This window comes from Carettochelys insculpta, chromosome 3, assembly GCF_033958435.1.
Source record: "Carettochelys insculpta isolate YL-2023 chromosome 3, ASM3395843v1, whole genome shotgun sequence".
Lineage (NCBI taxonomy): Eukaryota > Metazoa > Chordata > Testudines > Carettochelyidae > Carettochelys > Carettochelys insculpta.
In genome coordinates this window covers 20,815,930-21,392,645 of record NC_134139.1, presented here as the reverse complement: position 1 = coordinate 21,392,645, position 576,716 = coordinate 20,815,930, and the positions used below count along the sequence as shown (strand labels likewise).

At 45.3% G+C, this 576,716-nt stretch overlaps 4 protein-coding genes across 4 annotated transcripts in view; 3 read left to right on the top strand and 1 right to left on the bottom strand.

Moving 5' to 3' along the window:
- SNRPB2 (small nuclear ribonucleoprotein polypeptide B2) overlaps positions 1-7,220 on the top strand; it is a 15,682-nt gene extending 8,462 nt beyond the window's left edge. Inside the window, exons 5-7 of the mRNA XM_074989446.1 lie at positions 4,200-4,253; positions 5,639-5,727; positions 6,836-7,220. Coding sequence (XP_074845547.1) covers positions 4,200-4,253; positions 5,639-5,727; positions 6,836-6,995 — 303 coding nt within the window. The 3' untranslated portion in view covers positions 6,996-7,220. The remainder of the gene's footprint in view (positions 1-4,199; positions 4,254-5,638; positions 5,728-6,835) is intronic.
- A 4,030-nt stretch (positions 7,221-11,250) lies between these two features.
- On the top strand, positions 11,251-16,258 carry OTOR (otoraplin). The gene is made up of 4 exons (XM_074989447.1): positions 11,251-11,428; positions 11,880-12,019; positions 12,658-12,768; positions 15,826-16,258. Exons 1-4 carry the CDS (start codon positions 11,305-11,307, stop codon positions 15,847-15,849), a joined length of 399 nt encoding a protein of 132 aa, XP_074845548.1. The 5' UTR covers positions 11,251-11,304; the 3' UTR covers positions 15,850-16,258.
- A 211,503-nt stretch (positions 16,259-227,761) lies between these two features.
- On the top strand, positions 227,762-432,004 carry PCSK2 (proprotein convertase subtilisin/kexin type 2). The gene is made up of 12 exons (XM_074989445.1): positions 227,762-228,418; positions 284,181-284,285; positions 347,487-347,600; positions 350,751-350,859; positions 353,778-353,815; positions 382,199-382,275; positions 390,816-390,904; positions 395,098-395,273; positions 419,690-419,905; positions 421,892-421,992; positions 423,619-423,846; positions 429,599-432,004. Exons 1-12 carry the CDS (start codon positions 228,242-228,244, stop codon positions 430,083-430,085), a joined length of 1,917 nt encoding a protein of 638 aa, XP_074845546.1. The 5' UTR covers positions 227,762-228,241; the 3' UTR covers positions 430,086-432,004.
- A 6,175-nt stretch (positions 432,005-438,179) lies between these two features.
- On the bottom strand, positions 438,180-508,293 carry BFSP1 (beaded filament structural protein 1). Its single transcript, XM_074988491.1, has 8 exons — positions 507,923-508,293; positions 488,385-488,445; positions 469,808-469,903; positions 468,310-468,402; positions 467,414-467,521; positions 455,826-456,046; positions 451,193-451,278; positions 438,180-439,105 (listed from the first exon to the last, which is right to left on the bottom strand). The coding sequence occupies exons 1-8, from the start codon at positions 508,291-508,293 to the stop codon at positions 438,180-438,182; spliced, it is 1,962 nt and encodes a 653-aa protein (XP_074844592.1).
- Between the last annotated feature and the right edge of the window lie 68,423 nt (positions 508,294-576,716).

Below are 576,716 nucleotides of genomic sequence, written 5' to 3'. Positions count from 1 at the left end.
GAATTTCTTCATTCTGCTTATTTTATGTAGTGGATGAAGTCGATATTTGTCACTGTCTGCTATTCTTTTTCTCTTTTCAGCAAAGGATATTATCTATTATTTTTTCCACCCTACAAATGTTACGGTATTCATTGAGAATTTTCATCGTTTGAACTTTCCTTTTTTGGAAAGTATTGTAAGCTCTTTCTAGTTTGGTGACTATCCATTGGTTATTCCCTGGAAACCCTGAAAAGAATCCTTAAATTGCAAATATTTTTGATCAATTAACAAGTTTTTAATATTTTACAGTCTCAAACAATTTTAAGGATAACGATTGTCATTGTTTTTGGTGTGCAACATAGAATTTGTATTGACAAATGTCTAGAGAGTACTCTAACAGAAAAGCACTATGAGTGCTTGCTCATGTCCATTCCTTGTTAGGTGTGTGTAGTTGCTGGAAATTTTTTCCCTCAGTGATATCCATTGGACTTGCTGTAGTGCCCTCTGATGTTTCAAACTCATGTGCCTGTTTAAGAGGCCTGTGCAGCCGCTTGCCTTCTGTTTGTTTTTTCTTTATCACTGGTGTTGATGCTGGAAAATCTCCTTTTGCTTCAGCAAGGTGCTCATCTAGTGATGCTGTTACTCCCTCCTTTCTTTGCAAGTTTGTTCTCAATTTCTTTTAGTAGTGGTATATAAAGGAGGGCCTCCACAGCTGTTCAGAAGGACATCCTCTGCTTCTGGGACCAGGTGTGCCCGTCTCTAGGCTTTAAACCCAGTGCCTCTTGTAGCAAACACATGCTGATGAGTGATCTGCATTCCAAATGTTTGAAATGTCTGGGGGAGGCTTTCCTGTGAGAGGGCTGCCATGTCTGCTGCCAGTTCAAGCCTTATCCAAAAAAAAAAAAACCCAAACAGAAAAACAGGGAGGCCAGGCTAAGGGCCATCGTGATGAAAGCAGCACTTGAACTCAACACTGAGTGCCTGGGCATTGACACTGAACGCTCCTCCGCTTGCATGTCTCTTGGGACTATTCCAGTTCACTATTGCTGTGGAGGAAGCACAAGAAGCAGCAGTCCAAGAAGGAATGCTCCTTGGAGCGGAGGAAGAAGAGAGTGCAATGAAGTGTGACCTGCATCAGGCTATTTGTCTATCTGCGCTGAGCAAGCTGCACCATCAACTCTGGCCTGCCCACAGGTTCCAATGAGTCCAATGCAGGGCTGTTCACCAATACTTGGGGGACTGGGTGACACCAGGGGGACTGTGGTGCTGTCCACCACAGAGGTCTTTCCAGTGGTTAGAGTACTGATTACTCACTGGTTAGCACTGCCAACCCCAGTGGGGCAAGTTTGACATCAGTGAGATCTTGCAGAAGGGAGAATGTTGCCTTGGGCTCCTATCTGGCACTAGGCCCTGTTTTATTGGACAGAGGGAAACCAATCCTGCTGTTTGGTGAAGACTTCTCCTCTCTGGCACCAATCCATAGACTCTTGGCACTGGCTGGTGGAAGCAAGGGGAACCCCCGCACCCATGGTCTCACCAAGCTGACTCATCATTGATGTTAAACCCAACCACGGAACTGTTACCTGAGTTCAACTGATATTCTCTTTGGAGCTCAGTGTAGCCGTCTGACCTGGAGATCAGTGGTATATGTGGATCTAACAGAATCTGTGGGTTTTCCCCAAGTACTGGGACTATTTTTCAGCCGTTTGTACTCAATGGTGTCTAAGGAGCCCTCCACTGAGCCATCATGCACCTGACCCAGATTCTGGTACCTAGGCCTGAATGACATGGTCAGTGCAGAAGAGGAAGGCCAAAGGACTTAAAGAAGTGGGACTACTTTTGTAGAAAGACACATTCTACAGGTGGGTTAAAGCTCTGCATTTTCAAACGGCAGGCCTTGTTTGGGAGATATGACAACTTCTGGGACTGCAAGTCAGAATTCAAGAAGCTGCTGCTCCAGGAGTCCAGACGTGCGTTGTCTGTTCTGGGGAATGAAGGGAAGACTAGAGCTGGGGTCTCCATCTAGGCTGCTCTAAACACAACTGACACAGAAGCCAAAATAATGACATCAGTGTAGGGTTGCACCGAAGGTTCAGCATTCCACTCATGGCCTTCTCTTTGAGGGAACTTCCCTCTACGCCGAACAGATGGATGCAACACTCCATGCCCTGAAAGATTTCAAAATTACCCTCACATCTTTGTACCTCTATTTCCGGTTGCCTTCAGTAAAGCACTTTTGACATCACCAATTGGTCTGCTTCTCAGATCTGCCACCTCATCAATACCTGTTGCAGAAAGAGGGCAGGCGTTATAAGAGTAAGCAACTGCTCTCTTTCATCTCAGCTTCATTGCAGAGATAACTGTGATGCCCCAAACAGAATAGTTCTTGTACTGGATCCTGTTCCCCCCCACTTTCTCTTTTTTTAGTTTTCAGACTGATTCTCCTATTTCAGCTTGGGATGGTCCCTTATCACCTTGGTCTTTTCGGTACTGAGTAGGAGGGAGGAAGTATCCTTTCACCCCTTTCTTTCCCATCTGTCCCCCTCTGCAAGGATACTTCTTGTAAGCAACATCTATTCCAGGAGGTGCAAGTAATCCTGTGGATGGGGGCTTTAGAGGAGGTGGCTCAGAACTTGAGAGGGGAAGGATTTTACTCTTGCAGTTTTCTTATCCCAAAGTCCAAAGATGTTTTTTGACCCATCCTAGACCTGCAGTGCCTCAACAATTCTCTCCAGAAGCTGAGGTTCTGCTTGGTTTCTCTAGCCTCTGTTAGTCCTTCCCTGGAAACAGTGCACTGCCCTTATTTGGGGGGAAAAAAAAGTTTGTCCACAACTCCATTTTCTAGGACCACAGAAGGTTTCTCATCTTCTTCACAAACCAGACTACCAATTCACTGTCCTTCCATTTGGCCTGTTGGCACCTCCTAGGGTTTTCAGAAAAAGTGTGGTGGTGACGGTGGCCTTCAGAAGGCAAGACTGCACATGGGGCGTGCACACCTTACATGTAATGGATATTAGCAACACATCTCAAAGAATAACAGTGAAAATTTATAACTATACTATCCATTTGTTTTCTAGCCAGATCAAAAATGCAGCAATCAAAATTCTTTTCTGATATAGAAAACAAGTAATTTCTTGCCAACCACCCCAAAATTTGGCCCATCTCAGTTTCTGTAAACATGTCTAGATGATAATGATGGTCCCTTCTGGACTTCAAGGTCTGAATTTTATAAGCAATAGTTGAAGATAGCTGCACTCAAAACATGGTCTGTGGACTGCTAGTGATGTGTGGAAAAGTGGCTGGTGACATGGTGCTGCTCATTTCCAGCAGAGGGAAACTGAAAGGAAGGAAAACAAAATGAGAGAGTGTGATTAATGTTTTTCAGGTACTGCTTGTTGTTGTCCTTCAGTGTTAAATAAAAATACACAAATATTTTCAGAGTATAACTTTTCAGGGCATAATTGATGTAGCTGCTACGTAAGAATTATGCAGTAACAGGCAGAAGGGGAGCTGCTTCGTGCAATTATGGGTGGAAATGGAGTTGGCCCATAAGATAGTGTTTTTCCAATAAGAGTCTGTAGCAGAGAAGTTTACTAACCCTTGTACATTAGAAAACACTAACATTCATAATGGGTAAAGTCTGTAGATAAAAGTTGTGGCTGGTATTGTAGAACTATTGTTTTGATTTCAGAATGGTTGCAAAGCTTTTGAAAGAGCTTAAACTGATTTTGAATTTGTGCTGGAGGAGTCTATGGATTTAGACATACCTTGGTCAGAAAGCATGTAGTGCTGCCTTTGACAGAGCCATGTTTAGAAGCACTTCTAAAAATACTTTTTTTCCCCCTATCTGTGGACTCCATCTTTTCCAGAGGCAGATGGAACACAATAATTCGCTACATCTACTTCTTCATCTTCAAAATTAATTGGCACTTAATGGCTGTATCCTCACTAGGAGTCTGGGGGTGGGGTGTGAAGGGGAGGGGTTTAAAACCAAGCAACTGTTGTGCAAACTATGGATGGTCCATCGACCCACAGTGTAGGAAACAGTGTCTTAAAATTGAAGAGCTGTTTAGAACTAAGAAGCTCTCTGATTCGAAGACAACCAAATTGTTGCGGAAATATTTTTTCAAATTGAAAACTATACAAAAGTTTTCATTGTTGTGTGTTTTTTTTTTTTTTTTTTTTGTAAAATGTGTTTCTAACAATGTTTTATCTCCCAGGGAACAACACAGAATTCTTTGAATGCCCAAGGGACTTCATCACAGAATCCACAGGTAATTCTTATTAGTTTGTTTGTTCCTGCTATCTCTTTCTCCATTTAGAGAATTAGCTGGAAGAAGAAATACTAAACACAATTAATCCATTAGTATTTTGTTATACAGTAGAATACCAATATTTAAAAAAGCACATTTGTGTAGTTTCAAATTGTTTTCAAATTTGCTTTGGGGAACTTCTGCAGTACATTGGACAAAGTGTTTGTTTTTTTGTTTTGGTTCTGGGATTTTTTACACATGCTCTGAATCTTGTTTTATCGGTTTCCTTCCCCAAAACCTGGCCACTGTTGTACCCCGTCCCATTTTTCCCCTTAACTGGTATGTGTGGAGAGACAGTTGTTATTAAAAACTTCAGTTGTTTTTTTTTTTTTTTTAAAGCTCTTGCCCTGCTTCTCTATTTCACAGTTCCAGTGGCATAAAGGGGACAAAGCCTTTGGAGAATACCCCAGTATATGCAATTTTATTGGGTGCAATAAAATTGTCCTGAATAGCCCTCTAACGTGAAAAGTGTATTGGAGAATAAAGAGGTGTGGCCAATGCACCCCTCATGATTTTGAGACAGCTGTGTGTGTTTTGAGCTGCCTCGGGTGTGCTGCCACTTGATTTGGGAACTGTGTGCCTCTTAACATGGCCAAGACTTCAGAGGCCCCTCTCCCCCCCCCAAAAAAAAGCTGTCTTTGTGCTCTTCACTCCCCCTCTTGGTTCTGGTGTCAGTTGCAGGGATCAGGACTTGGACCCAGTGTCTTTGTGGGAACAAACCCACAGCTGCCTGAGGTCTTCTAATAGTGATCTGCCAGCTGAGAACAGCTGGTGCACCACATACTCCGGATCCACTGTCTCTCTGGGAATTGTCTCTTCTTTGCTGTTGAGGAATTTTTGATATACATTTTTATAAGAAACATGTCAAGAAAATTGTAACTGATAATGCTGAATATTTAGGTTCTTGTACAGCAGGGATGGGGAACCTATGGGCTGCATCCAGCTCCCAGCTTGCTTTGATCTGGACTGTGGTGAGACATGGGGCTTTGCCATGCAGCGAGGCCAGCTGGCACTGCAGCCCTGCAACAAGTGTCTGAGCCTTGGCATCCTCCCACCCCCACACTGCTGGCTCTGTCAGGGATGTGGGGCTGTCAGGGTTGGGGTATATGAAGCTGGGAGAATGATAGTGTAGGGAAATTCCACTCCCATTGATGGTGGTTTCCCCCTCACTTCCGTGACTGAAAGATACAGTTTAGCCAATAAATGGCTGAAATCTATACCAGTCTTATGGGAAACAATAATGGAATGTTCACTTACTGCCAGTAGTTTGTTGAAGTACAAGGAAGTAGATGAGTGCTACTTATATTTTGCCAGATCTACTGAATTTTGTTCTTCTATTGTTATAGGTGCCTGATAATCCACCAAACTATATCCTCTTCCTAAATAATTTGCCTGAAGAAACAAATGAGATGATGCTGTCTATGCTATTTAACCAGTAAGTTGTGTATATAACAATATTTTCCATTTATACCTCATTATACCTGCGGACAAATCTTCCTCAGCCCTGGCCTGTGGGGAAGATATCTAAATATAAGATTTCAGTTGAAGGCCCATTTTACTCCTTGGCCTGATTGCTAAATATTACAGCCATGTAAATTATGGTCAGTCTTCAGTGTGGACACCTGTCTATTAGGAACTAGAGACACAACGTGGATGAGATAATGGCCGTGTCTACTCTTAGAGAAAACTTTGAAATAGCCATACTAATGGCCATTTTGAAGAATTCTTATGAGGTGCTGAAATACATATCTGCTGATAGGAATAAGGGGATTTCGAAGTTGGCAGGGTCCTTTTCCAAAGGACCCCCGTCTGGACAAGCCATGCAGGAGTGAAAAGTGGCAATTTCGAAGTGCTGCAGCTGGTGGCATGCTAATGAGGCACTGAACATGCATTTCAGTGCCTCGTTAGTAGTCTCTGAAATGGCCATTAGCATGGCTATTTCAAAGTTTTCTCTAAGTGTAGACGTAGCCAATAGCTTTTACTGCACCAGCTTCTCTTGGTGAGAGAGACCAGTTTCAAGTTCAGATGTAAAGAAGAAAACTGAGCTCGAAAGATTGTGTCTCTTGTGGGCTGGCCTGTGCTGCTGCTTGCAACTGTTGGCCAGGAATGGCGAACCATGGTCACCAGGAGCTGTGAGTAGGCATACTTGCGAATATGCGGGTAAACAAAGTGTCTGGCGGCCCACCAGTGACGAATTCTAGTGAACTGCATCCAGCTCATGGGCGGTGTATTGTGCACCCCTGCTCTAATGGCTCACACATAATGGAGCAATAACCACATAACCTAATGCTTCTGAAAATACGACTGTTGCAATGTGGGGAATGTCTTGTTGCAGAGATGATCATAGCTTCATTTACTAGTCAAGTAGCTAATCTCTATGTTGCAGATGACAACTATGGTGCTACTTTTAAATGTGGTATTAGTAGTGCCTGACTGCTATAGTATGGGGTCCTCATGGTAAACCTTAACAGCTGCTTGAAAGGTTTACCATAGTATATAATCAGTGTCATCTTTGTATGATTGACTTCTCATTTGTTTTAAAGATTCCCTGGCTTCAAAGAAGTACGTTTAGTGCCTGGGAGACATGACATTGCATTTGTGGAGTTTGAAAACGAAGGACAAGCAGGAGCTGCTCGTGATGCTCTCCAAGGATTCAAGATTACTCCATCCCATGCAATGAAAATCACTTACGCTAAGAAATAAACATGGGTACTCTCTGAAAGGACAGTTTTGTATAACATGATGCCACCATTTTGGCCAACTAAAATTGTTTTCATTCTTTTTGAAGAAGATTAATGAGACATTTTTGTGTAAAACTGTAAGTTAAGTGGGACAACAGTAGGATTTCCACATCTGGTGAAGAGTAACTTGTGCTGAAATCTTAAATGTTTGTAAAAATAAATGCTGTTTTTTATTTTGTTCAAACAATGGGATTGCTCCATTCTATTTTATTGGAATTCTTGCTTTGCAGTGATGTTTCACCATCTCAGAAAAAATTGTTCACTTAAAAAATAGCATTATCCCAGAAAAATGGTGGAGAGTGGCATACCAATATAATAAGAGTAAAAACAGTTTTGGTTTTCAGTTTGGTTGAAAAACAAAACTGTGTTTCTTTGACAAATGGCTCAGGCTTTTGTACCCAAAGGAAGCAAGGGGTAGTGGCAATTCTCTGGTCTCTCATAGCAGAAGAGTAGAAAGCAAAGGATGTCACTGGTGGCTTCATTTTCTGGAACTCTGATATGTACAGAAAAGGAAATTATGGGGTGTGGGGAGTGAGGGGATGGTGTGCAGGTGATAATTTTGGTCTCTTGCTCATTTTTCCCATTCTTCTAATTCCTAGCTTGTTTCTAAAGATCCTGGAGTTTTTAACGACAAGGTGGTTTTAGGGACTTTTCCGGTGCCCTGCAAATATGCTACAGGTTAACCTGATGTGTGCAGTTTCATCTCCTGTTAAGTAGGATTTTCTGAATCCCATTTTATTTCAAACAATTGTGTCTAAAGAACTTGGATTTTTTTTTTAAATATGCCATCTATACACCACCACATCTAACCATGCAGTTCATTTAAATGCCAAGCTGGGACTTGGACACCCAAGTTCAATAAGTTGATTCGTCACAGACTTTGACCCATGAGCAAGTCATTTAGCCTTTTATGCCTCCTGTGCCTCACAGATATGTTGTCAGGGTAAATACATTGTAGACTCAGGTGTGTTAGATAGTATTAATGGGATTCACATGGGGTAAACCATTCATTTTTCATCCAAAAAGCTGAATCATTTTTTTAGAACAACTGAATAAAGAAACCCAATTAAAAATACACATTTATGCCGTGGATGAAAGTTGCACTGGAACTTAGGGAATAGTATTGCAGGCTCTCCTGGATATTCAGACTTTAGTCTATATAGATGTGGATGAACAGGTGTCAGGCTTGTCTCCAACTCTCCCCATGCTTTTCAGTTCTGGACCTCTTGGGCCACTAAAATACGTTGGATACAAGTTAGGTGTGGTTGAGTGACTCTGTGGGGTTTTTGTGGGGAGGGAGAAAGGGAAAGCCCAGGTCTCTCTCTCCTTCTAAGCCAGGCATCGGCTACTCAAGGGACTATGTTTTAACGACCACAATTAACGGTAGTTTTAGTACCTATTTCCAAAGCAAAATGCACCATAATTGCTAGTTTGACCAAAGCTTTAGCATCTTGAGGAGAGCATGAAGCCACTTTACAAAAAAGACACATTCACTCTAGATAGGGGACTGTTCCCTATTTCATTAGGGTGGGCAGCAATTTTTGTTGGGGGGCCGCTCTGAGATTTTGGTAAGGGGTTGAGAGTTGCACTTCTCTGTGGATGAGATGTGGGGTCTGGGATGGAGGTTGGGTGCAGAAGGGAGCTTGCGTAAGGGATTGGTGTGCAGGAGAGAGTGGGGGATCTGAGAGGGAGTCAGGGTAAAGGTGGGGGCTATGACCTGGGGCAGCATATTTGGAAGTAGTGTCTGAGGGGGGGTGGTATGGGTGTAGGAGATGGTTCTGGCCTGGGGGAGGGATAGAGGATGGTGTGCAGGATCTGGGAGGGAGTTGGGGTCCAGGGCCAGAGGCTGGCTGTGGCAGGGAACCACTTACCTAAGCAGCTCCTGGTGAGCAGCACTCTCGGACAGGCTTCCCTGTCTGCCAGCAGCCTCGCCCGTGTGGGGTTTTTTCCATGTGGCTTTTTTGCTGGCATGGGAGAGCTTCACATACTGCCCCCACCCCATCAAATCTCTCAGCTCCTGTTAATGGAAATCAAGAGTTGAGAATTTGTGCTGCACTCCTACTACCCCCAGCAAAATCTCTGCTCCCATTGGCTGGCTTTGCTGGGGAACGGGTTAGCACTGGAAGACCCCCCCCCCCCCCCGCAATGGTGGAGCCATTTGTGGTCTGGATTAAAGGCTCAGTGGGCTGGATCCAGCCCTCCAGACTTATCTTCCCCCACCCCACTGCCCGAACAAAAGGAATCAGTATGTAAAATCTTTTTTTTTTTTTTTTTAAAGGAGACTCCAATGGTGAGGACTGCTCACCTTTCACCCCAAAGTAAATTTGTAAAATTCTTCTAATAGTTCCAGTCACATTTCACATATCTTTTGTCTTAATTTACTTGCATGTATACCAATGAAAGTTCCGTTTTGCAATCACTGCCCTCCCAGACAACTGCTTGGCTGCGTATTTGCCAGAAATATCTGAACAACTTTTGTTGTTACCTCACCCAGCTTGTCTAACGCTATGCCCTGGTAATAGTCTGAGGTTAATTACATTCTTCTTCATCTTCCTAGACCATTCCCTTGTTTTCCACCTCAACACAAAGTTGCCATTTAGCTGTTCTTTATACCTCAGCATACCTCTTCCTAAATTATATACAATCAATTGGTCCAAAGACTAAAACATAGGGAAGACTACATGCATCAGTTTGAAGGTGGTGGAATTGCTAGTTCAGAATTTATGCACCTACAAAAATGTGCTTCCATCCTCATGAACACTAAACTCAAAGTTTTTGTTTGTTTGTTTGTTTTTTTTGATCAATCTCTTGGTGAGAATGAGAAGATTTTGTGTGTGGTTCAAAAGTTCTGTGTCTCACTAACACAAGCTGGTCCAATAAAAGACATTACCACACCCACCTTGCATCTCTAATACTGACACAGATACACTCCCACTACAAGGAGACCATACTGAAACTCCTACTTTCTGAAGAATCCCATACAGTGTGTAAAAAGCAGCTGACAGTCACTGCAAGTTTGCTCCTTAAAATGTCACGTTTATCAGCATGCATCTCCCCCACCTCAGGCATTGATTCAGTACAGTACTGGTTCTCACAAGAATGACGTGTAATCACTTGTCAAACTGTTGGATGTACTTAGGTTCGTAATATCGCTGCAAGTCCTGAACTGCCTCAGCCTTCCATTATTTGTGGGAATGGTGGGGATCATCCAAGTCGGTGGTATAACTGAAGGCCACGGTTTCTTTATCATCACCTTTTTCTTTCTGACCCTTTAAAATGAGCGCTTCAAGGAGTAGACATACTTACAAATTAGCCTGTTACAACATATGCAGTTCAGTGCTATGAGTGCATGACTTCTCCAGTGAGTGTCCAGTTATGGAACAGTGTGTTGTGATATTGTCAGTGTGCAATTTAATTTACACTTGCGTGCAAGATGTGACCTCGTGGTGGTTGCACAGTTATGCTGTGATGAGGATGCTGTTGCATGTTTGGGAGCTAGCTGGAATCACTGAGTAGGTCAGGAAGAGGGGCTGAGCGTTTACACATTCTTATAAAAATAATTATGGGATGTGCATTGCATACATAGGTGGTGCACCACTGCAGTTATGTAAATTGGGATGAAATGAAGGGTTGTTTTGGCATATGCTGTTAAATATACTTATTTTTAACTGGAGTACCCAAATAAATTCAAGCTTTGCCTACACTCAATGTGCAATACCTAAATTTCAAATGTAATTTGCTGATGCACAGAGATTCAATTACCTATAACATCAGCTGCGTTTGTTTATATTTGCAGTAGTGCCCAAGGGCCTGTAGAAACATAACACAGGCAGTCTGCTCCAGAAAGCTCTGATTTTATTATCGTTGTACATTTCATGAGACTTCAAGATTTATGGACATTAAAGAATGTTATTTCTCTTTCTGCTGAACGGGAACTGATTTTTCTTTTTTTTCATCTTCAGGCAAATTTTAATGTTAAGAATATTGCACTTCATGGAAGCGTACAGGAAAGTATAGAATGTCTCTGTAGTACAGCAGTTTTATCAAAGGAATGGTACAAAAAAGCTTTGGAAAGGGATTGTATTTGATAAATAAAACCTGAGGGTCCCCTGGAGCCCTGTGGTTCCTCTTGAAGTAGTGGAATGTTACCTAATCTCTTCCCATTGGCCAGGGATGTCTGTCCAGATGTCTAGCTTTCCATAAAAGGTAAGTATTACCAGACTTAACGTGCATTTGAGAGAGAAGTCTTAGCAAAGAACACTGATAGAAAAATGATACTAAGTACTGATTTGGTTTTACTGCTTTTATGCCTTGGAGTTACTTATCCTGGTGTGACTGGAATTTTTATGGACAAGCTTGCCAGCAAAAAGCTCTGTGCTGACAAGGAGTGTGTTTGTAAGTATTTTTGTTTAACCCTTAGTACAGCATATGATCTAAAGTAAATGTGTTCTTTGTACAAAAGTGTCTGGTTTTGAAAAGGAAAAATAAGCTTCATGTTAGTTTGCTGTATTAAATTGATCTGTTTGTGCCTGTAAAAATATTTAATGTGTCAAAGTATGTAAAATTAGTTTATATTTCACATACTGCTTTTAAAGGATTTTGTTTCATAATTGATTATAAGCAAGGGGATATGTAGTTAGAAATATTTTTTCTAAGAAAACCATTGCAACTAATTTTTTTTTATAGAGTGATTGTCTGATTTTACTTTGCTTAGTACAGACTGCAAGTTGTACAAGATGAAATCTGGCAGGCTCTTCTTTGATTACTCTGAACCTTGTCTGGTTGCATCTGCAGAGATAGTATGATGTATACTCTTACCCACCTCTTTTTTTTTTTTTTTTTGCAGTTGCCATTTCTCTTGCCAGAGCAGAAGATGATTACAACGCACCAGATTGCAGGTTTATTAATCTTAAAAAAGGGCAGTTGATTTATATTTATTCAAAACTAGTGAAAGAGAGAGATGCTGGAGAGTTCTGGGCTGGAAGTGTAAGATGATATTCTTTTACAAGATGATCTTCTTCTTCTTTCTTCTTTTACCTTGTCAATAAGCCCTTTTAAAAAGCAGATTTTAACAGAAAAAATAAATCCTGTTGCTTTTTCAAAGATTACATCTGAGGTTTTTAAAGAAGTGATTAAACAAAACTCTCAAATCCAAACTTCACAAGCATTGATCAGAATCTTACACTGAGAAAAGGTATAATATTATACTATTATCTATATTTTAATGGAACTACATGCTCTGTAGCAATCAAAATAAAATTCAGTACTCTTCTGTTGCTGCTCTTTATTGAAAATCAGGTATGAACATTTTACAGCAACCTAAATCTGAGAAAGAGACATTTTGATGACAATGGATCATTAAATCTTAACTCCAACCTTTTGTTTAAAGGAAAATGAAACCTCCACTCTACTTTTAAATGGAAGATCTTACAAATAATGTATCCTATATATATATAAAATAGGGTATAATATTGTCCTGGTTAATCAAGTATCATGAAAAGCTGAAGACCACAAGACGGAAATGAGAGAGAACATCATCGCTGCTTTTCACAAAAAACTTGAACTAGTTTAAACTGGATGTGGGCTTCTTTGCTGTGGCTAATTATAGCTTTTCCTACTCAAAGGTGTATGGTGAGCAGTATGAAGACCAGATGGGAACTGTTGGCTACTTTCCTAGCAGTTTAGTCTCAGAGCAGCAGGTTTATCAAGAAGCTAATAAGACAATCCCTACAACGGTAAGGAATCTGCAAGGGCTAGGGGATTATATAAATATATTTAACTGTAATGCTAATTTGCTATAAAAATAGACCATAACTATGCACTACACCATCCCAAGGGCCTGTTGACTGCTGAGCCTGGGGCCTGATCCTGTGTCCCTTGCTTTGGCAAGGAACCTCACTGAATTCATAATTTAGGCCTTTATTTTGTTAACATTTAAGCACTGCTGAGAGGTGCCTATGATCCTGCTCCCATGTGAGCTGAAAAATTCTTATTGACTTAAATGGTGTAGATTTAAGCCCATCATGCACTGCACATAAGATTCTATTTGCAGCGTATAGCAAATTTTATTCGTCCTACAAAGCTGGAGAATCATGCTGCATATTTGAGAGCAGCCCATACTGCCATTTCTTCCATTAAACATTTGCGTAACAAATAGAAATTTGTCTCCTTTTATAGAGAATTCCTGTAATGAGCACATGCTTCACTTTGCATGCGCTAGGAGCCTGACTGATTTCTGCTTTTTACTCCAGTGGCAGCAGGAAAAGACAACAACTCCAAGGCTGCGTCTACATTAGCAAGTTCTTTTGAAAGATTTTTTCGAAAGAAGAGGGCTCTTTCGAAAGATCCCACAGAGCATCTACACACAAAAAGTGTTCTTTTGAAAATAAATCGAAAGAAAGTGGTGCTCCTTTCGAAAACACTCTTCCTTTCCTATTTCAGGAAGAGCTCCCTCTTTTGAAAGCTTCTTTTGAAAGAAAATGTGTGTAGACACTCTGCAGTCCCTTTTTTCCGAAAGAGCAGTCATCATGGGGCCTGATATTTTTGATCCCTGGCCTGTTTTTCTGAAAGAGTGGAGGCTGTGTGGATGTTCTCTTTCAAAAGAGCAGATCACTCTTTTGATCCGCTTGTGTGTGTGTGTGTGTGTGTTGATCTGCTTGTGTGTGTGTGTGTGTGTGGACACCCTCTTTTGAAAGAAGAGCTTCTCTTGAGAGAGCTCTGGTAGTGTAGATGTAGCCCAAGTGAAAATTCACTCACTCATAGTTCAGTGTGATCGTAGACAAAGCATTCCAGGGTATCTTTTAACATTGAGAGTGTTTTTTCTCATGCCACTCAATTTTATTTTGGTTTTAAAATACAAACTCCTCAGTTTACTAAAAAAATGAAATGGAAAATTTTAGCAAATTTTAAAGGCACTTTGTGTAAGCCATGTGCCCCTCTGCAGTGTGTGTGAAAAGTTGCTTACTTATATAAGGAGGAAGAGTCAATATACAAAATTAAAGTGACTGGAACTATGTTCAGGATTTATTCTGAAACAAGCAGGCCGTTTTATTTTAAAACACATCTTTCTATTGCAGTATATCAGACTACTGTAGTTCCTCAAGCCTTCTGTAGCCCCATTCAGTTTTCAATTTTATTGAAGACTAGTAATATATTCACATAAACCCCTCCCCTACTTCTGTGAAGTACATGTTTGGTTTCTCAGAAATTAGTGTGTTTGCACAGAGACTCAGGTTTCTTGGTAACTTGTCTCTTTAAAACCACTTTCATGAAACCTCAAAGCACCTTTCATTGAATGGATTTCTGGTAACAACCTTCATTAATACGGAACAGTAAACTAGGTTCTGTTCAAATGTATGACTCCCTTCAAACAGGGAAGCATTTGAAAAATCCTCTTCAAGCTATAGATGTGTTTTGTCATTGTTTTTATATTGAGAAGTATTTTATTGTCAGGTGTTAGTCCAGGAAAACTGCATAGACTTGCAAAGCATTGGCCCCTTTATGTAGGACATGTACATTTCCATGAGCAGGAAGTATTTCATCACAAGCAACACTTCTCCTCCTGTGTACACAGTCTGTGCTCTGGCTTGTACTGAATGGGAAAACAAATTTGCTTCAGCAATAGTGTGTCGTTTAAGTACTATCTGATTTTTCGTTCTCATCCACAGAACCATACTGAGGTCTACAGAGGGGGAAGGTGACTTTTCATTTACATTTGAAAGTGATCACAGAAAGTCAGAGAAGTATTTAGCGTAGCTTCAGTAGAAGCAATTCCATAGGCGAGCAGTTCTCAAACTGTGGGTCAAGACCCCAAAGTGGATTGCGAACCCATTTTAATGGAGCCATTGTAGCTTTAGATGTGCTCGGGCTGAGTACTGAAGCCTGAGCCTTGCTACCCAGGGCCAAAGCGAAAGCCCCAGGGCTTCCACCTGGGCAGCAGGGCTCAAGTTACATGCCCATTGCCTGGTACTAAAGTCCTGGGGCTTTGGCTTTAGCCCCCTCATCTCAGGTCGTTGGGACTTGGACTTTGGCTTTGACTCTTCAGGGCAACAGAGCTTGAGCAGGCTCAGGTTTCAATACTCTTCCTGGGGTCGTGTAGTGATTTTCCTTTTCAGTAGGGGGTCGAGGTGTGATGATCAGAACCTCTGCCCTAGATTTATAGAAAGGAGTTCAGCTTTCAAATGAAATCATGCTATTTGTTTTCCAAAGACAAGAAGTGGTTTTCTCTATTACAGAGTAACCAAGTTTTCTTGACCCATTGGGAATAGCCATTTCAGGTGTCAGTGGTGACAATTTCTGCAACAAAGATCATGTGGTTACATAGGACAGTGTAGTATTTTCACATGTGAATGTGCAGAATACAGACCAAAACAGAGGTTGAGGGGGACCTGATCATTAAAGTCAGTGTTTTTAACTCAAGGACCCCATTTACATCTTAGTGTGTCCTGGACCCATTTAATTTCTAGTTCTACCAGACTGTTGTTACTGCCTTAGTAATTTTTAAAATCAGAGCTTTGGGGCAAGTCACTCCAAATATACTAGTGCTGTGTTTAACCCAGATAGACATGTGGTCAGCAGTGAAGGAGAAAAGATCTCCAAATAACTGTACTCTGAGGAGAGTTCTGTGATTTTATACAGTAGAAATTTAAGGTGGTAGGTAGCTGACATTTGCTTCTCCTTGCTTCCCTTTCTAATGTATTTTGCACCTTGATTCAATTTGCATCCAGTTCTTATGTGGTATGACAATGTCCAAGAGCCTCTTTGAATTTTTTTGAAATTACTGTGTCTTTTAGGCCATTGACTTCTTCTGTGAATAGTATTCATACGTGGCTGGGTCATCATCAGGCGGATACCAAGAGAATCTGGTGGATGTAAACCTGAAAACACATGACTGACTACTCCAAATTTTCTTTTTTTTCTCTTTCTTTCATTCTTTTAGATGTTTGTAAAGTAACATCTTTATTTCTAAATATGAATTTGTTGAAAGGAAGTGATTCCTGGGGGGGGCGGGAGTTAAAAAGCTTAAATATAAACCCCATAGCATGTGGTTTGGAGGTCTTTCTATCTGTAATTACATTTATGTTCATTATAAGTTAGCATCCTTTAAACTACCGTGTTGTTATATTCAAAGTTATCTAATATTTGAGCTAAGATTTGCAATGTCTTGTGTTTCATTTATTTTCTCATTATACATGCACATTTTATCTTCCTAAGTAAAAATGAAGAGGAAAAATTATTCATAAACTGCTGCATGAATAATTATAATGGCGAAAAACCCATTCTTCAAAGAGAGAAATCTTTGGTAATCTTTAAAACTCTACACAGATCATAACCGTGTTTTGTGAAACAATTTAATACCCACTAAGTGTACCATATGTCTACTATCATTTAGTCACCTGGGGCACCTCAAGAGTGGAAATGTGATTTTAACCCACAACCTACATTGGCAAGAGTGCACAAAAAAGGGATCAATGCCAAGGCCATCTTTTTCTATTTCATACTACCAACCCACACCTTCCCAACTCTGCCACTCAGTAGAGGGCAAGGTAATTGATTTAGCCTTGATCTATCTAGTTTTTGACATGAACTACCAGTTTTTCTGAGATTCCTTTATGTCGGTTATACCTGAAAATATCTTACAGACACAACGTTGCTCACTCATGCCTGATGTTGTGAACTTTGATGTTTTACTTGAAGCTCCAGTTCCTGGAAGCAAGTCATTAAGTGAGAATCTCAGATGTAATTAAAAAAGGAAATTTCCAAGACCCTATGGTTTCAGAGAAAAGCTTGACATTGTGCCCCAAGTGCATGCTGGCTTTGAAACCATAAGGCAAATTAAAGGAACCCAAAATGTATTTTCATTTTTTGTATGAAATCTCATGATTTTTAAACCATTATCACTATTTGGAAATGTTTGGGATTGATAATGCTTCTGACTGCCCAAAACGTCTCCAGACAGTCCGATCACTCTCACATTTGCCTGTTCCTTTCAGTTTGAAAGCATTAGTTACCTTCTAACCAGTGCTGCTATGACTAAAATCATTTAAAAATCAGGTAATTTCATAATAGAGAATAGCTTGAATGTCAAAGTTAGGCACATACAACTGCATGCATGCGTTTTAAGAGGCCTCACTTTTGTTCACACATATCAAGTGGGCACTGGCAAATCATGTACCTAGGCAGACACATAGACTATTAAATGACTTGCTGGCCATGTACACATGCAAGTACTTGAAGTGTGTACATATCAGGTGCTTGCATGGTTAAATTAAACATTTGGAAACATTGGTGTGTAATTGCCCAAGGCGGATTTGAACCTGAGGCCTTTGGAACTTAGTGCAGAGGCCTCTACAGTTTGAGCTAAACGCTAGCTCTAGTGCTACAAAGGCTGTAGAGCAGACTCCTTCTTTCTCTCTGTAAGTGGTCCAGGCACTACTACATGGGGTAGTGAACACACGCCTAGAGCTGCATCTATACTAGTAAGCTCTTTCAGAAAATCTGGCCCTCTTCCGAATGAACGCATGGAGCAGCCACACACAAAATGCGCTCTTTCAATATGAAATTGAAAGAACGTGGCTTTTCTTCTGGAAGCCCTCTTCTGCTCTTGGATTAGGAGGAGAGACTCCTTTTGCAAGCTTCTTTTGAAAAAAAGCACGTGTAGATGCTCCACAGGCCCCTGTTTTTGAAAGAGCAGTCCTCATTGGCACCAGATTTTTTGACGCTGGGCCTGTTCTTTTGAAAGAACAGGCGCTGCGTGGATGCTCTCTATCAAAAGAGCAGACTGATCCTTCCAGAAGCTATCTTCTAGAAGATCACCTTTCAAAAGCTCCCCATAGTGTAGACGTTGCTGAGGTGTGTGGGTTACACATGCAGCTAGCTGGGAAACTGGCTGAGATTACAGGAAAAATGCACAAAGCTGTGTGTGAAACAAGAGCAAGGAAATTTATGGTGTATGGGGAAAAATGTGTAGTCCAACGCTGCTAGAACAGAGTACCCTCTCGCAGCCCTCAGCAAGCAGGTTAGTTTGTCTACCTTTATACAATGGCTAAAGAAAAGATTGTTTGGATCCTTCATACAGTTCCACACAAGACACCCCCAAATCTCTATGCGCCTGAAGCCTGATTCAGCATTTAACAACCTGAGTTTTATGATGGTGTAAACTGAGATGAGCTGTGGCATTTGTATTCTCAAATTTCAGAGATGGAGGCCGTAGCTGCAGATTCACCACGCTGCCTGTGTGGGGCTAGAGAAGAACAATCACCACCTGGAGGAGAATTCCTGCTGTGTAGCATTTGGATAGGCCAGTGGACATGGCTCTAGAGCGTTTCTCTTTGCAGCTTTCACTGGGGGCAGGACAACGAGTGTTCAGACAGTGGTGAGCTGGAGTCCACCAGCAAATGTAGGAAGTGTGGGGGAAGCTGGGCAACCAAACTCCGCCATCCTAGAAATATGTCTTTGTGTATGTCCTAGCACAAAATCTAACCAGAGCCCTCAAAGAATGACTCTGCTGCCAGAAAATCTAATTCTGGAGAAAAATAAAGTTAGGATTTCACCCTGTAGTTATATTTGGCATTTCCAGAGAACATCTGGTGACGAGGAACAATGACATCAGGCAGCAGTGGAGAAGCGGTATTTGTCTGCTGGTGTGGAACATGGTATCTGTTTGCCAGCTGTGTCATTTGTTGCATGGCTCTTTCCCAACCCATCTTTAGAAAGCTCATCAAAAAGTTCCAGATGTAAATATGGTGGCTGTGGAAGCACGCCTGGTTTCATTATCCCTAGGGGCCTATGCAGGAGCTGAATTTAGGTGAGAGAGGCTGCGTGCATTAATAGCAGCTTCCCTTCGATAGTTTATATGATCCGCTTTCATATGCGGTGCACAGGAGAACTGTAACTGCATTACCTACTACATTGTCCGCTGAATGTTGCTTACAGAGACAAGGCAAGTGGAGGCACATGATGCAATAAATGGAAAGATTCTTGACCTGAGTGGCCAGGCTTCCTTGAAAGCATGCCTAGGCTTTACTGCCCAAATACAGCGTTCCTGAAACTTAACTGTGCAGAGCGACTTTGCCTGGGACAGGGAGGGACGCTTTCTGCGCCAGTGAGGGCCTGAGCACTGGAGTGGTAGTTCACATAACAGGAAATGAATGTAGTAATATCTGCCATCATCATGGTGGGGAAGGTGGTTTACTGAATCAGTTGAGCACTGAGCACCACTGCTGCCAACAACTGTATCATGAATCTTGTCATAATTAGTCTTTTTCTTAATGTTGAGCCTGCTGGAATCAGGTTAGTCCCAGAGAATCTCATCTTTCACTAAAAATGAGTTTGTAGCCCTTGTGGTTGCAGAGGAAACCTTGAAAACAAGAATCCTAAACGTGCCAGTACTAAAGACAAATAAAAAGAGCCTAGTCATAAAATTTTATGATATTTTGGGGTCGGAGTCATGGTTTTTGAACACTTGAATTTGGCTGTACCGCTAGTTAATAGTCAGCTGAGAGTAATAGTAATAGCTGTGACATTAAATATAGTGCAACAAAGTGCATAGAAACTGTTTCTATGTTTCTGGGGTGCTCAGGGCTTTTAGATCAGTGGTTCTCAACCTTCAGCTATAAAGAGCTATTTGAGGGGGATACATCAACTCCTCTACATACTTTCCTGGTTTTACAATAGACTGCATTTAAAAATGCACTAGTGAAGTCACTACTAACTAAAATTTCATTGATGGTTTATTTGTATTGCTCTGTAGATGATGCACTGAAATGTAAGTGCAATATTTATATTCCAATTGCTTTATTTTATTATCTGGTAAAAATAGAAAGATACAATTCCTCAGTCATAGTATGCTGCAACTTTTGTATTTTTTAGGTCTGATTTATTTATTGTAAATTTTTAAGTGAGGTGAAACCTGGGGATACACAAGACAAATCAGACTCCAGAAAGTGGCACAGTAGTTTGGCAAGGTTCAGAACCACTGCACAGGCCTGTAGTCTGGTTGTATGGCTAGAAGACTGGTCAGTGTGTTTCTATGGGCTTTCCACTGACCCCGTGGTGGAGTCCTCAGACACTGTCAGGGTGCTTGGTTGAGAGTCAATGACATAGAATAGGCATGGGGTTCCCCTTCTTCCTGCAGCTGCCCCACCCCTGGGGTGGCATTCTTCCCAGCTTACGTGAGGTGGCCTGGTGTTTGTCTATTGTCTGCCAGAGCCAGGACATCAGACTGTCTGGTACTCAGCTTACTGAGGGCCTGAGCCCTTACACTGTTGGCTGCTCCTTCCTCTGCCTACCTGAGGTTCTAGATTGTTGGTGCTCTGCTCTGCCCGAGGCCAGACCCCACGATCACTTGGCCCAGCCTAGAGGGCCAGGGCCTTAGAGGCTGCTAATTCACCAATAATTAGGGCCCCACTAAATTCATGGCCATAAAAAACACATCATGGCCTATGAAATCTGGTCTTTTGTGTGTTTTCACACTAGAATGTACAGATTTCACAACGAGATAGTGGCTGCAGTTTTCCTTTCCCAGCCAACAGGAGCTACGAGGGGGTTGCACCTATGGAACAGGGCCAGATTAGCACACGCTGAGGCCCTAGGATGTGTCTGGTTTAAGAGCTCCCATAATATAACCATAAAATGTTATTTTAACAGAATGGGCAATAAAAATAGAAATAAGTGTTATATTTGCAAAAATATATTGGAACATAGGTGAGGATACAACTAAAATGTAGTAATTTTTTGTATTGAGAGACCCCTCAGTCTGAGGCCCTAAACTGCAGCTGACTTAGCTTGTGTGTAAATCTGCGTGGATGTTCAACATAAACCGTCTCATGGCCTGCCGGCTGATTGCCTTGATAGGCTATGTGCCAAAGGTTGCCTCGTTTTTGTGTTCAGTGACTGGGGCTGGTAACCCACCCATTTTGAAGGCTTAAACTAATCAAGGGCTGATAGTCCACCATAGCCTTCCCACAATTCCCCTTTTGCTGGGAGCAACAGGCTGGTCCTCCTACTGCCAAAGAATCAGAGAAGCTCAGAACCACAGGATGTATACCCAGCACCTGATACAACCAGTATGGATGGTGTGACACATACAAGCAACACAACTTTTCACTGTGGGCTGCCTCCATGCAGCAATGTGTAACTACATGTGTCAGTGAAAATGTCTGGCAGTGGGGAGGCAGTTGAGAAAGGCTCTGTTTCAGCCTTATTCTGCTGTCTCTGTAGTCCAGGAGTCTGTCATTGCGGCAGAGAGGCCCCACACCAGTGGGAAGATGGTAAAATGTTTTTCACTCCTTGGCCTGCCAGCCAGGGCCTTTCCTTGATGTGGGGAAAGACATGGGCAGAGGGTAAAGGTGCAGGTAAGGAAGGCCAGCTCCATCCCTTCAATAACCTGTCCCCAAGACATTCCTGACCCCAGCCCTCAGCAGCCAGGGAGTAGGGCAGCCCCAGCCCTCCCCAGATACTGCAGTCATGCGTCAGCCCTACCCAGCTGCCAAGGTCCCAGCCCTTTCTTTGTGGCCGAGGTCACACCTCTCCCTGGCAGCTGGGGAGCTGCACTGCCTGCTCCGTGGGCCAAGCCTTCCAGCATAGACAATGTTGGGAAGGCAATGCCTTCCCTTGCCCACATTACCCGCCACTCATGGGGAAAGGGACCATAGGAGGAAGCTGCCCTAACCCTTCCCTTCAGTCTCCCTATTGCTAGGACCTCTCCATGCTGAGGCAGAGTTTTGGTGAGGCAGGGAAAGGGCTACAGTGGCTGGGGCCAGTGGGACAGTCACTGATGAAAACAACTGTGTAGACTGGGTGGCACAGCTTGGGCAAGTATGGATCATGTATCAAATATTCACACCTAGACCCTCCAGGCATGTCTTTGCTTGCCTAAGATGTCTAACAGCTACACTGCTATGTCTCCCCAGTGCTGGGGTAGGGACTACATAGGTATGTATTCTTCACCCGACCGATAGAGGCCTGCTACATGCACCCTTAGAGAGACATGTGGGCAAATGCCACACCAGTGGGGTACAGCTATTTGGGGGTATGGCTTTGCAGTGTGGCTGCTGGCATAGGTATCACCCAAGTTAATACCAGGCTAGGTTGTGAGGCTGGAGAAAACTAGTTGGTGGTTCGGGTCTCTTACTCTGTCTGCAGGTGGGGACTGAAAGGGGACAGTACCATCTCAGGGCAGGGAGGATGGAGAAGATAACATTTATATTTTGTGAAGTGCTCAGGCTCTGATTAGGGAGTTCCTGCTAAATTCTCCACGTCTGCACCCAGCACACTGCACTTCAGGCATGCAGCTGAATCACTTTAGCTGACACAATCAACAGAGTGTAGACCCCCCATGTGGTTGACAAGATGATTGTGAATAAAACAAGAGGATGAGCAGACTGGGTAGAAGGCAATATATATTTTTTCCAATTTATCTTAATTTTAAAGCTTTTTACTATGCCCATTTGTAGACTGTAGCTTCAAGTTGCTGCTGTGGCAGATGGCTGCAAACTCTGCACCAGCTTTGAAAAATGGATCTCCTATTTTTATGTGTATATGGGAGTTTCCAGGAGCCAACTGTTTGAGCAGCAAGGATGACAGATTTGGGACTCTAGCCAGCTTTTGTCAACCAGTAAAAATGATAAATAAACAGAGGAATGTCCTGGGACATTCAGTAACTTATTTAATGTGTTTTGTGACTACAATTACAGGGACCAGTACGTTCTAGGGAGAGACCCATGGTAACTTGCCTGAAATTTATTCTCCACAATGTGCAGTTACATAAAAAGGTGGTATCCATTTTGGATATGAAAAATCTCAGCAGGATCAGATTTATGTAGTAATTTCTTACACCACTAGATGGCCTCATTGTCCAAGCTAGGAGGCTATCAAAATAAACACCGCAGGTCTCCATACTGGGGTGAACCTCAGGGGACTCCTGGGGGCTAGTTGTATAAAAACATCAGTAATTTGGTTGGATTGGGAATCTATCCACATTGTTACTCTTAATTTGGTAGGTTTTTGGTTCCCTCCTATTTCAAACTGGGTTGGAAATAGCCTGAGATCAGGCTTTCTTATCAGCATTCAGCTGTTTAGGGCAGTGCTTTCACTGTCTCTTGGCTGAAGGCTTACAGCAGTGTTGCAAAAATATACAGTCTGGGAAGGTTGAGATTGACTCTTATTAGGCAGAAGGAAAAAGGAGAGGGGTAAAGACAAAAGAAGGTGGAGAAAAGAGGACCCAGGGCGAGGAAACAAGGCACATTATCCCATCTTTAAGTAGTGGGATTTAGCCAGCCCTGGTGGAGGAGATGATGTCATCTGGTCCTTCTCTGGCCTGCTGTGGTCTGATATCTTCTAGGAGTATTACAAAATAAGTGCAATGTTCTCCTGATGGACACCAGGGTTAAAGGAGATGACTGGGGATAGCAGCCAGGATGGTGAAGCTCTTTTGTTCCAGGGTCTGTCTTTCAGTGAGCCAGTATCCCCTAACAGCCTTCCAAAAGCCCTTTTTTGAGGACCCCAAACAGGAATGATGGGTGTAACAGCCAATTTCCTCCTTGTTCAACAGTTGAACTCTCTTGTCCATTGATTTCCAGTCCCACAAAACTTGGTGTTCGAGTCTCATTTCCCAGATCTGGTCTTCGACACTCTCTAGAGGCTTCCAGGGTTATGAGGCACCTTACCACCAGCTGTCCTTACAATGAGGCAGCCTTATGTGTGCCTATTATGGGTTAGCTCCTTGAAACCACCAGCCCTTGGCCACACAACCCACTACCTTGCAGTGCTCCACAGACCTCACTCTCTCTCTGTACAGGCACACACCAACAACTGACTACACAGAGCATTCTGTGCAGAGTCCAGCCCCTTACCCACTAAACAATCATGAAATAAGGTCTGCTATTCCCAAAGGAACAGTGCACATCAGCTTGTAGATTCTAGTCTGATCCATCACTTAGGTATAGTTATAATGCAAAAAGAACAAGATTTTAAAAGAGAGACTTGGAGGGTAGTGAGTAAAAACATTGGCAGGAGCTTGGACTCTGGCAAAACCCAGGCAGAGAGGAGAGTCAGCAGGGCCCGCCACCAATTCTTTAAATTTCCCATGGCTGAAAACAAATAATTACATATAAAACTGAATCATAACATATTTTATGGAGACTAAACATAACTAACAGCTTAACTCACTGTCTAAAGAAGCTTAGTTCACCCAATCTTTTCTCTAGCTCTTTCAATGAATCATGGATGCGACACTTTCACCATCCACTTTCAGGCTGTCTGCACTACAGCATAAATTTGAATCTAAGGCACTTAGCTTGATTTTTAAATTGTGACTGTTCGCACAAATACCATTGTTTTGAACTTAGGGGGTTCTATGGCCGATATTCTTACTCCAGCAACCTGAGTGGGATTAACAGGGAGATCAGTGTAAACGTTCGGATTGCAGTAAACCCCATCTCAGGTTAACGCAACTGCTGCCCCTGACAGGAGCGGGAAATTGCTGCTGTCAGGGGTGGCCCACAAGAGTCAGGCTGACTCAAAATACCTAGCTGTAGGCACTCTGCTAATCAGCTGGGAAGCATCTGATTGTCTCTGGAGGAGCTGGACAAGTGTATAATTTACAGAGAACACTTGTGCTCAGGTGCCTCTGTGTCCCAAATAGTCAAGCCAACCTTTGAAGAGCATCTCAAGAGGCTTTATTCCCTGACTGTATTTTTGCACTGTTAGTTTCTTTCTGAAGTTCTTACAAGCAACATTTTGGATTTAATTCAGACAGGTGGTAAGGAGGCCTGTTGTGGCTGAGACAGTACTCAACTCAAAAACAGCTAGCCATTTCTTGCGTGATTGACAGCCTGTTTTCACCTTTCTGGGTGACTGAGTCCCCAGCACATCCTGGGCTCTATCCAAGCAGATTTGGAATCTTGTAGTGCTATAGTCCCAGCCAAGACACCATCCACAAGAGCTCTGTCTGGAGGTTTGGCTGACTGCACTGATGGGTTCAGCTATGCCCTTTAAGCCAGGGGGAGGAACAGGAAGCTTGAGCAACTGAGGTGATTTCCTATTGTGGCAGTGCAGCCCACATACCTCGGGGTATGTATCACTGTCCTATGTAGTGGCATCTAGACCACTTACACACAGAGAATCAGTTTTCTCTACAGCCTTAGCTGAGAGCCAGCTGGTCTTTAGCTCATGCTGTAGAGGCTCATGCACAAAGCTCCACAGGTCCCAAATTTGAGTCTGCCTGGGGGCATTTACAGCTGCATCGGGCCCTACTTGTGCCTGCTTCTTGCACCCAGCCTTGTTCCTGAATCTTGCTCTGCTCCTGCCTCATCCTTTCCTTTGCTCCTCTTCCCACTGTGCTTCTGCTCTGTGCATGTCCTTGTCTTTCCTCTGTCCATTTGGAAGAGTTGGCAATCCTATTCTTCCAGCACTTACAACTTGTCTCTAATCCTCAGTGACCAGTCCTGCCTCCATCCTGAGCCTCTGATTTCTGACCTTGACTCCAGTTTACCACTTGGCTCTGATATGTGATATCTGACCTTAACTCAGCCTCTTAGTGTCATTTCCTGGTTCTGACTCTGGCATCTGGCTGCAGAATCTGGTCCTGATCTTGCCTTTGTTTCCCACTTAGGATGTCTCCTCCCGTTACACCATCTACCTTTCCCATCCAGAACCACATCTAACTCATTAAGTCAGGACCCGTGGATAAGATACTGGATTGTATGCACAGGGGTCTGTTCCCTGTCTGTCTCTAAATGATTAGTTGATCTGTGAAAAGCCATTTACCTAGTTGTGAGGGATTCCCTTGCTGCCCTTTGTCTTGTCTAAGATTGTAAAGTGTTAGGGGCAGGAATGGTATCTCCCTGTGTTTGCCTACCACAATGGTCCCAATGTACAATTGAAAGAGGAATCTCAAGGCACTATTGCAATACAATAGTGTCCATTCATTGCCACCAGAGAATTTTACTCACTACTTTTTGCCTATAGTGGAGCTCAACTACTCTCCTTTGCCGGACTGAGTGTTGCTGGTCTGAGGTGAGCAAACAAGGCAGGCTTCCAAAATTGCTCAGTCAGAACTTGTTATCCCATCTATTTCTGGAAATGGAGAGGAGACACGTGAGAAATCAGTCCTGAAGGGTAAAAACAAAAACCAGGCAAGCGCCCCCTTGTAATCAAATTGTCAGTCAAGCAGGAGAAAAAATCCCAGTCTTATAATTACTATTTAATCCTCCCAAATTGAGAGGCATCTCTGAGGAAAATATTTCCTAAGAGTTGGTTATAGTGCACTGGCTTTCAAAGGTCTGAAACAACTCCTCTTGCTATATCAAACAAGCACATTTTAATTGTCAGGGCTGTTTACATAAGACTGCACAAGCTGTCATAGCTTATTGCAGCTGGATGGAAAGCATGTAGCCACCCACTCACATTTGCATTGCTGGAATATCTGGTATTTGCTCCTCCAACAAACCTTGGTAGTGCTGGAGGGACAAGTGCTTTACTTTTCCCCCAGAGGAAAGAAGCAGCTTGAGCACATAGCTCTCAGCTAGAAACCAGCAAACCAATTTCTGGAAACAGCAAGCTTTAACTTTCCGTTATCCCAGTCTCTCACGTTTGTCTGGAAGAGCCAGCTATGTAGCTGATGTAATCAGTGTAGCCCCACTGACTTCAGAGCTCTGTCTGTCTTACCAGCTGCAGACCTGGGCCTTGAATGTTTGATTCTGAGTTACGCAGAGGAGTGGGAGAAGTCTGTCAGGATTAACTTCATGAAGCAGGGAGATTCTGCCCAAACATTGCAACCCAAATTCCCAGCCCCCGCCACCAGCCTTTGAAATAAGCTTCTAGGAACATTAGTTTATTTTGAACCAGTCCAGCAAACAGTTCTTAGACCCTTCATTTCAGCTCTCAGAGGAGCTGTCAACTTTAAAAGTTAACCAAAAGCGATCAAAGCACAAAACTGACATAGGGAAAACTTCAGGGAGCACATCCTAAGACAGCTGCACCAACACAGTATTAAACCTGGCATAGCCACAAAAATGAAACCTGAGTACAGTAAACTCTCAGCTATCCAGCATCCATGGGACAATCAGGTTGCTGGATAATCAAATACTCTGTAGAATAGAGTTCAGTACTCACGCTGGGTGGGAGTGCAGAGGAGCCTGCTGGCTGCACTCACGCAGCACCGAGTGGGAAGTCCTCCCACCCTGCCCCAGCTGCCTACCAAGCGGTGGAGCATTGCTTGTGTGCTCATTTGTAGGATGACCATGGGCCTGGGCAGGAGGAGGTAGGTTTACAGCTGCCTTCTCCCACCCCCAGGGCTCTGCAAAGGCCTCCAAAGTGGAGCACCACAGCACAGGAGAGGGGGGGCACCCCAGGGGCAGCTGTGTCTGGCTCTGGGGGAGGGGGTGGCACCATAGGTGGGAGCTGGCTGTCTGGTGGGGGTGGTGCATTTCAGGGAGAAATGGTGTCCAGCTCTGGGGGGGAGAAGGAAGTGTGGCACTGCACGGGGAGCTGTTTGGCTGCAGTGGGGGGGTGTGGGTGGCACCATGCGCCCCCCCCCACCAGCTGCCAGCTTTTCCTTTATAAGCAGGCCGCTTGCTGCAGAGCCCATGCTAGAAGCAGCTGCTCCACCAGGGATGGGGACAGAGCAGAGGAGCCTCCGTGCTCCTGACCCATGTCCCCTGACCAGAGCTACTGAGCTCTGAGTAATGCTCGTTATTGGAGAGTGCAGGTCACTTAAATACCGGTTAAACAAGAGTTTACTGTACTAGCAAGCTGATAGGAAAGCTTGTGCAAGCATAAATTGGAACACATCAATCCCAGGCCTCACAGGATGGCCTCAATGGAGTTTTGCCAGGGACGAATTTGCAAAGTGACATGGCAAGTGCGTCCTCCTCCATATTCCCTCTTTATTTGGATACCCACTGACAGTAAGTTGTCTACTTCTGTATTGTCCTATTGTTGGATCTAGAACACTTCTGATACATTCCATTTTTTTGCCTCTTACATTAAATTCTGACCTCTATAGGACTTTACTGGGTCATGCTCAGATTGGTGACAATGGTAAGCAAGTTTAGAATAAATTGCACCATCCGATCTAAATTCAAAATTGTTTTGATTACTGGGTCTATGCACTCTGCATAGGCTCTGGCCTAGTTTAGCCAACAGTGGCAACTAATTAGCTTGGTGGTAAGTGCAAACCAAAATAAGGAACATTTTTTTTTTCAAAGACCATACCATCATGCAGGAGACTGGGCCTTAGAAAGTGAAGTGACTTACGTATTTTTCATAAAGCATGCAAGATAGGAAACACAGTGCAATAACAGACCAGATTAATTGACCAGTCGTGGGACCCAACCTTGTCATGATACCTACAACAATTCCTACTCTAAGAGCACAGGCACCTAGAACTTGAGCCAAAGAAGACCAGTCAGTGTACTCCACAGAAGGCTTGTGATACCCTGTTAACTGTTCCAGTTCCATCAAACGCACCACACTAACCAGTTCACTACACTGCATCCATCCCTTCTGTGATGAGCAAAAATGCCAAAACCACCTTTATGTTGTTGTAAAATAACACATTCAGCTTATGTATTAAGCAAAGAAATATCTCACTTCCAGGCAACCACAAATTGGAAGTTTCTTGCACCTCCCCTGCCACACCCACACACCCAGAGAGTAAAGGGGTTGTTGTAATGGAGCTAAGGTGAAGCTAACAGACACACCACTCTGAATCAGGCAGAAGGAAGGAGGAGGAATGCTGGAAGTAGAACCCTAGCACTTCAAACTTTAAAATCCCTGGCACCTACAACTTACTTCCCAGCTCTTCCCAAGAAGAAAGGGTTGTTTAGGACAAAACAATTATAGAACATTTACATAAACATAAAACCTACATGTTAATAAGCTTACTGACCCCTCCCCACAACTCCACCATGGCTTATGACCTTTGATCCACCAAGGGGATCTTCTGCCATGACAAGTCCATAACTGCTGTTAGCTGAGCACAAGCACCCTCAACTCTGAGTGACCGCTTTTTTTCCAGTTTGGGTCTTGAAGAGACCTTGCATATAATCACCCAGATAGTTGGTTTCTCCTCCAGAGAGATGGATCCAGAAGTGGGTAGGTTTCAGTCCCCTCCTATGTATTTTCTAGGAATCCCATTTAACTGGTTATCTAGTACCTTGTGCCAAAATAGTGGCACCTGATTGACTGTGTCATCAGTCACAGGCAGGACATTCAAGACTTTGAAATCACCAGGGCCACGCGGGGAGCTGAGTGCTGGACTGATCATAGACTTGTCAGATCAGTCCTTACGCTGCACATGACACCACTGCACCGCAAGAAGCTCAAGGCTGTCAGACCCTCCTTCAACATCGGGAAGCTGCAACATACTGGTCATCATGAGAAATTTGCAGCCTGCCTTGACGAAGTGCTGATGTTCCATGGACCTCTGACTGGAGACCCAACACAAAAGTGGGACCAGTTCAAAACCCTGGTGACTGAGTCAGCCAAGTCAACACTAGGACTGAAAAAGAGAGTTCACCAAGACTGGTGTGATAAAAATGACGAAGCCATCATGAAGATCTGAGAGGAAAAACAGAATGCATTTCTACTATGGCAAAATGATCAGTCCTCAATCTCCAAATGTGATCATTTCAAACACCATCAGAGCCAGGCGCAAACGGCACTTTGCAAAATGCAAGGTGAGTGGTGGGAGAGTAAAGCTGATGAAGTCCAATACTACACTGACATCAAGAACTCCAAGATATTCTTCAGAGCTATCAAAGCTATATATGGACCTTCAAAGCCAAGTACTACACCTCTCATGCCATCTTCAGACAGGACCCTTCTGAGGGAGAAGAACAGCACCAACAACAGGTGGAGAGAGCACTTCAGCAACCTTCTCAACAGGCCCTCCATTGTCGACCCTGCGGCCCTAGACCAGGTCCCTCAGAAACCCACAATAGACAGTCTTGACCTGCCCCCTACAGTGGATGAGGTCAAAAAGGCAATCAGCCAGACCAGCTCTGGAAAAGCTCCTGGGATGGACGGTATCCCTGCTGAAATTTTCAAAGTGGCAGGACCAGTGTCACTTGAAGCCTTTCACATCATCTTGATCAGCATCTGGGAAGAAGACATTCCCAAAGACTTTAAGGATGCCACAATCATCTCACTCTTCAAGAAAAAGGGCAACAAAGCTAACTGTGGAAATTACTGGGGCATCTCCCTTCTCTGTACTGCTGGGAAGATCTTGGCTCGAGTCATCCTCAACTGTCTGATCACCAGCATCTCATAGAAGAACCTACCAGAGGCACCGTGTGGTTTTTGCCCAGCCTGAAGCACCATTGACATGATCTTTGCTGTTCGTCAGGTCCAGGAAAAATGCAGAGAGCAGAACTTGGATCTGTACGATGTCTTTATAGACCTGACCAAGGTATTTACACTGTCCACAGAGAAGCCCTGTGGATTATCCTATCAAAACTTGGCTGCCCAAGAAGATTCGTTAACCTCATACGCCTGTTCCATGATGATATGACTGGCTTTGTTCTTTCAAAGGGCGAGTCCTCAGATCCATTTGAGATATCCAATGGTATAAAGCAAGGGTGTGAGCTGGCTCCAGTGGTGTTCAACCTCTTTCCCACGTGCATTGTTGGCCATGCAGTTAGGGACCTGGACCATGGAGTCTACATAAAATACAGACTTGATGGGTCACTTTTTGACCTTCGTCTGAATGCTAAAACCAAGACGGCTGAGAGGCTCATCCTTGAAGCCCTTTTTTGCTGATGACTGTGCACGTATGGCACACAAAAATTCTGATCTCCAGCTTATCGTCAACAAGTTTGCTGAAGCCACTCGCCTCTTTGGTTTGACCATCAGCCTAGGAAAGACCGAGGTACTGTTTCAACCTGCTCCAGGATCTGCTGTTCTCCCTGCTTCAATCTTCATTGAAGGAACAGAGTTAAAAGCAGTAGAGGAGCTCAAGTACCTTGGCAGTGTGATAGCCAAGGATGGCTCCCTTGACAAAGAAATTAATGCCAGAAACTGCCAGCCCAGCCGGGCACTAGGATGTCTGAGAGTGCAAGTGTTGAATCAGCAGAATAACCAACAGTCCTCTAAACTGAAGATATACAAGGCTGTAGTCCTGACCAGTTTCCTATATGGCTGTGAAACCTGGACCTTGTACAGAAAACATATAAAACTGCTGGAGTGCTTCCATATACGCAGCCCGAGGTCAATACTGCACATTCGATGGCAGGACAGGTTACAAACCTGGAAGTCCTGGACAGAGCAGGAACCACGAGCATTGAAGCCACAATTCTGAAAGCCCAGCTTCGCTGGACAGGGCACATCATACGAATGGAGAAGTCAAGAACCCCTAAGCAACTCCTCTACACTGAACTCTCCCAGGGCAAAAGGAATCAAGGTAGGCCTCAAGAGGTATAAAGACTGCGTGAAGGCCAACATTGCTCATACTGGTTTAAAACCAGAACAGCTGAAGCAGCATGCAAAAGACCGAACAGGCTGGCGTGCTCTCATACGACACGCGTATGACAGCTTTGAAGAGCAGTGACACATATGCCTCATTGATGCTTGAGAGGAAGAAAGCAACAGCAGCAGCTGCACCAACAGAGCCAGGACAATTCCCTTGCCCCCACTGTCGATGCCCATGCCGTTCGAGCTCAACCACATGCGAGTCCACAACCAACGAGCTTGTGCAAGCTCAAGACATCATCATTGGACACAATGGACTACCTAATATATGTTCCAAAGAATCTTAAACTCCTAACACTCAGATTAATGTCTCTTCCTTCAAGAAGTTACCTACCATATATATAAACATTTACATTCTTAATACAATTAATACTTTTACATTCTTCATACAATTAACTCCTCAGACACTTAATCTTAACTCTGTAAGGTTTGTCCAGGCTGTTCTAAGACACGGCCAACTCTGACACAGGACCCTTTTGTAACACATAAACAGCATCCTAGATATTTTACTATAGCTGCCTCGAGATTCCCCTCCCATACAGATCAAGCAGTGTTTAGGCTGGGGGTCTGCAACCAAAATAGTGAAGAGCCAGTTTTTCAAATTCAGTTACTAAAGCAATATTTCAAGAGCTGCAGAGCACGTGAATGAGTCTTTAATAAATGTTGAACTACTTTTTGTAACCCCTATTTTAAGAACAGCGCAGACACAATGGTTTATACCAGTTAGTTTGTTACTTTCACCCCTGCATTGGAGAGCAAAGGAAGGCAAGGAAGACGCTGTGCCTGGGGATAGGCTCTTAAGCAGAAAGGAATGACATTTGCATCAACCCTCTGCACTGAGGAGGAACTGGGCAACAGATTCCCTGCAAGTGGCACTCAATGTGACACCCGCTTTCCTGTTCAGAGCCAAAGCACTGGCCCCAGTTGGTGTCCCCAGAACTGACACTGCTGCTGGTTTGAGGCAGCTCAAGTCCCCACACACCTAGGAGCAGCAGTGTGTGGATAGAGCTGCTACACTGCATGCGGTGGCAGCAGCGTGCCCTGTCTCATCCCTGTCCTGTGCACTTCTGGCAGAGTGGGGAGCTCACATGAGGCAAGCTCTGCAGTCAGCCCTTGCTTTTTGGGGGGTGGTGCTTGTCACCCATGGCAGAGGGGCCAATTCTCCCTCCAGCTCCTCACACCCATTCCACCTTCCCCTCTACTCTCAGCCCCCAGATCTGCTGACCTGCACTAGGCAGAGGGAGGGAGGGAGCCAGTAGGAGCCAGCCAGTGTGGAAGATGGCTGGGCAGGTAAGATGTAGAACCACCCTCTCTAGTTCTCCCTCCTCTGCGGCTAGACGGCTCTTTACTGGGGCTCAAATGGAGTCATTGCTGGATGCTGCTGCTGCTGTCTTGGGGTATGTTAGAGTAGTAGCAGGAAGAGCAAAATCCCACATTCCTTCTCTGTAGGGTGGCCATTCCACCACGATGGGAACAAAGACTGAAATAATTCAAACCTTTGAAAGAAAATGGATACCTTGAATGAAAAAAACCTCAGCACCCATAGGAGCTAACCCACCCTCCCATTCCCAGGCTCTACCCTCCCCAACCCCCTATCCCCAACCTAACCATGCCTGGACAAACTCTGCTTGACTTAGCTCCTCCCCATTACCTCACCCAACACAGTGGATGAACCTACCTTAGCCAGCACTGCTCCTCTGACTCTAGTCCCAAGGGCCTGATTTAATTGGCCACCGTATGGCAATATGAGAGGCCTGTCATGGTCAAAGAAAGGCAAGGATGATGCTGGAACTTCAGGACATATCTAGATTCCCTTCTGGATTGCCAATGGCTCCCCTTGCCCTGCTCCCACTGCATACACACCAGCTACTTTGCACATATGCAGCCACTTGAACACGTCCAATCCTCTCCTAGCTTATGATCTACGGTAGGTTCAAACCCCACCTCCTGCCCAGCAAGGTGTGGTTGTTGATGGTACCTGTGGTGCTGGCTGGGGAGCCCACATCCCAGCAGAAAGAAGGCTTGCATGGAGGCGTTCCACTGACAGGCAAGAGCTGAGCCATACCCACTGGAGGGGTGTGGCTACTCTGTGGCCCTCTGTCCTACTGCCACTGAAATCATGGAACTAAATTCAGTAGCTCTAATGCCTGAATTGTTCCTGTGGCCATTTAAGCCAATTAAACTTAGTTCTACTGTTGCTGCAGCAGCAGGGCAGGGAGCCATAGAGGAGTCAGTAGCAGCAGGAGCTGCAAATGACTCCTTAAAGGGCCACATGCAGATCTGGAGCTGCAGGCTACTGACCTCTGCTTTAGACAGACAGCTTTTGTAAGACACTATCCTGACAGGGACAGCCCTCTTCTGATTAAAACCACCACAAAACCCATCCATTATGCAAAGAGTGAAGGAAGCTGCCAGTAGCTTCCCATCGGAGTCCAAAGGAAAAGTAACGGCTGTTGGTGGCAATAGTTACAGGAGCTGTACCTCCAAAGCAGTCAGACAAAATGTAACTGGTGTGTGCAAGAGTTTTTTTCCCAAAGACTTGCTGTACATGATGAAAAAATATACAATTCCTCCAAGGTCTAACTGCCTACTCACCTTGATAAATAGAACTTATAAGACTCTGATTACTGGAAGCTGTTACATGAAATGTTCACAGCTTCACACTGCTTTAACAAAAAAAGCAAACCTTTAAAAAAAAATCCACCCCCCCATACCAAATCATGCCCTGTCTTTCAAAAAATGCTTTCTGTAGTTGTTGTCAAGGCTGTTTGGCACTCTGAGTGCAGAAGGTGGGGGCCCCAACAGACTTAAAATACCTTGCCACTAAAGGCTTCTCTTTAAAAACTCCTCAAGGTCAGAGATCCCCTGGCCTTGGCTTGGCTGACATCATCCAAATGAATCAGGAGGGCATGTTTGGGCATCCCTTCCAGTGGCGTCCCCTCAAGCCCTTTAACCATCCCTCTGGAGACAACTTGAAAACCTGCAATTTTTCTTAACAGTTGGCCTTGCACACGCACACAGAACATTCTACCTTCTAGGGTACAGGAATTGGATCACTGTCTTAAAAAGATGTGTGTTTTTTGTTTTCTTTTTGATTAACGAAAGAAAACATACTTGATGAAGCACTGCTTGGTTGCTAGGTGTTACTGAGCAACTGAAAGATTAAAACAGAGTGACTTCCCTGGGATTCAGTTTGGAGAGCTACAGCGTAAGGGGAATAATTACATGGGATCGTGTTGGACTAAACATTCCCTGTTCTACTCAGACCTATTTATTGTTCTACGTTTGTCCTTCCCAAGGCATGGCTGTCCCTGAACCCTCCATGCCAGCGTTCCTGGCTTAACTCACATTTCCTAGGCTCTCCTCTGGTCACACAAAGGCTGGAACAGGAAGGTCACAGGTCTCAATTCCAAAGTCCTCACTTTCCATTGCCTCTTCTCGTTTCCTACCAACTTTTTGATTCCCTAACATTCCTGGAGCCTCTCTAGAACCTGCTGTCTGTACTTTTAACCTTTTATGGCCAAGACAATTAGGATAAGGTTTCCAGAATTAACCACCGTGAAAAGACAAATGGCTGAAATGTCCAGAGATGGGTGGTACCCCTGTGTAACCAGGCAAGTCTCACTGCAGTGGTGCCTCATGCTGGCCAAGTGGGAATTAGCTCTTCCAACCCGGAGCACCTACTTCTGCCAGTGTTTCATGCACCGTTGCCTCTGTTCGTTTGCCACCTTATATCCAGACCCACATCCCTCCCTGACCACTGACCTCTTCCCTCAGGCTACTGCAGTTCCCCACACTCTGGAGTTCTCCCCTCCCAGGGAGCCCCATACCTCTATACCCATCTTGTCTCAGTGACCCACTGCCAATCTTCATCTAGCCCCTCACCTTACAGGTGAACTGTGTCTGACATGGCCTCTCCTCATTGGCAAGGGACTGGACCTGCTGCCTTCTGCTGCTTTGGTTGCTTCTCTGCTACCCAAGGAACCTCAGGTCCTGCAGCCTGGGGCCTGGCTGGCCAGAGCTCCCTGGGCCGACCCTAACTTCCCCAGCACTATGTCTGTGGTACCCAACTCTAGCAGATAGCTATGTCCCTCTCCCTCCAGTACTGGAGCAAGTGTACTCACTCTGGCCAGACATCTTTTATAAAGCCCTCCTGGGTTTTGATTGGCTCCCAGGACAGGACAGCCTTCTCCTGTTTTAGTCCTTTCTGTAACAGCGCGTGGCAACTGCTCCATCACACATCCATTCATCACAGTTGTTTTCCTTTCCTAATATTTTCTGTGCTTTGTCATCACAATACTCTGGCCCTGGGAATTCACTTCATTTGTTCCACCACCTCTTTCTCCCCACCCTCAACCCAGCTTCTGCTTTTCCTCCTTTGTTTTCTTCCTGCCAGCATTATCCAACTGAATATGCATTGAGGATATTATGATACCAAATGCATTTTATTCATTATCACTCCAGTATATTTGGAGCGGAAAGACTGGTTTCTAAAAAGACACAAATCATTCAATAACTGTAGTTGGTAAGTGATATTACATGAAATTTTAATTGTTGTCTTCAAATACAGCCAAAGCAAGGATTGAGTGTGTACACCATCATATGTATATATAAATAATTCTTCTTTGCTGAGCTTTAAACAGGAGGGAAGCAATTTGTAACGTATGACTTCAGCAATTTTTTCTCATCCACTTTGTCTCTCTGACTACGTCTACACGTGCCCCAAACTTCGAAATGGCCACGCAAATGGCCATTTCGAAGTTTACTAATGAAGCGCTGAAATGCACATTCAGCGCTTCATTAGCATGTGCGCGGCAGCGGCGCTTCGAAATTGACGAATTCCCAGCTGATGGGAATAAGGGGACTTCGAAGTAGGCGGTGTCCTTTCGAAAAGGAGCCCCGTCTGGATGCGCCGCGCGGTGGCAAGGCGCGTCAATTTCGAAGCACCGCTGCCGCCCGCATGCTAATGAAGCGCTGAATATGCATTTCAGCGCTTCATTAGTAAACTTCGAAATGGCCATTTGCGTGGCCATTTCGAAGTTTGGGGCATGTGTAGACACGGCCTCTGAGGATCCACAATCAATCTGTTTGGAAAAGTAATTTTCATCTTCATGTTACATTGAAAAATCAAGTTACATATGTTTGCAGAATACTGATACGTACAGCAAATAGATAATGGGAAAATAAGAGGGTCACAGACTCTGATTAACAATGTCAAATAGAAATCTGTTCAAAGATTAAGCATTGTACTGTGCAAAACAAAATGCAGTGGATTCAATCTCAGGGGATACCTTCTGAGCTGTGAAGATTGAAGCTGCCACAGTCAATCTTCCGGAGTTCTATTTAACATGTCTGGTAGGGATGCGCTAAATTGAACTCTCAGGGCTGGTAATCCTGCTTCTCACAAGCAGTAAGGGAAGGCAACGAGAGTGTTTGCTCACCTTGACCTCCTGCAGGGGAGATGATGTGGAAGCTTGAATTAAGGTTCATTGACTCAAGCGACACAATTAACATAGCTGGAGTTGCATATCTCAGTTGGACCTTCCCTGTTAGTGTAGACCTGGCCTCACTGATCACTCACTCTAGTGACCATTCTGCTATGTTGTTCAATCCTTCCCTGCCAAAAGCCATGAGTGGGGTTTATCCCTGATGTAAATCCAGTGACTGCATTTGATGTTGCCCCAGGGATGAATCTGGGCCACACTTCCATTGCTTCTGATGTTTTTGCCCTGCACTCATACCAATCAGATTGAAAATGGTCGTAGGACAAGATGATGAATGAATCTCGTGTTTTTTAATGCCACTGGGTAGCAGATTAGAAGATTAGAACAGCTCATGGGCATGCTGAACGATGCTAGTTAAATATCCTAGGCCTGCTTTGGCATTCCTGTTAGAATTCAAGCTGCTCTTACAAGATGGTGATTTTGTTTGTATGCGTGTGGAGCATGGTAAGCTGCCCAAATGCTTCTATTTCACATAACTGCAAAATGTGATCAGACAGATGAGAATGATCAAAGGGGCAAATGTGAACACAAGTTGGAAATGCAATGAAGTTGAAAAACAAATAAAAACCAACCAAACAAAACCCCCCTAGTATCACACACATTCCCTTTTCAGCCTTTGCATATATGGCTTGCATTTCATCCCTTTCATCATCTTTGCTCATTTCTTGATCCTCTCCAGGCTCTTCACAGCCTTTTTATATATTGGTGATCAGAACTGGACACAGGACTTGGGCTGTGGCCTTACCAGTGCCGAGTAGAGAGGTACTAACACCTCCCACAACTTGTGCAGTATGCCTCTTCTGAAGTAACTGAAAATTGCCTTTTTTTTCTCTTTGCTGACTCATATTGAGGTTGTGATTTGCCACAACTCTCAGGTCTTTCTCCACAGGGCTGCTGTGAACCAATTACCCCCCCTTTCTGTATTTGCGTAACCCCTTTTCTCTGCTCCTTGGGTTACTCGGGAGCAGGCAGCGCTCAAGTATGTGTCTGTGTGCCTGATGGGTTCAATATTAAAGAAGATCCTGAGTGTCACAGTGGTGATGTTGGATAGTCAGGAATCCCCTTTGCACCCCGATTTCTAAAGCTCTACAAAATCAAGGTGCCCCAATACACACTTAATGGCGTGCCTTTTGGAAACCTCCAGCAATCTTATTCCAGTTATTATCTGGATTTTAACTCCCAAACAAATTATAAATAGTATGTCTAATAGACCATGTTAGAATCAACACACACCCTTACTTAACAACTTAAGGAGACAGGGTTACAGACTAAACATGAACAAAATCAAGTAACAATATATATATATATAGAAATAAACATAACTGGCACGTGCACTGCCATCACTTCTCCCACCCCAGAATGTACACTCTTTAGTTTTCAAAGTTCCAGTTGCTTGAGTTGGCATGCAGCTGTTGGTCACTGGATTGCAGACAGCTTGGTGAGGGCTCTGTGTGTCAGTCTAGGCCAGGCAACAAGCTGACCAGCCCCTTGACACCGGAGCTGGCCCCTGCAGCACTTTAACAGACACAATAAAGTTCCTTCCCTGCAGGGTCTCTCATTAGTAGGCTGCAGCTCCCCAAAGCAGTTCCTGGCTGGGGGAACTTCACGCTTTCCTTGAAGTGTTCTGTTCCGTCAGCCTTAATGCTCTAACAGGAGACCACCACCACCTTTTTCCAGTCTAACCAAAGAGCCCCCTTTCTTTCCCAAAGCCTCATAGGAGTTGTAGTCTCTAGCTCCAGATTGCAGCACACAGTAACAGTCAGATTTCTATATACAGAAGGTCTGACATGCCCATTTGGGTTTTCTTCAGTAAGTGTAGTACTTTACAGTTGTCTTCATTGAATTTCATTTTGTTCTCTGTAGCCCAGTTCCCTAGTTTATCAAAATCCCTGAATTTTAGTTCTCCTCCCAATATATTTGGAACCCCCTCCCAGTTGTGTTATCCACAAACTTGATCACTATGCTCCGTGTATCTTTTGGGTCATTAATAAAGATGTTAACAACACTAGACCCAGAACAGATCTCTGTGGAATCTGCTTGAGACCTCCCTTCAACCTGACATCATTCCATTAATAGCTTTGTTTGCAGTTTAACCAATTATTTATCCCCTTAAATGATAGTTCTGTCTAACCCACACTTCACCAGATTATGTAGCAGAATGTCATGTGGACCTATGTCAAAAGTCTTTCTAAAGTCAGGGGTAAATGTCCTCCACATTCACACTATCCACCAAAGCAGTTATCCTATAAATGAAAGACATAACTGTTTTGGCATGATTTGTTCTCAATAACTCCATGCTGCCTACTAGTGATTCACCAGTCACGCTTCAGGTACTCACACACTGAATATTTTAAACCTTGCTCTAGTACCTTTTTGTATATTGAAGACTGGTCTATAGCTTCCTGTCTCCTTTGCCCATCTTTAAAAAGATAATACATTAGCCCTTCTCCGGCCTTCCAGAACCTTTCCTATCATCCAGGAGTTTATAAATATTATTGCCAGTGGCTCAGATTTATTCAGTTAATCACTTAGGTGAATAGCTTCAGGGCTGGCTGATTTTAATTAATTCAAATTAGTCAGTCTAGAGGAGGAGAGTTTGGGCTGATGTACCCAGAGAAGGAGGAGGTCAAGAGGGGTAGGAAGGAATCCAGGTGAAACAGTCTTGGTGCAACCAGGCCATAATTGCTGGACAGAGGGTACCTGGCCTTAGTGTCCCTTGCCAGCCATTGGGGAAGCAGGATAGACAGGTGAGCAAGGGAACTTTGATACCCTGGAGTTGGAAGGTGAGTCATGAGCGAGGGGTACTCCGAGTCCCAGTGATAGAGGACTCATGCTGCAAGGAAGAGTTATTGGATGCGGAAGGAGCTAATCCCCCTAAGCAGCAGCCAAGATCAGGTACCCTAGCGATGAATGAATCCCATTACAAGGGTATTAAAGTGTGATAAATGTAATTTGAAGCTACATAATAACTGCCTTTTGTTGTCAGTGTGGCGGAAAGGCACCTTTGTGTAAATTAGAATCAGGTGAATTAGATAAAAAGTAGAAGTTAAATACAAGCTACTCACTGATGGTATCATGTGTTCATATGTCTGTGAAAGAAACAGTTGTCCAGTAATACAGGTTTCCAGCTTCAGCACACATACATCAGTTGAAAGCACTGGAAGATACTGCTTGCATCAGAAGAATATTCGTTGACACACTTCTATCGCCTCTGACAATTATCTTAGACTCTCTTCTGATGTAAGTAGTGCATGAGAAGTTCCTGTAAACACATTGCCCAAATTTACAGGCTTATTAACATATATGACAAGAGGTACAGGACATGCCCTTGAGATTTTTACTGTGAGAGCTTGATAGAACTTCTTACTCAAAGGTTGGTGACCCTGTGGGTAAGGTCCCTGGAGGTAGGGCTATGGTTCCTATGTGTAGGGCTCCCAGCCCTAGAGTTAGGTGATAAGTTGCTTCAGGAGTCATGTCACCCTAACACAGAAGTTATAGAAGCCGAGCATGCTCAGTGCAAAAGCAGGGGGTGGAGTGGGCATCAGTTAGGAAACAACATCAAATTGGGAGACCACCTAGGTAAAAAGTCAGGTGAAAGGGTGTAGGCAAAAAACCCCAGGTAGGGTAAGGTCAAATGAGGTACCCATAACTTTGATTGTGGTGAGCAAGTGTAGAATATTGGCATGCATCCAGGAGTGACTGTATAAAAGGAGGACAGAATGACACAAAAAAGTGAGACAGAGAAAGCAGGAGATGGAGAAAGAATGTAGAAAGAGAAGCAAGGCAGAGCAAAGATTAGAATACAGATGACGTGCAACAGTGATCACAGACAACATAGTTGAAGACAAGAAAACAAATAACCCCATCAATTATACTTAAAATATCAGTATAGTACAGTGCACAGTAGTATAAAATTCTGTTAATTGCAAAATACCTATTTAAACAGACTAAATTTCACATTCTGCTCAGTCATCTATAAGTTTATTGACCATCTATTACAGAACACAGGACTTAAATGATTTTAAGTTGTACATTAGTGCAGTTTAAGTGCTCTTGATTTAACTTGCAGTAAAAAGATTTATATCTGAGTTCATATAAAATTCTAAATTAAAAAACTGCATTAGGGATTATTAGTTACATCGATCAAGATATTTTGTTCTGGAAAGAACGTTGCCTATGTAAATCACTTAAGGGTTTTATCTGTGTCCTACAAATGTTTCTTTGACTACCCTAGAAATCCATACCCCAGGAAGCGCAGATTAAAGTTGTTCTACAGGTTCTCCAAAGCTTAAATGTTGGGTAATAAGATTTTGTAGGGGCAGGTTCCATAGTGTTTCACATTCCTATGGGTAGAACTCACCACCCTTACATACTTCTGGTAAGTGTTGCTCTGTGAATGGCTCCCTGACCTATGGGTAGGGTAACTGACACTCCTATTAAAATTCCTATGGGAAGGGATTTCTATCCCAGTGTTAGGGTTCCTATGGATAGGACAGGTCCCAAACAGAATATGCCAGGACTTCTGCACCAGGCGGCTTCAGCCTCCCAATCCCTCAGGCTTCTAGTTGGCCATGGGGCTCCAGACCCTGATCCTGTGCGCCTGGGGCTGCCGTAGGGCTTTGGCAAATGAGGGCTCTGGCCCCAGTTCCATTCTTTGGTGGGGCAGGCCAGAAGAAGCTAATGCTTTAAGAAGTGCTGGCCCCAGCCCCTGCCCTGTGGAAGCAGGTCCAGCCCTCGCTCTGGGTCTCTGGTCCTGCAACATCCATGTTCCTGCTGGACCATAGATGTAGTTAGAGGAGTACCAGATTTAAGAGGTTTATCCTGTATTTTAAATCCTTCAACACTAGGCTCATGTATTAAAATGAGAGCGAAGGCCCTCAGAGAACACTAATACTAGGCTATGTAACCTTAACACTTGTGGGCTGGAAGCACTGCCTGTTCTGTTTCTGTAGAGCAATAAACTGAGCTGTTGAAATTGCTTCCCCGAGAGAACCTAGCAACTCACTGTCTGAACTTGGAACAGAAAGCAGGAATCCTCACTGTGAACGTCAAAGTCACAAAACTCCGTTCTGACTGTAGTCTGTGCTTTGTTGGATTTCTCCACCTGTACCACCACTAACAGCACATTCTGGAGCTAGTTGGACTGCAGTGTGTATATGCACAAGTTTGCATATCTGTTACGCAGGGTTTTCACTTGCACTTTTTTAGCTTGGTGGAGGCAGGCAGATTTTCAGGGGGAGTACATTGACATTTGTTGCACTGAAAAAAAATGCCCCTCCGTTAGTCATCTCTTCTGCCTGCTTACTGAACTCTCTCCTCCTCAGAAGTAAGGAGCCAATGTTTTATGATGCTTTCAGGGGGTCACCTTTTAAGACAGTGACTTATTCTAACCAGTTTACAGCCACCAAGTGTATGGACTGGATGTAAGAGTCTGGCAAGTCTGTGTGGAGTGTAAGTTGGCGAAATACACGCCAAGGTGGCTCATAGCTAACCTCCACACTGTCCCTGTTCTGTGGCTGCTCTGTGCAGGCTTATTCTGCATCCTATTAGAGCAGCCTGAAAGATGCTCTAACATACAGCAAATGCAACAACCTGAGACTGTGCAGACCACAGTCAGTGTAGTGCAAAGGCAGCTGAAAATGGTGTGATCCCTTTCCTCTGTCAGACTGGCAAGTGTACATCACAACTCAGCAGTTCTCCAACTGTGGGCTGGGAGCCAAAAGTGGGTTGAACCCTTTTTAATGGGGTCGTGAGGGCTGACATTAGACTAGCTGGGGCCCAGGGCTGACGCTCAAGCCATCTGTCCAGGGTTGGGGTCAAAGCCTGAGCCCCTCAAGCCTGGAGTCAGGGTCGAAGTCCAAGAGTTTCTACCCTGGTTGGTGGGGCTTACAGGCTCCCTGCCGAGGGCTGAAACCCTTGGACTTTGGCCCATCTAGGGCAGAGGGAGTTAGGCAGGCCAGGGCTTCTGTCTGCCCACTTGGGGTCATGTAGTAAATTTTGTTGTTAGAGTGGGGTAGGGGTGCAATCAGGCGTGAGAACTCCTGCATCATTAGTAGTTACAGTTCTTACACCCCCACAGAAAACTCCCTTGCATTTCTAACATATAAAGGAACCCAATATGCACACCATACTTCTCCTGACTACAGTAATGCAGCCATCTCTGGACTCCTGCACCAGCTGCTGAGTTGAATGACCTTCTTGTAATAGTTTGAATATGAACTGAGATTAACAATTGGGCTCAAGGCAGGTCAGAGTCTATATTGCTCATTCAAGTCTGGGTAAGCTTTTTATTTTTGTTTATTTATTTATTTATTTTGGGCCAGGCCAAATTCTGTTTGGTACCTATTTAGAGGGTGCCCTTTACTCCATTCTTGAAGAACATCTTAAAACTGATTATTAATGGGTCGTGAAGTATTGGTAACACAACCCTTTAACTGCTCAACATTAACAAGATTTGGGGTTTGGTTTATGGAGACTTTAGCCTGCTTAGCAGCATGGCAAATGCACTAATAAAAACTTTTCACTAATGATGCAAAAGAATGAAAAAAAAAAGAAAACAGTTAAAAAATTTAAAGTGCCAGTATTAAATATGCTTTTATTTCAAGCATAACTCTTCCTTTCCTCTGTAGCTGGAGAGCTTTAGAAAGGTTTGTCAGTAGATGGTATTTAAAGATAACCGTTCTTTTAGGTGAATAGAGGAGAAATTAGATGGGACTGAGGAACTACTGATGTTGAATAAGATTCCATTTCCTAAAAAATGGAACAAGACAAACCCATGCATGAGGGGAAAGAAAAAACCAGAACATGCAACATCTTCTGGTGTTAAGCTTTCACTTGCAAGGCTCTGCTAGGAAAACAGAGAATCAGCACATGGTATTATCAGAGACCTGACAAACTTGTACCAGAGCTGTTTAGGGCTTTCCATTTATCTGCCTTGATGGTCTTAACAACAGTGTTGTCTTGGCTGGGTGTACTAGAGTCTTATTAGAAGGAGAAAAGAGAAGAAATAAGGGAGGGAAGGAAAAAGACAATGGGGTGGCAGGGAGGGACTTGAGAGGTAGCATAGACCTACTCATTGTGTAAGCAGAGCTGCTGATATTGATGGCTCTCCTGCAACAGATGCCCTGAATGTTTCCTTATGCTGCTTTTCGTAACTTGCCAAATGTCTAAGCTTCATGCCCATATGTGCAGGTTTAGTGTGTGAAGAGGAGCAGTTGGATAGAGACTCTAACATCCCAGTTTAATTCTGGAATGGTTGCAGAGAAAATGAGCAGCATTAATGACTTCAGCCCAGATGTCTGCAAATACAGTGTTATCTATAAGATGGGAAGAATGGGAGTCCTTGTATTCTCCAGATACCATAACCAGCCAGATGGGAACTTCAGTTTTGTGTTCCCAGAGGCTTTACTTCTAAAAAAACAAAAGGCACTTCCAGTACTGACACTGAAGAATGGCGAGGTGGGGGAGGGGCAGGAGTATGATGATGTAATGGCAATGGGGGGTTGTCAGCGGCCATATCCTTAGTAAGGAAAGGAAAATGAGTATTTTTAATCAAAGATTACTGACAAATGCTCAATTGAAAGAGCAAATGTCCTGGCCTCATTACACCCAACGACAAAATTGACAAACATGGCCAGGATTCGTCCCAGTGTAGTCAAGGAGGTTGTAACACATGAAGCTGGAGGAGGAACCCTAGCATATCCTGCAGGGTTTATTGTGAAGAGCTGAAGTGTTAAAATTGCCTTGTCTATAGTAGGATTTTAACACCTTACCTGGTTGTTAGTTCTGTTAAAACCAGAAGGTGGGGGAAAAGGTGTAAGTGGAGAAAATGTGCATGAGATGTACTTTGGAAGGAGACATGTTCCTGGGAGTGCTAGTGAATGATGGTGATTGTAATGAAGCTATTTATCAGGGTAATAAGGGTTTAGATGAATAGGGGATGAATAGGGAAATCAAGATTTGTTTCCAGAAATGATAGACAGAAGCATCTCTTTAGGTAAAGCTTAGCTGGAGTTCCAATTACAACCTTTGTCTGAGACTGGGACCTGTGTAGTAGTGGGCCAGGCTGAAATCTTGTCTTGGAACACACTGAAGCTTTGAGCCACTAAAAATAGGATCCACATCTGAATTTTGCAGTTTGCTGCTGGCTCTAGTTAGTAGGTTTGTTCCTATCCCTAGCAAGTGTCTGGATTGAGCCTGGCTGCTACCCTTCCTTTTCTGCTTCAGCACAGACTGCAATGCCCAAGCCACCAAAACCCCAGTACATGAATGATAAATTTCTAAAATAGAAATGCTGCCTGCCACTGCAGACAAATGGCCTGCAAAGGAAGCCTATAGCAGCACACAAACTACAATCTGAATGTGGTATCTCATTGGGGCTCACACACAACACCCAGTATTCAAAGTCAAATATGAAGAACTTAATGCCAAGAGTTTTCCTCTTTTGGGGTGGTGTGTATGTTAGTTGTTTAAATGGGTGCATACCAAGGAGGTAACATTTTCATGTTTATGCAGTGGTAGACTCCTCATTTGTGTCCGGGAGCAGGGCTTCTGCAAAGTGCTAGAATGTATGAACTTTGCCCAGCTCAATCTACTGAGGAACCATGATGTCAACAGTGCAGTACTGTTAAAGGGCCCCTGGGTGGCAGAGAGAAACCCTGCTGCAGTGTATTAAGCTGTGCGTGAAACAACCCTCCCAGCAATAGCTACTGAACAGCCAAACATGCCTCACATGAGCTGCTATAAATACCGGAGCTCTTCATGAGCAATTTTTCCTGGATTCCACGATAATCTGGGGCTGGTGGTGGGTTTGAAGGAAACAGTGAACCAAATTCAGCCCTGATATAACCAGCCTGGCTACAGAGCAGTTACAAGAAGGCTCCGTGCATAGATAGAACAGGCTGGGGAAGAGGGCGTTTGTGTCTAAAAGTAGTGTATTGATGTTAAAGGTTTTTTTTAAAATGACTGCCTCCTTCACCTTTTCTTCGCTGCTCATCAATGTGCCACTCAGTTTTTTAATGATTGCCTAGTTTCCTTCTCCTACATATTAAAAATCCATAAATATTTGGTTATTTTCCTTTCCATAGCGTGAGGCAATGTTCCCTCTAGTTTTTCCATCCCTGCGCAGAATGTGCACCAAGGCATGTGCATCATCAACAGACCCACATGTGGTACTCTGTGGGTCTGCTAATCAGCTGAGTGGCACCTGAATCTCTCCAGTGTGGCTGCCCAAGTGCTCAGCTTACAGGGAACACTGTTTATGATTAAGAAACATGATTCCCGGTACATATATTTTTAATAAATAATACTCCATTCTTCCTCTCTTAAGCTACAATAGGCACCTGCATCATAAAGAGGTATTCCCTCTGCTCACCGCAAATCCTCTGAGTTACTCATTCCTCCAATACCTTGCTCTACATGTATAGATTCATTGTGAACTTCAGGAATACAGTTTAGAAAAACAGCCGATCAGAACATTTTGTCACTGCCTACTGTCCCATGGTGTCCTCTAGCCTATGCCTCAGCAGCTCACTGCAGTGTTGGGCCAGAAGTGAGCAAGCCAGGCGCAAGATGCCAGAAAAAGGCAAATTATATATGCCCTCAGGAAGGAGCAACTAGGAAACAACCATCTGGAAAAAGTCCCAAATGTGCTCTTTGGAGTGGACCTTGGGCAGTAATTAAGAAATGAAACAGCTTATCCTTGCTGATAGACAAAACAAGAGCTTGTCCTGACTGTCAGAATAGCCTCTCAAGGATACGGAAGGTACGCAAAACTTAAAGCGGCCCTGAAGCTCTCTGCTCCAGCTCTCTAATTGGTGCTGACCACAAATCAATGCAGCTTGGATGTATGCCAAGTATTGCTTAAAGTGATCCCCTAATCTTAAAATCTTATCTTTAGCAGATCAGTGAAGATTTAACTTCCCAGTGGAATAGAATTTAGAATGAGAGTGCTTTTATCATTGGCAAGAATATGGCCCAGTTATTGCCTTCCTATTATAGGTTTAAAGAAACGCTCATGCCATTCAAGGGCTTCATTAGGAGGCTAAAACTACTGTGCACAAGAGATTACCGGCTTACAACTGGTTCACAATGGCTGGCTGAGGCCATTCAGGATGTGGCAGGTCTAACATTTTATTTTTTATAACCCATGGCTACCATGATAACAAAATAAGCAAATCCAAATATCTGGCATATGACACAGTGCTTTAGCTACTGACAGGGTGGGTCTTGCCAAGGAGCTACTTGGCTGTTTTGTGTGTGAAAAATATTTCCAGGTTTGCCTTTAGTTTTGAAGCATGTCATGGATTCAGGGTGCGTAAGCTGATTTGCGCTTGGGTGCTTTCTCTGCTCAAGAGTGAGCCCAGGATGTACTCAACAATCTTGTTGAAAAACATAATTTATGGATGAGCCAGTTCTGTCTTTCGCAAGGAATATAGAAACCATTCATTTAGGGCCTGAATGCTTTGCCACGTGATTCCTTTCATGTCTACAGTAAAGCTTATTAGCTGTTTGCTCACTCTTCTCTTCATACGGCAAATTAAAATTAGCAAACAAAAAGCCAGCTTGTAGACTTTCCACTGGCATTGCACTGAAGTACAAACAGGCATGGCAAACATCAAAGCTCCTTTTTCTTATGCATTCAAACATTACAAATGACGCTGAGCATGCTGGAGAATGAAATGTGGAAAGTAAAGGGACCTAGATAGCAGAGACAACCTGGCAGGGTATGCATGACAAGTTATGAGAGTGAGTGTTAACCCTATTACTCTGGTTCCTGCTTCCAGTGCCTCAAGCAAACAAGGGACTTTGCTGTAGCAAAGATGAAGATTATTTGTACAGCCAGCGAAATGAACTGCCTGGCTCAGCAAACAGACTCAAGAGACATTTCTTGGAAGCTATTTTTATTTGCACCCAATCTGTCACATTTCATCCCTGCTACTGCTTGTGTTGGGATTTTTTTCAGTGGTCCCAAGGTATATATGGCCACATGGGGGATATGGAGTGGGGTGAGTGTTAATATTTGGGTCAGATACCACGAAGGAATATGTAGATGCTGCAGAAAGCAAAGAAAATAGTGGATTATCAATTATTATTGTGTTATTCAGTAGGCTACAAGCTGGGAAAAAATATGCTATTTGCCTGGCCATGAGTAGGCTTCAGAATTCAGTTGTCTCTCAGGAAAACCCAGTTGTCCCTGGTTATGAGCCGTGGAAGTCATCTCCGACATAAAAGAAGATGAAAAACAGTTGTCGAAAGGCGTTTATCTTCATTTTGTTTGATATGTTTTGGGCTCTTGTGATTTTTTTTTGTAAGTTTTCTGGGTTTTAGGGTTCAGTTGGCCTTATGGGCTTGCTCCTCTGGTGTGCCAAGATGAACAGGGTAGGAAACTTTTTTTCTGTCCCAGGAAAAGGTGATGAGATGTCAATTTTTTTCCCCCTCATGCTCTGAGAGGAAACTGAGCAGTAGAACTCTTTCCGGACAGAATTGTTATTGACCTGCTCATATGAAAACTTTGGATTTAAACAAATTGTCATTTTCCAATGACAACCAATTTTGTCTGAATTCCTCACTAACTTCAGTGCTGAGCTCTCGGTCCATGCAGCAACAGCGACTGCCCCCTTCGTCAGGGATTAAAATGACCATTTGACTAAATTAGAGTAGCCACAGGGCTGCCTGAATGTTCTTGGAACAGCCCCTCCGGCCCCACATGGCATTGTTCTGGCAGTTCAGGTTTGTTTGAGATCAGGGTGATGTTGTCTTAGGCCTCCACCATTCACTATCTGTACCTTGCTGCAGAGTGAGGGTAGAAGCAGGTGGGATAAAGCTGGCTACAGCCACAGTGGGGAATGCACCTAAATCAGGGGAATCCCATGGTGCTAATAGGAAAGCTTTACACTGCTGGAGTGGTACAAAGGTAACTTAGTTTGCACCATGGATCTACACTTTCATATACATGATGCAGATGCTCCCCAAAGACTAGAAACTTGGCAATTATAAAATCTTTGCCTCTGAAATACTCTCAAAATTATAGAACCTTCATCAATTAGGATAAATTACAAAGGGATTCCTCAGGTTTACCACAGATTGGGATTAAGAAGTAAATTTCCCTTAGGAAATGGGGTTTACACTTTCCTTAAAAGCACCTAACATTGACCTCTCAGGCAGTGCTGGTGAGCCAGTTCTAATGTGGCAATTTTTGTGGGTTTCTTCTGTATTGCTACAAGGACACAAAAGTAGGGTTTTTTGTTTATAGTGTGAGGATTATTTTAGCAGGCATCCCTGTACACCCAGAGGCCCTTCACAGAATAGTTTAGCAGCAGAATGAAGAAACTAGAAACGGGTCCAACCCAAGCTCACAGATCTGGACCAGAAATTTATGAAGTGCTAACTATTGGCTGAACTTTACAGCTGATGTTTGTCTTGTTTGGGCTGAGCCAAAATAGAGTAGTTACGTTGGCTGTGTCACACTAAATAGAACATGAATTCCTCTTTTTATCATGCTTAAGGTTCACTTGCCTTTATAGTCCAGTCTATAAACTATCACAAGAATGGACGCCATACACAAATCCTGTATCATGCTTTAAATAGCTTACGTCACATTCCACATTTTCCATTTTCTGCCGGTATTAAAGGTAGCCAAGGACCCACAAGTAATTCTGGTGAAGAGGAGTTCTTATCATATTTGTACTTTATGTTAAATAAGTCGTATAAGCAGCCTGTGGGTAAGCTAGTGTTTGTTCAATGGAGACAAAGTGTTTATGCATCCTGTAGTTTCTACTTTTGTTAAATGAGTCAGCCACAAAAACGTATGAAACCGATTCTCCAGAATCCCGCAACAAGTTTCATTCGCTATGGGAGAGATTAAAAATTAAATGACTAGTAATGTCTCAAAACTATGAAGTTCAGAACAATTTGGGTGTGTACTTGATCAAATTGTCATCTCTTGAAGTGCGCCTAGAAATATAGCATAATTTAAGTGCTTCCTTTCCAAAAGGAGAGAACGCAGCTCTGAAGTTGGATCCACAGAGGGCAACCACCCATCCTGCATTTTAAAGGACATCATTTATGTAGTTTGTAATGTCCCATGCCACAAAAGGAGGTACTGAGAAGCATTTAATCAGACAAAAATTAAAGACCATATCCTCAAGTGCTGAAATCATCATAGTTCAATTAAAATCAGTGGAGTTCTTCTAATTTACACCAGCTGAGAACGTGGCACTATATTTTCAATCAATAGATGTGTAAAAGATGACACACTGGGAGACGGTGTGAGATATTACGCAGGTTGAAGTCCTGCCCTTAGAATAAGCTTTGTCAGGTGTTCTTCCCTCCCACAAAACAGTTTTTCATTACCTTAAAATGTAGGCCCTCACCCTAGAGGCAGGAATTTAATTTGGCTCCATCTCCACAAGCAATACAATAATTTAGATGTGGGGTAATTGTACTGCCATAAATATAAATGGATCACCAGAGCTATGTAGAAATTCTTTGCTTCCTGACAGCCATACAAAACAAAATGATATTAGCACCCCTTGTCTATAGTTGGTTTCATTAGAAGTCCCTGAGATCCCAGTAAGGGCTCTATAGACCACCAGCGGCCAGTGTATGTGAAAAGCATGATAAGCATTTTGCAGATGTAAAAGAATGAAGCTCCCATGTTGCCACAGGCTTTGAAAGGGACAAAGGTGGGCTGTGTGCCACAATTTTTGAATTAGTAGATTGATAGTAATGAAGCATGAGCACTTGATTGAGGACCTAATTATGGTAGGTATTACTCACACAAGTAGTCCCACTGACATTTAAAAATCCAATGGTAAAATCAAGTTCTTGGTTATGTTAGGAGATGCTTCAGTATACCAGTCCTTCCTAAAATCATCCGCATAGTATGTATCTGTTCTCCTGTTAGCATGACTCACGATAAAGCAAAGTCTCGATGACACGAATGATTTTTGATTATTTGTTTAGCCCTAGTTCTGCAAAATATTTAAGTGAAATGAAAAGTTTAATCTAAAACTTAAATCTCTGCAAGAATCTGATGATTAGTCCTGAAGGCTGACCATTTTAGTATATGGTAACTAACTGTAATCTTGGAGAAATGCATGAGTATTGTGTAATGTCAGAAATAATGTTTCTGCACTTAGACTTGTAAGGAAGGTGGCTGTAATTTACACTGATGTGCTGAATTTCCATTGGAAATAAACACAACTGGGATGGACATTGTGAAAGAAGTGATGATAGGAGGTTAGGTTTTACTTATTTACATGATGAATGACTTTCTTGCTTGGGTTAGTGAGGGCATTTGGTGCATGCTCCAGAAACTGATGTACTAGTTTCTGTACTGTCTCTGTTGTCATTTACACATCTTAAATAGGTGCACTGGAAACTAATGAAGGCACAATAATTCTGCCTCAGGTTGGTGAACTCTGAAATTGAACTTCCAAAGTGAACCAGAATAAACAGATGCAATTACACAGACAGGAGACATTATATTAGGCTAGAATGTGGCTGTGGACCTATGCAAGTACAGATCCCAATGGAACCTGCACTTAGAGCTCCATGTCTATGAAGCATCATTTGAACACTGAGCTTGAGCCCTCACTTTTCAGTGACTGGTGTTCCCCTGGAGTTACCTGTGCCCAACTCCTTCCCCTGGAAGCACAATTTGTGACCTTACATATAACTGGGAAGTGAGTGGGCAGTGAGAAGCCGGTGGCATTCCCCTGATGGTTTTGTACTATGGGAAAGCTCTCCCCAGCTTTCTAAGAGCCAGGCAGCAATAAGGGAACTGAGCAGTGGTTAAGGTACTCACCTAGGGTATAGAACATCCAAGTTTGAATCCCTATTGCTGAAAGAGAAAATTAAACTTAAGTCTCTTGCATGCAAAGATTAATGTCCTAAACTATTAGGCTATGGTATGTCCTGGGGTAGGGCTTCTTCTTTCCACTGCTGAAGCTGTTCCTCTTTGTATAACTCATTTAATATCTATTGGGGCAGGAGCTTGGTGTCCTCCCAGTTGGTAGAGTTACTCTTTGTCTGGCCCAATGAATATTTAACACAACAGTTGTGATTCAGAGTATTGTCAAATGCCTGATATCCAGTGGTTAGGGAGGGGGTTCTACCTGTCTCCAGTAGCCCCTGTGAGTGCCTGAACTACTCAGCTGTTAGAGGTAAAGGTGCTTTAGGAAAACCACATCCCCCAAATTTTTTGACCAGAACAATTTGTCAGATTTGTATATTGTCTGTTCTAGCACCCAAGGAGTAAGTATGTCATGGAAAAGAGCATGTACCTACTGTCAGCCAGCAGAGAATAACATAAGCCAGGTTTGGTCATTGCTTCAGTTATGACCAATATTCCCTCTAATATTTTCCATCCATGTGTGGATTAATTTTCCATCTGTGTGCAGAATAAATGTGTGTGCCCTGAGGCATGTGTGAATGTGCTCCACCAGTGGAAGAACCTAGCTGTGGGTGCTCTGCTAGTCATCTGGGCAGCATCTGAATGTATCTTGAGCGGCCACACAGGTGCCCAGCTTACAGGGAACACTGGCTATGACTGAGTGAGAAAGAAGTGGTGAAGTGTGTGACAGAGAGCCAAGCAAAAATGGCTGTGTCAGAGCTCTGGTCACTGCAGCCCTAATTAAACATGGCATTAACCATTGTTAAGAAGAGAGGTGGCTAGCTGGTATGTGGAGAGAGGTAGAGGCTAGCTAAGCCATTAAGCGGCGAATACAAAGACCTAGGAAGATGGGAAAGCAGGCAATGAGGGGGAGGGAAAGGTGGTTCTGCTCTGCCTGTTGCAGGAGCAGTGGACTACCAAAGACTGTAGGAGTATGGTTCCCACCACCTCGTACAATATGCAGTCAATATGACTATATGGCACCTGGCATTTTACCAGCAAAAAAGCTGAGTGGTTTGTGGACTTGAGCAGAGGCCCAGCCACTGAATGGATGAGAAGAATTTATCAATCTAGAAACATGTAGGAGAACTTTCTGTCTAGTCTGACAGTACTTTAATTCCAGAAGGGTAGTATCTGGATGCACAAGAGGTTAGCTCAAATTTCTGTTATTAATGTAACTTGAGTACAGATCCTGTACCACTGCCGAATTTTGCCTAAATAAACAGCGTGCACTCAAATTCCTTCTCCCCAGAGAACTGGGCTGCAGTGCTGCTAGCTGCCACCAGCGTCAATGGAGTTGGCAAAACCCAACTTGAACATAGCAGACACAGAGAGAAGGAGCCAGGCCCACTGGTGCTGGGCACAAAGAGGGCAACTGCACCAAGGCCAAGTGTTTCAAATGGGCCCGGAGTTCTGCCCACTACCACTGCTACAATGGCAGCATTGGCAGATGGTGCTCTGAGCCCCTTTCAAATGCTGTGGCAGCACTGCTCTGTGACTCTTTGAGGGAGGAGCACCTATCGCCAAGTGGCCTTGGAGGTGGGCACCTTTCCTATCCTGCCACAGGGCCCATGGTGGCTGTTTGTCCTGCTGGTGGTAACTAGAAGGTTCCTGGCAGTGGCATTTCCATGCCCTGAGGGAAGGCAAGGGTGATGCCCACGAAACATCTGTGCCAGCCTGGGACTGAGCATCAGGCTGTTCCTCCCCCACCCCCTTGAAAAAAGGTGCCTGGGCAAGGGGTGGGCCTGTAGCTGAACCTTGGGGAGCAGAATGAAGGTATCCAGGCTGCAGTTGGGTTCTGGGTGGGAGAGGTTGTGGGTGTCTGTCCCCTGTCATCAGACCGGGCACTGGACAGAGTGAAGTGAAGGCAGGAACTGGGGTGTTATATGGTTTTTAAAAACTCTACTCCTGGGGAAATGTTTGTGTCTGTATTGTTATGGCCATGCTTGCTGAGAGGTGTTTTCAAATCAACTACCAAAATAATAGAATTGGGCATTATTATAAATTTGCAGAATTTTAAAATACGATGTTCAGAATCTATGACTTTTGGTGCAGAAATCCTCTGTCAAGAGCAGAGATCTTATGTAAAATTGTATCATTCACATTCAAGATGGGTGTGCCAGGCATAGGGATTTAGCCGTGTTTCAGTTGCCTTGAGTTATTAATGAGTAGAACTGATCCAGTAGATATCCAGTTCAGTTTGTCATGTGATCCCGGAGCAGATCACATAATCATTCTCAAATTGTCTGCGCTTTGATGTTTTTAATCTTCCTCTTTCTCATTCCCTCACCACTTAGCTATGACAAGTTGGCATGATGTGAAATATCCTCTGGGCGGCATCAAATTATCCTACAGTGCAGACCATCTAGCAGCAGCTCCTCTTCACATTACACGTTCTACAGGGGTTGCCTTCGCACTCTTTTCAGATCTTCCAGGAGGCTTAGTTCAGGGCGCTTTGATCTGAGTCATTATTAAATCTCGTGGCACTGTATGATACTTTAAAATAGCTAATAGGCCTGTCTTTGCTACTTCAAGAGAGAAATGTCACCATTAGTTAGAACTAATGGTATGTTCTCCAGGCACATTACAGACATTTATTGAATCCCCACTATCACATTTGCCTATCCCCTCTGTCATCAGGACTAGCCAGAATGGCAGATTATGTGCTGTTGAGTACCTGAAAACCAACAAAAAAACAATACCCAATTTATTTTAGCAGTCTGAAGATCAACTTTCACAGCCTGCAATACGTTGCATATTGACATGGGCAGAATGTTCTGACAAAATGAAAATTTCATAAGAGCTTTTTGCTTCTGAGAGAGGCTGGGGTTTAAGGTTGTGTGGACTGCAAGCTTTAGGCAAATTTAAATTTGGAAATGGGCAACATTTAGGGTCAGGATTCAGTTGGCCAAACTTCTAAAATAACAGAAATGTTGTTGGAGTTGGTCTGGAACAGCCAGTATCAGAGTGGTTGGTTGGAGAAAAAGCAGAGCACCTTTAACTTCACAAGTGCAGATAGTAGATGGAACAAGGCTTCTGGGCATGCTTATGGACTTAACACCATAGTCACACCTTGAGGCAGGGATATACGACTCCAGAATCTCAAAGGAGCTTGATGAGGGTCAGCAATGACCCTTGGAATTCTGAGTAGACTGTTACCTGCATATCACAAGTATCAGAGAGGTAGCTGTGTTAGTCTGTAGTTTCAAGAACATCAGAGGCTCCTTTACCTGCACGTCTACTAATATAATATATGCCATCGTGCCAGCAATACCCCACTGCAATTTATATTGGCCAGACTGGACAGTCTCTCCATAAAAGAATAAATGGACATGAATCAGACATCAAGAACGGTAATGTACAGAAGCCTGTGGGAGAATACTTCAACCTCCCTGGACAGTCAGTGGCAGATTTAAGGGTGACAGTCCTGAAACAAAAACATTTCAAAAATCAAATGGAGAGAGAGATCTCTGAGCTGCAATTTATATGCACATTTGACTCTATTAACCATGGATTAAACAGAGACTGGGAGTGGCTCGCAGTTTACAATGACAGTTTCTCTGCTGTGGGTGCTAATATCTCTCCATTAGACTCTGACAAAGGCTCACATTCCCCTGTCTGATCTGACTTGTTTTTTTCCTCTTTTTTGATAAGTACTGTTGGTACTGGGCCATTTCCACCTTGCTGAATAGACCTTGTCAGCTCTGGCCCTCCCTCTTACTGGGACCCCACTCTTTAAATACCCCTCTGAAACGCCCCCCCCCACTCATGCATCTGATGGAGAGTGTCTTTGACCACGAAAGCGTACACTCCAAAATATCTGTTAGTCTATAAGGTGCCACAAGACTTCTTGTTCTACATATCACAGTTTCCTGTCTGCCTGAGGACAGGAAAGATTTCTAGTGTATGGAATGCAAGTTGGTTGTCATACTGCAGGAGAAGAGATCTACTTTGAAAGCACAGGAAACAGCATTGTGTAGTGTTGGAGAAAACAAAAACTTTTTGGACAACCTGATTCAGAAATCTTTGTCAGAGATGCCGCAAAAAGGAAGGACTAATTACAATGGAACTGGAGACAGTAGAAACTGGAGAAGATGACTGAGCATTTGTGATCAGGAGACATTCAACTAGGCTAGATATATTGAATTAATTATTCAGCTATCAGGAACCTTCCTCTGGAGGAATGGAATAGAAAGCTACAGAAGACACAACTGATGGACAATGTGGTAGGAAGCAAGAAACTACCAAGAAACGTTCTTCAAACAATCTAAGAAGGCAAGTACTGATGATCAGCACCTCCCATATTATGAATAGTGGGCAGAGAATTTAGTGAATGACAAAGGCAGCAGAATGTTGTGCTTTGTCTCCTGAAGCGGATAGATAAACTGTAACTGCAAGACAGGACAGGATTATCAGGTCACCTGATGCTGATACATATGAGATCTATAAATATGGCATCACATAGGATTACACAAGTTTCAAAGACCTTGGAAGAAAGTGGAGGAACAGAAAGGTCTAAGTGATCTTCCTGGAGATCCTTCCTGTCCTGGAGGTAACAAGCTAGCTATTCAACTGGCATGGAAACAAAGGTTTTGGTTTTGAGGAACATTTGTCCATATTGCAGTGGGAGGGAGGCAGGGCTGTTAAACTCAGTGATGCCTCAGGCAAGAAGTATCTTTAGGGCACGCCTTCCATTTATTAAACTTTTGAATACCCTATTTTATTGTGTTTGTAGCTGAGGAGCTGACTTGTTCTCAGCAAAGTTGGGGGCGTGGGGGTGGAGAGAGCCAGCTCCATGGCCCACAGAATCCCTTGCCTTCTCTCACTGTCCTCAGTCACCCAGAGCACACTTGTAGTGCTCCAGCATTGATTTAAAGGGCCCAGGACTCTGGATGTCACCACTGCTGCAGCAGAGGCAGCAGCAGCCAGCAGCCCTGGGCCCTTTTAAACCTCTGGGCCTCTTGGCAACTGCCCCCTTGACCCGTTCCAATTGGTGGGCCTATTTGTAGCCCATTTCATTACTTTGGTGCACTATTTATATGGAGTGATGAAAAATCATCTGGTTTTCCTGGTGGCATAGTGGAGAATGATGATGAGGAAGAATGTGGTCACCTGGAAAGAAGAAGAATGTCAAAGAAAAATCTGGCTGACATAAAAAGGTGAGAAACGATAAAGAAGAATCAGCCTTGCAGGATGACAGAAATGGCAGTTAGAAAAATTGTGCACAACCATTGACGCAAACAAAGGATTCACCAAAAGGCTGGCTGTTGTCAGTGGGGGAAGAGGTGATAGGTTGGTGAGTGTGTTGCTAATGGGACCATTTTTGGACGGCAGGAAGGGATAGGGGGACTCGCAGTGATGTGTACCAACCATATTGGCTCTTCTTCCCTGCCTCTTCACCCCCATCCCTACACAGAGGGAGAGAGGGCAAAGTACTCTGCTTGTGTGCATTCCCCTCACTGCTGGCTGGTGAATGGATGAGGTAGAGGGGTAAATGATGGAAGCTGTGTACTTTACCCTTGCTCCCTGATCATGAGAGGAAGGGTCAAAAGAGCAAGCAGCACGCCGGCAGACGTGACTGTAGCTCTCGCTGCCCTCCTGAAATGGCACCTTTGTGTGCTCCTTCTTTTAAATCTTTAACCCCATGGTTAGTTAATCAGTTGGGTGTGGGACAGTTGTATTCATTTCCCCTCTCTGCTAATGTGGAGAAGGGGTGTGAATGAACTTGGGCTCCCTCCTAACATGGGGGACACTCTAACCACTGGCTAAAGCTCATAAGGGATTATTGCCTCCAGCCACTCTGTATATCCTCTGCCTGTTTTGGACAAAGTTTCAGTGAAATTTTCTATATCGTAATGAAACACTGGCTTCCAACAGGACCAGAATGCCTTGAGTTTTTCAGTTTGGTCAAAATTATTTCAAAGACTTGACACAAAGTCATGTAGTTTTGGTCACTCCAAAACTGCATTTTTTGTTATACAAAGTATTAGGCTGAAAATCTGATCAGCAATAATTGCGGTATTCAACTGTGGCCAGCTTTGCCAAGAGCCAGCCAGGGCTGGAAGTGTGTCTTCTTGTCTGTCAGTGACCCTCCTCAGGCATGTTAAGGAAAGTTCCCTCTCCCAACCTTCCTTCCCTCTTTACAAGTCTCTGGGGCCTCTAGTATGCACCCCTACCTTGCCCAGGAAGCAAAACCAAAGATCACCTTTGCATCTGGAGTGTAAGAATAGCTCAGCAATTTATTCCAGGAATTGCTGGGTTCAGGTGCGACCATGAATAAAGAACCAGGGAAGGTCTTCTGACTGGCAGGCTCCTGTGGTACAGCATCCAAAAAGCAGATCCCAGGATGATTCTGTAGCCTGCACAGACCAGAGGTCAAAACTAAAAAATAGGACATGTATCTGTGGAAATATTTTTTAGAGTCCCGGAAAAGTCCGACAGAAATCTGCTTTTACAAAGGAATTCTTGTACATAAGAACAGCTATACTGGATCATACTTGAGGTTCACCTAGTCCAGCATGCTGTCTCCAACAGTGTGAGATGCTTTGCAGAAGGTATAAGAACCACACAGTAGGTAGATGCAACGAAGGGTCCTGTGGCACCTTATAGACTAACAGAAAAGTTTAGAGCATGAGCTTTCGTGAGTTAACTCACTTCTTCAGATGCTGGTCTGAAGAAGCATCTGAAGAAGTGAGTTAACTCACGAAAGCTCATGCTCTAAACTTTTCTTTTAGTCTATAAGGTGCCACAGGACCCTTCGTTGCTGCTACAGATCCAGACTAACACGGCTACCCCTCTGATACTTGACAGTAGGTAGATGTGGGCGAATTAGTACTCCACACTAACGCTCATCCTGCCTTCTAATAATTGAATGTTTTGTTTTCATTATTACGACAGTTTGCTGCATTTTGTTTTACTAAATTTTTACACTCAATGATATCCTGGGGCAGTGAGTTCCACAGCCTAATTATACATTATATGACACTTGTCCCCTTTTTTGTGGTCTTGCTACTGCCAGCGTTTGACTCAGCAGCAACAGCAGTTTGTTCCCTGAATTGGTGTTATGAATGCACTTACCATGGACCACAAAGCGTTGCTAGGACTTGCTTTAAACCACTGACAGTCTTTGATGCCTACAGCCATTTGACTTTCAGTATATTTCAAATAGAATACTCATTCTTTTAGACTGCTTGTTCCTGGGAAATGAAGAGCAAATTCTACTGAAGGCAGTGATATCATGTAAATTTTTTGGAGCTGTAACCAACCAGGCTTGGGCTCCCCGGAAACGAGGCTGCACCCAGAAGGCGAGTGCTATATTTGGTTTATTAAAAGTGCATGACACCCGCGACGGGAGCCCCGGAGACGCCGCAGTCACCAGTGGGGAAAAACCCGATGCATCGGATCTTTGCTTGGGGAGAGGCTCTGTAACAGGCCTCCTAACACTAGCTGATAAAGCTGAACTCATTAACATAAGATTGCCTAAAATTGCCTATGCATTTCTTATCACTATCTCTTGTGCCCTACTGCCAGCGTAGCCTTGAAGTCTTGGCAAGCGCGCCTTGTTCTGCAGTAGTTCCCATGGCAGTTATTTTGCAGCTTTTCACCTTGCACAGACTGGTCTATTTAGATTCTCCTGAGGATTCACAAAGGGGTTGGACTGCACTCTCGACCGTTACAATGTCTTCTTGCACCCTACAGGAGCTATAAAACAATCCAACCTCTCTGATTAAATGAAAAACTGAATGTCCACAATGAAGTTCCGTAGTCATCAGATGAAAAAATAAAGAAAGCCCCAATAAAACTTAGACACATGGTCACTTTAGATTAATAACTAGTGCATGATAAAATGAGGTAAATACGCAATACCAGTAAATTTGGGTCAAAACTGAGGAAGACTGTCATGAAGAGCAGCTGAGAATTATGATTCAGACAGCTCCTTGTGTGGAAATTTTTTTTCCGATGGCTTAAAATTTTCAAAATTGACTAGTAGAGCTTGTTGGAAACTGAATTTGTGTGGAAAATTCAGTTACTTAATACAATACAGCTGTGTCTACACTACAGCATTCTGTCAACAGAAGTCACCGTTGACAGATATTTCTTGACAAAACTGTCAACAGAATGTGTCCACACCTAATAGAGGCTCCCCAAGTCGGCACCCTGTGTCAACAGGGAGAGATGCCAGACTGCCCAGCCCTCTGTCAACAGAACAGCCACTAGGAAGCTCTGCAAACAGGGCTGCCTAGCGAACTGGAAGCCCTCTCTGTCGACAGAGGGCCCCCAGGGCACCTACCTTACTTACTTATCGACAGAATCCATCTACAGAGGCGCTATGGCTTGTACGGTCACAACAGAAGTCCACCAGGAAAAGTGCTGTGTTCTGTCAACAGGTTGTTGATTAAAATGCATTTGTAGCGTGGCTGCTCCCTGTTTTTGTCGACAGAAGGCCTGTCGACAAAACTGTAGTGTAGACCCAGCCTACTTGTTTTCATTCTAAATTGGAAAGAAACCCAGGAATTTCTATTTTTTTTAAATGAAAATTCCCCTAAAATTCAGTTCTGAGTTATTGAAACAAAATGTTTCAAGAGAAAATGTTTTTCAAATGTCAAAATATTTAAATGTAATAGAACTCAAATTGAAACCAATCTATGAAGCTGAATGAGAACATTTTTACCTTATGCTAAAAAACTGACAGTCAAAATGATTCATTTTGTTTTTCCCCAACGAAAATTTCATTGAAACCATCACACTCCTACAAAAATATTTGTTCTGACAAACTTCATTTTCTTATGGAAACTGTTCCATGGGAAGTAGTCCCACTAGCTTTAAGCCCAGAACTCCCATAAGTAAGGCACTTAACTCACTCCAACCCCATGGATTTCAAAGGGAGTCATGCACTCACATTTTTTGAGAATTTGTCTAGTAATTTTTAGATGCACCAATGAAACATCTTTAAGAGGCCTGATTTTCAGTAGCTTGGTAGTTAAGACTTTCTGAAAATCCAGTTCTGATCCCTTCTGAAAAATTAGGACAAAATGCTCCAAGTGTCAAGGTACAAGCACTCAGTGTAGCTAAGGATAACATACAGTTAGGATGCTCAAAACCTTGTCAGTTTAACCGAAGATAAACATACAGGGTAACTTGTCACTGCAGTATTCCTTGAACTCTTCTATGTTTGCTATAGGGAATACCCTGAATGCAGCAAATACTTATTAGTTATTTAATACAACTGGCAAGTTTAAATGCAAGCATTTTACTGTCCACACATCCATTTTTTGCCTTGTTGTTTTATTATTCAGCCATTGCCACAATACTGAGAACAGATTAGCTTTAATAACGTTTTCCAATGTTTCAAATAGCTTACAAGATACAAGTTAAAAAGGAAGACTGCAAATCTGGGATCAAGCTTGAGTTATGGGAAGCTACAAATATCAGTTTATACGGTTAACAAAATGGGTTACGGTACTGCATGATGTTAGCAAAAAGGCCTCTTTAAAGAAACTGATCTAACATCTGTAAAACTAGGTCTAACCTAAATGTCATGTAGCTCCTGCTTCAAAGTGTTTAATAAACCCTTAATGTATTTTCAAGCAGTTTTTGTATTGTGCTTTAAATGACTAGAAACATTTCAGTTACACCTGCAGTGAACATTTTCATTTCCTGAAAATGTTATCATAGTTATGACTAGAGCTAGGCAAATAATGCAAAAAAAGTGTTCATGGATTTCCCACCATTTATATACACAGCCCCTCTATGTAGACTTCTGCCATGAAGCCACTGAGAGCTCCATGCCAGTCCCAAGCCTGGATGAAGGAGGAGGGTTGGTCAGATGTGTGTCGATGCGCTGACTGTCAAACAACAATAAGAATGAAATCTGATGCCAGTACAACCAAATGTTAAAAGATGCTGGCTTGGACGTTGCCCGGATAAACAAGGTCTGCGATACCAATCAAGCAATTGGGGTTGGGTCGATAAGTTGGCTACAGAAAGAAAATTACACTTAACACATATGCTATCCATCGGAACATGGAACGTCCGAATACTGTGGGCAACAGGATTCAGCATAATGGATGGCTTGAATAGGAGAGGCAGACCCCACAGAGAATGAGTAGATGATATAGTAGATTGGTGTGGAGCTAGTCTACAGAAACTAAGCCACTCTGCACTGGACAGGGAAAGATGGAAGGAAATAGTGAGAGGGGCATCAGACACCAACGGGCGCTGAGCCCACGTTTATTGATGATGATGATGATGATGATGACCTCTATGTAGAGAACAATACCTATTCAGAGCTTCATGTGCATATGACTTTTTAAAAACACAACCTAAAATGTTGCAACCAGCAGCCTCCTACTCCCAAGCACCAAAAATTGCAATCTGGAAAATAATAATCAGAGCCATATAATCCATTTTATGCCAAATTCCATCCCACTTCATCAGTTCTTCTCTTAGGCTGCGGCTACCCTACATTCCCCTTTCAGAAGAGGAATGCAAATGTGACTGATTGTAAATCAGCACTTCCTTTGTATTTCCACGTCACATGCCTCACTTGCATAATGGTGGCCACATTCGCTGTTCTGGAAATGCTGCTTTCAGGAAAAAAAAGCAAGCAGAGTAGATGAGATTCCTTTGAAAACAAACCGCACTTTCAAATGCGCCCTTCTTCCTCATTTTTCAGGAAGGGTGCTTTTGAAAATGGGGTTTATTTTTTTGAAGGAACCCCATCTACACTGTTTGCTTTTTTCTGAAAATAGCACTTCCAGAACAGCAAGGAGCCACTATTATGCAAATGAGGCACATGATATGCAAATCAGTGCTATATTTGCATTTCCAATCAGCCATCTTTGCATTCCCCTTCTGAAATGGGAATGTAGTGTAGCCACAACCTTACTGACTGATCTAAAGCCCATTGAAGTCAATGTGATCTTCCTTTGACTTCATTAACATTGTAACAGGCCCTTAAAAACCCAGAAAAATAAATGGGTTTTCAGTGTACCTTAGATGACATGTGAAGTGTTTTTAAATGACAGAGTTGTTTGACAAAAACTGAGACCTAAATGATCAGTAATTCTTATTGGCAACATGGCTGAAAAATTCTCCCTACTAGAAACAACTTGTTATTTTTATCGGGAAAAACCTGCTTTACAAATCCACTTTAGGTACAGGTTGCACCTCCCTGATCTAGCATGGTCAGGACCTGACTGGTCCCAAACAAGAGAATTTGCTAGACCACGGGAGGTCCCATGCATGGGCCAATAGCAGACATCCTGCCTTGCCCCTCCACACTGGGCTGCTCACATTGCTGCTGTGGCTGCCAGGGATCACTGGCCCCTCTCTCCCTGTGTGGCTGCCAGGGGACACTGGATCACCCAGCCCCACACAGCTGATGGGGCTGGCCAGCTCTGGCTTGTTCTCCTGCCCTGTCTGGTCCAGGAACATCCATGGTCCTGCTGGATGAAGAATGTTGCCAGACTAGAGAGTGCCAGTTGTAGGAGGTACAACCTGTAAGGCCCTATTTAATTTGCGATATTGCAAATCCTGCAATATTAGGCTTCCATTGCAACTTTGTTAGACACCTGAGGCTGACAGTGACCAGAGCTCCTGCTTGTCTGCCGCTGGTGGATGGGATTCCTGCTTGTCACCCCTGAATATTAATGATCATAATACAGTTGCAGGAAAATGTCTGGTTATCAAAAAAAGACAGTGGATATAATATGAGTACTCACACTGTGCCAGCAATTTTTTTCTTGATCAAAGTCTTCTCTGGCTTTTTCAAACTACATCAATTAATAAATGTTCATTATTGTGTAAGGAATGTGCTGAAGGCTTTGGGGAAGGTGTGCTTTAGAGATCAAGTGCATGAAAATACAAAGGTGTGCATATGTAATGCCTTGTAAACAAAGCCTGATAGGAGCAGGTGAAGCAATAAGGTCTTGTTTATTGTAAACAGGATGTTATTGTAAAGTCACAATTCATGCTTTCACCCAGTGTAAGAATTGTAAAGTCTCATCAATGCTTGAAGTTGCTGTGTGGGTACAGGACAGTCATCGCTGCTGTGTAAGATATGGATGGCACAGGGCATCCCTCCATCTAAGCATTGTGAAGTAAAAGAGGGGACGGTTAGTGGTTGAACCAGCTGGCTGGAAGCCTTTTGGCTATACAGCTGTAAGACTGGTTTGACTAGTTCTTCCCCCAACTATTCAAAGGTAGATAGCTATTCTGTGAGAATCCACCTTGGTGGATACTGAGGTTCTGTGTCTAGGCCCAGAGCTGAATGCCATTCTGAGCTGAAGTCACTGACAGCTGAAACCACAGAGAGCAGGGACCACAAGGTTTTGCCTACAGCAAAACCCACAAGACAGCAGACAGACAGCTGGTGAGAGAAGTGGCTGGCAGATGCGACTGGCGGGCGGCTGGTAGGAGAAGCAGCAGGCAGCTGTCAGGCGGCCAATAGGAGAAGCAGCAAGCGGCCAGCTGGGTGGCTGACAGTGGCACATGGAAAGCCAGATGAGGACAAAGGTGGCATTGTCTCAGGTTCAGTGGGGGAATGCATCAGGGTGATATGTTAGGGCCTGCGTGGACTGGACAGAGTTGTAAGTGGGGCATTTGAAGGGTGGTACGGAGAAAGTTTGGGTGTGTGGATTGGATCTTTCCAGTATTGGACTGGTGAACCTGAGAGGCAAAGACACTGCTCAATCCATTTGAGCTAGGACAGTTAATTGAGGGTTGGTTATGAACTCTGGGTGTGGTATTTTCCCAATCTTATGCCATATGGCTTTTCTGCCTCTTTCATTAAAAGTTTCTTTTCTACACTCAGACTCTGTGCTTGTGAGTGGGGAAGCATTGCCTCTCTGAGGTGCCCAGGGGTGTGTGAATTTCCCAGGCTGCGGGTTGGGGGCTTGAGCTGGTTCTATGTGAGATGGAAGAAAAGGAACTCCTCGATGTTGAACCCCAGCCCTGGTTGCTGCCAGGCAAAAGGGTTACAATTGGTTTTCCTTGTCTTGTCTAAAACTCGGCAGCAATTATTTGACAATAACACCACAATTCAAGTAGGGCCTTGATTATAGGGAATTTTATAAACTACCTGCATGAAATGAAAATGACTTGGTCTCAATTAGTTTCAGTATTCTGAGCATATAAAGCAGAACAAATAGCCAGATGCTCAGAGCCCCATCTGGTCTGGATTCATTGACCGAGGAAAGGTAAGACAGGTGGTACAATTTTTTCGATTCATCACATATAAAGAGCATAATTTGTTCCAAGAATCTGCTTAATATTTCTTCCAAAACATTTTTTCTCATTCTGCTGAAACCTTATTGTTGAGCTTGACATCGTGTAGCGTGTCATCACCACAACTTTACCATGGTAACCCATTTTCCTACAGAGCCTTGTAAAGTACAGATGAATATAGTACTGTCCCTATGCATGCAAAGTTTTAATTTAGGGTGATTCAGGTCTTTTAAATGACAAAGTGCAGTCACAAACTGATCCTGACATGTGGCATGGAGAAAACTGTCTTGTTTGTTCTCTGAATGACAAGGCCCTTTGGGATAGCAAAGTAGGTGATGTTCTGTGCCCAGATGTTGGAGAACATTGATCATACATTTCATTCTAACTCTGATTTACCTGTCCTCCTTTAAAGTTATAATAACCTTGTAATGTAGTTGTCTGAGCATGAGCTTGGTCAAAGGATGCAGAAACAAAGACTTCATTGCAACAGTGTCTGCATTTTCTGTAGTGCTCAGCACCCATTCAGGCACCTAAATAAAGGCTAAACTTGGAGCTGCTGAGTGAACTTTTCTGAAAATCTGCCAGTGTCACTTAAGACAGGAGTAGTCTTCATGATCTCACCTGGTGTGTCAGGTTTAATCTGTGGACTAAAATGTATCTCAGCAGCATAAAATGGAAGTAAAGTCTCTGTAAAGGGTTTTGACTCCATGAACAATAGTAGAGGGATGGAATCCAGCCCAGCTTTGCCTGTGGGAATGGTTACAGCTAGTAGTACAAGCCATGGGGAAGAGTGACAGGCATGGTCAATTCTCTTCTGGATAGGCTTCTGTGCCTTTGTTTTTGCACATTGGACTGTTGCGGAGAGCTGAGATTCATCTTGTTCTCTTCTCACTGACTGCTAGCTCCTCTTAACACTTGCCATTCATGAAGGCTCAGCTGTAGACTCTCATTTCTTAGCTGTGTGCTGGTAGATACCATATACATCAACTGTGAAAGAAATTGTATGCTACAAGTAGTATTCATCCCATGAGAAAGGCAGGAGGGAGATTCCGCCCCCCCCAACTATGGTTGATACGAGCTGAGAGAGAATGCAACACTGACTGATGTATGCACAATGAGAGTATATGATATACAACAGACCTGGGTCTGGTCTCATTTACCAATTTTAGGCCAGTGTAATTCCTTTGGCTTCTATAGGGTTACTGCTTAATCCATACCCGTGAAAGACAAGAATGTAGCCAGTGATATATATCCTAGGTGCTTAATCCTGACATGGGCCAAGTCAGGCTCAGCCAAAGAGTTTGTGTGGCCCCAAGTGGCATGCTGACAACTGGGCTTGAGTGGTGGGAGGTGGATGCTATAGACAGTTGGGCCCCATGCCTTCAGGTCTCCATGCTCCAAGGCAATTGCCTTGCCCTAAGGCTGGGCCTGGGCCAGGTTCATGCCTGGTACTGATTTAGAGGATAGGAAATAGCTAAACATGGTGTTAAATTGTTTTGCCCTCATTGATCATGGGGGGAAGATGGGACTGAATCCTTCAATAGCCTTAACTTTCATAGAATCACAGGGTTAGAGTGGTTATCTGGTCTAACCCCCTGCCTGATACAGGATTTCTTCTGGTTAACCCTGCAAGACAAATGGCTACCAGCCTCCTTTTGAAAGCCACCAGTGAAAGAGCTTCAACAGCCTTCCAAGGACTGTGTTCCATTACCCTACTGTTCTGGCAGTTAGGAATCTTTTTCCCCTCTGTGATTTAATCTAAAGCTTCTGTGCTCTAGTGTTGCTTCTTGTCCTGCCATCTCTGGCAAAAGAGAACAACTTATCTCCACCTTTTATGTGTCAGCCTTCAAATATTTGAAGACAGCTACCGGTCCCCCATTAATCTCCTCTTATCCACACTTAATAAACCCAGTTCTTTCAGCATTTACTCCTCCGGCTTGCATTCCAGCCCTTTGTTCCTCCTTGTCACTTGCCTCAGGATCCCTTCCAGGGTCTTTACATCCTTTCTACAAAACAGTGACAAAAATTGTACACAGCACCCCCCTGAGGCCTAACTAGTGCCAAGTAGAAAGGTACTGTCACCTCCCATGACTTGCATCCTATGCCTCTGTTAAAGGAACTGAAAATCGCTTTGACTTTTTTTTTTTTTTTGCGACAGTATTGCACTGTTGGCTTATGTTGAGGTAGTGTTCCACCATAACTTCCAGATCCTTCTCAGAAGTGTGGCTGCCAAGCTGGTTATCTTCCATTCTGTATGTGTGCATTTGTCTGTTTGTTCCCCAAAGTGTAGCACCTTCCATTTGTGCTTCTTGAACGTCTCTTTGTTGCCTCTAGCCCAGGTCTCCAATGTATTGAGTCTTCTGTATTTTAGCTTTATTGTCCAAAGTGTTGACAGCTTTCCCCAGCATTTTGGCATTTGCAGATTTGACTGTGCTCTGTTCCTACATCTAGGTCATGATAGAAATGTTAAATAACAGACCCAGAACAGATCCTTGTGACCACTCCACTTGAGACCCCTGTCCCAACTGGCATGATTCTATCAACAATTACTCCTTGTGATTGTTTAACCAATTATATATTCATTTAATGGTAGTTCTGAAAGTCCACATTTCTCTAGCTTATATACCAGAATGTCATGTAGAACTGCAACAAAAGCTTTGCTGAAGTTCAAGCGTATTACATCCATCACACTCTCCCATCCAACAAACCAGTTACCCTATCAAGAAATCCTGTAATATTGGAGCTGGTTTGGTATGATTTGTTCTTGATAAATCCATGCTGTCTGACAGTGACTATACCCACCCATCCTCTGGGTGTTTGCAAATTGAATATTTTAGAGCTTGCTCTAGTGTTTTCCTTGATATAGTTCTGTGGCTCCTCATTTTTCCCTTGTTTAAAGATGAATCCTGTGTTGCCCCCACCATCTTCTAGGACAGCTCCAGTCATCTATAAGTTTGCCAACATTATGGCCTGTATTGTCTATTGTCAAGTAGATGTAGCCTAAGATACTGAAGGATCAACTGAAGAAATATCAGAGCTATTTTGGGATATCCTAAATAGATACTCCATATCTTTGACCTGTGTCTGTCGTCATTTTGAAATAGTTTTCCAAAAAATGGAAGTGCTATTTCAGCATCCCTGTCCTCATTGTAGGAGGAGTATAGGATACATTGAAATACTGCACTATTTCAGCAACAGCACCAAATGCTGAAATAACCTGTTTTAAATTATACTCCAAATAAGCTATACAGTTTGCATAGTGCAAACTGCATAGCTTCTTTTGCATTTAGGCTGCAGTGTAGACATAGCCTTAGTGTGAATATAATCAGGCCAGCTGATTTGAAATTGTTCAAATTGATCAGAAGATCTTAGATGTTTTCTTCACTCATTCTGATTTGCAGCCTTTTCCTTGATTGCCTATAGTAACTTTGCAAGTCATCCAGTCATGTCAGTCTCTTTGAGAAGAATGAAGCAAAGCAGGCATTGAGAAGCTTTGCCTCCTCCACTGAGCAGTGGACCCACAGCATTCTTGATATTTTTTTCTTTTTTTGTCTGACATTTAAAGAATTCCTCCTTGTTGTCTCTAGCATTCCTTACTCGCTGTAACTCATTCTTTGCTTTGGCTTTCCTGATTGACTTCTACTGGACCAGTACTCTGGCAAGAATTAGGTGCAGTACATTGTTCTGGGGTTCTGCATAGTAACAATATCTGACATCCCTGACCAATCTCTGTGACAAGAAGGAGTAGGTGATGTAGGACTGGATATGCTCATTTTCTGCTATCTAGGATTCCCACTATGCGCTGAGCACATTTCCAGCTGCTTTGCACTGCAAATATTACAGGATTAAATTTCCACAGAAAACCAACATGTCTAACTTCAAAAAGCAGCCTAATTCAGGGATAACACCAGCAGGCTCAGAGGCCAGATTCTGCTCTCCATAATGTGGGTGTAACTGACTGCAGATTAACTGCATAGGTTTACACTGGTATCAGTGAGTACAATTTGGCCCTAGAAAATTACAAGGTACTGTAAGCACAAGAAATATTTGTGGTCATCAACAGTGATCAGCAATAGATTTTTTTTTTAAAAAAGGACATTATTTCTAGCCACTGGTTACTTTACTTTTCACTAACTTGACTGCCTGCTATAGTAGGCTCAAATTATAAGCCTGCAGGGGGTGGTGGAGAGAAAAAAACTGCCTCCTGTCCAGCAAACTTATATCACTCAGCTGAGAGAAATGGCTTCAGGTTTCTTTTTAACATGTTATATTATGTTCTCAGAGTCACTATGGCTTATTATATTGGTATTATTTCCATCCATCCATGTTTTCTAACATTCTGATAGTGCCCATAACTTCTGAAGTTCTTGCAAAATGAATATGGCTCGCACCAAATGTGTTAACAGTGAGACAAATATCACATTAAAAATACATGCCTGACTGCAGTGTGGTTGCCTCTTCTCAAATTCCCCCTTAAGCACTAGGGCTGCAGTGGCATTATTTCTATAAAAATGAAAAGTCCTGTGGCACATTATAGGCTAACAGATATACTGGAGCATAAGCTTTCGTGAGCAAAGACCCACTTCATTTATAAGGTGCCACAGGACTTCTTATTGGTTTTGCGGATACAGACTAACAGGGCCACCCCTCTGATATTATTTATATAAATCCCTGTACAACCACATGATTTATGCATGTTTCTATAAGCAGACACCTGCTTTAATATTTTCTTTGTGGAACAGAATGTTTGGGATGGAAATCGGTGAAGTCTGAAAGTAGGCAAGCAATAATAACATGTAAAGTAGTGTTCAGAGTAAATTTACAACATTAGGCAAACCATTGTATCTGACACAAAATATGGTAGGAGTTGCCTTTAAAAATAGGTATGTTACTAGTATATGTGTGATTATGTTAATACCTAGCAGAGCAGCACTGGGTCTGTGACATGCCACAGCATTTAAACAGTCCCTTTATCATAGGGTTGGAAGGGACCTCAGGAGGGAGGTCATCTAGTCCAGCCCCCTGCTTCAAGCAGGATCAACCCCAACTAAGTCATCCTAGCCAGCACCTTGTCAAGCTGGGACTTAAAAATCGCTAGGGATGGAGAATCCACTACCTCTCTAGGCAACGCATTCCAGTGCTTCACCATCCTCCTGGTGAAGTAGTTTTTCCTAATATCCAAACTACTCCTCTCCTTCTGTAACTTCCCTTGGACTGAGGTAGCTGTGTTAGTCTCTGTTTCCTGGGATTGAGAGTAATCCTTTAGTGTCAGACCCTCTGGGGATCCAAGTTTATCCTTAAGGATAAGCCATGGGGTCTTAAGATCTCTGAAACTGAGCTTCTGAGCTCCAGCACTTGTGCACCTCAATGTGAGGTCTGCTCAGTGGTCTGCTCTCCAGCAGAGAGACTCCAGAGGCTTTCACTCTGTTGAGGGATCCACACACTTCAGTGAGTATTTGTAGTGACACCAGGCAGACTTTTCAAAACAAAGCCACAATTTATTTGTTACCTGGCATACATATTCTGAAAGTGTCCTGGCTAGCTCACTGCCACTGGAACTGGGGTGGGGAATCCATGGGGTTACATTGTCCCTCTTTTGTTGTCTGCAAACTGCCCAGCTTTGGGCAGGTGTGGAGCAGTGCATGCAGGGATTTCACTTTGCAGTGGGCGAGCTGAGCCCACCTGGGACTCCTTACTATGAGGCTGCACCCCTTTCTCTTCCTCTCCCCCAGCCCCCCAGGCTTGCTGAGTTATACTGCTGTCCCGCCCCTCACAGACCAGCTCTTAACTTAGCCACCACCTTTGTTCTTCAGCTCAGACCTTTGGCTCTGATTCCAGGGTAGGGTAGGGGTAGGGTAGGGTGTGTGTGTGTGTGTGTCTCCTTTCTCTTGGGCGTTGGTTACCAGGTGTGAATGTCCCAGCCAATGGGGTGGTTCTTTGTTTTTCCAGATCCTTCTTTGATACGACTCCCACTTTGCCCCAAGAGCATTTTAGCCCTTCTGCAACAACCAGGCAGCAATCTGTCGTCAAGGAAGTCACTAGTGTGCATATAATTCATTAAATATTACAGAAGATTCCAGTTTTCTCACACCTCCATATAAAAGTCTGAGCATCTCTGGGCTATGTCTACACGGTGGACAGTATTTCAGGATACAAAAGTACAGGCAGTCCCTGACTTACGAACACGTCAACTTACGACCAACCTCACATTAACCCCATATTATTGTGCTGTATAATATTATCAAGTTGAGAGCCACGTACGTTTAGGTTTTTGGACAGCGTGGTGTGAGAATTACAGCTCGGTCATGGTGGCAGCCAACATGTTGTGTCCCCTCTGCCTCCCTGTTTTGTTTTGGTTTCCAGTAGCCCATTGTGTTTGCATGTCTGCAGTTGGGCAGCTTGTTTGTTTCATTCCCTCCTATATGTTGCCCTTCCAGTATTTTCTGTTTTTGCTTGTGGCCATCATGGCAAGTAACAGGAAAAGTGCTAGTGATAAGGGTGGTGAGAAAAAGAAAAAATAACCTATTGACTGAGAACAGTCAATAGCGATAGTGAGGCAATATGAAAGGGGTCAAACAGTGTCTTTCATGGCACATTGTTGTTTTGTAGGCGCTTTGTTACATTTAGGCTACGTCTACACGTGAAGCCAACATCGAAATAGACTATTTCGATGAATAACGTCTACACGTCCTCCAGGGCTGGCAATGTCGATGTTCAACTTCGACGTTGCGCGGCACCACATCGAAATAGGCGCTGCGAGGGTACGTCTACACGCCAAAGCAGCACACATCGAAATAAGGGTGCCAGGCACAGCTGCAGACAGGGTCACAGGGTGGACTCAACAGCAAGCCGCTCCCTTAAAGGGCCCCTCCCAGACACAGTTGCACTAAACAACACAAGACACACAGAGCTGACAACTGGTTGCAGACCCTGTGCCTGCAGCATAGATCCCCAGCTGCCGCAGAAGCAGCCAGAAGCCCTGGGCTAAGGGCTGCTGCCCACGGTGACCATAGAGCCCCGCAGGGGCTGGAGAGAGAGCATCTCTCAACCCCCCAGCTGATGGCCGCCATGGAGGACCCAGCACTTTCGACGTTGCGGGACGCGGATCGTCTACACAGTCCCTACTTCGACGTTGAACGTCGAAGTAGGGCGCTATTCCGATCCCCTCATGAGGTTAGCGACTTCGACGTCTCGCCGCCTAAATTCGAAGTTAACTTTGAAATAGCGCCCGACGCGTGTAGCCGCGACGGGCGCTATTTCGAAGTTGGTGCCACTACCTCGAAGTAGCGTGCACGTGTAGACACACCTTTAGAGTGCTAGTGAATTAATATTATAAACGTTACTGGTGGTGGGCAGTTGATAGCTAACCGTATAAGGGTATTTCCAACTTACGACCAAACTGAGCTACGACCAGGTGTTCAGGGACTATCCGTATCCTGAAATAGCTGCCCATGTCTCTGCAACATGCTCTTTGTCTCCAAACAGTTTTCTAGGTAACGGATGCCTGATTTTGGCATCCCTGTAAACTGCATTGCAGGAGTACAGGGATGCCTTGAAATAGCACTTTATTTCAGAAGGTGGCACCATCTAGACAGAGCCACATGCTGAAATAGCATATGTCAAGGTTAGGGTACCAACTAGACCTACTCTGAACTAGGTATTTCTAGAAGCCAGAACAGTCTCCAAATGAGCGGGGTGTTCTTGCAGGGTGTGTCTATTTAAACTACCACCATACGAATTCTGTTGTCTCTTCTGACAAAGCAGACTCCTGACCACTTGCTACAAAAATTAAAGGCTGGATGGTCTTCTGCCTAGCATAACCAATTGCACCTCTGCATAGTGAGCATAAAATACAGGACTGATTCATAGGGTAAAGTACTGACCCCATTGACATGAATGGCAAAACCCCATTGACTTCAACCTCAGTCATTCTGAATTAGGGGCAAAGATGGTGAGCTAAAGACGTCTTTGAACTCCCTGTGTTCTGAGACTGTTCAATGGTCTGCCTGTGCCTCAGACTAAATTGTTCCAGCTCAGCCAACTGGAATGGCGTTCAGGGGTCCCCAAGCACTGCACCTCATCTGCAGCCAGAAGTGACCTTCACTCAGCAGCTAGAACAGGAAATTTATTAGTCAACAGACACAGCGTAGTGCAGAGGTGTCATTACAGAAAGCAGAGACAGTCATTACAATCCATCTTGGGGAGAGGAGGCCCAAGGGGTGTCCCATCTAGGGACTAGCCCCCTTCTTTTTCCCTTTCCCCCCCTCAGCACAGGGTAACTGCCCTTCAGTTCTCCCCTCACCTTCCAACTGCCAGCCTCTGATTCAAAACCAGCCGGGCTCCTCCATGATTTTTGTTCAGGGACAGAGGTGTTACGGGCCAGCTTAGGTTACAGACAGCAGGGGGTCATCCCCAGCCTGTTTGAGCTACTCAGCCTGTTGCTCACCCACAGCCCTCACTGTATCACACAAACTTTTGCCCTTTCCTTATGTCGTACCCAGAGGCACTGAGATCTCATCTGGGGTGAGTGAAGTCTCTGCTCTACAGCCTCGGCTGAGACCAGCTGGCTCTCAGCTGAGGCTGTAGAGCAGAGACTTCACTCACCCCAGATGAGGTCTCAGTGCCTCTGGGTACTACATTTGTATTGTTTCTCTTTTGTGTTTCCTGGAGGCCCAACACCGAGGCAAACTGTGGTTGCAATGCTAATGCTATAGAAGATAGTTTATATTAAATCTTCTCTGGCTGAAGCAGACCTAGAAAAGAGCTTCAGTTGCCCTTAAACAATTCTGATGTGATGCACCTATTGAAGTTGAGATTTATTTCTAAGCAAACAGAAGTTTGTTATTTTAAAATGAGTCACGGATTCCCAACCGAGACTGCATTGTAGAAGAGTAGTTTTGCCAGAGCTGTCTATCAAAAGAAATGCAAAGTGATTGCCAGCCAGTGTAAATTCCAGCAGTGGAGGGAGGCCCCAGAGTTTCTTACTGCAGGGAGTCCCAAATGTTTGCAGCTCAGTGTCATGTTGCCTTGGCAGAAAAGTTACTGATGCCTGTGAGCCAGCAATAAGTCTGGCTTCTGCACTTACTCAGAAAGAAACTGCCTCACAGTTCTTTGTGAAACCTCTAGTGGTGTGTCTGTGGACACGTGTCTGACATTTGTGTGCTAATCACTGAGAAGCAACTGCTTCCTCCTGACTGTGACAATTCTCTTTTCGTCTAAGCATAAAGAAACCCTCGCAAAATTACACAGAAAATTTACCAGCCCAGGCACAAAACCTACTTGCCTGTTCAGACCAAGAAGAGTGGTTTGGAAGAAAATGGGTATTTTACTGCCTTATCTAAAAATGCTGTTAAGTGGAATTTAAGACTGTAACAAGGAGTATTAGGCCATCAAGCAACCAGATGGCGTTTTTCTGGTACAAGGACCAACCGAGCTTAACAGCACATAATATTGCAAACCTCTGTCTGTTCAAAAATCAGGTCTGATCCCCCAAAATACTGTCACTTCATATTAACCCCTTCACCTCAAAACACTCTCTCTCTCTCTCTCTCTCATGATTCTTTCACCTGTGCCAGTTTGCATGGGATCATCAAAATTCAGTCTTAAATATACATACATGCAAACACTGGCCTCCTTATTCACTACATGCAGGGACTCTTCCCCTTTCTTGCCCTCTCCTTCTAAAAACTCTTCATCATCTTCTCCCTCTTTGCAATACCTATTCCCTGCCCAGCCTGTCTGCTTCCTGCATCCCTCATCCACTAACACCGTATTTTTTCATGCCCAGTTCCCTAACATACTGACTGATTCATCCACAGTCTCACTTCCTGAATGTCCACACTTGCCTCTTCCATTCTTGTCCTATGTAATGTGGTTCAGGGGTTAACATCTTCCTTTAAGCCAAGGTTGGCTTCCAGAAACAAGGGGACATGGCATAAGCTCTGCTGGGCATAGCCTTGTTTTAATCTTAAAGTTGAAGAGTCATTACTGAGGGCAGGTTGTGGCTTTAGTTCTGTTGGTAATCATTGAAATAGTCACCATTTTGGTTAATGACAAAACATCAGATGACTGAAAGCAGAATATGTTGAAAACACTTAAAAACAAATATTGTGAGATTCTTGATCAAATAGTGAGAGATGTCAACACAGAGCATATGAATGGTCCCAGAGGAAATATATAGGCTGTGCCCCTTGCGTGTGTTCTCTGTGAATGTTTGAATGATTGATTTCACCACACAAATGCTTGTGGAGGATCAATTTGGCACACTTAAGTAGTCACACACCTCTTGCCAGAAAATATTCTTCCCCCAATGCCATGTCAATCTGAGGAACATGCATGCGGGGAGGGGAGAGGCAACCAGGATACCAGGAATTTTGGTATCATCTACGTTGACTGTCATTTGTGCTCTTCACAACCTTTTATTTCTAAATAAGGCCTAATACCTGGAAGTAAAGTCTAGTGATTTCTTTCCTCTCCTCCCACTTTACAAATAAAATAATTGAGAAGACATGTCACCACAGCTGGCAGAGGTGGAGAATACAACTTGCCTCCATTTGGCAGTCTTGATGTTAATATTCATAGGAGGCTGAGACTGGGTCTATGTTTTCAAGTTAGTATAGCTATGGCACTCAGGGTATAAAAACTCTCCTCCCTGAGCACCATAACTATGCCACCTTAGTCCCTGGTGTAGACATGGCTAGCCTGAAGGAAGAATTAGTGCATCAGACTAAGTATCTTCACTCAGAGGTGGATGCCTACAGTGAGGAGAAAAAAACCGTCCCCTCCTAGCAGGATATGCCCACACTCTTGTGCTATACATAGCAGCTGCAGTGCCACAGCTGAACTGCTATGGTGTAGACATAGCCTTAGGGCAGCAAAGGCTACATTGCACTGTGGACTAGGCTTTCTACCTGTTCTGGAAAAGAGAGTGCAATAATCCACTGAGTTACATGTTCGCCCTTTGTCCTTCCATTTTACCTTGCTGCCTTTTGCCATTGTGTTGAGACAGTCAATGCCAAAGGAGTCTCATGCTCACTGAAACACTTCATTTCATCACGTTCATCAATGCCTATTGAGGAGAAAAAGGGTCTCTGTTTGTCTTTATAGGCCTCTTTTTCTCTGCAACAGTGAACATGCTGGACTGGGGCACATAAGCTGTGTCTACACGTGCACACTACTTCGAAGTAGCGGCACTAACTTCGAAATAGCGCCCGTCGCGGCTACACGCGTCGGGCACTATTTCGAAGTTAACTTCGACGTTAGGCGGCGAGACGTCGAAGTCGCTAACCTCATGAGGGGATCGGAATAACGCCCTACTTCGACGTTCAACGTCGAAGTAGGGACCGTGTAGACGATCCGCGTCCCGCAACGTCGAAATTGCCGGGTCCTCCATGGCGGCCATCAGCTGGGGGGTTGAGAGATGCTCTCTCTCCAGCCCCTGCGGGGCTCTATGGTCACCGTGGGCAGCAGCCCTTAGCCCAGGGCTTCTGGCTGTTGCTGCGGCAGCTGGGGATCCATGCTGCATGCACAGGGTCTGCAACCAGTTGTCGGCTCTGTGGATCTTGTGTTGTTTAGTGCAACTGTGTCTGGGAGGGGCCCTTTAAGGGAGCGGCTTGCTGTTGAGTCTGCCCTGTGACCCTGTCTGCAGCTGTGCCTGGCACCCTTATTTCGATGTGTGCTACTTTGGCGTGTAGACGTTCCCTTGCAGCGCCTATTTCGATGTGGTGCTGCGCAATGTCGAAGTTGAACATTGACGTTGCCAGCCCTGGAGGACGTGTAGACGTTATTCATCGAAATAGCCTATTTCGATGTTGCTACATCGAAATAGGCTATTTCGATGTTGGCTTCACGTGTAGACGTAGCCATAGCTTTAAAGTGCTCAACACGATGTCAAAAATGCAGAAATACCTGCACAAATCACTTTAATCAATCAAAGCAAATAGATTGCAGAACAGCACTGCCTGAATCCAGCATTTTACAACTGTACGCCAGTGTTCACTGAGTGTTTAAAGCCATGCATTTAAAAATTATTGAAGGTTTAATATTTCACTTTAAAAGGCAGGGTGAATTAAATGTGCAATGCTGCCATGGCTTTGTTATCTAAGTGCTTCTTGGACTGCTAAGACTGTCTGTTGTAGAATGAAACACTTCTTTCATTTGCTTTCAAGTTTTGATAGAAGCTCCTCAAGGTCAAGAATAGAGGATGAAGATTAATGATGCTGGTCGCTGGTGTTTTATGAAAACCTCCAGAGAAGTGGAAATGCCTCACGAGTGTTTTTTTGTGTTTAAGACCTACAGACCAAAGCTGCCAGACTTTATCCTGCTTGACATGTTTTTTGGTATGTATGGCATTTTTAACTCACACCCTGGGTAGTCTTCTAAAACAGACTTCTCAGTACTGGACAGATAAAATGCTTACTTGACCTGGCCAAGTATTAATTTAATTCTCCCTACCATTAAAAGATAAGGGAGAGCAAATCAAATTAGTAAGAGTTACTGTCTGTGATGGACTCCTGGTGGGTGTTTATCCTTCCCATATCAGAACAACTCTAATCTTACTATCTAATTAAAAGAGAAAAATGAGTAAAACTTTTTATGAGATGTGTTTGTTAGTGGAGTAATAAGTGAAGGGTTGAACTGCACCCTCGAAACGTCTTCATTCTTCTTTATTCTTAACTATTACTGTAACCCATCATCGTACTATATAGTTAACAGGCACATGGGAATGATGCTCTGCAGAAAGCAAGACATTACTCTGGAATTCTGACAGTCCAGTGCCTGGAGATGTAAGGGCAGGGTCGAGTTGCTAGAGCTCTGTGTGGTGTGACAAGTCCTATGTTAACCCTTTAAGGGTTCTGCACTTCTTGGTAGATTTCATTGGGCACCTCAGACTCACAGTGGCCTTTCCACTGCCTTGGGTCTTTCCAGAGACAATGGTCTCCACTAATCAAGCTGTTCTCATCTTAGGCAAGTCACAAGAGTGGGAGACAGCCCCCTTCAGAATGTTCAGCTGCCCTTGCCCTTCCACGAGGACAGCTCTCCAGGGGAAGGATGGAGGAAGCCCAGGCCTGCTCACTACTCTAGGCTCCAGCCCAGAGACCCTAGATGCTTGGCAGCTGATGGGGCTTTTCCCCTGTCCCAAACACAGCAGCCTTTCCCCTGTACCTGGCTGAGCCACTTCTCTCTTCCAAAACTTCAGTCCTCTAGCCTCTCTTCCTGGTCCACACCTTATCTCCTTCCCCGCTTCTGCTTAGGGAGAACCTTTTATAATGAACTGGAAGTACATAACTGGCAGCAGGTGTCTGATTTGCATTAAGACAGATTCTTAATGAGCTCCAGTTGCCTGCTTTGGCTGCTGGGACACAATCTGTGAGTAGGGAACAAAAAGGCACTGACCCAGCTCCCAGTATATTTGCTATCCACTAGGCTCTTGGAGTTTGCTGTCTGTGATCTGCCACAGTGGATACGAAATTTGGACCTGCATCTGCAGAAATGAACGCAGATATCCACATCTACATCTACATCTGCAGACACAGACGTTCATAGAAACAAAATTTGTATCCATATCCACATCGGTATCCACAAAAATGAGCTGGGATATCTACATCCTCATCCATGGATGTGGATACCTGTGTACGTAAAGTAGATATCTGCAAATGGCTGCGTCTACACGTGCACGCTACTTCGAAGTAGCGGCGCCAACTTCGAAATAGCACCCGTCACGGCTACACGTGTTGGGTGCTATTTTGAAGTTGAAATCAACATTAGGCGGTGAGACATCGAAGTCGCTAACTCCATGAACATCGAAGTAGGGCACGAGTAGACGATCCGCGTCCTGCAACATCGAAATAGCGGGGTCCGCCATGGCGGCCATCAGCTGAGGGGTTGAGAGACGCTCTCTCTCCAGCCCCTGTGGGGCTCTATGGTCACCGTGTGCAGCAGCCCTTAGCCCAGGGCTTCTGGCTGCTGCTGCTGCAGCTGGGGATCCATGCTGCATGCACAGGGTCTGCAACCAGTTGTCGGCTCTGTGGATCTTGTGTTGTTTAGTGCGACTGTGTCTGGGAGGGGCCCTTTAAGGGAGCGGCTTGCTGTTGAGTCCGCCCTGTGACCCTGTCTGCAGCAGTTCCTGGCACCCTTATTGTGATGTGTGCTACTATGGTGTGTAGACGTTCCCTCGCAGCACCTATTTTGATGTGGTGCTGCCCAACGTTGAAGTTGAACATCAACGTTGCCAGCCCTGGAGGACGTGTAGACGTTATTCATCGAAATAGACTATGTTGCTACATCGAAATAAGCTATTTCAATGTAGTGTGCACGTGTAGACGTAGCCAATGTGGCAGTATTTTAAAGAAGTCTTACTGAAGGCAGAGGGACAAACCATCCCGATGCCTAGTAAGAAATGCAAACATGGTAGGCAACCAGCTTGGCTTAATGGGGAAATCCTTAGTCAGCTTAAATTCAAAACGGATGCATACAAGAAATGGAAACATGGACAGCTGACTAAGGAGGAGCATAAACATACAGCTGGAGAATGCCGGGCAGTAACCAGGAAAGCAAAAGCACAATTGGAACTGCAGCTGGCAAGGGATGTGAAGAGTAACAAGAAGGGTTTCTACAGGCATGTTAACAATAAACAGGTTATCAGAGAAGGTGTGGGGCCGTTACTGGATGAAGGAGGTAACCTAGTGACAGATGATGTAGGAAAAGCTGAAGTACTCAATGCTTTTTTTGCCTCAGTCTTCACGGACAAAGTCAACTTCCACATGATGGTCCTAGACAATGCAGTACGGGAAGGTGGAAGGCAGCCATCTATGGGGAAGGAACAAGTTCTGAGCTATTTAGAAAAACTAGATGTACACAAGTCCATGGGTCTGGAATTAATGAACCCCAGGGTACTAAGGGAGTTGGCAGAGGTCATTGCTGAACCTTTGGCCATTATCCTTGAAGACTCTTGGAGGTCAGGGGAGATACCGGATGACTGAAAAAAGGCAAACATAGTGCCCATCTCTAAAAAAGGAAAGAAGGACAATCCAGGGAACTATAGACCCGTCAGCCTTACCTCAATCCCTGGGAAAATACTGGAGGGAATCCTCAAGGAATCCATTTTGGAGTACTTGGAAGAGGGGAAAGTGATCAAAAGTAGCCACCATGGATTCACTAGGGGCAAGTCCTGCTTGACCAATCTGATTAGCTTCTGTGATGAGGTAACAAGCTCTGTGGACATGGGGAAGTCAGTGGATGTGATATGCCTTGACTTCAGCAAGGCTTTTGATACGGTCTCTCACAACATTCTTGTCCATAAATTAAGGAAATATGGATTGGATCCTTGGACTATACGATGGATAGAAAGCTAGCTTGATGGTCGGGCCCAACGGGTAGTGGTCAATGGCTCAATATCTGGATGGCAGTCTGTTTCAAGTGGAGTGCCGCAAGGCTTGGTTCTGGGGCCAGTGTTATTCAACATCTTTATTAATGACCTGGATGAGGGACTGGATTGCACCCTCAGCAAGTTTGCGGATGACACAAAACTAGGCGGAGAGGTAGATTCGCTGGAGGGTAGAGAGAGAGTCCAGAGGGACTTGGATAAACTGGAGGACTGAGCCAAAAGAAATCTGATGCGGTTCAATAAGGAGCAGTGTAGAGTCCTGCACCTGGGGTGGAAGAATCCCAAGCATTATTACAGGCTGGGAACCAACTGGCTCAGCGGCAGGACGATGGAAAGGGACCTTGGGGTTATGGTGGATGAAAGGCTGGCTATGAGTAAACAGTGTGCCCTTGTAGCCAAGAAGGCTAACAGCATACTAGGGTGCATTGGGAGGAGCATTTTGAGCAGATCTAGAGAAGTAGTTATTCCCCTCTATTCGGCACTGGTGAGGCCACATCTTGACTATTGAGTCCAGTTTTGGGCCCCCCAGTATAAAAGGATGTGGATTTGGTGGAGCATGTTCAGCGGAGGGCAACAAAAATGATTACGGGGCTGGAGCACAAGACCTAGGACGATAAGATGAGGGATTTGGGCTTGTTTAGTTTATAGAAGAGAAGACTTAGAGGTGATTTAATAGCAGCCTTCAACTTCCTGAAGGGGAGCTCTAAAGAAGAGGGTGAGAAACTGTTCTCAGTGGCGTCAGATGGCAGAACAAGAAGTAATGGTCTGAAGGTGAAGAGGGAGAGGTGTAGGTTAGATATTAGGAAAAACTACTTCACCAGGCGGGTGGTGAGGCATTGGAATGCGTTGCCTAGAGAGGTGGTGGATTCTCCATCTCTCGAGGTTTTTAAGTCCTGGTTGGGATGACTTAGTGGGGGTTGATCCTGCTTGAAGCAGGGGGCTGGACTAGATCTCCTGAGGTCCCTTCCAGCCCTATGATTCTAGGTCTAAGGAATCACGTGATTCCTATCTAGATTTGGGCTGCTGAAAAGCTTCAGAGTGGTTGTCACCAAATGCTCCAATATTGACCCTACTCTAGTAACCTTTCATCTGCATATCCCTTTCTTCTGCTTGCCATCACATTTGTGATGGTTCTATCCCAAGCAGCAGAAATCCCACTTGCATCCAGTGATCATTCCCCAAAAACATTTGCTGCTGACTGAATGGCTTATTTGCTATCTTGACTGACCACTCCCTCTTCTCACAATATTTATCTCACTTAAAAGAATTGGGAGAAGGAAGGATTCTCTTGCCACAGATGCATCCTTGAAAATGGGATGTAGGTGATCATAAGAAATTGGACTAGTATACTGCAAACCAGCATCTCCATCTCCAGCTTTCTGCTTACAACACAAAATCTCTCAGACTCCAGTCAACTGAGCTGCTGAGGCCTGATTTCTCTAGACCCAATTACCATGTATCTTCACTGCAAAGGTTTGTCATTTTGGCCTGTTTTTTTTTCCCTGACTTCTGCAGCTCTGGAAATGCAGCAAAGAGAGGAGGGGTCTCAGGTGGCTCCAACAAGGGGTAAGGGTGGTCCTGGAAGACGAGGCAGGAGCTGAAGTTGCATGGAGATATGTGGTGAATACATTAAATAAAGGTGCCAGCACTGAGCCTTGTGGGAATCCATTCTTCTGGAATCTCCCATTGCTGTTTTTGCAGCTCAGAGCTACTTGAAAAGTCTACTTCTGAGCCTCAGCCCAGTTGCCATGACAACCTTTTAGGAACAACTCTTGACATCTTGTACAGCAGACCACCGTGCTGGCATCTAAAAAAGACTTCTTTTCAGATCCATTCTCAGCATATGTAATACACGCTAACACCTGGTCACAGGTACTTTGGTTTGGTTGGAAACTGGTCTGATCACTAATCAAAAATTGTTCTGTCATGGGTGCCATTCTCTGTAGGATCTGTCACTCCAGGGTCTGTAGCCACAACTCAGGAGTGATAGTAGGTGATAGCTAGCAGCTAAAGAGTGAGCTGACTTGCTTTGGTAAAGTTATGGCAGAAAGCTGAGGACATGTATTTTGGTAAATCCTGAATCTGATGTTATGAGGGGCGTAGACTATATATTGATCAATGATCTTAGTGTAGTTGTCCCCATTTGCTTTTCTGTACTTCCAGTGTAGCTTTGGGGCAATGTTCGGCTTAGGTATGGTAACCCCTATTTGGATGAGGATGGGGCAAAATTGGTTGTGGATGGAATCTTCTAGGACCTTGTCATTGTTGGTAGAGGGTGGTTTCTAGCAGAAAGGATCCAGCTGAAGTCAGGGGAAGATCTCCAGTTCAGTAGGCAGAGTGAAAAGCTGCTGGTTGTTTATGGTCGTGGAGAAGGTAGAATTCACTGAGGGGGGAACTCCGTTTGCAAGGGCAATCCTACTTTGACCAGATTCTCCATAGCCCCACATGGTATAGTGGCTATTAACATCTTCAACATATAGCAGCATGCTGGAGAGATGATAGAGACGAAGCAGGCCATAATTAAGTAGGGAAGTTGTACATGTTAGGGAGGAGCTCAGGTTAAGGGCTTTCCCCAGGCCAGATGAGGGTTCAGTGTGTGGAAGGGGGCTGCTGGAGAGCAAGCGTCAGGTCTGGGTGGGACGGTGCAGGAGCAGACTGGGGGTGGATGTCTGAGGTCTGGATGGGAGAGAGCGTGCAGGAGCAGGCTGGGTTGGGTGGGAGGGAGGTTGCAGGAACAGGCCGAGGGGGTCTGGGCAGGAGGGGGTAGAGAAGCAGGCAGGAGCTGAGTGGTAGATGAGGGGGGCACTTAGTTCTGCACGCCAACACTGCTGTCACCTCCTCGCCTCAGTTGGGGGAACAGCAGCAAGGAAGAAAGTGCCCTGGAGGGGCTTTTCTCCTGCACTCCCAGGCACCATCCCCTTGCTCTCCACTGCTCTGATTGGCTGGCTGAATTCTAGCCTATCAGAGCAGGCGGGAAGCCTCTCTCCAGGCAGTGCTGTGTTGCCATTTTCCCTGGCCAGGGGAGGGTGAAGAGAAGCAGAGGCAGCAGAGCCACTTCCTGCCCCTGCCAGGCAGAGCGTCTGGGCTGGATCTGGCCCCAGCTTGCCTGGACCAGACCTGCGAGGCATGGGGCTCCACAGCCTCACTCCACGGTGGGCTGGATAGTGGGCAGGGGAACCTCGGGCTTTGGGGTCTCCCACCTCTGCATTAGCCACTTTAAACTGAACAATCCTTATGATGCCACAGTAGTCAGATGTGACAGCAGATTCTCCACATCAGCTATACTGGATATCACATATTTTTCATGTAAACAGTAATTGGAACTTGAAACCAGAGATGATAAAACAACTGATAAGGGCATGAACAGGGGTTTCCTGAAGGCAGATAGCATGGATGGTGTAAAATAACAGAGCACTCTCTGGCTGCTAGTCCATCAACTTTCAATAGTAGCACCTTGAGGGAAAGGCAAGCATCTATAGCGCTGTCTTGTCCTTGTCTAGATTTACAATAACTAGATTATTTGCTGGCTTTAACTTTGATTTTTTTTCCCCCAAAGGATAATCAGAGTACACAATGAACACATTGCCTCATTGTACCCTCTGTTTTATGAAATGGTGCATAATAAACTGTTCCCATGTACACTACCGTGCTAGCCAGTGCCTTCGGATTTTCCTTCTGGACACTGGATGTGTTCTTCCTATACAGCTGCATAAACAGAGGAAGCATTTCAAAGCTGAAAATAAGTGACCCAGGACAGTATGGACCTGATCCAAAGCTGTCTGAAGTCAACAAATTCTCATTGACTTCACTTGACCTCCATCAGGTTCTGTGTGTCCAAATTAAGAGGGAAATCACCTCTCCATTTTGTGACTTGCATACACACATTTTATAATTTAAATCTGTCCTGCACTCTAGCCACAGAAATTATTTATTAATATTTCCCCAACAATTTTTCATTTTTCTATACTCAGTCTGATCAGTAGTGACCCTTTTGCTGAAGGTCAAGGTTGGGACAAAAGGGAAGGTACAGATTGAAAGTTACAGCTTATAAATAAACTGGAACCTTTCTTCGTCATAGGATTCGCTGAAACATGAAGGGCATCTTTTGGAGCATAAGCTTTCATGGGCAAAGATGATGCATTTGATGAAGCAGGTCTTTGCTCATGAAAGATTATGCTCCAAAATATCTGTTAGTCTATGGCTTCGTCTACACTAGCACAAATCTTCGAAATGGCCATACAAATGGCCATTTCAAAGATTACTAATGAGGTGCTGAAATGCATATTCAGCACCTCCTTAGCATGCCCCCGGCCGCCGCTCTTTGAAATTGCTGTGTTTCGCTTCCATGTGGCTCGTCCAGACAGGGGTCCTTTTCGAAAGGACACTGGGAACTTCGAAATCCCCTTTTCCCCAAAGGACCAAAGCAGATAGGAATAAGGGGATTTCAAAGTTCCCGGGGTCCTTTCAAAAAGGACCCCCGTCTGGATGAGCCGAATGGGAGCGAAACACAGCAATTTCAAAGAGCGGTGGCTGGGGGCATGCTAATGAGGTGCTGAATATGCATTTCAGCACCTCATTAGTAGTCTTTGAAATGGCCATTTCCATGGCCATTTCGAAGTTCCCGGGGTCCTTTCGAAAAGGACCTCCGTCTGGACAAGCCGTGCACGAGCAAAAGGCAGTAATTTCAAAGAGCTGCAGCTGGCAGCATGCTTATGAGGCACTGCATATGCATTTCAGCAGCTCATTAATAGTCTTCAAAATGGCCATTTGCATGGCCATTTTGAAGATTTGTGCTCGTATAGACACGGCCTATAAGATGCCACAGGACTTGTTTTTGAAGACACAGGCTAACTTGGCTACCCCTCTGACAATTATGGGCATCTATTTTTCCTGGAGCGCTCATATTTTTATTCTCCAAAATTACTTGCAATTTGTGATAGTACACAGGATGTTTTATCTTTCCTCAGAGCTGAAGGACTTTTATGAGAATTAGATATTGTTACAGAGGGGAAATGAGTTTTCCATGTGGGTCATCGCAGCCGTTTTCTATATTTTTGTTTTCTGTACCCAAAATCTTTTCTCTGCTTAATGATGAAGACTGTGTCATTAGCAATAAGAATAATATGAACTTCTGGTTTTCTGTTCTGAAATACAGATGCCTCTTACCTTTTCTGTTTTCAGTTCCAGATTGAATTTATTTCATAAGAGTTTTCTTTTGTTCTCTAATGTTAAAATAAACTATGTTTGGCAGAGCAAACAGATACTGAAAAGAAAATTGTATGACTTTGTATTTCATCAAGTGTGGCTGCTAGGAGATAGCTGATGAAAGTCTCATGTCCTGTTTTGATAAATGTGTGTTTGCTCTCTTAATGGACTGGGAGCGGAGATGGGTACATGTGGTAGTAGTCTGGGCTATTTTGTAGTTATCCAACTGTGGAGAAAATGTTCTTAAGAAAAATGCTGATATGTGTGTAGCTAAAATTAAATGTGGCAGGGGATGAAAGAGGGAAAAACGATCAAATATAATTGACAAGGCTGCAGATTTTTTCAAAGGAACTAGTCCCTTAAAAGACCTCAGCTAGTTAGGCTGAAAATAACAGAAATAATGGAAATCCGGTGTAACATAAATTCATGCCCAAAATTCATGTACCCAGAATAGATATATTCTTCCTATATTTTATTTACTGATAGACCTGTGTCCTCAGCTGGTGTAAACAAGTGCAACACCTTGATTTCGGTAGAACTGTACCAAATTGGATCTGTTGAGATTTGGCCACAAATAGTGTCGCTTTAAGTTTAAGAAAAAAATTGATATTCATTTAATTTTTGAATGCTCCTACAAAGTTCCTTTAGAGTATATTCATAAAACAGATTTTTCTTTTTATCAAAAGTTGTGCAAAGTTATGCTTTAAAGTAACATAAAGCATAAACTGGTCTGCTCTGTGCAATGACAGGAGATCCTTTGAAGATCTAGCCACTGGATGGGATGCTATAAAGTAGTCGTTGCTAGCTTATATACATGCATGTTATTTTTATTGTTTTTTCTTTCTTTCCCCTTCTTTTCTATTTGCTAGGCTCATGTCATGCCTGATTTTAAATTGATCCCTGACCCTGCAAACACTTGCTCATGGATGGAACCTTAAATGAGTAGTTGCCAGGGTAATGCTGAAGAATTCAAAAGCAAAGCATAGGGCTTCAATGGCACTAGTAATGTGTATTAGAGCTACTTTTGCATGCAGATGTTTGCAAAAGCAGGCCTGAAACTGTAAGGTCCCTGTTATGATCAGCACCGTATCAGGAAAACTTGCTCAAATAGTTTTCCAAAAACACCTGAATCCAGTCTAGCACTTACACAATTGCAATTGCTTACTACACCCTGACACAAGGGCTGATTATTTTTTTTATCATCAACAGGGGCTCAAAGTTTCTTAGACAAGTCTGATCCTATATCCTTCCACTATTGCTGATCTTCTGATTTCTATTTTCTTCCCAGACAGTCATTCTAGAACTGATGTTCATAGAGTAGCTTTCAAGGCTCAGAAGTTCCACTGTTAAAACGCTCCACTGTTTACCTTAATATTCCTCTTCCCTCATCCCCATCTATCCATCTGCAGGATTTACTTGAGGTAAACATTTCCAAATGTCCAACGTCTCTGGCAGGATCAACAGATCTCTTTCTCAAAAGCTTTAAATGTCTGGGCCATGTTCTGCCTTCAGTTTCATGAACATGCTGCATGGCTTGGTAGATGTCACATCTGCTCTCTTAAGGAGGCCCTTGGCTTGTACTTCTTCTCTCCTTTTTTGTGTGCCAAAGTTAAAAAAAATCATTAAGAAGTGATTACAGCACTGGTTCAGCATCACCAGCATATCTGGAACCCCGACCTCCACCCCGGCTGTTTCCCAGTTCCTCCCTTTGCCTAGCTGAATGCAATGAAATGGTGGTAGAAGAAGCAGTAACTTGCACACAGCCATCCCCTCAGAGATCTGCCACTTCTGAAAATGATTGCCTTGAGTTATGGTTTCTCCTAAACACCTTTTTCTCTCAGCCTGGACATCACTCCCGGCCCATGAGGTCTCACGGACTCCCTGATCTATGGATTTGGAGTGGAGGGCCCTGAGGCAGGGCAGTAGCATTGGAGATGCTCCCAAGCTGAGTGAAGATGAAAGCTGTGTGTTAGTTCCCCTCCCGTTATAGACTTAAACTGCTTTATGTGGAAGAGTCACAGGGATGCATCAACCCTATTTGTGCCTATGGAAACTTTCTTCTTAGAGATATGGTCCAGTGAGCCGCACCGATGGCTTTTCCTTAGACCCAAGGTGAGGTGCATCTAATGTAATGAGGAGAGAGAGAGAGAGACAGAGAGAGAGAGAGAGAGAGAGAGTGAGAGAGACACACACACACCATACAAAATTATTTTCAGTTAACTTTCTGATTAAGGCTAGGCTGTGCCTTTAGATACACCCCTGTGTGAGGGGTGGTACATGAGCACACCATCTGCAGGAGGAGTTCTGAGGAGACACTGGAACACACGTGTATGGCAATTCCTGCCTCTTATGTCTGGGATGGTGGGGATTTCCATCTGGCCTATATCAGCAACAAATTGTTATCCTCCCATCCACACCCTTCCCACTTGCGTTTCCTTGCTGGCTCAGGCCAGTGAGTAGGGAGTGGCACTCAATCAGTCTGGATATCCTGGGTAGGGGTATACTGCAGATTCTCAAAGTCTCTCACAATCTGTCCGCGAACAAGGAAGCCAATGAAATATATAGAAAAATGTCTAGGAATTTGCTCACATTTTACAAGTCCCATAACGCTGGTCGATGTGCACCCTAACACCTGGTTACACTAGAATACACAGGAATGAGGATATTTTTAATTGACAGATTAAATTTTGCAGACTGTCAGTGTAATGAAACGATCATGTCAACACAACAGTAATGACCATCTTGTGGATTATTGCAGTTTTTTTCAGAATACTGAATGTGATCTTTCCAGTGGCCCTAAAGGCGGTAAATACATTCTGACTGGGTGTCAGATTGTTCAGCCACAGCTTTTTGCTCCTTTTGTTTCCCTCTAGTTGAGCTTGAATAACCTTTATTAAGTCCAGTTGCTCATTTTCTAAACAGCCTCCTCAAGCAAGTAATTACCTGTAAGAACAGCCATATGATCCATCTCATCCACTATCCTGTCTTTCGACAGTGTCCAATGCTAGATGTTTTCATGACAATGAACAGAGCAGGGCAATCATCAAGTAAGTCATCTCCTGTTATCTAGTCCTAGCTTCTGGTGGCTGTAAACAAACTTCAGAGGACCACGGGAGACTTGGCCACACACGTGATAAGCGATCACCCGGCTAACTAAAATCATGCCAGATTACACATGTTGCTGGGTGAGAGTGCTGGACTAGAGAGATTCAAGCTGTAGGAGTGAGACACGTAGGGCCCAGAGCATGGTGTTGCATCCCTGTTCATCTTAGCTAATAGCCATTGATAGACCTGTCTTCCATAAAATTATCTGATTCTTTCATGACTCCATTTATAGTTTGGGCCTTCACAACAACCTTTGTCAATGGCTTCCATGTGACTGCACAACATATGAAGAGGTTCTTCCTTTTGTTTGTTTTGAGGCTGCTGCCTATTTCTTCAAGAGCCCTCTTGTTCGTGTGTTGTGTGAAGCGGAATATGACATATTCTATACACTAGTCACAATTTTAGACACCTCTATAGATCCTCAGTCATCTCTTTTGTAACATGGACAAACTGTCTTTTAAATCTCTCCTCATATGGAAGCTCTGCCAAACCCATAATCATTTTTGTTTCCCTCTTTTGTACCTTTTCCATCTCTTAATACCTTTTTGAGCTGTGACGAGCAGATCTGCACACAGTATGGATGCTGTATGGATTTATATAGTGGCATTATATTTCCTGTCTTATTATCTCTTTCTTTTTTAATGGTTCTTAACATCCCATTAGCTTTCACTGCAGCAGCACAGTGAGTGGATGTTTTCAGAGGAAAAGCCACAATGGCTCCCCAGTGGCCTTCACAAGAGTGTCTTGGGCAGCTGCCCCATGACAGAGCCTGGCACACAGCAAAGCAAACGGCATGCCAAGAATTGCCTTTAGAGGATCATAGCAGCAACCAAATATCGTTTGAATTTGCTTAATAGAATGTCATTATTTTTCTCTTTTTTTTTTTCTTTGCTTAGCCAGACAATCGGCCATAGCAATCCTCCATTTCTGGGCAACCTCAGCCCCTCCCCTTCCACCCTGTAGCCCCATCCCTACTACAACCTTCTCTCCTGCCCCCACCCCCCCATGGAGCCAAGACACACCCAACCCCAGCCCTCTTGGGTGGCCAGAGAGCCAGGCTGCCCTACTGTTTCCCCAGCCTCTCCTGGCAGCCAGGGAGTGCAGGCAATTTTGGGAAAGCAATGCCTTCCCTTGTCTACCCTTACCTGCTGCCTATAGCTGGACTGTTGGGAATGACACTTTCAGGCTATGTCTACATGTGAAGCCTACTTCGAAGTAGCTTATTTCAATATAGTGACATCGAAATAGGCTATTTCGATGAATAACGTCTACATGTCCTCCAGGGCTGGCAACGTCGATGTTCAACTTTGACATTGCGCAGCACCACATCGAAATAGGCGCAGCGAGGGAATGTCTACACGCCAAAGTAGCACACATCGAAATAAGGGTACCAGGCACAGCTGCAGACAGGGTCACAGGGCGGACTCAACAGCAAGCCGCTCCCTTAAAGGGCCCCTCCCAGACACAGTCGCACTAAACAACACAAGATCCACAGAGCCGACAACTGGTTGCAGACCCTGTGCATGCAGCATGGATCCCCAGCTGCGGCAGCAGCAGCCAGAAGCCCTGGGCTAAGGGCTGCTGCACACGATGACCATAGAGCCCCACAGGGGCTGGAGAGAGGGCGTCTCTCAACCCCTCAGCTGATGGCCGCCATGGCGGACCCCGCAATTTCGATGTTGCGGGACGCGCAACGACTACACAGTCCCTACTTCGACGTTGAATGTCGAAGTAGGGCGCTATTCCTATCCCCTCATGGGGTTAGCGGCTTCGACGTCTCGCCGCCTAACGTTGATGTTAACTTCGAAATAGCGCCCGACACGTGGAGCCGTGACGGGCGCTATTTCGAAGTTAGTGCCGCTACTTCGAAGTAGCGTGCACGTGTAGACACGGCTTCAATGTATCAGAGGCTCCAGTCAAAGCAATAAAACCTGTGCAAACACCTTCTCTGGAATGTGGAGCCTGCAGCTGTTACATTCACCGTGCAGTCCCTTGCCCTAATAGAATGAACTCACAATACTGCTCTTCTAGGCAATTGTCAGGGTTCCATTTCTACACACCAGATGAAAGATGGCCAGAAGTGACTCTGCCATGGAATCAGGGGCACTTTTTAGCAGCGCTGACAGGATTCCATCTACAATCAGCTGCACGTCCAGAAGCAGAGAATGAGATTCCTGGATGGAAATGATGACCATCTGGTTTTCTTGTCATACAACCTACATGTGAAGTCTGAGTTGCCCCTGGGTAAGTGACCAGAATGTCCGCCCCCACCTCCCACCTGTTGAGCTTTCATCTCTTTAATGGCTCATTTTGTTGAACGATTCACGCATATCTCTGGAGGTTCCATGCTGTCTTCCACTCACAGGTACTCTCCCCATTGGTACCTGGGCAGGAACAGGGCAGCGTGTGGCCTGAGTGCTCATTTCACTGTGCTGCCAACATACTTGGTACATGTTGGCGTAAAAGATAAATGCCAGGCAATATGGGGCAGCAGGGAGGAGGTGGCTTGTAGGGAAGAGCACATGGCAAGCGCTTTCATGAGGATTGTTGCCATGGTAACCAGTTCCTTTTTCTCTTTGCGTACAGAATGTTGGACTCGACCTCTTAAACTGTGGCTCATCTCATAAATTTGTGTGCACGAAGAGAGGAGGAAATGCCTTGGAGATGCGTAGGGCAAGATTCTCAGTCTGTGAGCTGGCATTGCTATGGTGGAACTGTGCCAATTTACTTCAGGGGATCTATCCTGTAGTTTAATATTCTAAACAGCATTTTCATGACTTCTGTAGCTCTTTAAGGGAGGGAGATTGGAGGATTTGTGTCTTTCATCTAACTTCTAAGACGATAGACAGCAAAACACGTCTGTTTGTTATGTGAGGAAGAAGGAAAATGATGTAGTGGTTAGGCCTGTGGGTCAAGGAACTGGGGCTCTTAAGTTTCCAATCCTGACCCTACAACTTGCTCCTTATGTCTGGTCATCTTTGGGAAGTGAACAGACCAGGGGAGGAATGGGTGGATCAGGGCACTTATTGCCCCCTCTGCACTCAATGGATTTTCCAGTGAAATACTAACACAGCCCCAGGCAACGTTAAGCTTTCTGTCTTGCCCCTTTCAGGCCAGGGAAGTTCTGGGGCAGTTGCTTCCTAGAGAAGTCCTGGTAGGGCTGGTGTTGGGAGCAAGTAGCTGGGGCATAAAACTAACAAAAAGGCACTTAGGCCTCTGTATAGATCCCAGATACCTGCAAGGTTTGTTGCCTACTTGTTGGGGGTGGCAAATTCCCACCCCCAGGTGTAACTGGTATCAGCCTGGTTCATCTGTGTCTGAATATTATGTACAGGCCTGTATGCGGGAATTTCGGGAGGGTGCGTGTGCTTCTTTGTAAATGTGGACCATTCCCACCGCACAGTGGTCTCTGGTCGTTTTTCCCAATCATGGCTCTCCAAATGTCCTCACCCTCCACCCCCTCTACAGCTGGTCCTGCCTCTCTCCCCCAGACTCCCAGCTGTCACTGGCCATGCCCATGGGCACCAGAACTCCTGCTAGCCTACTCCTCTCCCTCCCTTACCTGCCCTGCATTCTGGGGTCCTGGCTGCCGTGCATTCAGGGGTCTCCTAGCTGCCCTCAGCCCTGCACATACACTGGGGCTCTCTTGATGGAGTGCAGGGCATGGGAGCAGTGTTGCCTCTAAGATTTTTGCATCGTTGGCCGGGTTGAATTTTCTTTTGGGTGGTTAAAATTTCCTATGTGCAACACCAGCACAAGTAGCGTGGGGCTGTACACCCCCAGTATAAACAAAAGCTAGATAGAGGTATATAGGTGTGGAAGAAACTATATTAAAATAAGGGATAATTAACAAGGAGCAATGCTTACAATGTTTGTTTAATATGAAATCAAATAAAAAGAAAATGAGCACTACTCTTGGAGTACCTGTATTACCCTCCTTTCTAACAACTCAAGCTAGTGAACACACTAAAATGCATATGATCCACATGCAGCTCAGCTTTAAGCTGCTGAACAAATCTGCGAGTTAGTTAGAAACACTCCAAAAGAAATTCTGGGAAGGAATGTGGGAGGCTCAGGGCAGTGGGCTGGGGATGTGGGGATGCAAGAGTCTGTGTTGGGGTGCTCAGTGTATGGGGCTGGCATGCATAGGGGGTGCAGGAGTTAGGGCAGGGTGCTGGGGATGTGGACGTGCAGGACTCAGGGTTAGGGTGTATGAGGGGCTCAGGGCAGGGGGTTGCAGAATTTAGGGTAGGGTGCTCAAGTCATCCACAGAAGTGGGGCTCAGCAGGCCAGGAGGGCATGATGGATGGAGCGCTGCCTGGTGAGTGCAGGGAGGGAGGCTTCAGGGAGGTGATCTTCTGCAGCTGCTGCTGCTGTTCACCACCCACCCTCTGACCCAGGTAATCACTGGTCAGGCTGGTCGGGGAGGAAGCCAGAGGCCAGGATGGAGGCAGAATGAGGAAGAGGTAGAGCCTGTGTGTGTGGGGGGGGGGGTTGCCCTAGTCCCCCCCCTTGGGACAGCCCTGCATGTGGCCCATTGGGGGCATGCGAACACACCCCTCTCACTCCATCATATGGGCCTGACATAGCTGCCAAGTTTCATAGTACCTGCATATTTGCCCTCCCTCTCTTCTTTTGCTTACCCTCACTGCTCCCCAGAACTGCGGGAATCTTATGCAGCCAGAAGGGCTGCAATCGCAGTTCTCTGCACAGTGTTCTCCATGACACCAGGGGACACTGGGTCCAGAAGCAGGTAAGCTGCCTCTCCTCCTCACGCCAGCCTCCAGGAAGAGAGTTAGGATACTGCTGTATTGGCCCTGGTATCAGCCCCTAGACTGAGTGTTACTAGCAGACTCACGTCTCTGACCAACATGCATCCCACAGAGATGTGTTAATGAGACTGAGGAGCAGCTTCAGGGGACAATTCTATCTGCCATGTGCTCCAGTATTCCACTTCTGGGAAAACCAGTCTGTCTTCCAGTGATTCCCCTGAAGGTTCCCCTGTGTGGACCTATGTTTCCCATTCACTGCTACTTCTGCTGCAGCAGGGAGAGTGCAGTTGGTCTGTGCATTTGGACCCTCTCTACCTCACTGCTAGCTGTTGTTAGGAAAGGTGGAGGATGTCAGTGTCCTTTTGTGTCTCTCCTGAACTCCTACTCCTGTTGTGGGGAAGAAGGACAGGAAACTTTGGATCCTGCATACCCCTCTGACCACACATCCTGCAGCTACTGTGTGTAGGACAGAAGTGTCTTCCCTCTTGTCAGTGAGGTGCTGAACGAAGAGTTGCATGACACTTGGTGCTAAGCACATACTTTGCAATTCTAGGGCATTAGGTACATGGTGTCAATACACAACCTTGGTGAATCTGCAAACCAAATACCTGTTTGTATCTATCTTATTCCAGTATGTTGTTGTGAGCCATATCCCTCTTGTCAGAGAAGCTATTCTGGTCTGTGCTTGAAGGAATTTAGCACTGTGGCTTACACACACTCTCAGGTTCTCTTTTGCTTGATTCTTTGGGAACTGTGTTCTGAGAGTGAGTTTTCAACCATGCTGTGAAGATGGAGAGGATAAGCAAGACTCTTCCTTATCTCCTCAACTAGATAGTGTTACAAAGCCATGTTTACAGTTCAGACAGCTGTTCTGGAAGCTGTCTCTTACATCTAAACTCTGTCAGATGGAGCATGCTATGTTGTGTTGTTGCATCTATGAGTCTAAGAAGTAGAGATGAGGCATTAGCTGCCCTGGGCCTATTCTGCTAAGGGATTTACAGGTCAGCATCTAAACTTTGAACTGGATCCAGCACTGAATTGAGAATCAGGACGGGTAGCGGAACACTGTATAATATATTCTTGTCATCTCATCCCACGCAGAAGACCAACTGCTATATTTTGCGCCGACTGTATGGGAGAGGTTGTGGGTGTTTTCACTAGACAAAGGTTGAGTGAACTATAGTAGCAATGCACTGAGATGATAAATGCATGGAATTTTACAGACAGGTCATTATCAGAAAGAAGAAAGGTGTATTCTTGCTATTCGGAACTGGAGGAAGCTGCTGCCTATGGTGACTGCTGCTGTTTCAATGTTTAGTGCTACCAGAAAGTTCTGTCTGACCTGAGGACTTCAAACTGTCTGAGCTTCCAAAGAGCAGATTGCTTCTACATAGTCTCATACCTCATAACCCCTGAGTGGAAATGCTTCTTTTGGTATTTAGGATCATTTTAGAGGAAAATCCTTTCTTCTGTGACATATCTGTGAAATCTTGTAATGGTTATATAGGCTAATGCTCGCTTTGCAAAGTATGACTGTCTCCCTCTTGCTTCTGTTTCACAAAACCTTTAGGAGATGACTAGGGGATTTCAAACTATTCAAAATTGTTTCATTTGTCTTCCCTTTGGAGGTAGCCAGTAGTTCCCTTTTTGTTCCCAGGTTCCTTGTCATGTTGGGTCTCTCCATGAATTAAGCATCTTGGGCTTTAACAAGCTATGTTTTTATTTTAAACTGTAGTTCAATGTTGTATTTCTGTTTGGAAAATGCTAGGTTTTCATTTCTATCATGTAGAATACTGACTACCCTGGGGTTTTTGGCTTTTGTTTTTCTCACCTAAGTCAGGCATAAGTTTAAAATGTAATTGTATTGTGTTCTGAAAAATAACGCTGTAAAAGGGTGTGATTGTCTGTTTGTTTTTTCACAATAGATTGCAGGTCCTATATGCTTTGTTCATAAGCAAAGGGGGATTTCGTTATTTATTTAGAGTTCTGCAAACTCACCCTGGGATTGGTAATTTAATCTGGGTTCTTTCTGGCTTGAGCAGCATTAGCAGTAATAAAGATTTTTGATATTGAATGAGCTCAGACAGATTGCCTCTCTTCCATAGGCACTGCAGTACTAACAGGAATAAAATGTAGCAGAGTAAGCAAATATTGGTTGGCGTATAAGCAGCAAGCAGATCTACTCAGGAAGAAGGTCTCATTTTTACACAGGTGGCTCCCTGACCATAAATGAACTTTTTTATTTTGCAAGCTTTGCACCTACAGTGTATATTAGCAATAAGTGTATTGTTTTAGAGCATTTCTACATAAGAACATAAGAACATAAGAATGGCCATACTGGGTCAGACCAAAGGTCCATCCAGCCCAGTATCCCATCTGCTGACAGTGGCCAATGCCAGGTGCCCCAGAGAAGGAGAACAGAAGACAATGATCAAGTGATTTATCTCCTGCCATCCATCTCCTGCCCTTGTTCTGAAGGCCAGGGCACCATACTTTATCCCTGGCTAATAGCCATTTATGGACCTAACCTGCAAAAATTTATCAGGCTCTTTTTTAAACCCTAATAGAGTCCTGGCCTTCACAGCCTCCTCGGGCAAGGAGTTCCACAGGTTGACTGTGCGCTGTGTGAAGAAAAATTTCCTTTTATTAGTTTTGAACCTACTACCCATCAATTTCATTTGGTGTCCCCTAGTTCTTGTATTATGGGAAAAGGTAAATAATTTTTCTATATTCACTTTCTCCACACCATTCATGATTTTATATACCTCTATCATATCGCCCTTCAATCGCCTCTTTTCCAAACTGAAAAGTCCCAGTCTCTCTAGCCTCTCCCCATATGGGACCCGTTCCAAGCCCCTAATCATCTTAGTCGCCCTTTTCTGAACCTTTTCTAATGCCAATATATCTTTTTTGAGGTGAGGAGACCGCATCTGCACGCAGTACTCAAGATGTGGGCGTACCATAGTTTTATATAGGGGAAGTATGATATCTTTTGTCTTATTATCGATCCCTTTTTTAATAATTCCTAACATCCTATTTGCTTTACTAACTGTCGCTGCACACTGCGTGGATGTCTTCAGAGAACTATCCACTATAACTCCAAGATCCCTTTCCTGATCTGTCGTAGCTAAATTTGACCCCATCATGTAGTACGTGTAATTTGGGTTATTTTTTTCCAACATGCATTACTTTACACTTACCCACGTTAAATTTCATTTGCCATTTTGCTTCCCAATCACTCAGTTTGCTGAGATCTTTTTGTAGTTCTTCACAATCCCTTTTGGTTTTGACTGTCCTGAACAACTTGGTGTCATCTGCAAACTTTGCCACCTCACTGCTCACCTCATTTTCTAGATCATTGATGAACAAGTTGAACAGGATCGGTCCCAGGACTGACCCTTGGGGAACACCACTAGTTACCCTCCTCCATTGTGAAAATTTACCATTTATTCCAACCCTTTGTTTTCTGTCTTTTAACCAATTCCCGATCCATGAAAGGGATCTTCTATAAGGGAGCACCCAAGTGCTGTTAAACAACTTCATTGAAATGCTGCTGCAGGTGCTCAAAGATACAAAACCACCTACTGGCTTTCTGATACTGGATTGCACATCATTTGAACGAGTCCAAAGCAGGTATAAAATGCTATCAATTCAGACGAACAATGTTTTACTCTAATTTTTCACAATGTGCAACCTTGCAATGTTTTATGGTTTTCTTAAGCACCATTCACTGGAGTTAAGTGATTACCTCCAGAATCTCAACCTCCACTTTTCTTTGGGCAAATGTTTTAAAATATAAGCTGACTGCATCCTACAGGCTTAGAAATGGAAGGTAAAAATTCTACTTTATTTTGTATCATGATTTTTGAGACAGTTTGTGATTTTTTAAGCCTGATTTATGTGATAAAGGTGCCTGGGGATGAAAATAGAGAAAAGAATCAGGCCCTGTGAGTTATGACCGATGATTTCCTATGTGAATAGGGTGCAGTAATGAAGGGAATTAGAAAAGTGGGTTGTATGGTATAGTGCTTCCTATATTCCCATATATGTAGTTTTTCTAGTCTTGTTTTATTTTTGAGTAAGGAAAAACACACTGAACAGCTAAATGCAATAGACAAATGGAGGGGAAATCAGTGTCTTCCTCACATTTGGAAGATCATCCCTCTTGAATCTCCTCACAGCACTGCCCCTAAGCACACACACTGACAGTCAGGTGGTGCCTTATTGGCTTCCTGCACCAGTTTTATACCAAATCTTAATTTACATTGGTATAAATGATGAGACAGTCAGGCCTGTTATATGTACTCTAATCATGCAGCACCCAAACAGAATAATCAGAACTACATACAGAAGAAAGAAGCAGTCATATAGCACTTTAAAGACTAAGAAAATAATTTATTAGGTGATGAGCTTTTGTTGGGCAGACCCACTTCAAATCATAGCCATACCAGAACAGACTCAATATATAAAGTACAGAGGTCCAAAAATTGCTATCAGGGTCAGCAAATCAGAAGAGCAGAGGGGTGGCAGGAGGGTGGTGTGGGGTGGGGAAGTTAAAAGTTACATAAAACAAAGTATGTTAAAGAGTCCTTGTAATGGGCCAGGTAATTGCTGTCCTGGTTCAAGCCACGTGTTAATCTGTTGAATTTGAATATAAATGACAGTTCTGAGCATTCCCCCGTAGACGGTTGTTAAAGTTCCTCTACATACAGAAGAGGTAAACATGAGGGAAACTATGTTGGAAGATATACGCACAACATCAGACAGCACCGTAAGACCATGCTTCTCATCAGAATTACCATTCCCCAATCCCTCAGAATCCCTTAAAAGCAACACAGGGGTTGGTTTTGACACCAGTGAATGGTCTTTGCAGGATGGCAGCCAGAGAGTCAGGATTATATATGTGGTCTGATTAATGCTTGCAGTTGCCGACTGTAGCACAGTAGAAAAAGTGACCTGATATTCTGAAAAACGGAGCTTACTTTTAGTATATTAATAATGAAAAGATTAACCACAGAAGGAAAAGCTCAGACTTTGCCGGGAAAGGGTCAGCTCAATACTGCTGCCGAGGCATCAAAGCAAAAATAGTAAGAGAAAGCAAAGGAAAGGAACTGACTCTATATAGTCTTGGCCATGATAATGTCAGTTGCAATCATGCTATATAAAATAATGAAGAGCTGTTGTCATAAGTAAGATGTGCTTGACCAGGAGAAGTGTATCAACCAGTAAATCCTTCAAGAGCAAACAAAGTCCTGTGTTTGCAGAAAAATACACTATGCATGCCTGCGTATTCTTCCCGAAAAGCCACCTCCTACCCACTGCCCCATATTCCCTGGTATTTATCTTTTACTCAAAATGTACTGAGCATGGCAACAACACAGTGAAATGAGTACTTTGGGTACATTTCTGTCCTGTGCTCACCCGAATATCAGTGGGGATCATTCAAGTGGGTGGGAGGCAGCATGGAAGGAAGATTTCCTACCCACAACAGCAAAAACAAGAGCTAATAAAATGTGATTGACCTTGATAAATGGTGGGATTTTTTTTCTCCACCTTTTAGGCCTGCAAAGAGGAACATAATTGTACGTTTCTTAGGAACCTGAATTTCAAAAGAACTCAGCTCCGATTTACCACCTAACTCAAGTGATCAGATATTCCTGGGTGCAGAGCACTGCCCAGCTCCCACTGAGGATGCCAACTTTATAATACCAGGAAACTGAACGTCCCTGCACCTTTTCCCAAAACCACTTTTCTGACCCACCCATTTCGCAATGCCTCACCCCCACCCCGACTTACTCCTTCCCTCCCCTTTCTTGCTCCCCAACGAGACTGAAGCATGGGTTTGGGATGTGTGAGGATCTTGACTTGCAGGAATTAGTTACAGCAAACAAGTTCCCCCCTGGGCTAGGAGACCCGGTCCCCATAGCCCCCTTCTGCATGCAGCTTTTTGTGTAGAGATCCCCATGTGGTGTCTGAGGTTCAGTTAGGCCTCTGGCTTAGTAGGAAGAGGTGAATATGATTCTGCTTTAACTAGCAGTCATCTGTACCACAGTACTTCTCACAGCCTCTGGGAGCTGACACTGAGGACAGCATTCCAACTTTGGGTCCTTTCTTAGAGGGAGCACTTTGCAATCAATCCATCAATGAAAGGAGGCCTGTGTATTTTGCCCCATTCACCACGGCTGCTTGGAAGTCCTAGTGCACGTAAGACTTTTTCACACACAGCTCTCCACTTTCTGATTTGATCAGGGACTGCCAAGTAAACAGAGTGTTAAAAATCTAACCACCACCTGGGTATCTGACTAACCCAACTCAGCAAATATGAGAATTCTTATGGAGGAAAACCCTAGACTTCTGAAATTTCCAGTCAGATATTTATCTGGCACCTATCACCCCAATATCCCAATTCTTTGATATATTTATCCTCCCGGCACCTCTTTGTGGTAGGGCAGTATCATTATTTCCATTTTATACATCAGATATTAAGGCAAGAAGAGATTAAGTGCCTTAACCAAGGCCACAAAGGAAGCTGTGGTGGGAGCAGCCAGTTGAACCAAGCTCTAGGTTAGCACCCTAACCACTTGACAATCCTTCTTCTTGTGAAGAGCATGAATAGGTTTAGCTAGAGATACAGGGCTAGATACTTAGCTATGCTGATATTTGCCAGCCAAGGAGCTGGAACATGGACTTTATAGTGCTAATTTCAGGTATCCCAAACCATCAATCCTCTTGCAATGTATTCATCACTAGTAAATTCACACACGTTTTGAAGCAAAGTCTCATTTACACTTGCTTTAAAACACTGCAAGCTCCATTGACACTGTGTACCTTTTAAAATGTGTAAATATACAAGTTTTACAGGAAAAATCTGGGTGTGTAGCAAACCTCCTACGTGTTTGCAGAGCTCCCATGGGGCCTCAATTTAGCACCTCCTCTCCTAACTAGTGAACCCGACTCCATTCAAAAAAAACAAAAAACCACCAGCCCTTTCTCCCAAGATCACATCTCATTCTAGCCTTTCTTCCTCATCGCTGCCGGAGGGTGGGGAAAGACTACCTTTAATTAACATTCTGCTTCACAGATAGCCTTTCTTTCATCAAATGCTGTTAATGGTTCAGCAATAGTTTCCGCACTTCATTAGTCAGTGGTGAGCCTGTTCGCTTTCTGCCTGTTGGACCAAATTAATTAAATGCACATAAGGACATGAGGAAAATCTAATAACCAGAACAGGTTGATTTAAAAAAAAAAAAAGATTTGGCGAATTCAGGGAATTGAGCAGAGATGTTCTTAGCAACTGACATTTGCAGCAAGCGCCAGTGCTCTTTGTTCAGTGTAGGTGTGCATGAAGGAGGCGTAGCAAATGTGAAATAATTTGGCCTGTTGGTATCCTTCAATTAGCAATGTGAACACATAAAATTTTCCAGACTGGTTTTAGATTAGAAAATGATAATATTTATGCAAATAGAAAATGTATGTGTAATAAGCCAGAAATTTTAGAAGTAGTATGTTTCTTTAGTGGACATCATCTTATTTATGTGTCACCCATGGGAAGAACATGAGCTAGTAATTGCCTACTGCGTTTTATGACAATATCTAAGGAGGAGATTGCATATTTACGATATGCAAGACATGTCACTGTAGGAAATCAGTCAGTCATAAAGTTAGCATTCAAAATGGATTCACGGCAGACAGGCTATGAAACTATAATTAGGTTGAGAAAAATTAGTTGTGGTGATAAGGGAGGAGATGGGGACTTCAGTCACTGCTTCCAGAAGCTGGGTTGGCTTCTTTTGTTCTGGGAAAAAATAAAGCTTTGCAAGAGCTGACACTAATACCAAGGTTTTCGTTGTCAGGGCAGAGATAAGGATGTTGGATACAAGCGAAGATGCAAAGGAGTGGAATCAGTTAGCTAGTATGTTACTGTTGTGCGGTACAGAGAGGCATATTTTAATAAGGGAAGTGGGAAGCCATCAGTTTATCAATGTGCTTCTTGTTGGTAATTGTGATGGATTGGGCAGTACAGGAAAAATGGTGCTGTAAAACAGTGTAAAGGGGATGGGGACTCATTGGTCAGGGATTGGGGGTCAGAACAAGGAGCATTGTTCACATTATTTTTATTACCATTGTACCTAGGAGCCCTAGTGGCGGACAAGGCCCCTGTAGTTAGTAGTCACACACAGACTATGAACATGGTGAGTGATGCTCTGTCCAGCATTTGGTGAGCTGATCTAGGTCTGAATGGAAGGAATTATCTGTCTGGAAAATCTTAGTAGGTGTAAGAAAAGCAGGGAAAAATAGTATCAGAGGGGAGCAGAGTTAGTCTGTGTCTTCAAAAACAACAAGAAGTCTTGTGGCACCTTATAGACTAACAGATATTTTGCCGCATAATCCTTCATGGGCAAAGATCCGCTTCGTGGAAATAATTTTGCTCTTTTCAAAAATTTGGTTCCTAATGTGATGGATTAAATATTGATGGGCCAAAAAGGCTTCCACATTTGGGGCCAAAAAGGCAGATATATAGGCTAAAAATGTTTTTGAATTGCTTCCTCTGTGCCTGGAGTTAAGTTACTTTATAAAAATAAAGTTTTATAACTTCAGGGACAGGAGAGAATTAAAATAGTTTTGCCCCTTCTTCTGAAACCAATGTTCCCCCCTTCTGAACTGTGCAAGATGCCCAAGGCCTTCTGGGTTAGCCTCCCAGTGGTTCAGGTTTTCCAATAAGAGCATACTGGGCTCATTACGAAAATACAGTATACCCCTACTGTACCTGCATTTTACAAATAGGCTGTACATTTAAGTCCTTAGAACAGGGAGCTAAGAGTCAGACACTCCATTGACTGTGGCATTCACTTGTTCTATGACCATGAGCAGATTTCTACATGCCTCTCTAACTGAAGGGGAGATCTAAGTATCTTTGTCAGAAGAGTTGTATGAGCAATTGTCTGTAAGCCTTGCTGTATTCCTGCAAGTAGGAAAATAATTAAAGAATGTTACATATTAAAAAAATCTAATTTCAGCAAAATTATGTATTGCATTCCAGAAAATGCCACCTGTTCAGAGATTGGGTCAGACAAGTTAATGACCTGACAGAGACAGGGAGGTTAATGACTAGCTTCCATTTGCAGGGGAAAGCATTCAGATCAAGGACTTCTTGGAATCCCTCTGACTCAAGAACAGTTTTAAGAGAGACTAAGTGCCTTTTTGTTAGCTTCTCATTATCCAGAACTTTGACCTATATACATAATCTTGTGCAGAAACTATATGCTTACAGCAGATTTTCTGTGTTGTTGTTTTCTTTCGGGGGGGTGGTGGTGGGAAGGAGATCCCCACCTTAGGCAGGAAGAGGTTAAAAAGTTCCTCGAGGCACAATTAGTATCAGTCAATGTACGTGTGAGGCTTGTGAAGCCTGGAGAGGGGTGAGTTTTTAAAACGGAGGATCCCTGTCACTAGGCAATTGAGTACCCTAAGTAGGCAAGCCAATTTGTGCCCCTGGAAGGTTTTTGTAGATGAGTTAGGATATTATAGAGCAATAATAATGCATTTATTTTCCTCTATCCGTATAGTAGGTAGGCAATAAAAGCCACTATATGATTCCTTTAGGTGCCATATTGTTTTTCATACAATCCTTTAAAATCCCTATAGTATCCTCTGATGTAAACTTTAAGCAAACTCATTAAGAGATGCTGAAAAATACATGGATTGAAAATAATAAATGAGTATGGATGCTGCAAGGACTTACTGTGATGAAAGATTATAATAGCATTTCTGGTTATGACAAAAGTGAAACCGATGGTTTTCCATCACCTCACAGTGAGACTGTGGCTAAAATAAACAGCCGCCTCCCTCAATGACGCATCAGAGATTAAAAGGGATTTGCACCTAACCAAAGAATGATATCACAGAGCTGGATTATCTAGCAACAACATAGCATCTGACTCTGTGTAAACAGAAGTCACTTTTTCTCTGCCCTTTGTATGAGGGAGACAGCCATTTTGGGGAGATGAGGTCTTTGGCAGGGTGTGGGCTCTGTGTCAGGGGGCACTGGCCTGGGGGATGAGGCCAGGAGGTTGTGTGTGAGAGGAGTTGTCAGGCTGGAGCAGGAGGTTGGGGTGCAGGAGGAGGGTTGAGGTGCGGGGCTCTGGGGTAGATCCAGGGAGAAAAGGTGTATGAGAGGGCTTCAGGCTGGGGCAGGGGTACAGGAGGGAGTTTATGCTCTGGGAACAAGTTTGTGTGGGAGGGGCTTTAGGGCTGGGTATAGAAGTGCAGGAGGAGGTTTGTGTGCTGGGAGGACTCAGGGCTGGGGTAGGGGGCAGGGATGTGGGAGGGGTGAGGGCTCTGGGCTGCATTCACCTCAGGTGGCTCTCCATATACAGCAACATGTCCCTCCACTCCTTTGTGGAGGCACAGCCAGACAGCTCCCATTGGCGGCAATTCCTGGACAATGGTAACTGTGGAGCTGGAGCGCGAGGGAGTGTGGGGAAACACTTAGAGCCCCAGTGGTCATTCCTGTGCCTAGGAGCTGAAGGACATCTTGGCAATTCTGGGGAGTTTTACAGAGCCAGGTATGGAGTCTGCCTGCCCACAAACTGGACTGTTAATGACCCGGTCAGCAGTGTTGACTGGAGTTACCAGAGTCCCTTTTCAAGCTGGTGCTCCAGTTGAAAACCAGACACCTGGCAATCCTAGCTCTGACCAGATGCTGTTGTGTCCAATCCTGTGGTGGGGGAGGAGCAGATCCTGCCCAGCACCCCATTTTGGTGCTCTCAGAGGCTTTCTACCCTGCTTTCCCATTCTTATTATGACCCTTTAACTATGAGCCAGGGATTTTCCTCTAAGGAGGGTATACGCACCCCCCCCCCCCCCCCCCGGCTTAATTTTCTCTCAACTCACCCGTCAACTAGGACATCACTGTGTTGCCCAAGTGATCAATTTTGGCTGCTGTTGGGGTACAAATCACTTGACTTCCTTAGTAATGAACGGTTGTTACTCTTTATTGTATGAGGAAAGGGCAGCAGAGCTGTGCTTAGCCTGTCCTCGTTAAGGGTGTCTCCTTTAATTGAAATGCATGGGGTAAGCAGGGGGTTCTGATGCCAGAGCCCAGTGAAGAGAGAGAGAGAGTGGGGATAGGTGATTTGCCTGTCGGTCTGTCCAAAAGTCACAGGCACTATTTGACTTGCCCCTCTCCACTGTTTAAAGACGGCTGATTAGGCTCCATAGAGAGTGTTTTGTTTTGTTAAGTGACCACTAGAGTTAAAATAGTTGATAATTGAGTCTAAGTGCTTAAACCTGCTGCCTTTTTCTGGAAGAAACAGCCTAGCCTGCATCAGCAGTGAGGGTGCTTCATTGAGAGTTGGAAATTCAAGAGATCAACTTTCAGAGCTCACAGTAGGAGCTGGCAGCAGAGGTGGTGGCACAGGAAAATTGGTAGCAGAATGAACAGTAGCCAGAGCAAGTGGTGAGAGGCTGAAGGACTAAGCAAGGTGCCTTCTCTGCATGCCCCATCTGGGAGGTGACTTCTCATGAAAGCACCTCTAAACTCTTGACTCTCCACTGCCCAAGGAAAATAGTGTGTGGGTTGTGGGCGAGGGAAAAGAGATTGGCACATTGAAGGAACATTTGTTTGGTGGACTATATTTTAATGACTTGTTAAATGCTGAATTTTAGAATGCTAAATTTGTGACCGGGAAATATGTAAATACGTGACCTTGTCAGCCAAGATTTTTAAAATGTATTATTTGCCAAGGTTGTTCTCTCACATTGTTGCTGTCTTGGCATGCTTCTGTACTAAACAGGTTTATTAGAATTAATTTTGACATAAACATGTCCATACTGGGTCAGGCCAGTGGTCCATCAGGTCCAATATGCTGTCTTCCAAAAGTGGCCAGTACAATGTGCTTTGGGGTAAGGGGAATAAATGGGACAGGAAATGATCAAGTGATTGATTCCCTGTCATCCAATCCAAGCTTCTGGCAAACAGATATAGACTCCCACAATATCCTTGTCATTAAACTAAAGAAATATGGCTTGGATAAAAGGACTGTAAGGTGGATAGAAAGCTGGCTAAATCATTGGATTCAACAGGTGGTCATCAATGGCTCTGTCTGGTCAGTGGAGGGTATCAGCAGAGTACCTCAGTGGTCAGTTCTGGTGCTGGTTTTATTCAATATCTTTATTAATGATCTGGATAAGGGGATGGATTGCACCCTCACCAAATTTGCAGATGACACTGAACTAGGGGGAGAGGTTGATATGCTGGAGGGTAGGGATGGGGTCTGGGGAGACCTAGACCTAGACAAATTGCAGGACTGGGACAAAACCCCAAAACAAAAATCACCAGAACAACATCGATTTGGACCAGGAATGTGTGTGTGAGAATTTGTCTGAATAATTTAAACTTTTTGCAATGACCTCATAATAGCTAGTGGACTTATTTTTTCCATTCACTATTATTCCATTAGCATGTTAACAAATGCTGCTCTGAAAACTGCAATGGGCATGTGCTCTAAAAATGATATAAAAGGACAATACATTTTCTGTTGAAATATTTAAATTTGATTTTGTCAGTACAGCTAATTTAATACTGTTTTTTAAAATTTTTACTTGTTTTTATCTTGGGATGGTTTTAGGCAGACAACTTGCATGGAATGTAGCAAATTCAATTTTCTTTTGTTGCCTTCTATTAAGTGACTTTTTGGTTCAATATCCTCTTGGAATATTTGGTGAATAGAGTTCTGGGGAAGCTCAGGTACCTTTCTCCCTCCAGCATGTCTAGTTCAAATAATCTGACAGACTCAGGCCTTATTTTTCTAATTTGTGCCTAGACTCTGAATTGCCAAAGCTGGAAATGTCACAGCCTCATTACCTTGTTGGAAGAAGGGTCAGGCACACTTTGGCTGTGTCTACACTAGAGTTTTGTTGATAGTGGGGGCCTTCTGTCAACATAACTCAGGGAGCATCTACATGCGCAAAGCATTCTGTTGCCAGAGTCTCGAGAGAACTCTGTATTTGTCTCAACAGTGTTATCCCTTGAAAATTTGAGGAATAAGGCTTGTGTTGACAGAAGTGCAGTGTAGATACTTCTGTTGACAGAGAGGGCTTTCCAGTTCACTGAGCAGCCTGGTTAGCTGTTCTGCTGACAGACGGCAGGGCAGTTGGGCTGCTCTCTCTCAACAGAGTGGATTCCTCTGTCAATCTGCTTTTGGGTGTAGAAGCAATCAGTCAACAGTTTCTGTCCACACAACTCTGACAGATGTTACTGTCGACAGATGCTTCTAGTGTAAATGTAGCCTTTGTGACCTGGGCAAGACTTCAGAATGAGAAAGTAGTGTTTTCTGCTAAGTTAAGCTTATTGCCAGTTTGGTTTGCATTCCTTCTTAAACATCATGATTAATGGTATAGCTAGGAAGCCCTGGCCAGAATTCAGTGTTCGTCCAGTCGGGTCCCAGAAGGCCCTCCTTGATGTAACTTGTTTTGTTATTTCTCCTGCTCAGCTGGTAACTGCCATGTGAGTGCAGGGTGATGGGGACACTAGCTCCAGGGTCAATACCTGTGGGGTCAGTTATGAAGTTACTTCAAGACTAGATTTGGCCTCTTTGTTGCTTGAAGGAAAAATAATTGCAGTGAACAACTGCATTGAACTATGTTCGCTTACGCTTTCTCCTGATCCGAATCCTTACTTTAGGTATTTGTTAAAGCAAATAGCAGCATTTTCTTAATATTGCACTCTCAGTAACCAGACACAATGACCTTTAAATGTAATTTTATCATACAAGAACTATTTTTAAAGAGTACAATTATTTTGCTGTGGCAGTTGACCTTATTGCTGATATCCCTCCTAGAGCCGTCTTACGGCTGCTTCTGCTGCACACTTGGGCCGTGTCTACACTAGCCCCAAACTTCGAAATGGCCACACATATGGCCATTTCAAAGTTTACTAATGAAGCGCTGAAATGCATATTCAGCGCTTCATTAGCACGTGGGCGGCTGCGGCACTTCGAAAATGACGCACCTCGCCGCTGTGCGGCTCGTCCCGACGGGGCTCCTTTTCAAAAGGACCCCGCCTACTTCATAGTCCCCTTATTCCCATCAGCTCATGGGAATAAGGGGACTTTGAAGTAGGCGGGGTCCTTTTGAAAAGGAGCCCTGTCGGGACGAGACATGCGGCGGCAAGGCGCGTCAATTTCGAAGTGCTGCGGCCGCCTGCATGCTAATGAAGTACTGAATATTTATTTCAGCGCTTCGTTAGTAAACTTCGAAATGGCCATTTCTGTGGCCATTTCGAAGTTTGGGGCTAGTGTAGACGTAGCCATGGTGTTAAGCAAGAGAAGTTTTAGCAGGCTGTCACAAGACTGAATGGTTGCTGTGGTTTTTCTTCTCTGAAGTGTTGGCCTAGAGCAGTAATACTCTGTTTCTGACTTCCAACCTGAATGTGGCTCTTTGTAGCCTCGTGTGTGGCTCTCTGTTCACAAGTCATATCAGAATGATGAAAGCTTGTCTCTTTCACCAGTGGAAGTTGAACCAGAAAGAGATTACCTCATCCGCCATGTCTCAAACAAAATGGCAGCTCAAACAAAAATATAGGTGTAGACTGACAAAGCAATCCATATGGGTGTCAGTGACCATTGACGGAGCACATAATAATCTAAACTTCTGCAAATTTTAATTGTTAAAATAAGACTACATAATCATGCTAGTTTTAGTCATTTTGGCAATTAATTTCAAAATGCTTCTCAGCAAACATATTTATGCAGATATGCACAAAATTTTTTCCGGGAGTAAAGAGTGAAATCTCAATGAGAATCCTGTTTCTCTACCCTCTTCTTGCACTTACAGAGCCCAGTCAGGGGGCCAAACACCCACAACCCCTCCTCCCCCAGAGCCCATCTGTGAGCCTCTCCCCAGAAAATACACCCAAAACCCTCCTCCTCAGAGCCAACCACAGGCTTCCTCAGCCCAGATACTCCCCTCAACACACACCCCTTCTCCCCATGATTGCAGCTGTGCCCCACCTTGCTGAGACACTCTTCCCTCCCCTTAGAGCCCAGGGTTCCAGAGAGAGAAACAGCCTGATGCTTAATCTCAGGTTTGCACTGTTCCTGCACATCTTCTCCTTCCTTCAGGACATGCTGAGAATTGCATTTGCCAGGAACCCTCTAGTTCCTTTTCCTGTCCTTAGCAGTGTTTTCTATGTACAAGCTGGGCTCTGCCAAGTCCACTGGCCCTACATGCAGCTAGCAGCCCAGCCCAGTTCTACGGGGGTAAAGGAAATTCTGTATGCACAATTATAATTTCTGGAAAGTTCAGCATTGTGTAATGGCACAGAATTCCCCCTGGAGTTTAAGGATAGATTTGAAGGAGGATAATTAGTTAGTTTTACAGATGTTTATGGTGAGTTTCTCCCTAAGGTGAGGCACACCATGTCAGGAAGCAAAAACATTCTTATTTGAAAAAGTAGTAAGTGGACAACAGAGAATGTCATCATGAGCCTTGAGTTTTCTTTGTCTCAATTCATCCATACTTGCTAATGTCTTAAAGCTTTTTAATTTTTTTTATGTACACACAAGGTTATGAACTAAAATTTCAATTATGATGCATATTTTAAACAGTTTTAGTAAGGTAGCTACCCAACCCTTTTATTTCACACTCATTAAAATTAGTAACCTAACACTTACTTAAATTATAGAAAGACATTAATTTTCTATTTTAAGGTCCACAGTCTGATTAAAGAAAAAAGTTGGGTAGTGGTTCTTACATTTTTCTAAAATTAATTCAAGCAGACCATCCATTTGCCTCCTTTGCCTTCTGGTATGCCTGCCTGAGTTCTTTGATATTGACATGGCACTGCTGATGTCCCGGGTATATCCTTTTCCCACTATGCCCTGTGCGATCTTGGCATAGATATCAGCATTTCTTTTTGTAAGGAATGTGCCAGCAGGAACTCAATGCTGCTGAAGGGTGGGAGGAATGTGTCTCCCAGAGATCATTTGCATGAGAATGCAAAGGTGTGCATATGTGATACCTTGCAAACCAAGACTGATGGGTAGGAAGGAAGCAATGAGATTGTGTCTATCGTAAACACGTTGTTGTAAAATCACAATTTATGCTAACACTCAGTATAAGAACTGTGAAATCTCACCAATGCTCCAAGTCATTGTGGGGGACAGGGCAGTCGTCATAACTGCATAAGACATTGATTACACAGGGCTCTCTGGTTTGAAGCATTGTAAAGAAGGGGAGGGATATGGGTTGAGTTAGTTAACTAAGCGTCTTGGTGTTGTCTAAGCCTTAGCCATATAGCTATATGCCTGGTTTAACTAGCCCTCCTTACCTGCTAAAAGATAGAGTAGAATACTAGTGGTTTTTATGAGACTCCACTTTGGTAGATATTAGCTGTGTCTACACGTGCACGCTACTTCGAAGTAGCGGCACTAACTTCGAAATAGCGCCCGTCGTGGCTACACGCGTCGGGTGCTATTTCGAAGTTAACTTCGATGTTAGGCGGCGAGACATCGAAGTCGCTAACCTCATGAGGGGATCGGAATAGCGCCCTACTTCGACGTTCAACGTCGAAGTAGGGACCATGTAGACAATCTGCGTCTCACAACGTCGAAATTGCCGGGTCCTCCATGGCGGCCATCAGCTGGGGGGTTGAGAGATGCTCTCTCTCCAGCCCCTGCGGGGCTCTATGGTCACCGTGGGCAGCAGCTCTTAGCCCAGGGCTTCTGGCTGCTGCTGCGGCAGCTGGGGATCCATGCTGCAGGCACAGGGTCTTCAACCAGTTGTCAGCTCTGTGTATCTTGTGTTGTTTAGTGCAACTGTGTCTGGGAGGGGCCCTTTAAGGGAGTGGCTTGCTGTTGAGTCCGCCCTGTGACCCTGTCTGCAGCTGTGCCTGGCACCCTTATTTCGATGTGTGCTACTTTGGCGTGTAGACGTACCCTCGCAGCGCCTATTTCGATGTGGTGCCGTGCAACGTCGAAGTTGAACATCGACGTTGCCAGCCCTGGAGGACGTGTAGACGTTATTCATCGAAATAGCCTATTTCGATGTTGGCTTCACGTGTAGACGTAGCCATTAAGAGCTGAAATCAGAGGGTCTTTGCTCTGACTAAACCCACAGTGGATGGCATGACTGGGAGACAGCTGGTAGGAGGACCAGTGGTGGATGGATGGCATGACTGGCAGACAGCTGGTAGGAGGACCAGTGGCGGATGGATGGCATGACCGGCGGCCTGCCGGTAAGAGGAGCAGCGGACGGTGAACGGTCGGTGCGACCGGTGGCCAGCTGGTAGGAGGAGCAGCGGAGGGCGTGACTGGCAGATGGCTGGTAGAAGCAAGCAGAACACTGGACCAGCACAAAGGTGCAATTGTCTCAGGCTCCATGAGGGAGTGCATCAGCGTGAGGTGTCAGGGCCCGTACAGACTGGACCAAGTTGTAAGTGGGGCATTTGAATTGGGGGTGTGGAGAAAGTTGGGTGTGTGGATTGGCTATTTACTGTATTGGACTGGTGAGTCTGAGAGGCCAAGGACATTGCTCAATGCATTTGAGCTGGGACAGTTACTTGAGGACGGGTTATGAACTCTGGGTGTGGTGTTTTCCCAAGCTTATGCTAATTGACCTTTCTGCCTCTTATTAAATGTTCTTTTTTACACCCCAACTCTGTGCTTGCGATTGGGGAAGCATTGCCTCTCGGAGGCGCCCAGGGGTGTGTGAATTTCCCAGGCTACTGGGTGGGGGCTTGAGCCAGTTCTGTGTGAGATGGATGAAAAGGAACCCCTAGAGATGTTGAACCCGGCCCTGGTTGCTGCCAGCTCCTTCCGGCAGAAGGGTTACATTTTGATGCTTCAGAGTTCTGCTTGTACTGATTTCTCTCCCTCCGCAGCAATCAAGTCCATGATTTCTTGAATGCTCCATGCTGGAGCTTGACCACAACCCTTGGTATTCATGGTCAGATGTGCTGCCTGCTCTGCTTGCCCTGCTGTGTGCAGTAGTGAAGGGTCAGGCTCTGAGATGGAGTGTTTCATTTTCAAACCGGAAATGAAATTCAAACTTCCCTCGGGCTTTCTCTGTGCACCTGGAGAGCAGTAGAGTTGAAAGTGCTGGTCAGAATGCTCAGATGGGGGCACTGTGGGAAAACTCCTGGAGGCCAAAAATGTCAATTTTCACAGTGCTGCATCAGCATTACCCTAAATCGATCATGAAAGGTCAAATTTAGCCTTGTGAAAAACAGGAGTATCGAACTTGACCTTAACAAAACTTAAAGTTGGTGAAATGGGCTTGGTGGCATGACTCATGGTTAAGAACATCAACCTAATTCGGCTAAGTTTGACCCAAACTCAGAGTGTAGACCAGGCCCCAGATGCCATCCCAGAGCTTGCGCCCCAGACTCTCTCTCCCACATGCCCTCCTATACCATGCATCCCCTCCTGCATTCCAATCCGCTGCCCCAGCTCAGAGCCTGCACTCAGCACCCAAACTCCCTCACAGAGCCTGACCCTTCACTACTGCACACAAACTCCCTCCCACAGCCTTAGGCAGGTAGGAGGAGGGACTTTGAATGGGGTGGGGTGCAGGGTCTGGGCAGTCTGGGTACCACAAAAATTTCCACAAACCTGCCCACCCTTTTTGCCCCTGATGCAGCCCAGTAACCCCCACACTCCTACCAGAGCTGAAACAGAACCCAGAAGTTCCAATAAGGTCTGTCCCTCCCGAGAGCTAGTAAGAAAGTAAGAATAGATATTACATTTTTAAACCTAACGGTGTGCCTTTAGGGACTTGCCACAAGATGTCAGAATATGTTGTTGTTGGAGCTGAGTGGGTCTAATACTTCTGTATTTTATATAGGGATTAGATACTGGGCAAACTGCTAAACTATCTGCCAGAAAACTAGAGTTTTAAAGTGCCTAAATAGCCCCTGGAATCATGGTTTAAATTGTCCCCTCAAATGTTTGCAAATGTTTGTAAGATTAAGTTCTTCAGCTGTTTCTGTTTGACTGGTGATTCTACAGACTGGGCAGATCAGCCATTTCAAATGTTCTTGTGCTGCTCTGAACTTTATCCTTCATTGTGGTGCTCATTTGAATTAAAGTGTGTGTGTGTGTGTGTGTGTGTGTGTGTGGGAGAGAGAGAGAGAGAGAGAGAGAGAGAGAGAGAGAGAGAGAGAGAGAGAGAGAGAGAGAGAGACTGACTGACTGACTGACTGACTCTTGAGGCTTCAGTGTAATCCAGTCTCAAAGACCCGACACGGACCCATGGACATGACAGTTCTGCAGCTGATACTCAGCAGCCCAGTATGTATGTGTACGGTAAGAGAACACGGGAAGGCAGACAGGCCAAGAATATAACTCTGATTTCAGTAAAAGTCAGCCTAATTTACACTAATATATAAGTGACAGCAAAATCAGACCTTGAATGTCTCAGTAGCGATTATCCAATTATAGAAATGAAATACACAAGCCTGACCTTTTCTCTACTAGTAATTCTCTCCCTCATTTATTGTTGCCCGTGTCTGTACATGAAATGTGAGGGGTGAAAAATCAGAGTCAATGTTTGCCTCTCACAGTAAGCTCATCTGAACAGGAATATGGAGTTCCTACGGGGTATTGTGAATGGGAGCAACACTTGCCCTCTGTTCTTCTGAAAGTCTCCTACCTACGCTATTGGCTGTATGTTGCATAATTCAAAAGAGGTATCAGGTTGTTTAGATAGCTAAGAAATCTCTCTGGTGGATAGTTCAGGAAGCCAGAAATGCTACATCTTGTTGTATGATACATAACTACTGTAATGATTGAACACAAACTAGGTAATATTTCAGAGTGTACTATTTTTGAGCAGATAATACACAAGGCAGCAAAGTTTTTCTGTTGTGAAGGCAGTCAGATATAAAAAACACCTCTGGGCTCTTTTGGTGCAGAAGTGGCAGTTGCATAAAGACTCATCCATCTCAGCCGTCACCGGTAGAGAGCGACAGAATCAAACACACTCCTAGACATGTCAATTTGTCATTTGCAGATGACACAGCATTATTCAGGTTAATTAAGACTGGGTGAATGTGAATGGAACATCTGGTAATGGACACAATCAGAAAAAATATGGAACTAGAAGTGCTGATGTAAACTGCCATTCAGTATCTGTGTTCCTGTGTAATCAGGACTATAAAACCAAGGTAACTGATAATCCTAATGTTCTAAAAGTTGCTTGCCATGGAACTCTGCTGTGATTCAAAACAAAACTATACACCCAAAGAAATCAAGCCCAAACTCCACAACTCTGAGGTTTTATGGAAGTTCTTCTCATACTGATAGTAGTTTTTACCTTTGAACTAGGATGGATAGCCCAAGAGAGATTGAAAAATTATTTTTATAAGTGATATCGCCTTCAGTAGTTGTTTCTTTAGCATTTCAACTGTCAGTTTAAAATCTGTATCTGGAAATAAAAGAAAAAGCTGTAAGCATCCTGTGTTCACATCAGTATGTTTCTCAGAAATAATGGAAAAAAAAGAAGTGAGCTATAGAATGCTAAGGAGATGAAACGAAGCAATCTGTGGTGAATGCAGCATGACGAGCAGTCACCTATGCTTTTTAGAACATATTTATTCATAACATTTTGGTACAATATTGGTGTGATTTGTTTAAATGTTCATCTTTGCCATTTATATGGGTATAGATGAGCTATTCTTTACTGTGCATAATGTGCCTCATTGGTAGCATATCTCTAGTTTCAGAATTCTAGATAATTAAAACGGAAAGGTGAGGGTATAGGAGCACTAGTGTGTGGTCAGGCCAGTTTGTTCTTTTCCTGGCTATAAAGATCTCTCCTGAGATGCCACCTGCCATCAAAAGCTGATTACTGGGAGTGCTATCCCAGTTATTTTTCCACCATACCAACCACTAGGTTCAAAAGGAAAGGAATGAGGGAGAGTCAGGAATAACAGGGCTAAGTAATTCTAGAGTTTCACATGCTCAATCATAGAATACTAGAACTGGAAGGGACTGCAGGAGGTCATCAAGCCCAGTCCTCTGCCCTCATGGCAGGGCCAAGAGCCATCTAGGTCATCCCTGTTAGCTATTTATCCATCTGGTTCTTAAATATCTCTAAGGATGGAGATTCTTCAATCGCCCAAGGCAATTTATTCCCATAATTAACTACCCTGACAGTTAGGATTTTTTTCCTAATGTCTAATCTAAACCTCACTTGCTTTAATTTAAGTCCAATGCTTCTTTTCCTGTCGCATAGGCTGAAGAGAATATTTTATGATAATAATTATAATAAAGTATTTACATGTAATATAAAATAATTGCAGAAAACTGTTTTGTAACAGGGCATCACAGGGCGGGGATACTGAGTCACTCCTTGGGGGTGTGCTTCATAGCCCTGCGGCTAGTCTAAGTAGCCACCATTCTCCCCAGGACAGTATGGCCTAATGATCAGAGTCAATAGATCACTCTTCAGAACAGGACAGTAGTGCCCTGTGGTCAACATCAATGGCTTGCCCCTAAATTCAGGGCAGTATGTATTCATGGTCAGAACCAATAGGACCATCCTTCAGTGCAGGGAAATATGGCTCAGTGGCTAGAGTCAGTAGGGCTGCCCTAACCTTCAGGGCAATATATGAGTGATCAGAGTAATCAGGGTTGCCCTTATTTGCAGGGTAGTGTGGGAAGGGTTTTTTTGTTTTTTTGTTTTTGTTTTTTGTTGTTTTTTTTTTAAATCCTGACCAGCTGGCTGAATATTTGGGTAGGAAAAAAGAATAAGAAAGATAAACATTTCAGCAATTCCACTTTCACTGATTTGAGATTAGATATAAGGACAAACTCAAAATGTGAAAAATTTAATTGGCAATACCATACAAATTTTCTCATTTAACAAAGGCGGGAACGTATGCAGGGTGTATTACAGACCGATAACTATATAGTGCCTTATTCCTATACTGGTCACTTAGCCGGGAATAATTTTCTTTTTTACACTTTCAGAATGGACTGATTACTACTTTATCTGTTTGTGTATTTTATATTTTGTTGCTTTTGTGAACCAAAAGATTTCGAGGTGCTTCCAGTATGGTAGATGTTTGTTATAGGTTCTGGCTAATAATAATTAATACCAAAAACAAGGAGAGGCTAGCAGGAAATTTGGAAAATTGGTGTTTGGTTTTCTAGCTTGTGAGGAGTCTGTAGTGAGGTACAGTGGCCTCCCCCTGATTCAGGGCCAGAGGAAGCCTCCCAGAGGCCTTGGTGAGTGGGCTCAGAACATCTGTGATGTGGGGGACACATGCAGCAGGAAGTGCCAGGGAGGGGTCCAGAGGGTCATTAAAAGGGCAGCCTCTGGGGCGATGGTAGGCCACTGGCCCAGCTCCTGAAAGCAGGAGCTGAAGAGCCCATGCCAGACTGGTCAGCCAGCCAGCTGCTCTGATCAAATCCCAGAGCCACAGCTGGGTCTAATCCTGGCCTGCTACCTGGTGTTCCCGGATCTACCTGGGCTCTGTGGCTTGCTGTGAATCCCATACTCAGAGGACCAGGGCCTGCCAGCTGTCAACTACGCCAAGACCCCGGACCTGCCTTAGCCTGTGGACCTGCCAGCTACCTAGAGGCCCAGGACCTACCTGAGCCTCCAGTCCGCTAACTACCCTGTTAGCCGTTGGCCTGGTGAGATACCACGTATGCCTTCACTTCATCCGAGTCTTTGACTGCTAGGACAGAGAGTCCCTTCGCAGTGGGCAGCCAGGGTGGCTGATGGGTGCCCCAAAAGTTTGCCCCGTGGAAGCAACATGACTCAGCACTCAGCTCTCAGTACACCTCACCAGTGACCATGCTAATACAGCTGAGACCAGCTGGGGTTCTTTGTTTGTGTTCAGTTTAGCACAGTAGCAGGAGGAGTCAGGCTGAAACTTTAACAGTTACTATTTATTTGATAAGAAAGCTTAACTCTTATGGGTCCAAGGCTATTGCTTCACTTCTTTGGTTGCAAGCAACTAACATATAACAAAATAATTTAGCTCATAGATCAATTATTAAATGCGCACAAAAGAAACACATAGCAGGTATAATTCTCACCCCCTGTGTTACCCGACTTTGGCGTGGCCAGCGTCTTTCACTCAATCCCTCGGGAAGAAGTAGTATGAGGAGGGCGTCCCCTGGGACCTCGGGAGGCAAAGACCTTCCTGACCAGCAGGTATAGGTAATTGGAGCTCAGTTAGGGTGGGCTGCCAGACCCTTCTTTGTACCCCTTGGGTCATGTACACTCTTCCTTATCTTAAAGATGCCAGTTGTTAGATCGTCTTTGTGACGCTAGTTCTCACAGAGGGGTTACAGAGACTTAATTTACATGTGTGAGCTGAAGATAACTTAGGCATTCTTTTCTTATGGGCATGAGATTCCTCTCCTGGGATGGTGTGTAGGCGTATCAATTGCTGGTACTAGCCAAGGGCAGCCCGAGGCCCTGGTCGTCAGCTAGCCTGTTTGTCTTTTGTTGTTTGTTTCTGTCTGTTGTTCAGGGTCATGATGAGGCAGCACATCTGTGCCCCTTGAAGCATCAAAGACTACTCTCTCTCTCTTGTGATCCAAGAGGGAGGAGAGGAGGGGGTTTCTGTCTGGCTGCATTCCACCTCCTTGATATGTCTCATTATGTTCCATGATGTGAGGTGGTGGTGATGCCAGCACCTTTTGCCCTCCTTGGAGGAAGCTAAAATTGCCCATAGGTATGGCCTCATTAGACCCCAACAATGTGGATGTGCTCAAGTGGCTGGACCAGCCCACAGCTACTTACCTAGAGGACATAGAACTACCTGACCTCCTGGAAGACCTGGAGTGGGACCCTGCACCATTGAAGGTAGAGGTAGGAAGCACCCTGGGGAACACTCTGCCAGAGCCCATGTCAGTGTGCTTTGGCCTGGATCCCTGCTGACCAGCCTCTGGTATGAGCTGCAGTTCGAGTGCGTGGAGTGGGTGGGCCTGTGCCCCCCTGCTGCTCCCTCTGAAGAGGTAGCCCCTCACCTTTCTCAACTCAGACTGCCGTGGTGGTGTGCCAGGGCAAATCACTGCTCTTGTTGGACTGCTCAGTCCTGCTAAAAGGACGCTGGGCCTCATTAACTGCTGCCCCACTCTGCCCCAGGGCCAGGGCTCATATACTTGCTCAGCCCTGACATAAGACACTGATCTTATTGACTGTGTTCCCCTGCCCTGGAAACTGTGCAGCTCAGCCCTGCTGGAAGGAACCGAGTTTAGTGGCCATGGGACTTTAGCGAGGTGCCATCACCTTACTTGCCCCCTCAAGGGGTGAACCTCCTGGTGCCCCCCACTACAGGGTTCCTTTCCTGGTCACAGCTGGAGTACTAGGTGAATAATTTTAATTGTCATCTTGTTTCTCCCTGTACACCACCCATGTAAGAACTAAAGGAAAAGGTTAAGTCAATATTATAAAAAGTATAGGTAGAGATGGTATTGCTGCCTATTGGTTGTCTGACATTACCTACAAAAAAATCCCATTTGCAGCTGTTTATAACTTTGCCAAACATTAACTATTTGGGCTGAAATTAGCCTAAGATGGGAAAAGTCGTTTTCTGGGGAGAAAAAAAAATTCAGCTAAAATGAATAAATGTCATTTTCAAGAATGATATCTTCCAAATGGAAAAGAGCTGGTAGTATCACATGATCTCATAAAATTAGGAAATTAACTCAATGTCATCACTCTGGTTCTTCTAAGTACTGTAGTTCATAATTTCATACAATCCCATTTTAATAACATTTGTTGATAAAGGGGAAAAAGTCACTTCACTTTTGACAAACATTCAGATTTTAGAATCTTAAGTTCACTATTTACCCTTTAAATTCCACATTGAATCACTAACATAAAATAGACTTCGCTTCCACAAGGTTGTATGCAACCATAGTCCTGGGTCAACACACAGTTCAGCATATGCAAATTATGCCCTTTAAAGTCTATTTTGTGTAAGAGTTTAGCAATAAAAAGAACAAATAAACAACGTAATGCTACTAATAATGGAATCAGTCATTGATCAGAGCTTCATTCAGTAGTATTACTCACTACATTTTCTGTGTCTGAGGTTAGGGTGTCGTGATTTGAATCTCTCTAATTTAGCAAATTGAAAAAATAAATTGCTAGAGCAAAACATTTTAAAAGTTTAACTTTAATGTTTTATAAAGTGTTTACTTAGAGACAATTACCTTCCTCGCTTCCACTTTATTAACGATGGGAGAATTGCTGATTAAAAAACTTTCAACTAACACTTAATTTAAACATGTAATTAAAATAAATAGGATTTCAAACCTGTTGTCAAAGGAAATGATTCTAATCCTGAATATTGTGTTAGCATAAGAAGTAAAAAGAAATTATTTGGCTGCATTTTCCTGTCATTTACTGGCAATAGGTTTACACAGTTACACATGTGCAAAGTAACTAACCCGCTGTCTGTTTCATAGATACCCAAGATTTCATCTCTCCTTTTAATTCTGCAGTCTGCACTGCACTGAAGCCACACAGAGAATCAGACATGAGTGGGCTCTGGGCTGCATAGGGATCTATTTGCATAGAGTTGTTTGCAGAATCAGGACCTAAGACTACAGCTGGGGGAATTCTGCACCACTGTGCAATGCAGAGTTAGCACAGAATTCCGTATTTCTCCCACACCCACACTAGAGCACACGTCCCCCTCTCCCCAGTGCAGGTCATCAGAGCCATCAACACAATGTTGCTGCACAGGGTCGTCCGTATGGGCGATCTGGATACCACCATTGTGGGCTTCCAAGACCTGGGCTTCCTGAACTGCTTCAGCACTTTGGATGGCATGCACATCTCCATCTACACCCCGCCACACAGCGCCAGCCAGTATGTCAATGGGAAGGGCTACCATTTGGTGGTGCTCCAGGCCCTGGTGGATGCTAGGGGTTGGTTCATGGACACCCACATGGGCTGGGCTGGCTGCACCGATGATGCCCTGGTCTTCCGGAACTCTGGACTCTGCTGGCACATGGGGGGCCAGCACGTTCATCCCCCAGAGGGAGATTCCATCTGGGATACCTTGGCCACACCCAGGAGGCATTCAACCAGTGCATAAACCACACCTGCAATATCTTGGAGAGGGCCTTCAGGCACCTTAAGGGGTGGTGGAGGTGCCTCCACACACCCTTGGAAGTCAGGGTCCTCAAAATGCCCCGGATGGTGTGTGCTTGTTGTGTCCTCCACAATGTTGTGGACTGAAAGTGGGATGCCTATATCCCTGGCTGAGGGACCATGTAGCCAGCGCTGGCTATGAGTGGATGGGGTCGGCGCCCGGCTGCTAGGTCCACCAGGATGGCCATCACATTAGGGAGGCCCTCAGGCAGGCCTTTGCAGATGGCTGCCTGTGACCTGCACCCACCCCGACTCCCCATGCACATCCACCACCCGCTGTTCCCACCAGCTCCACACCTACGCATCCGCCACCCACCATCCCTCCCTGAGGAGCACAGCATGAGGTGGTGTATGGAAAATAAACATTTATCAAGAAGGGGATGGTATGTTGAACTATGTACAGGTGGGGGACATGGTGTGGAGTGGGGGAGGGGGGCACCTAACCTGGAGGGGGGCAAGGGGAGCTCATTCTGGGGCTGGGGTGGTGGGCTGTGAGACTTGTCAGCCCCTGGATCCCCTGCCTTCCTGGGTGTGGGGTCCCCAGCCAGGAGGGGAGGGTAGAGTAGAGTGTGGGGAGCACCAGCAGGTAAGGCTGAGGAGGGGCTCAATGGGGGCGGTGAGAGCAGTCTTGGCTGGGGTGATCTGCTGGGGAGGCTGGCAACACCGGCCGCATACTCCTGGAGCACCTGGCCAATGCCCTCCAGGGTGTGCAGCAGTCTCTCCCACGCTGTCCTCTGCCACTCCAGCTTGGCCTCCATGCGCTGCATGTGCCACTCAGCCACCTTGTTCTGGCACTGGCTGGCTGGGTCCTCCTTGGCTCAGCGGTGGGCCCTCTGGGTGCGGCTCTGACAGTGCACGGTGTGGGGTGTTGCCTGGCCAGCTCTGACGTCCACTGGGGGCTCTCAGGGACCAGCGACAGTGCTGGGCTCTCCTGGCCCACAGATAATGCAGCTGTATGGAGAGGGGGACAGCATGTTGGTAAAGTGTCATGACCGCGGAGGTCTAGTCATAGTGCCTGGCCCCAACAGGGTGCCACCCGCCCCTTACGGGCTGGGCATCCCATCCGATGGCAATGCAGCCAGGGGCCTCTCACACGGGTGGGCCTTCTCAGCCTGTGGTGTGCGGTCTTTGGATCCTGTTCAGTACCGACTGGCTGCTGCCCTGTGTGCAGCTTGTGGTGCTGTCCACTGGGAGCAGGTGCTGGGCATTGCTGGCGGGCCACAACAGGGTGCCGCATACCATGGCGGACTGGCATGTGTGCGGCCTGGGACCACTGGTGCTGTGTACGGCCGACTAGCTGGTGCATCACCCCCACTCTACATAGCGGGTGCATGCCCCACCAAGTATGCACTGGAGTGTCCCTTGGTGATGTCCGGGGATGCCCAGCTCTCGGTTGCCTGGGTCCATAGTCTGGGCTGCTCCTCCGCATCTGGCTGTAGCTCATCGGCAGATTATGTCCAGGAGTGCTGTGGTGGGGAGCTCCTACAGGGCACAAGAATGCCCTGGAGCTCCTGGAAGTAGGGGCAGGAGGCTGGGGCTGCCCCAGAGCGGCTGGCCTGCCCCCTTGCCTGGTCATAGCCCTACCGCAGCTCTTTCACCTTGGAGCATACCTGTTCCACAGTATGCTCTGGATGGCCCCTGGTGAGGAGGCCCTGAGCCAGGCACTCGAAGGCTGCGGCATTGTGCCACTTCACCCGCATCTCAGGGTGGACCTCCTCCTTTTTCCAGACGCCCAGGACGTCCCACAGCTCTTGCTCTGCCCAGGAGGGGGCCCTTTTTTCTCCCCGTGCCCCCTCAGAACCTTGGAAGCCCTGTGAGGGCTTGAGGTGGGGTGGGGGGGGGGGCTGTGGAACTCACACAGGGACAGGCTAAAGGCCATGGTTTCGGCACTGGGAGCATGGGGCTGGAGCACGTGTGAGGGATGCTTCTAGCATGTTGTCAGCTTCCTGCCACGGGGTTTCTGCATGTGTGCTGCTTTAATGTGGCTGGGCTCAGGGACCATAGAGCCCCGCTGTTGCTGTCTGGAGTGGCCCTACGCTCCAGCTGACTTGTGCCATGGTGGAGCCTTCTTTTGAAAAAGCGAGATGTGGAGCATCTACAAGTGTACTCTTCCCATTTAGTTTCTTGAAAGGAGACGATCTTTCTGATACAGGATCGGAGTTCAGGTTTCGACATCAGCACCCCCTTCCTTCGATTTTCTTTTGAAAGGCGGTGTTGCATGTGTGGACACTCCTCTCATTGTTTTGAAAGAGGGCCACTTATTTTGATGTTTTGTATATGGGTAGACCCAGCTTATGTCCCCTGCTGGCACAGTAAAGAAGCTGCCTGAGGTTAGGGGGTGGAATACAGGCTCTGAGATTCAGATGTCTGAGCTCTGGAGGAAGAGGGTATGGATATCTGAGCTCTTGGGGGCATAGGCACCAACTCATTGGGTATTCCACGGGGAAAAATATTAGCTTGTATCCTGTCACTTGCCTATGAAGTTGGAACAGCTCTTTGATATTAACATAGTGCTGCTGAGTAAATTTTCTGAGAGTTTATTGTTCTGTACAACTCGAATACTAACATTATGTATTATGTAATTGTAACTATCTTTAACAGCTTTTCTGATGTAGGTATTTTGACTTGAAGCTAGAAAGTCTATTTTAATTATCTTTTCAATGATGTACTTATTTAATATGTTTATTGTTAATACCAGTGAAAAAGCATTCAGATTTATCTTTATGCATGGTTGGCTGGAGGCCAGCTATATAATTTTATAACATTCTTTAACTTTCTATCTACTTTGGAGGTTGGTTTTAGGTAGATAAATCTCTTATTGGTAGTGTTAATCTAGGCTTTTTCCCTAGCAGTTTGCATCTGATCCTGCACATACTTACCCATCTTTCTTTCTCCTTTTCCTCACAATGTGGCATATGTTATACATTTCTTAATATTTAAGCATGTAGATTACTGGGTCTGATTCCTGATAGTATTTTTGGCTACAATGCAATGTATAGAATTCAGAGATAAGTAAAATATTCCACCTAACTTTTTTACGTGGCATGTCCCAGCTGGAGTCAGTGGCAAAAATTCTCATTAATTGACACATGGCTAGGACTTCAAGATTTGTGTTTCTCTTTATATTACAGTAATGCTTAGGAACCTCAAGTGAGGTCAGAGCACCAATGTGGTTTGCACTGATCATACTCATAAGTAGCAGTGTCTACTCCAGAGAGCTTAAAGTTAGATCCGCAAAGGAATTTAAGGCACCTAAATCTGGGGTTTGGGGACCGAAGTCCCAGTTTTAGGCACCACTGTGTTCTACAACCTCCTCTGATAGGCGAGTGAACTCACTCTGCACCTATACTTTTGTAGCAAAAGTTTCTTAGGCACTGAATTTTCTGCCTCTGGTCATATGCATTATTGCTTCAGGCAGACATCCAGGTGTCTATCACATGCCTAAGCTTCAGCATGATCCTCAAACCAGGGGAAGGTAAGCATTCTCTGCTTGTCCTCCCAGCAAGACCTGATCCAGTAGGCATGCTCAGAAGCTGACACAAAAGAGAATGGGGGTGGAGGAAGACCCTAGCCCAGGGATTAGGATACTCATCTGATGGAGGACACCTAATTCAATTTCCTCAACAGCTGATGAGAAAGGTGGGTGGCCTCCTCTCAGGTGAAGACCCTAGCCACTGGATTATAGAGCAAGTCTTGCTTCAACAAGAGACATGGAGAAAGACCCACATCAGACTATCTCATAGTTGCAATTCTGTTTATTGATCCAGACCTTGCAGTCTAAATAAACAGGACAGATGAAGTGGAGGAGAATGGAACTCTTTTCCTGTATGGGAAAACTGGAACTCGGAGAGACTGTCACTGGGGTCTGCGGGGATGGAGGGGGTAGTGGGCAGGAAATCACAGCTGTGAATGTCACTGTTAGGTTAGGCTGTCCAAACTGGGCAAACCCTCCCAAACTGGTGGCATAGTCTGTCATTAAATTTAACCAAACCAGCAATGTACGTGTGCTCTTGAGTGACCTTACTAGCTCATCCTAAAGCCAGTGACAATCCCCTCAGCATTCTAGTCTCTCTGACTACCCCGGCCACCTGGTCCATTGTGTTGAAAAGATGCTGAAAAATCAAAGATGATTGCATATTAGGTCCTTCAGATCCAAGGAAATAGTCACTTACCACGAGGTCATGATATATTCCAGATCTCATCAAAGACAATGCTGTTAGCCAGCTCTTTTAAGAAACAAAGTTTATTATATGAGAAATGAAATGAGTTATTCAGAGATTTAAAGCAGGTAAACTACATTGTAGGTGAATTTAAGTTTGTAAATCCAAAATGTTAGCAAGGATGTAATAATCTGCTTACTTTTGTAAGTCTCTCTGGTTTCCAGGATAGTACTGGGGACCTCAGTCTTTTTTTGATTAAAATTTACTTTGTTAGAGTTAAATGATTGAAAGGTAGGGCTGGAAAGTGGTAATCAGGGCCTTTGTGCTTCTCTTTTATATCTTGATCCTTTGCTGGAAGAATTCTCAGTATGTTGTGCTGTCAAGCCTTCAGTACCTTTATGCAGGGTTGCACAGCTCCAAAATCTATGTGATCTTCCACCTGCTTGTCAACTGAATTGCAGATCTTTGACTGCCTCTTCTACGTGGAACAGGATGTACAAGGTGTCTCTGGAACTGACAAGCTGCAGTGGTTGTTTATAGTTCTTTTTTTACTCCTAGAGAGCTAACCTGTGGGTGTTTCCCAGACTCAAAACAGGTTTGAGTTACAACCACATACTAAATACCATAACTCCATGCACAATATTAATAAATATAAAAAGATAATACATAGCAAATTATAACCTTTCCAGTGATACCTTCCAAGTCATGCTTTGTACAGGATTTATCACACTTTTGTAAAAGGGGTGACCATAGGAGTATAGATGGCCACCATCTGTATTATATACTGTCATAAAAGCAATTTGCCCAAAGTCACAAAGGGAATCTCTGTGGCTAAGCCAGGAATTACAACTGGATCTCTAGAGTCCTAGTCCAGTGCTGAAGACGGAAGACCATCCATCCAGCCTACTAGGAAGAATTCTAGTACATTTATGTAAAGGTTAAGAGGTTGAGAAAGAAGAGGCGGAGCAAGGGCGAAATAGGCAGTTTCCTATTTTTAGTGATTAAAGACTTAGCCATAAATCACTTATAAATTCAGTATATTTTCATTGCCTTTAATGAAGCTTGCCTTAGCGCTGACATCCTGCACAAATTGCTTTTCTCAAGAGTGACTAGAAAAACTACCATCACTGCAAGTGTAGGTTTACAGCATCTGTAGAATGCTACTAGCACGAACCACTTCAAACCAGTCTCTGTTTATAGTGGCCTGTCTACTTATCTAGTGCTTCAGTTCTTCACATGTCAGCATGTACATCTAAGTGGCTTATTAATAGAAAAATTATAGTAAAAAAACTATGACAACTCTAAACACCTCCGCTTCCACCTCCACGCAAATTACCCTCTGTACTAATCACTTAGCTTTGTTTGAAACAAAACCCCCTAAATGTGCCTAGAGTGATCTTATTCTACCTTCAGTTTCTTAAAAATAACCCCCAAAACGTGCATAAGCTAAGATGCAGTAAAGCAGGCATTTAGTGTGAAACCCTTTAGTTTTCAGGCTTTTAACACTTTCTGAACTTATGGAACTTGGAGATATTCTAAGCAATACCTCTTGTAAATATAGATGTGTACTTATATGCCCATAGCTTTGCCTTTATTCTGAATTTTGTGTTTTCCTTCTGTTGGTCCTATGGGTCAGGCTGGATTTCTTTGCAATGCTCAGTCCTACAGTCAGCCCTACAGTCCCAGTGCAAATGGTGCCTGCATAGCATTGGCAACACTGCGCAGATTAGCTTTAGATTTTGAGATTATTCTTGGAATGGTCCAGCCCATTGAACCCAAACAACCCTGTGAGCTGGTGAGGAGAGGACAGGGCCAAGTCCTACTCTTCAACCCTTCCTGTAGGGCAATCAGGGCTGCTGACAACAGGGAGGTCAAGGGGGTAACTGCTCTGGGCTCCAGCAATTTAAAAGAGCCCTTTAGATTGCCATGGGAGCTCTTGGTGGTGTGAATCTTGTAGCCTGGTGGTACTGAAGGGCTGTAGTAGACTCTCCCCTAGTCCTGCCTCTTCTGCCTGAGGCTCCACCGCCTGGGGGGGCAGTTCCCCAAAGCCCAGCAAGATCAGGTCTGCCCTGGTTGCAATGTGTGTCCCCAAGACTTCCCTTCTGAGGTTGCCGTAAAACATTGATTAGTGATTTTTGTTCGGTTGCTGCGAATTGGTCTCAAACCACCAACTTACTTTATTTACCTAAGGTCACTTAATAGCCCCCCAGGCTAATGATGTTTAAGCACTACCAACCTGGCCTAGTTTTCAGTTTAAAGGTTCTCACTATTTTTTATTATTAGTATTATGGTGATAGAATAATATCTCTCCAAAAGAGTTGAGACACCAAGTACTAGCTGCGGTATATAATGTTCAAAGCTGATGAGAAAATCTGCAGAGTAGCAGCAATTTTGCAGTATTTGATGATAATGGTTTTATGGTTCTGTAAAACCCAGGAGCTATGTTCAGCACTTTTTGGTACCATGTACTGGCTCAGTGTCTACTTCCATATACAGTAAACTCTTTCATATCTGGCAGCCCCAGGACTGGGACGTTGCCAGGTATTCAAATATTCTGGATAATAGAGACACTTACCTGACCAATGCATGACACTAAAAAAGCCAAGAAAACAAAACAAACAAACAAACAAACAAACAAACAAAAACCTACAACCAAGATTAGATATTAAGAAACAAACAAATGTATGCAGAATACTTTATTTACCAGCAACAGTAGTATTGTACACAAACGTATATCATATCTACTTCATTTATTTGTATTTACTTGTACTATATTGTACTTATGGAAAAAGTAATTTAAATTTACTTGTGGTTAAAATGCTGGATATTTGACAGAACGCCAGATGTGACAGTTTACTGTATACAGGGATAGAACTCTTGTAATAAGCACACTCCATCCTTGTAGTAAGAGATGTTCCCTGCTCCAAAGAACTTATTACTTAGTTAGACAAAGGAGGAATTGTTATCCACCTTTGAGAAATGCAGAAATGAAGAACAGAGGTTGTGACATTCCAAAGATCCCACCCTGCTATCTGCCTTAAATTCCAGTCCTGCACCTCAAGTTTAGAACCACTCTCCCTCTTCAGCCCTGTACTATTCCCCCAAACTTCAGCTCTCTTCTCTCACACTTCTTACTGGATGGTGCATTATTTAAGAGACTGCAGTTGCCCTCCAGTAGAAACAAATTCTGTGACAGATGGTTAACAAAGCTTTTGATGTGAGTAAAAGATGATTTGACGCTAGTCAGAAGCTGTTTGGGGAACATTATACCCTCCCCCCTCGCACACTTTACCTTAGATGATTTGCATTTGCTAGTATCATCGTAGACATTTCCTCTAAGAACTGGAATGATGTTCCCATTTCATCTACAAGCTAATAAGACCTGTAGCAGACAGTGTTTAAAAATGACATTTATTCAGATGTTTTGCTCAACAGCAGATGCGCTTTGCTCAAGCATGCAAATGTCAAGGAGCAGAGCACCTAGCAACCAGTTTATAAGATATTTTCAGCTTGCAGACAGGGTTCCTGGTGCAAACCAGCCAAAGTACCTCCTTGTACCCTAAAAGAGAACCTTTCTTCATTTTGCTGAGTAGCTGGGGTGTGTTAATTAACCTTTTGTAAATTGTCCCATTAACAACGTACCTATGACAAATTAATGATGCCGCACATGATAAAAGAGAGACCCTCCCATCAGCAATCATCTTAGTTAGTGCCTGCTCTCTGAAACATATGGCCAGGCCATAAGCTTTGCACATAGGGACACCTTATGTTTCATTAATCTTTAATAATGGATGCACCTTTGTTTGTCCCTGAGCTTTCTGTTCATTTCTCATCTTATGCCCATACAGGCCAACATGCTGGATTTTCTTGGAAGTTGGCAGGTCGAGATTTTTCTCCCTCCTCATTCAGCAGGATTTGAGGGTTCCTTGGAAGATGTTTTAAGATTTTTAAGAGCAGGATAGACAAACATCTGTCAGGGACGATCTGTACTTGGTTGTGAATGCAGGGGACCGGACTTGATGACCTCTCGAGGTCCCTGTTCAGTTCTAGGATTCTGCGATTCCACGTCAGGTGTCTTCAGTTCCTGTTAAAATAAATCTGACTTAAAGGTGTTCCATGAAGTACTGAGTTCTGTTTGGGGCAGTGGAGAGCATGTATCCTTCCTTGGCACCTGATCTTCTCCCTACTGAGGTCAATCTGAACAAACCCAGGCCATTGTGGAGTGCTGGGAGTGGCCACGGTTAAATCTGGAAATACCTTCTTTCTTAGGTCTGAGCAAATGGCTAGCCTTTGTCACAAATCCAAACTGGCTCCACCGCTTACATCCTTATAGAATCTAGATAGCAGGAAGAGCTTGTTATGCTTAAAAGAATCACATGGCATCTTTTTTTAGGGGGAAAAGGCATCATGCCGCATTTATTAAACAATATAAGCTAAGCAGCATATGCTTTTAGACACACCCACCCAGCCACCCATCCTGCTGATGTTATAGTTACCAGTCTGCTGCCCACCCTGATCTAGTGGCCAGACAGATCAGGAATGAGGGGGGTGAGCCAAGTTCTTTCAGGATTGGTGCTCCATGTTGGTGTCAGGATTGGTGCTCCATGTTGTAGCAGGATGGAACCCAAAGACTGAGACAAGACATCCCATTCTTTATAGGGATTTTCCCTCATACAAGTCCCTGTGTTTCGCTTTATCAGGCCTTCCTCAATCACCCAGCGTTTCAGACAGTCCAACAGTTCCCAGCATTTCCAGAAGTCCTGCTGGGTGGACCTCGTCTGGGTGTTGCCTTTGATGCTGATGGCCCAAAGGTGTTGGTCTCTTGGGAAAGTCCTTACCCATTTTTCATCAAAAAGGGGTGTCTGCCTCCAACTTTGAGGTAGTCAATCTGACTTGTTTTGGTTTGCCCCAAGTCCTGGTCTCCACCTCTGATACTCTGGATATTGAAGGTTCTTTCATGTCCATTCTTTCTCTCATTGACACACACAGGCACACATTTACATAATTGCAGCATAGTGAGAACAAAGAATGTATGTTACAGTTTAACATATTACAGAGTCCATTGTCATTCATTTTTCCCACACCGAAGTGTCCTAAGCAGGAAGGCCATGAGGCCCAATCAGCTCCAACTCTTGCAGTGAAGTCACCCAAGATGTACAGTTGTTCACGAGCAGTATTTGCGCTACAGCAGCACTAAGCACGTCATAGAACTTGTCTTTTACTTCTGGTGTGGCTTACAGGGTTGGAGCATAAGTGCTGATCGGGTGGACAGGACCGGCGCAAGTTTGAAGCGTGATCCGAAGAAGTCTTTCTGATCCACCCATGACTAAATCAACCATTTGTAGAAGGGTGCTTCTGACAGCAAAGCCAACACCATGCTCTCTGGGTTCTTCTTGGACAGCATCTCCTTGAACTGTGCTCGTAGCACAACCTGTGCATCACAAACACATTCTTCCAAACGAAGCCAGAGCACAGAGTGTCGTGGAGACACCCACGCTCGAAGCACTGGCATCAACTAGATGTGGTCATCACTAGGCGTAATAACCTCAAAAACGTCCTTCTGACACGCAGCTATCATAGTGCTGACTGTGATACAGATCACTCGCTAGTTTGCTCCGAGCTCAAGCTGAGACCCAAGAAGCTGTACCACTCTAAACCTGCTGGAAGGCCCCGCATTGACGCCAGAAAGATGGCAAACTCGGAGAAAGCTGAAAAGTTCAGAGAGACCCTCCAGGAAAATCTGCGCAGTGGCCCTGGGGGTGCCAATGCAACATCCAAATGTCAACATCTGAGGGATACAGTTTACAACACGGCCTTGTCAGTGTTTGGAAGAAGAGCTAGAAACACGAACGACTGGTTCGAAGCTAACTCCGATGAGATGATTCCAGTCATTGAAAAGAAGCGCGCTGCACTCCTGGAGTACAAACACTCACCGAGCCAGAGTACCCAGCAAGCACTTAGAGAGGCCAGAAGAACAGTACAGCAGACAGCCAGGCACTGTGCCGACAACCACTGGCTCCAGCTATGCAGCAGCATCCAGACCTGTGCCGACTTTGGTAACCTTAGAGGAATGTACGAGGGTATGAGGAAGGCATTAGGACCCACCCAGAACAAGATGGCACCTCTGAAATCCAAATCTGGTGAAGTCATTGCTGACAAAGCCAAACAAATGGAGCGCTGGGTTGAGCACTACTCCGAGCTGTACTCACGCGAGAACGTTGTGGTTGACGCAGCCCTCGATGCCGTCAAGCTCCTACCAGTAATGGATGAACTGGATCAAGAACTGACTGTGGATGAACTGAAGAGAGCCATTGACAGCATTGCAGCAGGAAAGGCCCCTGGCCAGGATGGTATACCACCAGAGGTAATCAAATGTGCCACGGACACACTCCTGGAACCCCTGCATGAGCTACTGTGCCTGTGCTGGAAAGAGGGTGAGGTTCCACAGGATATGCATGACGCTAACATTGTAACGTTGTATAAGAACAAAGGAGACAGAAGCGACTGCAACAACTACCGTGGAATCTCCCTCCTAAGCGTCACTGGTAAACTGTTCGCTCACGTCATCCTTGGCAGACTCCAGAAGATTGCTGAGAGGGTGTACCCCGAATCGCAGTGCGGATTCCGCGCAGACAGGTCTACCGTTGAGACAGTCTTCTCTCTAAGGCAGCTGCAGGAGAAGTGCAGGGAGCAGAGAAAGCCACTCTACATAGCCTTCATCAACCTAACCAAGGCCTTTGACTTGGTCAGCAGGGATGGTCTGTTCAAACTGCTCCACACGATAGGCTGTCCTCCACGGTTACTGAAGATGATCCAGTCGTTCCACGAAGACATGAGAGGAACCATCCAATATGACGGTGCATTATCAGATGCTTTCAGAATCAGGAGCGGCGTCAAACAAGGATGTGTGCTTGCTCCGACATTGTTCGGGATCTTCTTCGCACTCCTCCTGAAGCATGCCTTTGGATCTTCAACAGAGGGCATCTTGCTGCACACAAGATCTGATGGGAAACTGCTTAACCTTGCAAGGCTGAAAGCTAAGTCTAAGGTGCGAGAAGTCCTCATCAGAGACAAGCTGTTCGCAGATGATGCTGCTGTAGTGTCTCACACAGAAGACCAGCTTCAAAAACTACTGGATCAGTTCTCCAAAGTGTGCAAGGACTTTGGGCTTACCATCAGCCTACAGAACACAAACGTACTCGGTCAGGATGTTGCTGAATCCCCATCAATCAGCATTGACAACTATACATTAGAAGTCGTCCACGAGTTCGTTTACCTCAGGTCCACCATCACTGACACCCTGTCGTTGGACACTGAGCTAAATAGGAGGATTGGAAAAGCGGCCACAACTCTGTCCAGACTCAGCAAGAGAGTGTGGAATAACAACAAGCTGTACACTCACACCAAAATGCAAGTCTACAGAGCCTGCATCCTCAGCACCCTCCTTTATGGCAGCGAGACTTGGACCCTGTATGCCCACCAGGAAAAGAGGCTGAACGTCTTCCACTTGTGCTGCCTCAGGCGCATCCTTGGAATATCATGGAAGGACAGAGTGACCAACACCGCCGTCCTCGAGCAAGCTGGAATCCCAACCATGCACACCCTCCTCAGGCAGCGTCGACTCCGCTGGCTTGGCCACGTCCACAGGATGAACGATGGAAGGATTCCAAAAGACATCCTGTATGGTGAGCTAGCCTCTGGCAAAAGACCTCCTGGACGCCCCCAGTTGCGCTACAAAGATGTCTGCAAGAGAGACTCAGAGAGGTAGACATCGAGCTGGACAACTGGGAAGAACTAGCAGATGACCGCAGCAGATGGAGGCAGGGGTTACACAAGGGCCTTCAGAAGGGCGAGATGAAGATCAGACAGCTAGCAGAGGAGAAGCGAGCGCACAGAAAGCACAATAAGGACTTGCCAGACACCCACTACATCTGCAAGAGATGCAGCAAGGACTGTCACTCTCGTGTGGGTCTTCATAGTCACAATAGACGCTGTAAATGAAGTCCTCAATTGAAACTTTAAAGGGCGCGATCCATAGTCTATGCAGACTGAAGGATGCCTACTACATTACAGAGTGAACAGAGTAATAAAGAATGGATGTTACCTAGCAGAAAGTCTTAACAGTCTATGATAGTATAACAAAAATCTACAAAGCTGTAAGTCTACATTATCTATTATAAATCTGCAAGCTCAGGACTCGGTCTGTTGCCACTGAGTGGATAGCAAGAGAGGACTGACTGCCTGGATGAATGGTACATTCTCATCTGCTAACCACATTCCAAAAATGACCTGGGCTGGCATTGTCATGATGATTCTACACAAGTGTGAGCACAGGACAATGTACTCCATACTTGCTAAATGCTGAGACTAAAACACGTAGTTTGTGTCCATATCTACCATGTTTGTATGTTTTCACATTAGGAAAGTGATTTGTTAATCTGAAATCTGGATTGCTAGAAGTCATGACGACATGCATGTTATGGAATTTTGGTAACTCGGCCCCATCTCCTTAAAGGCAGTTCGGTGCAGAACTCCAACTGAAACCAACTGGAATTAGCGTCTGGGCCTTGGTTCCTAATGGAAAATCTGTCTGATGCCAACACCCCTGTTATTCTGAGAACGTTAGGCTAGAGTGGTGCAGCATACTCCATGCCGCAGGACCTATTCATAGGCATTCATAGGTTCTAAATTAGGCGCAGAGTCCAAATCCCCATGGAGAACAGATCAGTCTGAGGAAAAAAAAACCATTCAGTGTACAACAGTGGTCAAAAAAGTGGAAAAAATTTAGTGTGTACTGTATCAAAGAATAGATAACAATACTGTAAAGAGTATAATGCTGTAACAGCACAAAAGGGTCCTGAGCTCACATGGGACTTCAGGAGTCTACTGTAAAATAAATCTGAAATAATAATACAAATCAGCAGTTCAGCCTTCCTTTGAACTCTGTACTCTGTTCTGCTTTCACCATTTCAACAAGGGTGAATAGAAAAGGTTGAGAGAAAACTTACTATGGGGAAAAATCAAAGAAAATTAGGACTCTTATGAGTAAGGTATGTAAAGTGTAGAAGGGGTAGTAAACTTCCTGCTTCAGGGCTTAAGCCAATCTCTGTTAGAGACTGGAGCAAGACTGACTGTATGAGTTTGGTGTGGGGTGTGGGAGGCAGATTATTTTACACGGTCTGCTGTGGAGTTCTTAACCCTTCCCTGTGAAGCATCTGATGCTGGCCACTGCCAGACACTAGCCTAAATGGACATTGGCTCTGCTCCAGTTTGGCAATTCCCGTGTCCCTAAAGAAATAGCAAAGGTTGTTTTAGTAATCTTCCACTTGCTCTGGCATGATAAAAGGAGAGATCCAATGGAGCTGAAAGGCAACACACAGCTGATAGAAGGAAATACTTCATTAACAATGAATATTAGCCATTGGCACTCATTAACCAAAGCTGTCACTGAGAAGCAGAGTGTAACTGGATTTTTAAAAGGATTCAGTTGCCATATGAATAAAAGAAGAACAGCTACAGTGTCACAAGGACAAAATTTGTTACTTAAAAAATTGACCTGTTTCAAGCCAAGAATACAAATCCTCATGCCTCAGAACCTAAGCCAGCCACTGACTAAGAAGAATTTTCACATTTGTATATTCTTGCCTGAATACCAATTCCAGCTAATTCACATGTAGTGGTACGCTTCCCTCTAGAAACCAGATACAGGCCTCTGACAGAAGGCAAAATACTAGACTAGATGTTCCACTGGAAATACCATGATTTAATATGGCAATTAATAATGATGGTTGTAGGAATTAGTCATGGCAGTGCTTATAGAAAGATGATAAACAATGCTCCTTCCTCCGTCCCAGTGCTGAGCACTGCTTCCCATTGTCTAGCTGAGACAGGAATGTGTAAATCTTTGATTTTTACCAAACTGATTGTAAGGATGATATATGACAAGGCTTGTGTCTGAGATGCTCTTTGGGAGACTAGAGGATGATGCCCTGGAGTACCTATGAGACTACTATGATGAGGGGGTGATATAAATATCACAGCTACATAATAGCTTGTCTCACTACATTGCTCTTGATCCTACTAGGCGTCGAGCAGTCCGGCTCAGTTCAGCAGAGCACTTCTTAAGCACATGGGTGGCTTATTTATTTGATGTGACTTTAAGGATGTGAGCTGAAGTGCGGGATTGAGCTTTTAGTGAGTGTCAGTGCAACAAGACAATCCTTTCCATTGAGTGCAATGAAATCATTTGAAAACTGTGAAATCAAGATACTTCTTATACCAGTTTAACTGGATCTGTAATGGTTGAGTCTCACTGCCTGGCTGCTAAGGGTTTAAGGTCAGCTGCTGCTTTTGTGAGGCTTGGCTGTTTTCACTTGATCTTTTAGCAGGGACTGTGAACAGGTTGCCATTTCCAACATCTTGGGAGAAGTAAGGAATGAAGTTTCCCTTTAAGGAAATCTGGCCTTTAAAAATAAAGTAGCCTTTCTTTTTTCCTATTGAATTAACAGCCAGAAGGCTTTTACTCAGCATGAATTACAACACTGGAATAGTAGTGAAATACAGATGTTGCCACAAAAGGAAAGGCTCAGCTTTCTGCTTTCTTACGGATATATTGATAGAAAGGAGGGTACAAGTCTGATAACATTTGGTAATGCTGAAACACACACATTTGAGCCTGGGTCTCAGCTAGTGTAGCTTGGCATAGCCCCACTAAAACCAACACAGCTGTGTTGAGTCCACCATGTACGGATTTTTGCCTATGGGTGACAAACAATTGTCATCACTGCTCCTTTCAATCCACACCTTGTTAGCTTTCATACGTATGGAGAGTGCACCTGCCAAGGCAAATTTCATGGGCTGCAGATCAGATACTCATCTGCAAAATGTTCCATGCCAGCTGAGTGCAGCTGAAGCATCTTTTTAATTTCCTGTTTGCATCAAGCCCGAGGGGACAAACAATGATCAATTTCCTCAGACATGGTACCAACAGAAAATTCATCTTGTTCTGAGCCAAATATGTGATCTAGAGAGAGGGCTTTTTGATTCTCAACCTTCCTACTCTTAAACCAAAATCAAAGTATTAAATAACCTCCCAGTACTTAAAGACTCTGACTACCTATAGTTTATTTAATAGAAAACAGAATGTTCAACAAATTCCTTTATCAGCTCTTTAACAAGAGTACTGTACAAAGTACCATATGTTCTGGGGTAATTGTTCAAATCTCTTTTCTTGTTTGAACAGATTTGAAAAGCAAGGAGGTGAATTTTATTTGAAGTATTTTATTAGATTCAATTCCACCTTTATTAACAGACCTACTTTGTCTCTAGCCCTAATTTCTTCCTGAAAGCTGCCTCCCCCCACCTCCCACGTCTTGATGTTTTTAAAAATCTCCTTCCTTGACTCTATCATTAACAAGCCCTGCCCGGTTTGTGTCCCTATCCTTTTTCTGCAAGACTCAAAGGGCTGTGTATTCTTTCTGTGTATCTGCCTCCTTCCCATTTTGCAGTACAGGTATTTATAACCTCACACATCTTTGAGCAGCCCTCATGAAGAGTCACTCACTGCCATGTATTTTTATTGTCCTCTTTTTCAGGGGCTTGCAAGAAGTATGTATGAGGCATAATTGTGGTATCTTGAACAGGTAACCCAGGTTTCTCCTGGATAGCTGGATTTTACATATCCTGTCATGGCGCCTTTCTTGCACGTTTCTCAGTGTCTCTGAATTTGCTTTTTCTGAAATCTCTTACCTAGCTTTTGGCATGTGGTACCACACCTATTTATCCTTCCCACACGCTCAATCCATTCTTTCTTGAAATGGGATCCTTGAGGTAGATGCTTCCTGCCAGGAAACTCCCTGCAGCATGGACTTCATGGAAGAAAATGCCACGTGGGAGCCAGTGCAAAGCTTCAAAGGATACACAACTCTTGAACTGAGTCAAGGATTCCATGCAGATGAGCCTTAGGATCTCTGAAAACAGGGTTTTGCAGGCCATGCTCCCAGTATTTCTAGTGATGTGATGGGGGTTGGAGAGGGGCAGATTCAATGAGAAAGGGACTGGAAGAATTTCTTGCCATTTACTATGGATGGGAATTATCTGGCCCTTCATTAATATTACCATATTTATTATTGGTGCATTTTGAGACTATGCTATATAGGCTTTTATTGCTGGAGGACTTCAACTGTCCCTAAGCCTGTGCCCTGACATCACTACTGCATCTACTGCTTGGTCTCCAGCATCAGCATCAGCATTCTTTCTTTGCTTGAGGTTGGCATTGGAAGGGTCTCTAAGATCTTCTATCTTCATCCCAACCTTATTTGCCCCCAGATACAATCAGGCCCCTTAAGTCATTTTGAGTAATTACGAATCTTATTTTGCTGATCTCATTTTGCTTCATGTGGATTACAGTTCGTGATGGGCCTCCAGGCTTCTCTAAGAGATCCATCACCCTTGTTGTGATGTTTCCCTTGGCACCCAGGAAATAGACCACAGACCCTCCAACTCCAGTGTTGTTGTCTATTCCATGGATACTTTGGGCCAGATTTCTCACTGGAGTCACTGCTCAGGATCACTTACTCTTTCCTTCTGGTGACGCTATTCAGTTCTTTCTTTCAGTCACAGGGCTATGGTGCATCTTTGACTTGTTCTCAGTCTGCTTTTCATCTGTTGCTTCATTAAGGTAGAATATCTGTCATTAGTTGACTATGTTGGAAAAACTCCAGAGGTAGGGTGACCGCTTGTCCTGTATTTGGTGGAATGATCCTATGTGTGGGATGCCAAAAAGGTGTCCCTGCTTATTTTTTAAAAGGGGCTAATTGTCCTGTATTTGCCCCCCACCCCACTGACCTTTTCTGCCAGCCCCCATGAGATACCACATTCAGATTGTCAGGCGTGGCCCTCCCTTTTACTGGGACCCCACTCTTTAAATACTGCTCTGAAACCCGCCCCCCCGCCACTCATGCATCTGATGAAGCAGGTCTTTGCCCACGAAAGCTTATGCTCCAAAATATCTGTTAGTCTATAAGGTGCCACAAGACTTCTTGTTGTTCTCAAAGATACAGACTAACACGACTACCTCTCTAATACAGCCATACATGGTTATTCTTAGTCACCCTATGGTCTGTGTTCAGAATAATTTATTTGTCACTCCCTTTGAAAATGTAGGAACTGCCATACCATAGCACACAAGTGGTCCAACTAGTCATGTTTCACATTGCTGACTATACCTGTATCAGTTGCTTTTGATGGCTGGTGTAATGGACAATTAAACAATTAAATTAATTTTTTGTTTCTATGCTCTGTTCTTCAGTGAGGAAAAAGTCTAGTTTTTTTTTCTCATTTCTGCTTTTCGATGTCTGGTATTACTATCCTGTAGCCTAATTCATATCTCAAGGTATTATAAAACACAGGTCTAGAAAAATATTCTCACTTGTTATAATTCTATTGAATGAATAAATAAATGCTACATCTTCAGTTGGAATAACAATAAGAAGTCCTTTAGCACCTTAAAGACAAACAGAGTTTTTGGAGACCCACTTTGTCTTTGCCCATGAAAGCTTATGCTCCAAAAACTCTCTTAGTCTACAAGGTGCCACAGGATTTCTCATTGTTTTTGAGGATACAGACTAACACCGCTACAATACTTGTCACTTCGAATACAGTAAACCCCCAAAATGCGCGAGTTCGAGTTGCGCTTAACTTGCATTAATGCGAGTTAAGCGCAACTTGAAGATGCTCTGCAGTTGTTTGCCCACCCAGCCCCCTTCAGCTGGAGGAAGCTGGACAGACAGAGAGCTGCACCTTCTCCCAGTTGGGGGAAGCCAGGTGGGCAGCTGTAGCAGCATGACTTCTCCCCGGCCTTCCCCAGTTGGAAGAAACTATGCCACAGCAGCTGTCTGCCTGGTGCAGCTTCCTCCAGCTGTGGGAAGCCAGGGAGAAGCTGTGCCTGGCTCCCAAAGTGGTGGGCAGATGGGAGCCAGGTTGCCACCTGGTTCCCGGCTCCCCTCCATTTGCTGGAGCTAGGAAACTAACCAGGGCTGGTGTCCTTGTCAGTTTCCTGGCTCTGCCAAGCTGTATGGGAAATTTGACTTACACAGGGTTGTGAGAATGCAACCCTTGCATAAGTCAGAGATCTACTGTACTGTCTTCGGTTCTATCTTCCTCTCTTGAAAAGAATATGTTGTCAGTTGTTGGTTCTGTGTGTGTTTTCTCTGTGTGCTGAACCAGCTCTGTGCAGATAGTTGGTGCAGCAGACCTCTGTCAAACTGCCCAAAGAGATCACAAACTTGGTTCAGCAGTGAAGGTGCTCACCCAGGTTTGTCAGTGAAGCATGCTAATAGCAAGTTATAGACTGGACAAGGATATGAAGACGTGTACGCCTGTTACAATGGACCAGCTTAGGAAGCAGTAAGATTTTCCACTCTCCCTAGGCAGACACCCCCCCGTTGAAATCCTTCTCTTTATACACCAACACAAACAAGTTATGTATTGCTCTTCTAATGAAGTTAGTTACCCCGCTTCACCTTGTACATGCCAGTTCCATCAAAATATTTCTATCCATTACCCTCTTATCCTGATCTTATCTTTAGGAGGGGTCAGTGTGTTCTTGTACCATCAGAGAATGCATTTATGGGACCCTTGATGTCAAGGTGTTCTGGAATGCGTTTACATGAGTGTGCTGGGCCTATGACTGCTTACAAATGTCTGCACTTCTGAAAAACCAGGCTTGTTCTTGCCCAGTTCTGTGAATTTGTAGGTAGACACGTTTTGTAATAACTCCTGATTTACCATCTCTGTGCCATTGTTTTGTACACTTCCATCACATCTCCTGATTTCTTTTTCCTCCCTAAACTTAATGGTCCCTTCAGTCTCTCTTTGTGTCTGATTTGGAGAATGTCTCTGTCTGCAAAAGCTCCAAAATGTGTGTGTCTCACTAAGAGAAGTTGGTTCCGTAAAAGACACGACCTCTCCCATCTTCTGTCTCTGATATACTGGGACCAACATGGCTATGACAACAGTGCCTATAAAACAAAAGAGCAGTCCTGCAGCAATTTAAAGACTAACAACATAATTTATTAGGTGATAAGCTTTCATGGGAGAAGACCCACTTCTTTGGATCCGGAAAATTCTGAGGTGGGTCTGTCCCATGAAAGCTCATCACCTTATAAATTATTTTGTTAGTTGAGTGCTGCAGGACTACATAGCTGCGTCTACACGTGCACGCTACTTCGAAGTAGCGGCACCAACTTCGAAATAGCGCCTGTCGCGTCTACACGCGTCGGGCGCTATTTCGAAGTTAACTTCGACGTTAGGCGGCGAGACGTCGAAGTCGCTAACCTCATGAGGAGATAGGAATAGCGCCCTACTTCGACGTTGAACGTCGAAGTAGGGACCGTGTAGACGATCCGCGTCCCGCAACGTTGAAATTGCTGGGTCCTCCATGGCGGCCATCAGCTGGGGGGTTGAGAGATGCTCTCTCTCCAGCCCCTGCGGGGCTCTATGGTCACCGTGGGCAGCAGCCCTTAGCCCAGGGCTTCTGGCTGCTTCTGCGGCAGCTGGGGATCTATGCTGCAGGCACAGGGTCTGCAACCAGTTGTCAGCTCTGTGTATCTTGTGTTGTTTAGTGCAACTGGGTCTGGGAGGGGCCCTTTAAGGGAGCGGCTGGCTGTTGAGTCCGCCCTGTGACCCTGTCTGCAGCTGTGCCTGGCATCCCTATTTCGATGTGTGCTGCTTTGACGTGTAGACGTTCCCTCGCTGCGCCTATTTCGATGTTGGGCTGAGCAACGTCAAAGTTGAACATCGACATTGCCGGCCCTGGAGGACGTGTAGACGTTATTCATCGAAATAGACTATTTCGATGTCGCAACATCGAAATAAGCTATTTCGATGTTGGCTGCACGTGTAGACATAGCCCATATGTGCTGTGTGAAGATACAGACTAACACAGCTACCTCTCTGTGCCTAGGGCCTTTTGAAGCACTGAAAATTGGTGGGACTTGGTTTTAATCAATGATTGGCTCCATGTAGATCCAGGCTGTGAAATTTGTTGTATACATGTGCAAATTAGACAGACCCAGGTTGTCAGTAAGAGGAAATAAACCTGTGACCTTAGGTGCTAAAGCCCTATGCTGTACCAATGAGCTAAAGGCCAACTGGCTTTCAGCCAGGGGTGTAGAGCAGAGAATTCACTCTTCCTAGTACATGGTCTCAGTGCCTCTGGGGTTACACATGCCTTTTCTGCTGTTGGTTATTTGTTTCTCATTGCTTGAATTCAGCTATTAACCTTGCCACCTTTAGAGAACTCTTCAAATCTTGTAACTGTTCACTGCTGGAGGGCAGTGTTGTTTCAAGATCAAAGCAGTACAACCAAAGTCAGCTGCAAGAGACATATCACTCTTCGGCTGCATCTACACTAACAAGCTCTTTCTGAAAAGCTGGGCCTTTTTCAAAAAAGAAACCTGTGGAGTGTCTACACACAAAATGTGTTCTATTGATCTGAAATCGAAAGAATGTGGCCCTTTTTCTGGCAGCCCTCTTCTTCTCACAGATGAGGAAGAGCGCTTTTTTTCTGAAAGATTCTTTTTTAAAAAAATGTGTGCAGACACTCTGCAAACCCTTCTTTTGAAAGAGCGGTCCTCGTGGCACTGGATTTTTCGATCACTGGCCCATTCTTTCGAGAGAGCGGGGACTTTGTGGATGCTCGCTGTTGAAAGAGTGGATCCATCTTTTGATCTGCTATTTTGTGTGTGGATGCAAGCTTTTGAAAGAAGATTTTTTGAAATGATCTTCCAGAATAACTTGTTTGAAGGGAACAACAAAAAGTCTTATGGCACCCTATAGACTAGCAGATATTCTGGAGCATAAGCTTTCGTGGGCAAAGACCCGCTTCATCAGATGCATGAGTGGGGGGGGTGGTTTCAGAGGGATATTTAAAGAGTGGGGTCCCAGTATGAGGGAGGGCCAGAGCTGGAAATCCATCTTGCTGAATAGACCTTGTCACCTCTGGCCCTCCCTCATACTGGGACCCCACTCTTTAAATACCCCTCTGAAACCACCCCCCCCACTCATGCATCTGATGAAGCGGGTCTTTGCCCACGAAAGCTTATGCTCCAGAATATCTGCTAGTCTATAAGGTGCCACAAGACTTTTTGTTGTTCTCGAAGCGACAGACTAACATGGCTACCTCTCAGATTCTTTTGAAGGATCGCTGGAGTGTAGACACAGCCTTTGGTATTAGCTGCTTTTTGACTGAATTGCAGGGTTTTTTCCCCCTCCCCCACATTGGTCCTGCCTAGAACTAATTATCCCAGCTTTTTGTGAAGTTTTTTAGGCGGGTTAGAACAATTTGAAGAAAGGGCATGTATTTCAACATATTACTGAGCAAATGTACATTATAGGTAATAGTTCAACCCCCTTCATTTAAATAAGTATAAATTCATACGTAACACTTAAAAAAGAACAATTCTTATCTATTTGCTTCTGCATCATAGCCAACGAGAGTTAACAAAACCTCCCCGGAGTATGATTTTAAATTATTAATAGGTGTTATTTTTTTATTTGAAATACTAATAAGCTGTACTCATAAAGCACAATACCACACAGCTGGAAACAATGTGAGGAATCTTTTAATTTCTATTTCCAACACAGTTTTAATAGAACAGCATCTTTGGGAAGTCAGAGCCTGACTGAGACCATTAAACCAAAGCAAAACAAAATCCTACACATAAGGGCCGTGGAGATGTGTCAACTGTACCTAGAGCAGAGCTGGTTCTGCATCCGGACTATAGCCATCCTGCCAATCCACAGCACAGCACGAAGTATTTGAAAAATATACATGGGAGCATGCTTCACAGCTGCTTAAGGAAGGAACACTGTGTAACTTATACAGGTGCTTGCTGCTCACAGCAGCATACCTACTTGGGGCAGAAAGCCTGGCCAAGTGCTTTATTTGGGTTTGGCAGACACAGTAGCTAGATTCTCTTGTTCCACTCAGCAGTGTAAGGTACTTGTAAGTAATTGGCCCTCCTGATGCCTGGGACTGGGGGATGGGATATAAAAGTTGTTTGTCCTCTTTTTTTTTTTGTCTTTCCTATCTGGGCTAATCTCAGTATTTTCCAAGGTTCTCAAAACATTTTCTTACCAACCCCCTCCGTTCCTTGCAGTTACTGCCTCTTCTCCCATGTCCGTACCCACTTCTGAAGTAAAACAAAAAAGCAGTCAAGTAGCACTTTAAAGACTAACAAAATAATTTATTAAATGAGCTTTCGTGAGACAGACCCACTTCTTCAGACCATAGCCAGACCAGAACAGGCTCAATATTTAAGGCATAGAGAACCAAAAACAGTAATAGTCTGTTCTGGTCTGGCTATGGTCTGAAGAAGTGGGCCTGCCCCACGAAAGCTCATCACCTAATAAACTATTTTGTTAGTCTTTAAAGTGCTACTTGACTGCTTTTTTGTTTTGATAGTATATAGACTAGCATGGTTCCCTCTCTGTTCCTATTACACTTCTAAAGTAGTGTGAATGAGCAGTACAATCGCCTTATATAGAAATAAAAATTTGTCCCTGTGCACAGCGCCTGAAGCTATCACTACTGGGTTCCAGAGCACTGTGGTTGGCTCTGGGTTTTGTAATACCTACAGACTGACCAGCTGAACCCCTCCTCTCCCCACTCCCCCCCCCAGCCCCAATCTAACGTGCAGCTGAACTGGGGACATTGTGCGCAGGTTAACTGAACTTTTGCACACCTCAAGGATGATCCCTCAGATCTGTCATACAATAATATTGTCCTCTATGGGATCTTCCAGTAAGCTCCCCTGGAGCCAACCCTCCCCTTCACCTGCCTGACTCGGGGCACCAGTACAATAGGCAGGTGGCTATTGATCCATGCTGATAGCTGGGGTCCACACTAGAAATCCCATCCTTGAATCATGGGTGAGCATCACACTGTGTGAGGTGGGGAACAAAAGGGAGCAAGTGGATGGAGATGGGATGTGATGGAGAAGATAAGAGAATGTGGCAGATAGAAAGAATATAGTGCTGCCAGGTTGTTGTTGCTGAATGAAAGCCAAGTCCTTTACATTTCTAGATCTCCCAGATTCAATGCCCATGGCTGTAGGTTTGGAAGGCTCCAAAAGGCAGACTCTGTTGCTCTCAGCACACCCCCACAAGGGAGGATTTGGCCCTCTGTGGGCAAGTGACTGTCCCTCCTTAGAAATAGGCCTGTGTTTCAGTGCTGGTGGGGGTGAGGGGTAGTGAAAATCTCCACCGTGATGGAACTATCTGAGGTTTGAAGTCCTCGTGCCATGTTTTCCATTAGGACTTATTAAGGACTGGACAATGTGAGGTGTTGCAAATTAAACATGGAGGAGAGACAGGACAAAGGAGTGGGAGTCAAATCTGGACAGGATGTTGTCCTTGTAGACAAATAGATACCCATCCAGGGCACTCCACACCTGTAATGAGGCCAGGATGCTACAGGAACTGGTTGTTCAGATATGTGTGCATGGGGTTCCTGCATGAGCAGGGGCTGTTAGTCTTCCCACCGATTTCTGTGGGATTTTGATCAGTCTTGCAGGTGAGATAAGGAAATGCATGCAGCTCTTGGCACTAGAAATAACATTAGCGGCATAGTCCACTGTCAGTGTGGGGAAGAGAATAGAATAAGTTCACACAGGGTAGAAAAGGAATGAAGAAGAAGGCTCAGCAGAGACTGAAGTCTAGAGGAAAGACAGATTTTATTTTGTGAGAAAAATAAGTCTTGCATCAAAGAAACTTTGCTGATTTACACCAGCTTAGGATCTAGCCCTCAGTATTGACAAACTTTTTTGAGATTGAGTTGTTTTTTTTGTAATATGGATTATTTTTCCCCCCTTGCACATTATTCAAGTAAGTTTTTCAGCCTTCATCCCTCTCCTACCAACGCTTTAACTGGAATCCATAGACTCTACAGGGAAAAAACTAGTGGTTAACAAATTTCAAGGCAAGAAAAGAGCACTATCACCACCTTGTCTGGCTGCCTGTATAAAACAGTCCATAGAACTTCTCTGAAATAATTTCTGTTTCATGTCAGGCATCTTTTTTAGAAAACATCAAATCTTGATTTGAAAATTGTGATAAGTAGCATCACTACCTATATTATATTTCTTACAAATTTGGAAGCAATATAGTTGGTTGGCTATTATATCTGAAGGAAACAAAAGAGAATTTACTGTTATTGATAGATGGAAGGTTTGGGTTGTGTTTTCTACTTGTTTTTCATGTTTGGCTTAAAATGTCTATAAGCATCACTGCCACTGTCATTTTAGAGCTGACAGATTTCTGCAGAAAATATTGTGGCAGGAAGTGTTATCCATGCTAGTGAAAACCAGATGAGACACTGCTAATTTGTTCAGTAACAGCACATTTCTGAGACTGTCACACCCAGTAGCACTTCTCTGACATCTGCAGCTCCTCATATTTCTTTCCTTTGTTTGTTCACACCAACCTGTAATTATCTTTATCTATGTTTTTACTTCTACTTGTTCCACCTGGGTTTCTCTGTTCTGGTGACCTCCTCTGAAACTTCAGAGGATCTCTTCTGACTGTGGAATTTAACTGGTTCTTCATATTTAATTTTTGTATGGTATTTCTTCTACTACCTTTCCTAGGGGAACCACTCCAAATATAAAGTCATTTACATTTTACATTTACAACCAGAACCAGAAACATGCTTGTATAATGTTTACATTCTCCTAAAAGTGTGTTTATGCCACACATTCCATACATCAGTGCTTTTGGTTTAGGTTTGTTTTATTTTATTCCCAATGGGTTGCAGTTATTTTTCGGATACCATTGGGTGATTTATTTTATTTTTCATGTACTTTTCTTTGCTGTGCATTCTCTCTCTGTCCATTTGCCTATGTTAATTTAAAAGTGCCTCTAACAGCATTGCAGAAGACCAAATTTTACTCCTCTGACACCAAAATATCCCCAGTGGGATTGCTCAAGTGAGACTAAAGGGCTGTAAGCCTTCAGTATGGTTCATTGTAGAGCAACTTCCTTTGTAGCCAGTGTTGTCTGATGGATCAAGTAATGTATAATGCATGATGGCAGAAACAGTCTTTGGTTAATGCAGTGCAGGTCTGAGAGTCCTTCTTTATCATATCCCAAAACTCAGGTTTACATCCAGAGGTATAAATGACTTTCTAACATATAACTAAAGCTAGGAAAACATCTTAAATACATATCCCAGATAACTGAGATAGTTTTGCCTATACCTCTATTGTAAACAAAAGACATAGCTTTACTAAGGGACGGTCTACACTACTGGGGAAGGTTGAATTAAGATATGTAATTTCAGCCATATTCATTATATAATTTAATTTGACATATCTTAATTTGGGCTTCTGTACCAACTCCACTTAGAGAGGTTGACAGGAGCCTGAGCTCCTATCAACTTCCCTTACTTCTAGTGGGGAGTAGGAGTACCGTGGTGAAAATGGGTGCTCTGTAAATTTGATTTAGCATGTCCCCACTATGCACACTAAATCAAATTCCAGAAGATCAACTGCTGAAGGGTTGATCCTTCCCTGTAGTGTAGATGTACCCTTAGAGTGACGTTTTATTGGCTTGAATGATCTTTTCTAATGAAACGTAATAAGACATTTAGCTTTCCCCAATTTTGGACCCCATTTTTACTGTTGAAATCTAAGTGGGACTGCCAAAAGTTAGTGAGCTTGATCATTAGCATGTTAAATTGTTCCAAAGAACCACTTAGAAAACAGAATTGAGTGTGGATTCTGCAAGCTATCATGTCAACAGTGTACAGATCTCTAGTCTGTCACTCTCTCGTCCAGCAACATCTGTAGTCCAGCACGATTTTAGTTAGTCGCTTATGTCGCCAAATTTCCCGTGGTCCCATAAGCTTTATTTCCAGCCACCTGTCCTGGCTCTCAGCATTGTGTGCTTTCACAAGTGATACATTTTCACTCACAAATTTAAAAATGGCCCAGAGAGAAATATATGGAGTGGCCTCAGTTTCACTTAGAATAACATATGTTAATTCTTCAGATGAGAAGATAGAGTAATTTAGTTCTCCATGCTCATTCGCTTCTCTCTCACTCTGTTACTGTCAGTTAAGTTGTCATTTAGGAGCCTCATATTGCTGTATTATAATTTTGTGATTTAGACAGCTATGCACTGGAAGCTCAGTTCAGATCACTTTATATAAACCCTCAGTTCCTCATAGGTCAATCAACTGCTGCCAGGTGTTATGTATTGACTAAACCTAGAGTGGGAGAAGGTGGGAAAAGATTAATGGAGACAAACGCTGAAGCTTGTCCTATTTTCAACACCCATCAATAATGTCAAAATTGGGGGGAATTAAAGGGATGTAAAACTTTATATATGGGGTGCACCCACACAGGGAACTTTGGCCTAGGGCATGGACAAAGCAGCTTTGGGCTGGAAATCCTGGGAGAAGGGAAATCCGAAGAATTGGATTGAATGTAGGACACACGATTGTTAGTTGTTTGGCAAAACTCAACCCCCAGGAGCTGGCTATGAAATCATTAGATGCCTTTTATACTAGCTAGAAGTCCAGAATGTCTTTGGGACTTGTGCAGCTCCTGATCAACCTGTTAATTTTTTCAGCAATTAAAAAGTGGAAGTCTGCATTGTAAAGGACGCTGTGGCCTACAGGGTTTAATTCAGGCAAAAGGGGCAGTAAGTTATCACTTGATCACAACCCAGATGAATAAAAGATAAAGCTAGACAACTTCTGACTTGAAATAAGGCACATATTTTTAACAGCTGAGGTAGTTAACCATTGGAACAGTTTATTAAAGGATGTTGCAGATTCCTCATCACCTCAGGACTGAGGCTGAATGTCAGATATGCTCTAGATCAGCCTTAAAAAGAGAGGCTAGGGAAATCATCCCTTACCCTTGGGAGCAGGAGGGGGGATGCGGTGTGGTGGGAGTAGATGCAGACTGTGGAGGAAGTGGGGTGCACAAAGCGATGTGGGAGGAGTGTGTGGGAGGATGCTATGCTTACTGGGGGGGCATGCCTCTCTGGCAGTGGCTCCTGGATGGGGCAGAGGTCTCTGGATGTTGCTGCCTTGTGCTCCTGCCAAGCCCATGTGCTCCCACCCCCATGTCCCTTGGCCTCTCCTACCACCGCTGGGCAATTTTAAATGCCCTGGAGAGTCCCAGTGATAGTGCACTGGGGTTAAAGGAGCTGCTGGTGTGTCCTTCCGTGTGTCCAGCGGGGAGAGGCGAGGTCGCTGCACACTGGTCTAGCAGTTGGAGCAGCACACAACCCAGAGACCCTGGTCCTCTGCTGCCTAGTCACGTATGCTGGCAACTGCAGGGAGTGAGGGGCCAGAAACCATTGTAACCCCTCTATGCTGCCATTGGTGGTGGGGCCCATTCAAAATGTTTTAAATCACCTTGGGGTAGCAGATAGCAATGGGGAATGGGCAGTGGCTGGACGGCTGAGGTATACAGTGGCATAGAAGGTTGTGGTAAATTTTGGTGCAGCCCAGACCTGGGCCTGGAATATTCCTGGTGCTGAGGCACCATGGGCCCATATAACTTGTGTCTTATAATTTATATTTGATGTAGCTTCAGTTTGGTCTTTTTTTTTCTTGTAATATTCCTTTCTCTTGGGGATTTTATTCATTGCAGGACAATGCCAAACCTTTCTTTCCAGTATAAATGTGCTGCTTATGTTACAGTACTGCCACCACTGGTACAACATGAGTGACTTTGGCTGTGGAACATGTGTGGCATAATATTTCTGATGGCTCACTCTATGGTGGTGAAGTTAGTTGTTATTTCAACAAGCTTACATTGTCTTCTGTCATCTTGTGCATTCACATCTGTAATGTTCTATCCAAAATTATAGCTTAGTAATGTGCTCGTTCTGTTCATAATATTGAATAATTCCCATTAAACATGGCACTTGCTCTATTCTTAATATTTACTTCATTTGCATTGTTCAGTCTTAAGCTCAGATAGTTGTGTGTCATTACTTCTATTACTCACTATTCCTCACTATTATTGCCTTATTTATTATTTGCCTTTCCTATTTCTGGCATTTGCCTTTTAAACTGTTTTTTCAGTGTTCTTTCTCATAATCTCTCTTTTCTTTATTGCTCCTCTGCCATCTGCCTGCTTTCTAAGTCTGAAAATACTTCTCTGGCCTGAGAAGAGAAGAAAGCTTGTGCCATTCACTCAGCTGTGGAATGAGACCACGCTTTTTCCTGTGTCACTAGTAAAATTTTTAAGTGAAAAAGAAATTTAGAACTAGGAGAGAAAACTGTTTTGGGGAAAAGGAAAGTTAGTGACACCAAAAGTTTTCACATTCATGTTGGTTTCACCAAATTCTTCCTGCCAACTCTTTCCCCCTGCCACAACATAAAGCTGTGCAAAAGCCAAAATATTCCGTTCCGACTTTTAGAAAACAAAATATTTCAATTTTTTGGTTCAAAATGACTTTGCTTCAAAATTTCCTTCCCATTTAACGTTTTAAAAATTAAAAAAGTGCCCCAAATCAAATAATCAAAATAATTAGTTTAGCCCAACTCTTTGTTGACTCTGCTTTGTCAAAATTTCAAAATGCCCCATTGTAGTTTGACCCTATCTTTTGGAATTGCCAGTGAACGAGAAGATCCATTTTTTGCACTAGGTTTAATCAAAACATTTTTTCTGTGAAAAATATTGAGCTTTTTAAAAATAAATTGAAAGCAAAAAAGTATTTTAAAAATGGGTCTCCATTTGCTAAAAATGAAAACTATGATGTTTTTGATAAACCACCTGAAATGTTTTGTGGAAACTTTTCTGTAAAAGTGATTTTTTTTTCTCCTGTGGTGCGAACACCCAATATCCCAAGGAGGTCTAGGCAATTTTACTTGGGGTGAAAGTCTCTCTACTGTGGATGGAGAGCAAGTGCAGGCTCTTTACGTCACCTAAGCCCTGCACTGAGACCTGGAAATATCTGCAGGACTTGTGTGCTCTGAAGGGAGCTCCCTCAACAGTCCAAGATGAGCTGGAGATGGGGATGGAGGTGTCCTGGATCCTCCCTTATAGGCTTCAGTGACAAGGAATCCTCCTATAAGGTGTGTGGCGGGGCCATGACTGCTACAGAGGGGTTACACTGCAGCCCATCTGCTCTTACCTGGATTAGAGGGTAATGCCATACCTCCAATCCGCTCAGCAGTCAGTGCATGATGCCTGTTTTGCTGGGCTTTGAGCAGGGAGGAGTGACTTTCATAATCTGAGGGCAGCACTGCTCTAGGGGCTGCCCTGACAAGTGCTCCAAGCATGTTTACTTTGGTATTCACTGCTAAGTCAAGCTGCTCCCACCTTCTCTAATGTTGTCATCCTGGTGTGTCTCCAAGAGAATATCTTGTGAATTGCAGTAAAGAGCAGAGAACACCTGAGCCTCTTCCCGTCCATAGTGGACCACATCCTGTTTCCTTGTAAGTCATAGGGTCAAATCCTCACCTGGCGTAAATCAGCACAAGTCATTTGATGTCTGTTAGTTCACGTCAGATGAACAGTAAGAGTCTGGCAGTAAGAGTTTTACCACTGGTGTAAATGCGAGAAGAATCAGGCACAGAGAGGAGCAAAGTACATGTTGAAGCAACAGCCTCTCGTCTGAGACAGTGGAGATGAGGCACTATCACAGTTCGTGACCTAATCTACATGCAGACCTTGATTATACTGGTTAATCCCACACAATTTGATATACTTTTCACAAATATCACATCACTAAGGAAAATAACATCACTGCAGCAGACAATCAGCATAGCTGGCACAATGTCAAACCTGGAGGGATTGTTGAAAACATGTTTGTATCTCACCAAGCAGATGAATGTAAGAGATGCAAACACATCTGTTGCTTGTAGGAGGCATTGTACTCACCTTTTCATGGAAATCCTTGCAGCATCTCTAAGTTGCGTGCATAAATATTCATTCCAGCAAGGTTTTTTTCTAGGAATGCTCTGCTGGTTTTAATGTTCGGTTTATTTAGATATATTGGATCAGAAAAGATTGCAATAAAAGATGGAATGCACATATTATTTTGACGTTGTGTTTATAGTAATATTATTGAAAAGCACTGTGGCATGAAAAAGGTTAAAATTAATTAATACAATTGTATTGAACTCCATATCATACATTCCTCTCAAATGCTGCAAAAAAATCATTCATCTAAGACTAAACATGAGAAATTTTAAGCCCCAAGGAAGAAATTTTGAGTCACTGAATATATGCTGAATTAGACTAGGGCAAAGGTACTTGCTTAGTTTGCTCTGGATGTCATTTTTTGATGCCTCCATCATGGCGGATGATGCTGCCTAAGTATGTAAAGCTGTCTGTGCTGGGTAAGTCTGCATCATCTAGCTTGATTGGTGCTGGTGATTCTGTTGAGAGTCATAATCTGTTTTTCTTTTTTTTGTTTTGTTTTGTTTTTTGGCTAACTCTTAGTCCAGCCTGGCATCCAAAGGTGCATAGGTGTTATGTCTTTTCCTGCATGTATTGATGGGTGTGGGAAAGCAACACAAGGTTGTCCACAAAGTCAGGGTCTTCCAATGTAGAAAAAGGTGTCCATCTGATACCCCTTCATGCATCTGCTGTTGTTCTCCACATCACCCAGTCATTCACCACATTGAAGAGTAGTGCAGATGTGACGCATCCCTGTCTGACCAGTCTTGACTTCAAAAGACAGGTGGCAGTATCCCACGCTGCCTGTGAAGTTGGTGTCAAAACTCTTGATGAGCTGGAGATCTACCCAGTACAGCATCCACACTACGCTAAAGCTGTACCAGAGCTGTGTCATATCAACACTACTATACAGCTCAGAGTGCTAGCAGATGACAGAACATAAGAATGGCCATTACTGGGTCAGACCAAAGGTCCATATAACCCAGCATCTCATCTGCCGACAGTGACCAGTGCCAGATGCCCCAGAGGGGGTGGACTGAAGAGAATGATCAACTTGTCTCCTGCCATACATCTCCAAACTCTTACAGAGGCCAAGGACACCATTCCTACCCCTTGGCTAATTGCCTTTTATGAACCTAACCTGCATGAATTTATCTAACTCTTCTTTGAACTCTTATAGCCCTAGCCTTCACAGTCTCCTCTGGCAAGGAGTTCCACAGATTGACTGTGTGCTGTGTGAAAAGAACTTTCTTTTATTAGTTTTAAACCTGCTACCCATTAATTTCATTTGGTGTCCTCTAGTTCTTATATTATGGGAACAAGTAAATAACTTTTCTATATTCACCCTCTCCACACTGTTCATGATTTTATATACCTCTGTCATATCCCCCTTCAGTCTCCTCTTTTCTAGATTGAAAAGGCCCAAACTCTTTAACCTCTCCTCATATAGGACCCTTTCCAAAACCCTAATCATTTTAGTTGCCCTTTTCTAATGCCAAAATATCTTTTCTGTGGTGAGGAGACTGCATCTGTATGCAGTATTAAAGATATGGGCATACCATAGTATGGTAAAAGCAGCAGTAAAATATTCTGTGTCTTATTTCCTATCCCTTTTTTTAATAATTCCTAACATCCTATTTGCTTTTTTGACTGCTGCTGCACACTGTGTGGATGTTTTCAGAGAACTATCCACAATAACTTCAAGATCTCTTTCCTGATTAGTTGTAGCTAGATTAGCGCCAATCATATTGAATGTATACTTGGGGTTATTTTTTCCAATGTGCGTTACTTTACACTTATCCCCATTAAATTTCATCTGCCACTTTGTTGCCCAATCACTCAGTGCGACCTTGCCAAGCTCTTGTCCTTTCACACGACTAGCCTTCACAAATTACCTGCTCATCTTTTGGCCGAAGACAATCTCCAATCACCACTTGCTCCTGTGATGCCACCAGGAGGACATGACCACTGTTATCGTGAGAAGACTCTGGAGATAGATAGGGCACATGATGAGAAGGGAGGCAGACGTCATTGTAAAGATAGAACATCACTGGATGCCTGAAGGATGATGGAAATGTGGGAGGCCCAAGACACATGGAAGAGTACTGTTGAGGCAGATATGAAGAGAATGAACTACAACTGGGACACACTGGAGAAAATGGCCAACGACAGACAGAAGTGGAGGACCTTCGTTGCTGCCCTACACACCAGCGGGTATAACAGGCTTCAACTAACTAAAGATACTTGCCCAATGAAACCCAGAAAATCTACTATACAGTGGGAAATTGAACTCTGGCCCCATCTCAAAGACTAGCACTTTCACCACTGGGCTATCCCTGCTCTCAGACGGTGTGTCTACACAGGAAAGTTATTTCAGAATAGCGGCCGCTATTCCAAAATTACTTTGCAAATGTCTACACAGCAAAACCTCTATTTTGAAATAATTTTGAAATAGTGGATGGTTTATTTTGAGTTCTGTAACTCTCATTCTATGAGGAATAGTGCCTATTCTGAAATAGACATTTCAGAATAGGGTCTGTGTAGACAGGGAATAGGGGCCATTTTGAGATAGGGGGCCTACCAAGGGTGCCTTCAGTGTGATTCAGTGTCCCATCAGTGTGGACCCTGAGTGTTATTTCAATATGCATTTTATGTGTAGACACAGGATTTCAAAATAAGCTATTCTGGAAAATCTCTTTTGGAATAGCTTATTCTGAAATAATGCTGCTGTGTAGACATAGTGGCTGCATCTATGCTTCCCCTTCCTTTCAAAAGGGGCATGCCAGCGCAGCAGATTGAAAATTTAATTTAATTTAAAATTTAAATAGGACACTGATTTGCATATTCAGTGCCTCATTTGCGTAACACCCACTCACTGTTCTGGCAGTGTTGTTTTCAAAATGCAAAACAGCCATGTAGACAGGGTTCCAGTTCAAACAGTTGTTGATGAATGATAATTGCTTCAATGCTGGTCATTTTCGCTTCTTCCAGGATGGTTGTGTTTGCGCACCTGTCCTCCCAAGAGATATTTAGGATTGTCCTGTGGCAGTGTGGATGATATTGTGCCTTCAAGTGCCTTCAAATGATGCTTGTATGTTGTCCAGGTTTCACATGCCTACAGTAGCGTTGAAATAATCCCTGCATGGTATACAAGGAGCTTTGTCTGGGAATAGATGTCCCGGTTCTCAAAAACACTTTGTCTCAGTGTTCCTCCAGTAGTCCTATCAACATTACAGAGCACCCAATCAAAAGGCCATCAGGAGTGCACTGCATCTGCTAAATATGTTCCCTCAGTGGTCAAGGGTGTTGTCTTAGTCCCCAGCATGGGGGAAAGAAAAGTGGCTGAAAGGGAAGGGATATAATTAACATTCAATTTACAATTTCATACAAATTTACTTTATAACTGTTGGGGGGATTTTTACTGAAACCCTAATAGCTGTTAAAGTTGGGTATGGCAACAGCTCAAACATGTTCCTAACTTCAAAAAAAAGTTGCATTTTGCTTGAGAGTACTCAGTTCCAATTTCCACTAGCTTTTAGTTGTCCCTAAAACAAGCAACCTTCACAAAGGAACAAATAGTTCTTTTCTTTCCATTTTTGTGCCTGCTAGAATCACAGCTTGGTTCCCACAGAGATCCATGTCTAGAACAGTGTGGAGAGGAAGACAGTTTAAAAAAAAAAGTTCAGGAAACATTCAGGACTGTGTTCTCCATGCAAACCTTTCTGAAGGGATTTTGGCTTTTAAATTACTTATAACTCCAGGCAGAGGGGCTGGGAGGGGTTTATCTTACTCGTTCAGCAAGGGATTTATCTTACTAATTTCGTGTACAAATGCCAAAATCCCAAGGTGATGGGGCACTCCAGGGTAGAATGGACCTGCACTTGGAAGAAGCCAGTGATCATTTTGGAAGAGAATGCACAGGTATACTCTTAAAGGTAGCATGGAGAGCAGTGTCAGTAGGAAACCAAGAGCAGCTTTTCTAATATGGTCCTACTTTAGCCATGGGTGTTATTCAGCACCCTTCCTTATGGCCCTGATTCAGCAATGTTTTGAGTAGCCCCATTGAAAGGAATGGGACTATTCAGATGCTTAAACATATGCTTCAGCATTTGCTGAATCAAAATGGTGAAAGAGAAGCATCAAGGTGAGCCATAGGTCCAGACTGTGCACTGCTGGAGAAAAACTTTCAGTAGGACTTGGCCCTGGACCAACTAAAAATGCTTTATCGGTGTGGGTAATAATTTGAAGGAGACTCTGGAGGCGAGAGAGCAAAATCAGGGTAGTTACATGAGTAAGAGGCAGGAGAAATTGGCCCAGAAGCTATCTCAAGGTAGGGACTGTATCTTTTTACTTGTTGCTACAGCATCCAGAACAATGGGGCTCTGATTTTGGCTGGGCATATGGACGTTACTGCAATTTAAATGATGCATTCAAATGAGCAATACATTTCTGGTGTGAATCCTAGGTGTGGATTGTAACTGGTACTTGCATGATGTGCAAAGACAGGGAGAGTCCAAGGAATTGTCCCACACCATTTTATGTCCTGTGCTAATATTCAGGCATGGTGAAGTCCCTGTGCTCCACAGAGGGCAGGAAATATCCACTTCTAGTCACGCCCCCAAGCCAGCAGGGAGAGCTCAGGACAGATCCACTCTTTCCCAATGCCCTAACAAGGCAGAGAGAAGAGAGTATGTTGCACCATCCTAAGGGATAGTGAAAGCACATGCCCCCGCCCTCCTTCCTACAGTACCAGGGAGGGATTGTGGTCTCCGGAGTAGTGGTAGGTAGAACATTCTATTGACATCACTGTACCTGTGCTCTGGTTACTTGTAAGCAATGGGCCAGGGTTGGGGACGGAGAGGAGCAGAAGAAGATTTCTCCATAAAGGTCTCAGGGACGATGCTTATTGTTTCAAACCCATAGTCTGAAATAGCCCAGATGTGCCAACTCTCAGAGCATACCGCAAGGGCCCATTTGCTTTGCCTGCCTTTGAGGATTTATGGGCCTTGCAGCACGTGTCCATGTATCTGGTTGTTAATATTTTCTTATGAGCTACTGCCTGGAAGAAAGACTGAGCCAATTGACTTGCAGGGTGAGTATGGGTTGGAAATTTTCAATAACTGGTGAGGGTCTCAGAAACTATGTGGGAATACTCTTAATTATTCCAAATCCAAAGAAGATGATAAATACATACATATGCTCTCCTGAAGCATCCCTTGGGGCCCCTCTGTGCTCTCCCAGGGTAGATCAGAGCTTTCAAGGTTGTTTTGTTTTCCTCAAAAATATCAAATACTAAAACTTAATTTGATTTTGGGTGCCTGTTAAATTCAACTAATAATTAGGTGACATAAAATGATGGGTTTTATTTTCTTTTAATTAAAAAGCAAAACTTAAGGGTTTTTTGTGTGTCTTCCAAAACATTCCTTTATCGGATTAATGTAGTACTTGAACAGGGCTGTACACCACAATGAACATTTGCAGCAAGACCACAAAGAAGGAAGGAAACGGTGATCCCTTACTGTAAACTGAGTAACTGATAGAGGTGGGTTCTCACCCTCTGTGTGAACTACTGCTAGAAAGGAGGTGAGACTCTCAGTGGATTTTGCAAATAGTTCCTGGCAGCAGGGGAATGTAATTTTGTAATCTCTTCTAGGCTGTGGAGGGAAATGTTCTCTAGAGGGCACAGACTCTTTTCCTGCCTTTCTACCCTCCAGCTTGGATCTATGTGCCCTTTCCCTTAAAACCCGTCCCTGCCCCATCCCCGTCTCTCTTTGCCACCCTGGCTCCACAACCTGATCCCATTCTCCTTAGTCATCTAGCCCCAGTCTGCACTCCTCAAATTTCTCATTCCATTTCCAGTCTTCTTGTACAATTGGCCCCTCTCAGCACCAACTTCTATTCTCCTTGCCCAGCTACAGTCTATTTCCTCAGTCAGTCTCCCTTCTAAACTCCCCATCCAAGTTTTCTTCTTTCCCTCCCTGGCAACTGTCTGTCTCGTTTCTACTACACTGGCTTCGCTGTTTCCTTGTTCCCATTGACTTCTCTCACTCCCCCAAGATGATGTCCCTTCTGTATATGAACTGAGCAGCTTCTCCCTCCACTCTTCCTGGGCCAGTTTGGGTTTATTGCAAACACAGAAGAGAATGGCTCCCTGTTCTCAATTCAGGTCTCTTGGTCAGGTCTGCAGCAGCCCAAATGTAGGTGCCCTGGCGTGCCCTCCATGGATAGAATCTTTAGGGAATGTAGCTGCTACAATCTAAGAAGTCAGTATGAATGTGCACAATCTGTGATTTTTTTTTTCAGACTTAGAACTTGGTCAAATACATATGGATGTTCATAAGGATGGCAAAGGTCATCCCCAGTCAAATTTCAGGTCCCTTCTCCAAAGCATGGAGCTGGCAGAGCTTTTCAAAGAAAGGGTCACCAGAGTGTTTTCAGATGAGCAAACCAGCCTGAAATAGACACCCAGAATGGATTAAAGTTTGGCAAAGTTACAAGCAAGTGAAAACGGTCTTATAATGGGAAGTACTAGAAAATCTTAACAAGTAGTGCTATCAGCTCTATCTATGTAATTGCACAGAAGTATAATACCACTACCTTAGCTGTTGAAGCACTGGTGTTACCAAGTCAATTTATAAAATTTAGTTAGTTTCACAGTGGTAGAGAAACTTCATTGTTCATGGGTTGTGTTTGGCATGTACATTATTGTGCAAAGAATGTGCTGCAAGAAATTGGAAGTTCATTTGATATATACTTTCTTGACTTGTTTCATCCAGTCATAGGGGATTATTTCATACTGGTGCTTTCCTGGTATGTGGAGGTACCTGCAAGTGTGCTTTGCTTTGCTTTTCTGTAGGTTTATTTTACTGAGTTAGCTTTTCAGTAGCAGGACTTCTTTTTCAAAACAAATTTTCCCTTGTTGAATTCATGCATGCCCTCTGACAGCCACTCAGGCATTTCAGTGCAATTTTTCTGTGTTTGATTTGTTTTCTTTCATTAGTAATTAAATGTTTTGATTATTGAGAGCTGTACCTCCTTATCCGATAGCTGTGAACGGTACATTGCTGTACTGTAGGATTTCCACAGGGGATTCATGCTGTGCCCTTACTTGTTGCTCTTTTACAAAACCTTTGGTCTGATTCTGAAATTTGGGCTGTATCCCAAAATAATAACTAGTAGCTCAAACTGTGTATCTTATTTTGAGTTGGGGGCACAGTGTAGACGTAGCCTGAGAGTGTTTCCTAAACATCCCTTGCTGTCATTTAAGCCCCTTGCTTCTTTTCCTATTCTGAGACAGTTAGAAAAACCATTTTCTTCCTCCTCCTTGTAATATTCCTTTATGTACTTGAAAACAGTTATGTCCCCTCTGTCTTCTCTTTTCCACACTAAAAAAATCCATTTTTTCTTTTGAGACTTTTGTCCTTCATAGCAATGCCCATTAATGTGCAAACTGCGATTAATTTTAGCATTGCAGCCCTCCAGTTAGAAGGACAGAACCAGATTCTCAATTGATTTCAGCTGAGCTATGTCAGTTTTCACCAGCTGCAATCTGACTCCTAATAATTGATTCAGTAAGGAGGAATTTCACGTTGTTCCTAGGCAGTGTTACTGTATGAGTCTGCAGTTTAGAACACTTATTCCAAAGCATGTTACTTTGGATAGTTACCAAAAAGGGTTGCCTTGGTAACAAAACCTAAAAACCTCCACTTAATTTCAGAGGGCAGAAGAGGGTCATACGCCCAGTCAGCGGTGCTATACCTCAGGTACAAGCCGTTAAAGAAAGACTAGTCTGGAGATTGCTTTTTGCTTATTTTTAAACAAAGAGAGTGAAGGCTGTGTGAAAAGTAAATTACAGATTTCCCTGCTGAAAGGAAGGGGTAAAATGAGGACACTCTCTTCCTTGGAAATGTAGGGAAGCTGAACTGCCAGGGGATTAAATCTTCTGCATCTTAACATTTACAGCGTTGTCACAGGTGCAGTTATAAAATGGCTCCTGATTAGTTGCACAGATTCTGGGCCATTAATTCAGAGCCCATAGCACAGGGAAGTGCAGAGTCCCACTCCACAAGGCTCAGTACTGCCTGACGCTAGTTAGTAATGTAGCTCCAAAGGAAGACGTAGGCTGCACTCATCTCTGCAGCCAGCATGCTGTGGTGGATGATGTGGGGACCAGTCATAAGTTTCCCAGGGGTATTTGTGACCCCAAACAATGGGCCAGGTCCTCAGATGTGGTAAATTGGCATCACTCCATTCACTTCAATGGAATCATGAGCTACAGACTAAGAATTCAGTTGAAACAGGTTTGATTTTAAAAGTGTGCTCTTGGAGGCTCACAAGTAATTGCTCACATGAGCACTAAGGTCCAAGGAAGAATCAGTCACAGAAATGGGGTCGGACACTCAACTGGTGTAAATGAAGTGGCTCTGCTGCAGTAAACAGACTTACAGTGATGTACAGCAGCTGAGGATCTGGCGTCGCTTCCGTGACTGGTGCTTGGTTGGTCCATAGCCCACACGTGAATGGTTACCTGTGAGTATGCCATAGCTGGCTTCTAAACTCAGACCCATTTCTACTGGCTGTGGAGGCTCAACAGAAACACATTTCAATACATAGAACATGACAGAGCTATTCCTAGGGAAGGAAAATATGATTGTTTCAAACCTGGACTTCACAGGTTGCTTGGATCCAGCGGTGTGAGTTAAGAGCAAGTGCTGGTGTTTACATTGCTGTAGTGTAATGTTGTCTGCTGCCTGCTTCTGTTTTTAAGCCAGCAGGAGAAGCAGCACCCAAAAGTTTGGGTTGAGTATAACCAGGATGTGCTGCACTGTGTAATCATACTCAGCCAGCATGCGCATGGAGTAGGAGCTGAGTGCTGAGTCCAGCATCAGCAGCAAGGAAAGAAACAGTGGTGCCAAGTTACTGTCTGCACCATCTAGCCAGCTGTTTTCTTCAGCACAATTGCCCTAGAGCTGCTGGCCTCCTCTCTCCCATCCTACAGGTAACGAAAGCAAGCAGGTGAAGGAAGAGGTGCAGATGAGCAACACACTGAGCTCTCTGTACAGCAGAGGGTCCTATATGTTCTGGCTATGACATTGCATTTGCTTTGGCCCTCTGGCTGTGGTGAATTATGCTAGGACTTATCTTTGTTTAACTTCCATGTCATAGTTAACCTGCATTTTTCATCTGTCTTACTCATTGTAGAGTTTCCCCGCACTCCTGTCCTTTTTCCTCCCCTCCAGGGCATCCACCCTCCCCAATTGTTAGGATGTACTGCTGTGAGGTGATCTCTTACAGAGAGAGACTCCTGAGGAGGATAGCACAAATCAGGATGCATCAAAAAACAATCATTTAAACAATTAATAATAAATCTGTGCTTAATAATGGCACCTATCCCTATGATGATCCACCAACCCAGCAGTTCCCAGCCTTTTCCAGATGGAGACCCATTTTGACAATTCAGGAAGACTTGGGCTACGTCTACACGTGCACCCAACTTCGAAATAGCTTATTTCGATGTTGCGACATCGAAATAGGCTATTTCGATGAATAACGTCTACACGTCCTCCAGGGCTGGCAACGTCGATGTTCAACTTCGACGTTGCTCAGCCCAACATCGAAATAGGCACAGCGAGGGAACGTCTACACGCCAAAGTAGCACACATCGAAATAAGGGAGCCAGGCACAGCTGCAGACAGGGTCACGGGGCGGACTCAACAGCAAGTCGCTCCCTTAAAGGGCCCCTCCCAGACACACTTTCATTAAACAGTGCAAGATACACAGAGCCAACAACTACTTGCAGACCCTGTATATGCAGCACGGACCCCCAGCTGCAGCAGCAGCAGCCAGAAGCCCTGGGCTAAGGGCTGCTGCCCACGGTGACCACAGAGCCCCGCAAGGGCTGGAGAGAGAGTATCTCTCAACCCCCCAGCTGATGGCCGCCATGGAGGACCCCGCTATTTCGATGTTGCGGGACGCGGATCGTCTACACGTCCCTACTTCGATGTTGAACGTCGAAGTAGGGCGCTATTCCCATCCCCTCATGGGGTTAGCGACTTCGACGTCTCGCCGCCTAACGTCGATTTCAACTTCGAAATAGCGCCCAACACGTGTAGACGTGACGGGCGCTATTTCGAAGTTACTGCCGCTACTTCGAAGTAGCGTGCACGTGTAGATGCAGCCTTGGTGACCCAAAGCAATTCAAAAATGGGTGTGTGGGGGGGGGGCGGGACGGGGGGATGGACAGAGCCGTAACTAGCTAATTTTGCACCTGAGGCAAGAATATAAAATTGTGCCCCCTCATGTTTATATTCATAATAGTTATTTCATAGAAAAGGGGGAATATATGCATAAAATAACACTACTTTTACTGTAGTTAATTAGAGGTGTGGTGGTGTAAAGACAGATCCCCAAACTGCTCCCCCTGGCTTAAACCCCACACTAAGGGGTTTGGGTCCAGACTCATAGGTTGGGAAAGTCTGCACTAACCCCATCATCAGCAAGGCCTTAGGTTATCAGGATGTGATGCAACAGTTACATTTTTTTTTCGAGAAACAGAGAGGGAGCCGTGCTCGTCTATATACTATCAAAACAAAAAAGCAGTCAAGTAGCACTTCAAAGACTAACAAAATAATTTATTAGGTGAGCTTTTGTGGGACAGACCCACTTCTTCAGACCCTAGCCATAGCAGAACAGACTCAATATTTAAGGGACAGAGAACCAAAAACAGTAATTAAGGTGGACAAATCAGAAAAAAAATGATCAAGGTGAGCAAATCAGAGAGTAGAGGGGCAGAAGTGGGGGAGGAAGTCAAGAATTAGATTAAACCAAGTGTGCAAATGAGCCCCATAATGACTCAGAAAATTCCCATCCCGGTTCAAACCACGTGTTAATGTGTCGAATTTGAATATAAAAGAGAGTTTGGCAGCCTCTCTTTCAAGAGTGTTCTGAAAATTCTTCTTCAGTAACACGCAAACTCTTAAGTCATTAACAGATTGGCCCACTCCATTAAAATGCTGGCTAACAGGTTTGTGGATCAGGAGTGTTTTTATGTCTGTTTTGTGCCCATTAACTCTTTAACTGATTTTTTTTTCTGATTTGTCCACCTTGATTACTGTTTTTGGTTCTCTGTGCATTAAATATCGAGTCTGTTCTGGTATGGCTATGGTCTGAAGAAGTGGGTCTGTGGCTTTTGTGAACTTTGTGTGGCTTTTGTGGCTTTGGCTTTTGCCAAGAAGTGGGTTTTGGGCTAGTGTAGATGTAGCCAAAGTGTCACTGGAAATTGGGCCAACTTAATGCCTTCTGGGAGATGAGAACACATTTTGGATAGATCAGTTTTTCAGATCACTGAGGTTTTACTGTAAGCTGATACAGAAAAAGCAAGAGAAAAAGGAAACAAGGTAAGGAGCAAATACATAGGAGTAGCATTGCTGTTTAGCTTCTTAGGCACTGTTGTCAAAACAGACCTAAGGGGAAGCTATCATTAGACAAAAAGGAGCTGACAGATGGTAGGTCTTTGGCACCTTAAATTACAGGCAATACTGTTGTGTTTAGGGGATTCGTTTTTCATAAGAGATCTCCACAACAGCTGCTTTGGATGCCTTATTATTTCCTGGAAGCTCTACTTTGGAAATTCCAGATAAAATACACTGACTTCTAATTAGCATAAAAAAGAGAAAGATGCTACTGTAATTGTCTTCCTGGATTTCACAAGACGAAAATGACACTATTTTAACTTTTAGACTTTTAAACATTTTTAATTAGAAATATTTTGTATAGCACATTATTATTCTTGAAATTCATTATAATTCAGCTTGATTGGAGTATGAAGAAGATCTTAAGCTTACACATGTAGGCTGAACTGAAAGCAAGAGTTATCCAGTAGCACTATCTTTTTTAATGGCTGTTTCTATTTGTGTTCCAAATTAAATAACTAAAATATTATAGGACATATGGCAAAAGCATCACTGATGATTTAGTTAGCAGGCAAAAGGACACTTGTAGACAGCTAACTTCAAGAAAGTTTTGCTAGATGAATTTAGAATAATGCCAAATCAAGTTTCTGTTTTTTGTTTTGTTCTTTTCATTAAATAGTTAAGTAATAATAATGGTTAACCACAGACAATCAGTTGCCAGTGGAAGATAAATTAAGTTCATTACCATATCCTTGGATCCTCCAGAGTGATTATAGTCACTTATCCCCATAGGTATTCCCTGTGGCTTTGAAAGATTTATGCAGGCTATTTTTTGTTTTGTTTTTAAAGGGAGAGGTAATATAGTTATGCAGGTTAAGTGTGAAAGACTGAAATAGTCTAACGGCTACATTAACATTTTAAAAGATTGCTCACCTTGCTCTAAAACATGCAAATGAATTTAGAAAAATAAATAATCACATGTGGTTTCCCTGTGTTTAATTTGCAGATGAATTTGTAATTGCCTGTTCTCAGTATGCAGCTGCACATCTTTCATGTTTGCTTTGTACTTGTAGTCAAGTTGGTCCCAGGGTATGAGCAAGATAAGGTGGGTGCTATCTTTAGGCTTGGTCTACAATACACTAGAGGGGTTATTTCAAATTTACTGGGAGTTATTTCAAAATAACGTCCTGGCTGCGAGAAAAGTAAGTGCTTATTTTGAAATAGTGCTAGTGTGCATGGGCTGGGGCTGTTTCTTTTTCGAAGTAATTGCCTTCTAGGGGCTTGGCACAGCTGAAGACCACTCTAAGCATGCCTGTGGCTACCTCCACTCCTGGTCCCCCCTGCAGAGCCTTAAAGGAGCTAGCCACAGGCAGAAGGGCTGACTGCGTTTGGCCTGCCCTGAAGCCCTGAGCTGCAATGCAGAGTAGTAAGAGGGAGCCACGAGCCAGGCCAGAGCTCCAAGCCCGGTGGAGAAGGGGCACACCTGGATCCTGGAATAGTGCCGGCTCAAAATCAAGGAGATGTGCCACAAGGCCTGGGAGGAGACCCACCACTCTGGGGAGGGGGGCACCCTACAGGTGACTGTCTTACGAGCAGTTGGACACCATCTGGAGGGGGCTGTGGAGAGGCATGTCACTGCTTCCCTTCATCCTCTGCAGTCGTTGAGTCTTACTGGGACAAGCCACCCTTGAGGTGCCCAAGGATGATGACAGGGAGAAGGAAGAGGTCAGCTGCTCCACCATGTCTGCCAGGCAGGAGATCCTGCTGACTCTGGAGCTGGTCTCCCATTCCCAGGATGTCCCCCAGGATCCTGGTGAGGGCACTTCAAGTGCCCCCTCATTTTTAATTTTTAAAAGGCAGGTCACAATCAGAGGCTTGCTGTGTGGAAGGGGTCACCAAAACACAAAGAAGGGGGTCTGTCCCATGAACGCTCATTACCTAATAAATTATTTTGTTAGTCTTTAAAGTGCTACTGGACTGCTTTTTTGTTTTACAAAGCTTGAGAATCATTGATCTAGTCTAACTTCACTGCAACCACAGAACCTCATCCACCACTCCTGTAATAGATCCCTAAACTCTGGCAGAGTTACTGAGGTCCTCGAATCACAGTTTAAAGAGCAAATTACAGAGAATTCACCATTTACACTTGATTAAACCTACAAGGGACCCATATCCCATGTTGCCAAGGAAGGTGAAACTCCCGTGCCTCCAAGATCTTTGCCGATTTAACCCAAAGGAACATTTATCCCCCAGCTTCAATTCTGGAGTTTCTTTTCTTTACTCAACTCTCTCTTTTGTGTGGGCAAAATGGGTCCTGGCATGTGCCGGAGGGTGCTTTTTAGCACACTTATCTGTTTTGTGAACGGCAGTGTAGGTTACATGCATTTAACAGCTAGTTGCACAATTTCTGCAGTATCAGTCTGAGATTTGAATATTGGGCATTAAGGCTTGCTGTAAAGTTTTCAGCAGGAGCTGGTGGGTTCTGGGTAGTTATGCAGGTGCTTGACTGCATTCAATTTGGAAATTCTTTGCCTAAATATTTAGAGTGAGATCCTTACCTCCGCCTTGACCTCTTTATGCCATGTGAAAGCCCACAGCAGTTTAAAAAGGTTCTAAAAGTCGCAGAGCGGACCACTGGAGACTTCTTCTGGTGCAGCAGGCAAGCACTTCAGAACATACAAACAAGGATACCTTTTGGAGGACACCTTTGTAAGCCCTGATATGAAGGACTGTACCAAGGATGGGGGTGTAGCACAGGGATGGGGAACATTTTGACAGAAAATTTTTGACTAGCCATAATAAAAGGACCTATTGTATGTCCTGTTTTTTATTTGATTAGGTTAAAAGGAATTAATGAATTCCAGATAAATAATCAAGAGTAGCAGCACTGAAGGATCCTCCTTAACCTTATTCAAGTATTGTGACAGTCCTACTTTGTTCAGTAGTTTTGCAGTTTTAACACTAGTCACTTCTTCCTAAATCAAATTCTCCCCTCCATTCCTAAACACCTCCTTTTCTAATGCACAGTGAAGAGGGGTGTGTGTGACCTGCAAGAAGTTTCTGCAAGCTACTATAAACTGTCTGGTTAGGAGCAGCCATCAAGTGTTATAACTCTGAGGAGAAAGATGGGCTTATGGTTAAAGCACTTTCCGAGGCTAGAAGGTGCCTAGTTTCAAATCCTGGTCTGCCACAGGCTTCCTGTGTGACCATGCACAACTCACTTTGTCTGTGCCCAAAGTTCCCATGTATAAAAGCAGATAATAGTATTTCCCTTTTCCTTTGTGTATTTCGACTGTCAAAGCTGTGCCACAAGGACTATCCCTCACTACTGTGTGTGTCCCCTGATTTCAGCTAAGGCTTTGAGGTACTACTGTAATACAAATAATAAAAGAATGACCCATCTAGTTTGGTGGTTCATTGGCTGAGTGTGTTGTCTGATATCCTGCTAGAGTTCTGAAAAAAAAAGGTTGGAATTTTCTGTTCCAGGTGGTTCACATATTATTGTACAGCTCACTTTTTACTGCTTCAATTTATCTCGAGATTATCAGTCATTATAGACTCAAATAAAGCATGTGTCATACCTCCACTGAACTAATAGCGACTTCATTTGTCTCCGAGCTAAACTGGGAGGCACGATGTGAACTTTTTTGGCTTCCCAAGAAATGTCAGCTGCACAGGGGAGACCACTGCTTTCCAGACCTCACGGAATACAGCAGTTGTATTGCAGTTAGAAAAACCATTCTATTTTAGTCCCACTGTTCTATGTCTTCCTCATTTACTGCTCTCTACTTGAAAAGCTCCAGTGAGATGCAACTGGGCATGTACTTGGTAATCCTTTATTCAGCTCAGTGGAGGCTTCAGTGCTATATTCTTGACACCCCAAGAGGCAAAAAATCAGCTTCATGCTCAAACCCGCTAGTGATCAAATTTAGCCTTTACCAGCAATTATGGCTAAGTTCTCCTGGACTTAGGGGTACCCCTCCAGTAATCTAGTCCCCAAGGTAAGAAGGGCTGGTATCTTTTTACAGTCTCCCAAGCGTAAGAGCAAGATGAAAGAGGAAATCATCTCTGTAGCATGTGGCTTGCTGCTGGTTTGTCTTTCTGTCTCCCTTGAGATACTACTTTTACAGCTATCAGAGGGGTAACCATATTGGCCTGTATCTGCAAAATCAATGAGCTTTCACATTTACAGAAAGGATTTTGCTATAATTGGGGTACAATTCTATATTAACTACTTAATAGCTCTTCTCCTGGGGCTCTTTCAGCCTTAGTAAATTACTCCACCAGAGAGAGGAGAGTGTAAAACTGAAAGAACAGCAAGAAGTCTAAAAGACTGATGCACTCCATCCCTATCTGATGTATGCTTTTGTACTCTGATCAATGCCACATGAATATAGTCACAGCAGATAGAGTGAAAGGAAGTAATAACATAAAACAAAAACACATATTGAAAATCTTGGGAGGAAAAGAACAGCAAAGAAAGAGGGAGAGGGATTGATTATCTCCCTTCCTTTAATTCAGCCAAGTTATGATAAACCTGGTTTCCATCTCTCAAGCATTTAGTTCCCAAGTAGGATAAGTAGAGCCAGAGTTATATAATTTTTTAATAAACTTTGGCTTAGTTTTCCAAACTGAAACACACTGAGAACCTTCAGTCTTCACCTTCATGTTGTTGAGATTTTTCTCAAAGCATAAATTAATGCCATGATCTTTGGGTTATAGTTTAACTCACAGTACTGTAATGGAGGGTCCTAACCTGGAGCTGTCAGGTTGGAAAATTGAACTGAGGAATTTTAGATCTTAAAACAATCAACCAACCAACCTACCCCCCACCCCCAAACAGGAACCTCTACAGACTGAGCTAAAGAGCCAAGCTTGGTTAGTCTAAGGCAGGAGTCAGCAACCTTTCTGAGGTGGAGTGCTGAAATTTGACCTTTTGACCTCTCTATTTTCCCAGTGCTTGTGATACTTTTTAAAAGGCACTAATAGTCCTCCTTACAGCAGTTTCATTAATAAATAAGATGCAGAACTTTACAGTTTAGATGATAGTTGGTAGCATTGGTTAGCTGGTCTTTTGTTGATCCACAGGCAGCATGGCTTTGAGCTAGCTCCCCAGCTTCACTGGAGAAGAGTGACATCGTTGAGCTCCCACCTCACATGCCGATGAAAAATTGGCTCATGTGCTACTCTTGGAACCCACGCTGAACGTTTCTCTGGTCTAAGAGTTACAGCAAGTTCATAAATTCAGTCCAGTCTCTAGAAGGAGAAAGGGAAAGTGAGTCATCCATGTGAATTATGATGGGTAATGCCAAAGGGCTGGGTTAACTGTGGGGGGAATGCAGCCTTCCCTAACGCAAATAAATAAAGACTCATCTGCTTCCTGTCAAGGTACTATTATTTTGTGTTTTCTTTCACTTGGTGTTGGGAACGATCAGTAGGGTGACCAGGTGTTTGGTTTTGGACCACAACACTGGGTCAAAAAGGGATCCGGGTAGCTCCCATTGACTGTCCTGTTGGTGGTGTTGCTCCGCACCAGGTCTGGAAGGTGCACTGCTAGCCACCACATTAAATGGCACCTGGATCAGGAAGCAGCTGGCATGTCTGTGTCCTAGCCTTAGGGGTTATCCATGTGCTGCCTCACTCTCTGCCTGCAGGCACACCTCTTGTTGGCTGGGTCAAGGCAAGGGAGGAACTAGCATGACTAGTGAGTGCTCAGCTGAAAGCTATTGAGGGACCACGTGGTGCACACCTCTCTTGCTTCTGTCTGGCCCTCTTCTCCTCACGCTCTTTGTGTGGCTGCACTTGAGGTATAGTGCATGTCCTGCAGAGACCACAGTCTGTTGCCCTGTCACCATCTCCCAGGAGTTTGAGGTATGTGTATCCCCATTTCTGAGTACTGGGGCTGCACCCCCAACCCTATCATTTCATCCCTACCATAAAAACAGCCCCACTGGGTCAGACCAAAGGCCGTCTAGCCCAGTATCCTGTCTTCCCACAGTGGGTAATGCTAGATGCCCCGGGGGAGTGAACAGAACAGGTAATCAAATGATCCCTCTCCTGTCATCCATTTCCAGCCTCTGACAAACAGAGGCTATGGACGCCATTCCTACCCATCCTGGCTAATAGCTGCCAAAGGGCCTAACCTAATTTATCTAGTTCTTTTTCTGAACCCCATTAAAGCCCTGGTCTTCACAACATCCTCTGGCAGGGAGTTCTTCAAGCTTACCACATGCTGAATTCGGGGAAAAAAACCCCAAAACCCAAACCTCTCTTTTGTTAGTTTTAAACCTGCTACCCATTAATTTTATTGGTGACCCCTAGTTCTTATGTTATAAGAACAAATAAATAACTTGTCTTTATTCACTTTTTCCATACCTGTCATGATTTTGTATACTTCTATCATATCCTCCCTTAGTCCCCTGTTTTCTAAGATGAAAAGTCGCAGTCTCTTTTAATCTCTCTTCTTATGGCAGCCGTTCCAAACTTCTAATTGTTTTTTTGCTAAACCTTTTCCAATGCTGATATCTTTCTTGACGTGAGACAATCACATCTGCATACAGTATTCAAGATGTGGGCGTACCATGGATTTATGTAGAGGCAATATGGTATTCTCTGTCTTATTTTCTATCACTTTTTTAGTGATTCCTTAAATTCTGTCTGCTTTTTTGACAGCTGCTGCACATTGAATGGCTGTGGGTCCATTCCAAACCCTTTGCAGAGAAATCCTTATATCGCTCTCCATCCCACGTCTGCATTCCCATCACTGCATCCTTTTGTGAATATTTTTTAAATTACCCTTTTTCACTATTTTGCTGCCTGCTTTAGCAGTCAGTAACAAATAAAGCCTGAACTTAGCATAATACAGGTGTCAAAGCAATAAATGCGTCTGTTTGGGCCTTGCAGTGAAAAAGAGCATATGAGAGAGGGTGGTAATGGTGGTGGTGGTGGTGGTGGTGTGGGGAAAAAGGTGGAAAGTGGTGGAAAGAGGCGGGGATGGAAGGAGCAGGGGGCAGGGCCTTGGGAAGGACTGGGGGCAGGTATTTGGTGTTCTGAAATTAGAAAGCAGGCAACGCTAGCAATCAGTGAAATAGTAAATGCTAGGTAAAGATGGTGCAAAACAGATTTATCAGTAATATCCCACTCTATAACATTTTTGGTTTTGTAATTTCACGGTTAAATTATTATAGTTTCTTTCAGGTTGGATGTCCTTCCTGACTCACTGGGACATGCTCAGTGGAGGAGCAACTTTTGGAGATCACAGGAATCTCTTTGTTACATTCAAGGAGTTATTTCTCTGTCTCCAATAGCATTTGTCACTGTCTGGATACTATTAAGGCCCCTGTGCGATTATGTATCCCTGGGGATCATAACAATACTTTTGAATAGCAAACAATGGGGATTTTCATGGAACCAACATGACACACGTAGGACCTGAGTTTTAAGGTTCTGAGCACCCACAAGTCCCAGCCTTAGCCATCTCATGCAGGGCACTGAAAGTAGTAGATGCTCAAAAATAATCTTTTATCTTATGGCTGGCATTATTGCCTGTGTGTTTGAAAATTACCCCAGTTGAGGCTTAAATTAGAAATTTTTCTGTGTTAAAGCTGGTGAATGAAAAGGAACAGACCTTTACTCAAGACAGTAGGAATTGTGCTATCTTCTCTCCTTGAGAAATCAACCTCTGAAGGTCCTATTCTGTGTTCTGCCACAGGACACTTATGTTGCTGGGAGTGGGATGGACATGTATCATAGGTAGAACTCGCTATTTTTTTTTTCCTGGCGCACAGAAATAATAATGAGAAACCCCATTGCTCATCTGGCACTCATATAAAGAAGTAGAACAAAATTAAACATGGACATTTCACCCTGAGCAATTCAATAGAAGCTCTGGCAGGGTGCAGTTCTCCAAAGGTTTTAGTGTATTGTGTGTGGAGGAGGTAGGGATGTCCCCATAGCAAACCTGACTGTTGTCAAAGAAATAGCTCCCCATTTCATTTTCAGCCAAAGAAACAGACACTATATCAAAGCAAATCAACAGCTAACAGATGACACTTTTATTAAAAAACATGATTGGAGGCATGGTTACTAAATACAGTTCGTCCAGCAAAGGCCTCTCTCAGTCCAGAGTGGAAAATGCTAGGTTACTCAGTGTGTGACTGATGTAAAGTGAATTGTGAAGAAAGGTCAGTTGCTCCTTCTGGCAAATTTAGAGAGGGAAAGGACTTTTATATACAATGCACACAAACATGTATGTAGACCACTGTGTATCTACATATGCAAGTATGTATGAATAGGCACTCAGGTGTATGTATATGTAATTTTGCACAAGAGGAAAGTGAACTAAACAGATGCTACTCAGACTATTGAGGAGTATCAAGGAAAAGATACCTGTCTGTACCTGTGAACGAATAAATAAATAAATAATCTTTAATGTTTTTTTCCAAGTATTTGATTCATTTGTCATCTATTCTTTAGAATCTCTGTGATATTAACAAAGAGTATGTTTGAATTTTTAGACCCAGAAAACTGGTCTTTGATCAGTGATGTGATGCATGAAACTGCATTTTATAATCTGTTGCACATCCAGATATTCATGGAACCTGTCCCCTGAAAACACACACACACACACACACACACACACACACACACACATATATGCATATATAAATCTGGGGCTACGTCTACACGTGCAGCCAACATCGAAATAGTCTATTTCGATGAATAACGTCTACACGTCCTCCAGGGCTGGCAACGTCAATGTTCAACTTCGACGTTGCTCAGCCCAACATCGAAATAGGCGCAGCGAGGGAACGTCTACACGTCAAAGTAGCACACATCGAAATAGGGATGCCAGGCACAGCTGCAGACAGGGTCACAGGGCGGACTCAACAGCCAGCCGCTCCCTTAAAGGGCCCCTCCCAGACACAGTTGCACTAAACAACACAAGATCCACAGAGCTGACAACTGGTTGCAGACCCTGTGCCTGCAGCATAGATCCCCAGCTGCCGCAGAAGCAGCCAGAAGCCCTGGGCTAAGGGCTGCTGCCCACGGTGACCATAGCGCCCTGCAGGGGCTGGAGAGAGAGCATCTCTCAACCCCCCAGCTGATGGCCGCCATGGAGGACCCAGCAATTTTGACGTTGCGGGACGCGGATCGTCTACACGGTCCCTACTTCGATGTTGAACGTCGAAGTAGGGCGCTATTCCTATCTCCTCATGAGGTTAGCGACTTCGACGTCTCGCCGCCTAACGTCGAAGTTGGTGCCGCTACTTCGAAGTAGCGTGCACGTGTAGACGCAGCTTTCGAGATTAATGAAGGATGATGGGTAGCAGCAGATGTTTCCTAGTGGGAAATCAACAGGGGAGAATAACTATTCAGGAAGAAGAATCCACTGAGATACTGTCTTCAAAAACCATTGGTCCTCTCAACAGTAACTATGCCTCCACACCAAAATCACTTAAATGAAAAAATGTACTGATATTAAAGGAAATTCCATCATTCCACAAGAAATTACATAAGAACATATGGCTCTAGGGGGCATTTTAGGCAGAGGGATTTCTTTGTCTAAAATCTGTATATAATGGCAGAAATTTTGGAACCGAGTTGTGCAATGAAATTCTGCATCCCACCAATCACCCTGAAGAAAGGACACAGAGCCAGCTCTCTACCTTACTTCACAGGTGCTAATGTACCTGTTTCTGCATAGTGCTGTACTAATCTCTGATTATTAAACTTCATTTCAGTAATTCTAACTGAGCCTGTTCTGATTCAATTAACCTTGAATTGTCATTGAGTCCAAACATGGTGCACAGAATATTGTATGAAGCTAAGAGGAGAAACTATTGTATTCTTTCTCAGTGGGTTCTGATTTTAATCTCACAGCTGTGAAAACAAGTCCTTTTTCCTTCAGAGATTCCTGAAATTGTTTTGAACAAATTTGCTGCATTTCCATACGTTACTCCATCTACACTCCTTTATGTATTTATTTATTTGGTTATAGATCACTAGGGACTGTGTTGGAAATTTTTTGTAAATCATAAAGTGAATGCTCTGTATGGTAATTGTGGGGATATCCCTGCACTATGTGCATCACCAAAGCAAATATGAATTGCAGGCACATGAGTCCTTCCATTTTGTTCTGTAATATATCACCTGAACATGTCCCTGGACTCAACTCTTAATATCTCCAGTCAGTTGTGATTATCTTGTCTGATTCAGGCTGCTCCGGGGAAGCTGGACACACATTTGGGCATCCGAAAACAAAAACAGATGGAGTTTTCTTTTTAATGAATAAAGGAATCGATTTGCTACAGCCTTAGGTGGGGAGGTGTCGTGTTGGTAAATGATTAAAAGAGCAGAAAACAAAGGGAAGGTATAAATGGTCAGTTTTCAGATGGGGGAGAAGTAAATACTGAGATCCCTAGGGCAGAGGCACTAGAACAGAGGTTCAACATATTCATAAATGATCTGGAACTGGGGGTAAACAGTAAGGTGGCAACGTTTGCAGAAGATGCAAAATTGCTCAAGATAGTTAACTGAAAAGCAGATTGAGAAGAGTTTCATGAAGGGGTCTCCCACAGCTAGCTGATGGGAAGCAACAAGTCTGATGAAAATAAGATGATAAATTAAAAGTAATGGGCATTGAAAAGCATAATCCCTACTGTATGTACAAAAATGACAGTCTAAATTAGCAATTACCACTCCACTAAGATCTTGTTGTAGTTATAATGGATAGTTCTCCAAAAATATCCATTCCGCTGCAGCCAAAAAAGCTGAGAATATTAAGCATCGTTAGAAAAAGGAATAGCTAATAAGAGAGAAAAATATCATGTCATTATATAAATCCATGTCATGCCCACATCTTGAATATTGTGTGCAGTTCTGGCCTGTCCATCTCAAAGAACATCTATTAGATTTGGAAAAGGCATGGTGAAGGAGAACAAACATCATTAGGGGCATTGGAACTCTTTCAATTTGAGGAGAGATTAAAAAGACTGGAGATGATTAGAAAAGGGACCACTCAGAGGGGATGTGATAGAGGTCTATAAAATTGTGAATGGTGCACAGAAAGTTAGTAGGGAAACGGTATTGGCTCCTTAACCTAGCAAAAGAACCCAGGGTCACCCAATGAAATTAATAGGCAGCAGGTTTAAACAAACAAAAGGAAGTTCTTCACACAGTGCAGAGGCCACCTGTCAAACTCAATCTCAGGGAATGTTGTGAAAGCCAGAAGTATAACTAGGTTAGAAAATGGAATTAGATATGTTCCTGTAAATAGGTTTCCCCAAGATGTTCAGGGATGACACCCTATTCTCTGGATAGCCTCAAGGTTTGTCTGCCAGATGCTGGGACTGAACAACAGGGGATGGATCATCCATTGATTGCCATTCTCTTCATTCCCTCTGATGACTGCATGTCAATGCTCAGGTATTCCCTGTTCCCAGCAGGGCTGAGGCCCACTGCAGGCCTGGGGACAAGGCGAGAGAGTGTGTGTTTGTGTGTGTGTGTGTGTGAGAGAGAGAGAGAGAGAGGGGGCGCTGATGCCAAACTCCTGGAAGGGTAGAAGCAGAGGTACCAAGGGCAATCAGCCCTTAGCACCACCTGGAGCACAGTGTTGGTTCCACCCTGCCACCTCAGAAGCTGCGCGGACTGGCAGAGTGATGCTCCCATGGCATGTCAAAGGGGCCTGGTGCTCTCATCAGCAGCATTGGGATTGGTGGCTGATACCCCTCATTTGAAGGCTTGCCTGTGCCTAGAACTTCTTGATCCCTTGTGCCAGGCTTCTACCAGCTCCTCCTCTACCATGCTCTTAAAACCTGATCATTTCCTCAAAAACAAGAAGGGGGTGCATGTGAGGATCTCTCAATATACTTTTACTTTCTCTGTCTGCTCAGTCTAGGAGTTCTTGGTAGCCTCTGTGTTCTATACAGGACAGCTTAGACTGTTGGCATTTAACAAACAATGCCAACAGCTTATGAACATGGGCCAGGAGTAGTCCCCATTAGTCTTTGTGCACTGCTCTCTCATGCAACCATTTCAGTTACCATGGGCTCTGTGTTTTTGTGCCAGGCTTTGTCTTATGGCTGGTGTCTTGCCAGACCTGCCTTGTCACCATAAAACTTGTATCTGCACCAGGCCAACACTTCTGGTGATTTTCACTGTTGACTCATGTAGCCAAGTTGTGTCCTGGCCTTGTGTGGTGGATGCACTAAGAGGTGGGAGGGAAGGGCTAAGGACCTTCTTGCTCCCACAAAGCAGATGGGCACAAATGCAGTCCTGCAGCTGAAACATACTACAGGGGTTGTCTTAGGATACCAGTCACTAGGCTTTCCAAAGAGGGCAAGACTGAGATGGGCTCTTCTACCACTGAAGGGAAATGTCGCACCCTCTTGAAGTGTGGGGTTGCTTGAAATGCCAAGGCTGCGTGAGGCACGATGCATCCAGGAGCTCTCGAAAGGCAGTGCCCCTCCTGTTGACATTAATGTAAGGCTGTGCTTAAATTTAGACCATCAGGTAACAGATACAATACAGCAAGAGCAAGTGGTGGTTGACCAATAATGTGACCTTTCTCCAGTCAAGAAGCTAATCCATGCAAGTAAAAACAGAAAACCCAACTTGAAAAACATGATGAAGGTTGAATGTTGGGCATTCAGAAGTTATGAATTGCTGAAATTAAGGTTGCTGGATGTATGCAATTTTTAATTACATGATTACATACATATCCCTCCCCACCCCACAGGGCTCCTGGTTTATTCAATGCAGAGGGTGGACTAGGCTCACTTAATGAGTAGCTAGTCATCTTTTTTGTTCACTCATCATTGAACAATGTGTGGCTCCCAGGCTTTTTTACTGTATGCTATTCAAATCCTGCTCAGCAGGCTGAATGATTGATTTCCTCATGAGCTTTTCTCATTACTGTATCTGAGTACTTCACAAATATTAATAAATTTATCTTCATAAGCTACCTAAGAGGTGAGGGGTACTGTTAATTCCTCTTTCACGTGGGGAGCTGAAGCACAGAGAGATGAAGGTAAAAATATCCACTTATTTTGATGACCAACAATCTTCCCTCTAATCTTTTCCATCCATCCGTGAGGAATAAGTTTAAGTGCCACAAGCCAATGGCTACGTCTATACTAGCCCCAAACTTCGAAATGGCCACGCAAATGGCCATTTCGAAGTTTACTAATGAAGTGCTGAAATGCATATTCAGTGCTTCATTAGCATGCGGGCGGCCGCGGCACTTCGAAATTGACGCGCCTTATTCCCATGGGAATAAGGGGACTTCAAAGTAGGCGGGGTCCTTTCAAAAAGGAGCCCCGTCGGGCCGAGCCGCACGGTGGCGAGGCGCGTCAATTTCGAAGTGCCGCGGCCGCCCACATGCCAATGAAGCACTGAATATGCATTTCAGTGCTTCATTAGTAAACTTCGAAATGGCCATTTGCGTGGCCATTTCGAAGTTTGCGGCTAGTGTAGACACGGCCAATATGTAATGTGCACCACCAATAGAAATAAAAAGCTAGGTGTTGGTGCTGTGCTAATCAGCTGGGCAGCATCTGTCTGAGTGGCCACATGAGTGTCCAGATTACAGGGAATACCGATGCCCAATGTGAAATGTCTAGTACCTGATTTTTAGAGTCAGTAGCACTAATATGGTACTTTATATATTCAAAGTACAGCTCCTGTTGATTTCTGACCCAGGGAGAGCAGAGGGACTCAGGTCCTATAATCTCAAATTAGGTAGACAGTTGATGGCAACCTCTGAAAAAGTGTAGTTTAAGCCAGGGTGAGCAAGCTTTTTACATTGGGCTCCTCTGTTTGTCCCTGCAGTTATCAGGGCCACCCCTGCAGTCTAATGTAATCCAAAGTGATAGAAATTTCAGTTATGTTCATTTGAAAAAACCTTTAAGAATGTGTAAGAAAATAAGTATGTAGAACATGAAGACTTTATTAATTAGTATAAACACTTAATGAGACAGAGGAGCCTGAGACCCAGGAGCTGATCATGCTACACCCCTCACTAATGAAATTTCATATTCCCCCACTTTGCGCACCTCTGGTTTAAGTGACTTGCCTGTGCTTGTACAGGAACTCTGTGGCAAAGGTAGGGATAGATTACAAATTTCCAGGACAGCATTCAGCTATGAGACCCTCCTCTTTCTCACTGTTATGCCTTATCTCATTTGCTATAAGCCTTACAGCATCTGCATCAAATGAGGCTGGATTTCTACAGGAAACAGGTAGCTTATAACAGTTAATTTCCAGAGCAGGCTCATATAATGTACTGAATTAGGCAAGAGATTGCTGCAAAAATAGTATATGAAAATATAATTAAAAACTATCATAACATGTATTGTGACAAAGTCAGTTCTATTCCAAGGCCTCTAGCCTCTATTCAGTCCATTGGGCCCACTCAAGGGCCCCATTGCCCTCAGGGGGTGAGGGGTGGTCTGGGGGGGAGGAAACCCAGCCTCCACTCACTTGTGCCAGGTTCCAGTCCAGGGACCCTATATGACTGCTGGTGAGAAGGGCTGACTCCCTTAGCCCTTGGGGCAGCAGCTCTCCTCCCTGGGCCACTTCCCAACAATTCCCCCTGGTAACTTCTCCAGGCTGCAGCAAGTCTCTCTCTCTGTCTCCTGTAGCTCCCCACTCTCCCTCCATGGTTCCTTGTGTTCCTGTCATCTGCTCTTTTCCAACCTGCTTTCTCTCATCTCACCACACCACCCCTCCTGCCGTGAAGGATTTTTAAAGGCCTCTCATAAGCCCAGTCACTGGGGCTAGCTGGCCTGAATTAGGCCCAGCCATCTCCCACCCAGCTGCCTGTGATTGTCCTGCAGGCCCTTCTGTTTGTTGGGGCTCCCTGTGAGGGGCCCCCCACCCTGGCCCTGCCACAATATGCATAAAAGAATGGACAAACGGAATTTAACAGAAAGATAGAAATACATGAAATAAAAGCTGACTAATCTACTAGATAGGATAGCAGGGCTGGGTAGAGGAGGAGGAAAATTAGATACTCGGAGAAACTAATTTCTATCTAGCTCATTCATCAACTTCTATTACTTTCTGTTATCATTCATCAGGATTTTTCAGATCTGAAGAAGTGAGTCTGTCCCATGAAAGCTCACCACCTAATAAATTATATTGTTAGTCTGCGAAGTGCTACAGGACTGGCTTTTTTATGATTGAAACGCTATTTTTTAACATTTAAAAGCTGAACTCAGAGTCAGGGGATTTTATTTTAGGTACGGTAGGGCTGAGAAGCTAGTATAGCTCAGGCACACCAGGCCTATGTCTACACCAGAGAGCTTTGTTGACAAAACTGGGGTTTTGTTGACAAAACTTGTGGCGTGTCCATACACCAAATGGTTTCGTTGACAAACTTGTGCGTCTCTGCCATGAGGCAGAATGCCTTTGTCGACAGAGTCTGTCAACAAAAAACAAGTGCGGACAATCTGGGAGAGCCTTTTGTCAATAGAAGGGTCTCCATGGCCCCAGCCAGCTGGCCAGGGTGACACCCTGTCCATAGCATTCACAGCTCTATGCTCTCTGCCTCTGGCTGCTCTTAAAGCTGCAGGGAGCGCCGGAAACCCAGTGGCAGGAAGCTGAGAGCATGCAAGCAGTTGGCCACAAGGTGCTTCTGCTATGCACCCTCTCAGCCACTCCCCAGCATCTCCAAAGGCCATGGCTGACAGCCAGCAGTTCTGTGACATGCCGGGGCCCTCAGGGAAGCCACAAGAGGGTTCCTGGGAGCACTCCTGGGGCAGCAAGTGGTGGGCCCACTCCTAGTCCAGGCCCAAGATACGGGGCCTCATCAGAGTGTGGGTTCAGGAAGCTAGCCTTCTGGACTCTGCCACCAAGAGGCAAAATGCTCCAGCACACAGCCGGCTTGCCACCACCTTGGCAGCATGGGACCACCCCACCCGGAACGTGGAACAAGTTTGGGCGAAAGTCAAGGAGCTGTGCTAGGGTACACCCAGGCCCAGGATGCAGCCAGGATGCCAGGGGGCAGGACCCGCAACCTGCCCCTACTCTAAAGAACTCCTTAGCCTCCTGAGGGCCGAGGACTCCTCCCCCACAGTTGCCACCATGGACATGGCCAAGGAGTGCCCCCCGCCACCCAGAACCAGAGCTGGAACCAAAGGAGCAGCAGCCCGGGACCCAGCCAGAGGCAGAGGGTGACACTGTCTCAGAGGTCAGCGAGGGACCTCTGATGATCACCCTGGACTTGGGCCCCTTCACTAGCCAGGCAACATCCAGGGCATCCCTGGACCTCTTTGAGGGACCCTTCAGTAAGCTCCCTGCACATCACACACCTCAGGAGTTGGTGGGGGAGAATCTCTTGCCATGGCTGGCAGCAAGTCAGCCACATGGGCACTGGCCTGACCTTGCACACAGCATTGAGGAGTGCAGCTACTGGCATGCAGGCATGTCCGCAGGGAACAGTCAGCAGCCACCCCCTCAGACAGTACTGTGAGCTGTACATGCATGGGGGTGGGGCCTGGAGAGGGCCAGCTCCCACCACCCATGCAGGGACCCCTCTGTGGCTGGACACAGCCACAGCCCCTTGGCCCAGTCCATTGGCCGCTAGCCAGTTGAACGGGGGGAGCGGAGGGTCAGCCTGGTCCTCAAGGCACCCTGGGCTCCCTGTGCAGTGGGCCCTCCCATGCAGGTCACATGCCAGTCCTTCCAGGACACCCCAGTCCCTCGGCCTGTGGGTGGGGGCTGCTGCCCACGGTGGGTGGTGGGCATGTTAGCCCTAGACAGCTAGAATTACAAAAATTACCAAATTTATCAGAAGATGGGCTGGTCTGCAAGGCTCTACCCCCTCCGCCTCTATCATCGGTTAATGTATAGTTATGACAAGGTAGTAGAGTAAAGACAACAGTGTTTTATTTAACTATAATACAATACAGTAACAGAAACGAGGACTCCTGAGCACATACAAAATCTACTGAATAACGGCTCGGTTGTTAGCTCAGTTAACCCTCGAAAGAAAATTACAAGGTAAGGATGGATCGGACAGTAGCGTTTTCTCAGGCGACATGAGAGTTCAGGAATTAGCCTTCAGGGATGTTCTGGGCTGAAGACAGGAACTGTCAAGCGAGGACGTGATCTTCTTCCCTCTTCTTTCTTCAGCTCGTGACTCGCCGTCCTGTGTGCGGAATGCCTGAAGGAAATGACCTGCCCGGGGGCGTGTGGGTGTGCGTATAAATTGTCTCTCACTCAAAAATAAGATAAAGTAAATACCAAAGTAGACTGACCTACGAGGCCTCGCAATCTTCAGATTGCTGCCCTAGCTATCAGCCGGCCTCTCTGTAGCTCTCCCTGTCAGACTGGTCTAGGAGGCCTAGCAGCCAGCAGCTGTCACCCTAGGTACCAGCCCTGACAGGGAGCCCTAGAGAGTGCACCACAGGAAGCTACCACACTGAGGCAAACCTCCCTGCAGGGCAGGCTCTGCCTTTTTATATATGCTCTTTTCTCCTGGCAGATTAAAATCACTTCAAGCCCTAATTTTCACGCCTTAATCTTCCCACTTTGCTTGGGGGAAGGAGACGAGCTCACAGCCATCTTTAAAAATGGAGACCACACAGGGTGTCCATTTTGAAACAGAATGCAGAATGGATGTCTATATGGAGAAATTACACAAAGCTGTAACATTCCAACTTAACTCTAACAGGCGGGGCCTTAGGGGCTATGCAAAGGGAATGACTCACCACCTCTCCTCCTGCTCTTCCTACAGCCGCACACACCATCCGAGGGCCAGGCCAGCCCCACATCCATGCCTGGCTCAGCCAGCCCCATCCCCGACGTAGAGCCAGGCAGCCCAGGACCAGCACCTGCACCAGCTGGCACCCCACCACAATGGATGCAGGCCCACGGATGGAGGGGGCCGTCGGCCCATCAAGGACAACATGTTCTGGGCCTACACCACTGCCCTCTGCAGGTACGCTGACATCCTGGAGTGGCAGCTGCAGGCCAATCTGAGATGGCAGGCTTGAGACTGAGGGTGGCAGGAGTGGGACCAGGAGTGGTGGGTGCAGGCCTGGGAGCAGCTTGGCCAGGTGGGATGGCCTTCCTGGACCAGGTTCCTGCATCTAAAGCCCCCAGGTCCCCCACTGCCCCTGTTGCCCTCACTGCCCCCATCCCACCCCCCATCGCCATCGCTTTTCCCTTCATCCCTGCCTCCCTGCCCCAGGTGCCCTCACCCAAGGCATGCTTCAGGTCCTGCAGTGAGCCACGGCCATGGTCAGCCCCTGCCCTGCAGGCCTCCCCTGTCATGCCAGCCCTCCCTATCCCCAGGCTACCCCTGCCATGCCTGCCCCCCTCTGCCCCCCCCAGTCCCACACTTCTCCCCCCCACTGAGCCCAGCGCCCACTGCAGCCCCACCACATCTGTACCTCTCTGTGCTCCTGGTCCCATCCCAATCCCAACAGGGACCCCCAACTTGCTTCTGGAGGGGTTCCCGTGGCTGATCCTGTGGCTCTTGGGGTCGTGGTCCCCTATGGGGTTGCAGCCCCCAAAACTCTCACAGACTGAGGCCCTCCACCTCTGTCCCAAGCCCGCCCCGTATATAGTTACCCATCATTTTACAATGTACATAGTTCATAGCACACTTTTTATTTTGCATATGGATTTCTATGTTAAAGTAAACGGTTTATTTTTTCACCACTCCTGTGCTCCTTGTTATTGGGGAGGGTTGGGGAGGAGTGAGGGGGTGGTGGGAGGGGTTGTGGTGGGGATGGGGTAGGGCTGCAGGCCCAAGGCCCCCATTGGGGGGGCACTGGGGAGGATCATTGGGGGCCGTGGGAGAAGCTGTCCTTTAGGGACTCCCAGATCCATACCAACATTTAAAGGACATTGTTCTCCTCCATGTCCAGCCAGGTCAGGAGGCACCAAAAATGTGCCTTCAGGCACCCGAAGGTGCACTCCCCCTGGTTCCTTGCCCAGTTGAGGCGGGCATTAAACAAGTCCGAGGTGGGGGCTAGGTGGCCAGTGTAGGCCTCATGAGCCAGGGCATGAGGGGTAGGCTGTAGCCCCCACCATGCACAATGGCATGTCTGTGTGCCTGACTGCCAGCTCCTGGTGGGTGATGTAGGTGCCCGCCTCCATCCTCTGGTACAGGCTGGAGTTACCGAACACCCTCACATCGTGTGCCTGGCCCGATCACCTGACATAAATGTCTAGGAACCATCCCTGGTGGGCCACCAGGCCTTGCAGCACAATCAAATGTATCCCTTGCAATTGATGTACTGTGCCACACTGGGGCATGGTGGGGAGGTGGGTCTGGTTGATTGCCCCAAAGCATTCTGGGGAGCCCAGGGCGGTAAATCCAGCCATGACCATGTCCAGGTCTGTGATGTGGATGACCTTCTGGAGCAGGATGATGTTGATGGCCATCTCTACCTGCATGGGAGGAGACCAAACACACACATGAGGGACTGAGGAAGGGGGTCCCTCAGCCCTAGTGGGTTCCCTGCCTTCGTTTGTCCTCTCCCTGATGAGCTCTCTGGGTGCCTTCCCTGAAAGCTGCCATCCCGGCAGCAGGTCTGTGTGGGAGTGACTTGGCATGGTCCTCCGGGGAAGGGGCTTCCCTACCTCCTGATCCCCCCCCCACCCCTGGCTCATGTGGGGCCCCCGTGGGCAGTTCTCCCCTTCCCACCTCCCCCTGTCCCTGTGCAGGGCCTGCAGCCCAACAGTGCATGACATGTATGAGGACATCCCAGATGGTGGACTTCCCCATGCCAAACTGGTTGCTCACCGGGCGGTAGCTGTTGTGGGTGGCAAGCTTCCAGAGGGTGATGGCAACCCACTTCTCTGGGGGGGTGGTGGGCCACATCTGGGTGTCCTGTCTGTGGAAGACGGGTGGTGAGCCAGGTGCAAAGGAAGTTCTGGAGCCATTGCTGGTCATCCCACTGCCCCATGATCAGCCAGTCCCACCAGTCAGAGCTGGTGGTGTACCTCCAGACCCACCTGATCACTCAAGTGGGTGGGCACAGGTGGGGCACTGGGGGACCGAGGTCATGGTCCTCATTCCTGGTGTCGGGTGCGTCCCCCCCAGAGGAAGTAGAGGACAGCTATCAGCAGCTTAAGCAGCAGGGAGTGAGTCCAGGGCAAGCCCAGGGACTGCTCTGGCACTACGGCTAACTGGAAGGATGAAACTCTCTCCGGGAAAGTGTGGGAGCTCTGTGGTAGCTTTGCTGTCCCTCAGCGAGGTAGGCAAGTCTCAGCATAGGCAGGGAACATGGGTAGGGGATGCCCCTTTAAGGGCACACCTGGCCAGAGCTCCCGAAAGGGCTTTCCATCCATGCAACCCTGTCTGATGGGTTTCAGGGTCAGGGTGGGAGTCTGGCTGCTCTCCGTCAACAGATCTCTTCTGACAGTGACCTCTGTTGACAGATTGCTGTAGTGTAGACATAGCTCGGTAGACCTATACATGACCGACCCCGGAGGAGAACTTGGCCCCATAGTGCTTCCGCTGGCTTCTGCTCCATTTCAGAATATATGTCTGTTGATGTTCATATAGTACTGTCATTACTGATGAGAGCTTCAGCAAAACATTCTGAACATTGGCTCATCTTTTCAATTAAAGAAATTCTGTACCTAGAACTATCATGCTGTCCAGTTACTAGATAAATGCGATTACTTCTTAGCAGTTCATCTGGGTGTGTCTGAATACTAATCAGTGACCCCTCAGCTGTGTCTTGAAGTTGTGCATTGGATTCAAGATGTTTTGTAATGCAAGCTTGGTGGGCACTGTGACTCAATTGATAGGTTCAAATTGGGAATCGTGAGACCTGGATTTTTCCCTACCAGTAACACCTGCAGGTCCTATGGGCTTTCAAAAGTTACTGCTTGCTGAATTTCTCAATTTATAACTTGGTGGCTGATGGTTTAAATCATTAATTATTGTACTGTTAAAATATAATTATTGTTATAAATACTTTAATAATGCAACACCTCATTGAACTCCAGTGTGATGGAAGTTATTACATAATGAAGACAATGATTAATACTAAAATGGGTATGGAATATCAGTAATTCTGTATAACGCATACCCTGCATAACAGAGATCCAATCCTATCAATTCAAATAGTTAGAATAATTCCAGTTAAGACTTCTAAAGGGGTTTAAAGATGCAAGTGTAGCAAAATGCCCTGGTTCAGGCTGTCTGAATCTATGCACAATGTTATGAGCTGCACAGTGTGGGCCCCTGCTAGCTTTCCTATGTAGGGGGTGATGGACACCTGTACTGCCTTTGGATGAGCATTAGGAGTGAGGCAAAAATCTCTCCCAGAGCTCTTTGTTGCACATAGGACATATACACTCTGTCCATACACTGGACTGAGCCTGCCTTGGTAGCTCCACTCTGATAGATGGTCTGGAGGATGTGGGGCCTTGGTCAGGGCCAATCAGAGGAGGGTCATTTGACCTTGGCCTCAAACTCAAAAGGGATCTCAAAAGTAGACACTCGTTAATTTTTTGACATTTGATGAGTTCTGCTACTTGTTTATATCTGCTTCCCTAGTGGACCAAAATGTGACACTCTCTCAGCTTAGAACTGCAAAATGAAGGTAAAAGACATTTGGTAAAAGACATATTTTCTTTGTTACTGATATAGGCTGTATCTACGCTACAAGATAAAATCAAATTTATTAATATCAATTTTGTAACTCTGGAATTTATAAATTCGACTTAGACTGTGCTCCCCTCCCCACATGCTCCTCACAAATTCGACATTGCTGCCATGCTCAGTTGCCAAACATTGACTATTGCAGTAGTGCATTGTGGGAACATATCCCACAGTTCCCTCAGCCCTGTAGCATTCTGGGCATGCTCGCTGGTCTTTGACATAATTTTCCCACATTGAATTTTCCTCATTTCCCTCCTGTGTTAAACAAACATCCATTTTTCCTGTCGGAAGGAAGGAAAAGTAGGGCATCCACACAGATGGCAAAAAAGTTAACAGTCTTTAGAGGGTTAAAAGAAAGTCTCTTCTCTAACTGAATTCTCAACTGGCCATCCACTGACTGTCCCCCCTCCCATGACTGCATCTGATCCCTGAAAATAGCACATGGACAGACTGCATTCTCTAAGTTAGAAGAAAGAGGATAGAAAAGTCTAGGGAAAAAAATCTTTGTCTTTCCTGTTCACTGCACAGACATTGCCAACACGGGGGATGGCAGTGTAATCTCATACACTGAATTTTAAGGGGAACAGGAATCTCAACTGGCCTTCCCCCCTGTGTTTTGGGGGGGTCAAAGCATGAAGAAAGATAGGAGTTGTTAGGAAAAAGATTTTATAACAGAAATAGCAAAGCAGCAGGTGTCTGCAGTGGACAGCAAACCCCCGAAAATATTTTTTTTGGGGGGGGCAGGTTGTAGTCTGTGGCTGCAGAGCCAGTTGAAATGTTGAAGTATTAGAAGTAGTCCCACCCCCAGTGTCTCAGCTGCTGGGGCAGACTTCCCTCAGTGGCAGCAAACCCCATGGGTCCCTTGCTAAAGATGTGGCATGGTTTCAGTGGTGGGGGGGGCAGTTGAATTATTCCCCACTGAATATCTTAGCTGCTGGGGGAGACTTCCCCCCAGCGGCAGCAAGCCCCATTGGTCCCTTGCTAGGGGCATGGAGGGCACTTTGTGGGGGGAGATGAATTAGTCCCCCTGAATATCTTAGCCACCTGGGGAGACTTCCCCCCCGTGGTGGCATCAAACCCCCCCAAATTTTTCCTGCCTTTGGAGCCCTCACTGCGTGCAAGCCAGGACATGGTGCTGCCTGGCAGCATGGTCAACACCAAACAGCAGGCACATCCTTTTATTGGGTTGGGGACTACCCACATGATGTGGCTGAGCATGGGAAAGACTCTGACTGTGTGGGCCTGTGTGGGAGGGAAGGGAGTTCATGCACAAATGTAAACCACCAAGAAGCAGTTTCTCAGCCTCTTACGCAAGAACGACCCCCACAACAGCCTTTTTGCCTCAAGGTGTGGTGGGGCAGTGGCTGGCACCAGACAGTGCAGAAAAAAATACCAAGTGTAGAGACAGAGCCATGAACTCCATGCAGGGGCTATTGGTAACGGGTAGATGCGCTCACAGCACTAATAGCAAAGAAAGAAAGACATTTCTTAGGCTTTCATATAAACATGAGCCCACAGCCACAGGCTTCCTGGTCCCAGTTTTAAATTCATGGTCTTCCTGTTACCTAATTCCTGTGTGCCTGGACAGCAGCAGCCAGAGCAGAGTACTGTGGGGCATTGTGGGTTGCATACAGGACACCTCTGCAGGCCAATAAATTCAATTTTAAGACGTGGGGCTTCCACACTGCCCTTTAATCGAACTTTTGAATTTGATCTTGATGCTACACCCAGTAGGTACTGATGATAGTGTGATACTGATATTGGTGCTCTCTAAATCGAGCTATGGAGGTGGATACTATGTAACCTCTTTAGATTATTGGCTTATTGTGCTCATTTCGTCTTGCTGCTAAGACCTATCCAGGCTTGGGTAACACCCATGCCATAGTTTCCCCCTCCCATCAATAATCTATATAATCAATTGTAACCTATTGTCTGGCAGTGCTCCACTGAGTCCCGAGGGGCAAAGCGACACTCCATCAGCAGTGTGTGTAATAGAGCCTCTTGCTTGCTTCATACATGGTGTCCAGGCTTTGTTCCAACACTTATGGACTATTGTCTCTGGATTCAGTGTGTTCTCCTCCTTTGAATAAAGAAGAGGACACATAAAGATCTAGGGGCATGTTTTCCAAGGAACTGAGCACAGGTGTCCCAAGTTACAAAGTGCGAGCCCTTGAAACCCATCCTGCACACTGGGGCAAGGCTGTGTGTGCAGAACAGCAGAACCTGAAATTTACGAGAAATCCCCAGGGCACCACGAAAGGGTTTAGTGATCAGAATAGCCCAAGACATATGCCATCAGTACTCTGCAGCCTGCCTGGTATTGATCTGAGGGGAGCATGAGACACATACACCCTCAACTCTAGTTTGTTAGAACTTATGCTTCACTATAAAATATACCCTCCACCCAGCCATCCTTGCCAATAGCTGTTACTAGCAAAGGTATCTTTGCCTTCCTCAAGACTCTTAATACTCTGAATACTTTTAAGTATGGCATATCAATCACTGCTCCCTACAACCCCTTTCCCTTGCCAGCCACGAATATTCCTCTGGTGGAATTAAAAATCGCTTACAAACAACATTTCTATGACTTTGTAAAAATAAACCAATCACTTTATTATTGCTTCTCTTACAGTAGCACTTTAAAAGTTCCTGGGAAGATCAGGGTCCCATTTTGAAACACAGAACTTGGAATTTGACATTGGCTACCACTGCCTATAACTGATGAGTATTTTCTTGCGCTCTCACCTTAGTCTGCCCATATCCAGCTGTTTGTTGTCTTTTGCCTGATACTTAGATTGCATGCTTTTTTGGTGTGGAAACCACTTTGTTCTGTTCATTTAGCACTGAGCACAATTAGGCCTTAGTGCATGGCTGGGGTTCCTTGATGTATACATAATAAAAGACAAAGGGATGCGAGATATGACTGAAGCTGAGTGACTTGGCCAAGGTGAGTCAGCAGGTCAGTGCCTGATCCAGGAATTGAAACTCCATTTGCTAAATCCCAGTCCAGCACTTTTTTTTACCAGGCAATACGGCCTGTGCCCTGGGAATCTGTTCCTTTTAACTGTGCCAGTTTACTCCACCATTTTTAGCCCTGACTCTCTTCCTTGTTCTGCAGGCTGATTGGGGACACAGGATGTAAACTCACTCAGCTTCTATCGGAGGAAATGCCACAAAGTTCAGGTAAGACTCACAGGCTGTGGCTACACTGTAAGCATCTGTCTACACAAGTTACTATTGGAAGAGATGTTCTGAAAAGACTTTTGTCGGCAGATCATGTATACACATAAAAGCAGATCAATCTTTTCATCTGCTCTGTTGACAGGAGTCTCCCCCCTCCACCGCCACCCTCCCCCCCGGTGCATCTGCAGAGCTTTTTTTTGTCAAGAGTTTCTGTGGACAAAATGCACTCTGTGTGTAAATGCTCTGTGAGTTTTGTCTACAAAACCCCTGTTTTGTCAACCTATCTCTCTTGTGTAGACGTAGCCACAATGTTCCGAATTTCAGCCCTTCCCTGGGTTTACTCTTTCCTGCTCAAATATACTCCAGGGTCAAAGATATTGATCCCAGAGTTTTCCCTGCCAAGATGATTTATTCAGAAAGCATGTGGGGATGGGGAAGCACCCATAAACATGTTAGTTTTTTTTTTTTTGCCAGCCTTTGAGACTCGAATTGGGACATTGGAAGTCACACGGAGATCTTAAATGTTTTGATGAGTCTAAAGGAGAACAAGACAAACAATTAAGTGTAACAAAACACATCTGTGACAGAAGACCTTTTTAGATTTGCTTGGCTAGGAAGTGTAATTCAAGCAGCACAACAAATTAGTATTTCAGCTTTAGCTCCTCTGTCGGGGGGGGCGTATTGACAAAAAGCTGTTGTGCAAGCCTAAAGGAAAACGAGTGTGTTTTCCCTGAATGGCTGACTGCTTGCAGAATTTATGTCTGAGCCACAGAAATGCATGTAATTTAAACCTGAATGCTAAAATAGTCATTCCTCCTCCAGAAAATAAGTGTATAGAAAACAAACTCATATTAACCTTAAATTAAGCCAAGGGCATTACATATTGGATCACAGGCCTGCAATAAAACCTGAATAAAACGGTGGGTTTTTTTTTCTTGTTTTTGTTTTGGGTAGAATGGGGAAGAAAGTGTATGTGACTGACTCACACAGGTGGCGAAAGTGTTAATGTGGCCTTGAGCATTTAACTCAACTCATTGCACCTGAAGCAGGGGCCAGCCCTAATTAAAGATGAAACTGTGTTAGGGCGTAACTATAAAGAGAGGAAGTTTGGTGCAGAAATGGGTTATAGGGAGAGAGTGAGATAGGAATGCTGCAGTTATGCTTCTTGTAGTAGGATGAGCTTTAGGGAAAATGAAAGCTCTTGAAGGGTGAGGTGGGAAGATACCTAGGAGACACAGGAATGGAGCAAACTCCTGTGACTTGTTTGGACAGAATGGCCGGAACCAGGTCTCTGGGAAATGTTAACTTGTTGCAGAGAGCCTAGAGAAGAGATGGGGCTTAGGCCAAGGGAAAGGTTATACACATTGATTTTTCTAGTCTGGCACCCATGGGCTCTGACTGGTTTGGAACTAGACAATTTGCTGAATCACAGGAGGTCAATACTGTCTAGCAACATTACCAATACTTCCACTGCTTACTGGGCTCTTAAAAGGGGCAAGTTAGTGATAAATAACAGCACAGAATGCTGAGAGCCAGGACTGGTGACTGCAGGGCTCTTTTTCTGGTGGAATGCACTGAAATGCAATTCTGGCATCTTTTTTCCATCAGAATACCAGAAAAATTTTCAGTGCCTGTTCTGTGGCAGGGCAGGAGCCCCTTGCTGGTCCCACAGCAATATGGGGGTCAGGACATTAAAACCGAACACCACAGCACTCGTGAGAAATCATCATGTGAGTTCTGGCACTGTTTTTTCTAGGGGCAAAAAGCACTGGGTGACTGTAAACAAACTTTTTATGGAATTGGGAAACTTGGCCATGCCTCTGCTACTTGGACATCTGACAAATTAAAATTATGCTGGAGGTTGCCAGACTAGAAAGGTTCAACCTGTAGCAGAAAGAAGCCCATCAGGGTAGTGGCAAGGTACAACTATGAAGAGGTCTAGGTGACCTTGTGTTTATTACTGCACCCTGGATTCTTTTAATCATCTTTTCATGTGTGTGGCTGGCCCTTAGGTTTATCTTTCCCCTGTTGGCATGTGACTAATCTGTCTTAAGCGAGCTGAGCCTCTAAATATTGTTAGTGCTTCCAACCAAGGGCTCTTTGCCTGTGCTATTTGAATCTGAGACACTTTTCTTGTTTACCCCCAAGCAAAGCTGGGTAGTCCTAGCAGGCATGTGTACTACCCTCTGGGCTCATGCAGTGACAGAAGCTTGTGCCTGAGGCCACGGCTACATGGCATGCTCTTATGTTTACTCCTGTTAGGTTGTCACATTGTTTGTGAGTGGGTACGTGGCTTTTCGTGTTAGCCAGTACTGAGTTTACTATGGTGCCAGTGGAGTCAGGTCCCATAATATCTATCTGGGGTCCCATGAAAGGTTAATTCAGCCTTTATCCGTGGCCTGGCAATGTAAAGTGTGTGCAGCTTCCCAGCCTTGGCTGATACAGTTGGTATCCCAGGGAATGCAACATGCAGGCAAAACAGGGGCTGGGTATGCTAGGAATGGTGGTCTAGGGACCTTAGACTTCACTGCCAGCTGCACTGCTAGTCTCAGAATGCTCTGTGCCATGCTGTGAGCTGCACCAGTTGAACTGGACAGATTGGACTGGAAAAAAAGCTCTGGTCAAAGAAATGGGGGCAGAGAAGCTTCCTGGGGCTGATCCTGCTGCATCCCTTTCTCCAGGGGGCACAGGGTGGGATGTGTGTGTGTGTCGGGGGTGGGGGGGACTTCTGACTCAGTCCTGCCCACCTGAGGCTTCTCCCTAGCTGTCTTGGGGCAGTAGGGAGCTGGTGAGAGCACTGTTGGTGTGACTTTTGGTGTGTGCCTGGCTGCAGGCTCCTGGGCGCTCACTGTCTTGCCCTGTAGCTTTGACAGAGGCTGGGAGCGGTTGTCTGTGGCTCTTGAGAACAGGAGAGGGCAGTGATAGCAGGGCTGGGCAGAGCTGGTTGCTGTGTTCCCTGCCAATGGGAATGCCCAGAAACTTCCCCCAGACTGTGGGAAGCAAAGATGATAGAGAGCACTTTGGGGAGAAGGTACAAATGTGGGACAAGTCCAGGTGAGCTTGGGGAATTGGCCCTCATTCTGTGGGGGGAGGCGTAAGGATAAGCAGGGTGTAAAAGTGCGGGGGGAGGCAGGAGGGGAGGGTCTGGGGTGCAGGTGGAGCAGTGAAAGGGAGGGAAGTGTTGGTTTTGGAGAGAAAAATGGTGGTGGAGGGAGGAGCAATAGCAGGGCAACTGGGGAGAGCCCTTGTGTGAGTGAAGGTTAGTTGTGTGTGCGTGTGGGGGGACAGTCGGAGGGAAGACAAGGGACACCCCAGGTGAGGAGGCTGGGATGGGAGTTTCAGGTTGGGTTGTGGTAGCTTGGTGGTGAAATGTGAGGGCCACTGACTTGCACGTTCTCCCTGCAGAAGATGGGTGCAAGCAATTTTCTTCCCCACAAACTACCCTAGTAACTTCACTGTAGAAGTCATGAGATGTGCTAATGCAGAAGGAGAAACAGGCTAAAGAAACTACTAAAATGTAGTTCTACAAAACAGTTTTGTAAATATTATTATACCCAAGTAGACAAGCCAGGTTTCAAAAATGTCATTACAAAATATAAGTGGAGGAAATGGTGGAAGAATGGTGCAGGTGCAGCTCCATTGAGTGGTACATCTGGGCTTCATATATGTGCAAGTTAAGCTCTTGTGTTCAGGGCCCAACCAGGCCCTGAGGGATTTTTTTAAATAAACAGCTGCCTCCCACGCAATAAACCAGCTTGAAAAGAATTGTAGATGTATTGATGCTGGAGGGCTGGGCAGAGATGTCCATCAAGTCTGGCTTCAAATGTCTTATTTTGGCTTTGAGACAATGTCTTCATCCCCATACCAGCAGTAAAATATTTATTGTAGTGCCACTGGTGCTGCACTCTGATGCACTTGGAAGGGCCTATAACGACTACACAGCAGCCCACCAAAAGTTAATCGTGCACTGCTGACGCCAGGGCTGGTATTCACAAGGATGTTTGTGTTTCTACAGAGTGCAGGATACTGTGGTTAGGCATCCCACAGTGCAGCTTGTCACCTTTCTGAACTTGGTCTTTCAGGGTTGAGAAGTAACGGTGCATGGGGTCAGTTTGCTGATTTGCCAGTGTCTCTGTCCTAGAAAGCCCTGTGTATCCCATAATATTTGCCCTTTTTTCAGAATCTCATAACCACCTGGTGTGTTCACTGTCTGCCACCTCTGACGTGGCATGGTGCTTTCATGGCTCTGCACTACTGTCATGAACTTTGCAAGTTGCAGTTATGCTTCAGAGGGTCCCAACAGAGTACCAAACTGCTAAGAAATGGGGCAGACACAAAAAGTGGTGGCTTTTCTCCCATAAGATACACCAGACAAGCGACAACAGTAAACTTCACTTGCACCACACTGTTTACCAAGAAATGAGAAAGGTGGTCTCCTTAGGTCCTCGGACTGGGATAACACCACCAAAGCCATTGACAGAGAGGTTATTTATAACCAGTCTCATCAACCAAAGGGTTCTTCTGATCCCAACCACCAGCCACGTACCCAGTTCAATATATAACTCAAAGCTCATCCAATAATCAGACTGCTGCTAATCATTAGTATCTAATACGAAAGAAGTGGTACAACTGGTTGAAGGCATCAAGCGTACAATAATCGCAAAGTTCTCTGTTTAGGCTTAAAGCAGTTATGAAATGAACTCTTGCCTTGTTGAGTCTCTGTTTCTTCCCAAATCAGTGCAATGTCCTCTGTCCTTTGGTTAGAATGCTCCCACTAGCACAAGTTCGCAGCCCAGACATTAGAGCAGCAACGAGGCCAAATGAAGATGTTTCCAAAGTCTTTTATAGCTTCTGCCTTGTGGTAGGAAACCCATTGTTTCAAACACAGCCCTCAGGCCAGTTTGTGGGGAAAAGTATAGGTAACAAGATGGTGTTTAGGGTCACATGATTTAGCATGTGCGCTACGGCAGACTTTGGGCTTACCATCAGCCTAAAGAAGACAAACGTACTCGGTCAAGATGTTGCTGAATCCCCATCAATCAGCATTGACAACTATATGTTAAAGGTTGTCCACGAGTTCGTTTACCTCGGGTCCACCATCACTGACATCCTGTCGTTGGACACTGAGCTAAATAGGAGGATTGGAAAAGCGGCCACAACTCTGTCCAGACTCAGCAAGAGAGTGTGGAATAACAACAAGCTGTACACTCACACCAAAATGCAAGTCTACAGAGCCTGCATCCTCAGCACCCTCCTTTATGGCAGCGAGACTTGGACCCTGTATGCCCACCAGGAAAAGAGGCTGAACGTCTTCCACTTGCGCTGCCTCAGGCGCATCCTTGGAATATCATGGAAGGACAGAGTGACCAACACCGCCGTCCTCGAGCAAGCTGGAATCCCAACCATGCACACCCTCCTCAGGCAGCGTCGACTCCGCTGGCTTGGCCACGTCCACAGGATGAATGATGGAAGGATTCCAAAGGACATCCTGTATGGTGAGCTAGCCTCTGGCAAAAGACCTCCCGGACGCCCCCAGTTGCACTACAAAGATGTCTGCAAGAGAGACCTCAGAGAGGTAGACATCGAGCTGGACAACTGGGAAGAACTAGCAGATGACCGCAGCAGATGGAGGCAGGGGTTACACAAGGGCCTTCAGAAGGGTGAGATGAAGATCAGACAGCTAGCAGAGGAGAAGCGAGCGCACAGAAAGCACAATAAGGACTTGCCAGACACCCACTACATCTGCAAGAGATGCAGCAAGGACCGTCACTCTTGTGTGGGTCTTCATAGTCACAATAGACGCTGTAAATGAAGTCCTCAATTGAAACTTTAAAGGGCGCGATCCATAGTCTATGCAGACTAAAGGATGCCTAGGATTTAGCATGCACGTGATTTGCTGCATCATTGCAGGAGCCACTGTCCATATGCTAGCTAGGCCACTCAAAGGAAAATCCATTAAGTGGAGATTGGCTTCTTCGGTAGTCCATTGTTTTCACTGACAAACCACCAACTCGAATACATTGTGTACAGTGTGGGTGTTACCACAGCAGCAAAACCTTTGAAATGCAAGTATATAGTTAATGTTTAAAATTTTAGACATACAAATAACGTATGCATATAAACATCATCTTATTCAGTATGCCATACTTTTCCCTAGATGTATTACATGACCCACATTGTACAAGATATGTTGCAGTTATAGAACAGGGATAGCAACAATGATCTACATGGGGGGTCATAATGTCACACAAGAGCATGATTCTGCAGTATTTGTAGAACTGCAAGATGAAACATGGGAACATAACTCTTTGAAGGACAGATTGCTTTGGCCATTATGGTGGTCTGTAAATCTTATGTTCTCCACTTTTACAAGATTTTGACAAATTCTGGACAAAGTATGCCTGTGAGAGATCATTTGAAAATTCATTCACTGAACATAATTTTCTTGGCAAAATGCGTATCAACATTGCATCTAAAGTTACAAGTATTAACTCTATACCATTGGTATCACATGTTCCAGAATTAGAAAGGCAGGCCTAAACCAGTTTTTCAGAGACATATCTGTCTGGGGATGCCAGGGTATCAGAAAAATCAAGTGAGCAACCCTTATGCCCCCAAGGAATTCTCTTTGAAAGATAGTGGCATCCAGTGTAGTTCTCTATTCCTTTATCTCTGACTCTGAAATTAATGACTCCGAGAACTAAACTAAGGGGGAAAGGTCCCATGCTAAAAGGAGACTCAGCCTGTGACATTTTTTGCAGCATGTAGTGAGACAAAGCCTTTTGCTTTTAGGTTCACTTAACTTATTAAGTTAGGTATCTGTTTGAAATATATGCTTTTGTATTTCTTTTGTAAACAATCCTGACTTATAGGCATCAATTCTTGCAATCACTTGAAATGTATCCTGCTGAAGATAAAATACATTTTTTTCTTAAGTAATGTGTTTGGATTGTAGTGTGTGGGGAAACACCATTTGGGATAATGAAGTGGGTGCATTAGCATTTTCCTTTGATGAAATGGGCTTTCCATGAGCTTGCACTGTTCAGAAGTACATGTTTCACTTTTCCGAGAGAACAAGGCTGGGACTAAGAACGTATTATGTAATTCATGAGTGACTGGTCAGAGTGCTCATGAGTAAGGCTCAGATTTTTGTAACAAAAATTTCGTAAAAGTCACAGGCAATAAACGACAACAAAGGAAGACTGTAACCCACCACTAGCTTTACTAAAAAAATCCATGACAAGAAGCAGGACTCAGCCATGGGATCGCCATGCTGCCTGCAGAGGTTGGGCAGCTGCAGGGGCCTCTCTGAGCTCTGGGGCTTGGAGCTCTAGCGTCCCCTGGCTGAAGTATTGCTGCCAGCTGTGGTGGCTGAGAACTTTGAGGTGCCCTCTGGGATAGCCCCACTGCGCCTGGTGGCTGGAAGCTCTTGGAGGTCCCTGCAGCCAGGAGCTGTGGCCCTGCCACCTGCAGCTGGGAGCTCTGTGAGGAGGAGACAAGGGGGCATGCTGCCTGAGGTGGCTGGGAGCTGCAGTCCCACCACTTGCAGTGGCTCAGAGCTTCGGAGGATCCCATTGTGAAAAGTGGCTGGGAGCTGTGGGGGGCTGTCCCCAGGGCAGGTGGGAGCTGTGGCCCTGCCACCCACAGTAACTGGGGTGGTCCCCCCACTGATCATTGCAGCGTGGGACCAGCAGGTGCAGCTCCCAGCCAACAGGGCTGAATTAAGGGAAGTTGCTGAAAGTCATGGAGACTGTGACTTCTGCAACCTCCATGGAAAAAAAAATCATAGCCTTACCCATGAGTTTAGCCAAGAGTGGCTGTTCTGACAGCAAAGTTGGGTGAAGGGCACCCCAGGCTAGAGAATTAAGGGGACACCTCTCTTCAGCTGCCCAGATTGTAGGCCATAGCAAGAACCAGATCAGTGTCATTGTTGGTGTTCATAGAGCAGTTGTAGAGGAGGGAGCACAAGTTCTATGCCCCCCGAATGAGCACGGACCAGTGGGTTTGCATTATATGGCAGACTTTGGATTCTGGCAGCTGGAGAACTTCGGGAGTGCAAGGCCACATTCTCGGGTCTGTGTGCGGAACTCACCCAAGGAACTCCAGCACCAGGGCACCCAAGTGAGAGTTCCCCTGTCTGTGGCAAAGCAAATGGCAATTGCACTGTGCAACTTGTGAGCCTGGATTGTTATCAGTCAGTTGGGAATGAATTTGGAGTTGGAAAATCCACTATGGGGGCCATTGTCATGCAGATCTGCAGGACTATTAATTGCTTTCTGCTATGCAGTACTGTGATCCTCAGGAACATGCAGCATAGATTTTTCAGAAAAGGCGTTCCTGAGCTATGATGGAGAAATACAGCAGACCCATCTCTAACATGAGCCCACCTTGCCACAGTGTACATCAAAAGACAGGGCTACTTTGCTATGGTTACACAAACACTGGTGGACTATGCTGATTCTCCTAATACGTGCTGGTCAGGGAGATGCCTCTTTAAGAATCCAGACCAGTTCAGAAAACAGCAATTGCACTCTGTTGACCTAAGGACATTCATTGCGGCTCTAGACAGCTCAGGAGTGTGTTGTTCTCAGCACTTACATCAGTAGGAGCCAAATTTAAATGTAGACCTGTGCACAAGTGAGTGGATGTATGCCTTGCATTGGCCTAACTCTCTGGTGTAGACCAGACTTTAGAGATAGGATAGACTAGGGTCTTTGGTTTGGAAGTATTCATGTGTGACCAATTTAATATTGTTGTGATACTTACACGTGCCCTTATTCCTGTCCAAAGCAGCTGAAGGGGAATTATATTTCAGATATGTATTTGAAGATTGCAACCTGTAACTAACTCATAACTATGCTTCTAATGCAGTTACAGTGAACATGCTGGGAATTCTTAACTGTGAAGTTAATGTTATGCGGCTGATTTGACGTAAGAAAATTATCTTACTGATTTGCTGTCTGATGTCACACTGGAGTAGAATCACCTTCAGGGAAAATGCAAATTCTGCTTAGTTTGGCCTCTGCAAACTTTCCCATCCTTTTGAAAGCACAGGAGACATTCAGGAGCTTGAAGCAATTATCTGGCACTATTAGTATCCCATAGAGTATGTGGGCGGGTTAAAGGTCAAAGAAAGTAGCATGACCTCGTTGTGGGAGAAGCATATGAACATGTAAAATGTTCCAGTTCAGACCTGTGGGCACCTTGCACCATTTTGTTGCTGCAGCTTCCAACCTGGCATTGTCACAGTCAAACATGTCAGTCAGGTCCTAAATTGTCTGCATATAGCTGCAGCCCTGGTCCAGCAATTCTGATCCCAGCAGTCTGTTAGGAAACAGACAACTTCTGGCTTCCAGCAGCTTTAATTGCTACCTGCAGGGTGACCCCAACTCCCAGTCACAGATTCCCCCAAAAATGTGTTTTGGACAGCTCAGATAGTAGGCCTGCTATCCATCTCAGAAGACCAAGATAAAATGGCATGCTGTCTTAATTGGAGTTACCCACACATCTAACAACACTTGGATTAGTTTTAACTAAAGACTAAAACAAGTTTATGTAACTGTAAAGAGCTGGGGTTTGAGTGAGTACCAGAACTAAGTTACTGAAGTCAGAAATGGGCACTGGAAAAATTAGAATGAAATACTTCCCAGTACAAAATGAAGCAAAGCAGGCTTGGTTAAAGGTGCATTTCTTACCACAGGCTTCCAGTAGCACTGCTGACTAAGTTTCTGGTTAAGTAGTCCTCCTGGGACTGCTGCTTTTGTCATCTTGGGTGAAAAGAGATGGACAAGGAGTGAGCACATGGAGTGTTTGCCCCACACTTCCATAGTTCAATAGTGACAGAGAGAGAGCCGTGTTAGTCTGTACTCTATCAAAGTAAACCTTGTCAACCTTGATAACAATTTTTGGACCTCTGTGCTTTGTATATTGAGTCTGTTCTGGTAAGGCTATGATCTGAAGAAGTGGGTCTGTCCCATGAAACCTCATCACCTAATGAATTATTTTGTTAGTCTTTAAAGTGCTGCTTGACCGATTTTTTGTTTCTATAGTTCACTTCTTTTGAAAAACATTTATTGTGAGCTTGGCCTTAAAGCTCTTTCCAGCTGAGAGCTATGAGGCATACAGTCTGGTGTGAAAGGGGTGTTGAGCTGTTTGCTGAGATGCAGGTCTGCTTGTTCCTGCCCTCTTTCCTTTCCATGGAATGGCCACTTGATAGATGATGGCCCATCAGCTTGGATGACACAAGGTGTCAACTTGTCCTTTGCCTGGTTTATCCACTTCCCAGATTTGTCCTGGTGGAACCTCTGGCCATATTACATGGAGGCGGGGTGGTGGTGGGGATTGTGGGGCTCTGCGCAGTGGCTGTGCCCTGGCTAGCTTAAAACTTGCATGCACCTTTGTGCAGTAGGATTAGAGTTGCATTTGCTGCATACTGGCTTGATATGAAAACTATGTATTCCACAATATAAAACCAAAGGGCATGGTCCAAAGTGCACTGACTTCAATAGAAAGTCCCAATGTAATATATAAAGGTATAATTAAAGGTCTGCAACTGCTGCTTCAAAATATTACATAGGAACATTTCGGGTTTAAATGGCTGCGGAACACAGCCCTACACACATAGCACCATCTACCTGTGGATGTCCTGCAGATCCACAGGGTTCTCCTCCCGAGAAGAACTACGGCCAATGGAGAGGAGCACGGTCCTGTTGTGCCTGCGAGCAACTGCCCCATGCTGGCAGCTTCTACTCACAATGCAGCTGCACTGCCCCCAACCCCAGTTGCGGCGTCTCCTGGCTGGGGTCATATGCCCTGCTGGCAGTGAGGGTGGGAGCAGTGCAGATGCATTGCTGGAAGAAGCTGACGGCGTGGGGCCCTGGCTCCTGTATCAGTGGGTAGACATTTCTGTTCACTGAGGGCTCTCCTGAGGAAGCCAGAACTCTTTAATTTCCTGACTGCTTTCTCTTTTTTAAAAAAAATTCTCATCTGTGCTGATCAGAAGTGATGGGTTTTTTTTAAAGCATTGAGGAAATTACTTACGTTTCTTTTTGCTAGTAGACTTTAGTTAACGACAAGGCAGTTAAATCAGCACAGCCATTCTGGTGGATATTTTTAATGTTTATCATTCATCTGGTGTTGGGGAACTGACAGACTAGCTAGTCCCCTAGGGAAGGGTGGGTGGGGGCAGCTGTGTGCTCCTGGGAGGGGCAGGGCTTTGGGTACGACGGGTTTGGCTAGGTGCAGCCAGCCCTCAGTGCTGCCCAGAGCACACCATGCTGCGTTCCTCCTTCCCGACAAGCAGCCCTCAGAGATGCCTGGAGCGCATTGTGGGAGTGCTCTGGTGGTGATTTAAAGGGCCCAGAACTCCAACCACTCTCTGTTGGCTGGAGCCCTGGAAAAACCATTTTTAATCACCGGGCCCCAGGGCAATTCTTCCCCACCCCCCATTGGTGGGCCTGTGTGGTGTTCTAGGAGGACTTTCAACTATTTAGGCAACTAATTATTTGTGCTTTTGAAACAGAACAAAAGCGAGCTTGAAGTTCCTACCTACCATTGTACCTTCAGAAGTCTCCCCCTAACCTAAGGAAACATAAGACAGGAATGCACACCACACTCGTGTTCATGGGCATTAGTGGTGGCCTCCTTTGAGCGAAAATGGAATGAGAGAGCAGTGGGTAAGGGAAACAGTCCTGCGGTAACACAAGAAAAGCTCAGCCACTGAAAAGCTGAGCCAGAAGGCACTAACTGTGCATTTGTCCTCTGTGAAAGTATTTGCTGTTGGAGAGAAGATGCGGGGGGGGGGGGGGGGGGGGCTTAAGACTTACTACAATGAGTATAAAATTGTACCAGATGCTGGTGATTGTCGGGAAAAATCTGTAACAATCTATTTTATTTTCTTTGATCCTTCATCCTTGTCCATCTCTCATAGTTTTCTGCCTTGGGCAAATTGTCTAGAGCCTTTGAATTGCAACTGCATCACAGCTTGCAAGCTAAGCTGGCCTGGGCTGTCCCAGCACAGCCTATAAGGAAATGTTGCATGAGTGGCAGCAAGTGGTTTAGTGATGCGCTAGGGCACTTTCTTCCCTTGGAACTCTCCCTGCAGCCATGCCCAGTGTGGTATCGAAGAGGCTGTGTAGCTGGGGGTGCGATGTGAGAAACTGCTTAAAAAAAAGCTTTAGGATCTCTGTGGCTCCAACCATGTATCTTGCAGGAGCTGGACTGCTAGACACACTGTCTTTCCTGAAATCCAATTTGTGACTCCAAATTCTATCAGATAAAACACAGCCAAAGCTCAAATGTATTACAAAAGAAAACTCAACCCTCTCTTACAGCTCATCTTCAATTAGGTGTGATGGAGAATGCTCCTGCTTAGCTTTAGCTGGTTGTGTTAATATGCACACACACATGCATTGTGTGATTAAAGAGCTAGAGAGTTTCCCCAGGGCTCATGGTTTTCCATGATTAAAGTACAGCTAGTACTCTGATCATCAAACAAAACTGCCTTCTGCCTGGGTGAGTGGGTGTCTGGGATCTGTATTCCAAAGATATTCTCCTGATAATCTGGACAGTTTACAAATGCATCTGAAAGAGCCACGACTAACTTTGGAAACTTGCTACTTTTCAGGGCATCAACATCCTGCCATCCCTTGGCTGGGTCGCATTCAAAGGCAAAAGCAAATGATGCTATATCAGGCTCAAGCACTGTTCCAATAGAGATGCCCAGCATGGTTGGATTTGGCTGTTTATATGGGTGGTATAGCAGAGAGATGATAAAAGACATGGTCGAGTCAAGCCTTCAGATCATGTAGCTCTGTTGACCCAATGGCTCTGGTGCTTCAACAGAGGTGATGATCTAGTCCACTGGTTACTTTCTTACTCAGTGTGCATGCCAGAGTCACACTTTTGTTGAGGGCTATTATAATTACTAAGTTGTATATTAATGTTAATAACGATTATGAAGTACTTGTACTCCTAGGCCTATTATGAGGAAGAGACTCCATTCTAAAAAGAAGAAATTCATTTTGGAACTCAGGGTCAGGGACTAAGCTGCTCATGACTGGATTTTCCCGCCACAAACTGACTGAGCGTTGTGTTACCTGAGAAGGGTGCACAACTCTGCACACCACACAGATTTGTGCCCACAGCACTGAGACTTACACATGGCCTGGAGATCATATATACCACCTCGCCCTTAAGAGTGTGTGGCTCTTTCATCTGGGAAGGGTGTGGGTGTGGTTCTTCCATCCACCCACCGGTGTGTGGCTTTTCCATCCAAGAAAGGTGTGTATGATCGGTTCCATCTGCCTTTTTACCTGCACCAGGCCACAGCAACGGTCACATCAAAAGACGAGACAGATCGTCTTCTCTGGGATCTCCCTGGAGTTCCACCCTGTAAGAGTGTGGGAGGAAGGCCAGGCAGGGCAGGGGTTAAACAGGGCCTGTTTGCCCAATCAGCCCCACTCTGGTTCACCTGCAGCCAGTGTCAGGCCTGGAGGAGCATAAAGGGAGGGAAGCCAGCCCATTTCGGGGCTGACCAGCCCAGAGGCAGGAGCTGGCTCAGAGACGGCAGAACCCCAGCCAGAGCTGCCACCTTGTCAGCTGCTGGAGGGCAGAGCCTCCGGACCCTCCCCCAGGCACAAAGGAAGGAGCCTCTCCCAGGGAACCCCTTTCCCGCTGGAGGGGAAACTAGATTTTTGGGGCCATGTCTCAAACTTGCCAATTAGCCTCTCAGGTGGGGGCTGAAGACCCACACCCTGCACCCCAGGCCTTGGCAAGGGGGCCTAGCCACTAGGCCATCCTGCCATCCATGGGAACTGCTCATGCACCCCAAGAGTTTAAAATTAGCCTTAGGGTTATAGGTCCCAGGCCTTGGGTGCGCATCACCCGAAGTATAAACTTTTATATTTTCCTCTGTGGGTTCTTTCCTGCTATCCTGTCTCTTTGCTGACCAAATGGGTGTTTGGGCCTACGCTTCATGCCTACTGTGTGTAATTCCCTGCACTGTTGTTTAGTTATGTGATTATTTTCAGATGCTTACTGACACGTGATGGTGTGATCACTGCTTGTTTCTATTTTACAGTTGCTGTAATTTAATCCTTCAATACACGTTATTTCACACGGGCTACATCTACACGAGAGCACTACTTCGAAGTAGCAACATCGAAATACAAGACTTCGACGTGCAGTATCTACACAGCTGCTGGGGCTGGCACCATCCATGTACAATGTCAAAATAGCAATGCGGCACGTCAAAAGGACGTCAAATGGGAGCAGCTACACACACACACGGCCCCCTACGAAACCCGTGGATGGTGTCACAGGGCAGAGAAGCATATCCGGGGCACGAGCAAGCTGCTTTTTTAAGGAGTCCCTTCCAAACACACTCTGCCTGCACAGCACAAGGCCTGCAGACGGAGTGCCTGCAGCCATGGATCCAGAGCAGCAGCAGCAGCAGCTTGATGTCCTGCAGGCTGCCACTCAAGGAGCAGGAGTCCTGCTAAGTGCCACATGGGTAGCCATCCAGCAGCTTCTGGAGGGTAAGACCTCCCCAGGAGCATAAGGGGATGCCCCAGACCATCGGGCCCTCCTGGCCCACCTTCACTGGGTGGTCCACTGGCTCTGGAGCCACCCCACCAGTACCAAGTGGTGGGACCACCTAGTCATGGGGGAGTGGGACGACGACATGTGGCTCTGGAATTTCAGGATGAGGCGGTAGACTTTTCTGGAGCTCGGCCAATGGCTCTGCCCTGCCCTGAGGCACCAGGACATCCGGATGCAGTGTGTGATGTTTATGCTGAGTGTGGTGTTTTCCCAAGCTTAAGCCATATGGGTTTTCTGCCTCTTTCATTAAAGGTTTGTTTTCTATACTCAGTCTCTGTGCTTGCAAGTGGGGAAGCATTGCCTCTCCAACGTGCCCAGGAGTGTGTGAATTTCCCAGGCTACTGGGTAGGGGCATGAGTCAGTTCTATGTGAGATGGATGAAAAGGAACCCCTAGATGTTGTACCTGGCCCTGGTTGCTGCTGACTCCTTCCAGCAGAAGGGTTACAGACACAACTGGAAAGAAGTTTGTAGGGACAGTTGGGTCTTATCTGATTGCAAGTTGGGCAGTTTCACCCCACTTGTGTTTTTGAAAACCTACCTCCATGGAATGTGTTCCTATGTCATTTTTCCATATCCCACCCAGAACGTGGTGGTTCCCTATAGGAAATGTGATGTAAAATCCACTCATTTCGATGGGTGTCGGGGACAACTGTTCTATTGACAGCACAAAGAAATTTCCCTGGTAAGCTCTGAATGATGGAAGCATGGGGGGAAACTGAAGGTGGTTGGATTTTTTTCAACTTAAAGACACTTTGTTGGGAAGTTTCATTTGCTAGCAGATTATTTAAAGTGCATTAAAATTAGTATGTCCTCAGTATAGGCCATAAAGAAAATTCATGTATCACCTTGGTGGGAAAACAGCAATAACTGGGGCTGGCAGGACCATATTTTTATTTTTATTTTTTTTTTTATAATTTCAACAGGTAATACTAATGTCTAAGAATTTTTTCTGATTTACTATAAATTTAAATTTTCAGTTGCAGGAAATTATGGGATAGGGCAGACAATTTAATGACAACAGTTGGTGATCCAAAAAGTTAAAGCTTTCTAACTGTTCAAGCGCTACACTGTCCTCAAATATACCAAGTTAAGTAGTCTTAAATCAAAGTTCTCAAGCAGCATTTCTTTCACTGTGCCTATCTGAAAACTTCTGTTATCAACAGAATAATTTTTTATTGGCTTGTGTTTCTGGTGAAATTGATGTTCACCAACATCTAGGGATGAAAATCAAATCCTTCCAAGCCTAGAAATAATGAAACTATGGAGGCTTTAAAACAGTATGAACTGTACACGTTTGTGAGAGCAGTGGCATGATCTGAACTGTCAGACTAGGTGGCTGGGGAAGCTGGCTCTGGCACTGGCTGGCTGGGATCTTGCTCAAGTCATGTGATTTCTTTGGAACCCTTATTTCCTAATCTGTTAGTCTCGAAGTTGCCAAAGGACTTCTTGTTGTCTGTGCCTTGTAATTTCTTAACCTGTAAAATCACCTACTTTCACAAAGGTGTCTGGAGGTTTCTCACGTGCTTGTTTGTAAAGCTCTTGGTGATCTAGAGATGAAAGGCACTCAAAGGCACTTCTTTACTGATTTCAGCATGCTTCAAAACAGTGTTCCAAATACATATTGGTATGGAGACCTGCATTTGATTGTAAGATCCTTGTTAGCTGCTAATGATTTCAGTCAGGGGAGGAAAGGCACCAGGAAGGAACATTTGTTCTCTGAATCATGCAGAGAGAGAGAAATATTGATAATTATGACTGTGGGCCTGATCCTGATTGAAATTGACAGCAGAATGGGAGTGCTGAGTCTGTCCAGATCTTCTGTACAAGCTCAGAACTAGAACTAAGTGTTTGGATTTTTTTTTTCTGAAGTGTTTGAGACTTGAGTTATTTAGGGGAAAAGTAGTTTTATCACCCTATCCAATGTGATTTAGGCTTCTAAGTCACTTAGGAAACATCGGCATGTTTTCTCTATTAACTATAGCTATGCAATCCTATTATGGACAAGTGGGTTATTAGATGATTTACCATATCATGTTATTGGGTTTAGGTAAAATGAGGTTTTGAACATCAAATGTTTATGGAAAAATCCTATGTAACTTAATAGCAAATCTTTCCATAGATTTTTGAACCATCCCCTATGGTGTATTAAAAAACTTTCTCCCCTCTAAATCTGTTTGATTCAAAAGATCTATAAAAAGGAAGTAATTCCCTATTACATTCTGTGTGCTTATAGAATATTTTTTTTACAGAGGCCTATCGTATTTCCATAAAACAAGATCACAACAATAACCATTACATTCTATTGTACCTTCCAAGGGAGAATATAGGAATGGACAGTCACTGTCTGAGACCCAGTGGCCCTTTTGGTTGTTTTAAAAGCTGGGTTTGCCCTGGGAACAGTAATTTTTAGATGCAAATCCACTCATGGTGTCAAAGAGTGATGTAGAGGTATTCGGAGGAAGGGAGACATGAAATCTGCAGGCATACACAATATTAAAAGGAGCAATACTGCCTTCCTATATGAACTTATATAAAAGCCCATATTAACAAATAGCACAAGTATGTAGAGATAAAATTAGAAAGGCCAAGGCACAAAACGTGATTAAACTGGCTAGAGACATGAAGGATAACTAGAAAACATTCTTCAAATGTGTAAGAAGCAAGAAGATAACCACGGCCAAGGTAATGAGTGTGTGTGGGGCAGGGGGAGACATGAACAGAAAGTAGAAATGGCAGAAGTGCTAAATGACTTTCTTCTTTCAGTTTTCACTAAAGTTCACTAAAGATTGGAAATCTAACTAAATGCCAGAGAAAATTAGGTAGGGTCAGAGCCTAAAATAGGGAAAGGGCAGGATAAAAATGATCTAGACAAGTTGGATGTCTTGAGATCTGGGTTGTGTTCTGTTCAATATCTTCATCAATTGTTTAGATAATGGCACAGAGATTCAATAAGGACATATGCAAAGTACAATCATCCCTTGAGATAATGCATTTGAAATGCATGTGTCTCGTGTTTATGCAACAGAGAGGTGCAAGGGGGGCAGTGCTGTGCATGGGGGCAGGAAGATGCTGCAGCCCCACAGCTGGAAGCTGGCTGGGCAGTGGCCAGCTGGCAGAGCAAGCCGGGGGCGGGGAGAACCAGCTGCAAGGTCCCTGGCCAGGGGGGTCTTCCGCTACCCCACGGCTTGGACGTGGCTGGGCTCCCAGGCCAGCCCCCCAGTAGCAGCCTTGTTTCCCCTCTCCTCAATGCTTGCAGAACCCAGGAAACTGACCAACCATGTCAGCTTCCCAGTTCCCACAAGGGGTGGGGAGCTGGGAACCAAGCAGCAGCCTAGTCCCTGGCTCCCCTTGACTTGTGCAAATATTTGAGTTATGTGGGGGTTGCAGGAACACAACCCCCACGTAACTCTAGGGTTTACTGTACTCCACTTTGGAAGGAACAATTGGTTATGTGTATACAAAATGGGAAATTACTGTCCAGGAAAGAATACTTCAGAAGGAAATTGAGGGGTCATAGTAGACCACAATCTAAGTATGAATCAACAGTAACTCCATTGCTCCCCTCCTCCCAAAAGCAAACATTCTGGGCCATATTCCTCCATCTCAGTTCTTTTTGCAGAGTGGGAGCCAATTCTAAGCATTGCAAACAGCAGAGTAAGTCCTGTGGTACCTGCTGGCTTGCAATGTTCTCTAGGTTGTTTGCAGGTCTGAAATGAGACATTGCAAAAGGTAAATCTGGGAGCCAAGTCTGTTTAATTTAATCTGGAGGGTATAATTCGAACTTCATGAGGGTCCCAATCCCAGGGGTTCTGGAACAATTTTGTGGGGGGGGGGTGCTGAGCGCTTTCGAGCCAAACTGGCAAACCTGTATATAATGGAAATGATTTCAAGCTGGGGGGGCAGCTGCACCCCCTCCCAATCCCTAGTTCCAGCACCTATGCCCAATCCTGGCCTTTTTAATACATTAGCCTGCCACTGAGCCAACTGCCTGCAAGCGTAGGCATCCTATGAAAAAAGACTATGGAACCAGTTGTGTTCAAAACCTAGAACTTCCATATGTCTGAAGTGCTGCACCAACACTGATTAATTACAAAGGGGAATATACAAAGTCAGAGCCCTGACTAGTATGAATTAACTTTAATCTGGCATTGCCAGCTCTCGTAATTTTTATTGCATATCATGATTATTTGGTGGTTTTTCCTAAAGGCCCAGCTTCTGGAGTCAAGTGATTTCATGAGATTCTCAGCTTTTTTTTCCCAAGTATGCTTCTGGACCTCACTGTTGCAGAGAAAAACCTTGAAAACGTGAACTGAATGCATGCTAAAACCTAGGAAGCTAGAGAGTCATTTTCAAAAATCCTTTTACTAGCCTGAGAGGGGTCTCCATGCCAAAACAATGAGTCTCATGGCACTTTAAAGCAGGGGTGTGCAAAGTGCAGGGCATGACCCCGCAGAGGCAGCATGAAATTTTGTAGGGAAGAGACACAGGCTATGGCTACACTAGCTCCTGCCTTTCCAAAGGCGGATGCTCATGAGACACTTTGGAATACGCTAATGAGGTGCTGCTATGAACATGCAGTGCCTCATTAGCATAATGGCAGCCACAGCGATTTGAAATAAGGGGCTTTTGAAGCCTTGGGGGTCCTTTCGAAAGGCCCCCATCTACATGGGCAGTGCGCAATTCAAAAGTGGCACTTTCGAATCACTGCGGCTGCTATTATGCAAATGAGTTGCATATCCTTGGCAGTGCATCATTAGCATATCCCAAAGTGTCCCATTAGCATCCTGCTTTTGAAAGGCGGGGCCTAGTGTAGACATAGTCACAGTGTGATCAGCCTCAAGCCCCTGACCTCCACTGGCTCCTCCCTTGCCTCTGTGGCCTGTGCTGCCGCTGTCACCAAGAGACAATGGCGCCCCACTTCTGAAAGACCACTGCTCACTTCTGGACAGGTTAGGGGGAGCCCTGCTATTTGCAAGGATGGAAGGTGGTACCCAAAGTAGTTTGCTTACCCCTGGTCTAGATTAAAACTTAGGCCTGCCCAGAGTGCAGGACTCGAGGTCCCTTCTAGTCCTGCCTTTGATTCCTTACGCAGGCAAAGCTTCCACTGATGTCAAAAGGAACATTTAACTTGCACATTTCCCTTCCAGGATTTTAATGTATTGGTTTGAGATCATATGAGCAAAATGACATTGTCATTAGTTATCAGTCTTGCTTATAATTGGCGCCTTGTTATCTGTAAAATACTAATATTTACACACAGCGATAAGAATGTGCCTGTCTACATTACACTTTCTTTGTCAGCTGTTGGGATGGAGTTCATGTATTAGGTCATGGTGGAACACACAGTAAACAGGCTTGTGTTTAATTTAAAAAAAATCAGAATCCAGGCTAGGGAATACTATTTTTTAAAAACCTGTCCTTTGTTTGAAACCGCTCTCTACAGTGCCACGTCATGGTGACAATTTTTAGTTTTAGAATGTTCCCTTCCTGCTCCTTTGTTTGTGTGTGTTTCCACAGACCAGCTGCAAATTTAGAACGACCGCAGTTTGTAATTGGTTGAAGTCGGTATGCTTTGCAATTCCTTGTTAATCTCTCTTATTGTGTGCTTCATAAAAGTGACAGTCATGGTATAAAACCTAGTTTAAATCAATATCTGCCTGTGTTAATCCTGGAAGATGAAAATGTCAAATACCTCTTGCTGTGCATGGTAGCTCCAATTTTGCACCATCAAAAATTGACCCCCTAACAAATTGTTTGCTTTTCTCTTCCCTTTTTTGATGTCCATTCCGCTTATTAAATACTGTCTTGCATAACTGCTGCCTCCTGTTAACAGAGTAGGATAATGGCTTGAGAATAACAATGACAGAGAAGAACGCTGGGGAGCAGTGCCAGCTATCCCCACTCTAAGCAATCTCTGAGAAAGGGGTCTTGTCAATCAGAACTCATGTCTCCATTAACCCCTGCACCCTCCAAGTTTAATCAAAGTTCTTATTTAGTCATTGGTTGCTCTGGAAAATGCATTTCAAAGCTCAGGGGCATTGGTTGGCTTTGAAATGTTCCAGGCCTGTGTTTGTACAGTAAATGGGGACACCTGAATTGGGATTGCAAGGGCTATTTCCAATGGCAAATTTTCTCCTGGCTTGTATGAAGGTGAAGAATATGAGTATCCTACTCCAGCAAGGTGTCTTCAGGACCTTGTCCATCAGGGCCTTTCAGGTTAATTGAGTATCACTTAATAATTTTGAGAGTGCATATTTGTTCTGCTTCAGGTGAGTTGCTCTTGTTCCGTTAGGTACCACAGGGAGAAAGATTAAAAGAAAACTGTAAGATCAAAGTATCACTTAGCAATGGGAGATGAATCAGTCAAAGCAATTTCAGGGTAAAGACTTTGCCTGCCTAATTTGCATGAGTTTTATTTCTATGGGAGTATGTTTTTCATCTTTCAAAACAGCTGCTCTAATTTTGGGTCATACAATTGCTTAGTGTATGTGTGTGACAAAATTCTGCCTTCCTTACCCCAAATAAGACCAAAGTCAGTGGAAGCTGCTGTATGCTCAGCACTTAGGAAAACCATGCCTCTTACTTAGGGACATAGGCTGTGTCTAGATCCCTGAGAGCTGCCGGCAAAAGAGACACAAATTGCGCATCGCATTTGTATATCTTTTGCTGACAGGTCTGTTGGGAGAGGCTTTTCCAACATTTTGCCCATTTACATGGGGCCAAATGCCAGAAAACCCCATTCTGTCGAGACATTTCTTCTTCCTCATGGAAGAAGGTGTACAGGGATGTTGACAGAACACTCCTGACTGGCAGATCTCTTCCAAGAGATTTGCAGTCTGGATGCGCACTCTGTCAACAACTTCTGTCGACAAAAGCCTGCAGTCTACACATAGCCATAGATGTGGACTTAAGATCGAGATTTTAATAAAATAAAATCTTGGCCTAATTATTTTCCTGACTCAAATAAACTGTTTGATACTAAAATCCAACCCTCAAAAGCCCTTTGTAAGTAACTTGCCATTTTGCAGATCTGAACAGGGCTGCTGATAACGGGGTAAAGGGAGCAGCTGCGCTAGGGTCTGGAGATTTAAAAGGGCCAGAGATTCCTGGCTACCACTGCTGCTACCGTGATGACAGGAGCAGCCAGAGTTCTGGGCCTTTTAAATCATTGCTGGAAGTGCATGCCTTGAAATCCTGGTGGCACTGAAGGGCTGGCTAGGAGAGGCTAGCCCTAAGCCCCTGTCTCATCCACCCAAGGCTCCATCTCTTTTGGAGTGCCCAGAACCTGCTCCCACACCAAGGCCAGGCAAAGAATCTTGTCATCCTTGGAGGAACCCTCTCAGCGAGGCATCCCAGAGAGAGGCACCTGTTGTGGAGCTCCAATGAGCCCGTTGTACCTGGTGGCAGAGCAGTACAGGATTCTGATCAGTGCAAAAGTACAGCAATTTCACGTGGATGGCTGTGGATGCCCACGGTTCTGTGGTCTTTGTGGGTTAGACTCCTTGTTTCTTAGGAAGAGGTTGTACAGGAGGCAAGCTCTGAGACTCTGACAGACCTTTCTCCAACTAAAACACCAGCAGCAGCCTGACTTGCTGCTATTCACACTGGGGTTTTTACATTATTCTATTTGTGACACATTCTTTAAATGTAATTTAATCTTTTAAAGTGCTACTGGACTGCTTTTTTGTTTTGGTAGTGTATAGACGAGCACGGCTTTCCCTCTGTTACTGTTCTTTGAATGTATCCACCATCTATCTTCTTGCACTGGGTCTGGACCTGAGGAGGCTACTGGATCTTGGTTATTCCACACAAACAGGGACGACTCCCTTCTTTTCTGGCAGCATATGCACACCAAAGTCAAACTGATCGAACGAACTGCAGTATTAGTGTGGGCTGTGTTGTGATTAGGTGGCCCCTTGAGAACCAAAACCTAGTGCCAGCTTCTACTGAGAGTTATAGGCACCCTGGGGTTGTCACAGGGGTACCTGAGAGCAGAACTGTGGCCAAAATATTTTTGGAGCAATCTATTTACCATGGTGTTAAAGTGGTTCAGCGTTTCTGCCTTATTTACTCTACCAGTGACACTTCCAATGAACTCAGAAGGAACTGAGGCAGTACTGGCCACCTAGAATAAGACTCACAGGATGTTTCCATCAGAAGTGGACACGTCCCTGTTTTAGCACACTCCTACACATAATTAAGTCATGTCCTTAACAGAAGGCTTTAGCCCACCTGAGCTCTAGGAAAGTGAACAAATCAGCAAAAGTTTCAGACTTGCTTCTAAACAGAGAAAGTTGCTCCTTATTTACTGAGCAGTGCTACCTTCCAACTTTTACACATATGCAATAGGAATCCTTAGGCTAGACAAGTGGACAGAACACTTGCTTCTTCGCCAGAGTTTCTGTTCCTTGTGGAATAGATGCAGGATCACTGACATGGAGGTACGAAAGGGGCAGTTGCTCTTGAGCCCAGCAATTTAAAAGGGTCTGGGGATCTGGCCCTTTAAATCGCAGCTGGACTCCCAAGTGTTCCTGTCCAGGCAGTGCTGAGGACTGGGTGGAGGAAATGCTGTGTGGTCCCATTGGTGCTGAGGGCTGGCTGGAGCAGGAGCAGCATGGTCCGAGTGATAATCCAGGGTGGCTGGCCTGCTGCCCGGCAGGCCATGAGCCATGCCTTTCCCCACCCCTCATTTTCAGGGCCTAGTGAAGTCTATCACCAGCCTTGAATACATATGAAATTCTAGAACCATTAAGTCAACAGGAGTTGTACTAGATCCTTCTAGGTGCCATCAAAGTTGGGAATAAGATGTGGGGAACATACTTTATTCTTACACTCTCCATATTTAATTTTAAGTAACACCAAGATAAAAACTGCTGGACTTGAGTCTGTTCTCTGATGCTCCAGAGATTGCCTGCAAAGGGCCTTGTTAGTGCTTGTTCTCCGAAATAGTTTCTTTTTAAAATGCATAGACAGATCAGCATATAAAATGGCAGCAAATGTAACAGATCCACAAAATGGGAAAGAGAAACCAAGAAGCCACCTTCGCATCAGCAGGGTCTCCATTGCTGCTGCTGGGAGTGGACTTGAACACTTTGGGATCTTCACCTGCCCATCAGCCTTTTATTGCTGAGAAGATTTCTTTTCAAGTGCAGAGTCACCCAGGGGTTCTTTATTTTGCTGCACTGTTTCCTCCATCTGTATTCTTGCTGTATTTACAGCAACTAGCAAGAGGAGAGATTAAGGGGGAAGTTCCACTCCCTCAAAACCCTTGGTCAGAAGAAGTTGAACCTCTCTAGCCCAGCACCCTTGGGACCTGACTGGTTCCAAACAAGAGAATTTACTGAACCGCAGGAGGTCTATATTGTTTAGCAGTATTACCAAGCTTCTGCTTCTTACTGGGCTCTTAAAAGACATCTCGAGGAAAATTACTGCTAAGGAGCTCAGCACACTGAGAGCCAGGACTGGTGGCTTTAAACAAACTTTATGGGACCACAGGAAACTTGGCCACACCCATAATAAGTGAAGATCCAGCTAACTAAAATCATGCCAGACCACAGATGGTACCAGACTAGAGAGGCTCAACCTATACTGTCAACACAAGCAAGGTCCAGATCTTGCAGCACGCTTTGTTGGGCAGACCCCTGTGCCTTTGATGTTGAAGGGACTGGAACTTCTCTGTAGCACCACTGCAGCTACCAATTAAGCCTCCATTTTCTGTGCTGGGAAACTTCTCACTCATTTAAAAAAAATTAGATCAGAACTTGCTCACCAGAGCTGTGTCTACATGGCCCCTCCCTTTTGGAAGGGGCATGCAAATGAGTGAGATTGGAAATGCAAATGAGGTGCAGATTTAAATATCTCATGCCTCATATGCATATTCCCATGTGATCTGGCTTATGGAAGAGCCATTTCTGGAAGCCAAAACAGCTGTGTGGATGGGGTTCCTTCGAAAGGAAACCACCTTTTGAAAGCATACTTCTTCTTGTTTTGTTTCAGGAAGAAGGGTGCTTTTGAAAGCGGGGTTTCCTTTTGAAAGAACCCTGTCCACGTGGCTGCTTGGGCTTCTGGAAATGGCTCTTCCAGAAGCCAGATCATGTGGAAATATGTAAATAAGGTGTGAGATTTAAATCTGCACCTCATGTGCATTTCCAGTCTCTCATTTGCAGGCCCCTTCCAAAAGGGAGCGGCCGTATAGACACAGCTCAGATATTGCTTTGTATTTTCAGGCTGTCCTCACTCCCTTAAAATGGAATCGTCCATCTGATTTCACAAGATGATGGCGTTCTTCCCGATTGCTACACGTAGGAGAACACAACAGAGTTAGCAGCATAGATGGGAAGGGACAATAGACGAATGGCTGTGGAAGCCCTTCAAATAGGGAAGGATTCTGTGATTCTAAATAATATGTTGCTAGCTTTGGCATTTAGCCAGCCCACAGAATTTAGTTATTGCCTAGGCTGAGTTTGGCTGCTGTAATTTGCTCACTGGCTGTGATGCTGTACTGATGTTCAGAAAACCATCATGCTTTGAGATAATGCAGCTCTCAACCTCTACTTTAATCCACCATCTAGTGACAGCAAATAGTCTAATAATAATAGTGTTCAACAAACTGTCTGAAAATTTACACAATGAAACTTAATTTCTAAGCTTTTTATTGAATGTATATATTTAGTGACAAAATGACTATGTATCAATCCTACCTAGTGTTTTTACTATACAAATTTCATGTAATTTATTTAGTAAAAAAACCTTCTCCCATCAAACGAAACGTAAAGTAAACTCTTACTTTGAATTCAAACTTTCAAATGGGTAAATTGACGTACAAGAGGATGATCTGCCTTAACCATAGAACAGTGCTCTACGATTGGTGCAGTGGGTGTCAGTTTAGCAGGTCTAATGATGACCCAATAAATCAATGACTGAGCACTCCCCAGTATTCCAGTAGAATGAGGAGAGTAAGGTAAATCAATGGGATAGCACTGTCGATCCAGCATGGTATAGACACTGTGGTAAGTTGACCTCAGCTAGGTCAACTCCATTTGTCATTCATGTAATTGGAGTGGCACAACTTAGATCACCTTACTGCAGTAGTGTGTAGGCAATGCCTCTTTGTCATACCTGTCTGTTTTATCCACCTGGCCAGAGTCATTGGATATACTGTAAATAATTTTAATGACATTACTGATTACCTTATTTCTGAGCCAGGGGTAAAGTATGGTGCCCTAGCCTTCAGTACAAGGGCAGGAGATGGATGGCAGGAGATAAATCACTTGATCATTGTCTTCTGTTCTCCTTCTCTGGGGCACCTGGCATTGGCCACTGTCGACAGACGGGATGCTGGGCTGGATGGACCTTTGGTCTGACCCAGTATGGCCATTCTTATGTTCTTATGTTACATAACAATACACACATGTAGCCCCTCACTATTTAGCAGCATTACACTATGATCATTACTTAAAAGTTGAAAATGCCTGTGAAACCACAGTGGTTTCTCGCATGGTTTAGTGTCCATAATGTAGAATAACAGTAAAGGATCCACAGCTTTGCTCATCAACAAATTCTCTGGGGTGTAAGTCTGGATGCAGCAGTATGGAGTTGAAGAAGACATCCTGCTGGCGTTCCTTAAAGCAGGTGTGGAGCAGTCTGTCCACCAGCCAGAAAAAAATAACTGTTCCCCCAAGAACTGTATCAATGAAAAGGGAAAACATCCCCCTCAATGAGAAGTAGGTGGAATGGCTGAAGAGCACCTGCCAGGGGACACACTGGGAAAGGAGAAAGAGAAGAGAGACACTGTTGTCTGGGTATGCAATCCATACCTATAAGCCAAGCCAATGGATTTCTCTGTGGCTTAGGCCTTAAATAGATACCCAAGTTTTACCTATTTCACTACATCAATTTAAAATCTGATCTAGTGAAACCGAGCGTGCACAAGTTGCACCAATTTTATATGCATTAGTTTCTAACCCATTTAGTGAAATGGGTAAAACGTTTCTCTGTATCCAAGGTCTGTCTTACCCCCATCTGACAAAAAGGGCAAAGGAGGAAGTTTTATGCTTCCACAAAGCTGCTTTACTTTTGGAGCTCGAGTACTTTACAAAGATGACTGAGTACTATAGGCTTGATTGTAACAGTTGTAGTTGCTTAACTAGAAATCGAAAGCAATTTTCATGAGAGGCACTGTAGGTGGGTGAGTGAAACAGGCTCTGCTACCTTAGAGATCAGTATTCTGTACTTGGGTTTGCCACAAACTACCTTGATAAGCTTTGAGTCAATTAAACTCCTTTTGTCACTCACCCAAGCTAGAAAATGGACCTTTGTACATTCCTCTCCCAAGCCAAGGAGGCATTTTAATGGATGGGGCAATGGAGGAAGAATTTACTTGCAGTATTCTTTCAGGTCTCAAAAATATTCCAGGCCAATTTTGAGACTGCAAATGATAATATTCTCCATTACTTTGTTTACAACTGTTATTAAAAAGCTCACAATTTAGCTTTATCACTAATGGCCACAAATTGCCACTGAAAGGAACAGTGCACTTTGGAAACAGTTGGTTTTCAGCTTCCCCAGAGACAAGAGTTGCTGGTTATGACACTAGTTAAGATGGGTGTCGCCAGGCTGGAGATGGTCTTCAGTTTGTGACCCTTGTGAAATTTTCCATTGATGACCCTTTATCTGAGCTTTGTGCTTGGAAGCACAGGGCTGATCAAATGCAAAATGAAAGCACAGAATCTTCACCCTGTCAATCAAAGCAGAGGTGGGTGGATCCTTCAGCATATATATTACAAGAGGCTGCATTTCAAGGATGGAGTGAATCTGTAAACAGTTGTCATCAGAGGAATTAAGGGTGGAAAGTAATCACTATATATCAGATAATGGGCTCACATGTTTCTTTTGAAAATGTACCATGTCTTTTCTGAATAGCCCTTGAGAAGGCAGAATTGAATAACCATATGTAAGAAAAATAATGTGCTCTTAGTTTGGCAGGCAAGATGTAGACTTGGTCACTTTTGGACGCTTTGCCCAAGCCTGGTTCTGAAAGGGGCCGTGGCATTGAGACGTGTGTCCTATTGATTTTTCATTGAGTTAATCTCCAAACTCATCCTACAAAATGGAGATTGGGGAAAATCTCCATGTGATTCAGGAGCCTGTCTTGCCAAATGATTTTCAAAATGGGACTTAGGCCCCTAGATCATTCGTGCACTTTGGAAAATAGTCACTCCACATTGAGAGAGAGCATGAAAGGGAATGCCTTTATACTTCCCCTTTTCTTGCTTAGAGTTTTCATTAAGAAATTGAACATAAAACACAGATCTAACTTTTTCATTACTTGCCTCACATTTTCTTTAACTTCTTTTCCAATCCCAAAGTTCGGCCATTCCATACAAAATACAGTGAGTCGGGGGGCGGGGGGGGGGGGGCGGGGAGGGGCACCTTCTCAGTCACCACAAGTGTGGGCTGCAGGAATCTGACTACTTTCTGTGCTTTCTGTGGAGTTGGAGGTAGGTTGGGGGCTGGGTGAGTGAAGAGCAGGGGCTGGGGTGCTGCTTGGTGGTGGCTGAGTTTAAGTTCTTATAAAAACCTCTGATTTGGGGGTTACTTTTGTTTCACTGTATAGGAGGTCAAAGCTGAGAGCCTGAGGTAGACGCTTTTTCTGTATACAGGTTGTACCTTCCTTATCTGGTGCCACTGGGCTCTCAGTGGTCCTGAACAAAGGATTTTGCCAGACAAGGGGGAGGTAAATGGTGCTTGGGTCCTGCTCCCTGGCCACTGCCACTGGACCTCCAGCTGCAGCTGCCCACCACTGGCTCTCTGGCCCTGCACAGCTGCCAGGGGTCATTGGTGCTCTAGCACCTCTGGACCAGGGATGTTGCTGGATCACAGATCCGGTTTTACAAAATGCAACCTGTAGTATAGCTCAAGAACAAATGCAGCATCTTCAATTACCATTAGTAATTACCATTGGTTGTGTGTGATTTTTCTGAGTACCCCAGATATGGCAGTCACCAAAACAATGAAACTTGGGGATTTTATCAGCTGTTAGAGTAATTTCAGCACAGTAAGGGGGATTCTGCCAAAATTAGGACAATACTAAATACAGGCAGCGCTCCAAGTGAGAGGATGCTCATTTCTTTCCAATGGTTCTTGCTGCTTTTTATAAAGTAATCCCAAATTTGAGACACTCTTAGTCAGGGCCTAAGGAGACTACTGGCCACTAAGACTTTGGATTCTGGATTTAATGAACTTGATGTCTGATCCAGTATGACAGGCCCTTCATAATTTTATTCATTATTGTCTCTTGGCTTCTTCCAAGTGCTTTTGAGTGGCACTGCCTATTTACTTTGACCTCACCATAAATGTAATTTAAAACAATACTGGGCAAAGTCTATAGCATTTCACCATTGATGTCAGTGGACTCAAGACTTAATCCATTGTCCTTATTTATGATAGGCTTTGGTTGTGTAACAGTACTGGCAAGCACTGGTGTTCTAAATAACCTGCTTTTAGGTCTCAGCTGACTCTGTCCCTCTATTTCAATGTCTTGGCTACAGCTTATACTTCCTGCTTGGAGGGCTATGTATCCAGCACAGGAAGGCTGAATTACTTTCACATGGAGTGTTTCAATTCACGATCTTTACATCTTTGTATTCTGCCGCTGTTCTCTACATCTGGTCTCGAGTATGTGTGTGTGTACCTGCAGTGCCTTTGTATTTACTTGTTTATAGCAAACAAACACTTCAAAAGCTCTTAAGCTTTGGCTGCAACTTTCATCTCCCACTTAACAGGAGGGGCCCTATTCATCTAAATGTGGGGCGGCAAATAAAAATTTGCTCAGAGCCAGGTTAGAGCAGTGGGTGAGGATCATACTTGTGTCTGACTCAACACAGCGTAGGCAGGGTCTACCTCGAAGAGCTCCTCATGCCACTCTTACCTGCCTGTGTCATCACACTTGAAGTCCAGCTTCTGATACTGTTACTTAAGATGCTTAAGCATGTCAGGATCTGGCCCTGTTTTAGCCTGTGAGTCCTGGCGATAACCAGTGATCCCTCTCATTTATATCATCCATGCACAAGTTTTGTTATGTGCTCTGAGGCATGTATGGAAGTGCACCGCCAGTAGAAACACATGCTGCTGGCTGCTCTGCGAATCAGCTGGTCTGCACATGAATGCCTCCTGGGTGGTTGCTCAAGTACTCTGTTTGTGGGGACTGCTGGTAGCAACCCATTGTTTTCTAACAGCCACCTGAATAAGATGATTGGCTTACTCTTTCCTTACTTTAAAAGACATCTTTTGTTTGATGCTTAATGTTCAGGCTGCACCATCTCAGCATGAATGATGAAAAGGATCATACACTGAGCCACAGACGTGATTTTGTTACGTGAGATCTGGTACCACCAAAACAACATGACACTACATTAAAAATCAGTTTTGTCTTGTATCTCTTGCAGTCCTCCTTTGTTTCCTTGAATTGCCAGCAGTCAATCGATATCCAGGATGTATTTCAATGAAGTCATAATGGCCTTTATTAGCATCATTTGTTTGAACTAGTCTATATTCTGCTGTGAATTAAAAGAGTGAACTGATAATCTTCCCATTCAGAAGCTTCTATCTGTGGGTGGGTAGATTTGGAGAATGTGTGAGCTCCTTGGCAAACTTGCCCACCTTGGGCTAGGTCTAGTTCCCCTTGCTCCTGTGAGTATGTCCATTATTTTCAAGGGATGACTCTTGAGCATCAGGAGCAACCTAAGGACCAGCCATATGAAACAACTCTACAAACCAACCACTTATATCAAAGGAGTGAGTGCCCTATTATCTGTTCATTGCCTGGCACGGAGTGAGAAGCAGCCATGTCTTGAAGAGCTTACATCAAAACTGACAAAATGTGAGAGGGGAAATCTAGGTCAGGGCAGTGAAGTGTCTCCCATGGTCACATAACCAATTAGTGGCAGTAGTGGGAATAGAACTCAGTTTTCCTGATGGCGGTGCCCTGTGCTACTGGAACATAGTACCTGAAGACTTGGGTGCATCCGGAATGTTGGGTCAGGCTCCCTTTTATTGCTCATGGGTTCTGTTCTGTGCTCTCCCTGAATAAAACTGTAATATGAGGCTTATTCTGATACCTTCACATATACTGGCCCAGAGTGTTCAGCTTTACTTCCACTTCACCTTGAATGAAAGGTAGTTTTCAAAACCCATTAAAATGAGAAAGTGCTGACAAAATATTGTGAAGGTTGCCCTCCATGCTAACTCTGCCATTCTGATGGCTAAAATGACTCTACTTGGAAAACTAATTATGTAGCAGGGACCGAGTGTAAAACTTTGATGTCTGTTGTTGCCAGATTTTTGAAAAATCCCTGTCTTGTCTTTTCTCCCTTGTTGGCTTGCTCATTTTGTTTCAAGAATGTCCGCTTGTAGATAGGGTTAGCCACCTGTAATTTCTATTTCTAATGGATTAGAACTCATTCCACAAGTTATGCGTTCCCAATTTTGGGGGTGGGCTCATTGTAATTCAAAGGCAGAAAAAGCCTTGTTTCCTTATTTGGGGGGTGGTTCTTTTAATACTAATTGGTTGAAACAAATGAAGTGTTTTCCTTTTCCTTTGGTTTTACTATTTTTTCAACTTCTGTGGCTCCAGAGTTGATTACCCTTCCATTTATTGAGTAGTACTTTCCTCCCTGAATAGTTCAATAGGACTACTTCTGAAGCCAGGTGCTGCTCGCCATAAAAATACATTGACAAATGTATGCCTACCCATGCTGATGCATATTCCAGGTACCTAGGGACCCCACAGGGATCAGAGCAGAGCCATCACTGAAACAAACCAAACCAGCTTTCGGCAGATGTGTTTTTATGAAAAAAATCCAAATATATCTCCAGAAAAAATTAAGGACAGATTTTTCAAAGGCACAAATAGGTGTTTAGCATCCAACTCCTGTTGGGTTTCCATGGGACTCAAATATCCTTCTTGTCCTTGTACCTTTGAAAATCCTCCATGCTTGTTTTCCAAGTTTCTGTTGCAATAATAGTACTTGCAAATCCCATACGGGGGTAGGGCCCATTGGACTAGATAACAAACAAACCAATAACACTGATATGCCCTGCCCTGTGTTACTTACAATTTTTGATTTTTTTTCAGCCTGCAACAGGTGAATAAATAGATGGGGAGGGATGGAAAAAATAACGACATAGACAGGTGCATCTGCACAATTAGTCCCTGGATGTCTACACGAACTCTTCTGTCTGACAGTCTCAATCATTTTCAGCAAGAAGTTGTGCATGTTCCCCAAATGGGGCTTCTCCTCTAACGAAAAAGAACCTATTGAATTTTTTTTGCCTCAGAATTCAGCTCTTGGATGGAATGAATGAGATAAAAAGCACTTTTCATCTGTCAACTATTACAATGTGTCTGCTGCCTAGGAGATGGTGAGGGCCTAGACATCCATAACAAGGACAGTCTGTGGCTCACAAGAATGACCTGGAGAAGTTCTCAGGTTCCACCAGTGTTAATTTCTCATGGCATTGACATTCTGCTTTCACCAATTACATGTGGAATCAAGATAGATAAGTACTGCACCTTGCTCCATGCTCTTGGAATGGTTGGATTGATTTTTGATGTGCTCTCCTCATTGCTGTAGTGTTACACGTAGATTCCCTGTGTAGATACTGAAAAGCCTGAGTCTCTACAGTTGTAGATAGAGAAGCTGAACAGTTTGTGCAACCAGTGGCAAGCAAATGTGATCTGAGAATCTGAACTGTTACCAGATCACTTAGACCCATGTGATGCCAAGGAGGCATGCTGCAGATTGTCTTCTTCACATAGTTTTGCTGAGGAAAACCTATTGCACTTTGAGTTGTGGGAAGCTGGTTTGACTTTTAGTCTAGGAAATTTTGGTAGTGGGACTACAAATAATATGCCAAAACATGGCAGATGAATCTAAAAACTACAAATAATTCAAAGTATCTGCACTGCTATACAAACTGATTCCTTTGCAGGCCCTCTTCATAACATTTAGCCCAGTGGTTAGAGTGCTCAGCCAGGATTTTGGAGGCATAGATTCAATTCATCCATCTGCTTGGTGAATGGGGGTGGGGGGTATTTGAATCTGGGCTTCTCACATCTTCGGGGAGCGCCTTAGTCACTGGGCTGTGCTAGTGCTGTGCTCTTTCACTCTTACTTTTTTGTTGGAGCTTTGCATAAACATTAAATGTGCACTGGGCCAGAGTGGCTGAAAATGACTCCACGGACCCATGTTTAGGGCACTCGCTGGAAAGGGAGGAAACCCAAGTTCTACTCCCTGCTCCACATGTTGGAAGAAGAGTGGGGAATGGATGGTGTTCATCAACATACAGGGTGAGTACCTAACCACTGGGCTAAACAGGGAGTTCCCCGTTGCTGTACTTCTTGCAAAAACAAAAAGCTTAGATGCCTAATTTGAGGAGCAGTTTCATGGCTGTGAATGCCAAGTGGAGATAGGCACCTCACTCCCTGACGGGGGTGATTTCCTCACAGCAAGTTTAGGTGGATCCCCTGCAGTGCTGAAGTACCTAACTGAACTGGGACCTGAATTCTGCAGAGGAGGTGGAATTTGCTGGCAGTAAGAGAACTGACCTAAGCCCATACCAGTGAATGGGCACTCATCATTGCTTGCCATGGACATCGGATCAGGCCCATAACATAGCAGATGTTGGCTTCTTTCCTGCTAATTTATATAACCTTAGGACTGATGGTGGAAAAGGGAGGCTATAGGGGTGTTGGCTGTCACCTTCAGTGTGCCAGGAATCAGACTAGATGATTATGATGGGCACTTCTGGCCTTCAAGTCTATGAGAAACAGTGCTGTGGAATTATAGCACTATAAGAATTGTTCTACCAATGGCTTCATGTAACTGTAGATAGTTCATCATTTAACTGTGTAAAGCACATGTAAATGACATGTTACATTATTTTATGTAGTTATCAGTTACCGGGGTATGTTACTGGAGAAATTTAATGGTGTTTTTACAGATGCATAAGAATTACCTCAAGCCTAGTAGTACAGCTGAGTGAGTGTCACAAACGATTTATCTGTTGGATCTAACCTTTTTTGCTCTCAGAAAGTTTGTGAAGAAATTAATATTTTCTCAAATGCATTGGAAAGGATTGAGCAGTATTTTGCTTTTTCTTTAAGCCTTAATTCCTGTCTAAAAATGGCATGTGTGTACTTGATATTTACTACATTGTTTCTGTACTCTGTGATTCACTCATGCAACAATTTTCAGTACAACTACTCACGTTTGCTGAATCTTCACTTTCCCGAAATACTTGTGGGTGCAATCTTGACATTTGCTATTCAGGAACATCCATGTGAGTAAAATTCAATTGCACAAAAACAAAGAAATAGGGACTATTTCTGTACCTTCATTTGTAAACACTGGCTTAATTCCTATTGGCATCAATGGGACTTAAGCACATGACTAAATGCTTTGCTATACAGAACCCTGAGGAGGGACTGTGGTTTTTTTGCACTTAGCTATGAGTAGAGGCAACAGGAAATGGCAGCTTCTGCAATGGAATAGCAGCAGTTCCAGCCATGCTTCCCTCTTGAAAGCTGCTTTCCTGTGGGAAGCTACCCAACTCAGTTGGCTGTGAAAGAGGGATGAAAGCAAGATTCCACCAGCTGAGAGGAATAAGGGGATTTCGAAATGTGTGGGGTCCTTTTGAAAAGGATGCTCCTTGTAGCTGAGCTGCGTGTGTTTGAAAGTGGCACTTTCGAAGTGCCGCAGCCGGCGGCATGCTAATATTCATTTCAGCTCCTTATTAGTATTCTTCAATTTGGCCATTTGCATGGCCATGTCAAAGTTTTGGCCAAGTGTGGCCACAGCCTGAGGATTACCAATTTCGAAATAACTCGACCATTATTTCAAATCTACTTAAAAATAGCGGTTGCGTTGTGTAGACACTAGTATAGTTATTTCAAAATAACTATGCTGTGTAGACTTACCCAAAGTGGCTTCAAGCTGCCTTAAACTCTGTCTTTCCTAGAAGCCTGGGTGGTGAATTCCTGACTGGAGCATACACACTTGCACTAGCTCACCTTGAGCTTGCATGAGTGTAACCACAGTGGAGGCAGAGCTGAGCCTCACAGAATACATATCCACCTGTGTCAGGTGAGCTTGCACTCAGCACGACTTTAGCCATGCCTTCACTGCTGAGAGCCGGAGTCCCAAGCCTATATTGCTACTTACACTGGTGCTAGCTCACTGGTCTCTGTATGCAAATAGGAGAACCCCCTCCCTAGCTCACAGTATAGACATAAAGCAAAAAAGCAGTCCTGTAGCACTTTAAAGACTAACCATAGTATTTATTAGGTGCTGAGCTTTCATGGGACAGACCTACTTCCTTGGATCTGGAGAATAACTGATAGAATTAAAAACTGTTAGGAAAAACCCGACAAGGCAGCTAGATGTAGGGGTAGGGGGCAGAGCATCCTTCCCCATCTAACTGATTGATCATTTTTTTTCTTTCATCAGTTCTTTTTCTCTGTTATCAATTATTCTCCAGATCTAAGGAAGTGGGTCTGTCCCACAAAAGCTAACTAATAAATAATATGGTTAGTCTTAAAAGTGCTACAGGACTGCTTTTTTGGTTTGTGAAGATACAGACTAACATGGCTACCTGAGTGTAGACACAGTCTCAGGTCCCTAAAGAGGCTCAGCACAGACTCCTCCCCTTTTTGGGTCCCTGTGTTACTGATGGTGTGCAAATTTAGCTTAGTGCCATGTGTTCTTCACCCGAACACCAATTCAACAAAGTTCATGCCAGGGACTATGCAGAGCTACACTGTATGCATTGTACGTTTTGTACCTTGCAGCATCAGCAACAGAGTGGGAGCTGTACTGACCAGCTGCGCAAAGAGTAATTGCGCACAGCCCCCCTATAGTTATCAGGTGGAAGAGAAATAAAAAGGACTTCAGCCTTCTACATCTGTTAAGTGCTTGTACCAGTAGTATCCACCCTTTCCCCTGACACAGATTGTGCTAGTCTCTCCTTTTCTTTCCTAATAAAAATAGTTTATTAGGTGAGCTACTAGTGTTTAAAGTGCTACTTGACTGCTTTTTGTTTTGATAGTGTATAGATTAGCATGGCTTACTCTCTGTTACTATGAGTCAGACCAGACTGTCTTCTGCCAGTGTGAGGCACCCCAGTGGGAATGAACAGCACAGGTAATTATCAAGTCATCCATCCCCATTGTGCAACCCAGCTTCTGGCTAACAGAGGTTTGTGACACCATTCCTGCCCATCCTGGCTAAAAGCCATTGATGGACCTATCATCCATGAATTTACCTAGCTCCTCTTTGAACCCTGTTAAAGTACTGGCCTTTGCAACATCCTCTGGCAGGGAGTTCCACAGGTTGACTGTGCATTGTATGAATAGGACTTCTTTGTGCTTGTTTTTTAAACTTCCTAGTCAGGTTATTATCCAAGTGATTGCAATTTTGAGCCTTATTGGGTTGAGTAGGTATTGGTGAGTGCCTTATTTACAGGCTCCTCCAATCCTTGCCCATCCTGTCCATTGCTGCCTTCATAAAAAGGAAGAAAAAATTACAAAAAAGATGGGAAAGTTACAACATATTACTCTTCTCACCCCCTCCCTACTCCCTGTTTCGTTCTTTTGGAACAGAGTTTACAGTTTCCAAACACATTTTCCATTTCATTTATTTCAGAAAAGCAGTGAGTACTGTTTTCTCATTACTGTTTTTCATTACTGTTTTCTCACCCAGATTTTCTCAGAGGCCTGTTTTTAGGTTTCTCTGGCTTTCCCCCCTCCTTTTGAGCTTCAGTTAGTCATTTCACACCTTGCTAATATCTGACCAGTACCTCTCTGATCCAACCCTATATCTTTTCCATTTTTCCCCTGGCTTCCTTACAAGGGGCTCTCATTGCCTGGGAAACTATTTTGGGTTTCGGTTTCCCTTGGCCCTCCAAGTTATTTTCCCCAAAGTATTTTCTGATCATTTCCACAGCTTTCTCCAGCCTCATGATGGTCCTTATTTCATCCATTGTTGTCTCCTAAAATGTCATTGAGACGCCATCTGCTTCAAGTCTCACAGATTTCTCTGAGCAGTTCTGGGTCTAAAAGCACTCACAGTCCTCCCCTGCAGGCTCTTTTCAACAAGGCAGAAAAACAGTACAAGAGTGTTGAATCTGACAAGCTTATATTTTTAACATAAACGTGCCAGTGTTTTTTAATTTCTATTCACCACTTTAAGGTAACTCTCTGCATGGGCTATTGGGGGCCTGATTCAGAAAAGCACTTAAACACATGACTAATCACACCTGTTTTGTGTGTGCTCTATTTAGTAAAATATTTAATTATATTAAATCACATTGAAGTCTGTAAGGCTTACTCTCTTGCTTAAATGGTTTGGTAATCAGGGTGCATGCACACAGATGCTGTGTGTTCTACAAAACTATAGTTTAATAAGGTTTCACATTGGCCTCTTCACCCTTCAGAATGTAATAGACACATAGGTTGAAATGTATCTTTAAAACTACCTTCCAACTTTCTGTATCTATGCACATGAAAGCAAATATGAGATAGGGAAAACTGCTTTCACTGATTACATTAACCAGTCTCAATGGTTTACTTCACCAGATCATTCTGTTGATACTTCTAATTCCATGCTTCTTCAGATAACTGACCCCTTAGCACCTGTGCACTTGTACAATAAATAACCTGTGTTTTGCTGGTTCCTGCTTTGAAGAATTTTGGATTATGAAATCCAGAAACTGTAGGCTAGAAAATTTAGGGGGCATTTGAACTTCCTAACAGCCACACTGGGCAGACCAAAGGTCCATTTATCCCAGTGTCCAGTCTGCTGGTAGTGGCCAGTGCCAGGTGCCCCAGCAGGAATGAACAGAACAGGTGACCGTCAACTGATCTATTTCCTGTTGCCCATTCCCAGCTTCTGACAACACAGGACAGAGACACCATCCCTGCCCAAGTGTTCTAAGTTCTGAAGGACCTTACAATGCTAGATAGGGATATTAGGGAACTTATTTTAATTGTAGAGCCAGCTAAACACCAAATCTCAGATTTACACACCTTATATATGAAGTGGTATCTGTTTGAGTTCTCCTTTTCTTTCCATTAACAGTAGATTCATAGTATATTGTACAGAAGAATATGCAGATGATCAGGAGCAAGTTGCCTTCAATGATGCTGATATCATTAGTAATTTTATAATCAAAAAGTCCCACAACATAAAACGGGTCTGTTCAAATTGTTACATCACAAAGTAGGCCAGGCAGAGGCTTTCCTAATGCCACAAGACTCTCCAGGGTAAGTACACCAATCACATTAGAGGACTGATCCTTGGTCTACAGAAGCACTTGCTGGTTTGATTAGTTGATTTGCTATAACTGTTCAGATTGCTATTCTCTCCATTGTGAGGGTTGAATGTCCCATAAGCCATTTTACAATATTTTTAGTATCAGTGCCTATATTAACAAATCTCTTCACCCCAACCAGTTCTCTACTGACATTACGTCTACATTTTCCAAGGCTGCACTGTCATCTGCATGCACTAAATTACATACATGAATACATACGATTGTCCCGTTGTTGACGCAGACACCTGTGCACCCGCTACCACCGGCAAGCACCCTTCTTGAAAAGGGTAATAGTTGAATGCATCTATATATTTAAAAACATGCCACAGAAAAATTCATTGGCCTGTGTGACCTTCACAGTTGCCAGTATGAACATCTGTGTAAATGTTAGACTATCTCATGCAGTCAAGTATTTTGCGTTTGTACAATGCAGGTACAAGTATGTGAATGTGCACTTTTACACATACATGTGGCGCCTGCCTGGATATCCAGCTGATAATTTACACTATATTCTTTACTACCAAAATTAATTGCCAGCCTTAAACTTTTGCTAACTGAGAAATGATACTATAGTATTTTCTAGGCATTTCCTAGGTCAGCACTGCAAGTGGCAAGCTGGTGGTGTTTAGTTAGTAAAAGCAAAGTACAGAAGATTTGAGAGCTGACCTGTCTAACTGCAATTGTACCACCATATTTTGATTCACTAGAGCAGCTAGTCCAATAGAACGTTGATCCTTGTGTCTTTTCAGGCATTACTTCAATGTAAATACCCGACACTAGAATTTGTGTGTGTGTGTGTGTGTGTGAGAGTGAGAGAGACAGAAGGAGAGAGAGAGAGTGAGAAAATAGGTCATTCTTCAGTGACTCCATCTGGTGGATGTGAAGAGCAGCAGTGACAGCAGCTGAAGAGACCCTGGTCCCCACTACAGCTGTGTCTGCACTAGGCTAAGAAAGTTGACCCCAGATACGCTACGGCACTTGTGTAGCTAAAACTGATGTTTCTGTGTTCAGCTAACTTGGCTGCTATACTGGGGAAGGCTGATGGGAGCATTTCTCCTGTTGACCTCCCTTACTGCTCACATTTTCCAAAGAATACAGGAGTCAATGTTGCGCATCTCTACTAGGAGCAGCATAGACCTACCTAAATGAAGGCAGGTTGAAGCAGAATAAAGTGGTGCTGGGATCACAGCAGGACATGGAAAAGACTAGTAGATACTCAGAGGTCTTTCTCTTTTGAGGGAAATAACCTTGGCTATGATTTCATACTGAAGGTTAGAATGGGGGCATTCCCTGGAGACCTAGCCTGCTTCGTTATGGCACTGCTTTGAAGTGATTTTTGATCCTATCATGACTTACAGTGTTCACAGCATACATTTTTCTCCATGGTCTCCCACTCCCCATTTACTTTCCAAAGCTTTTTTGTATTTTATTTATGTGGTCTGAATCTGGGGAAACCTTTGCACAGGCACCTGTTCCAGTATCCCTGGTACACAGTAGGTACATTGCTACCTCCTTGGAATTAGTTGTCTTCAGATGCTGTTTTCCTCACCCTCTGTCTTACCATCTAACATGAATGCCCAGCTTTCTCAAGTGAAGCAATGTCACCTCCTGCCATTCACTGCTAAAATGCATTTGGCTCCTTCATTTCAAATCTCCCCATAACCCCTTGTGCATCCCTATATCTGTTGCTCCTAATCCAAGTATTTTATTTGATGCTGCTTCAGCTTCTACTGAGAAATATTTATGTTCTCATTTGGCAACTTCAGAAAAAAATCTGTCCGAGGGAGACCCAAGCTTGTTCAAATCGATGCTCAGATGATGATTCATTCTTTCATAACCATGCAATTGGATTATTGTAATGTTCTGTTTTCAGCTTTTCAAAATGCCACTGTTCACATGCTTACTAGAACTATTAGAGATTTAAGCCATTTAAAGCTTGTTCTCAGGGAACTCTACTGTCTTCCATACCGAGGAAGAAGTATCTAAAATTCACTGTGACATATTGGGCCTTCTTTGGCACGGCATCTTCTAATTCTACTGTTTCCAACCACTAAGTACTCAACTGTTGGCAGTTTGTTGGCCATGTATTAATTCCAGATTTCTTTTGATAAGAAAAATTAAGTGAATGTAATTGTTGGGAAAAATAATGGATTGTCCTGAGTAGGGAATTTTTATGCAGAGGAAAGAAATTTATTGTGGCAAATTATCAATCAGCTCCCATTTGGTTTTAGAATGTACCTTCTATCACTTTGCTTATCTGTTCCTGCCTTCTCTTTAGGGTACATTAGGATAATGAAAACAGACACTTTGTAAACTTTAATCTGTTTTTATATATTATTTACAACAATCTGCTTAAATCTCTAGTCTGTTATAATCAGTTGTAAAATGGAGTGTCACAACCTTACTACCTTTATTTTAATGCTAATAACCGCTTTGCACACATTCTAACAAAACAATTGTTACATCTCAAAGGAGTAAGGTGGTTTATTTATTTATTTATGTATTGGCTCCTCAGGGGCTGTCTCTGCCTTTAAAATAGGATGGGACAGGAGTTTCTGAGATGTATATACATTTTCTACAGGTTAACACAAATATAACAACTATGATAGAACCCCTCTTCTGTGCTATTTACTCCCTTGTAGGTTTTTGGAAATTGATTCATTGGAGGCGTGTAAGGCTTATTTTCTAAAGAACTCCCTTTTTAAGCAATATCGCTTATAGGAAGCCCTGCTAAAGCACTGTGGTGTCCTCCACACTCTATGGCCTTGTTTAAATTACCATGTACATTCTTATAAAGGTGTTGCCCACAAAATTAGCTCAGCATAGGTGAACACATGCTTATAACACTCACAAGCTGCGGGCTTAAAAGAGCAACTATGATAAATAGATCAGGGATGATTTAAATAGTGACTGTGCAGGGGACTAAACCTTTGGAGGTCCCTTCCAGTTCTAGTATGGTGTGGTTTGTTTCTCTTCCTCTTACTGTATTGGAGCAGAAAGAGTAGGTAATATATGTACTGTAAAAGTTTATTGGACTGAATATACTCCTATAGAAATTACAGACATGATGAAAATTAGGTCACAAGAATACTTCTCATAGTTACAAGTGTTTGCTTCCTCATGCAGCCAGTACTGGAGGAACCCCTGTAGGCCCTTACTGCTTTTGGGTTGGTTTGGATATTCCCTGGCACCTGTCTATATTTCCTCCTGCACATGGCACCATGTTGCAGGCTCTTGTTTTCTGTGCTGCTCAGCAGTATCCAGACAATGCTTAATTGAGAGCTGCTGGCACTCAGGCTGGGCGCTGCTGGACCTGGATCAGGACCTCCGGGCACATCACACCAGGATCTTGTTGTAAAGGAAGAGGTCCTATCACCAAGATGGGCGAGGGAAGCAAGGTGCAAGTGTGTCACCCCTACTTTCCTTGTGGAGCTTGGAGCTGTCTCTCAGGCCTTGAGCCCCACGTGGTGGGCTGAGGGACAGGGGCCTCACTCCAGCTGTTTGGCTAGGAGCAGCGTTCCCCCTAATATTTTCCACCTGGGGTGGAATAAATGTTACCTACAGATGTGCACTGCCCCTAGAAGCTGCCGGCTGTGGGCGCGCTGCTGATCAGCTGGGGTGGGTGCGGGGGAGCTGTATCTCTCCTGGGCCGAGCCGCGCCGGGCCCGGCCCCAGCCCCAGCCCCAGCCCCAGCCCCAGCGCAGCTCCTAGGGAAGACAGGTTCGAGGCTGGGGAGAGCCGTGCCAGCAATGCAGCCCCCTTGTGCTGCTGTCCAAGCGCCTGGCCCAGAGCCTGCGGGGCGGGGAGCGGCGTGCGAGCCCGGCTCTGCGGCCCAAGGGAAGCAAGTGCAGCTGCACCCCCGAGGCAGGGGGAGGAATTCTCCAGGGTGCTGAAGCCGGCAGCCGCGGGGGGCGGGTTAGGCAGCGGCCGTGCGCGGGGGGGAGGTGGAAGACTCCCCCCACCCCCGCAGCACCTCCCCGCACGTGATTGGCAGCGCTGCAATCTCACCTCCGCCCGGTTGGCGCTTCCCGGGAGCCGGCGCTGAACTAGAGGCGAGGAGGAGCTGACAATGCAGATCTGGCCGCCAGCCCCCCGCGCGCAGACCCGCCAGCCGCCGCTCGCCGGCAGCCCCCGCCCGGCCGACTCCGCGCGCCAGCCGCCCAGCGCGCTGCCTTCCGCGCAGCCCCGCGCCGCCGCCGCCCCGCGCCTCGCCTCTCGCTAGTCGCCGCCGCTCGCCATGCCGCGCGGCTGCGGGGTCGGGTGCGGGCTCGCGGGCTGCCTCCTGCTGGCGCTGGCGGCCGCGGCGGCGGAGAGAGCCGTCTACACCAACCATTTCCTGGTGGAGCTGCGCGGAGGGGGCGAGCCCGAGGCGCAGCGCCTGGCGGCCGAGTACGGCTTCCGCGGGGTCCGCAAGGTAAGCGCCTCCTGCGCTGGGGCAGCGCCGGGACTCTTCCGGCCGGGCCACTGCTGCTGCCAGCCGGGCTCCCCAGCCGCGAGCCAGCCCTGCTGGCGGCGCGTTGTCCTCAGCCCTCCCCAGCGGCAGGGGGCTCGGGGCGCTCAGGGCAGGCTGCGGGGCAGTGCGCCTGTGCGCCCCCGGGAGGGGAGGAAAACAAACGGGAGCGGGTCGGAAACGGCCCTGCCTTCCCTCCCAGGTGGCGCCCTGAGCCGTGCGTGGCCGAGGGCCGTGCCCCGCTGCCGCTGGGGACTCAGAGCCCTGCCACTTGCCCCAACAACCCGGAGTTTCCCGCCTGCTTAGTTCCGTGGCGAGGAACTGCTGTGCAAACATCCCCGGCTTCGCCTCCACGCTGCGAAGCAATTGCTGGGACCGAGCAAACGCCTGCCTGGTGCCCCCTCCCCGACCCTGCCTGCAGTGGTCAGTCACTGACATTGCTCAGGAACTGCACCGCTGGAGGAGACTCGGAGGAACAGCCGAGGCGCTTACATAACTTGGATGTGAGGTTTCGCAGTGGCATGCAGAGCCAGGCTGAGAGACGCACGGCGATTGGTGGGCTTCTCCCAGAAGACCGGGGGCTTTTAAGATCAGAGACCTGGGTAAAACGTAATGCGTGGCCCTATCTAAGTGTTTGACCTAGAGCACTTGAAGCAGCTTCTGATATTGTTTTGTTTCTGGTGGGTGCGAGGCGCACCCAGGTAAACCCAAAGTGGCAATGTCACCAGACCAAACGTGAATTCAGCCTAGCAGGAGGTGCCTTAATCCAGGTTAGGTGAATAATAATTTTTATTATTATAGGGAGAACAGATTGCATTAAAAGAGAACAGATTGCATTAAATGGTTTGCAGTCAATACAGCTGTAGCAGTCAGGGTGAGGATAAACTGTTGGGTGCACACTATGTTAGCATCTCTGCTCTTGGGGCTGTTGTTTTCCCAGTAGTTATGCAATCCGAGCCTGATCCAACTTCCATTGTAATGAATGGGAGTCTGGTCATTAACTTCAGGGAGCGTTGGATCAGGTCCTTCAATTTAGATCAGAACCAATGTGTAGTTTGTCTGCCTTTACCAGAGCAACTAACTGCATCTGGGCTAGATCGTGGCAGCTCCATGGAGGTTTCATTAGAGAAATGAAGGCAAAATAAATTATCACTTGGGCGTCCTTCCAACTGTGACTCTGATACTGTGCTGGTTGGTAGAGCTGAAACCCGTCTGTTAGGAACCGGAATTCCTTGCTGGTGTCCTTTGGAAGGGATGCTGTGGCTGAGCAGCTGTATGTTACTGGGGTTTGTTAGATGTGACTCTCTGACCATTCATCTCCCCTATGCTCCCTCACTACTATGTCCTGTCACAGATGGTGCTGACTACTGAGATTCCTTCCAGTGCTTATTTTCACCTTTTTTTAAAACATGTATATTCTTGAGATCCAGATGGGGGAAAATTCAGAGGAGAGAAGAAAGGGATGGCGTGGGGCAACTCTCCAGCAACCTGGGGTGATAGTCCTGACCCTGTGAAAGTCACAGCTGAGCTTATGCAATGTTACATGTCTCCTGTGCGTGTTAAGAATTGTCCCAGGTATATTCATTTTACATAAAGAACAAGCCTGGCTCCTCTTCTTCTATTCTTTCACAATAGAGATCCAATGGAAAGTTCATTATCTGCTAAGGTGTCCCACTGAGCGCTTGTTTTTCATAGGATCTGTGCAGCTGGAGCTACAGTCCATGAACGTGCTTCTATTTAGGAGTAAAACCTTCCAGGTGAAAAGGCAAAAGTGCCAGGTCAGCAGACTAGTTCACAGTGGTGGGTGTGTGCTCTCAGGAATCAAACTCAAACTATTCTGCTGTAGTTCACACAGTGCACTGAGAGACTTCTAGGTAATGTATTATCATTCCCAGTCAACCTGTGTTTCTCTCCCTCGCCAGCCCCATCCACAGCTCGCTCTTTCTCTAGAGGCAGAGGGGTTATCAGTGCAGTCTTTCAAATGTGTTGCATTTAGCAAAGTCTTAGCAGAGGGTAATACAAAGGAGACTGATTAATGTCTTTACTTCAGCTGGGGAATCCTCACTATATGTCTGCCAGAGTTTAATGGCTCTGATTCAGTGCTCTGCTGCCTTTTGGCTTGTGCAGGTGCTCTGGTGCCTTTTCAGTATTTCTGAACTGGAGAGATTCTTATCTATCATGTGTACACTGCTCTTATCCAGTGTCCTGACAGAATTTGATCCCACAAAGGTAACTTTAATGGGGCTACTCTGCAATAAAAGTTGAGGGCAAGTGTAGGTATGTCTATGCAGAATCAGGGCCTTCGGTTCTAAACTCTTCAGGATAGGTACCTACAACCATGGTGCCACATGAATAATAAGCAGAGACAATTATTTTACATACATTGTTTATTGTGAAGTTCTAAAGTGCATAAGGAAACATCCAGAAAATACCAAAACATTTAAACCATGTCACTGATAGCACAGATTTGGTTACATTCTTCAACCACAAAGGTTGTTTTTGACAGGCTGAGAAATTATTCACTTAAGCCAAATTCTGCCCTCTGTACCCACGCTGAGTATCTCCTCAGTCTGAAAGTAATCACTCTTATTTCACTGGGGCTTTTTGCAGAGGAGATGCTTTTCAGCCTTGATTTTGTAAGATATTATACTTATTTGGTATTATAGCTGTCTCTTCACAGTCACAGAATATCCTATATGTAAATATAAGATACATACAGGAAGGATTGTTTACCTTTTGCATAATTCAGACAATTTTTTGAAATAATTCAAGCTGTTAGTTTGAGAGAAGGCTTTTAAAATATCTGTTCCAATGTTTGGTTCATTAGTAACTGACAAGTGAGTTACTATATAGTGGGTTGTTTAGTGGCACATTCCCAGTGAAACATAACTGAGGAGCTTGTAATGATAGCTAAGATTATGCCTCCTAGCTGTTCTTTGACAGGTCAGAGCCCCCTTCTGGTAGGTCTTCAGTTTAGGGGGCAAAACGTGTTCTTGGTTACCTAATCTTTGTTATCTAACTCAGTCAGTGAAGATGCAGCAATTTGGCTCCTAACTCTAGCCAGAAGCTCAAGTTCAACCCACATGCTCCCTCCCCCTCGGCCTTTTTACTTTAGCTCCAAATATGAGTTAGTGATCACATTTGGTCAAGTGGCTTGATTTTTTTTTCGTGCTTAGTGCCATGGACCTCAGTGGGAGCTGCTGGGTGCTCAGCTCTCTTGAAAATCAGGTGCCTAAATGAAATCTTGGACTCTGGCCTTAGGCACAGATTCTTGAGACTCTTAACTTGATTTTATCTTATTGCAAATAATGCTAAACACAATCTCCCTTCTTTGCTTTTGTTTATATTCTAATGATGTACTTGGATCTGTAACAAAACAAAAAAGCAGTAAAGTAGCACTTTAAAGACTAACAAAATAATTTATTAGGTGAGCTTTCGTGGGACAAACCCACTTCTTCAGACCATAGCCATACCAGAACAGACTCAATATTTAAGGCATAGAGAACCAAAAGTAGTAATCAAGGTTGACAAATCAGAAAAAACATTATCAAGGTGAGCAAATCAGAGAGCAGAGGGGTGGCGGGGGGGTGTGTGTGTCAAGAATTAGATTAAGCCAAGTATGCAAAAGAGCCCCGATAGTGTCCCAGAAAATTTGCATCCCGGCTCAAACCACGTGTTAATGTGTCGAATTTGAATATGAAAGAGAGTTCAGCAGCCTCTCTTTCCAAAGCAGTGTGAAAATTCTCCTTCAATAAGATGCAAACTCTTAAGTCATTAACAGAATGGCCCACTCCGTTAAAATGTAGACTAACTGGTTTGTGGCTCAGGAGTGTTTTGATGTCTGTTTTGTGCCCATTAACTCTTTGTCTGAGAGAGTTTGAAGTTTGTCCAATATACAAAGCATCTGGGCATTGTTGGCACATGGTGGCATATATGATGTTAGTTGAGGAACATGAGAATGTGCCCGTGATTCTGTGACTAACCTGATTAGGTACAGTGATGGTATCTCCAGAATAGATATGTGGACAAAGCTGGCAGCGGGCTTTCTTGCAAGGAGAAGTCCCAGGACTGGTGTTTCTGCGGTATAGACTGTGGCTGTTGCTGAGAATCCTCATAAGGTTGGGAGGTTGTCTGTAGCAGAGAACAGGCCTGCCACCTAGGACCTTTTGGAGTGTGGCATCCTGATTAAGGATAGGTTGTAGGTCTTTAATAATGTGTTGCAGTGGTTTGAGTTGGATCTGTAGTTTTGGATCTGTAATATTTGAGCCCTCCAATTTATCTGCATCTGCTTAAAACAACTCTAAAATTCCTTATAAATGGTGACAATGATTTCTTTACATTCCCACCCCTTCCAACTATAAGCATTCAAATATCATGAGATTTAAAAATGAAAATGTTCCAAGGGTTCTTGATTTGCTTTTGAACCCTTGAAGCACTCTCCAGGCATGTTTTTATGCCTTTGCCCACAACCGTGAAGGATATGAAGGTGATGCAAGCTGAATATCCAGTACCTGGGGCTTGAAGAATAATACCCATATTAAGACTCATGCTGAAATTGTGAGTCTTGGCAACTCCTCATTACTATCCTTTGTATAGAAAAGACTGTTGAATTTTATTGTACTGCTGACTCTGCCATTATACAATCCTTAAAAGTGGTTGAAAAAAAAAAGATGGTCATCTAATCTCTATATTTCCATCCATTTATGTAATCCTCAAACGTTCATTCACACAAATATTCCTGCAGTATGAAACTGGAAAACCTCTTATTAAAACTACAGATAAACGATCAGCCAAAGGTTCACTTTGATACTTAAATTTCATGAGGAAACAAAGACTTTAATTTCTCAGATCAGGGGAAATCAGGGGCGGGGTGGAGCTAACCAGTCCTCAGGTGCTGCCTGCAGTGCACCAGACTGCCCCCTCTACTGCAGCTCCCACCGCCACCCAGAGCGCACTTTGGCAGCGCTGTGGCCAAATCGCTGGGCCCCAGGGCAATTGCATCCCCCTTTGCTGCCTCCCAGTAGGTAACATATGATCTGGTGGCTGGAAATGCACAAGTCTGGGCTCTGGTGATGAGGCTCTCATTTCAGAAGAAAATGGAAAGAAGGTAACTGAACAGAGATTTTAAGGGATCCTTCCAGTTACAGAAAGACATTTCTTAATACCCACCATCCAAAAACTAAATGGGGCCAATAAATGAAGCATACTGGGCTCTTCTGCTCTCGTTTACACCAGCAAGTAATTCTGTTGATGTCAGTGGAGTTAGTCCAGCATGGCACAGAGGTAACTGGGAAAAGCACTTGGCTCCTAATGTCTGGAAATGTTTTGCATTCTTTGCTGGATGAAGATGTATCGGTGGAAATAGGAACTCCTTTAAACTGCCAGTCAAACACAGAGAAAAACAAGCCAGTTATCACATGTACATGCACAAACACAAATACCCGAAAAAGGAAGGAAGGTTTTGACACACAGCATAAAGAACACCTATGAAGCACCTTCTCATTTGCTATAGACCTGGGTAACGCAGCATTCACTGGGAATGAATTCAGTAGTTAAGGTTGATATAATTATCTACCCAGCTTTAGCTTTCAAATTTTGTTCAAGAGCATAGAATGTAAAATGAAAAATTCCTACTTCACTATCACAGTTCCCCTCTGTAACTGCATCTGTTATTGCTTAGAAACATGAGTGATTTCTGTTTTCTAGCAGAATGCATGCATTCGAAGTTTGCTTCTAGAAATAACTCTATCAGAGTTTGTTATTGTTTGTGTGCTTGTTGATTTGTAATCATGTAGATAGCCAAATGATACAAAACTCTGGCTACTTATCTAGTAGCATGCATTTATCACATTGTTTACTGCATTCCACCTGTTACATTTATAGCAACTCATTCAGTTTACTAGAAAAAAATAACTTGGAGAAGATCAGGCAAAAAACATTGTGGATTTTTTGTCTTTTTTGCTTTTCTTTGAAATTATACTGGCACAACTGAGAATGTTTGCTTACTTATTTTTACTTAAAATTTTTGTTCAGTTTTCTCAGTGTCAGAGACAAAAATCTTCCAGAGAAGTATAAACATTGTGGGTGCTTCTACACTAGCTGGCTACTTCGAAGTAGCCAGCACAACGTCGAAATAGCACCCGTCGCATCTACACGCGTCGTGTGCTATTTCAACGTTGAAATCAACGTTAGGTGGTGAGACATCAAAATCGCTATTTCCATCCAAAGATGGGAATAGTGCCCTACTTCGATGTTGAATGTCAAAGTAGGGTGTGTGTAGATGATCCGCGTCCCGCTACTTTGAAATAGCGGGGTCTGCCATGGCGGCCATCAGCCGAGGGGTTGAGAGACGCTCTGTCCAGCCCCTGCGGGGCTCTATGGGCCCCACGCGCAGCAGCCTTTAAAGCACCACGGACCCGGATTTCCTGTGGCAGGAAGCCGAGAGCGTGCAGGCATCAGCACATGCACGTGCTAGCCCTACACGCTTTCCAGAGACCTGATATGCACTGCCACCACCCATGGCCTCGAGCCAGCCCCCCCGAGCGCCCCCTGGCTCCCCTCCTGAGGGGACCCAGGCACCCCCAGCAGCCAAGCGGGGGGCCAAAAAGAGGCAGGGCTCATTGGAGGCCGAGCTCTCAGACCTGCTGGGGCTCTGGGGTGAAGAGGAGTTGCTCCATGTGATAGGGAGCAAGCGGCAAAATGCAGAAGCTGAGGGCCTGGCCACCCAGGGACACCCTGCCTGCACTTCGGATCACGGCCGTACTTGCTGGTCCTCCCAGCCCCCAGCCGGCCACGTCGGTGACTTCGGACATGGCGGGGGGGGGGCGGGGGGTTGTGAGCCGTACCCGCTGGGGGTCGTGCCCCTCTACACCTACCCCAGACTGATGGGCCAACGGCCGAGCTGTCCGCTGGGCCCCCATGTATATAGTTGTCCCCCTTTTTGTATATTGGTTGCAGTTTCTGTTGTGTACAAAACAAGATAGCAGTTTTCAGAAAAAAAAGGGTTTTATTTTCAAAAAAGCTGGAGGCATGTGCTTGTTGGGGGGGTGGCATGCGGGTGTTGGGGGTGGTGTGCAGGCAGTGCGGGCAGTGTGGGCTGTGTGTGGGGAGGTCTTCCGGGGAAGGCCAGGGAGGTGCTCAGGGGTCTCCCTGATCGAAGTGGGCCCGCAGGGCCTCGCGGACCCATACCCCCTCGTGGTGGGCCTGGCAGCTGGGTGCGGCGGCTGGCTGGGGGAAGCCCGTGCTGGTGTCGACTGCCCACTCCTGGCGAAAGCCTCCCCTTTGCTCTCGACGATCTTGTGCAGCCTGCAGCATGCGCCCACAACCTGGGGGATGTTTTGGAGGCTGACGTCCAGTTGGGCAAGGAGGCACCACCAGCGGCCCTTCAGACGGCTGAATGTCCTCTCCACCACCTGGCGGGCATGGTTCAGGCAGGCGTTGAACCGCTCCTGGCTGGTGTTGAGGTAGCCGGTGTATGGGCACATGAGCCAGGGCTGGAGGGAGTAGGCGGCATCTGCCACGAGGCAGAGGGGCATGGTGGTGTCCCCCAGAGGGATCTCCCTCTGGGGGATGTAGGTCCCTGCCTCCAGCCGGTGGCACAGGCCCGAGTTCCTAAAAACACGGGAATCATGTGTGCAGCCGGGCCAGCCCACATACACGTCCTGGAAGTGGCCCTGACTGTCCACCATGGCCTGCAGGACCATGGAGTGGTAGCCCCTGCGGTTTATGTATCTTCCTCCGCTGTGGTCTGGGGCGCGGATGGGGATGTGGGTCCCATCCAGGGCCCCGAAGCAGTTCGGGAACCCCATGGTGGCGAATCCGGCGATGGCTGTGTCCAGGTCCCCAAGTCGGACGACCCTCTGGAACAGCATGGCATTAAGTGCACGGACACCTCTGGGAAGGGAACACAGGCGCCCATGAGGCTGTGCAGGGTGCCCCAGGGCCCTTCCCCCAGGCTCCCCACCCGGGCACCTCCCTGGGTACCCCCCCACCCAACCCCTCCCGCCCCCTCTCTCCCCACCCCCATACCTGGCTGCCCTGCCCCCCAGTGGGTGCGTGTCCAGTCCTCCTTACCTCCATGTCGACAGCCCCGAACGTGGCCTTTTCCACTCCAAACTGGTGTCCCGTGGAGCGATAGCTGTCTGGAGTGGCCAGCTTCCAGACGGCTATTGCAACTCTCCTCTCGATGGGGAGGGTGCACCACATCCAGGTGTCCTGGTGCCTCAGTGCGGGGGTGAACCACTGGCAGAGCTTGAGAAAGGTCTGCCGGCGCATGCAGAAGTTCTGCAGCTAGATGTCGTCGTTACACTCCCGCATGATGAGCTGCTCCCACCACTCGGAGCTGGTGGGGTAGCTCCAGAGGCAGCGGAGCAGCCGGCGGGAGAGGAAGAGGGGAGCCTGGTGGTCAGGGGCATCCCCGTCTGCCTCCGGGGAGGGCTCCTCTAGCAGGAACCACTGGGCAGCCTCCTGGGCAGCACCTAGCAGGGCACTTGCCCCCTGGATGACTACCTGGAGGGCCTCCTCTTGCTGCTGCTGCTGCTGCTGGGTGTCCATATCTGTTGTGACTTGGTCTGCGAGAGAGTGGCTACTGCTCTACAGACCTCGTGCTGTGCAGGCCAGGTGTGTCTGGGAGGGGCCCTTTAAAAGAGCGGTTTGCTGTTGACCCGGAAGGGCTAGTCCAGCCTGTGACCCAGTCCGCGGGCTTTGCTGGCACCTTATTTCGACAGGGAGCACTTGTGTGTGTGGACGCTCCGCATTTCCTTCCGGGACGGCTCCTTTCGACATTCCCCGTCGCTACCATCGACGGCACCAGCCCTGGAAGACATGTAGACAATATGCGTCAAAGTAGCCTATTTCAATGTTCTTACTTCAAAATAGGCTACTTCGACGTAGTGTGCTAGTTTAGACGTAGCCTGTGAGTCACTCTTAAAGTAAATGGAGTATTTAAAAACAGTGGGTTAGATCACCTACTGGAGAACACTGGTCTCTCTCTATGTAGGTGATGAGCAGTCCCAGTAATTGTTGCCTAAGACACTGTGTAGTTTGGTATGGAACCACAGAGCCTTCTCCAAGTAGGTAGCCAGCCCTGGACAGCGACCTGGGGAATTCTGGGGAGATGAGTAATCTACCCTCACAGGCAAAACAGCTTGGAGTTTGCCACTACTGATCTGCCAGCTCAGGCACTTGGGCTTTTTAGATAACCTTTGAAAGGTGGATTTTTTTAGAACTGCTCCCACTAATAGAGCTGGAGGAAGGTAATAGGGCCCCCTTTTTTCCAGAGGTTTCATGTCCTGCCATGAAGGAGTGTCTTGAGAAAGGTAGGTGCCTAGGCCAAGGGACACACACATTTTTAAGTGCCTAGAAAATCACAGGAATTCACAAAGCCTGAGCGAGGCGCTTAGATTCCCTGTACAAGAAATGGGGAAAAACATGCAACTTAAACTGTGATTTAGAAAAGTCAGTTGGGCTTGGTATTAAGCTGCTAGTGGGAGATACAGGCCAGAGGGAGGCCAGAGGGAGACGAGCTCTCAGCAAAATACTTATTCCCCACCTGCCTACCCCACTTGAGAGGGGCACTGACCAGCCACCCCACTGTTAGATGCTTCAGGATGACCAACCTATTGCCACAACTGCCAGTAGAGGCCAAAGGCCACACGCTTGCCCCCTGCAGTGAGGAACATCTGTCAGATGGGGAGCCATCTAAAGAAGCCTCAGTGATGAGCTGAGGAGCGCAGGACAAGGAGTGAAGAGCTAATAGACTGAGTTGGATTTGGTGAGGGCGTGGAATAAACTGTGAGTAGGTAAGTGTGAAATTATTGATAGGGAAAGGGAAGGAAAAAATAAGACATTAATGGAATTTTGTGGGCAAGAGAGTGGAGAGAGATGATTTTAACCAGGAAACACCACACGTTACCATTAGAGGCTGAAATTTTTGAGGGAGTTCCTTAACATTTTATGACATGTCATAGCCTATTGCTTTCTGGCCTTCCTTACCACAGCTCAACAAAAACTTTTTAGAGCTTTGACCATAGTGCGCTGTGAACAAAATCTACCTCCCAAATCTTTCCTATCCTCTTCCTGCCTCTGTGTAACAAAAGCATTACAGCTCTGCTGTGGCTGCTCACATGGGTTGTGTCAAGATGCGCAACCTAAGGAGATAGAGCTGATAACAATAGAACAGCTCTTTCTGTTTCCCTTATTTTTGCCCTATGTTCTTATACTGGATTTTCTTTAGATTATTCCATTCTTGGCTCTAGGCCACGGGTCCTGATTTCCGTACCAAAACTGGATAAACACAGGACAAATTGATCATCCTTCAGATCCGTGGAGTTACACAAGGATTGAATTTGTTCCAAAGCGCTGACACAGCAGTGCTGTACAGAAGAGGGATTCCTGCACTTGGAAAAAGGCTGTCTTTAGAGGAGCACATTGAGCTCTAGCAACAGGCCAGATGGAAGATAAAAAACCCATTGGAACCTGGAAAAAAATAGGTACGAGGGGAACAGGATAGTATATATGATTACTAGGACACAGCTTCAAAACTGGTATAATTCAGTAATGATAGGCGAAGACTGATGGTCACAGCCCAGATCTTAAGCATAAGCGATCCTGTCACAGGACCAACAGCACACAGGGCATTCATTTGTTAGCAGACTTGACTGAGAGGTTATGACACTTTGAAGTTCAACCCAGAGTCGTAAAGCATTGTCAGGACCCTGCGACTCTGTGGGCCTCTATGTTGTGAAGTTTGGTGCAGATCCCAGACACCAGCTGTACAATGACCCCACCCTGGCTTTCACCACTCTGGTTAGGCCTCACAGGGTGATACCAACGGCCCCTCCAGCCCCAAGTTTTCTCCAATCTGTCTTCTCCGCAGAGCTCAGTCCTTTGCATTGCAGCGCACACACTAAGCCTTAGCTAGTTCACTGCTCCTTTACAGAGGCAGTCCGCAGCACTGCTGCCTAGTTTGGTTGAGGATTTTACCCAGCATGCCTGGCCAGTCCTTAGCCAGGATCCAACACACATGGCCAGTCCTTAGCCAGGTGCCTTGGTCCTTTGACTCTTCAGGTGAAGGGTGCTAAAATGGTTCTCTGTTTCCACTTACACCTCCCGAAATGCACTGATGTTGGTACAAGAGGCAGGAAGGCTTCCTGTTGTTTATCCACTTTGGAGGGCTTCCCATCATCCTGCTAATTTGTATGTAAGTGGGACTTAATATTGTTTTGATTCCAGAAGGCTAAATTTACATTGGAGATAGGGAGATAGGTGCTTTCACTCCCTTCTGGGAAAACACCTGTTTCTCCCTTTCGTTACAGTTTAAATTGTAATATCTGTGAGTATCCTTCATTCCCTTACATTTTATAATTATATGACTCACTAGAATGCCACAGGTTTTCAGGAAAAGCCTCACTCGATAATCTTTTATAGTGCTGTATCATTATGTATATTCAATTGCTAGTATTTTTGTGGGGGTCGGACTTCTCTTCTTCCTCTGGGGGTCACTGGACCCCAAGTCTCAGAGGCCAAGGACTGAATGCACTTAGAACCTGATCTACTTTCCCAGAGCTAGACTTGATCCTTCCAAAGAATGAGGCATGTTAGCTGGGATCATGGAGCTGCTTGAATTCCTGTTGCACCTCAGAAGTATCCAGAGCTGCCAATCTGCCACCTTTCAGGAGAACCACCTTCTTTTCCAGCATGGAAGATAACCTGTTGTCCTGTAGAGTTTTTCTATCACTCAGCAAAACAAGTTGTAAAGTATAAGGCCTTGCCTATACATAAAATGTTTGCTGCTTTAACAATGCTAGCTTAATTTAAGTGCCAACAACAAACCCCACCTTTGTGTACATTGTTATATCACTGTAATAAAAGTACTTACTCTGGTCCAGCAAAATAAAATAAGCTACTATGGTGTAATTAAAAATGGTTGTACTTCTGTGACTCTGTCTCCATTATGGCTTTTACCTGCATGGCTATCCAAGTAAAAAAAAGAAACGCCGCATCATTTACTGATACAGTTATGCCAAAAAAACTTGTTAAGCACAGACCATATATAGGTCTCCAATTTTACAGGGGCTTTTTCTGCTCAAGCATTCACAGGATTATTTTAAAAATCCCTAACTGTGGCAGCTCAGGTTTCAAATAGTGGCAATGAAGTGCTTGCAAAGTAGTTGCTGCTTTCTATCTGGACATTTCTTTGATGGTTTTGTTTCAAGTAACTAATTCTGAGAAACCTGTCAGCTGCTCAGAGACAATTTCACTTCTTTTTGGGTTAGTAAAATTAATCAAATTATGGGTATGGTTCATTCAGCTGTAATTAAAAAAAACATACTTCAAAACAGGAATAAGAACACCTCAACAGTTAGTCTCTCTACATGGGATGTTTCAAAAGTACCTTGAGGAAGTTTGCAGTCCCGCTCTTCATATAAGACAATAGAAACTGGGGGCTTAGCTCCCTGGAGTAATTTTGAAAAATCCCATTGGACAGTGCTAAATGAATGGAGATTCTGTTTCAGCGGAAGTGGTGAGTGTGCTTTGGAGTGGGAGGGTCTGGATTCTATCCTTGTTTTTGGATGGAGTTCTGCATAGCCATTAGGCACAATTTAGCAGCAAGTGTGAAATCCTAGTTGGCCATAGATGTGTTATCTTATTCTGGAGCTGGATCCACTCCTGTGAACTCCAGTTGCCTTCAGTGTTGAGAGGTGTAATGACAACTGAATAAGGAGACTGGGGCCCGGCTCATTTCTATTCATGTTTCATTTATTTACCTGTTCTCATTCTGTGTGCATGCCATAGGTGGGGATGCCTCTCACTTTTACAGCTGAAACATGAATAACTAGGACACAATGAGGTTTGCCATGTATTGTCAATCTTACCCAACAAAATTCCCAAATAGATGTTTTGTTCTTAACTTACTTCATTGCCCACTCAAAACAAATGGGAAGAATGAACTGAATACCCATATACAACCTGTTTTCAGGCAGCAAACAATTGTTCCAGGTAAGGATGAATGGACTAGAGCAATTTACTCCCTTGTTCAGTAGCAGAAGGTAATTATGCAACACCATGCTCTATTATGGCCACAATCGTACCATTACCCATGATTTAAAAATGAAAACAAGTAACATTTAAAATTGTTAACAAGTTTTAAAAAAAGAGAGATGTGGACGATATTATCGGGCATTGTTTGGATATTAAGCTAGAGGCAAATGGTAAGAGTGTCTGATTCTTCCACTCACCTAAGGAAAAGGAATACATATTATTCAGCTTACTCTACTTGGGCATTCTTGTACTTCTATGAAGATTGTATGAGAAGATAAGAGAATGGCTACATGTGCAAAATTGATGAGTCTCTTCACAGTTGTTATTCCTAGACCATGAGGTCTCTGGAGGAAGGACTGCTTTTGTTTTACTTGTTCCTACAATGCCTGGTACAACAGAAATCCCTGAATAGGACTTCTACGTGTAACCACAGCATAATTATAAATTTCTGTGTGATGCATATATCGTACTTTTTTTGATCACTAAATGGCTAGTTAAAGGCTTGAACCAGTCTCCACTCAATCTGTACCTCTAAATGTCGGTTGGAGATATTCAGAATCAGAAACTAGACTTAGGCTCAGTTCTATTAGTCTCTAACATTAAAATGGGTGGATCCAAAACCTCAGCTCCAGACACACCTGAAATTTTGAGTGTGTGAGATCCAGCTCCACCTTCTACAGTGTGAGCCAGTCTCAAAAATCCCAGAAACAACTGTTTTTAGCCCCTTTCTAAGACACACATACTTCAAAGTGCTTCATGAAGTTCCAAGACCCAGTGTGTCTGTCTGTCTTTCTTGAATGTGTTTTAAATCCAACACATACAGTACCTGGGTAGGGTTTTCCAGGATCTAAAAGCTGAAACATGCTGAGTAGCTAATTAAAAGCTTACATTTGCTTTGCTTGATTGGTGTAATTTAAGAAAGAAAACATATCAGCACATACTAGATTAACCTCAATTTATGATGGCAGTAAACTTTGGCAGTTGTTAATTGGTATTAATAACTAATTAAGTTATAGTCTGCAGCTACCTGAAAAGTCAGTAAGCCTGGGCTCTAGACGGAGGGGTATGGTTTTCCACCCTTTAATCACCGTCACTCTAGCAACCGTGAGTTTAGTGCTTTTTCATTCCTGACAGAGAGCTGACTGCTGTGTTATACTGGTACAAATCTGAGGTAACTTCCTTGGGTTCTAAGGAGTTACTTCAGACTCATGTCAATGTAAAGGAGAGCAGAATTTGGCCCGAAAGTGTAAAGTGGCAATCACAGTAAATAAAAGAATCACAGTAAATAATTTCCATCTAACACTGAACAAGGAACTTTATTAGAATAAAGAAAACAATGTTACCACCTCTTTGTGAAGTCTGAGGCTAATTTGGTTGCAGCTTTCACGATATATTTTTTCTTTACTGAGGCTGGGTCTACATGGGCGCCCTCTGTCGACAGATGAAGCCTTTTGTCGACAAAACTCGCAGAGCATCTACATGGTTAAAGCACTCTGTCAAGATTCAGTCGGCAAAACCCAGATCTTCAGACAGCAGCCATATACCTCTCCCCGATCAGGCACAATAATTGTTGTCGACAAAATATTCGTGTGGACACTTGGGGCCCATTCTGTTGACAGAGCAAGTCCTCCATGGGGCTGGCTGGCTGGTGCTGGGAGGCACCCTTCCCCCAGAGGCACAACTCTATCACCCCTGCCTCCAGCCACGTTTAAAGGGGTAAGCCGCCCCAGGCTGGAAGCTAGCGGTATGGATACAGGCCTGTGGCACGTGGCTGCAGGCACACCCTGCCAGTCACTCCCTGCAAGTGAAAAAAACGTCCCAGGCAGGCAGAGACCGTCCTGGGCCTTCCCACAGCTCATGGGAGTGATCCCAGACTTCTGGAAGGGGTGGCAGGAGGCAGCCCCCATCCTGGTTTGGGCTAGAAATTAAGGATCTGCTGGCCCTCTGGGCCAAAGAGGAGGTGGTGCTGGATGCCACTGCAAAGTGCCAAAATGCCCTGGGCTATACATGGATGGCTGAAGCCTGGCAGAGCACGGCCACCCCACCTGTACCCTCAAGCAAGTGTGGGTGAAGGTGAAAGAGCTCTGCTGGGGTTATGTGTGGGCCCGCGATGCATGATAGTGGTTGGGGGTGGGGCCTGCTACCTGCCCATATTACAAGGAGTTGGACTGCCTCCTTGGGGGCAAGGATGGGGCCCTCAGCACTGCCCCCATGGACACCAGGGAGCGGTCTCCACCACCAGAGGGTGCCTCTCAGGAGCCCACAAGCTCACCAGAGCCAGCCCAGGAGCCCCCATCAGACCCACAGTTGAGCCAGGGCACAGTGGTCACCGCCCTGGACTCGACCATCCTCAGCACCTCCAGATCCGCTCAGGCATTCCTGGACCTGTTCGTAGGACTGTTGGGTGAGTACCCCAGCTATCTCATCCCTGTGGGCTTGGGGGCAGAGGGCAGGTGGGGCGTGCCATGGGGCCAGCTGGGATGGCCCATGCAGGCAGGTGCCCCAAGGGCTTGCCACGTGTGCCCACACCCATGGCAGTGCATACCACCCTGCCATTGTGGGCTGCTGCTGGCCCGCTGCCAGCCCTAGGGGGTACCCTCTGACATCCTGGGTCACGTGGCGGGGCAGGCAACCCCTGCCAAGGCCAAGTGCAGGACAGCTGCCTGGCTGAGCACCCAACCCCAAGCCCACACCCCTGCACAGTAGTGCCAGCCACACCCATGTGGTGGGGCCCCCCGTCACCCATGCAGGGACCCCCATCTGCTAGCAGGTGGGGGGAAGTGCTCAGTCGACATCACAGGGTTGCTGTGTGGCAGGGCCTGCCATGCAGGGTCACAGATGTGTGCACCCAGACCAGCTACATCCAGCAGCACAGGGGTGGGGCTGCATCTCCTGGGAAGGCAGGGGGACAGGGCCTGCGTGATGTGCTGTGAGAAGGACTCACCCTCTTCCCATCTCTCCTCACAGCTGCATCATCTGAGGGCCAGGCCAGCCCTGCCATACACCCAGGTAGCCTTGGGGAGGAGGCAGAAGTGGCAGAACCCTGAGCGGCGCCCCGAGGGCTGGCAGCCCACCACCACCAGGGCATGCCCGTGTCCGGATGATGACACCCTATGGGCCTACGCAGCCACCCTGGTGCAAGAATGAGCTGATGGAGGAGCGGATGGGCTGGGAGGATGAGAGGGACTGGGACCAGGCGCGGGCATCTGAGCAGTGGCTGGCCCAGGTGGACCAGGTGCTGGACATTGTGGAGGCCTGGGTTCCCCAGACTGCCCCACCCACTGAGCCTGCTGCTCCAGTCCCCCTCACAGCCAGTGCCCACTTTCCTGCCCCTGCTCCCCCAGACCCCATGCCCATGTAATGCTCCATGCCCTGCAGTGGGTGATAGGTGTGCCTGGAGTCCATCTCCTGCAGCCCCTCCTGACCCGCCCTTCCCTGCCAAGCTGGATATAGTGGCAGCTGCCCCCCGGCCTTCTCCCTTCCTGTGGTCCTGGACCCAACCCAGCCCCCTGGTGGAGCCCAGCCACAGGGTGCGAGTAGCTCCAGTGGCTGGTATGGGTCACGGCCCTCAACTCTGATCCTGATTGATCCCCCTCCGCCAGTTCAGGGTCCCCACCTCTCCCCCTTTTGTAAATAGTTAAGGCACTTTATAGCTACAATGTTATATGTTTATTTTTGAACGAAAGCTTCAATTGTGTATAAAAGGTTTTTTTTTTTGCACAACCCCTGTGTCCCTGCTTGTGCGAAGGTGGTTTGGCGGTGAGTGGATGTGGTCGGAGAGGGGCATGATGGGACTGGTGCCCTGGGTGGAGTTACTGGGGGCTGTGGGCAAAGGACTCCCACAGGGCTTTGTGAATGTGCACCTCGTCTGCGTGTGCCTGCTGGTTGTGGGTCGTGCTCGGCTGTTTGTAGTGGTCCCCTTCCTCTGATGCTGAGCCCTGTATGAACTTCTCCTTCCTCTCCACCAAGTTGTGGAGGGCACAACAGGTGGCCACAACTGCGGGAATAGACTCTTTCCCCATGTCTAGCTGTGTGAGGAGGCAGCAGAACCTCCCTTTCAGGTGGCTGAAGGCCACCTCAGTGGGGTTGCTTGGCTGGCTGAGGTGGCCATTGCAACTCCTGTGTGTGTTCCAGATGGCTAGTGTAGGGCCTCATGAGGCAAGGAAAGAGTGGGTTGGCCTGATCCTCAATGATACACAGAGTCATCTGCGTGTTTTGGATGGCCACCTCCCGGTAGGCGATGCAGGTGCCTGTCTCCATCCTCCGGAACATGCTCGAATTCCGGAAGACCTGGGTGTCATGCATGCAGCCCAACCACCTGATGTACGTGTTGCAGAACTGGCCTTGGTGGTCCACCAGGGCCTGCATGACCACCAAGTGGTACCCCTTCTGATTTATGAAGCATCCAGCACTGTGGTACGGGGCCCGAATAGGGATGTATGTGCCATCCAGTGCCCGAAACAATTCAGGAATCCTAGGTTGTCGAAGCCAGCCACCAGGGTGTCTACGTTAGTGATGTGGACGAGCCTACAGAGCAGGATGTCATTGATGGCGTGCACCACCTGCAGGGAGAGGAGACCAGACGTGGCCATGAGTCACTGGGGGGATGACACCCCGGGCCCTGGTGAGCTCCCTAGCCCCTCCCCTCTCCTCCCACCATGCAGCCCGAGGTTGCCTTACCTGCATCAGAACGGCTCTGACAGTGGACTTGCTGACCTCAAATTGGAGGCCCACGGAGCGGCAGCTATCAGGTGTTGCCAGCTTCCACAAAGCTATGGCCACCCTCTTCTTGAGGGTGAGGACAGACCACATGTTTGTGTCCTGCCTGTGCAGGGCAGGGACGAGCTAGTTGCACAGCTCAAGGAAGGTGGCCTTCCTCATTCGAAAGTTGCAGACCCACTGGTGGTTGCCCCACTGCTCTATCACTGGCCGGTCCTACTAATCAGAGCTGGTGCGGTGCTGCCAGACCTGTTGGGGCACCCAAGGTGGGGAGGGTTGCCAGGGTACCAGGGCAATGGGGCTGTCATCAGCAGGTTTCTCCTCTGGGCTGTCATCCTCCCAGAGGTGATGGAACACCCCCGTGAGGACTAGGGGCAGGGGCAGCAGCAGCAGCAGCTGGCTCTCACTCCAGGGAGAGCTGGGGGGCTGCCCTGACATGCTGCTGGGTGGCAGGAATGAATTGTCTTAGTGGAGACTGGGGTCGCTGAGGGGGCTTGGTTGTGCCTGAAGGGCTCTGCAAGGCTTGCCACGGGGCAGGGGCCTTTTAAGAGCACGTGGAGCCAGTGGTCCTAGAAGGGTTTGCCCTCCATGTGAGCCGCACTTCCGGGGCTTCCTCTGTTGACAGATCTGGGTGCCGTGTAGATGCTCTCTGTCGACAGATGTTTTGCTGGGGTAACTGCCGACAGCGTCGTCTGTTGACAGAGGCTGCCCATGTAGACGTAGCCTGTTAGTTTGCATATTCACTTGCATCAACTAAGAAAAGGGATGAAAGGCTATTTAGCCAAACTGGTCTTTGCTGGGAGAGGACTGTTGTTTCCAGTGATCCCATTCTTGCTTGGGTAGGCATATATTAGGTACCTTTTAATTCTGAGAAGATAGATTGTTTAGAGAATTGCTTAAAGCTAAGTAATAAGTCTTTTCCTTTAGGCAAATGTGGCTGTTAATACTTGGTAGCTAGTCCCTTGTCATATTTGATTTTTTTAAAATATTGCTCAATAAGCATCTGAATATACAGTAATTATACTCTGCACTTAATATTTGCAAATCACTGTATAAACATTTGTAAATCCTAACAGGTAAGATAGATAAATAGGTATTATTACCTGATATTACATGCAAGACAACTGAAATGTAATGAGGTGAATGATTTGAGTTGTGGAGGCTCTAAGCACCAACACTCTCATGAAGGTCAGTAGGAGTGGTGGTTACATGCCATATCAGAAAATTAGGCCATATGTATCAGGACAATTGGAAGTGAGTATCAGAGCCATGATTACAAACTCAGGGCGTACTGCACAGGTCTAATTGAGTGCAGAGAACTGTGCCTTTCTTGGGCAATGATTCATTATACTTGTGCAGCAGCACTGTGATAGTTCTAAGTTGGGTCTTGACTTCTGTTTAAAGATCGACCTTATTAAATTCTGAAAAAACTGACATGCTTAGTTAAGTTCCTTTGACTCTTAGGGCTTGTCTCCAGTGCCAGATGGATCAACACTGCAATGATCAATCCATCAGGGATCAGTTCAGTAGGTCTAGTGAAGAGCTGCTAAATTGACCAGCGAATGTGCTCCCATCAACTCCAGTACTCCATCGGAATGAGACATGTGAAGGGTAGACCTGCCATTAGTGTGCCTCAGAAGTGTGCAGAGCAAGGTTAGTGACCCAAATGGGGTCATTTGAGCTAGTTGTTGCAGTAATATAAGCCTGTAAAGATAACTGTTTTGGGAAAAAAGGTGTTCTCTTGGGCACAGAACTAGAGATCAAAGTACTGATGTAAAACAGATCAAAAAGGTCTCAATCTGTTGAGTTAGACACCAGATAGCCCATGGAGAGTTTCCATTCCCACCATTTTGTGGCTACATCTACACTACGGAGATATTTTGAAAGAAGCCCTTCTGGAAGATTTCTTCCAAAAGAATGTCTTTTCAAAGAGTGCATCCACACACAAGTAAGTGGATCGAAAGAGTGATCTGTTCTTTTGGAAGAGAGCATCCACACAGCCTCCGCTCTTTCAAAAGAACTGTCCAGAATGGTCTGGGCAGATGGGGGGGCAACCCTTGCCGGTGGGCTGGTCGGTGGCAGGTCCCCTGCTCCTGGCATCCAGGAGCCTGGTCAGGGCCCTCCACCCCGCTTGAAGGCCTGGCCTTTAATGGGCCTCGAGCCCCACCCCTGGTCCTTCTGACTCTAGGCACTGCCCTCTGAGGGGCAGGGCCCAGGTGTTCTGGCTCTGGGCCTGCCCACCAGGGTCTCTGAGTGGCCTCCTCCACCTCTGAATCTGGGGAGGGCTACAGCACTTTGCTACAAGCATCTACACATGTATTCTTTCAGAAGAAGTTTTTGAAAGAAGCCACTCTTCCTGCAGTGGGAGTAGAAGAGCACTGTTGAGAGAAGCACTGCATTCTTTTGATTTACTTTCAGAAGAACTCTGTTTGTGTGTAGATGCTCCATGGGATCTTTCAAAAGAGCCCCCTTCTCTTGAAAGATCTTTCGGAAGAACTCGCTAGTGTTGATGCAGCCTATATGCTTCTGTAAGTGCTCTAAAATCAGAACAATTACTTGGATTGATTTATGTGGGAAATGGGGTAATGTTAAGATCCAAACCTGAGGTCATTTCCACCAAGAGGTTCCTGAGTTACAGTCCCCTGGCTGACCTGGATTCCTTTTGTTGTTTTTTACCGTTAAGGTGGGTGTTACTAATGTCTGGATGAATCACAGACCTCTTTGCAATTTATAGCTGTGAACTCCACCTTCCATTACTATAACTAAGGATAAATTAGTCTTCAAGTCTAAGATAGAAGGATTTTATTCTGTGGGGGAGAATGCTATCAGGGTATCTGTGGGGAAAAAAAAAACATGAATTCTTCCTGGGAAGGGAAGAGCCTTGAGGGAGGGCAGTGGAGGAATAGGAGAGTAGGGGTTTGGGGCTGCTGTAGGAAAGGGGAGTTATAGGAACTGGATAAATGGTAGGAGGATAGGAGAGAGGCTGGGGGATCATGCTAGGTAGGTGTGGCACCCCACAGTTATGCCTATGTACCTTAACTGCCTTGCACCCCAGCCTTTCCTGCATATCATAGCTCTATGAGTGCCCCCCCAGCTCTGAGTTCCAACCTTCTGTACTTGCCAGCTCTCCCAGTGTACACTGACCCCCTGCACTCCATGGCTGTGTCTATACTAGCCAAAAACTTCAAAATTGCCATGCAAATGGCCATTTTGAAGTTTACTAATGAAGCGCTGAAATACATATTCAGCACCTCATTAGAATGTGGGCAGCCACGGCAGTTCGAAGTTGATGCGGTTCGCCACCGCGCAGCTTGTCCAGACGGGGCTCCTTTTCAAAAGGACCCCTCCTACTTCGAAGTCCCCTTATTCCCATCTGCTCATAGGAATAAGGGGACTTCGAAGTAGCCGGGGTCCTTTTGAAAAGGAGCCACGCAGCGGGGAGCCGCGTCAATTTCGAAGTGCTGTGGCCGCCCGCATGCTAATGAGGCACTAAATATGTATTTCAGCGCTTCATTAGTAAACTTTGAAATGGCCATTTGCATGGCAATTTTGAAGTTTTTGGCTAGTGTAGACATAGCCCATGTCTCTGCCTGTGCACCCCACGTACAACCCATGTACAGATCTTGTGCACACCCACCATTCACTTGTCCTGTGGGCTCTTTGGGGTGCAGATTGCCTTGGTTGTTACCCAAGAGATGCAGCAGTGCCCCTGTAGGCCAGGTTACATCCCAGATTTTGTTTACAGGTCAACCTTTCCAAATCCTCTAAGGTTAAGATGCTTGGTTAGAGTTCTCTGAAATTTGGTGTGGCTCAGAAGGGGGCAGGAAAGGCGCTTACTTGAGGGTGGTGGTAGAGATGTTAGCCCCTCCTCCCGTAGCCATTTTTGAAAATGTTGGTAGGTTCTGTAACACAGAGCTAGCGCTGAGACTGTTGATGTGATTGACGCAGGTCCAGCTGGCTGAGTCGGTGGAGTTTTACCCAGGTTCATGCCGCTGCCCACTAAAGTCTGTGTGATGTGGGGTGCGCATGGCATTTAAGAATGTGTTCAGTTCTTCCCTTGTGCGGTCTGAATGGTCTCCAGTGCACATGTACCAATAACAAAACAAACAGACCAACCACTGTCAGGTTTCTGTGCAGCCACTTCTGGTGACTTGGAGTAGCAGGAGGCACTACTCTGATGGCATAGGCTCATCAGTGAATGCCTCCCAGTGGTGGTTCCATCTGTGCAATGACCATTTAATGACTCATGGCATGTGCTATAACATGTTTATTTGATGGGGAGGTTGTAGTGTGTGCACTGGCATAATTATGTTGATGTCAGGTAACACTCTAGTGTAACTGAGGCCTGAGTGTCTCCCAATAGTGTATTAAACAACCTGTCATGTTATTTCTTCCCCACTCCTCTGCTCCTAATAGGAAGAAGTGTGTGCAGTGCAGTGTCTGGTTTTGGGAGCTGGTGTTAAATGTATCTGCAGCTGTGTGTTCATGTTAGAGAAGGCAAGATCCAAGAAATGTCTCGCTGTTGGAATGGGTGGTGAGGTTTGTGACAGTCCATACTTCCTGGGGGAATTCATTCCATTCATTTCACAATCTCCAATTACCCCCAACAAGGTTTTCTCTCCTGCAGCTCAGACAAACCTCTGTCTCAGTGTTGACATTTCTCTTGTGCCAGAGGAATGAAGTTGAGGGCAATCCTTTTCCTGGACCTTTAGGCTACGTCTACACGTGCACGCTACATCGAAATAAGCTATTTCGAGGAATAACGTCTACACGTCCTCCAGGGCTGGCAACGTCGACGTTCAACTTCGACGTTGGGCAGCACCACATCGAAATGGGCGCTGCGAGGGAACGTCTACATGCCAAAGTAGCACACATCGAAAAAAGGGTGCCAGGCACAGCTGCAGACAGGGTCACAGGGCGGACTCAAGAGCAAGCCGCTCCCTTAAAGGGCCCCTCCCAGACACAGTTGCACTAAACAACACAAGATCCACAGAGTCGACAACTGGTTGCAGACCCTGTGCATGCAGCATGGATCCCCAGCTGCCGCAGCAGCAGCCAGAAGCCCTGGGCTAAGGGCTGCTGCACATGGTGACCATAGAGTCCCGCAGGGGCTGGAGAGAGAGCGTCTCTCAACCCCTCAGCTGATGGCTGCCATGGTGGACCCCGCTATTTCGATGTTGCAGGACGCGGATCGTCTACACGTGCCCTACTTCAACGTTCAACTTCGAAGTAGGGTGCTATTCCCATCCCCTCATGGGGTTAGCGACTTCGAAATCTCGCCGCCTAGCGTCGATTTCAACTTTGAAATAGCGCCCAACACGTGTAGCCGTGACGGGCGCTATTTCGAAGTTGGCGCCGCTACTTCGAAGTAGCGTGCACGTGTAGATGCGGCCTTAAAGGGTCTTTTGGGACTCTTAGGCCCAGGCCATATAGCACTTTGGTGGCAAGGCTTGGGACCTTTCACCCTGTTTGGAAGTCTGTGGGAAGCCAGATAGACAATCAACAACTTGCCCCAAACCCAGTTCTCCGGCCAGTGTAAGACACAACCATCAACACATTCACAGTGGAACACAGAGTTGCTCTCCATGCCTGGCACTGCACGTGAGTCAGGTTATTATGGGTAATGGGCTGGGAAATAACAGTAATAGAAATGTTTGTTTACCAGTAAATGACTTCAGAGGGTCTGTGGTCCCAGCTTAGGGATGGGAGCAGGTGGCTTGGGTAGAGTAGATTGGAGGGAGTCAGATAGGAGAAGGAAAGCAATAAATGGGTTAGGGCATGGCTGGGAAGCGAGCTGAAGCAGGGCTGGTGGGCATCAGCAGCTGCTCGGGGAAGAGGCAGGTTGGCTGTCTGTGTCTGCAAATTGCAGGGCATGGGAGGTGCAGCTTAATGACTCCTGCTAATAGCCGTTAGGAAGCATTAGAATTGTCTTGAGTCCCATCTTACTACTGAAAATATCTTTTGTGATACAAGACTTATGCTCTGCTGCTGCTGACATAACCTTCACGATTTTGCACAGAAATGCTGCATCCTGTATCCAGAGGATACACAGGCAAGAGGCTGTCAAATATAGATCACCTCATATTGCAGTCACAGTTCTGTCTCACAGCTCAAAGTCCTCCACAGATCTCCCAGACACAGATCTATAGAGCAGAGCAGAGCTATGGAGCAGAGCTATCTACTCTCCCTACCACTCAGTACAGCTACACCTGGCTCCTTTAAGCACTCTTTATATGCATACTCTCCAGGTAGACTCCCTGTGCATCCCAGCTAGCTACTGACAACACTCAGCATAGTAAAGCCCCTGTACCCTGCTTATTATATGGGGAAACAATTCTGCATTGGAATGGTGCCTGTTGGAGCCTGAAGGTGCCCATTCACACTTCCCCTAGCTTATACACAGAAAGTAGCTCTGCTCATACAAAAATCACAGCTCTGTCACACAGGTCAAAGTAATCTGCAGGTCTGCAGATCACAAACACACCATTAACTTGCAGCCCATTACCTTGTTTCAACCACTTAGCTGGGATGTGGGAGTCGTGCTTGCAGACGGCGGCATGTCCTGCTCTGTGTGGAATGAAGGCTTCTTCCCTGCACAGGATTTAGCAGGAGAGACGGAAAAACTTTTTATGCACTTCACATTTGTATGGGGCAGTCCTCACTCTTCCACAGGTCTCATGTGGCTGGCGGGCCAGCCTCTTCCCCACCACACCACGTGGCTAGCCCCTGCTCCCACAACACCATGTGATGGCTGTGCAGTGCAGACCATGCTTCCAGACAGCAGCATGTCCTGCCCTGCATGGGATGAAGGCTTCTGGATTTCACATTTTGTGGGGCTCACCAAGGGGAAAAACAGCTGGCTCCTCCAGTGGCAAATATTTTCAGGGGCTGGCTGGCCCCTGAGAGAACACACACCAGAGGGATGGCTCCCCCAGCAACAAATACTTTTGGGGGCTCCCCCCCTCACTAGACACCCACAGATTGAACCATGTCAACTGGTCCTTCAGCTGGCCCCTGCCATCTGAGTTACTCCAGTACTCTCCCTTCCTAAAGCGCATGGCTCAGTGGAGCCCCGGTCTCAGCAGTGGCCTGTTTGCTGTATTTTCACTGGGGGAAAGAGTGACCAGGTGACATGGCACAGTCAGTTCTCTTATTTTTAAAATTCACTGTTTTTCCTTCCTCTGGGATTCCCCACTTTTCTTTCTTTCCTGCTTTGCTTGAAAATTGTATAGCACGGTCAGCTGGGTGCTCCCACAGCTCTTTTCCTAGTTGCATGGAGCCAGCTTTTTTTTCCAGTTGGACATCATGGGCACATGGTACAGTGAGCTGGGTGCCCCCACTGCTCACTTGGATGCTTCACCTTGTGATTCCCTCCCGACTTTTCATTCTTTCCCAAGTCACTTGGGCATCAGTGAGGAGATTAGATGAGCACGCTGTTGACATGGCACAGTCAGCTGGGTGCTCCCAGAGCACATTTGTGAAGGGTGCTCCAGCCTCTTAAGCTCACCTGTTTGGTTTTCTTTCCCCTGAGATTTCCTACTTTTCCTTCTTTCCTTCTGAAAAATGGCCGTTTGCTTTCAATGGCTACGTCTACACGTGAAGCCTACATCGAAATAGCTTATTTCGATGTAGCGACATTGAAATAGGCTATTTCGATGAATAACGTCTACACGTCCTCCAGGGCTGGCAACGTCGATGTTCAACTTCGACGTTGCGCAGCCCAACATCGAAATAGGCGCAGCGAGGGAACGTCTACACGCCAAAGTAGCACACATTGAAATAGGGATGCCAGGCACAGCTGCAGACAGGGTCACAGGGCGGACTAGCGCTTCCGGGGCAACAGCTAGCCGCTCCCTTAAAGGGCCCCACCCAGACACACTCAGCCTGCACAGCACGCGGTCTAAGGAGCCAAAGGCACACAGAGGCAGCAGCAGCCAGAGGTCCACCCAGCCCTCCCGGCAGGAGCAGGGCTTGCTACACTGGAGGAGGAGCTGCCCCCAGGGCAGCAGGGCTCAACCCCCAACCCTGCAGCACCCCGCACCCTGGTGGGAGCGGCTGGTGCTTGGGGAGTGGGACGACGACCGCTGGCTCAGGAACTTCAGAATGAGCCGGCAGACATTTATGGAGCTGTGCCAGTGGCTCACCCCCGCACTCAGGCACCAGGACACCGCCATGCGGCATGCCCTCACAGTGGAGAAACGGGTCGGCATCGCTGTCTGGAAGCTGGCCACTCCCGACAGCTACCGATCCGTGGGGCAGCAGTTTGGTGTCAGCAAGGCGACTGTTGGGGCTGTCCTTATGGAGGTAAGAGAACCCACGGGGGGAGGGCAGGGCAGGGGAGCGGGGCCCGGGCAGAGGAGGGCAGGGGAGGGGAGGGGAGGGCAGGGCAGGGCGGGGGAGGGGAGGGCAGGGCCACGCACACCCTGCTCACCCCTCATTGGTGCTATCCCATGTGCTTTCTCTGCAGGTTGTGCGTGCCATCAACGCCATGCTCCTGCACAGGCTCGTGAGGCTGGGGGACCCAGATGCCACCATCGTGGCCTTTGCCACCCTGGGCTTCCCCAACTGCTTCGGGGCTCTGGATGGGACTCACATCCCCATCCGCGCCCCACATCACAGTGGAGGACGATACCTGAATCGCAAGGGCTACCATTCTGTGGTCCTCCAGGCCTTGGTGGACAGCCGGGGAAGTTTCCAGGACATTTATGTGGGCTGGCCTGGCAGCACCCACAACGCCCGGGTTTTCCGGAACTCGGGCCTGCGCCACCAGCTGGAGGCGGGGACCTACATCCCCCAGCGGGAGATCCCTCTGGGGGACACCACCATGCCTCTCTGCGTCATCACAGATGCGGCATACCCCCTCCGGCCCTGGCTCATGCACCCGTACACGGGCCATCTCTCCGCTAGCCAGGAGCGCTTCAACGAGCGCCTGAACCATGTGCGCCAGGTGGTGGAGCGCTCATTTGGCCGCCTGAAAGGACGCTGGAGATGTCTCCTGCCCCGCCTGGATGCGGGCCCCAACAACATCCCCCTGATTGTGGGTGCCTGCTGCGCCCTGCACAATTTGGTGGAGAGCAAGGGGGAGGCCTTTTTCCAGGGCTGGGCTGTGGAGGCCGGCAGGGCCGATGTGCAGCCACCCGCTGCCCCCAGTCGGCAGGTGGACCCCGAAGGGACCCGGGTCCGGGAGGCCCTGTGGGCCCACTTCGATGATGAGGCCACGGGGTGAACTCTGCCAGGCCCCCCACTGCCCGCCCCTTCCTCCACCACAGTCCTGCCCCAACGCCCACACCATGGAGCACCCAACCGCACCCCCCTCCCGCTTTTCCTGGACAAATGACAGCACGCACTTGTGGCTGAACTTAAACTGCTTTTTCTTTGAGAACTTTTTTTTTTAACTATAAATATATAAAACAAGAACAAACTATATACAACATGTGGAACCAAAGTAATATGTACAAATAAAACAATAGTAAGAAAAAAGTGTCCTCATTAATAAAAAGAAAACCAGGGAGGATAAAGGGGAGAACTATTTACATGGGGGGGACAGGGCAAACGGGGGGCACAAAATAATAAGTTCAAACTATATACAAGGGCGGGGCCACGTCCCAGGCCCCTCGCCCCTACAGTCCGGCACTGGGCGTGGGCGGCTGGGAGCCCCGCCGCGGCCGCAGCCCTGTCCGGGGCTGGCTGGGGGTGGGTTGGACCGGAAGATATGCCCGGCGAGTCTCAGCTGGCTCCAGGGGTCCCTCGGCGCTCCGGCCCTCGGCGGTGGGTGGCGGGGCGACGGCGGACGGGACGGCGACGGGCGGAGCAGCTGGTGGTGCGGCTGGTGGAGCAGGCACAGCGGGCGCTGCGGCGGCCGGCATGGCATGGGGGGCCAGGTAGTCCACCAGGCGGTTGAAAGTCTCCATGTAGGCCCCCCATGCCTCTTGGCGCCAGGCCAGCGCCCGCTCCTGGAGCTGCAGGTGCTGCTCCGCGACCTCCAGCTGCCGTCGGTGGATGGCCAGCAGCTGGGGGTCCGTCGCCGTCGGCTGTTGGTGGCGCGGGGTCCGCCGTCTAGCCCACCGTGGGGCCAGTCGGTCCTTGGCCGAGGGGCTGCCCTGGAGCGATGGTCCTGGAGGGCTCTCCGGGACCACTGATGCCTCGCCGGCGCTCTCTTCTGGTCCTTCTGATGGTGCAGGTGCGGGACATAGGAGAGGACGGGGGGAAGAAGAATGGAGACAGGCATTAGCGTGGGCCCCGAGCCGTGGCCTTTGTCCCACCAGCCCTGTGCTGCAGGTTCCCCATCCCCGTCCCCGGGAGATGCTGCTGTGATGGATGGGGTTCAGGGGTCCCCCTGCCCTGCACCCCGTCCCCTGGTGGGAGCGACTCTCACTTCACTCCGCAGGGTCTGACAGCAGGGGAGGTTTCTTAGGCCACAGATGCCCAGTTTCTCCCAGGAGTGACAGCACCAGCTGTCGGAAGAGACAGTCCTTCCAACCCGTCGTGGGGAGAAGATCCCAAGGGGTGCCCCTCTGGGATGCAGCTTTCCCCCTCCTCAGGCTGGCTGCCTTCCAGCTCTCCCTTCCCCTAGCTTCTACCTGTGGCCCCCGCCCTCCCCCACCAATTCCAAGCCAGCTCGGCTCCTCCCTCCTCTTTGTTCAGGGCAGAGGTGTCACCTGCCAGCTGTAGCCCCAGGATCATCCTTTGCCCCTGGGAGCTATTCGGCTCTTGTTGCTCATATGTAGCCTGAGTCTCCCTTTTGCACTCCCCCCACTCCATCACATGCTGCTGCTGCTGCTGCTGCTGCTGCTGCTGCAGGGTGTCCCACCCCCTCCTCCTGGGGGCCCCTCGAGGTTCCGCTCCCCCCTGCCCCGGGGATGGGGCATGGCACTGTCGTACGGGGTGAGGGGGGCAGGGGCTGATGCACTGCTGTGAGGGCCATGGCCATGTGAGCATGTGGGGGGCCCTGGACACATATCTATTACCCCCCGCCCCTCAAGCCCAGGGGTGTACACCAGAGGGGGGTACATACCTGTCGGTCCACTCCCACGGTCTGGAGATCCCCGGGGGGCGGAGGCCCGGCTGCTGCTCCGGGATGGCAGGAGGAGGATCTGCAGCCCGGATTCTGCAGAGGAGGAGCCCCCCTCCTCCTCCTCCTCCTCCTCCTGCTGCGATGTCCCGGGGGTCGGCTCCGGGGGGGGGCCCCCGGGGTGCAGGGCTTACCTCCGGGGCGCACTCCATCTGCAGGGCCTGCTGGGGCTCGTCGGCCGAAGTATCAAGGGTGGCCGGAGGGGAGGAGGTGTGCCGGGGGCCCAGGATGTCCCTGAGCTCCCTGTAAAAGGGGCAAGTGACAGGGGCGGCCCCAGATCGGCTGGCCGCATCCCGGGCCCGGGAGTAACCCTGCCGCAGCTCCTTCACCTTACTCCTGACGTGATCAGGAGTGCGGGCAGGGTGACCCCGGGCAGCCAGGCTGTCGGCCAGCCGAGCAAACGCATCCGCGTTCCGCCTCTTGCTCCCCATTACCTGGAGCACCTCGTCCTCGCTCCAGAGCCCCAGCAGGTCCCGCAGCTCGGCCTCCGTCCAGGAGGGGCCCCGCTGCCGCTTGCCAGCCTGGCTGCCCGCCTGGCTGGGCTGGCTGCCCTGGCTCCCCTTGGGGGGGTCCCCTGGGGGTGCTGGGGGGGCTGCCGGGCAGCCATCGCAGCTGGGTGGGTGGCTGTGGTGGCTGAGGGACGTGCAGGCTGGCCGCGTGTCTGGGCTGCCGCCTGCACGTTCCCTCAGCTTCCTGCACAGGAAGGGAGCGGGAGGGGACCTTTAAGGGGCCGCTCCATGCGGCCACCATTGAGCTGAGGGGCTGGAGAGAGCGTCTCTCAACCCCTCAGCTGATGGCCGCCATGGAGGACCCGGCAATTTCGACGTTGCGGGACGCGCAACGACTACACGGTCCCTACTTCGACGTTCAACGTCGAAGTAGGGCGCTATTCCTATCCCCTCATGGGGTTAGCGACTTCGACGTCTCGCCGCCTTACGTCGAAGTTAACTTCGAAATAGCGCCCGACGCGTGTAGCCGTGACGGGCGCTATTTCGAAGTTAGTGCCGCTACTTTGAAGTAGCGTGCACGTGTAGACATGGCTAATGTGGGTGGGAAATGAGGGTGATACAGTCTGGGAGAATGACCTCACACACCCACAACCACTTGTGGGGCATTTTTCTCCCATAATGCACAGACAAAAAAAAATCTCAGAATGCAATGGGGCTGATGGAACTGAGGGATAGGTGTTGTAACCAACCAGGCTCGGGTTCCCCAGAAATGAGGCTGCACCCAGAAGGCAAGCGCTATATTTGGTTTATTGAAAGTGTGACACCTGCGACGGGAGCCCCAGAAACGCCGCAGTCACCAGTGGGGGAAAACCCTATGCGTCAGAACTTCGCTCGGGGAGAGGCTCTGTAACAGGCCTCCTAACATTAACTAATAAAGCTTTAAGCCATTTACATAAGATTGCTTAAAATTGCCTATGCATTACTCTTACTATCTCTTGTGGCCTACTGCCAGCGTAGCCTTGAAGGTTTGGCAAGTGTACTTTGTTTTGCAGCTGTTCGTCTTGCACAAAATTACTTGTTTTGCAGCTTTTCACCTTGCACAGACTGACCTGTTTGGAATTCTCCTGAGGGTTTCACAGAGGGCTCGGACTGCACTCTCGACTGTTACAATGTCTTTTCGCACCCTACAGGTGTCCGCAATGCACTGTTGCAACGATCGAAGTCGAACTTCGGCAATTTAGTGGGGATGCACAAAGTTGACTGTGAACAGGTGCAGATTCTCAACTTCGACTTTATAAAATCTAGTGTTACAAAGTCAACCTTAATAAATTCGACTTTATTTTGTAGCGAGAGTGAATGGGCTGTAAAAGGAGGGGAAGAACTTTTACATGTCACAACTGTAGGGTTGGTAGAGTGAAGGGATGTGTGATAATAAGATGCATTGGGGCATTGCCCAAAGAGGGCAGAGTTAAGGTTACATAGGCATTTCCTGGTTCTCAGATATTTGCATTTTGCTAAAGTCAGAGTTCTGCAAGGGGATGACATAGCACCAAGCAACCCTGATGCTGTGTTCATGGAGGATTTTTGCCGGTGAATTTAATAATCCACCACTGCTTTAATAGTTTCTGCTGGAGGCGACAAAGGACTGCAGGTCTATGGCAAGTCTCATGTTCGAGAGGAATGGAATCACTTTTGCAAATGATTTTGAGATACCACTGATCACTTTGGGCCGTTATTGAAGATATGATTTGTGTTACCAGTGTGACCCTGAAGTTCTGCAATGGTCGGACAAGCCATGGCCTCACTAGTGAAAGCTCTGTGTTATAGATTTTTAAGTGCTGGGCTCTACCATGAGGAAGTGTTGAAGAGAGAATCCAGAAATACAAGAGAGTAAAAGGACTGCTTACTTATCTGGGTCAAGGGAAGGAAGTCTAATTAGTGTACGGTAGTCTTCAAAATGTCACTCACATAGAACAGAAGTGGTGTGGTTGATATATTGTGCAGATTTCTGGTCCTGATGTCATTTGCACATTAGGGCCAACAGCCACTACAGGCATTGGATGAAAGTGGACTGGGGGACCCAGCTCCGTGCCCTGCAAGGGATGGGGCCAAGGACAGAAGGGGTGGGGCCTAGGGCAGTCAGCCCTTAGCACTGCTTAGGTTACAGTGCTGGGACCCCACCTCCTTCCCTCAGAGCTGCATATAGCACCACAGCATGTTTCAAAGGGGCTTGGAGCTCCATCCACCTCCACTGCTGAAGTAGCAGTAGTGGTTGCCAGAGCTCTGGGCCCCTGTGCAACTGCTCCTTCTCCCCTTCTCCCCATAACTCCACTGAAGTTACCATCAGCATAAGCCAGATGAGAAAGCATGCCTATGACATCTAAAGAAAAACATTTTACCTTCTTTTTAATTTTCCGTAATGGCCAAAATGCATCAAAATGATTGGTCTTATATTCTGCACTATTAACATCTGTTTGAGATAACAGTGTTGATTTCAGCTTTTGGTGGAATCATATTTACTCTATTAGTCTAAATAATGTAGTATGTCTGTTGCATATGCCGTTGTTATGGAGCCATTCAGCCAGATGATTTTATGAAGCTGTTTTTCAAATTCCCAGTAGACATATGTTGCTGCTAAAAATGGAAGAAGCTCCTGTCAAACACCCACCATGACTGTAACCTTTTCTGTGTTCTAGCTCTCACTTGTTTCTTGGCATGACTGAAGAATTCTCTTTCTCCTGTAACATTGTTGGTGTCAGTACCCAGAGGAGTAACTGTTGTTGCTAAGCCTCCAATTCAGGGTTTTAACTCAAAGATAATGGTCATTATCGTCAGTCAATGATTTGCTGGATCAACAGACAGTGCAACTTATATGTACAAATACTTAAGGGCTGACTCATGCTCTCTCAACCTGGAAACTATTGAGTCCCTTTGGTTTGATTTGACATTGTAGGTTATGGTGACAGCACCAGGTTTCAGGGTTGTTGGAATGTAATTTAAAATCTCTCTAAGATGTGCAGATTCTTCTATGTAAGTTATCCAAACCGTTATTGCAAGATGACACACTTTTCCCTCCAACAATAAACTAATAACAGTGATCAGTAATCCACCACCTTTATACTAATTCTTTATCCAGTGCCCAGCATATTGCAGCACTGAACTTTCAATTTATCAAGTAAACTGCAGTGTAAATGTACTTGAATCTACATGCTTCAAAGTAGTGAAACCTGAATTTCAGCCATTTTAATTCAGAAGCCAAATCAGCTTGATGGATTTAAATCACTGCATAGGGCACAAAACAGAGGATAATTAATCTTTAAACATTGATCAACAGGATAATCTGCACAGATGATCAATGATAATATAGGAATTGACTCTTTCCTCCGTTCCTTTCCTTGCTCCCATTTACTAAACATTTCAGCTGTGTCTACACATGCACAAAAATTTGAAAGAAGTGGCCCTTTTTTGAAAGTTGTGAGGAGCGTCCACACGGGTAAACTCGTCTTTCGAAAGAAAATTGAAAGAACGGGGTGCAGACTTCGAAATCCGAACCCCGATCCCGTATCAGGAAGATCGCTCCCTTTCGAACTACTAAATCAAAATTGTGCACATGTAGATGCTCCACAGTCCACTCTTTCAAAATACGAGTCCGCCATGGTGCCGGTCAGCTGGAGCGCAGGGCTGCTTCAGCCGGCAGCAGTGGGGCTCTATGGTCCCTGTGTTCAGCTGCCTTAAAGCTGCATGCATGCAGGAAACGCATGGCAGGAAGCTGAGAGCGTGCTAGGAGCAGCCTCCCCACGTGCTCCAGCTGCACGCTCCAGCAGCAGTATGGCCAGCAGCCAGCCCCCCCACGAGCCCGCCCTACGGCCTCCCCTCCGAGCCCCTGCAGGGCTCTCAGGGCTCCCAAAGGGCGAAAAAAAAATGGGCCCCCTCCTGGCTGGAGCAGGAGCTGTGGGACCTCCTCAGCCTCTGGAAGGATGAGGAGGTCCTGCACCACATGGGGGTCAAGCGGCACAATGCCGCTGCCTTCGGCCACCTGGCGCAGGGCCTCCACACCAGGGGCCACCCGGAGCATACTGCGGAGCAGGTGCGCTCCAAGGTAAAAGAGCTGCACCAGGGCTATGCCCAGGCCAGGGACCAGGCCAGACGATTCGGGGCAGCTCCAGCGACATGCCCCTTTTACAGGGAGCTCCGGGGCATCCTGGGGCCCCAGGAGAGCTCCTCACCCCCGGCATTCCTGGACAGCTCCGGTGAGGAGCTGCAGCTGGAGGAGGAGGAGCAGCAGCCTGGACCAGGGACCCAGGAGGGCAAGGTGACTACTGAGTGGTCAAGTGAGGAGGGGGACTTCACCATTGTCATCCCCTCCCACTCCTCCATCCGGGCGACTGGGGGCCGGACATCCCTGGACGTCAAAGAGGGACCCTCTGGTACGTACAGGGAGGGGCGCACACCTGCTCCATAGGGTGGAGATGACGCAATGGCTAGTTGCCCGCACACAGGACTGGTGGCCCTGGGCCACACACAGGCCACCCCCCTCCACATGGGATGTGGCACCCCACTTTGATGCACCACCGTTGCCCAGCAGCCGCCCTCAGTGGACAGCGCCGCAAGCCGCACAGGGGTGGTGGCCGGTCAGTGCTGTACAGCACCTGGGGCCTGCACACTGTAGGCCAGGAAGGGCCACCTGCAGGAGATACCCCTGGATGCACCCCCAGGCTGAGAGGCCCAGCCTGTGTGGGGCAGGTCGGTGCCCCCTGGGGGGTCAGTGTCCTTTGTGGTGGCGGGGGCCCCATGGGGTGGGCTCAGGTGGGTGGGACACAGCCTGATCCCTTCCATCTGGGGCGCATTACTGACATACTCTCCTCCTCTCCACACAACTGCACCATCCGTGGGCCGGGAGAGCCCTGAGCCATCCCTCATCCCCAAGACCCGCCCCACCCCCGCCGCGGCCCTTGGAGGTACCCGGACGCCACCCCAGGCAGCACGCCATTGGGGCCGTGGCTGGAGGGTCCCCTGCCAGGCTGAGAAGGACCCAGCCAGCCAGTGCCAGGCCGAAGTGGCCGAGCAACACCTGCAGCTCGCCCAGGCTGACAGGGACTGGAGGAGGGCAGCCTGGGAGAGGCTGCTGACCACCCTGGAGGGTATTGGCCATGCTGTCCAGGACCATACGGCCACTGTTGCCTGCCTCCTGTCCCCCTGGCAGCTCCCCTCTCCAAGCCTGTCACCCCACCCCCGCTGAGCCTGCCCCCTCCTCCCCCTTGGAGCTCGCACCCTCTGCCACCACTGAGCCCGCACCCTCTGCCCCCACCAGGCCCACTTGCCGGCAATACCTGCCAGTGCTACCTGCACCCTCTCCTCTCCAGCAGGGACCGTGCACCCAGGGAGGCAGGGGCTCCAGTGGCTGACAGGGCTCATGGCCCAGCAGCCCTGCCCCGGAATGAGCGCCTCACCCCTCTCCAAGTTAGGTTCCCCTTGCCCCACTCCAAGTTAGGGTCCCCCCACCCCCCTCCAAGTTAGGGTCCCCCTGTACATAGTTACCAACAAAAATAGTTAGATAAACATTTCTTTTATTGTTCACCACTCTGTGCTGTGCTCCTCAGGGGGGTGGTGGGTGGTGGATGTGCGGGTGCGGTGCTGGTGGGGGTGGGGGTGGGGGGTGGCGGGGATGGTGGGTGGTGGATGTGCGTGGGATGGGTGTGCATGCGGGTCAGAGGTGGCCATCGGCAAAGGTGGCCATCCTGGTGGGCCTGGCAGATGGGGGCAGCGCCTAGCTGCTTATAGCTGGACCTGGCCAGAGGGCTCCCCCCCGGGACATAGGCATCTACCTTTCCCTCCATAACATTGTGGAGGATGCAACAGGTGCCCACCACCTGGGGCACGTTGAGGACCCTGACCTCCAGCCATGTGAGGAGGCACCTCCACCACCCCTTTAGGCGCCTGAAGGCCCGCTCCACCATGTTGTGGGCGCGGTTGAGGTGCTGATTGAATGCCTCCCGTGTACGGCCTAATGAGCCACGACTGCAGGGGGTATGCTGCATCTGCCACCATGCAGAGCGGCATGGTGATGTCATCTGCCACTGGGATTTCCCGCTGGGGGATGAAAGTGTCGGCGCCCATGCGCCGGCAGAGGCCGCAGTTCCGGAAGACCTGGGCATCGTGGGTGCGGCCAGCCCAGCCCACACAGAGGTCAGTGACCTGGCCCCTCGCATCCACCAGGGCTTGGAGCACCACCAAATGGTAGCCCTTTTGGTTGATGTACTGGCCGGTGCTGTGTAGTGGGGTGCAGATGGGGATGTGTGTGCCATCCAAAGCGCTGATGCAGTTTGGAAAGCCCAGGTCCTGGAAGCTGGAGACAGTGTTGTCCAGATCCTCCAGGCAGACGACCCTATGGAGCAGCATCGTGTTGATGGCTCTGACAGCCTGTGGGGGGGGAAGGGGGGACACGTGCTCTAGTGCGGGTGTGGTGGCCGTATCCCCCCACCTCAAGCTTGTTCTGCCCCCCTCCCATCCAGCCACCGCCCCGTCCAGCCCCCTGATCCCACCATTTAGCCCCTGCCCCATCCAGCCCCCTGCCCCCTCCCATCCAGCCCCTGACCCATTTGGCCCTTTGCAGCGGAGGGTTCCCCTTGCCCCAGCCCCCCACTCACCTGGCCCCACCTTACCTCCATAAGTACAGCCCCGACGGTGGCCTTGCCCACCCCCAACTGCTGTCCCATGGAGTGATAGGAGTCCGGGGTAGCCGGCTTCCAGATGGCAATCGCAACCTGTTTCTCCAGGGTGAGGGCTGAGCGCATCAGGTGTCCTGGAGTGCGGGGGCGAGCCAGTGGCAGATCTCCTCGAAGGTCTGCCTTGACATGCGGATGTTCTGCAGCCACCTTTCCTTACCCCACTCCCCTAGCACCACACGCTCCCACCAGTTGGTGTCTCTGGGGTGGGTCCAGAGGCATCAGGGCACCCAGGGGTGCGCCCGGCCGTGCCCTGGGGGGGGAGCCCTGCGGCCCTGGGGGGACCACCCAGCCACCTGATAAGACTGGGTGCAGCTGCACCGATGGTGCACAGCACTGCCAGCAGGGCGTCCATGGTGAGGGTATCCTCCTGCAGGAGCTGTTGCTGGGCCTGCATGATGGGCACGAGTGGGCTCTGCTGGGCTGGGACAGGCTGGGCAGCACTCGGCTTGTGTGGAGGGGAGGGCGGAGGGAGGGGCCTTTTAAAGGAGGTGGCTGGCTGCGGCCCCAGAAGGGCTTGTTGGCCATGGGACCCTGTCCGCGACGTTTCCTGCCTCCCTTCTTTCCAAAGAGGGCTTGGCGTCATGTGGACGCTCTCTTTCAAAAGACCAGGGTGGCACTTTGAAAGAGCGGATCAAAGTGCTGATCCGAAAAATGGTGGCGGGTGCTCCCTTTCAATGGCGGCTATTTCAACTGCCAGACTTCGATTTTCACCCTTTCGAAAGGGCGTTCATGTGTAGACACAGCTTTCACGTCCAACAACTGCTCCACCCAGGAACTGAGATGGTACAGGAAGAAGGGGTGAGGGGAAGGACTGAACTAGATGAAATCCAAAGTATTTCAGTTCTGAATCTACTTATTAGCTTTCTCTGCAGAAGGTTTTCCGCTGCAGGTATAGAACCATTCAGAGCCCATTGACGTCAATGGAAATATTTTTATCAACTTCTCCGGGCTTCGGATCAAGCCTGTAAGTCAGGCCCACCTTCTTGGTTAGAGTAATTATGATGCACAAGAGGAAACATTCATATTACAGCATTTGTTGCCCTTTTTCCACTGATGATTTATGCCAAAAAGGAACAGATGAAGTAGAACTAAACCAGGCTGATCATATGTATATTTATTGCTGTATGAAACTCTTGTTTAAAAGGAGAGGATTGGATAAGACGCGTTAAGTAAGGCTGTAAATACAGATGAGCCACTAGCCACATATTTATGAATCATCTTGTAGGAGAAATATTATAGAAATGTATAATGCCATTGAAAGTTTTTTTTCAAGAACAATGTTACATTAAACACGAAAGAGAGAGGCTGTGGCAAAGCCAGCTCTAATCTCTTCAACAGATCATATTTCCCAAGATAAACAAGGCCAGGATGCATTGGTGCTTGGATCATATAACCTCTGTAATATTGACAGTTTGGTATTATTAATGATATCTTAAACCACAATAATTTGTGCTGAAGTTTCACACTCTCTAACAGCTATGGTATAAGAATTAGCAGGGTGAGGACCACCAATGGAAATATCATTAAGCTTGAAGACCTAGAAGAACATGAGGAAGAATGACCACAAGTCCACAATGACCACTCACAAATTAGCAAAGTCCTTTCATTAACAATTTCACTAAGCAGATGATAAACACGACAACTAGTAAGATTCAGAGAAATAGAGACAAATGGTAAGATGTCCAGCATCAGTGATTGCATACATATGTCCCCTGGGGAAACATCCAAGAGGAGTAGCTCCCATGTGTTTCCTGTTGTACTTCCTTACCCCCCTGGGCTAGGAAATATCTTTTATCCTGATCTTTGGTGCTAACTATGCATGAGTGTCAATCCTTTTCTCCTTTTTTGAACTTCCATAACTCATGAATTTTAGGGTGCCCCTTTTCTCCTAAGTAATTCTTATTCTCAATAACATCTACATCAATGGGTTACCATAGGAGTTGAAGTAATTACAGAGTCCTCTGAAATGTTATGGGGCATCTTGCAATATTAACTGGCATACAGTGGCATATTTTCCAGACTATTGCTGCATAGGTTCCTGAATATCAGCATAAAACACATCTTTTCTTTTAATCTTACAATTTACGGGCATAGGGTTATCTGTCAACCATCTACTCATGCCAGTCTGTTTCTGGCCTGAGATCTTGTGTGGCCAAGCTGAATATCTTACAGACCTAAAGCCTTAGGCCTTGTGTAAAAGCCTTAACTTACTTTTGTGTGTAGTAATGTGGTGGAGCTTCTTGGAATTTGCTGGAAAAGAAGGTCCTGGCTTGCTACCAAAACTGATAGTGTGAGAACTTTTGGTCTGAACACTGGGAAAGGGAGAAACCCCTTCAACAATACTGCAAATAACATTAAAATATTAAAAAAAGAAAATAGAAGGAAAAGGAGAGAATATCACATTGAGTTTTGACTGGACAACTAATGAATAAGTCATACATTTAAGTGTTGGGGGTAAAAAAAGAAGTTTGGACCTAAATATGAAATAATGAAAGACCTTAACTGGCACTTCCAACTGACGAGATGGAAAGGAAATTGAACAGTAGAAAAACATGAACTGCTGTATGTAGTCAATATGATAAAGATGAAGAGAGCAACTGGTAGCTTATCTCATCAATACCACTTCTTTAGGCCAATTTATAGTGTGCATTTGTCTCTCTTAGGTTTATCTCTGTTAAAGGTATAAAATAAGTTTTATAGGATTTCTGTTATAAGAGACCAAATCTGTTAATCAATAACATTTTAAAAATGATAAAGGAGAAAACTCATGTGATAGGGTGGACTATGCCCCAAGGCCCCCTGCTGGAGGCTTTTGTGGCCCTGCTGCACCCTGCCTCAGGAGAGGATAGCAGAGAGGTCCTCCAAGCTGCCTAGAGTGGCAGTGTGGGAAACAACCTATCTGGGCCGAGCAGGCCAGTATAAGAAGATCTTCAGGGCCAGCCTGGGATCAGTTCCTTGTGAGTATATTGCATTCTGGGCTCGCTGCTGGGGTTCTGTCTGGGCAGGGCCCTAGGTAAGGGTGAAGAACATGCTGGAGCTGGGAATTGTAGCAGCAATTAATTTAGCGGTTTATTTAAATGGATATGGTGGATGGTTGTGATCTACAGAATCCCTGGGCTAGGGTACAGATAGGGGCTGGGCCTGTGCCTTCCCCATCAGCCACTGGGAATATGGTTTGAACTTGCAGGCATCCCAGTAGGGGAGCTAAACTGAGTAGTCCAGTTGGACAAGCTATGGCCAGAAAGGCCCTGAGAGGGCAAAGGCATTGCCTCCAGGCAGGGAGCCCTGGAGCTCTGCTCTGTACAGCTGTGTCTACACGTGCACGCTACTTCGAAGTAGCGGCACTAACTTCGAAATAGCACCCGTCGTGGCTACACGCGTCGGGCGCTATTTCGAAGTTAACTTCGACGTGAGGCGGTGAGACGTCGAAGTCGCTAACCTCATGAGGGGATCGGAATAGCGCCCTACTTCGACGTTCAACGTCGAAGTAGGGACCGTGTAGACGATCCGCGTCCCGCAACGTCGAAATTGTGGGGTCCTCCATGGCAGCCATCAGCTGGGGGGTTGAGAGACGCTGTCTCTCCAGCCCGTGCGGGGCTCTATGGTCACCGTGTGCAGCAGCCCTTAGCCCAGGGCTTCTGGCTGCTGCTGCTGCAGCGGGGGATTCATGCTGCATGCACAGGGTCTGCAACTCGTTGTCGGCTCTGTGTATCTTGTGCTGTTTAGTGCAAGTGTGTCTGGGAGGGGCCCTTTAAGGGAGCAGCTGGCTGTTGAGTCCGCCCTGTGACCCTGTCTGCAGCTGTGCCTGGAACCCTTATTTCGATGTGTGCTACTGTGGCGTGTAGACATTCCCTCGCTGCGCCTATTTCGATGTGGTGCTGCGCAACGTCGATGTTGAACATCGACGTTGCCAGCCTTGGAGGACGTGTAGACGTTATTCATCGAAATAGCCTATTTTGATGTCACCACATCGAAATAGGCTACTTCAATGTAGGCTTCACGTGTAGACGTAGCCTACAGGAGCAGGGACAACTTTGAGAGAGACTGTTCAGGGGGCACTCAGAGAGGGCCCTGTTGAATTGTACCCTGGAAGGGATTTGCTTTGTTTTTATTTCACATTGACTGTGTGTGACTTGGCCAGAGGTCTGAGTCACTGAAGACCCACTACAAACATGTAGAGAGGGAGAGTGCAGGCATGTGCACTCTGTCAGTTGGTGCTCCATGAGAGATGAGTGCACCTCCTTAGAACTGCCAGCTTACAGTGGAAACACTGATATATACTACAGTGGGATAGTCTGTCTGACTGGTAGTGTAGAGGACAAAAAATATGGAAGAGGTAATCTAATGAGTTCTAAGCTTTTTGTGTACACTATGATTTGTGCAGAGCACTCCTTGTGATGGGTGAAGGTCTGGTATGAATTATTACTGGCGGTTGACAGCTTTTCACAGGCCCCTGACCAAGGTGTGTGTGTGGGGGGGACGGGGGAAGTGGCTCTGTGCCCGTGGAAGTGGCTGGGCATTGGACAAAAGGGGCGGCACATTTGGCAGAAGAGGAGGGGCCAGGCAGCCAACCTACAGCACGACCCAGACCCAGACCCAGACCCAGGCCAGACTTGACCCAAACCCAGACCATGGCACTGGACCCCCAGCCCTCAAAGCTGCACGGAGTTGTGATCCAGTGGCTGTTTAAAAGAGCCCAGATCTCTGGCTGCTGCTTGAATTGCCATGCCATGGGGCAGTTGCCACCTTTATCTCTCCCTAGCTACGTCTACACGTGCACCCAACATCGAAATAGTCTATTTCGATGAATAACGTCTACACGTCCTCCAGGGCCGGCAACGTCGATGTTCAACTTCGATGTTGCTGAGCCCGACATCGAAATAGGCGCAGCGAGGGAACGTCTACACGTCAAAGTAGCACACATCGAAATAGGGATGCCAGGCACAGCTGCACACAGGGTCAACGGGCGGGCTAGCGCTTCCGGGGCAACAGCTAGCTGCTCCCTTAAAGGGCCCCTCCCACATACACTCAGCCTGCACAGCACGCGGTCTGACGAGCCATATAGGTACACAGAGCCCGAGCGCCGCAGTCATGGACCCCCAGCAGCAGCAGCAGCAGCAGCAGCAGCTAGAGGTCCACCCAGCCCTCCCGGCAGGAGCAGGGCTTGCCCTGGCTCATGTCATGTTGGGGGCAGCTGAGCACCTTCTTGCCCCAGGGGAGGAGATGCCCCCAGGGCAGCAGGGCTCAGCCCCTACCACTGCAGCACCCCGCCCCACCCCCCGCCTCACACGCCAGCGGCTGTGGAGCTACCCCACCAGCACCGACTGGTGGGAGCGGCTGGTGCTTGGGGAGTGGGACGACGACCACTGGCTCCGGAACTTCAGGATGACCCGACAGACATTCCTGGAGCTGTGCCAGTGGCTCACCCCCGCACTCAGGCACCAGGACACCGCCATGCGGTGTGCCCTCCCTGTGGAGAAATGGGTCGGCATCGCTGTCTGGAAGCTGGCCACTCTGGACAGCTACCGATCCGTGGGGCAGCAGTTTGGTGTCGGAAAGGCCACCGTCGGGGCTGTCTTCATGGAGGTAAGAGAACCCACAGGGGGAGGCCAGGGCAGGGCAGGGGGGCCAGGGCAGGGCAGGGCAGGGCAGGGCAGGGGGGCCAGGGCAGGGCAGGGCAGGGGGGCCAGGGCAGGGCAGGGCAGGGCAGGGCAGGGGGGCCAGGGCAGGGCAGGGCAGGGCAGGCCAGGGCACGGCAGGGCAGGGCAGGGCAGGGCAGGGCAGGGCACGGCAGGGCAGGGGGGCCAGGGCAGGGCAGGGCAGGGCCATGCACACCCTGCTCACCCCTCATTGGGGCTGTCCCATGTGCTTTCTCTGCAGGTCGTGCGTGCCATCAACTCCATGCTCCTGCACAGGCTCGTGAGGCTGGGGGACCCACGTGCCACTGTCGCCGCCTTTGCCACCCTGGGCTTCCCCAACTGCTTCGGGGCTCTGGATGGGACTCACATCCCCATCCGCGCCCCGGACCACAGTGGAGGCCGATACGTCAATCGGAAGGGCTACCATTCAGTCGTCCTGCAGGCCTTGGTGGACAGCCGGGGACGGTTCCAGGACATTTACGTGGGCTGGCCTGGCAGCACCCACGACGCCCGGGTTTTCCGGAACTCGGGCCTGTGCCGCCGGCTGGAGGCAGGGACCTACATCCCCCAGCGGGAGATCCCTCTGGGGGACACCACCATGCCCTTCTGCATCATCGCGGATGCGGCCTACCCCCTCCGGCCGTGGCTCATGCGCCCCTACACGGGCCACCTCTCCACCAGCCAGGAGCGCTTCAACGAGCGCCTGAACCGTGCGCGCCAGGTGGTGGAGCGCTCATTTGGCCGCCTCAAGGGACGCTGGAGATGTCTCCTCACCCGCCTGGATGCCAGCCCCAACAACATCCCCCAGATTGTGGGTGCCTGCTGCGCCCTGCACAACCTCGTGGAGAGCAAGGGGGAGAGCTTTCTGCAGGGCTGGGCTGCCGAGGCCGGCAGGGCCCACGTGCAGCCACCTGCTGCCCCCAGTCGGCAGGTGGACCCAGAGGGGACCCGAGTCCGGGAGGCCCTGCGGGCCCACTTCGAGCAACAGGCCGCGGGGTGAACTCTGCCCGGGCCCCCTACTGCCCGCCCCTTCCTCCCCCACACTCCTGCCCCAACGCCCACACCACCATGGAGCACCCCACCGCCCCCCCCCACTTGTCCAGGAGAAATGACAGCACGAACTTGTGGGTGAACGTTAATGCTTTTTTTGGTCTCAACGAATTTTTTTTTTTTTTTTAAATAAAAAAATATATATATATGTGAAACAGAAACCAAAAAGGAGGGACAAACATTCAACAAAACCAAGATGGGCACAAATAAAAACTATGTACAACAACAAATGAAAGCACTGTGCGCCATCAAAAGAAAAACAAAAAGCAGGGAGGAGAACGGGGAGAACTATTTACAGGGGGGGACGGGGCAAACAGGGGCAACACCCACACCCCCCACCCAGTCCCCAAAGTCTGTCCAACAAGGGGGGGGGCCACGTCCCGGGCCCCTCGCCCCTACAGCCCTGCAGTGGGCGTGCCCGGCTGGGAGCTCCGGCGGGCCTGCAGTCTGGTGCGCGGCTGGGTGGGAGCGGGCTCCACCGGAAGGTAGCGGCGCCGGCGAGTCTCGGGTGGCTCCAGGGGTCCCTCGGCGCGGTGGCCCTCGCGGGGAGGTGGTGGGGCGACGGCGGACGGCCCGGCGACGGCTGGAGCAGCTGGTGGTGGGGCTGCAGGAGCGGGCATGGCGGGCGGTGGCGCGGCCGGCGCGGCATGGGGGGCCAGGTAATCAACCAGCCGGTTGATGGTGTCCATATAGGCCCCCCATACCTCTCTGCGCCAGGCCAGCGCCTGCTCCTGCAGCCGGAGGTGCTGCTCCAACACCTCCAGCTGCCGGCGGAGGATGGCCAGCAGCTGGGGGTCTGTGGCCGCCGCCGGTAGCAGGCGCGGGTTCCGCCGTCTGGCCCTCCGCGGGGCCGGTGGTTCCTCGGCCGAGGGGCTGCCCTGGAGCGATGGTCCTGGAGGGCTCTCCGAGACCACCGATGCCTCGCCGGCGCTCTCTTCCGGTCCTTCGGATGGTGCAGGTGCAGGTGCAGGACACAGGAGAGAGAGGAGGGGGGAAAGAAGAATGGAGACAGGCGTTAGTGTGGGCCCCGAGCCGTGGCCTTTGTCCCCCCCGCCCTGTGCTGCAGGTTCCCCATCCCCGTCTCCGGGAGATGCTGCTGTGATGGATGGGGTTCAGGGGTCCCCCTGCCCTGCAGCCCGTCCCCTGGTGGGAGCGACTCTCACTTCACCCCGCAGGGTCTGAGAGCAGGAGAGGTTTCTTAGGCCACAGATGGCCAGTTTCTGGCAGGAGAGACAGCACCAGCTGTCGGAAGAGACAGTCCTTCCAACCCGTCGTGGGGAGAAGACCCCAAGGGGGGCCCCTCTGGGATGCAGCTTTCCCTCTCCTCTGGCTGGCTGCCTAGCAGCTCTCCCTTCCCCTAGCCTCTACCTGTGGCCCCCGCCCTCGCCCCCCAATTCCAAGCCAGCTCGGCTCCTCCCTCCTGTTTGTTCAGGGCAGAGGTGTCACCTGCCAGCTGTAGCGCCAGGATCATCCTTTGGCCCTGGGAGCTCCTCGGCTCGGGTGGCTCATATGTAGGCTGAGTCTCCCTTTGGCACTCCCCCCACTCCATTGCATGCTGCTGCTGCGGGGTGTCCCACCCCCTCCGCCCGGGGGCCCCTCGAGGTTCCGCTCCCCCCTGGCCCGGGGATGGGGCATGGCACTGTCATGCAGGGTGGCGGGGGGCAGGGGCTGATGGCTGCAGTGCTGTGAGGGCCATGGCCCTGGTGTCCTTGGGGCCATGGCCATGTGAGCGTGTGGGGGGCCCTGGACACATCTCTGTTCCCCGCGCCCCTCAAGCCCCGGGGTGTCCACCAGAGAGGGGTACCTACCTGTGGGTCCGCTCCCACGGTCCGGAGATCCCCGGGGGTCGGAGGCCCTGCTGCTGCTCCGGGATGGCAGGAGGAGGATCTGCAGGCTGGAATCGGTGGAGGAGGAGCCCCCCTCCTCCTCCTCCTCCTCCTTCTGCCGCGATGTCCTGGGGATGGCCTCTGGGGGGGGCCCCCGGGGTGCGGGGCTTACCTCCGGGGCGGAGCCCGGCTGCAGGGCCTGCTCGGGCTCGTCAGCTGAGGTGTCAAGGGTGGCCGGAGGGGAGGAGGTGTGCCGGGAGCCCAGGATGTCCCTGAGCTCCCTGTAAAAGGGGCAAGTGACAGGGGCGGCCCCAGATCGGCTGGCCGCATCCCGGGCCCGGGCGTAACCCTGCCGCAGCTCCTTGACCTTACTCCTAACGTGGTCAGGAGTGCGGGCAGGGTGACCCCGGGCAGCCAGGCCGTCGGCCAGCCGAGCAAACGCATCCGCGTTCCGCCTCTTGCTCCCCATTACCTGGAGCACCTCCTCCTCGCTCCAGAGCCCCAGCAGGTCCCGCAGCTCGGCCTCCGTCCAAGAGGGGCCCCGCTGCTGCTTCCCAGACTGCGTGGCCCTCTGGCTGGGCTGGCTGCCCTGGCTGCCCTTGGGGGGGGTCCCCTGGGGGCGCTGGGGGGGCTGCTGGGCAGCCATGGCCGGTCTCAGGGGCTGAGGGCTGTGCAGGCTCAGGGTGTGTGCAGGCAGGAGCCTGCACGTTGCCTCAGCCTCCTGCAGTCAGGGCGGGGGAGGGGCCCTTTAAGGGGCCGCTCCACGCGGCCACCAGTGAGCTGCGGGGCTGGAGAGAGCGTCTCTCAGCCCCCCAGCTGATGGCCGCCATGGAGGACCCGTCAATTTCGACGTTGCGGGACGCGGCTCGTCTACACTGTCCCTACTTCGACGTTGAATCTCCTCATGAGGTTAGCGACTTCGACGTCTCGCCGCCTAACGTCGAAGTTAACTTCGAAATAGCGCCCGACGCGTGTAGACGTGACGGGCGCTATTTCGAAGTTGGTGCCGCTACTTCGAAGTAGCGTGCACGTGTAGATGCAGCTCCTATGAGCTGACCTGATTATTACAATCCAATAATAAGGATATTATAAGCCTGAGACCCCCATTTGCTTTGTTTGTTAATTACTTCATTTCTTTCTCTTCTTAAAATTGTTTACAGACTTGTAATGCTGGGTTGCTCATTTAGCCTCAAGCACTATTGATTCCGTTGTGAGCTGTAGCTGTTTTAAGCTATTGCATCATAATATGCTTGTTATACACATAGTTCCATTCTGAACTATACTAAATTCTTCTTCAGTTCTGTTGGCTCGTGTTCTCTTTGCTGATTAAGGAATGAATTCTACTGCTGTAGAGTGAGTTATCCTCTCAGGTAGGGCCAGTTTTTAATCTTGCATGCACCATTACAGCACTGTGTGTCCCTCAAAATATGCTTATGGAAAACATCTGAATTTGACCTTTTATATGGTTCTTTTTCATTCTCTCTCTCTTATTCAAGAAAACCCCTTTTGATATCCAGAAATGTTTTGTCCAAATAAAGATTTAAAAAGGGTTAAAGAAAGGGTTGGAAACTGTGCTTCACACATGTGACTTATTCGACTTAAAAACCCTTGTTGTCCGAGTGGAGCATAGGTCATCTAGAAGTCTCCTCCACTTCACTCTGTCTCTGGACAAAACTTCTAGCTGACCCCAGGAGTACCTCGGTTGTTGTCCTTTAATCACAGCAGATCTTCTCCACGTTGTCTGAGGTCTTCCTCTTTTGCGTTTTCTTTGTGGGTTCCCTTTCAGAGCTTGACGGACTACGCTGGATGATGGTTTTCTGAGAGCATGCCTTAGCCATCCCCACTTTCTTCTCTTGATTTGAAGGTCAAGTGGTTCTTCACAGAATCATAGGGCTGGAAGGGACCTCAGGAGATCATCTAGTCCAGCCTCCTGCTTCAAGCAGGATCAACCCCCACTAAGTCATCCCAGCCAGGACCTTGTCCAGCAGGGACTTAAAAACCTCAACGGATAGAGAATCCACCACCTCTCTAGGCAATGGATTCCAATGCTTCATCATCCGCCTGGTGAAGTAGTTTTTCCTAATATCTAACCTACACCTTTCCCTTTTCAACTTCAGACCATTACTCCTTGTTCCTGCCATCTGACACCACTGAGAACAGTTTCTCACCCTCCCTTTTAGAGCTCCCCTTCAGGAAGTTGAAGGCTGCTATTAAATCACCTCTAAGTCTTCTCTTCTGTAAACTAAACAAGCCCAAATCCCTCAGCGTGTCCTCATAGCTCTTGTGCTCCAGACCCTAAATCATTTTTGTTGCCCTTCGCTGAACTTGTTCCAGCAAATCCACATCCTTTTTATACTGGGGGTCCCAAAACTGGACACAATATTGCAGATATGGCCTCACCAGTGCCGAATAAAGAGGAATAACTACTTCTCTAGGTCTGCTCGAAATGCTCCTCCTAATGCACCCTAGTATGCTGTTAGCCTTCTTGGCTACAAGGGCACACTGTTTACTCGTATCCAGCCTTTCATTCACCATAACCCCTAGGTCCCTTTCCGTCGTACTGCTGCTGAGCCAGTTGGTCCCCAGCCTGTAACAATGTTTGAGATTCTTCCGCCCCAGGTACAGGACTCTACAATTCTCCTTATTGAACTGCATCAGATTTCTTTTGGCTCAGTCCTCCAGTTTATCCAGTTCCTTCTGGATTCTCTCTCTACCCTCCAACAAATCTACCTCTCCTCCTAGTTTTGTGTCATCTGCAAACTTGCTGAGGGTGCACTCCAGTCCCTCATCCAGGTCATTAATAAAGATGTTGAATAACACTGGCCCCAGAACCAAGCCTTGCGGCACTCTGCTTGGAACAGACCTCCATCCAGATATTGAGCCATTGACCACTACCCGTTGGGCCCGACCATCAAGCCAGCTTTCTATCCATCTTATAGTCCAAGTATCCAATCCATATTTCCTTAACTTATGGACAAGAATGTTGTGGTAAACTGTATCAAAAGCCTTGCTGAAGTCAAGGTATCTCACATCCACTGACTTCCCCATGTCCACAGAGCTTGTTACCTCATCACAGAAGCTAATCAGATTGGTCAAGCAGGACTTGCCCCTAGTGAATCCATGGTGGCTACTTTTGATCACTTTCCCCTCTTCCAAGTGCTCCAAAATGGATTCCTTGAGGATTCCCTCCAGTATTTTCCCAGGGATTGAGGTAAGGCTGATGGGTCTATAGTTCCCTGGATTGTCCTTCTTTCCTTTTTTAGAGATGGGCACTATGTTTGCCTTTTTCCAGTCATCCGGTATCTCCCCTGACCTCCAAGAGTCTTCAAGGATAATGGCCAAAGGTTCAGCAATGACTTCTGCCAATTCCCGCAGTACCCTGGGGTTCATTAAATCCAGACCCATGGACTTGTGCACATCTAGTTTTTCTAGATAGCTCAGAACTTGTTCCTTCCCCATAGATGGCTGCCCTCCACCTTCCCATACTGCATCATCTAGGACCATCATGTGGAAGTTGACTTTGTCTGTGAAGACTGAGGTAAAAAAAAGCATTGAGTACTTCAGCTTTTCCTGCATCATCTGTCACTAGGTTACCTCCTTCATCCAGTAATGGCCCCACACCTTCTCTGACAACCTGTTTATTGTTCACATGCCTGTAGAAAGCCTTCTTGTTATTCTTCACATCCCTTGCCAGCTGTAGTTCCAATTGTGCTTTTGGTTTCCTGATTACTGCCCGGCATTCTCCAGCTGTATGTTTATACTTCTCATTAGTCAGCTGTCCACATTTCCATTTCTTGTATGCATCCTTTTTGAATTTAAGCTGACTAAGGATTTCCCCATTAAGCCAAGCTGGTTGCCTACCATGTTTGCATTTCTTACTACACAGCGGGATCGTTTGTTCCTGTGCCTTCCAGTTCTTTTCAACTCTTTTCCCCTTCATCTTTGTTTCCCAAGGGATCCCGCTCATCCGGTCTCTAAAGGAGTCAGAGTCTGCTCTTCTGAAATCAAGGGTCTGTATGTTACTGCTCACCTTTCTGACTTTTGTCCGGATCCTGAAATCTACGATCTCATTGTCGCTGCAGCCCACGTTCCCTCCCAATTCTATTTCTTCTACTAGTTCTTCCCTGTTTGTGAGCAGCAGGTCAAGTTGCACACGGCCCCTGGTTGGTTCCTTCAGCACTTGTACCAAGAAGTTATCCCCAACATTCTCCAAAAACTGCCTGGATTGTCTGTGTGCTGCTGTATTGGTCTCCCAAGAAATGTCCGTATGATTAAAGTCTCCCATGAGAACCAGGGCCTGTGATTTGGAAGCTTCACTAAGCTGCCTGAAAGCCTCATCTATCTCCTCTCCCCGATCTGACGGTCTATAACAGACACCAACTACAACATCACCTCTGTAACTTCCACCTCTAATCTTAACCCAAAGACGCTCAACTGGATTTTCTCCTTCCTCATACTGGAGCTCTCAGCAATCATACTGCTCCCTCACATAGAGCGCAACTCCTCCTCCTTTTCTCCCCTGTCTGTCCTTCCCAAACAATTTATAACCTTCCGTGACTGTGCTCCAGTTATGCGAATTGTCCCACCAAGTCTCTGTTATTCCAACCACCTCATACTTGTGTGACTGTGCCAGGGCCTCTAATTCTTCCTGTTTGTTCCCCAGGCTTCTGGCATTAGTGTACAAGCATCTTAGAGACGGGGCCAATTGCCCCACTTTCTCCTCTTCACCCAGGAAGCCCACTTGATTGTTCCCTCCTCCTTCCCCACTTACCTCCAGGCTTGTCACCTTCCCCCGACAAACCTAGTTTAAAGCCCTCCTCACTAGGTTTGCAAGCCTGCCCGCAAAGATGCTCTTTCCTCTTTTAGTGAGGTGGATCCTGTCTCTTCTCAGCAATCCCTGTTCATGAAACAGAATCCCATGGTCAAAGAAACCAAATCCTTCCCTGCTATACCACCTACACAACCACGCATTTACCTCTGTCATTCGATGATCCCTGCGCAGACCCCTTCCTTCCACAGGGAGGATAGATTAGAAGACCACCTGTGCTCCATATTCCATGATCTTTCTCCCGAGGGTTACATAATCTGCTGTGATCTCGTCAAAGTTGTTCTTGGCTGTATCATTGGTTCTACATGAAGTAGAAAGGGGTAATAGTTTACGGGTTTAAGAATTTTTGGCAGCGACTCTGTAATGTCCCGAATTCTAGCTCCAGGCAAGCAGCAAACTTGCCGGGATTCTAGGTCCGGGCAGCAGATGGATGACTCCGTCCCTCTTAGGAGGGAGTCCCCGACCACCACCACTCGTCTTTTTCTCTTAGGGATGGTGGTCATAGAACTCCCATCCCTAGGACTGTACATCCCATGCCTTCTGAACTGTGTGGACTTTTTCAAATACAATCCCTGGGAGGTATCAGTTGCAATTATCTCTCCCACATCACCTGTGGAGAGAGGCTGAAAGCAGTTACTTAACTCCACTGGAATTGGAGAGACTTGAACTGGTTTTCTCCTCCTGGAGGTAACATGCTTCCAGTTCTCCTTGTTTTGGGTAGCCTGCCGTTCCTTCAGTATTATCTGTTGCCTTCTATCCAGAAAGTTTTCACCCTCTCTGATGGACCTGAGGGTTGATATTTGTGCCTCAAGTCCTTTAACCTTCTCCTCTAAAATGGCTACCAGCTTACACTTGGTACAGAGAAGATCCTTTCTATTGTTCTTGTCCTGCTCTGTTACAAAGCTCCTCATTTGTGACCACGTAGTGCCATTTGATGTGAGGGATGTACCTCAGGCATCTGTTTATGAATGCCTGTAGCACATGTGCCAGGGAACAAAAAGGAGATAGTGCCCCCTATCCTTGTGCAGTCCTCTGTGGGACACCCAAACCTTGGGTCTGGGGCAGATTCTCACATCTTTATTCCCAGGGGTATTGAGTAGACAAAGAATGGATGGGCACTGCAAAGCACGTTTTTCACTGTGCAGTTGCTGAACCAATGCTGGGTAAATAGAGGGGTGTGACAATGCTCCTTCTCAACTATGGTGGGTCCCATGCTTTAGGTGGATTGCTTGTCTCAGAAGCTCAGAGCAGAACCCTGTTTAGACACTATCTCTAGGGTACCAGCTACCTGTTTGTTGAGCTATTACCATTATTGACCAGCATGGGGGAAAAAGGAGGAGGAAACCAGTCCCATAGTCTTTGTGGCCCCTTCAAGTGGTACAGAGCAGGACAAACCCCTTTCCCCAAACCAGTCCTATTCCCATGATGTAATGAGGAGAGGGTGCTGGATGGAGCCCAGGCCTGCCCTCTCCTCCAGGTACCAGCTCAGGGACCCTGTGAAAGCAGCAGTCTGCAAACATCTCCAGTAACAGCTGTATGACAGCTACGATTCCTTGGGCCACTTCCGCACAGCCCTCCCCTGCACTTTCCTTACCTGCAGGCTCTTGTCTCTGGTACCTGCTGGCTCTTGCTCCTCCCAGATATCCACAGCACCTTTTCTCCTCAGCTCCTTGCATGCACTGGGCTAACAGCAGAGGAACCCTTTTAAATCAGTCTCAGCTGGTTGGCCCCAGGTATTCTGATTAGTCTGAATCGCTGGACTCTGGAAACCTCCTAATTGGCTCTAGGTGCTTTAATTGGCTTGATGGCCCTGATTGATTCTGGCAAGTTCCTGCTAGTTGTGGATTAGTCTCTGTTAGTTTACCCTCTGAGTAGGGACCTCTTTAATCTGGGGCTGATATGTTTCCCTTTCAACATTCTCGTGTAGGCCTCTGGTCCGACTCTGTCACAGGCGGTGTTTGCTGATGAGGATAGGCCAGCAGCAGACTTCCTCCCCTGAGTGATGGGGCAGCAGCAGTAGAATTATGGCTGTGCAGGCTACAGTCCCTTTCCAGTGCTACTCCTGTTGCAGCATGGCTAAGAGTTACCCTTCTCTGTGAACGGTGTGCTTGTGATTTGAGCCTCTCTCGGTAAAGTCTCTTCTGAATCTGGGAAGGGAGAATCACAGAACTCTTGCAAAGCTCATGAACAAATTTAAAAATGTAATTTGAAACCAAGAGAATTTCCTCCCCCCTGGAGTGTGGGTTTCAAGAGGAAGGTGCAGCTAGGGGTAGACGCAGGCATAATGTACGTACTTGCCTCCTACGAGGGCTTCAATTATGTAATTGTTCTCTGGATTGTCTGTTGGAACAGTAGACGGAGAAGCAACAAAGTCATTCCGGAGTCACACACATACAGTAAGAGCACCCCAGTGATACACTTTTCACTTCTGTACAATGGAATCTTGCTTCTGTAGCTAAAAATAGGTTCTAGTAATTCCTCTCCTTAGTGGAGTCTCTTCCCTTTGCCTTCCCCTTCAATTTTGTAATGAGATTTTAAAACGTATTTTTAGAGACAGTTCCTTTAAAGTATTGCCAGCTCTTTGAGACAGGGCCTTTCTTTCAGTCCTGTATTTTACAGCACTTGGTGCAAGGGAGAAGTGGGGGAGAGGACCCTGGCCGTGACTGGAGCTGCCAAGAGCAATAGTCATTGAAATAATAAAGGAACAAGATAAAAATGAGTTCATTTTTACCATGACAGGAGAATAAAGATTTTGGAAGGTGTTCTTTTGAAAGAAGAGTAGGTCTGAGCAGCATAGAGAGGCTCTTTCGTGACTTTGCTGCATCTAGTAGATTATATATTTTAAAATTTAACATCGTGGACATATCAGAAAGAGTTGGTTATAAGGACATGTTCAACACGATCAATATAAAATATTCCTGAAATCCGTGAAGACTTATTCTCACTCTGATATACATTGGGGATTCTCGGTGCTCTGTTATATTTGTATGTCAATTGGAAATTAACTGCTTGCTGATCTGTTTTATGTACCTGAGACCCTCAGAATAATTAATACTCCTACTTATTCATCCTCACATCTCTCTCTGAATACCTATTTTATATGTGAGGGGCTGAGGCACAGATACAGTAGGAGACTTGACCAAGGTCATATGGGAAGTGTGCGGTTGGCATTAAGATGTAGCAAGCAGGGCAATTTCCCATGGCCGTACACATCAAGGGGGCTCTACGAAGCTAAGTCCCACCATGGCAAGGCTTGGCTTTTCACTTTCTGCTCTAGACTGTAGTGAGTCTAATGGCAGCCCTCTTTGATGGACTGCCTGAAACCTGCTCACACCTCCACCAGGGGCCGTTTATCCCTGTAAGAGTGCCACTGCACTAGAGCATCCCTCCTCCCTATTGATCATGGAGTTACTGACTTTTTAAAAAAATATATACAAGAGCCTTTTGTTTCTGATTGCACGCTGTTGCAAAGCAATGGTCAGAATTTCCTTTTGCAAAGCTGCAAGGCTCTGATGCAGAGCTGTATTATTCTGAGAGTTACTTTCCCCAGTAGTCTCACTGCTCAGTGAGATACTGCTGAATCAATACAGGACTGCAGTACAGCAAAAAGCAGACGGCTCTCTTTATAGAGTCTGAGCAGCTAGTTAAGTTGAATTCATCAAACCATTTGACATTCTAGGCCTAGTTTTGTGCATGATCTCTTTCCTGTTTCTCCAGATATCTTTGAAGTGTTCAGACAAATAATTTTCAGGCAATTGTTGGTTCACAAATTCTTTGCAACTTGTTCACTGTTGCTATTAATTATTCAGAATTCCTGGCAAGCGGTGTCATCTGATGGTTCCTTACCACGGTTTGAAGCTTTTCAACTGTAGACTAGCAAATGACCAGTAATCATGAGTAAGGACGATTCAAATTCATAACGCTTTGGGGATTCGCATATATTACCATGAAGACCAATTATCCTGTGATTATTAATAAATAAATAATGGATGCTCGCATTCTCTGAATTATAATGAATCCAATTCAAGCCGCTCACTTGTTTGTAAGCTACTGATTCTGTTTTTTACATTACTTGCCTAGCTCTAGTTCATTTTGTTTATGTTCAACCAGCTACAGATCCATAGTTGTTTTGCTATACTGTACTATACTGTATAGTACATATGCTCAGCCCAGCAAAAGGCACATAGAAAATGAGCTACAAATTCCTATTATTTCTCTCCAGATGTGTCCAAAATAGCCAAGAAAACACGTTTCGGTGAAAGCATCAAAGTAAATTCTTGATAGGAACTGATTTGGGTACTGTGTAAACGGAAAAATATGATGACTTCACTGGGGGGGAAGTAGAGAGGAAATCTAACCATGGATTTATGAGGGCTGGAATAACCCTTGTAGTACGCTGTGTTAAGGAGATGAAAGCCCATAGACTGATCATGCAAGATGTATCTGTGTATACCACAAAGATATACAGTGAATATAGAGGATAAACAAAATAGCTGGATTGTTTTCCATTTGATATAACAGCTACACTGGCTAGATCTATTTTAATGCTAATCTGGGGCCAGATCCTGTCTCCCTTTCATGGCTTCACTGTGTGTGCAGGGGCAGAGGTGAGAGCCACAGCAAATCTGTTTTGTCCTACTTCTGCAACCTCTGCAAGGGCCTCGCTGGACTGCAGTCCCTGTATCCCCAATGCATACAGGCTTTGCAGTGCATAGCGCCCAAAAGGTACAGGAGGAAATGAAGTGCTGGACTTGTCTCTGCACGGACATCAGCACCCAGGGGGAATAAATTACTCTCTGGGAAGGGGTTTAACAGGAGCTGCACTCTCTCAGCATTGTGAGGAGCTCTCAGGAGGAGAAGTCTTCCTCCATGATGTGGATTTCCTCTCTATAGCTCCCCTGAAAGAGAGCAGTTCCAAATTGCCCCATTTAGAAGGTCAACATTTAGCATCGTATGTTGGATTCTGGGAAATACTGTGAGTCATGGCTGCCCTCTTTGTAAAAGAGCCTCTTTCAGGGTATTTTACTTCCCTTGAATCACTAAAACTCACAACAGTCTCTAAGGCTATGTCTACACTAGATATAGCAGTCGACCACTGATACGCAATTTTAGCTACACAATTGGATTAGCTAAAAATCAACTTATCACTGATCGGCTGCTAAGGCTGTATACATGGAAGAAGGTTGCTGGGAGCATTTCTCCCCTTGACCTTCCTTAGTCCTCAACACTTGTGTGAAGTTCTGGGGTCAACTTTGTTCCTGGAAAGTGCCGTTTTGTGCATGTGTGAAACAAAACCCCAGAAGATAGACCTTGATCAGGTCGATCTTCTGTGGCAGTGTAGATCTAGCCAAAGACAGGCAGAGTCTGGACCTTGTGAGTTGCTGTTTGATGTGACATGTGAAGTGGGGTTTCTTCTTGGATAGGAGCAGACCCTTTGAAATCTGACCATTGAGCTCAATTTTTAGTCAACAAAGTTAAATCACTATTGATAATTTCCATGATTGTATTTCTGTAAGTACTGCAGATGTATTGGTAATATGTTGTTTGTTTTGATTCAAAACAGTTTCAAACTCCCTGTGAGTATTTGCAATCTCTTAATTACTCCCTTGATAATACAGCTAAATTAAGTCCCTGAAATCAAAATGTTAGCAACATTAAAATACAGCTTGTTTGAAGAAGTAAAAGTTTTTGGTTGCTGCAAAGAGAATGAAAATAAATTGGTAGATTTAAATAATTTATTGGAATGTGCCTGTGAAAATAGAATTATCAAACAGCTTGAGAAGCTGATACAAATGGAGCTTTCTGATAGGCTATCAGAAATGTTGCACCATGCCAATAATACATGGGCCTGTCTCTTTTTTTCTTTATTTTTCTTTATCATTTTCATTCCATGGTGTTGAGAAGAAGCTCTAGACTGCATTTATCTGGTGGTGAAAGTCATTCTGCTTTTTGCCATAAGTCTTCCAGCTTCATGTTAGATGCAATGTAATGGTTCAGAAAAGAATTGCTGTCTTGCCTTCTTGCTGAAATATAGTGTGTGGGAATTCAAAGTCAATTGCAGTAGAGAAAATCATATCCTTTCATTTTGGATGTTCAGGGAGTGGGAAGTAATTCTGTTGTAATTTGGAAGCCCGTGAGAAATGGTGCTACAGACCTAGAATTCAGACTGACACTGATGCCAAGGTTTACAACTGAAGCAATAAGTAGCATATTCCTAGTAAATAACCTTAATGTTATAGGTATGGTAAAAGTGCCAAAGTGACTTAGGAGCCTAATTTTTAAAAAAAAATCTATAGGATTTTGGCTCTTTTTAAAAAAAGCTTTGAAATGTATTTGTTTGCTTTTAATTTTAATTTGTTTTTTCCTCATTCCCAGCTTCCCTTTGTAGATGATGGGTACCACTTTTATCATAATGGCATCCCCAGGGCCAGGAGAATACGCAGTCTTCGGCACATGCTTCATTTGGAGAAAGACCCAAGGGTAAGCTTTTGCCATTGATTTGCCACCCTCATGTTATCTGAGCACCTTTCCAAATTAATATGTAAATAAACAAGAAGGAAAAAGTTATCTTAACTAATACTAGCAATCTGCCTGTGGCTATGTTGGAAAGCAGGATTGAAGAATTTCTTGCTTACTCTCTTTGCCATTGCAGGAGAAGATTACAGTAATTTTGGGCAACCATCCACCAGCAATATGGCACCCCTCCAAATTGTTGTCAGCCCATCTGACAGTCAATAATATGTGCAGCACCAGGCACTCCAGCTGAAACCAGGCAACTCCCAGCTGCTGGCTGCCCCAACTTACTTAAAGTTATGCTGTGTTGTGTTACTGAGAGATTAGCGAGACACTGTGGCTGCGTTTACACTAGAGAGTTTTGTTAACAGAAGTTACTGTCGGGACACATTTCCCAACAGAACCTCTGTCAACAGAACGCGTCCACACCTAATAGAGGTTCCCTCTGTTGAAGCCCTCTGTCGATGGAGAGCGGCCAGACTGCCCAGTCCTCTGTCGACAGAACAGCCAACCGGAAGCTCTGCAAACAGGGCTGCCTGGAGAACTGGAAGCCTCTCTGTCGACAGAGGGCTGCCTGGAACGTCTACACTATTTTTTTTGTCTACAGAATCTGTCAATAGAGGCGTTATGCCTCGTACAGGAGCGACTTGACTCTCCTGAGAAAACTGCTGTATTCTGTCGACAGTTTCTTGCCAGAACGTGTTTGTAGTTTGGATGCTTCATGAGTTTTGTCAACAAAATTCTGTAGTGTAGACTCAGCCTATTGGTTCTGTGTAAGTATCAGTCAGGTGTGCAGCATGTCTCTTCACAACTCTGAACTACCATCCTCAGGGGTAAAGGATCTTCATGCCCATTTACTCCTGGGTCCCTTTTATAAAACTGCCAACAAAAGCGCCAGCTAGAGTTTGGATATGGGTGTGATGCAGACCCTTCATCCTCAGCATTAAACAAACATTCCTGAACTCATTACATGTAATCTACCAGAGGAGGATTGGACAGTAACAACTTTCAGATAATATCACCCATTGCAAGAAACTATTGGACCGAGAAATAAAAATTGTCAATTTCACTGAATCATGTCCTTTAATGGTCATAGAATCATAGAAGAGTAGGACTGGAAGGGACCTCGAGAGGCCATCGAGTCCAGCCCCCTGCCCTCATGGCAGGACCAAGCATTTTCTAGACCATCCCTGAAAGCCATCTATCTAACCTCTTCTTAAATAGCTCCAGTCATGGAGATCCTACCACCTCCCTTGGCAATTCGTTCCAGTGTTTGACCACCCTGACAGTTAGGAACTTTTTCCTAATGTCCAACCTGAACCTCCCCTGCTGCAATTTAAGTCCATTGCCTCTTGTTCTATCCTCAGAGGCAAGGAAGAACAAGTTCCCTCCCTCTGCCTTATGACACCCTTTTAAATACCTGAAAACTGCTATCATGTCCCCCCTCAATCTTCTCTTTTCCAAACTAAACAAGCCCAGTTCTTTCAGCCTTTCTTCATAGGTCATGTTCTCTAGACCTTTGATCATTCTCGTTGCTCTCCTCTGGACCCTCTCCAATTTCTCCACATCCTTCCTGAACTGCGGTGCCCAGAACTGGACACAATACTCCAGCTGAGGCCTAACCAGCGCAGAGTAGAGCGGGAGAATGACTTCTCGTGTCTTGTTCACGACACACCTGTCAATGCATCCTAGAAACATGTTTGCCTTTTTCACAACAGCATCACACTGTTGACTCATATTTAGCTTGTGGTCCACTATAACCCCCAGATCCCTTTCTGCTGTACTCATTCCTAGGCAGTCCTTTCCCATTCTGTATGTGTGACACTGATTGTTTTTTCCTAAGTGGAGCACTTTGCATTTGTATTTACTAAACTTCATCCTGTTTACCTCAGCCCATTTCTCCAGTTTATCCAGATCCTTTTGAATTATGACCCTATCCTCCAAAGAAGTTGCAACCCCTCCCAGCTTGGTATCACCTGCAAACTTAATAAGTGTACTTTCTATGTCAATATCTAAATCGTTAATGAAGATATTGAACAGAACCGGTCCTAAAACAGACCCCTGCGGAACCCCACTAGTTATACTTTTCCAGCCGGATTGAAAACCATTAATAACTACTCTCTGGGTACGGTTATCCAGCCAGTTGTTCACCCACCTTATAGTAGCCCCATCTAAGTTGTATTTGCATAGTTTATTGATAAGTATATTATGTGAGACCGTGTCAAATGCTTTACTGAAGTCTAGGTATATCACATCCACCGCTTCTCCCTTATCCACAAGACTCGTTATTCTATCAAAGAAAGCTATTAGATTGGTTTGACATGATCTGTTTTTAACAAAGCCATGCTGGCTGTTCCCTAGCACCTTACCACCTTCCAAATGCTTGCAGGTGATTTCTTTAATTACCTGCTCCATTATCTTTCCTGGCACAGAAGTTAAGCTGACTGGCCTGTAGTTTCCTGGGTTATTCTTGTTCCCCTTTTTATAAATGGGTACTATATTTGACCTTTTCCAGTCTTCTGGAATCTCGCCCGTCTCCCACGATTTACCAAAAATGATTGCTAAAGGCTCAGATACCTCTTCTATCAGCTCCTTGAGGATTCTAGGATGCATTTCATCAGGCCCTGGTGATTTGCAGACATCTAATTTTTCTAAGTAAATTTTAATTTGTTCTTTTCTTATTTCAGCTTCTAAGCCTACCCCTTTTTCACTAGCATTCTCTATGTCAGGCATTCCTTCAGATTTCTCAGTAAAGACCGAAACAAGGAAATCATTAAACATTTCTGCCATTTCCAAATTCCCTGTTACTGTTCCTCCCTCCTCACTGACCAATGGCCCTACCCTCTCCTTAGTCTTCCTCTTGTTACCAATGTATTTGTAAAAAGCCTTCTTGTTTCCCTTTATGCTTGTAGCTAGTTTGAGCTCATTTTGTGCCTTAGCCTTTCTAATCTTGCTCCTGCACGCTCGTGTTGTTTGCCTATATTCATCCTTTGTAATTTGTCCTAGTTTCCATTTCTTATAAGATTCCTTTTTTATTTTGAGATCATGCAAGATCTCCTGGTTAAGCCAAGGCAGCCTTTTGCAATGTTTTCTGTCTTTCCTACACAGTGGGATAGCTTGCACAGTGGGTCAATTTGTTAAGAACTGTTTTAATGAAGATGCAGAAGTAGGCACATGTTATGTGAGCTGTGTGCACTTGAAACAAATATTTCTATTTATTTGTAGAGGTCTGTGTAAACTTTAAGTTTCCTGAAGTTATTAGTGGGTCCTCAATGTTGGAAAGCTAGGCCTCCCAGTATTAGTTAATATCGGACTTGCTGTTGAACTGACTACCACTGTGCTTGATCTGTTAGACCTGCATAATGTGAATATGGGTTAATATGGCCATTGCTTAATTACATGCAGCTTACATTTCAGAACTGCTTTACTTTGTTGCCCTTCTAGAGAAGCCAAGAGGACTTCAGGCTCCAGGGTTCTCAGTCAGGGACTTTTCATTATCCATACATTCCCATGAATTTTTGGTTTTTAATTTGCACTGTCTCCTTATTGTCCTGCTGATTCCTGCACTGGTCACATAAGCTACATCTACACTACAGAGATCATTAGGAAGAAGCTCTTCCGGAAGATCTCTTCCAAAAGAACTTCCTTTGAAAGAGTGCGTCCACACACAAAAAGGCGGCTCAGAAGAGTGACCAGCTCTTTTGAGAGAGAGCGTCCACACAGCCCCTGCTCTTTTGAAAGAATAGGCCAGGGATCGAAAATGAAGGCCATTTATTTGAAAGAAGGGTCCTGTGGAACATCTGCACACATTTTATTTTGAAAGAAGCTTTTGAAAGGGGCATTCTTCCTAAAACGGGAAAGGAAGAGTGATCTTGGAAGGAAAGCCACATTCTTTTGTTTACTTTCGAAAGAAGGCTTTGTATGTAGACGCTCCATGGGCTCTTTCAAAAGATCCCCCTTCTTTTAAAAAATCTTTTGAAAGAACTTGCTAGTGTAGATGCAGCCATGGTGTAATGATGGCTTAGTTTCATGGACTGCTGACCTGCTCTCCTTTACTCAATCAATGCATATCCTAAAATGATTGGGAATATCTCCAAAATGTGGCAAGCATGGTCCTGGATAATCCAGGCTATTCTGATATGCTGTGTAGTGTCAAACAAAACTGCTGATTTGCTTCAGTTTCCAAACAGGAAATTCACTCTTAGCTTTCTGAGTGTTTCCTATCTTTCTGTGTTGTTCAGTAGGTTCATTGACATTTCCTTATGACCCTCCTAGCAACTTCTTTTGTAGCCTCCCACCTTTCCTAATACTCCCCTGGTGCCTTTAGGACACAGTTTTCCAATGAACACCAGCCTTTTCATGCTTCTCTGTGCCCTTAAAATTTTCGGTTTCTCACTGCCATTCTAATCTCTCTTCTCCATTCATGGTGGAAGGTCATGCAAGAGACATTGCATTTTTAGCTCCTAAAGAGGTGACTTTGAGTGAAAATACTGTAACTTAGAGAATAGTGATGATTATCACTCCAAACCGTGATTTCAATGGTGTAATCTTTCATCCCTCATGAATGGTGAGATAATGGGGGGACCCTCAAAGCTCCCATGGGACTTCAGAAGAAGAAAACCGCAGTACAGATTAGTCACTTTATATTATGCACATTATGAGCACAAATCAGTGATCAGCGTGGGAGCAGTCATTAAAGCTCTAGTCATTTGTATGGAGAATAATGTGAACTACAGATTCAGCACTCTACTTTTGAACTCCAAAACTAATTTCTGCTGCCACCAGTGCCCCCAAGTGTAATGACTTCTTTGGGCCATCCCCCTGCTCCTGCCCCCTCATGATTACTAAGGAATAAATATCAGCAATTTCACAGTTAATAAATTCAACACAGGAAACTGAGAATCATAGGTCTGGAAGGGACCTCAGGAGGTCATCTAGTCCCTCCCTCTGCTTCAAGCAGAATCAGTCCCAACTAAGTCAGCCAAGCCAGGACCTTGTCAAGCTGGGACTTAAAAACCTCTAGGGATGCAGAATCCACCAACTCTCTGGACAGCCCATTCCAGTGCTTCACCACGCTCCTGGTGATGCAGTTTTTCCTGATATCCAACTTACTCCTCTTCTTCTGTAACGTCAGACCATTGCTCCTTGTTTTGCCATCTGTCATCACTGAGAACAGTTTCTCTCCATCCTCCATCCTCTTTAGTGTTCCCTTTCAGGAAGTTGAAGGCTGCTATTAAATCACCCCTCTTCTTCTCTTCTCTAAACTAAATAAGCTCAATCCCTCAGCCTCTCCTCATAGGCCATGTGCTCCAGCCTCTTAATCATTTTTATTGCCCTCTGCTGAACCTGCTTCAGCATATCCACATTTTTTTATACCAGGGGCCCAATATTCCAGTGCTCCTCCTAATGTACTCTAATATGCTATTAGCCTTCCTGGCTACAAGGGCACACTGTTTACTCATATCCAGTCTTTCATCCACCATGACTCCTAGGTCCCTTTCCTCTGTACTGCTGCTTAGCCAGTCAGTCACCAGCCTATAACAATGCCTGGGATTCTTCCCTCCGAAGTGCAGGACTCTACACTTCTCCTTGTTGAACCACATCAGATTTCTTTTGGCCCAATCCTCCAATTTATCCAGGTCACTCTGGATCCTTTATCTACCCTCTAACATGTCTACCTCTCCTGCTAGTTTAGTGTTGTCTGAAAACTTGCTGAGGGTGCAGTCCAGTCCCTCATCCAGGTCAATAATAAAGATATTGAACAATACTGTCTTGAAACCAACCGCCATCCAGATATCGAACTGATATAATAGATATAATGCTAGAGTTGTCAGCACAACCTGAAAGCAAACGGTTTCCAAGACACAACATCCCCTGAATCTTTGATGAGCCACTAAGATTAATTTTTTTGAGAACGTGAGAAATAGAATCTAAGTGTGAGCTGAAGTGGTAGTCTGTATGTTCTTCAGTTTGAAGGGACTACAATTCCTAGCTAATTTTAAGTATTAGTTGAAAGCAGTGCAGATGTTCATTCAATTAATTAATGTTCTTTAATCAAGTAAGTCCCTTGAGAAACCACGTCAGTTCCACAGAGGTCCTGTGAGACAGGCAGCAGAATGCTCCTGCCAAGAGGTTTCTCTATAATCTTTTCTATACTGCACATGCAACAAGATTATGTTAAATTTCTTGAAAACAATCAGTTGTGCAATACGTTCTGTATGTGTGGTGCCAAAATAATTTTGAGATGTGCAAAATGTGTTCAGAATTTGTATGACAAAAATCACTGTTGTTGAGAGAGAGAAGTTCAAATGTATAATGAGATGCCTCACTCTTTTGAGGAAAATCTTTACTGCAGGTCAGACCTTTCTAGTTTGGAGCCATTCAGGTTGCAAGGGCGCCAAACTGGAGAACTTGCTACACCACAGAGTCAATCAGCTCATGTTACCTGCTGTCAGCCCCTAGGCTCTGTTCCTGGCCTTGGCCTGGGGCTTTGCAGCTACCCCCAGCTGTGGCCGCAGATAGGGTGAGGTGGGTTCAGGAAAAGTGGCCCCAGTCTGTGTCATTGTCTGGCAACAGTTATGTCAGTATCAGTGAAGTCTGAAGCAGTGGTATAGGCTATAATGTAACACAACACAATACTTCTGGGTGAAGATTAAAAATGGGCACATGAAGGTACTAAACCTCCTCACAGTAGTTTTGATACTGCTTTCTCTTAGAATGGCAAGTGCCATAATACATTGCAGTCTTTTGAATGTCAGATATCTCTTAATCTTTTCTAAAAAGATGATTCCTTAAAGTCGGAACATCACTAAAGGATTCTAAGACTTGGATTCCCCTTATAATTCCCTAAACTACATTTCCTGTCAGAAAATGTTTATTATTTCTTTTATCAGGTAAAATTATGAGCGGGTTTTGTGTGTGTAGGTGAACAACCTTTATACTTGCAGGATATGCTGGAAGAAGATCATGTGGAAAAAAGGGCTGAATATGATCAGAAGGTGCCTATGGACTATTGTAGCAATGAGTCATATACAGTATCATCACAAAAAGACCACTGAGGATGAGAGAGGAAATAGAGAAAGGAAATTTGCAGTACCCCATTCTTACAGTAGCAAGGCACAATGTGTGTGTGTGGGGGGGCACTTCATGCATTGTGGTTTTTAAACCTTTAATCTCCAATCAACATCAAGATAATATTTTATTTCAAAATATTGTATTCCTTCTGTCACATGGAGTAGGCAGCAAAAAGGGCTGGGTTCAGTGTCGTGGGGTTACTTTGGCAATACAACACAGAACCAGATCAAGCCCCAGACCATAATCTGGGAAAATTAACCACAACTCAGGGTGCCTTTAAGAGGCAATACACCCTCTCTCCAAAGCACTGAGTCTTTGTATGGAGAAAAAAGCTTTAAATAAAAGGGAAAGGAACCAGACAATTAATTTGGGAAACCACTACAAGTCTGATTCTAAAACACATGCCATGAGTAAAACACCCACCCCTAAATATGTTGGGCAGCATCTTTCTCCTCAGATTCTCACTGTGTTGTGTGAAAATCTGACAAACAAGTGTACCTTTTAACAGGCCACTACCCTCTACTTCCACCACATGGCACTCACAGTTGTCCTTGGTTAGCCATGATCCAGAGTTCTGAGATGCATTTATATGAGGCCCTCAGGTGGGAGCAGTTGTTGGATAATGCATCAGCTGCTCTGTTGTTCACCCTGCCACTTGCTGGTCTGCCATCAGCTGCTCTGTTGTTCACTGTCAGACCCTCCGCCATTGTTCGCTGCCCCACTGGCTTCTCTGTCATCTTTCACTCCATCACTGCCCTCTCTGATGCAGCCTCTCAGAGTTTGAGGTTTGCACAGCTCTCAATGATTTCGGCAGTTTGTGAAGGAGCCTCACTGTTAGTGCAGGCTGAGCAGTTTGTCACCAGAAGCTGTGACTGTCCCATAGGCTTAGTGTTTAGACATTGCTATCAGTGATTTCAGCTCTACTGATCCAGGACAAAGCATCTTAATTGAAGCTTAATCAGGTCTGTCATGAAACAGTGAGGAAGGGGCAGTTCAAATGGGGTCTAGGGGCAGAACCTGTACCAGCAGGCATCAATACCTATCCCCATCCTTTGTCATCCTTGCTGGGCTTTGACACTGTTAGTCTCTGGCTACACAGTGAAGTTCATTTGAGTGCGAACCTCTCAGAAAAGGCCTGGCAAGCACAGTCCCACTGCCCTTTGTTCACACAACAAGGAAGATGACACTTTATTACCCTTTGCACTCAGTAACAAAGTGACTTGGAATCCAACACCAGTCAACAGTGATTATTTGGACTCACTAGTTCCAGGGATAGCTCAATGGTTAGAGCAGTGGTGCACAACCCATGGGCTGTAACCCCTTTGTGGATCACCAATGTCTCCTGGGGGATTGTGGCTCCAGAGCCACAAGAGGCTCTTTAAAGAGCCACTTGTGGCTCTGAGCACTGCCACTGCTGACTCCTCGTGTAGCTCCAGTGGCTGCTGTTGCTGAAACGGATTGTTTTTTTTAAGCGGTGGCAGCCTCCAGAGCTGCTGAGCAGTCAGCTGCAGCTGGGTGCCCTGCAGAAGTTAGCTGGCAGGGCAGGGGGTCCTGGAGGAGAAAGCCGGCAGAGTAGGGAGCTACCCACCTTGAATGTGGAGGAAGCCTGCTGGAGGGCTGTGGGGAGGCGCAGCTGAGCCTGCCGGAGCCACTCAGAGAAGGAGGAGGCAGGGGAAGCAGCAGCGGGGAGGCAGTGGCTGTGGAGGAGAGCTACGCTCATGCCCTGAGGCGGGTTAAATCTGGAAATGGGCAAGGCAGGTTTAGGGCTGATAGGATTTAAATCTGGGGTTGGGGGATGGGTTTGGCGTGGATAGAGGTTAAGCCTGGGAACTGGGGGGTGGGGCCGTTAGGGTTTATGGGGCTTAACTTGGGGGGTCACAACACAAGTACAATAAAATAGAGGGTTTGTGGTTGAAAAAAGGTTGTGTGCCACTGGGTTAGAGCATTGGCATGTAAACCCAGGGTTGTGAGTTCAATCCAGCGAGTGCTTTAAAGGTTCCTGATTAAAAACAAAAACCTGTCAGAGATGGTGATAGGTCCTGCTGTGAATACAGGGGCTTGGACTTGATGACTCTGGAGGTTTCTTCCAGTTTTTTGAGATAGGATGATATGTACACACTGTGTATCTAGGCAGAGTGGGTGTGTCTATACAAAGCAGGTCAGTCCCTGCACTCTTCTTCCACATTTCACTGCCAGATTTCAGGGGACAGCTCATTCAAACCCTGCTTAGGTCATGAAAACCATCATTGAAAATGAAGAGCTAAGTATTAACTGGTCCTTCTAGGGTGGATTTGTTTGTTTCTGGAGGAGAAAGAATTTGTTATACCATTGGAAACTTGCTTCTACAGAACTGTCTTAACAGTGGTGTATTTTTTTTTCCTCCTTCTAAGTCATTTGACACACTTACAGTCCACTTCCGTTTGCTTTGTTCCCTGTACCCTCTGTTATCTCTCCAAAGGGAAGGGAGTACAGGAAGGACATTATGTAATGTGACCTTTGCCATGTTTCCTGGCTTTGTAGAACCCATGAGCTGTTTTCTGCAGAAGAAACACGTCTTACACTGCAGCCACACAATCCCCCAAAAGTAGGCAGGGCATCACAAATGGTGAAGCACAGTGGTGCTGTCTTTGACTGACTGTTCTGCACTGATCACGCCTGAGGGACCCAAATAGCTGCATAGCAGTTATGTAGAACCCATTCAACAAGGAATATTTTCTTAATCTCCTGTTGCCTATTCTGAGCCATCAGGACATTGAGGATATTGGGTTAGGGCAGGTTACTTCATAGGCAATAACTCAGTGTATTGCTGTTACACAGTATTCATCCCAAACCAACCTAGAAGGTGTTAATGAGGGTAAAGAGAGGCCAATTAACCAGATGGGCCACAGCTGGGGGAATTAAGGGGTCTTAGTAACCTCTGAATAATGATAGAGCCCTGCTGAGAAGAAACAGGACTGAGATAAAGCCAGGAAACTGGCAGTAGCATAGGACTGCAGTGAGATAGCCTGTAGTGACTCTGGACAATAGATGGGGAAAGGAAGGAAAACTAGATGGAAAGGGTGTAGGAAGAGCATCAGGGAAAGTGCACCTGGCTTAATGTGATAGAGACCTTGGTTGCTGATTAGTGGGTCCCTGAGCTGGAACCCAGATTAGTGGGTGTAGCTGGGTTTCCCTCCCACCCACTGAGGAAGTGGCACTCGTTAGTGCAGAGATGGGAAGGCTGCCATTTTAGAGACAGAGACTTTGATATCCCAGAAGAAGAAAACACAGTGATCTGGCTGGAGGGCCAACCTATGAAGACAGGAGTACTGAGCTGCAGAGAGAGGCAGCAGCAGCAGGGCATGCAGAGAGAAGCAGAAGCAGGTGTTGGACCTGGAAAGAACTAATCCCCAAAGCGGCTCTGAGGAGATGCCCTTAGTAATGAGTGGACTCAAAGACAATTCACTAGGCCAAATCCTTTAATCTATGTTAGAAGAACAGGGATGGACTAATGGGTGCTCATAGGTTATACCGGAAGTTGTGCCAGTCAGGAGGTTCAACGCTATATCCTGAACCCTTAACTTCGATGACCACAGACTCACTTCTCCTGATGTTGCTGGTGAAGATTTCTAAAGCTCTGGATGGTTTTATAGTCTTCCCATTTCTGTCCACGATGATGTCTGTGGAAGAAGCTGTAGGTGTCTGCTGCCGCTGCAGCCATTCCCTAGCTGTTCGACTGCCAGAATCATAGAATAGGTGGCAGTATGAGCCGGAGGCAAATGGTGAGGATTGGGGTATTTACCAGTCAGTGTGGGAATACAGCAACTGCACCAATTTCAGAGAAACTAAAAAGGCATCTGTGGCTTCATCCTCCCCTCCCAAAGAGTTGTTTTTATTGTTTTGTTTGGGGATCCTGGCTGTAGTGTAACCTCCTGCAGTCAAGAGCGAAAGTGCTAGCTGATTGCAGAGTAGACTGTGTCAGAAGCAGAGCCCATCCCAGGCTAATAGCTGCAAGCAAACATTGGCTTTTCCTTCCTTCCCGCACATTAGGGCATCTTAAAAGAGAACTCAGAATCCAGCCTCCTGCTGGGAGGCATCGATGTAGTGTTAAAAAATGTTTTGAAAATGAGCATGAATGTTAAGAATATACAATTCTTACTTCACTTTTAGATTTAGTGTTTTCTTCTTGCTGGTGCCTCTCATATAAGGACGAGGAGTTGAAACTCAATTTGTAAAACCTGTTTGTTCTATCTGAGATTGCTTTGTGTTCTTTCAGATTTTAAATTAACATTTTCCTCCCACATAGTGTCTCCTTTCAGGGAGCTGCCTACATTAAATCAACTCAAAAAAGAAGCTTTAATATAGGGAGGAGATCTGGTTCTGTCTTCATATATACACATGTTCAGTTCTAAGTATGGTGCCTTGATGCTTTGGTGAGAGGAATAACCACCTACCAGTGGCTACTATGAATATCTTAGGTAATGGGTTAGAAAGAGAGGCTTAAAGGGTAAATGTGCAAGGGATGTGTTAGTGGCAGAAGTAGACTATCATGTTGGGTTTCCAGGGCTCTATAACTGACACAGTTTAGAGTGGCCCTTAAACTGCTGTAAATGCTGCCAGGGCTGAGGCCAGGACAGAAAATGAAGGAGCCATGGATGCAGAGACTCTAGCCTTTAGTCCACCTTGTTCCATGCACTTAATAGTTTAGACATACCTTTATTGGTACAAGAGCTTGTTTCGGGGTGCCCAATGTGGAGTTCTGCTTGGGTGGATTGACACTTGGCTGCCCATGCATCTTCTCTGCATGTCACCTTTTGCTAGGCTTCAGGCAGATTGTCAGGGTCTCTCTTGTGTCCTTATATTTTTATTCCTTTGTGCTTTGATATGTGATTGTGATCCTCATTCCCACCATTCTCCAGAAAACTGAATGATGCCAAAGGGCAATGCCATAGCACCAACTTCCCCTTCAGCTGGGTGGACGTGCTTGACCCTGGCTTCTCCCCAGGCCATGCCCTCACTCTACCACTAAACCTTAAGCTTAAAAGCTGACATATGTAGCACAACTCCACAGCATTTTCATTAGAAATTAAAAATAAATGACTGTGACTGAGTGTAAAATCTTGCCGTTTTTAAGTCTATGGTTTCTGTATTTTGCACCAACATTCCTCCCTTTGGAGTCTTATCCCTATTTGTGTGCTGAAAACAATAGACTTGAAAGTGCAAAAAGAAATGTACTTATTGTTTCATCATCCTTAGCCCAGGTCCTGCTTTGGCATTTCTCAAGCACACAATTGCATGAGGAGGCTGTGTGGTCATTGAATCTTCCTGGCTGTGATGGAGTTTTAATCCATCTTTCAGGAGCTATGGTGCTATCTGCAGCCCATAAAACTAAAACTGTAATACAGCTGGAGTCTGAAATACCTACAAATACATGGAGCAATTTTAAATAAAAGCTTTCTAAAAGTCTATTGAGGCTTCTGGGAAAAGGTATTAGCTTTGTCCTGGTCTGACCATGTGGGCAGAAGATGCCATGTAGAACCTCATAACTCATCTAGAGTGACTACAACGTATCAGGACAAAGGCAAGCAAAAAAGCCTATGCACACTTGAATGGATTAGGGATTTGGGGGGAGGTGTGTGGGGAAAAAAAGTTTTACTTCATTTGTTTGTGGTTCCAAGAAACCTTTCATATATTTTGTACTGGGAGAAGAGTAACAAGTTTTCTACTCACGAGATGTGTACAAAATAGGTTTTGATTTAGGAAAGGATCTTATTACATAATCAGTAAATGTTGGTATGCAAATACCCATTTATTTGCTTCCTGTGATTCTATCTACATTTTTTTTTCCAAATCTGCTAAGTGGTACCAGTTTTTCTGCTGGCTTCATCAGCTGCCCTGTGATGGTGCACCAGATGACGTAAGTCTCCAATGTCTGCAACCAAACCTGAGAATAGGTTGAACCTCTCTAATCTGGAACTCTCTTGTCCAGCAAACTCCATAATCCAGCATGATTTTAGATGGCTGGATGACCACTTATCATGGCTGTGGTCAAGCTTTCCGTGGTGCCATAAGGTTTGTTTATAGCCGTCAGTCCTGGTTCTGACTGTTCTGTGCTGTTATTTAGCTGTAATTTACCCCTAAATGACTTCTAAGAGCCCATTGAGGAATGGAAGTGTTAGTAATCTGCTAGAAAATATTCACCTCCCACAGTCCAGCAAATTCTCTCATCCAGCACCCTTGTGCCAGACAAGAGAGGTTCAACATGTACTGGAACCTAGCGGGTGACATATTGGAGAAAGGACATATATCCCTTACTTCTTTCCTCAGTATGGTGTTCCCATCAGAGGCTTAGACCACACTGCAGCCTTCTTCTCCATGGGTGATCTGTTTGTCGTGTATGTAATTTTTCCTTTGGATTTGGTAGGTACATGAAAGTGCTTTATCCTGGATATGACCATTGGTTATGCAAAGCGAATCATGAAGATATTCTGGGAAGCTGTCTGTTTAAGGATGAAAACCTAAAGCTGACTGATTTCAGCGTTGTTGTGTAGTCATGTTGGTTCCAGGATATTAGAGAGACAAGGCAGGTGAAGCATTAGATCAAGCTCTGTTGGTGAATGAGAAAAGGTTTTTGAGTTACACAATGCTCTTCTATAGGCCCAGAACATAGAAGAAGAGCTCTGTGTAGCTGGGAAACTTGTCTCTTTCACCAAGCAGAATTGGTCCAATAAAAGGGATTGCCTTGCCCACCTTGTCTCCCTAAAAGCCGTGAGGCATTCCTGGTGAAATTCTCCCCTTTCCAGATGCTTACCATCAGTCTTGAGAGGGATGTAACGGTGCAGAGCTCTTCTGCTAGCTCTCCTCATGGGAAAAATTTCACTTACCATGAAGTGTGAGATCAACTCACAGTCTGCTGAAATATTTAATTTCTATATTTAGGAGATGTGATGAAACAGAGAAACTGCCAGCCAGCAATGCAGGGGTTAATTTAAGCCTTTGGGCCTAGTTAGTCCCACCTTGTTACACTAGCGCCAATGCCAGACCTGGAGGTGGGATAAAAGGAGGGAGCTTGATTCAGTTCAGTGATGACTGGCAAAGAGGCAAGAGCTAGTTGCCTCACTGTCTGAAGGGAAGGAGCACTGGCCTCTCTGGCATTAAGCACTGGTTTCCTAAAAAAGGGAGAGTGTGGAGGACCCCTCAGCAAGGAAGGCAACTGAGTGAGTGAAGCCCAGATATACTGGGGACTTTTCCTTCAGCAGCTTATGGCTGCACTGCCCAAAGTAATCTTGGACTACATCAAGGCACCATGTGGACTCCAGAGTGAATCCATTGGGAAGTAACCCCCCCACGCAGAAGCTTAGAGTGGAGAGGTCACACCCCAAGCTGAATGGACTGGTAGGAAGTAGTAGTCCAGGAGAGCAGATTCTGATTCCCTGCCAGGAAGGATTCCAACCCCCTTGTTCCAACTCTCAGTCCCTCGGCCTCGGACCTGGTGGGGTGAGAGGGCTTGAGTCCCCCCTTTTGCATCTCACCCCCATCCCTTCCAGCCTTAAAGACTGAGGTCACTCAACCTGCAGGGCACTGAGAGCCAGGCATCTAACCATGGCACAATGGTCCTCCAAGCCCTGTTACAGGAGTTCAGTTTAAACGTTCATCCCAGAGGTTAGCTATTTTTTCTTGAATCTTGGGTGCAAGGTTTGGCATCGAGTCACTAGCCAGTTTTCCAAAAGTGTAGAATTTACTGTCTGCGTATTAATAAGCAGGACAAAATGCCTTTCCCATTTTTTGAGTGTGTGTGTGTGAGAGAGGGGGAGGGAGGGAGAGAGAGGTTATGACGTAAACTCATGCTCCTGGTTGGGAAGCTGAGAGACTTCCCTAATTAGAACTATTTAATATAGAGTACGAAGAACGATTCAATTGTGGTGACAGACGGATAGGATCATGCATATGCAAAGTTGGTTGCACCTATAAATTTTATAGCACTGTGTGACACATTGAGAGAGCACTGGCATAATCTTTGTAAAAGGAAATGAAACATTAAATAATAAGTCACTGCTTAAATAGTTTTAATAAGTAATGAGCAAGCAAAGCAACCAGATTAGTGGATATGTCTCTTTTTTCTAAATATAAAAGCCATGCACCATTGGATAAAATATATTGCAAGCTTTTTTCATCAAACAAGAACTGAAGTACTTTTTTCATTTGTCACATTGCAGTGTACAGAATATTCTGCAGGAAATAAGGAATATTTCCATTATGAGTGGAGCATTGTTTCATTTATGCTGTCTTTTTGGGGCAGGTTTTCTTGTGCTTTATCTGCTCAACCTCAGTATTGACAGTAGAGTTTATCAAATTTCCTTCATTTTGAGCGTCATTTATTTCTTTTCATGGCTCAGTTCAGAGCCTTCTGGCAAGAGTTTTTACACTTGGCATAGAATTCATTCAGTGAGTGTCCTAAGAAAATGATTTTTGTTGGAAAAAAATTCATTTGGCACTGTGTGCTATATAGCATTAGGAGACAGAATCTGTTAGGTTCTGTAACTAGCAGGACACATGCACAAAAGGGAGATACAGAACTCTTTGCCTTTTCAAATCTTGAACCTTTTGTAAATTTTGGTGAGATTATGAGCATGATGAACTTCTTTATCCTTTCCAGGAGATCAGTTCTGAACTTGCATAATTATTAAATAATTGTCCAAATTCAGAATGGATATTCTCTGAAAATATGAAAAAGCAGTAGTCACAGTTTTAAATATAGAGTGTAAAGACTGTGAACTAGTCAGAATCAGTGTGTGGAAGGACAAAATATAACTTTCACATCAAATGTGGAGGAAGAAAGGTCACATTTGACAGGAGGAAAATGTAACTCTTATGCAGTATGTTAACTTGAGTCATCTCATACATGTCATTCCAAATAAGGGAAATAAAGTGAGGAAAAATCTAGGCTAAATGGAATGTTTAGGTGAATGAGCCGTGTCACTGGGTTTGGCATCTTGACTCTACTAACAATGCTCAGTGGACTAGAATTACCATCACGCATCAAGCAGATGAAACAGAAACCAGTCCCGGGGCCATAGGGTTTTGCGTGTTTGGGATCATGACTAAAGAAAGAAGGACAAAGAGGAAAGGAGGCGAGTCCTTGTTGAAGTTAAAACAATGATATTATAGTTGTGTAGGGTGGAGTGCTGGTGTATGTTGTGCAAAAACACTTTCCTTTGTCATGACCACATCGGCAATCTTTCCCCCTCTATGAGGATTGTCTTATTTTAGGAATCGTTTTCAGATCATACTTTTCTGGGGCAGCCCTTCTAAATTTGCTAGGCCAAGTAGCTGCAGCCCTAAAGAATTGACCCAAAACCCACTAAGGACTCAATAGGAGTCTTTCCATTGGTTCACATGGTGTGTAGACTGGACCTTGTAAACAGCCATTTTACAATTAATACTTTACAAATAAAAGTATTTAGGATTTTATCTCTCATGCTACTTTGGGGCTTTGTACATGCAAATCGGATGTCACCAAAAAGGAACTGCTTTCAAAAGTTTCTGTTCAGCTTGTAACTATATTGTACAAGTGCCAGCTTATACAGTAAGTGTGCAAAGAGAGTAGTAGCATCCTTCAGTCTACATAGACTATGGATCGCGCCCTTCGTAGTTCCGTTTGGCATCCTCATTTGCAGTGTCGGCTGTGACTGTGAAGACCCACATGAGAGTGACAGTCCTTGCTGCATCTGTTGCATATGTAATGGGTGTCTGGCAGGTCCTTGCTGTGCTTTCTGTGGGCTCGCTTCTCCTTTGCTAGCTGTCTGATCCTCAACTCACCCTTCTTGAAGGCCCTTGTATAGTTCCTGACTCCATCTGCTGCGATCGTCTGCCAGCTCCTCCCAGCTGTCTGGTTTGATGTCTGCTTCCCTGAGGTCTCTCTTGCAAACATCTTTGTAGCACAACTGGGGGCGTCCGGGAGGTCTTTCACCAGAGGCTAGCTCGCCATACAGGATGTCTTTTGGGATCCTTCCATCATTCATCCTGTGGACGTGGCCAAGCCAGCGGAGCTGCCGCTGCCTGAGGAGGGTGTGCATAGTTGGGATTCCAGCTTGCTCAGGGACGGTAGTATTGGACACTCTGTACTTCCACGATATTCCAACGATGTGCCTGAGGCAGCACAAGTAGAAGACGTTCAGCCTCTTTTCCTGGCGGGCGCACAGGGTCCAGGTCTCACTGCCGTAAAGGAGGGTGCTGAGGATGCAGGCTCTGTAGACTTGCATTTTGGTGTGAGTGTACAGTTTGTTGTTATTCCACACTCTCTTGCTGAGTCTGGACAGAGTTGTGGCTGCTTTACCGATCCTCCTATTTAGCTCAGTCTCCAAGGACAGGGTGTCAGTGATGGTGGACCCGAGGTAAACGAACTCATGGACGACCTCTAACTTATAGTTGTCAATGCTGATTGATGGAGAAACAGCAACATCCTGAGCAAGTACATTTGTCTTCTTTAGGCTGATGGAGAGTCCAAAATCCTTGCATGCTTTGGAGAACCGATCCAGCAGCTTCTGAAGCTGGTCTTCTGTGTCTGACATGACAGCAGCGTCATCTGCGAACAGCATATCTCTGATGAGGACTTCGCACACCTTAGATTTAGCTTTCAGCCTTGCAAGATTAAACAGTTTCCCGTCAGATCTTGTGTGCAAAAAGATGCCCTCTGTTGAAGATCCAAAGGCGTTTTTAAGGAGGAGTGCGAAGAAGATCCTGAACAGTGTCGGAGCAAGGACGCATCCTTGTTTGACGCCACTCCTGATGCTGAAAGCATCCGATAATGTGTCATCATGTTGGACGGTTCCTCTCATGTCTTCCTGGAAAGACTGGATCATCTTGAGTAACCGTGGCGGACATCCTATCTTGTGGAGCAGTTTGAACAGTCCATCCCTGCTGACCAAGTCGAAAGCCTTGATTAGGTTGATGAAGGCAATATAGAGTGGCTTCCTCTGCTCCCTGCATTTCTGCTGCAGCTGCCTCAGAGAGACGACCATGTTGACGGTAGATCTCTCTGCGCGGAATTCGCACTGTGATTCAGGATACACCCTCTCAGCAATCTTCTGGAGTCTGCCGAGGATGACGCGAGCGAACAGTTTACCAGTGATGCTTAGGAGGGAGATTCCACTGTAATTGTTGCAGTCACTTCTGTCTCCTTTGTTCTTGTACAAGGTTATGATGTTAGCATCGTGCATGTCCTGTGGAACCTCTCCCTCTCTACAGCACAGGCACAATACCTCATGTAGGGGTTCCAGGAGAGTGTCTGTGGCACACTTGATTACCTCTGGTGGTATACCATCCTGGCCAGGGGCCTTTCCTACTGCAGTGTTGTCGATGGCTTTCTTCAGTTCATCCACAGTTGGTTCCTGGTCCAGTTCGTCCATTACTGGTAGGAGTTCGATGGCATCGAGGGCTGAGTCAACCACAATGTTCTTGCGTGAGTACAGCTCGGAGTAGTACTCGACCCAGCGCTCCATCTGTTTGGCTTTGTCAGTGATGACTTCACCAGATTTGGATTTCAGAGGTGCCATCTTGTTCTGGGTGGGTCCTAATGCCTTCTTGATGCTCTCATACATTCCCCTGAGGTTACCAAAGTCAGCACTGGTCTGGATGCTGCTGCATAGCTCGAGCCAGTAGTTGTTGGCACAGTGCTTGGCCGTCTGCTGTACTGTTTTTCTGGCTGCTCTGAGCGCTTGCAGGGTATTCTGGCTCAGCAAACGTTTGTACTCCAGGAGCGCAGCGTGCTTTTTTCGATGGCCGGAATCATCTCATTGGAATTAGCTTCGAACCAGTCATTTGTGTTTCTAGATCTTCTTCCAAACACCAACAAGGCCGTGTTGTACATTGTATCCCTCAGATGCCGCCATCTGGATGTCACATCGGCACCCCAGGGGTTGCTGCGCAGATTCTTCTTGAGGGTCGCTCTGAACTTTTCAGCTCTGTCTGAGTTAGCCGTCTTTCTGGCATCGATGCAGGGCCTTCCAGTTGGTTTAGAGCGGTGCAGCTTCTTGGGAATCACCTTGAGTTTGGAGCAAACCAACGAGTGATCTGTATCGCAGTCAGCACTATGATAGCTGCGTGTCAGAAGGACGTTTTTGAGGTTATCACATCTAGCGATGACCATGTCTAGTTGATGCCAGTGTTTTGAGTGTGGGTGTCTCCATGACACTCTGTGCTGTGGCTTGGTTTGGAAAAATGTGTTTGTGATGCACAGATTGTGGTACGTGCAAAGTTCGAGAAGACGCTGACCATTTTCATTCATTTTTCTCACACCAAAGTGGCCTAAGCAGGAAGGCCACGAATCACGATCAGCTCCAACTCTCACATTGAAGTCACCCAGAATGTACAGTTGTTTGCGAGCAGGTATTTGAGCTATGGCAGCACTAAGCATGTCATAAAACTTGTCTTTTACTTCCGGTGCGGCGTACCGGGTTGAGGCGTAAGTGCTGATCAGGTGGACAGGACCGGCACGAGTTTGAAGTATGACCTGAAGGAGTCTTTCTGATCCACACATTACTAATTCCACCATTTGTAGAAGGGTGTTTCTGATGGCGAAGCCAACACCATGCTCCCTGGGTTCTTCTCGGGCTTTACCCTGCCAGAAAAAGGTATAGTCCTTTTCCTTTAGAGATCCTGAATCTGCGAGACGTGTCTCTTGCAGAGCAGCAATGTCAACTTGGAGCCTCTTCAGTTCCTCATTGATGACAGCGGTCTTTTGGGTGTCGCTGATGTCCTGAAGATCTTCAGTCAGACCTGTCAGCATGGTCCGCACAGTCTAGCAAGCAAGCTTAAAACTTTGATGGTTTCCTTTTCTTGTTGATTTTCTTATTGGTTTGCCTGGTGCTCAGCTTTCAGGTCACTTGTCAGGTTTGGGAACCTTAAGCCTCATGCACCCAGTGAGGCAGGTGAACTGTGGCGGGACCGTACCCTATTGGCTGGGGGCTGTCCGCTTGAGGCGGGCAGTGACTGTCCAGTGAGATGTGACAATCTCTCCCACCGTTGGAGACAACCCCTGGTGCTCGTTCTCTACGCCAATCGAGCAAGAGCTTATAACCGGTATCTGTTACCTCCTGTGTTGGTTCAACGCTGTTAGCGATGCTGGAGTACCTCTCCAGGCATGAGCTTGGGAGGTTCTTGGGACCTTAGGCTGCCCAGACACCAGTGTTCCCCTCTCGGCTTTACTGATATAGTCCAAAGGAGACGATAACCTCTACATCTGGTACCAGCTCAGCTGCAGGAGTTGCCAGGTCAATGCCAGAAGTTGGCACAGAACCGCCTTAGGACTCCCTCCGGATTTTCTGTCAGGGTTTACTCCCTTAGGCTTGCTCCTTTCCAGGATAACCCACAAGGCAGTGGGGCATGGAGAAAGTGGGTACGGTCCCACTACCTCTTGCACCTCCCTGGCGCCAAATGTCCCCAAAGCTCCCCGTGACGACCACCTTGCCTCCCCAGGACCCTCCTCCCCACCCCTCCGCCTCTCATCGGCTATCATCACCCCCCAGATCCTCCCTCCCTGTCCCCTTTTCCCCCATCCACTCCCGTGTCTCCCGACTGCACCACACTGCCCCCTATCAGTTCTTGTTGCCCCCAGGTCCCCCTTCCCCTGGCCTCTCCGCACCTGGCCACACGCTGCTGCAGCCCCACATCCTCCAGGAAGGCGCTGATCTCGCAGACCAGCCGCACCCTGGGTGCCAGCCAAAGCTACCAACTCTTCATCTGGCTACGGCTGTCCCTGGAGCCCCACAGATCTGGTGCGGTGCATGCATACAAGGAGCGCAGGATTGGGCCTGGAAGTCATGCAATCTGGGCCAGCATGCCGCAAGCAGCCTCCGTGGGTGCTGCCATCCTTACAGCCGTACCAGACGCCCCCAAACCACTGGCCCACCACTGACATCCCTCGATCTCGCCACCCCTGCTCCTCATGCTGCAGTGGGTCCCTCAGCTCCAGCCAGCAGTTGGGGATAATGCTGCCCCTTACACCTGAAGTAGTAACTAGCTCCCTCTAAGTTCCCCCTCTAAACTCCCCTCTCAAAACTCCCTCCTGTTAGCAACCATCCTATTCACATGCTCCCTGGTCGCTTGCTAGCAGGGCTTTAGAGCTCTGGCCTACCTGAGAGAGCCCCTCCCTCTGACTACCGCTCAGCCAGTCCGCACGCAGCCTGAGTACATGGCCAGCCTGAGCACATGGCCTTTCAAACAAACAGACAGCTCAGCTCAGCACTCCAAACACCAAATAAACAGACAAACCCAGGCCCAGAACCCCCAAACCCAGGCACCCACACACTCCAGAGAGCCACTTACCCAAAGGTGCTGTAGTTTGCCCCCTCCTTCCCCAGGAGAGCCCCTCTCAAAACTCCCTCCTGTTAGCAACCACCCTGTTCGCATGCACCCGGTTGCATATAAGAAAGGGAGGCCTTGATTCAACAAAATACTTAACTCATGCTTTGCTTTAGGCACGTGAATTAGTCCCAGTATATCCAATGGGATAAAGCCAATGCTTAAAGTTAAGCACATGCTTAAATGATTTCCTAGACTGGGCTTGAATCTCCAATGTTAACTGCAGTATAACTCCTAAAGTTACATGCATTGATTGGATACCTAGAATGTGTTCATGACCTGCAAGAACATTTTCATGCAGAGTATCACATTTCCTTATTAAATGTAGAAAATTAAATACTTTAAACGATTCCTGATAGAAAGTGTTAACTGGCGCTTTTTTTGTGCTGGAACTTGGTGGTACCTAATATTGACACCTCAGCAGTGCTGCCAGCCGCAGAATTGGCTGGAGGTTAGGGGCAGAGAGCCGACTGAATACTGGCTCCTCTTTTTTAACAAAAAAGGCGCTGTTAACATATACAGTATGTACTATCTATTTGCTAAATGGAAATATCTATTGATTTTGTTATTAGAAAAATTGCCATAGAAAAGAACAACAATAAAATTACACACCTTGGCTGATTCTACACAGCGCGGCTTTCCTGGCAGATCCATGCTAATGAGCAGCCCTGAAATTGCAAATGGCTGCTCATTAGCATGGGCCCATGGCTCATTAGCATAGTCGCGCAAGAGCTCGCTCTCAGCAGAGGGGGGTGCTGACAGCAAAGAGGCAGTGTGGATGTGTGCCCCGCCGGCAAAAAAAACATGTCGCCAGACCATTATGCCTGAAAATGGATGAAGGGCCGTAACGCCTATAGGCACATTTCTAAGTCAGTGGCAGCTCCTATTCGTTCCCTTTATTGCAACTCTTATGTGCTCTCTAGCCTGGTATATACTACAGAGTTATGTCAGCCTAAGCTGTTTTACATCAACCTAACTCTGTAAGTGTCTACATAAAAATGTCACTCCCAACAATCAGAGAGGTAGCTGTGTTAGTCTCTAGCTTCGAGAACAACAAGAAGTCTCGTGGCACCTTATAGACTAACAGATATTTTGGAGCATAAGCTTTCATGGGCAAAGACCCACTTCATTTGATGCATCTGATGAAGCGGGGCTTTGCCCACGAAAGCTTATGCTCCAAAATATCTGTTAGTTTATAAGGTGCCACAAGATTTATTGTTTCTCCCAACAATGTAACTTACCCACTACATTGACAAAATAAATCCCCTTCTATGAGAAATGTAGTGTTTAGGTTGACATAGTCACGTTGATGCGGTGCCTGGGTAGACACTGTTACTTATGTTGATTTTAATTGCCTCCAGGAGATGTCCCACAATGCTATTACCACTCTGTGCTAAGGGGAAGAGGTGGGGCTGGTGGTTGGGAGAAGAAGTGGAGTGGGAGCTGGGCCTGGAGTGGGGGAAGATTGAGCACCCCCTGGGAAAATAAGAAGTGGGTGCCTGTGGTACAGATATTCCCAACAGCATACACGCAGACCTGTGTGAGAGAGAGCTGCTCAATGTGTTTGTGAAATGGAAATGACTGTGCTTGCCACTTCAGGTTCTTCTCCCTGTATTGATAAAGTTTCATTCAGTTATAAATACGTCTCTTTGCCTGGGTTTGGAATAAATCTATTTATGGAAACTTAATTAATCTTTATTAGTTCATAACAGATGCTATCTGGGGATGACATCATTCACAGAGAATAGCAATCAGTGCACTTGCAGTGTTACAGTAGTACACACACAGCAGTCCTTACAAGGTTCATATCATGGTGTGGTTGGGGGTTGGGGGCATGGGGAAGGCCAGGCAGAACACAATTCAGTAATGCACATTACTGTTGCTCTCTATGAGCTTTCATGGTCTCTCTGAGCCATATAGATCCTCATTGACCTTATTTCCCTGCTGCTGAAAATCAGTAGACAGCTACTCCACATGCATTCTGGTGGACCCACCCCCCACCCCTTAGCTTCACAGATATTATGAAGTGAACAGCAACCAGCTATAACCATTGGGATATTTTCCCATTGAGATCCAATCTCATGAATAGACAGCATCAGTGGCATTTCCGACAATTTAACTGTCATTGTGCATCTGCTGAGCCTACAGTTAAAGTGCTCCATACTCTGTACAGTTTCAAGCATCATGGGAGTAAGGGGTTCACTGAGTCTCCCAGGGTCACTATGGTTGCTTCCCTATCCCCAGTGCTAATCCTCTGTTCTGGAAAGAAATTCCCTGCTTGCAGTTTTCTGAATAGGCTAGCGCTCTTAAAGATGTGCATGTCACGTCCCTTTCCTGGCCTGACCTGCTTGATGTTGGTAAAGTGTTCCTGGTGATTCTCCCAGCAGTTGCAGTACCATGAAAAAGTAGCCCTTCCTGTTGATGTACTCTATGGCAAGGTGAGCAGTTGCAAAATAAGAAGAGGAATGCTACCTATTGTCCTTCTCCCCAGTTTGAAACCCAATGGCTGCAAAACCATCCGTTAAGTCCTGCACATTTCCCAAAGTCAGAATCCTTCATAACAGGACGTGATTCATAACAGGATGTGATCCCTGCTCATTTGCATCACAGCAACCTCCTTCTCCCTCATGGTTTTGCCAACCCCAAATTGATTCCTGATGGATGAGCACTAATCTGCTGCTGCAGGCCTATGCACAGTGATCACCCCTCATTTCTCCCCTGTCAGTGCAGCTCTCATTTTGGTGTTATTGCTCTGGAGGGCTGGACAAAGCTGTGTACACACACCCAGGAATGTGGCCTTATGCATCAGAAGTTTCTTCAGCCAGTGCTTGTCATTCCATATCTATGTAATTACGTGATTCTACTGCCCAGTGCTTATTTCTCGGGTGCAGAACTGGCACTCCTCCATCTGCATCGGATCTGTGAATGCCAACAAGTTGGAATTGTTCCTTTTCTGTCCCACAGCAAGCGGGCCTCCAGAGCATCACTATGGTGCTCTCCACTCTGCCGGCTCTGTACACGCTCCTGGATCTGGTGCACCATGTTCACAACACTCATCACACTAGTTCAGAGCCGTGCAGCATCCATGCTTCTCACACAGATGCTGGCACATGGGTATGTGGCACATTTGTGAGAGGAGGCATGGATCAATAAGAGATTTCAGGGAAAATGAGGGGATGGAGAAAATTGTATCATGGAACATTGAAATCATGTTCCCAGCCTTTCCTGAGTGACTTGTTTGCCCCATTGAAGTCCTTTCCAAAACACCCTGCCCTAAATGGTGGCAAGTTGCATAATGGGTTAGCTACACTTGATGGACACCTTTCTGCCTCTGTGCAAGCACCACTAATGAGAATGCTCATTGCTCATTCAGGGAGCATAGTGTGGACGTGCAAAAGCATGTTAATTAGTGGTATGGGAGTATGTCAATGTAACTTAGGGACACCTAATTTTGTAGTAACGAAGAGAAGTCCTCCAGCATCTTATAGACAGATTTATTGTAGCATAAGGTTTTGTGGGAAGAACCCACTTTGTCTTTGCCCACATAAGCTTATGCTCCAATAAATCTGTTAGTCGGTAAGGTGCCACAGGACTTCTCATTGTTTTTGTGGGTACAGACCAACATGGCTACCCCTCTGATACTAATTTTGTAGTGTAGACTTGCCTTCAGATAAGCTATTATTGCTGTTAGAAGAGTAATTAAAAATCCTATGAAGGGGCAGCTGTGTCCAGTATTTGCGTTCACTGGATTAGAATTCATCAGGGATTCCCTGAAAACACTCTTATCTACTCACCGCTATGGGGACGAGTGACCTCAGCATTCCCCAAAGCTTCAATTTAGTGCAGTTCAGTTGTCCTTCATGTACACTCTGACTGCACTTGCACATGCTAACAGAATCTACGGAAGTTCAAATTCAAGGGACTGTGTCCAAGGAATCATGTTTGCATGTACAGATTGGCCAGTGCTTTTCTTTGGCAGAGTTTAGATTTACTTGTATTACACAGAATTCCTTTCCAAAGTCCTCCAGTCCACCTTTAGAGTTTTACTTTACACTGAGTTTAGCCAATTAATATCTAGTATGTAGGAAAGATGTTAGAGCTACTTTTTGAGAATGAGAATGTCCTCAAATTTGGTAAGAATTTCTATTTGTTTAGGCCAATCTCTAATTCTATGAGACATTATGGTATTGTGAAGAACCATAAAACTGTTTTACATTCTTTTAAATGGTTAAAAACAGAGGATATGAGTATGATGCATTAAAAGCAGAAAATAAGTCAACCTAGAAAAAAATTACAGCTGATAGTGTTTGCTGTTCAACATACCTTATGAAGTATTAGTATAGATTTGACAATTCATTCCTTTTCCCTGACTCTATTTCGTAGGCAATTAAAGTGACATATATTAAATATAGCTATAAACTAATTCACTATATACGCATACAATATTTTACATATTTTTTCTAATTTTCTTGTTTAAAATTTTAAGTTTTTTTTTTTTGCAAAGAGATTTCAGACTGATTTCATTCTCTTCTCAGTGATTATTGCTGCAAATATTTTATATTTGGAATTCCTTTGTACCATGTGGTTTGTTCCTTAAAGTCACATAATATTACTTCTAATTCCTCAATGGCTGGCATACAAATCCATACAGCTTTTAATGACTGTGCTGACATTTCTGTCAAGAATAGGTACAACAAAATGTTGTACAAGTGCACACACCAATTTCTTTGTCGAAAGTAAATAGAAGGCCTTGGAAGGCCATCCAAATAAATGCAATGCTATATTGTAGCAAATGTTTTCATATGCTTTTCTGAAGATTCTTTCGCTTCTGCACTCTTTGTAGCAAGATGGCTGTCGCTAACAGTAGGCTCAGAATGGTCACTGATAGTTACAAACATGAATAAATATATTTTGTGGGGTATCGGAGATGACAAATGCTTCTTGCAGAGTGAACGTTTGTACTGTTTATAGATCCAGGTCTGTAAAGAAGACTCAGTATGAAATGATTCCTAATGGATATCTTAAAAAAGCTGTGGGAAAAGGTTTTGTTCTACTTAGTGATTGGTATTATAGGCTAATCTATTTGCATAAGATGGAAACAAAATAGGCATATTGCTTTAAGTAATTGGTTTATATTTTGTATTGGCACCAAACTGCAGATTGAACATTGAGAAAAATAAATTAATAATCACATGCACAGTTAATTTAACTTTTCGTTAATATACTCTGTCCCCATGCATTCTGTCTGTTTCTTCTGAGTGTTATTCCCTGGCAAAGAAAAAAAATGTGGCATGGTGTGTGCTTCAGCTGTTGCAAGCCTGAAATCTCCATAGAATAGACCATTGGCAGATTTAATCAGGTCTTTTATACTACAGGTCTCATAGCAAAATTGCTAAGCTGATTACTGCTTGTCTTCAGCTTTATGTAATGCTGCAGTGTTTGTTCTGAATATTATCAACTGATTTTCCTCCTGCCTTTGCCCCTCACTGTTGCTTGCTTTATTTGGAAGATGCCTCAAATTTTAGTTCTCTCCTTTCATTTTTCGACTACAAGTCCAGACTGATGGGCTTCATAGATGTTTCTCAAGAATGTTGGAAAGAAAACAATCATGTATTAAATCGATATCGTGCATTTGTTGCAGAGCGGATGTTCTGAAGTTCAGTGATTTCTTGAACTTAGTACTTATCCCCCTGGGTTACACCATCCAGCAGACACAATGGGCCAAATCCTCCAGTCATTCTATGTTACTGTGTTGATTTCTGTGGAGTTATTCTAGTTTTCACCTGCCAAGGGTCTGGCCCACTGGAACAAACTCATCCTGTTCTAACTCCACCGAAGATAGCATAGTTACATAGGGAATTAAATTATTCCTAGGTAATGGACTTTCATTACTCTAGCTGTGGCTGCCCATGTGCCTTATTGGAGAGCTTGGCACATTTTCCTGAGTTAATGTCTGCAAAATGTTTTAAAAAAATAAAATGCTATAAATGTTACATTATTATTATTGTTGTTATATATTATTTATTAACTATCATAGTATTTCCTAGCACAGAGCAAGTGAATCTATTTCCTTTGATTTCTTTAGTAGTCAGCCTCTTGTATTTTTATGATCCTAATGATGCTGGACAGCAAATGATCTCTGACAGGATTTTGGATGGGTGTGCTCCTCTACACTGAGAGATGATGAATGTGGCTTTTTCGTTTCTGGGCAATAACTCTGTCTTGGGAAAACACCTTCTGGAATTAATTTTATTTCTTTGTGAACCAGAGCTTTTATTAAAAGAATTTCCTTGTTTGCGAAAGGAAAGTGCCTTTTGTTTTGGGGCTTCTCAACTTCTGAGGGAGGGGCACAATTTGGCTGAGTCATTAATACTCTAGGTTTCAGAGCTAGTCCCATGTGCAGTATATATGGCATTACCCAGGATACACTCTGGATTGTTACCTGCTCTTTCCCCTCTGTTCTCCAAACTTGGGGTCCCATTTACACTACTTTGTTCTAAGACAGTGGTTCTCAAAGTGTGGTCCGTGACCATCTTGCAGGTGGGCTGCGGGTTCAGGACTTGCCCCCTCCGAGTGGGGAATCTGTCCTGGCTTTCCAGCCCTGCCTCCACCATGTTACAGCTGCATATATGCGTTTTTATGTCCCAGTAGACTGATATGAATAATTTAGTATTTAAGCCATTTAGAGATAAACAAATGCATTTTGTCATCATGGATTGTTTGCTTGTGGTCTGTGGAAAGGTTTGATTTGAGCAAGGTGGACTGCATCCCAAAAAGTTGGAGAATCACTGCTCTAAGAGTAACTACTGGCTTGTTGCCACATAGCCTCTGGCACATAAATTACTTCCAGGTGAGGTATAGGAATGTTCTGAGCCAATTACTCCTGAATTATATTGCAGGCAAACATCAGAAAATTCCCAGTCCGAGATCTGTCCCCGGAAATGTGAATCTTGTACTGCCCAGTACTTCCTGGACAACACCAGCTCCTAAAAGTCTGTCACTTCAGTCATAGAAAATGAAGTGCACGACGCTTGTCATCTCCAGTGCAGCTTTCCACACACTTCAAACCAAACACAAGGGCTAAGATAAAACCATGAAGCAAGTTTATTAATTCTGAGGGAAAGTTTTTAAGTGTTTGTGTGTAATGAGGCATAAAAGTCAGAATTGGTCATGAAGAAATAAAAGGTAAAACACAAATGAATAACTTAAATAGTATTGGGGTTAGCTGTGTTAGTCTGTGTCTTCAAAAAACAAATTAAGCAATCCTGTAGCACTTTAAAGATTAACAGTATTACTTATTAGGTAATGAGCTTTTGCTGGTAAGACCCACATCATCAGATTATGGACAGCAGTCTGGCTGGGTCCCTTCAGCAAAAACCTCTCCTTCATTTCAATGATAATCTATTTGTCTTTTCAAACATCAGTGATGCCATGAGTAGAAAAGAGGGTAGGAGGTGATTTGAGGTTCTCTTCCTCATTTCTGTAGCTTCTCCTCTTTGAGAATTATTTGCAGCTGCAATTCAGATGGTACTCGCTCAGATTACATGGTGGGAATCTCCAGCTGCTCCACTGCCAAGAGATACATTTTTTTTGCTTACAAATGTCTTTTTACCAAAGAATGGCCGCTTAACCAGGAGACAGTACATTTGATTTTGCTGACACCTAGCCAGGCATCTGACAGCTTTTGTCTCTGGAAATTGATTTAGAACTGTTTTGCCAGACTTGGAACATGTTTCGTAGAGTACAGTTTTATAAGTTTACACACTATATTGCCACACGTTTACTGTGACAATTGGCTCATCATATTAGCTGTATCTACACTTATCCAAAAACTTCATAATGGCCATGCTAATGGCCAGACTGAAGAATACTAATGAGACATTGAAATGCATAGTCAGTGCCTCATCAGCATGCCACTGGCTGCAGCACTTCAAAATTGACATGTTTCACTATGCGTGGCTCGCCTACCCAGGGGTTCCTTTTCAAAAAGACTCCACGAACATCGAAATCCCTGGGGGATTTTGATGTTGGCAGGGTCCTTTTGAAAAGAACCCCCGTATAGAGGAGCCGCGTGGGAGTGAAATGTGGCAATTTTGAAGTGCTGCACCCAGCGGCATGCTAATGAGGCACTGAATATGCATTTCAATGCCTCATTAGTATTCTTTGCTCTGGCCATTAGCATGGCCATTTCGAAGTTTTTCGTAAGTGTAAACGTAGCCATTATGTTTTTTCAAATTATACCTCATGAAACACGCTTTGTAAAAAGGGTACAAATGATTTATAAAAATCATTCATGAAAATGTTTCTCCCTCTCTGAGGGACATGTTCTAACAAAGTTGTTCAATTTCTTAAATAGGATATTGAACAAGTAATTAAAGTTGACGTTTTATTAAGTAAAGTTTTGATTTTTATGAAACCCCGTTTTTGTCAGGAAAACATTATTTTGAGTAAATCTTTCAATTTTTCCTATGAAGAGACCGAAAGAAAAATTTTACTTGGAAACAAAACAATTTTTTTAAAATTCAGACATGCTGATTTTAAAACATGCCACATTGTTAAAACACCATGACATGTTTAGTCACATTGAATTCTTTCTCTTACTTAAACTGTAAATATTCTGTTTCAGCATTTCCAGTTTGAGACATTTTGGAATGTGTTGTTTTGTTAAAATTATCAATATTTTGACTTGTTCTGATCTGGAATAGAAAGTAATTTCAAAACATCAAAGTTTTCTGCAAAAGGAAAATTTCATTTTTCAAACACCTTTAGTTCCAAGTCTCTAGTCTAATCTGAAATGCATAGCTAGTGCAAAAAAGAGGTGATGAATGACAGAATTTTTGGAAGAATGTCTAATTGTAGGTTAGAAAGATTTCAGTCTTCTCATACTACTAGCAGACAGCTTCCCTTCAGCTATATCATTCAACTGAACCTGAACATATTTTTGGGATGGGTTTGGTTTAGGAGAAAACTTGTTCTGTCCTAGCAAGTCCTAAGCTGTCTGGTGGTAACCTGACTTCCTATTTCTTTTCAAGTGGGTCATCATGATTGGTCTCCTAGATTTTCTTAAGGTCCTTTGAGTCTCTTTTTCTCTGGGGCCCCCTTCTTTTTATGTCTCTGTGTCTTGTTGCCTTGCCATAAGAGATTCAGCGTTTTCTGTAGTTCCATGCCCTTGGAATTTTAAAATGTGCTCTAAGGACCAGTTGCTTCTCTACAGAGATCGAGAGCCTACACCTTCAGTTCTCTCTTACTTAGATGTTTTATGAAGTCTGAGGATGAATGAGCTCCAGAGTGTATTTTCAGCTCTTAACAGAGTAGCGAAGTTCAGAAGGAAAACGGATTGAGCTAAACAACTCATTCTCGAGAGGAAAGGCTCTTCATAGAGTAGGAGTGAACTGCAGAATTCCTGAATGGAAGGTTGTAAAGTGAAGGGGTTGCTGAGGGGACTTGCAGGTATGCTGAGGGCATGCTGTTGAGACAGGAAGTCAGATGGCATTGGTATGGTCAATCTTCTCTGTCAGACTGCAAAATAAAGTTTAATTTATTAAAGTCGACTTTGTAACACTGGGTTTTATAAAGTCAAATTTGAGTTTCTGCCCCTGCCCACAAAATCCAGTTAGTGCGTCTCCACTAAATTTCCAAAGTACAACTGTTGCAGCAGTGCATTGTGGGAACCTGTTCCATAGTTCCTGCAGCCCCATGGCATTCTGGGTTTTCTTGCTGATGCATTATGGGGAAAAAATGCTCCGCAAGTGGTTGTGGGTGTGTGATGTCATCTTCCCGGAATGCACTGCTCTCATTCCCCTCCCATTGAAAACAAATGGCCATTTTTCTGAAGTCACATTCCCTGATGAGAGAAATTGAGTCATCCCCATTACTCCCTCATCCTCAAGCCACCATGTGGCAGTTACATTTCTAAGTGGTCACTGTTTGGACTGTGCTTCATTCTTTCCCTTTTTAAAGAAGAGTGATTTTAAAAAATATCCTGACCGTACCACATTAACAGGTTGCCTAACTACTTTTCCCCCAGTGAAAACACACTAAGCAGGTGGGCTGCAGAAGCCAAAGCCCATGATGTCCCAGTGGAACAAACTGGCTCCACGTGGCTAGGGAAAGACTTCATATTATTCTCAAGGAAAGAAGGAAAAGCAGGGAATCCCAGGGGTAAAAACACCAAACAGGTGGGTTTCAGAAGATGAAGCATCCTTATCAAATGAGCTCTGGGAGAACCCAGGTGACTGTACCTTGTCAACTGGTTGCTCACCCACTTTTCTCCTGGTGAAAATACATCAAGCAGCTGGGCTTCAGAAGGTGAAGCCCATGATGCCCCAGTGGAATAAAGTGGCTTCATGCAGCTAGGGAAAAACTTTATAGTATTCACAAAGAAAGTAGGTACAAGGCAAAAGTGGTAGTGTATCTGGCTTAAGCAAGGAATGCTCTAGGCAAGGAGACTGTTAGAAATATTTGCTCCAGATTCACTATGAACCCCAAAGACTAAACAGAAGTGAGGGAAATAATTACAGAGGGCGTTGGTGTCAAATAGCTGCTGGAACGAGCCATTACCCTTTCAGAAGTTGTAGTGGCTCCAGAAGAGAAGGAAAACTTAAGGAAGCATTAGAAGACAGAGAAGTTGAGGAAAGAATGAAGTGATTCTTTCACATCTTCTGGTAAAGAGAGAGAGCCCACAAGTTCCATTCCTTCATAGGAAATCTTCCCCTGAAACACACGATTTAGGAAGGGAGGAAACAGGCACCTTAGATATGAGGTGCCTCTGGGGGGGTCAGCCCCCAAAAATATCAGTTGCCAATGGCCAACCCCTCCCCCAGCCCATATTGCCTCTGAGGGGCTAGCCCCAAAAGTATCTACTGCCAGGGGCCAGCCTCACGGCATGTGTTGCCTCTGGGGGGACCAGCTCCCAAAAATATTTGCTGCTGAGGGCCAGCCCCCAAGTGCTGGGTGAGGCCCGGAAATTGTGAAGTGGAGAAAACTAGTTTCTTGCAGGGAAGAAGCCTTCACTCCGTGCAGAGCAGGACATGCTGCTGTCTGGAAGCATGGTCCACACGGCACAGGTGGTACATGGCATGGTGGACCAGGGGCTAGCCATGTGGTGTGGTGGGGCAGGAGCTTGCTCTGCAGCTGCATGGTACCTGTGGGGGTGGGGGCTGTCCCATATAAATGTGAAGTGCAGAAAATTAGTTTCTCAGCCTCTCCTGCTAAATAGTGTGCAGGGAGGAAGCCTTCACCCCACGCAAGGCAGGACATACAGCTGTCTGCTGTGCCTCTGTCTGGTTGCCAAAGCCAAGCAGCCACATGGTGTGGTGGTGGGGCAGGGGCTAGCCTGCCATCCGAAATGAGATCCTGGCTTTCCCGGGGATCCTCCATGCTGGGGATCTCTTTCATGGTTAGATGCGATTGCCATGCAGGCCATAAAGAAAATGAATTCAAATTGCCGGGCTTCCTGTTTCCTACTTCCTGCACACTTGGGCTACATCTACACTAGCCCCAAACTTCGAAATGGCCACGCAAATGGCCATTTCGAAGTTTACTAATGAAGCACTGAAATGCATATTCAGCGCCTCATTAGCACGCGGGCAGCCGCGGCACTTCGAAATTGACGCGCCTTGCCGCCGCACATCTCGTTCCGACGGGGCTCCTTTTCGAAAGGACCCTGCCTACTTTGAAGTCCCCTTATTCCCGCGAGCTGGTGGGAATAAGAGGACTTCGAAGTAGGCGGGGTCCTTTTGAAAAGGAGCCCCATCAGGACGAGACGCGCGGTGGCAAGGCGCATCAATTTTGAAGTGCCGCGGCCGCCCGCATGCTAATGAGGCGCTGAATATGCATTTCAGCGCTTCATTAGTAAACTTCAAAATGGCCATTTGTGTGGCCATTTCGAAGTTTGGGGCTAGTGTAGACACGGGTTTGGAGAGCAGTGGAGGTGAAAGCAGCCAGAACATACACATGTGGGCATTGTGGGATACCTCTGGAGGCCAATAAAATTGATGTAAAGTAACGTGGTTTCCACACTAGCATTAATTCAACCTTTTAAATTCGAACTTGGCATTATGCCGCATTGGAGGGTTGGGACGAGAAAGTCAGCCTTAGTGCCCCTTAAAATTGACCCTAATGGAATTCTCAGTGAAGACAGTCACATTGTAAAATTGTGTTAAGTGCCTCAAAATCAATGTTATGCTCTAGTGTATACATAGTCTAAAATGGATAATTAGATATGTGACATGACAGCCACAGGTGGTTCAAGGATTTGGCTAATCATTCAGTTGACTGGCCTTTGCAAAATTAACATATTTTGAAGTCCTTCATTTCGCTAATTTATGTAGAACCAGCAAGATGTGTTCTATCTAATTCAGGAGAAGCAGTATATGCATTTGGGAATTAGTGCAGATTTTCTCCCCAAGAATAATTTATAACATGCTCCAAAAGCTATGATTTAATAGACCTTGACAAAAGTGGGTGATTATAATTTCAGATTTAGACCATGCAATCTTCCTTTGACAGCTGTCTCCTTGATATCTCAGTTGATTTGAGAACATCTCAGTCTTTTTTTGAATTATTAAGGGATGGGTCAGGCTATTGCCTCTCCATCAGAACAAGTTTCCTAGTTTATCTTCTCAACTTGGTTAGCGAGAGTGAAACTCAGTGAAGTTTTGCTTATGATGTTATCAGTACAATTCTGCATGTGCTTGATCTCTTGCTAACATTTGTTTGACATTTATCTTTTGCTGAATCTTGTATAGAAGTTTTTAGCATTATTTACTGAAGGAGCAATACTAGAGAATACCCTTTTGGCTACTTCAAACAGTTTTGTGATTAAAATTCTGTCTATTGTAGATAGAATTCACTCTTTCCATGACTATATAAGCCTGTGTCTTGGTGAAAGTATGTTATATGTTTACACTCAAATAGATTTATCAGTATGGGACCCATGTATTACACAGCATGAATCCTAGAAATAGGAACCTATTGGTTTATTTATACTATAGCTCTGCTGGTTGGGCTAGTTTCTCACAGTCACACAAACAGAGTTATGTGGTAGGAAGCAAAGTTTATGAGGGCTTTATCAATGAACCTTATCTGATAAATTTGAAAGAAAAGAGGCTTAGTACAGGCAAAACAGTTTATACTAATAATTTGCTAAGCAAAGACATATGAATGGAAAAATTGTTACACCTCATTAGATGTCAAGCTAGGATGCAATTTGTATGCATGACTGCTGAAGACTTCACCACAGACAAAACTAAACTCAGCCCATACTGCCTTTGTTCAAGCCCAAGGACAAAGAGAGAAATTTCACTCAGGTAGAGTTTGCCATGTTAAGCCCTCAAAATAAGGCTTAAAGGGGGCAGCCCTACACACTAAATCCTTAGAGATGTTCTGATCAGACTGAACCAGAGAGAGAGACCCAGACGGGCAGTGCCACTACTACAGGCACCAGCTGAATCTCAAGCACCAACTGGGATAAAACTAGATGAGACTTCAGCAACAGCCAGAACAGCTTCAGCCCATCACAATGAACTTTTTCCCTTTCCTGCAAAAGGACATTTATTACTATCTTTGATGCAATTTAAGGGCCCGTGTAGTGGGGTGGTTACCCTGCTCTGGCAACAAAGGGGTTAAGGCAGGCTGGAGGGATCCTGTCCAGAACCCCAGCCAATTATTGTCCACTAGATTGTCTCTCCAAAGCAAACAGATAGCTTTCCATATCTTCTGTGATTTAGAAAAGTGGTTGGATCAAATTTGGTACTGTGTTCTCATGCATGCCTCAAGTCCGTAATCTTGTTGGCAGCAAACATGATTTCTAGAATAACAAATGGCAACTGAAGCTGTGATTTTTAGTGTCAGGTTTATATATTGTTTCTATTAAGCAGTACAGTGAAATAGTAAAGCTATTTAAATTTATTGCACAAAGTTATTTGAAACCTCATTTAGACTCCTTGCGTGGTTGATACATGGCCCACAGCATGTATGTATGATTGCTAGTTTCACTCAGGGAAGGAAAGGGACTAATGATTTTTCATTTGTTTTTGGCTGGTTTTGTCTACTTTTGGGAGCGATACAACAGGAAAAGAAGGGAAGACATATCTCAAGTCTTTATTCTGTGGTGTGTGGGTGATGAACAGTAAACTGTACTTTTCAACTGCATTCTGCATCTGAGGCTTGAATAATCTTTAATTGAAATGATTTTCTTTGGCGTTATTTACACAGAACGCTGATTTGTAGTTGTTTAGGTACACAGAACATTTCCAATAGTAACAGAGAGGAAGCCATGCTAGTCTATACACTATCAAAACAAAAAGCAGTCAAGTAGCACTTTAAAGACTAGCAAAATAGTTTATTAGGTGAGCTTTCGTGGGTCTGTCCCACAAAAGCTCACCTAATAAACTATTTTGCTCGTCTTTAAAGTGCTACTTGACTGCTTTTTGGTTTGATAGAACATTTCCAGGCTTTAAAATCTGCCTTTTTGCTTGTGCGTATTCACAAAATATTGAAAAGCTCCATTTTTAATGCTCTTTGTTTGCAGCTCCTTTTGCTTGTTTAGCCACAAATGCCACGGTGTGCAGTCATTTATGGAGAACTTTGGTATGATCAGGAGAATTATGTTTGAAGCCAACTGAACCAAGAAAGGCAAGCAGTAGTCAGAGGAAACTATAGCAAGGTCACTTTCTAAATTGCATGGAAACACAGGCCTCCTGTTTCTGCATTCATACTTGCTTCCAGTATAGTACTAATTTGGTCCAGGAGTCTGAGCTTCTTCCTCATCCTTGGCCAAATTGTAATATGAGGTATATGGCTACATAGGGAATTAAGAGTTTGTAAAATGCTACTTACCTCTTCAGTGTCAGCTACCTGAATTGTGTGGTGTAACACAGGAGAGTATTCTCCCCTGAGGTAACACAGCTGGATAAGACATAGTCACCTGATGCTGACATCCCATTCCATCCACCAGCACTGCTGACCTCACATCCAGGGAGAAGTAGCTGTGAGAGGTAAAGGGCTAGCAAGGGGAAACCAGTGAATAAACTATAACTTAGAGTCACAGTTTAGTCCCTAGTCTACGGCTGGCACAACACTACCATGCAATGCCCCTTACTTGATGCACTGGTAACTCCAAGATCTAGGTCTCTATGCATGTCAGTTTGGTTAGCTCCACTGGAAAGGAAATGCTGTAAATGCAATTGCCATACAAGACTCAATATTCTCTCTCACATGCACCAGTATAAATCTGGAGAAACTCCAATAAAGTCAACAGAATTACTCTGTGCTGACACATGTACATTAGTGCAAAGCTTGAGCCATTGAAGTTACCTTCTGACTAAGCAATTTAATTCCAAGTAAAAACAACATTATAAAAGGGGGCTTTATTGGCTCTCTGCAATTGCCACATGATCCATTTCATGGTGCCTCAGTCAGCTTTTTCCTGCATTGCTCTTCAGGTACTTTTGCACTATGCTACTGGTGCCCATAATCCTGCAAAACGGTATTTAAACCCAGGACTCTGGCAATACAGTAGACAAATATCATCCCTAATCCTAATCCCATAATCCACAATATCATCCCTGATATAATCCATTGTATCTCTAATTCAAGGCCTGATTGTTACCACTCTTATTTGTGATAGCCTTCCAAGGATGTAACGACTGGCCTACACCTGAAAGAGAGGGACGCAAAACAAAAGACTAGAGAACTGACACATTGTATTGCTGATGGGAACTGCTTTTGAGCTAGACTATTTAGCATTGTCCAAAAACTCACTGTCATTAGGAAGATATGATTTATACCAGAGCCATCTCTTAGACTCTCATTTGGTTCAGATAATCATAAAGTTGATCCTAGCTTTGTTTCCTTATGGCTGCATTATGTTTATCTGTTGTGACAAGGTTAGGAGTGGTGAGATCAGAGAGGAGGTAAGAGTGAGGTAGAGAGCAGAGGAAGAGCTTCAGAAGTGCCAGAAACAAGTAAGGGAGATGAAGAGCCCCTACAGAGAAAGTTTGAGACTTCCCACTCCCCAGGCAATTGGGAGGGAAGGGGCTTTCCTTAAGCCCGTTCCACTCCAAGACATTGGGACAGTTTGCAGCTCAAGCCCATAGGGCCTCAGCTACCTGGGGGATGCTGAGCAGGGCGAGGGGCCTGGAGCCCAGGAGCGAGGCTGACTCTGCCACACTATACAGCAGCAGTAGTCTCAGATGCTGTTTCCCATTACACAGATTAATATGGGACATTTTGAGATCATTCAACTCCCCATGTCCTTAGGAATAGCAGGCATCTGTTTGAGTTGACCGTGTCTCCATGTTTAAATTTTTGATTTTGTAACACAATAAAATCATGGAAGAAACTTTCTCTTTGTATTTGCATTCTGTAAAAAAAACATTTCAGGCACCAACCCTGTCAGTGGTAAGTAGGAAGTCTGAAATTTTGACCATCATGAACTGATGGTTACAAAAACATGTTTGAGAATTCCATGAACAAGGTTATCTTCTGCGTGAAGCTGAAAAAATTAATTGTTGAGCGTGGTATTCAAATATCCTGTCTCAAAGGACGTGAGCCATGAAAGGCAAGAAGTGTGTAATGAGAATGGTAATTTAGAGGGTATGAAAATCTTCAAAAGTAAGCAAAAGCACACTTCAGGCTGAGTGTATCTCAGCACCTTGGGGTATATGTTTCACTGCTCTCTACTAATATTAACAGGAATTATGCATGTGCAGTGAGAGAGAAATAAGACTCCAAAGTCCAATTATTTTATGCTAATAACAGAGCTGAAAAATGTCTACCTTCCTCCCAGGCCAAAACTAGAACAGTAGAGCAGCAGTAGGTCAAACCTTTTCTGGCATGATCATAGAATCTTAGGACTGAAAGGGACCTCATGAGGTCATCTTATCAAGTCCCTGTGCTCATGGTAGGACCAAGCACCATCTAGGTCATTCCTGATTCTACAACCCCTTAGGCAAATTATTTTAGTGCTTCACCAGCTTGACAGGTAAGACGTTTTTCCTGTATGTCCCACCAAACCCTCCCTTGATCATTTTATTACTTTGTTGACTATAAAGCAATCCATCTACCTAGGAAGCAGGAAGAGCACCCAGAGCATCAAGATATGTACATTTCAGGGGCATCTGTTTCTCATTAATCTCTTATTATCAATATCAATCCATGGGGGGGGCGCGATTGCAACATGTTCAATGGGATGACTGCACAGATTTGCATGCACGTGTTGTGTGTGTTAAATAGGGGTGGAATTATGGCCCCGTAGAAGTCAGTGGCAATGGTACCATTAACTTTAAAAAGATCAGGATTTCTCCCTGCTATTTCTATGCATGAATCAAGTATTGGTGCAGGCAAGTGTTGATTGAGCATATGCCAATAAGAGGTTTTGGCAGCATAAGGATCGTGCTGACTTTTTGCATTGCTCAGTATACCATGTGGGGTTTAGAAATTATGGCTTTGGACTGTGTTTATGCTGTTCTTCTCGGGCATCACACCCTTATACTTTAGGATTCAGACCAATGGAGAGCAATGCTATGTGTAGGGGAAATTTGGTGGGACTTGTCCATGGCTCCTCGTGAGCCAGAGATCCCTGCCTGCTGGAATGATCCCCTGGCAGAAGGTGCAGCTGAGATCATGCATGTATTCTGGGTTGCACCAGGGAATAGAAAAGCCCAGGATCAGAAGAGCACAAACACCTGCCCACTCGGTCTCCTGAGTGGCAATATACAAGTCTAGGCCATTGTTCACTTTCTGAACCAGTTTATCTTATTTTGAGCCAAATATGATCTGTTTTGCAATGGACATTCTCGGCCATCTAGAAATAAAGGTCACTGTCCCATAGATCTCTCTCTATCTTGAGTGGGGAGGCCTAAATGTGTAAGAGATGGAGCAAAAGTGCCAGGAACAGGCTTGATGGAGGACAAATGAACAGGAGGATTCATGAGAAAGTTCTAAAAGTCCAGGGTTGTGTTGAGAAGGCCATATCTGTGGCAAGCACAGAGCTTTGATTTTGTCTGATAACAGGTGAATGCAGAAAAAGGTCCATTTGGAGAAGCCCCAGAATTTTAATTCTCATCTGAATCTTCTGAGGTTTCCCTGTCTCCCCTCCTTACTCTTCCAAGTGCTGTCTTGCTGCAAATTCTGCTTCCAAGCCAGCCCAGTCATTCCTCCTTCCCTTCCATTGAGGTAACACTTCTCTTTGCCACCCTTCTTAGCACTCTCACTCACCATTTAGTCTCAAGCCTGTAATCTTCCTGTTAGGACAGATACTCTCTTCAGCTCTCAGGCATTTCTAGAGACTGTCTTGGCAAATGATACATTGTGGATCCCTGGCTCAAGGAAAGACCTGGAGCTTATGCCAGATTCTGAGATGCATACAAGCATGATTCAGGGACTTAGAGGAGCACTATAGGCTTTAGGACACCTTTACAGCCTCAGCATTCTTAGGGCCAGCTGAAACCATCCTCTGCGCTCCAGCCAGATCTCTTGCCTACTACATGGGGTATGGGAGGGTAAAACTCTTGCTGGCTCTGTACCACACTGGGATTCCTGCTATGCAGAGGCAATTCCAAGATGGTGGGTTCAGGGATGTAGATGTTTATCTGAGGAGTAGGAGAAGGGTTCTGTGTGCTGCGGATGGCCAGTTGAGAGCTGAGGTTAAGGAAGAGGAGGGATACTGTCAAATGTAGGTTGGAATTTGGTTTGGGGGAAAAGACAGAGACCTGGGCTAAGTCTTGCTTTTCCAGACCAGGTTTCTCCCTGTGCACTCCCAAGCTCTTCCCTTGATAAGGAAATTGTTCTAAAGGAAACATACTTTTTGTCACTTCCAGAGGCGTGATGGGTTGTTATGGTGGTAGTTATAAACAGTGCTCACATGATGCTGCGCCAAATCCCAGCTCCTACCCACCTCTGTTATTAGCATGTTGCATGACAGGAGTATGTAAATCTCCACCTCTTTTTGCTGATGGGGCAGCAGCCTTTCTTCTGTGCAGCTAGATCAATTCACATTGTCAATACGTTCCTATTATGCATACCAGTCAGCTCCCTTGTGTTCTAGCATGCAATGTGTTTATGCTAATGGAATAAGGAAGTGGCTTTGCTCTAAACAATTCCACTACTGTCTGTTGCATGAGCAGAAATTCCAGTGCAAGCACCTCTGTATTGTAATTTCCCTTCAGCTGCTGTTTTGTTGCTTGCCTCTGGTTATGAAGGTCCTTGGGAAGAAAATTCCATGAAGCCTTTCTAACACCCATAAGCATTATTATGGTGAAGATCAACATTCTGTGATTGCGTCTTTCATTTACACTGAGTGAGAAAATAACAGAGGCCTGAAGGTACTAAAAATCCAATAATAAATCCAGCCTCCATATACATTCATTGCTATTGATATTAAACACATAGGGAGATACAGCTTTCAATATTAAAAAGTGTGGGCTTTTTAATAAAGATGGTGAATGTCAGTGTATTCTCCAATCAGGCAGGATTATAACAATAAGGATTGCTTTTATTAAATCAAAAGTTCATTCACTCATTCATTCACAATGTCAGAAGCAGATGGGATCACATTTTTAGATGGCAATAGCCATTTATTCCTGTGTATTTGCATGGGGAAGCCGAACTGCAGATAAGCTGCAAAAATTCAATGAGGAGGAGAAAGCAGAAGTGTGTGATGGTGCATTCTTCCACATAGGGGCTAGCCCTCTACTGCATCAAATAGGAGCAGATGACTCTGATCAGGATTCCCATCACAGACAAAAGAGTGGGTTTTCTGTTTAGGTGTCGTAGCCTCCTGTAGTCATTCCACTCCCTACATGTCTCCCTTCTTCCTCTCTCCCCTCCCCCAACCTGCTCCAATCTCCTAAAATAGTATTTTGGGAAAGTTTGGTTTTAGATCAAAATCCAAACTTGTTAACTTGATCTAGTCTCAGCTCATAACATAGAAAAACAATGGGAAGAAAAAAAATGGGCAGTGCTTTGGTAGGAAAACAAACAAATATGTAAGTGTCCTAACTTGTAATAGGCCAGATTGTGAACCCCATACTTATACTGATGAGCAGTTACATGGTTACTCCTGTTGACTTTAAGAACAGTCATTTGTGTGACTAACTGCTCACTAATGGGAAGGAGGCATTCACATACGGTCCTATATTTAAAATGTAATTCAAAGTGTGTTTTTCAGGGACTTTGTCATTTCTGAAATGGAGGAAATGCTTGGCCAGTGATCCCATATTAGAACAGAAAAAAAGAATTCAGGACTCCTGTCCCCATCAAGGGAACAAAAGGGGCTTCTCCACCCCATGAAAATCACTTTGGGGATCAGTCATGATGAGTCAGTTGAAAAAAACCTCACAAGACTGACAACATCCCGTATGCTATTGCTCTGTGTTAACCACACGTCTAGGTGGGTTCTAAATAACCATTTTAGTTCTGATATTAGAAGTTTATTTATGTAGACTTCATTCAAATTGTCATCACCATTTTCAATTTAATTCATTCTCTCTATATAGGAAGGCCTGTGGTACTGCTCTCGGCAGTTGGTGAAATGCATTCTTCTCGGTAGATCTTTTTCCAAAAGATGCAGCATGGTTTGTATCTCGTAAAGTGGTTGTCAGCTGAAATTCTAGAAAATATCAGCTTCTGAAACCATGTGTGTATGGTGATGTTTCACTGCTATAGGACCTCCTACCCAGAAGGCACCATCTGCTTAGGAAAGCTATAAATGTCAAAGTACAGCTGAAGTAAGCTTTTACTCTCTGGCATACTGACTGAATGGAGCCTCCACCACCACAATATAATGCTGCTGTTATTTCTTAGGGTAGGTATACAAAAGTATATTTGTCTCCTCTAATGGGAAGCCATTAGGCAAGGCATGAGCATTTAAAGTGAAATCAAGACCACACAATGAAGGGCTTTTGTGCAGTTCTTAAATGAATGAGATAATACACCAGAGTCTTCTGCTTATTTCAGATTGTTGATTGGGGGCACAAGTCTATGTTTTATGGGAAAAGCAGATATAGTTTTTTTTTCAAAGAACATGTTTCAAGGCAATTGCTGGGCTCTTAGAGGATAGTCAAGTGGTAAGAATTGTGTACAGAGTTAAGTGGAAATACTGAGAGTCACAACTGTGACTGGAAGCCAAGTTTAAAGCACAGGGTTGGGAATTAAATTGGGGTTCTTTTCTCTGAACTTTCTACAGGCTCCATTTAAGTGCTCAACCTGTGAATGCTTCATTTATCCCAGCTATCCAATGGGATGATAATGATTCCTACACATGAGTATTGTGAGACTAATGTCAGAGGTCTCATGCATGTCCTCTGTATGGAGGAAATTTCACTCTAATGCTTAGAAAGTGTTTAGACACCTTCAGGTGGACAGTACAAGTGGTACAGCACATCATTACTATCATTATTCTCATTATAGGACTGAGCATGAATTGATAAATCCTGTGGCTTGGCTCATGAGCTATATGCCCCTAGTAGAGGGCAGTTGCATTTAAATAGTTGGGAAAGCAGCTCTCCCACTCCCCCCACCGTTCCAGGAAGGGAGTTTATCTGCACTGGGGCAACGTATAATCCCCAGTGTGCTCATGCAGCTATGTTGCAGGTGTGTTAAGGGCCAGTTCCCAACCTGAGTGCAGTGGTGGTTAATAACATGGTCATTTTGCTTCACCTGCTTCCTCACCCGCACCACAATATTTTTTGCACTTGGCCCACCTTTCTGTTACCAGTTCAGTTCCTTGCCTCTTCCACTATGCTGCAGTTCCAAGTCCACATAGAACAGTACATAGCACTACAGTCTCTTCCGTTCCTCTTCCTAGGTGCCACTAAGGTCCAGTGTCCTCTCCTTCCGTGTAGAACACTCAAAGAAAATTCAACTCAAACCACTCACAATGCTTTCCTCAGCCGTGTCTCAAGCACACTATGGTGAGAACCTTTTGTATCCCATCATCTTAGTACTCCCTAAGTCTCAGCTCCATATTGAACCCTGTTTTGGGCCCACTGTGGTGAGAATCACCATCTCCTGTAGCCTTTCCCTTTTTGCTGTCCACACCAAGGGTTTATGCCTCTAGCAGCCATCTCTGGAACCCTCAGAATCTCAGGCTTCCTCTCCAGGTCTCTCACACCCCTTTCTCAGGACTACTTGCTGGGCTGAGCTTCCTGCCTGCAAAGTTCTTTTGGCTTTAATTTCAGAGAATGGTGTCCCCGGTTTTGTCTTGGGTCCAGACTTCTGGATCTACCTCTAAGCTTTAGGCCTCCCAGCCTTTTCTCAGCCATTATCCCAGATGAGAAAATACCATGTACCTCTCATCTGGGTCTCTTCCCTGGCCTGCCTCCTACTTATCCTTCTTTTATGAAGATCCAGCACTTCACCATCAGGAGTATTGTCTAACACCTTGGCGAGTGCCACCCAGTGGCCTAATTGGTCTCAGACTCCAGTTAATCCTTTCACTGCTTCTGCGGGGTACACACCCTATCACACCTCCTTGTACTGCTGCCATCACCTTCAGCTGCATGGAGCCACCCCTGAGTGCACATCAGGATCTGACCTCTGTCTTTGGTTTGGTTTGTGGATCCCCCATGGGTAATTTAGGCACTGTAGAGGTAACAGTAGGCAGTCTGAATTATTGTCTCAGGCACTGGAACTTCAGTCTGTTTTTGTTTAAAACTGACTAGAAAATCACTCTCCAGTGTGCAGTGCAATGCACAGCTAAAAGATAAGAAATACGTTGTCTTATTTTAAACTGAAGGTGAATAGTTACTAAGGATCAAGAATGAGCATCAGGAGCCAGTTTCTGCGCCATTTCAACCTTCTGAGTTCCTGCTCCATCTTTGGACAAGTGCTCCCATTACAATTAGCTTATTTTTCCAATATGATTGCTTATTTACTAAGAACTGCATAGAGAACACTGACCTCATTTAAGACAATGATCCATCATGGGGCCAATGGTTAGCTGTGACCACCCTGAGCTGATGATCAAACCTGACACAAAAGAAAGGTCATAATTTATCACTAAACACCACAAAAATGCAATAACCTTTAGATTCCCTTCATTTCATTACAGTGCTTAGTCAACTCTTAACATAGGGTCACCATATGTTTGTTTTATTTCTGGACATGACCTCTTTTTGGTTCTGTGCTCTCCATCCAGATTTTTGAAATATGAGCTAAGCTGGTGATTCGATAATATCACCTTTAATCTGTGCATTGCCTTCAGAGAAGGCTGGCTGGAGAGCCCCTGGTGGGGGCTGGCTGTCCAGCTCTGAAGACATGGTGTGGCTTGGTACAGTAGGGTGTCCAAATCTGAGTGCAGATGTCTACGTGGCTATTTTTAGCAGCGCAGTGTGAACCTAAGTCTGTAGCCATAGGCTCTGAGACTTTGCTGCAAGCTGCCTGTGTATGCATAGACACACCTTGAATGACCACACTTGGCCTTCTGTTTTATTCATGGGAAAATGAGTCTTCTGGTGACCAAGTAACATCTCTAAATTGTTGTAGCCTTTAACTAAATTCGGGCATTGCCTGATACAGTGTACCTGTTGTATTTCAAAGGCATTGAAATTGCCTCTATTGTCTTGCACGTTGTGAAGTCACTTGCAGCGTGTGAATGTAGAGTGCGGCCACTGGTGTGAGAGGAGAATTCTGTAGTGGTAGCCTGTGTGCTATTTCACATGCACGCACATTCTTCCACAAAGTTCAAGGCTTTGACCCGTGCAGAGGAATTTAAGTGTGAATTGGACTGCATGATTGGATTCCCTGGGCTAAAATACCCAATGTGAGTGCTTTGACAAAAGGGGAGCCTGCAGGTAGCTGGCAGTTTTACAGGACTAGAGTAGATCAAAGCATCTGAAACTAAGGCCAGAAGACATCTCAGAGACTCCAAAGAAAGCTCACTCATGTACATTGAAGGCCTATGGCCATTCTTTCCCTGTCATTTGTGGAAACCTCACACCTTTATCCAAGCAAGAGATTGCCTGGGCACTAACGGTACGTCTGTACTTACTGGAAGATGGACTTGTTCAGGGTCACATTTCCAGGGTTTGATTCAGCATGTCGAGTGGGGACATACTAAATCAAACCATCTGGACTCTACAGTTGACCCTGGTACTCCTCACTGTTGCAAAGAGTAAGGGAGGTTGGTGGGAGAGTTTCTCTCATTGACCTCTTGCTGCATGGACCACCAGAAAAACTGATCGACAGTACATCAATTCCAGTTATGTAATGGTCATAGCTGGAATTGTGTATCTTAAATCAACTTTTCAACATAGTGTAAACTGGGACTAAATAAAAGGGATACAGATAACAGTGAATCCACCCCAGCATGCCCTACTGGCAGAGAACAGCTATCTCTTCTCTCTTTTTCACACACCAGCTTCCTAGGCCTGTTGAATTCTGGTCTGTCCCAAGAAAAGAGGAAGTGCAACATCTTGGCAAACTATCCTATGATTCCCTTAGCCCAACAACACTCCAAGAGACAATGATCTGAAGTCTCCAGCATCCAAAGGTGAAAGCCCAGTGCCTGTGAATGTGCTGGTTCATGCAGGCAATTGATCAGCTTGCGCCTCTGATGTTTTATTACTGCCTGGAGTGTATTCCCCCAAACACTCTTCTCCATTATTTTACTCTGGAATTAGAAATCTCTCCCAATATCACAACCATGAATCATAGAATCACAAGAATGGAAGGGTCCTTGAAAGGTCATTTAATCCAGTCCCTGCACTTATGGCAGAATTAAGTAATGTCTAGACTAACCCTGAGAGGTATTTATGTGACCTATTTTTTAAAATGGCCAGTGATGGAAATGCTAAATCCTCCACAAGTGATTTATTTCAGTTCTTAATTGTGCTCACAAGAATTTTTTTTCTCATGTCCAATTTAAACCTCCCTTGCTGCAATTTAAGTCCATTGCTTCTTGTTTTGTCCCCAGCCATTCAAAACATTTTGTCTCCCTCTTCCTTATAACAACTTTTTAAGTACTTAAAAACTCTTATTTTGTCCCCTCTCAGTTTTCTCTTTTCCAGGTTAAACTCATTTTTTTTCAATCTTGCCTCATAGGTCATGTTTTCTAGACCATTAGTCGTTTTAGTTGCTTTTCTATTGATATTCTCCAATTTGTCCACATCTTTCTTTGAAAATGGTGCCCAGAACTGGACATGATACTCCAGCTGAGGCCTAATCAGTGCAGAGTAGAGCTTAAGAACTATTGCTAGTGTCTTGCTTACGGCATTTCTGCTAATATGTTGAAGAATGTTTTCTTTTTTGGCAGCACTGATCACTCCTATGTCACTTGCGGTCCTGCATGGCTGACCGCACTCCTTTCCAGTCATTTTCCATTTTATACATGTGCAACTGACTCTTCCTTCCTAAGTGGAGTATTTTGTATTTGTCCTCATTGACAGTTACCCTATTTACTTCAGACCATTTCTCCAGTTTGTCCAGATCATTTTGAGTTCGAATCAGTTAAGCGCTTGCAACCACTGCCTGCTTGCTATCATCCACAGACTTTGTAAGCATACTCTCTATGTCATCATCTAAAACATTGATGAAGATATTGAACAGAATTGGATCAGGAACTGACCCCTTGGGACCACCCTTCATGTGCTCTTCCAGTTTGACTGTGTACCACTGATAGCTACTCTCTGGGACTGGTTTTCTAACTCAGTTATGTACTCATGTTATTGTAGCTCCATCTAGGTTGTGTTTTCCTAATTTGTTTATGAGACGATCATGTGACATGGCATTAAAAGCCTTACTAAAGTCAAGATATGTTACATCGACCACTTCCTCCCATCCACAAGGCTTGTGACTCTGTCAAAGAAAGCCATCAGTTTGATTTGACAAAATTTGTCTTGAAAAACCCATCCTGACTGTTAATTATCACCTTATTATCTTCTCGGTGGTTGCAACTTGTTTGTTTAGTTATTTGCTCTATTATGTTTCTGGGTACTGAAGGTAAGCTGTTTTGGTCTGTAGTTCCCCAAGTTGTTGTTATGTCCCTTTTCATAGATTCACTCTGTTTGCCCTTTTCCAGTCCCCTGGAATCTCACCCACCACCAAAGACTTTTTGAAGATAATTGGTTATGGCTCCAATATCTCCTCTGTCAGCTCCGTGACTGCTGTAGGATTTATGTCATCAGACCCTGGTGACTTGAAGACATCTAACTTGTCTAAGTAATTTTACCGTTTTCTTTCCTTATTTTAGCTTCTGATCCACTCTCATTTTCACTGACACTATTTTAGAAGTCCAATTTTTACTAACTTTTCTTGTTGAAAACCAAAACAAAAAAGTCATTTGGCACTTCTACCCTTTTTCCATTTTTTTGGTATTTTCTCCCTCCCTCACTGAGTAAAGGGCATACCCTGTCCCTATCTTCCTCTTGCTTTTAATATATTTGTAGAATAATTTTTGTTATGATTTACTTCTCTAACTGGTTTAATCTCATTTTGTGGCTTGGCCTTTCTCATATTGTCCCTACGTACTTGTGTTATTTGTTTCTATTCATCCTTTGTAATTTGTCCTAGTTTGTATGCCCAAAGTAGTGTTAAGTGGTCTTAGTGTAAATAAGAATTAGATCCCATATGAGACAAACAGGTGAGTGAGGGAAGGGCAGCAGCTGGCAAAAAATAAAATAAAGGCAGGATGTTTTAGCACAGAGTCACTGTGTGCACAATTCTGGCTTAACCAGTAGTAGGAATGGATGAAAGAGGAATGGAAACCTGCTATTTGTAACATTGTATTTTACAGAATAGAGTAGTGGTGAAGCTTACTGAAGAATCTCTGCTCATTGGGCCTAATTCTCTGTTGCCTGGCAGTGTTTGTAGTCATTTACATCAACACAAAGTGAATATGAAATGCTGCCATTCAGCTCTGGCAGTGAAGAATTGTTAGGTCAGGAGCCTGGCATGAGAGAAGAAACAGTGTGATGGAACCAGCTCTCAACTAGATGTCCTTGGAATATAGTTATTTATTGTTGTACAGTTATATTCCAATCCCATGCTGTTCCATTCTCATTGATAGCTTGTATTTCCTGATCAAATTAATTAGTTTGGTTCCTTGCAGTGGGGCAGGGTTGGAACTACCCAGTTGCTCTTAGACTCCTATCATTGCAAATGTGGAAATGAAGCATCAATCTCTTCACTCATCTTGCTCTTACAGCCTAGCCAATTCACTTAAATTTCAAGGTAAAGGCTAGTTGGAGCACTATCGATTCCTCAGCAGAATTGGCTGAATGTGATCCAGAGCCTCCTCGTACACATTGATTCCTTGTCTCTTAACTCAGTGCTGCATGAATGTCACTGAACTGCAATTGACTGTGCTAAATGGACAAAATATTGATTCCCCCTCCCCTTTTTGGGGAAAGCTTCTTATTTACCAGGCGCTGAGCTAACAGCGGACAGATGAAAGTTCACAAAGTGAGGTGCAGCCAAGTCAGTGATTTCATTTTTTAAATTCTGGACTTGGTTAAATGAGGAGGTGTTTAAATTGTTCAGTTGACATTGCTGGTGGAGACAGGAGCAAAACCTCAGAGCTCAGAAAGAGCACTTCATTGATGTTTTATTATTGACTGAATAATAAACTTTTTACAGTGTTTCCCAGAATGGCCTGACTGTGTGGTAATATTTCTATCTGTATTGCAGTCGCAGGCCTGCCAATGAGGAGCGACAGAGAAGGGGCAGTTCTTCTGGGGCCCAATAATTTAAAAGGGTCTGGGGCTCCTGGTGGCCACTGTCGCTATCACAGGAGCAGCAGCAGTCAGAGCCCTGGGCCCTTCAAATCACTGCCAGCTGTCACTAGCCACACCGCTTCCACCTGAGGCAACGCCCCTTTGGGTAGCATGGTGCTGGTCCTCTTGGGCCTGGCAAATCTGTTCCCGCCCTCTTCTGTAGCATCAGAGGGATCTCAAACAGGTCAGGTCCCATTGTGCTAGGCAATGTAAAGACGCTCTGTGGGGTGGGGACTCACTTTAGCCCTTCATCAAAGCTTTCTGCATGCTGGGGGAATGAGATATATGGAGTAAAACTCAACACTGCTTGACAATCAAGGAATTTCTTTCTATTTTGGTATTATTTTGTAAAAGGGTCTGTCCCATTTTCTCAAGATAACTGCACCTCTGCCCTCTGTGCTGAAGGCTGTGTGGACAGTCAGTTGCCTCCACCCATGTGGAAACTCACTCATTAACTACCCCCACACACAGGGGGATGGGGAAGGCAGAGGTGAGCGTAGGGCTCGGAAGGGCTGGGGTGACCGCTGTAGGATTTGCGATGGGGGCAGGCACTCCTTCACTCATAAACCCTGCATGCCCCTTCTGTACCTCTTCTCCCCTAACCTCTCCTGCATTCCTTCTCCCCAGCCCTTCCTGCACTCCCTCATGGTCCCCAGCCTGGAGCATCCTCTCCCTGCACCCTCTCCTCACCAGGTGTTTGGTGCAGCCAGTCTCCTATCTCCAGGAGCTCTATATAGTTGTCTAGTAAACAGTCACAAAGCCCCTCCTCCTTTTGCCCTTCCCACCAGCTGCTGGCAAGCATTGGAAATACTGAAGCTGCTGCTCCACTACCATTCTCCCGTTGGAAGTGCAATGGTAATGAAGCAATTCGAAGCTGGCTAATGAGACGCTAATGTGCATATTCAGTGCCTCGTTAGCAGAATGACAGCCATGCAAACAGACTTTGAATTGCACATTGACAGTGAAGATGAGGGTAGCTTCGGAATGAACGCCCCACTTCGACATTCCCTTACTCTGATTTAGTTCTGTGGGAGTGAGGGAATGTTGAAGTGGGGTGCCTGTTTCGAAGCTGCCCCCATCTTCACTGTCGGTCTGCAATTTGAAGTCTGCTTGCGTGGCCACCATTATGCTCATGAAGCACTGAATATGCATGTTAGCACCCCATCAGCCTGCTTCGGATTGCCTCACTACCATGGCAACTCCAACAGGAGAATGGTAGTGTAGCAGCAGCTTCAGAGCAGCTCCCCCCAGTGAGAAGTGCAGCCCCTTCCTGGGCTATTCCCTGGTAAATGGGTACCGACTCTGGCAGCATGAGCCTGATGCGCTGTGAAGGGCACCTCAGAGCTGGCGCACAGGTGCCATTTTGGGAAAGTGCAAGGGGTACACCTTTCAGAATCTGACCTAGTGCCCCTGCTGTGTCTGAAACTCGGAGGGAGGGGAGGTACCCCTGGCTCTGAGTTAATTGATGATGACCTTAAATAATTAAATCTCATTCTTTGGCCCTTTGAATCTAGTCTGAACCAGTATGTCCAATTCTCTCCCTTTCCCCCTGCCCCTTGGGCTCTTCTCTGGAGTAATCTATCTCACTGGCTGTAAGAACACCCCTCTCTGATGTTATTTCCTGTGGGAAGCTTGATAACCCTCTGTAATGGCAGGGGTGGTAGTTAGTCCGCATAGTCCCATCTGTTGCATGTTTGGATTTCACAGAGATTCAAAATTGCGAAATTCAAATGGAATTAATTAACCAAAGATTATCAGTCAGATCAGTACAGCCCTACACATAATAATTATATCCATTGCCACCCTTGGGATAAGGTAAAGCCAAGTTTACCCTCTTTTATCTCTGTAACTGATGGGATACCAGCAGTTTGCACCCACATCGAACTTCCAAAGCTTCTTTTTATGAGATATGACCCAAAGTAGCTCCCTTCTGGGGGAAAATATTTTATCCCTTGTTACATTTACGTGTGTTCTGTTTTCATAGTAGCTGATGGGATTTCTTTATGGCCCTCAGTTTACCTGATTAATGAGTAAAAAAGAACTTCTAATCCAACTTTTATTACTAACTGATGGGAAAATCAAATGAATTAAAAACATCTTTTTGTGGGTCAATATTTCATCCGCTGCAGAATCCACCTGAAATAACAATGACTCCTTACCAGTCATCTAGTCCATTACAGAAAATATCTGCTATAACAGGTATCTCACATCAGTCTTCTGCTTTTGTTTATACTTTATATCATACTTCTGGAAACATTTATTAGCTTGAGGGGGTCTTTTCCTGGACACCTGGGTTCCCACAAACCTGGGGACAAACTAGAATTAACCATTAACAGTTCCCAGACACATAAAATTCCAGAACACGGGTCACTCAGCCTATGCCTAGATAGTGGACAATATTTTGGGATACAGTGGTATTCATGTCTGTGCAACGTGCTCATCGTGTCGAAATATTTTTTGAAATAACAGGCGTGCTATTTCTGCATCCCTGTACCTCTCATTGCATGAGGAGTACAGGGATGCCTTGAAATAGGGCTTTATTTTGGCATGTGTTGCCATTTAGATAGCACCACATGCTGAAATTACCTATTTTGAAATCTACTCAAAATAAGTTACGCAATTTGCATAGTGCAAATTCCATAGCTTATTTTGAGTTTACCATGCTGGTTAGACGTAGCCTCACAGTTTAAGAATCAATGCTTTGAGTTTAGAATTCAAACACGTTGTTAGTATTAGAAAGATTCTGAGAGAAGAATTAATACGAAAACAAATGTGATATACAGAGGAAAACAGCTTCATATTTACTGTCATCATCAAAGATACAGCCCTAATGTTATGACTCAAGGCTAAGATGCTAGGTTGTTAATTTGAATTATTTCCTCAATATTGGGTGAAGTAACTTGCTGACCTGACCATACTTTACTATATATTGCAATGTACCTTTCTCGAGGGAACCCCTGATTTCTACAGACTCAATGTCACTGTTCTAAGAATAGCCTTGTAAATTATAGCAAGAATTAGCTTAAGATTCCTCTCACATCCTTTGGGATTCATTTAATAAGATGAGTGGTTAGCCCTGTAGAAAGGAAAAATACAACACTGGAAGTACTTAGAACAATTATCAAACCATTGCATACCTCTGTACTTAAAAACTAGTTATTTTTTCAGAGAGGGTAGTCAGCAGTTTATTCCTTGGCACATACTCTATGTGCTTAGTTTCCAGAAGAGTCTTGAATTTTTCAAAATATGATGAAATTATTTTTCAGTAGGTATGGGAGAATCCAATACAATTTCTAGACCCTGCAATCTACAGATACTTAAGGATCAATTACTTAGTTATAATGCTTTTTAATTTTAGATTTATTGTTAGTGCTATAAGAACTTTTGTAAAGGGGAAAAAGCTATAGTGAAATGTAAAGAAACTGAAATACTAATGTGTTACCCTTGAATCTCTCAGCACTTTTTACAGTCTCTTGAGCCTGCAGATCTTGACTATGGGTACTTTAGTCTTCTTTATAATTGATGAATAGTTGATATTGACCTTGCCAAGAGTTATGGCATATTTTCTTTAATATGTTAAGATATTTACTGGATTAGCTGAATTTAAAGCAAATTTTTTTCTGGAGTTCTGTTGTGCCAAGGTGCATTCTGTTCTCACGAATGTCTAAAATTTCATCCCAGCTCACCTCCCACAATTAGGGACAGATATTCAAAAGAGCTTAGATTCTTTGGAAGATGTCCCCTGAAGTGTCACAATGGAATGGCTGTAGTAGAAAGTTTTGGAACACTACAGAAGATCTGGCTTCATTTGTGAGTGCTGAGCACTGGTCAATCTTGTTCTTGGTAATGGACTGTTCAGTGCAGGTACAGCCGTAAGCTGGGAGCAGCACATAGCCACATCACCTTGAGGGAGCATCAAGAGGCACCTCATTTTGCTTCAGTTTGGTTTAACTGCTCCATTCCCACTAATTGGTGTGGGAATTGCATGACTTGAATCTTATGGGCCTGTTATTCTCCAAGTCTCTTTTACCTTGGTGAAGTATTTTACAGTGGAGCTGATTGGTCTACACTCTGCTTCTGGACTTTGTTGCTGTTGTTCATCTGCCAGGTTATTTGTTTCCCTGCAGGCCAATGTTTCCAATGCAGTATTGTGGTTCTCCTCCCTCCCCAGTGGTCCCAGTGTTTGAAAATCATGAGTCAGCCAAAAGAAACCCATGAGAGTGCCTTAAATATGAAATTTAAAATAATAGTGTGTTCTTTTTATTTCCCTTTTGGCTTCTGGGGCCGTTAGTTCCAAGAGTTAAGTTTTTTTATGCTTTTTCCACAATGAGGAGAGCTAGGCATTTACTTTTTGTTTGCAATGAAAGTTAAGAGGCTCACAACTAGATTACTGATTAGCTGGGGTTCTAAAAGAAACATCAGACAATTTGAGATTTGGATTAATTCCCATCTGTTACATCTCTGTAAGTTAATAGCAGCCTTCTGTGATTCTACTGGTGGAGTTGTCTATTTCAGAGGCTGCATCTATACTGGCAAGTTCTTTCAACAGATTGTTTGAAAGAAGGGGCTCTTTCAAAATATCCCACAGAGCATCTACACACAAAAAAAGTTATTTCGAAAGCAAATCAAAAGAATGTGGAGCTTCTTTTGAAATTGCTCTTCCTTTCCCGTTTCAGGAAGAAAGCTTTCTTTTGAAAGCTTCTGTAGAAAGAAATGTGTGTAGACTCTCCACAGGACCCTTTTTTTCGAAAGAACTGTTCTCATGGCATCTGATTTTTCTATCCATGGCCTATCCTTTTGAAAGAATAGGGGGCTGTGTAGATGCTCTCTTTTGAAAGAGCAAATTGCTCTTTCAATACGTTTTTTGTGTGTGGACATTCTCTTGCAAAAGAAGATCTTACAGACGAGGTCTTCTGGAAGATCTTCTTTCGAAAGATCTCTGTAACGTAGATGTGGCCTAATAGTCATAATCAGGAGTATCTCCCAGATTATCCAAGATTGTTCCCACCAACACATTTCCTAGTGTTCACTCTGGTCAGTAAAATTTCAGATGTTCTGAATTCAACCACTTTTCAGGGAGAATATAACACAGTAGATTTAAAGTCCAGCAGGAGTCAGTAGACTATCTCATGTGACCTCCTGTCTACCTGTTCTCCTGCATGAAACCCAGTAACTTGTGTTATCTTCTCACAAGGCATCCAGTCTTGATCTGAAAACTTTCAAGAGATGGAGAATTCACCACTTCCCCTCATAGTTTTATCCAGTGTTCCCTGTACACTGAGTGTTTGGGTGCCCACCCCAGAGAGATTGCAGTGCCACCCAGCTAATTAGCAGAGCGCCCACAGACAGAAGTATGTGTTTCTATTTGTGGTTCACCTCTCCATTTTTCTTGGAGAACATAACAAAATGTATTCCACACATGGAAGAAAAAAAATAGAGGGAACATGGATTTTATCATGAGTTAATCACCTTGCTGCTAAAAATAACCACCTCATATATATCACTGGTCTGAATTTTATTGCTGAGATTCAGGCTGAACTTTGCTTTATTTAAATTCAAGGGCAGAGATTTCTCTCGATTCTTGAGGTGAACCTTCCATCCTGTCTTTGTCCCCCGGTGCTGGGTTCTGTGTGCTGTTCCACTTTTGTTGATTTTGCAGTAGATCTATCCACTAGAATAATTTTAGCAAATGTGTTGTTCATGCTCAGCGTAACACATGGTCATTTAACTGCAGGAGCTCTGCAATACAAAATGAGCTGATTTTCTTGGCATATTTTGTTGCTTGGAGAGAGGTACTCAGTTACAGTGAAGCAGTTCTTGGCCCTCCTGGAGCAGTACTGCAGTCAATTGATTATTTTGTTAATTTGTCCTATATCAATGCCCTGCTGTTTTATTACCATCCAAGTTACTTCATGCATCATGCACAAGAAGAAGTATATTAAAAATCAGACCTTGAATCTTTTTCCCCCTTGTAGGTGTTTTATCAGCAGGGAGCTACCTTCCTTAATATATGACCTTTTCCTCCTCTAATTGGAACCCAGCTAGTAACTTGTAAATGATTTAGTCACATGCTAATACAAACTCAAATGCTAAGATGGTATTCACCTTTTAATCTAGGTGCTTAATGAAATATTACAGAATGAAAAAAAAAAAGAGGCCATTATTGCTGACAAATCAGCTAGGCTTTAAAGCTACGTCTTCACAGCCCCTCCCTTTTGGAAGGGGCATGCAAATGAGTGATATCGGAAATGCAAATGAGACATGGATTTAAATATCTCACATCTCGTTTGCATATACCCGTGTGATCTGGCTTCCAGAAGAGCCATTTCTGGAAGCCAAAGCAGCCATATGGACAGGGTTCCTTCAAAAGGAAACCCCACTTTTGAAAGCACCCTTCTTCTTATTTTGCATTTCCAATCTCATAGCTTAAGAAAATGAAAACAACAAACCTTTTTAGGAAGAAAATCTTCTTTCTCTGTGAATGTTTAATGACCACCACACATCATAAAGCCAAGCTTTCATGATTCCATTTTCAAAAGTTTAAGGGCCTGATCTTGCAAACACTGTCTTACTTATTAACATTTATAGATGTTTGCAAGACAGCAAAACTGCATGAACAAGCACTTGCAGGACTGGACCTAGTCCTGAAGTTAATGGCATCATTTTGGTTTTGTTCAAGCAAAAAGGAAGCTCAGAATGTATCCCAGTGGCTCTGTATATTCTTTACAGTTTCAAGAGTTTATGCAGTCTAACTATGTCTGCTGTGAAGAGAGCTGTATAAACGCTAGGAAAAATGTATGTGTTTAGAACATAATAGCTAACACGTTTAAAATCCTAGTATAGACAGGGCAACTTGATCTGTTTCAATATGCTGGCTGGTCAGAGTGAACTATAGACCCCTTTCCCTCCCCCTCCCATCTACACTAGGTTTTTTAAAATATTAGCTAGCAGGATTTAAAAGAAGTACACCTCTTTTCTTAGTTTATACACATACCTAGGAAAAGGGATAGAATACTCTCTAAACTAACTCACTGCTGCCACCAAGGGGCAGGAGTCCAGTGAAGTAACCAGGGTTCATTCATATGCCAATACAGGTTGAAACTCTCTAATCCAGAAATCTCTTGTGTAGCAGCATTCATAATAATTTTAATAAATTGAAAATCCCATGGGTGTGGCCAAGATTCCCGTGGTCCCATAAAGTTCGTTTACAGCTAAATAGCAGCACAGAACAGTGAGAGTCAGGATTGGTGGATCTAATTTACCTATAAATGTCTTCTAAGAGCCCAGTAAGCAATGGAAGTGTTAGTAGATGATATTGATGATATTGGTCTCCTATAGTCCAGCAAATTCTTTCATTCAGCACCAGTCAGGTCCCCAGGGTGCCAGACTAGAGAGGTTCAACCTGTAGTGAATTTGGCCTTATGGGGAACTTACATATTTGAAGTTATCATAGGAACTTGGCATTGTTACATCTTTTGTGTGGATATTCATTGGATGAAGGTGCGCTCTGGCTGTAGGCTACCTAGCAAAAGATAAAGTCTATGTAAAGACAAAGTAGTTTGTTGCTTTCTGATGTATTCAGGGCTCACGAGAAACCTTGCTAAGTTCTGAGGAAAGCAGGCTCCGGCGCCCCCGGAAGGTGTGGGGCATCAGGTGGAAGGAGCAGGGTGGGGAGCTAGCTACCCAGTGCCAGTGCTGCCACAGGTTGTGCGCTGCCAGGTACTCAGGGGGCAATTTAGATGGTGTAGGGCTCTGGCTGCTGTCACGAGTGCAGCACCAGTAGCTGGGGACCCAGAGTCCTTTTCAATTGCCAGGTCCTAGGAGTTATCCCCAGAGCCCTCTCTGTCAGTGGTACTGCGCATATTAGCTGGTTAAAGTAAAGACTATTAGGGTTCACTTAGTCCTGCTAATTCACACAAAAACTTCAGTTACATTCTCCCCACTGTGATTTTATCTTGTGAGATACCACGTGTCGGCATGAAGTAAGAGCTAGAGCTGCACACGTTTTTTTTTCATCTGAAGAGTTTATTCAACAGGAATGCAATTTGACACGTTTGATCGTTTACAGGACAACCGTTGGAGGCTGCTGCTGTTCCAAGGTTAGGGCCCTGATCTTGGCTATTGCTGATCTAAGCTGAAATCCTCCCTCTAGAACAGACCCACATCACAATTTTCAGCCCAACAAAAATTCCAAATAGTTTCAGATTTGGCTTGAGCATCACCATTTTTACCCAGAACCAGTGCTGAGTACTGGCCCCTCGATGACCTCAGCCATGGGATTAGTGGGCTGTGGAAGGTGGGGAGCCAGCTGAGTGCCAGATCCTTTTTTTTTTTTAAATAAAAAAAAAGCTACCCAAAACTATCACCAAAGCTAAAAATCAGTCATTCACCCAGCTCCAGTAAGAACACGTTTCTTTTTTTGTTAGTGAACTCAGGCCTTAGAGGAAAATAATTGCATTTTTATGTTTTAACGTACTGCATACACCACCTTTTATACAAAAGATTGAGAAAACATCCTACAGCCTGGGCTTGGCTGGGGAGAGATTGCATGCCCCTTTCTGACATCCTTTCCCTCTGACTTTACTACGGATAAAAGCAATTCACTGCCCAGTGGACTGGGCAATACTGAATGGTGGAAGCATTCAGGGCCAAGTTTGGGGTGTCCTCCTATACCACTTTTCTCAAGTCCACCTGAAGAAAAGACATGGAACTGAATCATTGCTGTTTAAGGAGTTGCCTTCCTGATGTATCAAATCCTTGCTCCTTCCGTTGTGGCAGTGGATCATGTAGAGCCAAGGGACTTGCGTAGGAGTAAAAATGCTTGAGTTCTTTTTCTCTGGTGTTCTCCTGCCGTGCAGTTTGATTTCTGTTCTTTAATTATTTTATGAGATGACAGCTTGGGGTTTGGAATAGCAAGCAGAGGTGGTAACTGACAAAGGCGTAATCGTGGATCATCTCCCCGTGGTCTCCATGGCACCACCAAACATTATTTTAGAGCTCTCAGACAATCTGCTCATGCATTTTTCTAACTCAGGGCAGATCTCTGGCATAGTTCGGTAGGCACAGCCTGGTTCCTGTTGGGGACTCGCTGTCCCCTTTTCGACTCTTGTTCTATTCAGATTCTTTTTTTTTTTTAAATGGCACGTTCTCCATCACTTCTAATGAACCTTTACAAATACAAATTTAGAATACAAAGAGAAGTCTTCTTTCATTGAACTAGTTCTCTCCCTTTTGAGTTAAAAGCAAAAGAATTAATGCATGTGCACTTTGGGAATGAAGGAATTGCCACATTGTTATCATGACATTGATTATTACTGAGATCCCAGTCTTCCCTGTAAGCTGAGCATTTGGGTCAGGACAGATTCAAATGATCCCTAGCTGATTCACAGAATGCCCACAACACCCTCCACTGGCCGCATGTGTATCTCGTGGTGGTGTGCTTGGTGCAGTACATGGGTGGATTGTGTTCAGTGCCAGCCTGACACATACACAGAATATTCAGCTGAGTAGAGCACTTGAAAAATTTGGGATAGGGTTACCTCTTGCTACATATAGGCATAAGGGCACCAATTTAATAGTACCGCATAGGGCCCCACAAATCCTAAGGATGGCCCTAATTGTGTCATCATCATCCTCAACAACCATGGGCTCAGCGCCCATTGGTGTCTGATGCCTCCCTCACTATTTCCTTCCATCTTTCCCTGTCCAATGCAGAGTGGCTTAGTTTCTGTAGACGAGTTCCACACCAATCTACGATATCATCTACCCATTCTCTGTAGGGTGTGCTTCCCCTATTTGAACTGTCCATTATGCCAGATACCAAGGTCTTGATTTTTCACTCATCATTCATTCTGCAAATATGCCTAAACCCCTGTAACTTCCATTGTATAACCTTCTGCACTAGGTTCTCTTTTGGCTGTATGTTCCCATATTATTTCCTGTTGGTGACCTTCTGCGTTCATCCTATTCTCAGGATCTTTCTGTAACAACTCCTCTTGAATGCCAATATCCTTCTCTTTGAATCTTCCATTATCACCCATATTTCACATGTGTACAACATGCTGCTGAATACACTCATTTTCAAGATGATCAGCTTCATTCCTAAGCTAGTCACTTTGATTTTCCAGATCTTATTGATCGCCTTCAAACTCGCTCTTGCTTTTGCTATTCTAGTCGCTATTTCCTTCTTACAGTCTAGATCTTACATTATGTTGCTCCCCAGATATGTGAACTTCCCTACCTTCTCTAGTTCAATCCCATGTACACTGATCTTCCTTCCTATTTCCTTATTTCTTATTGTTTTTGTTTTATCGATGTTCATAATCAGTCCGCATCACTTCCCTTCCTCGTTTAGCACCTGCACTGTTTTTTTACCAACTTCTCCTCATCTTCCTCAATAATAACTATATCATCCATGAACCTCTAGTTGTTAATTTTTTTCCTGTGCACAGATAACCCTTCTGCCTCTTCCTTGATCTTTTCCATTGTTGTCTCTAGATGCCTGATGAAGCTACTCGGCGATACCGGATCTCCTTGTCTTGTACCTCTACTCGTTCTAAATCAACTTCCCAACTCCCCACATGTTGTCACTGCTGCCTCTGCATTGTCACTGATATCCTTCAACAACCATATCAGTCTACCATCCACTCTGTATGACTCCAACACCGCCCATGTCACTTTCTGATGTATACTATCTAATGCCTTCTGAAAATCAACGAAGCAAGTGTAGATGTTCTTGTTCTTTTGGTGAGCTTTCTCCGCTATCAATCTTAATTCCAATATCTGCTGTATGGTACTTTTGTCTTTCCTGAACCCCTCTTGCTCATAGAATCATAGAACAATAGAGCTGAAAGTGACCTAAAAAAGCCATCGAGTCCAGCCCCCTGTTCTAAGCAGGACCAAACCCATCAGATTTGTTGAGGCAAGACTTAAACATCTCCAGGGATGGAGACTCCACTACTTCCCTGGGCAGGCCATTCCAATGCTTCACCACCCTCCTAGTGAAAAAGTTTTTCCTAATGTTCAACCTGGACCTTTCCAACTGCAACTTGAGGCCATTGTTCCATGTTCTGCCATCTGTGACCACTGTGAACAGTCTCTCTGCAGCCTCTTTGCATCCTCCCTTCAGTAAGTTAAAGGCTGTTATCAAGTCCCCCACTCAGTCTTCTCTTCTGCAGACTAAACAGTCCCAATTCCCTCAACCTTTCTTCACAAATCATATGCTCCAGCCCCCTAATTATTTTGGTTGCCCTCTGGTGGACCCTCTCCAGTGTATCCACATCCTTCCTATAATTGAGGGCCCAGAACTGGACACAGTACTCCAGATGCAGCCTCACCAAAGCCGAATAAAGAGGAATAATCACTTCTCTGGATCTGCTGGCAGCGTTCCTCTTGATGCAACCTAATATGCCATTAGCACACTGTTGACTCATGTCCAGCTTCTTGTCCACTCCAACTCCCAGGTCCTTTTCTGCAAAACTACTACCGAGCCAGTTGGACCCCAGCCTGTAACAATGCTTGGGATTCTTCTGGCCCAAGTGGAGGACTCTGCACTTGTCCTTATTGAACCTCATCAGATTGCTTGCAGCCCAGTCTTCCAATTTGTCTAAGCCAGTCTGGACCCTGTCTCTACCCTCCAGCGTATCTACCTCTTCCCCTAGCTTAGTGTTATCTGCAAACTTGTTGAGGGTGCAATCCAACCCTGTTGAAGAGAACAGGATGCAGAACCAAACCTTGGGGCACTCCACTGGAAACTGACCACCATCCCGACATCGAGCCATTGATCACTACCCTCTGGGCCCGACCTTCTAGCAGCTTTCTATCCATCTTACCGTCCATTTATCCAATCCACATTCCTTTAACTTGCCGACAAGAATATTGTGGGAGACTGTATCAAAAGCTTTGCTAAAGTCAAGATAAATCACATCCATTGATTTTTCCCCTATCCACAGAGCCAGTTATCTCATCGTAGAAACTAATCAGATTGATCAGGCATAACTTGTCCTTCATGAATCCATGCTGACTATTCCTGATCACTCTCCCCTCCTCCAAGTGCCTCAAAATGACTTCCTTGAGGAGCCTCTCCATGATTTTTCCAGGGACTGATGTAAGACTGACCGGCCTATAGTTCCCTGGATCATCCTTCTTCCCTTTTCTAAAGATGGGCACTACATTTGCCTTTTTCCAATCATCCGGGATCTCTCCCGATCTCCACGACTTTTCAAAGATAATGGCCAAGGGCTTGTCAACAACATTCGCCAACTCCCTCAGAACCCTAGGATGAATTAGGTCCGGGCCCATCGATTTATGTACATTTAGCTTTTTTAGATAGCTCCTAACCTGTTCTTTCCCCACCAAAGGCTGTCCACCTTCATCCCACAATGCATCACTTATCGCATTAGTCTGGAAGCTGTCTTTGTCTGTGAAGACAGAGGCAAAGAAAGCATTAAGTACTTCAGCTTTCCCTACGTCATCCGCTAGGTGTTCTTCTATCTGCAATCTTAGTCTCTTTGTCAGTATCATCATCAGCACCTTGTCTAGATGACTGATTAGGGCAATTGTTCTGTAGTTCTTGCGCTCCAATCTACTTCCTTTCTTGTGTATTGTCATTAGCACGAATGTTGTCCATTCTTCATGTGCCTTCTCTTCTTTCCATGTTATATTACATAGTCGGTGTATTACCCAAATCATACTTTCTCCACCATATTTGACCATCTCTCCTGTGATCTTATCGTTTCCAGGGCTCTTGTTGTTCTTTAGTCGTTTCACAGCTCTTTCTCTTTCCTCCTTTGAAATACCAGTCTCACTCTCAAAGTTTACTGGAGATATCTTTCAGTTCTTCAGTCAGTCTCTCTGAGACACTCAGGTCCAGCTGTGCTTTTTACAGATCGGTGCAATATCTCATCCTTTGCTGCACAATCTTCTTGTTCATGAGCACCTCTTCGTTCTCATCTTTGATCCCCATCTGCTTTAGCTGCCACTTGCTACTAATATTGCTAATCATCTTATACACCTCCCTGATTTTACATTTGCCGTAATATCTCTCTGTATCTTCACACTGTTCCTCTAACCATTTCACCTTATTCTTTCTGGATGCTTTCCTTACCTTATTGCATTTCCCTCTATATTGCCGTTCCACCCTCTCAGAAACATCCCTTTGCCATGAAGCCTCTAGGGATTCCATGCCAGTCCCAAGCTTGGGTAAAGGAGGAGGATTGGTCAGATGAGTGACAATGGACTGACCATGAAACAAAATATGAATGTAATCTGATGCCTAATAGTGTGCACTGTTTTATTCATCCATTGAGCTTACCAGACCCTGTTTCCAGGTGCTACAAGGAAAATCCATATGCAGCCTGGCAGTTATTGGGTCAGAAAGTTCATAAAACTTGGTAACACACCAAATATATTTTAGACTTGAAATGCACATATGGGCTACATCTACACTAGAAACATCTGTCTACAGAAGTTACTGTAGGAAGACGTGTTCCAACAAAACTGTCAATAGATTGTCTACACAGATCTAAAAGCGGATCAATCTTTTGATCTGCTCTATCAACAAAAGGGCCCCCTGGAGTGTCTACACAGCTTTTTTGTTGACAGTTTACATCTACAAAATACATTTTGTGTGTAGACACTCTGAGTTTTGTCTATAAAACTCCAGTTTTGTCTGCAAAACTCTCTAGCGTAGATGTAGCCAAGAAGCCTCTAAAACCAGATACAGTTTTCATACCACAATCTTTTGGTAGAAATGAGATGTTATTAAACTAATCTGTGTATCCAGTGTTCTGTTTTTGATACAGGAAATCATGGCTGGCTATGACAATGCACAGGATAAAAGTTGAAAAACAAAATTCAGCACTGGTTCAGACCATATCTTTATCATATCCAAAACCTAAAGCTGGGAAGGGGTTTACTTAAATAGCTTTCACTTCTAGTAATTAGGAATTTTTTATTTTTCTGACAAAAACAGTGCATTAGAAAAACGTATATGTTAACTATTAATGTTGTGTTAATCACGTAAATGTTACTGTTCCAGATAAAGAAGGCTGTGCAGCAAGAAGGCTTTGGCAGAAAAAAGCGAGGCTATCGGGAGATCAATGAAATTGACATAAACATGAATGATCCTTTATTTACAAAGCAATGGTACCTGGTAAGCAAATAGTTATTTTTTAAGAAAGATCTGCACTAACCAACAGATATGCAATTTATTTACATTATATTCCTTCTTGTGGCACTTTCCTGGGAACAACAAGAAGTCCTGCAGCACCTTATAGACTAACAGATATTTTGGAGCATAAGCTTTCGTGGGCAAAGACCTGCTTCGTCAAACAGATATGCTCCAAAATATGTGTTAGTCTACAAGGTGCCACAGGACTTCTTGCTGTTTTTGAAGATGCAGACTAACACGGCCACCTCTCTGATACTTGTTTCCTGGGAATGTGCCCCCAGATTTCTGACCAGAACTTTGAATTAATTCCAAGAGAATCCTTCCCAGGGAAGGGTAGTGAGCCAGCTTCATGCTGGGACTGGAGTCGGGAATGATTCAAAGGTCAGTGATGTCAATGCGTAGAGTCTCATTGCCTTCAGTGGGCTCTGCATCAGGACAACACTGGGAGTCGGGTGTGAGCACTCATGCAGTGAAGACAAGATTGTTACATTGAGGTACATTATCATTTCTGAGTCTCAGTACTTTGCTTTCAGGAGCTCTTCGTCACATGGACACATCCAGTGTCTCTGTGTCGATGCTCATTAACATGTCATGTGCAGCAGTCTGGGTAATGATCTTTCCTCTTCCTTGGTGGAAAATTTCAGTTTTCATCTAAAAAGAGTCACACAGGGAGTTAGGCACAAGTCCAGTGTACAGAAGGGGGCTCACGCCCAACCAAGACACACATCTGGAATGTATGTGTGACCCACTTATGACTGCCTCAAGTGGAACTTTCCCTAGCCACGGCTCTCTCAAGATCCCTATTGATGCTGTTCCACTTTGGAGAAATAATTCACTTTTCATTCAGACAGGCACGTGGCATATAAGTACTTTGATGAGATTTGGGAGGAGAGGTTCACGTCCCTGCTTCAAATCAGGCAGAGTGGGGATTTCAATATGAATCTCTCACAAATTGGCTGACTGCTTGAATTACTGGGCTATTGGGCATAAAAGAAGGTAGCACCACTGTCTTCTACTCCTGCTCTTTGGTATGGTACCATAGCTTCCTTGTGAATCCATCCCTTTGCTTTCTAGATTTCCCTTTTCAAGTGAGTGTGCGCATGTGCAGTGGTGACTGGTGATGGGGCTGCCAGAGGGGCACCAGCCAAGTGCTCCTGCACTTGCCCCAGCCCCTTCCCCACCTGGGTTCTACCCCTTCCCCCTACTCTGCCCCCACCTGTTTCTTTCTTCAGAAATGCCCTGCCACTTCCTCTGAGTGCAGTGGCAATCCTGTCCCTCCCAGGAGCAGCACAGCCCAGGAGCAGCACATGTTAAGAAGCTCGTGTTGCTCTAGGGCTGCACAGCTCAGGGGGACGGGTGGACCACCCCGTACTCACTGGAAGTGGCTTGGCACAGACAGTGAGGGGGGGAGGGGCTGGGGATGCTGAGGGAGTGCATGTAACACCCACTTACCCCCCATGCGTTGCCCCTGTATGGGTGTGTAGAAGTAAAAACAGAATTAAAAATGCCTGAAAACAAAACAAATTCTCCTTGATGTCCTAATTGGTTGCCAGTGAACTAAAAAGAAGTTATTTCCACAGAGATGTTTGAAGGTGGAGGTGTTCTGCACAGGAAAGAAACAAAAATGGAAAGGCCACCAGGAGCGATAGGAAAACTGTTCAGTTGTGTTAATTAGAAAATGTTTGTTTAAATCTTATTTTACCCCAAGAAAAATGTTGTTGTTGTTTTTTTCAAAACTGAAACATGTTTAAAAATGCTGACTCTGACAAAATATTCAGGAAATTATCAAAACAAAAAAAATTAATTTAAGAAAATTTTCATTTAGGAAAAATGGATTTAAATGTAAAAAATTCAATGTTATGTTTCCAATTTTAAAAGTGTTTTTAATTTCATTTTATACTTATTTTTACATTGTTCATGCCACGCCAGTAGTAGGAGAGCATAACATGTGCTCCCACTGCAGATATGTCAATGCAATATAATAGTTATTTGTATTCTTTACCTTTAAAAATTATTAAGTAACTGCTGCTTGGTAGTGATTTGAAACATCTTATACTCTTTTCTAGATCAAGGTGTCTCTGTTTCATTACAACACAAACAGATCAATTAAACTATTTCAAACATTGCTCACAGTGTTGTTGTAGCCAAGACAAGGTGAAGGATGTAATATCTTATATGGGACCTACTCCAGTTGTTGAATTAGACAAGCTTTTGAGCTGCATAGAGTTCTTCTTCAGGTCTGGGAGAGATCAATTCAACTGTTAACTGTTTTATTACACCACAAACAGAAGACACTTGGATCTAAAATAGAATATAAAATGTTTCAGTCATTGCCAAGTAGCAGCTGCCATTCATGATTTCAAAATTTCATAATGGAAATTTGAAATTCCAAAAGGAAACTAGAAATCCAAATGAAAATTTTGATATGAAAGTTCCTAAATAATTTCTTTTGAAATTTACTGTTTATAGGAAACTTTACAAATATTTGCTTTCCCATCTGAAAAAAAAATTAGAAATATAGACATTTCCCTCCAAATGAAACTCTGTCAACCAGTTCTACTGTTGATGATGGAATGGAAATGAGGGCTGTAGTGGGCATTCAACACTTGTCTAGGCACTGCAATTATCTAAAACTGAATATGGTCCTTCAAAACAAATGTCTTTCACAAACAGAGGTTATTGTGAATATAATGTGAATATATGTGAGGTGAGTTTGAGCAAATGCCCTGGAACATTTGACCTATGTGTTGGTACAGAAGTGCCCTGTGGCCCTAGTCCAACAAAGGGGTTAAGTGTGTGCAATTTTAAGCATATAAATAATCCCATTTGATTTCAGTGGGAGTACTTACATGCTTATATGTTTCTCTGGATTGGAATGTAAGGGCCTGATCCTGATTTTGCTGGAAGTGCTACACATGGTAGCCTTGCTACCATGGAATTCTCCTGGTGTTGTGGGTTTATTTTTCCATCTGCCATATTATATCAATATGCACTACAGAGTTAATGAGACATCTCTCACATAGTATATAAGCAGTAGGAACCGGGCAGAAATTCAGTGGCTGTAGAAAACAGACTGTGCCTGCACACATACCCATGTAATAATACTCTTCTGCTTTTCAATTGATGTGTTAGATCAACACTGGTCAAGCAGATGGCACCCCTGGACTTGATCTAAATGTGGCTGAAGCTTGGGAGCTAGGATATACGGGGAAAGGTGTTACCATAGGAATTATGGATGATGGTAAGTGTGTATTCCAAGACATATAAGGCAGTTTTACAGCTTTAAATAGCTTACTCAGTATGATTGTATGCAAAAACTTTAATAAAAAAGTGAAATAAAGTGTAACCAAGATTAATGGTAATGTTAATGCTGCTCTCCAGACTAGGTAAAGAGTTTGAGATTGGCAGGGTAAATTATTATTAGTGATGCACACACAGCTCTTTTATGAACCAAACCCAGGGGCATTAGCTGAACATGAGGACTTATATTTAACTTCAGTGGGAACTGCAACTGCCTGGCACATAGCGGATATAAGAGGCTTTCCCTTCTTCAAATATTGACAGTATACAGCAGAACTGAAATAATACTTTCTCTCTGGATGTCTATAGATGCCTGCATGTTACGTAGAATAACAGTTTAAGGTAAAGGGGAAGGGGGAGGGAAAAGAGCTTTGATTAATCAGACTGTCAATATACAAGAATACACAGCGCTTGTCTCTCATGACTTGGGACCACCAAACACTGCTTCAACAACACTTCAAACAAAATACACAGACTCTCTCAAATTTTCTCAGCACTCTTCAGGTAGGTGAATTTTGCAATATAGCTGCGTAGACTTGCCACAGTAACTGAACAATGCTAAAAAGTAAGTGAAAGGACTGAAACCAACAATATCCTCTGGGCTTCTTTGTGATCTGTCCCTGTTCTGTCACCCACTTTGTTCCGTACTCCAGTGAAACAGCTGGATAGATACAGAGGCACATTGGCTTGTAGTTAGTTACCCAGTATGTGGAGGACTCAGAGCTCTCTGGCCCATTTTCAATGGTCCTGTATAACACAGCCTGCATTTTCAGAGACTGGATACAATTGTAACCTGAGTGACAGTGAGTTGAGTGAAGCTCTGTCTAAATTACACTGCTGCAGGAATGCTAGTTAGCTGGAGGACATGTTTAGAGAGCGGAACAGAGCATGGAAGGATTTTTCCCCTGAGATCAGCTGATACGCTGTGACTTTTCTAGCAAACCAGGTACTTTCAGGAATGTTCTCCAGACCAGCACATTTTAAGCAAATGTTTGCCAAAAGCCAATTCTGTAGTTATAAATGTGAATATTTGCACTTCTAAGAGTTGTGCTCATCCAGTCAATGAACAGAAACATTGTGTGTCACCTGTGAAGGCCAGCCAACACTGCTCATGTTACCAATATTCCATTCTCTCTTGTCATTCAGAGCAAATTTGCTGAATTATTTAGGTATGACAGGTGGGGGGAGATCCAACAAAAAAGTCAAAATTTCTTTTGACCTTTTTAACGGTGTTTTGATTTTTTTAAAACTATTTTTCATTTTATTGCTTAAACAGACTCTCACCTTCACCCCACAAAAATAAAATGTTTTGTTTTGGGTGTAATTTTTTTCAACCTCTTCAATTCTGTCATTGAACCAAAAATCAGTTATTTTCACAGCACTAAATTAAATCCATTGAATAAATGATTGTTTTGTTTTGTGGAATTTAGGCATTAGGAATTTTGTTTGCTTTCTGGAGCAAATCACAGAGAAACTACAAAATGTTTAGTTTTTGTGCAAGACTATAAATAGGCCTAGTTTGCTCAAAATATCAATGGATGTGAGTGAATCTGTGGGAGATTTTTTAATTTGTAACCAAATTCAAACACAGATAACTGGATGGCACATGTCCCATGACAGTATTGTTGCAAACGTTGCACATAGGTCAGCCAATAAGGGGCAGAACAGAGGGAGGAAAAGGGGACAAATGCCCTGGGGTCTGATGAGTCAAAAGTTCCTAGATCTCCTGGCTGCCACCATTGCTACTGCAGCAGAGGTGATGCCCAGATCCCTGGGCCCTTTAAATTGCCACTGGAGCACTGCACAGTACATTCTGGGTGCCTCTTAGCGCTGCCTGGAGAGGCAGAAGTGCCTTGCAATGCACTCCAGGCAGTGCTGAGGGCCAGGAGGAACGGGTGCAGCGGTCCAGGTGGTGCTGAGGGCTAGCTGCTCCTGCCTCTGCCCCCTTTCCTCCTAAGGCCCTGTGCCTTTTGGGAGCGCAGAGATGCCCCCCCACCCTTGCCCCTTTGCCCTTGGGCCCGACGAGGGCGTCAGCTCCCCTAATCTCACACATCTAATTTAGGCTCTGTAAGCACCATGAAGTACCTTAGAAAGCTGAATGCACAGTCTGTCGTGATAGTCAGATGTTTGCAAATCAAAAAAAGACTTCTCTGTCACTGGTCATGGAAATAAACAGGTTTGCTCCAGAGATCTCACCATTCCTAACTTAATTAATATTCTGCCTACTTAATTGGCCTCTGTGGTTTCCACTGTCTACAATAGTTTCATTTCTTCTCTGACACTTGTGTAGTAAAACAGTGCTACTAGGCCCTGAATCCAAAGCCCACTGAAGTCTGTAGGCGTTTGATCAAAACTTTATAAAATTGTTTTTTTCTTAGCTAGAGGTGGTTATATCTCAGTGCTGGGTTAAACAACCTGTGTATCAATATGTACAATGCTAGACTGTAGTTAGGTATGTTTGTAAAGTATTTTAAAACTCTTTACTGCATAAATGTAAAATATTACTAGAGCTACCACTGCTAACCATGTATAATCCAACGTAGAAACATGTCCCATAAATTTGGTGTTTCATTTTCCACTTGGGTGCAGACTGGCACTTAGCTCCTCATATACTGGACAAAAGGCTCCCACCTGAGCTCACAGCTGAACTGGCTACCTAATTTAAAAGTCCACATTTGACCATTGGGTTGTCAGACCTACAAGTTTTGAGACCAGCATTATTCTTTATTGTAGTTTTTCTATAGTGGCAATTGTGGTTTTCTGTTTTATAGTTGTTATAAAGCATTATAGGAGTTTTGGTTTGGTCTCTTTTTTTTAACGTTAACCTTTGGTTTGTGTGCTGTCTTTGTCCTATTGCAGGAATTGATTATCTTCATCCTGATCTTGCCTCAAATTATGTAAGTACACACTTGACCTTTCCTGTAAAATGTAAGGCTCTTTATTGTTTTGATCTGTCTTTCATAAAAAATATTTACACACTGAATGGAGGAACTGCCCAGCTGAGCTACCGATCCTGAAGATGATAAATTTTACATTGAAAGCAAGTAGTCTAAAAATTGGACCTCGCAAATTGCCAGACACAAGCTTTCTGGGTAAGGGATAAAACAGCAATAAGACTGTGTGGAGGGATGATGTAGCTTACCTTTAAATAAGCTGTAGTTTGCAATATTGGATTCAGCATAGAAGTGAGTCACCTGGGAATTGGTGCTAAATCTTGCTGGTGAAATGCAGAGTTCACCTATTACATGAAGACTAACAGAGATGCTACTGCTGTTGGCTGTGGTGCTGTTTGTTCACAATGGCTATAACGTATGGGAGCTTGAAAACGCCGATAACCATATACTTCATTTACAACATGTGATTAAATTCAACATTTCAGAGCATGCCCAGGTCCTGCACAGGGGTTGTGTGTCTGCAGCACAATCAGACAGTTCGTACAGTGTAAAGTGATTGTTTCTTCAAAATCACCTCCGATTTACCTCTGTTGTCCTGGGCTGTTATCTCTTAGTATTCTAGACTCTGCTCTCTTCTCTTGTCATCTCTGACATTATTACTGCCTGACTCCCTGCTTCTGCTCGGTTGCCATGCTCTGTGTGTTCTGCTTTTTTTTTTTAAACATTGAAACTGCTGGCTAGGGTTGGGCCATTTAATATACAAAGGGGCTCAAAGAAATGATGGGGCTTCTGTAGTGCAATATTGTCTCTTTCTTGAAATCACACACTCAATGGTTGTGGCTCTCATTGCATATCAGGGTGTGCCACTTTCTACTTTCTGAGGTATTATTGAGACATCATTTTGCCAAGCATACTATCTCCCCTGCTCCATTCCACTTAAGGGACTGATTCCATCATCTTTGTTATAGAGCTATGTGATATAGGGTTGGGAGGGTCTGGAGGGGCCAGTTTGCCTAGTGGTTAGGCTGCTTGAGTTCCTGCCCGTGCTTGTGTGGTTGAGGTGCTTCAGCCTTTAAGGCATAGGCAGTAGGAGGACCTGGGAACATGGATGGAAAAGATTAGAGGGAACATTGGCAGCCAGCACGATCAGCAGGAGCATGGCATTGTCCGAACAGAGGATGAGGAAGATGATGTGGCAGGGGCAACTTTGATGAACTGCATGGAAGGAGCTGGGAGGCCAGAGAGAGAGGACAGCTCAGTGCAAGGAAAGGGATTTGTTTGCGGGGATGGAGGGGAAAGGATGGAATTCCAAAGTGTAGAAAAAACCCAGCAGTACTGAGTGACAAACTCACTGTGGGGCAGTGGGGGAGGGAGAGGAGAGAGATGAAAGTTGCTGAGGTGAGTAACAGAGAGAGAAGGAATTGCAAGCAGTGATGGAGGAGGGAACAAGGGAAATGCAGAGGGCAGGAAAGAAACACAAAAAGGGGTATGGCTCCAGTACAGCAAGGTCACCCTCTAAAACACTGACACAAACTTGATCCATTTAGGACAAGAGCCTAAAAATTACAAGGAATTAATTGAAATACAGGTGGTCCCCGACTTAAGAACACATCGACTTATGACCATTTATACTCCAGCTCATTCCCCTCCCACCGTGCGCCCCAGCTCACCTCCCCCAGCGGGGGGTTCCAGCTGCATGCCTGTGGCTCCCCTCCAAACCCTGTGGACCCAGCTCCAACCCCCGTGCCCCAACCCCTCCACACACCTGGGCCTTGACCCCAGCCCCAACCCCCATGGACCTGGGCCCAACCCCTGTGTGGCCCCAGATCACCCGGCTTGGCTGGCGCAGCACATGCAGGGCTCCAACCTGTCCCCTGCTCAAGCACTCAGCCCCAGTGCACTCCCGTTCAAGCCCTCCTCCGTCTGGCTCAACCCCTCCCTCCCACCGTCCCAGCTCACCCCACTCCCTGCACTTGGGGCTCTGGTTGTCAGCTTCCACCAGCATGCACAGGGGCTCTAGCCCCCTGCCAGCTCAAACCTCCACCACCTCAGTTCACCCCGATCAATCCCCCCTCTACCCGGCTCAACCCCCTGGTCCACAGCTGACCCCCCTGGCACACGCTGGGTTTTCAGTCGCCAGTGCGCATGGGGCTCCAGTTGTCAGCCACTGCAGGTGCCTAAGGCTCTTACCCTCCCCCAGCTAATCTCCCCTGCTCCTGTTTACCTGGTTCAATCCCCCCCCAATCCCCTACGACCCCAGCTCACGCTCCCCTGCATGCAGGACTCTGGCTTCCACATATGCCTGGGGCTCCCAACCCCCAGAGCACCGGGCTCCCACTCTAACCCCCATAGCCACCACCCCCACAGCCCTGGCTCCAACCCCTCTGGCTGGGCTCAACCCCTACCTCAGCCCCTGGCTACCTGGGTCCAACCCCCTGCAAGCCCCAGCTCAACTGCACCCGCCCACCACCCCTGGTGCCCTAACCCACCCCAGGCTTAACCCTCCTGCCCTCTCCCAGGGCCCCAACCCAAGCCCTCCCCGACTTATGTGATATTCAAGGTATGTGAGGATTCATGCATACCTCGAGAGATTACAGTATAAAGGTATTTCTGACTTATGAGCAGGTGTTCGGAATGTAACCCATTTGTATTTCAGGGACTATCTGTAAGCCATTATGTTTCAAAGATATTGCAGTGCTTCCACACAAAATGATATCCATCTATCATCACAAGACCAGTCTATATAGCTGGTGTCCTTGTGTCCTAGATTCAATATTAAATACCTGGAGATAAAGGACATGGCACAGTAATAACCTGATCCACAATAATTGTCATATTTTAGCCTACTAACAAAAAGTCATTTTAAAGTGTCATCATCTGTCATAAACATAGTACATATGCTGGGAGTATTTTTTTTCCCTGAGTGAATGTAGATCTACACTTAGTGCAGCAATCGATACACCTGGGGTCAGTTTAGTGTGTCATGTGAAGATCCACTAAATTGACCGCAGATCACTCTCCCATTGACTTTGATTCTCCACTGGAATGAGACATATAGGCTACGTCTACACTAGCACAATACCTCGAAGTCTCCTATTTCAAATTAAGAACATCAAAATAGGCTACTTCAACACACATCGTCTACACATCCTCAAGGGGTGGTGCCATCGACGTTCAAGGTCGCAGTAGCACAGGGGAACGTCCAAAGGAGCTGCCCCAGAAGGAGATGTGGAGCGTCCACACACACAAGCACTCCCTGTCCAAATAAGGGGCCAGGGAAGCCCCTGGATGGGGTCACAGGCTGGACTAGCCCTTCCGAAGCAACAGCAAGCCGCTCCTTTAAAGGACCCCTCCCAGACACACCCAGCCTGCATAGCATGAGGTCTGCAGAGCGCTAGCCACACTCTCGCAGACCAACGCACAGCAGCCATGGACCCCCAGCAGCAGCAGCAGCAGCAGCAGCAACAGCAGCACCAGCACCTGGAAGCCCTCCAGGTAGTCACCCACGGAGCAAGTGCCCTGCTAGGTGCTGCACAGGAAGCTGCCCAGAAGCTCCTGGCAGAGGAGCCTTCCCAGGGGGCAGACGGGGATGCCGCTGACCACCGGGCTCCCCTCTTCCTCTCCCGCTGGTGCTCCGCTGCCTCTGGAGCTACCCCACCAGCTCCTAATGGTGGGAGCAGCTGGTCATGGGGGAGTGGAACGATGACATGTGGCTGCGGAACTTCCGTATGCACCGGCAGACCTTCCCGGAGCTCTGTCCATGGCTCACCCCCCACACTGAGGCACCAGGACACACGGATGCAGTGCGCCCTTCCCGTTGAGAAGAGGGTTGCAATAGCTGTCTGGAAGCTGGCCACTCCAGACAGCTACCGCTCCATGGGACACCAGTTCGGAGTGGGAAAGCCCACAGTCGGGGCTGTCGTTATCAAGGTAAGGAGGCCTGGGCATGCATCCACTGGGGGTGCGGGGATGGGGGCCTGGGGTGGGGAGCTGGGGAGGGAGAGGTGCTGGGGAGGGAGGGCTGGGTGTGGGGCTGGGGAGGGAGAGGTTCCGGGGAGGGAGGGGCTGGGGGGGTGCTTGGGGAGGTACCCAGGAGTGGGGCCTGGGGCACCCTGCACACTTTCATGGGCACTTGTGTTCCCTCCCCACAGGTGGTATATGTGCTCAATGCCATGCTGCTGCAGAGGGTCATCCAAGTAGGGGGCCTGGATGTAGCCATCGCCAGATTTGCCGCCATGGGGTTCCTGAACTGCTTTGTGGCCCTGGACAGGATCCACATCCCCATCCACACCCCGGACCACAGCAGGGAAAGATACATCAACCAGAGGGGCTACCACTCTGTGGTCGTGCAGGCCATGGTGGACAGCCGGGGCCACTTCCAGGATGTCTACGTGGGCTGGCCCGGCTGCACACATGATGCCTGCATATTCCGGAACTTGGGCCTGTACTGCTGGCTGGAGGCAGGGACCTACATCCCCTAGAGGGAGATCCCTCTGGGGGACATTGTCATGCCCCTCTGCCTCGTGGCAGACGCGGCCTACTCCCTCCAGCCCTTGCTCATGCGCCTGTACGCTGGCCACCCAGGGGTGTGTGCTGTGGGGTACGTACCTGATCGTTCATTGCCGCAGTCGGGGGAACCCCAGTGGGCGGACACCTGGCTGGTGCTCTGGGAGGGGAGGTCTATGAGGAACCGCCCCCCTCGCTGCTGGACCCCTCCTCTGCTGTCCCAAGGGGTGGCTCTTTGGGTGGGCCTTGGAGTGCAGGCTGGCCTTCGGGCTGGATTCTGGCTCCAAGGCCTGCTGGGGCTTGTCAGCCGTGGTGTCAAGGGTGCTGGGGGGAGGAGGTGTCCCGGGGGCCCAGGATGGCCCTGAGCTCCCTGTGATATGGGCAAGCAGCAGGGGCAGCCCCAGACTGGCTGGCCGAGTCCTGGCCCCAGGCGTAACCCTGCCGCAACTCCTTCACCTTGCTCCGGACGTGATCCGGAGTGCGGGCAGGGTGACCCCAAGCAGCCAGGCCCTCGGCCAGTCGGACAAACACTTCCACGTTTTGCCACTTGCTCCTCATCGTGTGGAGCACTTCCTCCTCATCCCAGAGCCCCAGCAGGTCTCGGAGCTCAGCCTCCGACCAGGAGGGGCCCCGCCTCTTTTTGGCCCCCTGTTTGGCTGCCAGGGATGCCTGGGTCCCCTCGGGGGGGAGCCCTGGGGGCGCTCTGGGGGCTGGGTGGATGCCGTGGCACTGGGTGGATGGTTCGGGGCCTCTGGAGGGCGTGCAGGGCTAGCATGTGCATGTGCTGCTGCCTGCACGCTCTCAGCATCTCAACCCCTCACCTGATTGCCGCCATGGAGGACCCCGCTATATCAGAGTAGCAGGATATGGGTCGCGTACACACACCCTACTTCAACGTTGAATGTCAAAATGGGACGCTATTCCCATCTTCAGATAGGAATAGCAATTTCAACGTCTTGCCGCCTCATGTCGATTTCAACGTCAAAATAGCGCACGGCGCGAAGCGTGCTTTTTTGACGTTGCTCTGGCTACTTTGAAGTAGCTGGCTAGTGTAGATGCACCCATAAGGAAAGTCAGTGGGCGCCCAATGCAATGTAGACACCAAAGTATAGCCATTCTGGATGGGATACTCTGCCTAATTCTGGACTTGCTCACAGGTTTTTCTTTGGTTTTATTCCCTGATTGTACAGGAGTTCCTCCTGATTTATACAGGTATAATTAAATTCACAATGTCTTGGCTGAAGTGATGGCCCTAACAATGACCCAGATGATATAAAGAATTCATATCTTCCCTGGCTCTGGCTGCAGGGTAATTAATATTTAAATCAGTCCATACATATTTTATGTGAACTGTGCATTTAAATAACCTTTATGTCTATCTTCCATGGTATTTTGGCTTTATGTTTAACTGAATCCACACTGTTTAGCTTGATATTAAAGGGCACAATTATAATTGTGCTCCTGGTGTTACTGTATGTCTTCATCATTCGCAAAGGGAAGTTCACAGATGAAAAAGGAAGGTAAAGTAAATCATTTATTGGCTTCAAGGTCGAATAGCATGTTATAAAATATTTTCTTTGACGATGAACCGTCCAACATTCCACAGTGGAAATCTTGTCTTATGAAAGAAAGCAAATTTGAGCTTCTGTGGTTAGGTTTAAAATAATAATTTTCAGCAACAACTACTCCTAAAAAGCGGTAAATATTTATTCATAGTGGATAGGTCTACACTAGCCCTTTCTTTCAAAAGGAGCATGGTAATGAGCGAGGTCGGAAGATGGTAATGAGATGCTGCCATGAATATGCAGCGCCTCATTAGCATAATGACAGACATGACAATTTGAAAGTGCCACTTTTGAATTGCGTGCCGCCTATATAGACGGGGTCCTTTTGAAAAGACCCCCAATCTTCAAAAGCTCTTTATTACTATTTGGTGTTAGGAAGAATGGGCTTTCGAAGACTGGGGGATCCTTTCTAAAGGACCCACCTACAAGGGTGGCGCACGATTTGAAAGTGGCACTTTCAAATTGCCACAGCCGGTGTTATGATAATGAGGCACTGCATATTCATGGCAGCACCTCATCAGTATCTTTCGACTTCGCTCATTACCATGCCCCTTTCAAAAAGAAGGGGATAGTGTAGATGCAGCCATTAAGTGCCTCAACCCACATTTTTCACCACATATTTCCTTGACTGTGCTGTCACTATCATCTTTATTGTGCTATCTGTTTCTAGTCAGCTTCACAACAGGTTAGCGTGCACAAGAGAGAAGTGAGAACTGGGACTGGTCCATAGCAGGAACTGTGAGAATGTATGTCAGGCTATTACCTGAAAAAAATGTGCTTCATCTCTGAGCAAGCACTGTCGACAGCTGGAAGCTCTAGGGAGAATTTTTTAAAATATCAATTTATTCTAATAAAAATAAATAGAGTCTATCTGTAAAAATACCAAGTACATAATAAAAATGGCAAATATGGTTTAAAGTAAAAAATTATAGTGAATGCTCCAAATTGGATAGGGAATAAAGATTTATTGGAAGTAAGCTGTCCAATACATTCTCTTATAAATTGACTTACCAATGTTGCTTTTTCATTCATTTAACCTTACCTCTAATGCAGGAGGTTCTATATATTTGCTGGAAAGGTGGAAAGGAGGTGGGGTGTGGTATGATAGAAAAGTGGTTTTAGAAATCTCCCTTGATAGAATTTTGTTTTTATGAGTGTCAAGAGTTGCTGTAAAAATATTTATTCGGAACTGGATGCTTATAATTGAAGATCAGGTGGTAGTGGTCTCAAGTCAGCAAGGTGTTGAGCACTTGGCCACGACCAGCAGAACATTTACACAGTCAAGTTATACCATGTGCTTCATTGGGTCTATTCAAGTGATCAACTTTGAAATCCCCTTATTCCTATGAGCTGATAGGAATAAGGGGATTTTGAAGTTGGTGGGGTCCTTTCGAAAAGGACCCCCGTTTGGATGAGGTCCGTGGGAGCGAAGCGCAGCAAATTCGAAGAGCCACAGTCAGTGGCATGTTGATGAGGCGCTGAATATGCATTTCAGCACCTCATTAATAATTTTCAAAATGGCCATTTCAATGTCCATTTTGAAGTTTTTTGTCAGTGTAGACGTAGCCATAGACTTTAAGGCCAGAAGGGACCATCATCCAATCTGATATCCTACATGTTATAGAGCATAGACCTTACCTGTCTACTTGTATAATAGGCCCATAACCTCTGAGAACATTATTGACATCCTTGAATCATGATTTAAAGGCTTCAAGTTATAAACACTACACCATTTTTTTCTAGTTTTAACTTGCAGATGATACATGCTACATGCTACAAAGGAAGGCAAAAATCACCTAGGGTCTCCGCCAATCTGGCCCAGGGGAAGATTCCTTCCCAGCTCCACATGTGGAAATCAGTTGAACCCTGATTATGTCGACAAGACCCAACATCCAGATCATAGAATCCTACAGCTGGAAGAGACCTCAGAAGGTCATCAAGTCCAGCTCCCTGTCCAAAGCAGGACCAGCCCTAACTAAATCATCCCAGCCAGGACTTTGCCAGGCTGGGACTTAAAAACCTGTGGGGATGAAGATTCTACCACCTCCCTAGGTAACCCATTGCAGTGCTGCACCACCCTCCTAGTGAAATAGTTTTTCCTACTGTCCCACCTAGACCTCCCCCACTGCAGCTTTAGACCATTGCTCCTCCTTCTGCAATCTGTCACAACTGAGAACAGCCTCTCTCCATTATCTATGGGACCTTGCTTCAGGTAGCTAAAGGCTGCTATCAAATCCCTCCTCACTCTTCTCTTCTGCAAACTAAACAAGCCAAAATCCCTCAGCGTCTCCTCACAGGTCATATGCTCCAGCTTCTAATAATTTTTGTTGTCCTCCACTGGACCCTCTCCAAAGCGACCACAACCTTTCTGTAGTGGGGCACCCAGAACTCCAGATGTGGCCTCACCAGTGCTGAATAAAGGGGAATAATCACTTTTCTGGGTATGCTGAAAATGCTCCTCCTTATGTATCCTAATATGCCATTAGCCTTGTTGTCTACAAGGGCACACTGTTGACTCATATCCAGCTTCTCATCTACTGTAATCCCCAGGTCCTTTTCTGAGGAACTGCTGCTTAGCTAGTTGGTCCCTAGCCTGTAAAAATGCCTGGGATTGTTCTGTGTAGGATTCTGCACTTGTCCTTGTCAAACCTCACCAGATTTCTTTTGACCCAATCCTCCAATTTCTCTAGCTCACGCTGGATCCTAGTCCTACCCTCCAACCTCTCCCCCTAACTTAGTGTCATCTGCAAACTTGCTGATGCTGCAAAGCATCCCCTCATCCAGGTCATTAGTAAAGATATTGAACAAAACTGGCCAGAGAACCGATCCTTAGGGCATGCCCATTGAAACCAACTGCCAACCAGACAAAAAGCCATTGATTACTATACATTGAGCCCATCATCTAGCCAGCTTTCTATCCATCTTACAGTCCATTTATCCAATCCATGCTTCCTTAACTTAACTGGAAAGAATTATGTAGAAGATTGTATCAAAAGCTTGCTAAAGTCTAGGTATATCACATCCATTGACTTCCCTGTGTCCACAGAGCCAGTTACCTCATCATAGAAGGAAATCAGGTTAGTAAAGAATGACTTGCCTGATGAATCCATGTTGACTATTACTGATTACTTCTTCTCTTCCAAATGCTTCAAAATTGATTCTCTGAAGATCCCCTCCATGATTTTTCTGGGGAGTGGGGTGAGGCTGAGTGGTCTGTAGTTCCCTGGAGTGTCCTTCTTCCCTTTTTTAAAGATGGCCCCCTACATTTGCCTTTCTCCAGTCATCTGGGACCTCCCCTGATCTCCACGAGTTTTCAGAGATGATGGCCAAAGGCTCTGCAATGACCTCTACGTACTCCCTCAGCACCCTTGGATGCTTTCATTGCAGCCCCAGGGATTTGTGTATGTTCAGCTTTTCTAAATAAAATTCTTAACCTGTTCTTTCTCCACTGAGGGCTGCTCACTTCCTTCCCACTCCATGTTGCCTAGTTCAGTAGTCTGAAAACTGACCGTGCCTGAGAAGACCAAGGCAAAAAAGCATTGAGTATTCAGCTTTTCCCACACCATCTGATCAGAATCTTCAAGATCTGAAGAAGTGGATCTGTCCCACGAAAGCTCATCACCTAATACATTATTTTGTTAGTCTTGAAAGTGCTACAGGACCGCTTTCTCATCTTGCACTTGGTTGCCTCCCTCATCCAGGAAGGGTCCCACATCCTCTCTGATCACCCTCTTATTGCTAACTGCCTGTATAAAACTTTCTGGTTACCCTTCACACACCTTGTTAGCTGCAATTCCAGTAGTGCTTTGACATTGATTACACCCCTGCATTCTCAAACAATATATTTATACTCTTCCCTGGTCATCTGTCCAAGTTTCCACTTCTTGTAAGCTTCCTTTTGTGTGTTTAAACTCACCAAGGATTTCACTGCTAAGCCAAGCTGGTTGCCAACCATGTTTGCTTTTCCTGCTGTGAATCATGATGGTTTGTTCCTGTGTCTTTAAGAAGTCTTCTTTAAAATACTGCCAGCACTCCTGGACACCTTTCCCCTTCATGTTAGCATTCCAGGGAATCCTGCTCATCAGTTCTCAGGGAGTGAGACACCTGGGAGAGAGTCTCCAGTTGTTGAGGGCACTTGCTACTAGCAGTCACAGCTGGGCCACGTGCCAGTGTGCCCTGTCTCATCCTACCATTCTTCTATAAACTTCCAAGTGCAGTCTTTCTGTACTGCTCCTTCCATTGGAAGGTTGTTCCAAAACTTCTCTCCTCCCATGATTCCTTCATCTAATTTCAAGTCTAAACTTAATGGCCAGTTCATATCTATTTGTTTGTGTTAACATTACCGCTTAACTTCAAGAACAGCTTTCCCACCCTGGTATTTATCCCTTTGATGTATTTATAGAGAGCGATCATATTTCCCTTCCGTCTTCATTTGGTTAGACTAAACCAGCCAAGCGCTTTGAGTGTCATAAGATCATTTTTTCATTCGTCTGATAATTCTAATAACTCTTCTCTGCCCCGTTCGAGTTTGAATTCATCTTCGTTAAATGCTGCACACAGTACCCTGGATTTTTGGGAGGAAAGGCTCTTCGAAATGCCCGCGGCTATGCAGCATGCCGGTGCTATGAAGTTTGACACTTTGATGTTGCCGCAGAGAAATTAGCCTAATAAAGGACTGCATGTTCATCGCAGCACTTCATTAATAATCTCCCATCACCCTGATGACTGGGCCCACTTCAAAGAAGGGGTAAGTGTAGACATAGCCAAAATGAAGCGTTTCATTTTGGTTTTCCCAAAAGATATCAAACATTGGAATGGGGAAGGGGAAGTCCAAAATTTCTGTGTACCCAAAACTGCATTTTCTATTGAAAAATTATTCCAGTGGGCATCTCCTGACCAGTGGTAGTTTGAATAAAGGCATAAATGCACAATGCCCAGAGTGGGGAAAAAGACAGGAAGAGGCCTCACAGAAGGGAGTGCGGTGAGGGGGAAAGATGAGAACAGAGAGGAGAGCAAGCAGTAGGGTGTACAGGGCTTTGCAAGCTAAGACACAGGGCTGTAATGTGATGTGTGATCATGAAAAGTCAGGGAAGGGTGAGGCACATGGTGAAAGGGGACTCTAAGGAAGATGATTTTTACAGCACCATTTTGAACTCCCTGAAAAGGAGGTGAAATGAGAGTCATTTGTGCCCAGACTGATAGCTGAAAAGCAAAACGATCAACATCTAGACAACGGGTTTGACTGTGGGGATGAAGAGAATGGTGGGAGCTTTAAAATAGTTGTGTGGCATCCTTTTCTTTCATACTCACAAATATCCAGGCAAAAAATGTCAATGCCAGGGTAAGGAACGTGCAATGTTTGTGTATGTTACCAAAACACCTGCCCTGGGTCTATCCTGTTTACAGGACTGGTCCTCTGCCAGGATCAAACACTTCTGAGAGGCCACGGCTGCTTCAAGTGCTTCTCTGTAAGGTTGATTGCTGCAGTGGTATTTTCCATTAGCATCTGAAAGCCCTTCCATATTGTGCTGTGTGTGTACAGGTTACCTTTCCTGTGGAGCTGGGTAATAATGAGTATAGCAACTTGCTCTCCATAAGGCAGGGAGTTATGACAAAGCTGTAATTTTCCATTCTGCACAGTGACTGTGGAGATGATCTTTAATGGAAGATGAATATTTTCTTCTAAGCTTTGGAAGCTCTGTAGAGACTCCTTCAAAATTATTTTTTTCCACTAAGAAAACCCTTAATTACAAATGGATAATTAAAATACGAAGCGTAATATACTCCCTGGTTTGCTTGCAGCTCAGACCGTACGTACAGATCTAATGATGTTCACGCATAAGATATATAACGTGCTGGGCAGACCAATGAACATACATTGCAGGGTCTGAGAGCTGTTTATTAAAAAAGGAAAATAAGGGGAAAAGCAGCTGTTGGTTTTGTGTTCACAAATTTTGGTAAATCATTTGAGAGAAAAAGCCTGAATGAGAGCAGGGGAATTCAGAGATAAAAGAGAACAGGAAGAGGGAGAGAAGTGGGTTTTTGTCTCATGCTGGTTGCATATACTGCTTGTATAGTATATTCCAGGTCCAGACCTTCATCTGGTATAAATTGGCCTAGGTGCTATATCCGGTTTACACTAGCTACAGTTCTGAACATTCACTGAGAGTGGTGTAAATAAGATCAGAATCTGGCCAAGAGCCTCTGACCTGCTCCTGCTTTGGCACAATCCATCAGGATTCCCCCAAAAACATCAGATACCTGAGGTGAAAGTTTAGGAGGCAGTAGGATGTAGATATGAACTCATCTCCTAGCTCTGGTCTGTGAGAGACCAGTTTGCTCTGCCCAACCTAAACATTTGTTTAGGAATTTTGAGAGGTTCCTCTAAGTGAGCCTTAGAGGGAGGTCACTCTCTCTAACTATGCCACCTAGCTTTCAATAATCAGTTGGCAGGGGACTGGCAAGGTATAGCAGCATTAGTGATCTAAAGGGCCTTGAGCCCTTAAGGGACAGGGTAGGTAACCACTTTGCGTGTGCAGATGGCAATCGCTATCAGGCAGTCATTGTCGGGGAAATCTGGAGTCGCCAGATTGAGAAACGTTTACTTATCCACTTTCTCCCCAAAGCCATATAAATACTCACTACCTGATTTCAATGTGGGTAAAATAGAAGTAACTCTATTGAAGTCCATGGAAGTACACTGATGTACAACTTCTGCAAGTGAGCACACGCGAGCCTGCTTCCAGGCCTCCTCATGATCTCCATATTTATGTAGTCCCTCTAACACAGGTTTTATTGCTCTAACACCATTGTCTATATTTTGAGGTCCTTACTTTTTATTTACTCTGTTCAGGAAAACACCCATTGACTTTAGTGAGTTTTGCTTACATAAGCAGTGAGTCAGGGACCTCAGGACACAGCCCTATGTTAATTACTGTTTTGACTAATCAGACATTTCTAATTCAGATGTAAACGGCATGTCAGTTTCCTGTGTCTTGTTGCTTGCCTTTGAAATACAACCTCAAGATTCCTTCTTATACCAGCAGGACATAGGCCCCTGTAAAAAGCAGCCAAGCAATCTTAACTTTCTCAAATTTTGCTTACTCATCAGCAGCTAAACATATTATCAGTCCCCTGCTTGTTGCGGTGCGGGAGAGGGGCAGACCTGAGTACAGTGTTGAAGTAAAAAGAAGTCCTGTGGCACCTTATAGACTAACAGATATTTTGGAGCATAAGCTTTTGTGGGCAAAGACCTGCTTCATCATATGCATGAGTGGGGGTTCCAGAGGAGGGTTTAAAGAGAGCATCTCAGTCTAGGGGAGGGCCAGAGTTGACAAGGTCAGTTCAGTCACGGAGGACGTGGCCCATTATCACTAGTTAATGTGGAGTTGTGACATCAAGCCAGGAGAAATCAGGTCAGTTCAGTCAGGGAGAATGTGGCCCATTAACAGTAGCTAATGCAGAGGTGTGATCATCAAGAGTGGAGAAACTGCTTTTGTAATTGGCCAACCACTCCCAGTCTCTGTTCAGTCCTTGGTTGATGGTGTCAAATTTGCAAATGAATTGCAGCTCTGCAGTTTCTCTTAGGAGTTTGTTTATGAAGTTTTTTGTTGTAAGACTGCTACTTTTAAATCTGACAAAAAACCCAGTCAAGTAGCACTTTAAAGAGTAACAGAATAATTTTTTAGGTGATCAGCTTTCGTGGGTCTGTCCCACAAAAACTCATCACCTAATAAATTATTTTGTTAGCCTTTAAAGTGCTACTTGACTGCTTTTTTTGTTTGGATAGAATACAGACTAACACAGCTATCTCTCTGTCACTACTTTTAAATCTGTTACTGAGTGTCCAGGGAGATTGAAGTGTTTTCCTACAGGTTTTTGTATGTTACCATTCCTGATGCCTGATTTGTGTCCATTTATTCTTTTACGCTGAAGTAATGTTGAATGTTGAAGTAATTATCTTATCATGTAAGCAGTGAAGCAGGGAATGTTTCTATTACTGCTATGACCTGCAATTTCCATTGTTTGCTTTGGGACAAAATTACTAAAATTACTATTGGCTAATTTTTAAAATAATAAAAGGAGGACTCTTACTTGTCATAAATTATGTACAGCAATATGTGGAATGAGGCTCAGCAACAGGATAAATGGCAGCAATTTGGTATAAGGAGTTTTTACTTGCGTTTACAATGTCAAACCATTTAGAGTGGTTAAGTCAAGCTGTTCTGTGGAAAGCACCAGCTGACCAGTTCTGGCGACTTTTCTGGATGAAAATTTTCATTCAAAGTAAATTGTCCAGAATATGCTGGTTTGGGTGTGACCAGAGCTATTCAGAAATTTGAGTCAAACTCCACAAATAGTTTTACCAGAAAAAAGAAAGGAAAAAAAAGTCAAAATCATTCATTTCAGCATTGTTGAAACATCAATTCTGATTTTTTGCTTCAGAATGTTTTACTTTAAAATTTTTCTTTATTTTTAAAGTGTTAAAATAAACAGTAAACATATTTTGTTTGATCCAAACAATTGTTTTCTTTGTTTTTTCATTTTTGGCTGGAAAAAAAAAGTTAGTTTGAAACTAACCAATATTTTAAAATTTTTCAACTCCATCACTGAACTGAAAAATCAAATATTTGCTCAGCTGGATACTAGTGACCTAATTCTGCAGAAATACCAGTGTAAATCACTAACTTCATTAGAGACACCGAGCCAGGTCCTGAACTTGGGTAAATTGGTACAGCTCCGTTGAAGTCAATAGGATTATGCTGCTTTACATCAGCTGAAGATATGGCCCAAAGGGGTTACATCATGCAGAGCTGATAAGTGAATAGTGTCAGGCCATCCTGTTACAAATTTTACTGTAATAGCCCTGGCCAGTCATTCAGTTATTCAAATTAAAAGGGAAACTCATTTTGAAGCCCATGTTTGTCTCTTATAATTCCTTAAAATAAAAGCCTTCCAATATTTTGGTAATAAGTAAGGTGATTTCTGTTGGGAGGTATTTTAGTGTCCATTAGTGGTCATCTATGATGTCATGGATTCATTAAAGCCCATCATGTGAGCAATGTTTAGAACACTGCTTTTTGGAACACATATGCATGTGATCTCTCCATGCTCTGGAACACTTAACCCCATCCCTTGAAGGGGCCCAGTGGCACAGACTGTTGAGGAGTTCCAAGGCAGAGGCCAGTATTGAGGTAACTGAGTCTGTGCTGTCACATAGCTAGAGGGTGGGGCATGGCATTCTGGAACTGCGTAAAATAACCTAGGTCCCTGTTAGATCCTGAGAGATTTTGAGAGTTTGCGTGATGAGTCCTGAACTCATTTTTTGATGAGCAGTAGTGCTGGCAGCCACCATGGGCCCAGGGGCAAGGTGGGAGAGGGGGCCCAGCTCCCCACCCCAGAAGGGGCAGGGTCAAGTGTGCGAGGGGCAGGGCTTAAGGTAGTCAGCCCTGGGCCCCTCACACTGCTTCAGAGTCACACATAGGCTGTGTCTACACGTGCACGCTACTTCGAAGTAGCGGCACTAACTTCGAAATAGCACCCGTCGCGGCTACACGCGTCGGGCGCTATTTCGAAGTTAACTTCGACGTTAGGCAGCGAGACGTCGAAGTCGCTAACCTCATGAGGGGATCGGAATATCGCCCTACTTCGACGTTCAACGTCGAAGTAGGGACCGTGTAGACGATCCGCGTCCCGCAACGTCGAAATTGTGGGGTCCTCCATGGCAGCCATCAGCTGGGGGGTTGAGAGACGCTGTCTCTCCAGCCCGTGTGGGGCTCTATGGTCACCGTGTGCAGCAGCCTTTAGCCCAGGGCTTCTGGCTGCTGCTGCTGCAGCGGGGGATTCATGCTGCATGCACAGGGTCTGTAACTCGTTGTCGGCTCTGTGTATCTTGTGCTGTTTAGTGCAAGTGTGTCTGGGAGGGGCCCTTTAAGGGAGCGGCTGGCTGTTGAGTCCGCCCTGTGACCCTGTCTGCAGCTGTGCCTGGCACCCTTATTTCGATGTGTGCTACTGTGGCATGTAGACGTTCCCTCGCAGCGCCTATTTCGATGTGGTGCTGCGCAACGTCGATGTTGAACATCGACGTTGCCATCCCTGGAGGACATGTAGACGTTATTCATCGAAATAGCCTATTTCGATGTCGCCACATCGAAATAGGCTACTTCGATGTAGGCTTCACGTGTAAACGTAGCCATAGAGTGGTAGCACAGTGCTCTGCTGCATTTGGCCCTCTTTGTCCCCCTGTCGGTGGGGGCTGATGGTGAGCAAACACTAGCCCTCCTAAGAAAGCAAACTGTTAGAACCCATGAACTCCTTAAAGAATTTCCACACTTCAGTCGCCTTGTGATGTTGCCCACACAAGACCATGAAGCTGGAACAATGGCAGCTTAAAGTCACAATAGTTTCCTTCTGAGGCAATGACAAACCTGTCATTGACTTCAGTGGGAGCTGACTCTGTGACGGAGATTTCCAAATGGCCAAAAGGACTTAGGTACCTATCTCCCCATGATTTTCAAAGGATGTTGGGTGCCTTGCTACCTTCACTACATTAGATCTCCCACATGGTAGGTGTGCCCCGACCACTGCTTTTTTGGCTATACTGGGGTGAGGTTGTCTCTTTCTGGGTTCTTTTCATGAGGAAGAGTTGTTGTGGCTCAGACAGCTAACCTAAGATGAATCCCAAGCAGAGAGAAAGCCCTAAGTGTGGCACCTATCTAATTTTGAGGGACAGCGCTTAAGCCCCTCTTCTTAAGATTTCCTTCTTACTGGGTTAGGTGGCTCCCCACTCAGATTGCTAAGCAGTGATGTCCCCTTGCTTTGGAGGATGAAGATGCTGATTTCAAAAATACGCCTGACCCTTAAATTTACTGTACATGGACAATGTTTTTTTTTTTAATTCTGTAAAACCTCTTCTGGTCCAGTAAACAAATGTTATCTGCAGCAAGAGGGTAGAGGGATTTTTGCAGGTGCCAGTTATGTTATTTTTTTGACTATTATATAGACTAATTATGACTCTCTCTTGAGCAACTTAATATATGTGCACCTACTGAGCTCAGAAAGGGAAGCTGTGATGCTAAGATGACTACAGCAGTGTCTTCTTGTTTTATGAACTATGAAGTCACAATGTAATCATAACTACTATGAAACTTTTTAGCTTTCAAAGCAATTACAAAGTATTGAATAGTCGAAAATGGCATGAGGGTTGCAGTTTAAATCTTCTCAAAAACAGATCCCTAGAAGACCCATCTCCTATTGTCTGAGATGAAAAAAACTAGCCCCATTCAGCATGAGAACCTGTGATTTTCAAGGGTAGAGGGCACTGAATTTTGTAACACTCGCACCTGTGCTTATAGCTGAATCTAAACTATTTCTTGCAGCAGAAATATTACTCTCACTCCTTTAATAAAGCATAGATGTTAGTACAATATGAGAGAGTGAAACCCCTTGGTGTCTTTCAGGATTTGAGCCACTGGCCAGATGTTCAACTTGTACTAATCAGCTTTGGTCCATTGACTTACAGAGCTGAAGCGGTGCTACACTGACTTATGGTAGCAAGGATTTGGCTAGAAAATATTCTCAATGTACAGTTCAAGCCTCTTAGGATCAAAATGGCACCTGAATATCACAGGTCCTATGGACTAAGTAACCTGAAAGCCCTGCAACAGTCTCAAAAAATTTCATATCTTTTCCCTATTGTGTCTACCTGAAAGGAAAGTCTGACATAAATCTGTTCCTTTTGTGTCAGACAAACTCACTGTGATATGCAGCGTCAAGCATGGTCATAGTTAAACTAAAGGCTCGTGACAATGCTGTGAAAATGGTCACTTGTTGCTGAGTGCGGTCATCTTCCATGGGAATTTGTGGATCTTCAGGTGGCTGATAAGGTCTATCCTTGAACCACAAGTTCTGTTACAGTGAGAATAGATGTCTCCAGGTATGAGAGGAGGCTGTAGACACCTGCTTGTCAGCAGGCAAGTTCAAAAAGCAGGGGACCATTGCGTAGGTCTTCTCTCCATTTTGAGCAATCATGGGTAAGTGTCTCCCAAGGGTCAATGTCAATATTGCACTTCTTTAAGTTATCGTTCAGCAAGTCCTTAAGATGCTACCATTGTCCTCCTACATTATAGTACCTTTCTTTCAGCTGAGAAAACAGGACCTATTTTGGGAGGCAATGGTCTGCCATCCAGACAATACAACCAGTGCAGCAGAGTTGCTGATGGATGATCATTGCCTTGATACTGGTGGTCTTTGCCTCTTCCAGAACACTAACGTTGGAGAGCCAGTCTTCCCATTTGATCTCCAAGATCTTGCGGAGACAGCATTGGAAATACCCCTCAAGGACTTTCAGTTGATGTCTGTAGGTTATCCAAGTTTTAGATCCATACAACAATGTTGGGAGAGCAACAGCTTGATAAAGTAAAGCCTACAGCTATGTCCTAAGTGCTTATTTCTCCATTTAATTAATCACCTGCATCCAGAGTACTTACTTGGTACTAGGTTATTCCTATCACTAGTAATAGTAATCACCTTTCACTATTCTTTTGCACTTTTAAGTGTCCATGAACAGTTGCCCCTTCATCTCCCCCTCCACGTGCAGTAAAACAAGGAGTGCATATGTATGTGAGTTAGGGTTGCCATCTTTGGTTGGATGAATTCCTGGAGGCTCTATCACATGACACTAGCTTCAATTTAAGAGTACTCTTTAATTCCAAGAAACTCCAGAACAAATCTGGAGGGTTGGCAGACTTAATAGGGGTAGGCCTACACATAAGCTGGGGCTGTAGGTAATGAGCACTGCATGTGCAACTAACACAGCCATAAATAGTGGTGTAGATTTTGAGGCATTGCTTAGGTGTGTAGTTCATGCACATCTGACCATTCAGGGTGTATACACTAAATGGCTTTTGCATGCTCATGCCATGCCTTCTGCATCTACAGTGCTGTTTTTAGCAGTGCAGTCACGTGCTGCCTGCCTGCTTTTATAGAGCCTTCTCCATCGCAGTGAAAAATGTTAGCATGGGGAAAGGCTCTGGCAGTGAGGAAGCAGCTGGGAAAGGAGCTGCTCCCCACTATCAGAGTCTTTCACTGTGGCAGGGAAAGGTTCTGGCAGCCTCCCCTCTCCACAAAGCCTTTTCCCTCACCAGGGTGAAATGCTACAGCATCTGAAAAAAGGCTCTGGCAGTGAGGAGGCCCTGGGGACATGCTCCTAATGCCTCTCCTGTGTTAGGGAATTTTCACTGCATCACATAGCTGCACTCCTCAGTGAGTGTGGACACAGTCTTACTTTCACTTTGGTGTGTAGCTACATGTACCTCACTCACTACCACAAGTGCACAGAACATCTAGGAGTGCAGGAAATAGCACTCCTGCATCAATTCTAGGCTGATGCTTTTGAATATTGCTTATGATCACTACTTCTGGGCTCAGTGGTGAGTTCTTGTAGACTTGATCTTTGAATATCCCCCTACCCCTTGTTTATCTGGAATAGAGGGAAATATGCTCTCTATTGGCTGTGCTTATGGAGATAACAAAACCTTTTCTGTATCCCACTCTGCTGATTAATTTGAATCAATCTTTTATGCAGTGGATCAGAAACTTTCTATCACAGTGATTTTTATGATGGAAACTGCTGTTTCCTATAAATTTTTCCTGTTTCTTTTGGCTCAGTTTTGACCAGAATCACAATATTGTCAGTTTTTAAGTGATGTTAACTAATGCATATGAGAGACAACTGTTCTCTCTTCCTCTCATGTCATCCCTCTGTAGACGGTGTAGGTATGCAACCACTGTCTTTAAAACTTAGCATTGGTCATTGCAGTGCAGTGTTTAAAGACACCACTGTTATTTCTTATTCTAAGTATGGGAATATAGTTGAGGATAATGGACCTGAATTTCCATCCTTTTACACCATCTTCATACCTTTGTAACTCTGCTGTCTTCCAAGGGATTACACTGATGGAAAAGCCTAGTTTACAGATGAGAGAATCAGGTCCTGTTTTTTTCTCATTCCACAGTGTAGTACCAGTTGTTTTGTCTTTTCGTGCCAGCCACAGAGTATGTCCTTAATATTTTCATCAGTAATATACAATATATAAATACAAATCAATGAATCTTATTTTTCTAACCTTCCTTTTACAGATGTTGTTCTTTTTTGCTTTAAAGAGATCAGCAAATAACTCATTCTGTAATCAGAACTTTTGAAAGCGCTGCTTGCTCTGACAGTGCTGAACAATAAACCCTTTAATTTTCAAAGCAACTTCCAGGGCTGCAGCCATCCAATTTCCCTTTTATTTTATGGTTGGTAAACCTCTAAAGCCTGTTGTGTACCACTTTGAAAATGAATGGGTAGCTGGCTAAGCACACTGATAGTTATCAGCTTTTGTATTTTTGCTTTCTTTTTCCATTTGTAAATGGAACCTGGCTAGGTAATTAGCTGTTCAGAAGCTGTTCAGATCCTGTTAACAATGGGAATAGTACTTCTGATTTCCTACATATCACAGTGAAAATTACAGAGCCATGATAGTAGCAAGTTAAGTTGTCAGATAGCCTTCATTTAGTAGTATAAATGAGGCAGGGTAAGTTGAGTTTACTCACTTCTCATTTGGGGGATATGGTGCATAGTTTGGGTTGGTTTAACTACTACTTTTTTACCATTACACCACTGCCTTTATTAAAAACCCAGTTGATACTTTTTCATTCCCAAATTATTATGGATATGTTTTCATAAAAGCTGATTTCTGCCAAAACTCTCATGCTTTTGCTTAGTCCAAAAAAAGATTTGTGAGAAAGAAAGTTTGACTAGATAAGCCACTTAAAAATTATTCAGGAGGTTATGATAGAATGTTAACATAGTACTTTGTACATTACTTGTTAAGGATCAGGACAATATTAAAAAAATGTGGATAGCCTGGTTTGCCAACAGGGAAGTCCACTTCCTCTTTTTATGCTAGAAAATGTAACCAGATTTTAAAATAGCGCAGGCTTCTTTTTGGCTCATCTTCTATGTATAACTTAGTATGAAAGTTTTTCCATTACAAGAACAGCCCATATTTTTAATACAAGAATTCCATGAGAGAAAGGGATCATAGGGTTTCAATAACATGCAATACAGAGTCTAGTTGTAACAATAGAAATGAAATGTCATCCTGTTTAAAATGCAGCTCTTATATTGCAGCATTAAAAGTAAGGAGGCCAGGAAATTCTAGGAAGATAACTTAATGTCATAAGATGAATCTCTTAAATAATTTCGTTGATTTAAGGAACTTTGAAAAATGGCGTTTTCTCTTTCCAAAAAGTTTTCCCATTTTTGCTGTTGTAAATGCACACTGTAGTTCAAAAATATCTATCCTGAAACTCCAAAATGTCTTCTATTAATTGTAATGCATTTTAGAGTTAGTTGAATACCCAAAATTTCCATGAAGTTGCCAGAGGTTTCATAAACTTCTGAAAGATCTTGCAGAGCTTGTAAGCTCTATCAGCCAAGTAGTTTCGGTACAAGTAGATGACGAGACTGACAATCTATGCATATGTAGTTTATAAACTGCAAACACAGTTGCTCTGATCCATTATTATTATTATTATTATTGCTATTGCTGCCCCTCCTTCATCCTGGAAACTTGTAGTGTTGCCAGTTTCGGTCGGATGTATTCCTGGATGTTCCATCTCCTGATGTAAACATTAGTTCAAGTTTAATCTTTAATTCCTGGAGACTCTCAAGAACATCCTGGAGGGCTGGCAAGCTGAAAAGTTTGTCTCACATGCCCCTTTTTCCAACACAAGTGTCCTGTTGTGACACCGTTAGCGTGCTTCTGCTACGTGGTAGCGCCTGGTGATTCAGAGTCTAGATACACATTGAGTGTAACTTTGTTTTATTTACATGAAACCACCCCAGTCATAGAACAAAGGCTGTCAAACAGCTTGCAGGACAATTCTTCCTTTCAGAAATCTCAGCCCAGCACCAGAGCTCAATTCCTGAGGAACTTTCTCTGCTTCAGTAGTTGATCCCCTAATTGGAAGCCCAGGCAGAGAGCAATATTTCATATTGTCCCATCAACTCACTGTACCCACATAAACAAAATTAATTCAGCATGTCTTCTCAAGACTGTTCATTCACAGAGACAGGCCCTCTGATGGGGAGGGCAGCAAAGAGGGTAGTTGTCCTGAGGCTCAACGTTTCAAGTGGTGGCAGCCAGAGAGCTGGGCCCCTTTGAAACAGCACTGCAGCGCTGTGCCACCACTCTGTGTGGCTCTAATGGAGCATGGGAGGGGAAGGGGAAATGGACAAGGGTGCAAAGAGAACCTCTAAGACTGTTTAACAGTGTCACTTATATCCTTCTATAGCACATCATCATTATTTGTTTTGTTTGAGACATTAAGGCTAAATTCTGCCACCTTTATCTAAGGAATAAAATGCTACTGGGCACAACAAGTGATTGTGGAGGTTAGCCCTCATTTAGCAAACCTTTGGGTTTTTGCTTTTTTGTTTCCTTTTAACTATAGTTTTCTTTCAAAATCCTTTTTTCTGAAGTTTGGAAATCTGTTGGCCTAGACTTTCAAAAATGACTAGTGATTTTATGTGCTTCAGTTTTCACTTTTCTCTAGTTAGACAGCCAAAATCCATATTCAGTTTTTAAAATGAGGCCTACTTTCATTCTGTCTTAGCACAATTTTATTTTCTGGGCTTTTACTCGCAAGAGTGAATGAAATATTACCAAGAAATATAGTCTTTGTAGTTTAAAAACGCAGCCAATGCAGAGAAAAATTACTGAGAAGGGAACCTGCAAAACAATCAAAAGAAAATTGCAGTTTTCACTAATGCTTATGCATTTTTAATAATAAGATTTTCAGTTACAACGAGAAAAAAAAACCACTGACTTAGAAGAAGAAAATAAATTTAATACAGGCTAATAGTCACTTTTTTGCAAGTGCTTCCTAACCAGAATCAAATAGGAAATATCTGGTTAGAATAACAGATTATTTACATTTGTTAAGTATTATTAGCTTAGACCTGTTCCGCTGGCATGAAAAGATATGTGAAGAAAACATTTTTATCTGCACTTAGCCACAAAGTAAGTATAATAGGCTATTCATAAGTATTGAATTCTGAGTGTCTGGGAAAACAACTTTACTATATACACCTTTAAAGAAACTAAGGTGAGAAACTATCCATCCATTAACAAGAACTCATAGATATTGATAACTTTTGCACATTAGTTGAAGGAAACTTGATGTCCAGAAAAGTTGAAATATACTGTGGGTGTTAATAAGGGGAATAAGTAGAGAGAACCAAATTCTGCTCCCCTTTACTGTAATCACAATAGAAATGTATCTGTCAGTAATACTGAATTTGTGTATATATGAGAGTAGGCTTTAGCTTGGAACCTAAAAGAGTAAAACGTCATCTAAGTTTTGATTCCTATATCATCCATGTCCCATGTGATATATGAGCTTTATTCTGAGTCAATTTACCTCCAGTCTCATTTCAATTATGATTGATTCCACTACGTCAAGGGAGTTTCATTGGTATAAATGTGATCAAAATGAAGTGGCATCACTGTAATGTTCATGGCTATTGTATAGACAAATTTATCCATTGATCAGGCACAGCATTAGTTGTGTGTATGCTTCCTTCAGACTTCTGTACTCATGTGTGTCAGTACTACCATGTCTTCTTGCCCATACCACCCTTAACGTCTACTGACATTGTGAAGCAGTGTAACCAAGGGGACAGCTGCTGTCAAGCTTTTACAATACAGACAGTTTTCTTCTGGAATTGGACTCAGGTTGTCATCTCATTCTAGAGTCTAATTTTTAGAGGGTAAGGTTGGGATTTTCAAAGGGAATCATACGCCAACTCTTGTAGCCTCTCAGTGCCCTCTGTAGAGAAGGCAGCTAGCTCTTTGTAGGTGGAACTGCTGGTTTCTGATGTTAAAGGCAAACATTTTGTGCTCATGTATGGGTTGGAGTGCTGCCATGGGGAAGGCTCTAGCAATTTGTGTGGCAAGGAAGTAGGGAGTTTGTGATTATTTCACAAGGGCTGGAGCTCGTAAGAATTTCTTATTCCTGATGCTATCAGCAAAGGGTATCACATACATTAGGGCCAGCCTCTCAGATGGGAATTGGCTAAGCTCCATAGAAATCAATGGGTTCAGATGATTTGCACCAGCTGATGATCTGGTCCCATGTATTTCTGTGAAATTGTTAGCATTTGAAAGGTTATCTGGGAATACAGGTTTTGTTTTTTAAGGGTGCACACAGGTTGACTTGCTCTGTATTCATCTTGTTTTCAGGGAGGGAGGGAGGGAGGGAAAGAAGGAAGGAAGGGAAAAGGAGATATAATAAGAAACTGTCCGACATTCTAGTGCTGAGTGGGAATGAAGAGAGGAGGTTGCACTATGAAGTGTCACATCACCCTGGGAGGAGAACTAGACTTTCTGAGGCAACACTGAATATCTGGATCAGCAGCAGAGAAGAATTAACAAGTTTCTGCTGTTGGGTGCTAATCTTTTGCAAACACTTGATCTGATTCTCTTCAAATAGGGAGAAGGATTTCGTAAAATTGTGCTGCCCTTTCAATATTAAATGGCTGGCTGGGTTTATCTAATTCCATATCTTCTCTTTTTATGATGTACCTATAACTAATAGGTACAATGTGTTCTTATATTGCTGGAAGGATACTATTGTATTCAAGGGCAAGCCATCTTTGAAGGTGCCTTGTCCTTTATTGATGTGTTCTGGCTGACAGCAGTGTTTGAAAACCCAGACTATTCTGTGCCAGCAGTGTTCTGTCATAGTCACATTTCAGCCCAAACTAAATCACTTCTCTGTATCACTTGTCACAGAGTGCAAATCATTAGGGGTTGGTTTGTTGCTTAGGGTGCTGGCGATGAAGTGGAAATTACATGAACGGTGATGGGACTTTTGTATACAATGCCATACAGGAGTAAATGGATGTAATTGTATAGCCAGGGATACACAGGTGGTCAGGCTAGAAAATCCAATGAGTTCCTTCTGGTCTCAAAATCTATGAAGCTAGCTACCCAACATTACAAGGAGCATGATAGTGGGTGAATAGATTTTCCCCCCATGCTAGTGGGAATTCATCTTTCTCCTCTGGCTTTCTGGAATGGGTGCAGAGAATCTCTTTTCTTTCCAAGTGTAATGTTAGAAACTGGAAGATACCAGATAGAACTGAAAAACAATGTCCTCATTTCAGCCAAAAAATGGTGCAGTGTATATTTTTTGTGTGATTTATTGTTGAAAGCATGTTGCTATCTGACCAATTTGCAGCCTATTAATGTAAGAGTAGCAGTACATTAAGAACCAAATTAGAGATGTCCTTTAAAATACAGGAAATACAATAACTAGAGGCACAGTTTTGAGTCTGCTGTTTATAATACCCAGTTGGACTCATCAAGCATTTTCTGCCAAAACAGTTTTTTAAAGGAAAATTGGGCTTTTACGTGAAGTTTTAGGGTGGAAGTGCTTTCTCTGTCTTGTTTTCTAATAAAAAAATGTTATTCCCAAAAAAATGGAAGTTTTCAATACTTGGATGAAAACTGAAGTACGTTGCTGAAACTGAAATATTTCATTTGAACATGCTACTCATGGCAGCTCATGTTCCCATTCTTCTCTGTGAGCCAAGGACCCAACCAGATTACATCTCCAAGCCAAGGCCTCCCATGATGCAATGCCTCCCCAACCAAAAGGGAGACTGTGGTACAACATAGAAGATACAGCCTAACCAGATACCTTGTGAGTGAGGCATGTACTATTGCTCCCATAAGGCACTGAGAAAGCAAAAATCTTTCAATTTTTCATCAAAAAGTCAAGACTCCATGAAAATAAATCCCATTTTCTGCCCAGCTCTAGTATAAAGTACTTTGCTTAGTATGAGAAGGATTTTCTTTGTAAAGGTTGCAGAGGGCTTGTTGTTTTCAAGAAAGGGCCTGAAGAAAGGGAAGAGGGAAATAAATACTTGAATCTCCAGTTGTTTTCTCAGTCTTCCGAAGTCTGCTCTTTGTGACCTATTTTACTTCTAAGAAAAATATTCTGCTTATGTGAATGAAGTACTCTTCTGGATAATCCAAAATTAGGTATCTCAGAAGAAGGGAATTTTGAAAGGTGCCGTCTTTTTTGAAAGGAAAATTTTCAGAAATTGAAATCTAAAATCTGTAGGGTGGGTTACATTGTTTTCTGAAGCAGTTTGCCCAGCTCTGCTTTGAGTATGTGGTGATATATTCATATGTCTTGAAGGCCCTTTCATCCTTTTTTCCTTTGGGCGAACTGTCAGGTAACTGACACCAAGAACAGTTGATGAGCGTCCACAGGGTGTCTGCTGTGTCTAATTCCTTTCTGACAAATTAGCTACATGTAATTTTCTTTGGGTTTAGCAGGTGGGGCATGGATTGAATCTACCCACACAAAGATTTAAATTGCAATTTTTGTTAAAGTGAGAATATTGTGGCAATAGCATTAGAAACTTTAATTCCTGATTCAAATGCATTGCTCTCTAGAGGAAACAACCCTAGAAATTGGTACAGAGTGTACTTCATCTCCTAATTAAATTATCCACAGACAGGAATGATTTTCATCCCCGCTTTACCATGCCCACTTAGCTGTCCAGCTTGTCTTACTGTAAGTGGACACAATATGTGTTCAAACAGGAAAGAACTTGGTTTTCTGTTAACTCATTCACTTCTCTTCAGTGAGTTATGCAGAACCAAACAGGGAGAGTCAGTGGCCAAGCTCCCACTGACTTCAAGAGAGACAGGATTTTATCTTCATCTTTTAAGTTGGGGCATTTGAGCTGGGATGACAAACACAGTTGCTTCCTGTCATGCAATACATTTTCTGAACCCATGTTTTGTTTTGAATTGCTATGGTCTGGCTTGTGATGCAAAATTGCTGGCGGTAGCCCCTGAAGTTCTTACAGTCATGAAAAGCATCTTTTACAATTAAAAACTAGGTTGATGTTTTAGCCTGAATCTACCTCTGCTCCTGAACAAAAATTCCAGGCAGCCAGATGCTTTTGAAAACTCCATTAAGTATCTGTTGTATCTTTTGGAAGCTAAATAGCTTTAAAAGTCTGTCCCAAAGTGATTTAGGAGATTAAGTTCCATTTTAGATTTTATTGACCCATGAACTCTTGCATACCTAACTTACCTTTGAAAATGAAACTGCCATCCAAGTTTTTTAGGCCTTGAAGTCTGAGTGGATAATTGCTTATCTTTAAAAATCGTAGGGCAAGTGTCTAAACCACATTTGAAAAAATAAAACTTGTATTTCTAAATCACTTCGGCACTTCTAAAAAATGCACGCAGAGTTTGATCCAGCAGTCATTGAAGTTAATGGAAAGATTCTTGTTGACTCACTGGATGCTGGATCATACCCAGGGAGATAATGTCTTTTATTTGACTAAATGAAAGTATAACGTGACATTTAAGAAATGATTACTGACAGCAATGAGGTGGTCCAACCCTTGGCTGCCTTTGGAGTGGCTAAGTGGGCTCACAACTTACGGTGACAGAAGGGATGAAGTGCAATCAAGAGATATGAACCCTTCCAAGGTACAACTTCCACTATACCTTAAAATCATAAAATAGAGCAACTGGATGGAACCTCAAGAGGTCATCAAGTCCAGTCCCCTGCACTCATGACAGTACCAAGCACCCTCAAGACCATCCTTAAAAGGTGTTTGTCTAACCTGCACTTAAAAATCACCAGTGAGAGAGATTCCTCAGCCTCCTGAGGCAATTTATTCCAGTGTTTAACCACTCTGGTAGGAAGTTTTTCCTAATGTGTAGCCTGAACCGCTTGTGCTGCAATTTAAGTCTATTGCTTCTTTCCATGTTGTCAGAGGTTAAAGAGAACAATTTTTCTCCCTCCTGCTTTGTAACCAACTTTTAGGTGCTTGAAAGCTGTTATGTCCCCCCTCAGTCTTCCTTTTTTTAGACTAAACATACTCAGTTCTTTAAGTCTTCCCTCATAGGTCATGTCTTCTAGACTTTTAATCATTTTGGTTCCTCTTTTCTGGACTTTGTCCTTCTATGCAGCCATGGCATTTGACAAATTCCGTTGAATTGCTGATGTTCTCTAGGACTGTCTGCCATTATGCCAGCATATCTCTGCTGCATGGACAGAAACAGAGACCAGTTATGCTCAGCAGATCAGGTATATTAAACCACACTCAAATGGAAAAAATAGAACAGAGGAGGGAGTTTATTGACACTTCACAAGTTCCCTCGTTCTGCATTCTGTTTTGCTTTATTGGCCTGTTTTCATGCTGACTCACTGAAATATTTGTGTTTTCCAGAATGCCAAAGCCAGCTATGACTTCAGCAGTAACGATCCCTACCCATATCCCCGCTACACAGATGACTGGTTTAACAGGTAATAGAAGTCAGTCAGCAGTCACTCAGTTATTAGGAAATCATTAGGCTCTGCTGATAGTTTCAGTGTCTGTCTCTCCACTAAATGATATGGTTTTCAGCACAGACACTGTTGTGTAGCTATTGTCTGTAGATTAGATATTACTGTTTTCACATTGATTTTTATTTTTATCAAACACGTTCTTCTGGGAATATCTTATATCACTTGGCTCAGCTGACTTATGGTATATAAAGTGTGCTACTCCAGAAGAATGACAGCCTGCATGAAGTGTGTGTGTGGGTGATAACTCTATGTAATTTTCTGTCTGCTAAATAAAAAAGTCATGATACCCAGGTCGGAGTTTATACTTCACAGCTACTTTTGTTGTTCTTGTTCCTCCATCATCATACCTCGCCCACAGTTATAGTCTTCATGTCATTTTAAAGGGAGCAATACGGAGGCTGGGATTCTCAAGCATGGAGAATCTGTCAGGAAAAGAATTTGAGGAAACTCTTAAAATACGTTTAAAGTTCCCATGAAGACTTGAGGTCACATTTTGCGAGTGTCCCACGATCACACTTCTATGTTGGGGCTACTGTAGCGTCAAATGATGAATATCTCATTGACCACAGTGTGGGGGTGGTCAATATGGTCGTTTACTGATGAGCCTGGGGACAGGGCATGTGATGGATCAGCCTGTATTCCCACTTCACCTTCTCTGGCACCGCATCCAAGGGGGATACACACAAATTTAGCATTTGAATACATCAGAAGGGACCTGTCAGTCTCCTGCAGCAACCTCCAAAGTGAGCTTTGCCTTTACTGCATAACTCTGTCTTTCATGGACTTCAAGTTCTCTGCCAGTTGTGGCACCTCTTGCCATTGCAGTGGAATTTGAAAACCAGTTGAAAATCTATTCCATAAATAAGCAGCATCTGTTTCCTTAGGGTAATCCAATAACAAGCTCTATAACACCTGTATCTTACTTAGACAAAATGCCTTTCCAATGGTTATCACCTCCTCTGTGGCATCTCCTGAAGCACTGGGACGTTGTGTACCCCCTTCCCTATTGTCCTGTTGGAACCTCTCTTTTCCCCCATAACAGGAGCATGAATGATGCTGACCCCTGCACTGCCCACAGCAGTTTTTGTTCCAGCACTGGTAATGAAAATGTTTCCCATCGTTGAATGCAAAGCGCACATTGGCTTTTATATCTGCGCTTTGAAGCCAAGATTTTGCCATGGGCAGCCCGCTCTCTATGAATGCAAGTTAGGTGGGGTACTAAGGAGTCAGACACTCCAGGAAAGTCCTGACCTATTTTACCCCAGGATAAATCGGGTCCCTCTGCTGTCCTCTGCCTAAATTCTCTTAATTGTATGCCTCCCTTACCACTCCCGCCTCTGCTCTGCCCTTTCCCCCAAAGGCCCCCCCTCTACTTTGCCTCCTCTCTTGATGCTGTCCCACCACACTCACTCCTCTCCCTCCACCTCATTTGATCCTCTCCGGCTAGGCTCTCCCTGCTCTGGTGCCGTGATGGGAGCTGCAGCCTCTGGCATGGAGTCCACCTACCCACAAGGTGTAGGCAAAGGAAAGTGGCTAACCTTTCTCTGCTCTAATAGAACAACAAGAGGCTCCTCATAGCCCATGCTCTAGGCTAAATCCTGAGAGCTGGGAAATGCAGGCTAATGAGCACCCCTCTCTGCCTGCCGGCCAGTGAGTGCCAGAGACTCACAGGGGGTTGAGCTATTTCTTGTGCCTTGATATCATCGCCTGCCCTTGCTGCTGGGACCATCACCCTTTCACCTCTGGGCTCATCAGTTTCCTCCAGCCATTGGAGTGGGTGGCTGGCATTTGCTAATACTTATGGGCAGATGTTTATTTGGTGTAAGTATTTTGCATAGCCAGTTTTTCAAAGAATGGGCTATAAAGGTCCAATTTTGCTCCGGTTAGAGTCAGTAATAAAGTAAATGACTTCAGTGCATGCAGGAAGGAGCTGCAATGAGCACTATCATTTTTACATAAAGAGAACATTTCTCTGTGAGTAATGTGAGTGATCTGTGGAACAGGAAGTGGAGAACTTAAAAAAAATCCAAAGGGTTTTTGTTAGTAGGCAGCTGCATGTGCAAAATGTCACTAGATTTTTAAGAGACTCAGGGAGAGGTGTCCACACTGAGGGTATTATGTTAACCACAGCTGCTTTGTTCATAAACACAGATACTTCTTCCAATTCGCTCTGATTAAGGCAGCCAAAAACATCTGACACCTTAATTCTAATAGTCTTAGAGAGGTAGCCAATGTTAGTCTGTAGCTTGAAAATAACAAGGAGTCCTATAGCACCTTTGAGACTAACAAATTTATTAGGTCAGGAGCTTTCATGGGTAAGACCCACTTCTTCAGGTGAATAATAATAATCAATTAATAATCTGAAAAAGCAGGACTTACCCACAGAAGCTCATGACCTAATAAATTTGTCAGTTTTTAAGATGCTACAGAATTACTTCTCAATTCTAGTAAACACTGCTCTGTGAAACAGTGGCACAGTAGGGAATGGAAATTTGGAACTGTGGATGGGGAAAGACCATAGAGTTTGGCTGAGCCTCTTTTCCTATCCCAGCTACCCATTCCCCATCACCTTTTGTATTGTGCTCCATCCTCCACACCCAGAAGCAGCAGACTCGATTTCTCCCTGTCACATGTTTGCAGCTACCTGGTTCTAACCGCTGCCTCCTTGGCTGGGTGGTTCTACTGATACAGGCTCTTGCAGGGAATCTTTGTCTTCCAAGTTGTGTGCCTCTTTCTTCCTGTTGGGAGAATGGCTGGGGCAGTACCTGAGTGAGCAGGAACAGCTGGTGGAGAAGCAGATGCTCCCTGGATTGGAGACTTTCTGCCTCTTTGCCTGGATTGGAGGCTTTCTGTCTTTGGTGCAATCTCTGGTGCTGTTACAGGAAAGGGTGGGGAGGTTGTTGATTGTTCGAGTTGGGAGATAGTGTATCTCCAGATCTGAAGAAGTGGATCTGCCCCATGAAAGCTCATCACCTAATAAATTATTTTGTTAGTTTTCAAAGTGCTACCTGACTGCTTTCTTGTTTTGTCAAGTGCCTAGTATAATGGGTCTCCCTCTTAGTTGACAACTTCACTGGAACATCTGAGAGGAAGGACACGAAAAATAGTTGTTTTTTTATGTTTTTCAAAAAATAAAATAGCATTGGAAATGTTTTAAGAAGTAAGTGGCAAAACAGCATAGGGATGTGGAATTACAAATGTTTTCTTGGTATCATTTGGTTCAAGAATTGGATAATTTTGAGCAGCTCAGATTTCATGTGATGCTGGGGCCGTTTTGTTGACAAAACCTGCGGAGCATCCAGATTGCAAAGCGTGTTGTGTTGACACTGAGTCGATAGAATGCAGCACTTTTGTCGGCAGCTGTACCCCACTCACCACAAGGAAGAACACCACCGTCGACAGAGATATGTCAATGAAACACCCCTCTGGACATTCCCAGGGGCCTTCTGTCAACAGAAAAGGCCTCCAGGGCACCATGCAGATGCACCGGCAGACACCCTGTCCACAGCAAGCAGCACTCTGACCATTTTTAAGCCAGAGAGAGCCCAGGAAACCCTGTGGCAGGAAGCTGAGCGCATGTGAGGAGCTCAGCTGCCATCTGCAGTGTCTCACACCCTCACAGCTGCACGTGCACAGCAATCAACAATGGCATAGGCCCCCTGAGATCATCCAGGCCCCACAAGGGAGAAGCTTGAAGCATCTCAGGACCCACCCCAGGAGTCTAAACACTGTGTGCTCTCCTGGAGCGGGGCAGAAATTCAGGCCTTCCTGGACTTGTGGGTGAGGAGAAATGCCTACAGGACGCCAAGGCCCACCACAGAAATGCAGAGATTTACAACAGAATGGCTGAATGGGGCCATCCCACTGCACCCTGGACCAAGTCCAGGTAAAATAAAGGAGCTCTGCCAGGGATATGTGTGGGCCCAAGACACTGCCTGATGCTCCAGGGCTGGACCAGCCACCTGCCCCTACTACAGGGAGCTGAACAGCATCCTGGGTGGGGAGGGACACATCACACCCATGCCTCAACATCAACAAGGCACTCAAGCCCCCACCCCCACTGCAGCAGGAGCCCCTGCAAGAGGAGGAGGAGGAGTAGGCAGCCCAGCCTCAACTCATGCTAGAGTTGGATATGGAGATGGACTTGGAGGTCAGCAGCCTCGTGCTGGTCTTGGGCCCAGTCTGTGGCAGCCAGGCTACCTCCCGGGTGTCTTCAGAGCTGGGTGAGGGTCACTCCAGTCAGCACCCCATGCATCAAACCCCCAGGGTGCAGGGGATGGGTGCAGACAGGGCGTGCTGCAAGAGTCACTTGGCAGACCCAGGTGGGACCTCATGCTGCAGTCACAGCATGTGGAACCACATGCAGCAGGAGCATGTGGCATCCAGACCCAGCAGACAGCCCCTGGGCATGGGTGGCATCCTGCTGCCAGCTTCACAGGAGGCCAGATGAGCCCAAGGACCCAGGCAGTGGGAGAGCCCTCCCAGCACTTGCCACGTCTGGAACTGGGCTCGCCACAAGAACGTCAGCCTGACCCCAGACACGCCGAGGAGTGTGGCACCCAGCACATGGGCATTCCTACAGGTGCAAGGCAGCACCTGCTCCAGCAGGTAGTGCCATGAGCTGCAGGTGTGTGTGTGGGCCCCGGGAGGCTCACCCAGCACACATGAGGGAACCCCTCCGTGGCTGCACAACCCTCTTGCCTGGTGGTCCGTTGCCTGGGTGGGAGGGGTACAGCGGTTAGCATGGTCCTGGAGGCATCACAGAGCCTCCATGCAGCAGGGTCTGCTGTGCAGGCCACATGTGGCTTTGCGCCCAGGACAACCCTGTCCCTTGGCTTGGGGGTTTTGCTCACTGCTCACAGTGGGGGGCACAGCCTTAGGGCTGGCACTGCATGAATGACTTTCTCTCTCTTCTTCATCTTCCTTACAGCTGGACCCACACTGACCAGAGGACGAGCCACCCCCACAATGCCACCAAGCCCAGCCACCCCCATGTTTCCACCAGACCGAGCCCACAGCCCAGTGGCAGGTGTACGAGCAGCTGCAGTATGATCATGATGCTGCCCTGTGGGCCATTCAGGGAACATTGGAGCACCGGCTCAGGGCCAACATGGAATGTGGTCGCAGGTGTCGGACCAGCTCACGTCCTGCTTTGATGCTGTCACGGGTGTCTGGCAGGACAATTGCCTAGCCACCCATGGCCACTCCCCTGCTGCCCCCACCACCCTGCACCTGCTGGCCCTCCCACAGGGCATCCTGGATCCCTGCCTGCTTCAATGGGTGATGGCCATGGCTGCTCTCCACCACCTCCAAGCTCCTTTGCTCCCCAGATCTCCCCTACCCCCCCCGCCCACCCTACCCCACCACAACTCCTCCTTGCCCATACCTCTCCCTGGGCTCAGCCCCAGCCCAGCCCCGACAGGGGCCTTAAATCCACAGCACAAGGGGATTGTGAAGCCAACACCATGCGGGGTCCTGCACCCCCTAGGGTTCATGGTCCCTCACACCTCCATGTTCTGAGGCCCCCACCCCTGGTCCAAGCCCCCCATCTAAGTTCTGAGGTCCCTCACCCCTGACCCAAGTCCCCCCCCACTGTAAATAGTTATGCATGTCACTTCCCTGCAAATGGTTTTGAATGGCACTGTATTTGCTCATGTTTTGTTTGAGTAAAAAACACTTATTTGTTCAACACACTGACATCCATCGTTATGGTGCGGGGTCAGGGAGGGGTGAAGGGAGGGGTTGTGGTGCAGACAGGGTAGGGCTCTGGGTACTGGGGGCTCTGGGAGAACCTCTCCCTCAGGGTCTTGCAGATCTGCAGTCCATCCTGATGGGCCTGGCAGATGGCAACTGTGTCTGGCTGCTCATAAGCATGCCCCTCACAGTAGGTGTCCACTTCCCACCCTAGGAGGAAGGCCTCTCCCTTCCTCTCCACAATGTTGTGCTGCGCACCACATGCTGCCACAATTTGGTGGACGTTGTGCTCCCCCACATCCAGATGGAGCAGGCACCTGAAGCATGCTTTGAGGAGGCCGAAGGTGCACTTGGCCTGCATCCTGGCCCGAGTGAGGCAGGAGTTGAACAGTTCCCAGCTGGTATTCAGGTGGCCCTTTTGCTGATAGAGTGGCCAGGCAGTCTGGCCACTCTCTGTTGACAGAGTGGATCACTCTTTCAATCTGCCCTGCAGTCTGGATGTGATCTGTCAACAGAAGTTTTGTCACAAGATATCTTCTGACACAAATTTCTGCCAACAAAGCCCTGCAATCTAGGCATAGCCTCAGTGAAGATAAAGTCCTAGTGAGAAATAGGCCAGTGGCTTGAGACCTCTGATTGGCTTCTTAGCTATTTTTCATTAGATCCAAATTCATGCACCTTTGTCTTTAAACGTTCATGTGAAAAGGCTTTTGTTTTTACAAATGTTGGGAGAAAAGCTGAACTATATAGCAGTACTTCTGTTTGCATGCAGACAGGAGTCCTCCTAGATGAAGGAGAGTATTTGTTATTTGCTATTCTTTTATTTCAAGTAATAGATATCCAGCTGGGGAGGAAAAATGTGTTTTAGGCATATGACTTAGGTCACCATGGCCTTGTCTACACTTGGGAAAAACTTTGAAATGGCCATGCTAATTGAAAGTTATTGAAATAAATGTATCCATCAGGTGTATAAGAAACATATTTGAGTCCTGTCCCTGTCCAGAGAGGCTTCAGGTAAGGGGTCTGAAACAGGTGTAAGATTTTCATGATGGTGGGATATTTGGAAACCAAACTGGTCATTTTCCTACAACAGAGGTGTCTCTAAGAACATAAGCTGGGAAATAATACAGCAGAAAGAATTCATAGTCCCAACATTTCTCACATCTCTGTTGTACAGCTTGAACCTGTCTAATCTGGAACACTCTCATCTGGCAACATCCATAATCCATCTGGATTTTACTTAACTTGATGACCATGTATCATGGATGTGGCCAAGTTTCCTATGGTCCCATAAAGTTTGCTTACAGCCACCTGTCCTGGTTCTCAGTGTTTTGTGCTGTTATTTTGCTGTAATTTACTCCTAAGTGGTCTACTAAGAGCCCAGTAAGCAGTGGAAGTGTTGGTAATGCTGCTAGACAATATTGACCTTCCATGGTCTGGCACATTCTCTTGTCTGGCACCAGTCAGGTCCTGGAGTGCCAGATTAGAGACGTTCAACCTGTACCAGCCTTTTCAACCTGCACTTTGAAGGAGAGGGAAAGAAGATGGAGGCTGAATTAAAAAAAATGAAAAAAGATACCAGCTGCCTCAAGGTGTAAATCATCTGAGTTTAATTGGCCTTTATTAAATGTAGCTCCAATGTTGTAAGGCAGTAAGAGACTACAGTGATGACCACATTTATATGCGTAGAGGATAACATTTATGTGTAGAAGATATCCCATCTGCTAAAACATGGTCAACTTTTAAAGAAATACTCAACATACACACGTATTTTATTGGAGAGAAAGCCAGACACCTCATTTATCAGGCCTCCAGACCTAACTTGGCACATATTTTCAGCATTAATTTGTTGAAGATCCCTTTGAGGATGAAAAATATGATAGAAGCATAATGGGCTGATTTTGAATTTGTTGCCTTCAGAGCTAAATCACAGATCTGTCTCATATGACCTTAAAGAAATAATTTTATCAGCTAACGGCAATAGCAGCATGGTATCCCGTCCATAGACTCATCACTAAAGGAGGATGACACACATACCATGCTCTGCATAACTTGCCAATGCTTTTGCCGCTGGTGTATCATGACCATTGCTTAACATGCTGACCAGCACCAGCACATTGGTTCTGTTTGTTTCCCTGTCTGTGTTGCATCCATCTGTAGCCTTTTAAGATTGTGAGCTCTTTGGGGCAGGACCATCAGTTTGTTGTTCGTAAAGCACTTAGCACAAGGGGGCCCTGATCCAGAGGGAGCCTTTAGGTGCTACCATGACACACAAACTAAATGATAAATATGCTAAGTGCTATTACTATACACTGTTGAAATTCTTAGTATTATTATTAGGATGCTCTTTCCAATGCTGTTTTTATTATCCATAAAACAGAGACTACTCAAAAGACTGGATTATAAAAAGAGTTGAATAACTTTACAACTAAATGGAGCATAGTTCTGCATGCTCATATTAGAATAAAGATTGATCAGCCTTTAGAGGATAAACTGGTTACTCCGCATACAGCACTGTGCAGTCTGTTAGGTGCAACAATGGAGTTTTGCTTTCTTCAGCATCTGATATTAATTAGGACAAGAAGTAACATACCAATCTTGAAAAATGCTACTTGACTGCTTTTTGTTTTGATAGTGTGTAGACTAGCACGGCTTCCTCTCTGTTACTACATACCAGTCTTGATTAGCCAGTGGTCTGATCCAGCGTGCTCCTCATGGTGTGTGATGCACTGGATTTGTGAAGTAGGTAATAATGTTGATCTGGACTGGTGGTTTACATGACTTCTCTCTCTTGATCTTTGCAGTCATGGAACCAGGTGTGCAGGGGAAGTGTCGGCTGCAGCGAACAATAACATCTGTGGTGTTGGCGTGGCATACAACTCGAAGGTGGCAGGTAGGATACTAATGCAGCGAGCGAATGCAATCCTATTCTCCTCACTCAGCTTTCCCTTCAGTAAAGCTTCTACTATAGATCATGGGAGCTTTGCCCACAAGAGTGCAGCATTTGGTCCAGATTTTCCACTTCTGTCACAGAAGTTTTATGTGCTAAACACTTAAGAAGGGCACTCTTCTTTTTTTCCTCCTCTCCCTTATTGTTACTATATATACTTACCATTCCTTCTGCTCAGTCTCACTCCAAGTCCTGCTTTCATTCATGGAATGACTTTATTCATCACAAAGCCATGACTATAAAAGCAAGAGAGAAAGGTAAATAAATAAATAAAAAACCTCCTCCAGCAAATAAAAAACCAAGAGTTATGGAAAGGGTATAAACCACTCAGATTTCAGGGACTCAGCCACTTTTCTCTAAAGGGAATTAAAATAAAAGAACTTTCTGTGGCCAGTTGTCCCATAGTTGCTTAAAGTAGCAAGATACAGGACTAGGTGTTTGTCTCCGTGATGGGGTAATGTATTCCATTGGGATGTAATTTCTAAAGTGTGCTAGCATGTTATGTCTCAGAGGGATAGCTGTGTTAGTCTGCAGCATCACAAAAAACAAGTAGCCCTGTAGCACCGTAGGCTAAGTCTACATGGCATAAGGGTCTGGTGACAGAGGGGCTTTTTGCCAGCAGGGGCACGTCCACATGGCCTCTTTACTGCCGGCACCTCTCTCTGCTGAGACCAAGCTCTCGCATGGCTATACAAATGAGCTGCAGGACCATGCTAATGAGCTGCCATTTGCAATTTCGAGGCTGCTCATGAGCGTGGATCTGCCGGGAAAGCCGCGCCGCGTAGACCCAGCCTTAAAGACTAACAAAGTAATTTATTAGGTAATGGGCTTTCATCCACCAGTGCACACCAGCAGGGGCTACATGGACCAATTAATGCACAACACCTGTAAACTGAGCACTCAGGCAGCGGCACAGATTGATTGAAATGCCACTCAGCTGATTAGCAGATTGTCCACAGTCCGCAGCATTTGTGTCTTTGGTGGTGCACATCCACACATGCCTCAGTGCACATAACAAAATGTATTCCAGGCATGAAAGAAGTTAGCAGGAACCCTGTGTAATGCCATGAGAAATGGATGTGACAGACCAGAGGTGCTCTGCTGCCCTAGCGCAGCAACTTTTGCCAGATCCCAGGTGTGGGTTTGGCAGGGAAAATTTTTGCTTTTTATTATGCTCCATGTGAGTTCCAGGAGGCTGAGGAGACAATATATGCTACTCAGCTTCCTGAGTTCATTATTATCTCCCTGGACTTCAGAGAGGTTACTGATGAACGCAGGAAGCTGAGCAACACATACTGCCTCCTCAGCTGCCCCAGAACCTGCATGACCATATCAACTCCTCAGGCTCTTCTTCTGGAGAGAGAAGCAAAGAGACTAGTTTTTAAATTTTCCTGCAAAGTGGGTTGGGGTCTGCTGGGGCTCCGGGTCTTTGGGGTGGCAGAGCTGGGGTCTCACCTCCCCAAAGTGGGGCTACACCCTCCATCCATGCACAACACATTATTGTGCTTTGGAGATCTGTAGAGTGTGTTATCCCACTGTGTAGACGGGCCCTAGATGGACAATAGGCCTGAATCCAGTCTGACAGTTACTGTATTCCTGTGGTAAGGAAGGTTTCCTACAAATAGTCCATTATTTCTACAAATCATGATTACCAGAAGTCACTGAAATTGTATTATGAGTTAAGGAGTTTACCCTCAAAAATGAATCAAAATCACCCAGCTCATGCAAAATACTACATTAACCTCTGACTCTTTACATGCAATGAATGGACTTCAATGGGTTTGGATGGTGAGTCTGTCTTAGATTTGCACCCCAAAAGGGGGTTGAGGGTGGCTAGAGTGTGGATGGGGCTGGGGTGGAGTGGGAGGGTTATGTACATGGGAGAAATACACAATAGCAGCCAGACTTCTTGGCTTTGAACAGACTGAGTTGGAAATCTTGTAAGAACAGGGTTTCTCATAGGATATCTGTTACTTCCTGCTTCCTTTCAGACAGTTACTTATTGAAGACCTGTGCACTTTATGACTGCAAGTTGTTCTAGCCTCTGTCCACTGTAGTGCTAGCCGTTCCCTTCAAAATGTGAAGGGCAGGGCTGGTATTATTGTTTTAGCTGCTGCAATCAGTGAGATATGACGTTCAAATGTATACGCAGTATTGCACTGAGAAGGGACTTATTGCATGTCACCATTGATTAGTAATTAAACTCACTTATCAGAGAAGGGCATGAGCCACTGTATTTATAGTCTGACATTGAAGACCCAGATTTACATGCATTCAGTTATGGGGTTTTGGTTCATGCTATCTCCATCATTAATGCATCCCTATAACTGACTTGAAGTTATGTAGAAGCTTTGCAGCAAAGCCCTTGGACTGTACTAATGGCCTATGTAACGAGATAATGCACTTGTCAATTTCCTAACAAAATTCCATATTTTGGAACATTTAATTAAGGACAAACAACATTCCATGTCTCTAAACTGAGAAAATCTCTGGTTTGTTACTGAGGTCTACAGCGCCACCAAGGGGCCAGTAGAAATCAGTAAATCCATCAAACTTTGGAGGAAGCTGACATATTTATGACACGCCCCATCCTTAGCAAATGAAAAGTGGCATGGGAAAACATAGTTAGTTGAGGATCTGGCCCTTAAACTCTTTCCCCTTTTATCTAACTTTTCCATATTGATGTCAAATCTGATGCCTGGGCTCACATTTTAGCTTTCTCTGGGCACTCTGTTCTCATCATCTGCGAAATTTAGCAGTTTCAGTTCACAGACATTCATGCCAGTTTTTGTTTCTTTAAATTTATGTGGGATTTCAAACTCTGAGTTTCAGAGAATGCCAGTTTGTTGAAAAGACTGTTTAGCTTGAAGCGTTTTTGAGAAAATAAGTGTTCAAATTGTTAAAATGTTAATGCCAGCATTCAGAATATGAACAATTACAGTTTTCCAATTCAAAACAATTGTTAAAACATAGTTAAAAATGTAAGCTAGTGGTACTTTAAAAAAGTCAAATGCTTTTAATAAAAATGAAACATTTTAAAATTATTAAAGCAAAAATTTCTGATTCTCCTCAGCCATTTTTTCCCCAGATTTTCAGTTCACAAAAAATTCAAAATTCCCATTTCAAAATAGGAAATTTTCTTGATATTTCAAAAAAAAAATTGTGAGACAGGAAATCTGTTTCCATTTTGTATGTTTTGTAGATGTCGTTCCAATCCATTCTTATTTTATATAATGAGTCCTCACTCAAAGCCGTACAACTGAGTTTACTTGGTACAATTCCAGGTAACTCTAGTTTAAGGCAAGATTCAGTGGAAGGTCTCTGTCTGATCCTAAGCCTGTCCTGTGTTTGGGTTTATAATGGATTATGATTTATTGTTGTCCCCAAAAAGTCTTGTGTTGTTCAGTTCATTGTACTTTTTAGCTTGGTTAGTGCTGTAGGACAAAATTAAATCTGTGTATATTGGAAGATATCCAAAAGCCTTTTTCAATACAGTAGCCATGTTGTTCTATTATACATGCATATAAATGCATAGATGTCATTATTTCCACATAAGATATTTGTAGTTTTCCCTCTCCTTTCTGATTAGAATCACTATTCCACATTGTGGAGCTTGACTAGGGAAAACCTGTAGGGAGATGAATGATGTGTACAACATGTGAGCAAATGGGATTTAATGGTTAGGTTAGTGTACTGTATGAGAGTTTTGTTCCCTGCTCCTTGTTTTTTTCCCACCGACTTTCTGTGTAGCCTTGGTCACATCCCTCAATTTCCCTCTCAACTTTCCCATCTGTAAAACATGTATAATGACATCTTCCTTACAGAGTGTTTGAAGCATAATTGTTTTTTAATGTGGTTTGAAAGAGTTGGATGAAAGATGTGATTATAACTGGCAAATTCTATAGCAGAATCAGCAACAAACCATTCACTCCTTTTGGTGCCACTGCTCCATTGCTAGAGCTGTATGTTTTGATGATAACACTCTGTTGTACAAGCAGACAGAATCTCAACTCTTACTACAAAATTACTGGGGACTGAATTAGTCAGTGAGCCCTAATGCCTGAAACAGCAGGTTTAAATCAGATCTTGAGCCTATGTCCTGCCATAATATATGCGTATGCTGATTGAATCAACAGGTATCCGAATGCTGGACCAGCCTTTTATGACGGACATTATTGAGGCTTCCTCTATCAGTCACATGCCTCAAGTCATAGACATATATAGTGCCAGCTGGGGACCAACCGATAATGGAAAGACTGTGGACGGGCCTAGAGAGTTAACTTTGCAAGCCATGGCGGATGGTGTGAACAAGGTAATGATTCTGGGAAACATGACTATAATGCGTACACTCAGTATGCACTGAAAGCACTACACGTGGGTTGGTAAAAATCTGCAAATTGCTTAAGAACATTGCAGAATACAATCTGATTGTGGCAGCCTGCCCCCAGCCTGATTTATTTGTTACAAATCTTTGCCAGGGTTATTCTTTCTCCAGTGCTGATGGTTTTTTTTATAGTTGTTCATTAGTCTCAGGACACAGTTTGTCTGCACTAAAATCTCTCTTTCAATCATGTTGCATTTATTTGTTGTTTTAGGATACAGGTTTGCATTCAAAATGTAGCAAACCTATCAGATCATTGTCTGTAGATCCCTGAAAATGTTCTCCAATACAAGATACCTGATTTGTGAAGCTGGTACAACTCTGACTCTTTCTCCGTGTTCTCCAATTTAATTTTCGCTATTTGAACTTGTACTATTTCTTTCAGTCATTGAGAGGTAACCCTCTTTGCAGAAGTGATGCACAGTAATTGCATTGGGGTCATGGGGGTGGGTTTCATTTATTAGGAGTTCCTGGATCTCTGGTACGTAAGCTCACCTCCTCTATGCTAGAATCACCCTTCTCATGATCTGCCTCTTTGATGTTGTTTCATTTTTCCCCACGATTGAGCCAGAGAGAGGAAGGAAGGTGATCATTAGCAATGAGTGTACATTAGTACTGGATGGGGAAAGAACTGACTGGAACGTCAGAGGAAGGAGATGAGACTGTGACTACTGAGAGGCAGATAGGGAGCCAAAATGAACTGGCTCTAAGAGTCTTCTTCAGAAAGAACAAATGCTGGGGGGAAATTCAGAGTGCTTGCAGTGGCATGTGGCTGTTGTTCACTGCATTGCAGACAGCTTGGTGAGGGCTCTATGTGTCAGTCCAGGCCAGGCAACAAGCTGACCAGCCCCCTGAGACTGGAGCTGGCCTCTGCAGCACTTTAACAGACACAGGTAAAGTTATTTTTCTGCAGGGGATCTCATTAGCAGGCTGTAGCTCCCCAAAGCAGTTCCTGGCTGGGCAAAAACTCCACACCTGCCATGCAGTAGTCTGTTCAATCAGCCTTAACTCTCCAAAGACAGGGAGATCTCCATTTCTTCCCCTAGCCTAGCCCAAAAGCCATGCTTTCCTTCCTGTAGCCTCATGGGAGTTGTAGTCTCTAAAGCCAGTTTGCAGCACAAAGGGTTCTTTCCAGTAACAGTCAGAGGCTCCTGTAGACAGAGAGGTCTACACTTACACTGTTTGGCTACATCTACATTAGAGGGTTTTGTCAACAAAACTTGCAAAGAGTCCACACTAAAAATGCATTTTGTCAACAGTAACTCAACAGAACATGGCTCTTTTGCCAACAGACTTTGGCCTCTCCCCCCACGAGGCAGAATGCCTTTCTCAACAGAGTCTGTCAACAAAAAAGCTGTGTGGACGCTCTGGCAGTGAGGGCCTTCTGTTGACAGAGTGGGCTTCTGGGTCACCGGGCAGCCCTGTCTGCTGTGCTTCCCATTGGCTGTTCTGTTGGGAGAGCGACTGGGCAGTCTGGCCGCTCTCTGTCGACGGAGTGGATCAACAGTGCAATCCACTTTCCTGTGGCCACAGTCTGTCAACAGAAGTTTTGTCGGAAAATATCTTCTGATAGAAACTTCTGTTGACAGATCACTGTAGTGTCGATGTAGCCTTCCTGTGTAGACGTAGGACAGTAGTGATAAGAGCAAAGCGGGCACTGCTGTTTGTTAACTATTTTCAGTCACGTTCATAGTATTTTAAGAAATTATATAACCAATAGGAAACATACTGAAAACCATGTCAAATGCTATTGTTTATATTATCAGAATGTGTACATCTAATGATTATTATTATTCTGGAACTAGAAATGGTTCACCACAGTTCACCATCTATTTTTAGTTCTGATCTGTAAATTTGTCAACCAATTAAATGCTCTTTGCATTGAAATTGAAATGTTCTGGAAAATTGTAGCTGTTGACAAAAGTTCCTGGGGGTCGGGGAGCGAGGTGGAATTTAAAACTTTTTTTTTATATAAAATATTTTGTTTTGGAACATGCTGAAATTCCATTTTGTGTTTTATTTATTTTTATTATTTGTGTTATTTTAGATTATTTCATGACATGTCAGTGGCAGTACATTACATGTACTGCTCACATATCATAATGCGTAATAGTTTAAGTATGTTCTTTTATTTATTTTTTTAAAAATTAGAGACAATTTGCAACTTAGTATGGATTGAAACATCTTATTGCTTTTAGATCAAAGTGTAGCAGCAGCTGGCCTTAATAATTTTAAAAATGAATAATACAATTAATAATTAATGTAATAAAAATTAATAAATACTATGTACTAGTACTGCTGGCATGTCATAAAGTAATATAAAATTCAAAAATAAATTTCAAAACAACAAAATTCAAAAAATGATTTTTTTTTGAAATTTAATTTCAGGAGAAACTTAAAATATTTTCCTTCCAAATAGGAATAAAAACAAATTCCAAAATGTCTCGTGGAAGGGGGTTTGCAACTGTACATTTTCACTTCTTTCTTTGTTATTAAGAATTGATCCGAAGGTGCTTAAGTAAACAGAAAAGCTCTCAGTGACCTCTGTGGGCCTTAGTGTTTTAGCTGAGGATTTTATGCATTATTTAGCTCTTTCAAGCACAGTGGGTTACGGCTGTATAGATCAGGGTTATACTGCATTATAGTGATGCAGGGGATTAGGCAGCATATTTACTCTCTCACTGATTCTTTCACTCAGTTTCCATCATTTTAATCAGAATTCAGAGCTGGTATTTTTATCCATACAACCCCGTAGGTCAGGGTTCTGTAACCCAAATAGTGAGAAGAGCCATTTTTTCAAATTTAGTTACAAAATCAAGACTTCTAGAGGTGCAGTGCATGTGAATGTAAGACAGTCCTTAATAAATAACATCAAACTGTACTTTTTGTTGCCCCTGTTTTAAGAACAGCACGGACACAATGATTTGTACCAGTTAGAAAGTTGCTACCCCCATCTCCAGGCTTTATCCACTTCAGCCCCCCAAATCTACACTCCTATCCACAAGCTTTAGCTCCCTACATCCCACAAATCATCCCCCACCCCAGGCTTAATCCTCACCAACCCAAACCACCCTTCCACTCCCAGGCTTCACCCCTATCAGCTCCAAACTGCTGCCCAACCCCAGGCTTCACCCCATCAGCCTCAACCCCCCTCCACCCCATCCCCAGGATTTACCTGCCTGAGACACCTGCTTCTCTGGCTAATCCCCTGCTTCTGCCTGGGTGTTTATTTTAAAGGCTGATTGAAGGGAAATGACTGATTTCAGCTGGGAGAAGCTGAAAGCCAGGGTGGGGGTCAGACACCCTGCAGCGCCCTGAGGAGGGAGGGAGTCACTCTGCTGGGTGTGCACCTTGTGTTTGACACAACCGTGGCAAGCTGCACAGTCCAGCCCCACTTGCTTTGGTCTGAGCATGGCGGGAGGTTTGAGCAGCCTGTTACATTGGACAGCAGCTCCCCTGTGACTGGGAGGCAGAGCCCTCTCACCCTCCCTCTGCCAGCCAGCAGCTGCTTGGCCTCCTCCTCCTCTTCCCCAGTGTGGCTCCAGCCTGACAGGCTTGGCCTCCCTCCCCGCAGCTCTCTTTCTCCCGCATTCAGTGTGCAGGCGGCTCCCTGCCTTGCTGGCTTTCCCTTCTGGGTGCTCCCTGCTGCCACTGACTCCACGTGTACCTCTGGAGGCCGCCGCTGCTGCTTAAACAAAAAAAAACCTAAAGCCCATTTTAATGGCGCACTTTGTTTAAGTGACGGCAGGCCCCAGAGCCACAAGTTAAGTCAGCAGCATCAGTGCTCGAAGCCGCAAGTAGCTCCTTAAAGAGCTGCAGGTTGGCAACCCCGATCATGGTGAATACCATGATCTGTACAGCTGATAATATTGATGCTATAAAGCTAACAGTTATGTCTCAACAGTATAGTTCCTCAGCTCAGCCTGAGCAGTGGCTGCTTTCTGTGTTTTTCCGCAGCTTGGATGTGTTTGGGATTGGAGAGGATCTCTAGCTGTGAGGAAGAGTTGTGGTTTGGAACCATTGGACAGTCCCACCCATACAACCACCTGCTCATAGAAACCCTTCCTGGCCCCTCAACTGCATGGTGAGGTTTCTCATGCCCAGTTGTAGTAGACAGGGGGTGAACATGATTATTTAGGGAGAGGTCAGGGAAGGAACCAGAAGGGATCATGGCAGAAGGGAGGTGGAGCAGTGGCAGAAGGAAGATGGGTGGGGTGAGGAAGGAATTTGGTCCTGAGAGAGCTTTGGGTAGATCTATTTCCTGGGAGGATGTGCTCTGGTTGGTGAGGAGTGAAGGTGGAAGAACAGGAGGGAAAGATCATAAGAAAGTGGAGAGGAAGAGGGAAGGACAGAGGGAATGGAGAGAAAAAGATCTGGATCTAGTGGAAAAGGGAGGAAGTGATAGAAGGTTCTGAATGTGTTTAAGGTAGAAGAAGAGAGGGAGTGAAATGTATTTACCTGTTTATATCCCCTTACCACATCCCAGAAACTTGCCTGTATGGCTGTATGTAGTTGACCCCTTTCCCCTGTGTTTATTGTACATGGTGTTTTGTAGGTAAATCCCTTGAAAGTTTCCCAGTAGATCTTAGGAGATTTTTGCGTGGGAGCTCTGGCTTTACTCATTCTCCAGCTGAATGATTTGCTTCTCTGAGTTGTGCCCATCTCCTCTCCACACCTCTGCCTTCTTCAGAACAGTATATTCGGTGTACTATGTTTTGTGACTGGGTCATTGAAATGAACTCTTGTAGGTAATAAAATATTCTTATATATTCAGCTATAGGAGATTTATCTTTCGTAGATGTATTATAGGCACCATCTCTTGTCCATCAATTCAGCAAGGTACTCAAGTTACAGGTGAGATATATCTCATGAGAGCTTATTCCCAAATAAATTGGTTGGTCTTTAAGGAGCCATTGGATTCCTTTTGGTTTTTGCTGGAACAGGCTGACATGGCTACCCCTCTGAATCACACTAACTTGTTAGAGATTTCCTTGGAATCCAACCAGTTTATCTTACAAACGTTACAAAACTCTGAGGGCCTGATTGGTGGTTGCTGTAAGCTCTGTTGAATCCAGCTTAGGCCAGCTTTGGTTCTGGTCCTCTGATGTTAATGTGAACTGACTATTACGTATATTCACAGCACCTAAGTCGGGTTTGCCAGACTGGCACTATAGAAAAAAGAACAAAAAGAAGTTTCTTTTCTGCTATATCTTTTAAAGAGCTTGTTCAAGAACTCCTCCTGAACAGTGGGAGCTAGGACCACCAAATTCTGTATACAGTCTTCTTGTATCATCACTTAAGCAAGGTCAGGGTTTGGCTGTGCCAGGGAAATGGGATGTGCCTGGAATGGATTGCTTCTCACAAAACCAACATTAAAGAGACAGAATCACCAAATCAAGCAACGCTCAAAATTGACATAACCGAGCAAATGTTGAAAGGGACTGACCGTGAAAGAGGTGAATGTGCGCCTGGCCTCTGTGTGTGTGTGTGTGTGTTGCACTGGGAAGAAGGAACTGGCCAGCTGGGGCACTTTGCTGCAGAAAGAGGCAGTGTGCGCTTCCAGCCTGGCTCCTGGGGTTCTGCTACAGGCTGCTGCGCTGAACAGCAGGCAGGTGTAAAAGGCTTGCTGGGAATGCTCCTGCCCCATCCAGGACTGCCCCAGCCCTGAGCCTCCCACCCCCCCAGGGGTGAAGGCTCCTCTCTGAGATTCATACAGGGACGTTGCTTGCTGTTCCCCTTTGTTGCTGTCAGGGAGCGAGGGAAAAGTGCTTAGTTTGTTCCCGCTGGCTGAGGAGGGCAAGGGGCAGGTGAGCTGTGCACTTTGCTCTTGCTCCCTAACAGGGACAGAAGGGGGAACAGCAAACCACTTCAGCTCCCTGCCCTCCCTGCATGCCCCCTACACACACCAGTCCCAGCCCTGACTCCTGCACCCCCCACATCTCCAGCCCCTGCCGGCAGTCCCACATCACCCCAACCCTGACTTCTGAACAACCACACCTCCTCCTGGCAGCTCCTCCTTACCACCAACCCTGAATCCTGCCCCACTATGCCCCCAGATCCTGCCCTGAGCCCCTCACATCCCCAAGACCCTTCCCTGAGTCCTGTAGCCCCACCTCCCCACTTCCTTCACAGTGCCCTCCCCACCCCAACACTCACCAGACCCCTGCCCTGAGCCCCTGGAACTCCAACCCCCAATTAAATTTTTTACAAGTACTATTGTATTACAACCCCCATCCAACCTCCTGCCATGACTGCCCCATCCCCTGGGTTGTGATATGACATATGGTACTTTGATCCCTGGACTGAACCAAGATGCACCAAGAAAATAGGATGTACATGGAATGAGATTGCTTCTCCTTAAACCTTACAGAAAAGAGCTGTGTTTTAGCACAGCTAACTGAATGCTTAATGTTTGAAAACTAGAAGAAAATGTTACTGGAAACCAATCTGACTATCGCCCTTTGTTAAAACATAGTGCATGATAAGAGTTTATAGGGATGAAGAAAAAAATACACTTGATGGGATTTCTTTTAAAAAAATACTAAAAATTAAAAAAGAAAAATGTAAGCAATCCCTTTTTCAGATGTCTGAAATACAAATTAAATTAATAAAAACCTGCTGTTTTTGAAAAAAAATACAATAATTTAAATAAAGCATGTACATTTTCCCTTTATTTTCCAAAAACCCTTTATGGAGTTAAGGACCTGAGCAATGCCAGGCAAATCTCCTAGTACAGTCTTCCCCCGCCTTACGAGGGTAATTCATTCCTGAAAAACCCTCTTAGGGCAAATTCTTGTAAGTCGAAAATGTAATTACCATTAATTTCAATGGGAAAAAATTTTATGCACTCCTGAGCCCCAAAATTTACACCCATTTATGCTAAAACAACACCAAATCCCATTAAATCCGGTGCAAGGGGGCAGGCAGGGCAGAGCAGGGCACGGGGAGACAGCCCAGCCTGAGCGCAGCTTAGGTTAAGTGGGGAGGGGGCACTGCCAGGGGCTGGCCGCATGGGGAGCTAGGCAGACACAGGGGGCCCCCGGCTGGCGAGGGGCGATGCCTCGCTCTTGTGAGGCTGCACGGTGGAGACTCCCCGCCAGTGGCTGCCGAGGCAGCAGTGGTGGGCGAGACAGGCGTTAAATGGGAGGGAGTGCCACAGACGGCGAGCGGCGCCCAAGGCACAGCTGCGCAGGGCAGGCGGTGGCGGCCCCCTAGCCACCCAGGGCGTGAGCAGCAGCAGCGGGGCCGGGATGGGCTGCACATCCAGCGTCCACATCTCTCAGAGCGGCATGATCTACTGCCGTGACTCGGATGAGTCTGCCTCCCCACACCAAACTGCCGCCCTCTCACAGGGCACCGTCACCTCCTGTATGGCCTCTTCATCAAGAGCAACGTGGCCGACTCCATCCGCTCACTGCTTGCCTACCAGAGCTGCCAGCCTCCAAATCGGCCCTCATAAATGCGAAGAAATGCCTCGTAAGCTGAAGTAGGGGTATTAAATGAAACTCCTTGTAAAGTCGAATTCTCCTAACTCGAATGGGCATATCTCGGGGTATGACTGTATATGAATATGGTAGAAAGTGAATTAAGAGATAAAATGTCCAGTGATTAGAACGCATGTTGGTTCACAAATGGTTAACACTGTAGTGGGCATACATAGTGCAATTACTGTAACAAAGTGCTTCCTTAACTATCAGAACTCACTCCCAGCTCACCAGGTCATTATGAAGCAGGGGGCAGTGCTCATGACCTGGTCAAAATCGTCATAAAATGGGCATGTTGCTGGTGAGTTGCCCTTGGTGCAATTTTTATCATGGGTCTTACCATAATTGCTTTTCAGACTCTTAATTTGTTCCCTGCCCTGATCACCAGTGTGCCACCATCTCTGCATGCAACATCTACTTCGGCTGTGGTGCCTCTAAGGAAACTAGCTCATTGCTAGGGATAAATCAGAGGAGGCATTAGGAACAACTTTGCAAAGTTTGCTTAGAGCAGAAAAACAAATGCCCTGGTTTAATGCCCTTTTGACCTTTCTCCTGCATCTCTCTCACCCTTTTTTGTTTGGCTTTCAGTTGATAGCTCCTCAGGGCAGGGTCCATGCTTTCTGTTCTGCTTGGAAGAACACTGAAACTGCTTCCAGAGTCCAATAATAACAAGCAGTCCCTCTAAGCTCCTGTGCTGGGGAATCTGGGATACTAAATGTGCCAGCAAGGAGAATGTTCTCAGGAAAGCAAAGTTTATTGTTTGACCTCCGCTCTTTCTCTCTGCTCTAGTATATATTTTCCATTTTCACCTCTTTAAATTAGACTGGTGCCAAAGGTTGCTGGGAAGGGAGCTGAGGAAGTTAAAAAGCAGAACTCAATTTTTCTTTGGTGAAAGCTACTGCATGAAATGTGTTAACGCCCTCAGTTTCTTTGTCTTCTTCCTGTGCCCTCTGGGCAATATTCATGTGTTCTGCAAATGCTTTTCTGGCAAGAAAACATTTGGAAGACTAGGACCTGGGGTGGAACATTTTGTATTAACCAGCTCTTTGTTATGCACTGACATGATGTTTTGAACCTAGATCAATGATCTAGAAAATGAGGTAAGCAGTGAGGTGGCAAAGTTTGCAGATGACACCAAGTTGTTCAGGACAGTCAAAAGCAAAAGGGATTGTGAAGAACTACAAAAAGATCTCAGCAAACTGAGTGATTGGGCAGCAAAATGGCAAATGAAATTTAATGTGGGTAAGTGTAAGGTAATGCATGTTGGAAAAAATAACCCAAATTACACGTACTACATGATGGGGTCAAATTTAGCTACGACAGATCAGGAAAGGGATCTTGGAGTTATAGTGGATACTTCTCTGAAGACATCCACGCAGTGTGCAGCGGCAGTTAGTAAGGCAAATAGGATGTTAGGAATTATTAAAAAAGGGATCGATAATAAGACAAAAGATATCATACTTCCCCTATATAAAACTATGGTATGCCCACATCTCGAGTACTGCGTGCAGATGTGGTCTCCTCACCTCAAAAAAGATATATTGGCATTAGAAAAGGTTCAGAAAAGGGCGACTAAGATGATTAGGGGCTTGGAAAGGGTCCCATATGGGGAGAGGCTAGAGAGACTGGGACTTTTCAGTTTGGAAAAGAGGCGATTGAGGGGCGATATGATAGAGGTATATAAAATCATGAATGGTGTGGAGAAAGTGAATATAGAAAAATTATTTACCTTTTCCCATAATACAAGAACTAGGGGACACCAAATGAAATTGATGGGTAGTAGGTTCAAAACTAATAAAAGGAAATTTTTCTTCACACAGCGCACAGTCAACCTGTGGAACTCCTTGCCCGAGGAGGCTGTGAAGGCCAGGACTCTATTAGGGTTTAAAAAAGAGCTTGATAAATTTTTGCAGGTCAGGTCCATAAATGGCTATTAGCCAGGGATAAAGTATGGTGCCCCAGCCTTCATAACAAGGGCAGGAGATGGATGGCAGGAGATAAATCACTTGTCTTCTGTTCTCCTTCTCTGGGGCACCTGGCATTGGCCACCGTCGGCAGATGGGATGCTGGGCTCGATGGACCTTTGGTCTGACCCAGTATGGCCATTCTTATGTTCTTATGTTAACCTGCTTTGCTGAATTAAATGTGCAAAACTGGGCCGCAGTTTGCATTTCCTGTTTCAGTGATTGTAGCTACCATTTACTTAGGTAGTGTCCTCACTGTGCCAAGAGAAGTGACTTTGCTCCTTGCTGCACTGTTAAGTACTGCACAACAGTACTCAAATACAAGACAAATGTGAGACAGTAATGATCCTGGAAGTGAATTTAAGCTGTTCGGCAAGGCAAATAAAATTTCAGTAAGTTCTCCATCACCATTTCTGAGCTCAAACAAGTGTGAGGAATTTCAGCCTGAAGCACAAGTGAACGCTATGGCATGGATCCTTTGCAGAAAGGGGGCGTACAGTCGGATTCTCCAGTCTGCTTCACTTTGTGCTGCTTTCACAGCCTTGTTTGACCATAGTGGAGAACTCAGTTCCAAGGCACTCATCCTGCATTAGCTGGAACCCAGCCTGTTTGCTGCTTCAGGGCATCCTACCAGCAAATTACGTGCTCCGTGAAGCTTCTTTTTAAAACTTCCCAGCTCTCTCCATCCATAGGGCTTTATAATCACTTCTCGGAGAACTGGAAGGGATCTTGGGAGGTCATCGAGTCCAGTCCCCTGCCCTTCCATCAGGACCTATCATGGTTCTTGACAGATTTTTTTTTTAAGCTAACCAACCACAGACCACAAGACCCCTTCAGGGATCAAGCTCACAACCCTGGGTCTACAAGGCCAATGCTCTAACCACTGTAAAGCCTACAGAAGGATGATCCAGGGGTTCGGATGCTAGCCAGTGAACTGGGAGACAGAATCAATTCCCTGCACTGCTACAGGTTCTGTTTGTGATGCTGGGTAAGTTCCTTAGCCCTTGAGCATCTGTGCACACTGAAAAGTAAGTCCAGACTTGGTAGAACTCAAGTCATTATTTACCTAGGACATGGGTATTTAGAGTCCTTTGTAATCTCCAGATAGGAATTATTGAACCCCAGCATCTACACTGCTTTATAAGGGCCTGAGTTCAGGTTCCCCATCCGTGAGTTCCAGAGACTCTCCCACGACGTGTACCTCTCTTGCCTTTTGTTCATGGTGCAGCATGAGAATACCTGATTGCCCACAAAACTAGGCTATCTAGAGGAGTAGGGAAGTCAGCTTGTTGGATGCGTTCCATCGCCTCCCAAAGCACAAGTCCAGGAGGGGTTGCATCTGTGCTGCACAATAACAGAGCTTGAACCCCGAGTCCTGGCCTGGCTTCAGCTTGGCTCCTCCTCTCCAGGGAGTCCTGGGAGCCTGGGCCTGACCCCTAGGTTAGCTTGATTTGTGTGTAGATGGAAAGGAGGGCTAGTTACATGCCAAAGGGGTATTTTTTTCATATGACCATAACCAAAATTTCCAGGGGTTTTGATTACATTAGACAGGTGGTGGTGGGGTGGCTGCTAATTATAGGGACGAAAAGTGGGACCTGACATAAAAGTCTTGCTCATCCCTGTTCTAGATGCTTAAATATGTCTGAATATCAGTCCTGAACTTTCTTTCTTTCTCTTTCTTTCTTTCTTTCTTTCTTTCTCACCTACTATCTGAAATCTATATAGAATGTATAAATACAAGTTTAATTTATGACTATTTTCAGAATGGTAAATACTGATCAAAAAGCAAAGTCATGTATTTTTCATATACTCAAAAAAGAATTCTGTTTTGCAGTCAAGGGCAGGATTCTCAGACACTATGGTAGAATCTCATGAATAAATGATGAGAGCTGAAATGCTGGCAGTGAATCAGGGACATGTCAAGAATTTAAATGTGCTATTAAACTGAAAATGGTACTTGCAATGTCCTGGAAGGAAACTTAACACAATAGAACCACTTCGCACAGCAAGTTTAATATCTTTGTCTCTGATGCAATACATGAAAATAAAGAATTGGGATGATACAGAGTGCAAAGATTTTTTTTCATTAGTAATATGCAATTAAATTAATTGACAAGCACAAGTAATGTTCATCTTGTTACCACTGCAATTTAGAACTAAATCCAAGGGGAAAAGACATTCATGAGAATGCCTGAGCACATGCTGCCATGTCCTCCTTAAAATAGTTCCTCCAGACTTCCTCCTCCTGTGATCTCTGCAGTAAAATGTCACCTGACAATGGTGAGCTGGAAATAATGGTGGCGATTTCTCATACTTATCTCATTTTTCATTACTTTTCTTTGATGCTTAAAAAAGAAGGGACTCCAAACAGCTGGGTTAACATGTGACTATGTCAACACACACACTTGTTGTGTGCCTCGGCCTTCTCCCTTCTGATTGCTTATTATCTTCATTCTTCCATCCTCTGGTAATGAAGGGGCAGGTTCTTGTAACACCCAGCAGCACTTTACTCCACACATAAGGTACTGTTCAGCCTAAATAAGGGTTAGCAGAATGTGTCTCTCACATTGTAAATACTCTGGAGCAGGAGGGCCTTTTATTATTTGTTTTGCCTAGCACAATGAGACTGTGATCCTGAGTGGGTGTCTTAGTTGCTATTGTGTACAAATATTAAAGAATAATAGCAATAATGCTGGTGTAAATGGACTTGGGCTTGTTTATAGAATGAATCTGTGAGCTCTCTGTTTGTAATTACATTCCAGTAGGCAGCTCTCCATGGGAATTGGTGGCCCTTACTAAAAATCAGTAGGTTTGTAGGACAAATTCACTGGCTGTCATTACTATCAGCAAAAAGACAAATAATATAGTAAGTACTAAATATACCAATTCTTGAGTTTGCAGAATGTATAGACAGGTTTTCAGCAAAAATAACTTGGAATATACACATTTGGCACCATCAGAATGGGTCTGAATAGGAAATGGGAGTGGCTCTCTCCTTACAATAAGTAATCTTCAACTAAAGTATTCTCAGCTTCTTAATCCACATCCACCCTGACTGAGTTAGCTCTGATGTCACACTTCCATCTGTGTATCCCTGCTCTCTGTTTCTTTTTCTTTTTTCACTTCCTGCATCTGATGAAATGAGTTGGAACTCACAAAAGCTTATGCCACAATAAAATTGTTAGACTTTAAGAATATATAGAATAAAGGTTTGATTAAATTTCATACATTTAAATATCAGGAAAGTCCGATGATTAGTACAAGCTTGAGTTTTACACAAAGAGGTGAGAGCAGAGAGCATGATATAAATTACATTATCTAGGGAAAAACTTTTTGCAAAATAGGTACAGACTGATTGGAGGGGAAGCAAAATTTCAAGGTTTAAGTCATCTCTAGCTATGAGAAACCAGGATGAACTGTGTGGTCTTTAGGGAAGGGGTGGAAGTAATTATCACGCAGCTTTCTACTGTGGGTTTCTTTCACTTTTCCCTGAAGCATGTGGTGGTGATCACTTTTTGGGGTGGGATACTTGTCAGACCATTGCTCTGATCTGGTACGGCAAATGGTATGTACCTAAATACAAAACCACATCAGAGTAAGGGCAACATTCTGTCCCATTGTGCATAAGTGCCCTGGGTTGGAGGGGAAGATGGTCAGGGGCCTTTGTCTCCCCAAACACCCCTGGCAGGAGTAAGACAGGTTTATGCTCCTTAGCACTAAAAAGGGGCCAAGCTAGTACATTTTCCCTCCAAATGCTTAAAGGGCACATTTTCATCTGGCTTGCCATGTGCCCCAATCTTCTTCCTCACATATGTGGTCAGTAGCAGGAGTTGGAGTGTAGTGAGAAAGGGCACATTTTGCTTCTCTTTGGAGTGACAGCAAGGTGCATAGCTGAGCATATTGTGCCAAACGCATACTGAGTTTTCTTAACTTGCACCAGCAGAAGGGATCCTTGATCATCAGCTCTGCTGCTGCTGTGCTGACCTCCACGCCTGTGGGCATGTAGGCCTGAGCACGTCTCTTTGATGAGTTAGGGCAAGAGGTTACCCCAACGAGAGGGATAAATACAGACACAAATATGGAGCACAGGACAAGAAAAGGGGAATGGAATTAAAGATCTGTCCAATAGATTCTAATTGATCAGCTGACTCATTTGGAGCTCATTCTGAAGGAAGAGGGATTAACACAAGCCCCCATACCTAGGCACAGCATTGAATGGCACCCTAAAAATAATCATAGATGGAAAGATGGGTGTATAAAGGTCAAAGATGACTGAATGTCTTGCAAGCTGAGGTGCCCCTCTCTGGGCCAGTTTCTGCTCACTTTTGGGACAGTGGCTGGTGGTGGGTCAAATGCAATGCTTGGAGTAACAGAACTCTCCTGCAAGTTGACTTTCCCTCACTGGGGACATTGAACCCAGAGCTGAGTCAGGCAAAGTCACCTGAACTGGAGTTGATTCTAGCCCAAACTATAGAGCTAAATATGCAGTCTAGAAGTTTTATGCTTTGTCCCCATTTTATGAGGGCTACCAATAGGTTTTTCTTCTTGCTGCTTCCAACTTCCAGCTTCAGCTATTTGAGTTTAAAGGACTGAAAAAAGTAATCAGAATAGCTGATTTCTGCATATTACATTTTAATCATGTAGACTTTATTATTGGGTGCTAAAGGGTAGTTTGTGGCTTGAATTAATTTATGTGGCTTTGGCTTGCTCAATCTAACTATACAATATATTTTCTTCTTCTCCACATCTGGTGAATATATTGCCCCCATAACATGTTTTTACCTAAGAAAATCCTGTGACAAGAGAAATTGCCAGGAGAGAAATATTAAGAATTTATAATCTAATCATGACATTGTAATTGGGTTCTCCAATGAACGAAGCTGTAAGAGTATTAAAAATGCACCATCTAGTGCTGTAGAAATTGCTTTTCTATTGTTGGAAGTTGAAGTTTGAGTGCAATACATTATCAAAATTCCTACCACCTACTCAACTCAGTAGTTCAATGGCCATCATCAAATTAATTTAAGATATTGCAATCTTGTGTATTAGCTCTCTTTTGAAGGAAGTCCTACTAATTCTCTTTTAAATTACTACTGCAGCTTTTATAGCATCAAAACTATTTGTCTTGATTGTGTAAGTTAGAATAAAACTTTATTGTAACCTTCCAAAACTGGGCTTCATCTGTGAAGGCAAATTTCACGATCTGTTGCACTGTTGTAAAGCTGACAATACTCAATGGATTTAATTGCTACTAGTAAAATAGACTTCAGTGTTTAGGCAGTGAAATTTTTTATTTTCCTCAAAGACCCAACTACTGCTAAAACTGAGACAGAATGCTACCATGTTGCAACACAGTATCCCAACATAGTAACTTTCAGAATATAGATAGATCCTTGTTTTAAATGTTTCATTGTTTGATTCCATGTGGTTTGGAATGTAAAACATACCTGTTAATTTCTTGTACTTTTTATAAGTGAATACATGGGCATGGATCCATTTCCCTTCAGTGACTGAAACAAAAATCAGCACTCAACTAATGCATGGGAATGCAAAAATGAAAGTGACAGGCCTATATTCATGGCTTGATCTGGTTAGGAAAAATATTTTCAGTAGTGAAAATTAAATGAGATGATTAAAATCCTTTCTCCTTTACTAAATCTAAGGTGTACTGATGAGGGATTAGTTTTGAAATATGAAAGTCATGAATAGTACAAATGGGATTATTAGAATTGTGCAAACTGCCTGTAAAAATATAAAGTCAGCTTCAAATAGCCTAACTCACATTAAACATGATGGCTGTGTCTCCACACATCCCTTCTTCCAGAAGTGGCATGGTAGTGAGCAGCCCGGAAGATACTAATGAGGTGCAGATGTAAATTTCCCACACCTCATTAGCATATGGCCATGTGATTCGGAATGCGGAAGAAGTTCTTTTGGACTCCAAAATACACGTGCTGATTCATGGCCTGCGGGGATCTTCTGGAAGCAGCATATGTAGACACAGCCCAGGAGAGTCCACAAGGGGTCCCGCTGATGATGTTTATTTTTCACAGTGTCCCATTTTCATCAGTATGGTTTAGTGTAGCTATGCTAATTTACACCAGCTGAGCAAAACACTGGCACATGGAGATGAATAATTATTGGGAGCAAACAATATCTGAACTCTTTTGAACCTCAGAGGCTTGATTCAGGCTTTGCACTGAAGTTTACTTCCATTCATATTTTATTTAAACCAACTCATCCATGTTTATATTACAAATGAACTACCTGGTTGAAGATAACTCCTGAAAGATTTGTTCATGTGTTTGCTTTCATATCAATTAACCTTAGCTTTGTTTTCCTCTATGTTACTGCCTTTTTAGGCATGGAATATGACTTGGCTTTCAAGTTCATTATTTATTAATTTAATAAAAGAAAATATCAATAATTAAATAGAAACCATTATTAATTATATTAACACTTCAAATAAGAGCTTTCAGTGGTCAGGGAAGTCTAAGTCACCTGTTACGATTGGATGAGATATGACCTATATCTTCAAGTCCATAAGCAGGGCACCTTTTCAGGTCAATGAGCATTACCTATATGAAATACTTTCAGGACTATTCTTGCAGGAAAGCTACCTTCTGAAGTTAATTAAATTAATGTATAAATAAGAGACAAATCTAAGTGAGGACTATGCTGAGTCCTTTCTAAAGGAGGCAATAATGGATTTCCATGAACAGAGCATGAAGTCCATAACTCTAGGCAGTAATGGGAAGCCATACTCACATGTGTCTTACTTTAGGCTCTGTTATTCCAATATAAAAAATTGTCTAGATTACAGATTCTTACCCAGTCCAGATCACTGAGGAGAGAATAGCTCTGGTTAAGGAAGGCATGATCCAAATCTGAAACTCTAGTGGAAAGGTTTGAATCCAGGGGTCAATATGGGGATGAGGCCTAACCTAAAATCTCAGTAGCAGAGACCTGGCAGCCCAGAGACAATGTGAGCTAGTGGATGCTGCCAAAGCATTGGACTCAGTCAGTCATAGCACACTGTGAACCATCCTCTCAAAGATCGGCTGCCCCAAAAATTCATTCGCATCTTGATGCTGCTTCATGACAACATGACTGACACAGTATTGAGCAACAGTGGATCCCAGAATGACCCCCGCTGAGGTCAAAATGGGAGTCAAACAAGGCTGCATCATTGCCCCAGCAGTTCTGCATTTTCATCACCATGACCCTTCACCTCATTGATGGCAAGCTTCCAGATGGAATGAAGTTTGTCTGTAGAATGAACAGGAAGCTTTTCAATCTCAGGAGACTGAAGGCTAAAAGCAAGACCTCCATGATCGTGATCATGGAGCTCCAATATACGGATGGCAACATGGTTGCTGCTTTTTTTTCCTACAGCCCTTCAGACCATCTTAAATGCCTTTGCTAAAGCATATGAGAATCTCAACCTCACACTGAACAGCAAAAAGACGAAGGGGCTCCACCAACCCTTGCCAATGGGACAGTCTCATGCACCTTCTATTGACATCAGTGGAGGACTGCTGGAAAACGTGGAGCATTTTCCCATACTTTCAAAGTCATCTTTTCACTGAAGTCAACATTGCAGAAATCCAGCATCATCTGAGCTGTGCAAGTTCTGCTTTCACCCGCTTGAGACAAAGGGTCTTCAAGAACTGGGACATCTATCCCAAGACAAAGCTCCTGGTACATTGTGCAGTGGTTGTTCCAACACTATTGTGTGCATGCGAAACTTGGAGACCATAGTAGCATCATCTGAGGGCACTTGAACAATATCATCAATGTTGCCTCAGGAAAATCCTGAATATCTCTTGGGAGGATAGGCACACAATCACTAGCATCCTGGAAGAGTCAAACATGACCAGCATTGAAGCCATTATCATTCATCAACAACTTTGTTGGACAGGTCACATTGTTCGGATGTCCTGTTAGTGCCTCCCTAAACAAATTCTGTTTTCTGAGTTGGAAGAAGGACAGAGGAGCATTGGGGGCCAGCAGAAGTGATATAAGGACATGCTGAAGGCACACATGAAAAAGTGCAGCACCGGTGTTGACACTTGGAAGAACCCTGCCTAAGACCATCCCCAGTAGAGAACAGTGAGGTGTTGACACCCTTTGAGAGGTCCCACTGCAGTGCAGACGAGGAGAGATCAAGAAGAAGAAAGTAATGTTAAAAACTGCCCCGCGCACCTCCAGCAGCTGCCAACACCTGCCCTTCTGTGAAAAAACTGCGTCTCCAGAATTGGGCTGATCAGCCATCAATGGACTCACAAATAGGAGGGTGATATGAGGTCGTCCTACTCATTATCAAGTGACCACCAAGATGATAGCAGTCTATAAAATCATGACAGGTATGGAGAAAGCGAATAATGAAAAGTTATTTGGTTGTTCTGATAACATAAGAACTAGGGCTCACCAAAGCTGCGTCTACACGTGCACGCTACTTCGAAGTAGCGGCACCAACTTCGAAATAGCGCCCGTCGCGTCTACACGCGTCAGGCGCTATTTCGAAGTTAACTTCGATGTTAGGCAGCGAGACGTCGAAGTCGCTAACCTCATGAGGAGATAGGAATAGCGCCCTACTTCGACGTTCAACATCGAAGTAGGGACCGTGTAGACGATCCGCGTCCCGCAATGTCGAAATTGCTGGGTCCTCCATGGTGGCCATCAGCTGGGGGGTTGAGAGATGCTCTCTCTCCAGCCCCTGCGGGGCTCTATGGTCACCGTGGGCAGCAGCCCTTAGCCCAGGGCTTCTGGCTGCTTCTGCGGCAGCTGGGGATCTATGCTGCAGGCACAGGGTCTGCAACCAGTTGTCAGCTCTGTGTATCTTGTGTTGTTTAGTGCAAGTGTGTCTGGGAGGGGCCCTTTAAGGGAGCGGCTGGCTGTTGAGTCCGCCCTGTGACCCTGTCTGCAGCTGTGCCTGGCATCCCTATTTCGATGTGTGCTACTTTGACGTGTAGACGTTCCCTCGCTGTGCCTATTTCGATGTTGGGCTGAGCAACGTCGAAGTTGAACATCGACATTTCCGGCCCTGGAGGACGTGTAGGCGTTATTCATCGAAATAGACTATTTCGATGTCGCAACATCGAAATAAGCTATTTCGATGTTGGCTGCACGTGTAGACGTAGCCCAAATGACATTAATGGGTAGCAGCTTCAAAACAAACAAAAGGAAACATTTCTTCACACTGTGCACAGTCAACCTGTGGAACTCCACGTCAGGGGATGTTGTGAAGACCAGGACTTTAAGAGGGTTCATAAAAGAACTAGATAAATTCATGGAGGACAGGTTCATCAATCGTTAGTCAGAATAGGTAGGAATCATTTCCCTACTCTGTCAGGGGCTGGAAATGGGTGGCTGGGGATGGATCACTTGATGATTACCTGGTGTGTTCACTCCCTCTGCGGCATCTGGCATTGGCCACTGTTGGAAGACAGGATACTGGGGTAGATGGACCTTTGGTCTGACCCAGTGTGGCTGTTCTTATGTTCTTAACCCTGGCCATTTTACTGGCCAGCACCCAAACAGGAACTGATATATAAGGGTGTGTGGCTATTTTGGATGCATACAGGATTCTAGATTGCTCTTGGCAGATAGTACTGGAGGGTTCAGATTCTGGTTTGAGGAGTGACAGGGAGGTGATGAGGTGTTACGTGCACAGGCCAATCTGGTAAAAAATGTTCAGGCAGAGCAACATTTTCCAGCCACATTGTCCCATTTCCAGCAATACACTCCCGTTGAATGTAATTAATGGTTGTTACTTAAAGACACATTTCATATTTGTCTGCAGCGTAAATGTCTATAGGATTCAATATAAAACTATTAACCTGAACTACAACACTGGAAGAGAAAGAAACATATTTTCACTTGTGGGAAAACAGTATGCCATTGAACAGGAATGAAACCAATATGGTCCTTTAGAAATGTCAGAAGGGCCTATAGAAAAGACTTCAGAAAGCTCGTGTTTAATAATGAATGATCTTTCTCTTTTTTACAAACCATTCTAACTCTACGGCAGAGACAAAATTGTTACAAATTGTAATGCAGCAAGGTCCAAAACATTTCCTATCTCAAGAAGGGAGGGAGGGAGGAAGGAAGGAAGCTGCACTAACACTTCTAATGTGAAAGGGAGAAAGAATATCCAATGACAAATGTTTCTTGATAGAAAACAGTATTCAGCTGTGTTTTGTTTTTATTACATTTTTCAAAGACACACCTTCAAATCTGACCCCTGTTGTTGCCAGGACTTACTGATGCAGTGTTCCAACAGATTTTTTTGCTTTGTTAATGATAATAATTGTTTGGCTGCCTGCGTATGCTCTCCCTGTATTGCACATTAATCCTGTACAAAGCCCTTAAAGACCACAAATTAGATAAGAATTAAAGTTTCCTGGCCAGGTTTACTGTAAACAAAGCACAGTAATTGTACCCAGTAAACTTTACAAGAATATTAAAAATGTGTGCCCTGAGCAATAACATAGCTTAGTGAGTGTCAAAAATGTGACAGTGCTCCCTAGGCTGAACAAAAACAACTTCCTTGGGTTATTTCTTGTCATTTTTTTACGCAGGTACAAACAAGTTACACATGCAGTAAACACATATCTGCCATTTTACCATCCGGAACTCTCAAATAACCAGCATTTTAACCATACGTAAATTTTAATTATGTTTTCCATAAGTACAGTATAGTGAAAGTAAATACAATAAATACAGCAAGTGCAGTATAAATTTACAGAGTACAGTACTACTGTTGGTGGTGATTAAAGTACTGCTGAAGTGGCTCATTAGCAACCCGCTTTTGAAAGAGCGGTGCTAGTGTAGCCACAGCCATAGGCAACTTGTTGGTTTCCTCAGCTAGATACGTTTTTTAAATAGTACGGTAGCTTTCTACAACAGTGAGGCCACATCTACACTAGCATTCCTCTTTTGAAAGAGGCATGCAAATGAAGGATGTTGAAAATGCAAACGAGGCACAGATTTACATATCTGGCACCTCATTTACATAGCCTTCTTTCAAAAGAGCTTCCTGAAAAATAATAGGAAGAAGGGTTCTTTCAAAGATAGGGTTTACTTTCAAAAGAGATGCGTGTACACTGCTTTTCTTCTCTCGAAAGTAGAATATGCGAATTAATTGTCAGGTATGTAAATCTGTCTCATTTGCATTTTTGATTTCCTTTGTTTGCATGCCTCTTTCGAAAGAGGAATGCTAGTGTAGACGTAGCCTGAATGATTTGTACGTCCTCCTGTATTGTGTTTTATGTACGTAACGATGAAACAAAGAATGTCTTGCAGATTTCTGTTAGTATCTGTGCCAAACCCACACTGCTTGACCCTCAACTCCCAGTTCCAGTTTTGGCTTCACAAGCACCACAACTCTGGAAGCTAAATGTGAGCTGTATTTTATGGGGAAACAAGCAGGAATCTGAGTGAAAATACTTACAGAAATGTAGCAGCTTCATTCTCTCCTTTTCTCTTCTTATGTGTCTCCCTGCAAGCTCCCTCAACTGTGCCTGTTACGTTCAGGGTTTACTTATACCTACTGTGTTCAAGGCCTGATCCTGCAACCTTTCCTAATGTTGAGTTACACTGTCCATTGGTGTTAATGGGATTAGTGTAAATGTATTCATGAGAGAATTGGAACTTCAAAAGAAGGCCCTCAGCATTACATACAGCACTTAGTTGAAACCACTGCGATGTTTTTTCTTCAAGCTAATCCCACTGATATAAAAAGCTTCCGATAATTACTGAAAACTGTGGACATTCCCTGAAACCATAATTCCATCCCTGGCTTCTGAAACAGCTAGATTTACTCTGACTTGGCACAATATGACCATTAAATAACATTGACCCACATTCCAGGTTTGCAACTAAGCTCCAAAGTGGATAGGTTTTCCCTTTTTCTTGTTTCCGGGTTTTATTAAGCAAGCTTTGGTACCTTTACTAGTGAGGGGAGAGCTCCAAATGTTCAGGTAACAAGCCGAAAAATTCCCCTTGCAATCTGTCTGAATATCTGCAATCTGCCTCTTTGGGGTGGAAATCTCAGAAGAATGGGCTTTCTCAGGAGAATTCTAGCCCTTCACTTGGACGACAAGCCTTTTTCACAGTTTTCAGGTACTTCTGTTTCCAGTCCTGTCTAGAATGAAACATGAGAAAATGGAAAGAGAATTGGGCAAAATATGGAGAGGGCATTAAATGCTTTCAAAAAATGTTCTAAAAATTCTTTTACTCAATCCTAGCTAATGATAACTCAGGGTATTTCACATTTTATTATCAATGAGTTATTTTTAGTAGGTTGTCCCAACTGACACTCTCTAGCCTCAGATCCTGCTGCTTGCACTGATAAGCTTCTTTATGTTATTCATGATTTATTCTTCTACATTGTATTAACATTTCACAAGATTTTTTTCTAACTTGATAAAAGAATCCCTGCTTTTCTATCCTAACAAAAGATGTGTTGTGACACGGGGAAGTTAGCTAAGACCCATGGACGTTAGGGCAAAGTGACTGCCATCTTGTTTTCTTAGTACCAAGCACTGCTTATCCGTGCTTTATCTTCTATCACAAGAGTTAGCAAAGCATAACATCCCGTATTCTCACCTACTTAAAGGAGCAGTCCTGTGAATTAAGAAGAGAGGTGTTCATTACATTACTACTGCTAAGACCTGCAGGACTCATCCAGTGGTGCCAACATCTGCATTGGGCCCTGGGGCAAGGTGGGAGGGGGGCCCGGCTCCATGCCCTGGATGGGGTGTGTCCAGGAGAGGAAGGGGCGTGGCCAAGAGCAGTCAGCTCTCAGCACCACCTGCAGGGTGGCATTGCTCCCCAGCTCACTCACAGTCATGCATACCTGGAGCAGCACTGCCATGGGTCTTCAAAGGGGCCCTGAGTTCCAGGGGCTGGTGCTGCCAAAGTAGCAGTGGCAGCAGCCAGACCTCTGGGCCCTTTTGCAATGCCAGGCCTGGGGGCAACTGCCCTCTTCCCCCCATCTCCGCTGACAGGCCTGGACTCATTACAGTGCTAGTAATTGGGAATGGCATTGGGGCATTAACAAACATTAGGTCAACAAAGAAGGAAAACACTGTCTTCTGGCAAGCAATTACTTTATCATACTGCATTCACGTTTCATTTTTCCCTCAGACCTCCAGCTACTTTAGCAGTAGCTGGAGCAGGTTGAGTCCAATGATATACTTAAAAATGGAAGAAAAAAGACACTGTTTTTCTTATTTTGATGCTGTGCTTTTTAAGAATCACTCCTTGGACCGATAAAAGGTATTAAACCAGTGTAGCCAATCACTTGTATCTAAAATGACTGATCACGAGTCTGTATGGGTACCGTAGGTTGATTTCAGTTGATCAACTGTCATCAACCTCATTACAAAAGTCCTCCTCCAGAGAAGAAATACACCCTCACAGCAGAAATCCCACTGTAATATCAGCCCCTTATGATGCTACTTGCTAACTTGTTTGAAAGAATGACATGGAATCATCCACTGTAATGTGGTAAAAGATATGAGAGCCACTTCTGCGAAATGGGATTTGGTGTAAAGTACAGTCAGAGAACACACTCTAGTAAAATGACAATGTATTTGTGTGCTTTGCCAATTCCAGATCAGATTTGCTCATTAACTGGCAAAAAGGTAGATTTTTCTAACCTTCAGCACTCAAGCATACTCAAATAGCAGGACATTAAGCAGCGTGCTTTCTCCCTTTTATAATATCACAATTAAACAAGGAGGAGGGGGTAGGACAAAACCACAAAGGTTAAAATCTGGGTTTCATTTACATTAATGGGAACTTTTCCATTAAATTCAGTGTAGCCAGGATTTTACCCAAGGTTTCCAGGCTCTCAGTTAAAGCACCTCTGTGCACCCTCTTTTCTCTGAGGTAAGGTTCTGTAATACCCCCTCCCTCGTCCTGGCTGCATGGAGTGGTTGGAAGATACTACTCTCTTTCCCTTTAGCTCAGAGACCGACAAACTATAGTCTGCAGGCCACATTCAGCCCTTCAGCCATTTTGATCCAGCCCTCAAGTGCCCACTGAAGGGCCAGGTCTGGGGCTTGTCCTGCTCTGTACATGCCCTAGATCTGTGTGGCTGTTGGAAGCAGTGGCGTGTTCTCCCCACCCCCAGCTTCTACGTGTAGGGGCTGCCCGAGGGCTCTGTGTGCTGCCCCTCCCCAAGCACTATTATTGCAGCTCCCATTGGCTGGCAATCGCCTGCAGTGGGAGCTGCAGGGAGGGGCCTGCAGACGTGAGGCAGGGCAGCACACAAAGCCATGGCAGAGCCAGAAGGAGGACGTGCTGCTGTTTCCGTGAGCAGCTTGAGGAGGTATATACAGAGCAGAGCACACACCCCAGAGCTCCCCACCATATCCCAGCCTCCTGCCCCAATCCCAATCTCTTTCTCTTCCACCGAACACCGCAGTCCCCGCCTAGAGACCCTCCTGCACCCAAATCCCTCCTCTCTGGCCCCACCCCAGAGTTCGCCCCCCTCCCAGCCACAGTCCTCACCCACCCATACACTGTAACCTCCTGCCCAAGCCTGGTGCCCCCTCCCACACCCTGAATTCCTCATTTGTGGCCCCATCCCAGAGTCTGCACCCCCAGCTGGAGTCCTCAGCCCCTCCCATTCCCCAACCCTAATTTTGGGGCTGTGGTGCACCAAGCCAACATAGTGATAAATGAGAATACTCTGTACAGAAAAGATTGCAGAGCAGGCTGTGATTAACGGGTACCCAGACTTTTAAAGTCTGCAGCAGTCTACGCACAATCAGCTTGGCTGTTGATGCATATTTATCCAGGGCCTGTTTTTTCCTTGACAGATGGATTCCTTGCTTCATGTTTGAATGAATAATGTAACTTGACAGGTTCAATTTCTCCTCCCCAGGGCCGTGGCGGCAAGGGAAGCATCTACGTCTGGGCCTCTGGGGACGGGGGTAGCTATGATGACTGTAACTGCGACGGTTATGCATCTAGCATGTGGACTATCTCCATCAATTCTGCCATTAACGATGGCCGGACCGCTCTGTACGATGAAAGCTGCTCTTCGACCTTGGCTTCCACTTTCAGCAATGGGAGGAAGAGAAATCCCGAGGCTGGTGTGGTGAGCACAGATATTATTGTACTGTCCTCCTGCTCCCTACGCTCACATGTGCCTGTTCCCATCATTTGCTGCTTAGAAGCAGCAGATGTTCCTTTGTTTTGACTAATATTTTCTAATTCGCCATCCGCAACAATGCCCAAACCACAAGCTGATGAGAAGGCAGGTCGATACTGACAGCAAGCCAGCAGTTTCTTTGCTTTATGGCTTCATGTAGGTGGTGTTCCCTAATTATCAGAATACGATTTGGAAAGTGAAGCCACAGCCTATTTATTTCTGTGTCCTCCGCATTTTCAATTCCCAGACAGATTTGCTTTGTGTAATTGCGTGATAATGAAGAGTGAAATCCCCAGCCTAACACATCACCCTCTGTTTAAGCATATTTTAGGTTAAGGTAGTTGTTGCCAAGTTATCTAAGACCCTGTGTATATTTGGCAGTTTATAGGTGATCACAAAACATGTTGAGGGCAAAGTAGTAGTGAATTATAGAATATAATTTAGCTTCTAGGTTGGTTTTTGTATATCTTGCTTCACGCCAATCTCTTTAATGGTTTTTTAAGAGATTAATCTAGGAATGTGGTTATAGAAATACTTGTTTAATAGTGTAAGAAGCTTCTGGAGCAAAGGTTAAAGCTCCTTTTAATGGATGTGAGTGAAACTCTGAACAACTTTGACATTTTGAATCACAAATCCCATTGTTTAATTCAACAGTTATTTATTTATTTATTAGCATTTTAGTATCACATAGGTGCCTAAGTCATGGACCAGGGACCCCATTGTGTGGGGTGCTGTACAAAACAGAAAGATGACCCTTGTCCCATGGATGAAACATTGGGGCCGTGTCTACACTAGCCAAAAACTTGAAAATGGCCATGCAAATGGCCATTTCAAAGTTTACTAATGAAGTGCTGAAATACGTATTCAGTGCCTCATTAGCATACGGGCGGCCATGGCACTTCAAAATTGACACAGCTTGCTGCCGCGCAGCTTGTCCAGATGGGGCTTCTTTTCAAAAGGACCCTGGCTGCTTCGAAGTCCCCTTTGCATGGCCATTTCCAAGTTTTTGTCTAGTGTAGATGTAGCCTGGGTGTCAAATTAGACCTGATAGGTGTCAGCCTCTGTTAAGGGCAGCATGGAGCTTCACATCTTAATGGTGCAATCCTGCACAGTTCCAGGTGCACACTGGGAATGATCTCACTACACAACCTGTTGGAAGGGCACAACATGCTCCTCCTAATATGCCAGAGTTGTTTGTGCGGGGGATCCACTTATTTTAATAGTCTTTAGAGCATCTGGGATGGACTCTAGTACTTAACAAGGGCCTGGCCAGTATATTTATGAAAAGGTCAGTGTTTGTCAATGGATATTACACATTTTCCAGTTATTTCATATTGTGCACATAGAGGCAAATTGCACTGTCTGGATACATCTCTGTGGTATCAGTTTGGAAGGCTGACACTTTTCTTGGGATCAGGTGTACGCACAAATTGACTGATGTGTCATGCATGACTATCAGTGTGCAGCTGCTTGCTGGCTGTGTATCACGTTTCCCCCTTGGAGCCAGTCCACATAGATGATATTACCTTACTACTACCAGTGATTGGAACTACTCCTGAAATTCGAGCAGTAGAAGGCTACTGTGGTGCCAAAAGACTTGGGTTCAAATACTGTTGTTGACCAAAGGAGAGGGGGGGCTTGTTTATATGTATAGTTATATCATCTCTGTATGAATTTTAGATGTTAAGGAAGACTTACTGCTTACTGTCATTGCTTAATCATGTGTTCCCCTCTCCCCTTCCCTGCACATCCAGCCAATCTACTTCAAAACCTATCCGGTTGAAAAGGCAGTATTGATTCTGTACGTGGGGAGCAGGCACAATATTCTCCCAAATTTTAATGATCAAGTATTGCCTTGCTTGCTGTTGGGTGTGGGTAGCACAAGGGAGAAAGGAACAGCTAGTTTGACACATTTGTTCTATATTGTTACAGGCGACAACAGATTTATATGGCAACTGTACCCTCCGTCATTCAGGCACATCTGCAGCCGCACCTGAGGCAGCCGGAGTGTTTGCATTGGCACTAGAGGCTAAGTAGGTTTTGAGCAACATTCTAATCTGGGTTTTGGCAAACAGGAGCTTTTCTGGCTTTGGTTTTTAAATAACTTGCCTGTGATGCTAAGGATGGAGATAAGCCTGTTTAAACTGTAACAACCAGATCCAAAGCCCACTGAAATAATAGGAAAGACTCCTGTTGATGCCTGGGGGTTTGAATCAAGCTGCAGGTGCAAAAATGTGGATGAGAGTATGCAAATAAAAGAATGCCCTAATTTGCATAGTGTATATAATTTACATATATTTCCTCCTCTCCCCACCTGCTTTGTCTCTTCCTGTCTGCTGAAGTGCTCCTCATATTCTCTCTCTGGCTGGCTGGTTTCTCTTGCCCCACCATCAGTCTCTCCGATGTCCTCTTCCCAAGCTGTCTCACAGGCTTCCCTCCTCCAGTTTCCTCTATCCCCACTTCTGGCTGTGTCCCTATGGACACTCCCCCACCACTTGAGTTTTCCTCTGCTGTACCTTAACAGAGCACAGCATAAGCCTTGGCAAGCACAAAGTTCACCTCCCATCTATGGATGTAGAGATATAGCTAGAGCGTCTGCTTCCACCGCACTCTTTTCCCCATTGCTTTCAGGTGCTCTTGCCATATTTCCAATGCTTTGAGCTGGCTGGGATCTGTGCTCCAGACAGAGTCTCTTTGGTTAGAGTTTTGTTGGGCTGATAGGTATCTCTAAGGTTTAAGATTCTAGAATGCTCCTATGGGACTCTGACCATAGAGGTTTTGTCTATGCTGCAGCTGGGAGGAAGCCTCCCAGTTTCCTAGATTCATAGATTTTAAGGTGAGAAGGGACCATCATAATAATCTAATCTGACCTTCAGCATCTTGCAAGTGACAGAACCTCACCCATCCACTCCGGATATAGTTCTCTAACCTCTAGCTGAGTTACTGAAGTTCTCAAGTCATGAGTTAAAGACTTCAGCATATAGAGAATCCATCATTTACATGAATTTAAACATGCAAGTGACTTAACAGCCTGTGCTGCCGAGGAGAGTGACCCCCCGCTACCCATTATCTCTGATCCATGGGAAAATTCCTTCCTGACCTCAGATGTGGTAATCAGTTAAACCCTGAGCATGCGGGCAAGACCTACTTGCCAGATGCCAGGGAAGGAACTCTTGAGTTTAAAGTCAGAGCCCTCCCCATCTAGTTCCCTTGTAACCTACCCACCTACTGGGTGTGGTTCACTGTCCCTTGTAGTAGCACTTAGAACACTTACAGAGATAAGAAATGAGTCTCCTCTAATAGCCTTAGCTGAGAGCCAGCTGGTTTTTAGCTCAAGTAGTGGAGGCTCATGTACTCAAATGTTCCTGATTCAGTTCTGCCTGTTGGCATTATGGCCTGTCTCCTGTAGTTGGGGCTTTTTGCTACTGGCAGTCACCAGTGGGTCACATGCCACTGCAGGCAGTGTCATTATACAGAGTTGGGCTAGCAGCTAAAAACTGTGAAAACCTGACACACAATGTCCACAACGCTGTTTTTAGCAGATTTACTTTATTGAGTGTTCAGATACACCAATGCTTTCAAACTTACTATGGAAAGAGAAAACCATCCTCCTCTGGACACCAGAGAATAGCAACCTTTTCTATGTCACTCTTCCGTAGCATGGATCTGACCTGGAGAGACATGCAGCATCTGACAGTGCTCACCTCAAAAAGGAACCAACTTCATGATGAAGTCCATCAATGGCGTAGAAATGGCGTTGGTCTGGAATTTAACCATTTGTTTGGCTATGGAGTCCTTGATGCAGGGGCAATGGTTAAAATGGCAAAAGACTGGAAGACAGTTCCAGAGAGATTTCATTGTGTTGGAGGATCAATACAAGAACCTGAGTAAGTGAAGAGAGTGCTCTTCTTCCTAACTATTGAGTTTGTTCCCTTTCATGAACATAACTGATAACAGCCAAATACATATACAGAGAGTCAGATATAATGGGTAAGAGTCAGTGGCTGTGTCTACACTAGAATAATCTGTAAACAGAAGTTACCGTCGGAAGATATCTTTTGACAAACCTTCTGTTGACAGATTGTGACCAGATTGCAAAGCAGATAGAAAGAGAGATCCACTCTGTCAACAGAGAGTGGCTGGACTGCACAGCCACGCTCTCGACAAAACAGCCAATTGGAAGCACAGCAGACAGGGCTGCCCAGTGTCCTGGAAGCCAGGTCTGTCAACAGAAGGCCCCCCCAGGACATTCAGACTGGCTTCTGTCGACAGATCTCTGTCAACGGAGGTGTTCTGCCTCATGGGGGCGTGACAGAACTCTGTCAACAAAAGTGCTGCATTCTGTCAATTTACGGTCAACAGAACACCTTGGGAATGTGGATGCTTCATGGGTTCTGTTGACACAATGCAAGTTTTTTTGACAAAACTCTCTAGTGTAGACATAGCCAGTGTGTGTGATATTTTCTTTTTCAAAAGCCAAGGGTCCAACCTTGTAACTTGTTGATCACACAAGTACATCTTATTCCCATGAATAATCCTATTTTTACATCAGTGGCACCATTTGTATGAGATTTGCAGGACAAGTCTCTTAACCATTTAAATTAAATCGTACATACCAATTAATGTCATATGTGTGTGACATACCAGGTGCAGCCCTGACCTGCAGTTCTGGGAGCCTTACAAGCTGAAGTAGCTCCCACTTGGGCTCTACTTCATAAACAATATTCAGACACTCAAGCCACATATGCATGTGTGTAACTGCAGGCAGCTAGCTACTCTTGGGTTACATGCTGGCTCTCACCAGCCTTGTTTATATTACAGGATGACCCCAACACACCTTCATTCATGGATTTTCATCTAACAGTGTATGTCCTGTATTCCATAGTCCTCTCCAGGATAAAACACGTATTTTAAGTTCATTATTTCTTAAAAGGTGCAGTATTCCATTTTGTGAGCTCAAATAGTTATTCAGACACTTCAATTTAAACACACAGGATTAGATAAAACTTTAAACCAAGTTTACTAACTACAAAGATACAGATTTTAAGTGAGTACAAGTAATGAGGCATGAAAGTAAGAAATGGTTACAAGAGAAAAAGATGTGTGTCAATGCTCTAATTTAACAAACAATACTAGATTCAAGCAAAGTGTATCATGACATGCTCCGGCAGACTACTGAACAAACTCTGTCGTGAAGACCCCTCCCCCACAGTCCAACACCTACTTCTTTTGTCTCTTCAGATCCAATGAATGCAACTGGTGGGGAGGAGAGGATGGCAGGGGGTGTTTGCACCTTCTTTTTGTAGTTCCAGCCCCCCTCTTGAAAAGCATTTCCACCTCCAAGTGATGACCAAGCAATCCTTCTTCTGACTTCCATTTCCAGCCTCTGACAAACAGAGGATAGGGACACCATTCCTGCCTATCCTGGCTAATATCCACTGATAGGCCTAACTGCCATGAATTTGTTTAGTTTTTTTTTAAACCCTGTTAAAATCTTTGTCTTCACAAGCTCTTCTGGCAAGTAATTCCACAGGCCTACTACATGCTGTGTGAAGAAGAACTTCCTTTTTCTCGTTTTCAACCTGCTACCCATTAATTTAATTTGCTGACCCCCTAGTTCTTATATTATAGGAACAAGTAAATAACTTTTCTTTATTCACCTTTTCCACACCAGTAATGATTTTATATACCTCTATCAAATCCCCCCATCGTCTCCTTTTTTTCTAAGCTGAAAAGTCTCAGTCTGAGTACAAGAGACGAAGTCTGTGTGGAAGGATGTTCCCTGCTGACTTTTTCTCGTATGTTTGAACTCCGTGTCTTCCTTTCTTGCTAGATAACTCTGTTTACATACAAATGAAGCAGAGCACATAATCCCTTGTTTAGGAAAGACCAGTTGCCAGTTTCTCTTTGGGCAGAGCTTTGGGGTTTAATTCATTAATGTCATACAGAGGAATCTGATTTTACATATAATTTTTCCACAAATATTTTATCAGGACAAAACAGATCAGCAAATTGTGTTTTTTTCAAATGATACCTTATGAAGCATGCATTGACCGGAAATATTACAATAATGTGTAGGTGTGGAAAGAGGTGTGCATTTTGTTATAATATAAATTTGGCAATTTGGCAAATTTGGCAATTTTCTATTCTAGTGGATAATTTTAACACCAAGTCACTAAAACAGTCATTCACAGGTATCACAGATTCAGTCTGAACATTACAGCATTTAACTGTGTTTGTTTTATGTTCCTACATCTCTAATTGCAAGCTAGGTAGTCAGATTATTTTCTGATTACTTTCATGTGCAAAGCCGAATGAGTCAACAAGTGAATCAATTAATGCTAATTGACTACAACAGCTAAAGTTCAATTTAATTATTTGAAATCCTAACCTAATGATGGCCAATTTATGCTATAGCATTTGCAATTTGACTGTGCAGTGCCATTATTAAAGTCATTATTATTTTGTAGGGGAAGGGGAAGAAAGCAATATGCCGTCATGGCTCAGAACTAAGATAGGCCAGGAAGGCTGTGGGTTGTTTTTACAGAACCTCATCCATTAAATTTTGCTTTTGCAAAATCAGAGCTAAAGGATGGCTCAGATTTGACTGCATAATTAAAATGCAGACTGATTATTTTTATCAAGACAAAATGGGCCAAAATCTCCTCTCACACAGAGTTGGATAGGATAAAAATCAAATCATCCGAATGTTTTCATACTGAACATTTGAAATGTTTTGATAATTTCAAAATGTTTTGATTTCAGTTTCTTTTAAAAAATCTTTTTGATTGTATTAGCTTAAATTTCTGAACAAAAAGTTGCTTGAAACTAGATAATTTGAAATTGCTGTTTTGAAAATGTCAATATGATAACTTTTTTCGCAACTCTTTTTTTGCTAGTCGAGTATGAAAATGATCTAGTAGTAATTTACCCTTCTTCTTCTTATATTATGTTAAAAACATTATCCGGAACAGAGTGTAGTTTTCTTAAAGAAATATGTTTGGATACTGGTTTGGGGTTTGACATGCTTTGATGAACTTTATTCTAAATTATTAGAGAAAAGGTGTCACATGCAATACTGTAGAATTATGACCAATTACATAATGAAGGGCGTAGACGTTAGACAAGTAGATGAATTTTTGGCCAGGTAAAACAGCCAACACAGTTTGCTAATTACACCAAAAGTTTTAATGACTGAAGTAATTCTTACATCATTTTAACTATTTCACTTAATCAGAGGCAACATTTTAGGTCTTTCACAGCATGTTGCTTTTTAAAGCATTCACAGTAATTTTATGCCATCTCTGTAGTTATTTTGATTTGTGAGTCAATTCTTGAGGTAATTTTTCAGGGTCTAGGCGTGCATATTAGGCCTGGGCTAAAGCAGGGGTCAGCAACCTGTCCGACGCAGAGTGCCAAAATGTGACCTTTTGACCTTTACGTATAGGCCAAGTGCCAGTGATACTTTATAAGGTCATTGATAGTCCTACTTATAAAAGCTTCATTAATAAATAAATAAAGATGCTGAGTTTTACCTTTTCTGTCTTTAAATCTCCATCTGGATGGTTTTTTTTAAATATCTAAAAATGTCCAGGATTCTAATACAGATCGGACCTCTCTTTTCCCAGATTCTCTGGTCCAGCAACATCTCTCATCCAGCAGAGGAAGGGGACATGCCCCAGCCCCACCCTGGCTGCCCCCCATCTGTCCATGCAGGACGTAGGGGGACATGAGACATCCCTTAACCCAACCTGTCTGTGCAGGGGGCGGGAGGCAAACACGAGACACACCCACCTGTCTGTGTGGGGGGAGGCAAACACGAGACACATTTGCCCCTCAGACTCTGGAGGGAGGCAGGGCAGGAGGAAAGAGGGCAGCACACGCCGAGAGTCCAGGTGCTATTGCTGAGCCAGCCACCACCAGAATCGCTATTGGGCCAGCCCCCACCCCATCCTGCCAGATCCCTATTGGTCCAGCCGCCAGCCCGCTCCACCAGGGTCCCTCTTTGTCCCCACCCCCTCTCTTTTAATTACTGTTTGCAAGCTGGACTGAGTTGGCAAACTAGGGAACTGCCCACTGGTAAAGTACAGGTTGAAACTCTCTTGTCCAGCAACATCCTTCGTCCATCAGGACAATGGATGTTGCTGTACCAGAGAGCACCAGCCATGCAGGATGCAGCAGAGCCCTGCTGGTGGTAGGGAGCCCCACTGGCAGCCCGTTCTGGGGAGTCTATGGGCAGCCCCAGGACAGGGAGCAGGGTCAGGGAGCCCTGCCACTGGGAGCCTGCCTGGGGTTGGGGAGCCCCACTGTGGGGAGCCCAGCCCCAGTCGGGAGCCTCCCCAGTGGAGAGCCGGCAGGGAGCCCGGCTGTGGCGCAGAGCCCCACCTGCACCCATAGGGGCCGCAGCTGGCCATGAGGAGCCCCACAGCCCGAAGAAAAGGAGCCCTGCTGGCAGTCCCGCAGCCCATGGCCAGGACAGCTCTGCAGCAGGGAACTGGCTGGGGCCTGGAGCCCTCTTGGTAGCACGGCAGGCCCTGGCTGGGGTCGGGGTGGCCTGTGGAGATCCCTGCGACAGGGAGCCAGGAGCGGCTGGGGCAGAGAGCCCTGTGGGTAGCCAGCAGCTACAGGCAGTGGGCCTAGGATGCCAAGCCCTAGCCAGCCAGGGCACCCTGCAACAGCCCCACCTCCCCAACAGTCCTGTAGATGTGCCCTCCATCCCAAACTCTCCCTGCCCTGACTTACCTGCACTGCTCCATGTGGTGTGAGCAGGAAGTCAGGGTGGCGGTGCAGGTGCTTTAACTTCCCCTCTGGCAGGCACACTGGCAGAGCTCAGCTGTCCCTCTCTGCTCCCCTGCTGAATGAGGGAGCAGGGGTGGGGCTGAGCTCCTTCCACATGCTGCTCAAAAGCGGCTCGCATGGCAGTTGTGACACACATACCAGGAGTTGCCGACCCCTGTGCTAAAGGTAGCATGGAGCCACACCGCACCAACCTTAGTCCTCGGTGGCGTTGTCCTTCTGTGAGGTACAGTGTCTTCCATGCTTCTCAGGAACATATGGGGAATGAACTCACAGCTTCAACCTCTCATTGGCTAGTCTACAGGACCGTTGGGGTGGGGTGGGGCTGTTGCAGGGTGCTTTGGCAGGCTCCAGCCCCCTGCCTCTTTCCTGCCTCTTCTGGGTTGACAACTGGGGAGCAATTGCTTTGCTCACACAAAGAGTGTAATTGCAGGTACAAAATGTGAAATCCAAAGAGTCTCAATTGCACTCACCCAGAGACCAGCCATAAATTTTCCTCCCTAGTTTTTACTTCTGCCTTATTCAGGCAAATTTCATGGATGTTGCTGGAAGTTTGTCTAAAGTAAATGTCAAGTATAGTATAAAGCTTGAGTGCTGTTGAGCTGTCCATCTAGATTTGGGTCCTTCATTTCCTTTCAGTTAATTGCTTTGAGTTACTATGAAAAGGGTTACATTTATATCAGGAGGCTATGGAATTAACAGAAAACATTGGCCATTCATACTCTTCAAATTTTATTACAATATTTTTGTGTTTGTATGAACATATGTAGATGTTTAATCAAAAATAAGGTGTGCCTTACTACATGTATCTGTTTAACTTATTTTACTGTAATTTACCCTCAGAAAAATACCATCAAGTGGCAAGCTGGTTCTAACACTTACAACTGATGCTTGTGAGGGGAAAGAAAATTTTGTCCGCTACCTTGAACATGTGCAAGCAGTTATAACAGTGAACGCAACTAGGCGAGGGGACCTCAACATCAACATGACATCGCCTATGGGGACTAAATCCATTTTACTGAGCCGACGACCAAGAGATGATGACTCCAAGGTGGGTTTTGACAAATGGCCTTTCATGACAACACACACGTGGGGAGAAGACCCCAGAGGCAGTTGGGTTCTGGAAATTGGGTTTGTTGGTAGCATGCCACAGAAGGGAGTACTGAAGGAATGGACACTGATGCTACATGGGACACAAAGCGCACCATATATAGACCAAATAGTAAGAGATTACCAATCCAAACTGGCTATGTCCAAGAAGGAGGAGCTGGAAGAAGAATTAGATGAAGCAGTAGAGAGAAGTCTGAAGAGTTTACTGAGCAAGAACTAGCACTGGTCTCTGCATGTTCATTTTTTTCCTCTCCTAAATCCTTCTACTCACCTTTCTACTATTCAAACCTCTGTTAGACGTTACAATGATCGTCTCCGTAGCCAAATTATCTTACCTGATTGATTCAAACTCCTCTATCTTGTCAATGATTATTTTAGTTACAACTGAAGCAGTCTTTTTTTTAATTCTAAGCCACAAATTTGGTGTTCCCTGTCCACTATACTGTACAGTTTGTGACTGTAAATGATTTTGTGTCATACAAATAGTTAATAACTTGCAAACAAAACCGTGGTGGCTTTTCTCTTCATATTTTTGTGGTAAATGTTGTTTGTGTTTAAAAATTAAAGAGGGGGTACATTTAAAACCTGGCAGGAAGTGGTAATGAACCCATTTGGGCAGCTTTCAAGACAGAGATGTTAACACTAGCAAGTTGGCTAGAGATGCCTTTGAATGACTAACAGCCTGATTCTGTGTCATTGAGTTCAGTGGGAGATTTCCCATTGCCTTCAGTAGAAATGGGAATAGGCCCTAAAAAGAAAAAGAAATCCAGAGATAAAGGAAGATCACCACCTCCTCTCAGAAATCAATGCCTTTTTGTATATCCTTTACAGACACACACACATTTCTTGACTTAGAGGTGATTCATTTGTGCATAAAGTGAGACAAAATGATGTTCAAAATATCTGATAAACAACATGCATTGAGAAACAGGGTCCAAATGTTCTATAAGCACAACTATTTTTTAAATGTAGTAATTCAAATCCAATTTATGTCAAATCAGCACAGTGGGAACAACATTTAAAAAAGTGGGATACCCTTGTGCCATGTGCATCTGCTCTCCTTTTTACTAAATGTATTATGGCAGCGAAAGATAAGGCTGCGTCACCATTTCCATTACAGACCCCCATATTCTGTGACTAGTAATTTGCTATCGGAGGAACTTGGTATATGAACTCTCAGTCCCAAAGCCAGTTTTAGTTCAAATTTCCTTTTATTTTAAAATCTAGAGATGAGATCACTTTTGAGTTGCACAAGTTTGTTTCAGAAGGAATGTATCTGATACTGGTATTATGATATGTGCACAATGCAAAGTTAGTTTTGACTAGCAATAAACTTCGGCAAATTTTCCCACAAATCTTTGTTGCTCTTTTAAAGACTTAGTCCTGCAATCTCTTAATCAATTGTGTTTAGGATCACATCCTGAAAAGCAAATTGAGTCAGAGCCTGATCCATGTACTGGCATTGTCTTCAATGGACATTACCCACAATGTCAAACACCATACAGACAAGTATTCTCAGGACTGGGATCTCTGAACAGTAACTATGGAACCATTCCTGCAAATACTTACATACTAGTTTAACTTTAAGTCGCTGAGCAGTTAAATGGCTTCAGCAGAACCACATCATGTTTATGACAGCGCATATAAATGTTTGCAGGACTAGGGCCTAGGATGCTGGCAGTAACTAGTTTCAGAATTCAGTTATTTTCTATTTTTAACATGCAGAACATACATCTAAACTGTGTGTTATCAAGAGTTGTTTTCGGTAATCAGTTGCAAACTAAAATTACAATACACGTGTATTTAGCTAATGATTAAAATGTCTCCAAGGGGCTTTGAAATGAATAGTTTTACCCCAGAATGGATATTTATTCTCTTACCTCAAGTGAATGCTCATCTTTTAAATTCCCGTAACAGTTTTTTCTTTTCCTTTCAAATGCAAAACAACTTATCTACTTAAGCTATGTTTAAATGCTGTATACTGTAAGCTAAGCTAAACACCTAAAGGTTCATAGGCTTTCCATTCCTATCATGTAACTGAGGCGTTACTCCATTGCAGATAATGGACTCACTCTCAGGCTACGTCTACGCATGCCCCAAACTTTGAAATGGCCACGCAAATGGCCATTTCAAAGTTTACTAATGAAGCGCTGAAATGCATATTCAGCACTTCATTACCATGCGGGCGGCCGCGGCGCTTCAAAATTGACGCGGCTTGCCGCTGCGTGTCTCGTACTGATGGGGCTCCTTTTCGAAAGGGCCCCGCCTACTTCGAAGTCCCCTTATTCCCATGAGCTCATAGGAATAAGGGGAATTCGAAGTAGGCGGGGTCCTTTTGAAAAGGAGTCCCATCGGGATGAGCTGCACGGCGGCGAGGTGCGTCAATTTCGAAGCGCTGCGGCCGCCTGCATGCTAATGAAGCGCTGAATATGCATTTCAGCGCTTCATTAGTAAACTTCGAAATGGCCATTTGTGTGGCCATTTCAAAGTTTGGGGCTCGTATAGACACGGCCTTAGTGGTAAGTGAGAAGAGAAACAGCCCCTCCTCCAACCCCGTCAGGCTTTTAGTTTTAAAATGCCACCTAATAGAAGTGGCTCTTACAATCCTGTTGTTGTTCATTTGTTCAGATAGATGGAAAGCATCAAGTATATTTCATCTGGAAGGTCTTAAACTAAATGGAGGGACACCAGGGGTCAATTCTAATCTCAGACAGACACATGGGCAATGAACCAAGGCTTAAATTAGTTATGTTGGTGTCTTTGGGGCTGGGAAGATGCCCATTGTCTTCACTGGGTTTTGAATTGTGACTATGACTCCCAGTAAGTAATGGGAGTTGTGCATGTATATTTGAGGGAAGAATTGGCCCCTATTGTCTGTACATACGTGTTGATAACATAAAAACATATGAGATATATAAAATATGTAATATATATATATATATATATATATATATATATATATATATGCAAGCATGCATAATATATATTGCATATAGTATGGAACATAATACATACATATACGCACACTATATGTGTATGCATTTACTGAAGAAACAGTTCATTTAAACATATTGAAGAGTATTCTGAAATATGGGAAATGATTTTGGATTAAGAAATATCCTTGTGGCAATTTTAAATGAAAGTGTATGTTAATTCCTATTGCATTCATGTAATTTTGCAATCTCTGTTTAAACATTAAATGTCTTATATAGCAGCAAAATATCTAAATGGGTGGTCATATTTTCATAATGTTGACTTAACTTATTAAATGCACAATGACTGTAAGGGGTGATTAACAGAAATGATGAGTTTTGATATACGGATATATAAAATAAGTGTATATACAATATACATATATATATCTATATAGATAGCTATATATATAGATATATCTTGACTTCAAACTCTTCAGAATTTTTGCATCAGGGTAAGCACTGAAAAATGTCCAGCTAGGATAAGTTTTTATGGTATCACTGATGCAAAGTAAAGTGAATTTGTTAGCATTTATAGCAGAGGAACTAATGCAGTTCTTGATTTAAAACAGGTGAATGTTGTTAAAGTATAAAGCCCTGTGATGATGTTTTATAATCTGAGTAAAATAAAGAGATGTTGTAAACTGGCAGGTCCTATCATCATTGCCTATCAGAAGTCCTGGGGGATGTGACATGTATTCAGTGAAACCAATTCAAAATATTCTACTTTAATAACGCAGGCCCAAATCACATCTCAGGTATGTGTGATACACTGGAGATAAATATCTGCATCAAAGAAAGTAATACCAACATAAAGACTGTAAAAGTAAAGCCGTTAAGCAATGTTTTAGTTGTTAGGAGTGTTATACAATGGACCACTGCGGACTGAGGCCCCAATTCAGGGAAGAGCTTAAGCATGTAGTCAAAGGTAAGCATGTGTTTGAATCCCATTGACTTCAAAGGGTGGTAAGTAAAGGCTTAAAGTTAAGCACCTGCTTAAGTGTTTCCATGAGTCAAGGCCTGAATGATCAATAGTGCCATGAGACACAATACATCTTGTCTTGTGAAAAATCAGCCTTCATTAGATCCAGTTGTATTGCAAGTAGACAGTGTTCACTTTTTCAGAGTGCAGAACAGAGGCTGAAATGGGAGTTTTGTTTGAAAAATACTTTAAACCCCTGTCCCCAAATAGCCATTTTGATCCACAAGAAAACTGTGTCTTTCCTTAGGCTTTTCCTGGATTTAGTACCCTTTTATTCCATGGGACAGGAGTCAGGTCTTATTAGAAACCCAGCTATGAGGTTGCCAAACATGACTGCAGTGCTAAAATGATCCCAGGAAATCCATTTACTCAATTTCCATTATCATGGGAATCAGCACAAAGGTAGTATGTTTTATTTCTCAGTGAGGAGACTGGCTAAACTCCTAAATTTTAATATCCATTCCAGAATAGTTGTTAGAAATAACAAATATCCAGTTTCTGGTGATGTCAGTGGCAACTGAGGGTGCTCAGCACCTCACAGGACTGTTTCTGATCTAGCACAAAACTGCATTACTTAGTGGCTACATCTACACGAGCAGCTTTTCCTAGCAAAACTGGGCTTTTGTTGGAAAAACCGGCAGAGCGTCTACATGCAAAATGTGTTTTGTCAACACATCCACCAGGAGCGTTATACCTTTCCCCGTTCGGGTATAACGCCTCTCTCGACAGTGCTCTGTCGACAAAACCACAGAGGCTTCCCATGTGTACGTGGCCTCTGTGTGAATACCATGTACTGCTCCCCAACAACGTGGAACATAGAACTTATTTCACTTGGAATTTTTATAATATATGGTATGGTATGTATGAAGGTCTCAAAACCAAATTTATTTTAATCATGGAGTGAATATCACCCATGACAGCAAATCTCTATGCACCATTTAAATCTACTTCTAACCTATTTGGGGGGCTTAGGTAGAGGGTGGTCTTTCTGCTTGGTCCCCTGCAATGAGAAGACTTTTACCCATATCGAGACAAAATATGTTCTCGTTCGCACACGCTGCATTCAGCTGGATTCATGTGCCTCGGAGAAGCCCCTGACTCTTTTTTATAAAGCAGCTAGAATCTGGCTCACTGTATACATTTAAGGTTTCCTTGTCTAAGATAAGCTGCAAAGCAACAACCTTCTATGGAAAAGGAACTTATGCCATATACTCCCATAGCACTACAATAAGACAATAGCAAAAATCTCTTTAAAGGAAACATTTGTGAATGTAATATTGACTCCCACACACACCCCCAACCGTCCCCTCCCCCAGCCCCAACTTCATTGGTCACTGTCCAAAGAAGCAATCCTTCTGCTATGAGGTTGATTCAAGTAAAATTTGATTAGTCAGCTTCTTGGCCTCAGTCTAGGACAATTTTTTTCACTGTTCTGCCTTCAATTAATTTATCAACATAACCACATAATATGAATGTCTGCATTATCTATCACTGTTTTAAAAGCAATGTCATGTTATGAAAAACATGGTATAAATGTTGATTGTACAGTAAAATGCATCATCATGCACACAAGGAAAAACTGTGGTTCTTGGCCTGTGGCTGTAACAAAGTTGAGTAGATGAAGTGAATGAGCCTGATTCTCTTCCCCTAGTAGTCACTAAGGCTACATCTACACTGGCCCAAATCTTTGAAATGGCCATGCAAATGGCCATTTTGAAGATTTGGGCTAGGGTAGACATGGCTTTGGTGCTTTATTAGTGCTTGCAGGGAGCACAGAATGAAGCCCTATGAAATGCAGAACATTCTGGTCTGCTGTAGTAGGAGATATGTTAGTGGTTCATGTTAAGTTAGAGTCCAGAGACCTTACAAATGCTGAAGACCCTACATGGTTTTAATTCAGTCCCCAGTCCATGTTTTGGCCGAGTAAAACTGAGTTAAGGCCTTCACAATGTAGGTCCAAAACCTGCAAAATATTTAAGCACATGGTTAACTTTCATGGGACTACGCTCACACGCTTAACTCCTCTGCTGAACCACAGCCTCAAGTCATACTCAAAGTATTCACACATTTTTATGGCTACAGTCATGAAGGATTTTAGTCTCACTGAAAATGTTGGAGATGCATGAATAATCTGAACAAAATTTGGCCAACATCAATATGAAAAAGAGATGCTAGGGAAGCAATGCACATATGGGAGCATTGTTAACATTTCATGATACATTTGTAGCTCTGGGCAATTATTAGAATTGATTGGAAATTTTCTGTTAATTTTTTTATGGAAGAAAGTTTTCTTGAGATCAGAAGTTCACCATGGAATTTTTTTTTTCACTAGGTTCTTCCTGCCACCATTAGTCTCTATGGCATCCGAGGCTGGACTACACTTCCCATGATGTACAGTAATCTCGACTCTGGCTGAATTGTTGCCGTGCATCATGGAAGTCCCACGTGTATAATGCACAAAGGGAGATGTACTCTAATTAGGCCTGCAGAGGACAGTGGAAGACATGCAACATCCACCTACACCTCAAATGAGGCATTGTGGCAGCTCAGATGGGGGCAGGCAAACATCCAAATGAGCTGAAATAAAGAGTTTTGACATTTCAGAGTCAAAAAAAAATTCTCTCTTGTGACAAATTTCCATACTTTGGCTTATCGGTCTGAAGCAAAGAGGCAAACAAATATCAAAACATCAGCATTTCTCACAGGTCAGAAATTCCAATTTTTGACACAGTCTAATAGTGTAACTGTGTGTCAAAACCAGGATACAGACATGCAAACCTTCACTTCCTCTGTGCTTGAGCAATTCCGCTGAGTTTACTGGGACTGCTCACATAGATGGGATTTTGCAGGATTATGTAGTGAGTTTCTAGGTCTGGATCACTAAAAGGCAACTAATTTGAGGAAAAAATAATAAAATATGCCCTGACCATATCCCAAGCTGGTCAAGTGTGAAGTGTCTGCAATCCACTGAAAAGATTTCAGTGTGCACTCAACCTCAGTAACGTAAGATTTTTGCTGCAGGCTTAATTTTAAATAGACTTCAGCAAGCTATTTTTTTAAAAAACACACAATCACAGATATTCAGTGTAACAGTTAGCTGCAAGTTCCTTAGAGATAGAAGTATTCAAATGAAACCCTAGTGAAATCCTGTCCCCCTTGAAATCAGTGGGTGATTTATGTGTAAAGACTGAACTCAAACTCTTGTTACATTCTTTTTTCAAATTGTCCCTTTTTGTTTCTTTTGGCATCACTACATATTTTATTATGAGCAGCACAGGTGAAATATAATAAGATGCTAATAACAAGTTCTGCCATTTTTTTTTGCTATCATATCTAAAAATAAATGACTTAAGTGCTCTTACAATATGTGCAAAGTATAAACAAGGGCTAATTGTCTTATGTTACTGAAACAAAAGTGCCTAGTCTTTCACCTTAAAAATGTCCTGTCACTCAGTTGTTAATACTAGCTGCATGAATGTCACTGTTTGACATGAAAGGTAACACACCCACTGTGACTGTTCTTCAGGATGCAAAGTTTTTATTCAATGAACCAGATGTCACAAGCCAACATTTGAAGCTGTCTGAGAAATTGGAAATTAATGTCAGCTAAAGCATTAGTAGAGGAATATAAACTATAAGGGGTCAATTTGAAGTCAACCATATTACTAAGGTGTGGTTTAGATGGGCAACTTCTTAGTAATTATTTTCCACAAAAGGGCCGTGTCTACACTAGCCCCAAACTTCGAAATGGCCATGCAAATGGCCATTTCGAAGTTTACTAATGAAGCGCTGAAATACATGTTCAGCGCCTCATTAGCATGCGGGCAGCCGTGGCGCTTTGAAATTGACGTGGCTCGCCGCCGGGCGGCTCATCCCGACAGGGCTCCTTTTCGAAAGGACCCCGCCTACTTTGAAGTCCCCTTATTCCCATCTGCTCATAGGAATAAGGGGACTTCGAAGTAGGCGGGGTCCTTTTGAAAAGGAGTCCCGTCGGGACGAGAAGCGCGGTGGCGAGCCGTGTCAATTTTGAAGCGCTGCAGCCGCCTGCATGCTAATGAGGCAATGAATATGTATTTCAGCGCTTCATTACTAAACTTCAAAATGGCCATTTACATGGCCATTTCGAAGTTTGGGGCTAGTGTAGACATGGCCAAGGTGTTGCATAAATGAACCTGCTACTAGTTGCCCAAGGAAAATTTAGTGAGTAAAGATGAATCTACACCAGACAAACTTGCCATTATTGCATCAATGTTGTATATCAAACATCAAAAGTCTCACTATGTTAGCACTGGGTAAGGGAAAAAAATAATCATGTCATTTAAGAATTGTACCAGACAAGTTGCTTATCAAACAATGTAACTTAAGAGCCTTTGTCTCCTTGCTTCTTCTTGCTTGTCTTCTCAATTGTTGTCTCCACAATCATAGCCGTCTCTTCGTAAGTCTGAATTCTGTCATCTGAAAATTGCTGGATGGATTCCACCATTTCCACCTTCTCATAGCTCAAGGAAGTGGGTAAGCTTGGTTCTCTGAATGCTAAGCCTTCTCGTTGGTCTTCTCTGACATACTCTGCCTCTTTAAATATGTCTGGCTCAGAAGAGCTGTCTGCAGCCCCTTGAAGTGCTTTCTCTGGGCCAGAGATGTCTGGCTGCTTTGAGGGCTCTTCAGCTGTTTCTTCTGACTTTCTGCCCTGTGCATTTATAGCTTCTCTCTCTTCAGGCTCAGAGGGCATTTCGTGGACTTCCCCTTTCTCATTTGCTGATGGTTCAGAGGGTTCAGGCAGCTCTGTAATTGGCTCGACTTCTCCTCCATTTGGCATCTTTCCATTGCCCATGGAAACAATGATTCTACCTCCACCTGGGGTGTAAGATGAATAGAAGCAAGGATGGTCATAGCTGGCTTCCTCTGTGACAAGTACATAACGCTCTTTGGCAGACACGACCGTCTTAGGCTCTGGTCTCTTGAAGCATCTTATTTTCTCTCTCACCGTGTTACACAATTCATCAAAAGCTTTACTTATTTGAGCTCCATCAGGCACATCCTCTGGGACTGTTTCTTGCTCAAGTAGTACTAATCCTTCCTGCTTAGGTTCACGTATTACTGTGCTCTCCTGTTTAAATTGTAGCTGATCCTGATCCAACCCTTCCAGAGTTCTTTCATACTTATTTTCAGGTGAAAACCCATCTGTTATGTTTGTAGAAGTGATCTCCTTTCTTCGAGAAATTTTCTTTGCCAGACCTTTTTGTCTTGGTTTTGCACTTGCAATCTCTTGCATAACCACTGTGATATCTAAAGAAAAACAAAATAAAGATAACAGCAAATAACACTGAAAGCTGTTGCCCACAATAGCTTAAGCAATTTGTCTTCAAACAAAGGGATGTGTATGGGCAGAAAGTATATACAAAAATACAAAGTACTGTAGTACAGTATGTGCAGAACAAAATGAAGCTGCAAAGGTGGATACGTATCCATTTTATGTATGAAAACTGCTACTCTGAGCGTGCAATGTTGGCCATGTGTCTATTTGGCATGTACAAAAGCCCCTTTCATACATAAAAAGTGTACAGGCTAACTTTTACATGTGCGACACTAGGTGCCCCAGATCAGTATCGGCAATCTATGAAGCCTATACCAATGCTCCGAAGGCATATTTAAACCTCACAGGGACTTGGATTAACAGCAGGATTAAGCTCTTTAGGTCTAATCCATACCCATGTGGAAATAGCTCTTGTGGCACTTTTACAGGATTCCTGGGCTTTCCCATGGCACAAACATCTTCCAGACGTGATATGGAAAACACCCTCCTGTGCCAAACCGTCTCCCTGCCCCATTCTTTGTGAGAGAATTACAAACTCCACCTAATGCTATCACTATAGTGGCCTAACATCTAGGCAAGTTCCTTCCTCACTTTCTATCTATCCTCGAGTCAGTGAAGCATCTTGGCAATTATTCTTCCTGTAGTGATCCAGAACTACAAAGTGAAATTATGTCTGTCTAGGGTATGAGAATAGGCAGTTCAAAAGCATGTGGACAAAAGTACTTCAAGCAGTTGCACCTTGTCCATTATCACAGTGATTGTTTATATATATATATATATATATATATATATATATATATATATATATAGTGGTAAACCCGGTGGTAGACCCTTACCTGGAAGCTTCCGGAGCCTTCTAGAAGGCCAGTATACTGGGTTCTATTTGAAGGCTAGGTAATGGGCGGGCACAGCCCGCCCACGACTAAAAGGCCCCTCTTAAAGGGAGAGGGAACCCATTAAAAAAAAGCCATGGCCCCAACAAAGTACAGGGGACAACAAAAGAGAAAACAGGGACGGGAGTGGAGGTCAAAGGTTTAAAACTAGGGAACCAGAAGGCGACACCGAGCAGAGAACCCCGGACAAGGCCCACGGCCCCTCAAGGTGTCGAGAGAAGCCAGTGGACGCCGCCCAAAGGAACTCGGCCTGGATTCATGAGCGAAGAGCAGAGCGGAAATAGGCCCCACAGTCGCAGGCTTCCCCCCCGCCAGCCTCCTCTCCCGAGTGTTATAAATGGCTACCTTGGCCATAGCCAGGAGGAGGCTGACGAGGAGGTCCTGTGACTTAGTGGGGCCACGTATGGGGTGTGCAAGGATAAAAAAGGTGTGGGGAAAAGTGCAGCCAGAACCTCAGCAGGAGGTTCTGGAGGAGCCGGAAGAGGGGCTGCAACCTGGCGCACTCAGTGTAAATGTGCGCCAGGGTCTCCCTCGTTCCACAGAAAAAGCAAGTGTCCGGGGGGTGGGAGTTGAACCGTGCCAAGTACACGCCAGTGCTCACTGCCCCATGAAGGCTTCTCCAGCTGATGTCCCCGGCGGGCCGCGGGACCAGGGTAGAATAAAGGCTGGCCCACTGGGGCTCCCCACCCTCCGAAGATGGTGGAAGGTCCCACCACTTGTGATCTGGGCGGGACATGAGGGTGGGATAGTGGAGCGTGTGAAGCATGAGAATGTACAGATGATGTCGGGGCATGGTTGGAAAGGGACCAGCTGCAAGGCGTGCAGCCGGCTGGGATGATGTGGGCGGGGGAGGCTCGCGGAGCCAGGGGCCCACAGAGAGATCCGGAGGGCCAGGAGTGAGAGGGGGTCGGGGTGCACCCTCTCGCAGGACCTGGCGTAGGTAGGTGTGAGCAGCAGGTGGCAAGGCGGCCTTCACCTCCTCGAGTACACGCCGGGGAGAATGTAGGGTGGAGAGCCCCATGCGCTGGGTGAGCGCCGGGGCCTCCATCCAGTCACCCCGGTCACAGTCCAGGAGGTCTCTGACCCTGGTGATTCCACCGAGGACCAGCCTCCGGCACACCGCGGGGGACTCCGCCGCCTGCACACGGAGGTACGGATTGTGTAGCAGGGGCTCCGCAAGGAGGTCTTCCCCCGTGGTGGCCCCGAAGGACCTGGAGACTGCGAGCAGCCGCCAGGTGCAGAGGAGGTCCTGGTGGAAGGCCGGCAGCTCCGAGAGGTCTCACAGATGGCCTCTCAAAGGCAAATAAAGGAGCTGCCAGTCGTATTGGAGCCCTCGGAAGTGACGGAGGAAAGTGTGCGCCAGCGTGCTCCATGCCAGACTATCTGCACTATTGCTGTTGAGGAGTCCCTGCAGGGCCCGGAGGCGGAAGACCTGGACCCGAGTGTGGAGGCAGGTCAGGCCCTGTCCTCCCTCCTCCGGGGGGAGATGGAGAACCCCTGCAGGGACCCAGTGCAGTCCTGGCCAAAAGAACTCCAGAACCACCTTCTGGAGGGCGGTGAGGAAACCCAGGGGTAGGACAAGGGTGTTGAGATGGTGCCAGAGCATGGACAGGACTAGTTGGTTAAGCACCAGTGCCCTCCCCTGTAGGGAGAGGCACTGGAGCAGCCCCGCCCATCTCCGCAACCGCTCAGCCACCCTGCCCTCTAAACCCTGCCAGTTTTCTGGCAGAGAGGGATGGGTGGCAGATAGAAAGACGCCCAGATAGGGCAGCGGACCTGCGCTCCACCGCATGGCCTGAAGCGTGGGTGGGAGGTGGCCCGCCTGCCACCCAGCCCTGACCACCAGGCCAGAGCTCTTGACCCAGTTGACCCGGGCGGAGGAGGCTGCCGAGTAAACGGCTTGGCAGGCCTCCAACCGTGCCAGGTCTCCCAGGTCCTGGACCACGAGAAGTAGGTCGTTGGCATATGCTGACAGAACCAGCTGCAGCTCCGGCTCACAGAGCACCAACCCCGTCAACCTTCGTCGAAGGAGACAGAGGAAGGGCTCGATGGCCAGAGTGTAGAGCTGGCCCAACAGCGGGCAGCCTTGATGCACCCCTCGCCTGAAGCTGTTCGGAGTGGTCACAGTCCAGTTGAGCTTGACCAAACACTCTGAGGCAGCGTACAGCACCTGGAGAAACCCGATGAAACGGGGTCCGAAGCCGAAGGCCCACAGAGTGCCCAGGAGATACCTGTGGTTCACCCTGTCGAACGCCTTCTCCTGATCCAGGGACAGGAGGGCGAACGACAAACCATCCCTACACCCGAGCTCCAAGAGATCCTGGACCAGATAGAGGTTGTCAAAGATGGTGTGGCCCAGGACAGTGTAGGTCTGGTCGGGGTGGCCTGCGTCCTGCAGCACAGACCCCCAAGCGACAGGAGACGGCTTTAGCAATAATCTTGTAGTCCGTGCTGAGGAGCGAGATGGGACGCCAGTTCTGCAAGGATTTGGCCCGTTTTGCAAGGATTTGGCCCAGACGCTGAGCAGGTCTGGGCCGAGGACATCCCAAAACACGCGGTAGAACTCCACGGTCAGCCCGTCCATGCCTGGGGATTTGTTGGTGGGCATGAGATGGAGGGCTTCCAAGAACTCAGCTAGAGTAAGAGGAAGCTCTAGCCGGTCCCGGTCACCCGTGCTGACCGAAGGCAGTTGGTCCCAAAGCACTCTGCAGGCGTTGGCGTCGGTCGGATCCGGGGAGAAGAGGGTGGCGTAGAAGGCGTGAGCCCTCTCGTGCATCTCCACCGGATCCGTAAGAGGGGTGCCGTCCTCCGCAAGGAGGCAGAGGATATGTTTCTTGGCACCCCTCTTTTTTTCCAGGGCATAGAAGAAGTGGGAGCCACGGTCCATCTCCTGGAGGAGCTGGATCCGCGACCTCACAAAGGCCCCCTGTGCCCGAAGGGTGTCGAGGGCCCCGAGCTCGTCCCGCTTCTCCCGGTACGTGCCACAGAGGGATGGATCTCTGGAGCTGGCGGCCAGGCACCTCTCCAGCTCAAAAACCTCCCGCTCCAGCTGTCCTATCAACGCATCCCGCCGCCAGCTGGCCCCCCGGGCATAGTCGCGGCAGAAGAGCCATGTGCGCACCTTTCCCAGATCCCATCACCGCCGCACCAAGGGAAAGGCATGCCGTTGCCCATGCCAGGCCAGCCAGAACTCCTGGAAAGATGCCACGAAGCCCACATCCCCCAGCAGGCTGTTGCTGAAGTGCCAGTAGGCCGACCACCGCTTCCCCGGAGAAAGGGAAGCCTTCACAGCCACCAGGTGGTGGTCCGAGAAAGGGACCGGCCGCACGCTGGAGGAGTGGGCCCGAGAGAGATGTTGCCAGGAGATGTAGATGCAGTCCAACCGGGAGTGCATGGATTTGTGGCCCACCACCTGGACGTAGGTGAAGACGGTGTCCTCGTCTGGGTGGTGGCTGTGCCAGACGTCCACCAGGGAGCGATGATTGATGAGCTCCCTGAGGACGTCCGCAGCGGCCTGGCACTGCTCCGTCCCCATATGGTCCCGCTTCTCGAGGGTGCAGTTAAAATCCCCTCTGAGGACCAAGCACTTGCGAGGATCGATGGAGTCGAGGAAGGCTGCCGCCTGCCGGAAGAATGATGTTCTCTCTGGGCCGGATGTTGGGGCGTAAACATTGATGAGGTGGAGGGGCAGCCCCTCCATCCATACCTGGAGATATAGCAGGCGGCCTGGCACGACCTCGACGCTCCCCAGCACCTTGGGCTGCAGGTCTGGGGAGAACAGGGTCGTTACCCCGGCCCGATGGGCCGAGAGGTGACTAAGATGGACCCCGCCTCCCCACTCCAGCCACCAGCTGGCTTCGGCGGCCGGAGTAGTGTGGGTCTCCTGTAAGAAGGTGAGGTGACCGAGTACCCCCCCGTACTTGGAGGAAGGAGAGCACCCGCCACCTGTGGAGACGCGACCCGCAGCCCCTGGTGTTCAAGGTGGCAAAGATGATCGGTGGCATTTAGAGGGCTGGGGAGGATCCTCGCCAGAGGGAATGTCAATGGTCCCCGCGGGGCCGCGCAGCAAGCCGTGGCCGATGCCATAGGTGATTAGAGCGTCACAGAAGCTGCGGGCCCGTTGGTAGGCCGCAGTGTCCCTCCTCCCGGTCCCCTTGCCCTCCTTTAGAAGGGCCCTCATGGACTCAAGGATGAAGTGAAAGTCACCCCAGCACTGGAGGGTGAGAGCTACTTTGTTCTTGGAGCCGCGAATGTCCTCCAAGAACTCGCACATCTCGTCCGCCAGTGCATGGGGTGCCAAGGCCTCGGGGTCCCGAGTGCCCCTTGGCCTCGTATCTTTTTGGGCCTGACGGCCGGCAAGAAGGTCAGGATGGGGGCTGGGGCTTGGTTTTGGGAGGAGTAGGCGTGGCGGAGGGAGAGCAGCCCCGAAAGTACTGGGAGAGGGCAAAGCAAAGGGGGCCTCCCGAGGGGTTGCAGCCTCGGGAGTGGTTATGAACAGACAGGGTCCAAGGGGCGGGGGCAGGAAATAAAGGGATGTGGGCAGGAGGGGTAAAGGTTTTAGGGAAGGGGGACGGGTCATGAGGAAAAGGGGGAGGTGGAGGAGGAGGAGGAAGGGAGGGAGGGTGGGGGAGGCAGTGGCGGGAGAAGGGGAGGGGAAGGGTCCGGAGCGGGTAAGGGCACAGGTTCTGGGGCAAGGCATTGATTGGAAGAGGGGGTGGGGGCGGGGGCAGGGGCGGGAGTGGGGGCTAAGGTGGGAGTGGGGGCGGGAGTGCAAACAAGAGGGGTTTCAGGAGCGGGAGCTTTTCCGGGTGGTGAGAAGGGAGAGAGTGCAAAGGACAAGGTGCCAGTGCATTCGGCAGCAGGCACTGATGAGGTGGGAGGGTCAGCATTGGGGTTTTCGACTCCAGGATGGAAGGGAGAGCAAGGCGGGAACACAGATCCTCCCGGAGCATCCAGGGGCTGGGGAATTGCAGTTGGGAGGGTGTCCCCAGCCGGGGGGGTGGTCGCACCCCGCGACGTCCCTGAACAAGGAGGGGTAGTGGTTGGGGGATTGCTGGCCGGTGGGGAAAGCGAGGGGGATGGCTGAGTGTAGGCAGTCGGTCCACAGGCTTCTAGTAGCAGGCCCTCTATGTCCAGAGCAGCTGGGGTTAGGCCTAGGGCCTCGACCTCCTGCGAGAGGAGGGCGAGGCCGGGGCTCACCTCCTCCGGGCGCTCCGTGACGGCGGTCTGGGCAGTGGCCGGAGGGGTGTCGGAGGAGGGCATGGGCTCAGGACAGGCCTCCTCTGCCCTTTGGGCTTGGGCCCCGGGACAGAAGGGGTGGTATCCTCCATTGCTGCTGCGGCGGCCTCAGTCACACCCGGCAGATGGTCAGTAGCCGGGGGTTCAGCAGGTGGATCAGGGCTGGCGGCTCTCTATAATGCCTTGCGCGGCACATCCACCCCGTCCTCTGACAGGGTGGAGTGCTGGGCACGTGTGTTTTGTTTTTTGCGCTTCCCCCTCACTAGTAGCCAGTCCTCCAAAGAGACGGGCTCGGTGGTAGAAGAGGAAGGACCAGTGGACAGAGGTAACGAGGAGGGAGGGAAGGAGAAGGAGGATGGGACAGCAAGGGAAAGGGACGGCCCACCCTGGGATGTGCCCTGTCCGGGTCCTGCCGCCGGCCCTGCCTCCCTCTTCTCCACAGACCCGGCTTGAATGCCCGCTCGGGCGCCGGTGCCTGCTTCTTACTGCCACTCGCCATGTGCCTGGGCATCCTTCGACGCCCGAGCGGCAATGGTTCCGTCCGGGGCGGGAGGAGGAGGGGCGGTCCCAGGGCCTGCCGCAGTCGGGGCATTGCTGGTCATGTGGCTGGCGCCGCCCGGGTTGGAGGAGGTCCCAGGCTCCCCTCTTTCGTGCTGGGCCAGGGGGCAATCCCTCCGGACATGCCCCACCACGCAACACATGAAGCACTGGGCCTCCCCCAAGGTGTAATAGACCTGGTACTGGGCCCATTGATCAGACACCAGTATAGCCCCCTCCTGGGCCACCCCACCCTGTGCTGCCGCTGGCGGCAGTTGGATTCGCGCCTGCCGACGGAAGGAGAGCACGTGCCGTAGGGCGGGGTGTTTGCAGCCCAGAGGGAGGGGACTCAGGACCGACAAAGGCCGGCCCAGGGAGGTGAGGAAAGGCAGAAGGGCGGAATTGGGAAGGAAGGGAGGGACAGAGGAGAAAACCACCCGTATGCCCAGGTCCTTGAGTGGCTCCAGGGGCACATGGAGGCCCCCGACCACCGAGCCCCTCTCCACAGCCTCCTGCGTGGCGGCCTCCGACGCCAGGAAGAAGACGATCTTCCCAAACATTCAAGAGGCCGCCACCACGGCCGCGGGCCCCACCGCCTGCGCCAACGCCCGCACATAGGTCTCCACGTGGGGCGAGGCCGACACTACGAGGCAGCGGACTCCATGCCTCCTGGTGAGGGCGGGGAAGGGGCTGTGCGTGTCGGGGATGGTATTCCGAGCGGAGGCAGAAGGAGCAGGATGCACGGCGTCCACTGCCTGGGCATACAACATGGGGGCTGGGGGATCGGAGCTCCCAGGATCGGCAGAGGGAACAGGGGAGCGGGGAGGAGGGGAAGCTGCAGCAGGTGTTTCGGCAGCTGGGGTGGAGGGCCCGGCTGTGGGAGGTTTGTCCTTCCAGGCAGGGCTCTTGCCCTTTTTGGTTCCCTGGCCCTTCCTGCCCTTTTGGGGGGGTGGATTTGGGGCGGGGTCGGTGGAGGAAGGCGCCGCAGCAGAGGCAGCAGGAGCCCCGGAGCCCACGCCCGCACCCTCAACCAACGCAATGGCAAGATCCCCGGCAGCCCTGGACGAGTGGGCCACCATTTCAAGGGTGGAAGGGGTAGTAGTGGAGGGAAGAGGGAGGGGGGCATCACCAGATGTACCCCCGGCGGTTGTGGAGGTCATGGTGAGGGGTGCAGGGCAAGGAATTTTATAGAGGTAGGGCACTTTAAGAAGGAGTGGGGGAGGGGAGGAGGAAGGGAGAAGGGAGGGAGGACGTGGCTACCCCTCCCCCACTCGCCAGGCTGAGGACCTGGTCAGGTGGGGGTGGGGCAGGAGGAGAGAGGGAGGAAAGGGAGTGCAAGAAGGCCACAACTCCCAGCACAAGATGGTAAACGGCTCCTACTACTGCACTGGGATGTGGGGGGGCGTCAATATATGTATGCGTGGGGAGGTGAGTGTGAGAGAAGGGGAGGGACTCAGGCACCTAACAAACACAAAAAGGGGGGGGCGTGGGCACAAAGGGAGGGGTAAGAAGGAGGGTGGCAGAGCCAACCAGGAAGGGGAGGGGGTGTTAGGGGAAAGGTGTGCCCACGGGTGCCTCAAGGAGGGCCCACAGCAGCTGCTGCTGCTGCAGAGCCCCGCAGATGCAGGAAGGAGGAAGGGGCAGATGGTTAGGGTGGGCCCCAGTTGGAGAGGGCCCCAGCGGCAGCTGGGTGTGCGGGGGGGTGTTAAAGGAGGCAGTGGCTGCAGGGGTGGGGCAGGGACCACACCCTAACACCCCACCCCCAACTATGCAGCCACCCCTCTGGGGCCCCGGTGGGGAGGGGCCCCACCCAAACTCACCACCCCAAGCCACTCCACAGCAAGCTGTGGAGGGAAGCCCAGCCGCCGCCCAAGAAAGCCCCTTACCTCCTCCCAGAGCAGTGAGGATGCAGCGGACAGTGGATGGAAAGGTGGGCCCAAGTAGAGAGCCAGCAGAGTCCCCCCCAGGAGATGGAAGGAGGGGGGGCACCCCCCTCCAGCCAAGAGACAGGGCAGGAGGAGCCCCCCCTCACACCACCCACGCAGCAGGTCCAGAAGAAACTAGCTGGGAGGAGTGCGGTGGGGGGGAGAAGAAGGCAGCCTGCCTAAGGCAGGGAAGAGAAGCTGGCCCAGAAAGGGGGCCAAAGGACAGCCCCAGGGGGGCCTGAAGCAGCCAAAGGCTGCCCACCCCCCAGCACCTCACCTCCCAACCACGGGGCTCCCCAAATGGGATCCCTGCGGCAGCCCCGCAGCCTAAAGGACAGAGTGTTTCTGTTCCCTGTCTCGGCCCAGACCTTCATCACTCAGATAGGCCCTGTGCTCCCTATAAAAGGCTCCCCATCTGGTAGCAGGGGGGAAGGTTTTGGGAGGAGCAGGAGCAGGAGCAGGAGCATAGCGAAAAGGTACCTCGGGGAAGTGGTGGGCGAAGTGGCCCAGGGTGAGGCTGCTACTTTGGGGCAGGGGTAAAGGTCCTGCCAGTTGCCTCTTGTTCTCATAGAGATCCTAGGTTGGAGTCCAGGGTAGAGGGTAGGTCTGGACTCCCCCCACCCTTCCCCCGAGGGATCACTTTACTGGAGCAGGCATGGGCCTGCAAGGGGACTGGTATTATTCTCCCTATACTGGTCCTGCCTATGATGAGGATGGCTCGCTAAGCAGAGACCCCTGCCTTTGGAAGGGCCTGGGCAAAAGGGGGGCCTCCGTGAGTCTCTGAGGCAGCACAGATCCGCCAGGAAGTGCAGGGACCCACAGAGGCTGACAAGGGACTTTGTCACAATATATATACCCTATCAACCCTGGAAATAATGATTAGAAGTACAGTTAGATGCCATGGGCCAGAGCCTCACCTGATGTATTGAGCATAGCTTTGTTGACGTCAATGGAGATACATCTGTGCACACTCATTGAGGATCTGGTCTTCATGTATTAGCAGCTAACTTGTTCACTAACAAACTTAAGTGAAGCCTGTCTTATTTGACAAAATGCTACAGGAAATATCCTGTTTGGTCTACAAAAATGTGAACACACAGCAGTGTGTCTTCCTTTATTAACATGCTTTGCTTTCAGTAAAACATCCAATTACCTACCTATTCACAATACTTCTGAGATATGTAGAAATATCTAGATACCAAACCATCCCTCTCTGTTGTTAACAAAATCCTTTCCACTTTTGCCCTGGATGTTTGCATTCAGTCGTTCCTGTTCTTACGAACATCCTAATTCTAAACATATTAATCATCCAGTTCAAAGGAGCAATCATATAGTTCTGAATAGGATTTCATTCGGCTGAAGTGGGCCATGGCAGATGAACAAGACTAACCTTCCGTTTTGTATTTGCAGAACTAGCCAAGTGTTCCTGCTTTGGTTTGTGGTAACAGAAGGATGTTCTGACTTTGGATATAAGCTAAATCTTCTGTGACCTCTTTGCATTTTTTTAAAAAGGGCAGCCAGTTCTCTTAGGTCTCTTTGTGCATCTCATTTATTCAGTGCAATCTACTTCTTTTGCAGGAAGTCATGTTGCCAGTATAACAAAGGAACCGAGTGGTTAAGGTATGGGTCTCAAACCCAATTCACCTTTGTGCTAGTGCCAGTCCTCAAAACTTTCCAGGGGGCCAACAGGCACCCCACCCCCAGCAGAGCTCGGGGGGGGAGGTGTTTTGTGCATTTCCCCTCCCTCTTTTATGTATCCCCCAGCATTGTTGGCCAGCCCATGCTTTTCCCCACACACACACCTATCAGACCACCCTCCAGCCCTTCCTGCTGCCCTTGGGCCATTTAAAATCTGCTGGGGTCTCTGCTGCCACCACTCTGTAGTATTGTGACTTGGGTGGCTTCTGGCTGCTACCTCCACGCTGCTGCAGGCACATCCTGGTGGCCTGGGAGCAGTGTGCATAGAGTCATCCCATCCATAGGTGTAAGCTGTGAAACTATTAATTCATTCTGTGACACTGAGTAGATACCAGTGATGCCGACTCTCGTGATTTGATCACAAGCCTCCTGACATGTGGGGCTTTTCTTTTCTTTTCTGGACAGCCCCAGCCACATTATTAGAATTAAGCCAGACTGGGGAACATTACTGCCTGATGCTTCACACGCCATTATCATCGGTGATCACTCTAAGTTAAGACTAGCACCCCCTCGCCTGCGTGCCAGGGGACCTGGCCAGGGAGACCACAGAAGGCAGAAGAGAATGGTGGGAGCAGCTTGCCTCACAGACCTGCTGCACTGCCCCCTCCAGTGAAAGGGTCTGGTACCCCTGCACACCCCAGAGAACAGAAGCCAGGGGAGTTACTACAGGGCTCTTTAGCCTGAAATAACCATGGCTAAGGTGGACATCCTCCACACAGTGCCTGGCTCAAAAATCAATAGCCATTGGGTGTTACCTTCAGTGGGAAGTGTAACTCGGGGTTATTTCTCAAGGCAGAAAGGTTGCCTAGGGGCTGGACAGAGCCGCTTAAACTCAGTGATAATGACACACAAGTGTGTGTGTGTAAGAGAGTGAGAAATTTGTGTGTGTGTGTGTGTGTGAGAGAGAGCGAGAGAGAGCACAGAACAGGTAAAGAAGATGAAATAGTACAAAACACCACGCAAATAACCTCATATACATTTTGCTGTTTTTAGAGCTCTCCCTAATTAGTTACAACCCCCTTTTTAATGCTTCTCCACACAGCCGTGTTTCCCTCCCATTCTGTTTTTAAGCCAATATCAGAGAAGCAGCCAAGGAGTCACTAACCCTCGCTCCCCTGACTGGCCCGCTAACAGCCATGCCCTCGCAGAGACTGCCCTGCCACTCCCGGAGTAAACAAAAGCAGATTTCCAGCTGGCGGGTAACTGAGCAAGCAACTCACCGGGCTGGGGTAGATAAAAGTGAAAATCACTAGCGCTGCCCTGCTGGCAGCAGAAGCATGTCACCTGGGGCAGCTCCTTGGTCAACATACTTGGCATCCAGGTGGAGGCAGCCAGTGCAGCTTCCTGGACCCAGGAGTGCCCTCTGCAGCTGGGAGTACAAGGACGCTGGGGATTCAGGTGCCACTGTAAGCCATGTGCACCGGTGAATCCTTGCATAACGCCCGTCCCCCCATGCCTCCTCAGCTGACAGCCATGCAGGCCCGATGGACAACCATTTTTCAAAAGGTTCCATGGGCTGGATTGCAGAGGTTCTTGGGCCACTGATGGGCTAGGGTACAGGACTTTGAGACCCCTAGGTTAGGGGAACCCACCTTCATGGGCCTGACCCGAAGCCAACTGATGTAAACTGAAAGTCTCCCATTGGAAGACTTTCCATAGGCTTTGACATAGGCCCCAGTAATGGGTTCCAGGCTGAAGATAAATGAAAATGGTTTAAAATACAAATGTTTCTCATATTTACTCAAATAGGAACTGCATATCAGATTACCTTGCCGTCTCCAGGTTGCAGTTTGGAAGGGCCTGTAGCTCTGTGAGAAGAGGGAAACTGGGGTTCCAATGATTGCAGAATTTAACCTGGCAGAGAAAACCCAAATGAGTCAAATTTCCCCCAGTATATGTTAAACAAGTAGGACAATTCACCTCACTTTAAAATGGGACCATAAAATGTCATTTAAATCAACACAGCGCACAGGCTGTGTACAACAGGTTAAACTTCTCTAGTTCAGCACTCTCTTGTCCGGCACAACATCTGTAATCCAGCATGATTTTAGTTATTTGGATAACCGCATATCATGGGTGTGGCCAAGTTTCCCACGGTCCCATAAATTTTCTTTACAGCCACCAGTCCTGCCTCTAGTGTTCTGTGCTTTCAGTGTGTTCACCTGCCCCCACTCACACATCTGACAAAGCAGGTCTTTGCCCACGAAAGCTTGTGCTCCAAAATATCTGTTAGTCTATAAGGTGCCACAAGACTTCTTGTTGCTCTCGAAGCTACAAACTAACACGGCTACCTCTCTGATACCGTGTTCTGTGCTGTTATTTAATTGTAATTTGCCCCAAACGTCTTCTTAAGACCAGTAAGCAGTGGAAGTGTTGGTAGTGTGCTAGACAATACTGATCTCTCATGGTCCAGCAAGTTCCTTCATTCGGCTCCAGTCAGGTCTCAAGGGTGTCGGACTAGAGAGGTTCAGCCTCTACTGGCCAGATCTCCTGTTGGTGTAACACAGTGATGCTTCCACTGTCTTCAAAGGCGCTATGTTGATTTACACCAACCAAGGATCTGGCACAGTCTACTTCCATACAGGATGTAGAGCAAAGCAGACAGTTCTGAAAAGCAGCCCTAGCTTTCCCAGGGAATGAGTTCATCAAGTAGGGGGAGATTTTGAAGGGCCCAAAGGGGGGCAGTCAGCAAAATCTGGCCATCCAGTTTCCTTTTTGTGTCACTGGTGATATGCCCTATAGAGCTAAGTGTCACATACAGCTGTCAAGCCATAGACATATGCAGTTTAATACAAATAAGAAAGCAGCCAATAAAATTAAACTAGAGGCTTTATTTTAACTTAATTCCGCATAAGGGCTCTTGCCATCTGCCCTTTTCATTTTCCCCAATTGTCTTCACGCAAGCTCCCTCTAGTGTTCCCAGCAAGGCACTACACCTACTTGCTCATTACCTGCTGCACTGAATGAACCAATGGGAGGGAGTTCAAAGGCATATGAAATAAGGAGAGAAAAATGCCCCTTCAATTCAGATGAGCACATGTAAAATGTAGTTCAAGGGTAAGGCTCATGGTGGTCAGAACAAGGCAAAATCAGTTCACTTTTCAGTTCACCCACTAAAGGTTCTTCGGTGTCAAAGTACAGTGGTTAAACAGGCTGCTGTGCACGCTGAGGGATGTTACAGAAACCTGCTGTGGAAATGAAGCCTCTGCCTGGTCCAGTGGCAAATGCTATTTCTAAAAATGGACTTAGGTACCTATGATACCAGTGAGATCTTCCATAACTCTACTCAGCTGCCTTTTAATCCTGGAGGTGTCTAACATCAATCGGCATCTAAAGCTCTACCACTAAACTGCCCAGGTGCCATTTCTGCCAGAAAGCATGTGCTAATCTGCCCCAGTCCTGAGGCAGCTATTTCATATCTTAGCCTGAATGAGGTCTTCCAAATGGATGGTGTTCCACCTAGCTGACCAACTCATGGAGCTGGAAGGGATCCTCAGAGGTCATTGATATACAGCGCATGCCTTGTGAACTATAATTTTTAAAAAACCTTGACTTATGGAACATTAATACCCCATAGAATTGTAGGTGTTATCATTCTATGTAAGGGTAGGAAGTTTTGCTATGTATTTGTGTGTGTGTGTGTGTGTGTGTGTGTGTGTGTGTGTTATTGAAATATGTTCTGATCTTGGGACAACTCACAACCAGCCTTTTAGGTACAACAATCGAATACCCAGACGCACTGATGGCCCATGAAAGGGAATCCACTCTCCCAACAGCCATCTCTGAAGATTTCTTAGAGAGACCACATAGATCAATGGTTCACAAATTTAAAACATTCACGTAGCCCTTTCGGGACTTCGGCCTTATCAGCATATCCCACCCCCAATGCCGTACCACTGCTTATCTCCAGATTTTTTCATAATTTATCTTCTGTCACGTACCGCTTGAAATCCTTTCACGCACCACCGGTGATACGCGTACCACACTTTGGGAAACACTGACAGACAATGACACCAGCTTCACCAATGGGCTGTGATGCCCTTTCACAAGCAAAAGATCGTCATGGAAGGAACTAGGAAGAGGGGAAGTGACAATATGCCTTGGCCTCACTCCCCCACAACTCAACACCTGGAAGAACCATGTAGAAGACAAAATCCTTGAATTTTGGAGTGTGGGCTGGGACTGGGGGAGTGGCCCAGTCTGAGGGTTGCAGTGTCCATCAGGGTGAGACACTGTTTCAAATCCTGTTCCATGTACAGAACTCAGATTGCAAATGTATGTTTATTTCTTAGATTCCTAACTACGATCTCCATGCTTATTACCTAGAAGCACTTAAAATTCAGCATTACGCAGTTAATAAATCTGTTTTGTCGTTTACCTAAAGCAGTGTGTTTTGGCTGAAATGCTTGGAAATCTTGGCTCAGTTCCTAAAGGCTTGTATGTGTCTTCTCTATACCAAGCGCAGGGTGGACTGGGTAATGAACTTACACTAGTCAGGCGTCTAACCAGAGCAGATATTACAGGTCTGGGGCGCATGGCCGGTGATCTGTGGAGGGGGACTTCCTGAAGTGGCTGACTTACTGGTTCACGAGTGGCTGGGAGGAGCATTCAAGTGATGCTGCTGGGTACATCCATGCCTGTGAGTGTCTTCAAATGCAGTACTTGCCAGAGGTTTGCCAACGGTATCACAAGGTAATGGAGCCCAGGCTGGCAAGCCAGGGGCTCAGCTAGCCCCCAGTCCAGGTTGCACCCTGAGAACTCCATCCTAGTAGGGCTCTCACAAAGAGGCAGGAAACCCAACTTCAAATCTCATCACTGCCTCAGGGTGGGGAGGGAATTGAACGTGTGTCTGTCATGTTCCCCTTTGCATAAAGAACTAAATAGCCATTGGCATGGGGGATTGGGACACACCCTATCCAGCAGGCCAGGGAATCATTTTGTCTCTGGGCCAAGGAATGTGTCAGTGTTTTATACGAAGTGGGCGCACTCTAACAGGCCAGATTGAGACAGCCTGAGCCCAAGATACCACCTGCCCAGAGGTTCTTGCACTTCTCCTGAGAGCTGGTAGCCCTGGGTTCCAGGCACTGTTTTACATCAGGCAGAGGGGAACTCTGGCCTTCTATAGTAGGTGTGTTGACTCTGTCTCCTTGGCTGTCAGGTATGGAAAGAAAGAGCTGCCTCAGGTGTTTGTCTAACTCCAGGCTAGCGCTTGCAGAATTCAATCCCAAATGCAGGGAGATGCCTCCCATTGGGCACCTATCTCCCTTTGAGGGGTTGGACCTTCCCTGCATCCTTCTCCTGGGCATTTCCTATTGGCTAGTTTACACAGCTCCCAGCTCAGTGTGCTGGCTTTTGCGACTCACATTCTGAGACATCTCATCATCCCCAGGCATAGCGGGGGGAGTCCGGGTTCCTAACTCAGGGCCGAGAACATGTAAAAGTTAAGCACTACTTTTCAGTATCTGCCCCCAAACTGCTGACAGGATTTTAAATAGTTAGCCCCTGCCCCAACCCAGGATGTCCCCCTGGCTATTACAGCTCTGCAGAGGGCAGCCAGGTCCCAGAATCATAGAAATGCTTCAGTTTGCGCCTCTCTTTTGTGTCTGGAAACAAACAGGCAGCTGGAAAATGCTGATTAGACTAAGAGGCTGGACAAGAACCTCACGCACTTCACACTGGTCCTGAGCTCTCTCCCCAGTTTGGCTTCAGGGGCTTTGGAGGAGGACCACTGTCCTTGGGCTGCTGCTTTGAGAACACAGGAGGTAGCAAAGTTCACACAGGCTTTAGTTGGATTAAACAAATTCCCATTTCCAAATGCTACGTACCGGCCCTGCCGCTGACAATCCCCAACGTTATGGTTACCAGGTGCTCTGGTGTTTGATCTGAAAGTCTGGTCCGACAGGGAACCTGGCAGTGCCCAGTGAGCAGTGCTGACCAGACACTGAAAGTCTGGAGACCTGTAGTAACCAGCCTCTGCCACCAAGGAGTGGGAAGAGCAGCAGCTGCTGTTGGCGTCTTGGGGAGCAGTAGAGTACTCAGCAACAGCTCCAGTGGAGAGAGGTACTGGTGTATCCCCCATCCTGCCCTATATCCTTGCCCCTGGATGGCAGCTCTCCCTTCCCCAGTGACCACAGCTCTCCTTTCCCTGCCCTACCCCAGTCAACACTTCACCCCTCCAGCCCTGCTCAGCTAGCGAGGGGGCAGCGGTGGAGGGAGAAGTGAGGGATGGTGGCAGGGGGAAGAGGAACAGGGGGCAGAGCCTTGAGGGAAGGGGGGTGGAGGAAATGGCTGACCCTTGGGAGAAGAAGCAGAGCAGTGGGGGGAGGTTCTGGCACTCAGTGTCCAGTTTACACACATTAGAACATTGGCCACCCCACACGCCATGCAGAAAGTAGCCCTACCTGTTGTCTTCATTCTCAATGACACGCTTGTACCGCTCCAGCTCGCTTGCCAAGGACTGCTGATAGATCACTAGCTGGTGACAGTCATTCGAGTACTTCTCCAAGGTCCTTTCGGCATCCTCTATCTCCTTCCGAAGGATTTCAATCTGCTCGTTGTACAGCTGAACCTCATCATCATAACTCTCCTGCGTGCTCTTAATAGCTTGTTCCAGCATGGTGGTCTGAAATCAAAGAAAAGGAGAGCCATGCTACACATTTCCTATATGGGGACTGACAGACATTGTCAGAAGAGTCATTAAATGAGACACGGTTTTCTACGTCATCAAACTAATGACTGAAAGTAAGTAGCAGCCTTTGACACAATTACTGAAGAGGGAGCTGACTCTCACACTATGCATGGCTAGTGAGCTGGGCAAGGAAGTATATATGGGTGGTTGATGGATTTCCTATCCCATGAGCGTTAGAGATTTTAATGTTTTTTTTCCTTTTCTAAAGTGAGATGAAAAGTTGCAACCTCAGAAGTGTACATGGGCCAATAACGGGAAACAAAAGTCACATTGGTTAAATCAAAACTTGTTGTTTTGCTCATGCTGAACCCTTTTGATTTGCTTTTGCGCTTTTAAAAACCTGTTAAAAGGCCAAAATTTTCCACACCGATGTTGGACACTTTGTTGTAACAGACTCTTTTCTGCAAAGAGTTTTGGTTTCTACAACTCTGCATTTGTCTGCTTGAAAAAGTATTGAGATCAGAAAATTCCCCATCAGCTTCACTGTGAAGGTGTTTCCCAGGCAGCAGCCCAGCCAGTGTACTGAGGGTTATATTGCCCATCAGGTTGAGACACTGTTTCAGATCCTGGGTAGAAGGAGCAAGGTTCAGCTAACCAGCCCTCAATGCCACCACAGGGTTGGAGCCCCCCCAACCCGCCAATCCCATCAGGGCCATCAGGAGCACACCACCCAGAAATCCAGTGGTAATTTAAAGAGCCCAAGGCTCCAGCTCCCACCATTGCTGCAGTCACCACTGCAGGGATAGGGACCCCGGGCTTTTTTGAATGGCCAGACCTGGGAGCAACTCCCTCTTTCGCCCCTGTTGGAGGGCCTGTCTGGCAGACTGAAAGGGTGGGGTGGGGGATGGAAATTGCAGGGAGAAGGCTGGTGTGGGGTCTGTGGCATCGACATAGTGGTCTGAACTCAATTCCTGGCTCCACTGCTGACATTATAGGAGGTTCAAGCAAATCACTCAGTGTTTCAGCATTGGCTTAGTGGCCACAAAGCTGCATTTGCAGGTGGGAAGATTCACTAATGAATTACACCAACGGCAATGGTCAGAACCTCTCTGCCCATGGGTGACACAGGCAGCCAGCATTCCTCTGGGAGGAGCAGGCTCATGGCTGCATCTTACCGCTCCATTTTAGAGTCTCAGCCTGCACGCTCCTTGCACCACCTTTGGTTTTGAGGACACCTGGTTCTAGCCTCCTTGCATCCCACCCAGCCCCAGGAGGTGGTGTAGCACCAATCACGTTGATAAATACTCCTGCAGCTGGAACTCCAAGGGCACCAGCACAAGGCTCACAGCTGCTGAGAGGGCCCACGCACTCCCGATACTGCCCCATGCAGAGGTGGCTAAAATCTGGCCCACACTCTTCTACCTCAGTTCCTCCTGCTGTCAGCTGGGGACTTTACCTATGTCTCTGGTCACTGACTGTGAAGCTCACCTGAGATGGAAAGGTGCGACATGAGGCTACGGGTGATTAATTCTGAGACTGCTACTAGGGCAGCCATGTTACTAAATCTGACGTCTCTGCTGCTGCAGGCCTTCTGGAAGCCCAGCGCACAGGGCTGCAGACTAAGTCACCACTAGCTGCAGTACACGGGAAGCAATCGACAGACAAATGATAATGTGACTAGCTGCATCCTGCCACTGAACTGCACAGGAGAACTGGACAGAGTGACACACAGCAAACAAGCAGCTTCTAAACCTTACGGTAATTTTACTCCACCAACAAGTGAACTGATGACCAAGGAAGCAGTATATAGGTGTGTCTGGTAATATCGGAACATCCTGTAGATTAACAGTGATGCCTGTATAGAAATGGGATTTTATTAATCCATTGCTGGAATGTAAATTGGCCACAAGATGGTGCTCAGTCACTTGCAAAAGGAAGATGAGGTGTTGCAGCAAAGAGTTACTTCTTCTGGGATTTATAGAGTTTATTAGGTAATTCCTGTAACACCTTCTTTTGTTTTCTTTTGCAAACAGTCACAATTTCTAAGAAGGGTTCATTGGTAACTAGCCTACAACCAGCACCCAGTTGGTTCTCAGTCAGCACAAAGCTGTGGGCCATGTGACACCCTCAGGTCTATCACTAGGGCGGGACAGGAGGAGACCAGCAGAACCAGTGCAGGGTATAAAAACGGGGTGATGCAGGTTTGGGTCATAGGTGCTAAAACTAGGGAGGCTGAGGGGTGGGGGGGAACACACCCATCTTGGAGTGGAGTCCATCATAGTTAGGGAGGGGGATATGGGGTGTCTGGGGTAGAGGTAGTACCTTTGACTCTCCAGCAGCTGCGCCTTTTCAGGCGGATGGAAGCACTGGTCCTCACCCACCACTCAACTCTCACTGTTGGCTCCTAGCAGCTGTTGTGCATTACAGCAACACCATCCCCCGGGCAACTGCGTCAGCTCACAGGCAAAACACAGTGAGGGGGGTCTGGTCTGTCTCACATACCGACCTTATGGAGGGACTTGTTCCTTCTCCCTTCTAATACACAGTCTCAACAGCAGACCAGGAGGTGTGGTGCTGCAAATCGACAACTCCTGTGAAGGTGGAGGAAAACACCCCACTGCTTTGTGGGTTATCCTGGGAAGGAGTAAGGCTAAGGGAGTAAACCCTGACAGACAATCCGGAGGGGAGTCCTAAGGCAGTTCTGTGTCAACTTCTGGCACTGTCCCGGCAACTCCTGCAGCTGAGCTGGTACCAAACATAGAGGTTATCCTTTCCTTTGGACTATATCAGTAAAGCAGAGGTGGGGGCCTGATGTCTGGGCAGCCGAGGGTCTCCATAAAAATTGCCCAGGCTCACGCCTGGAGAGGTACTCCAGCATCGCTTAACAGCGTTGAACCAACAGGAGGTAACAGATACCAGTTATAAGCTCTTGCTCAATTGGCGTAGAGAACGAGCGCCGGGGTTGCGTCCGACGGTGGGAGAGATCATCGCATCTCACTGGACAGTCACTGCCTGCCTTAAGCTGGGCAGCCCCCAGCCAGTAGGGTACTGTCTTGCCACAGTTCACTTGCCTCACTGGGTGCATGAGGCTTAAGGTTCCCAAACCTGACAAGTGACTGAAATGAGCACCAGGCAGACCAATAAGAAAATTATTAAGAAATGGAAATCATCAAAGTTTCAAGCTTGCTTGTTGGAATGTACGGACCATGTTGGCCGGTTTGACTGAAGATCTTCAGGACATCAGCAACAACCAAAAGACTGATGTCATCAACGAGGAACTGAAGAGGCTCCAAGCTGACATCACCACTTTGCAGGAGATGTGACTCGCAGCTTTGGGATCCCTAAAAGAAAAGGACTACACCTTTTTCTGGCAGGGCAAAGCCCAAGAGGAACCCAGGGAGCACTGTGTCAGCTTTGCCATCAGAAACACCCTTTTGCAAATGGTGGAAATAGTCACAGGCAGATCAGAAAGACTCCTTCAGGTCAAACTTCAAACCTGCACTGGTCCCATCCATCTGATCAGTGCTTACGCTCCAACCCTGAACGTCACACCAGAAGAAAAGGACAAGTTGTATGACGAGCTCAGTGCCACCATAGTGCAAATACCTGCTTGTGAACAATTGTACCTTTTGGGTGACTTCAATGCAAGAGTTGGAGCCGATTGTGACTCATGGCCCTCTTGCCTAAGTTACTTCAGTGTGGGAGAAATGAATGACAGTGGACAGCGTCTCCTGGAACTTTGCACGTACCACAATCTGTGCATCACAAACACATTTTTCTGAACCAAGCCACAGCACAGAGTGTCATGGATACATCCACACTCAAAACACTGGCACCAATTAGACTTGATCATCACCAGACGCAACAACCTCAAAAATGTCCTCCTGACACTCAGCTACCTTAGTGCCGACTGCGATACAGATCATTCGCTAGTCTGCTCCAAGCTCAAGCTGAGACCCAAGAAGCTGCACCATTCTAAACCAACTGGAAGTCCCCTCATTGATGCCAGAAAGATGGCAAACTCAGAAAAAGCCGAAATGTTCAGAGAGACCCTTGAGGAGAATCTGCGCAGCAGCCCTGGGGTGCTGATGCAACATCCAGATGGCAGCATCTGAGGGACACAATCTACAATACGGCTTTGTCAGTGTTTGGAAGAAGATCTGGAAACACAAACGACTGGTTCGAAGCTAACTCCAATGAGATGATTTCAGTCATCGAAAAGAAGCACGCTGCACTTCTGGAGTATAATGCTCACCCAGTCAGAGTACCCAGCAAGCACTCAGAGTAGCCAGAAAAATAGTACAGCAGACAGCCAGGTGCTGTGCCAACAGCTACTGGCTTAAGCTATGCAGCAGTATCCAGACCTGTGCTGACTCTGGTAATCTCAGGGGAATGTACGAGGGCATAAGGAAGGCAATCGGACCCATCCAGAACAAGACAGCACCTCTGAAATCCAAATCTGGTGAAGTCATCGCTGACAAAGCCAAACAGACAGAGCGATGGGTCGAGCACTACTCCGAGCTGTACTCATGCGGGAACACTGTGGTTGATACAGCCCTCAACGCCGTTGAGCTCCTGTCAGTCATGGATGAGCTGGACCAGGAACCAACTGTGGTCGAATTGAAGAAAGCTATTGACAGCACTGCAGTAGGAAAGGCCCCAGGCCAGGATGGTGTACCACCAGAGGTAATCAAGTGTGCCTTGGACACACTCCTGGAACCCCTACATGAGCTTCTGTGCCTGTGCTAGAGAGAGGGTGAGGTTCCACAGGATATGCGGGATGCTAACATTTGTAACCTTGTATAAGAACAAAGGAGACGGAAGTGACTGCAACAATTACTGTGGAATCTCCCTCCTAAGTATCACTGGTAAGTTGTTTGCTTGTGTCATCCTCGGCTGACTCCAGAAGCTCGCTGAGAGGGTGTATCCTGAATGTCGGTGCGGATTCCGCGCTGAGAGATCTACCATTGACATGTCTTCTCCCTGAGGCAGCTGCAGGAGAAATGCAGGGAGCAGAGGAAGCCACTCTATGTTGCCTTCATCGACCTGACCAAGGCTTTCGACTCGGTCAGTAGGGATGGACTGTTTAAATTGCTCCACAAGATAGGTTGTCGACAACGGCTACTCAAGATGATCCAGTCTTTCCACGAAGACATGAGAAGAATCATCCAATATGACGGCACGTCACTGGATGGCTTCAGCATCAGGAGTGGCGTCAAACAAGGATGCGTCCTTGCTCCGACATTGTTCGGGATCTTCTTCGCACTCCCCCTGAAGCACGCCTTTGGATCCTCAACAGAGGGCATCTTTTCGCACACAAGATCTGATGGGAAACTGTTTAATCTTGCAAGGCTGACAGCTAAGTCTAAGGTGCAGAGAGTGCTCATTAGAGGCATGCTGTTCGCAGATGACGCTGCTGTAGTGACACACACAGAAGGTCAGCTTCAGAAACTGCTGGATCAGTTCTCCAAAGCATGCAAGGACTTTGGGCTTACCATCAGCCTAGAGAAGACAAACGTACTTGTTCAGGACGTTGCTGAACCTCCATCAATCAGCATTGACAATTACACGCTAGAGGTCGTCCACGAGTTTACTTACCTCGGATCCACCATCACCAACACCCTGTCGCTGGAGTCTGAGCTGAACAGGAGGATTGGAAAAGCAGCCACAACTCTGTTCAGACTTAGCAAGAGAGTGTGGAATGACAACAAGCTGTACACTCACACCAAAATGCAGGTCTACAGAGCCTGCATCCTCAGCACCCTCCTCTACAGCAGCGAGTCTTGGACCTTGTACGCCCGCCAGGAAAAGAGGCTGAATGTCTTCAACTTGCGCTGCCTCAGGCACATTCTTGGGATATCGTGGAAGGACAGAGTGCCCAACAACGCCGTCCTCGAGCAAGCTGGAATTCCAACCATGCACACCCTCCTCAGGCAGCGGCGGCTCCGCTGGCTTGGCCACGTCCACAGGATGAATGATGGAAGGATCCCAAAGTCATCCTGTATGGCAAGCTAGCCTCTGGCAAAAGACCTCCCGGATGCCCCCAATTGTGCTACAAAGATGCCTGTAAGAGGGACCTCAAGGAGGTAGACATCGACCCAGATAGTTGGGAAGAGCTGGCAGACGACTGCAGCAGCTGGAAGCAGGAACTACACAAGGGCCTTCAGAAGGGTGAGATGAAGATCAGACAGCAGGCAGAGGAGAAGCGAGCCCGTAGAAAGGAGGCAAGGACCTGCCAGATACCCACTACATATGCAGCAGATGTAGCAAGGACTGTCACTCTCGTGTGGGCCTCCACAGTCACAGTCAACGCTGCATATGACGATCTTAAATGGAGTTACGAAGGGTGCCATCCATAGTCTACACGGACTGAAGGATGCCTACTACTACATAGTTAGGGATTACCATTTGGTTCAGAGGCCCTCAGCACTCTCCCCATACAAAGTGTTCTGCCACTGCTGGATCAGTCCTAGAGTCAGTGCTCAGGCAGGCGCAGGCCCAGCCGCATCGGCAGGAGGCCAGAACGTTCAGTGCTCCCCCCTGCAGGACTGCAGGCTCGCTGACCCCCCAGCTCTGCAGCACTAGTCTGGTGGTGATGGGTGGGCAGGGGGGACTGCATTGCTGAGTTGTGTGCAGCCAAGGCTGGAAACCAGTGGGGTGCAGGGAGGGGCTGAAAGGAGCTAGGGCTATGGTGGTGCAGGAAGTGGGTGCTACGGCTGGGGCATAGGGAGGAGGTGCAGCTGGTACATGGGGGCCTATTGGCTGGGGCATTCACTGGATGGGGGATCTAAATACTGGGGCACAGATCCTGGCTGGGGAGTGGGGAGTTGAGGGCTGGTGGCAGTCCCTGAGAGGGCTGGGTGCTGGGCTCAGTTGCAGCCCCAGATATATAGGGCCCAGTTCCTAGATGGGGAGCTAGAGCAGCCCCTGAATGGGGGACTAGATGCTGGAGGGGGCAGTCGCAGTAGGGCTGTATTGGGGGGCATTCCCTAGCTGGGGGGTGGGGGTGGAATCTGAGGGGCACTAGGTTACAGACCCTGCCTGGGGGATCTGGGTGCATGGAGGGGCCATTCCTAGTTCCCATCCTTTGGAGTGAGGCTTAGCAGCGGCTCTCTCCAGGCCTTCAGCCCAGCCAGCAGCTGTGCAGGAGGGAGGCCATGCCACCTGTACTGTAAAGTAATTACTTCTAGCAGGGCATGTTCTGACTTCTTTGCTAATTTAAAATGCTTCTGGTGAACATTTGCCAGCGCAGAAATGAAAGGTGCTATATTGATTTCAATCATATTGCTGTCATGTAATAAATACTAAATGCAGGGGGCAGGCTGAAAATGAACAGGTAGTGTATATGTTGTGTGGATGGAGCCCACATAACACACAGAGCTGCCTGTGCAGCCCACTGTGGTAAAAAGGTTGAGAACCATTCCTGTGGAGGGTTAATAAATCATTAATATATCACTTTAATAATTCATTACTCAGTTGTTACGGGCTGTGGGTGGGGAGCTGGATGTGGTGGAGGAGGAGAAGGGAGAGGGCAGTTTCCAAAACGCCTGCATGATTTAAGACATGCCCCATTGAGTTTTAGTTGGGAACTTTCCACACTTAGAGTCTAGCAGAGCAATAGGCTGATTGTTACCATGGGGTTTATAATCACCTATAAACTCTTTTAATGATGTGATGTTAACTGATTAAAATTATGGCCATAGAGATCATAGCTGCAACCACTGTTACATATTTGTAACAAATCTTGTACAAAAGGTATTCATGCGAAGAGTCTACGGAAAGGTAATGATTTGCTGGTTATGATTATGCTGTTTATATGCATGTATCATTTTTGTATTTGAAATTATGAGCTTTGGCTAGGTACTTGTATTTCCACTTGTTTGATTCTGAGTAGTACCAGGGACTCATTCAGCCAGTGTCACTTGAAGGGACTATTGAAGTTGAATGGCTCATTGAGAAGTGCTGGACTCACAGGCTACGTCTACACGTGAAGCCTACATCGAAGTAGCCTATTTCGATGTGGCGACATCGAAATAGGCTATTTCGATGAATAACGTCTACACGTCCTCCAGGGCTGGCAACGTCGATGTTCAACATCGACGTTGCGCAGCACCACATCGAAATAGGCTCAGAGAGGGAACGTCTACATGCCACAGTAGCACACATCGAAATAAGGGTGCCAGGCACAGCTGCAGACAGGGTCACAGGGCGGACTCAACAGCCAGCCGCTCCCTTAAAGGGCCCCTCCCAGACACACTTGCACTAAACAGCACAAGATACACAGAGCCGACAACGAGTTGCAGACCCTGTGCATGCAGCATGAATCCCCCGCTGCAGCAGCAGCAGCCAGAAGCCCTGGGCTAAGGGCTGCTGCACACGGTGACCATAGAGCCCCGCACAGGCTGGAGAGGCAGCATCTTTCAACCCCCCAGCTGATGGCTGCCATGGAGGACCCCACAATTTCGACGTTGCGGGACGCGGATCGTCTACACGGTCCCTACTTCGACGTTGAACGTCGAAGTAGGGCGCTATTCCGATCCCCTCATGAGGTTAGCGACTTCGACGTCTCGCTGCCTAACGTCGAAGTTAACTTTGAAATAGCGCCCGACGCGTGTAGCCGCAACAGGCGCTATTTCAAAGTTAGTGCTGCTACTTCGAAGTAGCGTGCACGTGTAGACACAGCTACAGTGAGCCTGGGGAGATGCCAATCCACATCCAAGGAGCCTTTCCGGCTGTGCTCACACTTGTGTGAGGGTAATAACGTCTATCTATAAAGACCTAAGGCATGCATGAGTTAAGTGATTTCCATGACCAGCATCTGATGGAGTGAGTCTGTGCTCACGAAAGCTCATGCTCAAAACTTTTCTGTTAGTCTATAAGGAGCCACAGGACCCTTCATTGCTGTTGCAGATCCAGACTAACATGGCTACCCCTCTGATACTTGATTTGCCCATGTGACAGCTCATGTGACTGGACACCACCTTGTTACTGTACTTTTCCTCTGGAAGAGCAATGGGATGGCAGAAGCTATCAAAAGACTGGGAGACATCTCCATTTTGCCTCTTTCCTGCTCTAGCTTCTCTTCTGTTTAAGCTGCTGGACTGTGAATATATGCCAATGGGAGCATTCTAACAAAGGGGCTGAGGTCCTTCCAGTGATTTGAAAGGAACCAGAGACTAAACATAACCTAGCAGTTTATTGCATCATTACCTGAAGTCCAGACCAAGAACTTAGCAATTATTGTATGTATTTGATTCCTTTAACCGATTTCAGCTCTTGCCCTTTTTTCCCCTTCTTTTTATAAATAAACATTGAGATTCTAAATACTACGGGGTGGCTACAGTGCAATTTAGGGTGAGATCTAAGTTATATATTGACCTTGGTGTATGAGTGGTCCTTTGGGATCAGAAGAACCTTTAATTGAGGACCCTGGTTTTAATAACCACTCATCTCTACAAGCAGCACACAGTGGTGATACAGAGGAACTGGAGTATCTGGGGGAACTGCTTTTCTGTCTTGTTAGTGTGGTGGAACAGTTCTCTTTTGGGCTGGTTTGGTGCACCTTATAAGTGGGGGGCCACAAGTTTTAGGCTGCGACTGACATTTTTCTCAGCAGTTCATCCTGAATTGGATATTCTTAGCAGCATCCCACCAAGGCACATTGTTTGCACTCATACTCATGATTAGTTTGTCATTCATTAACCCTTTATAAATGGAATCTTAATATAAAGTGTCCCTTTGAAAAGAAAGGTTGGATTCTGAAATTACAAATAGTAAAGGCCACATAATGATTATCCTTTCTTGGGTTAGCCAATCAAAGGCAAGGTCTTACCACCTGCTTGTACATCTGGGCAGACCTCAGGCATCATGATAGTCCATGCTCTCCACTGAGGCCCAGGTGAATTCTCAACCAAGCTGAAGAAGAGATTGGCTTTACCCCAGACTTTCTACGCAATGGCTAGAAGTGGTGTTGAAACCCAGCAAGCTGCTGCACTGGCTGTGCGTCCCCTGGTGTGGTGACCCAGAACACCATCCCCGGAAACAGCATAAAGGAGCCATTATTTGCAGTCTTCAGCTAATTATTTTCCATGACAACCCATTAATTAGGCCCTTCCTAGGGGTGGGCATAGGTCCTGATATTCATGGCGTAGGTTGCTGTTCAGTTTTCAGCTCAGCCTGATAGGATTACAGTGCCAGGTGGATCACTGCAGAAAATATGAGCTACTCTGTGAAGTTATTGATGGGGACAGGCAGGAGCTGCAGGAACAATCCTGGCAGCTCAAGGCCCAGGAGTCAGCACTGCCAGAGACAGAGACTGTTGTTGCTGGTGGTCCCTGGGTATGGCTGGAGGTGCTAACTCATGGGTTGGTGTTCTCAGGGATGGATGTCGGCTGCTGTCTAAAACTTGACATGCATTTCTGAGAAAACTCATAGATTTCAAAGCCAAAAGGGACTGTTGTGATCATCACATGCAACCTCTCTCACAGCACGGTCCTGGGGAAAAGCACTGAACTGACAGCTCTGAAAGCCTCTGATTTCATCCCTACACTTATAGGTGCCAACTTCATGGGTGCTCTGGGGCTGGAGCAAACCATGGGGAAAAATTAGTGGGTGCTCAGCAGCCATGGGTGTTTAACCTCTGCACTCTGTCCCCCTATCCCCAGGGGCTTCCACCTGCTGGCAGCCCCATTGATCTACTTCTCCCCTCCCAAATGCCTCCTGCAGCTAAAAATAGCTGAGAGAGGCGGGAGGACTGAGGATACAGAGTGCTCAGGGGAGGGGGTATAGGGATAGAGGAAGTGGCAGGTACGTGATGGCAGGAAGATGTGGGGTAGGCACTGGGGAAGAGGTGGAGTGTGGATGGAGCCTGCGGCTGAGTGGGGGTTGAGTACTCCCAGCTAGAGCATCCATGCTGCCAAAGGGGAGGGGCAAGTCAGTCCCTGGACCTTTGCTTCATCCCATGCTACTGGGCCCTGGCCTATCTGCTAAGACTGTCCATCAGGGATCCATCTGTGATCTGGGAGCATTGTTTTACCACGTACTGGACTAAGACTTACACCTGCTTTTACTCTGCCTACTAAGCAGAAGGCACACAGTAGTAAGTGACCCTCTGAAAACAGAGATGTAAATCTTCATCCCATGCTATTGGGCTTGTTAGAAGGAAGAAGTTGAGATAGGTAGTGTTCAAATAAAACATATTTTTCAGGCCTCTTTCTTATTTATAGAAACGATTCTTCTGCTCAAAAGCCCATTAAATATCAGCCATCCTGCGTTTTTCAGTGTTAGGTGTTGACTTGTTGCAATTACACTAGCCTGAGCCTGTCAGAGTCACTGGAGACTTCCCAGTTAGCTGTACGGTACCTCGGTCTGTAGTTTCAATTTATGAGTCTGCAGCTGGCCAAGAATGCTCTTGTACTCTTCCAGCTGAGTCTGCAGCATAGGAATTCTCCTTTCTGCCATCAGCTTTTCCTGCGACAAAAAGAACATCTGATTGTGTAAACATGCCACCAGAGCTTTCATTACCTACAGTCAATCTCAAAAGACAAAATGCATGATGGTGCTAGGAGTCCCCTGGCTCTTGCTACATTACTTTAATTGTCTCGAGTTCCCCATGGAGGCACTGTAGAAACACGGCTTATTATAGTTTAAAGTAGTTCACTCCATTCAAAAAGAAAAGGTTATCCTGCTGTGAGGAATACACTAGTAAATGCCTGCTTATGCCACTCACACCCAAACAACCACTGTTTCCTGAGGTACTTCCTATGTGGGCACGTAAATGAAACCCACCCCCTTTGTCTCACCTGGTTTCGACTTGATTCACAAGGGTTCACCCCTTTTGCTCTTGCCCATTTTACTTCTTTGGAGAGGGAGCAGGCTCTCATGGCTCCACCCCCAAATCATGGTATCTTTACTCTGATGGTACAATCCTGACTTCAGCAGCTGTTGGACTAGTCTTTTAAAATGCAGGCGGAAGCGGGGGGCGGGGGTTGATCTATGTCACAGAATGCACCTGGCTAACAGAAATTCCTATCCAAAGACTTCTGACATCTTGTTTGAGACTTAAGATTTTCAAAGCTGCAACTTTGATCTTCTGTAAGTTATCATGATCGATTTCATGTTTATTTACAGATATCATGGTACTTCCCTCTACTTAGAAAAGGAAATAGCAGTACTATTTCAAGCACTTAGGGGAAATCTTGACTATCACATTGTGAGTGGTCACTATATAACAATTATTTAGTCAGGGAAACACTTACCTCGCTTACTCCAGTTATAATGTTGGTCGCATTAGGGGTCATTTGGATGATCTGTTGTAAAATGCTGACATAGGTCTGTATTTCCAAGAGATTCTGTGGTGGAGTAAAATTATTTTATTGAGTAAACAGGAGAGTGAGAGTTTCAATTTGCCTGACTACACTCTGTGATTTATTTCTTCAGAACTTCTTTCACTTGTAAAAATATGGATCAAATCCAGATTTGCCATAAATGCATGCCAGCCTGCCTCTAGTGGACTTCCATTCATCTCTGCTGGGTTCTACATGTATTAGCAGTTGAGTAACCCTATCATCGTATTCAGATAGTACTTAGGTAAAGATGTTGGATTACTAAAGTGATGCGGCATATTCTTAACTCAGAATTATGTTCCAGGTGTTTTAAAGGAAAAAATGGAAATATGATTTGATTTAGTCACAGGTAGAAGAAGAGTGGGAGGGGCAATGGTGTTTTTGGTGGAATAAAGACCAGTACAAGGGATTTATTTTCATTTGTATGGCCAATGAGTGGGACTTTGAATCCTTTCAGTCAACACTTTATAAATGTGCTCAGAAAACAGTGATCTAGTTTATCATCTGATTTGACTCACTGACCATTTACTTTGTTCTAGTTTTTGCCCCATTGGAACAGGAAAATTTCCAACCAACTGTGGGAAAGGATTAATGTTAGTCTCACTCTTTTCACCAAATCTACCCTCAGTTTATATATAGTTTTTAAAGGTATTTAATGATGGTCTTCTGGCAAATCCTGCAGTCATGAGTCTTACAGAGTTAGAATCAGGCAACACTGCACAACAAATTGTACTAAGTCTGAGTAAGGCCTAGATCATCAAAGCCTAAACACATTTGAGGAGGTTAGCCTGGCTTCAGAGCATGGTTCTCAAGGTGGCTCGAACAGGATGTGCCCCTCTGTAGATGAGATGACGATAAAGGATTCAGGCTGTTCCTGCTAATCACGTTAACAATTCCAGACTGCTGGCCTTGAGTGAGAGAATGCTGATAATATATAGCAGCCTACTTGTTGGTCCAGGATAGTGAACTGAATTAATTTTTATTCACTAATCTGCCCAGTCTTCTTAGGGGTCACTGCACATGTCTGAGCCTTTCCAAAATGCCTTTTACTATCAAACAAAGCAACAAACCTTTACCATGTAGGTCTCTCTAGTGGCTAATGAAACAGATCAAAGGTTACAAGTATTAGTGGGCAGGCGTGTTAGTCTGTATATGTAAAAACAACAAGAAGTCCTGTGGCACCTTATAGAGTAACGGATATTTTGGAGCATAAGCTTTTGTGGGCAAAGACCCACTTCATCAGATGCGGGTCTTTGCCCATGAAAGCTTATGCTCCAAAATATCTGTTACTCTATAAGGTGCCACAGGCCTTCTTGTTTGTTTTTGTAGATCAAAGGTAAGCATTTTTCAGCCCTCCTGATGTCTCTCTAGAGGGAAGCTCTCTGAGAGGTGGGGAATTCAGTGCAATTACCTTTTTGTACCGGTCCTTTGTGGCGTTAAGGTCATCATGCATGAACTGAGATTTAAGCTGAAGTTCCAGGTTACATAACAAAGCTTCATCTGCTTCCTGCAATGCAGATGGATATGACACTTTTAGTACTGGCTTTGGGATTCACTCAGAATAGAGGAGGCACTTATCCAGAAAGTGAATTCTTTCACATAGGTAGCCCCCTGCGACAAGGGTTGAAGACTACTGTATTTGGAGAAAGAAAGATATAGTGTAACCAACAAATAATAAGCCTTTTGATCCATTCACTCATTCCCACTATATGCTGTTTTTCTAAACAAAGCCAAACAAGACAAGCAGTTGGTGTATTTCAGCATGGTGGTGCTGTCATAGCTCGTTCTCCATAAGCTTTATGATGGCTGGAAGACAAGGAATAGTTTATCCGCTTTATGAAATACCACTCAAGGAAGCTTGCAGTGGTGTCTGATTCTAAGCAAGAGGAATGGACAACATGAGGCATTGACTTCTCCAATGTGTGGACAGAGTTTGAGACATTGAAGACAGTTAAAATATCCAAATGAAAACATACTGTTGTTTTATGCCAAGCTGAAATGTTTCATCTTGTCATCTTGCGACATCTCATGCGTCACAAAATTGAATCTTTCAGTGATATTTCTTGGGCTAGTCATTGCAGCTTGCACCTCCCTAAACCAGGACTCTCTTGCCCATACAGAGGGCCCTGGTGGCGAGGAGTCACACAGCAGGAGGGCCAGCAGTTTAGAGACTGTATGGATTGAGAGCTGGAGCTGCAACAGCTGCGGCAGGGTTGGGAGATGACTCCACAGCAGCTGAACAGTGTGGCTGGGGTGAGAGTGTCCCAACAGGGGAGCAAGGGCTGAGGCTGGGAGTCTGGCAGCTTGACAGGGGGTTTGGTGCTGTGCCAGGCGGCTGAGCCAGGGCCAGCGGCAGGGTGGTTGGCCAGGGCCAGAAGTGGAGCCAGCAGTGGGCTGTGGGGGCCACCCCTGGTCTGGCAAATTCCCTTGTTCAGGACTGGTAAGACCCGGAGGGTTCTGGACCAGAGAAGTACAACCTGTGTTAACATGGTAGCCTACAAAAACTTCAAAAGCAAGCCTGGGCAAAAATGTACAATTTACAAGAAGATCCTGAGTGTCCAGTTAGGCTAAAGAAATGAATACAGAGCTTGAAATACTTATCATGATTTACACCTGAATAACACAGAGCAGAATCAGGCCCAGCATCTTACTCCAGTTTCAGTTCTAAGAGGTCACTTAGCTCATTGCTGAGTTATACTACTTAAAAAACTCCAGAATATAAAATTTTGCCCAGTAACTTTCAATTATACAGTACATAGTAGGAAGTTCTATGTGAATAAGTTTCAGACTGTTACACAATACATCGGTTACTAAAGAAATATATCATATGTCAACAGAGTGAAAACTAAGTTTCTGATAGGCCACCTGACCATAGCCAATTGCATCCTGATTGCAATTCCATAGCACTCAATGGTTCCTATGACAGTTTATAATTTACTGGAGTGGGGGGAGGGCATTTCTGTGAAGCTACAAATGCAATATGATCCTGATCCAAAGCCCATTGATATCATGGGAAAGACTCTCACTGAATTCAATGGTCTTTGGATGTGATACCTAGTTTGGCCAAATTTTATCAACACAATGGAATTGACACACAAAGAAGACAAAAAATGTTCCCTAGAGTGATAGAAAAGGTGTTAAAATATATTGACCAACAGCTGGCTTGGCATCTATTATGTATATCATCTCAGGACAATCTGGACCTTGAGTAAAGGCCTGGCTCCTAATGAAGTCAATGGCAAAATGCTCACTAACTTCAGCGAAACTAAGATTTCTCTCTTTGCATTTTGGATGATTGTTTATGCATAACTCTTTGTCAGGAAATCAATAGTTTGGCAATGTCTGTGACCAAATGTTTTTGGGTAAGACTTTAAAGGATACAAACTCTTTGAAAACCCTGGGACCTTTTATTCATCATGTAAACTCAGCCATTAGCACCCTCTCTCTCTAAGGTCAAGGATTATGTTTTGATATCACAAAATCCTATGCATTTTCAGTAGACCATATCCTAGAGAACAAAGTACTTCCTGAGCTGAAGTGGGGAGTTCTTTTCTGAATTGGTTTTTGCGGTTGGTTTGCTTTCTGCCTTTGACAGCATTTTGTGTATAGCTGCAGTGATACAAGCAGGCCATTCCAACTGCTGTTATCACTGCATCTCTGACCCTGCAAAAGCAAAAAGAAATGTAAAAATAAATGAATATGTGACTGTAAAATCAAAAGTTTGACAGTGAATCTCAGGGTAACTATATATCTGAAGCTGCATTCAACTCATATTTTGACATCAATTACACTTCAAGCTGATGGTGTTTCTTTAGCTCTATCGCATTAAGTTTTGAGTGGCAAGTTGTACTCAACAGCAATAATCATCAATTTTGTAGCAACGTTGGGGTAACCATGGCTGCTAAAATCAGAAATATTTCATAGATCTTATTCTGATTTCATCTCGGCAAGTGTCACAACACCAGCTTCAGCGGAGATCCTCTGTTTTTTTAATCTCACTCAATCAATGCTTTTAAGCATACAGTTCATTTTAAGCGCATGAGAAGTCCCATCCTGATTCAACAAAGCACCAAAATAAGTGCTCAGTTTTATGCACACACTTAATTCCTGTTGAAATCAAGATGACTCATGTGTGTGCTGAAATTTAGCATGTTTTTAAGGGATTTGCTGAATCTGGGCCTTACACCAGAGATTAGACTCAGGTCCCATGTGTCTGAGTTTATGGAAAGTTGCATGCAAAATATGCATATGCTTTTCCTTCCCCTTGACTCATTTCTTCCTTCATAATTCCAACCACCCTGCTCATGCCAGTTCATCAGGTAAGAGTGTGCTAGTGAGAGGAGAGAATACCTCTGATTCTGTACTGTCCAGTATTTGGGATAAAAAAGAGCATGTGCGCAATGAGCCTACTGTTCTCATACTTGCCAGAACATGGGGGATTCTGATCTCCCATGTAAATCAAGCATAACTCCACTGAAATCAACAGCATTAGCCTGGAGTCAGTGAGATTGGAACTGGGCCCTTTCAGTATGATGGATATTGTCACCAGTGATAATCCCAGTGTCAGTACAAAGGCTCATGAGCAGTTCTCAGTTACACGGGTTCTGCTTCACACAAGCCCTAACCTGACACAATTCAAAAGTTATCAAGGGAAATGGACATCTGAAGTGCACTTAAAGCTAGGTCCACATAACTATGGGGTCATGGGGTTGTGAATTGAACCTCTAGTGCAGGTGCAGGGAAGTCACTGGATAAATGCTTCCTTTGACCCAGCTACTGCTGCTTGGGGATGCGGAGCTCCAATTGCACTGGAACAAACCCTTCCCATCTCTGTGAGAGGTGTCTACACCAAGAGTCAGCAACCTTTCCAAGGTGAAGTGCTGATATTTGACCTTTTGACCTCTATGTACGGTCCAAGTGCTGGTGATACTTTTTAAAGTCATCAACAGTCCTACTTACAACGGCTTCATAAATAAATAAATTAAGCTGCAGAGCGTTGCTGTTTAGGTGGTGGTTGGTAGCATTAGCTGGTCTTTTGTTAATCCACAGGAGTCATGGCTTTGAGCACGCTCCCAGCTGCATGGGGTGGGGGGGCTGAGCTCCCACCTTGCATGCCACTCTTGGCACCCATGGCGGGGGCTGCTGACCCTTGGTCTGTGCTATGGCACTACAGTAATGTAGTTATAGTACTGCACCTAAGCTGCTGTAACATATGTAGCTGAGACATAGTATGAATAAATAGCTGACTATACAGAGCAGTGGTCCCAAAACTTTTCATGTCTCATCATTCCTTATCTTGTGTGTACCTCCCACTGGCTGCCCCAGGGATGGGGCCAGGAGCAGGGAAATGAATGGTGGGGATGGTGGGATGTACAGAAGTAAGGGAGCCAAGGCTGGTGGAGCCATAGTGGGAAACAACAGCAGAGCCTCTACCAGCATCTGGGGCCTTGCCACCCTGCAGGGTCTGGATACACCCCAGCCACATCCCCTGATTGTTTCTCCATGCCCTCCAGATTGGAGACCTCTGATAGAGAGGCACGCATGACACTGCCTATGCATAAAGCACTGCCTAATGCACAAAGCAAACAAACAGAAAATAGGGGAACAAATACTTTTGCCTCATTGACATCAATCACAGCAACATTAGATGTTGCTTATAACAATAGGAGATTTATTGGAATCGCGTGGGAGACAGATTTTTTGAACATATGATGCCCCTTTAAAACTAACCACTTCCAATTATCAAAGGTAAATATATGGCAGACTGTCTAGCCCACGTGCAGCAAATGAAACACTAAACTCCTTCCCTGGGAAAGCCATGTGATAGCAGTGAACTAGGGATTTCCATTTTCACATGCACAGAACACTAATCCCCAGAGCTGATATGCTATTCAGAAATGCGCTTATGCTCACAAGTTTCATTATTCAATTGACTCATCCAGCCAGGTTTGCTGATGCACCAATAATATCACCAGGAACATTCTTTACTCTACAGCTAGTTAACTGCACTGTGAGCAAATGCTGCTAATTAAAACAGACCATGACAGAATATTCTAAACCAGTCATCAGGAGTCTGTGGAGCATTTATGCAGCCTTAATGCTTTTCTATTGAGAGAAAGATCAGTGCAACAATGATAGCGTTAGGAGTCTTGTGGGGGAAGCAGACATCCCCAGTTAGTGAGTATTTTTGTGTGCAACAAACAAAATCTGTAACAGCAACGAAGGGTCCTGTGGCACCTTATAGACTAACAGAAAAGTTTTGAGCACGAGCTTTCGCGAGCACAGACTCACTTCATCAGATGACACAGTCTTCAGCTTTTCAAATGTTTGCCCAATGGAGAAAATGCTTTCATGTTTTTTCTTTGTAAATAAGCTAAATCAAACGAAGAAGTCACTGAACCTTTGCTCTATATCAGCACAACACAGGCACCAGTTATTTTCTTCACAATTTTGTGTCAGAAAGCCAACAGACCCTGGTCCTTAGCAGTACTGAACATGTGACTGTGGGGGTTAAAGCCATGTGCCTCTACTACATGAGTGAAAAACCACTTGGATCTCACCTAAGGCTGTAGAGTAGAGTTTATGCTCTTTGTCTGTTGTCTTAGTTCCTGAGGGTTACATTTGCATAATTTTTTCATTACTCTTTACAGCCGTGTCTACACTACAAAAATAACTTTGAATTTAATTACTTCAACTTCAAAGTAAGAGACTTTGAAGCTGAGTGTCCACACACACCCTACTTCAAAGTAGGGTACTACTCCATTCCCGGGAATGGAGTAAAGACTTTGAAGCTGGGCTCCCTTACACTGAAGTTAACTTCAAAGTAAGGGAAAAATATATGTAGATTCTCTGCTGGCTACTTCGATGTGGTACCTAACTTCAAAGTTAACTTCAAAGTTAGTTCCTAGTGTAGACTCACCCTATGTGTATTTAAAAACAAATCTTCAGCTTTGGATACTGACTCCCAGTTAGACTCTGGCAAAGGCTCATATTCTCCTGTCTGATCTGACTTGTTTTTTCCTCTTTCGATAAGTAATGTTGACACTGGGCCATTTCCACCTTGCTGAACAGACCTTGTCAGCTCTGGCCCTCCCCCTTTACTGGGACCCCACTCTTTAAATACCCCCTGAGACCACCCCCCCCACTCATGCATCTGATGAAGTGGGTCTTTGCCCATGAAAGCTTATGCTCCAAAATATCTGTTAGTCTATAAGGTGCCACAAGACTTCTTGTTGTTCTTGAAGCTACAGATTAACACGGCTACCTCTCTGATACTTTACTCCAGCAGTGATCAAGGGCCCAGATTCTCAATAGGTATTTAGAACCTAATTTCCATTGATAAATACCTTTGAAGATCAGGGCCATTTTCAAGCAATAGGAGTGACATAGGACAGGCCCAGCATTCTGCAGAACTGTTGTTTAATGCTTCCATAAGCTGTGGTGTTCTTTTCTATTTGTAAGATCCTTGTATGTATATCAATCAGCCAAGCTTCACCCTGGGGACTATGCACAGACAATGAAGTGCAAGGCAGAATGGATTTATCTTTCTGAGTAAAAGCCACTGTATTCATTCAGTATACATTGTCCTCAATATATTCAAATGATAGTTTAACCATAAGCTCATTGGTATGAATTCTGGGTCACTGATAAATACGGACAAAGTAAGCATTTCATATAACAGAAATTTGCTCCCAGAATAGTACCACATAACTTCTGTGCACCCTGCAGTGGGGAACACTGCTGCCAAGAGCCTTTAAAGAGGTACACAAACCTCTACATAATTTGATATAATGGAACATAAGCAACGGCATAGAATTTTACCACACACACATATATGTATGGAGTAAACTATTTGCAAAATGGCCTTCCTGACAGAGCTTGGATCCCTCCCTTGTTGTTGTTTATAAAAAGAGGAACAACATTTACAAACAACAAACCATTCACTAAACTGAGCTTCTTCCTGTCAGCTGCAGTCTGGATACACATTGGAAGTGTAAGCTTTTTAAGCCTCTTCAGATGGATTGATTAATGTTTTGTATAAAGTGAACCAATTTCATCCTAAAGCTTGTCCACAAACCAGTTCGTCTGGGAATAAGCTATGGCTCACTTGAGAGTTTGTGTTCTGTGTTTGGCATCTTTGTCTCTTGATACTGTTTTTGTTCCCTAATGGTGGTACCTAATATTTATAATTACTGGTGGGTGTGTGAAAGGTGCCATTTTCACTGGTACACCATGGACCACCAGAACTAAACACTCAGCCTGAGCTGACGCTCTAGCTCCAACAAAGTCAGCCACAGAAGGAGACCTCTAACACACCTTTCCACTTCAGGCCTGAAAAGGAGGTTAGTACACAGTTTCTCAAACTGGGGACTGTGACCGCTTAGACCAGTGTTTCTTAAACTATCTTCCTCTGGTGTTCCATGAACAACTGACAGGTGTTCCATGGGCGTCTGATGCTTTTTTGATATTGTACACCGATGGTATATATTTTCTGTTATTAAAACCAGATACAAATGTTACTTCTTCATTGTTATGATATCTGATTAAATTACTTTACTGTGTTGTTGATGTATATGTTGTTGGTTTTTTTGTCTAACAACAATTTTTTAAAGAAAATTTTCATAGGTGTTACTCATAAAAACATTATTGTTTGGTGCTCTGTAGTTTCGAAAAAGTGTAAGAAACACTACTTCATGAGGTAGTGTGTGTGTTTTGGGGGTGGGGTTACAAAATGTCAACCTTTACTTCAAACTACTTCATCTTTAACATTTATAATAGTGTTAAATATAAATGTGTTCTTATTTATAAGGAGGGGGAGGTCACACTCAAAGATTTGCTATGTGAAAGGGATCCCCAGTAGAAAAGTTTGAGACCCACTGGCTAAGAGAAGTTGTATCCATTAGTAAAGGGTGACATAAAATTTCTTACATGTACTGTCCTATAGCAATCCGGGTCCCTGCCAGCACTTTAAGTAGCTCCTTGCTGGCTTTTGTTGAGGCTCAGACAGTTCTTGCTGGAGGTATACACCAGGGCACACCCACTTACTTTCATTTTTACTATTAGCGTGCTACTTTCTGCTCTCTCTCTATGATCCTCCCATCTTCTCTTTTCTTTGATCACACACAAGGGAAAAATATCAAAGATGGACACCATACCACTTTTATGTCTGTTCATACCTTCACAGATATCATCTTTCCCAGCATCACATTTGTTTTGTCAGACTTTTATATGCTTTGATTGAAAAATAAATATGCTCAGTTTGTGCAGAAAAGCCAAATCTCCAGTGAAGTTTCTTTAAAGAAAATCCTTGAGTGAGCCTCCGTGAAAATGTGTCCTCCCATTTCTGATCCTGGTGAGCCACATCAAGATCAGACTATATGGTCACACAGGTCCCTTCTGGATCTGTGGCACCAGAGCCTAGCCTGATTGTCAAACAGGATGCTGAGTAATCACGATGAAAGATCTAGGGAGCAGCCACTGGCTTCAGCTGGCAGAATGGCTGCAGAGTTAATCGGAGGAGGCTGCTCCTGGGAAATGGCTGAACTAGCACCTTATAGCCATGACATGCACCTGCTTGGAAGGGAAGGACTGAAGGTCCATGAATCACATGCTTTGAGCTCTACCTTGCCCCCCATTCAACCATGCGTTGGCACAGGGAGGCCAGTGGAGTTGGACTCTGAGTGCATGATGGGGATCATGCTGCACCAAAATGCATTCCCTGTGCAGTGGACTCATACTGGTTCTAATCCAAGAGGGATCTCAGTCACTCTAGAAATGGTCTGGATTTGCCTTTCCATTTATGCGCTTATAAAATACCCATGAAACTTGCTGTAAATGAGCTCCAACATGCTGGCAACTTCTAAACATATGGGCTACGTCTACACGTGAAGCCTACATCGAAGTAGCCTATTTCGATGAATAACGTCTACACGTCCTCCAGGGCTGGCAACGTCGATGTTCAACATCGACGTTGCGCAGCACCACATCGAAATAGGCGCTGCGAGGGAACGTCTACACGCCACAGTAGCACACATCGAAATAAGGGTGCCAGGCACAGCTGCAGACAGGGTCACAGGGCGGACTCAACAGCCAGCCGCTCCCTTAAAGGGCCCCTCCCAGACACACTTGCACTAAACAGCACAAGATACACAGAGCCGACAACGAGTTGCAGACCCTGTGCATGCAGCATGAATCCCCCGCTGCAGCAGCAGCAGCCAGAAGCCCTGGGCTAAGGGCTGCTGCACACGGTGACCATAGAGCCCCGCACGGGCTGGAGAGACAGCGTCTCTCAACCCCCTAGCTGATGGCTGCCATGGAGGACCCGGCAATTTCGACGTTGCGGGACGCGGATCGTCTACACTGTCCCTACTTCGACGTTGAACGTCGAAGTAGGGCGCTATTCCTATCTCCTCATGAGGTTAGCGACTTCGACGTCTCACCGCCTAACGTCGAAGTTAACTTCGAAATAGCGCCCGACGCGTGTAGACACGACGGGCGCTATTTCGAAGTTGGTGCCACTACTTCGAAGTAGCGTGCACGTGTAGACGCAGCTATGATCTCCCTGACATATGCAAGAGAAGAGATGCTATGAACATCAACATATAAATAAATAGTACATGTTGAACCTCTCTAGTCCAGCTCCCTTGGGACCTGACAATTGCCAACTGAGAGATTTTGCCAGATCATAGGAGATCAATATTGTCTAGCAGCATTACCAACACTTCCACTGCTTACTGGGCTCTTAGAAGACATTTAGGTGTAAATTAGAGCTAAATAACGGCATAGGACACTGAGAGCCAGGACTGGTGGCTATAAACAAACTTTATGGCACCATGGGAAAATTGGCCACACCCATGACAAGTGGCCACGCCAGATGACAAATGTTGCTGGATGAGAGTGCGCCAGACTAGAGAGGTTCAATCTGTACAAATCATTCAGATGACCCCTGTTCAATCAAAGCCACTTCTGCATTTTGCAGAGGGAAGCAAAGCCTTTGCCACACTTGGAACAGAAAGATGAAAGACTAGCAAAAGAAAATAGAACTTGGGAAGGAGACAATCTATTTTTCTTAATTGAAAGAAGAAAGCAAACAGCAAAGGAGGATAAATTGGAGTTTTTTCTTAATTTCATACCACTGGCTTTGAAAAACCTTTTCTAAAGATGCTAATGGACTTCTCAGACTCTTCCTTTTGTCCTCCTATTGGTTTAATTCTGTAAAGTGCACATCTAAGGTATTCATTTTATGCTTCAGCTGGAAAGAAACCATGGCATTTAACTACACAGTATTCCCTTAAAAGAGATCTAAAATGAATGATTAGCAAGAAGGTGGATTTTTGCTGACTACTTGCTTATAGCCTCCAAACATAGTCAGAAGACAAATCCTTTTGGGCACAGAAAGGACTCATGAAAGTATAAAGCAAACTGTAAACACATAGGGCCAGATTCTGCCATCCTTACACACGTTAGGCCAGAGCATCAGATGGTATAAACTGGCATAGCTACATTGACTTCTAAAAGACACTACTTTGACTTCTAAGGGACGCTCCAGTATGTGACCCAGACATCACGTGCTTGATGCAGGAATCACTGGGTGAACTTCTATGGCCTGTGTTATCATAGACTCATAGAACACTAGAACTGGAAGGGACCTTGAGAGGTCACTGAGTCAAGTCCCCTATCCTCATGGCAGGAAAAACCATCATCACCATCCCCGATAGATGTCTATCTCACCAGCTCTTAAATATATCTAGTGACAGAGATTCCACAACCTCCCTAGATAGTTTATTGCAGTGTCTAGCCACCCTGACAGTTCAGAAAAGCAGTCCATGGCCATAATAGTCCCTTTAAGGACTTCAGATCTATACATCTGTGTATTAATCAGCACTTAATTCGTGCCAGAGCTGAGCCTTGGCACCTCTAGGCTTTGCAGTTCATTGCCTCAGCACCTCCCCGCTTTTGGCATAATTTCTTAAAGTAAAAATATTGTTTGAGCCACAGCACCTAATGTGTGAGCTCCCTGACCTCACATGACCTTTATTACGTATTAAGTGCTGGAATCAGTGGAAGCAGCTGAGGGGCTGGCCTCTTGAACTTACTCGGTATGTAATCCTAGTGAAATTATTGGTACTTGTCATAGGGTAAGGTGTCAGTCAATAGGTGCACACACGCCAGAATTCATCTCTTTACATGGAACTCAGAAAAGAGACAATAGTTTTCAGCAGTGCATAATAAATAACAACTGCATGCTCTGATGAATTAAGTTGGGAAGAACCGCTGAGCTAGAAGCTCCTCAATCTTTTGCCACCTCTGACACCTTAATTATTTCTTCCTTTATCTCTTCTGCTAGCAAAGCCATTTCTTATTCAGAGGTGATGAGTCTACCGAGCAGCTTTTCACGGAAATCAGACATGCCAAGGCTCACAGGCTGAGGAAGAGAGCTGATTGCTCTGTAGCGTTTTTGTCTGTTTAGAAAGCAAAAGAATTTCTTGCAGGATTCTTTGCTATCTTACTGCCTGGGCAGGCCAGCTGACTGTGGGGAGGGATGGAAGGGGGGCTACTGCCACTGGGCCTGGCAGTTCAAAATGGCCTAGGTCTCCTGACTGCTGCTGCTCCTGCTGCAGCTGCAGTGGTAGATAGAGTTCCAGGCCCTTTAAATCACTGCCAGAGTGCTGCACAATGGCTCTGAGGGCTGCCTGGGTGGTGTGGGGGCCATGGCATGGTGCACCCTTGGCAGCCGTGAGGGCTGGCTGCCCCCAGACCTGCCCCTTCTGCCAGAGGCCCCACCCTTCCAGGAGCACAGAGTTGTCGTAGACTCATAGGTTAGAAGGGACCTCAGGAGGTTGTCAAGTCTAACTCAGCTGTCCCCCACCTTGACCAGGGGCCTCACCAGGCTGTAAGTTCCCCTCCATCTTAAAATGAATGCAGGGAAAGTCAAGCAACTGACACTGGGATTTTCCTTCTACTTTCAACAATAAAAACACATTAACTAAAAAGAAAAGAGATGGAACAAATTAATAACACAGTCATTAATACATCAGTCTTTACATACAAATTTGCACCTGTTCCTCAATGATGTTAGTGCGCTTTAACCTGGATTTGTTGCCAGTAGTAAGGCAAAACTCCCTTTGATCTCAAGTAGAAAAGGATTCCAGGAGGTGGCTCAGTGTTTTCCCCCATTCCTTGGTTCTCTTGTCCCTTTCACATTCCTATGACTGCTCACCCAGGAAGGTACCACTCACTCACCAGGGGGAGAGGAGCAGACTGAGCACTAAGTAGCAAGGCTGGGATAACGCGCACTGATACCCACTCTTCACTGAATCATTAGATAACAGCCTTTGACTGGAGTGGGTGTCTGAATTGAGAAATACTGTGCCTGTGTCTCTGGCTCGGCTGAAACGTGCAGCAGAATAGGACCTCTTGCACAGTACTCCTGATTCCCCATTGCCAGGTGTCTTGTGGCATCATCTTTGTCTGTACACTATGTATATAGCTTGTTAGCAAACAAGAGTGGGTACAATTTTCACACGCTTTCCACTGGTGCAGAAGACTTCCCGAGCTGCGGGGCAATAGGCAGTCTGGCCCCAAGAGTGACAGACTCAGGATCTGGATTAGTGTCCCACAACTGGAAATACTCAGATTAGTCCTAGGGTCCTTGGCTGTACTTCTCATGTCCTGCTGAGCTGTGCTCAGTGCAGGGTTCAACTGGAGTAGGAGGGGAAAGGCAGTTTTTGCAAAGGTGAGCGTGACAAGGTAGACTGGGCCCTGAAGCCCCCTGCTGTAGGCTTGTGGCCTTGCCACACCCTGTGATCATATAGAGGTCTTCCAAGGGAGGATAGAATGTCAGCTGGAGGAAGCAGCCAGCCAAGGGGCAAGAAGGCCCTATATGAAGAGCTGCAGGGTCAGAGCCATCTCAGTGTGGCAGGAGTCCTCCAGCCATGAAGACCAGGACGGCTGGTTATCTGAGGGAGCTGCAGCACCAAGGAGAGCTGCATGTAGAGGGCTGGTGATAGAATGAGGTCTGTCGGTAGATTGAGGTAGAGTCCTGAGGGAAAAGCAAGGACTCAGCAGGCCCACAGGGAAGTGGCCCAAGCAATCACCAGCAGTAAAACAGCCTTGGCATATAGCTGCTATCGATAGGGTCTCTGGCTGGGGTTTGGGGTCAAAGGTGGTACTGTGCCCCCACCCAGTTCACCCCCAACCTCCCCCAGTAGTCCCTGAGAGAACATTGCTGGGACATTAGCATCCTGTGGGGAGTGGGTAGGGAGGGGAGGAATTAGCCAGAGGTCTGGAACTACTAGGGCTTGAGATGACCCACACACTGTCTCCAGGTGGGGAAAGCCCTGGAGACACCACTCGGTACAGAGCAGGGAAAGGACTGAGAACTGGCGAGCAGAGGTAAGGCCCTGAGGTAGGGGCTAGGGCTTGCTTTCAGGAGAGGAAGCCCTGGAACCACCATTCCGTATGAGTAAGGAAAAGAACTAGTTAGACTCTAGAGTGGACTCTGAGACAGGCCCTCTTAAATGTGTACCTCTGAAGGGGCTTGATGACACCAGGAGTGAGTTGTCCGGAGGGCTAAGTACCCAAAAGGCCAAAAAGACTGAGTGAGTGCAGGTGCACACACTTGGCCGGATGGGGGTGCTCACAAGAGGTAAGTGACACCTCCTTACAATGATTTATAACGTAAGTGTAGGCTACTTAATGTCCACTTGGCCACAGACCCAAAAGGCCACAGTAAGAGTGGATAAGAAGGTGAGAATACCTAAGGTGAACAGTTACTTACTCTAATGAGAGAGTCATTCCCAGGTCCACCAGAATTGGTCTGAATAGGAACTGGGAATGGCTCTCTCAGTACAATAAGTAATCTTGCACTTTAGGTATTCTCACCTTCTCACCCACACCCACCATGACTGAATTAGCTCTGACATCACACTCCCCTCTCTGTATCCCTACCCTGTTTCTTTTCCTTTCACTTCATGCATCTGACGAAGTGAGTTACAACTCACAAAAGCTTATGCCATAATGAAAGGATGAGTCTTTAAGGTGCCACTGGACTCCTTGTTTTTGCTGAAACAGACTAACTCAGCTACCTAGAAACCTATAGTATGGTTACATAATAACTTCAAAAAAACCCACTGAGTTAGTACGAATAGCCCAATTGACACTGCATAAGAGGACCCTTATGAACAAGTTCCCATGCAATCATTTCTAAGGATGTGTTTGGGAATGGGGAACACGCATTTCTCCGCTAAGGGATAAAGAATACAGAAGAAACTGGTCTAGAGAAAGACATTTCAGAATTTTCTTATCTGCCTGATGTACTTGTGTGTGCCCCTCTCCCGCATTAACTGACTGCACTATAATCTTTAATGCATTTATCCTTAGAACACCCTGTGAGGTACAGCAGTGCTATTATAGCTTGTTAGCTGGTTCTAGGAAAAAATGTTTAAATGTCGTTGGTGGCTGAAGACAGAACAAGACAGGAAACAAAGCTGCCAGGAAACATTTTGGTTTAGCCTCTATAGAAACAGCGTTAGTAATTCAGGTTTCAGTTGTGCCTCAGAGGCACGTCCGGGCCTGAGACAGAATCACCCCATCCCGGAGGGAGCACTGGGAAGTATTCTCACCACCAGAGCTCCTGAAGCTGCTGAGTTGCATTCACTTGTCTGCACCCCCTCTTTAGGATGCATTGTGCTGCATGCTGTGCAGCCAGCTGGATCCAGTGGCAGCTCTAGGAGAAGGACAACCATAGTCCACCTTCTCCCTGTCCCTAGGGGAGTAAGTTGGGAGTCCCTGTGATTGCTTAAATGGAGGAATTGACATTTTGCACATCTCAAGTCAGGGTCAGACAGATGGCTACAAAGTGCTTGTGGTCCCCGTTCCCATCTCCCCACTGAGAACCTGCGTAAGAGCTGGGCAGATATAGCCCTTTGCTGTTAAGTACCAGGAGTGAAATCCTGGCTTCACTTCAGTCAGTGGCTAAACTCCCATTGGCTTCAATGGGCCCAGAATTTCACCACAGAACTGGGTTCAGGCCCCCAACTCCTGTTGACTTGGACTGGGAGTTGGGTACCCAGCTCTCTTGGGGACCTCATCAATCCCAGCTCAAAGTCATTATGCTGTTCATCACTTACCTATTTTTAAGGACTGTAAAGAATTGCTCTAAAAATAAAAGCCATCAGTTATCTCCCTGATGAGAACCAGGGAGCTTGGCTCTGACTCTTTTTAATATTAATCTGCTATTTTCTGTGCTTTCCATTAATACTCATGTTCATTTATCTCCATTTGTCTAAACTGCACCACTTACGGAACAGCTTCAACACTCTGCCTACATTTGGATCCTGTATCTTGGGCTCATGGTTGTCTAGCATAGTTTAAGGCTTATGTGGTGTTACCAGGTAATAGCCTTTGCCATGGAAACAGGGGAACACTGGTACAGGGCCAAGCTAGGGAACTGTGTTATGGCCTTCATAGGAATTGATCCATCTGCACTCCAAAGCCAACATCAATTTTCCACTAGGGGGCTGTCCACCTCAAGCATGCCAGAGATCAGGCCCTTCAAATTTCCTATCAATCTACCGAAATGAAGCAGCAATACTTTTTTAAATAGGAATTTGTGTTATTTGATGGCATTGATCTTTTCCAGCAGGATAGGATAGAGTTTTAATTCTCAAGGCTGTGTAATCTCTTGAAGCACTGACAAAGCACTGAAAAAGTCGTGCATAGAGAGACAATTCCAGTGTCATCGGACTTGGAACTTGATAATCGTAGTACATCAGATTAAGGTCGGGGTTCTCAGACTTCATTGCATCATGACCCCTTTCTGATAACAAAAATTACTACACTGCTCCAGGATGGCAGGGAAGGGTAGGGTGGAATGAAGCCTGAGGCTGCCTGAGCCCTGCAGCCTTGGCGATGGGACTGAAGACCGAAGGTCTCATCCTCAGGCAGGGGGCCTGTAATCTGAGCCCACCACCAGAGGGTGAACCCCTGGACCTTCAGCTTCAGTGCTGGGCAGTGGGGCTCAGGCTTTAGTCCTGGGCCTCAGCAAGTCTAAACCAGCTCTGGTGGTCACATTAAAATGGGTTTACAACCCGCTTTGGGTCCCGACCCACAGTTTGAGAACTGGTGGATTAAAGGTATTTCTTTGATCATTGAGCTGCATGCTTAATAAACATGTCAGTATCCTTAATTGTGGGCGCTCTGTTAAGTGAGGGCCCTTCCATATTGAGAAGAATTGCCAATCTATATAATAAGATTCCAGAATTGCCATGCAGTTGTTGTGGCTCTCTGGCACCTAGAATGTCTGTTGAGTCCACATGAAGTGAGGAACACACTCACAAGCATGGCTGAAAGCCTTTTGTTTAGAAAACCACCATGTTCACCCACCACTGGGCTCTGGGCTCTGTCGTCATCCAGTTTTTAAGTTCTCAGCCATGTTTGGCTTTTTATACACCTGAATATAGAGACTTTCAGCTGTTAGTGAACAAAAGGGTTTTCTGCTTTCTAATCACAGAAAACCAAACACCCTCACCCTGTCCCGCCTTGCCTCTTCTCCAAGGCCTCTGCCCCTCATCCAAAGCTCAGCTCGCCACTCACTACATTCCCCCTCCCTCTCTTACTTATTCTCCCCACACTTATTCACTCTCTCACTTTTTCACTGGACTGGGGCACAGGGTTGGGATGTGGAAGTGGGTGAGGACTCCGGTTGGGGGGTGTGGGCTCTAGGGTGAAGCCAGAAATGAGAGTTCTGGGTGTGGGAGGGGGTTCTTGATGGGGGTTTGGATTTGGGAGGAGTGAGATCTGAGGATGTGGGCTCAGGGAAGGGTCCAGGGATGAGGGGTTTGGAGTCCCAGAGGGGGCTCTGAGCTGGGAGTGGGTGGGTGCAAAGTGTTTGGGGCGTTGTGCTTGGATGAAGTAGGGGCTGGGCATGGGAGAAGGTACTGGCTCTGGGTTGGGGATGTAGGCTCTCTTGTGGAGCCTGAAATAAGGGGCTCAGGATGCAGGAGAGTGTTCTGGGATGGGGCAAAGGGGGTAACCATGGTTCCCAGATAACAGAAGCTTCAGAGCTGGTGCTCAGGGCAGGGGCAGCACGCAGAGCCACTGTGGCCATTCCATGCCTAGGAGGGAGATGCTGAGCTGGGTGCTTCCCAGGAGATGCATGGAGATGGGTAGGAAGCCTGCCAGCCCCGTGCCAACCAGACTTTTAATGACCCAGTAAGTTGTGCCGCCTAGAGCCACTGGGCTTGAAACCTGACACCTGGCAGCCCTCGTAATCAATAAATGTAAAATGATTAGGGACAACCCCCTTTATTTCTGTGAGCACTTTGCTTGCCTGTGACCCAGAGCTCTTTTGCTAATGAAAGCATTGGGGTGGTGCTTTAAATCTAGCTGACAATGGCAGTTTAAAGCCACCAGAATGTCTATTCTTATTTTTCTACACCTTGCAGCCAAAATGATACATATTCATATTTAGCTGTAGCTTTTCCACACCATTATCGTATCAATGGAGCTCTCTCTTGGGTGGCCAGAGGCAAACAAGAGCAAGCCCTGCTTTGCAGGGCAATGCTTAGCAAAATATCTTTACAGTATATGTAGCTCGCCACAAAGGACTGTGAAAGGCCTAAAAAATCTCACAGGCAACTGAGGCACTGTGTGGGAAAACACACTAGACACAAGCCCTCTCTGTAGAGGAAATGAATTTAAAAAGCTGACCTTTTGGGCTTTCATCCCTCTTATTAGTTTGGAACTCTGGCTGGCTTGATATGGAGGTACCCTACTAACAATGAGTGTTTCCAACTGGTCTATCAGCCTCAGGTCCAGCCTTAGGGCAAGGCTAGCAAGGCAGTTGCTTGGGCCCCAGTGTCACATGCTCCAATTGACTATAGCATCCACCACCTACCAGCCAGGCTCTGCTGGACCAGTTCTGATTAACCCGATCCCGAATTCTGTTCCCATGCAACACTACCATTGACTGCAGTGAATTCAGAATCAAGCCTACAGCTAGAATTCAGCAAAGCCCTTCCTAATAGATGTAACTATAGAATCCTAGGGCTGGAAGGGACCTCAGGAGGTCATTTAGTCCAGTCCGCTGCCTAAAGAAGGATCAACCCCCACTAAATCATTCCAGCCATGACTACATCAAGCTGGGGCTTAAAAACCTCTCAGGATGGAGATTCCACTACCTCTCTCAGTAACACATTTCAGTGCTTCACCACCCACCCAATGAAACATCCAAACTACACCTCTCACTCTGTAACTTCAGGCCATTGCTCATTGTTCTGCCATCGGTCACCACTGAGAACAATCTCTCTCCATTCTTCTTAGAGCCCCCTTTAAGGACGTTGAAGGCTGGTGTCAAATCTCCCCTCAGTCTTCTTTTCTGCAAACTAAATAAGCCCAAATCTCTCATCCTCTCCTCATAGGTCATGTGCTCCAGCCCCTTAATCATTTTTGTTGCCCTCCGCTGAACCCACTCTAATGTGTCCACATCCTTTCTGGATGGATGCAATATTCCAGATGGAGGTCTGTATTACTGGATCAATTACAAGTTTACATTCTATGTTAACAAAGGAAACAATAAAGGAAACAATAACCATCCAGTTAACCATCAAACCAGTTTTCCCTTTTTAGTTTACAAGATGAAAAGAAATTATCCAGGAGTGGAGAATGAGGGAAGGTCCCCTATTTTTGCAGTGCTCCAGATTCCGATTTCTTCATACTACTGCCAATAAAGTTACCTGCACATGCTACTAGTTCATGGCCAAAAATATGAGAGGATAGGTACCATTCTTTTGTCATGGCAAGTGTGAATATGCAGGGGTGGGGGCGGAGAGGAGTGACATTATATAACATTACCGAAAGCAACTCCATCAAAATTTAAAAAATAACTGCTTAAAAGTGAATTGACCCAAACTGAACGGACATCAAAGCAATTTTGTCCAGTAATGAAAAGAAAGGAAGCAGCACACTTCCCACTGTACTAGGCTCACCTTATTGAGGCGTTGCAGAGTCTGTTTCAGCACCTGCTGATATTCACGTTCGTTTCTGTACCTGCAGATAGAACAAAGAAGATGAAGTCGAGTGGCTCACGCCCTTCACATACTATGTCTCCATCTACACTTTCTTATCATACTGAAGCTTCATACTGAAGTTGACTATGAATCTTGACTGGTGCACGAGGTTTGTTGATAACTTAACCAGAGATCTTTGACTTCAGGAGGTGAATGTAATGTTTGTTTTCATTGGGTCCCTGTAGTTTTTACATCCAGCAAGAAGCACAATGAAGTGGATGGACATTTGCCAGGATTTGTCCAAAGAAAGTCTGAGGCTTGACCACATCCAATAAAATGTCAGTGATTGCTATCATACAAAGCTATATCAGATAACAGCACTCACCATTTAAATATAACCATTTACCAATAGTTCCTAGATTTGACCACTGCAATAGCAACAGTACAGTGCAGTATTTCATTCTGCTATTGGAGATAACTGTGGCAGTGTATCTGGGATCATCTCATGTAGTACAGTAACCACTGACGTGTCGACAACTTAGCTGTGCTCACCATAAATAATGTAGCAGCTTGTGATGTATTGTTGATTTCATCTGAGTAAGAAGTATAGAATTAGGATATATTTTGATTTTCTTGGGGTTTAGGTCTTCTTTTTAAGTATTATCCACTGTTTTATATTGTTCATAGATGCCAGTGCATATTTTAATGAGCACACTATTAACACTGCCTGCTGAAACTAGAAAACACGTGAACTTTGATGTGCCATTATAATACATACCTATGTATCTGCACACAAACACACATATGGATGTGTGATGATTCTGATATTAGAGAAACATTGGAAATAAAGGATATAGTTTGTGCTTTGTTTCTCTCTGAAGTAAGATAAACAAAACATAAAAAGTCATATTTTGAGAATTTCAGCTACGCATTGCGATGTAAAAAGGGTGAACCCACAAGGAGATTTTTCTCAGAGAAAGCAACCACCACCACCACCCTTAAAGGTGATTGATTCACTGATTGCAGTTCTTTCTTTGGAAGTGGCACAAAAGAATCCTATTGCAGATTCTTCTCCTCTGTTCCTCTGAGAAAAGCAGGAGTGTAAATAAAATGCTTAACGGGATAAGTAATTTAATTAGATGATGCAATTTAAAAAACCATTAGACATAGATTATAATGCTGAGAAACAAGATTTTATCATCCTGGTTTTGAGCAAATTTCCCATCAAAGTCTGTCTGTTGCTGGTGGCTGAAGAGTGAGACAGATACAGCCTGTTTATTTCTTGCTCCCTTAAGTAATTTCTATTGCAGGTGTAGAAAGTGGCCATATTTTCCTCAATTACTTTAAACATCTTAAAATCTGGCTAGTCATTCCCAGGGAATGGGCATCTTCTGCTTATCTGTAAAGTAGGTGTAATCTAGGTTCAGCATGTATGACAGCCAACGTGGGCCCTGGGGCAAGCCATGTGGGGGGTGGGGACTTTGCACTCCCAGAACAGGCGGGACTGAGGGTGGAAGGGGCGGGGCTGAGGGCAGGCAGCCCTTAGTGCTTTCCAGACTGCGGCGTGCTCTGCACCCAGCTCTCAGAGCTGCATGGAATGGTGATCTGGTGGCACTTCGAAGGGGCTACGGCGCTCAGGGCCTCTTTGAATCTCTGGGCTCCAGCCCAACTGAATGCTTTGCCCCATCACTGGTGGCCCCGCATAGGTGATAGCAGAGAACATCTCCTCACATGGCCTGAGGCTTAACTTAGGAGAAAGAAATCAAAGAATCAGAAGAAAATTCTCTCTCCCTAATTATTTAACCCTTCACCTCTCTGCCAAAAACATCAGTTTCTTCCAGTCAAGTTGGTGATTTCCAAGGCACGTGTCCAGTGACTAAGAAATTCCTTCCATTCAATGTGAGATTCACATTCTCCTGTGGAAGTCATCCCACTTCTATCAAATATTTAAATATTCATTGGAACTGATACTGGAATCGGCGTCTCCTGGAGAGTGTATGAGTCACTAAGCAACAGACTTATTCTCACCCTCTTTCTGACCCAGTGACTGCAGAGTGATTGAAAGAGACCCGCTCCCAGAAAACACTGTAGCTCTGTGATGAGGGCACACACACACTGGAGAGGAACAGTCTGCACCCAGTGAGGCAGCAGGGGAACTTGCACCCTGGTCTCCCGCATCCTAGGTAAGTGCACTAGCCCCAGGGACCTTGAGTATAAGGGAACTCCTCCTTCTCAAAGTTTCTTGAGGAAGACTGATCTGGCTTAGGCACCTAACTCCAGCTGTGACTTTGGAGCAGAGGAGAGCATCTGCTCCAGCACAGACCTAGGTACCTAGTTCTCCTTGTGGGGTAGATCATACACCTCTTCTTGGCATTCCCCAGTTCTAACTTAGCCAGCTCCCTGCTCTGCATGCTGCTTCTGTGAATCACATGACTTCTATGAGTCCTAATTCTTCTCATGCACCTCAAGGTGGGAGTCTAGGTGCCCAATTCAGGCCTAAGTGGTCCACAAGGCAGCAGAGTGCTGGAGGTAAGCATCTCATTGCTGTGCCCCTAGCGACTGTTTGTGGGACTGGCAGCAGCCCCAGGGGACTCACCACATGTCCTAGTCTAGCACCCAACAGCTGGACCATCCTGTCTCTCTCTGAATCCCTATACCCCCAGTGCAGGCAGTCTACAGGAGAGAAAGGGTGGGGTGGAGCTATATACGGCTCCTTAGTCCCCTGCATAGTGTTGCAAGGGTAGGACATTGCTGTTATTCTGTACGCCAATAAACTCGGTACTGTAGCAAATGGGTAACAACATATAAAAGGGAGCTGAGTTTTACTCTAGCTTCCATGTGTCCACGCTTCTCTTCTGCTGCAATGCTGCTCCATAGCTTCCTAAAGCAGAGCTCGCCAGTAAATCACAGAAGCTGCCCAAATATTTCCCAGTGCACCAGCAAAGCCATTCATTCTTTGAGTTAAGACCATATTCATTACAGAGCTTTATTAAATTGCTGACCTAAAACTAATTTTGTTGCACCTTGTAAATCTCTTCAACGTGTGGTTGACAGCAAAGAATTCATTAATGTGCATAGAGCTGTTCCGGCAGCTGGGAAAGAATGAAGAAGAGCAGAGCACAACATGAAAATCATACAGCCATGATAAAATGCTGTTCTCCCACTGGCATAACTCACAGAATTGATCAGATGTGAGACTGACAGAGTCTGAACCCTGATCTCATCCCCACCACAAATCAGGACTGCTCTGATCTGGGAGGGGATGAGATGTGTGATCCTGGCTCAGACATGGCTTGAAATTCCATATAGCCCCTCTAACTGAAATATAGTTAGCAGCCTTTCCCATCACTGCCCTTCAGCGCAAAAGCTAGTGGCATAAGAAAGTTGTTGTAGGATATACATATTACTCCATTCCATGCTCCCTTGTGAGGGCATGTGTCATACAGCTTACACTCAATACACTGAGCTGATAGTGTGACCATCTTTGGAAAGAGATTAAAACAAAACTCATTTAGTTCGGCTCTTCTCTGCACACTCAGACTATGTCTATAATGCAGTGGTCCTTCAAAAGAAGTTCTTTTGGAAGGTTGCTTTTGAAAAAACTTCTTTCAAAAGATCGCAGCCACACACAAAAAAGCAGATCGAAAAATCGATCCGCTCTTCCGATAGATAGTGGCCACTCCTGGGCTGCTCTTTGAAAGAATGGGCCAGTAAACACCAGAGATTGAGAAATGAATGAGAACACCATGGATGACTGCTCTTTCGAAAAAGGGCCCCTGGGGCACCTACGAGCACTTTCTTCCAAAAGAATCTTTCAGGAAGAGGCACTCTTCCTCATCCAGGAGCCAAAGAAGGCCGCCAGGAAAAGTGCTGCATTCTTCCAATTTAATACCAAAAGAACACATTTTGTGTGTAGATGCCCCTGGGATTTTTTGAAAGAGCCCCAGCTTTTTCAAAAAAAAGTTTGCTAGTGTAGGTATAGCCTCAGATCAAGGATACTTCAGGAAAAATCTTTCAGCCTTACACATGGATGTAATATGTTTAAAAGCATGGCTACTGTGCTAGCTTTATAAACATAAAGCAACAAGCGGTCCTGTGGCACCTTATAGACTAACAGAAATGTAGGAGCATAAGTTTTCATGGGCAAATACCCACTTCGTCAGATGCAAGTGACCTGCATCTGACCAAGTGGGTCTTTGCCCACGAAAGCTTATGCTCCTACATTTCTGTTAGTCTATAAGGTGCCACAGGACCCCTTGTTGCTTTTGCAGATCCAGACTAACACGGCTACCCCTCTGATACTTTATAAACATGTTATATTACCAAGCTCCTATGGTATTTGTTCCCTTATACTGCTCGTTAGTTCCTTTCCTACAGGGCTTTATGCAAAACAAAATTCTCTCCTCTTCCTCTCTAGCTGTTTCTTGTACCCTGGAGCCCAATCATGCAAAAAATAAAATGGGAATTAGTGAAAAATACACCGGAAACTGTGCAATGATCAGTTGACAGTCCCCAAAGGTGAGCAAATCACAACCTAGCTAAGATTTTCAAAGCGATTAGTAATTTCTGTGCCTTTTCATAGTGCCCAACTGGAGCCTGCCTTGAAGGACCTGATTGTCAGAGGGCTGGAACTCAGTATTTTCTGAAAACAGGCCCTTTTAAGTGGTTTCCAGTTGGACACCCAGAAACTGCCACTCCAAATCTTGAGTCATTTTTTAAAATCTTGAACAGAGAAAGGGCCAGACAGTCAGGGGACACACTGGTGTACCCATGATAATTTAGTACACATGTCTGAAGGGCTGAAATTGAAGACCTGAAGGCCAAGGTCTGCAAAGTCATGTTTTGAACCTCATGAAGCATATAACGGTACTGAGCGCCTTATTCCTGATATAAATGTGATCCTCAGCTAGCAGTGTGGTTCCAGTGCTGGACAGTTGTGGCCATGTTCTCCAGGCCTCATCCACTGCAAAGCAACAAGTAGAAGAAGTCAGCACTCAAGGGGCGACGGCTTCATTTATCTTGCTGCATATAGGGTATCAGTTGACATAACAGTAGGGAAAAGCGAGCAGATGTCCTTTGAAAAAGCTGCCTGATTCAAGTCAGCTAGAACAGGCCTTTAAAACATCCACCACCAAACTGCTTTCCTTCTTCAGCTGTCAGAGAGCTACCAGTGTGCAAGTTCTGCTACTGCACCCCAGATTCCAGGTATTTAGCAGAATCCATGAGCACTTCCATTACATGAGGGCATCTGCCTATTGGACGTGAGGGGGACACACACTCCAGGAGTTAAGCTGCACTAATCTCCACTTCTGAAGTGCCAGACTTCAGAAGTGGCTGGAATTATCTACTCACCTCTGGAGAGAATGGGTGAACCTTTCCCTCACAGGTGTAGACCTTGCCATGATGATCTCCATCTTTGTTATTTGAGGCTGTGCCATGCTGTCTCCCTGTGCCTGACGCCAGGAGGTTGACAATAGCTCAAAATGAAGTATTTTGTCTCCTAAGTTGGACACTAGCCCAGAAAACATTTCAGCTTTATTCAGCATTCAGTCACTCAGTGCTGGATCCAGGTTTTGGGTCCTGGCCTTCAACATGCCTACCTGCCTAAAAGCCACCTTCACTTCCTTGAGTCACTCCAAGAATATCAAAATCAGCCAGGAAGATGAAGGTACCTGGAAAGAAACTTGCCAGAGCTGGAGACAAAACCTTTTCCATAAAGGATGCCAAAAGAGGAATGCTGAGGCACAGAGGGCAGGACACTCCCATATCTTGCCTCCTTTTGACACGATGAAGGAGAGGTATACTTGCACTATCCTTTTCTCAATAGAAACAGCAAAGCTTTGCCTGGTCCTTCTTCACCATAGGTGCCACTGCGGAATGTGAGTCCTGCTGAGATGATGCACAACACTAAAATGCTTATATTTTATTTCTCAGCACCAGCAGTTGGCAGACTAATTATACATATGACAGCTTACAGGGCTTATTTTTTGAATATCTGGAGATACACCTATGGTTTCTGCAGAGGGAAGTCGTGTCTAACTAATCTATTAGAATTCTTTGAAGGGGTTAATAAACATGCAGACAAGGGGCACCCAGTGGACATAATATACCTAGATTTCCAGAAAGCCTTTGACACGGTCCCACACCAAAGGCTTTTATGTAAATTAGGCGGTCATGGGATAGGAGGAAAGATCCTTTCATGGATCGGGAATTGGTTAAAAGACAGAAAACAAAGGGTTGGAATAAATGGTGAATTTTCACAATGGAGGGGGGTAACTAGTGGTGTTCCCCGGGGGTCAGTCCTGGGACCGATCCTGTTCAACTTGTTCATCAATGATCTAGAAAATGAGGTAAGCAGTGAGGTGGCAAAGTTTGCAGATGACACCAAGTTGTTCAGGACAGTCAAAAGCAAAAGGGATTGTGAAGAACTACAAAAAGATCTCAGCAAACTGAGTGATTGGGAAGCAAAATGGCAAATGAAATTTAATGTGGGTAAGTGTAAGGTAATGCACATTGGAAAAAATAACCCAAATTACACGTACAACATGATGGGGTCAAATTTAGCTACGACAGATCAGGAAAGGGATCTTGGAGTTATAGTGGATAGTTCTCTGAAGACATCCACGCAGTGTGCAGCGGCAGTTAGTAAAGCAAATAGGATGTTAGGAATTATTAAAAAAGGGATAGATAATAAGACAAAAGATATCATACTTCCCCTATATAAAACTATGGTACGCCCACATCTTGAGTACTGTGTGCAGATGTGGTCTCCTCACCTCAAAAAAGATATATTGGCATTAGAAAAGGTTCAGAAAAGGGCGACTAAGATGATTAGGGGTTTGGAACAGGTCCCATATGGGGAGAGGCTAGAGAGACTGGGACTTTTCAGTCTGGAAAAGAGGCGATTGAGGGGTGATATGATAGAGGTATATAAAATCATGAATGGTGTGGAGAAAGTGAATATAGAAAAATTATTTACCTTTTCCCATAATACAAGAACTAGGGGACACCAAATGAAATTGATGGGTAGTAGGTTCAAAACTAATAAAAGGAAATTTTTCTTCACACAGCGCACAGTCAACCTGTGGAACTCCTTGCCGGAGGAGGCTGTGAAGGCCAGGACTCTATTAGGGTTTAAAAAAGAGCTCGATAAATTTTTGCAGGTTAGGTCCATAAATGGCTATTAGCCAGGGGTAAAGTATGGTGCCCTAGCCTTCAGTACAAGGGCAGGAGATGGATGGCAGGAGATAAATCACTTGATCATTGTCTTCTGTTCTCCTTCTCTGGGGCACCTGGCATTGGCCACTGTCGACAGACGGGATACTGGGCTGGATGGACCTTTGGTCTGACCCAGTATGGCCATTCTTATGTTCTTATGTTCTTATGATAGAACTGGAAGGGACTTTGAGAGGTCATTGAGACCAGTCCCCTGAACTTGCAACAGGACCTATTACCATCCCCAACAGATTATTTTTTTAAAATTTATTTGCCCCAGAGCTCTAACAGCCCCCTCGAGGATTGAGCTCACAACTGTGGGTTTAGTAGGGCAATGCCTGGACCACTCACCTCATCCACCCTCCAAAATTTTTTAACATCTGCTCTTCTCAGGCTCCCATCAGGGAAGAGCCAGGGCAAAGCTACCCCCTTGGGGGAACTGTTTCTAATTTCTCCTCGATGGAACCGACCGCTCAGCCTCACCCCACCCTGATTAGCAGCAGCGTCTCCTCCCACCCCCTCTCTCTGCTAGGGCCCTGCCCTGCTTTGGCCTGGGTGATCTTACATCCCCAAGCCCCAAACACCCAGTATTCTGGGGACTCAGTAAGGACTTTTCAATAAGGATGACTATTTGTACTAACTAGAACTGGCTGCTGATTCCTGATATCATCCTTATTTAGTTCTTCCTAAACATGTTTCTCATGAAGTAGTGTCACTGCTGTGGTGCCCATTGCATAGAGCAGGGCACCAGAGCACAGCTGTGCCCTTCCACTCTGTCCTGTGTGCAAAGGCTCTCCTCTTCCAGGCGGTCACATTATGGTGTGCAATCCAGAGCCCAGTGGGGTTGTGCTGCTGCCTGCCCAATAACCCTGACTGCCTCTGCTATTGTGGTTCTTTTTTCTTCTGGAGGCTTCCAGCCAGCAGGCAAATATCCACTGAATGCCTGTAAGCAGCTCTGACTCAGCGGTTCTGATTCCAGCAGCCTGCCTGGGAAAGCCTGTCCTTCTCCGGATTCCACTGCCCTCCGGTCTTGAATTTTCTCCAGCCACGTGCTCTTCCCTGGATCATTCAGAGAGATATTAAGGACCAATTGTTCGTTTCAAAAGATGCCATACACAGGCGCTTGCCACATTAACTGCAGTTAACATTCACTTTAAACCAAACGGTACTGGAAACAAGCACAAACAACAGAAATAACGGCTACAACTGGCATATTTTATTACCCATTTTCAAATATGCCACCTTCCCTGCCTCTTACAAAGATTTTAGCAGGTAGTCACTCAAGCACACACACACTGTTTACCACATTGACTTGCGTCATTAGCTAGACCAGTTGTTTTCAGACTAAAAATTTTGAGAAGAATATACCCCTTTCAAAACCTTAAACAGAGACTGCAGAACCCCATGGACCATAGACCACAAGCTGAAAACCACTGCTGAACCCCTAGATGTAGCCTATGGACCTCCAGGGGCCTAAGGCTGCCAGACTGAAACCACTGAGATAGATCACATGCATGTCTGAAATTACATTTTAAATGCAGTGGGGCCACCACACTGTTTGAAGAATAAAATCCCAGTAAACCACTTGAAAACAGATTTTATGGTTAGATTTATTTTTTGCTCTTTAATGAGATTCACATTGCTATATGTTAGCATGAATAATTCAGTCTCTGTGTATTCATGGATAATGACTTCTTTCTCTAGAAATTACTTAGGTATTCCTGAGGACTGCCTACTACAGCTTGCAATATCATGTTGCTAATTATGTTAATCATATGAAGTATATCTCTCATCACAGTATTATATTTTGCCAGTGGGAAGGCTGAAAATACAGAGTTTATTTCCCTCCCCCACGGTACTCTGAAAATTATTAACGACTAGATTATGTTAATATCAATGACGAAGCATGAAGTAATTTTAACTGAAAAAAATTAAAGGTTTACTCATTAAAAGAGAGGGTTTTATTTAAAATATATCCAAAGATAAAGCTTATGGGATTTGTGTGTAGTGAACTCCCTGAAGTGGGTCTGTCCCAGAAAAGCTCATCACCGAATGAATCATGTTGTTAGTCTCTAAAGTGCTACATTTCTGCTGCTTTCCCTGCCCCCCGCAAATTGCTAGATATGAAGCAAGGCAATGGATTCTTCAGTAATTCTTCAAAACTATTTTTGTAATTGTAGTACCCAGAGGCAGAGACTTCACTCACCTCAGATGAGGTCTCAGTGCCTCTGGGTACTACATAATGATCAAATCTCTCCTCCCCAGTTGACCCCTTTTGTGAAGTAATGGTGTCTGTGTGACTGGTAATCAGAGGTACAGGGCACAACTCTAATAGCGCAACCGTTGGAATGGGAGATCAGAGGCGCTCTATATTCAGTAGCTATCTGTAAAGCCACTCTCAAAACCTTTCCATCTGCGGAGACACAAGTGCTTTTGGCTTGCTCAAAGTGAGAAGTGGTCAGGGCAATTGGCATCTCCTCATGCTCTGCCGGAAGGTGCTCAGATACTTTGATGAGGTAGTCAATATAAGAATGTGAACAGAGCAGACGAGTAGACATGTCGTAGCTCCACTCTTCTTATTCCCATTACCTATGATTTACTTGATGTACACACATGCTGAGTGGACCCATAAAATGTCCTCTATACCGTGATTGGAGCATGACAGTCCTGCACCACCCTGTATGCATTTCATTGCCCTCAACATCCACTTGTCCATCGTAACTGTAACAGCCCCCCAATGCAAGAGGTTCACTGACTTTTGGTGGTATATTTCAGCTGGCCTGACCAGTTCAGTGGAACCCAACTCTCTAATTTCATAAGCTGTATCAGAAAGGTGTCATACACTGTATCAACAGAAAGTTAATAACATTCTGATCATTCATAGTATCATGTGGCATGGGTGTGGAGGAGAAAGTCAAAATTACATTCTGGAGGTGTTATCAAAGTGTGTGTGGCTAACATTACAGCATCCTAAACAAAGGAATGTGGATCTGCCACCTAGCATATGTTGTGCCAGGTACATTAAAACTGCAGTTCTCAGCCTTTCCAGACTGCTGTACCCTTCCAGGAGTCTGATTTGCCTTGCATACCTCCAAGTTTCACCTCTTTCTAAAACTATTACTAACAAAATCAGACATAAAATATCACCGCTACATCATTACTGAAAAAATTGCTTACTTTCCCATTTTTAACACAGAATTATAAAATAAATCAATTGGGATATAAATATTGTAATTGCATTTCAGTGTATGGTATATAAACAAGTCATTATTTGAAATTTGTTTTGACTTTGTGTTTTTATGTAGCTTGTGGTAAAACTAGGCAAATATCTAGATAAGGTGATGTAGCCACCAGAAGTCAGCTGTGTACCCCTAGTTGAGAGAATCGCTACATTGAGAAAATGGGCATGAAAATTGCACAGCTCATGTGGGCCATCAAGACAGAAGGGGAAGGAGATTGCAGGAAATGGATCAACTTGCATTTTAGCAAAACCCAGAGGGGGAAAAAGACAGCATGAAATTCCTGTCACCATGAGACTCCATGCCACTCTCCTTACAATTTCAATGAACTTTACTTTGGGAAGAGAACTTAACCTTCAGAAGTAACCATTTCAAAGATTCATTGGACCTCAAAGGGACAGACAGAGAACTCCAAGTTATCTTTCACCTGCAAAGATAAAAGAACTGAGGACTCTGGACTTCATGGGAGATCCTGATTAGAGAGGTGAGTCCGCTATCTCATTGGGCGGTGGAGTGGTAACAAAACTTCCACGAACAGAGTTTGTAGCTTGTTTTGCACAGTTTTAGCACCCAGAAGTAATTTTATCTTTTTGTTTGCTAACTCTGTCCTTTGTACTTGAACTCATTTATAATTCTACCTCATTTTATTAATGAACCTGCGCTTGAAACATTTGTAAGTTACAGGGCCCATGTCTGATTGGGGCAGAAAAAACTTCAGTGACTGGATAATCCAGCCCGTAGAAACCAACAATGGGGAAGCTAAGGCAGTACACAGTCCAGCATCTGATGAAGTGAGTCTGTGCTCACGAAAGCTCAGGCTCAAAACTCTTCTGTTAGTCTATAAGGTGCCACAGGACCCTTCGTTGCTGTTACAGATCCAGACTAACACGGCTACCCCTCCGATAGTTCAGCCTAGTGAGACTTTATTGGCACAACAAGCTCTACAAGTGTAAACACAAATCAAAACCAGACAGACCTGTTGAATATCTGTCAGAGGTAGCTACCATCCACTCAGGCTAGGTGCATGCTTCCATTTCTCAGCATGCCAAAGGGGCTACATGGCATGAACTATCATGGCCCTCATTTCTTCCAGAGTTAGGTAACAATTTTTGTACAGCTTTTTGATAAGAGACTTTGCATGATTCCTGATCATTTAGGAAGTGTTTGTCTCATACACCTTCATGCTTTCCACATCAGAGCAGAGTGCTTCTCTGTCTCATACTCACTCAATTTAGAGCAAAATTAAAAAACAAACAAAAAAAACCCAAAAAGCAAAAAACAAAAAACAAAAAAATAAGCTTGACAACGTAAAGAAGCTTTAGGAAATGACCAGATAATAGGAGAACATATAATGTTACTATATAAATTCATGATATGACAACGCTTCAAATACTGCATGCAGTTTTGGTCATTCCACCATTTCATGTGTATATATATAGAGTGTGTCTGTCTAGCTGTCCTTGCCTCCATCCATCTATGCATTTGTGCATTCATTTGTTCAAGAACTCCTGCTAAATGGTAAGAACTAGGACCATCATATTTGGTATGCAGCTACCTCATATCCTAACTTAAAGCAATGTCAGGGTTTCGTTGTGCCAGGAAACTGAGATGTGCCTGGAATCCAATTGTTTTCCAGAACATGGAAGGGGAGAGGTTTGATAGGAGATATATATATATATATATATATATATATAATCATAGAACTGGAAGGGACCTCAAGAGATCATCAAGTCCAGTCCCCTGTCCTCTCAGCAGACCCAAGCACCCGACCTGACAAATATATATGTGTAAATCTAATTGCCCCAGACCCCTAAATGGCCTCCTCAAGGACTGAATTCACAACCCTGGGTTTACAAGGCCAATGCTCAAACAGTGACCACTAGAAGCAGTGAGCATGGGACACAGCTGTGCTGAAGAGAGGCCACAGAGGGCAGCAGCACCAGAAAGAGAGTGGCCAGATGAAGGAGGTGGACTTTCCACATTGCTGGCCACAGGACCAAGTGAATGCATCCTCATCCAGGTCCACCACTCCTGGCCCTCAGCACAGTGATGAATAGGGGCCCTGCTGGTCATCAGCCCTGCCACTGTGCCCCTCCCCCCCAGGACCATCCCAGGAATGGGCAGCATAGACTTGTCCCTCTCTTGGGGAGGTTCTGGGGCCAGGAACCACTCCCTCCCCCTTCCCAACGGGAGATGTCGGGGCAAAGCAGTGCAGCCCTGGGAACCTCAGCCTGGTCCCCCTCTCCTCCCTGGAGGACATACCAGGACTTGGAAATGTGGCCAGCCAATCAGCCCGCCCCAAGATCCTGGGGCCAGAAAACAGAGAAGGGCCTCTCCCCGCAAGGGGAGATGATAGGGCTGGGAACTGCTGCCCAGTCCCTCCACTTAGGAGAAACTGGCCAAGCATTGCAGCCCTGCCCGCCTTGTACCAGTGCCACCTTTGCCACTGTAGGCAGCCCCAGTAAACCCCTCCTAGACCTCCCAGCCACCTGCCCTGAGCACCCTACCCTGTACCCCCACCCTCACCCTGATTCCTGCACCTACCCCCTAAACCCCACCACATGCCAAACCTATCCTGCACCTACACCCCTACAATGAGTGCCCACCCCGGCCCTTATTCCTGCACTCCAACCCCCAAACATGAGCCTCCTCTGCCCTCTTCCTGCAGCACTTGCCACAAGCCCTCAGCCCCTGCCCTGACTCCTCTACCCCCACTCCCAGTCCTGAGCCGCTCCACCCAGTCTCCTGGTCTGAGCTGCCCATCCCCTGACCTCACTCCAGCACCCTCCCACTCTGCTCTGAGACTCCATAACTCTCCCAGTCCCTGCCCTGACTCCTGCATCCCCACATCCAACTCTATACCATCATTTCAATACAGCACATACATTTTCCTTTTAATTTCAACCAGCCCGCTGCCGCCTCATTAAAAAAACCACTTTACTACAGTTAAGGACCCAAGCAACGCTGGGTACATCTGCTGAGGACTTGAGCAAGGCTGGGTACATCTGCTAGTGCGTGTGTGCATGTGTGTGTGTGTGTGTGAGAATTGGAAAATGTATAGGAAAGGGTAACAAATATGATGAGGGATGTGCAAGAATTCTATGAAAGACTGAGACTTCATCTTATAAAAGAGCCAATCAAAGGGGACATGGCAGAGGCCCATAATTTCTAAATGGTGTGTAGGAAGTGAATGAGGAAGTGTTACCTACCCCTTCTCAAAGCACAGTGTTAATAGGCAGCCAATTTAAAACTAGCACAAGGAAGTATGTCTTCAGACAACACATGGCCAGCCAGTGGGTAACATTCTCAGTGGCTGTTGTGCAGGCCAACAGGGCAATTGGGTTAAAAGGAAAATTAGAAAAGTTCATGGAGGCCAGGTTAATCTGTGACTAATTGAGATGGCCAGGGATGCAACTTCCTGCTCCAGGTGTACCTAATCCTATCATTGCCTGAAGCTCTGACTGGATAGTATGGGATGGAGCATTGATCCTTGCCCTGTACTGTTCCCTCCCTCCAAAGAACCGGGTACTGACCACTGTTCGGAGAATGGGCTACTGGCCTAGGTGGGCCTTTGGTCTGACCCAAATGTGGGGTGAGGGGGTGTAGAAAAATACCAGGGACTGGACAATCCAGCCAGTACAGATTGAACACAGTGCAGCTAAACCAGTACATGATTCAGCTCAGTGAGACTTTCTACTGTTAAGCTTCTTTCTGTCGCAATGGTTACACAGTCAGCCCGTGATGGGTGCAGACTGCTTTGTGCCTCCCTGGTTTGAGTATTAGGTTTTGATTACATTCTGTGTTCAAGAATGGCCTGTTTCCATCTTGCCCATTTCACTGTCGTGAGCGAGTCTGATGGCCTGATAGCTCTGTGTGAGGATCTGTAGCACTCTAGCTTGGGTCTTCCCACTGATCTGTGTTTTGGTAATCTAGATACAGTAATGCCTTGATTTACATGAAAGTTGAGTTCCCCCACACCCTCACATAACTCGAATTTCACATAAGTCAGGGGGCGGCTTTTTTTCCCTGGTGGAACGCACGTTCTGCAGCTGGGGAAGCAGCAGGAGCACCTGGAGCTCCTTCTGAAAGGTAAGTCCTGGGGTTGAGGGGGCAGTTGGGGAGGATTAAGCCTGGTGGTGGGTTGGGGCTGTGGGGTTAAGGCTGGGGTGGGTTAGGGCCATGGGGAGGTGAGGAGTTGAGCTGGAGCTGCACATTGTGGGGGTGGTGGGTGGATGTACTAGGGAGGGGGTTGGTGAGCTGGAACCATGCTTGGGTGGTGAGCCAGGCTGTGGGGGGTTTGAACTGGGACAGGGGGTGGTTGAACTAGGACTAGGGGTTTGAAACAGAGCCACGCATCAGGGGTAGTAAGCCAGAGCCTGGTGTGGGGGTGGGAGCGAGTCGGAGCCGAGCAGGGCTGGGATGAGGTGGGAGGTTGAACTGGGGCCACGCAGGGCCAGGGGTTGAGCCAGGGCTGGGGGGATCAGGATTTTAAGTTGTGCTTAGCTCACGTTAATGAGAGTTAAGCACAACTCAAAATGGTGCATTTCAAGGGTTTCTGTATTGTATTATAGCCTGTAGTATTTGGTAGCTTTGGGCAAGTTTGTTTGCTCTGATGATCAGGAAGTAAAAGATATTGGTCTTGAGGAGTGATTAAATTCTTTAGCGTATCAAAGGCCTACAGAACTTTTCCTCTAATGCAACTCAGTCTGAATCTATTGATCTATTATTTGGGCCATATTGGCTGTGTCTACACGTGCACGCTACTTCGAAGTAGACGCGCCAACTTCGAAATAGCGCCCGTCACGGCTACACTTGTTGTGCACTATTTCGAAGTTGAAATCGATGTTAGGTGGCGAGACGTCGAAGTCGCTGACCCCATGAGGGGATGGGAATAGCGCCCCACTTCGAAGTTGAACGTCGAAGTAGGGCACGTGTAGACGATCCGCGTCCCGCACCATCGAAATAGCGGGGTCCGCCATGGCGGCCATCAGCTGAGGGGTTGAGAGACGCTCTCTCTCCAGCCCCTGCAGGGCTCTATGGTCATCGTGTGCAGCAGCCCTTAGCCCAGGGCTTCTGGCTGCTGCTGCTGCAACTGGGGATCCATGCAGCATGCACAGGGTCTGCAACCAGTTATCAGCTCTGTGGATCTTGTGTTGTTTAGTGCAACTGTGTCTGGGAGGGGCCCTTTAAGGGAGGGGCTTGCTGTTGAGTCTGCCCTGTGACCCTGTCTGCAGCTGTTCCTGGCACCCTTATTTCGATGTGTGCTACTTTGGCGTGTAGACGTTCCCTCGCAGCGCCTATTTCGATGTGGTGCTGCCCAACATTGAAGTTGAACGTCGACATTGCCAGCCCTGGAGGACGTGTAGACGTTATTCATCGAAATAGACTATTTCGATGTCGCTACATCGAAATAAGCTATTTCGATGTAGAGTGCACGTGTAGACGTAGCCATTGTGTCCACATATGAGTGAGTGTCTGAGACTCTTCCTGTTCGTGTATTGCAAAAGAGGGACTGGGAAGGAGGGATGTTAGTTTCTAATCGCACCTTCAGGTGCATTTTTTTTCCCTAGTGATTTTGATTTCTTCTTGTCTTAGATGTCCAGTTTGAATTCCTTTATAGAAATTCTGGATGCACTCTGCCTTGTTTTTTGCCCTATTCTATATGGGGATTTCTTTTTGCTTGTTTGGCTTAAATTCTTTCCAGGGTTGCCAAAAGGAATTAGTGCCTATTATGCCCTCAATCTGTGCTATTTTTTTTCTTTCCTGTGCTCTGGTATTTTCTGCTGGAGCATTAATTTGTAGTTTTCTAGTGGATCACAGTGAGCACTCAACATGCAGACAACAACTAAACCCAGAGGAAACAAGGCAGGAGAAAAAGCACTCAGTGAAGTTAGGGAGCCATATCCCAGAAAGACAGACACAGAAAGGAGGGTCTGTTGCCAAACCCTTTACTATGGGCAGCATGTGCTCCTGTGAGTATATCTTGTGATCTCAACGAGGCTAATCCTGGGAGTAAGTGCTATTCAGTGTAGACAGAGATTGCAGAACCAAGCCCAGATGGTCCAAGATCCCATAGAACCAACTGAAGAAGAACTTTATGAATCTGAAAATACAGCAAGATATATTTTAAATATTATAAAATGCAAGCTACTATATGTCTATTAAAGCAAATATGCTTTACATATTAATTATTTCATACCACCTACGGTATAAATAGATTGAATCTACCTCCCAATGTATTTAAAAACTGCAAGACAGGGCCAGAAAGAAGCATTAGGAACTTTTGGGGGAAAGGCAAGAAAATAAACAACAGAGACATTTTGTATGATTTCAATTTCAAAAAGTTCTTACTTGATTTGCCTCACTTTTCTTAGTAATAATAACAACCATGACACTTGGCTCTTCTTTGTGCCTTTCTTTAGTAGATCACAACATACTTTACTTACAGAGGGGTCTGTAACATGATTTCTGTTTCTGATTTATCCCTAATCATTTGACAGTGCAAATATCTTCTTCTCTTTCTTCTTATATATATGAGATTAAAGTCAGCCTCATATACTGTTCTGAAGAGTAATTGTCATTTTAGCTATAAGAAGCCACCATCTCCCTCAGATAAACACATCTGTAGAACGTAATCTAGGATTCTGCTTCTACAGCTCCTAATTCACCAGATCCTACCACCTGAGTCACAAGATGTTCGTGCCTAACCACCCTATACAGGAGAAGTGTTATATCCTTTCCAAGCAGCTGTCTGCCATTGAGGACAACAGACTCACACAGAGATAGGCTGAAGAGTAACAGAGAGGAAGCCGTGCTAGTCTATACACTATCAAAACAAAAAGCAGTCAAGTAGCACTTTAAAGACTAGCAGAATAGTTTATTAGGTGAGCTTTCGTGGGACAGACCCACTTCTTCAGACCGTAGCCAGACCAGAACAGACTCAAAATATTCAGTCTGTTCTCGTCTGGCTACGGTCTGAAGAAGTGGGTCTGTCCCACGAAAGCTCACCTAATAAACTATTTTGCTAGTCGTTAAAGTGCTAATTGACTGCTTTTTGTTTAGATATAGGCTGGGTTTACACTTGCCCCCAACTTCAAAGGGGGCATGTTAATCAGGCTGATGGGAGATTACTAATGAAGGGCTGAGGTGAATACGCAGCACTTCATTAGGCTAATTCTCCCCCCTGGCAACTCTGAAGCTTCAAACATGAAAGTGCTGGAATGTGTTTAGCCACGGGCGCTCCGAAGTGCCTGCGCTACTTCAAAGTGCCTTTACTCCCCAAAGTTTTGAGGAGTAAAGGGACTTCAAAGTAGCGCAGGAACTTCAAAGTGCCTGGAGCTACACACGCGTGCCAGCACTTTGAAGTTTGAAACTTCGAAGTTGCTGCGGGAGAGACTTAGCCGAATGAAGTGCTGCGTATTCACCTCAGCCCTTCATTAGTAATCTCCTGTCAGCCTGATTAACATGCCCCCTTTGAAGCTGGGGGCAAGGGTAGACAAGCCCATAATATCTTAACGGTGAAATTTACTGATATGCAGAAGGCCAAAGGCCTAGTCATGTAGGTCAATTTTGAGGTGCTGAGTAGTAGATACAGCCTTAGCATAGGAGTGAATTAGTATTATTGGCAGCATGACTGGCGCTCGGCAAAAATCATAAGCAATTATTATTCCCACAATCTAAGTCTTCATCTACAGCCCATGAATGTGTTTTCAAATAGATTTTAAACACCTAGGAATAAATAGCAGACTGGTTCTTCAGCAGAGGCTTGAAAATGCATCAGACAAAAGCTGCCTTTGTCTCTCATCCTCCCAAATGGCTTCTGCCTCTTCTACTGTACTTTTTATACGCATAAGCACAATGATCATAACAGGGTGCTTACCTGTGCACTCCCTGCAAAGACCAGACTAGTGCCAATTGGCACAAATAACTGGTGCCCACAGAGCCATAAGCTCATGAAATGCAGCCTGGGGCTCCCGGGGACTCCTAATCATGTTCCTCACTTTTCCCCTTCTCTGTACACTCTGCCCAGGTTCTGGGCGGGAAGAGATGCTACACACAGTCGGAAGAGCAAAGCAAAAATAATCCATTTGATCGCGCAGATCAGTACAAGTACTCCCTAGCATAGGGTGATTGAAATGCCCTGCCCCAGATGGGGCAAGCTTCTCAGATAAGCATATGTGCTGTTTCCCAGCAAGACCCTCAGGCATAATCTTATGGGTTTCATGTAATTAAGACATAAAAGCAATTTGTGGTGCTGTAACTTCTTCCTGCAGTGAATACGGACAGTCCTAAACAAATACACTTAGGGTTAAGATCAGCCCTCAGACGCTCTCCTGCAGCTCCCTCTGGTGTCAGTGCCAGCTCTTAGGCAGAAGTGTGTGCAAGAATTTAAACACCACCCCTTTCAGAGGGGCATTTTCGGTGCCCCCTCCAAGAACTTATTCTCAGCTTTCCCCACTCCAGGAGGAACTTGTTGTCGCCAGCACCTCAGCTGCAGGAGGAGCTTACTCTTTCCCCTGCCCTGGGTAGAGCTCACTCTCCCCTCCTGCACCCTGGCAAGAACTCACTCCTCCCTGCTTCCAGGGCCCTGGGCCAGAGAAATTCTGTGTCCCTGCAGATTAGTGGGAGGCTCTTTGTCCCCTGCTTGCCCCTCATGAGCACATGCCACTGCTCTTAGACACACTGAAGTCAATAGAGGAGCCACACACCAACATCAGGGACAGATTTGAGCCCCCTGGACTCTTTATCCAATTAGCATATGCTGGTGACTGCCGGCCTATCTCCTAGTAGGAAATAGCTAGTAACTAACAGAACTTGAAGGCAGGGCTGTGGAGGTTTGAGAAGGGAAATGGAGCTCACCCCTCCCCAAAGAAATGTATTCAATGAAGAGCCTTCTAGAGCCAGAGTGAGGCAAAATGAACCTGTCTGAGAACATAATGCTTCTATAGAGGAAAGATGGTATGTCTCCCGAGCAGAGCAAACTCTAGAGTGAGCTTACATGTAGTGGTAATAGACACCCAGACTGAGGGGTGGGGCAGCACCCCTGGACTCGGGCTGGCTTACTTGTTATGGTATTCATCGAGCATGCGCTGTGAATCCTTGTCCTCTCGCTCCAGTTTGGCCCGGTCGGCAGACAGCTCGCGGATGCGCAGGCTGTTCAGCTCTATCTGCTCCACAAAGGCCTCCTCCAAGCCAGCCAGCACATCCATGCGCTGGAAGGTCTCCAGCTGCTTGCGGAAGATAGTGTTGCGCTGCTCCAGCATCCGGGCCCGGTTGATATAGTTGGCAAATCTCTCATTGAGCTCCTGCAGGTTCTCCAGGCCCTGGGCTTGGGCCAGGCTGTTGAAGTCGGAGGCCCCCTGCAGCTCATCGTAGGCATCAGTGCGCTCGTACTTCTCCTTGCGCACTTCTCGCAGATAGCTGCTTCTATACATATGTTGGGGGAGGCCATGTGGGCCCGAGAGCCCCTCTTCTGTGTGTCTCTGTCTCTCCAGTTTGAATGGGAAATGTGTTTGGGGGATTTAGGGAGGAGAAACAAAAGTGAGGCCTCCAACCCCAATGCCTTTGATTTGTCTCCACGGCAGTTTGTGGCACTAAATGCCAGCCACCGGCAGCAAATTAAATAAAATCAAATAGCCCCGCCTCATTCCTCTCTGTCTTTCCAGAGGCAGTCAGCAGTTTGGGGGACTGTTTTCTTTCTTTTCATGACCTGCAATTGTGTAGGGCCAGTATAAAAGAGAGAGTGGCGGCTGGCTTTTGTCCTTGGATTAAAATGCTATTAAGCCACCACAAAACAAAGAGTTGGTGGCTTTAGATGCTTGAGTTCAAGCCATTGGTGGCTGGGGTTTGGGGTGTGGGTTGTTTGCACTAGGACAGTGTTTGGAAACCTTTTTCTGAATCAGGGGTTTTGCACGAGGGGATGAGCAAGCATCATGTTTACCTTTTGCCCGGTCTGATGTGTTTTGGGATGGTTCCAGAACAAAAGAGGAACTGCATGCAGAAGACCAGTGTAAGTGAGCCCTGCATTAACTAGCTGCCCTGGGTACATTGATCCCAATTCTTTTCTCTCATTCCAGTGGTAAAATAGGAGCAATGTGTCCTAAACTGTGTCCTCCAGAACCACCCAGAGCATCACAGCCAGGGAGTCAGAGATTACCATGGGGTCTCAGCAGGCCCCTGTCAATAAATTTGACTATCAGAGGGTGCTTTTCAAACGTGCACATCTGTCTCAGAGGCCCAGATTGTACACCTGAGATCCCTCATAAACACTGAGCTCTCTTAAAAGCATCTTCAGAAAACTAAATGGAAATCTGTCTGCTTGGATGTGGAAGTACCTGAGGGGGATAAAGTCTGGACATTGGGTCCTACCTCATATAGAAGGAAACAAAATTAGTTTTTGCAGTTACAAGTGTAACCCACACAACTAGGGTTGTGGGTCACTATCCCATGTCATGGCACCTAGACCACTTGCAGAGAGAAAGAATGCGTCTCCTCTACAGACTCAGCTAAGGATCGTCTCCTGTGTTAGTGGCCTAGGTGCCATGACATGGGACAGTGAACACAAGTATCAGCTCCTGACCATTCCCCTAGCATTTACACACACAGCGCTGCATAGTTCTGTTACCCAGGCTCAATCCTTTCAAGGGCTCCCCTGTCTTCCTAATGCCAGTGCACCCCATCTGGGCCCCAAATTGTCATATTCATCTCCCTGTTAGGCACCTAAATAAGGACCAGCTTTGCAAACCCACTCAGCACCTACCAGACAGCCAGTGTGCTGAATTCACCTGAGAGTCTGGCTACATAACCAGCTTACCAACCTAAAATCTGGCCCAATTGTGAGTGCCGAGTTCTTTTAGCTGTGTGGTCCTTGGTTCACATGTGAGTTGGGAATAGGATGCTCTCTGTTTGACACAGCAGGTAAAGCTCCACTCATGCTTTTGGCACTAGATTAACAATGATACAACGCCTGATTTTCACAAGTGTTGAACAAGTTGGGAATTGGGTCCCATCACCTGTGAAAAATCAGACCCACCATTTATACTGTACAGAGACCAGTGAATTCCACACAGCTCTGGCTGCAAGCGTTGGTTATTGTCTACATCTCTGAATTCGACAAGGATACATTGTGGTGCAACATAGTGGGATAGCCCAGTGTTTAGAGCGCTGGCCTTGTAAATCTGGGGTTGTGAGCGCAAACTCTGAGGTTCCTTTCAAGCTCCTGGGGCAGGTTAGATGGGCTGTGGGGGGAAATCTGTCAGGGATGGTGATAGGCCCGGCTATTTTCGGTATAATAATAACCATAATAACATATGTACAGTACTGATTCAGAACTGGATATGAACTTCATTGCTGTGCAGCTTCAGAAGTAGCACTGATTCTTGACCAAAGAACAGCTCCCTTTTCTCATGGGTACACAAAGAAAACAGGAACTTTAGGATTTTTGTGAAGTACCCTTGTGTATATCCAACGGTGGTAGATTTTTTTTTTTTGGCTGAATCTCTTTATTGACTACATAAAGAGGGCTCAAGAAAACATCTGAGCAAGACCAATGTTTCAATATCGTTTTTGTGTTGTAAATCTTAGCAAAAGTTTCATTTATGAACTTCAGTTTTTACCCATGCACATGTGGGTTAACTGAATGGATTCACTTCCAAATTAGTTTCCTGACTAGACAGGATCACAGCTCAGACCTGGTTTAAAGGGCTAGCTCATTAGCTGATGCAGACTGGCATGGTTCCACGGAAGCCAGAGTCAATATGCAAGAGTGAGGTTCTGGCCCTGTAGAGCCCCTTTTCACATTTGTGTGCCTTAGGCCATTTCTACATTACCGTAGAAGATTGACCCACTCAGGGTTGATCTTCCAGGGTTCAATTTCGCATGCCTGTTAGGAATGCATGAAATCAACCTATCAGGGGTTAGCAGTTGACCCCTGTAATCCTCACATATTGTGAGGAGTAAGGGAGGTTGACAGGACAAACTCTTCTGCCGACCTTCTTCAGTGAGGATGGACAGGTATGTCAACTTCAGATAAGGTGATTCCAGCTACGCATTTGCCATCATAGCTAGAATTGTGTAGCTGCAATTGATTTACCTGCCTCGTGTAGACATAGACTAAGATAAGGGAATTGGTTTTGCACTGAGCCATGAAGAGACCTAATTCAGTTACCGAAATGCCTATATGAACAGCCAACTGCAGCATTGCTGAAGGCATATCTCAAAGAAAAAATCAACAGTTAGGGCTAGGTCCTCTGTGGGTATAAATTGACATAGTCCCACTAAAGGCAAAGCAGCTATGCCAATGGACATTATTCAGTGCCACAGTATTTCCCTGTGCCAAATTATGAGACGTGCCTCTGCTTCAAGTGGAGACATCAAAAACACCATGGGAAATTAAACGGCCACATAAAATGCAGATTGTTTTCAATGGAATTCCTGGTAGTTCCCTAACAAAGACATCAGTTGCCTTTGGGCTCTGTCTGGATATTCTTTTCAGACAAGGTTCTCAGTCTCTGAAAGGTCATTGTTGTCTGTGCGTCCATTAATGAAATGTATGAAAAACTGTGCCTCTTTGGAGATAGTGTACTGGGTATGTGTATCCTTTTGATCTACTAAAATTTTAAAACAAGCCATTTGTACCTTTCCTTCCCCATCCCAAATAATTTCTCAATAGTCCTCTGGAGAACTGCTGAATAGTAACGTAGTCAGATCAGAGCTTTGTATTTTAAAAGTATGGTGTGAATTTATCAGAATGGCCCCCAAAGTGAGTGTTTTCCATTTCCAACCTCTTCTGGATTTTAATCAGTGGTGTACATTATTAGAGCAAATACCAATTAACCTGGTTTGTTGGCTGATTTTGTTTCAGCTGGAGCTGTTGGAGAAGAGCTACAAAGTTGAGACACTGAAGAAGCAACAGCTGTTTACCTTAACAAATAGAAGTAATTTGTTCACAGTCTATAAGAACCTTCAGAACTGGTTCAAATTACAATTGGAATAAATAAATAGTGGTCAGTCCTGTGGCTAGGCCTACCCCAGATACTAGATGTGGTCAGTCCTGTGACTAGGCCTAGCCCAGAACAAGGTATTATTATTGGCATCAGCCTAGATCAGTGAGGGATTGCACGCCTGCTCTGAAATACAAGGTACCGGATTATTATTGGGGTCAACCTAGATCAGGGAGGGATTGTGTGCCTGCCCTGAGATTCAAGATACCTTAAATGCTCTCTTGCTGTGACTCACTGTCTGCAAGCATGCAAGTCACACCCTGGCTTCCATTGCCCAGACCCTTTTTGCAGGGTGACCCTAAGCCCCCTGCCATCCTGAATCCCCCCTAAACTGTTGCAGTGAGGGACATACTGCTCCACCACAGGAGAAGCCCCACTAAACACTAAGTCTCAGACACAGACTCCTGAATCACAAGTCTTCTCCTGCTTCATTTCTGTTCTGAGGAAGTCAAAACTTGCAGATGGCCTAGCGTGTGAATAATGAAGTCCCTTCGCACTGGCTGAGCAGGCTGTCCAGGGAGTAGAGGGGATGGAGCTACAGTTCTACTCAATGCCCACCCACTAACTCCATGGTGCAGTCACCTGCTTACTCTTCACACCTGACCTTAGGGGAAGGTGTTGCCTTGGGTCTGGCACCTTCAGGGCCCTGCACTCCAATTGACTATAGCATCCACTGTTCACCAGCCAGGCCCAATTGTCAGGGTGCTGACTTGGGCCCTGGCCACTGGCTGGGCCCAGCTGGGCCAGCTCTGTGATTCCCACATGCCTGGACCAAAAGTCTGGGTAGCTCATTCAGGGACATGAGGAGAATGCTTACCTCCTTATACGGAGCACGTGTTCTGGTTTGCAGGGCTTGTCTATATTGATAAGCTAGGATGTGAATTTAGCTACTCCATGCTAACTCCCCCTGTGGGCGCTCTTACTGAGCATACTGGGCACTATACTAAGCTAATGCACTATAAGAGTGCATGGGGAGTTAGTGCAGAATAGTTACTGTGCAGCAGCAAATCCAGCTTCTTCCCCCATGTATACAAGCCCACAGAAAAATTTAGCTCCTTTCATTAATCTTTCTTGAATGCAACCTGATTTCTACAATTGTGTTTATTATTTCTTAGTAAGCCATGAAGAGTATGTAAACAAATTTCAGCCCACAGATTGTTTACAAGCTGCTTGTTTCAGATAATCAATAGCTGACGTCTCCTGATGTCTGAGCATCAGATTGACCTTTTTGCAGAATCAGAGGCCACTTAAGTAAATTAAATGAGCGGGTATGTAAATAATCACTGCCATCATTCTCAATACTGTGAACTTTTGGAACTAAAAAAAAATAATGTCACTGCGTTTTTACCCTTAGTGCTAGTGAAGAAACACAGCTCTTGCCTGTGTAGCCTGTAAATTAAGTAAAATTGGATTAAGTGACTGAATCCTCATTTATACAGAAAATCTACGTAAGGGTGCTGAGTGGAGCTAATTCATCTTCCTATTTGGCTCATGCCTGCAGGACATCGAGTCATAACCATGGACAACATAACTGCTATATCAGAATGACTTCAGAAAACAACTGCTAAACCTTCATTGCCTTTTTGGATAATCACCCATTCTCTGAAAGCAATCAGAAGTAGCCTACCAAAAATAGAAAATTGCACATTATGAAGATGACAAGTTAGGGGGTTGTGCCACGGTGACTGTGGACTGAGGAATCAATGGTGGAAATGTAACTGACAGAGAAGAAAAAGAAATTAATAAACACCTGGAATAACATTTCTCTCTGCTCTTTCCCTCCTTCTCCTCCTCACCAAAAGGAATGTTATTGTTTAGTGTATGTTTGCATTTAAAAACAGTCGTTAAAGGACAAATCAAGGATTTTTGAGAAAAAAGGAACTCAAAGAATTCTTAGATCAAGACAAAGTTGTGCGTTGTTTGTGGAACTAATCTGCCATAAACGCCACTAGATATTTTTGAAAGAGAGCATTAAAAATATTTGCTGAGTTTTCTTGGGTAAAGTTTTTTTTTTAAAAATGTTACGCTGATGAGATCAAGAACGGGAATAAGGTACAGGCACAGAATCTTCAGAATGAAAACTTTAACAAAGCAAGCACAGCAATAAATTTGCAAACCAATGCAGAAAATGATTAAAATATTACAACGACCAGATTGCTATTGTCACAATGGATTAAGATAGAGTAGAAAAAATAGTGTGAAAAATAATGTAAGAGATCGGCCTGATGAAAAGTGGGGTGAAAAAAAACTCCAGGTGTGACTGAATATTGTACATTTTTCATGCTAAATTATGTATTTTTGTTTACTTTACCAAGGGGACATGACTCATGCGTGAGATGTACTGATCAATGTTTCACAGTCATTTAAACAAAAACGATAGTCGTAGAGTTACATAAATGAATAGGCCACTTTGATTGTTTGGACTAGGTGCAGCACATTTACTTTCAGTATAACGTTCACTGCTCCAGCCTCCTTGGTTCCCCTGCAAAAATCTAGTTTAAAGTACATGGCAAGGTGCTATTTGGAGAACTAGGAGTAATGCTTTCCATTATTTACAAGGTAACTTACAGTAACCAATCTAATGCCCAGTATTTGGATAACAATTTTTCAAGATTAAATTATATATAACCTTCTGGACAGTCACTAGATTTCTCAGACTTCAAAGTCTGAAAAGACAAATCATTGCCTACGCTGAGTCATTTACTTCAGGAGAGTTTTCTTCCTTCCAATTCCAATCTCTCCAGGTCAAATTCTGTTCTTAGTCACCTCCATGCAAAATAAGGAGTAACTAAAGAGGCTGCTCTAGTGTGTGCCAGAGACCAAAAGACCCACAACCAGGATCAAAGCAATCCTCTAAGTACCTGAAAAACCAACTCTGCCTTGCCCTTTTCCCTCCTAAGGCCCTTGGTCCAAGGATCAAGGCCAATGCTTTTCTTGTTAAAAAAGAGAAGCTGGTATTCAGCTGGTTTCCCATCTGGCCCACCTCTCCCAGCCAATCCAGTGGCTGGAGAAGCCTTTAATGTTTTAGTCTTTAAGGCTATGTCTAGATTGCAGGCTTCTGTAGAGAAAACATCTGTCAACAGAAGTTTTGTCTACACAGCGCACGTCCAGACTGCAAATCACTCCGAAGAGACCTGCTGGTGAGGAGCGTTCTGTCAACATCCCTGAACACCTCATTCTATGAGGAAGAAGGGCTGTCTCAACTGAGGCGGGCGGTTTCTGACATTTCGCCCTGTGTGGATGGGCCAAATGTTGGAAAAGCCTTTCCCTGCAGTTTCCTGCCATCTAGACACAGGAATTAGGTGGTAATAGAATTTGTCCTTTCAGATAAAATGAAAGGCTCTTTAACAATTTGAGACTAGAACTGCATTTACTTATCTAATTAGATTTCTTTCTAGTGCCTGTTGGAGTAATATGTAAATAATTCCAATCAACTAACTTTTCTTACTGAGTAAAATTATTATTTGGACCTTCTGTCTACTTAGATAAAAATCATTAAAGAACAAGCTGATATATGCTATTCAGAAATCTTTCAGGATATAAAGATATACCCACTATGTTGAAACACTAACTATTAATTTCATAGCCAATAATCCAGGTTGGAAATAGAAAAATATACACATATTTTCAGTTATCCCCATTTATAATTATAATAATGCCAACAATGGCTCAGTCCAGTAACCATTGACTTCAGTATAAGGTGGGTCAAACCAGTTACAAATCTTCAGACCAAAATAAGTTTGTTTGTAGGTGGTAAGTGACCAGTTTTCTGTGAATTAATTGCTCTGTATGAACAGAGGATCAGGGATTTCAGAACTGCTTATGTGCAACAACATTACCATACATAGATCATGATCATGATTATGAAAAAATAACCTATTTACTCCAAGACAGCATAACCCAGTCAAGAGGCATATTTGTAGACTAGCACAACAGTATTAAAATCCCTTGCCAAACTGGAGTTGCTTTTTTCAAAACAGCCATGTTATTAGCTAAAATATAAACTTATTACCTTCAGAGCAAAAAATGTTTAACTGCATTCACACAGAACCCTCCCTTATCCACAAGAAGATTATATAGAATGTGACTTTTTTACTCAGTGATTTCTGTTGTGATCAATCTGACTCTAGGGCTGTGTCTCCACTACAAAAATAACTTCGGCATTGCTTACTCCAAAGTACAACTTTGAAGTATCAGACTTCAAAGTTGAGTGTCTACATGCCCCCTACTTGAAAGTTAATCTTCGAAGTAAGGCACTATTCCATTCTTGGGAGTGGAATAAGGATTTTGAAGCTGGGATCCCTAGTTCGAAGTTAACTTCAAAGTAAGGGAATATGTGTGTCGACTCTCTGCAGGCTACTTTGAAGTAGCTCCTAACTTCGAAGTTAACTTTGAAGTTAATTCCTGGTGTAGAAGCACTCTAGGATTCACATAGCAAGGCATTGCCCCCAGATCAAAAGATTCTGGTTTCTGGTAGGAAAAAATGGTTGCAATTTAATCTGAATATGCTGTATTCTCTCCTTTGTTTGCTGTCCTACTTGTTGACTACTCCTCCTGACCTGGTTATGATTACCTATATTGTTTACTTATGCACATAATATAAATGTATTTAGCAAATGTAATACCAAATGTTTTTAGCATATTTCTGTATGCTTGGGATTTTAAAGGATGTGTTTGATGTACATCACATTTAGCTGAGTCAGATCCTCACCTGGTGTAAAATTGGCACAGCATTCAAGAGACCTGTGCCAATTTACATGAGGAAAAGTTCTAGTGGTAATTTAACTGTTTTTGCTGTTTGTTAGACCACAGTTATAGCTCTGTAGCCACATTTGTGTCATTGTCCTTGAGGCAGAACATTTTTGTGTGACCTGATACGAGATTTCCTTTTCATCTTGTAGCTTCTCTTTCACCGTTCAATATTCAGCATTTCAATGATGCGGTACCAGACACCTTTCAGTTGCTTCCACTTATTTATCTTGTTATACTCATCTGTTCCAACATGCTTCTCCTACCCCATTCATTCTTTGGTTTAAATACAGCAGTAAATCTGTACAATTACCTGTTCTTTTTTTAAACTTCTCACAATATTTTCTTCAATTCAAAACCCAATTCTTTTTTCCGAATTGATTTTTCCCCCATTTTTACGCTTATCAGTCTTATTGGCTTCATTTCTAGTTGCATATTAACACTTGCCAGCCTGTGGCCATTCAATGCCGTGTACGTTATGGGTGCAATGATTTCAGTGATCTGGTCAAAGATTTGAAATTGACAAAAATACCAATTCCAAAATTCCAATGTGTTGATTATTATTAACTGTGTTGCAAAAATCATATTCTGCTTTGCCCCCAGCTTGAGTTTTAAACAAGCTAAATAGCCTGCCAGTCACAATGCAGTTATTTCATTCTTTGCAAACAGAGTTGGATTGCAGCTTCCTATTTCTATTAACTTGGAATACTACTGTGACTTTCACTTTTTACACAATAAAGGTAATATTAAGGATCTGAGCATGGTTCATATAACAATGTTTACATATTATAATAAAACGTGCAAAGCCTAACTACAAATGTGCATTGCTGTTCTTGCAAGATTCTAGTAGCTTCTGGAACACGGAGATGGCTACCAAACCATATCAAGAGATGCTACCTAGGATATGTCTACATTATGAAATAAATTCGAATTTATTAAAGATGACTTTTTACCACTATATTTTATAAAGTCAAAGCTGAGTGCCCACACCTGTTCACAAAGTCGACACTGCGTGTCTCCACTAAGTTGCCAAAGTTCGACTGTTGCAGCAGAGCATTGTGGGCACTTATCCCACAGTTCCTTCACCCTGTTGCATTCGTTTTTTTTCCCAGTGTGTTATGGGAAAAAATGCCCCACAAGCAGTTGTGGGTGTGTGATGTTACCTTCCCAGACTGCATTGCCCTCATTTCCACTGTCATTGAAAACAAAGGGTCATTTTTCAGTAGTCTCTTTCCCTGATGAGAACAATTGTTTGAGTCATCTGCATTACGGGAAGAGGCAGCTTTTACAAAACAGTTTTTTCCAAAGACTTTACATTGATGTTAAATACAAGTGAAGAGAGAGAGGCTGAAAGAGCCAGGTCTGAACTAGAGCATTAGCATGACTATAAAAGAAGAAGAGAAGGAAAGACAGAGAGCACTGATGTCTAGTGGTTAGCATCTCTTCCCCTGGTGAAAATACACCAAACCAGAATGTTTCAGTAGCTGAAGCCCATGATACCCGAGGGGAACAAAGTGGTTCTGTGCAACCAGTGAAAGACATCATATTCACAAGGAAAGAAGGAAAAGTATGCAACCCTAGAGGGTATTGGTGTCTACTGTTCAGCATGACTATAAAAGATGGGAAGGAAAGACTGAGGGCATTGGTTTCTAGTGGTTAGCGTCTCTTCCCCCAGTGCAAATACACCAAACAAGAATCCAGGAAACTTGTGAAAGACTTCATATTATTTGAAAGGAAAGAAGATACAGTGAAAAAGTAGAAGTGTATCTGGCTGAAGGAGCAAGGTATGAAGGAGAAAAAGAGAGAGAGAGAGAGAATTTATGAGTCATCATCACATACAAGTGAAGAAAATAAGGAGGCCATTGCACTTATGTCTCCAACATGAAGCAATGAGACCGTTAGAAGTAGCAGCACCAGACTCCTTATGAATCCCTAAACCTAAATAGAAGAGAAGGAAGGAATCCAAGAGAGTGTTGGTGTCTAGTGGCTGCTGGAAAGAGCCATTACCCCATCAGAAGTAGTACTGGCTCAAGAAGAGAAGAAAAAGTTAAGTAAGAATTAGAAGGTAGAAAAGTTGAGGGAAGAATGAGGAGATTCCTGTGTCCCTATAGCTGCATAACTGTAGGTCTTGGTCATGGGCACTATAGTCAAGGTTGAAAAGATGTTTTTGAAATCAGAAGAGTGCGTCCCATTGTCTAGGATGGGCAGAAATTTGCCCGTTAAAACCTTTGGTTGCACAAAGGAAAGATGTTAAATTACAGACGCTGAAGGTCTCATACTTTGTGCTGTAAAGTTCCATTAAGTTGGTGGTGCTGCAAACATGATTTGCAGGCATTAAATGGACTTCTGTGAGCAAACACATTAATAAATCCCTTATTCACTGGACAAGAACATCATGTACTCAGGCTTAACAGAATAAAGGCCTGATTCTCAATCAAAAGTCGCTTCGCTGAAGTCAGTGAAAACACAGCAGCATATTGTCATTTCTCTAAAGTCAGTTTGCTAGAAATGGTAGAATGTTTGCAGATTAAAACAAGTCACTGAAGGCAAACTCTTTGTGTGGGGAGCACGTAAGTGGCTGGATTGTTACCATGACTTCAGACTTCATTGACAAAGCTAATGAATGCAATAGCAGCTCTGTCTGCATTCTGGCTCATTAATTATTTGATCCCTCTATGTATTATTTTAATACATTTTGCACTATGGCAAATATGTGTTTGAGTAGCAACTGAATTGGCATTTAGCTATCATGTCCTTAAAAAGCATTGTGAACATCACCCAGATATGTTGAGTGATTGCAGCATCACTCACTTACCTGAGGATGTCTCCTGATGTTGCTGCCCTTGCCTTTAATTATTATTATTATTATTATTATTATTATTATTATTGACATTTAAATAGCCCTTAGGATGCCATCATGGACCAGGACCTAACTGAGGTACGTGCTTTATTCAGGTTACTTGCATTTTTTTTAGGTCCATTTTTTTCACTTCAAAATGTCCTCCCTGGATTGAATGATAGGGAGGGGTTTCTGAGAAACTCTGATTTCAGAAGCTTTGCGCTTAACTCTCTATTTAAGGCTATTTGAGTGCCTCCATCACTGTCCAATACATCACTTCTAGCTTAATTGACAATGGGTTGAATTTTACCTGTCTAACAACAATCTTATTATCTGCATTACATCAAAGGGTGTGGAGAGGTGGGAGCAGGAGCCGATAAGTTGTAAATGCCTTTTAATTATTTTTAACATGTGATATTAAAATAACCTTAAATATGTCTCATTATCATGGCCAGTGGGTAATGTAGGCAAGGGAAGGCCTTGCCTTCCCAAAACTGCCTATACTCCCCAGCCACCCAGGAAGGCTTTGGCTGTGGTGCAGCAGCCCATCTCCCCAGCTGCCTGGCAAGACTGGGGATTGGTCCTCTAGATGGCTAGGAAGAATCAGGCTGGGATCGGGCAGGGCTTGGCTTCATGGGTTGGGGAGAAAGTTGCTGGAGGGGTGGGGCCTTCCCCAGCTGGGCTTTCACCCACTGCTGTTGCTCATTACTGTCGTGCTTGTCTGTTACCTTCACTTATCAATGGGCTTCCAGACAGACCGTAAGGTGAGAGTCTACGGCCTCTGTTATGAAGGAGGTCAGATGAGATGTTTGGTTTGGTTCCTTCTGGCATTAATATCTAGAATTGTATGACTACAGGGGAAACAGATTATGTTGATTAATAATAATATCTTCATCAGTGATTTCCTCTGTGGCAGCACTCTCCAGTCGAGGATCTCAAACTGATGACAAACAGCAGTGCATCAAAGGCTACAAACTGCACACACTGACATCAATGATGATTGAGCCCCAAGTCTAATAACATTCTTTGTTTTTCCCACCTATTTTATTGATGGGGAAATGAAGTGACTAAAGGTTTAATGACTAAGATCTCCAGGAAGCCTGTGCCAAACTCATTTTTCCTGACTCCCAGTTCTGTCCTAAAACAATAAGACCACCCTTCTAGGAAGAATGTGTTTCTCCAAGTGAAAAATGAGGCTCACAGGCGATGTCAGTTAACTTGAATGATTGCTCCCTGTGTTGCATCTATCCTGTGGATAACAGAGGACATTTACCAATACTTTAAGGCATCTTCAAGGAGCGAAACCCACATTAACCTCAAAATTAAACATAAATGTATTTTCAAACAAATGGAGCAGTCTGATTTGGATGGAAAGAGATATCTGGAATTTTGGCCGAGTGATCCTAACCTTATTTACCAAGCAAAGTCAAAGTAGGCAGGACATTCCTCATTTTCCATTCACTCTGCCGGCATTTCACCAGTGTAAGCATCCATTGGCTTCAGTGGAGTTACTCTAGATTTACACAGGAGTGAGTGAGGAATCAGGTGTGATGCCTGAAAAGTGACCTTTCCTAGTGATGGCAAAGAGAGCAGAAGGTAACACAAAAATCAAGAAATGAAGTGCCCAAGTGTTAATGAGAGATATTTGCCCTTCCTGAACCATTTCCAGTTCCTGTTAGAGGCACCACAGATTGTTTACTTGGGGGTCTATGGTGGGATTCGACTCACCAATGTGACACCTCCTGTCAGCTGTACTTGGGATTAGCTGTGTATGCCAATGTACACTCTTCTGGTGTTGTCTCGCCACCACCACTTCTGCGTCAGGGACTCACATCACTTCCATGTTATCTTCATAACACAGCTCTCTGGCTGTGCCACACTCCATGCTCCCCCATGCTGGGGGAGAGTATTGCATTCACTCAATCAACCACTTCCACAGGGGTGAGTGGGAGGGGAGATCCATGCCTACTCACCACTCTGGGTCCCAGCCCGGGGACCCTGCAGATAATTGCCACTTGCCACATCCCTTCTGACTCCTCCACTTCCCCATGGCCCCAGGAGCCTCTTTGCCCCTGCCTCCAGGGGCAGCCGTTAGCTCCCTGGGTCTCTACCAGAAGCAACATTCTGTCAAGGGTGCTCACTGCACTCTGCCTGCAAGACAGCCAGTCCTGCTCCTGCTTAAAGCACCAGGAAGCCACTGAATCTGCTCTGTACTGCAGCTTTTCTTATATGGGCCAGCTCAGCCCCGGTTGATTGCTCTTGTAAGTACTTCTGTGATCGGCTGCCTCCTGCACAGCCTCCCTAAGATTCTGTTACCCCCTGAGACCCCAGTGCGGTGCATGTGCCCCATCACAGATCCTTCTTAATAAGAAAGCACATCTTAATCCTGCCTCTGGCCAATGGGTGCCTCAGTCTGCTGCCCACGTGGTATTACCTCCACCTCCCAAACTGTGCTCCTCCCACAAATACATGCTGACTGCAAGGGGCAGCACACAATCCATGTTAAAAAAGGTTCAGATATACCCTAATGCTTAGGTGGTAAACAGGTGCTTCCCTCATAGAATCTTGGCTTCTGCATGAAGACAGGACACTGGGCTAGATGGACCTTTGGTCTGACCCAGTGTGGCCATTCTTATGTTCTCATAATGAATCCTCTTTCCACAAGGTACAGTTTATGTTATTGCAATGGGACGCTCTCCAAGCCACTTTCTCTTGCTTCTGAAACAGTAGAGGGAATGAACAGGATATCCAGTTTTGGCCTCACTTTATGACTAGGCTAATTTAGCAACATGATGAATGAGAGTGCTTTTGCTTTTAATAAGGACAACCAATGTATTTATGTGGAACTGGCTGAAAAATTTCTGCATGAGACTTTTTAAAACAAAAAATGGCCATGGGAAGTTAATTCAGTGTCAGTAATTAATCCCAGAAGCTGCAGCTACTCCTCACTGATTTTCCCATAACCCTAACTCTCTTTTCACCAGTGTTTATGTAAAAGTTACATCTTCAGCAATCTTAGTCCTGCCTAATACACTCCAGCCTCTTCCCACCACAAAAATATTTGTTTCTCTCCCAAGAACATCATCCCATTTTGCAATAGCTTTCTTCTAATTAGCTGCCCAGAAATGCAGGCAGTATTTCAGGTGCAGTCACACTAAAGCCAGGATGGTGGGTGTTATCATCACTCCATCCCTGGCATGAAGCCCTATGTAATTAGTCTTACATTCCACTGATCTTTACTGCTGCCATGTGGCTTTTTTCTTCTTCCTATACACTTATGGGGGAGAGAGGGAGGAGCACCCATCTTTAGCTTTATAACAGTGGTATCCAATACTAATTGAAGGATCACCACATTTGTGGTTGTTGTCCTTCTGTAGTCACCATGGGCCTGCCCCCTCATTCTAAATAAATGCCTTCCCCCCGCCTGCAGAGCCAGGTACCCCCAGCCGCTGCCACTCTAAAATAGCCTCCCCCAGGAGCAGGAAGCCTCAGCCCCTGCTTCCCAACAATACCCTCCGCTTCCGCCAGAGACAGGCATCCCCTGCCCCACCCCATGCAAACTGAATGCAGCTACTCAACAGAGCAGCTATCACCTCAGGAGCTGCAGGAGCTGCACCGGGGCCTGAGCCATGCTGGCAGGAATTGCACCAGCCAGAGCCATGCTAGCAGGAGCCATGCCGGGGCCTGAACCACTGCTGCTGCTGCTGCCACCATGGGCTTGTCCCACCAAGCAGTGGTGTGTGTGTACAGAGTGGGTGGATGGCACCCACGTGTGGCTTGGAGGAGCTGCATTTACAGGCTCCAAGAGCTGCATGCGGCTCCAGAGCCAATTGGCACATCAGGGTGTCCCTTTCACCACGTGCGGTGAGTGGGGAACGTATTGGGCAATGTGGCTTTATACAATCAGACTGCCCCCCAGGAATCCACAACCCACTTTAACCAATAATTAATGCTGAAAACTTGTACTTGAATTTGATGCCACCTGCTGCCACTGTGGTAGGACTCTTTCAGGTATTCTGTTTTCTTCCTCCCACTAACCATCTCCATCCAAAATTATTTTTCTTCAGAAGCAGCATCTTGCACCTTGCCAAATTCCATCTCATGTAATTTTCAGCCCAACTTTAAGGATCTCTGGGTTATTCTTCTGTCCTCGCTCTTATTCCTTCTTCCTCCTAATTTAGCATCTGGCTTCTGCCAGTTTCATTAAGGCACTCTTTATTGCCTCTGTCAGACAAATAAGGTAGCCATTAAGTTAGTCCCAGTGCTAGTAGAAATTCCTGTTCTACCCCACTAGAAACCCCTCAGCTGACTATTTACCATTTACTTTCCTTATTAACAATCTTTCAGGCAGCTGTCTGTATATATGACATCATTCTTATATAATCCAGTTTGAAAAATTGTATTATTTATATTACAATAGCATACTTTTAGAAAAGAAGACTATATGAACGTCCATACAGATCAGACCAATGGTTCATGTAGCTCAGCATTCTGTCTTCCAACAGTAGCTAATGTTAAGTGCGCCGGGGGTGATGAACAGAACAGGCAATTATCAAGTGAGCCATCCCCTGTTCCTCTTGCCCAGCTTCTGGCTAACAGACGCTGGGGGCCCCATCCCTGTTCACCCTGGCTAATAGCCATTGATGGACTTGTTCTCCATGATCTTATCTAATTCTTTTTAAAACCCTGTTGCCATTTTGACCTTCACAACATCCTCTGGCAGAGAGTTCCACAAGTTGATTGCACAGCATGTGCAAAATATTACCTTTGTTTTAGTTTAAATCTGCTGCATATTAATTTCATTTGGTGTCCCTCGTTCCCGTATTATAAGAAAGGGTAAATAACATTTTGGCTACATCTACACTTAGTAAAAACTTTGAGACGGCCAGGCTAATGGCCAGATCCAAGAATACTAATGAGGTGCTGAAATACATATTCAGCGCCTCATGAGCATGCCTGCGGCTGTGGCACTTCAAAAATGCTGCAATTTGCTGCCGTGCAGCTCGTCCACACCGGGGTCCTTTTTGAAAGGACCCTGCCAACTTCGAAATCCCCTTACTCCTATCTGCTAAAATAAGGGGATTTCGAAGTTGGTGGGGTCCTTTTGAAAAAGACCCCTGTCTGGATGAGCCACGTGGGAGCGAAAAGCGGCAATTTCAAAGTGCCGTGGCCACCAGCATGCTAATGAGGCACTGAATATGCATTTCAGTGCCTCATTAGTATTCTTCAATCTAGCCATTATCATGGCCATTTTGAAGTTTTCTCCAAGCGTAGACACGGCCTTTATGTACTTTGTCCACACCTGTCATGATTTTATAGACATCTGTCTTCCCTCCCCTTAGTCCTTTCTTTTCCAAGCTAAAAAGTCTTTATTAATCTTTCCTCATATGGAAGCTGTTCCATGCCCCTAATCATTTTGTTGCCATTTTCCAATTCTAGTGTATCTTTTTGGAGAAAGGGTGACCAAATCTGTGTGCAGTACTCAAGGTATGGGTGTACCATGAATTTATAAGTGGCAGCATGATATTTTCTGTCTTATTATCTATTCCTTTTGTAATGGTTCCCAACATTCTTTCACTCCTTTGACTGCCACTGCACATAACCTTTAACTTCCTGTAATAACTTCCTGATTCCAACTGCTTATAACTTTGCCATATTTGAACAACTTGAGCTGAAATTCTACCTTAGCTAAAATTTTGGGCAGCAGTTTCAGCTCCGATGGTTCAGCAGTGATGAGTGTAGGCAAAGTACATTTTTTTTGCCAATGTAATAAAGCAAATCTGGTGACAACCTTTCTTTGAGAAGCTCCAGAATGTTTTCGCTTTAGAGCAGGGACTTGAAATTGAGGTAGGGAGTAAGGGGGACAGGTGGGAGGAGGTGTTTCAGGTGATATAGGTATGACTTTAGCTGTCCCTATGAAAATCCACCTAAATCTGGCCTCGCTGTAACCCTTTTAGCAAAACCCACCACTCCCTCGTGGTCAGGAGAGATCTGTTACAATTTGGCAGTTAAATTCCCCCATGATTCCACTGGCACTAAACAAGCTCCAGCCCCTTACATGGACTCCATGTCACTGGACTGAATTTCTGCCATCCCACAGAGCTACTATGCATGTGCCAACTAAGGGCTTACTTTTGAAAGACAGCTGCTGGAGGCCAGGATGTGGTCAGGCATCAGGTTTGAGTGCAGGATGATGCCATGGTCATGATGTGATAATGCTAAATGCCCAAGAGAACTCTACCTAGAATATTTGCAAGATTGTATCTGCTGCTTTGAAGCTAGGATTTTCAAGGGAAACCTTTGACACACAACTCCCATTGAAATGCAGTTGGAGTTGGGGGTCTTACCTAATTTCAGGACCTTTGAAAAATTCCCAATCTAAAATACCTAATCTTATTTAGTCTAATTATGCAACAATGTAAAATAGTTGTAAAAATGTTCACTAGGTTTTCTTCTGTCTTACAGATCGTAATGAGCTATGTTTTATCTGCAGAATGCTTGTGATGTTAGACTGGAGTAGAAGACACATTTTTGCTCTCCCAGCTTAAAATCAGTAGCAACAAAATTCCATAGACATAATCAATGACAGTCATAGGATTTAAAAAATCTTAAATTTCATATATTCAAATCTGAAATTTTTCAGTGTTGTAACCATGGGAGTCCTGACCCCAGCGCAGCTCGTGGAGGGCAGAGTTGCAAGACTATTGTAGGGTGATATGGTATTGCTAGCCTTACTTCTGCACTGCTTCTGGTAGCAGCATTGCCTCCAGAGCTGGGCTTCCAGCCAACAGCCATGAAGTTTCATGCAGCTGTGGGAGAGTCCCAGAGGTAGGTTTGACCCAATCCTGGGAGTGGCCCATGCAGAGAAAGAGGAAATATTCTGTCTCCCAAGCCTGGCTGGGATGAGAAGCTAGAAGCCAGCACAAACGAAGAGCCCCCAGCTGGTGTGCCCCAGCCCAGCCTTTGTGCAACTCTGGGCCCAGCACTCAGTGCTAAAGGGATCTTAAACTGGCTATGTTATGTAGGGAGAGGCATTTATGACCACGGTGCCCTCACAGACCCCAGTGCCCTGGCTGGTTGACCACCTGTAAGGTGCCCCAAACAAAAGCTGCTGTTGGCATTGGTGTTGCCTTCAGATCTGGGCTCCTGGCCTGAAGCCACTGGTCTCCAGCTGCCCACCTTTGAAGGCAGCACAGGAGTAAGGGTGTCAATACTGGAACCCTTCTACAATAGCCAGATTTCACAGGTGAGACCAGATTTCACTGTCTGGCACATTTCTCACTGCTGTGACTTTGGTAGGGCCCTTCTCATTAGTATAGAAACTCTGGATATTGCAGTGTGCTTGGAACCTTGCAACATGTACGAGACAAAAAGCGAAATGAGTAATTGTCATGTGTATAAAAAAGTTATGGCTTGTTAACAACCTATCTATGAAAGACTGCAAGTTTAATTTCTTAGTCAAAACAAACAGGAGTGGAATCAATCTGGCATTTGCTGCAAGTTTTGATATTATAAGGACTGGCATCATATTGATCTTCCTATTTTACACTATTTTAAAATGATGTAAACAACTCTATTAAAGACAATCAAGATTTACTATTCCTGTCTCATTATTTTGTTGTTATTGGCTAAGGTCAAATCAACAACAACCAACTTTTAATCTAACTAGAGTAATCTTTCCAAGGCCACATCTAAGGCCTGGTCTACCTTAGTGCTTTAAGTAGATTTAGAGAACACTAATTAAGGGTACATCTATACTTACGGGAAGATTGACCTGGTCAGGGTCACTCAACCTAGTTAGGGATGGTCTTTCGGAGTTTGATTTAATGTGCCTTGGGGGGACACGCTAAATTAAACCATCAGGGCTTGACAGTCAACCCTGGTACATCTCATTCTTGTGAGGAGTAAGGGAGGTCAACAGGAGAGTTTCTCTCGTTGACCTACTTCTGTGTGGATGGCCTGATAAATTGATCTTAGCTACATCGATTACAGCAACTTAAATGTCATAGCTGGAATTGTCTATCTAAGATCAACTTTCAGGTCTAGTGTCGACCTGCTCTCAGTTAAGTTATGTAACTTAAGTTAGCATAATTTACTTCAACTTATCACATGGCTTCTGCCTGTCATTGAGAAGGATTACAAACGCTAATGGGAGAGTGTGCGCCCATCGATTTAGCTTGTCTTCAGTAGACCCTCTAAATTGACACTGCTGCATCAATGGCAGCAACATCAACTTAATAGGGTAGTGAAGACCTGCCCTTATTAGGACCACATGCCACAATAGTCACTAAAGGAGATGCACCTATCACAGAGGTGCTAGAAGGTTAACAGATTCCGTTTATGCCTCTGCTATTTGACAAATTTACTTTGGCTGTGGGAGCTCAGCACTTGTATAAAATCAGATGCAAATGCTCTGAAGTTGGGCACCCAGAAACTGAGGCACCCAGAGTTAGTTTGCATTTTGAATATTTTGCCTGGAGAGAAAACCATTGTCTCTAGCTTGTTCATCCAGAATAATATTCCACTATTTTATTACCACAAGTTTAGGTTAAAGTTGTTTTGAAGTGTTTTGGGGACTCTTTGGCTGTGTCTACATGGCGTGCACCTGCTGGCAGGGTCATGCAAATGATGGCACTTGACAATGAAAATGGCCACTTATATGCATAGCCCCATGCCTCATTTGCATTCACTGTCCTGGCAGAGGCTTCTGTCGTCACAAAATAAGCTGTGTAGATGAGGTTCTGTCAACCAAAACCCTCCTTGTCGACAGCTCCTTATTCCTGAAAGAAATGGTTGACAGCATCCCACATAAACAGCTTGTTTTGTGACGACAGGAGCGTCTTCCGGGACAGTGATCTTGCGTGACTATGCAAATGAGGTATGTGACTATGCAAATGATCATCCATTTGCATTGTCAAGTGCCTTCATTTGAATGACCCTGTCTGCAGCAGCATGCTGTATAGACGTAGCCTTTCAGAAAGTTTCAAATCATTTTTGAACATCATAAGACTAGATTAGTATGCAGTGATGACAGAGATACTTGACCTAAGAAAACAGCTTGTTTTCCTTTCATACAATCATGAATGGAAAATATCCTGTGTCTGATGTAGCTAGAAAAAACACAGTAGGGAAGGATATATTTTAGTTTCACTGTTTTTAATCTTTTGGTACCAGATACCATACAATTTCAATGCTGAATTATCTATACAAAAGAATCTTTTTTGTATATAATTCTTTAACGGGATTTTGATATGCTATTCTCTGATGTCAGAATTATTTATTATTTTTAAAACATTCTTGTAGGAGGTCTTTATTATCACTAACAAAAGCAAGACTGCTTAAAAAACTTTAGCAAAGATAATCTGTCATTAATTCTTTGATTCTGGAGATGCTGGAGACACACAACTACTGATGAAAATCAGATTTCATAACACAACAGAAATAAATAGCTAGGCACAATATTTTAGCATGAAGACAAAAGGTACCATGGTCACATTAAAAAAAAACAAAAACAAAAAAACCCCTTCATCATTAAAATGGCGGAGTCACATATTTTTACATTTTCCCGACTAACATACTGTACAATAAAAAAAATTTTGGAGCCACTTCTTCAGATGAAAATGGATGCAGGGGGTTGGGCGGGGAGGTTTATATAGCAGGGAATGAGGGTAGGGGCAGGGAAAGGAAGTTCCTGTCACTAGTAGTTAACTTCCTTCCCTCTCCCCGACACCCTGCTCACTCCCTGCTATATAAATCCTTGGTTCCTTTTTACCTGCACTCCATTTTCATCTGAAGAGGGGTTTTACCCAAGAAAACTTATGACCTAATAATTTTTTTTTGTCTTTAAGATGCTATAGGACTGTTTATTATCTGTGAAGCTACAGACCAAGATGGCTACCTCTCAGAGAGTATTAATTAGAATTGTTCTGAAATGGGGGTGGAGTTATGCTTTCACTATGTTAGGGTAGATTTCAACCTTTGTCTTCATCAAGCTGCAGAATTGCATAAGCACAAATTAAATAGTCTGCCAAAAATCTTGCTGATGTTGCCTTAGATAGATAAGGTTCTCTCACTGCTTTCCTGTGCTGATAAGAGGAAACACCTCTGAGGTGAATTTCTGTTATTCCATAACCATTATCTCAGGTGCTCTGTGCAGTTTAAAACACATACATTTTTAAGGGTAGCTACTGAATACACACCCTTCTCTTTCCAGGTTTAAACATCTTCTGATGCACTGGAAAGATATTTACACAATCTAACCCCCAGTGCGGTTCAAGGATAGTAGGCAAACATAACGACAAGCAATCAGGAATGAGATGGCAACTCATTTGTTAACTATTTCCCAAGGCAAAAATCACTCAGCAAGGAACGAAAAGTATCTATTTAATACTTCAGACATAAGTCCTGGAAGAGAAAAAATCCTTTACATTTTCATGTCTATCAGCAAGAGGATCTATCCTCCCTTTTAATTTTTGCATTTCTCCAGATAGATGTGAGGCTGGATAAATCCAACATTTATTTAATTTTGCTCAAATGCAAAGTAACCATCCTCTCTTTTGGTGAAGTTAGGAAGGACTGGATCTCAAAATCGGGTATTTTATTGAACTTTTCACAGATAATAATTCAGTAGATCCAAAAGATGAGCCCATTATGAAAGCTTGGAAGGAACCATCTTCCTTGTCACAAGACTCTTGGAAGTGTCAGGAACAAGAGCTCAAGCAAACACAAGAACTGCTCCTTCCATATTGCCCTAAGGACATATGTTGCCCTCAAATGATACTTGAGGAGGTGGTGAAAAGTAATTCTACCACTACATAGTACTGTTCTGGGACATGTGTTGCATCCCTGGAGCAATGGGTGCACTGAAAAGCAGTGGGAATAAATCTGTTTTAGTATTGGGTGGGAAAGGCTTTTCACGGGGAAATATTCAAGAGGTTTCACATACTTCCCTTGCCCATCTGGAACTGGAATAAAATATTGAATGTGTTTGAAAAGTGTCAGTTAAAATTTTTGTCTGGGTCATTTGAAATAAGCAGTTTGTCTTTATATTTTTGTTTTGATCCTTTAAATTTTTCCACTATATTCAGCTTAAATTTTGATGCAAAACCTCATTGTGAATAGTGAAAGTAAAAATTCACCAAAATGAACCCTTTCCTCATGAACAGTTTCAGTTCTGACTAATTGGCATTGTCTGACAAAATATGTTCTATTAAAAAAATTCCAGACCAGCTCGAATCTTCCTACAAAAAGTGATAAATAACTACAAAGATACCACTTTATGTGCTGCTAACCCATTTGGTTTGAAGCTAATGGGGTCATGATTTCATTATGGCCATATATAATATAGTCAGCTTTCTTTACAGCCCAATAGCAGGTTTTTTTAGATGATCCCTCTGAGCCTATGTGCAAGCTTTCAGATTCAGACCCTGTGGGAATGAATACTGTCTAAATAGTCAGACAGACAGAGAGTGATGCATTGGCTAAGAATCCAGAGGCACAATTCCAAAGAAACCACTGCCCTTATCAGTTGCTGTTTGAGTCAAGTGTCAGGATCTCTTCTTGAAAGAAGTTTTCAAAGAACGTTCCTGGCATTCTAGTGTAAGTAATGAGAAGCTCAAAGCATGCACAGAATTGGTTGTGAAATTTTGTGATGTAGTCAGGATACCAAACCAAAACAACATTCTAAGAGAAATTAAAAAGATTGAGAGTAAAACCTGCCACCTTTTTAATATCTCTCCCCAGGCAAAAGTCTCATCTGTTCTAATCACTGCTTGTTATTTGATATTAAATGGCTCACATTGTTAAGAGTGACTAAAGATTTTGCATGCCTCTGTTTTTGGGATGCTCGACCTGAGACACCTTAAATGGGCCTGATTTGTAGAGGGTTCTTGCTTGGCGGTTCAGGAAGACAAATCTCTCTGAATGGGAAAGGACAGTGAGTGAGAGCAATAGCTAAAACAGTAGGAAAAGCCCCATGATTCATACTGTTATTTCAAATCTCAAGCCCCATTTTCTTCACATCAAATATGCTATGGACTAAGGGAATGATCCTATTACTGTTAAAGATCAAGAGCTAAACTCCAATCCACTTTGCTGAGAGGAGGAACAGGCCCAAAGGACCTAATCTCAAACCCATAGAAGTCACTGGAAAGAATCTAACTTTAACGGACTTTGGATGAGGCCCATTGTGCATTCACTTTCAAGACGGTGGAATTGAATTCTGAAACCATGATAAAGACTCCCATTGACTTTAGCAGGCTGTGTTCTGGGCAGGAATTAATTGTTAAAATGGTTTTTTGATGGAAAATTCTGATTTGTCAAATTGAAACTGTGAATGGGAACATATTGGTATGGACAATGGCTTATTTGAGAAGGTTTTTCAGGTCAAGGATAGAATTTTTGAACAAGCCCAGAGAAAGTTCAAGACCCTGTTTAGCCTAATTTAGAGCAGAGACTTGACCCTTGGTCTCCCCGGCTATGACCACGCAGTTATTTTGCGATAACAGCTGTTATTTCAAAATAACTTTTTCTTCTACATTATATACACACTATTATTTTGAAATTTGTAAACCTCATTGCAGGAGGAATGGCACTCATTTCAAAGTAACTTTCAAAATAAGTGCTGTTGAGACATATGACAGCGCTAATTTCCAAAAAACTATTTCGAAGTAAACCCTATTCCCTGTGGCAGTGCCTACAATAGCATGTTCTTCCAGAAAATATGGCCTTTTTTCAAAAGAATATGTGGTGTGTCTACACAAAAAATGCGCTCTTTCGATCTGAAATTGAAAAACGTGGCTCTTCTTCCAGAAGCCCTCTTCCACTCCCAGGTCAGGGGCCATTTCTACACTGGCATGCTAATACAAGGAGCGAAATATGCTAATGAGGCACGGGAAATTTGCATCCCCCTGTGGCCTGTGTAGAAACGGCCAGGAACAGCACCTTCTTTTGAAAGCTTCTTTCGAAAGAAAACATGTATAAATGCTCTGCCTGAAAATTTTTGGGAAGGGGCCTTCTGGAAGCTCTCCCCCAAAGGGCCACGCTTCTACACGGCATTTTGGAGTCTGGAAGAACAGTCTTTCAGACTCCGAATCACGTGATGTTTTGCGAATGAGGTGTGGGGAATTTGCATCCATGCCTCATTAGCATATTTTGCTCCCTGTACTAGCATGCCACTTCCAAAGGAAGTGGCTTGTGTAGAAACGGCCAGGAAGAGCACCTTCTTTTGAAAGCTTCTTGTGTAGAAACGGCCAGGAAGAGCACCTTCTTTTGAAAGCTTCTTTCGAAAGAAAACATGTATAGGTGCTCTGCAGAGCCCTTCTTTTGAAAAAAGCAGTTCTCATGGCACCTGATTTTTCGATCCTTGGCTTGTCCTTTCGAAAGAGTGGGGGCGGCTGTGTGGACACTCTCTTTTGAGAGAGCAGATCACTCTTTTGATGTGCTTTTTTGTGTGTGGATGCACTCTTTCAAAAGAAGATTTTTCCGAAGAGATATTCCTGAAGAACTTATTTCGAAAGACTGCTGTAGTGTAGCTGTAGCATGTCTAATAGCACTTATTTTGAAATAGTTATTTTGAAATAGGTGCTCTTTTGAAATAAGCACTTTGTATGCAGACTATTGCTATGTCTACTCTACAGATTCCTTCCAAAAGAACTTCTTTCAAAAGAGCGTGTCCACACACAAAAAAGCAGATCAAAAGAGTGATCTGCTCTTTCGAAAGAATGTCCACACCATCCCTGCTCTTTCAAAAGAATGGGCCAGGGATTGAAAAATCAGGTGCCATAAGGACTGTTCTTTTGAAAGAAGGGTCCTGCAGAGCATCTACACATATTTTCTTTCGAAAGAAACTTTTTGAAAGGGGGTGTTCTTCCTGGAATGGGAGTGGAAGAAGGTTTTTGAAAGGAGTTCCACATTCTTTCAATTTACTTTTGAAAGAATGTTTTTTTCACGTAGATGGTCTGCAGGATTTTTCAAAGAGCTCCCTTCTTTCCTCCAAAAGGGCTTGCTAGTATAGAGGCAGCTCATGTGTTTTGAACTAGCTAAGTGTTATTTTGAAATACATTTTTGTGTGTAGCAACCTTATTTCAAAATAGCTATTTCAGCTAAAAAATTATCACTGAATTTTTTCCCTGAGAGGTTGCCAGATATTTAAATGTTCTGGATACTAGAGAGGTATACCTAGCAGTGTATAACACTAAGGAAAAACCAGATTAGATCTTAAGAAACAAACAAACATTTATGCAGAGTACTTTATTTACCAACAGTAGTATTGGGGATTCAGGGATAAGGGACTGGTGACAGAGGTGGGTTTAACCAGCAGAGGCACATCCACACAGCCTCTTTACTCTCAGCAGCACCCTCTGCCGAGAGCAAAATCTTGCACAGCTACGCTAATTAGCTGAACAATTATGCTAATGAGCAGCCATTTGCAATTGTGAGACTGCTCATTAGCATGGAGAAGCCCATGGAGATGTGGCCTACAAGTCTGCAGTATACAATACTACTGTTGTTGGTAAATAAAGTACCATGCATACATTCTTGTTTGTTTCTTAATATCTAATCTTGTTTTTTCTTTAGTGTTATGCATTGCTAAGAATACCTCTCTATTGTCCAGAATATTTGAATATTTGGCAACCTCCTAGTCCCAAGGCTGTCGGATATGTAAGTGTTTACTGTATGTAGGCATTTGTCATTGTTTTAGTATCACACATCTGGATTATATCACTGTATAAAAGCAAACATGCATAGGGAGTTTTAAGCACCTTTAGACCTAACTTATTTCTTATCTAAGGTACTTAAAAAACCCCTCTTTTTTCAACAGTTCAAGAGCAAACTTTAGGAGGCATTTCAGGGTTTTCATACGCTGACACACTTTGTTTGCTTCTGATTTTTAATGATTCACTGAAGCAAACCTGGGTTGTTAATTTTTGCTGTATTCCCCTGGATGTCAGGCCTGCCTTTGATACAGGTGATCAGAGCATCTTGCTGACCTAATGCTCAAACTGTGTGGGAGGCTGGTACCAGCAAAAATGGTTTTGCTCTTCCTTTAGCAGATGTCTTTTTGAATTAGGGGATAATCTGTTCTTAGACTGAGCTGCTCCTGTCACTGTTTGTGGGGGCTTTCTCCAGGAATGTGTGCTGGTCTATTGTTTGTCGTCTCTGTGTTATATAAATGCTGGTGCAAGGCACTTGTAAGCATGGAGTGTGCTTTAAATGATCTACTTCTGACACTCAGGTTTCCATATCACTCATTAATGTCAGCTCATCTTTCTTCTTCTCTCTCTCTCTCTCTCTCATCTGCTAAATATAAAATTATGGATGCAAGATCATTTATTTTGAATAAGTGAAGATAAAATAAAAACCTCTCTATTTAGACTTCCAAAGCTGCCATTATTTTTACTCCAGTGCTGACTCTTGTTGAGTGACACATAAATGGCTATCAGACTAATACAAGCGATTAGGAACCTGAATGTCTGCTTCAATTCAGCCAGATTTTTAAAAGCTGATCTTAGATGGAGTGAGGATTCTTCCCATCACCAAAGTTGACGATGTTTCCATGATTTCTTACCCAACTGCAAGAATTTCAGGATTCGTGCAGTGTTCGTTCATGCTTTTCTCACTGTATTGCTGCTCTGCCATGCACCAGAGTGTCACAGGGGCTTTCCTAATATTCAGAGGATGGCTGGTATTCTACCAAATCGGAAAAACACACAGAAATAATAGAAGGAAAATGTTAGCTCAGGTAGGCAGGAAAGAAGGCAGGAAGGGGGCAATTGGACAGTGATTTCCTATCATAGAAAGACCCACAGTTGCTGTTTGATAACAGCATTACAGCAGCCTCCATGCAGCCAGGAGGCTGTGACCTTTCCTTTTTACATGCAGAACTTGTTGCTGCTATCTAGGCTTGTGTCATCTTAGAGTGTTCCAATGTACCCTCCACAGAGTGCTCAATCTCTGAAGGGTTTTAAGGTGAAGCTGGTAAAGAATCAAGCAGCTGGTTTACTCAGCGAAGCATTTTTCTGGAAGCTCATGATGCCAGGCTCTAGAATCTGCACTGGCTGCTCACATGAGGAGTGGTTAATGGAGGCAAGGAAAGGCAATGCCTTTCCAAAACAGCAGGGGTGCTCCCACCCATACTGTACCCTAGATGCCTCCTACCTGCGTGCAGCAGGCTGTTCTTGGCCCAGAGCTGTGACGGGTGGCTGGAGGGGGAGAGGCAGAGGTGGCCAGGAGTTGGGTATGGCAGCACAGCCTGCACTTCCTGGAAGCCTGGGGCTGGGTGCTTGCTCTGGGGCTGGGGGCACTCCCTGTGGGGTGGAAGGAGAAAGGTACTTCAGTGGGGGGTGGGCTTGGCTCCACGGGCAGGGAGGGCTGGAAGGGGCAGGGCTGCAGGAGTGCCTTCCCCAGCTGGAGGTTTACCAACTGCCCATGAATTTCCAGGTGGAATTTAAAGCATTGTTTGTCCATGACCTTGTAATGGGATGGCACTCACCTGTCACAAGCACCCCCATCTAGTCAAGTGCAGGTCAGCACTGCCTCCGTTCTTTTTAGTCTTTCAGCTACTCAGCCCTTCAACTGAATCACACTTCCAATGTCTTCAACAAACCCCTTCCAGGGTGCACCCCCGGGTACATACATTTGTCATGCATGACACCTGAGGTGTTATTTCATGCTCTTCTACCACCTCCAAGTCTGGCCTGTATCTCAAGTTCAAGCTAGCTGTCTTCCATAACTCAGCCACCAAAGTACTTGCGCTGCTCAGCCTGGTGTAGACATCCTCCATTAATCTCTGCATCCAGTTTCCCAGCGCTACCTCTGGTGACTCATATTACCTCAGCTTGAGTCATGTTCATTTTCATACCATGCCTACTTAGCTTGTGATACCGCTATTTCCCTATGGTCTTCCTTTGAGGATGCCCTTTATTGCTGTGTACATAGCAACTTCTTACCTTTTCCCATCAGATCTTCCTGCTGACATAGTCCATCAATATGTAAACAGCAGCAGACTGAGGGCCACCTCCCATGCAGTCCAACATTCACTTCAAAGGGGCTTGTCTTTCCAAAACATCTTCAGATCACCACTATAGGTGAGCCAGATAGGGCCTTCCCCACAGTGATTATATCCTCAGACATTCCATGTTCCTTGGCACTAGTGCTGAAAGGCTTCTGTTCACTTCATTGTATGCCTGTTCTAGAGCTTTAGGAGCCCAGAAACGAACCTTTGTACTAGAGCACTTTTCTGCCACTTTCTGAACTACAAACAGGGCATCTGGGGTTCCTCGTCCTTTTCCAAAGCACAACTGCTCGTTTGCCAAGCAATTCCAATATTCTCCAATCCCCAGCTGCCAAGAACGAATGAATCAACAAACAAACAAGCACGAAACTTGTGTATTACATTGCTGTTGGAAACTTGCCACACTGAGATCAATGCCAAATTCACCCTGAATTTCTCATTGTGTGACATTCCAGGAGAATGCTACCTGCTACCTAAAGAGGCTGGGAGTAAGCAGAAATTAAGCTTGTCTGTCCCATGAGCAGGCCAGGGAAGTGTCTGGCCAGGCAGTGAGGACAGCATTATGTGCTTCTTAAAAGACATTAATTCTGTATCCTTATGGCTGGGGGTGGGTGGGTGATATCTGACACATACTGCAGCTTCTTACCTTCAAATGTTCTGTCACATGTGATGCAGCCTCAGAAGGCTTCCACTAGAAGGTTCTACCTTACCAGCACAGTTGAGCCCACAATGCGTGTACACAGGCCCATTTTGTACATAAAATGAAGAGCCTACCCAGACAGTTAGCCAATTCGCCAACAGAGATCAAGTCCTGAACATCACTTCCCAGTGAGGGGTAACGAGCTTTCCCTTGTGATAACAGTGTAAGATCAATGACTAGGACTCCACTAGTCGAGAGAAAGTAAAACAAATGTGAAGAGGTCAGTCACTGGAACAGAGCCACTCACAGTGGGACCAGAGTTAACGGAGGCAGGTGAATATGGGATTGTGGAAAATTAAATTTCTTCTTCTGTTCCCTGCTTTTAAAGTGCAGAGGAAACAAGCAGTTAAACTGTGCACGGCAGCCTAATGATCTTTCTCAGCTCTCATCAGAGAGGCAGACAGGAGTGAGTCTTTGGGAAACATCTGCATTAGACTGGCCCCTCTCCCTCATACCCTTTAGTGTTTTTGTTCTTCTTTCCCCACAAGTCTCCCCACGGGTTGTCCCTGTTTTCTCTCCTTCCCCCCATTCAGAACAATTGTTGTCGTTTTTTTTGGCTTGAGAAAACTGACAGATGCTGCCAAAGCATGTTGTCCTCCCTTTCCCTTCTGTATCCCCCTCAGCCATCATCTCACACATTCAAATCACTCCCAGACTTCTGTACAATCTAGGGGTGAGATTCTGTGTTGTCTTTCTAAATGGCACATCCGGACTGCATGCTTCCTTTGGCAGCACGACGGACACACTCACATAGTCCCCCTGCCACAGGCATAAATAGCAGCTGTGGCAAAGCTCTTGCTGCGCCCCCAAAGGTCCTGCACTTCTGGCAGATGGAGTTTGCCTCTGAGGTTATGCCCCTCCACACAGACTGTCTCTCTCCTAAAGGCAAGGATCACAGCCTATTGAGCCATCCCCCTCACAGGATGAAAACCACGCTGTATGCCTTGTTTCCCCTGTTGGGGGGTGGAGGGAAACCCTGCAGTGGCATGGGAAGTTTTGGGGGAAAACCCTGGGCCCACCTTCTATGCCAGGATTCTGGCCCAGGAACCCGAATACAGCAGCAACAGGCAGTGTTTCCTGTACACTAGTCAGGCAGCATCTTCCCTGGACCACTTCCGCAAATAACCTCTCCTGCTACCTTTCCCCTGGTGCCTGACAAGTCCAGCCTTCACCATACTCTGTATTACTCACAGGCCTCAGCTGTCACCGAGTGCACCTCTTCATGCTCAGACCTTGCCCTCCTTGAATGGAGACCTTTCAAACAAACTTCAGCAGGCCTTAATGGGCTGCAGGTACACGGATTAGCCTGCTCATTCTGGCATGTTCTTAATTGCCCCCAGGTGCCTGCTACATTATGCTGCACGAGGCTGGGCCCTGCTTACACATCTGGGTGGAGTTCCTCTTGGTGGTGTCCACTGGCTCCCTAGACAGCTTTGTGGAGCAGTGGGTACTGGCTGGGGTTCTCTGCCTGATGTCTCACTCTGGTTCCCTTGTTTTCGACCTGTGTCCTGCCCATTCACCCCTGTTTTCTAAGCAATCAGTTGGGTCCTGGGTTCAGATAGCCCCTCCCGCTAGACTGGTGAAGGGGCCTTAGCAGTGGACAGGGATAGGCCTGTCTACTTGCCAGCATCCAAACAGAACTCAGGAAAGAGGAAACTGTTTATCCAGAGCCCAGTTTCCGTTCGAGTGTGGCAGCCAGCTGCTCTGGGTCTGTCACGCAGTGGAAACCGCGAGGTACACGTAAGTGAGCAGAGCAGAGAAGGGTTTGAGGGACAGGGGTATGAGGACAAATACAGACCCTCCATAGCTCTCTGTTTAACCAAACCTTGCCTCCCTATTACACACTGTTTTTAGCAGTGTGATGGCTTATTGCTTCCCTGCGGCTGGATCCTTCCCTGCCACAGGGAAAGACTCAAGTGGCAGGAAAGGGGGAAAGCTCAGCTTTTCTCCCCTGGCCTCCCCTCTGCCAGAGCCCTTCGCTTACGTGAGTAGTTGCACTCTGCAGTGTGGACGCAGTCGGTCTTTTGTTGCAGCAGGCAGCCACATATAGCCTGCCCTCTGCTGCCCATGGTGTGCGCTGGACATGTATCCTGTGAGGTCCCACACACAACTTGCAGCCTAGAGTGGAGAGCCTAAGGCAGCTTTAAACTCTCTTGGATCGTCCCAGCCCCATGCACTTCCAGGGACTGGCACAACTGGGACAGCGGTGTGGGCCCATCTAAATTCAGGCATGCTGCCTTATGGACCGCTCAGCGCCTGGAATCTCTAGAGCCTTGTGTGCTGTGATCTCTTCACTGACGCAAGCTCCTGTCCCAAACATGCTCTTTTTGATGGGGCTTGTGAGGGAGTCATCAGGAGGCAGCACCTGTGCCAAGGAAACCACCATCCAATTCACCCCTGGCCGGGTACAGCATTTCAGCTTCCTTTTCTGCACTCTGGATCTTATACCTTGCGTACAGGGACTGAAGCACTGTGGGGATCTCACCCAAAAGACAGGAGTTGCCAACCCCAGTTGTGACAAGTGAGGCCTTTGTGCTGTACCTTCTATTGCCTCTTAATCGGGCTTCTGATTGTGTGTTCTCATTAAGCGTAATCATTTCTCAGTGCTGAAGCTAGCCAAGTGATTGCTTGTATTCTGGGAAATTTCAGCTTCTTTGGGATGTGCAGACATTGGTGAGAATTAGAAGCACAGTAAATAATTGAAAGGATTTAGGAGAGTTCATAGAGATTAAATGCGAGGGCAATTAAATTTGATTGTACATAACTTAAGCATCATTTGCATGTACTGCTAAAGAGAGCAGCTACACAGGCTGCCTAAATACCTTTTAATTTAAATGACAGGTTGGCCTCAAGAGAGGAGCTGCCAGCTGGGATTCTGTATTTCTGGCATGTTTGTCACTAACATTTTCTTTGAAGTTCTCAGTTCTATGCCATCCCCACAATTGCTGTCACTCCTTTCATTCTGCAGCTTTTGTCCCTTAAGTTCTGAATGGCAGCATTTATCTCACCTCCGGGAGGTAACGTGGCATTTTTTTATTTTAAATATTCCCAAAGTAGCATTTAAAACACTGAAGGCATCCAGCAGAATAATCTCCGGTGGCAATTAGTAGAATAATGGTTTTGGAATGCTTAGATAGTCCTGCCTTTCATATTTTAATAAGCAGGTGCAAAACTAAAAGAGTGAACTTTGAAATCCCATTGGCAGATGTTAATATTTCTGTGGCAGATGAGTAAGCAGATCACTAATCATAAAGCTTTGGATTATACTACGTAGCATCAACTATTTACTTAGAGGATAGATAAAAAGAGGCAGTAAGGGGAATGTCTTAAGGGGTTCTTAGCTGTTTCAGTTATATGTCACACCTGAGAATATGAAATACTGAGCAGGGGAGAGAAAATAAGAGGGTTTCTTAGCTTTTTTTCTTTCCAGCGTGAATCAGGCCAACGCGTGAAACTCTGATGTATTTTCAACTTATGAATCAGTTACTAAGGAAATACAAACCAGCAATTAGAAATTTTCTGAGGAAGACAACATGATGTGCTATGATCAGGAGCCCCCATAATATACTGTCATGACTTAGCAGGCTAGGGGATCAGCTGCCTCCTGGGAGGTATAGGTTGGAGACTTTCATAGTTTTTTAAATTAAATTTTGTCAAAAGTTTCCATCTGCCCCCATACGCAGCTGCACACAGTACCTACCCAGCTCAACTGAACAGCCATTTATATTCAGGCTCATATTGTCAATAAATTGAGAAGACACTGAGTCTGATTGTTCACTGCCCTGAGCTTTATGCATTTATTTACACCATTGCACAGTGAGTGCAACATAGATGTCAACTCTTTATACCTACTCTGGAGCTCACTTTGTGCAGGTGCGAGTGGCACATAAGCTACACTGATTCTTATTCTTCACTCCTGTGCATCTCACTTTCTCTGTGGGTCAACACCTTTGAGCTTGTTAGCAAAAACATTATAGATGATGACTCTACAGATGCATTTTCTACTAGTATCGCTAGCTCTGTTTCAGTTAACTGGAAAGTCAAGCAGTGGTACATGTTACATTTGTTACAGTATGCAGTTCTTTGCTTCCTCCTTTTTATCCCCTAAGTAAGGGCTCATCCTCTTTGATGTAAATTGAATATACAAAGGTTCTGATTTCCTTTTGGAAACAGTGCTCTGCTTTAATTCTATAAACCCACACTCCTCAAACATTTTACATTGCATTTGGGGCAAAAAACTACAGAATAGGTGAGACCCACAAAATATGTGCACGTCAATTGTACCAACAGATCCAAAATTTGCATGTGGTTATTGTTGATTTCAAATAAGCAATGGCAAGTGCATTTGCTTATTTTGCATTTGCAAACACTTCATCCCAGGCACAAATAGGGAGGTGAGTTGTGGGCCTAATGAATGTGAACCTATTTTGTGCTGTTCAACTGTGTGTGAATCTTTGAAAATGAGTCTCGTTACGTGTGTTTTATCCTCTGACTGACAAGAGCTGTAATCTATTTCCAGAATGCTCTTATAGCTTTAAATGACTAACTTTTTATCATACAAAAAAGACATCTATCTATCTATCTATCAATAGCCCCTTCCTGTCCTGCTCACCCATTCTAGTCTCACTGTACTTTCCCCCACCCCCTCTAGTAAGGATCATGGTAAGGAGAATGGCTCACAAACCAGCATTCCTCTGCCAGAGGAATTCTCCATCACCCACTTATGGCCAGAAATGAGCCTCTTTGTGCTATCTGAAAGGAACAAAAGGGCCAGATTTTGCTCAATACTCTGAACCAAGATACTTAAGCAGAGACTGATGTGTAGTTAGAGCACATTTACAATGGGAATAATGGGACACTGTAGGCTAAGGCCTTTATTGTTTGTTTTCATTATGGTGGGAAAATTATTTTAATCTTTATTGATAATAAAAGTTGACTTCAAGTGGCCAGGAACAGTTGTATTACTGCTATCCCTTTCTCAGCCTATACAACCATGGCTTTCCAACATCGCACTCAAATCAGTTAGTATGCAGCGTGTACTTTTACCCGGGGCAAAAAGTCCAGCTCAGATCATGTTTGCTTCTGTCTAATGGCCTCAGGGTGCCACACTCTGAACAGAATCCAGTAAAGCCTGGCACCTCCATTTTTGAAGGTGATGACTGTTCACAGCTCCCACTGACTTCTGTGGAGTGTGCTGGTGCCCTGCAGCCTCTGGAAAATGAGGGCATGACGTGTGTGTTAATCCCTCTATTCCTTTGCTTAACTCCTTGCTTTTACTAGCTAAAACCAGGCTGCAAGCTTCTAAGAGGTTAGTTAGCATGAAGCAGTAATTATAGCATGATTTTGCAGAGGGATCGCTTTCTTTTCTCTTTAATTCATGTCTCATTTTCCGGCAGCTGCATGTATGGTGTTTAAAGCCAGTCCAACACAAGGATACTTAAGTACACAGCAAAATGCTGGTAAAGAACCAAATTATGCTAATTTAAAAGCTATTCTTCTTGTGAGGTAAGGTTATTGGCTTGCAAGCATAATGCCGACAGACCCAGGTTGCCAGCACCAGCTAATAAACGGGAGGCATTACCCAAGTTTCACCTGCTCTTTTTTAGTTTCATGCTGTTCTAATTTTTGTCCTGTCAGCATTTCCTCCAGGGAGCCAACAGACCCATTGGGCCCATGGGCAATGGGGTGGCAGGAACGGCTCCATGCTCCTGGAAGGGGAAAGACCCTGGGTGGAAGGGGCAGGACCGGGGGCAGCCAGTCCTCGTCACTGCCTGGACCATGCTGTGCCCTCCCTGAGCACCACCTGAATCATGCCACGTGATGCTCTGATGATGATTTAAAGAGCCCAGGGATGTAGTAGCAGCAGTGGCAGCTGCGAGACCCAGGCCCTTTTGAATCTCCAGACACTGTGGCAGACGCCCCCTTTGCCCCTTTCCCCTGGCCCCGGGTCAGCAGGCCTGCAGATTCCCTCCTGGCTGTTTTGTTTCTCCTGCTGGCTTTTGGCTTCCTCCTTCCTCACTTAGGTTTCCCCAGTCCCAGCCACTGACCTGGATGTCTGTGCATTTTATCAGCCAACTGTCTGCAGACAGAATACTCCTTGGCCTTCTCCTCCATGAGGAAACCAGACTCAGGAGAATGTCGCAAGGTCCCAGAGGCTGAGAGCAGACTCGGGAGTCCCCCAGCTCTCATCGCAGCTAAATTCTCTTCTTCAGCCCAAGCGCAGGTTCCCAGTACGATTGCTCAGTAAGTTCTCCTGACTCAGTGGCCAAGATGTTGTTTCCAAGACTGATCTTTCTCTCCCCCTGAAGCCCACTCAGAGAAGGAAAAAAACTAACTGAAATTAATTTCTTAATGACAGGAAGCAAAACAATTTTGCAATTTATTATCACCAAGTAGAATTCCCTGATGTGAATGCTAGGTGTCCAGTAGAGGGCTGAAGCCCACTAAGACACAGCAGGCCCTGTGCAAAAGGGAACCTCAGGATGATGGAGCTGTGGAGGGCTGAAAACGAGACACTGAAAGTGAAAATAAAGCCTATTTTGTTAGACCTGCTACAATGCTGAAACACTGGCCACACATTCTGGGCTTCCAATAGAGTTGTCCCCCTGTAGCCACGGGCCCAAATCAGACATTTATATGTAACTTTTTGCAATGTGCAATGCATTTTAATAAACTTTCTTCACATTTTATTCTTATACATATTAATTCTCAGCTGGTGTACACTTATGCAGCAATCCTGACTTCACCATGAGGATATGACTGTACATATTCAGCCGTTAGAGGAAATGTATGAAGTAAGAACAAGTTCTGTGGCCAGCAAGATTAAAATTTAGCAATATTTAATCATTAGTGCAAAATGAGACAGTATTCTGTGCCCATTCCATACCTAATTCATACCAGAGATGTTTGATTTAACTAATGAGGTACCTTAAAATCTTCAGGTAACAGATGGTATGAAATGCAAAGTTATGTTATTATAAGTGACTAGAAAGGCATCCAGTCCAGTACCTTATTGCCAGCCACAAGATTTAAAAAATCATGCGTTTAGCCTCAGACATGGGACTGGGTTAAAAATCATAAGAGCTGCGTCTACACGTGCACGCTACTTCGAAGTAGCGGCACCAACTTCGAAATAGCGCCCGTCGCGTCTACACGCGTCGGGTGCTATTTCGAAGTTAACTTCGATGTTAGGCGGCGAGACGTCGAAGTCGCTAACCTCATGAGGAGATAGGAATAGCGCCCTACTTCGACGTTCAACGTCGAAGTAGGGACCATGTAGACGATCCGCGTCCCGCAACGTCGAAATTGCTGGGTCCTCCATGGCGGCCATCAGCTGGGGGGTTGAGAGATGCTCTCTCTCCAGCCCCTGCGGGGCTCTATGGTCACCGTGGGCAGCAGCCCTTAGCCCAGGGCTTCTGGCTGCTTCTGCGGCAGCTGGGGATCTATGCTGCAGGCACAGGGTCTGCAACCAGTTGTCAGCTCTGTGTATCTTGTGTTGTTTAGTGCAACTGTGTCTGGGAGGGGCCCTTTAAGGGAGCGGCTGGCTGTTGAGTCCGCCCTGTGACCCTGTCTGCAGCTGTGCCTGGCATCCCTATTTCGATGTGTGCTACTTTGACGTGTAGACGTTCCCTCGCTGCGCCTATTTCGATGTTGGGCTGAGCAACGTCGAAGTTGAACATCGACATTGCTGGCCCTGGAGGACGTGTAGACGTTATTCCTCGAAATAGACTATTTCGATGTCGCAACATCGAAATAAGCTATTTCGATGTTGGCTGCACGTGTAGACGTAGCCAAGATTTTAAAATATACTAAATGTGGGGTTCTTTCTATATGACTTCTGCTATTTAAGCCTTTAGGGTGTAATGATATCTTGTTTCCAACATCCATAAGGGTGAAGTCTTGTCTGCACAGTGCTTTGTTCTGCACCAGCAGGGGTGTTAAATTCAAATGCACACCCAGTATCACATACTAACTGGCCTACACAAACCCAGCTGGCAAACACTCAATGTTTCCTACCACCTGCTGATATAGTCCTGTTTCAAACAGTGCTATGTTAATATGCACTAGGGAACTGCCAGCAGGGTGCCCATAGGCCAGTCACCGAGCAACTAAGGCACTGTGTAGGCAAGCCCATAGAAATGTTTGTGGTTTTTCTGTTGTTGGCAGTGATTTTAACTGAAAGCTGAGATTTCCAGAAAATCACCCAATTCCAGGAGGTGGGGCTTGGAGGAAAACACCAAATATCTTGAGACTCACAATTACAATTGAGAGACCTGCAGCATTGCAGTCATCCACCAAAGATGGCTGAAAGCAAAGTAGCCTTCATGGTTGGCTCAGGCTGGATTGCACTTGGAGAGACCAGCTGGGGAGGAAACAAGACACAAAAGTAGGATGAAAGTCTTCTCTTCGCACCAATCCCCTAATGGGTTAGAGGGCTGCCAGGAGAACAGGAGGGTCACATGACTTGAGGGTGTTCCCACAGAAGCCATTTTGGATGAACATGTGATAACAACCAGAACATGCAGTCCTACCCCTTTCTCCTCATATAAACTTGAATGTGCACTTGCACATACAGATCCTGAGCAAATAAAGCTGTGTCTACACGTGCACGCTACTTCGAAGTAGCGGCACCAACTTCGAAATAGCACCCGTCGCGTCTACACGCGTCGGGCGCTATTTCAAAGTTAACTTCGACATTAGGCGGCGAGACGTCGAAGTCGCTAACCTCATGAGGAGATAGGAATAGCGCCCTACTTCGACGTTCAACGTCGAAGTAGGGACCGTGTAGACGATCCACGTCCTGCAACGTTGAAATTGCTGGGTCCTCCATGGCGGCCATCAGCTGGGGGGTTGAGAGATGCTCTCTCTCCAGCCCCTGCGGGGCTCTATGGTCACCGTGGGCAGCAGCCCTTAGCCCAGGGCTTCTGGCTGCTTCTGCGGCAGCTGGGGATCTATGCTGCAGGCACAGGGTCTGCAACCAGTTGTCAGCTCTGTGTATCTTGTGTTGTTTAGTGCAACTGTGTCTGGGAAGGGCCCTTTAAGGGAGCGGCTTGCTGTTGAGTCCGCCCTGTGACCCTGTCTGCAGCTGTGCCTGGCATCCCTATTTCGATGTGTGCTACTTTGACGTGTAGACGTTCCCTCGCTGCGCCTATTTCGATGTTGGGCTGAGCAACGTCGAAGTTGAACATCGACGTTGCTGGCCCTGGAGGACGTGTAGACGTTATTCATCGAAATAGACTATTTCGATGTTGCAACATCGAAATAAGCTATTTTGATGTTGGCTGCACGTGTAGACGTAGCCTAAATGTGGGAAATATTTATTAAGATCACCAGTCAGTCATGTATTGAGCCATTGGATATAAACTTGCCAGGCTGGCTGGTTTCAGAGGGATAAACAGGTCAGTTGCTTGATTGATGCTGTTGACAGCTTGTTAAATGGAACTGCTGTTGCACTGACTGCTCTCCCCTATAACCATGTGTTAGCTTCATCCTCGCATCTTTGTTCAGCTGCTTCCAACTGAATGGCTAAATGTTTTGACAAAAGAGCAATGAAGCCCATTCATATTCCTTCTGTTTTCCTGGTTCAGTCTGGGTTTGCTCATGGCTAGCTGGCTTCTTTTCTGACTATTTGTGCCCTCATCCTGGGATCCAGCATTCATCACCATGTTCATTGTTGACCCCTGAGCTGACCTTGGATGGTTTATAATTTTGGGTAACATGTAGTTCTTTTGCTAAGGATGTCTAATGGAAACTGTAAAAGCTGTAAGAGCAAGTAGGCAGAAAAATAATTGGGTTATTAGATTTGCTATGATTAAGGGCCTGTTGTATTAGCATGTAGCCTTGTGGAAACCATTATGCTACAAGCTGTGATTTACCTGAAATAATGTTGGCTAACAGAGATAATTCTAGGTGAAAGTTTGCACCCTTATTCTGAGAAGACACACAGTGACCCCAAAGATACAAGGCACAACAAAATTCGGTTTTCTTTCTTTCAGGGGTCGGGGGTGGCAATAAAGTTGCTGTGCCATATCAAGGTGATTAAATCTCATCTATGCATATAAATGGTTAAGCAGTGACTGATGTAAGTCATGAATATTAATGTTAGATATTTGATTATGGATACTCCTAAGATCACATAGAGCTAGGAGACGGTAATGCCTTCATAATAACCTGGGTGAGGGCTCAAATATGGGTGTAGCCAAACTATTATCATAAAGCAGGGTATAGAATACTGTACTTAGTACCCATTTTAAGAGTTGATCAGGAGCAGCGTAAATTGAATCCTGGACTCTATTGTGGTAGCTTCTGTTACTTTTCATTCTATCTTAGTTTTGAATGGTCACCATACGTTCTTAGTCTGTGCTACGGCAATATTGTAAATATGAACAGGAAAAAGCATTACTGCACTTATCTTATTCTTATGCAGCCATATATTGATCTGTTTATTGATTTCAGTTATAATCATCTAACATTTCTCTGTGGCTGGGTCTACACTTGCCCCCAGCTTCAAAGGGGGCATGGTAATCAGGGTGACAGGAGATTACTAATGAAGTCCTGCAGTGAATATGCAGCACTTCATTAGGCTAGTTCTCCCCCATGGCAACTCAAAGTGTCAAACTTCAAAGTGCCAGCATGCGTGTAGCCATGGGCACTTTGAAGTGCCCGCAGCTATATGCATGTCAGAACTTCGAAATTTGACACTTCAAACTTGCCGCAGGGGAGAATTAGCCTAATGAAGTGCTACGTATTCACCACAGCACTTTATTAGTAATCACCCATCGCCCTGATTACCATGCCCCCTTCGAAGTTGGGGGCAAGTGTAGAAAAGCCCACAATGTTTCACCAAATTCTATGTTCTCCACTAATTTTAACGAATCACCTGGAGAAAGAACCTGTCATCTGGGGCTAATTTATCCTGCAACCCAACAAATAATCTTACAAGTGTAACAATTGATTAGGCTACCCTTCCCTTTCAGCTGCTGAGGTATTTTGAACTCCCCGCCCCATGCTCACCTCGCCTTTCTCTCCTGGCTAGTTTAGGTATTTCCCAGCTTATGCATTGTTTGAAGAGCCTGAACATCTATCTTGGGGTTGAACTATCTGTCAATTAATTCCCCCCAGAGTTGGTTCTGAGCTAACGATTGCTTCGGCTGACAGCTAACAGGATATTTTATGTTTTTCTTAAAACCCAGCTCCTGGAATCAGTGAATAGATGAGAACCTCAGCTTTCATTTAAAAAAAAAGTTCATATTCCTTATGTTTGTGACAAAAAGCCTGAAAGTATGACCAGCCGAATCCAGAAGCTCAGAAGGCACAGAACCAGAATCTGATGTTTAACATATTTCTCTATGAATCTCACTATTTGAGGGGAATCGGTGCACGACTTTTCACTGCTCAACTTTGATAATGCTGAAGTCAGGCCTCCTCCTTACTTCTCTGCCACTTAACTAAGGATCAACACCTTTTTGCCTAAGTCATGCAAAGGTGCCTGCGGTTTCTGTAAGAGTTCTACTTGAGTATGGTGCATATTTAACATTTCTGGCCTGAGAACTTCAGCTCTTCACCTCAGTATTTCATTGCTGCATGCTCCAGTCCTTTTTCTCCTGGCTCTGTCATCCCTGTTGATATTTCTCTTTCTTCCTCTTCCAATCCAGACCCCACACCCCAGCCAAAATTAAATTAAAAATAATTTGCTTTGGGTTCATGCTGCAAGATCGTTTCTGATGTTTCTAGAGAGCCCACTACAGCTTTGGCTTTCAGAAACCCCAGATTTCACATTTCCGTGGTTGCCTTGGGCTTGTTCTTTATAACCAACATTATTGTATTCCAATATAATACAACTATTGTATTCTTGGTCAGCACAAATAGGAGCTACAGGCCCAGCAGAGTATTTTGACAGGGCTGATCACATATACTACTTTAAAGAAGTTATTTAAAATATACATTTTAATGTACCTTTTCATTTGCTTTTAGGAATTTTTCAGTGCTGCAACAACAACAAAGACCATTGTTTGGTTTCCTTATCCAGTGCACCAACAGCTCAGAGAATTATTGCAACTACAAGTAACATGCTGAGGAAAATAAGGACTGTGAATATCTTGCTCCCAAAGAGATTTAAAAATAATTATGCTATTAGTTTCCTTAATTCATATTTGTTTTGATTATTTTCTTGTTCTGAAAAATGAAATTTTAATAAACACTGGTTAACTGAATGGTATGAGACTATATCAGCTGATAGTTTATAAAAGAATTAGATCCTGATCCCGAAGCTGCTGTTAAAGGCAGTAGCAATACACCCCAATTTAAGCACTTTCAATACAGTAAACTCTTTCATATCCAGCATTCTATCATCCAGAACTCTCAACCAGCATTTTAACCATGAGTAAATTTTAGTCACATTTCCCGTAAGTACAGTAAAGTGAAAGTAAACACAAATAAATTCAGCAAATACAGTATAAGTTTACTGTGGACAATACTACTGTTGTTGATAAAGTAAGTACTCTGTATACATTTGTGTTTCTTAATAACTAATCTTGGCTTTTCTTTAATGTTGTGCTTTGCAAGGCATAGCTCTCTATTATCAAGAATATTGGAATATCCGGCAACCTCCTGGTCCTGGGGCTGCCAGATATGAAAGAGTTTACTGCTCAAGCCTCTGGTGCTTCTGTAATATCTCTAATAATCACACACACACACACACACACACCATACAACTTAAAGGTTGAGCACCCACCTTCTAAGACTGGCTTGAATGCTAGTCTTTGAAATTAATGTTATACCTAGAAGAGGGGGACAAAACACCAGTGACCCAAATGCACTCTTCCATAGATCAAAGTAGTAGACGCTGTTTCATTTGCCTTTTAAAAATTGAAAGAAGTCTAAAGACCATCTTTCCTCAGACTGTTTTTGTTGTTATTTTGCACGGCCTTAACTTGCTTTGTTGCACCGGGGCATGATTCCCAGCTGTGTTAAATAGGCTTATATTAGGAAGCATATAATTTAATCTTAGTACCATTTCCAGGCTGTGACATTGGAAAGGGTTTATTAGTTGCTCCTGGATGCTTTCATTCCATTGAAACATAGAATAAATGTCTTTCGTTTGTTTTCAGTGCCCTACCAATCAATATATCCAGCAATGTCAAGGGTGATTGCTATCACCAGATGCTACCGAGTCTTTGAAGGTAAAAATCTAACAGAATTTTTACCACTGCTTATGATACTTTAAAGCAAAGTCAAGTTCAGCAGAGCTACCTGCTTTCACATATGAAAAGAGTTAATTAAAACGAATTTAAAAAGCTGCTGAGGTCAGGTGAGCGCTCAGCTAATGTAAATTATAGTAGCTCAATGGAAGTAAATGGATCTTTGCTAGTTTATACCAGCTGAGAATCTGGCCTTCCATGTTTAGAATCTTTACTTAGCTAAAAAGAGTCTTTTGAAATAGTTTACCCTCAAACAGAGACTCAGAATCCAAAAGCACCATTTGATTTAAAAATAAATGAAAACATTGGATGACTAGGCTGTATCTTGAATTCACACCAGTCATTGGAACTCATAACTTCCGAGTTTGCACAAGCACCCTTTGTAATGATTAATAACACGCATGAGATGAAGGCACTTCAGAAGGATTTTGATAAGGACAGAATAAATAACTCATTAATCAATACCACAACACCATGCCTTTTTTCTTTAACTTTAATTTGTTGTGCTGTTCCTGTCAATTTCTTTGCAGATCAGGGGTAACAAATGCCACGCAATGCACAGAGGTCCAATAATTGCCACATTTCCCAAGGAGGTGTAATAACTACCATTCTAGGTCAATGGTCAGCAACTGCTGTGGGAGTTCGCAAGATTCCAGGAGCCTCTTCTTGAGCTTTATGCTTGTATGTTGAAGCAAGAAGGCCTCCCAAACAGCTAATTGTAGTTGTGAGAAGTCATCAGTGTGGTGTCCTGACAGGTCTTCTGCTCCGTCAGTGGTGATACTCACTCAGCCACTGAATACACTCCCAGTGTATCTCATGTTAGCCCTGTACATATGGCTCATGTGGTAGCCTTCAAGAGAGCACCCAAAGACCACAAAAATCAGATAGGGATCGAAGGCACCAGGCCAGGTTTGTCGAAAACAAAGCATCATCTGAGCTTCCCTGGACCACGCTCGTTACGATGGACTCAACTCAAGTCAGTGACATGAAAGTCATCATTGCCTCCTCAGTTGGACCAAGACAACTCTTTAGGGTACACTTTTATACAATGGTACAAACAAGTTACACATCACTCCTGACTTATCAGATTGACATGGCCTGTTGCTTAGTTACATACCTTACCTTATATTTGAGGAGTCAGTCACTCTCTATTATGCTGTCAGTTGAGACCCTGTCCAGAACTGAGGTTGGTATGTCTGTTATTTGTGGGGAGTGTGTTGGTACCAATATGTTTTGTCATGATGTATTCTGCTACGACCCCTCTGGAATGCACTACCCGTTCATACCTAGCATGTTTTAGTGTTTTATATCATTAACCCTAGTTGTGTCAGACTCTATTAGCAAAACCTGTCTCTTGCTCACAGCTTAACACTAGCAAAGTCTTGAGCACTGTGGCTTAGGCCTTAGGCCTCATAGCAGGCTGAGGCCTGTACATACTTATGTTTCAGGTCCTTATCTTACTACACTACCAAGTTCTACCACTGCTTCACTGGAGGGAGATAACTATTTGTGGCTCCCTCATTCTCCAGCAGATCCAGGTTGGAGACAACACTATTTCTAATGTCCCGCACTAGACTTCCCTTCTGGCCTGTTTTGGGGGTTAAGTGAATGCTGAAAACCACTGAAAACTCTGACTGGAATTCCACTCTGGGCTGGGCATTTGATGGGTTGAAAAATAACTGGTCAATTTACTTCACAAACATTGGTCAAATAATGTCAAAAATGATCAAATATTTTAAAGCACTGATGAATTCAGTGTTCTGTTAACTGGATGCACCATATAAAAAGGTTCCATCTTATAAAGCTTTTCATCCATTTGAAATGTGTGTTGCTGGCATAAATACTTCTAGCAATCATACAGTCAAATTTATTTTTCAGGTCATGAGGCGTTCCGCTGAAAGGCCACTTGACGCATACCTGAAGGTTTTCTGGGAATGGATGCTGAAGCAGATGAGGGTAGCAAAAATCTTATTGGAAGATGAAGACATGGAATTCACTTTCAGAGATGAAAGGGTGGAAGCTTATTTGCATGGCCGTCTAATTGGTGGGGGAGATATGAGCTACGTCTACACGTGTATGCTTCATCGAAATAGCTTATTTCGATGTAGCGACATCGAAATAAGCTATTTCGATGAATAGCGTCTACACGTCCTCCAGGGCTGGTGCCGTCGACGTTCACCGTCCACGTTGGGCAGCACTACATCGAAGTAGGCGCTGCAGGGGAGCGTCTACATGCCAAAGCAGCCCACATCGAAATAAGGGTGCCAGGAACAGCTGCAGACAGGGTCACAGGGTGGCCTCAACAGCAAGCTGCTCCCTTAAAGGGCCCCTCCCAGACACAGTTGCACTAAACAACACAAGATACACAGAGCCGACAACTGGTTGCAGACCCTGTGCATGCAGCATGGATCCCCAGCTGCAGCAGCAGCAGCCAGAAGCCCTGGGCTAAGGGCTGCTGCACACGGTGACCATAGAGCCCCGCAGGGGCTGGAAAGAGCGTCTCTCAACCCCTCAGCTGATGGCCGCCATGGCGGACCCCGCTATTTCGATGTTGCGGGACGCGGATAGTCTACACGTGCCCTACTTCGACGTTGAGGATAGCGACTTCGACGTCTCGCCGCCTTATGTTGATTTCAACTTTGAAATAGCGCTCGCCATGTGTAGATGTGGCGGGTGCTATTTCGAAGTTGGCACGGCTACTTCGAAGTAGCCGGCTCGTGTAGACGCGGCTATGGTGTGGAAAGTTAATAATGCACATCTGCAAGTCTAAAAGACTATGCATCTTTACTGGGGAAGGAGACTTAACTGTGAATCCTCTTCTCCCTCCCCCCTCTTTTCTGTGTTAATTTGTACACATTTGTCCAGTTATCTTTGTATGCAAGCTTTTAACATGTTTAACTTTCCTTGTAATCTGCCATACACATTGATGATTTCATATAGGTTTAAAGATTTAAATTCATATTGGCTACATCTACGCTAGGACGCTACATTGAAGTAGGCTATTTCGAAGTAATGACATCGAAATAGGCTACTTTGATGCATATAGTCCACACATCCTCCAGGGCTGGTGCCATCGATATTCACATCGAAGTAGCAACGGGGAACATCGAAAGGGGCCACCCTGGAAAGAAAAGCACAGTGTCCACACACACATGCACCCGCCTTCGAAATAAGGGGCCAAGAAAGCCCACGGATGGGGTCATAGGACAGACTAGCCCTTCCGGGGCAACAGCATGCCGCTCTCTTAAAGGGTCCCTCCCATACACACTCAGCCTACACTGCACGATCCCTATGTTGGTGATGCAAGCCTCACAGACCTCGAGCCCGCAGACATGGACGTCCAGCAGCAGCTAGAAGACCTCCAAGCTGCCTCCTGCGTGGCAGGCACCCCACTAGACGCTGCACGGGTGGCCGCCCAACAGCTTCTGGCAGGGGAGCCCTCCCCAGGGGCACAAGAGGATGCCCAAGACCATCGGGCCCTCCTGCTCCCCCCTCCACCAGGTGCCCCCCACGGCTCTAGAGCTACCTCTCCAGCACTGAGTGGTGGGAGCACCTGGTCATGGGGGAATGGGATGATGACCAGTGGCTGTGGAACTTCCACATGAGCTGGCAGACCTTCATGGAGCTCTGCCAGTAGCTCACCCCTGCCCTGAGGCACCAGGACACCCGGATGTGAGGCGTCCTCACTGTCAAGAAGAGGGTTGCAATAACTGTCTGGAAGCCGGCCACTCCAGACAGCTACCGCTCCATGGGCCATCCGTTTGGCTTTGGCCAGGCCACAGTCAGGGCTGTAATGATGGAAGAAAGAAGGAGGCCCGGGCCTGCACCCACTGGGGGGTGGACGGCCCAGGTGGGGGAGGTCCGGGAGGGGGGTAGGGTGCACTCTGCATACCCTCACAGGCGCCTATGTCCTCTCCTCGCAGGTGGTACGTGAGCTCAATGCCCTGCTGCTGCAGAGGGTCATCTGAGTTGGGGATGTGGACATGGCTGTCGCAGGATTCGCTGCCATAGAATCATAGAACAATAGAGCTGGAAGAGACCTAAAAAAGCCATCAAGTCCAGCCCCCTGCCCTAGGCAGGACCAAACCCATCAGATCAGCCCAGCCAGGGCTTTGTTGAGGAGAGACTTAAACACCTCCAGGGATGGAGACTGTACTACTTCCCTGGGTAAACCATTCCAATGCTTCACCACCCTCCTAGTGAAAAAGTTTTTCCTAATGTTCAACCTGGACCTCCCCAACTGCAACTTGAGACCATTGTTCCGTGTTCTGCCATCCGTGACCACTGCGAACAGCCTCTCTCCAGCCTCTTTGCAACCTACCTTCAGTAAGTTGAAGGCTGTTATCAAGTCCCATGGAGTTCCCTAATTGCTTCGGGGCCCTCAATGGGATCCACATCCCCATCTGCACCCTGGACCACAGTGGCAGGCGCTATATCAACAGGAAAGGCTATCACTCCATGGTCCTGCAGGCCCTGGTGGACAGACATGGCCTCTTCCAGGACGCATATGTGGGCTGGCTCAGCTGTACTCATGATGCTCGCATGTTCCACAGTTCGGGCGTATGCTTCTGCGATCAATTCATGTTCTTTCTTATGCCTACCTGCCTGACACATCACTCATTGTTAGTGAAATGGGAACTCTCAAAAGCTTTCAAAACTTGAACAACTTTCTAACATTCTTCTGAGATACACCATGTCCGGAATTTTTCAATATTCATTGGGGAATGGACGCTTGCAACACAAAGCCATTGCAAAATACATCCCTAATAGCTGCTGAGCTGCTTTCATGGTGAAAGCGACATTGATGGACTTTGAATTCATTGGTCTTTTTGGGGTATAGTGAAAATCAATTTCCTGACATTGCACATCCTTCGGCATTGATGCACTTTTATCTGCTTGTGACACACAGTAGTTTAGTCTCCTGTGGGCTGTAATGTTTTTTTCACTTCTGTTTGTTGGGATTGATGTGCTGGTGCTGGGTAGCATTCGTGGCCTGTAGTGTACTAGACTAGATGACCTGGTGATCCTTTCTGGACTTAAACTCTATGGTTATGTCTACTCTAGCCAAAAACTTTGAAATGGCCATGCAAATGGACATTTCGAAGTTTACTAATGAAGCGCTGAAATACATATTCAGTGCCTCATTAGCATGCGGGCAGCTGCGGCACTTCGAAATTGATGAGGCTAGCAGCTGCGCGGCTCGTCTAGATGGGTCTCCTTTTCGAAAAGACCCCGCCTACCTCGAAGTCCCCTTATTCCTATGAGCGGATGGGAATAATAGGACTTCGAAGTAGACGGGGTCCTTTCGAAAAGGAGCCCCATCTGGACGAGCTGTGCAGCGGCGAGCCGTGTCAATTTCGAAGTGCCACGTCTGCCCGCATGCTAATGAGGTGCTGAATATGTATTTCAGCACTTCATTAGTAAACTTCGAAATGGCCATTTGCATGGCCATTTCGAAGTTTTTGGCTAGTGTAGACATAGCCTATGACTCACTAAGGGCTTGTCTACACTTGCCCCCAACTTTAAAGGGGGCATGTCAATCAGGGGCACGGGAGATTACTAGTGAAGTGCTGTGGTGAATACTTCATTAATTAGTAATCTCTCGTGGCCCTGATTACCATGTCCTCTTTGAAGTTGGGTGCAAGTGTAAACTCAGCCTAAGCAAAGAACACTGCAGGAGGGAGACATGTTAACGTGTATTAATTGAAGGCCAGGTTGTTCCTGCTCCGTATGTGGGTGTGCAGGAAGGAATCTATCTTCCATGTGTTACTCACATAAGTGCTGGTCAGAATTCCAGTCACTACAGTTGAGGGAGATGAAAGTTTGCTCTTTCCCTTTTCCCCTATGGAATCCCAAAAGGAGATGGAAAAGAGAAGGAGCAGGTGGAACCATGGCTCCACCTCTTCCTATGTGGCAGATGACAAAGGAGACCAGTTACATAGGGGAAGGACAGTAAAGGTAATAGCAGAATGTAAAAATGCCCTGGGTGACATGCAGCACTGCCCTTTATTACAGGGCCTGGCCAGTTTGCAAAATCAACCCTTAGATATTCAACTTAACGTTTTTAACCTAGTGCTATAAAATAATTATAAACCATCTGTACAAGGGAGTGGACAGTGGGGTAACCAAACTTACTTTGGAACAGATACAAACTCTCAAGCTTTCGACAGTTAGGAAGAAACATTCCCTGGGATTGCCTTCGCTGTGGGTCGCAGGGTGTCTTCCTTTTGTCACTTCCAGAGAAGGGATCCCAGACTAAACAAACCATTAGCCTGATCCGGTCTGGCAATTCCTTTGTTACTATATCTTCAAGACCTCTCTCTATCTAAGCACTAGCAGAAGAACTGCAAAAGGACGACCGACTTACCCTAATGTACCTTTTGGATGGTAAATCCCTCTCTGTACAACTACACTCATTCAAGGAAATCTGACACATCATGTGCTGCAAGAAAAGTTGATCGTGCAAAGGAGTAATGATAAAGGTAAGTGCAAATAAAGAGGTCTTGTGGATAATCTAAAGGCCCATTGAAGGCAATAAACTCAGCATGTGCACAGAGTGCAAACCAGAACCTGTATCTATAATGGATGCCTTCTAGAATTACTCAGACCCACATCATGAATATTTCAATTAGAAATATATCAAATAATAAGCACAATTTAGGGATGCAATATTCCTGTAGCTGTCTATTAAGCAGTGAGCCACCGGGCATAGTGTATAACATCACAAGGAAACTGCCTATTACTTTTATGAAAAATGGCTATTTATATTTTATAGCTTTGAATAAATGAAACAAGGTTGTAATACAGTGACTTGTCCTCGGGCTGCAGAGCCTGGGGTCTAGCCAGCCCTGATCACAGAATGAGACTCAACTGCGGGGAATCAGGCAGTTTCTTATGAGGGGCTGCAGTAAGGCGGCAGCTCTCACTCTCTATAGCAAGACTGCAGAGAGTGAGAGGGACTCCTGCAGGAAAGACCCGGAGACCAGAAGAATTGCTCTAGCTAGGAAAGGTTGGGAGTAGCTTACCAAGGCTGGAAGGACTGTAACCTGCCCAGCACCATCTGTGCTGTACCTAGCTGCAGGCTGGAGAGAAGATTTTGGTGCTTTGTTCTTTACTTTCACTTAATAAATCAGACCTCAGGAAGGTTATTATGAATGGACTGGAAAAGTCCAGTGTGGAGGTAATTTGGGGATCTGGGAAGGGAAACTGGGTGAGAGGCAGTATGCGGGGCTCCCTGAGGCCATTCACCAACAGAGACAAACAGCCAAAGAGAATGTTTCTCTGCAAAAATAAAAATGAATCAGCTCTCGTCAATTTCAAAGTTGCAAGAGTTTGGGAGAAAGTTTTAGCCTTTTTCTAAGGAGAGTTTATGAAAGAAACCGAGGCATAATTTCAGTAGGAACTTTGCGTACTCTACACCTGTGAACATTACCACCATGCCTTTGGGTGCTAAGCATGGGTTTAGGGCCCGCAATGCTTAAGCACATGCTTAAGTTTTCAGTGGGAGTTAGCACATACTAAATGTTAAGCTTGTAGTTATATGCTTTTCTTACTAATGATAGGCATAAGCAGGTGATAAATTCTTTGCTGAACTATGTCCCACAGGGTCAACTGTGGCAGCTAAACTCACACCTATTCCTTAAATAAAAACACACTAATTTTCAGAGGTGCTGTGCTTCTCCATCGCCCCTTGGGAATGTCACTGGGATTTGTGGGAACTCAGCACAGGATTCCAGCAATATTGTTCTAACAGGGTGGGTACCTCAAAGATTCAGACTTTAACCTCAGAAGAGACACATGATCATCGGATCTCCTGCACATTGCAGGACATAGAACCCTCACTCTCCCACTCCTATAGTAGACTCATAATCTCTGGCTGAGTTACTGAAGTCCTCAAATCATGAGTTAAGGACTTTCAGTTACAGAGAATCCGCCATATATACTAGATAAAACCTGCAAGCATCCCATACCTCAAGCTGCAGAGGAAGGCAAAACAAACAAACCAACAAACGAAAAACAAACACCCAAAAACAAACAAACAAACCAAACAAACAAAAAATCTCCAGGGTCTCTGCTGAGCTGAACCAGCAAAAAAAAAATCTTTCCCAATCCCAAATATGGCAATCAATTTGACCCCAAAACACATGGTCAAGACTTTCCAGCCAGACACCTCTTGCAGTTTGTCTTCATCTCTTTTTAGCATGGAAGACCAGAATTTCACATAGTTTTCCCAAAGAGAGCTCACCAGTGCTTTATAGACTGATCCTAACCCTTCTCTATCTCTACTGGAAATACCTCACCTGATGCATTGCAGGACAACTAGGGTTGCAATATTTGAACTTTCAAAACAGAGCATACTACTAAGAAGGAGTGTATCCGTGTCAGTATCTACCAACTCAGGTGTATTAGTGTACTATATATACTATAGTACATTAATATAACCTGAGTTGGTAAATACTAATACCATCAGCTCCCTCTCAGGGGTGTTTTCCTTTCTGAAAGTTCAAATGTCGTAACCCCAAGGACAGATTTTGGGGAATCTGGGAAGCAGCAAATGCTCTTTATAACCATAGGTAGACCTGAAAAGATTCAATACCAGATTCCGGCAGCCCTTGTCTATTACAGTGACGAGAATAAGGTGCTATTTAATGTGAGTACAAGTCCCATAATCAATTCCCCGCCTCCGAGATACGATTCCTGAAAGTTATTTCTAGCATGGAGAATTTTTTTCCCTGGAATATAACTCACTAGGGACTCGACTGTACCTTGAAGTCACAACCTGCACATGTGTGGGCACCTTGGGTGATGTATCATACTGACCTTGAGTAAGCACTAAAAGAAATCATTCAATTATATCCGGAAAGCACTCTATACTCCTCTAATGGAGGATGCTGTAGAAATACAGTTTTTTCCCATCTCACAAAGGTGTTATGAGGATACATACATTAAAGATTGTGAAACATTTTGTGAAGCTGCTGATGAAAAGTGCCATATAACAGCTGGTACTATTATTTCTGATTATCGTTGTAAATACCATTTTTATTTGACTAAATGCATTGACATGTTTGGAGCACTCACATGTTTGATTGGGATGTTGGAAATCTGAGCCCACAGTGTATACTGTATGATGAGTTTTTCTTAGGAAACTTAACTAAGGGGAAGAACTTCAAATTTGGAGTAGAAGTTAACTCCCTGTGTTACCCATGCTAGTTCACCTGGCCTTCACACTTACCAGCACATTTCCAGCAGTGTTAAAACCATGTGATATTTCATGCCACTGAGTATTGCTGTAGATGTGTTTTAAGATTGAAAGAAGTGGATTTAATTCTTCTCAGTTATACTACCTTTAAACTCACTATTTCCCTCCATACAGTCAACCACAATTCAGTACTTGTACAGGTGCAGGTGTGTGATTCATTTGAGGCTGATACCAGTACTGCTTGGAAAGTGACCTGAAGATGGTGCATGAGCAACGAACAGCCATCTGTCTTTCCTAACCCAAGAGTTATACCATCAAGACAGGCTTAGGAGTCACGCACCTGAAGCATTAAGAGAACTTGGGTTAAATTTGTTCCCCATAGAATCAATCACAAATAGCAGCTGTTATTTTGAAATAACTTTGCTGTGTAGAGATACCCTTACAGTTCCTTCTAACCCAATGGTTCAATGACTCTGTGAAGAGAAAACACAATAAATACCCAAACCTGTTTGTTAGTTTTGCTTGGTGATCTTGCTCAGCAGTGAAGGGAGCATACACACGATGTAGAAAGTCTCAGAGGGGTGGTTGTGTTAGTCTGTAGCTTCACAAACAACAAGTAGTCCTGTGGTAACTTCAAGAGTAATACATCCATTAAGTTATGAGCTTTTTTGGGTAAAACCTACTTCTTACCATGGAAATGGAGCATTCTTTCTTCAGCTGTCCATTGCCATCTGAAGTGGGTTTTACCCACAGAAGTTCATAACCTAATAAGTCTGTTAGTCTGTAAGGTGCCACAGGACTACTATGTAGAAAATTAGAGATATAATGGATGATTACCACTAACCATTACAGTGTTGCTGGTTCCCTAATTAATGTTACTGCCTCAAATGCCAAAGTAAAGTTAATGTCTTGCAATCACAATAGTAAAGGTTTTAAAGGTCCCAGGTGACTAACCTGATTAAATGTTACTCCTTTAAATACCATGGTAAGGTTAGTTAGTTGCAAAGAGCAAAAATAAAATATTAAAATAGGAGTGGGATCTTAGTAATTATCATTAGCATTCACACCTGCTCATCCTGCTGACCATACATGAAATTCTGAGCATACTTTTCAGTAGAATAAATAGCTATAAATAATACAATAATACAGAGAGATTCTTCTCAAAGTAACCTAGAGTGAAGAAAAAGCCAGAATTGGATGAAATTCTATATTATGTTATATTAAACCCAAAACACCAAGGACACTACACACAACAGTCATGTTAGGCTATGTCTACATGACAGCCTAAACTTGAAATATGCTAAAGAGCGCCACATGTCGAAATAAAGCCCTATTTTGAGGCATCCCTGCACTCCTCATGGAATGAGGTGTACAGGGTCAGCACACCTGTTATCTTGAAAATTGTTTCAAGACAATGGGCGCGCTGCTTAGACACAGGCACCTATTGCACGATACTGCCATATCCTGAGACAGCACCCGCTGTGTTGACATAGCCCTACTGCTTAGAGGGAGACAGGATAGTGGCACACTGAGAACTCTGTTGGGATTGCAAGTTATTGTTCGAAGAGTTGGAGGAGGGGTCCCTCATTCAGCTGGCAGGTTGGGAATGTTGCAGGGAAGTGTCTGGGTGCAGTGGGCACCCTAAAGGCAGCCACCCTATAGTACAGTGGGGTGAGTTGTGTCTCTCTGATTTTGGAATCAGCCTGCTTTGTCTTGTTTTTGTTGTGTCTTATTGACCTGAATCCTATGCAATGTAGGAGTGTTGCAATGCAGTGTTTGTTTTTTGATCTCACTTGTCTGGATACATGCTGTGAACGTATAGGTGTCATTATGACCATCTACTCTGCCTTCCTATATAATTACAAGTCATAGAACTTCACATAGTAATTTCACATTAATTACACTTCTTTGAATCCAGATGACTTAGGACACCCATTCACTAGTCTCCATCCTACTCTCCCTGCATGATCCCAGCCAAACACTCAAGTATTTTACTTCTCCTGTTTACTGAGGTGTATTGTCTCTTAGCTATAATTTCTGTCCATGATTTAGCTTCTGAGGCATGACTGCCCATGCTAGGTTTTGTTTTAAAGCTGTAGGAGGTAAATGGTCTCTGAAAAAAACCACCCTGGAGAAGAATATATAATACATAGGGTTTTCATCTCAAGATGAGAGTGATGTTGTAGAGGAGAGAACTCCTGCCAGCAACACAAATTCAGATAATGCAATTAATACTGAGAAGAAGGCATATAGAAAGTGAGTGATAGTTCCCCAGTTTATTCATCTAGTGTACTAGTGATAGCTCAGTGGATAGGGACAGGGTGGAAGCATAACAACTGATACTGCTTTCCTTCTTTGGTCGAGGACCCAAATCCAGGACAGATCGCTATTGACCATAAATTGTTGTCATTTTACAGCTGCCCAGTGGCCTGAGTGGAATGAGTTGGAAATGTCAATCCAGTGTCCAGACAGAGGCCCACATTATAAAAGCCACCATCACGAATGGGCCTTTGCTGGAAAAGTGTCAGGGTGCGTCTATGTTAGGAAGTAACTTTGAAGTTAGGCACTACATCGAAGTAGCCAGTAGAGAGTCTACACACATTTTTCCCTTACTTTGAAGTTAACTTTGAAGTAGGGAGCGCAACTTTGAAGTCCTTACTCCATTCCCAGGAATGAAGTAGTGCCGTACTTCGAAGATGAACTTTGAAGTAGGGCATGTGTGTAGATGCTCTATTTTGAAGTTATGTTTGTAGTGTGGACGCGGCCCCGGTGGCAAGGGCAAGAACAAAAAATGAAAACACACAGTAACTTAAGGCTCCAGAACGGGACTGAGGCATGTGAGTAGGTTACTAGGAGGAAAGCTTAGCCTGCTGCTAAGCCCATTTTGTGGATCAAAAGAGCTCTGTCTTCCATACTATCTAACCTGGTGACAGCCCTAAGCACTAAAAGCAAGAGTTAAAAGATGAACTGTGAGAAGCTGATTGTACATTATTTGCCTCAGTGCATAGTCATGCCCATGTACATAACATCAGGAATGAGCCCAGAGCTAGTAAATACATTTCTTTTGTTTTCTTAACTGTCAAATGAAAGACACACACAGATAGGGGGAGCCCTGTTCTTTAGAGAAATGTGAAGTTGTACCATGGGCTGGTGTTGGAAAAACTCTCTCCATGTGTAGTACTATAGAACTTGAATTTTAACTCCAATGCATGCTGGTGGAAAAGACTGAGTGCTTCTTAGTGGATAATTTATTATCTATGTTATTTTAGTATGGACAATAAAATTCAAAGGCAATTCAAATGACATCGATGTGATTCACTCAGCACTATATCAGCATCAGTTCTAATGCAGGCAAGGAGACCACATACTTACAGAAGGGTCAGGCAGCATGTGCAAGACATTAGCAGGTATATTTAGACCTGCCTCTAGAATCCCCACTACATGCATCTGATCAAGTGGCTCGTTGTCTATGAAAGCTTATGCTCCAAAAAAATATGTTAGTCTATCAGATGCCACAGAATTTTTCATTGTTTTTGTCTTACTAGTGTCACTCCAAATGTAGAGAACTAACCACAATGAGCCAAAGCATATACTGATTCAGCGTATTCACCTTCCATGCTGCTCCTTCCTCCTATAGATTCCCCCAAGCAATGTGAAGTTGCCTTCCTCATGCAGAACTCCAGACAGCAAGGTAGGGCCAGTAATATCGGCCCTTTCATAAGCTTCAGTCCCATATGGGCTGCAATCCTATGAGTGAAACTGTATCAGTAACAGCGGATCAGAATGAGTTAGAACCACTGAGAAAATTTCCAACTGTGGTCAGATGTTTGGCTGCATGTGTTTGTTCCTTCTTAGTGCTGTTCCTGCTCTGCAACAAATAATGGAGATAGCAAATTTTGATAGCAAGTTTGCCTATTAAATCCACAGACTTGGTTTTCAGTGAAGGAATTAGGTCAGGTTTAGCGCCAATGAAAGCTGATGTCCCAGCTCAGTAGTTAGAGGTACGCTAATGCATGTTAGCTCATGACAAAACACCATGTCAATGAATGGCATGACATTCCATTCTCTCGTTAGCCAGACAAAGAAGTGGCTAGTTACTGCCCTCTGCTGTACATATATATTACTCTCTTACTTAGGTAGCCACCCCACATTGTACCTGTTTGTTCAATCAAAACATCTCACACGATCATGCTGTTGTCCTGACCTTATCTTTAAGATGGTCAGTGTGTTCCTGTTACCTTCTGGAGATTCTGTTCGAATCCAGGTGTTTTGGTACCACTTTTCTGGAGCACGTTTGCGTGCATGGCCTGTGCCTAGCACTGCTTACATGTGTATTTCTGCAATATCAGCCCTGGTTTTGCCAGGTTCTGTGAGCAGGTCCTGCCTAGCTCACAGCCTTACTTTGGTTTAGATCAGAAAAGCCTTGACCACTACTTTAACTAAGGCCTCAAACCAGGCTTCTGATCCAAGATACTATACCAGCTTCCAATGCTGAACTCTGCAGCTTTCTGATATTTCTGAAACAATTACATTGTGTGTGTGTGTGTGTGTGTGTGAGTGAATACATCTGTATCCAAGGGTAGTAGTCCCTATTATTTTCCATTTGGGGCATTACTGCTCTTCTCCTGGTCTCCAGAAGGCCAGAGAAAACCTGTCCACACAGGATTTAAGAATAAAATCAAACAATTCCAGCCTGTTCTTCTGAAATTTCCAACCAAACTTTGCAGGCTCAAGTGTGCTGAGTAAGGGACAAACATCCCACTGATCTGTAACAGAGAGGAAGCTGTGCTAGTCTATACACTATCAAAACAAAAAGCAGTCAAGTAGCACTTTAAAGACGAGCAAAATAGTTTATTAGGTGAGCTTTCGTGGGACAGACCCACCTCTTCAGACCATAGCCAGACCAGAACAGACTCAATATTTAAGGCACAGAGAACCAAAAACAGTAAGCAAGGAGGACAAGTCAGAAAAAGATAATCAAGGTGAGCAAATCAGAGGGTGGAGGGGTCGGGGGGAAGGTCAAGAATTAGATTGAGCCATGTATGCAGACGAGCCCCATAGTGACTCAGAAAGTTCCTATCACGATTTAAACCATGTGTTAATGTGCCGAATTTGAATATAAAAGCCAGCTCGGCTGTTTCCCTTTCCAGAACGGTGCGATAATTCTTTTTCAGTAACACACATACCTTTAGTGCCTTGCTGTTACACATACTTTGAGGTCATTGACAGAATGCCCCATTCCATTAAAATGTTGACTAACTGGTTTGTGGATCTGGAGTGTTTTGATGTCTGTTTTGTGCCCATTGACCCTTTGTCTAAGGGAGTTAGAAGTCTGTCCAAAACAAACGAGCAGGGTCTGAATGAGTCCCCCCCCCCGCCCCCCGACACACAGAGAAGACCTGGGAGAAAAGGTCTTTGGGAGAAAACCATATCTGAGTCACACACTCTGCTAAGTATTCAGCAGCCAACAGCTGCTTTTCCCAACTGATCAGATGTGGCTGTTCTGAGTTAAAATACACTTTAATATTGAATGCAGGGATAATGACATTACTATCCTTACTGTATGAGTAAGGAGCTGCATAATTGTACTTAGCATGCCCTCTTTAAGGGAGTCATCCTACACTGACCTTCACTTGCTAAGCAAGGGGTGGAGATACCAAATCCCAGGGAAAGCCAGAGTGGGTGAGGACAGGAGATACTAACTGATGGCTTGAACTCTGCTTAAAGAATCCTAGTCACCATGTGATCCCAGCTGACCTTCCCTTCCCTTTCCTCTCCGCACCCCTCCAGTGTTTAAAGACAGGGCTGACTTGATTCACTTAACAGAGTAATTACTAATGCTGAAATCAGTGGTGAGGAGGTCTGGGGTCTGGTGCAGGGACTGTGCTGCCATGGCAGAGAGCAAAGTGGAGGTGGCAGAGAGGTTTCCCATGACTAAGGTCATTCCAATTTCATGATCCATTCTGGTCAATTTCACAGTCATAGGATTTTTAAAAAACAATAATTGTCATGATTTCAGCTATTTAAATCTGAATTTTCACCATGCTGTAGTTGCTGACCCATAGAAAAGCTGAGGCTGCGGGGTCGGGGTCTCAAGTTTCTTGCAGGGGAGGTTGCAGTACTGCTAGTCTAAATTCTGTGCTGCTGATGGTGCCAACGCTGCCTTCAGAGCTGGGCAGCTTGTGAGCAGTGGCTGCTGCCCAGGAACCCAGCTCTCAAGACCCACTGCTAGCAGCGCTGCAGAAGTAAGGATGGCACGGTTATGGTATTGCATCCCATACTTCTGTGCTGCCACCTGCACAGGTGGGTTCTCAGGCATAAGCTGCCTTTCTTCTGACACCCAACAGTGCAGAAATAAACATAGCATGCTGTGGTATTGCCAACCGTACATTTGTGCTGCTGCTGGCATGGTGCTGCCTTCAGGGCAGGGCATCCAGCCAAGAGCTGCCACTTTGCAATCACTCAGCTCTGAAGGCAGCTCAGAAACAAGGGTGGCAATCCTGCAAACCTCCTGCGACTCCCTTTTGGGTCAGGACTCCCCCCCCACCCCTCCCATTGGAGAAATGCTGGTTTCCCCTGTGAAATCTGTATAGTATAGGGTAAAAAAATACACAAAAGACCAAAGGTTACAGTTTATGATTAATTGTTCATGGTCATGAATTTGGTAGGCCCTACCTATGACCCAGTGAAATCATTAGCAGCCAGACTAAGTGGTGGAACCTCAGACCGTGGCATTGTGCAGTAAGCAGCCAAGGTGAGTAGCAGCAAGCAGCCAGCAGCAGCAGAGCTAAGCTCAGCAGTGAGCTAGTTGCAGAGAGGGTGGCAATAAGTAGAGGCATTGCTTGAGACCCACCCACCCCCTGTCCCAGGAGCAGGCGGTGAACCCATGTGACTGCATCTCTGAGGGCTGGGTCTTCACTGACCTAGGACAGTCAGCTGTGAGTGAGGTGCAGTGGAGGAAAAAGAGATGTTAAAGGGACAGGTGTTCAGTGGACTTTCATATCATGGCACTGCCTATTGTACTGTGGGGTGGGTGTGTGCTTATGGGTATGTACTTCTGAATCCTGGCTGTGGTGCTTCCCAAATTAATGCTGGATTCCCTTTCCCTTTTAATAAAAAGTTTTCTCTTGCTATACCCAGACTTACCCCCTGGGGAGAGGGGAAGCATTGCCTTGTAACCACCACCCCTGGCTGCTTCTTACCTTTTCCAGATTACTGGGCGGGGGCTTGGTGCTGTTTTCTATGGTCAAACCCCCAGATACACCCAGCCCTTAGAGAAGGGTTACATATGAGCTACAGCTGAACTGCTCCAGGTTCTAACTGCTTTGCTGTGCTTCATTTCAAGGAGGTTTTCTTGCTCAGTAACTCTGTGGAGGAAGACCACACCTGACACCTTCCTCAGACTAAGGGAGGGTTTTATGAGAGTTAAAAGGCCAACGCGGGGGAGGGTGGAGAGAGCGGTCAGGCTGGCCTACGTGAGATAAAAATCTAGGGCTGCATGGAATGCTAATGCATTGTCTCCTGACAGCTGACCCATGCCGCCCAGCCAAGAGCTGAGTCACGATTGCATTAATCTCTCTCCCATGCCTGCTGACAGCAAGCAGAGCAGCTCGACACCAGCGACAGATGACACGAGCGGTGTGAGCACCAATGGCTGACCCAGGCAGTGGAAATTTTCTTTTCTATTGGGACACTAAGGGCCAGGTCCTCAGCTGGTGCAAATCAGCATCATTCCGTTGATGGCAATGTCCTTCACGTTCATGGAGGTATGCTGATTTACACCAGCTGAAGACCTGGCCCTAATGACTCTGAGCAGCCTAAAGGCTTTCCAAAAATCTGGCACTTGAAACCACCACGTAACTTATTTACCAGGTTACACCCTAACCAGGCTGGCTGACAAGCGGGGGAGGTAAAGAGAGGAGCTGTCCTGGGGCCTGAGGTTTCAAAGGGGCCCCAAGCAGCAATGACTGTGGCAGCCGGAGCTCTGGGGGCCTTTGAAGTTCCGTGGCAGTGCTTCTCCGTGGCTCCACGTGGTTATGAGGGAGGGGGCCAGCACCACCATCTGGGCAGCACTAAGGGCTGACTGCCCTAGGCTCTGACCTTTCCATCCCTGGCACTGCCCCTCTGGGGGTATGGATCTGGTCCCCACCCCTGTCCTACTGTGCCACAGGGCCTGCAGTGGCTGTTGGCCCCACTGACCCTAACTATAACCGGGGCTAGATTGTGCCTTATAGCCCTGGCTGAGGAGAGCTGAGTCAGGCCCAGTCTCCTAGAGCATCCCGGTGTGTATGGGATGCACCATCACCCGGCTGCCCTGATCCACTCCACTGGCCACTGCAGAGGGAATCAGCACCTGCTGAGCTGCCTGCGAAAGAAGTGGAGTGCATTGACAGCAGGGCTGTATGTAAGACACAGGATATGAATGTCCCACGCTACTTGGCACTGATGAGTCCTCAGCTTGAGTACTGCATGAAATTCTCAGCACTACCCTTTAGGAAAGATTGTGGACAAACTGGAGAGAGTCCAACAAGAGCAACAAAAATGGTGAAAGGTTCAGAAAACTGATCTATGAAGAAAGATTACAAAAAACGGGCCTGCTTAGTCTTGACGGAAGAAGACTGTGGGGGGGAGGGGTGTGGAACTGGCTATCACTCATCAGATATGGTAAGGGCTGTTGTAAAGAGGACTGTGATCAATTGTTTTCCATGTCCATGGGAGGTGGGACAAGAAGCAATGGGCTTCATCTGCAACAAAGGAGATTTTAAATTGGATACTAGGAAACTCTTTCTAGCTGTAAAGATAGCTGAGCTCTGGAACAAGCTTCCAAAGGAGGCTAAGGAAGACACATCACTGGAGGTCTTTAGGAACAGGTGGGGCAAACATCTGTCACGAATGGTCTGAGTTTATTTCATCCTCCCTCAGCACAGAGGGTTGGTCTTGGTAACTTCTGAAGATCAATTTCAGCCCTAAATTTCCCCGAGTCTATAATTAATCAAGCTCTGGATGAGAAAAAAAAATGCAGGTATGTGATAGACCTATGCAGCAATCAGGATTCATACATATTCATACATATTGTAGCCCTGGAGCCAGTCAGAGTGGGAGAACTGCATAATTCCAGCCAGGAGAATAGAAAGCCTGAGGCTAGCCCTGGAATGGTGGGATTCCTTGTGGGGGTAATTAACATGCAGGACTGATTATCATTAAATATTTATGTTATGGCCAAGCCTGAAGGCCCCAGTCTGTCTTGCTCCTCACTATGCTGGGTGCTGTACCTACCCAGAGAGAGACAATTACTGTCTTGGGGCGGGGTTCACTGTCTGAAAAAAGTGGACCTACTGTGGGGTGAGAGAGAGATATTAAAACACATAGGCTACATCTACACTAGCCCCCACCTATCAAAAGAGGGATGCTAATGAGACACTTCAGGATATGCTAATGAGGATCTTCCACGAATATGCAGCACCTCATTAGCATAATGGCAGCTGTGGCATTCGAAAGTGCTTGCTTTCGAATCATGCGCTGCCCCTGTAGACGGGGGGCCTTTCGAAAGGACCCCCAGCGTCTTTGAAAGCCCCTTATTCCTATTTGGTTTTATGAATAAGGGTCTTTTGAAGACTGGAGGGTCCTTTCAAAAGGCCTCCATCTACATGGGCGGCGTGTGTGTCAAAAGCGGCATTTTCGAATGCCACAGCCGCCATTATGCTAATGAGGTGCTGCATATTCATGGAAGCCCCTAATTAGCATATTCCAAAGTGTCTCATTAGCATCCCCCTTTCAAAAGGCGGGTGCTAGTGTAGACATAGCCATAGAGTGTTCTACCCCTGTAAGTGTATAGACTAGTCTTTCCCCACTTGCACACATATGCCGGGGCCGAACACAGCTGCACTTTTTGGTACAAAAGCTGTGGGAAACCAGTGTGCCTAAAGATAGGCTAGCCCAAGGGGTAGAGGAGGAGGCAAGTGTGACTCCATCCACCATCCTCTGCTCTCAACCATGGTGGAAGAATGCAAACTGCCCCCTCTTAGGGGGCAACACACTCATAGTCACACAGACATTTTGCACAGCTCTGTGAAACAATCTGAACCAACTCCCATCATAACCAGCTATTATAACCCCTGTCACTACGATTGCCTCATTCTGTGCTGGATCAGCCAAGAGATTAGTGGGAAGATTGATGAGACTGCTTTTGGGGACATACCATAAACAGCCTTATTTTACATAGAATTAGGAAGCGGGTAAGTGTGAGGTACAAGGAGAGGCCAGTGACAGGAAAATGCCCATCAAATCGAAAAGTAAGATGGTAACTAGGCCTGCACTTTTCTATGGCTCCAAATGCTGGGCCCTGAGGAAGAAACAAGTGGAAATGAAAATGTTAGGAAGGACGCTTGGGGTTACCAAAATGGACCATCTTTGGAAAGAACAAATTAGGAAAAGTGCAAAGGTGGCACCAACTATAGAAAAGCTGAGTGGCTCTAGGACTAAGTTCCTTGGACATGTAAGCAGAAGCCTGGAAGCAAACACAGGAAGCCAGAGTTAAACTTACAAGTGAGGGCGGGTAGAAGAAGGACTGGAAGATCCAAATCTGGATGGACGGACATTATACAAGAGGATATGGTTAACTGCTGCATTTCCAAGGAATTGCTTCAAGCTTCACTGGACTGAAGAAGGATTTAAAGAGCCAGCCCCAGATAGGTTTGACTATGGCAAAAAAAACCCAAACCCCAGATTTTACATAGGAAGTACAAAAGTATGAAGTGGAAAGAAGAGGCCAGTGAGGCTACATTTGCACTGCAGCAGAGAGTCAGCTTAAAATACACCATTCCAGCTACGGGAATAACCATGTTACCATGTGGGCGGAGGGGAAATTAATCAAAGAAATTGTCCCCATCAGCTTCCCTTACTCTTGTCCTCTGGGTTAGAATAATCAGATTGACAGGAGAGTGAGCTATGGGGGATTTGTCAGGCCTTCACAGGAGCTCATCTAGTCCAACCCCCTGCTCAAAGCATGGCAAATTCCAACTAAATCATCCCAGCCAGGGTTTTGTCAAGCCTGGCCTTAAAATCTTCTAGTGATGGAGATTCCACCAGCTCCCTAGGTAACCCATTCCAGTGCTTCGCCACCATCTTAGTAAAAATTTTTTTCCCCTAATATCCAACTTAGACCTCTCACACTGTAACTTGAGATCATTGCTTCTTGTTGTGCCACCATTGAGAACAAAGTGGTTCCTTCCTCTTTGGAAACTCCCTCAGGTAATTGTCACATTGGCCACAGATTTGTGCTGTTTGGACCACAAGCACCCAGTTGGCTGCCCTGTGAGAATCAGTGGTCAGAACACCTTCACTGTAAATTAACAGCATCCAAAGCAAATGTGCATGCAATCAAACTGCCAGCTACCTACAAAATGGTTCGGTTCACGAAAGAAAGAGCAATTTAACAGAAGCAAGCGCTACCGCATGCTTGTTTGTTGCTTTATGTACGCTCGATTAGTGGCAGCTATTTTCGCGAGATCTAATTGCTAATGATGACAAACCAAATGGAACATCAATACAAATTAATGTAGGAGGAAGAATTTGCCTCGCCGTACTTTCCTGTATTGATATGTAACCAACCATGTGTGAGCTGAAAGGTCTTATTATATAATGAAACTTCAAAGCAGTCAAGAATTGCTTTCAATAAATTACACCAGGGCTGCTTCAAATGTACTAAATGTAATTTCACCCTTTATTCCTCCCTGATAGTGTCATTTATTTGTACTGATCATTGGCAGTAGTGACACTACAATGTGCATCTGACATTTCAACTCAGGCTTATTAACTTTCCTTCATTTTACCCAATATTCCTTGGGTAGAAACTGACTAATCACCTTGGTTTATGTTGATAAATTGGTTCTGTATTTCCTGCAGCTTCTTTTGGTTTCTTTCTACATATCTTCCTTGAATGCCTTAATTGCTTCCCAGGCATCTCTAGACCATTCTTTTCTGTTTCCTCCCAATACACAACTGAGGAGGCAATTACAATTTTTATATACACAAGTTTGATAATTTACAAGAGAAATTATTAGGAAATCTGCAGGGTTTTTTTCCCGAAGCCACAAGAGACTAAAATGCAGCAGCATTGAAAAATGAAATAACAAGCAACCCCAGATACATAAAATAATTTATTTTTCTTCTCCTATGATCATCAGGGTCTGTTTCTCTGGATGATTCTTCATTCCTGTGGCATATTAAATTATAGCAGCAAGTGCCACTATAACTGCCATATTCAAGTGTGAATTAGAGGCACACTACATATTCTGCACAAAATCCCAAACATACAATGTAGTAATTCCTGAATCTTCACAACAAACCTCAGAGCAGGGAGAATTCCTGATCCCACTGAATGCATGGCAAACCTCCCAAGGGTCTTAACAGCACTGGAAATTTGATCTAGATTATTTCCAACAAGTCATCCCACAGGGAGTATTTTCATCTGATTTCATTTTACTCAGATGAACAAGACACAGATATTGTCTACAATATCCATTTAATCACTGCTTCTTATTCTTCACAGAGTCTCTCATAAAGTTGGTCCAAGTCAATATAATGTACATCACTGAAGGGTGTGAAAAAGCCACCCACAAGCACTGTCCACTCCAGTGTTATATCAGTGGGAGATGCTCTTCTGCCAACGTATCTTCTGCCTCTCATAGTGTGGGAGAGCACCCTCCCCTCGGCAACACCTGGCTTCCCCAGATGCTACTGGGGTGCAGCTACAATGTTGGCACATACCTCTTCTATAGCACTTTTCATTCATTAATCTCAAAATGCTGTACAAAAGAGGTCAGTACCATTCCCTTCATTTTACAAAAAGTGAAACAAAGCAATTTAACTAAGGTCACTCAGGCTGTATGTGGTAGAGCATGAACTAGAACCCAGGTTTGCTAAGTGGTAGGCCAGCAAACTACCATTACTCATTAACAGGAAGGCTAATGGATGGCACCAGCTGCTTGACCATTTTTGAACCTATTCCCTTTGCTAATTCTTTGTTCCTTTCATTCTGGGATGCTGTCCCCCAACCAGTTTGTATCTGTGCCTTTGCGGAACAAGAGCTACTACAGTTTTTAAAGTTACTTTTCTATGCTGTACACTCCAATGACAAAGCTATGTAACATTGCATACCAGTCTGGTCAGAGAAAGCGTCTGCTGCTGGAGGCTTATTTTATTGCTTGATTTCTGGTTTCTGTACCAGATTCAGCAATGAAAAATGTTAGTAAATCATGACCCAAATTCATATCGATTCCATACTCTGTGTGCAAGCACAAGTGCATTAAAGTACTTTTTTCTTCAGAAAAGAAAGGATTTATTTCCCCTTCATAATGTAAAATTCACAATTCAGCACTTTCAATGTTAAAGGGAAACAGAGAGTCTAGATGGCTCCTGGGGCTGGTTAGGGTTATGGATGCTTTTGTCTCTTGTTGGCTACTAGGCCACATATACTACCAAGATAGGCTAGCATGTATCCATGACTTGCTGATGACCTTTTGCTGATGTCTGATTTCTTAGAATGCAAAAGGCTTCACTCTCAATCCAACTCCTGCATAACCACAGAGTAGATATCAAAACGGGCACTCCTAATGCCACAAACAAGTATGGAATGACACCATGATGCAGGAGGAAGGGCTAAATTTCCACATTCCATTAGCAAGCCTACATTTGTACAAATGCAGATTTGTTCATGGATATGTGCACTAGGGCTATACGATGGAGGTAAAAATATCTGTACTCCCATGTGCAAAATATTAACACCTTAGGACAAATGGGATTTGGAGGTGAAAATTGGTGCATGGAAATTGCAATTTTGCGTAGGTATGGGTGCCATTTTTCAGGTGCACAAGGGGTGTCTGGGTAGATACCTGGCTAAAAATGTGGCCCTTGAACATCATTAGGGTTGTGAGTCAACACCTTCTTTAGATGAATGCCTATCCATCAACATTTTCCGTTCCATGGACAGTCCCCATCACCAGTAGTATCTGAACACTTCAGAATCCATGAAAAGTAGGAAAAAAATGGACCCTTCTTCTTTCTCAGGTTGAGAAAAAATAGTTTGACTAGGATACAGGACATAACAGGACCAGCTAAATAAATAGGCCGTTTCTACACATGCCACTACTTCCAAAAGTGTCATGCTAATAAATGGCCCAAAAAATGCTAATCAGGCATGGATGTAAATTTCCTGTGCCCCATTAGCACACAGTCACATGATTTGGAGTCTGGAAGAAGCTCTTCCGGACTCCAAAACAGCATGTAGAGGCGTGGCCCCTGGGGGATGTCCCAGAAGCCCCTTCTTCCTGAAAATTACAGAGTTATAACTGCAAAGAATCCTTCTGAGATATGAAGCAAGACCAAGGCCTGTCAGAGTTTGCAGAGTGATTAAAGTACCCACACTGAGAGGCATGGGTTGCTCCATTCATCTAGTAGGGCCATTACTCTTGAACCCTATACTTCTGGGGACCTTGTCAATGTCATCTCAGCAAGTGAATCTAGCTGGGAACTCCATCTGAAATCTCCCTATCATAACTTAGCAGACATCACATCAGAAGAGCTAACACCCATACAGAACTGAGGGGAGGCTGAGGTGAGTTTTGTATTAGTTCTGAAAGCTATAATGCTGGTGATCATGCAAGGGTCTTGCAGTGGGCAAATTTTGTAGTCCTGGAAAATTTCTCTACATCAGTCATGACTCATGAGCCTCCACATTTTCATTCTTCCAGTGAGAGGTCTTGGCATCAGAGGGAGAGCCAACCACTCAGGTAGCCAGAGCCAGAGCCACAACAGGCTCTCAATACATGGAGTGAGAGCTTTGAAGTGGACTTTGCATTCAGTGAGGAGCCAGTGTAGAGCGAAGCACAAGGGGGATGTGTTTCCAAAGCATTGTGTTGCTAAGTAGAAAAGCTATTGTGTTTTTTATCAGCTGGAGCTTTCTAGGTTGGGTGGTTTCATTCCTAGAGTGGCAATAATCCAAACTGCAGGTCAGAAAAAGGACATTGTGGGGAATTAGAATTTTAGGAAAATAAATGCTGTAATTACAGGAATTACAGGAATTGTAATTACAGAAAATTTTATTTAAGGCAGAGTAGAAGCTAGACTGGGACTGATTGCCTGGGATAGCACCTTATTATTTATCTGGGGATGAACAATACTTCTGCTGAATGGGTATCATTACAATGCACAAGGTTATTTGTTATTGTCCTAGTAACAGCCACCCAGTCTATATAGTACAATGAGGGTGGGGGGATAGAAAAGGAAGACATTTGGTTCAGGTAGATTTACAAACTGCTTCAGGGCTACCCATGAAATATGGTGTGAGTAATTTTGCCTTACTTCTGTGCCACACTGATCTTTGCAGGTCCCAGCCCAAGATAAATGAATCCCCTCAGTAGAGCATTTAATTCAAGTATTGCTGAATAGCTTTGGGTACACATTTTTATACTGATTCAGGCTCTCTCAGGTAACATGACTAGTAGGACTTTCAGACAAAAGAATTAAAATAAATAATAATAATAATGGTGGGACTGTAGACAAGGCTAAATGAGAGACTAAGCATGCACCAGAGTCCAATAGTTCTCACGATCTCTCCTTACGCCCTTGTCCCCAAGACGAAGGACATCATGAGCAATGGGACCTTCGGGGAGCGGAAGAGGCAGTTGGGTTCTCAGGGAAGGGGAGTTAGTTGTCCAGCAGTGAGTCAGTGGCAGTTCCAGGAAGGCAATTTCTTCTCTGGACTATTATACCTACTGCCCATGTCCTAATTGCATCAATTTTTCATCATAAAAGCCAGGCAGAAAGTAGTCTCAACATCCCTTGAATATTTCATGCTTCAAATCTGAATGAAAAGTCAAAATCTTGATGTATTTGTGAATCTAACCGCTCCCCGCCCGCCCGCCCACCGCTGGCACCCTCTTCATGAGGAGGTCAGTGAGAGGGGCTGCAATGGAGGAGAAGCCTAGGATGAAGCAGCTATAGTACCCTGCTAACCCCAGGAATTGGCATACCTGTCTTTTTGACAACGGAGCGGTGTACTGCTAGAGGGCTTGGACTTTTCCCACTAAGGGGCATATAGGGCCTTTCCTCAAGCTGTAGCCCAGGTAGGTGTTCTTGTCTCTTCTGAGGTGGCATTTTGCAGGGTTCACTGTTAGGCTGGCCTCATTGAGGGACTGCAATATGGCTGCCACATGCTGTAAGGGGGCTTGCCAATTGTGACTATAGATCACTACATCATCCAAATAAGCAGTTGTGAATTGGCTATGGAGATGTAGAACACTGTTCGTTAGTTGCTGGACTATGGCAGAGGCACAATGAAAACTAAAGGGCATGGGCTGGAACTGGAAGAGTCCAAAGAAGGTGGAGAAAAGCATCTTTGCCTGAGACTCAGGCAGGAGGGGGATTTGCCAGTAGCCTTTTGTTAGGTCCAGTGTGGTAACGTACTCTGCGTCCCCAAGCCAGCCCAGCAGCTCATCTACAGGGGGCTTGCACAGCTACAGGGTATGCATCAAATCTGGACATGGCCTTTGCCCTCCAGAAGTCGATACAAAACCAGGTGCTCCCACCAGGCGTAGGGGCTAAAACTATTGAGCTCTTCCAATCACTGAAGACTCCTCAATTACCCCCAATGCCAGCATCGACTTAAGTTCTCACTTCACCACATCTCAACTTTTGGGGAAGGGGCTGAGGGTTCTCCCAGACCTTAACTTCTGGTTCTGCCTGGATGTGATGGGCAGCCAAGTGAGTTCAACCTGGTTTAACTGAGAAGACAAAGGAGAATTTGATTAACTGCTGGGCCTGAAGTTTCTGTTCAGGGGTGAGGTTGGACCAAATCTGGACCTCTCCTCGGTTTGTTGCACCCTCCGCCTGGGGCCCCAGTTCCAGGTCTGATAGTTGAGGCATTATTAGTAACCCTTCTTGAGCTTTGGTAAATTTGTCATGCTTTGTGCTTGTAAGGCTGATGAACCTCATAGTTTACCAGGCCCACTCGCTGAACTACCTCATAAGGCCCCTACTAGTGGGTGAGGAGTTTGGTGTCTGCACTGGGAAGCAGCAGTAGTACCCAACCCCATGGCTGGGGCTCACAGAGCCTTGACCTTTTGTTATAAGTTGCCTCCTTGGCCCTCTGTGTCTGG

Coding starts and splice junctions, on each gene's coding strand:
- OTOR (XM_074989447.1), top strand. CDS start 11,305: ATGATACTAAGTACTGATTTGGTTTTACTGCTTTTATGCCTTGGAGTT. Junction 11,429..11,879: donor TGCTGACAAGGAGTGTGTTT/GTAAGTATTTTT, acceptor TTTTTTTTGCAG/TTGCCATTTCTCTTGCCAGA. Junction 12,769..15,825: donor ATAAGACAATCCCTACAACG/GTAAGGAATCTG, acceptor TGTGTCTTTTAG/GCCATTGACTTCTTCTGTGA.
- PCSK2 (XM_074989445.1), top strand. CDS start 228,242: ATGCCGCGCGGCTGCGGGGTCGGGTGCGGGCTCGCGGGCTGCCTCCTG. Junction 390,905..395,097: donor ATACAACTCGAAGGTGGCAG/GTAGGATACTAA, acceptor TTGAATCAACAG/GTATCCGAATGCTGGACCAG. Junction 421,993..423,618: donor GCATTGGCACTAGAGGCTAA/GTAGGTTTTGAG, acceptor ACTCTTCCGTAG/CATGGATCTGACCTGGAGAG.
- BFSP1 (XM_074988491.1), bottom strand. CDS start 508,293: ATGTATAGAAGCAGCTATCTGCGAGAAGTGCGCAAGGAGAAGTACGAG. Junction 469,904..488,384: donor CTCTGCAACGCCTCAATAAG/GTGAGCCTAGTA, acceptor TCTGCATTGCAG/GAAGCAGATGAAGCTTTGTT. Junction 451,279..455,825: donor ATTGAGAATGAAGACAACAG/GTAGGGCTACTT, acceptor TTTCTCTGCCAG/GTTAAATTCTGCAATCATTG.